This window comes from Miniopterus schreibersii (assembly GCF_964146895.1).
Source record: "Miniopterus schreibersii genome assembly, chromosome: 2".
Classification (NCBI taxonomy): domain Eukaryota; kingdom Metazoa; phylum Chordata; class Mammalia; order Chiroptera; family Miniopteridae; genus Miniopterus; species Miniopterus schreibersii.
The window spans coordinates 123,021,517-123,503,715 of record NC_138102.1 but is presented as its reverse complement, the minus strand read 5'-3'; the positions used below and the strand labels follow the sequence as shown (position 1 = coordinate 123,503,715).

General features: G+C 38.0%; 4 protein-coding genes, 1 long non-coding RNA gene and 2 pseudogenes across 25 annotated transcripts; 3 read left to right on the top strand and 4 right to left on the bottom strand.

Annotated features, from left to right (window-relative positions):
- Positions 1-42,913: 42,913 nt before the first annotated feature.
- Positions 42,914-47,784, bottom strand: BBS10 (Bardet-Biedl syndrome 10). Its single transcript, XM_081130408.1, has 2 exons — positions 47,550-47,784; positions 42,914-47,159 (listed from the first exon to the last, which is right to left on the bottom strand). The coding sequence occupies exons 1-2, from the start codon at positions 47,732-47,734 to the stop codon at positions 45,185-45,187; spliced, it is 2,160 nt and encodes a 719-aa protein (XP_080986534.1). The 5' UTR covers positions 47,735-47,784; the 3' UTR covers positions 42,914-45,184.
- A 5,291-nt stretch (positions 47,785-53,075) lies between these two features.
- On the bottom strand, positions 53,076-264,125 carry OSBPL8 (oxysterol binding protein like 8). Of its 19 annotated transcripts, none has more exons than XM_081129037.1 (26): positions 263,889-263,988; positions 176,728-176,776; positions 160,336-160,444; positions 143,991-144,029; positions 137,913-137,949; positions 125,671-125,799; positions 99,170-99,240; positions 96,753-96,830; positions 94,280-94,381; positions 91,350-91,553; positions 88,744-88,828; positions 87,075-87,246; positions 83,463-83,700; positions 82,686-82,870; positions 79,467-79,548; positions 79,087-79,185; positions 77,564-77,660; positions 75,485-75,583; positions 72,740-72,837; positions 70,880-70,969; positions 69,486-69,622; positions 67,242-67,427; positions 66,831-66,918; positions 57,840-57,945; positions 56,031-56,133; positions 53,076-54,250 (listed from the first exon to the last, which is right to left on the bottom strand). In XM_081129037.1, exons 3-26 carry the CDS (start codon positions 160,375-160,377, stop codon positions 54,121-54,123), a joined length of 2,697 nt encoding a protein of 898 aa, XP_080985163.1. In that variant the 5' UTR covers positions 160,378-160,444; positions 176,728-176,776; positions 263,889-263,988; the 3' UTR covers positions 53,076-54,120. The 19 variants fall into 19 exon arrangements, with proteins under 19 accessions (XP_080985163.1, XP_080985158.1, XP_080985147.1 ...); XM_081129032.1 differs by having other exon boundaries at positions 176,702-176,776; positions 263,889-263,986; XM_081129021.1 differs by lacking the exon at positions 263,889-263,988 and adding an exon at positions 209,524-209,942 and having other exon boundaries at positions 176,702-176,776.
- Positions 244,964-245,873, bottom strand: LOC308553257 (ATP synthase subunit gamma, mitochondrial pseudogene; annotated as a pseudogene). Its single transcript has one exon. The product of its transcript is annotated as an ATP synthase subunit gamma, mitochondrial pseudogene (transcript).
- A 74,129-nt stretch (positions 264,126-338,254) lies between the features above and the next one.
- On the top strand, positions 338,255-417,131 carry ZDHHC17 (zDHHC palmitoyltransferase 17). The gene is made up of 17 exons (XM_081128771.1): positions 338,255-338,472; positions 364,289-364,392; positions 370,602-370,724; positions 380,165-380,242; positions 381,083-381,227; positions 386,123-386,187; positions 386,844-387,006; positions 393,476-393,601; positions 396,031-396,173; positions 397,803-397,905; positions 403,417-403,539; positions 404,536-404,598; positions 407,426-407,519; positions 408,414-408,497; positions 410,191-410,348; positions 411,080-411,174; positions 414,282-417,131. Exons 1-17 carry the CDS (start codon positions 338,380-338,382, stop codon positions 414,418-414,420), a joined length of 1,899 nt encoding a protein of 632 aa, XP_080984897.1. The 5' UTR covers positions 338,255-338,379; the 3' UTR covers positions 414,421-417,131.
- LOC308553575 (keratin, type II cytoskeletal 8 pseudogene) lies at positions 375,254-376,807 on the top strand (annotated as a pseudogene). Its single transcript has one exon. The product of its transcript is annotated as a keratin, type II cytoskeletal 8 pseudogene (transcript).
- Positions 417,132-422,681: 5,550 nt separating the features above from the next.
- Positions 422,682-441,558, bottom strand: CSRP2 (cysteine and glycine rich protein 2). The gene is made up of 6 exons (XM_081129825.1): positions 441,326-441,558; positions 431,005-431,117; positions 427,502-427,670; positions 424,489-424,618; positions 423,694-423,787; positions 422,682-422,984 (listed from the first exon to the last, which is right to left on the bottom strand). Exons 2-6 carry the CDS (start codon positions 431,114-431,116, stop codon positions 422,908-422,910), a joined length of 582 nt encoding a protein of 193 aa, XP_080985951.1. The 5' UTR covers position 431,117; positions 441,326-441,558; the 3' UTR covers positions 422,682-422,907.
- A 135-nt stretch (positions 441,559-441,693) lies between these two features.
- Positions 441,694-464,134, top strand: LOC308553704. Its single transcript, XR_013998268.1, has 4 exons — positions 441,694-441,851; positions 447,321-447,387; positions 447,870-448,106; positions 462,626-464,134. It is a non-coding gene; the product is annotated as an uncharacterized lncRNA (long non-coding RNA).
- The last annotated feature ends 18,065 nt before the right edge of the window (positions 464,135-482,199 follow it).

Sequence of the window (482,199 nt, the reverse complement as noted above, 5' to 3'; positions counted from 1 at the left end):
CTGGCAAGTGGAGAGAATGGATCCTGCTAAAGGCATCTGCATTCCATAGTTTTAGAACTACTGTTCTGACCAAATAAGCCACCAAATTTCACAAAATAAAGGTCAGACTCTTCATTCTAATATTCAAAGCTTTCCATTACTAGATTCCAACCTACTTTTCTAGACCTAGACTTTCAATGTCAGTGTATAGCTTAGACATGGCACATATATTGCACACGACCATTACTCTTCCATCCCTGGTCCATGGTAGATATTGCCACTAATCATGGCCCTCTTTCCTGTTGGACTCAGATACAGCCTCAGAATCCTTCTTAACACAATGCTCTGGAGAGCTGGGTGGGCTTAGTGTGCCAGTTGAACCTATTTGCTCATTTCTTATCAATTCCAACTCCCTAGGTCCACTATACTGTACTTATCATGCAGACCAAAGAATTTCAGCATTTATGAAATAAACAGCCTGGTTTAGCTGTATTTCTCTGGCTGACACTCTGAGCTACCTCATAGGCTGCTATGCTCTAGGCTCAATCCCCTTTTAGGTGAGTTGTCCCACAGGTCATTATAGGTCATAGGAGGAGACTGATCTTGACCCTGGCAGTTTGCTCCAGAGAGAGTATCAGTGAGGAAACCATCTTAGCAAAAGCAGATTTCTTGGAAAGTTTCTCATTCCCACTCCCATCCCCTACCCTTGCAATGACAAATGATCTCAGGGAGACCAGGTCCATGGTGACACTGCTCCTTTAGCTGGACTCACAGCACAGCTGGTCCTCAGCATTCAGACTGTGGGTTGTTAATTTGTGTACAGATCCATGCTCCATAGAAGCATAACCTAGGCCACCAGTTGGATTTGGCTCAGTGGTGTATGTGGTTTGTGGGAGATGCTTATACAATGATGCCTACATCAGAGTGAGTCTAAGACTTCTCCTTTGAGGAGTTTATTCCATTCTGTAACCATTGCTTCCATTACTTGGGGTCTGATTCCCTTTTTTTCTATTTAATTGGAGCCTACATTTTCCAAAGAGCCCAGTTTTCCTCTTTGGCAAGATGCTTATACTTTCTTCTGAAACTACTGACTTTATTATTTTCCCTAAAGGAGAAAGTAAGACAGATTCTAATCATATCACACGGACCAACTCAAAAACCCAAGAGAGGGGAAGGAGGAGAGGAACCATCTCTCTTACAACACACTTAATGGAGCCAGTTTGTCTTCATTGACAATCCTCCTCAGAGGTCTCCAGCCTGGTACCTGCTGGGGTGGATGTCACACCTGCTCCATGGATATCGTGTCCTAACAACAGGCTTGGATATGGCACAATTTTATGATTGACTATACAAGCTAACGCGTTTTCTGCAAAGCCTTAGAATGATTGGGTCTCTGGGGCAACCACAGCTAGTGATGCAGCAGTTATGAGAGTAAATGTGTGAAGTGGTTATACGTTGCATTAGAGCTGGGAGCCAGGACCTCAGGGACCTCCATGTCCCCATGGACTGAGCATCTTTTATTTGTTCAGAGTTCCTGTTTTTGTTTTGTTTTATCTTGATTTTTTTAAAACTTTGGAATAAACTCTGCTATGAACTGAATGCTTGTGTTCCCCCAAATTTATATAATAAAGCCCTATTCCTCAAAGTGACAGTGTTTGGAGGTCTTTTGGGAGGTAATTAGGTCATGAGGGTGGGACCCTCAAGAATGGGCTTGGTGCCCTTACAAAAAGAGACACAAGAGACATGATCTCTCTCTCTGCCATATGAGGACACAGTAAGAAGATGACCATCTGCAAACCAGGAAGAGGGTTCTCAACAGACATGGGATCCACCAGCACCTTCGTCTTGGACTTCCAGCCTCCAGACTGTGAGAAAAAAATATCTGCTGTTTATAAGCTACCCAGTCTATGGCATTTGTTATAGCAGCCCAAGCTGACTAAGATAATCCCCCACAAGTATTAGTTGTATTTGAAGAGAAGGAAAGAGATAAAATCCATACTAAGGATCACCTGCCAGAGTATCTCCCATAGAGAGTGATTTCCATCAATTCTATCTATACAAGGGGTGGTGGGAGGCATACAGAGAGACCCCCCCCCAACACAATGGAAATGTGTAGAAGTAGGGTTTTATCTTTAGTTAAGACAAAGATACCAGTGAGACCATGTTTGTAACTGAGGTGGCTTTATGGCAAAGGCAGAACTTGATGGTTCCTGGGGAAATGAACCCTCAAACCACCCATGTTTCACCAAAAGCTTGCTCATCATTGGGAATTTACCTCAGCAATGGGAAGGGCAGCCCAGACCTGAGTCACTAGGTGTCCCATCTGATCCCTGCCTTGGCTCAGGGGACATGCTCCCAGGGCCTGAAGTGGAGGGTGTGCTTTAACCTCAAGGTCCCTAGTGCACATGGAATTGAATTTCATAAAAACTTATGAATGATTTTAAAATCAATTTGGGTTTTTATCAACCACTTTCCCCAATTTAATTGATACAATCACTATTTTTGTGGAGAAAAATATAATTTTACCAAGAAACGGTAGTATGTCATTCTTACTGCCACCTACCCACCCCCACAACTCTCTGTTCGATCACTGAAAGGGTGACTCCTGATTAATGTAACGCACCACCCAGTAAGGAGTTATATTAACAGCCTTCCTGCTGAGGACCTGTGGGCTAAGAATGAGGGCCTGGCTAGTAAGGGGAAACAGGCACTTGTGGTATTTAACAAAATGTTTGCAAAACAACAAACTAGTCAGTATGTTGAAAAACTGACAAAATAATGTTCCTTTCCTGATCATCACAGGGATTTTAGGGTTTTTTCATAGTTAAGATTTTATTAGGAAATAGGAATACTCAGAAAGACTGGAAAAAAACCCCAAGCTAGCACGAAGAATTAATTAGGAAAAAGCATAGAGAGGAGGCTGCAACAAACAAGAGTACATACAACCTCTCATGGCATCGATGGTCAGCCTCTTGATATTTCTACTTCTTTCAAAACCACCTATTATTTTCATCATCCTTGAATTTATTTCTCAAGAAATACATAGGTTTCTTATTTATTGCCTGATATAAAGTCAACAGTGCATCTCCTGTGTTCTGTCTTGTACTCTTTCCCCCTAAATGCTGCTTGAAATGGCAGGACAGGGGATAGGGCATTTGATGTTCTCTGAGTTACCAGGAGTGCTGGACTGTAAATAAATCATAAACGTACCACATCACTCATGAATTATTCATTTCCTCTTGCACTTTCTATAGAACACTATGCATCAAAATGGAGTCCAAAGTACCCAAATCTTAGGTGGCTTCAGATCATTAAAATAGCTGGTTGTTTAGCCTTGTAGAAAGATTTTCTTTAAAAATAAAAATAAAAATCTATGTCTCTATAAAAATTCTTACCAGCTGGAAGAAGTACTGCCTTCCCTACACCTACCAATGCCACAGAGGTGCTGCATTAGTCCCACAGAGAACACAAGAGGCTTAGAGATAGAGCCCTGATGTCATGGGGTATATATTTCGGTTTTTTTAATTGAAAATAATGTGTATCCTTTTCAGTCTTTGGGCTTGTAGTCCAATTCTATGGCTGTCTCACAGGACATTTTCTCGTCCTCCACACAGAACACAGGATGTCCCCAACTTACTAAGTCCCCAACTTACTAAATCCAAAGCTTCATTCAGCAGTTGTTTGGTTGGAACAAATTAAACACATATTCCTCAAGAAACAAGGTGAGTGGTTCTGTCTCCAGGAGAGCTCACAGCTTATTAACCCACAAGGTACCAAAAATATGGACTTAATGATAACCTAGAACAGCAATTTTCAACTGGTGTGCCGCAAGGATTTTTAAAACATGCACTACCTGGCTATTTAGTCAGGGACACTGACCTCTTTTCCCTTAGACTGTCAAATAGGAAAATGACAACAGCCAACACAACAATCGTCGACCAATGTGGATGAATCAAAATTATACCTAATTTCTTTTGTCAAATAAGCAAAATATATATATATATTGGTGTGCCGCAGAATTTTAGTAATTAGTTAATGTGCCATGAGATGGAGAAGGCTGAAAATCACTGACCTAGAATGTGATCAACAATTACATGCATATTTCTATGAAAAACCATGATCAGTATTTCAACTTAGGATGGGAAAAGCAGATCTCGTCATTCCTTCTTTGTTCCTGCCATCCTCAGATGCTATGTCACATAGCTCTGAGGCTGTTCCAGCCAGACCAGGACTTGGAAGAGTGGGAAAACAGCAAGGAGAGGGTCAGTATATATGGTGCACCCATGTGGATTAATTCCAAGGGTCTTCAAATACAAAACTATGTTTCATGCATATGTGCACATACAAAGTATTTTCTAGCAAGATAGCCTCTTCCTTTCATTGGCTTCTAAAAAGGATCTCAGACCCTCAAACTAAAAAAAAAAAAAAAAAAAAAAAAAGAATCACCACCCTAGCAGATATACACAATGAATGGGATGAGACTTCTTGTGAGCATATCCCCTCAGCATCATTCTTTCACTTTAGGCAATCTCCCAAGACATTTAGAATAGTGAAAAGGTTCTCCTTGCTCTCTGGGCTCTGATAATCTTATTTTTAAATCAAAATTCTTTTCCTTTCCGATGCATTAGAAAACAGGGCCTTCTGTTCTGGAAGCAGTTTTTAATAGTTCTTGCTGCCTGTAAAAAAGTAAAAGCAAACACAGCACTGAAAATCCCCCCCACCCCCTCAAAATAGGTCATAGGGAGGCTTGATACACAAAGAACTCAGTTAAGACCCTACATTTTGGAGGAACATGTTCTCAAGCCTTCTGTGATATGCATGTCATGGTATTTTGGTTTTGGAGCGTATCTGTCCTGTCAGTGAATCTGTATGGTTTCCTGAGGTCTGGAGGGTGAGAAACAGGTGGAACTGAGAAAGAAGTCACTCCAGGTAGCCTGAATCAGTACAGCAGAACTAGAGACTCAAACTGTTCATTCATTCACTATTCATTCTGCTTAGTTACCAAGCATCTGAAATCTGAAGCTGGGCTCTGAGGGGTGCCGAGAAGAAAAGATCTGGCCCTCTTCCTTAAGAAACAATATCATAGAAAGATAGACATGCAAATGAACAATTACAAATTAAATGCAATTGTCACAGAGTAGGCATATACGTTCAAGCAATGGAAGCAAGAAAATAGAAATACTTAATTCAGTTCCGTTGGAGTGGTCGTAGTGTGAGATTCTATTCTGAGAGGAGATAAATTGAAGCCAGGAATACACCAAGGTTTTGGTTCCAGGGCAAGATGCTGGGGTTGACTAGATCACCTCTAGGGTGAGCTAGAGAATTATGCTTGGCAGAGTAAGTAGAGTTTTCCTCAGGTTTTTTGCTTTGGACTTTTGTGGGATTTATGTTTGCTAATATCCGGAATGTAAATCAGAGGACTTTTTAAAAACTAACAATTATTGAGCACCTACTATGCGTATTAGGTACCACACATAGACTTACTCTTACAACCACCTCATAAAGCAATTACTATTATTACCCTCTGGATTAGTCAGGGTTCTCCAGAGAAACAGAACCAGTAGGATATAGGCTCCGCATCTCTGTGTGTAATTCGCATGTGACTCTATTGGCTTACGGGGGAGGTCTCCCCTGATAAACCTGGCATTGTGGAAATACACAAATGTGTGTGAGTGACTCTTTTCAGGGAGGGATGTTCCCTTGCTCATGACAGTCTGATTGGCTGGTGCCTTGGCCACATTTGGGGTTAAATATTTGAATCTCAACCCTGACTCATCCACTCACCCATTCTGTTGGCTTACAGACAAATTTCTTAACTTACTAGCCTCAGTTTCCTTCTTAGTGAAATGAGGGGTGAGAATACTACCCAGCTTGCTGTGATGTGAGGATTAAATGTGAGAATATAAATTAAGTGCCTGGCATAGAGAAGGTGCTCAAGAAATGGTAGCTATTACCATTATTTAATGAGATCATCCTTGCAAGGCACTTAGCATTGTGCATAGAGTAAGTGCTCCATAAAGATCAGGTACCATCACCTCATTATTATTTAGTGGCTAGTGACATCTTCTAGAAAACCCTTTGCTGATTGAGAAGTGAAAACAAATGACCTCTATTTACTAACTCAAAAATTCTGTAAATCTATGGCAGACATATTTCCATGACTCTAATATCAGAAGTTGATGTGTTATCAGAGTTTCTCTTTAGAAGAAAATATTCTCTTGGGATGTAACCTGTGCCTTCCCATTGCTAATAGAATAGTTTTATATGCTTTTCACACTTAGGCAGAGTTGGCTGTTAGAAGACTTGTCGTATATTGTCCATGTTCCAAGAGGGCAGGTTCAGGAATAGCCTGATTGTGTCCAGATGGTTTGGGCTATTTATATGGGACTATGTCATGAGCATTGAATAAGGAAATTTTCAGCCAGGAAAAAAAGAATTCAAATCCTTGCTTGGCATAGACTTTTAATTGGCACACCTCAATCTGGCCCTTCTATAGAAAAGTGGAATGACCTTCCTGGGCCTCCAGCTCACTCCATGTGACTGGCAATGTCTCCACCCCATCGCCAGGACTCCCTGCACTGCTGCCAACAGCACTCCTGCATTGGCATCTATCTTTCCTGATGGAATGATTCCCTCTTATTTAGGTGTCCTTTTCTATTTCTATATAATTTTCCAAAAAGAAATAAATTATCAAGGAAATTCTAATTACTATAAACTCTCACCTTGATTTTCATGGCCCAAGTAAGAACCCTAAAGAACCACCTCCCCCCCCACCCCCCACCCCGCGACAGTGTTCAAAATATGCTTCCCCCAAATATGGCATCTTGACAGATAGAACATGTTTTTATTGATTTTAGAGGGGGAAGAAGGGGGGGAGAGAGAAAGAGAAAGAGACAGAGAGAGAGAGAGACATTACTTTGTTGTTCCACTTATTTATGCATTCGTTGGTTGATTTCTCTTCTTCTTTTTTTTTTTTTTTTTTTGGTTAATCCTCACCCCAGGATATTTTTTCCATTGATTTTTAGAGGGAATGGAAGAAGGGGAGGAGGGAGAGAGAGAAACATCAATGTGAGAGAGACACATCGATTGGTTGCCTCCCACACTTGCCCCAACCAGGGATCGAACCTGCAACCCAGGTACATGCCCTTGACTGGGAATCAATCCTTGACCCTTTGGTGTGCAGGCCCATCCTCTAACCACTGAGAAATACCTGCCAGGGTGCTTCTTTTTCTTTTTTAAAAAATCCACATCCAAGGATATGTTTTTATTGATTTTTAGAGAGAGAGGAATGGAAAGAGAGACCAAGAGAAACATCCGTGTGAGAGAGAAACATCAATCAGTTGCCTCCTGCACTTGCCCAGACCAGGGATCAAACCCACAACCTAGGTATGTTCCCTGACTGGAAATTGAACCCTCAACCTTTTGGTGTACAGGACAGTGCTCCCACCAACTGAGCCACCTGGCCAGGGCCATTGGTTGATTCTTGTGTGTTCCCTGATTGAGGATGGAATCCTCAACCTTGGCGAATCAGGACTACCTGACCAGGGCCAACAGATAGAATATTTTAAGTTGAAGAAAACTGAGAAATGATATGTGCAGGAAAGACTTTCCTGGCCTTCCCTTGAAGCAGGACTTAAAACCTTATGTGAGAAATGCTCTCCCCAAACCTGGAGAAGAGCAACAAGCAGACTTTGCTGTTTCCCCAAGTTTACTACACTGAGCTCATACTTTTTTCACCCTATCACATTTCCCCACAACTCTCCACTCTTCATTAAACCTAGCATAAAAACACTCAGGTTTGACCCACTTCTTTGGGCCTTCATTTTCTTATGAAGGTTTCCATGTCATGTAAAAATTAGTTAAATAAATTGATATGCTCTTCTCTTGTTCACCTCTCTTTTGTTATAGGGTTCCCAACCAAGGATGCAGAATATATTTTTCCTCTCCTGCACTTGCTTTTCTCACATTCCCATGATGTCTTCTTAATTTATCTTCAATAAATTCATTGTCTTCCACACTGAACACAGTTCCTCACTGAAAAGTTTTGAGGTCTAATATGTTTCATAATTCTAATAATTTAGAATTGCCTGGCTTTTAGAAAGGTAACATGGACACATATTATGTTTTAAATAATACACCCAGCCCTGGATGGGTAGCTCAGTTGGTTAGAGCATTGTCCCAATATGCCAAGGTTGCAGGTTCGAACTCTGGTCAGGGCACATTCAAGAATCAACCAAAATGAATAAGTGGAACAATAAATCAATGTCTCTCTCTCCTTTCCTCTCTCTCTCTAAAATCAATAAATTTAAAAAAATTTTAAATAACAAATCCAGTGGTATCTGGAAAAGCACCCCATAATCAAACACATTTATATTTTAGTGTCAAAATGTATGATAGTCAACCAAGACCATAGATAACCTTGTATCATGTCTGGTCAGATTTTGTCACCACATGAGTTTTCCACAAATGCATAAGAAAATATTTTGTTTCAGAGCTTTTTTGACTTGGAATCATAGATACAGGATTATGGACTTACAATAGCAATTTGGTTTATAAAATAACTTTGCAAGAGAAACAATTTCTCCATTTTATGTTTCTTTCCAAACGAATGGTGTCGTATTAGTTATTCTCCTGGCCTCTCCCCTTGTGGCCTTGTACTCAGCCACTGAGGGAGGAGGGGTGAGGAGGGTTGTGCAGTGATTAACTCAGTTGGTAACCTTGGGAGAAACAAATTGGACATACACTCAGCTCCATCCATTTTGCTGGTACTCTGCTTTATTAGGACTTGACCCTTGGCCTGATTTGGTCATGATCCCTATTTCAACCTCAGAATTTATTTCTATTATTATTAATGATGATGATATATATATATATTTTTATTTTTTTAAAAAAATATATCTTTTTATTGATTTCAGAGAGAGGAAAGGAGAGGGAGAGAGAGAGATAAAAACATCAATGATGAGAGAGTCATTGATTAGCTGCCTCCTGCACGCCCCCAACTGGGGATGGAGCCCGCAACCCCGGCGTGTGCCCTGATGGGGAATCGATCCCCAATCGCCTGGATCCTAGGTCGATGCTCCACCGCTGAGCCACACCCGGCTGGGCGCAATGATGATATTTTGATCTTCATCTGTCACCCTGTTTTGTTTCTCAATTGGATAAGAATTCAGAAGAGAAGAGACCTGACCCCTCAGAGATTCCAGTATTAGGTCCTTGACTGGGAGTGTTGAAATATTAAAACAGGAATTTTGGTAAAGAAAAACATACCTGTGGGAAGGATTTGGGTGATGCCATGACCTGTGGTTTTGGGGCTTGGATTTGGATGTGCAGGGACTTCAACTTCGGCGGTTTGTAAAGATTTGTTTGTATTGGGCCAGGCAAGTTTTTACAGTTGTGCATTTAACCATGGCAGCTGGGTTTTAAGGAAACCACAAGGTATTTAACTTTGGCTTTAAGAGGTCCAGGAGGGATATCCAGGTACATGTATCCCCAGTCCAGTCTGAACACTTCTACTTTACACTGTCTTAGGCTTGTGCTTTGTCTACATAACTCAAGGCGTCGCCTTTTTATTTGCTTATATATTTGCCTTTCTCAAGTATACTTTGGTCCTTTGAGACCTGGGATCCTTGTATCCCAGTATTTTGTACAGTGCCTGATATTTAGCGAACACTCAATAAGTGGTTGTTGAATGAATGAAGAAACACTGTCTGCAACATGCCAGAGAAAAGGCTTTTTACTCTGGCCACACACACCTTGTAGTTCTGCCTTCATAAGCTGAGACCCTGCAGGGCAAAGGAGACCAGAGCACCAAGGCCTGGTGTGATCTAATTTTATGGACCTTGGTCCAAGGAACAGGGAGATTAAAAATAATATTAATGAAAGAAAGAGAGAAAGAGAGGCAGAGAAGGAGGAGGGAGGGAGACCAAGCTATTGACTTTCAGTTCTAAACACACAGCTACCAGCTGAGAGATGCTTTCTCTCTTTTCTCGCAGCTAAGAGAAAAATTATTCAAAATGATATCCGGTCCCCCAAGTGCTAATTTTGAAAGGAAGAATGTAGAATGTGGAAGAGAGGCTGAGAACACGTGTGAGGATGTGTGTGAGAGAAGGGTGAGCAAGCTTGCACCTGAGCGAGGCAGCTTGAAGGGGAACAAGAGAAACGGAGTGTAAGGGGTGAAGACAGCAACCAGGAGGAAGGGGGAATGGAGGGGGAGGGACTAAGGAAAGGAAAAGACCTAATTCATACTGTGCATAGTATTAAGATAGGAGTTTCTCATTACCAGTAGAAGCAGTAGAAGCTTTCAAAACAGAATAAAACAATAGCAACAACAACAACTTCACTTCATAAAGGTTAAAAAGCAAACATCCCAGCTGCCTTTGGATGTGAGATTTGGTATACTGATCTCATCTGGGAGCCATGGTGGTAAGATATCCATGGTCCACTGGCAGTTTTGCCCTTAGACTTTGACCAATGGGCCCTGTGCCTCAGGGAAGCCTGGGGTTTGTAGCATATTCCTTGAATTTTATTTATTTATTTATTTATTTAAATTTATTGGGGTGACATTGGTTAATAAAATGATATGGGTTTCAGGTGTACCTTTCTATAATACATCATCTGTATTGCACTGAATATTCACCACCCCAGGTCAAATCTCCTTCCATCACCATTTGTCCCCCCCCCCTTTACCCACTTCTACTTCCTCCCACCCCCTTTCCCTCTGATAATCACCGTACTGTTATCTGTTAAACAGTTCTTCTAGAACACTGTAACTTTTTTTCATGAAGTGGTAGGAAAGAGAGAAATGTGATAGTCCTTTTTCTGGGTTCAGAAAGAAAGAAAGCAGTTGACCAGCACATGAGTCCAAGAAGCTTAATTTTTGCACATATACTGTAACTTTTAAAAAACATTTAGAAAATACCTTCCCCAAGCAGCTGAAATGTAATTATTTATGTCAACATTTGCCATGTAATAAGTTAAAGTGATCAAGGAAATACCTACCATAATTGATTATGAAAGGCTACTCAAGAGAATGCAAAACATACAAACAGCTCTTTTCCAATCCTAAGAGGGTGGGCGACAGACAACCTGCCTAATCCAACTGGTGCTCAGAATATGTTTATAAGAATGAAGTCCATTTTCTTACTTATTTGGTGTGTGTGTTTTTTTGGTCAAAAGTGATTTTCTTTAATTGTTATTTTGCATTTATATGCCCCCCAAAAAGAATGGGTTTGAAGGTTATTTAATTCAACGGCTTTTTCTCGTTTACTCAGAATTTCAGCTGAAATCAAAAGCTGAGGACAACAGTTAAAGAGTACAAGTTCTAAAGAGAGAGATGCTGGACGTGCCCACTTAGGACTTGATAAGAGCAGCCAAATGTGATCATGTGACCCTCAACCTTTTACCCACCTTCAGCTTGTCTAAGAGAAGGCTAGAAGTTTGGTGGAAAAAAAGAGGCTTTCTGTGAAGAGGGTTGTGAGTTAGGAGAGTGGGCTCTGGACTGTCCCTCTACCCGAAGCCAAGTGAAGGAAGCGGACAGAAAACATCTCAGAGCTGGGAGTATGGTGTCTGCCACTAGAGGAAAGGGACAGCTCCCCTAGTCCCCAGCTAGATGCTCACTGATGTACATCAGTTCTCCTACCAGAGTGAGGGATCTACATGTGACCACAAGAGTTTGGGTGTGGATGTGGTGAAGACAGAGGCTGTCCTTGATGGCCCCTGATGGCCTGATCTTCTAGGTTCCATTGGGGATAGGGAGTGAGGGAGGTAAGCCTGTACAATGTATCCTTGGGGGCCAAGTGGACACCAGGGAAAGAAGTTGGGCACAGGAGAAAGAACTGTGTGGGAATTACCCAGAAAGTGCATTAGACAGAGTGGAAGTCTCGATGTGGTCATGGAGAATGTCTTTCAAAGTACCTACAAATGTTCCTCACAAGAAAAACAAGCCAGCTTATGGGTTTTTTCAAGAGAAGGCATTCAATGGTCAAGAGATGTCCAAATAGCTGCTGGCTTAATAACCACATTTTGCCCCTTTTCCTGTCATCCTTCCTCCCCTCCACCCCTTTCTCCCAATGTAGAGGAGTCAACAGAATCCTGGAGGACAGGAGAGGATCTGGAGTCAAAAGAGACCACAGTCCCCTTCCTGAATCCAGGGTCTGAGCATAGGTTAGGCATGAGCAAGGGAAAGGGAAGAAGGTCTGAACTAGAGGAGAGAGCAAAAGTCCAGCATGATTGGTCAGATTTCCTAATTACTGAAAATAAGAGTGTTCTAATCCTTGGACAGGTAAAGGCAAGGGATCTGCCTGAGATACTTTCTGAGGGCAGAGAAGGGAAAACCAAAAGGACGTCTGACGCTAGTGATAACAGGAAAAGCAAAACAAAACATATTTCCTGGTTGAATCCTCCTGAGTCCTGCCCATTTATTAAACCAGATACCTTTGCAATGTGCACTGGTAGCAAAGGACAGAAACAAGAGTAAGGTTACTGCTGTCAACAGATAACTTGGACAAGTAGAGCAGGGTTTCTTACTGAGATAAGAACTTGTCATTTGTTCTCTCTGATGTTTGTGTTTCAGAGTAGAAAGCAAAATTATAGAAAGGCAATTTCTCCTATCTTTTTGTGAAAGGCTTTATAATTTTTAAAAAAATATATTACGTATCCAGTAAAAAGAGACAGAGAAAAAAGTATCTTTCAGAGGGCTCCCAAATGGAAAGGGAATAAAATCCAAGGGTAGCTGGAGGTTATCCCTCCTTCCAACAGCTCCATAAACAAAAAGAGGGAGGTTAGAGGGGAAGAATGGGCCATGGAGAGAGGGTATGTCACAGCCAGCGGGTCCTTCAAGGAACCGTGAAGGTTTGGATAATGAAACCAAATGATGGGTTAGAAACTAGAAGCTCATAACCCTCACTATCTGAGCTCAGTGGTGCCATTTAGGCTCCTTAAAATTTCACTCATCCCTAGAAAAGATTGAATTCTCCAATAATCTGGAGGTATTTGGATGCGGAATCAGATATAATACTGTTTTTTAATTGACATTTATTGAGCATCTGACTTTGTAGTTGAAAATTCCACTACTTATAGCTGTTGCCAAACAGTAAGTGTCTTGATAAATGCTACAAGAGAGGTGTGTGTTTACAGGCCCAAGGAGAACTTTCCCAACAAATCACTCTATGGAGGAGATAGGATTTTGAGATAAACTTTGCATGACTCATAGGACTCGAAATCGAAGCAGCAGCAGAAGGATGAGAATAAGGCATCCAGTGTCAGAAAAGCATGGAGATGGGAAAGTCCAAGAGAAACTACTGTGTACAGAAACAGTTTAGTTATTTAGTAGTTATTCATAGAAGATGCTACACTGGGAGATCAGGGATGAAAAATGAAATTGGGTGGGGCTTGAATGGGAGTCTGAAGATTTTTATTTATTTTGGCAGCAACAGGAAAAAACCATTGACAGTTTTTAAGAAGTAATGTGACATGGTGAGAGCTGAGCTTTAGAAAAAATTAATCTGGCAGAGATATATGGGATGGATAGAAGGAGAAGTGATTGAAATGGGATGAAAAACAGGAGGTTATTGCTGGAATCCAGGTAAAAGGTCATGAAGGGCGTGACAGAGTGGCAGTGACCTTGGATTATAGGAAAGGCCATGGAAGACCTTGAGGAGGTCGATCATAGACATATATGGGTGTGAGACCAGAGAGACTTTTAGGCATTAAGCCCAGCTGACAGGACATATCACAATGCTATTAAAGAAATGGGAAATCGTGGAAGAGGAGCTAGTTTACAACTGACAACTCTAAACTTAGATTAGTTTAACCTGATATCTGGATTTACAACTAGGTAGAGGTGTCGGGAGAGAGGAAGGGCCTAGAGATAGAGTTAGGAATGCCCTAATAGCAAAGTTGCCTTTCTCCCTTAGAGGATGGGAGAGCTGGGCTGTGGCAGTGGAGGCAGGGAAAACTGAAGTGTGGAGCAGGGCAAAAAAAAATATATGGCTTGGTCCAGATAATGAACTTGAAAACAACTGGTTTAAAGAATTTTCTGGTTTACTTGGGACTTACCCTTGTTACCCCCAGTGTTAGCCCTGAGCCCCTCTGACTTTCCCATCACTTTTGAGGCTTCCTGTCCCACAGACTTTTCTCAAAAATGGGATGAATATACACCTGAGAGGAAATAGACTTCCTGAGTTTGGAGAGGTTCTGCCACTTTTGACTTGATGGACCTGGGGAGCATTTCTTTAGAACACTTGGTCTCATTTTTATTACACCCCTAATTGTTTTAGTAATAAAATATGAATAAAAATGAAATTCATAGGGTTTTTCTCATAGAGAAGAAATGAGATAATACATAATAAAGCACCTGATCTCTAGAGTGACTGGTAAAACATGAAACCCGCAACACACGTTGTCCCCTTCCTTCTCTCCGCCCTGCACCTGTCAGTAGTAATTGCTGGTAGAGATGAGGGCCCCTCAGGGGAGCAGCACTCAACTCCACAGAGAAGAATTCATGGAGACCTACAACCCTATTCAGCTCCATAGAAGGCAACTCCATCCTTCTAGAGCTCAGACTAAACCTTGAAGTCATTGCAGGTGCCTCTCTCGCTCTTACATCCTACACACATCCCTTTGGCAAGTGCTTTTGGCTTCAGGCTTTACCATCAAAATGTATCTGGAACCTGACGGCTTTTCACCACCTCTGCAATACCTGCACACCCGTCCACCAGAATCTCTGCCCTGGATTATCGCAGTAGCCTCCTACTTGTTCTCCCAGCCTCTTCTCCTGCTCTCTCCACCCCAACCCCCAAGGCTGTTTTCCACACAGCAGTTTGCAATGATCCTTGTAAAATATAAATCAGATCACACTCCTCTTGGGCTTAAAATTCTCCAGGGACATGTCACCTCACAGAGGATCAAATCCAATGCTCAACCACGGTTGACAGATTCATTCTGGCTCATCTCTGGCATCTTCTGCTCCTCCGACCTCCCTGCAGTGTCTGGACAGGCTTGGCCCTCGCTGCTCCTGGCTCTCTGAATGTTCTTCCTGAGATACTGCACAGCTCCCTTGGTCTCTCTGGGGTACCCCCCAATTTCTTTAAAAAAGAAAAAAGAGCCCTAGCCAGTTTGGCTCAGTGGTTAGAACGTGAGCCCACGGACTGAAGGGTTCCGGGTTCGATTCTGACCAAGGGCACATACCTCGGATGCAGGCTCGATCCCTGGCCCCGGTCTGGGCGGCAACCAATCGATGTGTCTCTCTCTCTCTCCCCCTTCCACTCTCTCTGAAAAAGCAATGGAAAGACTATCTTCAGGTGAGTATTAAAAGAAAAAAGAAAAATCTTAAAATCTTATTTCACCAGAAAAGGCCTTCTCTCTCCCCCTTAGACAAAAGAGCAACCTCTTCTACCCCTTTACTCTTTTCTGTTATCAGGCTTTGTTTCATCTTTCAGGGCATTTACCATCACCTGCATTACATGTTTACTCATTCAGTTGCTTGTTGTTGTTTTTTAATCTCTTCTCACTAGACCATTAGCGGTATGAGCAGAGAGTTTCTCTTTTCCCTCCACTTCTGTGTTCTCAGTACCTAGATGGATATGACGCCTCATTTCCTTTAACCAAGAAAAACGTCCCTGGATATACCTCCTGAGAAGCCCACCCAGAAACGCTCTCACCCTTGCTTTTCTACAAGGTGTGCTGGTTTCTCTTCCTCCTGGGGCATTTGATTAGTGTCTTCTCTAAGAACTCTGAAGCGTCTTAAACCCCTGGCCCTCCTCTCTGTCACAGTACAGGTATCCCCTGCTTTTTGAAAGTTTGTTTTCCCCCACTTTGCTTTTATAAAAGACCTACATTAATATCTGGTTTTGCAAACGGAAAGAAATCCAAAGCAGATTTTGCTTTTATGAAGAAGGGGGAAAGGTGAAAATAGCATTCGACATTTGTTTTGCCACGAGCTGTTATGGAGGCGCCGGGCACCAGGGGCAGGGCGGTGGCTCCGCAATCTCCTTCCTGGGAGCCACACTCAGCATCTCAGCATCAGGCCGCTGTAGCTGGGCACTGTGTCTGTGGGCGCCTGGGCTTTATCTCGGTTTATTTTGTGCATCTGTTAGCAAGATGTCGCCTAAGGTCCCAGGAAAGTCCAAGAGAGCTCACAAGGGTGTTATGCTTAGCATAAAACCAGACATAATTAAGCATATTTGGGATAATTTGGTAGGTTATAGTTGGGGTCTGGGAACTCTAAAAAATATTTCATATAAATTAACAGTAATTGCTTTTTCGCTTTTTGCCATTTCAGGTTATGAAAGTTTTCATAGGAATGCTGTGCTTTCAGATAGCAAGGGAAACCTGCCCCTGTTTCTTTCATTACAGCCCTTTATGCTTAGCAATTTGTATTTTATGGGTCTGTTTACTCTTTTCATGTCTGTCTCTCCATTGGAATGTGAGCCCCACGAGGGCTGGGGCTGGTCGCCTTCCGTCGGGCCACACAGCTTTGACAGTGGCCTGCTCACAGGAAACTTAGAAAACTGCTGTTAGTGGAATGGTGAGCGCCTGCGAGTGAATGTGGCGGGAAAGGCGGGCCACTGCTTCAAACAGGCAAAGGAAAGTCTGGCTATCGATGCTTCCAACTTCTTAGAGGTGGCGTATTTCTTATTAAGGAAGAAGAGACTTTATACTGCTCCCTTCCAAGCTAAGGAGGTTGCTGTGCCAGAGTTTGATCTCATTCAAGGAGATACTAATTCCTCAGCGTCTGTGGTTCTGTGCTGCGAAGGGCAGACATCCACGGGAATGGCCTTGTGTTTAGAGGAGCGCCTGAAGGCGGCTAGGGACTTACGGAGGGAGGCTCCCCTGAGTGCAGAGCAGTGACGTGGAGAATCAAACTCTTCTACATGAAAGCGAGCAGTGTGTTATCTTGCTAGGGCTGCCACAACAGCAAACCAGACCGGGTGGCTTAAACAACAGAAACGGATTTTCTCACAGCTCTCTGGACGTTAGGTGTCCAAGAGCAAGGTGTTGGCAGGGTTGGTTTCTTCCGAGACCTCTCTCTTCGGCTTGTAGTTTGTCATCTTCTCCCTGTTTCCCATGCTCTTTCCTTTATGTGTATCTGTGTCCTAATCCCCTTTACTTACATGGACATCATTAATACTGGATTAGGGCCACTTTAATGGCCTCATTTAACTTAATTACCCCCTTAAAGACCATACCCCTCCTGTGACTGGCTTATTTCACTTAGCATGATGTCCTCCAGGTTCATTCAGATGAATCTGGACTTGACTGTTGCATATTGTAGGATTTCCTTCTTTTTGAGGCTGAATAACTCTATTGTATGTATTGTATATATATGAATGGTAAAGCAAATGCGATATGTATATCACTTTTGCTTTACCATTCATCTGTCAGGGGACAGTTAAGTTCTTTCTGTATTTTGGCTGTTGTGAATAGCACTGTAATGAACATGGGAGTGCAGATGTCTCTTGGAGATCCTGATACCAATTCTCTTGGATATATAATCAGGAGTGGGCTTGCTGGATCCTATGGCAGTTCTATTTTTAACTTTTTCGAGGAACCTCCATAATGTTTTCCATAACAGTTGCACCGTTTTACATTCCCACCAACAACATAAAAGGTTTTCAGTTTCTCCACGTCCTTAACAACACTTGTTTGTTGTCTTTTGTTTTTTCGATATTAGCCATCCTAACAGGTGTGAGGTGATATCTTATTTGATCCCACATATATAAAGTATCTAAAATAGTCAGACTCATAGAAGCAGAGAGTAGAGTGGTGGTTACTAGCCTCTGGGGGAGGAGGAAATTTGGAGTTGTTGTTCAATGGATATGAAGTTTCAGTTGTAAAGATGAATAAATTCTAGGAATCTGCTACATAACATAGTGCCTATAATTAACAATACTCTAATGTACACTGAAAACTTGTTAAGAGGGTAGATCTCAAGTTACATGTTCTTACCACAGACACACACACATACACACACACAAAAAAGGAGGGGAGCAGGAAAAAACTTTTGCAGGTGATCAATATGTTTATTACCTTAATTGTGGTGACAGTTTCATGTGTGCATGCATATGTTCAAACCCATCAAATTATATACATTAAATATGTGCAGTTTTTGCATATCAATTATACTTCAATAAAACTTGGAAAGAGAAAAAGAGCCTATCTCCAAAAACAGTCACATTCAGAGGTACTGGGAAGTTAGGACTTCAACATTTGAACCTTTTGGGGGAACACATTCAGCCCATAACAAACAGGTATCAGGTAGAAGTTGGGAAGTTGAGAATAAGAGACAGATGAGGGAACACAGAAGCCCGACCCTACAGAGGGAGGCAAGGACCCTGTGGAGGGGACACACAGTGTGGTGGAGCCTGCTAGGTGTCTGCCCTTCTTCCAGGGGAATAGCGTTGGGCCGGGCATATGGCCACCTAGCTAGAGGCTGCATTTTCTAGCTACCCTGTGCCTAGGTGTGGTCATGGACTATGGAATGTGAGTGAAAGTGATGTATAGAATGTCTGTGCTTAGAAAAAATTTCACCCCCCTCAAAGGCATGACTGTGGTTTCCCTGTCTTTGGACACATAAGAATTGGAGAGAAAGAAATGTGGACTTGGAGAAGTCTGGGGCCAGCTTACTCCCTGCAGGCTTAAGACCAACCATCCCACATAGGAAAAAAGAAAAAGGAAAAATCTGATCACCCTGCATTTCCACTCTCTGTGTTATCTGTGAATGGGAGCATGAACTTGTCTGCAGCCCAGCCATGACTGCACAGTTGAGGACAGACCCCAGGAGAAGGCAGGGAAACAAATGCAAGGAACCTGGGTCCCTGCAGACCATGTGGAGTCATCCCACCCATCCGACTACTCCCCTCGAGACTGTTATGTGAGAGTGAAATAAATGTCTGCATTGTTAGTCCCTCTATTTTGGAGACTGTTTTACGGCTGTCCTGACATTAGCTTAACTAACAGACAGCAAAATATCTTCCATGGCCCCATGATTAATGTATTCTTTAAAAACTCTTATGAAAATTTTATAACTTAAAAATAAGAAAAATGGTATAATTAACTCATTGTAACTATCTAGTTTTAGACTTTACTAACCTTTCACCACACTTACTTTATTTTTTTTCTAAGAGGTTTTAAGAAGAGGCATATTTTACTTTAAATTATCTACTAAACTGCTCAGCATTGTAACAGTATTGATTTTTTCAAAGTTCACTAAATGTCTGCTACCCGTGAACTTCTTGCATTGGTGAAAAAAAATCAGAGAAATACATGTTGTTTTCCCCTTATAAGGTGACAGTGCATGAAGAAGAAAGAAGAGAGGAGAGGAGGGGAAGGGAGGGGAGAGGAAGGGAGAGAAGAACCATAGGAAGTGGAATGTGAGGTCGACTGAGAGTTTAGTGGGACCAGGAAATCTGAGCAAAGAGTGAGCACAGCCATGGAAGCAGCTGGGGTTTGCAGAAATCCTGGGAAGGGCACTGAACTCTCCACAGAATGTACGATAGGGACGGACTCAGTGGTTTTTATTTAAACATTAAAAATATAAGCAACTAAATAAACTAGAGGACTTGGGGACATCAAGATGACAGCCAACATGTGTTTAGCATATACATGCACGAAGAGATGGGTGGAGGAGAAACAAGATGGCGCGCAGGTAACAGCTGCACCCGCCGCCTCCCGCAACCACATCAAAATCACAACTAAAATACAGAACCACCATCACTCAGAGCCTCCTGAGATCTGGCTGCACAGAAGCCCCACAGCCAGGGAGCTGAAGAAGCACCGAGACCGGCAGGAGGGGCGGAGACACGGGCGGATCGGGACCGAATCCCGGAGACGCAGCCTCGGGTTAAACCCAGGAGGGAATCTCGGCGGTGGGGGTTTCCCAGAGGAGTGAGGGGTTCCAGCCCCACAGCAGGCCCCCAGCCCAGGGCTCTAGGCCAGGAAGAGACGTCCCCATAACTCCGGGCTGTGAAACCAGCGGGGACTGTCCCTGAGGGTCGCGGAGGCTGCGGGAGCCCCAGCAGCTCCTCCTAAAGGGCCCGGCACGGACTCACTTGGACCCGCTCCCTCTGAGCCCAGCGCCGGGCAGCAGCCGGAAAGGACCCGGGACACTCGGGGAGGAACTAACCTGCCTGAAGTCCGGGCGAGAGCTGGAGGGGCGGCTTCCTCCCAGGCAGAAGGGCTGGCAGAGGCCATGGCTCCTTTGGCGAGTCCTCCGCGTCCAGCCGGCAGGCAGGCGCCATGTTTGAGTCGCCAGCACCTGACTCACACCTTTGGCCCCGCCCCGTGATTCCCGGAGGCCCCGCCCCTCCCCACCTGCAGCTCATCCAGGCCATTTCCAGGGGCTTTTCTGTGCAAGTGGCCTCTCGAGCCTCATGCTGAGGACTTTCCTAAAATCTCTCAAACAAGCAGCAGCGGGCCCCATACGGCTTGATAAGTGGCCCCAGGCCTGGCACTAGCGGCAGCTGCATTGGCTCATAGCTTGGCCTCTCCTGGACACCTCCAAGCCCAGCACAAGTAGCAGCAAACTACGGTTTGCTGTGTAGCTCGTGCTGGGTGGCCCTGGGCAAGGCACTGGCACAGGCTGACTTTGCACCTCCCAGGAGGCCCCAGAGACAGTGCAACTGGTGGTGAGACTCAACCACTCTGGATTACAACCCTACCACATCCACGAGTGAGACACTCAAGGGGCAGAGTTAGTGAACACCAAAGCTCCACTGAAGTAAATCCTGCTCCATAGGGGTGTCTCCAGCACAGCAGCTCTCTGGCTGTAGTTGCAGCTGGTCCTCACAGCTGATTGGCCTGGGGGTCAATTCCTCCCAGTGACACCAACAGCAACCAAGGCTCAGCTACAACAGGACAGTGCACAGCCCACACGGGAGCACCTAGAAGGCCCAGCTCAGGTGACTGGGGAGGCTGAGCCACTGGACCCTACAGGACACCTACTACATAAAGCCACTCTACAAACTCCAGGAGACATAGCAACTCTACCTAATGCATAGAAACAAATACCTAGAAGCAGCCAAAATGTGGAGGCAAAGAAACATGTCACAAGGGGAAGAACAAAAGAAATCTCTAGAAGAGGAACTAAATGAAATAGATCCAAGCAAGCTAACAGATACAGAGTTCAGAATTTTGTGTATAAGGATGTTTAAGCAGACTATTAGGGAAATAACTGAGAAAATCGATAACATAATAAAGTACCAATTTGAAATGAAGGCTACAGGAACTGAAGTGAAGAATAATTTACATGGAATCAACAGTAGAGTAGAGGATGCTGAGAATCAAATCAGCAATTTGGAACATGAGGAAACAAAAACCACCCAACCAGAAGAGCAAAAAGAAAAAAGAATCCAGAAATATGAAGATAGTATAAGGAGCCTCTGGGACAACTTCATGAGGCCCAACATTTGTATTATTGGGGTGCCAGAAGGGGAAGAAACAGAGCAAGAAACTGAAAACCTATTTGAAAAAATAATTACAGAAAGTTTCCCCTACTGGGGAAAGAAATAGACTTACAAGTCCAGGAAGCACAGAGGGTCCCAAACAAGAGGAACCCAAAGAGGCCCACAGCAAGACACATCATCATTAAAATGCCAAAGGTTAAAGACAAAGAGAGAATCTGAAAAGCAGCAAGAGAAAAGCAGTTAGTTACCTACCAGGGAGCCCCCATTCGACTGTCAGCTGATTTCTCAACAGAAACCTTGCAGGCCAGAAGGGAGTGGCAAGAAATATTCAAAGTGATGAAAAACATGGAACTACAACCAAGATTGCTCTACCCAGCAAAGCTCTCATTTAGAATTGAAGGTCAGATAAAGAGCTTCACAGATAAGAAAAAACTAAAGGAGTTCATCACCACCAGACCAGCACTACAGGAAAAGTTGAAGGGTCTTCTTTAAGAAGCTAATGAACAAAAGAATCTGACTAACTAAATAGATCCAGAGACATTGACACATGCAACAGATGATCATATTTCAGAGGAAAGAGGGAAGGGGGGTGGAGGGTGGGAAGAGATTAACCAAAGAAGTTATGTGCATAACCCATGGACACAGTTAATAACGGGGTGAAGGCCTGGGGAGGGGGTGGGAGCAAAGTGGAGGGGGTCAATTGGGGGGAAAAATGGGACACCTGTAATACTCTCAACAATAAAGATAAATTAAAAAAAAAAAAAAAAAAAAGATGGGTGGAAGAATGGGCCTGGTACTGTACTACTGCGTACAATGCCAACTTTGGTATTTAAACCCCGGGGGGCCATCCTAGACCAAGAGGAAAGCAAAATCAACGGGGCACACCTGTATGACTCCTCTCAGCCTCTGACCCTTAATCTAGAATCCTAACTGTTACCCTATCACTTGGGCCTGTGTTGAACCTTCATTTGGCTTTGCCTTTGCTATTACTGACTTTTGGTTTCTGTCTCCACCTCTCTTATAACTGTGAAGGGGGATGTTATTCAAGAGGCTGATTTTCCACCTGCAGTGAGTGAGGTGCTGAATTTGCTTTATTTGGCCATTTTTCTACCAGTAAGGAGTAAAAAAATCCACTGTGAGCAATCTCAGAGCAATCCCACCAGACCACGAGTATTTTTATTTCTTGGTCCCTTACCAAATCAAGAGTGTGTATTATGTTTCCTGATGCAAAAAGTCAGAATGAAAAATCTAAATGTACCATATGTTTGAGAGGCAGATGGGGGCCAGAGAAGAGGGGTGCTGGTTTTTAAGTATTTTCTTCATGATTTTCAGGCTTTCCTACTTAGGGTTCAAGTTTCATATTCAGATATTCTGTTATGTCTGATTTTGAAATGTTAAATCTATTTCCTCCTCCTACAGGAACCCTAGTTTCTTTTTCTTGTTGTTGTGGGGTTTTTTTTTAAATTCTCTCCCGAGAATATTTTTTCTACTGCTTTTCAGTCTCCCGCAGGACTCCAGTAGGGATCGAGCCTGCAACCGAGGTACGTGCCCTTGGCTGGAATCGAAGCCAGGACCCTCCATTCTGCAAGCCAGTGCTCTTACCACTGAGCCAAACCAGCCAGGGCTTTCTTGTTGTTTTTAATTTATTTAATTTTTTCAAACACCATTTATCCCCTCTATGCCCTCTTCTAACCCCCCCCCCCCCGCTTCCCCCAGCGATCACCACACTGTTGTCCATGTGCGTGACTTCTCTCTCTTTTCAGAAACCCTAGCTTCTGAGGCAGCACTCCATCTGCACACGCATTTCAAGGTGGGTGCCCAGGCTTGTGAGAGAGGTTCCCAGTGAGCCTGGTAAATTGCTCTAATTAAAATTAATGGGAAAAACTAGAGATTTACGTGGTTATTGTGTTGTGATGATGCCCATGCATTGGATTGGGAGATTGTATGAAAACAGAAGAATACTTTGTCCTATGTAGCAGGAAATTTCTCAAATTTGGTTATTCAAATCTCCACTTTTAGCCATCTATAGATTCTGTGTAGATCAGATTGTATAGATGCAATTCTTGGCAGAATCTCTGGAGAAAGGACCCTTCCAGGATTATCTGATTTTACAGAGGTCTGTGTCTTTCATTGTTCTTGACCAGCAATTTTCAACCGGTGTGCCACAAGAATTTTTAAAACATGCAGTACCTGGCTATTTAGCCAGGAGCACTGACCTCTTTCCCCTGAGATTGTCAAATAAAAAAATGACAACAGCCAACACAACAATAGCATTTGGTGTGAATGAATCAAAATTATACCTATATTTTTTGTCAGTTTTGCAAAAAATATATTTTTTGGTGTACTGCAGAATTTCAGTAATTAGTTTATGGGTGGCATGAAATGAAAAAGGTTAAACATTGATTTTTTTTTTTTTTTTTTGGTATCTTTATTGATTTCAGAGAGAGGAAGGGAGAGGGGGAGAGAGAGAGAAACATCAATGATGAGAGAGAGTCATTGATCGGCTGCCTCCTGCACGCCCCCGACTGGGGATCGAGCCCACAACCCAGGTTTGTGCCCTGACCAGGAACTGAACCTCGATCTCCTGGATCCAGGTCGATGCTCAAGCATTGAGTCATGCCTGGCCGGGTGAAAATTGATGTTTTTGACTATTTTGCAGGTCTGTAGAAATTGAAGTTAACTTGTGGAAGGCTGATGGTGATGTAACTAATTCCTATTCTTGTAAATACAAATGAATTTTGTCTAATGAATGTGCATCAATTTCCCTTCTATGGAAGGAGCCAGTTTTGAGTCAGTCAGCAAATGCAGTTCAGAACTGCTGATGCCTATATATGTGTTTTCCCTTGGTTCTCCTTTGAATCAGTTTTTACTTCCTACTGGTTTCCTCAATAAATAGTGAGTGAAATAAAAAATCTTTGACATATTCATTTCGTATTTGTATGAGTCACCATTTTTAAAAAATCACCTTTTAGCGCCCTGATTCTCTAGCAACTTGGTTCATCCCCAAAAGTAGGGTTGGCAAAGGGCAAGGAGAGAATCAGTTTCTGACTGAGCATTTACCCAGAAGAGATGAGTTGAATGAGCTACTTATAAGAGCAAGATCATGTTTACCCTCACTCCTGGACAAAGAGGCTCTAGGCTTGGGTTTATTTCAGTAAAGAGTTATAAAAAACATGTTTGCACAGCCAAGCTTGAGGACTGCTGCGATTCTCCTTTTTTAATCCTACGTTTTAACTAGTTCACTTACATAACAACAAAAATGGTAATAACAGATGTTGTGATGGCCTTAGAGAAACAGGATAGAAAAACAAGAGACACCTTTGGATCTCTCTCTCTCTCTCTCTGCTCAGCACTCATCTCTTCACCTGTTCCCATGTTATCTTCATTCTCTCAGGCTACCTTCTCCACAAGTTTTGACCTACCAGCTGCTAGCATCTCACTCTCTCTTACTCATATCCTTTGTGGAAAAAACCAAGAGCACCATTAGCATAAGTCTTTTTTTCAAAACTGTCGGCTTGAGGAGCATTCTAACTTGGGAAGGAGGGTGGAATTTTTTATAGGGCTTCAGCAGGCAGGGTCAGCTGAAGTTCAGCTAGTCTCAAGAATATTTGTTCAAAGATGGTTCTCAGGAAAGGGAGGAATTTTTCTGACTAATTAGCAGCCATTATTTGGATTTACCGAGAAGAGTGGGAGGAATCATGAGGGGCTGAGGTCATGTGCAAGTGAGGATGCAAAGCTACAGTGGACAAGGACGTGGAGGGCCACAGTGGAAAGTTTTCAGTCCTCGGCCATAGAAACCCTTTCCCTAGGTGCAGCTGGCTAATTCTAGGAAAGGATTTTTATTTTATTTTTTATTTTTATTTTTTAATTTTTAAATTTTATTTTTGTTTAAAATATTATAGAGATCCCTTTTTCTCCCCAATGACCTGTTCCACCCCATCCCATCCCCTTCCCCAGTCCCTCTCCCCATCACTGTCCATGTCCTTGGGTTGTGTATACATGCACATAAATTCTTTGGTTACTCTCTCCCCCTCCACCCACCCGCCCTCCTCCATCCCTCTGACATTTGTCAGTCTCATCTATGCTTCCATGTCATTGAATCTATTCTGTTCATCAGTTTATTTTTTTTTCACTTTTTTTATTCAGTAGACAGTCTTTTATTTATTTATTTATTTAAATTTTATTTTTGTTTAAAATATTACAGATGTCCCTTTTTCTCCCCAATGACCCATTCCCCCCGTTCCTTCCCCCTCCCTAGTCCCTCTCCCCACCATTGTCCATGTCCTTGGGTTGTGCATATATGCACATAAATTCATTGGTTACTCTCTCCCCCTCCACCCACCCACCCTCCTCCATCCCTCTGACATTCATCAGTCTCATCTATGCTTCCATGTCATTGAATCTATTCTGTTCATCAGTTTGTTAAGTTCTTTAGATTCCACGTATAAGCGAGATCATGTGATGTTTGTCTTTTGCTGCCTGGCTTATTTCACTCAGCATAATACTCTCCAGGTCCATCCATACTGTCCCAAAGGGTTCAAGATCCTTGTTCTTTACAGCTGCGTAGTATTCCATGGTGTAAATGTCCCACAGCTTTTTTATCCACTCATCTACTGATGGGCACTTGGGCTGTTTCCAGATCTTAGCTATTGTAAACTGTGCTGCTATGAACATCGGGGTACATATGTTCTTTCTGATTAGTGTTTCAGGATTCTTAGGATACATTCCTAGGAGTGGAATCACTGGGTCAAAAGGCAGTTCCATTTCTAATTTTTTGAGGAAACTCCATACTGTTTTCCACAGTGGCTGCCCCAGTCTGCATTCCCACCAGCAGAATACCAGGGCTCCCTTTTCCCCATACCCTCGCCAGCACAGCCAGTTTGTTGACCTGTTGATGGAGCCATTCTGACAGGTGTGAGGTGATGCCTCATTGTGGCTTTAATTTGCATCTCTCTGATGATTAGTGACGTTGAGCATTTTCTCACATGTCTCTTGGCCATCTTATGTCCTCTTTGGAGAAGTGTCTACTCAGGTGTTTGCCCATTTCTTAATTGGGTAGGATTTTCATTGATCTGAGTTGAAACATATGCCTATATCCCTGAACCACCCACTGTGGTCAAGGAATAGGGTCAAGAAGGAAGAGGCTGCTCTCAGCCAACTCAAAGGTAGAGCAGGGGGAGGAGCAGCTCTGGAAAGGGAGTAGCCTAGACCTGGCCCATGAGAGCAGGTATCACAGTGAGCAGGGCAGCCCCCACCCTTTCTCTCCATTTGTGTCCATGAAACCCTCCTTTCCTCCTTCCAGGTGAACAGCTCAGCGTTGCCTTCAGGGGACACTGCTGAGGGAGGACCCCTCAGAGGACGTTTTGCCTAATGAGTGTGGAGAGTAAACCCGCAGCAGAGGTGAGAGCTTCTTCCAGAGCAGCCCCAACTAGAACCCCGGAAAGGCTGTTTCATTAGAAACAGAAACTGCCACAGTCCTAGTGCCCAGGTTTCTTCTTCTGAAATCCTTAGAACTTTTTAAATGATCACCACGGTGGCTTAGGGAAGATAAACAAGTTTGGTTTTAATAAACACCTGAATATTGGCTGTGCTCTATGTCTCTTCATTCTTTTCTCTCCCCTGTTTTTTGGGCAGCAAAACCCCTTTCAAGTATCCAATGCCAATTACTCCTTCTTTCCTATAAAAATAAGACAGATCTACCTGATGAAAAATTAAGTTACCAGTATAAAAATTAGGATTGAGAGGAAAATATCTGTCTTTATCATTTATATTTTGCTAGAAGAATAATTTGGTTACATATTAAGGACTTTAAAGTCAAAATCTCCAGAATTTGAATCCTGACTTTCCACTTGCTCCATGACCTTGGGCAAATACTCAGTAAGTCCCAGTTTTCTTATTTGGAAAATGATGAATAGCACCTACCTCAAAAATTTAAAGGATTGAGTGTGTGAAGAACACACCATTGTATCTGAAATATATTAAAATTCAAAAATTATCAGGGTTTTTTTATGTCAAAGATGATGGTGATAATTATGAAGGCACCCAAACCTACTCATCTATATGTTTCACTCTCCCCCCCCCCTTACTATTTTAAAAATAGAATTTCAGGATTAGAAGGAAACTCACAGATTACATCAGCCAGTGGTCCAGCCTCTCTAAAGAGACTTCGGTTGCTCCAGGGCCAGGAAGGAGGAGATCCAAGTGGGGACTGACGGGTGGAGCCGAGTAAACCTCTGCCCTGAGGAAGTGGGTAAGTGAGCCAGGGATCCAGAGACAAAGGAATCCTCATTTTAGAGAGCTGGGTCCAGGCTTTCTCCTTGTCTTTGTATGTGTGTGTATGTTCATGGGATGTGTTGGCTAAACAGTATGTAACATCAAGAAATTATCAACATTGACACCGATTACAGATGCTGGTGAATTAGCAGTGTGGAAAGGGGAAATAAAATTAGGCTTAGCTGTGAAAAAGTAATACTAATTACAGTCATTTACATGAGCCCCTTACCATTTGTGCTTAATTACCGTGCTGCACAATCATAATCATGTGTATCGTTAAATATGTGCCCAGTTAACTTTCATGTAAGTTGTCTTGATTAGTCATCATCCCTGCTCCACTTAGACACCTGCTCAGAGACATTGCTTGAAGTCCCTGCTCCTTCAGGGGCTGTCAAGAGGGACCCGATGCCCCGGAGTTCCAGAACAGACTGAAGGTGGTACTGACAGCTACTGTAGTTTGAGAAAACAGTCCTCTCAACCACACCACAACGCAGGGAAGGATCTGCACGAAGGATCCAAGGTCCTTTCCCATTTTCTTCTCTACCAGAAGGTCTTCAGAGAACCCAGGGAGCTCACCTTCCACAGCTGAGGGCACACACACAGCTAAGGGGCGCGCAAACACACACACACACACACACACACACACACACACACAGAGCAAGAGATAGTGATAGAGAGATACAGAGAGAAATAGAGAAAGCCATGCAGACCAAGAGACAAGGAGAGAGTCAGAAAGAGACAGGTTCAGAGAGGCAGACAGAGATGGAGACAGAGGCAAGCAGACAGAGCGATGATATAAAAAATGGGGTGGAGACAAAGGCACAGAGAGTTCATTCAGTAAGAAGAGTACATTCACCATATGATCTCACTTACATGTGAAATCTAATGAACAAAATAAACTGACAAACAAAATAGAAACAGAGGCATGGATACAAGGAACAAGCTGACAGATGTCAGAGGGGAGGGGGGACTGGATGACAGAGGTGAAGGGATTAGCCAAAGAACATAGATGCATAACCCATGGACACAGACGACAGTGTGTGATGGCCAGAGGGAAGGGAGGGCTGGGTGGAGGTGGGCAAAGGGTGAGAAAATTGGCACATCTATAATAGTGTCAACAATAAAATAAAGTAAAAAAAAAAAAAAAGAGAGTGCATTCAGGGCCTTCACGGGGCTGGTTGTCTTTCTCTGATACTTCATGAGACAAACATATCCCACAAGCAGCCCCAGCCAATTGTAGGGTCTGTTATCTTGCATGATGAGGAAACAGGAAGAGGGAGATAAAAAAGAGGTAAAAAGAAAAGGGGAGGTAAGGAGAAGAGAGGGAGCTGGGGCATCAGAGGGAGAGCTGGGGAAAGACAGACTGACAGAGGAGTCAGGGAAAGAGAGGAGGGCGAGAAGGGGTTAGTGTGTCTGCTGGACGCTCGGTCAGTGCCCTTCCGTTTGGGCCCACTCGTGTTTTCTTTTTGTTGTGATACAAGTTCGAAGTCCTTAATGATTATTTCCTGGGCACATACTATGTCCCTTGAACCAGGCTAAGTGCTTTTACCAAAGTGACTCATTTAGTCCTCAAATGACACTATCTGGCAGATACTATCGTGATGCCCATGTTATGGAAAAGGCTCACAACTGGACCAAAGTCATCCGGGTAGCAAGTGAGATCCGAATCCTGCCATTTAGCTCCAGATCCTGTGTTCTAAACCATAACATCCCACCAACAAAGCCAGTTATGTAATAAGTAATAGTTACGGGATCCATGATTTAAAAGCATCCTTGCTCATTATGACTTATTTCAAGTTAACATAATATGCAAGTCGATCAATACTCCCAGAATACACACTTTCACTTCCACGTAGACTTCCACACCTTGTCAGTTTATCGAGAGAAGCAGGGGCAGAACTGTAGTGTGTGGGAGACAGAGGAGCAGAAGCTTTGAGGGGTTTGGTGACCTGTGGGCTGTCACACAGTGAGACAGGCAGGTTCAGTGTCCCTCCTCTGGGGGTCCCACTTATAGAAGTAACTTTGGGTTCTGCTGCTTTTCTGTTGAGAGACTTTAAAGGGATTGGAATTTGGTTTCTCAGTGACTCCAATTTCCCCTGTGGAAATTCATACAAAATATCTTCATTGGCTTCTCATCTGTTAATAAATAATGATAATTTAAAAAATAAATCATTTGGTTATCATCCTTGGATATTAATTGGGTAATTAATTTTAGCTAAGTGCTTGGTAAGTCTTCAGGATTTATGGTCCCGTGTCCTCGGTAGGCCTGTGGGACAGAGACTATGATTATGAATGCGCCCCATCGAGGCTGACGCTCACTAGATTGCACCAACCCCCTCAGAGACCTCACTGGGAAGGCCGATGATAGTCAGGGTCATTTTTACTCCCAAGACTGAAACTCTGGGCACTGAACTGTAAATCTAAAGGAACTGACAAGAAAGGATTCAGCTTCCTGGTTGCTCAGCTACAAGATATCCATGCATCATATTAATTTTCAGTAGGGTGATGTTTTGGGGTGGTGGTGATGCAAAGGGCTTCTTATGTCCCCAGAACCCTTGCTAACACAAGGACGCAGAGGATATTGGTGCCAATGAAGCCTGTGCTTCCTTTCTATACTGCTGACCTTTGAACATATTGACAACCAACATTAAAAAAAAGGGCAAGAAGGTGACAGTATTGGTCAGTGATTAAAAACATGAACTTTGAGATCATCCAGCCTGGGTTTGAATCTAGGGTAACTGTTCGCTAGCTACATGTTCACAGCTTTAACCATTACTTCTATGTAGATAACCCCTAAAAATGACTGCTAGAACCTTTAGAGGACTTGGTGACTGTAGTAGACTGAGCCAAAAAGACGTCTACATTCGAATTCCCAGAACCTGTAAATATTACCTTACATAGAAAAAACCCCCGAAAACAACAAAAAAAACCTTATCTGGCAAATGATGTGATTATGTTAAGGAGATGCCTATCCAGGATTATCCATGTGGGTTCTGAATCTGATGACGTGTCCTTATAAGAATCAGGCAGAAGGTCGAGGGAGATTTGATGGATAGGGGAGGAGGAGGGTGGGACCACGGAGGCAAAGACTGAAATACTGTGGCCACAAACCAGGGAACTCCTGGAGCCACCCGAAGCTGGAAGAAGCAAGACACAGATTTGCCCCTATAGTCTTGGAGTGAACACAGCTCTACTGACACCTTAATTTCAGACTTCTGACCTCTAGAACCGTGAGAGAATACATTTCTGTTGTTTTAAGCCACGCAGTTGGTGGTCATTTGTTACAGCAGCCACAGGAAACTGATACATAGCTAATTGGAGGCTGGGAGTAAGCAACAGGGCAGGGCCTGAGATAGATGCCAGTTCCTGGGTTAGCCCTTCACCAGGACGGGAAACAGAAGTGCAGGGATGAGGAAGAAACTAGTGAATTCAGTTTTGGACATGCTGACTGCTGGCACAGACAGTTTTCCCTGGGTTTCCCCACATCTTGCTGAGAATGTTAAGAATGCAAGGCCCTGCCCGGCCAATGTGGCTCAGTGGTTGAGTATTGGCCTAGGATCTAGGAGATCGAAGTTCTAGTCTCCATCAGGGCACATGCCTGGGTTTCAGGCTCGATCCCCATTAGGGGTCATGCAGGAGGCAGCTGGTCAATGACTCTCATCATTGATGTTTCTTTCTCTCTCTCTCCCTCTTCCTTCCTCTCTCTGAATCAATAAAAATATATTTAAAAGAAAAAAAAAGAATGCAAGGCTCCGACTGCTCTTTACCTGGGCCGTTTCTCCAGCTTGTTTTTGCAGTGAGTAACAGTGAGGGACTCCTTCCAGGACAAGGGGCGGGCTTGCTCTCTGTTTGCAATAAAACAGCAGGTTCCTTAAGCCCAGTGTCCCACGATCCACTGTGCATGAGGCATGTCATCTGGCCCCCCACTTTACCCTCGTGGGACTTGGGTGCAAGGATACTGATGTGAACATGCTGAGGCTTATGCTGCTGGCGGTGCTGTGAGTAGTAAGGACCTTTGTCTCTGAACCAAGAGTCTTGTTTCTTTCGCCTACATCCATATAACAGCAACAGGCTAACTTACTGGCTTGAAAGTAGGGTAAAATCAACCTCAATCAGACCCTGAGTCGAGGGTTTATGGGGCTTTCTGGAAAAACAAAATAGGGAGTTTAGTAAATGGGTCTGCAGCTCATCAGAGACATTTGGGCTAGAGATAACAGATTTGAAGATCATCATCAGAGAAGTCATAGTTAAAGCTATGAATCTGGCCCGGCCAGGCGTGGCTCAGTGGTTGAGCGTCGACCTAGGATCCAGGCGATCGGGGTTCGATTCCCGGTCAGGGCACATGCCTGGGTTGCGGGCTACAGCTGATCAATGACTCTCATCATTGATGTTTCTATCTCTCTCTCTCCCCCCCTCCTTTCCTCTCTCTGAAATCAATAAAGATATATTAAAAACAAACAAACAAACAAACAAAAAAACACTACGAATCTGAATCAAGTCTCCTAAGAAAATTTTACGAAATGGGAAGGGAAAGGAAGAGAGAGGGAGCTAAGAAAGGAAACCTGAGGAACATGTGTGGGGTCAGGAGAAGAACTCAACAAGTAGATGAAAATGATGCAAGTATTTTCCTACTTAGTCTCTGCAGCTCAATCATCTTCTACTTATTATCTTTGACTCCTCTGCCCTCTTCTCCTGCATCTAACTGGTTGTTAATTCCCGCTAGCCTTTGAGTCACACCTTGTCCCACACCCATCCTTCTTTCCATTCCTAGCTGACATTCTAGCTTAGGCTGCACATCTGTTGCATACATTCTTTGCAATAACCTCCTCATTGGTCTCCGCTTGTGTTATACAGTGACAATCTATCCTACACGGTGCTGCCAGGTTATGTTCCTTAACATATCACTTGGATTGACTCACTCTCCCTGGTTAGAAATAGTCCATAGTACCCCAGTATGTCTGGGGTTCCTATTTTATCTGTACCAATTGACCCTGATTCTTATCACAGAACAAGAATTGGCATCAGATGCCCTGGCCACATGGCTCAGTTGGTTGGAGCGTCATCCTGCACATCAAAAGGTTGTGGGTTTGATCCCCAGTCAAGGCACAAACAGGAGGCAGCCCATCAATGTTTTTCTCTTACATTGATGGTTTCCTCTCTCTATCTCTCTCCCTTCTTCTTCCTCTAAAAATAAATAAAAACATATCTTTCAGTGAGGATAAAAACATATTGGCATCAGAAGAAATAAAATTTAATTGTAAGACAGAAGCAGCAAAAGCACAGGGAGTGGAGAGAAAAATGAAAGGACCCACTAGGTTGTGAGGAGTTGTCTTTGTCCAGTACTGGATGAGTCTTGTTCAGGGCTAAGCCATACCCTTCAGTCCAAATCCAGCCTGCCACTTATTGTTGTGAATAAAGTTTTATTGGAACACAGCCACTTCCATCATTTGCATTGTGCCCATGGCTGCTTTTGTGCTACATGAGCAGAGGTGAGTAGTTGTGACAGAGACTATCTGCCCCCAAAAGTCTAAAATATTTACTATCTGGCCCCTTTTTTTTTTCTTTCTTTTTTTTAATTTTTATTTTATTTTATATATCTTTATTGATTTCAGAAAGAGGGCAGCAGAGGGAGAGCGAGATAGAAACACCAATGATGAGAGAGTCATTGATCGAGCCCGCAACCCAGGCATGTGCCCTGACCGGGAATCGAACCCCGATCGCCTGGATCCTAGGTGGACGCTCAACCGCTAAGCCACGCCCGGCCGGGCTATCTGGCCCTTTATAGAAAAAGTGTGCCAACCCCTGGTCCAGTTACAGCTGCAATATGTGAGATATTAGAGCTCAAGGAATGTAGAAAAGTATATTTTAAGAAGTGATGCTAAGGATTACCAACTGGATGGGTCCCTGTGGACAGCCTTTGGAAGGTCCCAGTGAAGATTTGAATTATTTTTAATGCTAGACAGTTTCTTTGACTGTGTGTTCTCAGAGATGGAGCCTCAACACCATCGCAATTAAATCCCCTGTGTGTATCCGTCCTTTGGCATCTTTGTATACACCATTAACCTCCCTTCTGAAATTTCTCCTCCCATTTCCATGTCTACTTTGTTCCTTTACATTCCTTCCCTGAAATTCCAGCTCAGGCTCTGTCTCCTTTGCTTTCCCTGTCCTTTACTGAACATAGTACATTTACCTTGCATGCCAATGGCTGCACTTAATCGGGGCTCCCTCACTCAAACCTTGTAGCCTGCTGTTCATTTGGTTAATCTCTTCATGGTGTGGAGCTGTCTCCCTATGGATCACCAGCTTACTGAAGCCAAGGACTGTGTCTTCTGTATCTTTTTGTCACCTCCACAGCTTCTGGCAAAGGGACTTGAGTAAAATTTGTGTTTGATCAATTTGCTCATTAAGAGTGAAATCATCAGAAATACTAGAAAACAGATTTTCTAACTTCCAAGCCCTACAGAAATGCTATGCCCAAGCATTCTCATACAATCTGAGTCAGTTTTTAAGCAACTGGATTATTGTGTAAAATTCCAAACCTTATCATGAGAAGGTGAGGGTGACGGGGCTCTGATCACCCTGTTGATGGCTAGGCGTGATTTGGTGGCCCTTGGCTCCTTCACCCCTCCCTGGGCGCTGCTCCCAGACAGGAGGACAGGCCTGTGGTCACGGGAGTGGCAGCCTTCCATTGGGACCATCTGTAATCATGGTGAAAGCGGATTAATGTCCGCATTTTCTGTTTTAGGAAACATGTCTCCAGTAATTGTTCCACGTATTTCTTTTTTATACTTAAAGAATACTTTTTATTGAAGTATAACATGCATCTATGAAAGTATACATATCATAAGGTAGAGCACAATGAATGTCACAAACCGAACACACCTGTGTAACCGGCGCTCAGATCAAGGAACAGAACATCATCCACACGCAGAAATCCGTGTCATGCTCTCTCAGTGGCTCTCCCAGCCCCTCTGCCAGGGTCTGCTCTACTGACGCGGCTGCGTTGACTAGTCTTGCCAGGTGTTGCAACTTATAGAAATGGAATCATGCAATGTGCACGTTTGTACCTGGCTTTTTTTGTTGGTGACATTCATCCGCAGTGTGGAGCGCAGTCGTAGGCTGTTCTTTCCTATTGCTTTGTAATGAATAAATAAAATGTGGTCCATTTATACAACGGAATACTACCCATTTCGTTTTCATTGACAGCACCTTATATTGGAAATCTCAAGAGCTCAGCGGTTGAAAGTGAAGCCCAGTGCTGCCATGAGCTCGGTGTTATTCTGGAATCTTTAATTTCACAAAAGCTCAATGGCATCAGTGTCTTGCCTAAGGGTAAGATTACAGGCATTATATCCACTTCTGAGCCAGGAAAACCTGTTTTGCTTCATGTCTGTTATTGTTTTTGTGACAAATAATAGTCTCTTAAATTCCATTGTTAAGTATTGTTGATTTTGAAACTGTATCCATACAGCAACATCTTTTCAGAATAAAAATACAGCAACCAAAAAGGTCAGCACGTACATTAAAGTAATGATTTATTATCTCTGAAGATTTCCCTCTCTTCGTGCTTTACATAGTTGTAAAAGCATCTTACTTTTAATGACAAAAACTGTACTATATTTAGTTTACTTTGATGTATTTATTCCGCCCACCAAAACACACACACACACAGCTCGCTCTCCGTGACCGCAGGGTTTTAGCTACAGCACCACTAGACAGGTTAAACTTCATAGTGACGGTCTTCTGTTGATACTGCAGGAATTAATACTGTTTGGAAAAAATCCAAAACTCACATTACAGGAAAATTCACAACATTATGATCCCTCTCCATAAAAGTGCCCGCATAAAAGTATAGTTTTTAAAACTCAGGTTTATTGAGGTATGATTTATGTATAGTCAAATGCACCCTCTCTACAGTTCTGAGTTCCAACAAACACATACACTCTTGTAACCACTGCCACAATCACGACATGGAACACCTGTCATCCCCTAAGGTTTCGCACGCCCCTTTGTAGTCAACTCTTGCTCCTACTCGACTCCCTGGCAACCACCTGTCTCATATGAGTGTATTAAATGGTTTTCCCCTCCTTTGTCAGACAGAAAAGCAGAGCGAGGCTGGCTCGCCACCTCTCCAGCTTTTGCCCACAGCGTTTCCCCTGCCCCAGCCACACCTGCCCCGTCCTGTGCCTTGTCCTCTCCACGCTTCCACCCACAGTCTTACCCCCATTGTCCCTTTTACCTAGAACGTCTTCTTTTCCTCCTGCACCTAGTCAATTCCTACTCATCTTTGAGATCTCAGTTCAATATCATTTATTCAGAGAAGCAGCAATTTGACACTGGCTTAGGTATCATTTCTTTAGTGTCTCCCCATTAAACTGGGAGCTTCATGAGGGCAAGGACTCTGCTGGTTTTTTTCATGGTCGTGTTCTGAGCATACAGCACAGTTGTAGGTGATCAGTAAAGACTAAGTAGGTGAATATATACTTTGAAGTCCGCACTGTTCTAATTGTTTAACCTTGTTGCTTTCAAGGGTGCAATAAAATAAATATTATTTCTGTTTTACAATTGTGATGGTCTTAAACCATAATTCTTTTTGCTATTTATTCCTCTCTCCAAAGGGTAGAGCCTAGTTTTCCTCCCGTTGAATGTAAGCTGACTCAGTGACTCACTTCTAATGAATAGAATACAGCAGAAGGGTCAGGATCAGAAAAGACACTGTGCTCGCTCCTTGCTCTAAGTGCTCTCCCTGTGGGGAAGCCAGCTGCCAGGTGGTGCAGACACCTCAACAACACTAGGGAGAGGCCGAGTAGCGAGGAACTGAAGCCTCCTGCCTACAGCCACGTGAGTGGGTGAAGTGGATCCTTTTAGCTAGTCAAGTCTCAGATGACTGCAGCCTCACCAACCTCTGGCCTTCAACCTTAAGAAAGACCCTGAGCCAGCACCGGCCCAGCTAAACCACTCCCAGATTCCGGACTCACAGAAAACGTGTGAGAGAATAAACGTTTGCCGTTTCCAGCTACTAAGTTTGAGGATCATTTGTTATGAAACAGTAGATAACTGAAAGAACTGATGAGGGAAGTAAAATACAGCAAGTCTAGGTAAATTGTTAAAGGTCACACAACTAGTAAACGACAGATCCAGGACCCAAACACAGGTCTGTGGGGCTCTGCAGCCCGTCTCTGTGCCGTGCTGTGCTGCCTCCTGAAATCTGCTGAGTATGGCAAATGCAAAACCCTTTGACTGTGCAGTTACAAAGTCTGCTGATTGGTCCATGTTACAGTTTCAGGAGGTTGCTTTCTGAATTTCCAAAGAAGCTGCTGACTGGAAGAATTTCTGAAAGAATGGTGAATAAGAAGGCAATTCTAATGAAGTTTAACTGAACTGCACTATTTAAAGAATGTCTGTGAAGACATTTTGTTGTGAAGACATTTTGAAGATGAGACTGAAGCAACTTTTTTATAAATTAGAAAAGATGTAACTTGAAAATAACCTTTTCCTCAGCTATATTATGGTATTATAAGATAGTTTTCATAGTGTGAATGAATTATACTAAATTGCTTGATATATATATATATATATATATATATATATATATTTGTGTTTAATATTATCATGTATCTCTAATATATGTATGTAAATACTTAGTATTTATGGAGGAATAACTGAAATTGAATATTTCCCTGAGATTTCTTAGTTACCACTCCCAAGGCCCAAACCTTGTAGTAGTCAAAGACTTCTTAAAGGACATAAAAAGCACCAACCTTAAAACACAACCTTAATTAGCCATTGTAAGCTAATTATGTGCATGTCTAGTGGTCTTCCAGTCTAATATCATCATCCCATCACCCTGGAATGACCCATTTCCCTTTCTCTCCGCCTTCCATTTTCCTAACCAAATTAATACAACATTCCTTTCATCTAATCACTCCACTAATCTTTGTTTTCTTTCCTTATTAAGCATTGCCACTAGTCCCCTTCTCCTGCAGGACTATTGCTGAGCCATGCAAGTTCTGGAACCGTCAACTGGAGAGATCTCTATCTCTGTGATTCCATCTTTATGTATTTGGAGTGGGATTAATTGAAGAATCTCTGTTCATCGGCACAGAACATAGACAACCTAGGTTCTCCCAATAACTTTGTGTTGTCAGAGTTGCCACTCACCCTGGAGCTGGAAAAATTTTATAATACCAAGAAACAGCTCTTGGGTCTCTTTGGCCAAATCAAGCCCATTCTAGTGAGTGCTTTCAAAGCTGATGATTAAAATCCAGTCTCCTGTCCATTTCATGTCCTTCCTCCAAGGGCAGCTCAGCTGTGTGTGATGGGAGGCTGGGCCTCTCCTCTCCATTCCTCCTCATGGGCCTGCTCCTTGGTTGGTGGGATGAGTGGAGCCTGGGGGAGAGGTCAGCCGTGTGGGCATGAGAGTGCTGGCACACTGGCGGTGACAATGAGGACACTGTCCAGTCTCAGTTGGTCCTTGCTGCTACTTAACCTGACACTGGCAATAAAAAGCTGGCAATGTCTGTGGCAGGGATAGAGTTTTAGGGAATCCAATAAATAACACCCATCCCACTGGAAGGCAGACATGGGAGTCAGGCGGAGGGAGATAGAAACACCACAGTAACTCCAGATGAGCCTATCTGTGCTGGACGGCAGGGCTTAGAGGGCTAAATGGAACAGGCCGGTCAGGGCTCCCTCTGAATCATTCACACCCACCCGGGTGTGGTTTCCAACACGACTGACTCCTGTCACAGGCCTACAAGGTTAAAGCTGAACATGCTTCCTTTTTCTTAACCAAGAGAAAGGAGGGGAGGGCTGAGCCAAACGGTGTAACTTCTCCATCCAAACTCACCAGTCAGGTAAGTTCCTTTATCTCCCTGGAGGGACAGTGGGTGAGGCAAGAGGGTGTGAGGAATCTCAATCAAGTAAGTTAGAAACAATCCATTAGCTCATGTGTGAAGATGTATGCACATTTGTATATGATTTTATAAGCAGCACAGTGAAATATATGGAAGGATACCTGGTAGGCGGTCACAGAATTACCTGGTTTGGGGGTGGTGACTAGAATATGATGTGAAAGGAGTGGGGAGATAAGCAAAACAGGAAAACAAATCACTAAACACAGCATATATGGTGTGATCGCTACATATAAAGCTGCCGATGTCTATGGTAGGAATGAGTTTTAGGAGACCTTAAGTGTGTGTGTTTGCTATTGCATTAAGAACTGATACTCAAGCCCGGCTGGGCGTGGCTCAGTGGTTGAGCATCGACCTAGGATCCAAGCGATCGGGGTTTGATTCCTGGTCGGGGCACATGCCTGGGTTGCGGGCTTGATCCCCAATTGGGGGCGTGCAGGAGGCGGTTGATCAGTGACTCTCATCATTGATGCTTCTATTTCTCTCTCTCTCTCCCTCTCCTTTCCTCTCTCTGTAATCAATAAAGATATATTTAAAAAGAAAAAAGAAAAAAAAGAACTGATACTCAAAATTCTTCAACCTGTATTGAATGGTTACTACTTCACCAATTAAAGTGGACCCCAAAGAACTAGGTCTTAAATGTACTTTTGGAATATGTATTAAGATTAAATATACCATGGGGGCTCATTTCTGTTGTTGCAGCAGGGATTTCCCTAAAGTTGGGGCACAGACCATGGAGTTCACCATAAGAACCCCCTGAGAAGTCCATGGAGCACCCCAGTCAGTAACTAGGTATGCTTAACCTGAGCACAAGAACTTGGGTTGCAATGATCGGGGAGGTTTTCATCCAGACATCTATTTATAATAAGATTTGCAATTGGTGGTAGAGGGATAAGAATGCCCCTTTTACTTGACACTAAATACATCCAAAGGAGCAGCTGTGAATGACAGAGGCTGCAAGGATCATACAGATTTTACCATAATGTTAACATTTTACTATAATGTTAACCAGTCATTGAGGCAAATGGTGGTTAGGTCTATCCAATCTCCGCTCAGGAGAAGGGAGCCTTAGTCAGTCTCTCAATTGGTCCAGTTCTATTTAGTCATTGATTCACTGAACTTAATATTGAGTGCCTACTAGGCCAGGTACTATACTACATGCTGGAAATATGGAAATGAATGTCAAAGTCTTCATGGAGTTTACAACATAGCGGGGAAGTCAGTCAATAAACACACACTCACTTTAATAACATGAGGTCAGAGCTTTAAAAATGGCTTAACAGGGTAGGAAGATAGTGAACGAGGGGGGTCATAGGAGGGAACATGACATTATTTCAAATGGAAAGGTCAAGAAAGGTGTCTTTGAGGAGGCGATATTAAAACAGAGATATGTGAATGAAGTGAGAAAGCGAGCTAACCGAAGATCAGAGGGGAAGAGAATTCTAAGTAGCTAGATCAACAAGTGGAAAGCTCCAAGGCCGAACTTGTGTGTTCAAGGAACAGAAAGGCAGCTAGTTTTGTACTTGTTAGTGCTGTTTGTCAAATGTTCTGGTTGTCTCTCCCTCCAAGCACAAGGTGGGACTGCACTTCCTGAGTCCTCTGTAGATGGGTGGGCCATGTGATTACTTCTGGACATGAGTCATAAGCAGAAATGGTATGTGCCATTAATGGAGACCCAATGGAGACCCTCTAGAGCACTTTTTTGTTGTTGTCTCTGGCATGGTGATTGAAATGCTCTAGATAGTGGCTACTCCATCAGCCTGAATCTATTAGAGTGAGGAAGAAAATGGTGTGGGAATAGAGTCCCCAGCTGATCCTTAATAGACATGAATGTGAGCAAGAAATAAATGTGTGCCCTGGGCAGGTAGCTCACATACTTGGTTAGAGCATTATCCTGATAAGCCAAGGTTGAAGGTTCGATCTCTGGTCAGGGCACATACAAGAATCAACCACTGAATGCATAAATAAGTGGATCAACAAATCAATGGTTTACTCTCTCTCTCTCCTTTCCTCTCTAAAATCAATTAAAAGCATTTTTTTTTTTGAGAAAAAAAAAGAAATTTGTGTGTTTCAAGACTCAGACATGTAGTTGTTACTTCACTATGGCATAACCTGTCCTGACTGGTACAGTGTAACCAGTGGGGAGAAAGCTAGAGGAAGAGTGGTAGGGGGTGAGGCCTAAGCATAAGCAGGGACAGATCATGTAGAGCCTTGCAGACAATAATAAATTTGGATTTCATTCAGTGTGAATGAAAAACCTTTGGAGGTGGCTGTGAGATATGAAGTGGTTTGGGCTGGAGCGGCCATGGTGAGAAATGGTGGCTTTGTAATCTATTTTCTATGTGGAGCCAGCAGGGTTTGCTGATAGGCTGGCTATGGGATGTGAGGGAAGGAAGAGTTAAGGCCTCTCAGGTTTTTGTCCTGAGCAAGTGGGAGATTGGTTTTGCCATTAACTGAGATGGAACAGCAGGGGAAGGCCTAGGTTCAGGGATGGGAATGAGCAATGCTGCTGTGGACACGATGGTGAGCATCCCGGCGGAGACTGGATTGGCAGTTGGATAAATGAGTTGGGAGTTCAGAGAAGAGGTTGGCTGGAAATAACAATTTGGAAATATCAGCATGTAGTGGCACCCAAGTCGTGGAGCTGGATAGAATCCCTTAGGAAGCAAGTGTAGGTGGAGAAGAGCACCAGGGCTGAGCACATGGGCAAACCGGGGGCAGGACCATGAAGTTCATTTGCTCTCTTCTGATTCCACGCTTACTGAGCAATCACTTGATTATTATTTGACTTCCCCTATCGGTCCATCCATAAAGGAAAGACTGGTCAGATGAAGTTGGAATATTCTAGTTCCCAGGACAGTTTTCATTGTAAATAAGCTGATCATGCTCACAAGTTTGGTTTGAGTCAGCAGGAGACAAATCCATTCCCAGTGTCCTGGCAAAATCTGATGGTGAGTCTGCATAAGAGGGACAGACCCAGGGCTGTGGAAATTCCCTGAGGGAGTTAATGACACACTGCTGGCCGGCATTCTTCATTAGCTCACAGTGGCTGTGTTACCAGGACTGGTGAGAAAACCCCAAGCCAGGTATAGCTAAGAGAATATCCTCTTGTTCGGTGATACACCTTTTCTTCTGTCAAATTTCTACTGATTTGTCACTGTGTCTCTCATGCAGTTTTTCTTCCATGCTGACCTTGCACTTCTTTATATCAGAATCCCTATTACTTTATTACTATTGGGGGAGCATTCTCTATGTGCTTGCTCTTAATCTAGTTTTTAAATTTGATTTCATTTTTGGGTAGTATTCAGACTTTAAAAATGAAAATGGCATAAAGTATATACACTGTCAATTCACCTTCCCACCTCTTTCCTATGCATTTCACCCCCAAATCACTGTCCCTACCCATTTTATTTTGTGTACCCATCTAGAGTTTAGGTTACCAATCTCTTGCTATCACAAAGCTGAAATGAACAAATAAATATATACAGGGTGGGGCAAAAGTAGGCTTACAGTTGTTCATGTGGAAAATAATACCATAATTAATAAATACAAGAATAAATTTTCGCAAACTCACAACTGTAAAACTACTTTTGCCACACCCTGTATATATGGTTTCTGAGCTGTAGTTTTTGTGCTCTTTGCTGTCCTGTGATGATGGGAAAGACATATATTCCTTTTGGGAGGGGATGAGTATTTCTAATAAAAGCTCAGGCTCAAATTGCATTCCTCTCCCCCACCCTTTGAGTCTGAAATGTGGATACTATGATTCTTCCAGTACATGATTACGTAACTCCTCTAGCTAAAGCAGTTCAGGGATGTTCAACTATTTAATGCCTATTATTTTGGAGATAAAAATGGCTTGTGCCAATCCAATGAGGACAAAAAGGAGGTTTGTAAAGGTTACTGGAGAATATGTGCTTATGGGAGGTGGACTGAGATGTTAACTTAAGAAAATAATACAAAACTCAGCTAACAAGTTAATGTATATTTGTTCTCTTTTCCCTCCCAGGGTGTAGCAGGTTGTATTTTCCAAAGATCGCTGCCTCAATATAGATCCCATATGTTCTTCTTGTAACGTGACATTGACACACTTTCCATTGAGTGGTGGGGCTGTGTTCCCTCTGCTTGAACTTCAGCTGACCTCTGGGCCTTCCTCAACCAGCAGAATACAGTGCAAGTCATGCAGCTAAGTCCAGGAAACTCCCAGAACCATGAGAGGTATTAAGAGTGATTCAAACCTAGTAAGTTTTGTGGTTACTCATTATGCAGCAATAGAAAACAGGAACATGGCCTTGACTTTTAATTACCTTCACATTTTCTTTGGTCTTGGTTCCTTAATTTTTTTTTCAGATTTTACTGTAATTTTGTCTGTTCTTATTGCAGGTAACCTCAAATCCTTTATGGAAGAGGGTTTAAGTACAATGTAATTATATTTTAAAAAGTGCTCTTCTATCTAACCCAGTGGTGTAAACTCCCTGGTGTTAGTCTACAAATGATAACTCATGAAAGCAAGCCTTATCACAATTTTTGAAATTTTTAAATTAAAAGAAAAAATTACTTTGTGTACACCTGTCCTACATTTTTTGCCCTCTTCTCCCCCCAGATCCTTTGTCCATGGAAGTTTGATAGAAGTAATTATGACCTCATCTGTGAGGACCAAAGGACTCATTCAACAAATGGTTCCTCCACAGCCATTTATTGGCTACTACTGTGCTCCAGATATTAGACCAGGTGCCAAATATACAAAGACTCAGTTCCAGCTTACACAGGGGCTCCTGAATTAGTGATAAATTTATAGCTAAAGAACACCTACCATCAGCAAGGCTCTGGGCATGTCTGGAAGTCTTTGAATACCTTCTATGATGCAGAAGTATTTAAAACAACAACACAGTAATAATAAAGCAAATCAAATGACCTGACAATTTAAAAAAATGGAAAAAATTATACAGCAATTTTATAGTAGGTTCATATGGCTATGAATTCAGTGTAAGAAACAGAGCTAATTTATTCTTTCCATACTCACAGAAACAATGTTACCATATGGCATGAGCTTTACAAAATAAAATTATATTTAATGTAAAAGACCATGAGGCATTGCATTATAGGATGTTATAGTTTTTAAATACATTACTAGTAATCACTTTTTCAAGTTTGACTGTAATTAAATTTTTAAAAATCTTTTTTCCTAAATTTAATCCCAACCCAAGTAGCGTCACTATCTATCCATTAACCTCTGAGAAAAGGTCCATGAATGCAGGGACCATATCTATATGTTTTCCAGGGTATATTTGGCACCTGGCATACTGTAAACACTCATCAAGAATTTACTAAATTAGTACATTGGAAACATGTACTTAGGAGAACAGATTAAAGATAATGGTTTTATTCAACAAGCACTTCTGAAAAGCTGGTATAAACACAGCGCTGACTTGGGTGTTATAGAAAACTACTAAAATTAGAAGACACTGTCTTATCCATGGGTAGATGCACATTTATTACTTGAACTTATAAACCTTTAAAATAAAATAAAAACATTTAAAATTTACATTAGAAATAAGTAATTCTTAAATTATTTGTTACTCCTGAATTCTGGCTATGCACCAAATACAAGAAAAAACAGCAAATACATTTATTATTTTTACAAGCGCTTAGGGGCCTGGAGAAAATTAAAGTATGCTTGCATATCCTTTCTGGTATTAACTTTTAATTACAAAAATGAAAATAAGTTCACAATGCACAAAGTCCTGTTTTTGGTAGCATATATTCAATGGCAAATGGAGGGTGAACCTCTCTTCAGGCCTTCCACTAAAATGGAAATAAACAAGGGGCCCAGTGGTTAGGGTGTGGGCCAAGCACCCAAGGGTCTCAGGTTTGAATCCCGGTGAAGTGCACATATCTGGGTCTCCAGGTCTATCCCAGCATGTGGGAGACCACCAGTCAATGTCTCTCTCACATCCATGTTTCTCTTTCCTGCCCCCCCCCCCCCCGTTCCTCCCTTCCATTCTTTCTCAGAAAAAAAAAAGGAAAAAATATTGTCAGGTGAGGACTAACAAATAAAAGTAAAAACCAATTACATGTTTTTTTGAGAAAGGAAATAGAGATTCTGTACTCATTGCTTTAGAAATTATGAGTAGGGAAAAGAAACTATTTTAAATGAAGCAAATAATATGTTATATTATAAGCAATTAAAATAGGATGCATTTGAAGACCTCGTCCAAATCGGAAATTAAATGATTCTATGAACTAAACGCAGAAAGGTGAGTAGAAATGAAGAGAGTGAAAAAAGATACAAAAACATAAGAGAAGGCGCTCTAAAGAAACTCCCTCCCCCACACAGACCAATACAGAGGTGAAACACAGGGACATTAAGGGGGAAAGACACACTCAGTCAGATCTTGGCTTCCCTCACCCAGGCTTTATCCTCGAAATTGTTCCATAACAACCTAATATTAGTGTCTGACTGTCTGCTGGCCTCTTAGCGTACTTGTTCTAAAGTCTTTTTAAATTATGCTGTTTTCCTACCAAGACTGAATTGACTTGAGAATCAGCGGTCATATGCCTGCTTTACTTTATGGCTCAAGTTGGATTATAACTCCGTCTAATAAAGAACTTCCAACTTCACAGTTCTTCTTCTGACTCTTGATCGCAAATTTCCTGAGGCTGTCTCTTAATACTGATTACCAAATCAATGGTTAAAATTTTTGTCAAACACTGAAGAACTGAAGTTAGTAACTGGTATTTACCAGATACTGATTCCAAACCTGTCTGACTGCTTAGCATGGGTTGGTTGGTTTGCAGTGCATGGAGAGCTCTTATATATATTTGTGAAAAGCTGTGATTTCCTTTCTTGGATTTATACAGGATTTTGGGAATGCCTAAAAGTGCATTAGCTATTATCATACTAACCATGGTTGCTTCTGATGGCTGGCATTTTTTGGCATAGTTGAGAAGATAGTAATGTAACAAGATCTCAAAATTACCGCCCACTGGCAAAACACAACCTGCTGGTATATATGAGAAACAGTAACTCTGGGAAGTACCCCCTGCCAGCAACTTACATCTCACTGGTAACATACTCTCCTTTCCAGCAATTTTTGTGATAGATAAATTTTCATAAGAAATTTCTACTCCAGTGTTTTCTGTTGTTGAATCAGTAGTAGGATCACTCTCAATAAATGAATCGTGGTCAATTTTCCTGGTTTTGTTTGCAGATGAACATCTCAGTGCTTCATCTGTCTGGTGTGTATCTGATGGTGTCACTTTTGGTGTTGAACATGAAATATATGTTTTTAATTCTCCACTTGGAACTACCGAATGTGAATATACTTTTAAATTTGTTTGAGTTTTTACCAGGTCATCTTCGTTCTTTACAACTGTGCCCTGATAGAGCCTTTGTGTCGCACCATTAACAATTTCTGGTAACTGATTACTTTCTCTATTCTTATAAATAAGAGGACTTGTATAGTTTTGGTCACTGATTTGTGTCATGTAACTTAGATCGAGGTCTTTAAATAACTGCCGAAGCATTTTAAATGCTCCATGTAAAGCATCTTCGTGTTGTTTAACAAGACCCTGCACCGGTCCACAAAGAACTATACAGTGTGGTCTAAACGAACATGTGCTAATCAAGCCAAGATGAACATACCTTTTGGATCTAAGAATAAGGGGCTTACAAAATTTCACCAAAGCAGTGTTCAAGATTTCATACTGTGAAGAGGCTTGTGGCAGTACAAAGGGAGAAAGACCAATGATCCTCTGAATAAGAGAAATTTCTTCAGATGATAAACATTCCACCACTGATATGCCATTCAATGCTGCATTATAAATAACAAAGTCTGGTTGTTTCACACTAGATAGGAGCAATTTTACATTCTGACTCTGTAAATATTTCATTATTGCTTTTGTCCTTTCCATAATCCAAAACTGAGATGTCTGAAATTGTGTCTCTGAATTTAGAATAAACTCTGATCCAGAAGTTGAAAAGAGAGGCTGAATGGTTTCTGTTACTAACACTGTTCTTATGTCCCCATCTGCTGGACAGTACACAGAAAAGTCTCTGTGAAGCACAAGCCCGGCCACGATCCTGGAATCTGAAACAGGAAGGCCAGTGACACCAATGTTCAACTCTACAAAACAGTCATCCACTAACTCAAATACTTCTTCAGGCCCACTCTCACAAGCCATACACTTGAGAAAGTAGTCACACATCAATTGTGAAATAAAGTTGTGATTATTTCTTCCCACTCTTCCACAAAAGTATGCTTCTAAGAGCAACTCTAAAGAGCTCCTACACAATGTTCTCTCTTTAGTGGATGAAGAAAAGATGGACAGAAAGTGTCTACTTAAGTACTGGTCCATCACATAGTCTAATATTTGTGTCTGAAACGTTAGAAGGGCTTGGGAAATAAATTTCCACCGACAACAATTTTTCCAATGCCTTCCATGGGTTTGAGTATTTTTGGAAATCAATGAATCTTTTTCTTTGTCTGTGACTGCATGAAGTCCTCTGAGCAAATGGCAAAGAAGGATAATAAATGTCTTAGCACCATCTCCTGTTTTTCTTAGATGACTGGAAACACATGCCACCACCACCCTGTACAAAAAGAAAGAAAACCAACTCAGATTTCCAGGGGGCTGTCTTCCTACATCTAGCTCAAGTTGAAATCATGTTTTCACAGCTATAAGCATAAATGAGAATACTGTCCCCGTGATATGTCCTTAGTTTTAGTTTTCCCTTTTCCAAGTTCCTTTGTTCTATTCCAAGATTGCAGGGCTGGGAGGAGCGGGGAGGAGTGAGACCTGTTTTTAAGAGTTGGTAAGATTTGATGTCCCGTATAGGGTGCCCTCGGGCAGAGCTCTAACCCTGAGCATACACCGGTCTCAGCCGAGGCCAGTTTTTCCCAGGAGCACAGCCTCGGCGGCAGTAAGTTCAGGGAGATGGCCTGGGTGACGCTCTCACGGGGGGCGTGTGGGACGCGGGTACCTGGCCACGGGGTGCTCTAAGTGTAGCGCCGCCAGGAGGCGGCCTCCATCCCGGCTGAGCAGCACCTCGCCGGTGGGCTTCGTACACAGAACCTGCCGACCCTCGGGCCCCACGCAGCAGCTCAGGATGGTTTCCAGCACCTCGGCGACCTGCAACGCCACCTTCACAGACCCCGCAGCGGCCATAGCCCAGCGGCTTCCGGCCGCCCGAGCCTCCGCTCGCCGAACGCCTGGACCGCCCGAGGGGGAGGGAAGCGGCGGAAGCGGAAGAGGCGGGAGGAGGCCGGAAACAGGGCAGCCCGGCTTCTTGGTTGGGCGAGGAGACAGCCCTCCCGCCCACTCACCCGGAAAGCCGCGCAGCTCCAGCAGTTGGCGCTGGCGGCCCAATAGCCCGCGAAGGTAGGGGGGAGGTGCGGACCTCCGGGGTTGCCCGTTCTGGAGACCGCAGTTCCTCCCCAGGCCCCTGGTGAATTCATTCCCCGCCAGCGGTCTCAGCCGCCACCAGGTCCCTCCGTGGTCCCCGAGGCCTCCTTCCCAGGCCGGCCCAGTAGCGCAGCCTCTGGAGGGAAGGGGGCCGCGGGCCGGACTCGGCTGGTTCCCTGCCCCCGCCCAAGCTCCTGGTGGTCCGCAGCAAAACCTCTAGCTTGGACTCACGCCGCCTGTCCGCTCTCCTTCCTTTCAGGAAAGCGGTTTGGGAAGGCAGGACAGACGCTGAGGGCCTGGTCAGGGGCGCAGGCTGCGGGCGTTAGGCCTTTCGCAGGGGCTTCGCCACGCTTCCAGGGCTCAGGCCTCACTGAGATCCCAGCCACCAGTCTACTTGAACTTTAGCAGGGTGACATGTGACTACTTGGCCACACTGGCTGGTGGTCAGTAGTATGCTTTAAAAAGTGCCCTAACATTACTGGATACAAACCAACAGCAGGAGGGAAAAAACAGCATACTGTTAGGCAGAAAGAACATACTGTTTTACATATTAAAATATTCAAAGATGAAATGGTCAAGAGCATGGGTTTAAGATTTAGATCTGGATTTGCTCTGCCGTTTACTTATCTGTGGCATTCAGCAAGTAACCATGTTTGTTTCTGATACTCCCATCTTTAAAAAAAAAAAAAATGGGGATAAGAGGCATGTAAACGAAGAACCTCAAGGTTTTGAGGAGGGTGACAATGTTTACAAATAGCTTTTTTTTTTTTTTTTGGCACGGTGCCCAGCATATACTAAGCACTCAACAAATACTTTGCAGCTCACCCGCCAAATTAGTGTGACATGTCACCACTGTATGGGCCTCCTCTCTCTACAAGAAAGGGATATTCTGCAAGGCGCACAAGAGTGGATTAGCATAATAGCATAACACAGGGCACCTATTAAGAGTGTGGTCAACATTAGTAAATTCTCCTGCAGACGGTTCACTGAGGTTGAACAGTGCGGGGCTGTTTCCCTTGCCCGTATTCCTATGCTCTATAAGCTATAAGCCCTTCCCTCCCTTCCCCCAATTAATAAGACAGAACCAACTGACTACTAGCCAGAAGCAACTGGACCCTGGAGAGCAAGAAAGGGAGCGGAGGAGGGTGGAGGAAAACCAGACAGGAATAATTTCTTGGAACTCACCTGATACTGACTCAGGATAGACATAGGCGATTTAAGGGGAAAAAAACATGGGTTGTGTATATGCTTGTTAAATAGTAAGGTGTGTTTCTCTCTGTGTGTATTGTTGGTTTTTTTTCTGGTTCTACCCATCACAAAGGGGCTACATTACTCAATACAGATTAGAGCAGAGGATTATTCAAAACATTAAAAGTGGTACAATCAGAGTTCTATGTAAGTGAACAGTGGAAAAGAATGGACATTGCATCAGACTTGGATCCAAACTTGTGCTCGCTATCACTCTTACTCTATGAAGCTTTTAGAATCACTTAACTTCTCTTAGCCTCAGATTCTTCATCTATAAAACCGGGCTAACTTCCATTTATCTTAAGGTTATTGTGAGTACTCAAGAGGAATGTATATAAAGTACCAAGTAAAGCATACATTAGGGATTCTGTTAAATCCCTTCCAAATCCTGTATGGTCCTTCACAACTACCCCCACCAAAATTTTTATTTTAATTTAAAAATCAGGACTAAGTAATTGGGTCTAAGTAATTAAATACGTTATATTAAAAGTCATTTGATCACAATTTGCTTTTTTAAAATTTTATTTAGAATGCCTACTTGTAGAAGTTAGCATAATCTTACAGATCATTAGAAAAATTCAATTCTTTGTCTCTGCAAACATAATAATAGGTTAGGAATAAGAGATAAGAAATGTAATACATTACAAAACAGTAGCCTATGACTATCTGTACATTTACGATGCACCTTAAGGAAAAGAATTTGACAGTGTGCTGTACTTACACTGCAGATAACATACTTTTATTCTATTATACAAAACTGACCAGTGGTACTGTGAATTTATAAATGATCATCAATCAGAATATTTAACTTAGATGTATATTTAGCATGCTAAAAAGTGAAAAAAATTTCAACTGACATTCTGTGGCTCATCAGTTCAAATGTTTTGTGGCATTTTTCTTTAAATAAATGTCAATATTGTAATACTAAAATAATTTTACATGATAAATGCAGAAAGATAAAATTTTCTAAATATTTTAGAAAGTAAATTCACATTCATTTTGTCACAGGGTTCTTGTGGCTCTTCTGTTAATCATTAAGGAGACACTGGTCCTATACAATTTTAACAATCCATCTTCAAATAAAAACTGTAACAAAACAAACTATGTTAAGAGTAACAAAAAGTAAATACAGTACACTAAATTCACACTATAGGTAAACAAAATGAAACCAAATTACATACTAGTGGCAGATGATATATTTTTAAAGAATCTCTTTTTTCCATGTAGTCAGAAGTTGAAATGTAAACTTAGTGATTTGTGTGGGGTTCCCCCCGCCATTGGTTCAAATTGGAAAATTTGGTATAAATGCTAATTTTAATATTTTAGTTCTGTACATTTAACACAATTCAAAATAATCTGCAGCATCATGTATGGCTCATCAATACTGCCATTATCACCTTATGTCAAACAAACAAAACCCAAATATATTCATTGCTCACTAGAAATGCTAAACACTGGAAAAAATGGAATTTTATACACTTGTTTTCTTAAATATTTGACTAAAATATTCTTCAAAAAGTTAAAATTGCCTTTCACAGAATTTTGTGTGGTTATGGCACAAGTTGACACCCAAAACAGTGTGGATTCCATGAGAAAGGCACTGTTTACAATACTCAGAATAATCTGACAGGTCTACTTCAATGATGTGTGAGAGTGAAGAATATTAATTAGACAAAACTTTATAAAAGTATAGCATTACCATTGAAATATACTTAGCTATATAAAAGGAAGTAAGGTGACAAAGAGAAATGACCCTTTATGACACTTAAGCCTATAAACACTTTGAATCATATAGTTCTGTAACACAAAATGAGTAAAAGTATTTTCTTAAAGGCACAAAAGCGTGAATACTACTAAGTGAGGGTTGTATTTTACAAGGCCAACATTTTCAATGGAATGGTGACAAAGATTACACTGTATCTTTATAAATGATACAATAAGTACTGACATGAAATACAAGTAAAATATCTATTGCTGAAACTTTTATTTCACATGCCCTATTTATTGTCTTTTCCTGGGTGAGCTATACCTCACTAAAGGGTGAAAGGCATAGTACATTTAACAACCAAAACAGAAATGCACATGTCAATAATTATTACCTAAGTTTTCATTTGAAAAAATAAAATTTTTGATCAAATGAATAAAAGGATATAAGGTCTTAAATCCTAGAAACCATTATAAAGCTCTCAGACAACTGAGAACTGCACATCACAATTTTTATGAATCCATGTGTGAAGGAAGATTAATTCCAGGTAGAGACTATTCAAAATCAATCACACATATATGGCTAACTACAAAGTTAATTATGTGTTTTAAAGGATTCACATACTAAGCCTGGTATAAGCACTGATCTAAAACTAAGCCACCAATTCCTGAGTTTTGTGTTCAGTTTGCAGAAAGGAACTCATACAACTAAAAGCATAAGAAGACAATTAGATTAGATACATGCTTTTAGTGTATAAGGAACAGTCATAAGTAACCCTGCTCTTTCTCATGAAATAGTTTTTGACTTGTTGGGTAATAAGAACCCATAACATCGGCCCTAAAAGGAAAATTAAAAAACAAAATAACTACATTTCCAGTCTCAGAAGATACCTATGCAATTAAACACTATTTATACCAAATGTAAATAACCCACAAGTGGGTAAGACTAAAACACCAAAAGGGGGTTACTAACAAAATTTTTAAGTTTTCAGGGTTTAATGATGAAATGACTTTATGATCAGCCAATCAAGTTATATATAATATAAATTAATACTAGTTTAAACCATAAAAAAGATAAAATTGTACAATATTTACAAAATGTATATCAGGTAATAGGCAGCTGAGCATAACATTGGTAACAGAAAGTGAGTACAAAAATTATATCAACAAGTATGAAATACAAACAAAAACCCCCACCTGTTCTAGTGCAGTCATATTATATATATACTTATATGGGGTATAGACACATCTTATTTATGCTTTAATCAATTTAAAAAATGTTTCACATGTACAAATGGAATACAGCATTGTTCTGCCAAAAACACACAGGAAATGGCTCTTCATAAAACTTTAGGATACTTAAGATAGTTATATTGGTTAGGGGGAAAGCAGGCTTTTTCTTTTATCATTTTCAATTTTCACAATTTAGCAATAATTCTCTGATTTTATATTTATCATGGCATTAAACAGCTGATTGTAATTTTACCGATGTCTAACAGTCTCTTCTTAATCAATGGCAAATGTAGCCAGAGCAATCATTCTGACTTTATTTTCATCAAAAACCATTTAAAAATCAATACTTTCAGGATTCTATGATTTATCTATCTTAGAACATGTTCCTAAGCTTAACTTACATTTGCAAAAATTGTTTTTGAGGATTATATTTATGTAAAAATTATAAAGTAAAAATATTAAACTGAAAAAGAATTTAGGAAAAAGTTTGCCTGAGCGTGAACAAATGGAATCTTGAGAATTATGGTTTTGCAACAGAATGAAGTTACTAAGAAATGAGGAGAATAAAAAATTAAACTTCAGAACTTGATGCTCTTCTTAGATGCGCAACTTATTGCACATTTTAAAGAAACCAATTTTATTGTATATATAAATGCCACCATACAAAGCTTCTTTTCTTATTGCCTTTCTCTTATTTGGCTTTTGAAGTAAAATGTTGGTTATAATTTCTTCTCTTCTACTTACTGAGGACACCACGGTTTAAGTGAAAGCTAAATATGTTTTTCATAATGAAAAAACATGAATTATCAGCATTTCATATGCCCTATAACAGTGATTTTCAACCAGTGGTGCTGCAAGAATTTTTTTTCCTGCAAGAATTTTTAAAACATGCACTACCTGGCTCTTTAGTCAGGGGCACTGACCTCTTTTCCCTTAGATTGTCAAATAAAAAAATGACAACAGTTAACACAACAATAGCTGTCTGGTGTGAATGAATCAAAATTATACCTCTTTTTTTGGTCAGAGCAGCAAAAAATATATTTTTTAGTAATTAGTTTATGGGTGCTATGAGATGAAAAATGTTGAAAATTGCTGCCGTATAAACATCTCTGTAATTTGGCCTGTGTTATTGGACCGAGTTAAAAAAACAAAAATAATAAAGGACAGCAACCAATTCTGACCACACTTTTATCAGCAAGTGCTTCAGGTGGTATTATATAGGTATAAGAAAGATATAACCAACAGACCCAAGTAGCTGCATACCATTTTTATGTTGATATACACTTGTGTACATTTGTACCTGTATCTATAAATATTAAATTCGAGGGGGCAAAAAAATCTTATGTAAACTTTAAAAAAAGCAATTTGCCACCTTATATCTCTCAATATATCAACTTTGACCACACTTTTTCTTGCTCTTTCTAAGAAGACAATTAAGATGGGTGCTTTGGAAATGATTTTTTTAAAACAGTACAGTGTATTGAACTATTTATAATATGTCTATTATCCCATCATTTCCTATTTTGTAATTCCTTATTGATAAAAGTTTATGCCTGTTATGAAGAAAATAGGTTACTACACATATATTTATTATATTGATAACATTTTTGCTATGACCATTAGTGCTGTATCTCAGAACATACTATAGAATACAAAGACTACTTACTATCAGGTATACATAAGACACAATTATGTATACATGTGGATTTATTATACTCACATGTAGACACATTCTCACAAAAGCTAGAAATGCTCTGGCACTTAACATATAGCTCACTTTAATGACCAAGTAGAATAGCTCTTGTTTCAGGTTAAGGATAAAAGGTATGAAAGGTCAACACCTCTGCATTTATCTCTAAGGTTTTGTTTCGGAAATATTGTGATGTTTTAATAAAATCTAAACAACTTGAACAGTGGTCCAGGCTGAATCTGATCATTCCAGTTCATTGATTCACTGTAAAGAACTACTTAAACATGAAGTTTATTACGACTTGAAGCAAAATCAGGAGGAAAATGATGAAGTAGTCTTTTTGCTGAAGAAAATCTGTGGCAGGTGCGCTTGAAACTAAATGATTTCGAAGAGCCATAATATGTCTACAAAAATAAGCAACAGTCATTTTTTAAATTATTTGTCAAAAATGTTAGCACAGAACTCATAATTTGATATACTGCCTGAACAGCCAGCTGCTTATGCTATGTGGAGCTATTATTAGGTCTTGTCTAAATCTATATTCCACATTGTACCAAATATATTACTTAATGCTATGCATCAAACATAATTATTAGAGTTTGATGATGTAGAAATACATCACCTTCTCTGTTATTAAAGTGGTTTTAAAACAAAAATTTTGCTTCTTAGTTGGCCACTAAGGTTCTATATCTTTACTTTCAGGAGATAGAGGTGGAATTAGAGAAAAATCCTAAATTACCCAGGAAAAAAACAACAACAACAGATTTCGTAATGTTCATAACATAAGGAATGTTCTATAGGCATGTCATATGCGAATAAAAATAAAATGTCAATTTAGTCATGAAGTGAGTTTAAAATATCCTCTTGCCACCCTAAATGCTTTTGGCTAAAAATAGCTGATTAGTGAAGACATTTTCTTTTTCTGACTTCTACTCAAGTGTCTTACATACTGGTAAGACACTCTCTCTACTCTAGAGAAAGAAAAGGAGTCAAGAAAAACAAGTAGGCTCAGTTTATAAATATAATGAAATTAGAAAGCTTGAGTACTTTATATTAGGGGTAATGATACCAAGATGCAGAAGATGGACTCCCTGCTCTAGGGAGCTCATGGTCCAATGGGGGGTAAACAGACAAATACAAAAATAACTCTAGTGTAGTAAGTGCTCAAAAGGAGTATGTGCAGAGAGCTAAACAAGCTGAGTGGAGGGAGTAATAACCCCACAGGGCAAGGTGAGTGATTAGACATGTCACAAATGGGTGGCGTTTGAGTTATATTCTGAAGGATAAACAGGAATTTTTTTTTTATGGGCAGGGTGGGAGGAAGGGCCATCTAAGAAGTGGATTCAGTGTGGGCAAAGATCCAAAGATGCGAGAGCAGAGCATATGCTGAAGATGTGGAGTTTCATAGAACTTGAGCATGGGGTATGTGTAGGGGAATGGCAGGAGATGAGGCTGCTGAGGAAAATACCAACTAAATAGGAGTCATAAGATCACTAAGAAAAGAGAAAGTATCTTTAAAAAAATCCTCCAGAACATCTAGCACTAAGTACTAAATATACAAAAGCTGGTTGGCTAACCTTAAAAAATTTTAAGCATCTGATACAGCAAGGAGAGGCAATGAATCTGAGCTCATGCTAGCCTTAGCAATGGAGCAGGGTAAGCGTCCTTTCCCTCCAAGGAACCTTCATGGGTGTTAGTGATCTTTAGCTGCTGGATCGTTGGGAGGTGTGTGTGGGAAAGGTCTGGGTCTGCCAGGGGAGCATATGAAGGTCTCAGGGTAGTAGTGGCTCTTTACCCACTGTTTGAAAGTACTTCAATATTTCAACAACTGGTGCACTGTAATTAAATATTAGCCATGAACAAAGGAGGCTGCAGAAGCCTTTGCTGGCAGATTTTCTGAGAAACTACCCCACTTCCACACCCAGCCCAGCTACATTCTTAGTATGCTATAGCAGTAAGATAAAGAGATTCCAATTTCACCCTCACAGATGAGAAAAAACAGCCTCTCCTCCAATATTTTAGTGTTGAAAGAATGTCATACATTTCTGTCATCAGGTGACAGAAGCCAAGGTTCTATTTTAGCTTAGTAATAATATTAAAAATGTAAAGTTTGCATATGATTTCCTACATAACAGGATTCTTAACTAATCCTCTGGACTCAAATGAATAGTCAGTATATATTACCTTTTAATTTCTTCCTGTGTTTGTTTTATAGATTCGATGGAATTTTGAATGTCTCCCAGTTCTATCCCTTTCTTTCTTCTTGCACTTGGTTTTACTGATTGAGCTAAAAGAACATTTAAAACAAACTTTATGAAAATAGTGAACATATTTAATTATAAACAATCCACATTTCAGCTTAATGATTCTCATGTAATAAAAATTTTCTCAGGCACCATTTTTATGGCTTAGAGATTAACATAGTAATACAAATACACTGCATTTTTGAAGCTTCAATGATATCATTCCAAAACTAGAATACTAAAGATATATTTAAAGAAACTACAATTTAGTTAAGTTTTGGATGGCATCAGTTTTATTTTTTAACTAAATAAACAGACCAAAAAAGCTCATTAAAATACATATATTAATTTGGGGAAGGTATTACTCTCTTCTGTTTCTTGCCCATTTGTCTACATCTGAGGGAGTTAGTTTTTTGAGCTCCTTTTCAGTTTTATATTAATTGTTAATGTTATCTTTATTTCCCTAGTCACCCAAACTTTAAACCTTTTCCATTGGTTTTGATACTTCTACACATTTTTATCGTCAACTAGCAAACTGTATTGTTTTCCCCCCCCCAATTCCCCTTGCCTATCTATTCCTTCCTTTACATTTTTGTTCAGATCTTAACCTCTCTCTAGATCTCAGCTTTCTCATTTATAAAATAGGGATAAATAACACCTAAACTTCATATGGTTGTAGTAAGGGGTGTTTAACATCCAGTTTGGCACACATTAAGTACTCAATAAACAGCAGCCTATGAGTTATAGGTAACATAGTGGAGGGATAAGAGAAGAGAGTGAATTAAGAAGCCAAAATATCTGCTTATATAACATATCTATTGCCTTATGTGATATACGGCCTTGAGCAGGTTCACCTGTGTCTTAAGTTTCCTTTTCTCTAAAATGGGAATGGCAGTGGAACAAACACTCCCTCTAGCACATGGGTACCATGTAACTCCTGCTTTTAAACCTCTACTCAGTTTATTCATCTTTACTCCAACAGCTTGTCCCAACATGCTTCTCTCAAGCCTAGATTACTATAATCCATTACAAATTCATCAGGTTCCTCTAAAAACATTCCCTCTTTCAACTCTTTTTTTCTTCTACTAATTTCCAGGCATTTATCATTTATTCACCTCTAGCGCTACCTCTGTAAAAATGAGCTCCCCAGTTTAGTGTGAGCTTAGAGACTATGCCTTTAAAACGCCTTTTCCTCATAATGTCTCAGACATTACCTTAATCCTTTCTTGATTATATCTCAGTGTAGCTCAACACAGTTTACACATTATCTGACTCAAACAAGAATGACACACTAGTTAACTTAGTCCATAATTTTGATATAGTTATATTTTTACTTGTCTGTGACTTCTAAGCACTACAATAATTTATTCCGAGAATGAAAAACTTTCCTGAAGCATGGAACTAAGCTCAACGTACAAAAAACACTTCCTGCATTGAATCTAAGAAGCCATCAACAATTTTTCAGAAGCTAAGAAGGCATAAGAGCCACACTACAGTGTGGTTCTTGATTTGCATGTTTCCCCCTTAATTCATACCCCGTGACTTTACCTGTGGCCTGGTCTTGAAATTGACCTATAATCTAAAATAGAGATTTTTTTTTTTTTGCACACCATCCCTGCCCTCACCAAAACTTTTATATATCTTCTTAAATGAATATAAAAAACCATTTTCATCTATCAAACACAGTATAGTAATACCCTTTTAATAATTTAGACTCCTATAGTGAATAATCTGCAATAAATAATTTTACCTTCACTTCCAGATGAGTCCTGGATATCAGGTTCTGGGGACGAATAGCCTTTTGCCACTTTCTTCTGTTGCCTGGTTGGCTTATGTTTCATTTTTGGGACACTAACCTGAAAACAAAAACATGCTAGTATGCAAATTTGCATTGAATTTTATAATTAAAGACCAATATACAACTGTCAAAACTATCTGTTCAATGGCACAATGCTTAGACATAAAAACAAAAATGAAATAGTCTAATTAAAACTTAACAAATAAGATATAATATACTTATATAATACAATTATTTTATTTAATTTTTTAAAAATCCTCACCTGAAGATGTTTATTGATTTTAAGGGGTGGGCGGAGAGACAGAAAGAAAGAGAAAGAGAGAAAAATTGATGTGAGGGAGAAACATTGATCAGTTGCCTTTCATTTGCGCCCCAACCAGGACCAAACCCCCAACCTAGGTATGCGTCCTGACTAGGAATTGAACCTGCAACCTTTTGGTGTATGGGGTGATGCCCCAACCAACTGGACAACCTGGCCAGGGCTGTCTTATTTAATTTTAATAGAAAATATTAATTTGGCACAAATATCAAACAGTATAAAAATATACAATGAGGAGTGTCCCTCCAACTCCTGATCCCTATACATCCTGCCTCCTCCCAACTAAATAGTCACTGCTATTTGTATATCCTTCAAGAGATATTTTAATATAAACACACACACCCCCCCCCCACTTGTCTAACTGCACATTAGCATCTCTAATTGAATGTTAATTAATAGTGTTCTTTTAAATCATACTTGTTTCCAACATTGTAAACATTTCCACTGAATGATGTTGTGTTTTCAATAAAATTATTTACTTTTAATAATATCTGGATACTGTAGAAACCATCTTATAATAAATGATATTATTTTGCAGAGTATGATTTAAACTTACTAAAAGCATCTGAGTGCATGCACAAAAGCATATCAAACTATCAACTAGGACTAAATTTTCCTTAGAATAATAAACTTTAGATTTTATTCTATTAATAAGCTTGCACTTTTTGGAAATAAACCTTAGATTAAAAAACCCAAATGCAAGAGAAGAAACTAGAATCAGAAGGGCAAGGTAATTTACATACTTAGAAAAACAGGAAACCGGTGGTCATTATGCCTTTAACTCTGTTCTTACCTATTTACTGTTCTAAATAGGAACAATCTCCAATTACCTATTCCTTGAAGTAATTTTGTAAAATATTATTCATGTGCTGAAGATAAATATAAAATTTCTATAATTCTATTATAGAAAAGTAATAAGGAGGCAGGCTGTATATTCAGCCTACACTGCATCCTCCTACTTCAAGTCATGGAGACTTAAAATTTTGTAACATTTAGAATCCAAATCCACATTTGAAGAGTAGGTTCAAATTGGAAATTGATGAAGACTGGTGAGAAGCTATTTAAAATGACAAAGGGATTCAGCAATCTAACTTTTGATATACAAGATTTATTGTGATCACTAAACTCGACCTTTAGGAGGAAATACAGATGCCCTGTGTGTCTCTATCATGTTAGTGTTGTTAAAGGAAGAAACAAAATTTAAAGTTTTTTTTTAATTTCTAAATTGTGATTACATGTGTGTATGTACATACATATATAAAATAAGTCTTGCATATATGCATATAAGTTCATTGGTTAATCTCTTCCAGCTCTTCCCCACCCCCTTCCCTCTGAGATCCTTCAGTCTGTTCCATGCTTTAGTGTCTCTGGATCTTTTCTGCTCCTCAGTTTATTTTGTTCATTAGATTCCACATATGAGTGAGATCACGTGATACTTGTCTTTCTCTGACTGGCTTATTTCACTTAGCATAATACTCTCTGGGTCCATCCACGCTGTCTCAAAGGGTTAAGGGAGCCTTCTTTTTTACAGCTGCATAGTATTCCAATGTGTAAATGTCCCAGTTTTTTAATCCACTCATCTACTGATGGGCACTTGGGCTGTTTCCAGATCTTAGCTATTGTAAATTGTGCTGCTATGAACATAGGGGTGCATATATTCTTTCTGATTGGTGTTTCTGGCTTCTTAGGATATATTGCTAGAAGTGGGATCACTGGGTCAGATGGCAGTTTCATTTTTAATTTTTTTGAGGAAACTCCATCTACACTGTTTTCCATAGTGATTGTATCAGTCTTGCCATTTTAATAATTTTTAAGTGTACAATTCAGTAGTATTCAGTACATTTACAATATTATACAACCATCAGTGCTACTTCCAAAACAGTTTCATCACTCCAAAGAGACTCTGTAACAATTAAACAATTACTTCCCTTTCTCTCCTTCCCTCAGTCCCTAGTAATCTCCAATCTTTCTATGAATTTGCCTATCTTATATTTTATACATATGTAGAATGACACAATATTTGTCCTTTTCTGTTTTGCTTATTTCACTTAGCACTATATTTCCAAAGTTCATCCATGTTGTATTAGGTAGCAGAATTCCATTCTTTTTATGGCTGAATTATATTCTATTGTAAGCATATACCACATTTTGTTTATCCATCTGTTGATGCACACTTCAACTTTCTCTACGTTTTGGCAATTGTGAATAATGTTGCAGTGAACATGAGTGTACGAGTATCTGAGTTCCTGCCTTCAATTTTTTTGTAGTGGAATTGCTGGGTCATATGGAAATTCTATATTTAGCTTTTTGAGGAACCACCAAATCATTTTTCACAGGGGTGGCAACATTTGATATTCCTGCCAGCAATATACAAGAGTTCCAATATCTCCACATCCTTACCAACACTTATTTTTCATTTCAACACTTTTAAATTATTATCATTTTAATGATGTGAAGTACTACCTGACCTCATTGTGGTTTTGATTTGCACTGCCCTTATGACTAATGATTTTGAGCATCATTTATGTGCTGTTCGCCATTTGTCTATCTTCTTTGAGGAAATGTCTATTCAAGTCTTTTGCTCATTTTTAAAATTGGGTTGTCTTTTGTTAAGTTCTTTATATATCCTAAATATTAAACCCTTGTCAGATAAATGATTTGCAAATATTCTCTCTCATTCTGTAGGTTGTCTTTCACTTTGATGATGTCCCTTGAGGCATAAAAATGTTTAGTTTTGATGATATCCCATTTATCTATTTTGTTATTGTTCCTTCTGCTTTCAGTGACATGTCTAAGAAGCCCTTGCCAAATACAACATCATGAAGATTTACCCTGTCTCCTACTAAGAGTTTTACGGTTTTAGCTCTTATTCAGATTGTGAATCCATTTGGAGTTAATTTTTGTATATGGCGTGAGGTCCACCTTCATCCTTTTGTATGTGGTAATCCAGCTGTCCCAACACCATTTGTTTGAGAGACAATTCCTTTCCCATTGAATGGACTTGGCAACTCTGTCAGAAATCAATTGATCTGTAGGCCAATAATACACTGTTTTGATTACTACAGCTTTGTAGTAAGTCTCAAAACCAGAAAGCATGAGTCTCCCAACTTTGCTCTTCTTTAAGATTTTGGCTACTCAGGGCCTCTTGTAATTCCATATGAATTTGAGGACTGGCTTTTCCATTTTGGTAAAAAGAAAGCTGTTGCAATTTTTATAAAGAGCATTCAATCTGTAAATTTCTTTGGGTAGTACTGACATCATGGCAAAATAAAGTTTTCCTACCTAAGAACACAGGATGTCTTTCATTTAGGTATTCTTTATTTTCTTCAGCAGTGCTTGATAGTTTTCAGTGTACAAATCTTTTGTCTCCTTAGTTACATTTACTACTAGGTATTTTATTCTTTTAGATGGTACTGTACATTAAATTGCTTTTTAAAAAAAATGTTTTTATTGACTTCAAAGAGAGGAAAGGAGAGGGAGACATCAATGATGAGAGAGAATCACTGATCAGCTGCCTCATGCATACCCCATAATGGGAATCAAGCCTGCAACCTGGGCATGTGTCCTGACAGGGAATGGAAAAGGTGACCTCCTGGTTCCTCACTCAACTGCTGAGACACACTGGTCAGGCTAAATTGCTTTCTTTTTTAAAATGTTTTTTATTATTGATTTTTAGAGAGAAAGGGTTAGGGATAGAGAGAGAGAAACATCTATGAGAGAGAAACATTACTGATCGGCTGCCTCCTGCACACACCCTACTGGGGATAGAGCTGCAACCTGGGCATGTGCCCTGATGGGGAATGGAAAAAGCGACCTCTTAGTTCCTGGGTCAACATTCAACCGCTGAGCAACACCGGCTGGGCTAAATTGTTTTCTTAATTTCCTTTTGAAACTGTTCCTTGAACACATATAGAAAAACAACTGGTTTTTGTATTCATCTTATGCCCTGAAACCGCTAAATTTGTTCATCAGCTCAAATAGCTTTCTTATGGATTCTTTGGGATTTTTTTTTTTAACATGTAAAATCATATCATTTGTGATGAGAGGCCCTTTTACTTCTTTATTTCCAATTTAGGTGCCTTTTATTTCTTTTTCTTGTCTAATTTCTCTGGCTAGAACTTGCAGTAAAATGTTAAGTGCCAGTGGTTAAAGTGGGCATGCCTGTCCTGTTTGTGATCTTGGGGAAAAAGTTTTCAGTCTTTTACTGTTAAGTATGATATATATTTTTTAATCATAAAAGGGTCTTGGATTTTGTCAAATACCTTTTCTATGTCAACTGAAATGAGCATGTGATATGTCCCTTCATCTGATTAATTTTCATGTGTTAAATCATCTTTGCATTTCTCAGAAAAATCCCACTTGGTCATGGTATATAATCTTTTTAATATGCTGTTGGATTTGGTTTGACAGTATTTTGTAGAGGATTTTTACATCTATAGTATAAGTTATACTGATCTATAATTTTCTTTTTTTGTACTATCTCTATGTGGCTTTGGTATTTGGGTAATGCTGGGCTCTTAAGAATGAGTTACCAGGTTTTCCATCTCTTCTATTTTTTGGAAGAGTTTGAGAAGGATTGGTGTTTGTTTGTTTTTTAAATGTTTGTAGAATTCACCAATGAAGCCATCTGGTCCTGGACTTTTACTTGTCTGGAGGCTTTTAATTACTGATTCAATTTCTTACCTTGTTACAGGTCTGTTGAAAATTTCTATTTCTTTTTGAACCACTTTATGTGTTTTTAGGAATCTGTCCATGTCATCTTGGTTACTTAATTTGCTGGTATAAAACTGTTCATAGTATCCTCTTATAATCCTTTTTATTTCGGTAAGTTCAGTAGTAATGGCTCCACTACCATTTCTGACTTTAGTTATTTGTGTCTCGCTCTTTTTTTCTCAGTCTAGCTAAAGGTTTGTCAATTTTGTTGACTTTTTCGAAGAACCAACTTTTAGTTACATTGATTCTCTCTTGTTCTTCTATTCCCTAGTTTGTTTATCTCTGTTAGCTTCGGGTTTACTTTTCTTTTTCTGGTTTCCTATTATTACATTAAGTTATTGAGATATTTCTTCTTTTTGAATGTAGGCATTCACAACTATATATTTCCTTTTGAGTACTGCTTTTGCTACATCTTACAAGTTTTGGTATGTTGTGTTTTTGTTTTCATTAATTTAAGTGTTTTCTAATTTCACTTATGATTTCTAATTTGATTAATTAAATGTTAATTTTCACATATTTGCAAATTTCCCAATGTTCCTTCTGTTACTGATTTCTAGTTTCATTCACTATGGCTAAAAAAAATACTCTGTATGTTTCGATCTTTTGAAAATTTACTGGGACATGCTATATACCTTAACATATGGTCTATCCTAGAGAATGTTTCATGTGCACTTGACAAGACTGTATATTCTGCTGTTGTTGTGTAGACTATTCTACATTTATCTGGTAGGCCTAGTTGGTTTGTGTGGGTCAAGCCTTCTGTTTCCTTATTGATCTTCTATCTAGGTGTTCTATTCATTAATGATAGTATTGTACTGAAGTATGCATCTATTGTTATAGAATGGTCTATTTCTCCATTTTGTTAATGTTTGAATCATATATTTTGGGGCTTCACTGATTTGTACATATGTAATTGTCATATATTCTTGGTAAACTGACTCTTTTGTCAATATATAATGTTCTTTGTCTCTTGTAACAGTTTTCTACTTAAGAGTCCATTTTGTCTGATATTAGTATAGACATCACCGCTTGTCTTTGGTTTCTATTTGTATGGAATAACTTTTTTCCATCCTTTCATTTTACTCTATTTGTGGTTTTGGATTTAAAGTGAGTCTCCTGTAGACAGAATATAGTTGGATATTTATTTTAATCCATTCTGCCTGTTTGCTTTTTGATTGGAAAATTTAACCCCTGTATATTTAATGAAATTATTGATTTAAAAAGACTTCTGCCGTTTTACTGTTTTCTGTATGTCTTACACCTTTTGTTCCTCATTTCCTCCATTACTACCTTCTTTTGTATTTCGTTTTTCTTTTGTAGTGAATTGTTCTGATTCCTTTCTTATTTCCTTTTGTATATGTTTTAGATATTTTCTTTGTGGTCACCGTGGGGATGACATTTATATCTAAATTTATAACAATCTAGCATCAATCAATACCAACTTAATTTCAATAGCACACAAAAACTTTTTGATACTATATAGCTCATCTTCCATCCCTTTATGTTGCTGTAAAAAATTATATCTTTATATGCTGTATGCCCAATAACAGATTTGTAATTATTATTCATTCATTATCTTTTAAATACTGTAGGAAATAAAAAGTAGGGTTACAAATTAAAACTACAGTAACAGTGGCTTTTATATTTGCCCATCTGTTTATCTTTATTGAAAATCGTTTTCAAATGGTTTTGGGTGTCATTTCAATCTGAAGGGTTACCTTTAGCACTTCTTGTATGACAGGCCTAGTGGCAGTGAACTCTCTCAGCTTTTATCTATCTGGAAATATCTCAATTTCTCCTCCATTTTTGAAGGACAGTTTTACCAGACACAGAATTCTTGGTTGAGAAGTTTTTTCTTCCAACATTTAAAAAAAATTCTTTGATTTCAGAGAGAGAAAGGGAAAGGGACAAAGAGAGATAGAAACATCAATGATGAGTGTCATTGATTGGCTGCCTCTTGCACGCCCGGTGCTGGGGATCAAGCCCACAACCTGGGCATATGACCTGACTGGGAATCAAACCTCGATCTCCTGGATCATAGGTCGATGCTCAACCACTTAGCCACACTAGGTGGGCCAACATTTTAAGTATGTCATCTCATGCCTTCTAGCCTCCATGGTTTCTGATGAGAAATTGGTGGTTACTCTTATTGAAGATCCTTCATATGTGACAAGTTGCTTCTCTTGATGCTTTCAAGATTCTCTTTGGCTTTTGATAGTTTGCTTATTATGTCTCGATGTGGGTATCTTTTGAATTTATCCTACTTGGAATTAGTTGCACTCCTTCAATTTATAGATTCATATCTTTTAATTAAATTTGGGAATTTGGAGGACTTCTTTCTTCAAATATTCCTTTGTTTCTTTCTCTTTCTCTAATTTTTCAGTGACTCCGTTAATGCATATGATGATCCACTTGATGGTGCCCCATAGGTACCTTAGGCTCTCTTCACTTTTCTTCATTTTTTTTCTTTCTCTTCCTTAGACTAGATAATTTCAATTGTCCTATTTTTAAATTCACTGACTCTGCTGTTGAATATCTCCAGTGAATTTTTCATTTCTATTACTGTATTTTTAAGCTTTAGAATTTGTTTGGTTCCTTTATATTATTTCTCTTTATTGATACTGATTTTAGCACATCTTTTTCTTGATTTCCTTTAGTTCCTTGTCCTGATTTTCTTTAACTCTTTGAGGATACTGAAGACAGTTGCTTTAAAGTCTTTGGTATGTTTCATGCCTGGACTTCATCAAGGATGATTTCTGTTCATTTGTTTTGTTCCTTTTAAGGACTCATATTTTCCTGTGTCTTTGTGTGCCCTGTAATTCTTTGTTGAAAACTAGACATCTACATTTTATAATGTGGTAACTCTGGAAAAAGATTCTCCACCTTCCCCAGGGTTTGCTGTTTTCTGGATTGTTGAATTTGTTCAGTGAATTTTCCAAACTAGTTTTTGACACTCCCCTCCCCCCACAAAACTGTACTCCTTGTTGTGCATGGTCACTGAAATCTCTGTTCCTTAGCTATGTTAAACTAGTATTTTGACAGAGATTTTCTTGAATAGCTAAACAAGTAAAAAAAGACAAAAAAAATACTCTCCTAGTCTTAGCAGAATAACTCTATGCAGGGGCATTCAATGCTTATACTTGTACTTGCAAAAAGCCCAGGTATTAGCCTCAGGTAAAATCTTAGGGTTTTTGCAGGTCATTTCTAAGCATAAATATCTTGCCTTGGACATTTGTATGGCTTTCTAAATTACACATGGGGCTTTTCAATGTTCTAGTTTGCCAAAGAATCTTTTCCTGGCTTTTGTTCTTGGGCCTTACATGATCTATTATATGTTTCAATGGTAATCTTTTGCCCTGGGTGTCTGCAGCTTGCTAGTTTGGCTTGTAGTACTTCCACTCATTGCCTGCAATCTATCTAGCTGAGCTCTAAATTAGATAAAACGGAGACATGGGCCCTGTATAAATCCTTCAGGCCCAGACAGGTTATAACAGATGTACAAAACAATTTGGAGTAAGGTCTGCTCTGCTCCTTCTGGAACCATGGCCCACACTGGGAATGTGGGAACCCTTCAATGCCACTGCATCAGGAAGAAATTAGACCCAAGTCAAGTAAAAATGCCATAAAGCTTTCCTAGTGCTTTGAAGTCATCTCTTTCTTGATTCAGTGTTCATTTAAGTACTGTGAACATCTGTTTTCCAGAGTTCTGGGAAATTTGGATCTGACAGCTTCAACTTGCTTTTCTTTGTTTCTTTGGAGGGATAAGAGCTTGGAACTGCCTACTCTGCCATTTTCCCAACCAAAAATTTAAAATTTTGAAACCAACTTTTAAATGTTGGTGGCCAAAGGTCTTAGTAAGGATTTAAAACATTTATATGTCTAGCAGATGTAGATACTTTTCTATTACATACCATTGGAGTGCGATGTTTCACTTTAGTCTGGACAACACCATCTTTTTCGAACTGTATCATATCATTAAGAGGGTCCCATGGTCGAGTACTACATAAATAAAAAACAAACCATTTGTTTAATGAGTAAACAAAATACTTAAAAACTTTCAAAGTTTAGATTAGATTTTCTTTAGTAATTATAAACTTAGCTATAAGATTAAGATTCATCATATCAAGTCTTCTGATCCTCAGCTTATTTTATAGGCTAACTACTATCATGGAGTCAAATCTATAATAAATGGAACATTAAATTTAAATCTCACACTAATTTATATGTGTGTGTGTGTGTGTATGTATGTATATGGCTTAATAAAAAACTAACAACAAAAATTTTAGAAATAAAGGCAACAAATTATGCTGATAATTACTTACTCTGCAAACTTGTAATGCCATTCTCCTGTGAGTGGATCGAGTTCAAATAACTTGCAAGTCCACTCTTCATTTTTCGTTTTCCGATCTCTGGCCGATTGTCTTTGAGCTTCCTCTAAAACATACTTCTCTTGAGTAGCTTCTGTTTGGTCTTTTGCATTTATGGCTCGAGTTACTCGCTGCCATAGTCTAATACATGTGCAAAAATAGCATAAAAAAGCAACAGAAAATCAAATCTACATTGAATAGGTTTAAATTCGCTTGAGAGGAAATGATTTCCATGTGGGCTTTTGTCTTTGACAAAGCTTATGCTGAGATGCTTAGAAATTAGTGCAGATATAAAAAAAGTGGTCCTTGAGTACAGCAATACAGTGGAGACTAATTTTTTTTCTTGGCAAGAGACATTTATTACATGGGCTCTTAAACGTATGGCAATGAATGGTGCTGACCTAAGATGACAGGAATGTAAACAACAGTTCAATAATCTAAAATTTTAACAAGCTCCCCAGATGATTCTTATACATACTATTTAAGATAGACTGGCCTCAAAGATCAGATATTGTAATGCCATGCTTCTCAATCTCGAATGTGGGAATTATCAGGGAACTGTTAAAATCATAATCTCTGGGAGCGAGCAGAGTATTTTTTAAAAATGTTTCCGTGCCTGGCTGGGTGTGGCTCAGTGGTTGAGCATCAACCTAGGATCCAGGCGATCGGGGTTCGATTCCTGGTCAGGGCACATGCCCGGGTTGGGGGCTTGATCCCCAGTCAGGGGCGTGCAGGCAGCAGCCAATCAATGACACTCATCATTGATGTTTCTATCTCTCTCTCTCCCTCTCCTTTCCTCCCTCTGAAATCAATAAAGATATATTAAAAAAAAAAAAAAAAAAAAATGTTTCCCAGGTGATTTTAATGTGTAGCCAATGTTGAGAACCACTAGTTTACCAGAAAAGAGTACTGAGGTAAAATCTTTCTCCTACTAAAGTTTAGTTTTATATCAGATGAACAAAAATGTATTATCTATATTCCACTAATCTGGGAAGACAGCATGTTGGGACTGACAGAAAAAAGGCTTTGGAACTAGACCTTGGTTGAATCCTAGATCTGCCACTCCTTGGATGGTAAACTTAAAGTTACTTATCCTGCCTAAGACTCATTTTCCTCATCTTTAAAATACATTAAATTATGTTCACACCTCAAAAATTATTGTATGCCTTGGCAAAGCTTCACTCTGAATGAAGAGCATCATGTGGTTACAGCTGATACAGAATTTTAGAACTGCATACATATTATTCCATCTTTGACAACCTCAAATTTTCTTTTTAATCCTCACCTGCGATATGCTTTCATTGATTTTAGAGAGAGGAAGGGAGAGAAAAAAACAGTGATATAAAAGAAAAACATTGGTTGACTCCTGTTCGTGCCCCAACTGGGAACTGAACCTCAACCTGGGTATGTGCCCTGACCAGAATTTGAATCCGTGACCTTTCAGTGTGCAGGATGAAGCTCCAACCAACTGAGCCACACCGGCCAGGGCACCACCTCAATTTTGAGTGTAGAAGAAAAGTACACACACTTGAATCCCACTAGAGAGTATGATAATGCATATGGCAACCTGTAATGAGGACTACGCTGCACAATGTGTATAAAGTGCCAGTATAGAAATACAGTAAGAACAAAATTGGACAATGTGTATACAGTATATTTGGTTCAAAAGTTACAGATCTAGTAAGAATTTCATGATTTTAAGAGCAGAAACTATGGCCTTAATTATTATTCAACTAGTGCCAGTCTTCTAGAAGTCTGCACGTGCAGTGGCATTATTCATGTATTTTAGAAAAATGAAACAAAAAGTAGATTTTTGTGCCACATCCTTCACCTAGAGTTCTACATGCCTTACCCAGGTTAGAAAACAGGTGCCAAATAAAACCCAAGAATCATTAATTAGTCCCATAATTGTATGTAAACAAACTAGAAGTTCTTTTTTATTTTAATAGGCCCTAGAGCAGATAAGAAAGAAGAAAAATGGGAAGTTTTATCTTTGAGCTGCAAAAAAGTAGCATGATTTGTATAATATTTATTTGACGTTCACATAAACTAAAAGAGAATCCTGTCACATCTCACAAATGTTAAACTATTTTGCTGAATTGAAATATGACTAAAGGCAGAGAAAAGTGACCACACTTTTGAGGGATTAAAAATATACACTGTATCATCATAAAATCAGCTGAAATATGGTATACTTACTTCTCTGATTCAAAGTCTCCCTGCTCTTCAAATTTTACAGTGTGCCTTATTAATCTCCATTGCTTAATGTCTGGTGTTGGATTCCAAAAAACCTCTGAATTATCAGTCTTTTTGTCATTAATAAAAACTTCACTATCCTGTATTTAAAGATATTAAATATTAATGTAGAGAATTATCTTTATTTAAAAGGGGATTATATAGTATAGCACTACTTCTTGATACTTAATCCCATAGTTAAATGCATTTTAAAAACAAATACAGCTAGCACTTTTCTAAAAGCCCCAAATCTTTTGTCATTTTTAGAAAAATACTAAGATTAAATATGTAATACTAGAATTTTAAATTTTGATTGAATACATGGGTAGTTCATGAGATTTCGTAAGTTTTACTTAATAAGCAAATTTCAAACAATTATAGGCAAAGCCTCATCTATCATCTCCGAATTGCCAAAGTGAAACCATAGTGTTTATTACAGCTACAAAGAGATACAGATTACTCTTTACACACTCAACATATATAGAAAAACCCGAAAGAGCCTTTCTTGGCGTTAAAAATTTGAGCACAATCTAAAAAATTTCATTTAAAAGAAAAGATTCTTATCTTTTTTCCAAATGATATTCAGATAGAAGTAAACTGTAAACATTACAGAGTATGTGGCCTTATAGTTGAGTTTCTAGATCCAGTTTCATTTTCTTAACATTTCTTATCATTTTCATGTATAATGCATAAAATAGTATACTCAATGTTCACAGTGAGAGTGCATCTAAGCAATAGCATGATATGATCCTTTATTCACTTAAGCTTCTCTTAACAAAATTATATAGATGTGAATTTAGGTTAACGGAGAAGTAAATAAAAGCCATCGCTCTCAAATACCACTATAGCCTTTCCATGTTCCTGAAAAGGAACTATAACTCTAACTCGAAACGCCCCTTCCTTCTGGGTGAGAGGCAGTATACTGCTGTAATAACCCCGGTGGCCGACTGCCTAGGCTGGAATTCTCACTCCAGCTACTCTCAGCAAAGTATTTAAACTCTCTGTGCTTCAGTGTCCTCTGTAAAACGGGGACAATAAGAGTACCCACCATATAGAGTTATACTAAATACTGAATGAGTTAACATCTACTTTTTTAAACAATGTAGTACATAGTAAGTGACATATAAGTGTTAGCTGGTTTTACTGATTTAAAGTTTTGGAAGGTAGAACATTACATATTGGAAGGTAAAACCAGATATTGTTGGTAAAAGAGCAACACCAAAATGTGTGTTAAGCTGAAGCTTATGTTAAATAGTGGTGATTTTAGCAATGGAATAAGTGAGTTTATAAAATGTGACTGTTAACTTTTTTCCATAGAATAGAATTCTTTTGTTAAGCTAAAACATAAAAATACTTACCCAATGACCTTCTAACGTAGCTAAGACTTCTTTTCCCAGTTTAAGTTTCCCTGCTATTTGATTAACACAGTCACTACTACCTAGAAATGGCTTTTAAAAGAGAAAATGTTAAATAAACACTTTGCTTTTAACTTATATTTAGATACAATGCAGACAAAAGCAACAGAAAAAGTAACTGCACAGTTATAATGCTGTTGAAGGCACAAATAGTGAAATACAGACTCAAATTTTAGTAATAAATGCTCAATAAGAAGACATTTGAATTTGTTGACATGGAAAAAATAGGTTTAAAAAAATCAGACTACGTGAAGTTCAAATAAACTTAAGATCAAACTGATGTAATTGACTCAAGTTCTTTGCTCTCTCCTGACTCAAGACTGTACTCTATCAATGTAGCAATATATAAAGCAAAATTAACTCAGCAAACGTAAAGGACTTAACTCATCTATTAAAAGAAAAAACACCCCCTCCCTCAAAATAAAACAGGAAAATAATACTCAACCAAAAATCCCTCCAGAAAATAAAATTAGAAGAAATACACTTTGAGTTACTATGTTGCATTACTGCTGTTTCTCCTCAGTGACAAAATTTTGGTGCTCTAATCTAATCTTTAAAGGTACTGTAAGTTACTTAAGACCTCTTCAGTCATGATTTCCAAATAGCATTATCACCATACAAACAAAAATTTGTCAAGGTGAAAAAAAATCAAACGAAGAGCATTGCATCTAATGATACTTAAAAGAGTTCCTTTTTATTAGAGAAAAGTTGCTGATCAGATGGATATCAACATGGGAGCTAATAATAAATATTAAATAGTTCATAGAAATATTTTATCTGAACATAATGTATTATCTTATACCAACCACTGACACTGTGAAAGGTCTTAAATTTCCCTTTCACTCTAAGGGAGACAGAACTTTTCAAAGATTGTCTCAAGCATATCTATCCACCCCCCTCCAGCCCACATGCTCTTCTTCAATGATACCTTGCCATCCTCCCAAGCGGAGCCTACATCCCTTCCTCTTGAATTTGGGTAGGTTTATAACTCTTCAACTAATAGAAGGTGGTGGAAGTGATATAATTTGACCTCTGAGGCAAAGTCATGGATGTGATGCAGCTTTCACCTTGCTCACAGGGACACTTGCACTTGGAACCCTGAGCTGCCAAGTGGTTAGTCTAATTGCCTCGAAGCTACCAACTGGCTGTGAGAAATCTAGGCTACATGGAAAGGCCACATATATAGGTGTTCAGATTAGCAGTCCTAGTCTTTCAGTCATCCCAACCAGGCATCAGACACATAACTGATGAGTCTTCAGATGGTTCTAGGCTCCAACTGTTGAGTCACTCATAGTCTGCAAGTCTTCCTAATTGAAGCCCCAGACATTATGTAGCAGAGATAAGTCATCCCTAATACATTCTGTCCAAATTCCCAACCCACAGAAGCCCTAAGGATCAGAAAATGGTGTTTTTAAGCTTATGAGTTTTAAGAGTAAATTGTTAGGCAGAAATAGTAACTAACAGAACTCTGTCTTAGTGTACACAGCTGCAGTTCATGCAGTTACATACTTTTTGGTATTTTTTGAAGCAGTGCTTTAATTAACTGAAAAATTTCTATCCATTTACTTTTCTTAGATCTCATCTCCTATATAATGCCAACCATTTTATTAAGTAAAATAAAAAAATAAAAAATGATGGCTCTGTAGTGATTTGGATCTTCCAAGGCTGCCCTTTCATGAATTCTGTGTCCTTATATTTAGTCTTTAATATAAAGACTAAACTGTGAAACTAAACTGTGTTCTTTCATATTTATAGCACAGCTCCTCCTTTATTGGGTGACACCTCCTATTATTCTCTACTAACCTTTAGTTTAAATTCAAGTATTGCACTGTATCCAGTTTTTTGACATGTAATATTGACTGTTCCACCAAGCTCCAGTGTCATTGTGCCATAAAGAATTCCTAAAGAAAAAAAATTTTGACAAAAGGTTGAAGAGAGAGACACTGGCTAATAACAAATAGAGCTTTAAAATCTAATTTCCTTCTAGAGAAAATAATAATGCGAGGGTACTCTATCCCACTCAATAACAATCTATAATATACATATAAATTTAGTTCTGTAGGATTGAAGAGATAATAGTTGATCCACATTATTTGCAGATTCCATATCTGCATATTCACATACTCAACTAAAATATATTAGTAATCTCCAAATCACTACCCACAGCATTTTTGCAGTCATCCATGGACATGGGCATTTTGAGTTGTCCAATGTGCACATTCCCAGCTGAGGTCGAACAAGGTGACACTCTGCCTTCTTGTATCTTTCAGATGGTAAAAAGGTGTCTTTTCTGCAGTATAGTTAGTGCCACATTTTTCACATTTTTGTGCTCTCTGTTGATGACATTACTGTTTAAAATGGCCCCCAAATGTAGAGCTGAAGTGCTGTCTAGTGTTCCTAAGCACAGAAGGCTGTGATGTACTTTTCAGAGAAAATGTGTGTTAAAGCTTGGCTCTGACATGAGTTATAGTGCTGTTGGCTGTTAGTTCAATGTTAATGAATCAATAGTATATATTAAATAAGGTGTCTTTAAACAGAAACAAGGTTGTGTATTGACCGGTTGATAAACATGTAACAAGAGGCTCACAGGAAGTATTTGCCCTAGGAGCAATGGTTCAGTATTCATTAATTCAGTGTTTGTGGTGACTATAGAGCGTAACTACAGCAAATAACAAGAATCAACTGTATAAGACAAACAAATAAATCCCCCCAAATAGGTTCTGTGGCTAAAAGCTGAGGAAATTCTGAGTTTAACAGAGTTAAACAAAAAATTTGTGTGTGTATCTGTTCCTGGAACAAGCTGTTAAGGCAGTCTTAATATGCAAATGCACAATGCTTATTTCCAAGAGGGGAACCAACTATGTAAGACTTCAGATTCTTATTTGACTAAAGAACTCTAATTTTGTAAAACAACGTTCATTTCCAGAAGGGGAACAAACTATGCAAGGCTTCTCATGCTTATTTGGTTAAGGAATTCTAATTTTAAAAAACAGTGTTCATTTCCAAGAAGGGGACAAACTATGCAAGACTTCTCATTCTTATTTGACTTCGCAACTCTAATTTTGTGAAAAGAGACTAGTGTTTTAGGGAACACATCTTAGAAAGTATACAGGGTAGAAAATAAACATTATTTCCTATGCTCATTCACAAAGAGTAAGAATCTCTTTTTTCCATGCAAGAAAAACACTACTATGAAAAAATTTTCCACTGTTGCGAGTTGGGTATGGTATTGGGTTATCTACAAGAAATACCATTTATTTCAAATGATATAAAATTTGGAACTATATTTATCAATTCAATTAATCATTTCAGATATTTTACTTCACGTCTATTTCAAGAACCACACATGAAGCTCTAAGAATTATGTAGCAACAGGCCACAAGTTGGCCATTCTCGTATACAGTACTAGGTAGATTTATGCTACAGTATATGGGGATCAACAAGCCTAGAGGTCAGTCTCAGCATTCTTACTTAACTAGCTGGTTTGGCCTTGGATAAGATTCTTAACCCTCCCAATTTTCTCATCTGTGAAATAAGGTCATGTTAAGTTCTATATTTTCATGAATCAGTTCCTAAAATAGAAGGTAATTACCAAAAATAGTTATTTTTAAGAAATGGGTTGGAAAAGAGGGTACAGATAATGACCAATCTGAGTGTTTAAGCTGATTCTACCCCCAGCATGGTAGTGCAGATTGTGAAATCTTGACTCTGCCACATCTTAGCTCTGCGATATCAGGCAAAGTGACCTCTTTGTGCCTCATTTTCATTGTCCATAAAACAGGGATAATATTACCTACTTTATAAGGGCTACTGGAATGACTGAGTTTATAAAGTGCACAGAACAGTTGGGTGCCTGGATTGTTGTAAATAATAGTAATTTTAATATCTGTATCTGTATCCTAAATAATGGGGAAAAATCATGAGGATGAGAAAATTTTTTTTAAGACTTGGTACACTGCCCGGCCAGCATGGTTCAGCAGTTGAGCATCAACCTATGATCCAGGAGATTGAGGTTTGATTCCCAATCAGGGCTCATGCCCAGGCTGTGGGCTTGATCCCCCAGTAGGGGGTATGCAGGAGGCAGCCGATCAATCACTTTCTCATCACTGATGTTTCTATCTCTCTCTCTCCCGCTCCCTTCCTCTCTCTGAAATCAATAAAATATATATATATAAAAAAAAGACTTAGTACACTAAAAACCACTGAATTAAAATTTTAAAAAGGTATGGTGGTCGGTCCAAGACAATGAAAGTCACTTTTGAGGACTCTCAAACAATGGGTAGTTTCATCAAATTTTAAAACCTGCACTTAAGGCAAATGAAATTCCATTATTGTAATCAGCCTCTTCCAACTAAAGTACGTCACAAAAAGTCCACTGTAGATTAATTAGTTCAGCATATTACAGCAATAATCTTAAGTATCTGTAAAACAAGGATCTTTAAAACAAAAGACTGACTTCATCAATCTCAAAACATAACAAATTAAAGCCATATACATTTATTTTAAAACGTTTTAGGAATATCTCACTCAAGTATGGAAAATACTTACCTTTACAATGAGCATATGGCATTGTCATTACATAATCTTCACCTCTATTCAAGAAAGTTAATCGTGCTTCTCCATCTAGTATTGCAGATAATGAGTTTCCTGAAATAAATAATGTTTATTAAATTTCACAAAACTAATTCAACCAATTCAAAACAAATGAAACATATTTAGAACACCTAACCACACATCTACAGTGAAATGTCTTAAAAATAAAAATGTCTCAGTCTCAATATAAACATATATTTGCTATCTTAATCTAAAACATACTTGATCTATATTTTCATTCTTATAAAATGAGTACTTTTTAAAAGTAGAGTTATGTGCTTATTTATGTTAATTACATGAGGCTTTTAACAAAAATCTTAAACATGTAGAACATGCAATGAAACACTGTTTCACTGTATAGCTTAATTTGTCCACTTTTTAATAAAAACATTATTTCTTCTGTAAGTCACATTACTTAAGTCCCAAGCTTTAAGTACTTTGGACATAAAAATGCTATAGATACTTTAGAAAATTTAAAATATACATAATCCATAACCCTTGTAATCAATGATAAAATTTCAGGGTATTTTCTTCTAGCTTTTCTTCCATAAGTATAACAATTTACATATAATAAATGTAATTAGCTGTGTTTCTAATTTCTTAGGATAAAAAATCAGATCACTGATTTAGATCTTTCTCCTTTTCTAATTTAAAATTATAAATTTCCCTCTAAGCATTGCTTTTGTTGCATCACATAAATTTTAATGTTATATTTTCATCATCATTTAGGTTAAAATATATAATAATTTCTCATGTGCTTTCTTCTTTGGCCCATGAATTATTTAGAAGTGTTACTTAACTTCCAAATATTTGGAATTTATCTTGATATCATATCCTTTATTTCTAATTCTATTTCATTGAAGTTGCAGAACATATTCTGCATAATTTTCAGTCTTACTGAAATTTATGGAGAGTTATTTTATGGTCAAACACATGATCTAGACCAGTGACAACACCATACATGTATTTGAAAATAATGTGCATGCTGTAATTGTTAACTGTCAGGTTTTAGTAATATCAATTAAGGTAAGGTGGCTGATGGTGGTCGTAAGCCATTTACACTATAGTTAGAGTATGGGTGTGAATGGAAGGAAGGTGCAATGGAGAGGGAATAACAAATATATGTAACCTTCAGAAGAAAACAATCACCCTCTGAAATAAACATAACATAAAAACTAGGCAAAAAAACCCAAAAGAAAACAAAACCCAAATAAAACTAACATTAGGGAATAGAAAAACATTTTGAAGAAAATAAAGGCATACATCATGTTCCTGGACCAAAACCACGTTACAGACTTATCTATGGATTTCTGTTGATATATTTTATCTTTCTTATTTAACCATAATTATTTTTTTCTTTCAAGTTTAAAATTCTTCAGTTGAAATTTAATTTGTTGATTTTCTCCATTTAAAATTAATTTATAAAAAAACAAAAGCATTTAAGGTTATATGTTTTCTACTAGTGCATAGCTGTGGCCATGATTTGTTTGTTTACACTGTTACAGTTTTTGGTTTAAGGTTTCTTATTGTAACTTTATTTCTATTTCCCCCTGTACTTAACAAAAGCTTTTATTGCTATATTTTTGGGTCCAAGGTTAAATATTGTTAGTACATGACACTGGACCAAGTATTCTAACTAACTTGGATTCTTTCTCTCTCTAGTCAAAGGCTAAAATAGAAAAACTAACTCCTTGGGTTCATTAAGATGGAACAAAAACCTTAGTAAGGGCTAAATACATTATGCACTAAAAGGGCTACCATAGTGGGCAATCATTAGTTTGTGTTTTAATAAATGGTGTTTGTAATAAATTTACATATATGGGACGTATACCTATATAAAATGAGTCATACCTCTATTTATGAATGGAGAAAGAAAAACACACAAAAGTCATTATCCAAGTAAATATGACACTTAAAATGACATAAAAATTCCTTACTGAAAGCATCTCAAGGCACCGTTTAAATAAAAGCTCACTAAAAAATACTATCTCTAGTCTCAGCAAAGGGTGCCTACTTAGACAAGAGGAAACTCACCATAGAACTTGGACTTAGCCAGGATACTGCCACTAAGGCAAAATCCATCTTTTCGGTTACTAACATAAAAGGCAGATATTGGTGGATGATGGGACACCTATTGAACACAGGAAAAAACATAGAATATATTAAGTATATTATTGTGCTATTATAAAAAATTCAAGTCTTAAAAGAATACTCTATTAATAAAGAAGAAAGATTTGGTAAGTAGTAAAATTAAACATTGATCATTACAGTAATCAGCCTCCAAGATGTCTGCCAAGGAACCTCACCCCCTAATATGCACACCATTAGGTGGGCTCCTCTTACACTGTACCAAAGTTGGTTTATATGATAGTGATAGTATGTCACTTCTGAAATTAGGTTATAATGCAGCATCCATCTTGATGTGTCTCTGTCTCAGATCATTAGCTCTAGAATGCCAGCTTGTATATTATGAACAAACCAATGGAGAGGCCCATATAGTGAGGAGCTAAGTCCTACTGTCAAACACTATGTGATGAGCTTGGAAGTAGAATCTTCCAGCCCACTTAAGCCTTCAGAGGAATGCAAAGCTAGATGACATTTTGACTGCAACTTCATAGGAGACCCAGAGCTAGAACCACTCAGTGAAGAAGCTCCAAATTCCTGAACCTCATTGTATGAGATAACAAATGTTGCTTTAAGCCATTAAGTTTTGTCAGTAATTTATTATACAAAAGTGGATAACTAACACAGTGGCTATTCATTTAAATTATGAATAGCTATAGGAAACTAACAAAAGCTTTGACATATGTTATTTTAATCATCTAATATTTTAATATACATACATTTTCTGAAATGAGACAAAGCTAAAATCAATTAAACTCTTCTCAAGCTTTTCAATTTAGTGAAGATTTATAGTGAGGTGGACTGGCTAGGCATGGTTTAGCTGTTGAGCATCAACCTAGGATCCAGGACATGGAGGTTCGATTCCTGGTCAGGGCACATGCCCAGGTTGCGGGCTCGATCCCCAGTAGGGGGCATGCAGGAGGCAGCCGATCAATGACTCTCTCATCATTGATGTTTTTCTCTCTCTCTCTCTTCCCCCCTCTCCCCTCCTGTCTCTGAAATCAATAAAAGATATATTAAAAAAAAATACTAAGGCAAAGAAAGAAGTGTAATACTAGGTTACCTAATTGTAAATGCACAGGTTTGACTACTATGAAAAGGCTCAGAAAACCATGTAATTTGAGGTAAAATAAAAAAGATATGGAGGACCTTGAATGTCACACAAATGGTATACATTTGACTTAGGAACTGGGGAAACACTGAAGAATTTTGGCAAAGGGGTGGGGATTATTTTTTGTCACAGGATTCTATGACTGCAATAGTAACTCTTTTGAGTATGTATATAGTAGTACTTAGTGCTAAAAGATAAAATACTTATCAAATGTTCATTAATAAAGGTTAATCAACAGTGAGCTTACTGAGTTATTATTTTCTATAAAAATACCCCAATAACTTCTGAATCAGTTTTGTTTCTTAAGAAGCATTTCTATTACCTGTTCAGCAATGTAAAAAGTTTTGCTGTTTGTTCTGGGATGAATCCACAAACAACGGAAAGTCTCACCAAGTATAGGGTTATAAGGTTTCTTCAGTCCCTAGTAAAAAACATACAAGTTTCAAATTACAAATATGGAAGATTCAAAATAGTTTAAACCAGTCAAGATGGGTTTAGCTGTATTATCTGGAAGCTATCCTTATAAAATTTCACAGTAGTGACATAAAATAAAGTTAAATGACTTCAATCATAATCCAGAACTAAATGATCAAGTATTTTGCAATTTTGCCACCTTGAGGCCTTGTTATGCAATCATTAATAAATAAAGATAAAAAATAAAGAACGCATATAAGGCTGGAAAAAGTAAAATATAAACATTACCTTTGGTTTTTTATAAAATCCTGACAAATACCATTTCACTACTTTCTTCAAGCGGAAATAAGGATTTTCTTCAAGAGCAGCCCTAAAAAACAAATGGTAAATAAAAATTTTATACAATGTATCACAAATTCTCCCTCATATTTATCAAGTCAACAACTGAATATAAGATATGATTGAAAGCACAATTCATATTTAAAATAGATGTCAAAAACAACCATGTACATCACTTTGTAAGAATCATTTTTTATAATCTGGTTACTTTTCTTCCCATTCTTCCTATTTTTTGACATGCTGTCCGGGTCTTTGCTCAACATTTCTGAAAACTCTCCAAACAAAGACTTCTCAACTGGGGTTCTGCAGAACTACAGATGCTGCTAGGGATTCTATAATTGTGATTGAAAAAAATAAACACAGATTTTGAGATTCATCTACTGTTTGATGCCTAGCATTTGCAATAATGGAGCAGTGGCCGCACAGTCTCATTAACAACTCTGTATGAGGTGTTCAGTCCCGTACGTCAGAGAAGAACCATGTCCACTTGATTCACTCTATTCTCACTTGCTGATGTTAGAGATCAGCGGTAACTGTGAGTACTATAGTACACGAAGGGAGGACAACAGGCTGATGCCAGCCTCTTCTGCACAGCCTCCCTAAGTATAGGATTATATGCCTTTTTAATCCCTTGTACAAAATACAGAAGTTCTGAATCACAAATATGGAAGATTTAAAATAATTTAAACCTATCAAAAAGGTTTTTAACCCATTTTTAGCCTTCAACCTCCCCTATGTGCTATCAACAGATTTTCCAGAGTGAACAAGTCTACCAGTATAACAGGTAATCAAAGAATAATTTTCATTTTAAAGAAAAAAATTTTAGAAGTCCTGATTAAGCTGCCCCCTTGCTGCCCTTTTGGTGACGGGTAAACACTGTAAAATATTGGTTGTATAAGTCAGAAGTGAATTCTACTGAGAAGTTAGTTCATCTGTTTATCACTTATTTTACAATGTAACTATCTATTACACCCTTTAAGCATGTCTGAAGGTCCAATGTGATTTTCGAAGATAAAATGCAAGATGAAAGAGGCTACATCTAGGCTTATTGATAATTATGCCAAATTGAAAGCCTGCACTTTTCAGGACTAACCACCTTTTAATTGCTCTTTTCCTATCCTGACTTAAATCTTCTTACTATAATATTTTATTTTATATTTAACATACACATAGGACACACAGTTCAAAACTCAAAGCAATATAAAAAAGTATACATCACGTCTTGCTATTGTCCCATCTCTCCATGCTCTTTCTACTTATGTCCTATAGGGAACTTCTTTTAGCTTTTATTTTTTTTTAAATAAACAGTTTTCTTTAAGCATAAAGAAGAAACTATGTAGTCTTTTCCTTTTTTCTTTTAAAAAAGGACCATACTGCCCTGTCGGGCGTGGCTCAGTGGTTGAGCATCGGCCTAGGATCCAGGCGATCGGGGTTCGATTCCCGGTCAGGGCACATGCCCAGGTTGCAGGCTGCAGCCAATCAATGACTCTCTCATCATTGATGTTTCTCTCTCTCTCTCTCTCCCTCTCCTTTCCTCTCTCTGAAATCAATAAAGATTTAAAAAAATAAATAAATAAAAATTAAAAAATAAAAAAGGACCATACTACACAAATTTTTCTGTACCTTGCTTTTTTCACACACACATAATGCTGAAGATCCCTCCTTATCAGTTTATAGGGTTCTTCCTTATGTGTGGAAGCACTATACATTATTTAATCAGTCAGCTGTGGCTGGACACTTGAGTTATCTAATCTTATACTATTACAAACCCTGGTGCAACAATCTTGTATATATATATCATTTTGTATATGCAGAGCTATATCCGTAGGAATTATTACCAGAAGCAGGATTACTGGATCAAAGGATTTACTGTATAATTCTGGCAAGTACTGCCAGTTCTTTTCAAAGGCCCTGTGCTAGTTTACATCACCCAGCAGCAGTGTATGAGTGCCTTGGTAATAAAATAGTGTGTGTTACCAGAAAAGTGCAACCTTTCAATATGGGAAAAATGGGCATCTCTCAAGATCTTATTGTAATTCACAGGAACCTACCTCACACTCTGAGAGAAGTGAATTTCTAGAAAGATAAAAGAAAGAAATATAATAAGGTATATAAGGCAGAACTGAGGTATTAAAGCTTTTGGACTTTTGGTCAATGTTGATGGATAAAAAAATAGTACCTTATAGTTTGCATCTGCATTTTTCTTATTTTGTGTGAAGTGTGTATATTTAAGGACTATTTCTATTTCTTCATTTTTAAACTAGTCATTTCCTCCACTCTTTTTCTATTAGGTTGTTTATCATTTTCAATCACTTTGTAAGAGCACTTTTTATTTTAGGGAGATTAACAGTTTGTGCATGATTTAATTTGCAAAAATCTTCCATAATTTATCAATGATCTTTTGATTTAGCTTATAATTTTTGCAATTAGTTGTTTATTAATACAACTAATAGACTAATAATGCAACCAGTAAGATGAATACAGATACTGATACAGAATCTAAAAAAGAGGTCACAGGGCCAGAACTTAGAATCTTAGAAAACAGTGCCTTGAAACACCACTGTAGCTGGAATGGGGGCGCAGGTGAAACTTGGAAACATACAAAATTGCTGTCTTTAACAACTGTTGGGACAGACCTGGACAGTTCTTCCTCCACCTCCTTTATGCCTGCCATCTTCTGAAACAGCTGGCAGGAACAAAAGCAGACAAAAGAGGAGATTTATGCCAAGAGCCAGCAACTGGCAGGGCATTTGGATCACGTAGGCTGCATGCACCTCACAAAAATGCAGAGGGTAACTATAAACAAAAGCACAAGCCCTAGGACGGACCTGAAGAGGGCTGAAGTGGAGGGAAGCAAAGAATGCCAACCAACCACGTTCCCTGTGTTAGGCCTGTGAACAGCCAGGGAGCCTGTGAAAACAGTGCTGTCAGGTGAGGGGCAAAATTCCTGTACTCCTCAAGCTGGTCATCGCTCAACTCAACTGAAAACAGTACACCAAAGTATTAAATATGTTTCTTACTTATTAAGGTCAACTACAGAGGTAGTGGAGAAGAGAGTGATATCTCGTTAGAACCCGATTTTGGTAAGGCATAACCATTGACTAGCACTCTGGAAAGCCTCTAAAACCAAGAAGTATCTTCTGTTTTAAGAAATAAGAATCTACTTACTCAGATAGGAAATCTGCATGATAGTAGTAATCTGAAAGTTTATCCAGGAAAGAACGAGGTTCCAAAATAAATGTAGGCAGAACCACCCTGGACAGGTCCATGCCAGGACGGACTTGTTTCAGCAGTGTCCAGATAAGGCTTTTGTTTTCTTCAGACACAGTTTCTGTTTGAGAAGCCTCACCTGCCTTTAGCAATTAACAAGAAATACTGAAATATTATACTTATTTCAGACATACAGATGTATAGAAAAGACAGCTAATGTTGAAAATCAGAATTCTCTATTTGTCCAGTGCAAGCATTCTTAAAATGTGAAAATAACCTATTAAATAATAATAAAATCTATAGCTATAAAGTTTAGATAAAAAGGGTAGTTGCAAGGGACATCAAAGTGAATGATAAGACTCCATTACAGAAATATTATACTCCACTATCCTATCTCTACTTCTATGCCCTAGCAATAATAAAGAAAGTTATAAACTCATTTCCTTGCAATTTACTTGTACCTGGCAATGACATCTAGCAGCATCCTATTTCAAAAGCAAACCTGAAGAAAATGTAAACTTTAAATAGAATATATTCATATTTGTGTAAGTATTATATGTTTTTAGTTGTTTATAAATCCTGATATATTTCATATGTATGCAACTTTTAAAATAAAATAGGTATAGAAATATTCTTTTGGGAGATTAAGCAATAGGTCAAACAAATATATTTAATTTCATTTGAAAATTTCCAAGAATTAGAAAACCCAAATCTCTGAAAATCACAGACTTTTACCTCTCCAAGTTCCTCATGGCTCTGTTCAGAGTAAGTGGTCTCCTTTAGAGGCTCAATGGGTTCAGGTTCAATATATGAGTCATCTTGCCTTTCTGATGTATCTGTGTCACTTTCTTCACTTTTCCCCATCACCTCATTGTCAGACTCATCATGCTCTGGATCATTTTCTTTATCGGATTTATCAGAATACATATCTTGGTCCTTAAAATGCTGTCGTTCAATTTCACTATCATTTAACCTTAAGGGAAAGAATTATTAGAAGGAAGAATAAAAGACGTTAAGAATACTTAATTTGTAAATAAGAATGATATCTAACATTTACTGAGAATTTACTATGTGTCGTGCACTGTTCTTAGTGTTTTATATAGTTTTACCCATTTAATCCTCAAAATAACTCTATGAGATAGGTAGTATTATTCTCACTTTACAGATTAGTAAATGGCACAGAGAAGTTAAGTAAAAATCTGAGGAAATATTTAAAAAGATGACACTGGGGGCTAAAATTGTCCAAAAGCAAAATTTTAGTCTATCTCTTGCTAGATATTTTTCTTAGTTTTGCAGTCATCATCACTTGAGTCAACCTCACTGGCACTTCTGGTCTGAAGGAAAACTTCAAGTTAAGACTCTCAAGTAAACTCAAATGAAGTATGACTTTCCACCTGTAAAGGTCTCCAAAGTCACTCAAAATAACTCTAAGAATAAGACAAGAAAATGTAAAAGGTAAGCAATTATATCTATTTAATACTTAACTGATAAGCTTAATCTTGAGAAAATGTCTAAGGAGAATTGGAAATGAAAATATTAGCTTAAGGAAATGAACCAGTAACCTAAAATTGATAAGCTATTTTAACCAACCCTTTTTATACTAACCCTAAAGTGATTAGGGTTAATAATCTACACCAAAAAAAATTTTTAAAAACCTCACTTCCAGAATCAAATATTTTTAGAAATTTCTTTTTTAGGAAAGTATCTGTGGGTTTCATTTAGCATAAAAATCCTATAGGATTTGGAAAGTACTAAAGTACTTTCAAATGAATATACGATGCCATCATATATCATTGATGCTTTAATAATGCTGAGACAGTAACAGAGCATAGAAGTCCTATTTGATTCCTATGTTAGTCTCTATTTTTCCAAAATCTTAATTTGTTTGGATTTTAACCAGAGAATTTCTAACAGAAATTCATTTTTATATACGTTATTTTCTTTCTTTTTCTTTATGATCATATATTTTTAAAAAGTAGTCTAAAATTGCTGTCTCTCCTTTCTTACTACCTATTCTCTCCTTAACCTCTCACAGTCTGGTTTTCATTCCTCTATATCCAGTGAGTCTGTTCCCTTTAAGGTCACTAAGGATGGCTTAGTTGACAAACCCAACGGCCTTATCTAATCTTCGCCTCCTCTGACTTCTCTGCATCACTGAACTTAGAAGATGATTATTTTCTTTGAAATAGTCTTAATGCTTGGGGTTCCATGTAACTGTGCTCCTACTTTTTTAAGCTTTCTGATCCCTCTTGCCTCTTCCTACCCTTAAATATTTTCATCTTCCTTGGCCCTTTTTTATTTTCTCTATCCTCTCTCTCCTTTAGCAAGCTACCCAATTTCTATTTGATTTCCAAACCCATGCACGCAGAAATAAGCTTTAGACCCATGTTTTATTTATTTATTTTTTTAAAATATATTTTTATTGATTTCAGAGAGAGGAAAAGAGAGGGAGAGAGAGAGATAGAAACATCAATGATGAGAGAGTCATTGATCGAGCCCACAACCCGGGCATGTGCCCTGACTGGGAATCGAACCCCAATCGCCTGGATCCTAGGTCGACGCTCAACTGCTGAGCCACGCCCGGCAGGCTAGACCCATGTTTTAAAACGCTTGGCTGACATCATCTACATTTTGAGACCACTGCATCTTCAACATGTACAATACTTAATAAATTATCTCCCAAACATGGGGTCTTTTGTTTTATTTTACCCTAATCTTCCCTGTCACTGAGGCTTAAAGCTTGGTAATCTTCTTTAACTTCACCCACTCTATCTCTTACATCCAAGCAGACTTTAAGTCCCAAAGCTAGGCTCCCACCCCCTCATGTCTGCATTATCGGCTCCCAGCTCATTTTCTGTCATAGCCAAGTAAACATGTTGATATGTTGATTATACTTTTGTAAAAATCTGTTATATTGATCCTCTCCCTGATTCCCTAGAAGGATATTCTGTCTTCATCCTGTAAATTCTCCTGATCCTGTATTACCCTAAAGCATCTCTCCTTTGGGTGTTTATATTATTCTTTTCTTTCTACTATTTATTGCTGTCCGGCATTTTATAGGTTTGAAACAAAACATCTCTTCAGGATCTCGTAACTAAGAAACTGTAGTACTGGATTCAAATTTAGGGTCATATCAGATTCATCTCCCTACTCAAAATGTGGTAAATTATTCAGAAAAAAGTATGGTATCTTACACAGAAAACAGGCTCAAAAATTTTAATGAATAAATATGTGAAGCAGATGAATTTTTAAGATCCCCAAATAAGAGCATTTAAAGATTACCTGGTATTCAACAAAAACAATGAATGGTTTACAGCTGAAGAGCTTCGAGGAAAAAAATTTCAGGAAGAGGCCCCAACACCCATTCCTATATAAATTGTGCTCCCACTCCCAATCCCATCCCATTCAGGCTTTTGTTCTGAGGATTAAGATAAAACTCCAGATTATAATTCTGCAAAGAAAGGATGTGAAAGGTCAGGTGATGGAGGTTTTCAAAGAGAGTAAAGAAAAATAGTCAAGCAAAAAGATAAGAAAAAAAAAAATTCAGTTCAGGCTACATGGACGAAGGCAGCGGTCTAACAAGTTTGAGGAGAGTAACCCAATGCTGACAGCAGTAAGTAGCTGTAGAGCAGAAACTGAGAATTGGGGCAAGGGAGGAAAAGGGGAAGTCTAATGTTTTTCCTACAAAGCAACAAAAGAGGTGTGAACCTCAACAAACCTCTGAACCTCAAGCAAAGTATTGAGTTTTCCAGGAGAAATATATATTTTTTAGTATTAACTACTATAAATGCTTCAGGGGATAAAACAACAGTAAGATAACAGTTCCAACTCGAAACACAATAGGAGAATTCCACCAATACCAGAAAGAATAAGTACCATTACCAAAAAAACACAAAAAACCCCACCAAAAAAACCCAAACCAGTGCTATAGAACCGCAATAGAAAGACAGATTATATATTTGGTGGTTAGGAGGCAGGAAAGCCTTCGCATATGATATAATATTTGAGATTGGTCTTGAAGAATACAGTCTTATGATAGGAGAAAAGAGCAAGGAGGACTCGAAATCATTCTTAATGAAGGGAACACCATGTCCAAAGACAAGGTAGACAGTCAGCATGGATGCATTTGGGAAATAACAAGTAATTCACATTAAGCAAGGGTCAAGGATATAACTTTCTATACCTTATCACGGTAACTAACGAATCTTAAGCCAGGCCGTAGGTGATATAATGGGAAGAAGACAGCCAAATTTCAATCCTACATATACTACAAAAATTCTAGGCCTTCCAACTAACCTAGTAAACAAATGGTCTCTAATTACCAAATTAGGGGCAATATCTACTTACTGGAAGTTGTCACCACTGTGGAGATTGTTAGCACGTAATAAGCCATACAAAGTCACATGTGTGTTCTCTGACGCAATGCTCAGGTCATGTTCCTTTCCTTCCCTGAGCATTGTACGTTTAAGAAGACTAGAACATTTCAAAGCCAACTCCAAAGCATCCATCCAGCACCTTCCTAGAAGAACACAGATTCATAAGCAGCATAACTCAAGAAACCCTAAAAACCATAAAAACATCTATCTCAATTTAATACTGTTAGCCTTTAAGCATACTATTATTTCTTTGAGAAACATGCACTGGAAAAATTAGTTTGAACATAGTCTTACAGGGGTTTTTTAATGCAATTTTTCAGTTTATCAAGTGCTTTTTATATACTAAGTATCTAGAAACCAATGGTAAATTAATAGAATATAGCACACATTAGTAAGCACACTTAATGAAAATAAATGTATTTTATTTTTTAAATCTTAGACACTAACATGAAGTATAATTTGAAGGTACCAAAACGGTACATAAAATATACTGAAGGGGATATGTTTGTACTATAAACAAACTAAAATAATGTTGTTTTGCCGTTTTTAAACATTTATTTTATTTTTTATTTTTATGTTTTGTTGATAGTAGGTCTATTACCAGGTTTGGCATCCATTCTACTTATATGTATGAAAATTTTTAAGTCAGGGAAATACCTGTACAATAACGTCATTAACTGCCATACTAGTTAGTAGAAACATTAGTAACTTTATTTTTTTAAAATTGATTTCAGAGAGAGATAGACAGAAACATCAATGATGAGAGAGAGTCATCGATTGGCTGCCTCCTGCACACCCCCTACTGGGTATTGAGCCCACAACCTGGGCATGTGCCCTGACAGGGAATCAAACTGTGACCTCCTGGTTCATGAGTTGACGTGTAACCACGAAGCCACACCAGCTGGACAGTAACTTTATTTTTTTAATTAAAATTTAGAACTATAATTAGCAGGGGAAAAAATGTTATCTCACTTAAAATTCATATACATTTGTTTTAGCATCTGCTGGAAATATCAGCCAAATAAAAGACTTTCTTAACAAATGCTTGTGCCTATGATATTTTAATTTTAAAAATAATCATTTGGTAACTTTGGAAGGTTACAAGATTCCTTAGGCTAGGCTAGTCTAAGCTATAAAATATAAAAGTGAGGCAGAAATCCATTATCAATTATTAAAGTTTTAAAGTTACCTTGATTTCAAATAAGTTTTGCTCTCCCTAAATTTGCTTTAGGAATTGCATGTAAGTTAATAAGTGCAGAACAGAAGTTTGTACTTGTGTGTCATATGTTACTACTTAGTGATGAAAAAGTAGTATTAAATGTACCTCCAAAACAATAAAACTTAATGAGGTACCACAGAGAACACTAACCAAGTCAAAAAGGCGTTAACATGTCAGTGGAAGACAAAGAAAACCAGGCTGCTAACACACCACTCAGATACCCCATGCTTCCCTCCCATCAGATTCCTGCTACCTACTCAAGTTCATGACCTATTTAGTGTTCTAAGCAATTTACGATTACAACACTTCTGCTGCAAATACTATACTAAATACATATTTCCCAAAGGAAAATACACAGCAGTATATAAAATAAACCCTTAAAAATGAAACCAAAATCCAATCCATCAAAACCTCTATTTACCATCTGACTCCGAAGTAGCTCGGATGATCAAGTAACTGCTAGGTAAGGGCTGAGTTATGGATCCAACTGCTTCACCTTTTGGACCCTTAAAATAAACAAATAAAATAAAAATAAGTAAAATAAATGGCATACAGGATTATGAGATCTCAACTTTATACTATCCATTATTATTGGTAACAATTTAAATTAGTCATGGGTTAAAATTTAAAAGCAAACAAGCTTTAATTTCATGCTTCTTGAGAAAGTAAATGTTGAGTATTAAGAAAAGTTTTCCTCTTTCAACAAATATACCTATCATTAAACATTATCTCTATACATTGCTCACATATTAAAAGGGAAACCTAAAATTTACAATGCTAGACAAAATTTTAATTTAACAGAGAATTTACATCCCACATATACTACTAGAAAAAAATACTTAGTTTCTAGGAGCCTATAGAAAAACAGCTGCAAATATGGTTGTATTTTATAAGAAAAAGAAAAAAAACCGAAATTTTCACTAGGTCTAGGAAAAAATAAAGCTTCGTCCGTTTATAACCAATGATACACTTGTTTATAAATACCAACTATAAAACCTAATTTTATTTTTCCAGAAACAATAAAGAAAAAGGAATTTTATTGTTGTTGGCTGGGGTTATTTGTTTTAGAAGTATACAACACTGAGAGCTCTACAGTAATTACCATTACCAAGGCTAATCTTAGGTGGACAGAGTTCTTATCTGGAAAGAAAAACCTGAGGATTGAATTTATAGTATAATTTTGATAGAAAAAGCATAATTTTTAAAATGGTCAGATCAAGGAATAAAATGAACTTTAAAAAGTATAAACATCAGAAAGTAAAGATGAAGATTTAAAATTTAAAAACAGAAAAATCAGAATGATTTTAACAAATCTTATAAAATGCCTTAAGTATTTTCATATAGTTTTATAATTTATGGGCCAGTTTCTAGAACCAGCATAGAGAAGGAACTAGAGTCAGACTGCCTGGGTTTCAACCTTGGTTCCACGTTAGAAGAATTATTTACGTAACCTCCTTAGGCCTCAATCTCTTTGTCTGGTTCATAGGGGGAAACTATCTTTCCTAAAGGTGTAAGAATTAAAAAGATTCCATGTAAAATGCTCAAAAGAGTGCCTGACACAAAGTAAGAATTCATAAACATCATTTTTTCCTAATCATTGACACTGACTTTAAAACTGTTTAAACAATGTCCTAAGCAGGTTTTGCTTGTGGAGAACATTCTGATGCTCATGTAATTGTACAAACTTCCCTCCCAGAAATAGTTGCAATGAAATAAACTTCACATCAAAATTTATTTTTCATTATTTCTTAAATTTTTTATTTATTGATTTGAGAGAGAGAGAGAGAGGAAAGAAGAGAGGAGGAGAGAAACATCAGTGTGTCATTCCACTTATTTACGCATTCACTGGTTGCTTCTTGTATGTATCCTGACTGGACATTATATCCACAACCTTGGTATATCGGGTTGACATAACCAACTGAGCTACTCAGCCAGGGTTAAAAATATTTTTAATGATTTAAAAATACATTATAATTCTTACGATTTCTAAGACTAATAGTAAAGAATAAATACTTAAATACATAAAAGGTTTTGAAAGGAATCTTTTTTCACTTGAGTATAGCATGATATATAAATACCACAGGCTGTATGGGTTAAATTATTTCCCCTATGGGAAGTATCTAACTCCAGAATGGAACTAACTCTGTAATCCTAAATTTATTCCTAACTCCAGACTACTGAAATAAAGGTGAAAAGTCCAGGATTTTTCCTAGGTATATGTATATTGCCTAATTAAGCAATACCAAAAATATTTAAAAGCTGAAGCTACTTTTACTTAGCCCTAATCTCAATTACGTGTTTTTCCTTAAAGGAGTTCTAAACCCTTTATGCAAGTGTAACTGACCTTCTTTCAAATTAAAACAATGGTGGCTTTGTAAAAACTTAAACTAGATTCAGACTCATTTATTCAGTTAGCATGTGCTGCACGTCTACTGTTTGTAGAATTTCTTGGTAGTTAATCAATAAGGCGTTTCTATTTTCCTGATTAAGTTCCTGATTAAGTTTCATAATACAGGAGTGACCACAGTAATGCTTTTCAGTTATAAAGCATTAGAGCTCCATCTTCAAAGAAAGTTGCCTCTCAAGAGTAAGGAAGACTCTTACAAGCTTCTTCTTATCACATATTTACATAGCTACAGAAAAAACAAAACAAAAATAAATGGAAGCTTCTGTTCTACCAGACACTACAATTTTGATAAAGAGAACAACACAGTAAATATGATACAATATTACAAAGCAAAATTATTAATTGCAAAATTTTAAAAACAGTACAAACTGAATCCCCATGGCAAAAAGATAATAAGGTACAGTATAAGTTAGAAAAACGTTTTCTGGAGAAATTTTTAAGTTACATCTTAAAGATAAACAGGGACATTTGGTGCACATTTCATTGTGGGTAGAGACAGAGGAATAATGCCCTTGAAAACAAATAAATTTATTAGTGCTGGCAGAGAACAGCAATCACTAGATTGACTTGTCTCAGTTCTACTCACATCTTTACCTTTTACCTATAAAACAAGTGCTTACCTTTACTGCCCAAATAGACTGCTCCAAAGGATGAAAGAGTTTGAAACAAAAGCCATCCTTTTTTGATGGACGCTCAATGATTTCGCAGGCATTCAGAAGGACTGTTCCTACCCACTGACCATTTTTTTGGGTTTTATAGATCAGTAGCACCCCTGGTTTCAATACACACCACAACTTGGTCCAGCTCTTTAGGGTACCACGAATCTACAGAAAATAAGTTTAAGAAATAAAGCTCTGTTTTTCTCTTTATGCTCCACAAGACACAAATTGAATAATGGCAAATAGGATGTTTTAATTTAATATTTCCAGAAAATGTACATGTTAGAGTCAACAGATAGTTTTTAAAAAGCTACTAAATGGCAGGCACTAATAATAAACATAAAAATAGCATGACTCCTGCTTCTGAGGATCCTAAATTCTAGTGGGAGACTCGGTCACCAGTTTCAAAATACTGTACTAAGTAGAATGGTTTTCCTAACCTTCTAAGTCAGGTCAGGGGCTATTAAAATATACTTGCCTAATATCAAGATTCTCCTCTTAGCATCTATAACAGCTGTAATTTTATTTCTGTGAGTGTAAGATAATTCTACCTTTTAAGATCCTACCCCCTTTACCACTACATAAAGAGTACTGTTAGCGCACACCAGAAATTCCCGAAACATTCGGTGAGTGGTAAAAGAGGGAAGAGCATCCTTTTAGTCCTAAAATCACCTCTAAATTACTCCCTTGTTAGTAATTACATAAAGTGTGCCACAGAAACTTCTTGGGTAAATTTAAAAACACAAGTTGCATAACTCTCTCTCTAGTCTTATAAAATGTTTCTCATCCTAGGGTTTAATGCTATGTCAAAAATAAGTCTATAGCTAGCTTTTCCTATTCTGTTTCTGAAATCCATAAAAGTGTTTCTATGCAAGTCATTGAATTCACAATACTGAAAAACATGCTAATATAATATTAGATTAAAAACTAGGAATTATCTTCAGTTTTATTACTGTAAAACATCTGTTCTCTCAATGCACTTACATGAATTATGAAATAAATACAGGGCTTCCAAACTCCTCAAATAGGCATACCACAATAACTCTAGACGAGAAAAATTTAGAAAGGAGGAGTTTGGAACCAGAAATGAAAACAGAAGAAAATCTTTAAGAAAAATATGCATATATGTAAAAGAGATGGAAAGATAAGAGTTATTCTGAGATAAGATTCTAGATCTTGGAGATGTGATAGTAGAACATGGATGGCAAATTATCAGAATGAAGGTAAGATTTAGAAAGTTATCCAGGGGTATGTGGGGGAGTTTTGGGGAGTTGGTTGGGGAAATCCAATGTCAAAGGGAGAGACTGACAGCAATACAGTCATAATAGGGGGCTTTAAACACCCCACTGACTTTACTGGATAGACCTTTGAGACAAAAAATCAACAAGGAAACAGTGGCTCTAAATGACACACTAGATCAGATGGACTTAATTGGCATTTATACAACATTTCACCCCAAAGCTGCAGAATATACATTCTCCTCAAGTGCACATGGGATATTCTCAAAGATAGACCACATGTTAGGACACAAAACAAGGCTGTACAAGTTCAAGAAGATTAAAATCATATCAAGCATCTTCTCAGACATTTACACCATAGAATACTATGCAGCTGTTAAAAAGAAAGATACCTTACCCTTTGAGGCAACATGGCAAGACCTGGAGAGTATTATGCTAAGCAAAATATGCCATTCAGTGACAGACAAGTATCACATGATCTTACTCATATGTGGAATCTAATGAACAAAATAAACCAATGAACAAAATAGACCCAAAGACATAGAAGCATGGAACAGACTGAAGAACCTCAGAGGGAAGGTAGGGGCGGGTGGGAGGGTGGGTGGAAAGAGATTAACCTAAGAACTTATAAGCATATATGCATAACCCATGGACACAGACAATAGTGTGGTGAAGGCCTGGGGGGAGGGGTGCAGGAGGGAGGGGAAAAAAGAGAACATTGTAATACTTCCAATAATAAAGATAAATTAAAACATTAAAAAAACAAAGAAAGACAGGAGTAGGTTTAGCCCTGAAAAACCCAAGTGAGATCTGGAGCTTAAAGTCTTCTAAGTAGAGCCAAAATTAGAAGGTGTTCTCAGCACAACATTGAAGACGACCCTAGTATTACCTGAACTATCAGGGAAACCATCATGAGACTCCTATGTTAGTAAGAGAACTTCAGTGACAGAACTCATAAAGATTTTAGGTTGGAGATTGTACCAACTCTTTGGGAAAGTGAAAAGCTTTCAGGGCTGCGGTAATTTTTAGGTCGATGCCAGGTACTAAAACTTCTTGGGAGTCAGGGTCTTAGAAGATCATTCTCAAAGTTAGCCTTAGTCTGAAAGGTTACTACCAAATATCCTTCAGATAAGAACGAGAAAGAGGATAGAGGATAGAGTGACTGAGATGATAAAAGGAAATAAAAATAAGTGGGAATAACCAGAGGCCAACAGAATAATAAGGCATGAAACAGCAATATGTACATTTCTCTGAAAACTAATCCATTTCAAATAATTTTTATATTAGCTTTGTATCTTATCTTCTCAATAATGCATATACCAAGTCTATAATAATACTAAATGATAATTTAAAAAGCAAAGTATTTCTTTACAGCATATTGATTAGACTACATAATGTTGCACAAATCATAAGGCCTTTTTAAAAGAACTGTTATACATATTTGATGTTGTTGTCAACAGAGAGAACATTAAGGTTCCTTCTCCCCATTAAGATTGGAACAGAGGACCTCTGGGATACAATTAATAGTTTGTTAGTGAAAAACAATCCTCCTAGTAGTTATTTATGTCTTGCAGGCTTTAGTGAACTCTGGGCTTTCTTATTCCAGTAGGTAAACATCCAGCAATGAGAATTCAAGATTCAATACAAACTGACCTTCAACCAATCAGCCATGACAATAACAGAAGGATCTGTGATTGAACTAAGTAACTCCTTTGTGGCTCTTTTCTTTTCTTCTCGGTAATTTTTCTTTTGCACCTAGTTTACAAAAATAATAGAAAAATTAAAAATTCATTAGAAATGGATAATTTCTTTTCTAAATTTTTAGGTCTATAGAATGTAGAGTATAAAATTTTAACCCCCTTTTAGAATTCTAGCATCTTAGGATAAAAGAGCTATTTTTTCTGTTTTTTGTTTGGTTTTGTTTCTTAAGAACTTGTAGAAATTTTTAGAGAAGGTTAGAATCTAAGTTTTTCTAATCAACCTAGTCCAGTTCTCTGTATCTTTTTAAAGAATTTTACCCTTTTAAAATTATATATGTAATAATACATAAATACAATCTCATGGTAAAAATTTTAAACAACACAAATAAAGCTAAAAAACCACCTTTATTATACCCTATCCTATTCCAATCCATAGACTTGACCACTGTTAACCATTTTGAAAACACTATCCTTTCAGGCCTTTTCTATGTATACAACCTATACAAATATATAGCTTTTGCATTTGTTTTTAAGTTTTAAACACATTAAAAAACTGTTCTCCCATTCATTATTTTTTTAAGCATTTCCATGTTCACCTAATTTTTTTCACTCTTACACAGAATTCCTAGTATAAATAATAAGAGCCAACATTTACTGGGTACATTCTGTGTACTAGTCACAGTTCTAAGTACTTTACATGTATTACCTCATTTAATCTTTACAATAACCTTGGAAAGTAGGACCATTAGAATCCTTATTCTACAAAAGAGAAAACAGGCACAGAGTAACTTGCACAAGATCACACAACTAGTAAGTCATGGAGGCAGAATTCAAACAGAGGCAAACTGGCTCTAAAAGACATGCTCTTAACCACCATGCTATGTTGCTTCTGAAATTTTTCTTAATATATTCTCATACTGATGGAAAACTACTCTGTTAGCAGTTTTTTCATATTATGAACTGGAAATTTTGCTCTTTCCTAACACTACTATGTAAAATATAAATAATTAAGTCAGTTTTGAGATAACCTGGGAAAGTAGCAATGAATTAATGTAGTCTTATTATTGCTTTGTTGTTATTACATGGATGGGAGAAGAGCAGTGGTAACCTATCAGTGATATGTATTTTTTTTAACTATAACAAAATCTTCCTAGTTTCACTTAAAGGTAAAGAGACTGCATACAAATACCAAAATTTAAATAATTCTACAGCCCCAAAACTTAGACTTTTGGTCTTTATTATCATGCATATCTGAATTAAGAGTAGATTTAATATCAAATTGCAAATACAAATGAATACAAGATCAAATATGGAGGGGAAAAAAGAGGTAAGAGACTACACAGGGATCAGTCAATTGAAAAAGCATGTGTTCCTTAGGCTCCAGGATCTGTGGCCATCTGGAGGCAGGCACCATATTGCACAATTCTTAAGAGAAGTGGAAATCTGAACTTGTAATTGTTGAATTTTTTTTTAATCCTCACCCGAGGATATTTTTTCCACTGCTTTTCAGAGAGAGTGGAAGGGAGAGCGAGAGAGAGAAAGAGGGAAGGAGAGAGAGAGAGAAAAACTTGATGTGAGAGAGACAAATCAATCAGTTGCCTCCTGCATGAACCCTGACAGGGGCCAGGGATTGAGCCTGCAACTGAGGCCACATGCCCTTGACCAGAATCAAACCTGGGACCCTTCATACCGAGGGCTAACGCTCTAACCTCTGAGACAAACTGGCAAGGGCTAATTGTTGAATTTTAAAAACACTGTGTAGGTCAAACAAAATATAGCAGGTCCTCAAATAATGTCGTTTTGCTCAACGTTGTTTCGTTATAACAGTGATGAGATACTGTAGGAACTTAACTCTTGTTTATATTAATTGGCCTATGGTAAAACTGGCCTATGGTAAAATCATACATAATTTCACCACAGTTCCAAGTGATGAGATACTGCAGGAACTTAACTCTTGTTTATACCTATTAGCCTATAGTAAAATTAGCCTATAGTAAAATCAAACATCATTTCATCACAGTTCCGAGAATCTACTGACAATGTTAAATGAGGACTTTTTGTATATTTACCCATGGGCCTAATTCAGCCCAGGACCTAGCAGTTTGAGTTTCAAGGGGCACTAGGGCTTCTCATCAGGTGTCCCACAGCACAGTGACGTGCCTGACTGGGCACAGCTCTGCAGAATTATCTAGTCCTGGGCCCCAGCAGTGACCAGGTGAGGCCTGAAAGAGCTCTAGCAGAGTCATTATGTAGCCTCTTCCGTTGACTCCAGAACATCATACAAATATTGACATTTTTTTATGTGTGCCTGTCTGGATTTATTTTCTTCTTTCAGGAAGATATATTTATTTCTTTATCTTATTAGCCTACTTTCAAAAGCACATGCAAAGCATAATATAAGTCATGAAATGACTGTGGAAACTAACCTTGAGAGATTCTTTTTTTGTGAGCTTGCTTGAAGCTGTACTGTCCTTCTCCGAGCCATTATAAAGTTTAGATTCAGACTGAAATCACATAGAAATGAACAAAAAAATAATTAAAACCTTCATTTATTCTACACATATGGCATAAAAATAATAATGTTCAAGCTATGCTTGTGACATTCTTCCCATTTATTGCTGTGATTTAGGAAGATGTTGATTTTCAACTGATTTTCCATCAGTATAGTATTTGGAATTAAAAACTGATCCATGTTAAGGGGATAAAGTATAATGAAGAAAAACAAACAAATGAACAAAAAAATAATCCACATTAAACCCACAAAACCAAAAAAGTAAAAACTAATCAATAAATTAATCTACAATGTGAAGTTTCTATTTCCCACAGCTTAATAGGAAAATTTATAATATAATATACTTCTTAGATACTATTAAGTGACAAATACTAATAGTATTAGCTTAAAAGTTAATGAAAATTAATGGCTGTTTACTCTTTACCAGGTGCTATGCTAAAACACTTTATGTGCACTACCTCATTTAATCCTTACAGCAACCCCATGAGACACTTGTAGTAACCCCCTTTTGCTAATAAGGAAATTAAGACCAAGAGATTAACTAACTTCCTAAAGTCACACACAGTTAGTCAGTAGATAAGCTGGGATTTGTACTCTAGCTAATTCCCGGTCTCCTGCTTTTATCGATCTCACTATATTGATTTCTCACCTTTAAAACTGTTCATATATAATCTCAGTCAGACTCAAATTTATGACTTATCTTCATGAACAATAGGAAATCTGTTTCCTAGACATGACAAGATCTGGCTTGGTAATTCCTAAAAGATTCCAGTACAGGCCAGAAGGGTGTCATATGAGCTTGATAAATTATAACACATATACTTCAAGAAATCCTTGCCATATTATATAGCTAGTTCTGAAAAAAAGATCCAGTAACCAAGATTTCTATAGTCTTTTTAAATACATTACTAAGTTTTCAGAACGAACAGGTTACCTTTTAAATACCAAAAATCATAAACTCTATTTGTTGGAAATATTTTACAAAGCTTTCCTCTTTTAAAACCTTACTGACCACTATCTTAATGATGAGAGTCAAGATTCAAACTCACTTTTTTGTCTCCAAAGCAATGTTATCCAGTAGAGCTTTCTGAATGACAGAAATACTCTATATCTGAGCTGTCCAAATATGGTAGCCACTAGTCATATGTGGCTATCGAGCACTTGGAATGTGGCTAATGTAACTGAGAAACTGACTTTCTAATTTAATTCTAATTATTTTAAATTTAAACGTTCATGTATGACTAGGTGCTATTATACTCAAAGAACAGTTCCAAAGCATAATGTTTCATTAAGGTATGTAAACTTTTATTTTTAGGCTCCCTGCCCCATCCCCATAAACTCCCCCCAACAATCTCAACCATTTATAGACTACATATAGTGGCTGCGATATGTAGGTCTGGGGTTTAAGTGTTTAGGCTTCTGAGTAGGAAGGAATACCATTATACCACACATTCACCAATTCTGGTATTAACTGCTTAAAAACAAACTTTTAAAATTCTACAAATTGCATTGTATTTCTAGCCATGGCAGACCCAAAATAATTATTTCCTCTTTAATTTTCTTTAATCACACATTTTGTATAAAAATGATCAAGGCATTTCTCATGTACATGTTATCTACATATAAACTACTATTAAACTTCCATCCTAAGTACTTTTATACATGATAGATGGACCTTTATGTAATGAATTCCTGAAAAGCTAAGTGCAAATAAAATTTGTGTAAGATTATACATTAAAACATATCATGGAATCTTCTCAACTGCTCCCAAGAAGAGGAATAAAAAATATAGACTTTTTAAAGCAAAGCCTATCGCTGAGAATAGCAGAGAATTTACTAGTTTAAGAAATAGGTTTTCTTACTTCACATCTTTGAAGTTTGATTCCACAAACATAAAAAGTTTCTCCTGCTATTAAAATTGACCAGAAGTAACAGTCAGAAGTCAAATCCCTTGACATGTTATGGAAACCTAGTGAATTATAAACCCATAGGAAAACCAAGGCATCAAATAGTGTTTCTCAATGTGTTTCTCAAGCATGGCTTATCCTGAGAATTTCTCCAAATGTAACTCTCAGACTTCAGTTTGAGAAGTACTGTTGTAGCAACCATACCAGAAATTATAATTCCAGAGAGGATAGTGGTTATCAATAGGCTATATTTGTTAGTAAACAAGAACACTATATCAACCCCAGTGAGACTTCCGTTTTTTCATACATACTGCATAGTTTAGATATACCAACCTAAGAACATCTCATAAGATTTGATAGTTCCCTCATCTTAAATATTAGAAAAATGTTGTAATCATGTATTTGGGGACAACAATATGCTTACCTTGCTCTTTGACATAGAAAGTGAAGAATCATCTTTATTTTGAAGAATGTCTTCCCTTCCTCTTTCAAAACCTTTAAAAACATTGTAATTACATCAGTATTGCTACTTTTGAGCATATACAGGCATTTAAAAGCATATAGAGGCATTAAAAAGCAAATGCAGGTAAGTCATTCAATTTCAAATATATATTTGATGTACATCAATACAAGAAGCTTAGACTGAACATACAGTTTTAAACTATTATAAGTTTAAGGATTTTTAGTATAATAATTCTTTAGAATAAATTAAGGATTTCAGAGGCAATGAAGTCTTTCCTTGAACCCACCAACATCAAGCAAAATACCTCTTTTCTCTGTTCCTAGAGCACTTTGCATGAATTCAGGCTTCATGCAGCTTTTATTCTTCTAGTGAGCTGTTTCCTAACAAAGAATCCCAATAAAACCAATCTAACATACTTTTCATACCTCTTGCCAAACTGGAAAACAATTCCAGAACTGGTGATAAAAGATGACCAAGGCAATAAGTCTGGATTGAGGCTTAAACAAATCTAACAATGTGCTTATTGTGAGAATTAAATGAGAATGCACAGCAAGCACTTAGCACAGTGCTCTGCGCCAGAGTACACATTCAATTGTACTGGCCCTTACTGTCACTGTCACTGACCACTGCTATATAAATTCTAAAAGGACAAATCTGAAATGCATGCATGCACTGGGATAAACACGTGTGCATCGCTGCAATCATGTGGCACATTAATATAACACTATGCCAAAAGCAGTTAAAAATTAATGTTATAAGGGTATAATTAGAGATCTGTTAATACTAAGATTTATGTGGCAGGCATGAAGGAGCAGTACTCATTTTAATGAAGTTCTTTCTACTTTTAAGGGCAAGTAATATTAACTCTAAAATTATTTGTTCTGAGTACAATAAAAGCCTATATTAAAAATATGTATATAATTATTCATAGCCCAGCACTTAAAAAATCATTTCTAGCATTTCAACAATTCCATTTATTCTGTGTTTGGTTTATATCACCTAAAAATAAATCCACTCCATTTTCCTAATTCAGAAATTTTATTGCATTTTTCCTGTAATATAAAGAAGGAACCTACCCCCTCCATCCTCCCAGCACCCCACCCCTGATAAAGAGAATGATTACTCAACCCCAATCCTGGGGGTGGGGGACACACACACACGACGGACCTGTTTCATAAATGCAACATGGAATTTTAAATGAAAATTTACCAGAATTTGAATCTTTGGTGTAAGGCAAACCAGTTATATAATTAAATTAAAAAATTCTAAAATATTTATTCAGAGTGATAAATATTTGTAAATAAGTAATTCTCAATACTAATAAACTAATATAGAGTACTTCAAAGGTCATCTAAATATATGTGTGAGAGCAGACAGATTACCTAAAAGTATGTATTGTAAATTTAAAAATGATGTCTTCTTTTATTTTCACAAAAACAGGTTTTTACTTCAATTTCTCTAGTGAAGTTTTGTATTCAGCCGAATCTAGACAAATCCCTTAGATTAAGAAAAACATCACTTCACTGTGTCTACATTCACATATTATTATAAAAACAGAACAGAAATTAAAACAAAAGTAGAAGTTATAAGAATGAATAAACTTTTTTAAACATGCAAATATGTCTTATAGAAAGTTTCATATGTTGGAAAAGGGCAGTCATAAACCTAGGTTGCATATTATATGTCAAGATCAATAAGCAAATCACACCTCAAACTTGCACATCATTATTTTAAAAGCTGGCCCTGATGACTTCCAAGTTATTTAAAATTATAGAAGGATAAGGCAAAAATGCTTTCTAAGCCTGGTCAAATACTTTTGAGTTTCAACTAAGGGCAAATAAGTAGATTTTTGGCATAAAATACAAAGAACATATAAAAATGTTTAAAAGCTTCAAAAGAAAATATTGCCATTTTGTACATTAAGTTTTCATGGGCAATTCCAAGGCAAGCAAAGCAAAGTGTCACACTAGGGACTCTCTTTAGACTGGATAAAGTTGGTTTTCTAAAAACCATGCAAAATAATCTTTATCTTTAAAAAATCAGTCACAAAAGTATATTTATTAGAAGCCAAAGGGCTCTGCCAAAATACTTAAGCTTTTTATATTCTGCCATGTGTGGAAACTCAAAATTACTTTAAAACTGCTTATTAAAAAAAAAAAGTGATACAGATAAAATCCTAAAGCCTACAACACATTACTCACCATTATCAATAAGGCAGAATAGTTACAGATCATGACTTTTCACCAAGTTTGCTTGTTAGTGGTTTTAGATAGTAAATTCCTTTCCTACTATCCTCTCCCCACTGCCACAATGAGACAGAAACCTGTACCTCCATCAAAATGGCTAAAATTAAAAGAGCTAACACCATTGAAGTACAGGTAAAAATGTCGAGTAACTGGGGCTCTGTTCACTACCTGTGGGAGTATAAAGGGATATAACATAACCACTTTGTAATACTATTGATAGCATCTATTAAAGCTGAATGTATTCATATTCTAATATACAGCAATTCTGATCCTAGATCTACCCAACAGAAATGAGCATGTATGTTCACCAAAAGACAGGTACAAAATGTTCAGTCACTTTATTCATAATTGCCCAAATCTGGAGTCAACATAAATGGCTATTAATGATGGAATAAATCAATGTATTATATTTACACAACAGAATGTTACACAGCCATGGAACAGAACCAATTATTACTATACAAAACAACAGACATAACACTGAGTGAAAGAAGCCACCTCTCCCCACCAAAAAAAAAAAAGCACATACTGAATGTTTCCATTTATATAAAATTCAGGAACTGGCAAACCTAACCTATGGTGTTAGATGTTGGAACAGTGGTTTACCTTTGTTGAAGGAGGAACTGACTAGGAGGGGCATGAGAGAATGTTCTGGGAACTGGGAAGTAGTTACATTTGTCTATACATAACTAAAAATTTAAAAAGTTGTGCGTTTAACTATATGTAAGTTATGCCTCAATAAAAACTAAAAACTCAGATACCCTCTATTCTTCCAGGTTATTAGAACTCTCCTGCTTTGGCCGTCTTTCTCACTGAGTCTATATCCCTTTAACCTATTCTGTACCTCGATAATTCTGATTCATTCATCAAGAATGATGATAATTATAATAGTTAACATAATATTAATGAAAATAAATAACAATAAAGCAACCAATATTCATTTGCAGGAGTACTTGTGATTATAACATACTATGCTAGATGCTTTATTTACTTGCTAATCCTTAAAACAGTGTCACAAAACCCCCAATTAACAATATTTTATATAATTGAAAAAACTGAGGTTCACAGAAATTAAGTAACTTGATTAATATTAGTAAGTGATAGTATCAGAGCTGATTCAAGCTTAGATCTAACTAAAATTCATGCTGTTTCTAGGATGCCAGGGTGCCTCTCAAGACCCAAGACCACATCTTCTGGGAGGCCTTGCTTTGACTGTGTAAGCATATTAGCTGTCCCCTTCTCTGAGACACATAGCACTTCAAACATATTATCACAATATACTTCAATTACTTGTTTTCATGTAAATGTTCCATAGTTGACTGTGAGTTCCTGAAAAGAAGGTTCTAATCCTTACTCATCCTTTCAAATACAAAAATTTGATAAATTGATCCAAAAATTAATAAAATGGAATCTACTTTCACTTGTAATAGTTTTTAAATATATTAAATATAGCACACCTTCAGAAAAATGCATAAAACATAAATGTAAAATTTAATGTATATAGTTAATATCTGCATAACCACCACCCAAATCAAGAAAAGAGAATAGTCAACATCCCATAAAATACCCCAGTAGCACCATTCTTTTTTCTTTTTTATCCTCACTAGAAGATATGTTTATTGATTTTAGAGAGGGGGAGGGAGGGAGAGAGAGACTAAAAAAAAAAAAAAGCATCTAAAAAAATTCTTCACTACAATAAAATGACCAACAAGAACTTTTTTACTTTTAACTTTAAAATACATAAAATGCTGCTCACTTCTTTGAAGTACTGAATTCCATTCTACTTCTCAGCTGATAAAACACATTTTAAAGAGCTTTTTATCATGTCTGGTTATAATACAACTGTTGGCTGTATTAAGTGGAATATGGAAGCATCCCTAATAAGTACAATTTTCTCTATTTCAAGAATTAGAAAACAAAGTCAATCATTCACTTTTCCATTCAAACAAAGTGATTCAGAATGATTTTCAATATATCCTTTGACAAGAAAAACTGACAATTCTGCCTTTTATTACCTAACTAAGTAAATACCAAATTTTAAAAAGTGAAATATTCTATTTTTTGAGGGTCACATGATTCCTTAGTATTGAATAGACTTGAGGCAAAAAGGTCAACGTGTTCCAGCAAGCTTGCTGGCTTTAAAAAAAAAAAAAAGGCACAAGGAGACAGAGACGAATACAGAAATGGAAGTCACATTGTAAAAGCAAGCAGAGAATTTAACATTTTAAAAATTCAGCATATTGTATTTTCAAAGCCACTTCAAACAAAGACAAATACTAAAATTTATACCACTCTGAGAATGTAAGAAAGAAGCATGATAGTAACCTATACTAAGAAGACTAAATACAGATTATGAATGCTATTTAAAGCTTTCACTACTTAGGAAACAATTAAGGGCTATGGTTTCAGAAACACTATTAGAAAAGGAAATGAAATCAGTGAATTTAAAGTAATTTATTTAATTGTCCAGGTAACACCTTCTAAAAGGTGCTTCACTATCATAATGGAATGAATATACTACCTATCAACATGAATATTTGCAACAAGGCAAGAATAAAGGTTAGTGTGAAAATACAATTCAAGTTTAACAAATATAAGGGTGAGAAAAAGATATAGTTAAAGCAAGCACCAGTTTCAGCAAGTATTTTTTCATGAATATTAAAAAAATATTTTTATTTTAAAAGAAAAATGTAACTTACAAGTATAGATATAATTTTGTAGCAGTTTAAAATTTTGAAAAGAAAAATATTATTTATATTTTAAAATATATATCCAGATATGATCAGTTTATATTTACCTCTCATTGACCAATTATTTAATATCTAAGTCACAGCTGTCAAACACCTAATTTCATTAACTATTACCCTAACAATAACATAACATTTTCTTAGTAAAAACAAATTATACACAATCACATCTAACAACAAATAAGGTATTTCAAAAATTAAACTTAGGCAAAAAACTTCACTTTAGTCAGAACCTGAGCTATTAAAACAAACTAAACATCAATTTTAGTATAATTACTGTTCTGCTGAAAATAGCCAAATATCAATATTAAATATTTGGGTCTCATTTACAAAAACCTTTGTTTTTTTAAATTTGTAATTTGTTAATTTATAGAACTTTACATTCATCTCAAGTCCAGAAAGGCTTTAATTTTATCAAAGCACCATACTATTTATTCCTATAATTAAAACAAAAATTCATGCTATAAGCACTGAAGATTCATATTTCACTGAATCATTAGTTCTCAAGTTTGAGCTTAAGAGAGTGTAAGAGAAAATATGGAAAAGCCAAGCACTTCAGCAGCAGTTGCTACAACCTAACCTTTCACACAGAATTGTTTTGTTTAAACCAAAGCAGTTTTAAGATATTAAAATGTCTACTTTATTTTAATGAAACCTGTGCAAGAAATTCAGAAAAGAATGTAAGACTAAAAAAACAAACCTGGCAATGAAGGAGAAAGTTCATTGTATCCTCCAAATGAAGCGTTCCGGACAAGCTTTCGGCCATCAATTCGTGGAGGAAATAAAACAGGCGAAACGACAGTACAGGAAGAAAATCTACGTTGTTGTGAGCTTTCTTCTTTCATGGTTTAGAAGGTCTATTTAATGTATATGCTCACCCAGAAGGCTAATTATATCAGTATGGCAATGACAGGCTTTTCTCTCACATCCAAATGTACCAAAACCCACCAGCACAAACAAAGGACACACACATTTAACAGCAAAGGAGGACCAGAGGCTGTCAAATCAGCAATAAACAGAGAAAGAGACTGACAGAAAAGGCATTAAGACATGCTGCTGGGTTTTTTCAATGGCCTGATAAACAAGAAAGGCTATTCCACTAATGTTTTACCTTGCAGTAATGCCCTGCACTGAACTGCTGCTTTAGGAAAACACAGCAAGATCAATACGAGATTCAGGATGAAGTAATAAAATCAGTTCCCCTTCCTTTCTCAAAAATGCAACCCCTTTCTCCATATCCATTATGTTTTTGTAGTAACCGCCACACTACCCACCTTTTCTGATTTCTTTCCTTTGCAGTTTTTTCCTTCTTCAAAATGGATATAAACATAACACTATTTATCCTTCCTGAAGCCTCTAGATTTATATCTAATCTACTGCTTGCCTCAGCCATGATTAAGAATTCATAAGGAAAGCTATTCTTTCAAGTACAATTTTAATGGAGTCCAACAGCTAAAAGAGAGGGTAAACATTTAAGTTTTACCTCTAGCAGGGATATATGAGTCATTAAGACAGTGTTAATTCAATCAACAGAGATGATTAAAAAGACACCATAATGATGCTGTTGCTCCAATACGTGTTCCCTTGAAACAGCAATGAGCTGATACAGTTCTTCATTACACTGAAACTTTTCAAAATATATACTCTACCAATGAATATTTTCCACTTAAAACACTCCCATTAAAAAATGCACCTTTATTATCACAGTAAAGAAAGAAATCTCTAGGTTAAAACTAAGTGACCCTTATGATCCCACAGTAATAAATCCAACAGGAAAGTACCTATAGCCAAAATGTTACATGATGTCATCTCTCTATAGCTAATCTTAAAATTCCAAAAAATTCTTTCCTAGTTATATTAAAATTCATTTACCTTACTCTACCTTAATTGAAGTTAAAAAACTCTAGTCAGTTATTTTCTTTATATATCCTAGATTGATTTTTCTGATCACAGTTCTTACTTTCAACCTGGAAATGCACCCACTTAGCTGGACAACTAATTCAGTTACAACTGACTTAGTGGTTCATTTTTAAGGTAACTTAAAATAAGATACCTTATAATAAAGTACCTTATAATAAGATCTGTTTCCTTCTTTATTATGCATACACTTCAAGGCTGGTACTCCACTCATATACAACAACATTCCATATAACCTAAGACTTTCTCTTTACTAGAAAGGATATTTAAAAACAAACTCAACTTCCTGTATAAAACATATTCTTCCTTAGGCAAAGGCATTTCAAAATCAATTAGTAATAAAAATAAGTTTATAGTTAATACCCACAACTACAACAGGTTTGGTTTTTTTTCTTATCTCCATTTCATGAAATATAAATTATCATTAATTATAGACAACAGAGAAATAATTATAATTAATTCATGCAATGGTGCTTATCTCTCAAGGCGTAAAGGACATAATACCACAAAAGGCATTATACTGTAACGGTTAATCAGGATTTGAAATTAAACACCCTGGGTTCAAATCCTAGTTCTATACTAGCTGGATATATTTGAGCAATTAACTTCTCTAGGTCTATGTTTCCTCATCTGTAAAATGCTAATAATATTACCTATATTATGAGATTGTTATAAGGATCAAATTGGATAATATGTAAAATTTAGAAATGTTCCAGGTTAAAATAGCAGGATGAAGACAATGACCTAATGTGTTCCATCCTAAAACTCTCAAGTAAAATTACAGAAAAGAAGTAATTTTTTTAAATCATAAATAAGTATGGGTATGTAACCCACAAGTATGTATTCAAGAGGGGAGACATCATCAATATAAATTTGACACTGGAAAGTATAAGATAAACAAGTAGTCACTGTCTAGCAGAAAGCCAAATAAAGCAACAGCAGTAAAAACTAACTGTATTTATACCAAAGAATCATTTTGCCTTTAATTCAGAGCACCAAGTTCCTCTAGATCAGGAATCAGATTAAGTTACTGACATCAACAATAATAGTGAAATTAGGACAAAAATATAAGCAATGCCTTCAAAACTGGAAGTAAAATGACTTCTAAATTAGGATTCCATACCCAGCCAAACTACCAATTACATATTATAGTAAAATAAAGATATCTTTGACCATGCAAGATCTCAAAAATTTACTTTCCATGCATGTTTTTAAAGAATTTACTAAAGTAGCTCTTCTTACCTGGGGTGGAGGAGTTACAATAGAATTAGGCCTAATGCAGTAAATATCCACTCTTCAAAATGGATTAACTTTTTTCTCCCACATATCTTTAATGGCTCAAACCACACATCATATTCTTGGGTGAATTGAGAAAATATTCACTTAAATTATTTCCTATAGGCCTTACTTCCCTCACAGGACCCCATTTGAGAAAGGCTGTACTAGAATATATGCTCTACCAAAAAGTGATAGCAAATTAAGAATGCATAGGATACAGGAAACGGGGCGCCCACATAAAAGAGCTATCATCACCAAGAAGTCACCTACCACCTCCTTTAATTTCTTATTATTAATTTTAAAAATTCTCACCCAAGGATATGCTTATTGATGAGAGAGAGAGAGAGAGAGAGAGAGAGAGAGAGAGAGAGAGAGAGAGAGAAACAAAGATCGGTTGCCTCCAGTATGTGCCCCAATCAGGGATCGAACCCACAACCTAGGTAATGTGCCCTTACTGGGAATCAAATCCACAACCTTTCAGTGTATGGGATGATGCTCCAACCAACTGAGCCACACTAGGCCAGGGCTGCACCAGCTCTTTTTAACCCAAGGACAAATTGTTTGGGTGAGTTTTGCCCAAATTCTTTTCTGACCTTGGCTTGTCTTACAAATGTGCTAATGAAATTTCTCCTTTCCCCATGCCCTGATGTTTGGATAAGCTGAGGATACTTCCAATACATTGAAGTGTTTTGTTTTGTTTTTAGGACTGTTTATTTATTCATTTACTAAAAATATTTATTGAGCACCTCCTAGGTGTTGGGTACTGTGCTATTCCCTAGGAATATAATGCTGTACAACAACAGACATGCTCACTGTCCCCACAGAGCTCATAGGTGTGTTTTTTTTAAATTGATTTTGAGAGAAAGAGAGGAAGGGAGAGAGAGGGAGAAACATCAATGTGAGAGTGAAACATCAACCGGGTGCTTCCTGCAGGCTCCCTTCTGGGGATCAAGCCCGCAACCTGGGCATGTGCCATGACCTGGAATCGAACCATAACCCTTTGGTGCACAGGATGAAGCCCAACCAACTGAACCACACTAGCCAAGACTAAGACTATATTTTTAAGAGCAGTTTTAGGTTCAGAGCAAAAGTGAAAGATAAAGAGATTCCCCATACACCCTCTGCCTCCACACATGCATGTCTCCTTCATTATCATTTCCACCCACCGGAGTGGTACATTTGTTACAAATGATGAACCTACAATGACATATAATTACCAAGAGTCTACAGCTAACCCTAGGGTTCACTTTTGGCATTGTACATTCTATGGGTTTAGATGAATGTATAATGACATGCATCCACCATTACAGTATCATGCAGAGTATTTTCACTGCCCTAAAAATCTTCTATGCTCCCCCTATTCATTCCTCCCTCCCCTGAAACTCCTAGAAACCACTCATCTTTTTACTGTGTGCATAGTTTTGCCTTTACCATGATGTCATGCAGGTGGAATCATGCAGTATTAAGCCTTTTCACGATGGCTTCCTTCACTTAGTAATATTCATTTAAGGTTCCTCCACGGCTTTTCATAGCTTGACATCTCAATTCATTTTACCCCTGAATAATATTCCATTGTCTGGATGTATCACAGTTTCTTTATTCATTCAGCTAAAAAAGGATATCTTGTTTGCTTCCAAGTTTTGGCAATTACAAAATACTCTACATAACCTTGTGTAGACATAAGTTTTCAACTCCTTTGGTTAAACATCAAGGAGTGTGATAGCTGGATCACTTGTTAAGAATATTTGTTTATAGTTTTGTAAGAAACCACCAAACTGTCTCCAAAAGTGGCTGTACCATTGTGCATTCCCATCAGCAATGAATTAGAGCCCCTGCTGCTCCACAATGATGTCAGTGTTCTAACTTTTGGCCATTCTAGTAGGTTTATAGTGGTATATCATTGGAGCTTTAATTCTGCATTTCTTTTCATATGCTATTTGTCATCTGTATATCTTCCTTAGAAGTCCATCTTTCCTACCTCATCTGAATGGTTGTGAAATAAATATGGTACCCATATTCACACAAACTTCAAAAGGTTTCCATTAACATTCTTTATATTAAAGATTTAAAAATACTTGGGGACAACAAGATGGCGACTTAAGTAACAGCAGTACCCGCTGCATCCCACAACCATTTCAAAATTACAACTAAAATATCGAACAGCCATCATTCAGAACCTCCTGAAATCTAGCTGAACAGAAGTCCTACAACTAGGGAACTGAAGAAGCACATCCAGACCGGTGGAAGGGGCAGAGACGTGGGAATCCAGGCTGAATCGTTGAGACAGGCCTTAGTCCCACACACAGGTGCCACGGTTTAAACCTGGGAGGGACATCTCGACAGTACAGGTTTCCCCGAGGAGCAAGAGGTCCCAGCCGCACATCAGGCCACAGAGAAGTCCCCACAGCTTCGGGCTGTGAAAAACAGCGAGGATTGTGGCCGAGGGACACAGAGGCTGCGGGAGCCCCAGGCAGCTCCTTTTAAAGGGCCGCCGCACAGACTTACTCAGAAGCACTCCCTCTGAGCTCCAGCACTGGGGAGGAGCTTGAAAGGAAACCTGGGACATTCGGGGAGGAACTAACTTGCCTGGAATCAGGGTGAGAGCTGGACAGGCAGCTTTCTCCCAGACAGAAGAGCTGGCAGAGACCATTGCTCCCTTGATGAGCCCTCCCCGCCCTCCCCCCCCCCCCCCCCCCCCGCCCACAGTGCTGGCAGTCAGGTGCCATATTTTAATCTCTGGCAACCTGACTCACACCTTTGGCCCCACCTGGTGATTCTGGAGACCCTGCCCCTCCTTACCTGCAAGCTCATCCAAGCCATTTCCAGTGGTTTTTCTATGCAAATGGCCTCTCTAGTCTCATAATTGGGACTTTCCTAAAATCTCTCAAACAAGCAGCAGCATGCCCCATATATCTCGATAAGTGGCCCCAAGCCTGGCACTAGCAGCAGCCTGCATTGGTTCATGGCTTGGCCTCTCCTGGACACCTCCAAGCCCAGCACAAGTAGCAGCCATCTACAGATTGCTGTGTAGCTCATGCTGGGTGGCTCTGGGCAAGGCATTGGCACAGGCTGACTTTGCACCTCTGGGAGGCCCCAGAGACAGTGCACCTGGTGGTCAGACTCAACCACGCTGGATTACAACCCTACCACATCCATGAGTGACACACTTAAGGGATGGATTTGGTGAACACCAAAGCTCCACTGAAGTAAATCCTGCTCCATAGGGGTGTCTCCAGCACAGCAGCTCTTTGGCTGTAGCTGCAGCTGGTCCTCACAGCCGACTGGCCTGGGGGTCAATTCCTCCCAGTGATGCCAACAGCAACCAAGGCTTAAATACAACAGGACAGCCCACACAGGGGAGCACCTAGAAGGCCCAGCTCTGGTGACTGGGGAAGCTGAGCCACTGGGCCCTACAGGACACCTACTACACAAAGCCACTCTACCAATTCTAGGAGACATAGCAGCTCTACCTAATACATAGAAACAAACACCAGGAAGAAGCCAAAATGCGGAGGCAAAAAAACATGTCACAAAGAAAACAACAGAAGAAATCTCCAGAAAAAAAAATGAAATGGAGCCAAGCAAGCTACTAGATAAAGAGTTCAAAATAATGGTTATAAGGATGCTCAAGGATCTTAGTAAGACCATTAAGGAAACTAGTGAGATCATCAATGACATAATAAAGTAACAATCAGAAATGAAGGCAGCATGAACTAAAATGAAGAATAATTTACCGGGCATCAACAGTAGAGGACATTGAGAATCAAATCAGCAATTTGGAATATGAGAAAGCAAAAACACCCAATCAGAAGAACAAAAAGAAAAAAGAATCCAGAAATATGAAGATAGCATCAGGAGCCTCTGGGACAACTTCAAGAGGCCCAACATTTGCATTATGGGGGATACCAGAAAGAGTAAAAAGAGAGCAAGAAATTGAAAACCTATTTGAAAAAATTACAGAAAACTTCCCCTACCTGGGGAAAGAAATAGACTTACAAATCCAGGAAGCAGAGAGAGTCCCAAACAAGAAGAACCCAAAGAAGCCCACACCAAGACACATACAATTAAAATGCCAAAGGTTAAAGACAAAGAGAGAACCTTAAAAGCACCAAGAGAAAAGCAGTTAGTTAACTACAAGGGAGCACTCATACGACTGTCAGCTGGTTTCTCAACAGAAACATTGCAGGCAGAAGGGAGTGGCAACAAATATTCAAAGTGATGAAAAACAAGAACCTACAACTAAGATTACTCTACTCAGCAAAGCTATCATTTAGAACTGAAGGTTAGATAAAGAGCTTCACAGATAAGAAAAAGCTAAAGGAGTTCATCACCACCAAACCAGTATTACATGAAATGTTGAAGGGTCTTCCTGAAGAAGAAGCTAACAAACAAAATAATCTGACAAACAAAGTAGACCCAGAGACACTGAAGTATGCAACAGATGGTCGTATATCAGAGTGAAGAGATTAACCAAACAAGTTATATGCATATATGCATAACCCCTGGACACAAACAGTAATGGGGTGAAGGTGGGAGTGAGGTGGAAGGGGTCAATGGCAGGGGGGAAATGGGACACCTGTAATACTTTCAACAATAAAGATAAATTTAAAAAAAGAAAGAAAAAAAAATACTTGGTAAACTCACTTGATGAAAACACTTGGTAAACTAAAAAGAAGCATTTCTTCAAATAGAACCAGTGGAAACAACACAAAACACAAATACCCTCTTCTTCAATAATGAAAACAAAACACTTTTAGAAAACAAATTTTTAAAGGCAGCTGCTAATTTAAAACCAAAATCTAGATTTGTTATTCTAAAGAACAAAGACCTATTTTAAAGCATTTTTATGTATCTCATGATGTCAATTTAATTTGAGAATTACTTACGATCGCTATGGGTTTTGTATTAATTTTAATGTTGAACTAAGAATCAAACTATGCCCAAAGCCTGATTTACCTCTGTTGAAGACGTACAGCATAATCACATTTACTGTGTCATGCTGGCTAGATTCAACTACTGTCAAGTTTAAAGCAGGGCTGAACACTCTTAAAAAATATCTGGGTTTACATTTGAATCTACCATTTCTCCCATTTTAGGTTACATTATCTATGTATGAAAACAAGTAAAAATTACAAAAAAAAGAATGTTGCCAGATCATTAAAATAGTTTTGAAAGTCATGTGAGACATTTCTATTAGAAATAGATTTTAATCTATAAACATAATTTTAAAATGCTTTGCAAAATTCAAGTAACCACCTATTGATAAATCAGTTTAGTGAGTCACAAATAGCATTATAAAAAATGAAATATAATAGACCAGGGTAGGAAATATGGAGTGCATACTCTGATATTAAAAGGCAAGTTGTTTCATGAATCATTTGTTTTAGGCTTTATATACATGTAATATATACAATGTTTTGGATAGTGAAATAAAATGTATTTCTCACATGGGTAACAGTCAAAATTGGAAAACATGACATAAACAATATTATTTCTTTTGATATTCCCTAACATTAAACATAACCAATTGCAAAATTTTATTAACAGCTTGCCACTAAAGAGACCAACTATATATATTACCTCTGGTCTGGTGGTTCTTTCAATATTAAAGTGGCAGATATCTGAGCAGAGGCAAAAACCACTAAAGGCCACAATAAAAGGGTTTTCTACATGTTTCCTGCTGTATGCCCAAAGAAAATGCCCAGCCTTAATTTCTCTTTCTATAGGGCCAAAAAATTAGACTAGAAAAGGCAACTCACTGCAATATTAGAACTCTAATGAGTTCTCTAGACAAATTCCAGAACATGTCTATTTAAAAAACAGATGAATAGCAAACACAGTTGATATTTTGAAATAATCTAATTTGGTAGTTGGAAAATCAATTTAAATTCTATAAAATTCCATATGAACAGTCATGATAAAATACTTTGGTTTAGATTAGGATGAAAGTATTATAAGAACTGTATACTTTATCTCGAATCCCAAGCTAATAAAACAAGGCTTTAAGAGATTTTAAAATCCTTAAAGAAGAAAAGTTGGAAAAAGATCAAAATACTGAAAACAAAAGCAACCAAGAAGAATTTAATAAAGTACTATGTCCAAATATGAAGAGAACCACTACCCCATAAAATGAACTAAATATCTAAAGGTGTCACTACACAAATTCAGCAGTAAGTTCCCTTTCAGTGTAAGCAATTCAAATAAGACTACAGTTCATACACTGAAGCAGCTCAGTGTTATTAAGCAAGTCTATTAATAACCTTCCAAAGGACATAACCTTTGCTTTAAAATAAAATAAAGCTCAACAATAAAGCTCTCTGTAAATTTCCATCCACCAATACGGCAAAGTAGTTTCTTAGCAGTTAATTAGTAAAATCTTGTTGATGATTATGTCTTAAAAATTATACAATGCAATCTTATTATCCTGCATTTCCTCAGAAAATAACCATAGATTTTCAACATTAAATATGTTCTCACCATAAAAGCACATGTAAAGGGAGAGAGAGAGAAACATCAATCGACTACCTCCTGCATGCCCCTACTGGGGATCAAGCCCGCAATCCAGGCATGTGCTCTGACTTGGAATGGAACCGGTGACCTCTTGGTGCATGGGACGACACTCAAGTAACTGAGCCACACCAGCCAGGGCATCATCCCTTTTTTTAATCATGTATCTAACACTATACAATGTATTGATTCATTTTACATAAATGTCATAATACTGCATGAACTTTGTTTTGTATATACGTCCATATTGATGCCTGTAGCTTTAAATCATTCATTTCATTGTATGATATACTACTATATATATTGTAATATATATATATTCATTCCCCTGATGGGACATTTCAATTTTTCCAGATTTTTTTCCTCCTGCAAACAATTCTGCTGGTACATATTTTGTGAGAGTTTCACTATGTCTAGGATATAATAAGGAGTAAAAAAGCTTAGGATTAGGGTGTGCTCATCTTCAACTTTTTAACACCAAAACTGTTTTCCAAAATTATTCTATGCTTCCACCAGTAGTAAAGGAGAGTTCCTGTTGTTTCACACCCTCACTGACACTTGTAATTGTCAGGCTTTAAAATTACTTCAATCTGGTAGGTGTGAAACGGCAATTCATTATAGTATTAATTTACCTTTGCCAGTTTCCTAGTGATGTTAAGCATCTTTTCACACTTAATCACCATTTGTGTTACTTCTTGTATAAATAGTTATTCATGAGTTTTGGAAATTTTTTTTTCTAGTGAGTTTTGGTCTTTTTGGTTGATCCACAGGAGTTCCTTACTTTTCCTGAATATTAATTCTTTGTCAGTTACATGCATAGCAATCTGTTTCTTCACTATTTTTATATCTTTTGATGAACAGATGCTCTTAAGTTCACCAAGAAAGAATGTCAGTCTTTTTTCTGTGTGTGTGTGTGTGTGTGTGTGTGTGTGTGTGTGTGTGTGTGTTGTTAAACCCTTTCTTACACCAAGGACATAAAAACACTTTTCTGTAGTTTCTAAAGTTTAAAAGCTTTATCTTTCACGTTTAATCTAACTGATTTTATAAATAGTGGGAGAGATCTGGTTTCATTTTTTTTCTCATATAAACTAATTTTCCCCAAACGATTTATTGAGTAATATGTCATAAACTGAGTTTCCATATATGCTTGAGTCTGTTTCTAAGTCTCTGTTGTGTTTCATTCATCTCTGTTTCAGCACCAATACATCCTGCCCTATTTATCAAAACATTAGAGTAAGGCTAAGTAACCGCCAACCCTTGCTTGGCTCTGCTTCTTCAGGAGTGCTTTCACTCTTTTTTGCCCTTTGCTTTTGCTAGAGAGTTAAAAAAGATGACCTTATCAAGTACCATGAAAAAAATCCTGCAGAGAAATGGATTCAAAAAACACTGACCAGATGAAATCAATTTGAGAAGGGACATGGTAATAATACTGAATTTATCAACTAGGAACATGGTATGTCTCTCTATTTATTAAGAATACATAATGCTGCCCTAGCCAGTTTTGCTCAGTGGTTAAAGCGTGGTTCTGAGGACTGAAGCGTCTCAGGTTCGATTTTGGTCAAGGGAATGTACTTCAGTTGCGGGTTTGATCCCTGGCCTGTTGGGAATGTGCAAGAGGCAATCAATGTGTTTCTCTCACACTGATGTTTCTCTCTTTCTCCCTTCCACTCTCTGAAAAGCAATGGAAAAAATATCCTCGGGTGAGGATTAAAAAAAAAAGAATATATAATGTTGCCCAGCCAGTGTGGTTCAGTGGTTGAGCACTGACCCATGTACCAAGAGGTCACTGGTTCAATTCTGGGTCAGGGCACATGCCTGGGTTGTGGGCTAGATCCCCAACAGGGGTCCGGCAGGAGGCAGCCAACTGATGTTTCTATCTATCTCTCCTTTTCTCTCTAAAATCAATAAAAATAATTTTAAAAAAAGAATACATAATGTTATACTTTTCTATATAAAGATATTTCACATCTCTTATTAGATTTCTTGCTATGTACCTTATTTCCCGTTATTTTAAACTGTATTGTTTGAATTTCATTTTTCTAACCATTTGTTACTGGTACACAGACTGCAGTTAACATATATGCAGTAACTTCTTAATAATTTTCATAATTTACCTTATTCACTGGCTAAATTTCCAGTACATTGTTGAAACGAAGTGTAGAAAGTACATACCTTTTCCTTGTTCCCAATTCTAACTTTACAAGGTTAAGAAAGTTCCCTTCTATTCCTAATTTGCTACGAGGTGCTTTTTTCCAATCATGCACAGATGTTAAAATTTGCAAATATGTTTTCTTTATTAGTAGGATGACAACACATATTTTCTTCTTTGATCTGTTACAGTGATAAATGACAATCATAAATTTTCTAATATCAAACCCATCCCTGCATTCCTGGAACAGCACTAATGTGGTTGTAACTTATTTTTTTTTTATATTTGTTTGATTCACTTTGTTAATAATTTATTTAGAATTGCCACATCTAGGTTCATGAGCAAAAAATGTTTTGTAACTTTTCTCTCTTGTAATGCCCCTGTCTGCTTTTCATATACAAGCCTCATTTAAGGACTGTTTCTTTTTCCCTTTGAATTCTAAGATGCCATCAACTATTATCCATATTCCTGACTTTCAGAAATGTCATAAACTATGAGGGGAGAGAAAGAGACTGATGGCAATTTTAATGTGCCTAACACATATCCCAGATTCACAGATGTTATAAAGTGTGTAACAAAGGGCAACAGAGATTGTAAAACACCATCAAAGATTCAATCCAATTTCAGAGATGTTAAAATTCTTAAAATTTGTTGGCTTTAAGTTATTTATATTATCTTTTAAACATGTTTGTTTTTGTTGTGTCTCCTTTTTATTGTTAATGATGCCTATTTCTTCTCCCCCCCCCCTTAATCTTGCCAAAGGTTTGATACTTCTTATGAGGTTTTTCTAAGAACCAACTTTGTCTTTCCTGATACTTTCAACTATGCCTATTCTCTTATCTTTATTAGTTCCTTCCATCTACTTTGGATTAATCCTATTATTTTTGTAAATTAAATGCTTACTTAATTACTTTTCAGCCTTCTTTCTTTAAACTATTATTTTTTAAATTTCCTGCTTGGGAATTGTAAGGCTCCTTAATCAGAGAATTGTTGTCTTTCATCAATTCTGAGAGGTTCTTAGTTCTTAGCACTATCCCTTTTAATATTGCCTTTAACCCATTAAATTATAATTTGAAACATCATTCCAACTGGTGCAGACTTTGGTCTGCCTGTTAGGTAGTTTATGCAGATTCTCTCTAATGGCGTTACTCCATGTGTTTACTGATTTTTCCACTTCCTTGCCAGCATTTGGTGTTGTCAGTGTTTTAAATTTTAGCCATTTTCATAGGTGCATATGGTAACTCATTATTGTTGTTTATTGATTTTTAATTATGAGCTCATATGCAATGCTCTGGGGCCTGTATTTAAAATACTCTTTTTCTAAAGAGGATCTGTGTCAACTCTTCTGAACACCCAAGGTTATTTTAAACAAAACTGGGAGCTGTTTTTGTTTTTGCCACAGAAAGTTATGAATTCTGGCCTCAAGCCAGAATGCATTTGTGCTTCTCAAGGAAGAAGCCCTCTCTTCTCCATTCTACTTAGGGACAAGATCAAGACAGGCAAATACACCACCAACTTCCTCTGTGGGAATGTTTTCCAGTTTTTGTGGGGTTGTTTGTATGATTTTTTAAACTAAGAATGCTGCCCTTTGGGACTCCTAATTTCATATGAAGAGATCTCCAATTCAAATTTCCATCACGAATGAGCCTTTCCTCATTTCTCTTGTTAAAACCCAAGCTTTAGACCTTCAGATATTAGCAAGTGCTAGTCAGGACAAATGCTGGCTCAAGAGCTCATTTGGATTCCTACTCTCTCAATTATTCTCCGCGCCCCTCCTGATAATTTCATTACTTTCCTGATAGTTCAGCAACACTTTAAAAATCAAATTTTAAAACACTGCATCTAGCATTTTTATGTTCTTATTAGGAAGGTTTTTTTTTGAATGTCCAGATTGCCGTGTTATGGGAACTGGAAGTTCACTTACATGTTTTCATGTTTCCTTATGTCCCTAAATTTTCTAATCACAAATTAAACTCTTGAAGGCAGGGGCTGAAAATATCATTTTTGGTTTGTTCTTGCTTTTTAGTATGGAACTATGTATCAAGCAGCCTAAATACGGATCAGCTCCATAAAGGAGACCCTTGGAAAATCGTGTACTCCCCACCATGGGGTATTTGTCCATTTGTCACCAACATCCTTCCTTCACCTAGAAAGTGATGAGTTTGCTAAACTTTCACTGTTTCATCCTTAAGTAAAATTTAGATACGTTCAAAGTTACAACAACTGAAGGAAATGGAAGGAACCAAAGTACTCCCAGGTGTGAGTACTGTTTATTTTCTCTCAGAAAATATGCAAATGTAACTTGATAAATTAAATTGATATCACCTTACTACATATTTATAAAAAATACAGAAAACTTGACTCTCTACACACCTCAAATAAGAAAAAAAAATGTAGCAATCAACTGTATAGGTGAAATTCTTTTACTATTCTTGCTAAGAAGGTGTTATCAATCCCTCAGACTTCGGAAACAAATGAGGGGAAATCCCAATAGCAAAGAGCTGAGGAACTAATGCATGTAAGATCTGATAATCCTTTAATGTGTCTTAAGTAAAACAGAAAATACACACACACACACACACGACATATATTGGGGGAAAGTATCCTTTAGTGTTCTTAATGTTCATCTTACTGCTTTGTTAAAAAAGGCCTGGCAAGGATAAGATAGACTCCTCTCATCTTTGTAAAGATGCTTAAAACAAAGCTAAATTATTCTTTCTTACTTTTCAACAAATGCTTTCAAAGTATTTCAGTTTCCCTTGTAGAAGCATTGGAAAAGCTGAAGAACACAGATATTACAACATTTCAGAAGAGAAATTTGAAAAATATTTTATTCTAATTTTCTTAATTTGCCAAATATGTATTCTCTTTTATTATTTCATAGGTACTTCCATAGCTCTATGAAGCAGCTACCCAAACTCAAGAAATTTCAAAACAGAAAACAAACATGTGTCTTAAGAAAAAACTTCAGAAATCTAACATATAAAGAAAACAATGTATGGCTATAAACCAAAGCACAGCATTCAGGACAGAAAAATTAAAGGTAGTAGGGGTGGCGTGGGGGGAGATAAATTCAAGTTCTCTTTCAAGTAAAACAGTTTTCGTGAAATATAACAGACATATTCAAGAACACATTTGTTATGTGTTCCATACACACATGGTCTCATTTATATCCAGAACTGATCCTAGAAATGTCTTACCAAGGAAGGAGGAACTGCTTCGATTCATGGAAGAAAATGACTCCTAGGTCTCCTTTCATCTGTGAACCACTTTAATGAAGGTACTCAGTGTTAGTCACATGAGATTATACCAGCAACATCTAAAACTGTCACCCTGGGGAACCTGGTAGTCTTCACACTTGCACACTGTCAAAGAAACCCTCCTTGAAAGCTTTCTATTAAGTTGTAGACATAGACCTATCATATCATGTTTAATGCTACCACAGCATTCAAGGGGAAGGGACTTCTCAGGTTTAAGAGAAGTTACAAAAAAATAAGAGAAACACAGTACTAAATATAGATATTTTAATTCAAACCTAGATGAACAAAGCACTTTCTGAATTAATTTTAATGAAACTGATTAAGTAAGTAAAACTTTTAGTTTCAAAGTTTTTTTTAAATTTTAAATACTTAAAACTTAATTTGAAGTGAATTCATTTAAGTTTTGGCAAAGCAACATTTTATATTCTCTCAGAAAATACTACAATTGAAAGATAATTTTAAAAACATAAAACCATGCCAAATAGCCTTTTATGACCAAAAAAATGAAAGAGCAGCTACAAGATAAATTATATTAACTCATCAAGCTTTGATAACAATCGCAAACATGACCCAGTAGGATGAGCTATAATTTAGTCTCGAGGGGGAAAGGGTGACAACAAGCCTAATTAACCTATGTCTTTCTTTTTTTAAATTTATCTTTATTGTTCAAAGTATTACAGATGTCCCCTTTTTTATGTCTTTCTTGAAAACCAACTAAAATACATTAAGCTCAAACAAGTCACCATAAAACAAATACCATCCTATTGAAGAGGCTGTAATCATACTTAAGTTAAAATTATTTTGAAGTAAACTAGTACTTAGTCTTTGAATAAGGGAAAGAGTCTGGCAAATATACAATTTTTGTAATAATCTGATTCACCATCATAATCTAAATGTATAACAAATAAAATAAAAAAATCTTGATGTGTGTGGGCTTTAGTGAGGAGAGCCAGAGTCTCTCAGTTCCTCAAGAAAAAAGAAAATCCTAAAATGATAGAAGAAAACCACACTGCAAAAAAAACCCACACAGTTTCTAAGGGATAATGACCCACTACAAATTAGTATGAAATAATAAGCATGAAAGAGACTCAGCCAGAAAAAAGGAATAATGAGAATCCTTACTATTTTAAAGCACTGACAAAACATAAATTTCTAGAACCATGGCATGTATAACACAAAAATAAAACAGTTGATACTGTAATTCATTCCAATATAGTGGAGTAGTTAAGACTATGGGCTTTGACAATCCTGAGTTTGAAACCTGCCTCTGACATTTACTAGTTTTGTGAATGTGAACAAATTTTTAACACCCCTAATCCTCAGTTTTTTCATTTGTAAAGCAGACACAGTAACTGTTGCTATATCTTGTGGGGTTGTTTCAAGAGTTAAATATAATTTTGCACATACAACTTGTGACATGATGGCCAAACTCAGTAAGTGCTCAACAGACGGTCGCTATTAGTATAAGTCCAACAAATATCATCAAAACAAATGCCATCATCTTCTTGCTGTATGGTCATCCACTCTCTTGTAGGACTCTCTTTTAGCAATCACAGGAACAATATTACATGTGAAGTTCAAGTTGGAGAATAGCTACCAGCACAGGAAGGTAATCCCCAAAATTGCATTTATTCATTAAAAAATTAGACTGTAAGCTTTACAAGGGCAGGAACCAGCACATAAAAGGTGCACATGGCCAGCCTAAATTCAATAGGGGTAGAGGTGGAGTAGGGATAGAATCCATTTCTTGGTGGGATTGCAAGGACACACAGAAATATACTCAAGGTCCTCCCTCCTCCCCCTCCTCCCACCAAAATGTCATCCTATTACAACACTGGCTGTAAGGCCAGGATCTTGTTAGCTTGAAATCAGGTTCAAGTGCAGATGGTACTCCCTGGGTTTAGTTCCTCACATAGAGCTCCTTAGATACAACTCCTCATAAGTCAAAATCCCATCACCACAAAAGATAACTTAGTTGCCCCAATGCAGTAAGCCAGGGATAAGACTGCAATAAACACTTGAGTTTATTGAGATGCAGGGGATGGAGAGTTATACAGAAGGCACATAATGGTACCATAGCAATTGTGAAATCTGCTGGGCACATGTCATCAGCAACTTGAATGGAACACAGTTCGGCTCCCTGAAAAATAGTCCTCTGTGAATCTTGACTCTGCCTCTGGGGTCCTGGCTCCATCCTCTGAGTCATTCTGCCTCATAAGAAATAGTCCATGTTTACAACAGTGTAGCTTTCTCAGCCTGCTTCCTGCTCATGGAAGATTGGGATACCCCCCCCCACACACACACAGAGGCTCTTTTTAATTGAACTATGTCTATTCTTTCTGTCTATCCTATGGTGTTTCCATTAGAACCATTCTTATAAAAATTTTGTGGCTTTCCTATGAATTTTATTAAAATTTAACTCCACTGGAGAGATGCCACATCTACAAATCTCTTCGAGATAGTCCACTTTCTACTTTGGGCTGAGTGTCATGGTGCTGTGGAAATGAGACTTAGAGCCTTGGAAGGTTTTTTGATTAACTGAGACATTCTAAAAAGGTACGCCTTTAAGACTCTTTGAAGTCCTTTTGTCTAGCTGAAAAGCTCTAAGAGGACTTGTCTTAAATCTTTCTGAGGTCTCAACAAAGAATTTTACAGAAGTCCTCTTGATCTGATTTTTACTCTGAGGTCATTTTTTACTGACAGCACCCTGAGATTTGAGTATTAGATAAGCAAAGGGGAGGGAAAGGATATTTCACAGTGGAAGACCAGAACAAATAAAAGCGTACTCTCACTGGGGAATAGTGAAGAAAGTCATCTATCTCGATTCATGATGAGGGGAAACACAAAATGAAACTGGAAAGGCAGAATAAAATCAGACATACTAAGAGCACTGACTACCAGATTATAGAGTCTGCAATTTATGCTCTCCATTGCTGGTTTTCACTTGCTGGTCCAAATGTTACTACATCATATACACTTGGAGAGCTTTATAAGTTCACAGCCTCACCCTAGAAATTTTAAAAGATTGCAATAGAATCTGTATCTAAGCAAAGTTCCCAGGTGATTCTCAGACACAGCCAGACTTAGGAGTCACTGCTCTAGGCAACAGTCAGCTATTGACTTTTTGAGAATGGGAACGACATAAATGTAGGCATTTAATGAAGTTTTCAGTTACAAGCATAAATAATAAAAAGTGGTATTTTCATTTATAATTTTCTATTTCTCCTTATTTATATTATTTCCCTCAGAGACCTACTTCATAGAACCTATGTATTTTCTGGCCATATACATCTTGAAGAACCTCAATCTCATCATAACCTTAACACATAACAATAATTTTGTTTGGTTGGGTTATTCTGTTAAGGAAGATAAGCCTAGTATATTAGAGGGCAAGGTCCTAATAGAAGTTAGAGTCTGGGTCTATGTAATGTAGGTATGAAATTATAAGGACCTGACCTAAGATGGTGACAGTAAGAATAAAAATGAAGCAAGAGATCAAAGCCTTGACATTAACACTTCTAGAAAGGGGGGGGGAAAAAATCACAGAAAATGTTGAGAATCAGAACAATGTTTTCTAAGCAGCCCTAAGACAATTAAGATCTCTCTTCACAGAAAAATTTCAGTAACAAATGTAAAAAGAATGGCAGAATTAGAAAATCACAATTTTTCAATCCCTAATGTTATAACTTATCCAATGATCATCAAAGAGTGCTTATAATAAAAACTTAAGTGAAAACAATACATCAAGGAGGCAATCAAACAAATCCAAAAGGTCACTCTATGGGGACACTAACCCAGTTTCTTTAAAAAGTAAAAGGCACAATAGAAAATAAAAGTAAACAAGGAGACTGTTCAGGATTAAAGGAGATATAATGACATAATAACCAAGTATAATGTATGAACCTTACTTGGATCCTGGTTTTAACAAGCCTGTAGTAGAAAGATTAGGGGGCAACCTGGAGCATTTGAATATGGACTAGGTGTTAGATATTAAATAATTATTAATTTTGTTAGATGTAATAAAGTTTTTACTGTAATATAAAAATGTCCTAATTTAAGAGATGCATTAGGTAGTCTGGGGCACAACATCATGAGGTCTATAATTTACTCTAAATATTTCAGCCCCCCCCTAAATAAATGAGACAAACACAGCAAAGGGTTAATAAATGCTTAAATCTACATGATAGGTATATTAGTGTTCATTGTACTAGTCTCTCAAATTCCCTGTGTGCCTGAAAATGTTCTTGGATAAATGAGGGTAAATTATTAGTAACCAACCCTTCTGTTGCTTCACTGAGTTTCAAGTTAAAGAATTCCTTCAAATATTCTAGTGTACAGATACATCAATCAGAAAAGCCACATCTAAAACAGTCAAAATTCTAGTACACAGAATGGAAAAACCAGGTAAGCTGTATCCTTTCAGAATTTTGTCTTACTGAAACTTATTTATACGAGTGTACCATATATGCATCTTCAGGCTTCAAAAAAAAAATGGGGGAACAAAAATTCAAACATTCCAAAAATAAATTCAACAACTAAGCAATAAATGTTAATATAGTATTCATTTTTATCTTGTGGTATAGTTTTTCCAGTTCTAACAATGCTATATAAAAGTGTTTCGATCTAACACTTGACTAGAAAAACATTTTCCACTGAAATAAAGTAGAAAAATGATCATGTAACTATTTACCAGTTAATACTCATTTAAAAAGAACTAAAGCCTATTTCAAAGGATAATTCATAAAGTAACACCACCAAAACCTAATTATACAGACAGTATAACGTTCTTAAGTTATTGGTTTTAAAAGCAGAAATCTTTCCTCCATAGCTATCAGTAGTACCACAGGAGAGTTCAAAGCATTTGGTTTAAATGAACTTTAGCTAAGGAGTAAAATCCAATACATAAAACTTATCAATTAAGAATTAGAAAGTGAGATCCATGATCCCTGAGAGTCCCCAAGACTCTTTTAGAGGGTATAGGAGGTTAAAACTATTTCATAATACTTTTTCATTGCATTGATTATTTCCACTAATGGTACAAAAGCAATGTTGGGTAAAACTGCTAGCACTTCAGCACAAATCAAGGCAGAGGCACCAAACTGTAGTAGTAGTCACTGATTTCTTCACTGCCAAGAACTTGCAGTAACTGGCCAGTTTCACTTACAAATGTCCTTGATGAAGAAGTAAAAATTATTAATCTTAAACCTTGAGTACAGGTAGTTTAAATATTCCATGTGAAAAACGAGAAGTATGTGTAAAGCACTTCTTTATACTATATTTTAAAATGTGTCAACACTTGGTAGATCTGCATAATTCAGTGACCAACTATTTTCCAGATGACTAGTGCATAATGTTTCAAAATCATGTATGAGTAAAGGGCCACTAAAAGTTCAAGATACATCAATGGATTTTAATTCAACAGAGTACGAAAAGCTTACTGATATGGTTTCTGATTCCATATTGCAACGAACATTTAAGAAACTACCACTAGTCAATTTTGATGCAGTATAAAAGAAGAATGTCCACAATTATGTCTAAAAGCTATTATTGCCAATGACACATATGTGGGAGGCCAGATTGTCTTCACACAGTATTTCAATCAAATTATCACATCACAACAGACTGACTGCAGAAGCAGATATAAAAATTCAGGTGTCTTTTTTTAAAGCTAGAAATTAAAAGGATTTTCAAAAACTGTAAAATAGTTCTCAACCAAAGGCGATTTTTGTCCCTCAAGGGATATTTGGTCATATCTAGAGATATTTCTGGTTCTCATAACTGGGGAAAGTGATACTGCCATCTAGTGGGTAGAGGCCAGTGATGCTGCAAAACAGCCTACAATGCACAAGACAGCTCACATAACAGATCATCCAACCCAAGATATTATTAATAGTGCCAAGGCTGAAGAACCCTGTGGGAAAAGAATACCACTCTTCTCACATAGTTGCTTTTCATAAAAACATGTTATTCATATTCACATGTAATGGGTTTACTATTCTAATACTAACTAAATAATAAACAATTTTAAAAATTTCTTAGTTTTAATTTACAATACCATAAATATCAATAGGTTAACCCCTGTAAACAAAAGCTTTTTGGGGTCTTCAATAATTTTTACCAGTCTAAAGCAGTCATAAGACCTAAAAGTTGGAGAATCGATACTTTGAAGAACAGTATACAAAGTATGCTGGAATTAAAGGACTCTAAAGGAAAATGTACTCATTTCAAGAGTAGTATGGGTGGCCAGAACAAAGAAACAAAAAACCCTATAAAGACAAAGGGCTCAAAAGAAAAAAGTTATAATAGACCCAAAACGTCATTCTCCTCTTAAAACAAACATTAAAACCACAACTCTTACCCTGGCTATGAGGGCTTGCTGGACTAAAAGATGGCTGATATAAATCTCTGGTTAGAGTTGGAGAAGCTTCTTTCCCTTGGCGCTGACTCATCTTTCCTGGTGTCAGAAGTTGAGATTCTTCACTGTTTGCTACCACATATCAAGGAAAAAAGGGGGAAAAAATTAGAACTTCAGTGCTAGATTTACATAATGACATAGTTAATAACAGAACTATGATTGAACCCACCTCAACAGGTATAGTAATTTTATCAACTCAACACTTTAACAGGTTTGCATAATTGTTTTGTTTTCTTTTAATTTGCTATCAACCCTCCCAAAATTGATACATATGTGTGAGTAAAATTATAGACATTATAAAAATGAAAATGTATATTCAACTAATAAAAGTACTCCAAGATTTACTGTGCTATTAATATTAACTCTTTATATAAATTTACCAATAGAACAATAAACAAAAGACAGCCATTTCATAGAAGAAATACAAATGGTCAATAAACATGAAAAGATACTCAACCTCATTAGTAATCAGAAAAAATACAAATTAGTAGCAGTATTAAATAATATTTTACATTCACTAGAATTTCTACTCTAATTTTCATGGACAGCAGGTATAATTCCTGTTTTAGAGATGGGAAACTTGAGGTTCAGAGATTGCCTTGTCTCAGACTAAGTAATTGAGGTAAGATTCTAACTCAGGATGATTTGGTTCCAAAGTCTGGCTCTTAAAAGCTTGCTGCCCCAATAACCACTTTAAATAGTGTTTCAGGCTGCTATTCTCCCACTTGGCCAAGCTACGAATAGAGGAAAGCAATGCCCAGTTTCAGAGAGAACAGAAAAAAGAAAAATACTCAATGAAGGAATAGGGCAAATAATCGTGGCCAACACCACAGTGCCCTAGGATCTCCACATCCTTTTATGTTTTTGTGCTTTCAGCCTAAAAAAGCTTTAGTTTTATTTTGAACGAGAATAATTGTCTTCACTCTAGATTTAATTTTTAACATAACCAGAACTTCATGTTCACATTTCAATCATCTTTTTAAATCAAATTGCTTTGACATGTTTTCTATTGTGCTAAGTTTTCAAAATTATATTTTAGCTCCTTAAATTTCAAAGCAAAAATTCAGAAATATGTTCATTTATCATCCAAGTAAAGACATAAAAAAGTTATTTTCCCATCAAATCCATTTAAAAAAGAATCTACTCGCTGATGACTCCTAAATTTATATCTTCTCCTAGACTCAAACTGACATACCCAATTGCCTGCCTTATAATTGCCTCTATTCTTTAACAGGCAACTCAAATTTATCCAGAACATAATTCTTGATTCTGCTTATCCTCCCAACCTGCCTCTCTCCTAACTCTGTTAGTGGAATCACTATTCCCCTCCCCCATGTTCTCAGGTCAAAAACCTTAGATGTATTATTCAATTTTTCTCTTTCACACTTCACATCCCATTTATCTCTATTTCAAAATTTATCTGGAGTCCTTCTATTTCTCCCCACTTCTACAACTACCACCCTGGTTCCAAGCCACTACTACCTTTCTACTGGATCACAGCAGCAGATTTCTACCTTGTCTCCAGACTTAGGGCTTGCTCCTTGTTTGTATAAAGTTCATTCTCTACATGGAAGCCCAAGCAACCTTTGTAAGTCACAAATCAGATTTGCATCACGCAGAAATATCCTCAATGGCTCTTCATTGTACCTACAATAATTCCATGGCCTAGAGATTCAAGAGTGCCTGGTCCCTACTTATTTTCTGAACCTCATTCTCTACCATTCTCCTCTTTACTTCCTTGGCTCTAGTAATAATGGCCTTCTTGGTATTCCTCAAAACACACCATCCTGCCCCAGTATCTGGGTCTTTATACCTCTGTTCCCTCTATCTGAAATACTCCTACCCCAAATCTTTTCCTTATTAACCCCTCTCATCATTTGCTGTTGTGTTCAAATGTCATCTCTTCAGAAAAGCCCTTCATGGTGCCTTTTGATAAATAAGTTTCTATTTTAATATAGTATAATGTATCAATTATTTTGGTTAATTTTCCATTAGTGCCCACTCCACCACAGTTATACTCTTCACTTTACATGATTTTTACTATAGCTCTTATCACTATCTGAAATTAAGTCATTTTTTATTTTTATTTTTTTAAAATATATCTTTATTGATTTCAGAGAGAGGAAAGGAGAGGGCGAGAGAGAGATGGAAACATCAATGATGAGAGAGTCATTGATCGAGCCCACAACCCGGGCATGTGCCCTGACCGGAAATCGAACCCTGATTGCCTGGATTCTAGGTCGACAATCAACCGCTGAGCCAAGCCCGGCTGGGCTAAGTCATTTTTTATTATCTGCCTTCATTAATCCATAAATTCCATAAGAGAAAGAAATTTTGTCTGCCTTATTTTCCCATAAGTCCTCAAGTCCTGGCATACTGAAAGTGTTCAACAAAATTTTGTTGAATGAATGAATCAAAAACTTTTATATTTTTATGATACTTCATTATCAAAAAGTATATTGTGGCTCCTTCAGTTACTAATCCAAGATCTGTTTAACTCCTAAAAATTATTACTGAAACTAAAGACATATGGTGCTGATATAGAAAGACAAATTTACCTAAAAAACATAACAGAGAGCTCACAGAAACAAATTCATTATATGCAGCCTAGATATATAATAAAGGTAAGGAAGGAAAAGACTATTCAATTACTGATACTAGAATATCTGGTTATCCATATTGGAAAAATAGGTCCCTATCCTCAAACCACACACAAAGAATAATTTTATGAAACTTAAAGACAATATAAAATGCAAAACTTGAAAACTCTTAGAAGAAAATATGAGAATTTCTTTTCTTTTTAGATAACTGTTTTGTTTTAAATATGTTTTTATTGATTTGAGAAAGGGAGAAAGAAAGAGAGACAGAAACATTGATGAGAGAGGAATATGAATTGGCTGCCTCCTACATGCCACTGACTGGGGATTGAACCCAAAACTGGGCATGTGCCCTGGCCGGGAATTGAACCAGAGAACTCTTGGTTCATGGGTGGATGCTCAACCATCGAGCCATACAGGCTGGGCTAAGAGAGTATCTACATAAACAAGGGGTAAAGAAAGATTCCTTAGAAAAAAATAAAACAGAGTTCCAAGATGGAGCAGATTGAGTGGAAACTACGTGGACACTCTCCCAGGTCCAAACTGAGATTACAACTAAAATATAGAAAACCCACTGTGAACAATCAACTGAAGACTAGCTGGAGAGCACCCTCATAACCAAGGATGTAAAGTGGAGACTGCATAGAGACTCGTAGGAAGAGAGGAGGCACAAGAGGGCTGGCCAGGGTCCTACAAGCAGCAGCTGAAGTTCCGGAGGGTATCTCAGCTGTAGGAGTTTTCCTAAACACCAAGCTGAGCTTCCCAGTTCAGAGCACCAGAACTGAGAAAGGTGCCCACATAACATCTGGCTGTGAAAAGCAGCAGGATTTCTGTCTGCCAGAGAGAAACACCTGGAAATGAGAGGCACCCTCCCAAAGAGCCAACGCACAACGTCTCGTGAGCAGTCACTCACCTTGGGCTCCGGCAGAGGGAGGGCAGAGTGGGCTAGAACTGTGTGAGGAGAATTCAGAGATGCTGGCTGGGGGAATAGAGCTTAGAAGGCAGCTAATTGGATTGCTGCGCTGAGTCATTCCCCCAAACTGCAGAGGACATCTTTCTCAGGCAGAAATTTACCATCCACGCAGCTTTTGCCTGGGTGGAAGGAAGTAACTCCCCACCCACTAAAAACCTCTCACCCCACCTTATGGAGTTTCTACAGTCTCAGGCTCATTAAGAGACTAAATAACAATCAGTCTCTGGGTGCTCTGAGTCTTTGCCTGATTTGCTTCTGGGCCCAGGGGTTGGAAAAGTAGACTTTTGTGGGCATCCTGGTCCTTTCCAAATGCATCCAGCCCCAGCAGAGGAAACCACAAGCTGTCAAGTGCGGAAAGCTTCAAACAGGGTACTCAAAACCAGTTACAAACAGCATCTGACGTTGGCCTGCACCACAGACTATCCAAAAGACTGGGCATCCTAGCAGATCTACCTAATATATAAAAAAAATCCAAACAGGTAGCCAAAATGGGGAGACAAAAAAACAAGCCCCAAAGGAAAGAACAAAAGAATTCTCCAGAAGAAGAGTAAATGAAATGGAGATAAGCAATCTATAAGAGAGTTCAGAATATTGATCATAAGGATGCTCAACAGCATGAGAAAAGAAATGGAAACTATGAAGGAAATTAAGAATGACACAGAATAAATAAAATATACATTGGAAGAAATAAACAGCAGATTAGGGGAAACTGAGGATCAGATCAGCAAATTAGAAGACAGGGTAGGAAAAAAATCACTCAATTAGAGAACCAAAAAGACAAAACAATTAAAAAACAGGAGGACAGTTCGAGGAAGCTGTGGGATAACATGAAACATAATAATATTCACATCATAGGAATGCCCAAAGATGTAGAAAGTAAGCATGAGTTAGAGAACCTGTTTGAAGAAATAATGGCAAAAAATTTCCCTAACCTGGTCAAGGAAAAAGACACACAAGTTCGTAAGGCATAGGGAGTCCCAGGCAAGAAGAACCCAAAAAGGCCCGCACCCAGACATATCATAATTAAAATGCTAAAAATTCAAGACAAAGAGAGAATCTTAAAGGCAGCAAGAGAAAAGCAATCTGTTACCTACAGAGAAGCTCCCATAAGGCTGTCGGCTGATTTCTCATCAGAAACTCCACAGGCCAGAAGGGTATGGCATGAAGTATTCAAGGTAATGAAAAGCAAGGATCTGAAAACAAGACTACTCTATCCAGCAAGGCTATCATTCAAAATAGATGATGAAATAAAGAGCTTCCCAAACAAAAAAAAGGCTAAAGTTTATCACCACCAAACCAGCATTGCAAGAAATGTTAAAGGTACTGCTGTAGAAAGATGATGAAATAGAGAAAGGGAAACATAGGCATAAAGAAATAAAATGGCAATAGATAAGTACTTATCAATAATAACCTTAAATATAAATGGATTAAATGCTCCAATAAAAACATTGGCTAGCTGAATAGATAAGAGAACATGACCCAAACATATGCTGTCTACGAGAGTCCTACCTCAGAACAAAAGACTTACACAGGCTGAGAAAAAGAAACAAACTTCTGGAGGACTTTAAAGGACAGATTGAGAGCAATATAGTCATAGTAGATGACTTCAATCCCCCACTGACTTTACTGGATAAATAAACAAGGAAACAGTGACTCTAAATGATAGAGTAAATCAAATGGATTTAATTGATTGACTTTTACAAGATCATTTCACCCCCAAGCTGCAGAATATACATTCTCCTCAAGTGTGCATGGGACATTCTCAAAGACAGATCACATGTTAGGATACAAAACAAGTCTCTACAAGTTCAAGAAGACTGAAATCATATCAACCATCTTCTTGGGACTATATCAAACTTAAAAAGGTTCTGCACAGCAAAGGAAACCATCAACAGAATGAGAAGGTAACTTATTGAATATGAGAAAATATTTGCAAATCAAATATATGATGTGGGGCTATAATAGCCAAAATATATAAAGAACTCATAAAACTCAATAGCAAAAAAGGAAAAATCCTATTAAAAAATGAACAGAGTATCTAAATAGACATTTTTCCAAAAAAGACATACAGATGTTCAACAGGTACACGAAAGAGTACTCAACACCATTAATCATCACAGAAATGCAAGTCAAAACTACATAAGGAATCACCCTACACCTCTCAGAATGGCTATTACAAAATCAAGAAATAAAGTGTTGGAGAAGATATGGGGAAAAGGAAATCCTTTGGCACTAATGGTGGGAATGTAAACTGGTGCAGCCACTAGGAAAACAGTATGAAGGTTCCTCAAAAAATTAGAAATAGAATTACCATATGATCCAGCAATTCCATTTCTGTGTATTTATCTAAAGAAACTGAGAACACTAAGTTGAAAAGAAATATGCTGTCATATGTTCACTGCAGCATTATTTACAATAGCCAAGATATGGATACAACCTAAGTGTCTATCAATGAATAAATAGATAAAGAAAATGTGGTTCATATATACAATGGAGTATTATTCAGCATTAAGAAGAATAAAATCTTTTTTTTGAGGTTTTTCTTTAAAATTTATCTTTATTGTTGAAAGTATTACAGATGCCCGTGGAGATTAAACAAAAAGAACAAAATCTTGCCATTTGCGACAACAGAGATGGATGGACCTTAAGGGTTTTATGCTAATTGAAATAAGTCAGACAGAAAAAGACAAATAAGGTATGTAGACTTGGAAAAGAAAAACAAAAATAAAAAATTTAACTTATAGATATAGAGAACAGTCTGGTGACTGCCAGAAGTGAAGAGGTTGAGTGCAGTTGCAAAACGGGTGAAGGGGGACAAAGGTACAAACTTCCAAATATAAAATAAATAAGTCAAGTGGATGTTATATAAAGCATGGAGACTATAATTAACAATACTGTACAGTATATCTGAAAGTTGCTAAGAGAGTAAATCTTAAAAATTCTTATCACAAGAAAAAAAATCTGTAACTATGTATGGTGATGGATGTTAATTAAACTTATTGTGATCATCTTGCAATATATACAAATCTTGAATCATTACGTTGTATACCTGAAACCAACATAATGTTGTATGTCAACTATGCCTCAATAAAAAAATTTTTAATACAAAAAAAGAAAAATAGGGGAGGAAACCTGAATGGTAATTTCATGGAAGAAATGCAAATGGTCAATAAATATACAAAAAGATGCTCACCCTCTTTAGTAATCAGAATAATACAAATCAAGATCACAATGAAAACTGCACTCAGTAAAACTGACAAAAAATAAGTCTGGTAATATCAAATAGATAAGCGTGGGATCAATGAGACATTTTAAGCACTGATGGTGGAGTATAAACTAATATAAGCACTGTAGAAAACTACTTAGACCTGTCTTACTAAAGTGACTTCAGCATACCCTATGGGTCTAACAATTCCACTCTTAGCTTTATAACTAGAAATACTCTTACATGTGTGTACCAAAAGACAAAAATAAGAATGTTGATAGCTATACTGTTCATAGTAGCAAAAATCACCACAACTTAAATGCTCATCAATTGAAAATAAAATGGAATTTTATGTTGTGGTATATGCATATAATGAAATAGTATGTAGCACTGAAAAAGGAGTGATCTACAGCTATACCCAATAACATGGCTAAATCTTGGAAATAAAATGTTAACTACAAAAAACAAGTCCCAAAAGATGACATGCTATCATTCTTATAAAATTAAAAACCAAGCAAACCTTAGTGATACATAAATTTTTAAAAAACAAAACAAAAAGTCTACTTATAAAAACTAAAGAATGATAAAAATTACAAAATAGTCATCACCTCTTGGGGGCTGGCACAGGGAAAGAACAAAGAAGATGCACATGGATGGACATGACATATTAAGATTCAAGTTCTGAAGTGGTAAATTCAAAATGTACTGACTATAATTATGCTTTATAATTTACATATGCTACATTTTTTTATAGTATCAGGCAGTACATTTAAGGCTAATTTAAAGTACATTATGAGAAGAACAACTAATAGAATTAAAGTATGCTTTAGTATTCCATCAGTAAGACATAGGTATCTACATCTTGAATAACTTTACTATATTGAAAAGGCAATAGTCTAAGAAGTGTACATTTAGTTCCATTCGACCCTTTCTAACTTCTTACTGATTGAGGTATTACTGTTTTGTTTTTTAAAACTTATCTTTAATGTTGAAAGAATTACAGATGCCCCCTTTCTTTCTCCATTGACCCCTTCTACCCTGCACCCACCCCAGGCACTCACCACACTATTGTCAGTGTCCATGGTATTACTGTTTTTCATTTTGATAAACTTGAAGTGAGAAGGTTTGTAGAAATAGCAATATACAGAATATACTTCCCTAGAAAAAAACCCAGAAAGCCTATTTTTCTAGTTTTTCTCTCATCCTATTCACAAACATTAAAAACTATACAAACAAAAAAGGATCTGCACATTATAAAAATCATTTTGATATCCTACATCATTTGCACAATTGTAGTCTAGTTAAGTATAAGCCCAAAAAGGGTAGTGACTTTGTTTTTATCTGTATCCCTTGGTATAAAAGTAACATAAATACTTGCTAAATGACTGAATAAATATTTGATGAATGAATCACTGCATGATTTCAGCGTAGTGTCTGACATTACAATCAATTACCTCACCTGCTAAAGACAGCATTACAGTGCCCTCTCCTGGTTTTGCTTTGTAGTGGAAGTAAAGTAACCGACTTTGCTATTCATATTGCTTTACATCTTTACAGTAGAAACTAATCACAATGGAATAATTAGTAGTAACATAATTAACAAACCAGTTGGGACTTCTAAGGAGAATATGACTCTGTAACTACCATTCTTTACCTTCTGAATTCAACTCAATATAAAATCTGAAGAATTTTATAAGCTTCAAAGTCAGGTGTTTGCCCTTAATCTAAGTGAAAGGTAAGATAAGATGAAGTTAAGTACTTATTTTAAAGTCATAAATGATCTCTATGTAAATCCTAAGTCTCCCCTTACAGAAAGTATACCTTTTCTCAAATACTTAAATAATTTAAATATGTTGGTATATATAAGATTATAGCTTTTTCATTCAATGATATAGATCCTAATAAAGTACTATATGAAGTTACTTTTCACTCTAAAAGATATATTGTCTCCAGGAAATAATTATACAGTCCCCTTTTAACAGTTGGCAGAGTACAATATAAACTCATGCTTAATATATGATGTATGTTTTTATTTATATGTGCTTAAAATATTTAACAATAAATTTATTCTATTCCAAATAAATTAAAGACCTCCATTTATAAAACTCAGTTCCTAAAATAGAACCATTTCAATTGATATTTTAAAAAATTAAATTCTATTTGTAAAGTTCAGCTGTGCTAATCAGTTCACCTGAGCCAATATCTGAATGCATGAGGTAATTAGAGTAACTGAAAAATCCACTGAAAATATGGGCCAGGTAAAAATAGTCTCCTCAATATATGGTGTTGAGAAAACTGGACAGGTACATGCAAAAAAATGAAACTAGACCACCTACTTACACCGTGCACAAGAATAAACTCAGAATGGATAAAAGACTTAAATGTAACCATAAAAATCCTAGAAGAAAACATAGGCAGTAAAAAAAATCTCAAGACATCTCACATAGCAGGATTTTCACCCATACATTGCCTAGGGAAAGAGAAACAAAGAAAAAAATAAACAAATGGGACTACGTCAAACTAAAAAGCTTCTGAACAGCTAAAGAATGAACAAAATGAAAGGGAGCCCACTGTATGGGAAAACACATTCACCAATAATACATCTCATAAGGGGTTAATTTCCAAAATACACAAAAAACTCATCCAACTCAACACCAGGAAGACAAACAATCCAAGAGGGAAGAGATAAACCAAAGAACTTATATGCATATATGCATATATGCATAACCCATGGACGCAGACAATAATGGGGTGTGGGCCTAGGGAGGGGGTAAGAGAGGCGTATAGGGGAGTCAATGGGGGGGAAATGGGACACCTGTAACACTAAAGATAATTTTAAAAAAGGAGAAAAAAATTTTTTTTAAAATGGGCACTTCTCCAAAGAGGACATACAGATGGCCAAGAGACATGAAGAAATGCTCAACCTTACTAGTCACCAGAAAGATGCAAATTAAAACTACAATGAGGTATCACCTCATACCGGTCAGAATGGCTGCCATCAACAAATCAACAAACAACAAGTGCTGGCGAGGATGTGGAGAAAGGGGAACCCTAGTACACTGCTGGTGGGAGTGCAGACTTGTGCAGCCACTCTGGAAAACAGTATGGAGTTTCCTTAAAAATCCTTAAAATATTAAAATGAAACTGCCATTTGATCCAGTGATCCTACTTCTGGGAATATTTCCTAAGAAGCCTGAAACACCAATCAGAAAGAATATATGCACCCCTATGTTCACAGCAGCGCTATTTACAATAGCTAAGACCTAGAAACAGCCCAAGTGCCCATCAGTAGATGAGCAGATAAAAAAGATTTGGTACATTTACACAACGGAATACTATAAGGCTGTAAAAAGGGAGCTCTTACCCTTTGAGACAGCATGGATGGACCTGGAGGTTATTATGCTAAGCAAAATAAACCAGTTAGAGAAAGGCAAATATCACATGATCTCACTTATATGTGGAATCTAATGAACAAAATAAACTGATGAACAAAATAGGTACAGAACTAAGGATGCATGGAACAGAATAACAGATTTCAGGGGGAGGGGGGCAGGAAGAGATTAACCAAAGAACATATTTGCATATATGCATAACCCATAGACACAGACAATAGTATGGGGAAGGCCTGGGGTGGGACAGGGGTTGGGTGGAGTGGGGCAAAAAGGGAGAAAATGGGATACTGTAATACTGTAAACAATCTGTAATACTGTCAACAAATATAAAAAAACACACACACACAAAAAGAAAGAAAGAAAATATCTACCAGGTATCACAAGTAAGGCTGAATAAGAAACCATAAAAAATGTTTTGGTATTTGTGTAAATTTCTTTACTTTCAAATTTTCTACTTTCATCTCTCTTTTTAGAACAAAATACACACATATTATAAGCAGTATTAGAGACAAATAGCAATTGTTTTTGACCAAAGAATTTTACAAATAGAAGAAATCTTGCCATTATCTTGTTCAGTGTCCTCCCTTGGCCAATAGAACAACAAAAAACGAACTCCAAAGCAGTGAACACATTTACAACAGTCAGGTATCCTTTTAAAAAATGTTTTTGATTTCAGAAAGGAAGGGAGAGGGAGAGAAAGACAGAAACATCGATGATGAGAGAGTCATTGATTGGCTGCCTCCTGCACGCCCCCAATTAGGGACCAAGCCCACAACACCTGCACGTGCCCTGACCGGGAATCGAACCATGACCTCCTGGTTCATAGGTCAATGATCATCCATAGAGCCACGCCAGCCTGGCAGTCAGATATCTATTTAATAATAAATACTAAAACTTCCTATATCAATATGATTTCCACATTGCTCTTCAACAAAGTTAAAAGTGTCTGTCTGATTCACGATGCAGTAATATTTTAATTACTGAAAAACAGTGGAAGACACACTGGGCAAGTAACCAACTCTAACTTCTTGGACATTTCAGTTCTTAGCTTCAGGTTCCTAAAATTAATTCTTTTTTAGATGACTTCTGAAGTTCCTTTCACCTCAGTAAACTCCATAACTCTTTTTTAATTCTCACCTGAGGATACGTTTTATTGATTTTTTTAGAGAGAGAAGAAGGAGAGAGAGAAAGAAACATCAATGTGAGAGAGAAACATCCATTGGTTGCCTCTCCTACCGTCCAACCAGGTATCGAACCAGCAACCTAGGTATGTGTCCTGACCAGGAATGAAACCCACACTTGTTTGGTGCATGGGATGATGCTCCAATCAGCTGAGCCACCAGGCTAGGGCAATAATTCTATGACTTTTAATACAAAGGTTGCCCCTGTCACAATGTTTTGAAATTATCTATTCATGGATCTAACTTCCTTGCTAGATTATAATTATCCTTATGGACAGGACACATGTTTTACTCATTGTATATCCCCCAAAGCTAGCAGTGTCTAGTCAAAAGGGGGTGAGGGTAGGAATATCTTCTAAATTCCTAAGATGAAACATGTCTCACTTATGAAATCCCAAAGTATAAATGACACATTTTCATAACAAAATTATCTATTACATAAAAATTCCAATAGAATAAAACAGTATTTTTCATTGTCATAAGGCAGTGAAATTTTTATACCATGTCCAGCCTCAAAGTAGTCTGACCTATGTTTTGTGACGATTGCAGAAAGAAATACTACGAAGAAAAGGTCCCAAATCATTAACCAGATAATTAAGTAAGTAATCTATCTTTAGATAATTCAGATATAAATATACAAATACCATCGATCTCAGATGGACAATGACAACAGATGGGCACTAAATAACCATTAATATTCTTTACTTTGTATTTCAATGCCTGGAAAGAAAAGTAGAATACTTAATAATCAAAACAAAAATACCATATGCCTTTTATAAATATGCATCAAAACATTATCATGTCTCCAAACATGGCATTTGAACTTTAGCTACTTACTTGATGGGCCAAGGACATCTTTGCTATCACCAAGAAGCTTTTAATGCAGGGTAATTGAGCAGCAAACAAATAAAATCCAAACAAGGAAGAAGCACAATGCATCAGGATTGAAGCAGCAGTGAAACAAAAGGACAAGGAAAATAGCATTAGTTTATAAGTAGAAAGCACATGCATATCAATCCTAATAATCACAATACACAAGGAATTTCCTTCTCCACACATAAAAAGATCTTGGCTTAGGCATTATCCAATATTTGTTTTACTCTGGAAAATGAAAGTAGAAAGAAAAATCACCCAAGTATTTTGTTTTAGAAATCAATCAAGTAAAAAATTACTTTCAGTTATAGTTTAAGATACAGGTTAGGAGTAGTAAAAATTATTTAGAAATGTAAGGTACAGCCAAACTTATTCATTCTTAACTTTAAATGGTTTAAAAATATAAAACACCCATGCACTATTAAGTATTAGTTCTGCATGCCATGAAAGCATGTAACGCTACATGGAATCCAGTCTAATTTTTCTATAAAAAGAAAAGAACATTTACTGAGTGCTTATATTCCAAGCATTGTGCAAAGACCTTTTACAAAGGCATGAATAAAGTAGAACAATTAATTTCTCAAATGGCAAAAAACAAAAGAATAATATTGATTAGAATGATATATTTTATTAAGTCAGACAAAATTTTCTTAGGACCTCCTGAATATCTACCATACTATCTGAAGCTACTAGTCCTTAGGAAGATAAAGACCAATTTTTAAATGAATAACTTGCAATCAACTGAAAGAAACAGAAAAAAGACTGCTGACCTGTAGTAACTATTTAAACATACAACATTACACTAAATGTTACCTATGGACAAGTGTTTGGTCTCCCTTGGTAGAAACAAAGTCCTTAGCTCTCCGCTCTCCTTCATTTCAGATACCAAGTATGGTAACATATCAAAACTAAAGTAACAACAAAAACAAAAAATTCCCACCAATTACATTATTGCTTGGTCTTATTTAAAGGGAATGAGGCAGTCTTAATTGGCTATGACAAAACAAACAAAAAAAGGTAGCAGCCCTTTGCTTTGGACTTCTGTTGTCTCCTAGGGAAAAAATCTTGGCCCTGTTAGTTCCCTGGGTGATGATTATTTCACGATGCTTGAAAAATTATTTTCTAATGTCTTTTAAAGGTATTTGCTAAAAAATAAGTAAGTAAATAAAGGTTTTTGATCTATTTGTTTTTCTCCAGTTGCCCATTTAAGTGCATTCTTCTATAAACTGATTTCAGTTTCACAGGATAAACTAAAAAAATTAAAATACAGCTTTAGTGACAATGAACTAATTGTGCTCAAGTCCTTAATACCATGTGAGAACAACTAGCAAGCATGTGGGAAGAGATTAAAGTATTTGTGGTAGGCAATCTCTAAAATGGCCCAGTGACCCCCACTTTTTGTTGTATAATATCCTCTCTTGGACTGTATGGCTAGTCTTGCTGAAATCACTTCTAGTAAATAGAATATGGCAGAAGCGAAGTGATGTCACTCTTGAGATTAGATTGTAAAAAGACTATAACTTCCATCTTGTCTGCAGTCTCTCCTTCTTTCTTAGGTAGATCACCCTGGAGAAAGCCAGCTGCCCCACTGCCAGGCAGCCTTGCAGAGAGGCCCATGACTCAAAGGAACTGAGGTCTATCAACAACCACTAAGTGAACTTTGAAGTGAATTTCCCACCTTGATCCTTCTCACATCCCCTTCCCATCCACCCAGTCAAGCTTTCAGATAAGACTGCAGCAAGCCCCCTCCCCAGCCCAGTAGCTTGACTGCAACTATAGAGATTTTGAGCCAGAGACAACTAGCAAAGCTGTTCTTGGATGCTTGACCAACAGAAATTGTAAGGTAATAAATGCTTTTTATACCACTTAATTTTAGGATGATTTGTTGTCACCAATAAATAACTAATATAATATTGGAAACTGAAGGAAGTTAAGAAACTGACAGAGACAACTGTGGCAAACTTTACAAATGTTTCATAGACATCTTCTTAAAAAAATGCTCCTGTACTGATATAATTACTAGTTTCTCTAGTATTACCAGGAACTTCCTAAAGGAAAGCAATGGTTCTAACCATTTATACATGGTTGGGAGTATTTAATTTCACAGGGCTGATCATATTGAAGGTTTTTGAGTTGGTCTTCTATGTAGGGCAAAAGATTAAGTTCACTTTCATTATACATTCCTGTTATATTTTCAAATTTTGTTGACTAACAGCAATATGTCAATTTCCATGCAGCTGTACTTCTTGCCTGCTAACTCCCAGAAAATAATCCCTAGCATATACAGCAACTTCTGAATATCTGTTTCAAATTATGCTGACTTTCAATTTTATATCCTCAAGCATATCTGAATCATATAAATCTGACTCTATTGAATTAATCCAATTTTTTCAGATTAAGACACTGAATAATAATCAAAATAAACATAGTCTGTTCCTATCATAGATCCATCCATCCAAATATTTACTGAATACCTACTATATAAACAGGTACTGTTTTAGGCACCAAGGAATATAGTACTGAACAAAACAAACGAAATTCTTGCCTTTGTGGTAGTTATGTTCTAATGGGAGAGATGAACAATAACATAATAAGTAAAAGTTTGTAAGAAAATGAGGACATATAACATGTTACGGAAGAGGGAGTTAAAATTTTTAATAGGATGTCCTAAGAAGGCTTCACTACAGAGTTGACTGAGTAAAATGAGCTTACTTAGGACATAAAAAGGAAGAGTATTCCAGGCAGAGGGACGAGCAAGTATAGAGTAGAGGATATGTAAGGGAGCAAGTGTGGAGTGTTTAAGGAACAGTAAAAACACCAAAGAGGCTGAAATACAATGCAAGTAGGAAAGTATCAGGAGATGAAGTCGAAGAAGTAAATGGGTGCTAGATTGTGTAGGACTTTACAGGACCTAGTCAGGACTTTGATTTTATTCTGAATGAGATGGGGGCCACTGAATGGTTCTGTGAAAAGAAGTGACATAATCTGATTATGTTATAATAGGATTGCTCTGGTTGCTATGTTGAGAATAGACTAGGGACAAGGGTATTATCAGTTAGGGGGTTACCGCAATAAACTAGGGAACAGATGGAGACTTGAACCAAGGTGGTAGCAGTGAGGGTGATGAGTAGCTGATTTCTGAATATATTTTTAAGGTAAAGTCAAAAGGATTTCTAAATAGACCAAGTATGGGATTAAAAAAAAGAAAGAAGAATCAAAATGATGCCAAGTGTTGAGGGCTGAGCACTTGGAAGAACGGAACTGCCATTATCTGAGATGCAAAAGACAGTGAGAGGAGCTAGTTTACAGGGAGAAACATAAGTAGCTCAGTTTGGAACAAGTTAAGTTTGAAATGCCTGTTAGACATCCAAGTCAAAATGTCAAATAAGCAGTTGGACAAACAGACCTGTACAGGGAAATGGTAGTAAAAAATTATTATAAATTATGATATGTGTGAGAGTTAGGCTATATTACCTTACTGGCTTAATCACAGCAGATTAAAAAATGCTACAAGATAAAGGACACCAGAAAACAAATAATGCAACAACAGAACTAAGAACCAAGCTGACATGCTCCAAATAAAAGCAGAAGCACAACGAAAAATAAGCATGGCCTCAGAAACCTTCCCCAGAAGGATGTGGAAACAAAGGCATTACATCGGGATGCAAGTGAAACCCTCCCAGAGTTGCTTGCAAGTGATGTTAGCAGGAAACAGGATGTAAGTAATTGAAGATTACAAATTAATTTTACCAAGTAACTTACATTACTGAAGTCTCCGCCGCACATGGCTAAACTGCACACTACTAACTTCTTCTTACCACTTTTAGGACCTGGGTCTAATTTGTGCAGTTCCATTTTGTATAACACATGAATAAAGTCAATGTGAAGTTACTGATATTGAAACACTCTACCCAAGCAGGTTGTAAGATTTTTAAAAAACAACAACAAAAAGCTAGCCACTCTTCTTGGCTTTTGTTAGCAAACCAAAATACTACTAGAATCTCAAAGAATACAGGCAATTTTCCTCAGCTTGTTCAGAAAAAGATCATTAGGATATGACACACATTTTCTCTATTTGAGTAATTTATCATGTTTACCATTATCCCTTAGACAATGTCCACACAGTCACCTCAAAAACTTCTTTAACACAGAAATAAATTCTCTATTTTGGCAAAAGGGCTGAAAATAGTAAAATTACAGTGACATGCCAGTATATTACCAACATACTTTAATTAAAAGCATGAAATAAAGCCATTATCTAAGTCATTACTGATTTTAGTCTACAAATCTCAGGAAAAGAACATTATGCAAAAAAATGTGGTTTTATTTTAATGTACTCTAAGTATTTGCTGTGTATAATTTAGCATAAAACCTGCAATCTTTAAGAAATGTAAAGGAAACTCATAATCACACCCTTTGTTCTGGGAAACCTCTCAGTCCTCAGCTATCTAAGACAGATGGCCACCCTATTATACAGAAATGATGAGATCTATACAGCACCTAGATTCTATTGCCTTTAGCACAGCACCTCCTTGATTTGACTTAAGTCATCCTTTTAGCTTAAGTGAAAACACAAAGAGCTCATCAAGCACTGATACCAGTACACCTCGAAAATAAAGATTCAAGCAGGTGGCACCTCCAGTAAAGCTAATCAAGTTGCACTCCTAGAAGCATTCCTGCTGCAGCTGGGTCTCAGAAGCCGCAATTCAGAATCAGGATTATATAAAACACCTCAAGAGTGCTCTACCTAGTGCTATTTTGGGCACTTATTACAGTAAGACACTTCAGAGAGGAATATAGAATGCAGCTGAGATCTGTTTGTTCTTTCAACATATAACTGAATTTTTCATATTCCTGCAATCGCCTGCAAAACATACACGTGCACATTTTACCCCTGAATTTTATAGGAGAGATTGTAAGGGAATATTTTTCTGGGAATCAGAGCTTATTATTGCTAAATAGAGAATATGATCTGGCTGGCCAGGTATTTATTTAAAAATAACTTAATCACACATGTGATTCCACTTTTGATTCCACTTCTAGGAATGTATACTAAGGTGATCATCCAAAATGGATGTGTCCATATATATGTATCACAACAGCATTTACAGTAATCTAAAACAATAATCTATTTAAAACAAGGTATTAAATAAAAATACAGTCATACAATAAAATACTATATAGTCATTGAAGTTTTTTTTTCAATGACTGAAAAACATTATATATTGGCTTTTATATTGGCTTTTAAAAATAGTTTATAAAAAAGTTTGTGTGCTATGACTCGACTTTTATAAAGTTTCATATGTAACAGTGGTTAGCTTTATAAGGTAGAATTTTATTTCTTATATTTTATGTTGTTTAAATATGCCACATTAGTATGAATTATTTTTATAGTAAAAAAAGATTAAAACCTATTTACACCATGGAATATTATACAGCTGTAAAGAAGAAGAATCTCGTACCCTTTGGGACAGTATGGATGGACCTGGAGAATATTATGCTAAGTGAAATAAGCCAGGCAGCGAAAGACAAATATCACATGATCTCGCTTATACATGGAATCTAAAGAACCTAATAAACTGATGAACAGAATAGATTCAATGACATGGAAGCATAGATGAGACTGATGAATGTCAGAAGGATGGAGGAGGGCGGGTGGGTGGAGGGGGAGAGAGTAACCAAAGAATTTATATGCATATATACACAACCCAAGGACATGGACAATGGTGGGGAGAGGGACTGGGGAGGGGGAAGGAATGGGGTGGAACGGGTCATTGGGGAGAAAAAGGGACATCTGTAATATTTTAAACAATAATAAAATTAAAAAAAAAAACACAAAAAAAACAAAAACCTATTTTACATTTTGGAAAAAATAAAAACACTTTTTACACTGATCTTTTCAATCTACATTAGCTACTTCTTATGACAAAATCATTTATGATTAAATACAGTGAAAAATATATGTTAAGGCTCCAATTTGAAATCCTAAAAAATTTGTAAAAATGTTAACATTTCAAATATAGCACTATTTATATTACTCACTGTCTCTTGAACTTCAGCAACTTCTGAATATGGCAAGATCTAAAAAAGAAACAAATTTTCTCAGGAGTGATTTAATCTTATATACCAGAATCTGAATCTAGAGAGCACCCACAGTTGAGCAAATGAATTAAGAGGTGCATTAATCTTTTAAGAAGCAGAAAAAAAGTGCAATATTAGGTTTACACTGGAAATTAAATCCTTTTGGGAAAAATGTCCTGAAGCTTCAGGAAATTACAGTCAATTTCCCAACTGTGAAGTTCTCTCTGGAATGTTCTCTGTTTTTTCACAGACCTAGTTTTTTCTTCAGACCTAGCTTCATTCCAAAACTTCATTCCAAAGCATTGCTACCTATATATCTGGACATTATTGCATATTAACTTCTTGTTATAAAATTCTATTAACAAAGGAAGGGCTTTAAGTTTGTTTTATAAAATATCTTTAAGTCAATAAGAGCACTCAGTAGTTTCCCTCAGAAACAAGATTCCACACCAATTTGCCTAATTTTTCAATGGTACCATCTTTCTTTCAATCACTCAGACCTAAACCCTTGAGTCATCTGACACTCTTTTCCCCCAACATCTGATCAAGTCATCTGATTTTTACCTAGACAATGTCTTTCTCACATCAAGTCCTTTCCTTAAATTCCCATTAATACCATGTAGGCCAGACCCACATTACCTCATTTATCAAATTTTGCATCTATCTCCCTTTCAATAAATATTCCTGCATTCAATCTCATCTCACTCATTCATGTACTATGTTAGTTACTATATTCAAAAACATGATAAAGACATGATTCCTATTGTCAAGAAAATCATATAATGAAGGCTGTATGTATTGTATAGTAATTTATTTGACATTGAGATAAGTTATCTCCAGTCTACCCAAATAACTCATTCCTGAAGCTAAACCATTAATTAGCAAGTAATTTAACTTTTCTGAAGTGTATTTTCTCCTGTGTATACATAATTATTAAAACTTACAACTTTCCAGAATTTACTTCATAGATTTTTTTTAAAGCAGTATGTAGACATAAAGCAAAATTATTTAGTATACAACAAATGATAAAGACTCAGAAAGGATCTAGAAGGGAATGATTAATTTACCAACTATCACATGTTGCTCCTCCTTAACTTAAAAACATGGATAGTGCCCATTTTTTTAGAACGTAAGCTCCAAACCCCAATATTTAAATTTTCTACAATTTGGCCCAATTACTCATTCCACAGAAATGTTTTGATCTCCTATGAAATAGCCTTGTAACTCCACAACTCCACTTATCTAAATTCTGTCTAGTAAAACTGATTGCTCAGGGTGATCTGCAGTTTTGTACCTACTTTCTTTTTGCTTCCCTGCTCAATAGCTCAGAAGTTCCCTGACCTTGAAGGCTCAACTCAAATAGCCAATTCTGCTACCAAACTTCAAGCTGATGTTATCTTTCCCCAACTTTGTCCTTCAAATATCTTTTTCTTTACAATTCATAGTTATCTTAGAGTATTTTCTCTATTGCTAGCATAAAAAATTTTAAAAAATCAAACTTATTTTACTTTCTTAATATTATAATGGTCTAGTACAGTGCTATCAAATAGAACGTTCTGCAATGATGAAAATATTCTTTATCTATGCTAATCAATAAGGAAACTACTAGCTACATATGGCTATTAAATTGCTGAAATGTAGATAGTGAGACTGAGCGATTCAATATTTAATTAAATGTAAATTAGTCATAAATGGCTACCCTACTGGACATCTCGGTCTAGTACGACCTTACCTTTCCCCAGTTCAGCTTAACTGACCACTCTCTATCTAGCTTTTCTACTGCTGACCATTTCTTTTCTCAAAATTCTCTTCCCTTCCTTAGTTTCCCAGCTATTTTCTCTCCTTTCTCTTCTTCCCTCTCTCTGCTTGGCTCCCTCCCCTTTCTGCCCCCTTAAGGTAGTTATTCACCAAGGCTGCATTTTGGAATCTCATTTGTCCTTATTCAACATGCTTTCCCTGGATGATTCCATTGACTTGATTTTTTTTAAATTTTTTTATTATTATTTTTGTTTAAAATATTATGGATGTCCCTTTTTCTCCCCATCAACCCATTCCACCCCGTCCCACCCCCTCCCCAGGCACTCCACACCATTGTTCGTGTCCTTGGGTTGTGCATATATGCATATAAATTCCCTGGACAACATGGGTGAAATGGACAAATTCCTAGAAGTGGACTTGATTTTTAAGCGGGCTCTATTCACTGACAACTCCCCAAATTAGTTTCCCACCTAACCTCTTCTGAGCTCCAGCCCCTTAAGGCCATCCCAACCACCCTTCTGATGCAGTCATTCGCCTTACCCCACAGCCCCTGGTAAGGGCTTTCCTAACTTCCCATGTCAAGCATAACAAAGGGATACTATATCCTAGCCGGGCATAACACAGGGATATTCCATCTGCTTGTCACTGCATCCCTCTATTAGGCAGAACTGTAGGGAAGAGCCCCACAGCTCCACATGTTTCTAAGGACACTGCCCCGGTAGCTCCGTCTTCCTGACTAACTAAGGAGGTGGAAAGACCCCTCACTCACCTTTTCACTCAAACCTCAACACTTACAGCCTAGTCAGCAGTCTGCCTAACAGACCTGTGAGTTCCACACTTGGCTCTTCACTCTGCCTAGAAAACTATGTTTAGGGCTCGGTTCAAAAGTCACTCCATCAGAAGACTCCCACAATATTCCTAAAAGCAGAAGCACCCATCCCCTAGTCCGGCACTCCCTGTCCTCCTCACCCTGCTCTATTTTTCATCACAACCATCATCGCACAACACAGTATATAAGTATATATTTTTTGTATACCTGCACTAGAACGTTAGCTCCACTGGAGTCAGAATTATGTCTGTTTTGCTCACTGTTGAATCACTTAAAACTAGAACAGAGCCTGACACATGGAAGACACTCAACAGATATTGAAAATATGAATAAATGCATAAATGAAAAAGGCTTAATCATTATTACAATCCTAATGCCTAGCCAAGAATTTCTTACATGCAATTCACTGAGTTCCTCTGTTTACTAAATGAATTAGTTTAAATCCTCTATGGCAAAAAAGAAGTCTTGTTCATCTTTGTACTTGACAAAACTTAACATTCTGCACACTTAATATAAATACACAAAGAACTAATATGGACTATGATCATGAAACCTCTCTACAATATCCCCTGGGTAAACCTGAATAAATATCTTGAATTTAATTTTCTTATTTGTCCTAAAATTGTTATACTAAAAACTCAACATAGAAAAGTACCTCAGTGCTAAGCATATCCTTAGTTGTGCTTAGAGCATACTCATATTTTCTTCAACTATCAGTCTCAGCCATCATCATATGCCCAAAATCCAATGTTAGGAATTCCCCTATCCTTTCTCTTCAATAATTCTGTTACAGATTCCCCATCAGTTTTTGGTAATGGAACGTAAGTCATATTTCTTTCAGTACTAGTGGTCTCTTGCCATGATTACATCAACCTCCTTCATCTAGGTCTTTACATACCAGAAAAGTTCAAAATCCATCAATATGCCAATTATAACTAATGTTACACATCTGGTGAGACTTCTGGTGAAGCCTGCAGTTATGAAATCAGAAAAAAGTGATTGTCTACTAAAAAAATTAAACCCATCATCTTGGCCTTGGACTTTATTAATATTCTCCTCTGTATCTGACATAACCATCCATGGTTACCTGAAAATGTTATGAATTAACAACACAACAGAAACCATGTTATCACATCACAATCATGCCAGGTTAGATACGAAACTGGTTATATGAGATAGCTCATGTATATAAATACTTCAGTGTATGATGCTTACTCTTATAACCTGCTTAAATAATTTTGATTTTCAGTCTGAAATAAGAGCTTATGTTACTTGGAATTTCATTTTGGCCAATTCTTCACACAGATGCATGAGCCTACATTCTATATTTAATCATGACCAGGATCTGAATTAAGATATAAGGATGAGTACAGATTGGGAATATAGTTAATTATATTGTAATAACTATGTATGGTATCAAGTGGGTAATAGACTCACCAGGATCACTTCGTAAGTTATATAAATGTCTAGCCACTATGCTGTACACCTAAAACTAATATAATATTGAATGTCACCTATAACTGAAAGATAATTTTTAAAAAGACATAAGGACTGTAAAACAAATACTTTCCTTCTAGAGTTCTATTCTAACATATGACTGATTAGTAATTCACGTTGTTCACTATCAAGCCACAGACAAGACTGCTAATAATATTATGGGAACATCAACCTCCACGACTCATAATATCTACCACACATAAAAATGCAGTTAGCAACTGCTTTACATGCCTCAGCAACTGCACAGTACCTAAATGCCAAAATATTCACCCCAGACAAAAAAAGTCACAGTTAGTTACAGGAGAACAAAGATTTGGGTTAAATAAAATAAATCATGTATTACCTACTTTTTGAAGTATACATTAGGTAATGTATATAAAAACTTTAAAGGGATGCTTAAAAAGGCTAGTTATAATACAGATGAGTTTATAACATAAACACATTAGCCTTTACATTCAATGACAAGAATAAGAGAATTAGAGTATGTGAACTGAAATCCTAACATAGCACACTGACTAGCTATGTGATCTTAGGAGAATTACTAACCCCTTCAGAGCCTCAGTTTCTTTATCTCTAAAAACAGAGTACAGTAATATATATTATATACTTTATAATATTATGGAAAGAATAAATAAGAAAGTGTGGGAGATATCAAGCTAAGGTCAGGGCTCATAGTAAATGTGCAAAAAATTGTTTTCTCTCCACATAAATACAGTAACCCAGACATGGAAAGTGCAGATTCTAGAAATCTAGGGAAAAAAGAAAAATCCAGAAGAGACATATTTTCTATTCTACTACTACCCTATAGGTTTAAATTACCTTTTACCTAGATTATACAACTACATGCTAACTTGTTCCCTGGACTAACTGCCTCTATTTCTATGGTACCCAACCTTAGTTGCACATAGAAATCACTTAGGAGACAGTCTACATGTCACCCTCTGAGATTCTAATTCAATTGAACAGGGGTGCAGCCTGGGCATTTGGGATTTTTCAAAACACCTCATATAATTCTAATATTCAGTTGGTTGCCCCTCCACTATTCCATAATTCTGCCAAGATAATTTTCCTAAGCCACAACTCAGAATAGATTTTCTCTGCTTGAAAAAAAAATGCAATGGTTTGACATTATCTGAAGAAAAACCCAAACTGTAAAATCTGTATAATCTGATCCTAACATAGGCGAGGTACGGTATAGGAAAATGATTAAAGCTTGGCCTCTGGAGACAAAAATGTATGCCAGTTCTGACACTTATTAGTTGTGTGACCCTGCAACTTACTTATCTCTCAGTGTTCTCATCTATTAAATGGGGTAATAATACTATTTCATAGGGTTATATGAAGATTACAAGAGTCCATCTGCAAAGCATTTGGAGTAGCTCCTCCAAGTGCATAACAGAAATTTAACAAATGTTAGTTGTTACTTATTTCCTCTAGCTTTACTTTCTACTAATTCCCCAAAAGCAGTAAACAATATTGCCTATGAGCCCTAAAACTGCTCTGAACATAACTCAGTCAAAAACCTAGCATAGTACTATGTGACATAGCTGTATACTCACTGAAGGTAGGTTAGTTTGCTAAACTCAATAAATGTTTGAGCAAAATTAAATTTTATGTGTATGTGTACATGTGTGTATATATATATATTAATATAAATTCATTTACATATACACACATATATAAAGTCATTCCCTCTCCCCCAAGCTCTTTCTTACTCCAATGCTTCTGAAATTGTCATAAGCCAATGAAAATCTACTAAGGTGATCTGAAGTCTGGATAAAAATCCTTGCTCTACTCTCACTAGACAGTTGGCAGGTAAAGATTTTCTCTGACTTTAAATCAAATTTATCTTCATGTATCTCCAACATGCTAAAATCCTAATCCTTTGCATAAAACTTCTTTCTGAGGTTTACAGGACTCCCACTTGATTTTTTTCTAAGTAGGAAAAAATTTATTTTAAGATTCTTAATGTGTGTAATTTTAATTAAGCATTAAATGTAGAGCTCTGTGTGTCTTGGCTTTAATTATATCCTGCTTTACAAGACGCACCTACATGTCTTAAAACAAAGGAAAAACAGCAAGTGATAATGCCTATGAAAAATCTTTAATCCATACTTTAAAAACCCTGAATGATGTCATTATTTATGGATATTGAAAGAAATAATAAATCTTTAAAGCCAGTTTTCCTCAAGTCTAGTTTAGCAAACAAATCGCTTTCTACTGTGCAAGTGACATAATCTATTTACTTGGGAGTTAGTTACCTTAATAGTTCTACTTTTGATCTTTATATTGTGGACACATCACAGCAGGCAAAGGTCTTATATTAATGAACTGTCCAATACAGCTACTGTTCTTTTGAATCTTTGGTCCGTTTTCAGCCACCACCTTAGCCATTCTTCATGCAGGGAACACAAAGATAAAAAGAAGGTAATCGATTTCTTTTGCAAATGGGAACTGAGTTACTGATCAGTGAAGTAACTAACACGTTCCCTAAACTCATGCCTAGTGATGAATGGATGGGGAGCAACCTTAGAGCAGGAGAGTATAGTACCACAGAAAGAGGAAAGGTAAGAGTGCTGGGGGTAGGAAGGAAGATTGGGAGCCAACTTTCTGTGCCCTTTTCTCTATAATACGGGACAGATCACTGTCCATGCTATCTTTACCACCAGAGCAGAAAATGATTTAAAACCAACCAGAGGCATTAAATATAGTTCTAAAGACTTGTTTCTAAACTGTGCATGTGTGCAGTTGCAGTATGCACGTAAGTGCAGGTGAAGAGGCTGACCACTACCTTTCACTGCCCTTTCCCCAAAATGAGCTAAATGGTTACAACTAAGGAGGCAGCCTGTGGAAAAGAGCTATGGCCCACAGCACGAAGACAAAAAAGTTCTATAAGAAACAGAATATGAGTGGAAGGGGCAAACGAGGAATGATGAAACAACAATTTTAACAGGAGGTTCTCTACCCTCACACATGTATTCCCTAGACTGAACAAAAGAATCTCTGTGCCCTTACCTTTTAATCTAGGACAGTATGAGACAAAGCAGTTAATATTCCCAAGAGACTATTATTTCCAAGAAAGTGTAAGCTCACACTCAAAGAGAATTAATGTCCTAAGGAGCCCAAGTGCTGTGAAAGAAAACAAACTGAAAAATCTCGGTAGAAGGAGCAAAAACTAGTGAACCAAACTTAAAATAACCATAATAAAAATATGGAAGAATATTGAAAAAATAAAGCATAACCAAACAATAATAAAGAAAACAGCTAGCAATACCAGGTATAAAAATAGTATGGTGAAATAAAGTATACAGCAGGTTTGACTAGAAAAAAAAAAGATAAATTATTGAGCTGAAACAATAATAAAGGAATTCAACAAGAAGGCATAAGGAAAGGAAAAGATGGAAAATACAGAAAAAAACTTGAGAGATGGAAGACAGAAGCAAAAGTGCCACATTCACAAAATAGAAGACCCCAAAAGAGGACACGATGGGTTTTTAAAATAAAAAAATATTAAATCTTAAATAAATTTGAAACCTACACAAAATGGGTAAATTTCTGGAAAAATATAAAAAGCTATAGACTGCCCCAACTCTCACCCTTAGACACACATACACAAACCCACAGGCTCAGCTGTATAGGGATTAAAAAGAAAGAACAAAATTTTTTGCAGATGATATGACTCGGACAAAACATTAAAACCTAATAAAAACAAAGTAAGTCACCATTCCACATATTATCTGTTAGATGTCAACATGAAAAAAGAAACAAAACTAACTCCCTGATCAAAACGAACTACAGTTCATGTTAATGCCAGGTACAATAAAGAAATAGGCGAATTTTATCTTGGTCATCACTCCCTCATTCCATCCCCCTTAACTTCTGGGTCTCTCTTTTCTTATCAGGTAGTTGTTAATTCCTCTTAAGTGTTAGTTGCTGAAGGTTTGTGGTTCCAGATTCCTTTATACTCCTAGAAATTACTGAGGACTCCAAAGAGATGTTGTTTATGTGGATTATATCTATTTATATCTCAACTAGGTGATCAAGGTCAACATCAAAGATGATAAATCATGTTGATAGCATTTACTCTTGATAATAACGTCATAAAATGGTATTTACCTTTGTGGTCTCCTCCCAAAAACCCATAAGCCCAGTCTAATCATGAGAAAAACAACAAACAAATCCCAATTGAAGAACATTGTACAAAATATCTGATCAGTACTTCTCAATACTATCAAGATGATCAAAAACAAGTATCACAGCCAAGAGGACCCTAAGGAAGCTTGCTGACTAAATGTAATGTGCTATCCTACGGGGGATCCTAGAACAGAAAAAGAGCATAACTAAGGCAGTCTGAATTAAGTATGAACTTCAGTTAATAATGCATCAATATGGATTCATTAACTGTATCAAATATAGGATACTAAGATGATAATAATAGGAAAAACTGGAGACAAAGTATACGGCACCTCTGTACTATGTTCACAATTTTTTTCTGTACAGCAGATCTTGAAATAATGTGGTTTTCAAGGCTGTATAAAGTTGATGAGATGCCACAGGAACTTAATTCTTGTTTGTATCAATTAGCCCATGGTAAAACTGGTTTTGTTATACATCATTTTGTTTCAAGTCACAGAACCTATTGACGATGTTAAGTGAAAACTTACTGTAACCCTAAAACTAGTCTAAAAAATTAAGTTTATTATATTTTAAAAAAAACACTGCTTAGAAAAAAATTAAACTAGGAAAATCTGAGAACAAGAATACACAAGCACACACTCCATTATTCAGCAGAACAACAGCATCATCACATTTCACATAGTCTCTGAAAAAATGCACTGTACACTCATGAGAGAATGAGAAAAGGAGCAATTAATATCAAATACCATCATATTGCTACAAAAATAATTTCGACCTCACAGATTCTATGAAAGGGTCTGAAAGAGTTCTACAGTCCTGGGAACAGAATTCAATACAATATCCAAGCAAAATGGAAACAACAAAAATGTCTGACTTGTAATTCTGTTGACATACTGTATAGATGACTGGCTGTATTTCTTTTACTTTTTAAACACTAACCCTCCAACCCAGTTCCTGAAATTTACTAAAGAGTCCTATCATATACCAGCAATTTATTTACATTATTCAAGCCTCTAATAAAAACAAGAACAACCTCTAGTAAGTCCCAAAAAATGAAGATATAAGGTAGAATTAAATACCCACACAATAGAAAATATTGAGCAATATTTTCCCACTTAGGTAGTTCAAACAGTACAAATATTTAAATACTGCTAACTTGTAACTTTCAAAAGTTAATATAGCATAAAGCATACTATCAAATTGTTTTATCCTTTTATTAAATGTCTCCCTTTAGTAGAAGGTTTAATAAAGGTGGAAAGACAAAATACCTAACAAAATGTAGGTTGGTTGGCTTGCTTGCTTTAAGGTAGTGGCTAGTAAGTCATTCTCTCCAGCTCCCATTTTTCTAAGTCAGTTAGAATATTAATTTATACCCCTCTTGAATTAACATATCTAGGCAATGGTCATCAGTGGCTGCTATTATCGCAAGAAAAGAGACAGACTAATTATGTGTCTCCTTATGGTAATACACAACACGATCAATGAAGTATTACTATAAAAAAAAATTGAACCTGAATCTGAGCAAGCATCCAATTCTAATGGCTGATTTGCAAGAAAGATAAGTGACTGAAGAACACATTAAACAATCACCATGGGAAAAATCCAGATTGTGGGGAAACTCTACAGGACAAGCTACTTTATTTCTTCAATATATTGAAAAGAAAAATTAAAAACAGATGGGTGGGAGACTTAAAATATTTAAAAAGGCTTAGTAAGTGACTTACCAACTAAGTCCAACACAAAAACTATAAAAAGAATATGAGGCAAGCAGGGAAGTTTAATCATTGATTAGTTGTTTAATTACATTAAAGAATTACTCATTTTTAGGGCAGTAATGGTACTTATGGTTAAAGTTTTAAAGAAAAGTTTATATTTTAGAGATATATACTGAAATACTAATAAAAGAAATTATATAACTGGGATTTGGTCAAAAAAATATGAGGTAGAAGGGTGGGAATATAAATGAAACAAGACCAGTGTAAGTTAATAATTGTTGAAGATGGAAGATGGTACATGAGGATTCATTACACAAGTCCATCCTTTTGGAATATACTTGAAATTTTTCATAATCAAAAGTTTAAGAAAGATAACTTCTATTAACATTCTTGAATGTGTGATTAATATAAACTGTTACAATTAGCAAGTAACTATTGGGAAGATGAAGCTATTTTAATATAAGAGAGTAAGAGTACGTAGGTAACAAATTGGTGACTAAAATTTCTAGTTATTGTATTACTTTACATAAGAAGAGCTCTGCAACCTAAGAATTACATAATTTAGGGTCTCAATTTTTACTGAAAACTCCCCAGGTGAGATGCGCCACCAGACCACAGATTCTGGATTATCCAGGACCCACTTCACTAGACTGGGAAGCACCAGAGGTTAGTACTACAGCTACGATAGGAAGAATAACAGCCTCCCAAAGATGTCCACATCCTAATCTCTGTGACCTGTGAATGTTATCTTATATCTTACACGATACAAGGGACTCTGCAGATGTGATTAAAGTTAAGGATCTTGAGATAGGGCAGGTAACCAGAATTATCTGAGTGGGCCCAACAAAATCACAAGGGCCTTCTGAAAAAGCAGGCAAGAGGGTCAAAGTGAGTAGTAAGAGATGAGACAACAAAAGCCAGAGGTTGAAGTGATGGGAGCAAGGGACCATACGCCAATGATAAAGGCACTGATAAAAGCAAGGTAATGGATTCTCCCCTCAGACTTCTGATATCTAGAAATGAAAGATAATACATTTGTGTTGTTCTAAGCTACTGAATTTGTGGTAACTTGTTATAGCAGCAATAGGAAACTAGCATAATGACCAACAGTAAAATTTAACAAATAAACCTATTTAAGTTCAAGTATAATGATTCCAGCTGCCTTTTGAAACACTGGGTTACCTACAAGTACATGTGTCCACACCAAGCATGGACAACCAGCTGTCGGGGAATACTGTATATGTAATTCTTACATTAGGCAGATCATCAGACTAAGTAATCTCTAAATTTCCCACAAATACTAAAGGGAATAGTAGCCACAAGACTGAGAGGTTTGCAAAGGCTCTGCTGGGAGCATAATCATTGTTAAATGAGAAGAAAAGCAAATAGGCTTCTACTGAGGCGATCCTGAAATATTTAAACATTAGCCAAACACCTAATACGCAGGTCTCAAAAAATATTCAAATATTAGATAAGAATATGCACCAGATTTGGTAACCCTTGAACTGTGACTAAGGCCCATTTATTATAAGTGAGACAAGAAACTTCACAGCTCTTTTCAAACTACTTTATTATCCATTCCCACTTTTCCGCGCAGCCCAGGGTGGGGGATGCAATAGAAACCAAGTGCCATTGTACAATAATACTTTGGGAAGATTGGTAACTGGCATGTGGATAACTTATAATTGATTTGAATGCATACATGTCTTACAGGGAGTTATTGGAAAACTGTACACCAAAAATACTGTCATTACAAATATGCTATGACTAAAAACACACAATATACTAAATCAATAATGACAATGATGAAGCTAAACTAACAGTATTTATAACAACAAAAATAGCAACATTTAAAAACTGTGACCCACTCAAAATAACAGTACTTCATGAACCAAAAATTAAGGCAATTCCATTAATTTGCTTGCCCATATACTGCTGTATAAAATTATCAAATGTCATATATATTAGCCACACTTCTTAGAATATGACTTAAATGTCTCAATGAACTCATAACAATTTTACTCTATGAGCACCAAGTCACAGTAATTATGAAATACCTTACTAAGTATGTAAAAATGAAAGTTTTAGAAAGCTGGATCGTCTCTATGCCCATCAGAAAGACACTCACTGCATTTTGGAAATTATTGAACAATTTGTTTTATCTTTGCAATTCCTTCCATTTCAGAAGGCTGATTCAAAGTAGCCAATTTAAATTAAAATCTCAAGAAAAATTTCCTCAATTCAGAAGATACTAGAGCTAAACACTACTAAGGTTCACACAAATTTTTAAAACTTTTACTCTCTTCTTAAAAATCACTTATATAATAAATTTTTAATACGACAAACGATTTTGACCTCTAAAATACCTTATAAAGCAGTTTCCTTTGGTAAAAGAAATAATATATAAGATATTCAAAAGACTTAATGACTTTCCTTAAGGTAAGAAATGAATATATTCAATTTTTTTAATTTAAAAGAATACTTCAGTTTAGTTTACCTCAATTTATTAATAGAAAGTTGGCTCCTATACTTTAAGCATTTCTTAGTAGCTTATTTCTAAAGTGATATAAATTCTGGACTTTTACAAAATATTTTAAGACATATTAAATGTACACTTGTGTTCTGAAGTATATTTAGTACCATATATAGAGATTCAATCCATATTTTTCAATATTTACCATCTAAGGCTAACAACACTACCACAAAAATAGAACTATAGGCAATTGGAACAATGAGTGAGGAAATAAATTTTTTAAAAATAGAAAGATTAATCTCACGTAGAGAAAGAAAATTAATGGACACTAAAGTCAGACTGAGTCCAAGCTTTCACAACTTCACACTACACTACTATAATAGTATCTTAATTAATATCTTTATCTCTCCTCCAAATCACTTTATATCCTGCTTCCAGATTCATCTTATCCAGCTACATAAGTATATTCTATGACATACCATTGCCTACAGAACCAACTTCAAAATCCCTGGCCTGGCACTCAAAGTTTTCTATAAATTTGGTCCCTACCTGACACACTGATCATTATTTCTGTGAACACCACTCCCTTCCAATTTACCTTAGTCAATTTTTCTACTTATTTCCCCTGAATAACCCTGAGCAATTAACTCCCCATTTAGCTTTGTCACCTACTATTCTCCCTTCCTAGACTGCTCTTCCTATTCATTTTCAGTTCTGTAATCCATCCCTATTACCTGTGCTACTCAAAGTTTATATTCTCTTAAGAAGGCTTCTCTAACTACCCCAGTGTATAACAACCGCCCAATTTTCACAACTTATGACCTATGCCTTTGTTTATGTCCCTCACTTAACACACTGTAAATGCTGCTTCTGCTTTATTTATCTGTCCCTCTATCTAGTCTTCCCAAAAATAAACTTAATTCAAAAAGACCACATTGTGTATCTCTAGCATCCCCTTCACCTTTCAAAGTACTTGGCACAAAGAATACATTCCAAAAAAGTTTACCAATGATATTTTTAAAACCAGTGCATGCAATCAGATTTTTTAAAACACTGCCACCTCTTACTGACATGCTGCTTTCTATTTTCAAAGAACTGGCAGGACCAGTATTCTTGCCTATATATTTTTTATTGAAATAGAACATTTGCCTCAATATTTTAGGTAGAAACACTGAGAATCAGAGGAAGTGTAAAGCAAAAGTTACTAAATAGCCTTGGGCTTTTTTAATGTATTTTATTGCCTCTCCTGCCTTCTAATTATTTATCTTTTTGGAGAGAAGGCTTAATATTAGTGCTTATATTAACAATAATAATAGTAGATTTTATTTACTGAATATTTATAATGTTCAAAGGTCTGTAACAGGCACTTTATATATATTATCTCAGTTAAAACTCAAAACAACTCAAAGGTAGATATTACTATTATCTTTACTTAATAAATGAGGAAACTGGAAATCTGGAGAATTCAATTAATTACCCAGGTTTAACTAAGCGATAGAGCTCAGATTTTAACACAAAGCGAAATGTCTACAGAGCCCATGTTCTTAGCTCACTCCCCCTAAATGTAAACAGTAACTAGCTTAGGACATGCAGCTCAAAGGTGACATTTCATAAGTGAGTAACTCAAAAGCGGACCTCAACATCCGCTTCGAATAGAATAGTTCAATACTTCATACTGAAGCTACTGACGTTTTCTCTAAAAGACACTATAATATTTCATGGAAGAAACTTAATGAACAAGTAGGAAAAACTGTTCTCACTGCTTTTTAAATAATTTGCTCCAACCTCTCAATATCAATAGTATTTAGGATAAAAAATGATTTAAAACTTTATTAATACAGTTCAGGTATTCTGGTATAGAATTTAATACTATCTATTTAGATACTCATTTTAAAAGGTAACGATAAATTTTAAGCAACTCTGTTCAGAAAGACAGGTATGTAGTTACTACCCTAGTGGCAAAGGAAAGTATTCAGAGACACACAGTTCCACCACTTATGCTGTGAACTCTTAGAGAAGATAATAAACCTCCTTGAGCCTATTTCTCTATCTATAAAAGTGAGGATAAACAAATATCTACCTTTAATGGCTGTTATGAGGATAGCCTGACAAAGACTTAGAAAATAGCAATTTTGTTATTGCCAGCATTTTTATTATCGCTAAGAAATTTCAAATATTTTAACTAAAAGAACTTAAGAAAGCCCATTAGCTTTAAATAAGATGCTACTTATGGAAAAGTAAACACCATATTCTAAGACAGGGCTCTAATCTTAACTCTTTTTCTGAAATTATAGTGAAAATAAAATAACTTACCACCAGTTTTCCATTTATAATCATCATGACAATAACCTTCACAAATCAAGCTAGTTCCATGTCCATTTTATTCTCTATTAAAAGATTATCATTTTAGAGTTTGACTTTTTTTTTTTTTTTACCATTTAAGAAACTAAAACAAGTTTGAAGCAGAAGTTCAAGAAAGGTTGGGAACAAATTAATACAGGTAAGCAAAATTGCAGTTTGCTGTCAATCATTAGACTATTCGTACATTTGAGCCTGAACAAAGGACATTCACTAAGTTAAAATTTACAAACATCTCAATATACTAGTGACTCTCAACTCCATAGCAATGTGAAAGATAGACAATTTGACGTTCACGTTATTCCAACAATACAAATTTGTCCAAGCATCTTCCACCTAACAAATCAGAGCTACCAAACCGACATTTTACGTAGTTACCAACCTTACTTTAGGTAACAGAAACATTCCTAATAAAGAGTGCATAAATCAATATTTAATGGAATCTCTCAAAATGCTACAGGAGAATTGAAAATGAAATTATCATGGAACAAAATTATTTTGTACAATTAACAAATCATCATTTAGTCTACCCTGCTGGTAGATTTTATTTTTCACTTATTGGTAAGGTATCCTTAACCACTACTCCTACTTATTTATTTTAATTTCAGAATACAATTCAATCACACTCATAAGCCAGCAATGTTTATTAAATCTTTAATAAAGAGAGATAGAAACATCAACGATGAGAGAGTCATTGATCAGCTGCAGCCTGTAACCCAGGCATGTGCCCTGACCGGGAATCAAACCCTGATCGCCTGGATCCTAGGTCGACGCTCAACCGCTGAGCCACATCTGGCCGGGCATGCTCTTAATTCTTAATCGTGTTAACTGTTTCATTCCTTTCGCCTGCTCATAGCTTCACATGATATAAGATTTGGAAGCATTTAATTTCCTCATCTTAGTGAAATTATCTTGATTTCCCTAAGGCAAAAGGTTTTTGGGAAAAACATAAACACAAACAGCCCTGGCAAGTGTGGCTCAGTGGTCATAGCACTGGTCCATGTACTGAAGGATCTCGGGTTCAATTCCTGGTCAAAGTCATGTACCTGGGTTGCAGATTTGATCCCCAGCTCCAGTTGGAGCTTATGTGGGAGGCAACCAACCAATGTGTCTCTCTCACATCAATGTTTCTCTCTAACATTGATGTTTCTTTCTTCCTGCCCTCTCCCCTCCATCCCGTCCCTTCCTTCCACCTGCTCTAAAAAAATCAATGGAAAAAATATCCTCGGGTGAGGATTTAAAAACAACAACACATAACACAAACTATTATATCAGTATGTCTTCCGTTACACAGCTGGGAAAGCGAGGGAAAAGAGGGAGGAGATGGGGCAGAAAAATCAGAAAACTGACTGGCTGTGCTCCAAAAGAGGATTTAAACTATCTGTAATTTTCATATCAACAGAGGAATTAAAGTATTATTTTAAAATACTTTTTTAAAAGTTTCTTTAAATACATTTTAAAATAAAATCATGGATTACATCAAACACTTCACAGCTGTAAATGACAGTACTTTATTACACTGTATTATGAACCACTCACCGAAGTTTGATCAGGTTCTCCATCTGTCAAACCTGCCTCCATAGTGAAAGAAGATAGGTTTATGCTTCTCTTTCCATTAATGTTCAGCCATCCTATGAATGTGGAAATCCTAGGGGGGAAAAAAATCATTTGTATTAGGAGTGGTATGAAGTTGTGGTAAGTGAAAAATAAAGCATTAAGTACATTAGGAGGGAGAAATCATTTTAGGCTGAGGTTACTGAAAAATTCAATAATTTTAAAAAAAAGATTTTGATATAGCCTTGAAAAATGATAAAGGTTCAGAGAAAATGTTAGAAGAAAATATTCCAAGTGAAGAGAAATAGCAAGAACAGAGTTAAAGACATGAGGTTGTTCAAAATTCAAGAAGATATTGAAATCTGCTTTTAATTAATAAAATAATATTAGATCTCAGTTTTCTCATTATTACACTGGCAAAAACTAAAGAATGTGCTAATATCCAACATTAGAGAGCATGTAGGAAAACAGGTATTCTCATACATTTTTGTGATAAGAATTTAAATCATGACTTTTTTGGGAGAACAACTTAAAATGCATATGCTTCCATCCAACAATTTCAAGGCTAGGAATTATTCCACATATATACTTCTACAAATGCACAAAGATACAGAAATAAACATATAACAAAGTAATAGATACGATGGAAAAACTGGAACAATCGTAATGTCCATCATTAGCAGCTTGCTTAAACTAGATTATAGAATAAAATACGCAACATTTTTAAAAATGAGATAGATTTAGACATACTAAACTAGAAAGAAGACCATAACACATTAGGTGGAAAAAGCAAATGACAGATGTTATATATAAAATACTCTCTGTGTTTCTGTATTTTTCAATTTTTGCAATGAACATGTATTACTTTTATACTTATTTTTATTTTGAAAGTCTTAGAAAAAGTATGTCTTCATCACAAGTCCTTTACTTCTGGATGTTTAACAAAATCTTTGAGCAGAATTTCTATAGTAACTACATGTATTTGGAAGTGTCTAATAACCTTTCTGATAATTCTTCCTTAAAACTGCTGACTAACAAAACCAAAACCAACAAATCAGTAGACTTCTAGTCATTTCTTGGAGTTCCATTTCTTGGAGGAAAAAAACCATTTCGTTTTTCTGCAAGTATAAATGACTGTACTTACATATAGATGCTGGTGAAAATACTTTTTAATTGGGCTTTAAAAGGATGTCATTTGGTTTCCTGATATAACCAAGAAAATTAGCCCAAGCTAAGCTGACATTTAACTTATGAATCTTACATACACTTCCTCACTCTATGTATTACCATACACTGTAATTATTTTTTCTCATGATCCAATTCTCTTCAAGGACAGAGACCGTGTTAATTGATCTGACTATCTAGCACTACTTCATGGTAGACATTTAATAAACATTTGTTGCACTGAATTAATACTGTCAACTCAGTTGGCTATATGAATAAATAAAATAATCCAAAATAGCAGATGATACAAAAATTATATAGCTATTGCTATAATCCAAGCAATGGTGGCTCATGCCAGAATAGTGCCAGGGCATGTGAAGAACAGTGTTAAATTCTTTAAATACTTTGAATATAGAGTCAAAAACATTTGTCAACGAATCAGATGTAGGTGTGAATTTTAAAAAAGAGGGGGAGGGTCAGAAACTTAGAAAGTTTCTGCCCTGAACAAATGGAAGAATGAAATTGCCATTAACAGATATGGAGTACTTTGTGGGAAGAGCTGGAGAGAGAAGGAATGAACATCAGGAGCAACTTTTGGACATATACACTTTGAGATATCAGTGAGACATCTGAGAAGAGATATCAAGGAAGCAGTTGGGCATGCAGATGTGAGGTTGAGGAAAAGAAGTCAGGCTAGAAATGTGAACTGGGAGTCTGCATGTAGATGGAATTTAAAACCATGAAACTGGATGAGATCTCCTTGGAAATCTGTGTAGACAGAACAGAGGACCACGATAAGAGCCCAGAAATACTTCAGTATTAAAGGATCAATATTTATAGAATGAATGAATGAATCTCAATTTTTGGTTTTCAATATGACTATATATAATTACTTTAGGCAAAGAGAGAACTATTCTATATAAAAAGCAAAAAAGACACAAAGTAAAAATCAAATTATAACATGACTAATTTTAAAAGGGAGCAGGGAGAGGAAAGAAAATATTAAATTAAGGGTAAGTACCCTAAATTCCTCACCTTTGATAAAAGGGAATTAAGAGATAATATTAATATATCAAGAAACAAATTTTTAGTATTTTCTTTGAAGCCAAAGACTAGAACTAAAAATCTGTAACAAGAAATCCTGGAAGGGGAGGGTGGGTGATTGGATGCTTAAAGTACAGGGTGAGGCAAAAGTCAGGTTACAGTTGTGAGTATGCAAAACATAGTTTATTCTTGTATTATTTATTATTGTATTATTTTCCATGTAAACAACTGTAAACCTACGTTTGCCCCATCCTGGATAAGCAGGCTAATTTCCCCATCATTCAGAAGTAAAAGTCAAAGATGTTTAAAGGATAATAAATAGAATAGAAAAGTTTTGGGGTTTTTAAAGTTAAAACAGTAATTAAAAATGAACTTAATGGCACTTGGTTCTAGGGAGTAGGCTTGAAGAGAAGAAGGGCAGTGTTTTCTGCGATTTTAATTTTTAAAACACTGTATGTTAGTTACTTCTACAACCAAAATGAATGTCTAATACATTTTTTGTATTAGAGTACAGTATATCCCAGTCCTAAAGACTTGTTTTCCCCAATTGCCAAGCTAAAACTAGGCCTGCATCCTAATTTAAACATCATTACTAGTTGAATTCAAAGTTTAAAGACTTTGAATTCTTTTATTTTTTTGTTATCAGTACTCTAGCAATTGTTGAGGAACAAGTGCCTCACTATCTACACTTAAACTTACAAAGTTTGTAGAAAAAGTAATTTTTATAAAAATTCTTCTCTATTTTGGACTTAGATTGTTATTTCAGTAACAGAAAAAAGGAAGGAGCATCTACTAAACAAGGCCAATGTCTTTAACCCATGTTGTTTAATCCCACAATTTATGATGCTGTCTGTATTGGATGATGGCTGCCTCTGAAGGAAGCAGCAAGTTGTGTATGATTCGTTTATGGCTTCAAATCTCAAAGGATGCCCTAGAAGGCTTTTTTTGTTGTTGTTTTGTTAAATGCAGATGTAACAAAGAGAAAAATGCTCAAAAGCAAGAGTGTTATCAGTGAACACACCAGGCTTCTAAACGATAACATCTTATCACTGGAAACTGAATTAATTCAGTAACCTTAATCTCACTGCCAACTTGCCCCCCAAAAAATTAGATTGCAAATAAGAACAACTTGGTTAAGCTAGCCTGAACTAATTTACAGTATTTACAGTAAGTCAAATCCTAAAGGAAAGAATAATATAGTGAGAAATTAATTATATAAATATGACAGTTCCCAAAAAGCAAGCTAGCACTAAAATCTTACTCATAAACTGTGAAAGAAAAAAATTTTTTAAGCGATTGCTTTATTAAAGCAGTCTATCTACCCAAATGGCTTTCATCAAAATTATTGCAAAATAGTATGTTACATATGCTTCCCAGAGCATGATAATATTTAATATTTTGGCCCCTATCAATTATGTTAAGATTCCTTCCACTCTAAAAATAGTAACAGTGATGATGTTGATGATAATGGAAGACCAGGAGGCAGGCAAAAAGCTGGACACTGACAGCAAGGGGGAAGTAGGATAGAAATATGCAGGGCAAGTTATCCCACTGTGGCTGTACAACTTCAGGGCAACGGATGAGAAAGACATCAATCAGGGAGACAGAGAGAAGAAACAGACTGACCTCATCAATCCAACTCTTAGAAGAGGAAAAGGCATAGTAAGTGATCTGAAGATATAAAGGTGAAAAGGGGCGGGGGAATCTAGACGACTCCACTTATCTGGATTTCTCTGGAGCATGTAGGTATGTATTCATGCTCCAGAGCACCACTCCCTTCCAAAAAACCCTTGGAAAAAAGCACTTTATTTAACAAACATTAAATAAATGCACACTACTGTGCCTATGTGTGTCTATTTCAGTCATTCTAATCTAGTTTACATTTATTTAATAACTACTTGACAACACATTAAAGCCCCAAAATTCTGAACTAGAAGGGTGTGTCCAAATATTTTATACCTCTAGATTATATGAATTCATTAAATACTTAAGAGAGTCACCTCTAGATTAGATGAATTCATTAAATACTTAAGAGAGCCGAACTATTTTAGGTAAGTACGTATGTATATATCAATCATCCATCCAAGTGACAATGTAGTAAAAAACACACACAAAACATTACCAAAGACTTTCTTGATCTGTTGCTTTATAAAATACACACTACTGATGTAGAGTCCAGTCAAACAATATTGTTAGAACTTTGCCCAGGGGAAAAACAAGTAACTTAGTGTTAGCCTAAATTCAATGAAAAACAGGAAATCACTTCTACCAAATTTCTGGCAAGGTATGAAGCAAATTCCATTTCCCATTATCTCTGGACCAAGCACTAATATACATTATTCATAAAATGTATGGTTTATAAACCTTAATACCTATTGTTGCTCCACCAACAGTTGTATGTCATTTACAGGGCTCAAAACACATTTATCAAACATTTATTTAAGTCTTGCCATGTAAAAGACACTCTTCTAGATTCTGCACACAGGGAACAATACACATCATTCCTGTCCTAGCCAAGAGACAGCAAAATAAACTGGCTAGTATACTACAATGTAATAGCCTTACAACAAAGGTATGTATCACATGCTGTTATCTACAGCAGTACATAAGGATATTAAACCCAGACTTCTGGAGATGGTAGAGTGATAATACCCAAAAAAAACCCACACACAAACAACCCTTGCAAAGCCCCTTTATATTAAAAACAAAGCAATCAACTACCAGAAGTAGAGTATGTAAATAAACCTAAGTAGGATTAATTAATGCAGAACCTTTCAGAAATATTTACAATTTTGAACCTAGGCTTACATTTTTTTGTTAATCCTCACCTGAAGATATTTTCTCCACTGATTTTTAGAGAGTGAAAGGGGAAGGAGGGAGGGGGAGAGAGCAAGAGAGAGAAACATCCATTGGTTGCCCCCCCCCCCCCAGGAATCAAACCTGCCACCCAGGTGTGTGTCCTTGATAGGGAATCAAACCCTAGACACTTTGGTTCGAGGGCCAACACAAGCCAGGGCCTTGGGTTTACATTTTTATTTTGAGATTCATCTATTTGGTTTTGCATTTAGTAACAAACAAAACCAGTTTACATTATCTTCCAATAGATATATAATTCTGCAAAAGAATAAAGAACTGCCCTAGCCAGTTTTTCTCAGTGGTTAGAGCGTCGGCCTGCAGAGACTGACCGTCCCAGGTTCAATTCTGGCTAACGGCATGTACCTCGGTTGCAGGCTCCATTCCCGGCCCCAGTCTGGGCACATGCGGGAAGCAGCCAATCAATGTCTCTCTCTCTCACATTGATGTTTCTCTCCCTCTCTCTGAAAAGCAATGGAAAAGCTGTCCTTGGGTAAGGATTTAAAAAAGAATAAAAAACTGAAGTAATTTTAGATAAATTACTCCACAGTTTATAATTTTTCTTAAAAAATATGTGTGGAGAAGGAATAGATAGAAAGGTAATTTCTTAGTTTGAAAATAAACTGGTTACAATGCGATTCTATCATATATACAGTATATGTCAATGGGCATTTTTGAGAAAAAAAGTATTTATGAATGGCAGAACATAATTCAAAGTAATATAAGTTTTCCTAAAGGTATCAAGCCAACCTGCAGAAAGGTGCATAAGACCCCTCTTACTATATATTCATACTTGCCCTTTGAAACCTCAAGAGTAGAAAAAAAAATCATTCTAAAGTGAAATACATCTCATCTAGTGTGTCCTTTAGGGTCACTGCTTCCTTGTTGATTTTCTGGTCTGGAAGATCTATCTAGTGAAGTCACTGGGGTGTTAAAAGTTCCCTACTACAACTGTATTGCTGTTGATCTCTCCCTTAAAGTCCTCCAGAAGTTTTTTTATAAATTTAGGTGCTTCTATATCGGGTGCACCTATGTTTACCAGGGTTATATCCTCTAGTTGAATTGATCCCTTTAGTATTATGTAGTTACCTTTTAGATCCAGAGACACAGAAGCATGAAACAGACTGAGGGATCTCAAAGGGAAGGCGAGGATGAGGGACTGGGTGGGGAGAGATTAGTCAAAGAATTCATATGCTTATATGCATAACCTATGGACACAGACACTGGTATGGGGAAGGCCTGGGGGTGGGTGGATGCAGGGTGGAGGGGATCAATGGGGGGGGAGGGGACATCTGTAATGCTTTCAACAATAAAGATAAATTTTAAAATAAAAATTAAAAAATAAAGTGAAATACATGAAGTGTTTTTTAAAAAATAGCAAAATAGCACATAAAATAACAAACCCAGTAGCAACCAGACCCCAGAACCCAGTCTGTGGTCTCTAAATATCATTTTTCATTGAAAGACACCAGGCCGCCCGGCCGGGTGTGGCTCAGTGGCTGAGCATCGACCTGGGATCCAGGCAATCGGGGTTCGATTCCTGGTCAGGGCACATGCCCAGGTTGTGGGCTCGATCAATGACTCTCTCATCATTGATGTTTCTATCTCTCTCTCTCCCTCTTCTTTCCTCTCTCTGAAATCAATAAAGATATATATTAAAAATAAATAAAAATGAAAGACACCAGGCCTTCTTGCAGAAATGGCATATATCCAGGTCTAAGAAGACAAATGTACAAGACGAGCCTAGTGTATCTTGTATTCCAGAACCTACATATCTAAGCAAAAAGGCTCCCAAAGATTCCTGAGGTCATATAATGAAGAATCGGGAGTAAACCTGAAGGGGCCCTAATAGCCAAAGATGGGACAACTTTGTGGAGAAAATTTATATGAAAGAGCTGATCATCATTTCAAAAAACTTGAAAAAAGCAAATTAAACCTAAGAAAGTAAAAGAATGGAAACAAAGAGCAGAAATAAATGGCATCAAAAAATAAAATACAAAATTGAAAATCAACAAAGTCAGAAGTTAGTTCTTTGAAAAGAAGAAACTTAATAAATGCAAGGTAAGACTAAGCAAGGAAAAAAAGAGCAGAAATAACCAATATCATGATCGATAAAGGAGAAATCAAAACAAATTCTCCAAACTTTTAATATATCCTAAAAGGAAATTTTGAAGACAGTAAAATTGTGACTCAAGACATGGATGTGAAAATCTTAAACACAGTATCTGAAAACCAAATCTAGTTATAGGTAAAAAGGATCACCATCATAGTCAAGTTAAGTTTATCTGTTCCAAAAAAAAGAATCAATATAACCCACATTATAATAAAGGAGAAAACTCACATGTTCACTGTAATACATGATAAAAAACAATTTGATATAATTTATACCCACTCATGATAAAAACTATTACTAAACTATAAAAAGGAAGCCACCTTAATCAAAACTTAATCATCACATAAAACTCTCATAGAACATAAAACTCATATAAAACATCACAATGTGAAATGCTGAATGCCTTTGAAGGTGGAAAAGGATTTCTTAAACACAAAGAACTAATCATAAATATAAAAACTGATAAAGTACATTAAAAGAAACTTCCATTCATCAAAAGACATCATAAAGCCAATGAAAAGGCAAGCAGCAGTGTACAAGCGAGTTGCCACACGTGATAGACAAATGGCTCATATCCATAGTAGCATAAAAAACTCCTAAAAATCAGTAAGACATGTAAACCAGTAAGAAAATAAGGAAGAGACTGAATAGGTTTTTCACAAAAAGAGGACAAATAGCCAACAAGTATATGAAATGGAGCTTTAAAACCATAGAGATGCTACTACAAACCCATAGAAATAACTGGCATTAAGAAGACTGACAATACCAAGTATTGGTAAGACATGGAATTGAATAAAACCTCACATACTGATGATTGGGAATAGTACGTTAGTACAACCACTATGGAAAACAGTTAGGCCCTATCTTTCCTCTAAGGTTGGATATATGCAGACCCAGAGATAACAATTACACTCTCAGATTACACACACACACATACACCAGTATTTGAAAAAATGCAGTCACAATTATACCAAGAAATATATACAAAAATATTCACAGCAATATTATTTGTAATAGCCAAAATCTACAGGGGGGAATGTCCATCAACAGTAAAAGATACAAACAACTGTGGTAAATTCAAACAATGGAATACAATACACCAAAGGAAAACTACAATTATATAGATTGCTCTCATCAATAAAATACTGTCCTACATAACAAGTATATACAATATATAATCCAGTTTACATAGAGTTCAAAAATAAGACAAGTTAATCGATGGCACAGAAATCCCGATAAAGGTCTAGCTTTGAGGAAGATAGATGGGGTAATGATTCAGATGGGACAGAGGGAGTTTCTGAATGCTATCAGTGTTTCAATTCTTGACCTAGTCAGTGTTTTCACAAGAGTTGGCTTTAAAACAATACAATGAACTCTACATTTATTGTACACAGGTAAAAATGTGCTTTCTTTACAATAAAAAAATCATTCTAAGGCAAAAATAATTTAAGAAGTAGGTGGGAAATGGGGTAAAAATCATTTTAGAGTTCTCAAACTCTAAATTTCTGATAAAATCAGTGGCCCACTAAATCTAATATAATATGCCATAATATATTAGCACAGTTTAGCATTCTTACAGCACAGTGAGTTGATGCTGTAATTCTATTCTTTGGATACATGTAGGAACACTTTCTAAATACAATCACCTTGTATTACATCAGCTAAGTTGCTTAAGTAGAAAATAATTTGGATCTTCATACTGAATTCTACTGCAGAAATGAAAGAGTAAGGTGACAACTTAAAAGCAGGCAATAGCAAGCAATAGGAAAAAAAAAAGCTTAAAGGCTAATAAAATAATCATTTTCATGCTCTCTAGAATGTTTCTGGAGATCATTGTAATTTTAAAATTTCAGGTGAGGTCTTGAAAATATTTTATACTAATTACCTAATATAGATGAAATTTTAATTATAAAAATAAATTAATAGTGCTTTATCAAATATCTATGACAAATATTAAACATAAATATTATCTATTTATTAATGTATTCATTTATATTCTTCCATCACCTGGTACTTTAATTGTTTCAAGAATGGTAATTAACATCCCTATAATTGTATATACAACACAGACAGGTTATAGTTGCTCAGATAGATGATAATGGTAAATTTCAAATATCTGGCTTCAAGAACCTAAGAAAAATCAAAATGACATACAAGAGCTTATTAGTTTAATAAAAACTACCAGAAACAAGAATCACAGTTTTCCCTCTCACTTACCTCCCACACACCATCCTGTAAAACATCTCAGAGAAAACAACTTTAAACAAAAGGCTATAAGAAGCAAAACATGGATAACTGTAAAGCTTTGTTATGAACTTCTTGGAATGAACAGATATTTCAAATGTGTTTAAATGAATGAATTAACTTGAAAAATACATACTAATATCATACTAGTTCTAAAAAGGAACAGACAAGAGCAAATGGACTCCATTTCTCCTCTGGTGCAAAACTGTTTCCTTCTCTGTGCACTTAAATTGCTTTAGTACAAAACTGAGCAAACTATATTTCTAAACTTGTTTATCCACCTCCCTCCACCATTTAGATCCAAAGCTCCATGATGACAGTTTATACTAATGAGCGCCTGATATGTGCCAAGCATTCCGCTACCTTCTGGAGAACCAAAGTGCACAAAATATGCATGGTCCGTGAACTCATGGACTTTATTTATACGAGGTCATGGGAAGCTTCTCATACAAAGTCATGTTTTAAGTTGAGACCCAAAAAATGAGTGGCAGTTAGCTAAACAAAGAAAGGCAAGAACCACAATCCAAGTAGAGAATATGCATAAGCCCTAAGGTGGAAAGCCACTCCTATATCCTTCTGTATTTCCCACAGCACTGCACACTGCATGGTAGATATATCACATTAGTGATGATGAGATAATGGGAGACGAGGTGTTAGCAGATGAAAGAATGGGAGAAAAAAATTACGTGTATACGAGATCATCCTATTTCACCCAACTTTGTGAATTGTGAACTTGACAATTCAAATTTATTTTTATTTTTTTTAATTTAATTTAATTTTTTTTTAAATATATCTTTATTGATTTCAGAGAGAGGAAAGGAGAGGGAGAGAGAGCTAGAAACATCAGTGATGAGAGAGTCATTGATCGGCTGCAGCCCACAACCCGGGCATGTGCCCTGACCGGGAACCGAACCCTGATCACCTGGATCCTACATCGATGCTTAACCGCTGAGCCACGCCCGGCCGGGTGACAATTCAAATTTAAACATGATATTTAATTAGACCTTTAAAAGAAATTGAACAAACCAAGGTGAGGGTCCATTAGTAGCTGCTTCTCTTAATCACAATAAGGTAATAAGGAAGAGAAGCAATTAGAGAGTGTACAGTTTTACCTTCTCCACTCTAGAACAAGGAAGTTCTCAAAAGAATAATGTGCTGCATAGAAAGAGCAATTTATTTTTTGGAAAAACATCACTTTACTTATCTGCAATTTTCTTCCAACAGCAATTCTTGTACTTTAAGAATCCAACATCAGGGTCCAAATCTGTCTTATAACCCACTAAATCAGCATTTAACACAGTGTGAATGATAATATCCTTAACTGTTCATAAAACATATCTTGGGTTTTCATAGTAGTCAAAAACAGAATTCCTAATTATACAAACATGTTGTGATTGCAGAGGAGTGTAAATAAAAAGACAAATGTTTTCTGCCTACTAAAACAAGTGTATTAAAAAGTGGTGTGTACAGAAAAAGACACACAGATCAGTGAAACAGAACAGAGTGTCCAGATATAAAACTGGAAAGCCACATGCAAAAGAGTGAAACTGGATTACAGTTTGCCCCCATTTACAAAAATTAACTCAAAATGGATCAAAGACCTAAAATATGAGATCTGAAACAATAAGTTACATAGGAGAAAACATAGGCACCAAACTTATGGACCTTGGTCGTAGAGAACTTATTATGAACTTGACCCCAAAGGCAAGGGAAGTAAAGGCAAAAATAAGTGAATAAGACTATATCAAACTATAAAGCTTCTGCACAGCAAAAGAAACTGACAGCAAAACAAAGAGGCAGCCAACTGGATGGGAGATGATATTCGCAAACATCAGCTCTGACAAAACTTTAATTTCCAAAATATATAAAGAACTCAAAAAACTCAACACCAAACAAACAACCCAATCAAAAAGTGGGCAAAGGACCTGAACAGACACCTCTCCCAAGAAGATATACAAACAGCCAATAGATATATGAAAACATGTTCAACCTCACTAGCAATTAGGGAAATGCAAATCAAAACTACAATGAGATACCACCTCACACCTGCTAGAGTGGCTATTATCAACAAGACAAGAAGTGTTGGAGAGGTTGTGGAAAAAAGGGAACCCTGATTCACTGCTAGTGGGAATGTAGACTGGTACAACCACCATGGAGAGCAGTCTGGCGATTCCTCAAAAAATTAAGAATAGAGCTACCATAAAACCCAGCAATCCCTCTCCTGGGTATATACTCAAAAAACTCAAAAACCTGTATTCGCAAAGATATATGCAGCCCTATGTTCACTGCAGCATTATTCATGGTGGCTAAGACATGGAAACAACCAAAGTGTCCTGTGACAGAGGATTGGATAAAGAAGATGTGCTACATGTACACAATGGAATAGTACTCAGCCATAAGAAAGGATGAAATACTGCCATTTGCAACAACATGGATGGACCTTGAGAATATTATACTAAGTGAAATAAGTCAGTCAGAAAAAGCTAAGAACCACAGATTTCACTCATATGTGGGATATAAAACTGAAACTCATGGACACAAACAGCAGTGTGGTGGCTGCCAGAGGGAACGGGGTGGGAAGTGAAGGGAGTCCTAATATATGGTGACAGGAAAAGATATGACTTTGGGTGGTGGGCACACAGTGCAATATGCACATCTTGACACATAGAAGCCCACACCTGAAACCATATGCTCATATTAACTGTTGTCATCACAATAAATTTAATTTTAAAAAAAGTGGTGTGATACTCTGATTTCTCTTCAGATCGTATCTATCTTCTGCCTTTAAAAAGTGGTATGTGGCCCCTAGCCAGTTTGGCTCAGTGGTTCGATTCCGGCCAAGGGCATGTACCTCAGCTGCAGGCTCCATCCCCGGCCCTGGTCCAGGTGCATACGGGAAGCAACCAATCGATGTGTCTCTCTCACATTGATATCTCTCTCTCCCCCTTCCACCTTCTCTAAAAAGCAATGGAAAAATATCCTTGGGTGAGGATTTTTAAAAAAATAATAAATTAAATAAATAAATAAAAATTGGTATGTAGTGACTTCCAGCAAGATGGTGGCATAGGTAAATCCGGCACTCTCCTCCTCCCACAGCCACATCAAAATTACAACTGAACTACAGAACAACCATCATTCAGAACTGCCTGAAATCTGGCTGAATGGAAGTCCTACAACTAGGGAAGAAGCCACATAAAGACCGGTAGGAGGGACAGAGACACAGAACAGGCTGGTTCCACACCCATGTGTGGCAGATAAAAATTGGGAGGGATATCTCAGCTGTGCAGGTCCCCCCTCAGGAGTGAGGGATCCCAGCCCCACACCAGGGCCCCCACCCCAGGGTTTCAGTGCCAGGAAGAGAAGTCCCCATAACTCTGAGGGACTGAAGGGAGATGGAGGTCTGTAGGAGTTCAGGCAGTTCCATTTAAAGGGACCACACACAGACTTACTTGGAATCACCACCTCTGGGCTCCAGCATGGGTCAGCAGCTTGAAAGAAGGGAAACTGAACTGTCCGGCATCAGGCAAGAGCTGGGGGAATGCAGCTTTCTCCCAGAAAGAAGTGCTGGAAGAGGCCATCACTCCTCTGATGAGCCCTCTTCCTGCAGTGCCAGCAGGTGGGCACCATATCTGAGACTCCATCAGCCTGGCTAATACTGTTCACTCCTCCCTGGTGATTCCCAGAGGTCCTACCCCTCCCAACTTTCATGTCCACCCAAGCTGTTTCCAGTAGCTTTTCCATACAAATGGCATGTCTTGGCTCATGCTTCATTTTCCTAAAATCTCTCAAAAAAGCAGCATATAGCCTCAGGGTATCCCATAACTCTCGTTAAATGACCTGAGACCTGGCAATAGCAGCAGTTGGTCTTAGGGTTGCCTGGGTACTTCTAAGACCAGCACAACTAGCAGCCATCTGCAGACTGCTTTGTAGCTCATGCCAGGTGACCGCCCCCCCGCAGAACATAGGTGGTGGCTGACCTTGGCCTAAACCTCCTGGGAAGCCTCAGAGCCAGCACACCCAGTGGACAGCTTCAGACCATGTCAACGCATCACCACTCAACCACCCCCATAAGCAACACACTCAAGGGGCAGACTCAGTGGGCACCAGAGACCCAATGAAGTAAGTCCTGCTCTGTGGAGTGGGCCCCTGCACAGCTGATCCTCCACAGTGGTCAGTAATACAGCAAGTCCTTGCAGCTGATCAGCCTGGGGGTGAATACTACTCACTGATGTGCCAACAGCAATCAAGGTTCAACTACAAGAGGACGGTGTACACAACCCACACTGGGCAGAGGGCACACTTTGAGTGTCCAGCTTGGGTAATTGGGGAAGCTATGCCACTGGACCCTACAGCACACCTACTACATTAAGCCACTCTACCAAGCCTGGAAGACATAGAAAGACTATATAATATATAGAAACAAACACACAGAGGCTGCCAAAATGAGGAGACAAAGAAACATGTCCCAAATGAAAGAACAGAACAAAACTCAAGAAAAAGAACTAAACAAAATGAAGACAAGCAACCTACTAGATGCCAAGTTCAAACACTGGTTTTAAGGATGCTCAATGAACTTGGTGAGAACATCAACAGCATAAAAAAGGGCCAGTCAGAAATGAAGGATACACCAACTGAAATGATGAATAATTTACAGGGAATCGACAGTAGATGAAGCTGAGAATCAAATCAGCAATTTGGAATATAAGGAAACAACACCCAATCAGAATAGCAAAAAGAAAAAAGAATCCAAAAAAATGTGTAAGGATCCTCTGGGACAACATCAAGCATATCAACATTCACATCATAGGGGTGCTGAAAGAAGAGAGCAAGAAATTGAAACCTATTTAAAAAATAATGATAGAAAACTTTCCTAACCTGGTGAAGGACATAGATATACAAGTCTAGGAAGTGCATAGAGTCCCAAACAAGATGAACCCAAAGAGGCGCAAACCAAGACACATCATAATTAAAATGCAAAAGGTTAAAGATAAAGAGAATCTTAAAAGCAGCAAGAGAAAAGCAGTTAGTTACCTACAAGGGAGCTTCCATAAGACTGTCAGCTGAACCCTGTCCAGGTGCCTCAGTTGATTGAGTGTTGTTCCATGCATCAAAAGGTTACAGGTTCAATTCCCAGTCAGGGCACATACCTAGGCTGCAGGTTCGATTCCCAGTTTGGGCATGTGCCAGAGCCAGCCAACTGATGTTTCTCTCTCACATTGATGTTTCTCTCTCTCTCTACCTTCCTCTCTCTCTAAAGATCAATGAAAACATATCCTCAGGTGATGACTAAAAATAAAAATTTGGGGGGAAAAAAAGGACTGTCAGCTGATTTCTCAACAGAAACTTTGCAGGCTAGAAGGTATTGGCAAGGAATATTCAAAGTGATAAAAAGCAAGAACCTACAACCAAGATTACTCTACCCAGCAAAGCTATCATTGAGAATTGAAGGACATGTAAAGATCTTCCCAGACAAGGAAAAGTTCATCACTACCAAACCAGTATTATATGAAATGTTAAAGGATCTTCATAAGAAGAAGAAAAAAGATTTAAAAATATAAACAATAAAATGGCAATAAATACATATCTATCAACAAATGAATGTAAAAAAAAATAAAGAAGCAGAACAGAAATAGACTTGTAGATACAAAGAACATTTTGACATTTACCAGATTGGGGGGGGGGGGGTGTGAAAAAGGTAAAGGGATTAAGAAGTACAAATTGATTGTGAAAAAACAGTCATGAGAATGTAAAATAAACCCAGATGGATGAGAGATTTATTGGGATGATCACTTACTAAATTATGTAATGTCTAATCACTGGGGTGTACACCTGAAACTAATATAATAATGTATGTCAATGAAAAATAAAAATGATTTAAAAATGAGTGGGAAAATCAAGAGAGAGAGGATCCACACAGAGTGAAAAGCAAATGTCCAAGATGATGCTAGGGATTTGCCAGGACAACACTAAGCAGTAGGTTGAGAGAACGACCAGTCCAGAGTAGAGCAGAAGGATGAGGCTGCAGGGAGATGTGTCTAAGGAATAAGAGAAAGAAAAGAAGATAAACAATGAGAAATAATCTGATGTGTCTGATCACACTGAGAGGAATTAATAGCTCTGTTGGAGAGGAATCAGTAATATGTATATAAAAATTAAGGAAATAAAAAACTGTGGCAATTATCAACTCTAGGGGGAAAAATCAGACAAAAGAAAGGAAATAATCAGCAGCAGCATTAACCATACATAGATCAGAGACCAATACTTAGTCATAGCATTATTTACTTCTATAATATAAACAATACTGATGTAACCAAAATTTGTGCTATAACCATTTTAGGAAGATGGGGAAGCAATAATGTGGATAGGGTGATATGAGTGCTATGTCCTTACCTTTAATAATAAGAGGTGAATAGATAATGACTAGAATAAATAGCCATCTAGACACTTTATAATTGAGAGTATTTGTCTCTGGTAGGGAGAACTAGGAAGTGGGACAGAGAATTGCTATTTTTCATTGTAAGCTTTGTGTTGTTTTAATAAAAGTGGATATGAAATTTAAAATAAAAAATAAAAATAAATAAAAAGTGGTACGTGTCAAATGTGGAAAAATTGGAACTATTGTGCACTGCTGGTGTGAAAAGAGTACGGTGGTTCCTCAAAAAATTAAAAATAGAATGGCCACATTATCCAGCAATTCCACTTCTGGGTATATACCCAAAAGAATCGAAAGCAGAATCTTGAACAAATATTTGTATATCCATGTTCATAGCAGCATTATTCAGAATAGCTAAAATGTACAAGTGTCTGCTGACAGGTGAATGAATAAGAAAAATAAGGTATACACAGACAACGGAATATTACTCAGCCTTTAAAAAGAAGGCAATTCTGAGGGTATTATGCTAAGTGAAATAAGCAAGACAAAACAACACATACTGTATGATTCCATTCATATGAAGTACCTAGAGTAGTCAAATCGAAGAGATAAAGTAGAATGGTGGTTGCCAGGAGCTGAAAGAAGGAAAAATAGGGAGTTATTGTTTAATAGCATAGAGTTTCAGATAAAAGGAGTTCTGGAGATGAATGGTGGTCACGGTTACACAACATATGAATATACTTAAATGAACTGACTTTACACTTAAAAATATTTATGATGGTAAATTTTATGTTATGTGCATTTTCCTACTTTTTTTTAATTAGGGGGAAGTGACGTGAATTTTTCACATTTAGAAATACTATAATTTGAGATCAGATTTAAGACATATCAACTTTCCTTAACAATGACAAATTTGTCCGGTTCCGTTTTGAAATAAATCAATTACAGTACCATTATGATGCCTCTCCATGATGCACTAGTTATTCACAGTAAATCCTTCAATCCTGATTTCGTTTCATTTGTGAGCAAATGACCCTGCCCTTCCTATAATAAGTTAAATCTTAAAATTTTCAAGTAAGCTAGACTATAAATTTGCTGCTTCTTAAAAACTGCCCATAAATTAAGTAGTTCTACAACTCAAGTGCCTACATAAAATACAACTATAACACCTGGAAAAAAAAACACTGATATGGTTAAGGTACATGGGCATGGTCCTAAGCCAATGTTTTACTTATGTGAGCTTTAAAATGCCTATTTTAAAGTTGGAAACAAAAGAATTCAGGATCACAACAAAATTAACTGCAGACCAAATAAGACATATTGTAGGTCAAATTGTGGGGGACGGGGGGGGGGGGCTGAAAGTGAAATATTTACCTAATATATGAAGAAATAACTTATCTTTGAGGATACATAAGAAATACAGAAAAATGGCCAAATGCAATAACATTTTCAACATTTGAAAAAATTAAGTTATGAAGAGAAAAAAAATTACAAAAGGAAAACTAAATATAAGGTTAATAATGAAAATATATAAAGAATCCCTTAAAGCATATAAGATTTTAAGACCTTATTCATTTACTGAAGTAATATTTTTCAGCACATATTATATGCCAATCACTGTTATAGGAACTTAAAAATTAGAATAAGTGATTATTTTTATTATCTTAAGGATATGAAGGGGGAGTTACTGACCAGAAGGGGGCATGAGAGAGCTAGAAATGTACTTTACATTTGCGTGGTGGTGACCTGGGTGTACACATGTATGTAAGCATTCATGGAACTGTACATTTATGATGTATGCATTTTAGTGTATGTAAGCTGTACATCAATTTTTTGTGTGAAAGTGCATTCATACTGCCTTCCATTGTTGCTAACTGTTCTTCTATATTCTACTTCAATGTGAATTCAAAGGACCTTAAAGAAAATTTCTGGCATAGCCAAAGAGTACTATAGGTCTCACTGTGATGACAGATGTTTTAAATAACCCAAGAGGAGAAAAGAGATGCAAATTTATAAGCCAATAATAAATTAAATCATCAGGTTCTATTCATCAAGATATAGCTCAAAAATGTTAATTGAATTTTTTCCAAATGCTTATTTCTCTGTCAGCCGGATAATTATGCTGCCAGATATGAACCTAACCATTTTTCTCTATATCAGATTTTCTCAACAGTCACTGATGTACCAACTTCACAATTTTTGCCATGCACTAGTAACATACAGTTATTTAAATTTTTTACTCACCTTCATTTTATCTTTAATTAGCCTTATCTAATAAAATCTATGAGTTTACTGATTTGAGCCACAGGTTGCATTTTTTCTAATACACATAATATATAACTCTAAAAATCAGAAATGTTCATCAATATACAGGTTAAAGTCATCTCACACTACCATACTAAATATTGGGAGACCTAGCCACAACTGTTTCATCCCTTTGTCCATTCTCCAGGCATTCACTTTCCAAGTCCTGACGTAGCAACATGAGATACAAAGAATATTAGTAAAGCTCATTTCCAGTCCAAACCTCTGTTGAGAACTAGCAGTGGACCTTTAGACAAACTGTTTTGTATCTCTAGCCTTCAGTGTCCTCATAAGATTATGAAACTAAAATGGCCATTACTGAGATTCTTTACAAGTCTAATATTCTACAATATAACATAATCACTGCAATGCAAATGAATGAAGACCCCTGGCTGGGTAGCTCAGTTCGTCAGAGAGTCGTCCTGATATACCAAGGTTGCAGGTTGCATCCCGGTCAGCACACATACAAGAATCAACAAATGAGCCCGGCCAGGCATGGCTCAGCTGTTGACCTAGGATCCAGGTGATCAGGGTTCGATTCCCGGTCAGGGCACATGCCCGGGTTGCGGGCTCAACCAATGACTCTCTCATCATTGATGTTTCTATCTCTCTCTCTCCCCTCCTGTCCTCTCTCTGAAATCAATAAAGATATATTTTAAAAAAAAAAAAAAAGAATCAACAAATGAATGCATCAATAAGTGGAACAACAAATCAATGCTTCTCTCTCTCTCCCTTTCCCATCCCCCCTTCTCTCTCTAAAATAAATCGATAAATAAAATTTTTTAAAAAGAATATAAGTTGTATAAGGTACCATCTCAACTTTAGGTCCACACGAGGACCTGTCTTCAGAATAATATATTAAGGAGAAAAAAACAATGCGAGGCAACTTACAATAACCACAATAAATCAATAAAGCATATTAGTTTTCTAAGTTTATTCAAATTCATTTAAAGCTTTTTACCCTAATCAGTATAGTCAGCTCCTCAAAAAAAAAAAAAAAAAAATCAATTCAAGTAGGTAATCAAAGCAATATTTATATATTTTAAATATTTTATTACAACTGAAATACACACTTCCTCTGATCTGTCGAGGAAAGGCATTTTCATTGAGTATAGATCTGCAAATTAGGGCTGAGCATCATCTTTCTCACTTAAACCACAGCTATGATACATGATCTGAGATCTCTAGCGTTAGTTTTTTAAAATGAACAAAACTTAAAAACACTTGCAAAGCCATCAGTTTAGAAAATTCTCCTAAATGTTTACAATTAGTTTTCCTATCTTTCTAGTTACCTAGTTATCTTAGCCGCACCAAGTCCCAAGGCAGCCATGTGTACAGGCCCAGATGGATGCCTATAGAAGCAGTGAGTTGCGATACAGCACTCTGAGCTTAGGAACCCCATTTTTTTTTATAAGGAGCTGTCAGCAAACCTACCCTTTCCTTGGGAGGAAGACACTATCTCTGTCTTCCAAGGCTATTCCCTATATAAACATCCTTGAAAAGATAGTCCAGAACAAAGTACAGTTAGTGTTTTACCTGAAAGATAAGCAGAAACACAGATAACAACAGATAGAACAGCCTGTTCATCCCTGAATACTTCACTACTATCCAATACCACATCCTGTAACATTTCACCTTATACTATCATAAGTGTTATTGTTAATAACAGATCAAATCAACAGGGATTCACAAGCCATTCCTGAGTACTTTTCCAAATGTCTACTAAGAGGTGTGATTAGCAAAATTTTCTATCTGCTTTTAAACAATGTGAAAAATCTTTTTGCATATAAATCACACTTTGTCAAGTCCAGTCTTAATTACTGAATGCCTTCTGCATCAAAGTTAACCATCACCCAGAAAGATTCAGGGACAAAAATAATGACACAGGAGCCCCCAGGCTCCATCCTCCAACAAGGATAAGAATTAGACAGCTATCCATGAACAAAAACAGCTTTGGGAAAGATCTGCAGTCCACTAAAATTTCAGCAACACAATGAAACAAACAAAAAAATTTGATGCACAAAAAGGGAAGGAAAACAGCTTCAGTTTGCCTACATAACTCACTGACTCCCCCCTCCCACTTACATACACACACAACCCTGGCCCAGCATTGCTCAGCACCAAGAAAAAAATCCCCACCAAAGTTCCCCCTGAGCCCTTGACAGGAACCAGAGCCCAGCCAGCATCCAGCTTCCCCCAGCCTTATGGGTACTGCACAAAGGATCTGCTTTTATTTCACCCCATGCAGAGAGTGGCAAAGCTGAAGCATACAGACATGGCTAGGAACAAGAAAAACATGGGCTACTAACAGCAGCCACGCAGTGGGAACCACCACAGTTCCCATTGACCTCTGCAGAGGGCCCTAGCAACTCTCTACACTGGAAAAAACAACAGCCAAGCACAGCTGCCACAGACTGCCTGTAGATTTCACCAGCTTTTGTCCCACAGGTATTTGCATTCACTGACACCAGCTGTCCTTACCACTCCTTTCCCTCACCTGCCCCCACTGGAGCTTAGGGACCTGCACCAGCAGCCAGCCCAGGCCTCTGCAGCTGTACAAGGGCTAGATGTCTGCCCAAACCACCACTGCCGTGCATATGCTCAGGACTAGTCTCTCTCCAGCTGTGCTTGCATTCCACTGATCTGATGCCTGGTACCAGCCTCCAGGCTGTGTGCATGACCAGGGGAAGACTGTGCAGGCATGAAAGAGCCAACAGCCAGGATCACCATAGCTGCCTGTAGGTCCAGATCAGGTCCTATCTTCTGTCACTACCACTACTAGCCCTGAAACCTAGCTGCTAGACCGGGAGGTGCTATTGAGGACCCAAACAGCCTTGGGAGCCTCTGCAGATTGCCCATAGTGGTAGCCAAACACCACATAGTTGTTGATATACCCCAATTGCCTAAGCCAGCGGAGCCATCATGTCCCCTGACAACCCAGTGCTTTTCACACATACCCCAGCTAGCCTGTCATCCTCTACTACTAGTCTCAGGCGCACAGCATGCACCATCATGCTCCCGCCTGCAGGTGAATGTCTTCCCTTACTGAAGTCAGTCCATAAATTCAGGAAGACGTTGACTGCACCTTCAAATGTATGGACACCTACACAGGTTATGATGCAAAATATCAAGGAAACACAATTCAACCAAAGGAACACAGTAATCCTCTAGTAACTGGCCCCAAAAAAATGGAGATCCCAGAATTGGCTGACAAAAATTTCAAAATAATAATTCTAAAGATGCTCAGAGAGCTACAAGAGAACACAGATCAGGAAAACAATACAAGAATATGAAAGTTCACCAAAGAGTTAGAAAACACAAAAAAGGAATCAAACAAATTTTGTAGCTTAAAAATACAATAACTAAACCAAAGAATTCAATAGTGAGCTTCCACAGCAGACTACACCAAGAAGAAGAAATCAATCAATGAGCTCAAAGACAGATCTTTTGAAATTACCCAGTAAGAGTAAAAAGGAAAAAGAATGAAAAGGTATGAAGAAACCTATGGGTCTTAAGAGACACCATTAAGAGAAATAAAGTATGTATTATTGGATTCCCAGGAGAAGTCAGGGAGAAAGAGATAAAAAGCTTATTTAAAGAAAGAATGGCTGAGAACTTCTCAAACCTGGGAAGGTATTTGAACATTCAAATTCATGAAACTAATAGGTCACCCCAAAATTTCAATCCAAAACCATCTTCTCTAAGACACCTTATAATAAAATGGTCTAAAACCATCACCTTACACATGGTTTGAATTTTAAAAAAGACAAGCAATAACAAATGCTGGTAAGGATATGGAGAACAAGGAATCCCTCTGCACTGCTGGTGAGAAGGTAAATTGGTAAAGCTACTATGTAAAACAGTATGGAGGTTTCTCAAAAAATTAAAAATTGAACTACCATATGATCCAGCAATTCCACTTTTGGGTATTTATCTGAAGGAAAAGAAATTACTATCGTGAAGAGATATCTGTACTCCTGTGTTTATTGCATAATTTTTTCAAGAGTCAAGACATGGAAACAACTTAAATGTCCATCAACATACATGTGGTATGTATGTACAATATATTATTCAGGCATAAAAAAGGTAGAAATCCTGCCATCTGTAACAATATGAATGGGGCTTGAGTGTATTATGCTAAGTAAAATAAGTCAGATGGAGAAAGACAAATACTGTATGACTTCACTTATGTGTGGAATCTAAAAACATAGAACTCATAGAAACAGTGTAGAATGCTGGTCTCCAGGGCCTGAGGGGTGAGGAAAACAGGCAGATGTTGGTCAAATGGTACAAACTTCTAGGTATAGGATGAATAATTTCTGGGGATGCAATGTACAGCATGGTGACTACAGTTAACAAAACTGTACTAAGTGAAATAAGCCAAAGAAAGACAAGTGTCATATGAATTCACTCATATGTGGACTCGAATGAACAAAATAAAGTAGAAACAGACTCACAGATAGAGAACAAACTGACAGCTGTCAGAGGGGAGGGGGTTGCGGGGCTGGGTGAAAAAGGGGAAGGGATTAAGCAAAACAAACAAGTAAAAACTTCATAGACAACAGTATGGTGATTACCAGAGGGAGAGGTGAGAGGAGAGAGGTAGAAGAGGGTATGGGGGGATAAATGGTGATGGAAGGAGACTTGACTTGTGGTAGTGAACACACAATACAATATACAGATGATGTATTATAGAACTGTACACCTGAAACCTATATAATAAAGTTATATAGGTCACCCCAATAAATTCAATAAAAAAGAAAGGAAAAATAATAAGAAAAAAAATGCTTTAACAAACGAAAAAAAATACTGTATTGTATACCTGAAAGTTGCTATGATAATAGAACTTTAATGTTCTCACAACAACAAAATGGTAATTATGTGAGGTAAAGGATGTGTTAACTAACATTATGGTGCACATTTCACAACATATACATGTACAAATCATACATTATACATTTTAAACTTATAGACAATGTTATATGTCAATTATATCTCAATCAAGCTGGGGTGGGAGGAGCATGTTAGCTTGTATTTTTGAAATCTCAGTTTCTGGCATAGAACAAGCACTGAAAAAAATTAATTAAATGAATAAAGAAAACCAAGAAAAAATTTCTTAAAAGTAATTAAGGCTAGATAGTTTAAATCATTTATTCACTTAAGGGTATGTACAAAAGACAGGGGGAAAGCAACTGAACTGTAAAACTGACCAGTCTTCATGGGCATTTAATAACTGCTATACAAAATATTTTAACCATGGCAAACCTATAAAGGCTGAAAGGTTTGGGTTCAGCCAAGAAATAGTTAATACTGTGTTATAACATTAAAGAAACATGTTAGCCTAGAAACTGTACCAGCAGCGGATTATTTTTAACCTATCCACATCCACTGCCCTTCTTGTGATAACAGGCACCTTGATCTCCTAGTGTTGGAAAGCTAGTTGCTCGAGTGTCAGTTCTTTCTAAAACTCAGTTTTTCCATTTTTACTTCAAGAGTACGAACTTATCGTTCTGGTAAATTATTTTATTTGAGTTAGCCGAAGCTTCCTACTGCTTGAACCAAAGAACCCTAAATGGACACAGATTCTATTTCATCCATTCATTTATAGGCAACCTTTCAATATTAAAACAAAATGAGAGTTAACTTCAAAATATTTTTAAATAAATTTACAAAAGTGAAATTTTTGTCAGGCCTAGAGCATAAAATACCATGTATGTTATCATAAGAAAAAAATAGTGTAATATTCATCTATGTTTTTCCAGCAAGGTTTTTAATTCCATTAAGATCTATCATATAAACATCAGGAAAGATCAGTTTTTTATCAGAATCATAAGGAGAAAAAACTGTTTTAATAAAAAATGTGATCTCTACCTCAATTTTAGTTTGGATCTTAATATCCAAGGTGCTTCCTCTGGAGCTCCTGCTTCAAATCATCTCACTATCAAATGAAGGATTTGTGGTCAAATACATGATCAGTATTAAGAGGAGAGACATCTAAAAATATCTATTTGAGCAGCTGACTGGCAGTTCCATTTGTCTTACTGATCTAACAACCTACTGCAAGTATAGGAGCAGAATCAAAACGATGACCAATCCTTCTGAGGTCCTGGACCATAATCAACCTATACCAATAACTTATGAAGGAGAAGTGATTTACCCACCTCTATCTTATCACCTACCTGGTTTCTAAAATTCTAAGTTATGTCCAGTGCAAAGGTTAGAAATGTCTTTCAAAGAAAAAATGTGATTTCAATAGGAAGAAAAAATAGGCATATATTTCTACTCTAGCCTAGGATTTATTATTCACTAGAACAAGTTAATTAAAATGCAATAATCGAGATCCATCAACATTTCTAGAATGTGAAAAGAAAAAGGATACAAAATGAACAGAAAATATAAACCTTTGTCTAGAAAAGTACACAATTTAATTGCGAAGACCAAAAATAGACATGAAACAAAATACTGATAAATAAAAACCAATATATAATTGAATATGTGTTACATTTACCTTTTTTCTTATTATTTTTATTCTAAAGAAAGGCAATTTAAGAAAAGAAGAAAAATGAAAGCAACTAGGTGCTGTTCTGAAACCAAGAATGGTATTCCTTAATCCAGGGTTTTTTACTTCCATTTACATGTAGTCAGAAACTAAATTAAATGCAATCTGTATCTAACATTTTTCTTCAATTCAACGTGTTCCTACTAAGCACACGCTACAGTTTTGGCAACTGTCTTTAGAGTTACTCAAATATTCATGCAAAAGACTGCTTTAGGCAAGGCTAGGATGTTTCTGTTAAAGAGACAGGAGAGGGAGAAAAAAATGATTTTAACATAATTTAAAAGTGTTTCAATTTCATTTTCTGCCAAGTTTCACACTTGGTATTTAGACACTTAGCTTCTGGTACACACTTTTATTATTGCAGCTCCAATTTACCTACCTTCTCAAAAATCAAATGGATGTGCTATTTGCACCTAGAGTTGCCTATTACCAATGATAGTGAGGCAACAGAAGAACATCAATTGCTAAGACCTTCTAGCCAGGTGAAAGTACTTATTATAATACCTCTTCCTTAATAAAAAAGTATCTGTCCTGTAAAGTAAAAGCCCTTGTTGGGGTAACATCTTTGAAAGCAGAAACAGAAACAGACAAAAAACAAAAAACAACACATAAACAAACAAAAGCAACCAAGGCAAGAGACTAAATTACACAAGATTTTTTTTTTTCTATTTTCAAAAAGATGTTGGGCTGGGGGATTTACACTACCTCCAAAACTTATTATAAAAACAAAATAAAAGAGTGATATTGGCATGCCACATATGTATCAATGAAACTGAATAGGTAGTCCAGAAATGGACCACACATATATGGTCAAATAATTTGCAACAAAAGCACCAAGAAAACCCAATGGAAAAGAAAAGTATTTTCAATAAAAAAAAAAAAAAAGGCTACTCATTAAAAGAAAAAAAAAAACTCTGACTGTAACACTGAACACAAAAATTAACTCGAAATGAATCATAGACCTAAATGTAAAAGCCAATACTTACAAAACTTCTAGAACAAAACATGAGAGAAAAATCTTCATAAACTTGGGCTGGGCAAAAATTTTTTAGGAGACTAAAAACACAAACCATGAAAGAATACTTCATAAAAATTAAAAGCTTCTCCTCTTCAAAAATAGTTTAAAAAAATGAAAACACAAGCAAGTAGAAAATAGGCACAATACATAAATCTGACAAAGAACTATGATCCAAAATACATAAAGAACTCTTAAAAGTCAACAATCAGAAAACAAAAAATTTTTAAATAGACAAAATATTTAAACAATTTACCAAAAAAATTATACAAATGACCAATAAATCCATGAAAAGATGTTTAATACCACTGGTCATCAGTGTAACACACATGAAAAACCACAATGAGATACTATTACACAACCACTAGAATAGCTAAAAATATTTAAACTGGCAATATAAATGTTGACAAGGATGGAAAGCAACTGAAATTCTCATATATTGCCGGTGGGAATCCAAAATAGTACAGGCACTCCTAGGTATTACCCGAGAGAAATGGAAAATGTCCACTCAAAAGACTTGTGCATCGATTTTTCATAACAACTTTATTTGTAATAGAGAAAAAACTAGAAACAAGTCAAATGTCTGTTAACAGGTGAATGGACAAACTGTACTATATTTGTTCATAACAAAGGAACAATAATTGCCAGACAAGAGTACATATTCTAAAAATCCATTTATATTAAATTCAAGAACAGACAAAAACAATATATAGTGGACAGAATCCAGATCAGTTGTTGTCTGGGGAAGAGTTGGGAGTGTAGGGAAGGAGAAACACCAAGTGGGAAAGTGCATAAGTGATTTTGGAGACAGACAGGAATGTTTTAATTCCATTTGTGAAATGGGAATAACAACGCACAGGTTAGCTGTAAAAATTAAATGAGATAGTTAACTATACCTGCTACATCACAGAAACACAACTCTGATTAACTGAATCTGTATCTATTGATGTTACGTTTAAGATAAACCAAGAAAATAAGTAATAGGTACATGGAGTAAATCATAAAAGAATTTCTAGAGAAAATAATTTTACATGTCAGCTTTACAAGGAAATGGATGGAAAACACGGGCGGTACTGCAGGTGGAGGGAATGGTAAAGCGCAGAAGAACGGAGGCGGAAAGGAGCAAGTCATGTGTAGGAGATGGCAAAATTAGCCTGTGGCAGCAAGCCTATATAAGGAAGTATCCAAAAAACAAAAAACAAAAAAAGAACAAGGTAACAATCTTCCCATCTGATGTAAATATTCATTTAAATTTTACAGTATGATCCAGAATATAACTTCATCCAGTTGATGCTATGACACAAGATAAAGACATTCAACTGTTAAAGTAGGGAAAAAGAAAAAGTTCCTTCTTTCTGTTGAAAAAATATGAATGCTTACATTCATCTGCTTCAGTCTCTTGGAGGTTGGCCATAACTCTTTCCCCAAAGAAAAAATAATTATTAAAATATAATTATAGCTAAGCAACATATGGACTTGCTGTGCAGCTGTCACTGCACTCCTAAAATTATGAAAGCCTTTACATTTTCCAGATTCTGAATCCTCTAAGTGATTGTTATTTTGGAAAAGATGATATAAAAAAATCTCCTCAGAGAATTATCCAGCTACAAGAATTATTGTTTGAAGGCATGCTGCTTAAAAGGTATCAGAATGCTAAAATTGTATTTCAGAAGACCTAATGTGACCAAGATCAGGATTCTTGAACATTTATAATTCTGAAGTGTTTTTACATGTATACATTTAAATGTGTTTAATAAAAGAATGCGGGATTGCCCTAGCTGGTGTGGCTCAGTGGACAGTCAACCCACAAACTGAAGGGTCCCAGGTTTGATTCCAACCAAGGGCTCATATGTAGGTTGCAGGCTCAATCCCCAGCCTGGGTCAGGGCACGTGCCGGAGCCAACCAGTCGATGTGTCTCTTTCACAATATCTCTCTCTCTCTCTCTCTCTCTGAAAAGCAGTGGAAAAAATATTCTTGGTTGAGGATTAAAAAAAGAAAAATAAGAATGCAGTGTTAGCATTCTTATGGCATTCAAACTAACTTAAATCTTATATTAAGATTCTACATATTTGGCAGAGTAATTCCTCTCTACATTTTATATATAAAACAGAAAAGTATCATTTTATCATTTCTTCTGGGAAGAGATAGCCAAGATAGCTAGTAATAACTTAAGCTAATTTAGTTCCCAGAATGAGAGAAATGTAGAATGAGAATCAGATGCACAATGGGAGACAAAATATTAAAGGGCAATAATACTGACTATTAAACAGAGTAGCAGCAACGTAGCTACAGTGAGGACAACAAAGCTACAGACTAAATTAATTCAAGTCTCTTATTAAGAAAGGATGTAATATGGTGACAGTCAGCAAACAAACAAGGTTTTATCTGCTCCATCTAACATCAGAGCAATATTCAGTCAGAGGCCTTGGCTCAGAGTAAAACACATGGAGACTAAAGAATGACCTTATCTACTATTGCTTTCTTGGGCCCATAATGTTACACATCAATGTAATAGCTGAAATTTTTATGAACACATAAAAAAGTGTTGATGTGTTACATCATTCAGTTTCATAAATAATTTTCCATTTAAAATTTTCTTTTCATGATAATAGTATTTTATACTACAAAATACTTTTCAAAGCCTTTCCTATAGATACAGGGGTAGGCAAAAATAATTTTACAATTATAATACAAATAAATAATATAATAATTAATAAATATACAAGAATAAACTCTGCTTCATGTACTCACAACTGTAAACCTACTTTTGCCACCACTGTATGTATGTATACACTGAAAAGGATATCTATTTTAAGAACTATAAATTAGAAGAAAAAAGTTTTAATAAGATTAACAATAAAATTCTAGTTAAGACCCACTACTGTTTTTTCTTTATTTGTTTTTAATATGAGAATTGCAAATCTTTTTACATCAAATGGCTGAAGAAAGGACAAACAATGAGCGAAGTCCCTTTAAGTATAGCTCAAAGTCTTCATTTCTGTAAATTAAATTATTTTATTTAGAGGTGAGGTACATCGGCATTACTCAGATTACAGATTTGACCGAAGAGGTTCAAAATTTAAAGGAATAAAAAAGTCTCTTATTGAGATGTCCTAAGAGCTACTAATGGATAAATGGAGGAGGAGAAAGCATCCTGAATCTCTTGCTAAGAGTGTGAAGTATATTTTGGGCTATCCACCTTAGAACCATGCTAACCCAACTGCTGGGTATATAGAAAAAAGAATACACACATATCAATAAAGAGTAAATTTAAATTAAGCTCTTCCTGGACAAACCACTGCTAGAGTCATTAGTTTTGTCAATGATTTTTCTTTATACTTTTTTGTGTCTCTCTTCCTTAATAAAATCTTATTTGAAAAAAATAAAAAAGTACATTTTTTAAAAGTTTAAGCAAGATATCATGAAATGGGCAAAGAAATTTAAAATATATAAAGGTGACAAAAAAATACTAGAAAAATAAAAGCTAAAGATTAGGAATTAGAAGAGTGCCATAAAATAGTAGTGGAAAAAGAACATTATGAAAAAAGATGAAAACAACTAAAAATGGATAAAAATTAAAAGGAAATAAAATCAGTAACTTAAGACACTAAACGTAGGAAACAAAAACCATCTCTTAATCAATGTAACATTAATAACATAGCAATGTTAATTCAAAAGTTGAACACCTTTACTCAAAGATTCTTCAAACTAAGACTGCTTTGCACCCTAGCCAGTTTGCACAGTGGTTAGAGTGTGGGCCCTCAGACTGAAGAGTCCCCAGCCTGAATCTGACCAAGGACACAGGCCTCAGCTGCAGGCTTGATCCCTGATCCCTGGCCCTGGTTGGGGAGCAACCATTAACATGTTTCTCACATTGATGTTTCTCTCTCTCCCTTCCACTCTCTCTGAAAAGCAATGGAAAAAATATCCTCAGGTAAGGATGAATTAAAAAGAAAAAAAAAAAGACTGCTTTGCCTTCTCAAGTTTTCATGAAAACTTTACTCGGCAAATAATCTCAGGATGGTAAGCCAAAGAGTAGAGGGCACAGTTCCTCATACCAATGGCTTCTATCCCTACTGCCCTTGGCTTTTCTAAGGCACTTATGTGAGAAGATGACACATTCTTTAAAGAATTCTGAACAAGGAGCAGGCTCTAAGTCTCATTTGACTTACCTCTCATGAGCAGTCAATGAGTACAACCAAACACAGACCCACCCACATCCCACATGCGTGAATTTTCAACAAAAAAGTTAATCAGCTCTAAGAAAGCTTTTTTTTTTTTTTGGTCAGTGCTAACCTAAAAGCAACAGGTAGATCTACTGAGTACACTAGTAAATGATGGGAAATGTTTGTGAATCTTGTTTCTAACACGCTTCCTCCCCCAACTATTGCATTTTTAACTTGGCAAGAACCTATCCCTGTAAGTGTTCACAGGTGGGTTAAGATGTTCACTTTTTACATAAAATTCAAGAAAATGTATGACTTTTGAAATCCTAGCATTCTTAGGTAGACTTTAGAGCCATTAAAATCTTCAAATGAACCACTTGCCGTCACTAAATTTTATAGATGAAGAAAGTAAACTCAAAGGGAATCAATAAATAATACTACTAAAAAACAAAACAGTAAACTCAAAGGGGTTAAGTAGCTTGCCCAATATCATGGAGCAAAAAGAGACCAGAACTCAAGTCTAATGTTCTAAAAACAAAATATAAAGTCAATGGGAGAAATTACTAGGACTCAGCCTTTTAGATTTAAGATGTATTGATTGGTGAAAAAACTGCAAAACCACATTACATTATAATCCCATTTCTGCTTTTTAAAAATTATATATACAAATACGCGGGGGGGTGAGAGAAAGCGAGAGAGACAGGTAGAATAAGATAGATTCAGGGAAGAGGGTTCTGAACCATTCATTTAACTAGAAATAGGAAACAAATCAAGTTTCAATAGCAGAAAAACACACCACCACCAAAAAATCCCAAAACACACATAACAAAATAAATATCTGGGCCTCTCCTTTCCTTCTCCTCAGATGTATTGCAGCAGTGACCTTCTGGAGTCTATAACACTATCAAACTCTTAGAATAATTCGAGGGGGGGGGGGCGCATTTCAGGCCCAGTAGAAATGGTATAACCTCTCATAGGAGGCTAGTGGAGGAGAGGTAGAATTTCAGCAACTGGGGTCTATTAGCAACAGAAACTAACTTTATGAGTTTCTATAGCTGTTGTATTTTACAGTGAGCACATGCTGATACAAAGATCACATTTTCTGTTGATGAAATACTGCCATTTGTGACAACATAGATGGATCTTGAGACTATCATGCTAAGTAAAATAAGTCAGAAGGAAAAGGACAAGAACCATATGATGTCACTCATATGTGGGATATAAAACAGAAAGCAATAAATGAACAACCAAAATAAACAAAATCACAGACTCACACAACAGTTGGTGGTGGTTACCAGAGGGGAAGGGGGTTGGGCTGGGCAGAGAATTAAAAGGGTAAAGGGGGTCAAATATATGGTGACAGAAGGAGACTAGATTCTGGATGGTGAGAACACAATGAAATACACAGATGCTGTATTATAGAACTGTACACCTGAAATTTATATAATGTTATTACCCAATGTTACCCCAATAAATTTAAATAAATAAAAGGGGAGGAATCACTTTTTTTTCCTTTTTAAAAGATTTAGACAAGCAAATACATATATCTCCCAGAAAAGAAAACGCATCTCAAAATAGCTTAGTCTCAGTCTCCCTCTCTTCCCCTCTCCTCCTGTCCCCAATCATATGTGCACATGTATGCACACATACACCCCCCAAACATATGACTATGTCATTGGGGTTGACCTTGAATTTATTTTAATCTGTCTTCACATTAAATGTGGTCTTCCCTTAAGAATAGGATAACATTAGCATGTAAGGATAATTCTAACAAAAGTAAAAGTCTGATTATAAAATGCATTTTCCTTTAGATACATAATAGTAATAGAAAGTGAATTAATGTATTTGAAATGAATATTTGTAATTCAAAATTATTTTTATATAAACTCACGGTGCTAAAGTGTTTTGGTGTTTTTTTAAATCATGTTAAAAATAACATTCTTGGTAGGCTAAACATCCCCTGCCTCCCTTCCCATAAGTTTATTATTATACTGTAGCACTCCTTGCACGGTGAGTAAAGACAATGCTAACCTTGAGCTCAGTCCTCTACGTAAATTATGAATTTCAGAATCAATTGGTCTAAACAATGAGATTTTTTTATATAGTTCTCAATAGAATCTTATGCTGGTTAGCTGTCTCTCCAGGTTATTTTGATTTCTCAAGGTTTTTGAATATTAAATATCTGCTCAAAGAGTAAAGGATGTCCTAACTTTGGAAATTTTATTTCCTTCACTCCTCCTCTCCCCATTTCCTTCTCAACCCAGTCAAAGCTGGTGTGTACCTCTATAATTCTACTCCAAATACTCACATAAAGACCATTCACTGTCAAATTTAACACGTTGCTACCCCCTTATTCAGAGACTCTCTTTAACCTGGTGGTCCCTCTAACCAATCCTCTTTTGATTTTTCCACAAGCTCCCCTCACAAAGCCAAGACTTTGACACTAAAGTATCTCAGGGTTTCACTCTCTTAGAGCCTTTTCTCTTCTCACTTTCAACTACCACCTTCATGCAGTTACTACTGTCTATCTATACCACCAGCCTACACCTTTCTCCTACATTCAAAAAACCATATATTTAATGACCTGCAGCATGGGTTCAAAAACTTTAGGATACATAGGAATCATCTGGAGGGCTTATTCAAAATCAGATTTCTGAGCCCCACCCCCACAGTTTCTAATTCAGTAGGTCTGGAAAAAAACAAAGAATTTGCATTACTAGTAAGTTTCCAGATGACACACCCTTTGAGAACCATTAGCCTACAGAATTCTCCCTTGGAAAAGCCACAGGACCTTAATTTCAACACAAATTAATAGATCTCCCAGGATCTACCCTGGTCACCTCCAAACCTTTCTCTACACAACATCCAGAGTGATCATTCTAAACCTGATCATATCATGATTCTTTATTTAACATATTCTAATAGTTTCCAAGGAACCTTAAGACAAATAACAAAATCCTTAACATGGTTTATGAAGCTGTGAATGACCCAGTCTTTGCCTACTGCACCACATGCTATCATTCTCTCTCTTTTTTTTACACTCCAGCCACAGTGAACTCTTTCAGTTTCTAGCAAAAGCCAAGTTGTTTGCTGTTCCAAGAGATTTAAACAAGATGTGCTGCCAGAATTTTTTTTTCCTCAGCTCAAGTCATCTTCCTTGCCTCCTCTTCTCCACTAGGTCAGCAAGGTCTTATATCACCCTATATTTCTTCTTCTTAACACTTTCCACAATGGCGATTACACAATGAATTGTGCAATTAGCAGTTTACTCTTTGTTCCTCACCCTTCTGGCATACAAACTCAAAGAAGTCAAATGTCTATCTAGTTCCCATTGAATTTTCAACCTCTTGCATAGTGACTGGCACACAAATGATCTGTTGAATTAAATATTTGTCTTGCAACACCAAATTATTTTGAAACCTTCAAAGGAAAGTTATTATTAAAAAGGGACTGGCCCTGGCTGGGTGGCTAGGTTGGTTGGAGTGTTGTCTGTACACCAAAAGGTTGTGGGTTCCACCCCCGGTCAGGGCGTGTACAAGAGGCGATCGATGTTTCTCACATCGATGTTTCTCTCTCTTCCTTCCTCTCTCTCTAAAAATCAATGGCAAAAACAAACAAACAACAACAAAAAAACATCCCCAGGTGAGGATTAAAAAACAAGGGGGGGCGGGCTAGAGACTTTTTTTTATTATGCTTTAATACTTACAAATGAGGAAGCATCACTAGACTCTACCATCTGGGAATTTAAATCAAGAAAAATAATACATTAAAAATATAAAATGAAATCTTCCTATCGCAAGCTCTTCTGTAAAACAAGATATATAGAGGTATATTATTGTTTACTATCTGCACCAGCAGAGTAGCACTAATATCAAAGGCCATTCAGTAATCAGTGTATAAGGCAGCCTAAGATAATTTTTGCCAAAAAAATAAAATTAATTTACTTATAAACCTGCATCAAAGAGTGCACTCAGGCTTAGCAAAAAAAGTGGTTTTAGATCATGCTAGAAAAAAAGATGGGGCAGCTGCCTGGAATTAAACCTAAACATGGATAACCATAACCACATATTGCATAATAAATATGAATATAACCAAGAATTAAAATATCATGCATATAACCAAGAATTAAATTATCATGTAAACACATGCTCTACAGATTCTGATCTTTAAAATGGAAAGAATACCTGCCACCTATAATTCATTCACCCACTCTTTTTCTCTAAAGTGCAAGCTAAATTAGCATAGCACTGGCCTAAGTAGCAAACACAGAAGAGGTATAATGATCTTAAGATGTAATTTTAACTAATATAGCAGAATTTACATATAAATAAAAGTTATATTCATTCACAGTAGTCGTCTTTTAGAGACCATTTCGAGTTGCCACCACACAAAGCAATTTTGGTACTCCTCTTTTCTGATCACTTTCTTAGCTACCTTATATAGGTTTTATCCCTTTGGTTACTGCTTCTTTTGAACTAAAATCGCATTTCTCATTATGATCCTTAATCTTATGTATGAAACCCAGTTCAGAATGACTTCCTATTTTTCCAAATATCAAATCCATTCTCAGAAAACATGATTTACTTATATGTAGGCTAAAATAATGAGGCTGAAGGCACTTAAGAAATGACAAAGGAATTATTCCAAAAATATTTTTGAACAACAGTGACATTACTGACATAAGTTCAAGCTAACCTTTAGACACATAAACTCTAGTATGTTTACTTAAAAACTGGTCACATTTCTACTTTGGGCACAACTCATAGGACTCATCCCTGACTTCTGGTTTTCCTGAATAGGAGATCCTGTAATGCAAAAGTACATTTACTACAAACTACAGACTAAGAAATGGAACAAGTTTTAAGAATAAAACCTGGTGGTTTATTCTAGCAACATGGCTTGGGAGACAGTATAGTACACTAAAAAGAACATGGCTGTAAAATGGCATAGGCCAAGGTTCAACTTCTTGCTTGTCCTCTTAGTAGCTGCATGACTGGGCTTTGAGTCTGTACAACATGAGTAAGTCGATCCGTAAAATGGGAATACTACCATCAAATAGATGAGCCTTTATAAGGATTATATTACATAATATATTATCTTATTGGAATTCTAGCCCCTAACATCTTCAAAGAATCCTCAAAAGAACCTAAGAGGCTATCTATTCCAAACTCTCCATTTTACTAAGACCCACAGAGACCAAATGGTTGCCAAGGTCACACAGTTACTTAATAGGAAAGACAATACTTCTGGCAGGTTCCTTATTTTCCCAGTGCATGTTTACTAAATCAGTTGGTGTTTGTAATTCTAGGTTGTACAAGCCTGTGACAGAAGGTCTCAAAGAGGCTTTCTGAGACAGTAATAATTCAAGGCCACTAAAGGACAATGTTAGCAAATATGATACTGGCAATCATAGAAATAATCTAGTCTTATATATTAAATATCTCCTTTGGATTTTAAGTCTGTTTTTAAAGTTAGATTATTTTCATTTACAGCTAAAACTACCTGATTCAGCATAAATTCAGTTTTCTTTAAAGATCCTTTTCTAAGGAAAACATGAATACTGTGTTAAATCAAGATACTAGGAAAAAAAATGAATGTGTTTCTCACTTATTAAGTATGGTAACTGGTTGTAATAAACCCAAAGAGTTACCAGTTTTCCTCCAAGTAAAATTCATATCCATACTTAAGCCAAGGGTTCTTTACTAAGGATCAAAGCTTGAAATGCACAATCTCAAGTTAATTTAAGATAATATCAAGGAATTTTATTATTTTCTTACTTAATCCCAAAGCCAATTTCTTCATATATTTTAAAACAGATTATGAAAGGCGTTCTATCTTGAACATGAAAGAAAAATGAGTATTTGAGTACCTCACTCTGGCCTAGATGCTTCTGGGTTTTGAATCCTAGGTATAAATTACCACAGTGAAAGTGCTCATCATCTTTAATTTATCATGTGAGTAACCAAGACATAATTACACTTGGGCATGCCAATTCAAAAAGGGTCTATGAGAACCAACACAATTTTTAATACCTGAAATAAGAAACTATGGAGATAACTCTTATATTGAAAGCCTGTTCCTAAAAGAAAACTGATCAATATTACAATAAAAAAATTTTAGAGAATACAAAAAAAATCATACATTTTCTGAATTTAATTAAAATCATAATTTGTCTCATAGCCACAAAATGTATCACTGATTAATTTCAATTTTTGAGTTTTTGAAGAGGCTAACTACTACTACTGTGAATTAAGAAGATGCTCCAAATAAACTAGACCTTGCTAGTTAAAATGCTAAATGTTAGTAATCAATCTCTTAAATGAACCTGTTTTTACAGAGAAATTTTTCATCAATAATGACCGGGTGTTGTTTTTCAATTTCTACATCCTAACCATAAATTACTGGGAAAATAAAGATATAAAAATCATAATTTCCCAAATAATCAATCCTTTTAAAACAGCCAAAGTATTATCTTTACGTGCTAATGATTCTATTTTAAAACTTCAGCAACAGTGAGAAAAAGTAGCAAGACTATAAAACATAATAGAAGCAATAAAGGATATTGTAATGAGCCATGTGAGATATCATGACAACAGACATCTGAAGGGGAAAATGCTTAGAATACATAAAAAAGGTAAAGCAAGAGACATATAAGCACTATCTAATCCAATCTCTGGATTTTAAAATCAACAGTTTCACAGAATACAGAGAAAGTTTAAAAAATAATCAGTGAATAGATGTCAATTGTATTAGAGAATATTCACAACTTTGACTTTCTCTACATTAGGCAAATAAACTGCCCAAGAGCCAATTTATTTTCTAAGCTTCTTTAAATTTCAAGTAAGTATGTACTACATAGGTTCTACAATATCTTACAGGCTAAATCTGGGGGCTTAAGTCTACTAAATCACAACCCCTTCCATCAGGATTTCAGCTTCAAAAACAGTCAACATTTTGCCCAGCCAGGCGTGGCTCAGTGGTTAAACATCGACCTAGGATCCAGGTGATCAGGGTTCGATTCCCGGTCAGGGCACAGGCGTGCAGGAGGGATTTAGGTCAACATTTTCAAAATATGGATTATAAAAATTTCTGATTGCAGAATTATAACTCCAATCATAAAAGATACACACTCCAACAGTTGAAACCATAGGTGTAGAAGAAAGAACTACAAAGTCTCATGAGAGAAGGACTGAACAAGATTAACAGGGAAATGCAGCAACATTATTAGCAGAGAGGGAAAAGAAATAGATAAATTTAAGTTTATCTGTCCAAAGTAATTTATAGGTAATAAATATGAAGCCTATAAATTAATATTCAAGAAAAGGAGCCTGGGAAATAAAAAACAGAATTAAGTTAAAGACAATTTAGAACAATGCTGGGAAATTTTTAAGACTATAAAATGAAAAGGGGAGATGAAAATTAAGGCCTTCAATGAACTAGCTAGACAATCCAAGCTCAAAATTTAAAGTGTCAGGGATTATAAGGAGAAGAGAAGGAAAAGTAATAGAGAAAAATATCAATAACTAATTAACCAAAGTAGCTATAACTATTAAGGCTGAGAAGTACATAAAAAAAGAGTAACACCTCACCTGTCTGAACACAGTTAAGAAACAGAAAATGAGATTTCTAAATAATCAAAATGTCACAAGAGCCATGAACTTAAAGATAACATGCCATTCTCCAGAGTCAAGTCACTATTTTATGCACAATTCTATATGGTCTCATTCAGTTTCCAATTAGCAAACTAGAAATGGCAAGTAAATCATAATGACATGTGCAAGATAAGGTAGATGACAATAGAAGAACAAACAGAAAAGAAAAACTAAGAAGCAAACAAGAATTCAAAAGAATACAAGTTTTAGGACCAGTTGGCATAAAGATATAAACATGTATACAAATCAATGGTGAAAGAACATCACTGTATTTTAACACAGTAGCATGATAACAATTTCTATGAGTAAACCTACATTAAAAAAAAAAATAGTTCAATAGTTCTATACCTTCTGTTTAAGAAGCTAGAAAAGGGCTCCATTAAAAGATGGACTAAATATAAATTTTCCTGCCAATTACTCCAGATATCCCATTGCAATAAAAACAATGCATACTGAAAGAAATAAAGCCGTAAGAGCAAAAAAATTAAAATTGGGGAAATGGGTAGAGAGGGAATTCAACAAATTTCTTAAAGATGAAAGATGTGAGACTGACTGATACAAGCAGAGAAAGCCTCCTCATAACCTTCAAGAGTGATGCAATACGTCTGACAAAACCCCAGAGAAGCATGATTACAAAGTAAATGGTACAGCAAAGGGTGTGAATAGTGGGGCTAAAAATTACATGACTAGATACATTTCCCATCCCCCATTTCCAAGCAGCATCTAAACTGACTTTTACCTCCAGGCAAAAAGATAGTCAACTTTTCTCCAAACAAAGTGAATGACTACCTAGGGAAAGATAAGTAGGGATGCTGGGGCAGAGTAATAAACTCACCTCATCCAGCATTTAGAGGACCCACAGTCTGGAAGCTAGCTCCCCTCCCCTCCCTCTTACCCTAAAACAATGCTTGCCAAGAGAAAGGCCCTACCCTGTACCTTCCTGTCCCCTAAGCGTTGTGGTCAGAATTCCTACTCAAAGGAAAAACCTGATAGGGAAAACAATCCAAGGAACAGGGTGAAAGGGGGAAGACCCAGACCAGAAACGTAGTCCTTTTTTTCTAAACATGAATAGAAAGCCAAGAATCATCAGTCATATAAGGAAAACTCAGCATGAAAAAGAATGATTACAAAAACAAACATCATAACTGACCAGCAAATAAGAGACAATTGAGGAAACACAAGGTCTTTTTTAAATGTGCTTTATTTTGATGTAGTCCCATGTGTTTATTTTTCCCTTTGTTTTCCTTGCACTAGCAGATGTATCAGCAAACTTATTGCTACAAGATATGTCTGAGATTTTGCTGCCTGTGGTTTCTTCCAGGATTTTTATGGTTTCACGACTTACATTTAAGTCATTTATCCATTGAGTTTACTCTTGTATGTGGTTTAAGTTGGTCATCTAGTGTCATTATTTTGCATCTACCTGTCCAATTTTCCCAACACCATTTATTGAAGAGACTGTCTTTACTCCATTGTATGCTCTTGCCTCCTTTGTCAAATATTAATTGACCATAATGGCGTGGGTCAATTTCTGGGTTCTCTGTTCTGCTCCACTGATCTATATGTCTGTTCTTGTGCCAGTGCCAGGCTGTTTTGATTACAGTGGCTTTGTAGTATAATTTGATATCCAGTATTGTGATCCCTCCACTTTGTGTTCTTCTTTCTCAAGATTGCTGTGGCTTTCCAGGGTCTTTTTTGATTCCATGTAAATTTTTGGAGTATTTGTTCTAGATCTGTGAAATATGCTGTTGGTATTTTAATAGGGATTGTGTTGAATCTATAGATTGCTTTGGATAGTATGGATATTTTAATGATGTTAATTCTTCCAATCCCTGAACATGGCATATTCTTCCATTTGTTTGTATCTTCCTCTATTTCTTTTTTCACTGTCCTGTAGTTTTCCGAGTATAGGTCACTTACCTCCTTGGTTAAGTTTATTCCTAGGTATCTTATTTTTTTTTTTGTTGCAATGGTAAATGGAATTTTTTTGTTGTTTCTCTTTCTGAGAGTTCATCATATTGGTGTATAGAAATGCCATCGACTTCTAGATGTTAATTTTGTATCCTGCTACTTTGCTGAATTCATTTATTAAATCAAGTAGTTTTTTGGTGGATTCTTTAGGGTTTTCTATGTATACTATCAGCTTCTGCACAGAAAAAGAAACCACCAAGAAAATGAAAAGGGAGCCCACTGTACGGGAGAACATATTTGCCAATTAACACATTTGATAAGAGGTTAATTTCCAAAATATATAAAGAACTCATACAACTTAACAAAAGGAAGACAAACAACACAATTAAAAATGAACAAATGACCTAGACACTTCTCCAAATAGAAGATTCATATGGCCAAAAGACATATCAAAAAATGCTCAAAGTCACTAATCATCAGAGAGATGCAAATTAAGACGACAATGAGATATCACTTCACACCTGTCAGAATGGCTACCATCAACAAATCAACAAATGACAAGTGCTGGCATAGATGTAGAGAAAAGGGAACTGAGGCAGAAATCCAGGCAACTCCAAATAAGTAGGGAACACAGTGCAACAGGTACTATGCTGACAAGTATAGGGCAGGCAGGGGGGGAGGTAGACAGAGGGGTTGAGCAACTATGATAAAGGCATATAGTACAAGAAAAGGGGGCAATTAGAAACACCAAAGAAACAGAAAGTCATGTCCAATTTTTCAAAATTCAATTGCTAGATTTTGAGTAATTGATAATATAAATAAAATAAAATCCACTGGATCTTGATGTGATAAACATTTTTCCTCAAGTGGCCCAAGAGGCTGCTTAACACAATTTGTAGAAAAGAAATCATAATCTAAGCATACTACCTGGCCCAGCATTAAATAACACTTACATAATCATAATATCGAAACTATTCACTGGTTTTCATCATTTAGAAAGAATCCATGCACATGACAGCTGGGATTATTTGGGTGGACGAGGGGGAGAGATATATATTTATCTAGGCAATAAGAAGTACAGCTACCAATTGAGAAGGAAAAGAAAAAAGATAAAACGGAAAATACAGATGTCTAAATTGGTAAATTAATAGAAGTGTGGATCAACATTTAATAGAAACTGGTGTGTTTCAGCCTGGCCAGCGTGGCTCAGTGGTTGATCGTCGACCTCTGATCCAAGTGATGGAGGTTCGATTCCCAGTCAGGACACCTGCCCAGGATGCTGGCTCGATCCCCAGCAGGGGACATATAGTAGGCAGCCGATCAATGACTCTCTCTCACCATTGATGTTTCTATCTCTCTCTCAATCCCTTCCTCTCTCTGAAATACATTAAATATATATATATATATATATATATATATATATATATATATATATTAAAAAAAGAAAGAAACCAGTGTGTTTCATAAAAACAACATAGCCTTCTTTGTTGCATATTCATAAATAAACCTCCCCCATGAACGCCACCTATTTCCTAAGAGGAGAAAAAGTCCTTTAATTAAAGATAAGTTTCTTTCAGTTTAAAATAATTTCAGGTTAACTCAGTTTTTAAGATAGTGATTCTCTACCTGGGGTGAGTATGTCCCCCAGGGGACATTTGCAATGTATGGAGATATTTTTGGCTATATAACTCGGGAGGCACTACTAGCATCTAATGAGAATCAGCATGCTGCTATACATTCTATAATGTATAGGCCAGCCACTCACAACAAACAATTATCTAGCCCAAAATGTCAATAGTGCCAAGCTGAAAACCTTGCTTTAAGGGAACTCTTCAGACTTTTTAGAAAAATTTTTGTAGTTTCTCTCTGCTCCTCATTCTTATGATAGCATGGGAGCATTCAGAAAAGTTTTGTGGGCACAGGGAGTGTTAAGATTGGTCTGAATGCAGACCCCATGGACTGCCCTCTGGGTCCTCACAGGCCTCTGAGGTTTGGTCATTGGCCCTCAAAGAGTCATAATGGCATATGCTGATGTGTATATTGGATCAGTATCCAGTGAATCTCCTAACTTGGTCCCACCTCAGTTCCTGTTGGTATGAATATTCTTAGAGCCTCACAGACCTCTTTACGCAGTCCATGCTTCTAGTTAAGGCAACACTAGCTGCCTAACAAATAAACCCCAAATTTTCAGTCACTTCACATAATTAAAATTTCTCATTAAAATTACAATCTGGTGTGGGTGCCCCTGTTTGGTGCACAGCTTTCTCCCACATGCTAATTTAGGGACTCTAGATCCTTTCAACCTTATGGCTCTACCACCTCACAAAAGCCCCAGCTTCTGCATCTGGTGGGAAGAGAAAGTAGAGAAAGAACACCTGCTTTTCAGCCACCTCAGCCCAGAAGTTATAACATATTTCCATTCACATTCCAATGGCGAAAACCAGTCACAGGGCCCCACCTCAATGGAGGGAGGGAGGATGGTGGTACAGGAGAAAGTGACTGAGAAATGTGTTCCTGGCCGAGCAACCACTTCCCAATGAGAACTATACTACAAGAAGGAGCACAAACTATGGTAGACATTGAGCTGAATCTGACACAGCTGCCCTCCCCACGGTCCCTCCCCTCACAGTAGTAGCCACAAGACAGGCTTGCTGGCTCTCTGATAATTTCTATTTCCTTTACTACGATTATGTGAGAACTTCCAGATGTCTTTTATACCACAAAAGAGCCATGGGAAACTCACAGGATGCACCTCTGGGCCTCACTCTGACTAAATACACCATTTTGTTCCCCTGCAGCCACCTTACGTCAGCATAGGGCCAGGTACAGGACAATAAGCTAGTAAGTAGCTGCACAGGTTCTGAATTTAAGCAGTCAGGTTCCAGAGGCTGTACTATTCTGCCTCTTCATACTAAAATAATCAATGAATATTTATCAAGTATCCACATCTTGCAAAACAGCCTAGGAACTATTACAAACTCCCCACTATGATACACAGCACTGTTTTTCTTTACTTCTGGATTGCTAATCTTAAATGTTATAGTAAAACCAACATGCAAAATTATACAGTGAGCAAAGCTAGTCTTCAGAAGTCCCTCACCTTCCTCTTCACTTGAACAACATACCTATGTCCTCATTCCCAAGGCATCCTACCTCATTACTCTAACCCAGTAATAATGTTACTTAGACTGGACTGTTCTCTCCCCAGATCTACCACTACCCCAAACCCATCAAAACATACCTACACAGATTTCATAATGTCCACAGGGATCTGAGCCTTCTTTGTTAAAAATTATCTAATCTGATAAACTACTTCTGCTGATATGTGGCATTTGGCAGCCAAAAAACAAGTTACTTTAATGGTGGAAAATTCAGCAGGAGATGGCTTAAATTTAAATAACTTAGATTGGTCATGGAGAAAAAAGGATAGATTTCTATTACATATATTTGTGTCCCTCAAACACTGCATAAAAACTATCCACACCAATTCTGTGCATGTCTTATTCTTAAAAAAAAAAAAAAACAATTTTTAAGTATAAATTTTTAAATTGAAACAAGTCAACTTAAAGTATTGTATCTATTACCCTAGCTGGTTTGGCTCAGTGGTTAGAGCATCTGCCTGTGGACTGAAGGGTTCTGGGTTCGATTCTGATCAAGGGCATGTATCCCATTTGCAGGCTTGATCCCCAGCCCCAGTCAGGGGATGTGGGAGGCAACCAATCAATGAGTCTCTCTCACATCAATGTTTCTCTCTCTCTCTCCTCCACTCTCTGAAAAGCAATGGAAGATATACTCTACGGTGAGGATTTAAAAAAAAGAAAAAAGGTAGGCCCCGCCAGTGTGGCTAAGTGCTTGGGCACTGACCCATGAACCTGGAGGTCATTGTTTGATTCCCAGTCAGGGTACATGCCTGGGTTGTGGGCTCAGTCCCCAGTAGGGGCCATCCATGCAGGAGGCAGCAAATCGATGATTCTCTCTCATCATTGATGTTTCTATCTCTCTCTCCCTCTCCCTTTCTCTCTCTGAAATCAATGAAAACATATTTTTTAAAAATAGGATGTCAGTCAAATACACACAAAATGGAAAAAAAAAAAAAAATCAAGCCTATACACCATCTTATTACAAAGTGTATTTTCATCAGATCATAGTCAAAACAGACTCACAAATATCACAAGGTCAAGACCTATTATAAGGAACAACTGCAAATAAACGATACAAGGCAGTATAACTTGGTGGTTAAAGGAGAGGCTCTGAAGTGAAAGGTCTCATTAAACTTCAAATTCAAATCCTTTTGATAGGCTCCTAGCCTCCCAATGACTCAGTTTAGTTCATATCCTGGCTCTACTACCTACTACTTAAGTTCTCAGTGCCTAAGGTTTAAAACGGACAAGAAAATAGCCTGATTTTGCAGGGGGTAAGAAGGGGAGCCTTGTGAGGAATAAATATGATAACATATGTCAAGTACTCTTAAAGTAGCACATAAGAGTAGGAGTCAAAACATATTAGCTATCATTATAATGATGATCAACCACTCCCACCAAGACACCTTTGGGAGCTATAACAATCTCCCTTTGAATCTATCAAGTTTGTAACAACTCTAAATCATAAAGTTTCTCCTCTTAATTCTGAAAAGTCTTCAAGCTCTTAAACCATTTCCTCTTTTTTTCAGTCATTTGTGAATATGGAAGATGGTGGGTAACTGGCTCCTTTATCATTTGAAGACTCAAGACTCTTTTTAGTCTTCTTATAATAAAATTCCCCTCCAAATATTATACAAAGAACAGACTACTCCATGGGTTATAAACACTACAAAGACTTCACAATATATAATGAAATTTTGAGATTCATAAAAAAACAAACAGCTACTGAAACAAAGAACTTAAATAAAAAATGATATAGAAGTCTATTTAGCCTACTCAAAAAATATTGACTTCTAAAATAAAGCACAGCAGGTAGAGATCCTTCATGGTTTACAATCACTCAGATCACTAGAAACATACAGAAAATATTTTTGGTAATTTTTCTTCTTAATAGCAGGAAAATCCCTATTTCTTCACAACAATAATGAGATAGATGGCATGATAGGTAAAAGCAATTTCAAAAACAAATTCTATTTCAAAGAAAAGCCTAAAGGCTCAGATTTTCAGCCATACAAATCCCTTACTTGAAGCTTTAAAAATCTGAGGCATCTACCATCCTTTGTGTTAATATTAAGAAGTAACACAGTCAAGCCTCATTTCTATCAGAAAATATATGCTTGATTGAAAGAATATTAAGCATCTAAAATGTGGATACTGATAAAATAAAGGTAATATATAGGTCAACTCTGTCACTGGTGGGGAGCTCTCTGTGTCCCCACTAGTTGCCAGTGAAAGTGGGTGGGCTTCTTCTGGTGTCTCAAGAAAAAGAATTTTTCTGAGACTCGCATGGGAGAATGAATGATATTTATCTGCATGGAAAGTTTTATTTCTGTGGAATTAAACCCCTGAGTTTCCAAGGTCCCATCTCCCTTTGTTCCACCAAGGAAAAAGTCCAGCTGTTTCTTCAGCAGAGCTAGGATTAAAGCTGTTGCCTGGAGTTTCCACTCTGTATTTGCACAGTCCAGTACAGCATGAGGCTAGTTTAGCTTGTGTTCCCAGCTATAGTCCATTGCATGTGAGGTGTCACATGGCTATGGAGGGAACACTCAAGAGTGCAAGGAAGCAAGAACAATGCCAGAGGAACAAAAGAGAGAGAATTCCTTTGTCTGGGGATCATGTATTCCCAAATTTTTGTCGGCTTGCAGTGGCTTCATCCCCTAGCCAATTATCTTTGTTCCAGGTTAGATTGACAGGCAAGCACCTTCACTATGTCACCCTGACTTCACTGCTGCACATGTGCCCAGCTTCCCCTTTGTTTGATCCCTTTCCCCAGTGATCTGCAGGGAATGGACTGGTGGTTCCCTGGGGAATGTAAAGTTGCAGCTTCCTGGCGAAGCTGCCCAGATGACCATGCTCATAATGTCTGGCCTCCCCTTCACTCCTTTCCTACTATCAATATTAGCTAGCTAGTTATGACGATAACAATCAAATACATATTGAATTTCTTAATAAATACACCAAAATATTTTTTTAAAGATCTAAAGACAAAAAAATGTTTTAAATAATTTAATGTTTGTTGATTTCTCCTATTTCTTAGATATTGAGGTAGGAATTTTCATATACATTATGTAATTTCATTCTCTCAACAACCATATGGGATAAGGATTATTATCCTCCTTTTACAAATGAGAAAACTAAGGACCAGTGATTTGCCTAAGAACATTTGCTTGTATAAAATGTAACCAGAAATCCAATTCAAATTTTCTGATCCCCAGTTTAATTCTCTTGCTTTCCCTGTACCATCGTCACTTCCAAAACTCAAGTACTCTAAACCTTAGCTCTCATAAGGTGTACCAATCGTCTTATCTGGGAGAGGCAACAGTTCTGAGAAAAGAAAAATTCTTCAGGTTACCAAAATGACTCACTGTGCTTAATCTGATGTGATTACCTAATCCGATTTAAACGCTTTGGTTCATGCTATCTACCCCCTTAGAAAACTTATCTTTAGATATACTGCTTTCTGTAAAACCTAACTCAAGAATCACCTCCTCCATGAAAGTTTCCCTGATTAAATGACCTGCTCCACTCTCCCTAAGAGAACATCCTTCTTTATCATCTCACTGCTTGTATCTACTTTGAAATACATTATCACATTGTCCTCTTTGTTCTCCAATCTGGAACTACATTTTTTCATTCAATAACTAGTAAGCATTTTCAGGGTCAATGATGAGAAGAACAGGCAAGGTTCTTGCTATCACGGACAGTTTACATTGTTTGCAACTTTAACAAAGGTAAAAACAACACAGGGTATAAAGGGTATGATGTTCCAGGACAAGGATTCCTTCCCTACAAGGTATCTGAAGAAAGCCTGAAAACTTGGTAACATTTTTCAGGGAGAAAAATATCCCATCTATCATGTCTTCCAGATGAGACCCTCAACTTCATGCCTTTAAGAAGATATCTGAGGGGGTGGGGACCAAGGTGAATGGAAGGAGAGATCTAAAAATCTCTCAGGGGTTTCCCACATACTGACATGAAATCTTCACACATTAGTCCAGACATCTCTTTCTGTGACCCAATTACAAGGAGACTAAAGGGGTGGGCAAAAGTAGGTCTACAGTTGTAATACAAATAAATAATATAATAATAAAAATAAAGAATAAACTCTGTTTCCCGTACTCACAACTGTAAACCTACTTTTGTCCACTGCTGTGTACTTCAGCCACAACTGCTACAATCAACCAACCCCACCAATCTCCTTGCACATAGCCACCTTCATTAATGAAGTACTTAGAGGCTTTTTTATGCAACTTGTATTTATGCATTATTTGTAGGTCATACTCCTAAAAATAAGGTACAGTCTATGTCTTCTACTTTTGAATCTCCTGCTGCTCAGAGATCATTGCTACAAATGTGTTCAGCTTTAGATAATATAATATAAATATTAAAACAGAATTCTTCAGGTGTTGCTATTAGGATAAGAATTTTCCAAAATAACATTAGGAAGCTACATTTAAGTATCAATTCTTTATTTTCTCCTTCATGCTTCAATACAAGTAACCTGTTCTCGAAGAATTATTTATAAATAAACCAAATTTAAATGTACTAAGAGCACTCCCTAGTAAAAGAAATTATACACTCTGTCCTTTTAAAAAAGATCCTTTTGTAATGCAGATTTTATAAATTCATAATTGTATCACTTTCTCTTAAATCAAAACAAATGAAAATATAACTGCATTACACAGAATTGTGTATTTCTTTTTTTTTTTTATGGCTTACGTACATTTTATTAGTTTTCTTTAGAACTGCATATTTCTCCCCAAAGTATACTTTAACATTTTTTCATTCAAAATGAGTCAAAAAACTAGATATTGCCAGATTTCTAGATGCCATAAATGTGTTCTAAGAAAACTTGATTAGCCCTGGCTGGGTAGCTCAGTAGGTTAGAGTGTTGTCCTGATATGCCAAGGTTGCAGTTTCGATCCCCATTAAGGTCACATACAAGGAGTAACCAATGAATGCATAAATAAGTGGAACAATAAATCAATGTTTCTCTCTCTCTCTCTCAAAATCAATAAGTATTTTTTTAAAAGAAACATATCTGATTGCCTCTAAAATGTAATAACATTCTAACTGAAAAAATATAGCATCTTTTCACAGATCACAGATACAATAAATATTGATTCAATTGAAGAGAAATAAACCATGACCATTTTTTAATTAAACAGGCATTTCTAAGCACCTGTGTACAATGCATTGTGGCTCAAACGGTTCACATGGAATTTGACCACAAGGACTTAATCTCCATAATTAAAGAGACCTAAAATGTAGTTCTTATGTTTCATCTATTCCCTTTCCCAATGCTCTGAACAAGCATATTGTAGTCATTCCACACATAGTTGCTATCAATAAAAGAGGTAACAAATACTTGAAATTAGTTGTACTTTCAATAGAGGACAAACTATATGTCCTTATTCTTCCTTCCCCAACCTGTTTTACAAAACTAGCATGATTTTAGTAATTTCATTCCAAAACAGGTTCTAGCAAGCATAGAAACTGACCAGTCTCTCAGTATGATCAGTTTAGATGATGCCTGATGGGATGCAAAAACCCTAATGAGCAAATCACTCATGTTCCTTCACAATCCTTGCTCTCCTTGGGGTCCTAAAAAGTCAAAAAATGGTTTTAAGTTAATATTTTAAAAGACGCAAAAAAGCCTTCATTTCAGGCTAAGTTTCAGGGGAAGTTAAAAAACACTAATAATCCTACCATACACAGGGCATTCTAATACTACTCAGATGTCATTTAAGTCAGCATCAAAAAGGCAAAGACTTCATTAAATTACGTATTTAAAGCAAATATGCTTATATCAGAAAAATTTTCTAATCTGTTTAAGTAGTAACCCAAGTTACCTATAATATTTCAGAAAGCATACAGATAAAATGAAATTAGGTATGTTCCCCAGCGCAGATCTCTCTCAGAAAGTGTTAAATGACTTTTGTGAATGGAAAATCTGCATATACAGTTGCTTCGCCTCGGCCGGTCTTGAGGGGTGTCTCGAACCAAAAACCACACTCCGGTGCGAAGCTCCTTGGAACCTGACTCCACTCTAGAGAATGGGCTTTGAAACAAACTTTAAATTGACAAGTACAGCAACGGCTTTGCCTTCCTCTTACGTTACAAGGAGGCCACAGGAACTGAGGTTTAGAGGAACGACACCGTGTGATCCGGCTCCGCCGGGGCGGGGGCCGCCTGCGGCGCGCGGCACAGCCTCCACCGGGGCTGTCACAGGAAAGCGCGAGCGTCGCCTTAACCGCGCGAAGTGACAGCGCCAGCGCTCCCCGGCGCGGGGGCTTCCGGCGAGACCCCGCCGGCCGCCAAACTCCGGGAGGAGGCGGGCGTTCGGGGCGGCCACAATGCTCGCACCTGCCCCCAGCCCCCAGCCCCCAGCCCCCGCCGCGGCTCTGTAAGGATTGCAGACGCACCCACGGCGGGCCCCGAAACACTCCACCCGCGCCAGCCTTTGGAATGCCCCCGCTCCCAAAGGGGACAAAGGAGCCAAAGAGGAACTCCCCGGCGCGGGGTGCCCGGAGTCCCCGCCGGCCCGAGCTCCGAACGTGAGGCTACGGAGGTGCAGTCGCCGTAGGGGTGCGAACCCACCGCCCCCCAACTCAGGCACCCACGCGACACTCACCGGTGCGGAGCCCCCGGATTGGCGGGGCGCAAGGGGCCGGTTCTTCTGGGGCCCTGCACGCGTCCGGTCCGACCTCAACTTCTCTCGGCCACTGTGGCCGGCGGCAGCTGGGAAGAGCGCCCGGACCAAGGGCTCGGTCTCAACACCGCGGAGGCGCCGCCCGCACGACCCTCAGGGGGCGGCGACGCCGGCCCCGCAGTCCACCGGCCCGGGCGGGCCCCCACCTTCCCTCCGGCTGTGGGGAACCCGCGGCGGCTCCTGCCGCGGCGAAAGCTAACGCTGCAGCCGCTGGGGCTGCCACTGCCTCTACCGCCCGGCCCGGAGCGCGTCGCGGCCTAATGCTGTCATCGGCCTCGTCGCCGCCTCTCTGGGCACCGAGAGCCGCCGAGATCCTTCACATTCGACCGCCCTCCCCGTCCGGGTCCCGCCCCGCGACGCGCGGGCTCCGGCCACACCCCTTCTCGTCACGTGAGGGCGCGCGGAGGCGGCTGCCCCGAGGCCTCGGCTGCGGGGCGGGCGGCGGCCACGCCCGAGCTGCTGGCGGCGCCTCGTTCCGCGGAAGTCTTATCGCCGCCGCCCGCGCCACGCCTGGGACTTGCTGAGGCGGGGCCTGCGGGACCGGTCGCGCAGGGTCCTGCGCGGTGTGCGGAGAATGCGCCTTCGGGCTCCCCGCTCGGGCTGCGGGCGCGACCCCACGCCCGGGAGGGGACCCGCCTCCGCGGCCTTGGGCTGGGCTCGAGTTTTAGTCAAACAAAGGGAAAAAGATCTCGTGGTGTCTGGCTTGGAAAGCATTAACTACTTGTTCCTATTTCTAGTAGCGCGTTAATTGTAGCACTTAATGTACTGTTCTCTCCGTTAGAGGTATTTATTTTTAAGGAAGGGATGGTGCATTTCAGTCACGCTGGGATGAAAATAGCCCTAGCAAACTTATTTTTGTTCCTAGTCATGTTCAGGATCCTTAGTGCCGCTTTTACAGTCATTAAGTTTTACAATGTGTTAGGTTGGTGGCAGTTTGATATTTGGCAATTCGTTCCACTTTAAAAATAAAGCCTAATTCTTTAAGTACCTTAATTTTTGGACATAACCTTTTGCCTCCTTTTTAACCATTTTCGGAGGCACTCTCCCCCTCAACCCTGCTGAAGGGAGGAAAAGAGTAAAATGCTAGTCACGGAAAGAAAGTAACAATACAGAAAGAAGGGAGGTGGAAGTGCAGAAAGTTCATAATGGAACGCTAACAAGAAAACACATGGGCAAGCTTTCTGCAACAACTAAACTCCGTTTGTAACATTTTTCCTCCCAGCCCATAACCAAGGTATTTTCTTAAGCAGTTTTCATCTCACTACATTTCTTTAACAAGACGTCAAAAAGTTTTCTGATCAACTGGATACTTTGAAATGAATAAGCAGTAGTTTGGCATATATAATACTTATTATTAATATATTTCATAGACACTCTTAAGAAATCATGAAATTTAAGATTCACCATTATTTCATGTTACCCAAGAAAGAAAAGAAACACTACCAACTAAACTATGCCATGCTATTGATTTTTTTTTAAGACACATCTTGAATTCAGAGATGTTGAAAAATGAAAAACAATGAGTCCTAGAATCTATGAGATATTGCAGTGAACTGGAGTTCCAATGAGTAAAAGATTCTACAGGTTCAGCTCTGAAGTCTGAGATGATACTTATGGTTCAAATAAATATGAGGAAACTATTATTCTGTGAACGACGTTATTTTGGCAAAGCTAGTAACTTTGGAGTTTGTAAACAGATTGAAACTTGTTGACAGAGCAGTTTTTTCCAAACAGACTAAAAAATAAATTTCATTTTTTAATGAAATAGAACATAAAAAGTCAGAGTGTATATCTAGTAACGGCAAATATTGCTTTGTGAAACTTTTGTCTTAGTTACGGGGGAGAGTGAGAGTGTGTCCTATGTTGTGATTTAAACTATTTCCTACTGTGAGTTGCAATCAAATAGATTTGATAAAGAATATTCCTAAAGCATAGGTAACATGCAAAATACAACATCTGGGCTCTGTTCTCTGGTGCTTTTCCTTTACTTTGGAACTGAGACTAAAGATTAGAAAAAGGTGGCAAATTGCCTTACCTAATCCTTTCCTATCCTAGCCCCACTTTCTTATATTGGCTATTGAAAATGAATGGTCATTTATTGGAATGGAAAGTACTGGAAGCAAAGAGGCCTAGGTTACGGATTTAGCTAATTAGAAGTGTGACTAGATAAATTACTCTGCATTTCAAGTTCTGATAAAAGTAGGGAGTTGGACTACATGCTCTTTAAGGAATGATACTCAACCTTTTTCTCCGATGGATGATGTTCACATAGTCATGGTATACCTAGGATTATACAAAGTCTTGTCAAACTAGCTGCAGCTCCTTTCACCACACTCAAGAAAAAGAAATCAGAATGCAAGTAAGTGAAAATGAAGATATAGGATAACAAATGTAAGTATTTATTTCACAATTTTCTATATATTAACTATTGCTTATAATGGTTCCTTATGGTGAATAACTAATGATTTTGACATATCTTACAACTGATTGCAACTAAACGATGTATCAATTCACTAAAGTTGAAAAATACATGCTTTTCAGATACTTTCAAATCTAATATTCCATGATTCCAGGAAATGATCATTCAATCCAGTATTTTCGATGTAATCACAACATAAAGAGAAACTATAATGTGTGATTCTGTACTGTAACTGAAAAATATTCAATAACACCCATTTGCTATGTTAAGAGATACCTTGCAGTTTGCTACTGCTAAAGTGATTTTAGGAATAACATTTCAAACTAAAACTTTAATTATAGCTATCTAATTCTAACTCCAATAAAAATTCATCTTTTTTGCCTAGTGTTTAATTAATTATTCATTCATAAGAATGAGAAGGATTTTATTTCCAAATCAGTTTAAGCACTGACAGGCATGATAATCTTTCGTACAGAATGTATTTAAACCCTGACCTAGTATGAGAGAGATTTGGCTTGAGGTGGTTTTGCTTTTGTTGTTTAGCCTTATAAGCATCCATGTAGATGCTTATGTTGCCAGAGGTTGTTAATGAGGAATTCTCTTGAAGATTAAGATTGAGAACAACTTCAGACATAAATAAGGTATTCAACACAACTTTGAAGACTGTGGTAGATTGTAATATTACTCTTGGTCATGTGACTTGCACTAGCCAATGGTTTGCCAGATGTGACACGTGCTCACTGCTTTAAGTATGTGTGCAAGGTTCAGGTCAATCTCTTAATCTTGTGCTGGCTGCCATGAGAAAGGCATGCTCCAAATAGGGTTTCTGAATAAGAAAATACATGGAGCAGATCTAAAACTGACCTTTACCCTGGAACAGTTCTGCGGCAGCTGACTGGGAGCTACTAACAAGAGTAAAACATAAATATTTGTTGATCTAAATCAGAGATTTTTGAAATTGTTACATAGCATAATCTTGCAAATCACATAAAGTGAATTTGAGCCAACAGATGAGTTGTTCAAAGGCTAAATGTACTATAGAATAATAATATTTAAACATCTATTTAGTAAAATAAAATAATAGTCATTTACAAAATCATCAACCAAATATGTGGTAAACATTCAATTAATATTTATATTAAAAAGTCTATAAAATCTACAGATTTGCTTGCAAAATATTTGCATATTGATTTTGAGTATTTCTATTTATTTTCCTCAAGGAAAATTTGGATAATAAACAAAATAAAAAGAAGAATATAGGCTTCTGTTTCCATCAATATCGTGGACCCAGATACCTCAATCAATGATCACACTAAAAACAAAATTCCTGGGAAATTATTTTTTAATCTTATTAAATATATTGATTAATTGGAAATAAGTAAGAAATTATTAGGTCAAATGAAATGAAAGCAGAACCTAGAGAGTAGAGCAGAGCCTAAAGCCAAACTTTTACCCTAAGGTCTTTGCCAAACCCAGTTAATATAAGCCTTGGTTTTCATTGCCTTATAAGAGACAAAATTCATCACTTGCTCTAAACACACACACACACACACACACACACACACACACACACACACAGAAAGCTGTGGTTCCAAAGGTCATTCATTCAGTGCAAAGATGTACTAGAAATAAACTTGCCCCTTACTGGCATACACTCCTCACCCTACAAATAAAATTAACTGTTAAACCTTGGCACCTAGTGGACAGGGAAAAAAACAAAGTCATATCTGAGAACTTGGAGTCACAATCCAGCTCTCACACAAAAATGTAACTTGAATTCATACTACCTGGGTGATTTCAAAATACCTTCAGCTGACAATTTTTAACTGATTGTATTCTCAGATACCCAGCAGAAGCAAATGCCAGTCATCTCTGGAGGAACTCTTCTTCATCTTAAGCTTTACAGAATGATTATAAATAAAATTCTGAGGAAAACTAGCAGTCATACTTTTTAAAATAACAAGCACAGAAATAATAAATCATTAGTGAGAAACAGGACACACATAAGACAGCAGAAACAGATTCAAAAGGACTTCAGATACTAAAATTACCAGGCACAGATGATAAAATAATTATACAAAATATGAATGAAGGAATAAAAGACAAGCTTCAAAATATGTGCAGAGAACAATAAACTATAAAGAATGACTGAGGACATTTGGAAAATATAGAACTTAAGGAATTAAAAAATATAAATTATGAGAATTTAAAACTCAGTGGACAAGTTTAATAGTGTATTTGACACAGCAGAAGTATAATCTATTGAACTGGGAAATAGAGATGAAGAAATCCCAAATGCAACAGGAAAAGAAAAATAAATGAAAAATATAAAAGAGACTTTAACTGACATGGAAGGCATTATGAGATCTAAAATAGATCTAATTATAGCTCCAGAAGAATAGAAGATGGGGCAGAGGCAATATTTGACAAGATAATAATTGAGAACTTTCCAGAACTGATGAAACACTCCAGCCTGCAGACTTAAGTCCCCCCAAATCCCAAGCAAGCTAAAGAATAATAAGTCCACACTTAGACACATCATAGTGAAACTATATAGAACACCAAAACCAAAAAAGGAAACCTTGAAAGTAGCAGAGAAAAAATATAGGTTATCCTCAAAGCATCTGGTAACTGACTTTCATCAGTAACAATAGAAACCAGAGAAGGAATAATATCTTCACTGGGTTAAAAGAAAATGACTGTCAATACCCAATGGAAAAATCAAGAATGAGGCCAGCTGGGACCAGTGTGGCTCAGTTGGTTGAGTGTTGTCCTGTGCACTGAAAGGTCCCTGGTTCAATTCCTGGTCAGGACACATGCCCAGGTTGTAGGCTCCAACCTGCCATTCAGGGTGCATGTGGGAGGCAGCCAATCGATGTTTCTCTCTCACATTGATGTTTCTCTTTCTCCCTCTCCTTCCTCTCTCTCTAAAATCAATAAAAACATGTATTTTTAAAAAATTGGGCCAAAATAAAGACATTTTCAGGCAAGCAAAAGCAGAGTTTGCTACTAATATAGTCTCACTAATGGAAAGTCTAAAGAACTTTCCCCCTTTAAACAAAAATAAAATGATCCCAAATGGAAGGTCTAAGAGTTGAGACTGAAGGAGAGCATTGAAAGTGGTAAATATTTACATAAATCTAAAAACCATTGATTATGCAAAACAGAATTGTTAAAATTATTTTAATATGTTTTAAAAGAAAAAATAACACTCATATGCCTAACATTAAAATAAGTCCAATAAAATTCTAACTTTATACCTATGAACCTCATCAGCCCAAGTATTATACCCATTTGTATAATTATCTCCATCTGGTATATGCCTTTAAAAGCAAAAACACTAAACATTTCTTTTTTTTTTTTCTTCTCACCCATATAGGCAAAATTATATTAATATTTTACTGCTATTCTCTTTTTAAATATACTGGTACAGCATTTTAAGTTTTTCTTCATAATGACATTCTAATTTCAAATTTGCATAATGTACCAATGAAGTTGATTTATTAATAATCAGACTAAGAAATTAGTGTATATTTAGGGGATCGTGATTTACAGTAATAAAATGCAGAATTATATACAATTTTCACATGACAATGAAGCGTTAATGATTCCCACCATAGAAGTCTAAAAATGAAAGTTCATCATAATGAATTATATAATTATGTAGTCACAGGTAAAGGACAATTAAATCTTATTGAAAAGCTCTGCCTACTCTCCACCCACCTTGCCTATTCAAAATTAGGTACTATGATTTTTAGCACCATCTCTGGAAATAACTAGAAATTTATGCTCAGGATATAAGAATTGACTCCTGAATTTTAATTCAGCTCAGAGGGCATCCTAAACTCCAAATAAATTTTAAAAAGAAAAACCCATTTCTTTCTGATAGCTACATAGACTACCCATTCCCAGTTGTAAATATGTCTTTCATTTAAATTTCATGAGAGTGTATAAAAAGCTGTTTATCACAATTATGTAAACATAGGGAACATAGAACAAATAATCCCTTAAATTTCCAAAGTTGTAACTATAATGCAAAGAAATTATGCCATACTTTTTCAAAAATATGTTTTTATTGACTCTGGAGAGAGGGAGAGAGAGAGAAAGAGAGAAAAACACCGTTGTGAGAGAAAAACATCAAAGGGTTGCCTCCCTACCCTCCGCCCCTTTCAGTGCAAGAGATGATGCTCAACCAACGAGGCTACTTTTTTTTTTAACAAGCCTTACTCTCTCTTTACCTCGACCACATGACATTATTCAAAGCATACTTCCATAGTACTATCTTGATAAAACGAAATCTATCATTTCACTGCAGAATGTCCAAATGACTTTTCAAAATATGTTTTTATTGATTTCAGAGAGAGGAAGGGAGCGAGAGAGAGAGACATCAATGATGAGAGTCCTTGATCGGCTGCCTGCTGCATGCCACCCACTGGGGATCAAGCCCGGAAACCCACGCATGTGCCCTGACTGGGAATCGAACTGTGACTTCCTGGATCCTAGGTCAATGCTCAGCCACTGAGCCATGCCAGCTGGGCTTATGTCTGTATCTTTAAACACATAAAAGATTATATATTACTAATATAGATTATCCAGTTAGCTTTGTCTGACCTGTATTTATACATCTATAAACTTTATGAGAGGCAACAAGTACAATTCAATTTGTATAAGCCAGATTGTACATTGTCTTTCAGTTTAATATGTTATCAGTTTTTACTCAGTCGAAGGCCCATCCTGTTTACAAAAAAATTATCAAGTATCTGTAGGTTACTCCACCTCTTTCCTGAAATGAACACAAAAACCAGCAAGAGGCCTCGCCCTATAAACTAACATGTTTCAGAACTATCATTTCTGCTGTTCTCTGCTGGGAGTGAAGGTGCCATGCATACTTGCAGCATTATCAGGTAGCAGTCATTTAATACCACCCCTCCCAACAATGACTGGTCCTACCTAGGTGCCTTCTGCCAAATCTCCTAGGTATTTAGTGTCTCTTGCCCCTCCAGAACACTGGTGCCCAGAGATGACAAGGTGGAAAAAAAGGGCACCTACCCTTAGGTTTCGAAAACATGTGTTCAGAAATGAATAAAAGCAGCTACAAAACTGTTATTCTTGGGAGCATTTGAGATCTTGCTCCCCGAGCATATGCCATCAGTTTGGCTCAAATAAACTCATAAAATTTCTCAAAAGACAAACAAACCAAACATCTGTTCAATGCATTCCTGTCAGGTTCATCCCTCTGTCGTGGGCCCTCTTGATGTTCTCCCCTAGTGGTTTTCAGTCAATTCCTGTGGGAGCCTTACTTTTGCCTAGTATTCTTACATGCACAGCTGAGACCAGACTCCCAATCTGACTCCCCCAGTGGTTTTCTTTAACCATTAATCCCTGTTAACACCCTCCTGGAAATGGACTGGAAGATGACACACCTCTGTTTAAGACTTCATCTTTGAATGTCAGTTCCTCTCCAGAGATGGCCCAAGACGTCACCCCTGGTGGTCCCACATTGTTGATAACTTCCCACTAACTTTTTCTGTCAACCAATAGTCTTGGACCTGACATCATTTACATCCTAACAATCCTTCTGTAAATTATTATAAAAGTAGTACACCGTGTGAATACAATGATCTGAACTAAGAACAGGGAAAATGCTAGAAGAAAATGACCTTTATTCAACAAATAAAGGCAAGGAAAAACAAAGGAAGGCACTGTTATAGATTAAAATAGACTCATTAGACTTGTCAACCAAATGTAATGCATGGACCTTTTATAGATTGTGATTCAAACAAAGCACTTTTATAAAAATACATCAGTGAGACAATCAGGGAAATTTTAGTACTGACTAGATGTTACATGATATTAAGGAATTATTCCTTATTGTTTTAGATATAATGATATGTGATTATGTTTTTTTTAAATGTCTCATTTCTTAGAGACACATACTCCAAACTATAACTGGGCCTCTGCTTTAGGAAAAAAAGAACTTCAAAATATGTTACTTCCTTTTTTCCACCTGTAGGTGAAGTCTGTGGGAATGTACTCTACTACTACTACTTGTTATTTTCTACCCTTCAAATATAGTAATCATTCCCTCCTTATTACGTCAATGCTTTTTGTTAGTGAAAGTATTCAATTCAAAAGCAACTCATGCTACCTGTTATTTGTCCCAAACTTCTATTTATCCCCTGTGAAAGGCTAACATCACATGACATATGGTAAATAAGTCAGATTGAGCACGTTAAGATGTTCAAATTTATATAATGCTGTCTGCAAATACAGATTACTCTAGAGATGCTAAGAAGCAGATGTACTGATCTCCTTGGCATTCACATGATTCAGCTACAGATAGAATTTGAATAGATTCCAAATGCACAACTGTCAAATTCAGAAAAAGTAGCAAAAAAAATGTCAAGTAAAAGTTTAGGCTTTGCCTTGAACAGCACTAACTGTTATCTAAAAAAAAATTTGAAAGTTTTCAGTTAATGTTTTATTTCCTTAGTGGTAATATTTGACAAGAACTAAGTATTTTCATTTCATGCATAGATGTTCCTATTAGGTAAGCAATGATAATCCAGAAACTCTTATGAGTTAGTAGTACTATTAGGTCCAAAGAAAATCTCAACATCATTTTAATCACTATTACAAGGTCCGTTATTACAAATTTGACTCACTGAAGGAATATAATGTAGAAGGGCTGAGCTCAACTATAAAGTCAGATCTCAGCTCTAATCCTAGCCCTATCATTTACTAGCTGTGTAACCTCATTAATGCTCTTTTTCTCATCTGTGAAATGGAGTTTTTTAAAAAGTCAATTTTGCAGTGTTGTTATAAGAATTAAAGAACTCAAGAAGTATAAACTAGCCTGGCCGGCATGGCTCAGCAGTTGAGCATCGACCTATGATCCAGGAGATTACAGTTTGATTCCCGGTCAGAGCACAACCCTGATTGCAGGCTCCATCCCAGTAGGGGGCATGCAGGAGGCAGCTGATTAATGACTCATTCTCATCACTGATGTTTCTACCTCTTTCTCTCCCTATCCCTTCCTCTCTCTGAAATCAATAAAGCCATATTTTAAAAAAGAAATATAAATTATTATGATTACTATTTTGTGGAATGTTATATTCTACACAATGTTACAAACCGTATTTAACCTCCACTAAGTTGTAAAAAAATTGCCCACAGACCATACACTCTACCAACCTCCATCAAAACCAAGGCTTTGCAGAACTGCCCTCGTTCTGAGAATTATGTAAGACATGGGCATAACCTCAGGTCATGAAAGCAGATTTATTTAAGAATCTATATAATCCACAATTCAAATATCAGGGTCTCGTGATGTGAGAATGAAAACCACTTCTTCAGCAACCAGGAGCTAGGCTCAATTTCAGAGTTGTGTTTTCCATTCAAGTAAGACTTCCAACCAGACCTCCTCTTACAATACCTGGAGTCAACAATCTAAGCCAATTAACTCTTGACAGATTATTAAGTACAATAAATCAAAGTAAAACAAACTTTATCTCTAAGCACAATACAGTAATGCATGCATTTCCTTATTCTTCTGCCTCCACAGTGTTGCTTAGCAACCCAGAACATCTTATCTATGATTTTTTTTTTTTATATGTAAAAATGGCTTTTTTTAAAGTTGATGTCTTTGAAAGATATTAGGGGTAAAGACTTAATAGATTCAAGTTAAGCATTTTGAGCTAAAATACTTAGAGTTGCCTGGCTGGCGTGGCTCAGCAGTTGAGCATCGACCTCAGATCCAGGAGATTTTGGTTTGATTCCCAGTCAGGGCACATGCCCAGGTTCTGGGCTCCGATCCCCAGTAGGGGGCGTGCAGGAGGCAACCGATCAGTGACTTTCTCATCACTAATGTTTCTATCTCTCTTCCTCTCCCTTCCCCTCTCTGAAATCGATAAAGATATATTTAAAAATAAAAATTAAAAATTAAATACTTATAGTTGATATAGTATATTTTTACATAGCATCTTTCATGCTATTTGCTTGATGCACAATTATTGATGTTTAGACTAAACTAATTAATGATATGGTAGTTTCATACCTACTTTATAAAATTGTGACTAAAAAGTAATTTGTTTAGTATTACTTCCATACTATAAAGATGTCCAGTTCCCCTTCAAACATAAACCTCATGCTTTAATACCTGTTGAAAACCCATACATGAGCCAATAATTTCAATGAAAATTGCAAAATCATTCTAATTCCATCATTCCTTCTATATTCTGACATTTTTAGGTAAACTAGAGCTTGCCTTTATTAACTGGAACTATTTGGTTACCCTGAAATATGGATCCTACATCAAAGGAAAAATTAATAGCAATTCTTTACTTTTAGTTACTAATTTGTACAGTAAAGATATTTTGGAGACTAATAGAAAAATCTGAATTTGGCTTTTAGATAAGATGAAAACTTATTGACTTGGAAAGGTAGAGGTTGTTAATTTTTAAAAAGTAAATAGGTTACAAAACTGCACATTGAATATACTACTACTTTGGTTTAAAATATATATTCATATCTTTATATGCATATATAGGGAAAATTAAAGACATACAATAAGCTGTTAACAGTGGAAATCTGTGGATAGGGAATAAAATTGTTTTTATTTTCCTATTTTGCTTATATTTAGTTTCTGACTTTCTACCATGTATATACTATGTTTATAATAACAAAAAATTATTTTTTAAAATCACTATTTTCTACTGAGCCCACATATAGCTTCTGAATCATCATCAACACGAGCCTGTGTATTTCAGCATGGGAGGCTGCCAGAGCACCAGCCTAGCTGGTTACTTCTGCAAAGCCTCTCTTTGCCTGCTGATTTATTTTGCCTATGCATCCTACCCATGGCTCATAAGGGCTACCTTAGCGCTAGATGCACATTTTAGCAGATGTCACCAACTGGCAACTTCTTTGTATGTCTCACTTCTCTTTTTCTTTAGTTTTTATGTCCCTGTATTCTCTTAGTTTTCCTCCTTCCTTTCTGACTGCTCCTCAGTTCCCTTTGCAAGTTTATCTTTCTCTATTTCTTTAATTGCTCCCAAATTCCATACTTAGCCCCCCTCTTTTCATATCTTCTCCTTAGAACAAAGAGGAGGACATGGATCTTGTGTCCTTACTCTTTCTAATCTACCATCTATATCTCTCACCTTTTCTTCTCTTCTGAGCAATGTGATCATATATTTAATCACTAATTATTATAATGTCCAGTTAGACCTTTCACCACAAATATATCTAAAGCTTAAGCCATCATCTCTATGCATTAATTTTTCAATAGTCATTGAATGCCTTGTGAGAGTCAGAATATGCTAGGAACTAAATATATGCTATACTGAGTAAAACAGACATGGCTGAAATTAAACTGAAGAAGTACATGGAGGCCAGATCCTATAGGAGGCTACATGGCATGGTTAGAGTTTTAAATTTTATTCAGAGTGCAACGGGAAACCACTGGGTTGTTTTTAGCAAATAAGTGACCTAACCAAATTTGCTTTTTAAAAGATCACTGTAAATTCTCCTTAGAGGGCTGGAAGAGAGAGGATATTAGGGCTAAAGTCCAGACAAGGGCTAAATGTGGCCTGAACTAGGATGGAGCTATGCTTTGGAGAAAGAATGAATAATTTGGTTTTTTTGTGTGTTTTTGTTTTAATCCTAACCCTAGGACATGTTTTTATTGCTTTTTAGAGAGAGGAAGGGTGAGAGAGAGAGAGAAACACTGATGTGAGAGAGAAACATCGATCAGTTGCCTCCTGTATGCACCCTGACTGGGCATCAAACTCGCAAACTAGGTATGTGCCCTGACTAGGAATTGAGCCTGCAACCTTTTGGTGTGCAGGATGATGCTCCAGCCGACTGAATCAGCCAGCCAGGGCAATAGGTTTTGATGTTAGCTTTATTCTGGGATTGAAGGAAAAGGGAAAAATTATAAATATCCATATATTTGTGTGGGTTTTTTCCTGGAGAACTATGACTAATGCAACAACCTTAAAATTAATCTCTATAAAAGAAGGTTAGGAAATGATACTTTATTAAATTTTAGGTTAAGGACAAGATCCTGTGCAAATTCTATTTACTTTGATGTTAGAATGTTGAGTGAGATAGCAGAATCCTAGAATAACCTACCAAAAAAGGTCAATGTTGATTATATTTTCTATAATACAAGAAGTTTTCAAAAGAACCTCACTGATTATAAAATACATAGATTTTTACAAAGAACCTTGTAGACTGAAAAAAACCCCAACCAAAACAATCTGCCACATATAGGCTTTAGACTGTGGTTTTATAATCTGGTTACTTAGGGGAGTATTCTAATTATTTTCACAAATTCAATGTTGTGAGAATGTGTGGCTGGGCTTTAATTATCATTTTAGAAAGAATTCAGTTCTCCTACACAACTGAGAATGCGAAGTCTTCAGTTTTAATTTGTTCTCCTGTACAAGATGCTGTTTCTAAAGTATTTAGTTGCCCCCTGCTGGTCACACAATTTTAGAATTCCTAAAAATACATAGTTCTCAGTAGATTATATATGACAAACTTCTAAAAAGATATATTAAACTTTTTCATCATATGATTCACAATGGATTTCTAGTGCCTAATTGACATATGTAAGTTAACCCAGAATTCTTCTTAAGCACAATCCTCAGTCATATATTATGTCTCTTCAAATCCTTTTGAAGCTATATGGGAATAATTTATTAAATTGAAAGGGGAAAAAGAATGACTTTTTCAAAAATCTTAAAAATTGTATTTTTTTCCTGTCTCTGCTTCCACCTCTCTGGCTCATCTTGGACAAGACACTTTCACTTGTTGATAATTACTTCTTCATCTGTAATATGAAGTATATAATTGGCATTCAATAAACTACACATATTTAAAAGATAATTTTAAATTATCTTTTGACATATGTATACAATGGTGAAACTATCACCATTGGTCATGGAAATATTTATCACTCCCTAAAGTTTTTGCATGCCATTTTGTATTTCCTTCCTCCTACCCCTCCCAGCCCTCTCCTATCCTCCAGTAACCACTGATATGCTCTCTGTCACTATAAATTAGTTTATATTTTCCAGAAAAGAACATAAATTTTAAGCTAACTAGTTTAAAAAACTAAAATGAGATATGAAAAAAACTTAAATTCTTTTTAAATATTAAAAATAATTTTTTACTTTTCTCTTGAAGCCTGAGGCAACAATGTGATGCTGTGGTGAAAGACCTTAACGTTATTATTATTATTATTATTGTTATTATTATTATTTTAAGTTTCTTTATCTTTATTGTTGAAAATATTACAGATGTCCCCTTTTTATCCCCATTGATCTCCTCCACCCCGCATCCATCCCACCCCCAGGCTTTCCTCATACCAATGTCTGTATCCATGGGTTATGCTTATAAACATGTAAGTTCTTTGATTAATCTCTCTCCCCACCCACTCCCCCACCCCCACCTTCCCTCTGAGATCCCTCGGTCTGTTCCATGCTTCTATGTCTCTGGATCCACTTTGTTCATCAGATTATTTTGTTTATTAGATTCCACATATAAGTGAGATCATGTGGTATTTGTCTTTCTCTGACTGGCTTATTTCACTTAGCTTAATACTTTCTAGTTCCCTCCATGCTGTGCCAAAGGATAAAAGAGCCTTCTATTTTATAGCTGCACAGTATTCCATGGTATAAATGTCCCACAGCTTTTTTATCCACTCATCTCCTGATGGATACTTGAGCTGTTTCCAGATCTTAGCTATTATAAATTGCGCTGCTATGAACATAGGGGTGCATAAGTTCTTTGTGATTGGTGTTTGGGGTTCCTTAGGATATATTCCTAGAAGTGGGATCACTGGGTCAAATGGCAGGTCAATTTTTAATCTTTTGAAAAAACTCCCTACTGCTGAAAGACCTTAACTTTAAAGTCAGCAGACATGAACTTGGGTGTTAGCTTTGTCATTTACTAGCTGTGTGACCTTGGGAAAGTTACATAACATCCTAAGATTAAGTTTCCTCATACTTAAGGGAAAGGATAATAATAGCACCTATCCTCATAAAGATGTTGTGAAATTGTATACAAAGCAATTAGCTCAGTGCTAAGCCTGTACATACAACACACTCAACCAAATGGTAGCCACCTGTCTTTAGACATTTCAAAGAGCACCCACCCAATGTTAAGTAAGAAAAGGAAATAAGAATTCTGACCATGTAGCCAGTTTAGTCTAACGCAATCATTTTAGAAGTTTTATGTAAGGATTATAATGCACTGTGCTACATGACTCTAATGCAAGTCCTCTTCTTAAGCACCTCTTAGTTTTCCTTCCTAGCCATACACAGAGTTTTCCTCATAACTCTTTTCCCAAGTGTCATGGTTATCCTTTCTTTGTGATTTCATCTCTGCCCCTACCCCCAAACATATGACCTGACAGTCATCTCATTTCATCTTTATGATTTGACAAATAACTTTGGCTAAAATGGCTTGAATGATAGTTACTATACCAGAGTAGAGTGAATGATAGTCACCACTTGAGGTGACATGAAGATAGAGATAACTGAAGGAACTGCTGTTTTGTGATGAATGTTCTTTAATCGTTTTCTCCTTTATATTCAGATACTTCCACTGATGTTTTTGAGCTGTCAAGCTCTGCCAGGTTGATATTTTTATAAAGCTCTCTCTCTACAATAGAAACTAATTGAGCTCTACTTGCCAGCCTAGTCCAATCTAGTATCCAGCAACAGTTCTGGCTTTATGAATGAGAGAGTTAAGATACTGTATCTTGGAATCCTTTTGTGTACTTTGAAGTTTTAGCATTGCTTCATTAAACGTAGTCTAGAGAAATTATATGCAAAATGGGATTGAAGGTGTAATTCTGTGGGGCGAACTTTCTGCTTTCCATCCCTCCTGTTTGGTAACAAACCATTTACAAATAACCTTGGCTAAAATGGCTTGAATGATAGTTACTATACCAGAGTAGAGTGAATGATAGTCACCACTTGAGGTAACATGAAGGTTTATTCATTCCTTCCTTAACCTAAATTCCTACCAGAAATTAGAGTATGAGACAACAACTTGTGTGCAGGTAGTTGATTTAGGGAAGGGATCCTAGTGAATAAGAGTGGAGAGCTGGGAAACTAAAACTTGGAAGGAAGGAAAGCCAATTCAAGAGTACATTATCAATCTAAGTGTTGCTGTAGGCAACTAGGCCTTGTTTTTCTAGATCATTGATTAGTTGCTTAGAATTCATCTAGAATTGTCTGCCTGAGTGAAGAAGAGCTGGCTATTTATTCACTAGTTTCCATTCCCCATTTTTTAATGTGGCAGATAGACCCTAAGATAACTCCCAATGATCTCTGCCTTCTGGTATTGATATTGTTCTCTAAGCTCCTATCACTGAATGTAGTTAGAGCCTGTGAATTGCTTCCAACAGATAGAATATGGCAAAGGTATTGGGATGCTACTTCCATAATTACATTACATTATATGGCTGATGGGATGGGATACATCACTCCCATCATTATGTTACATTATCTAAGAATCCATCCTGCTAGCAGAATTGTTCTGTTTTACTTTCCTGCTGGCTTTGAAGCAGCAAGCCACTATATTGTGAACTGCCTATTGAGAGGACCATGTGGCAAGGAACTCAGATGGCCTCTAAATGCTGAGGACAGCCTCTGGCAAACAGCCAGCAGAAATCTCTGAAGCTCTCAACCCTACAAATGCAAGGACATTAATTCTGCCAACAACCTGAGCAAGTTTAGAAGCAGGTTCTTCTTCATTCAAGCCTCCAGATGGGAACACAGTTCAGCTGACACATTTAATATAGCCTAGGGAAACCTAAAAGTGGAAACCCCAACTAAGCTGTGCCAAAACTCTTTATCCACAGAAACAGATAATAAATGTGTTTTAAGCTGCTAAGTTTGTGGGATTTGTTATACAGAAATAGAAAACCAATACAGATTTTGGTACCTAGAAGTGGGATGCTATTATAAAAAATATCTAAAAATTTGTCTGTGGCTTCGGAACTGAGCAGTCAGTAGAGGCCAGAAGAATGGTGAAGAGCATGATAGAGAAAGCCTAAATTACCATGTCCATATTATCAATGGAAATATGGATACTGAGGACACTGCTATTGAGGACTCAGAAGGAAGTGAGGAACATGTTAATGGAGACTAGAGGAAAGAGAATCCTTGTTATTTAGTTGCAGAAAACTTAGTGACATTGTCTCCTGCAATTATGTTGAAAGCAGAACTTGTAAGTAACGAACTTGCTTATATAATTAAGGAGTTTACAGGTGAAGTGTTGAAGGTGACAACTGGTTTATTCTTGCTACTTATAGTGAAATGAAAGAAAAGAGAGACAATTTAAGGGAAGAACTGTTAAACAAAAAGGGATCAAGACTTAGTGATTTTGAAAATCTTTATCTTCTCCAGGTGTTAAAAAAATACTAACACTAGGAGATGGCTTCTGAACACTGTCAGGAAAGTCTACTCTAGAGAAAATGCCCAGGGACTAACTCTATAAGCTTTTGTTAAAATATCAAAGAGATTAAAAGGTCTGGGAGCTTAGATTCACAAAGGACCATTTCAATAGATTAAGGGTATGCCTTAGATACTCTCAGTCAAACCATTGGGCCTCTAAAAAATATAAAGGTGCTATTCCTTAGCTTTAGGTTCTCAGCAGGAGCCAAAGATAGAGATGGAATTATTTTGAAACAATATGTGGGTTGTGTGGTTTTTATCTAACGGAATGAACCCCATTGAAATACACAAAGACCCACAAAGTTCTTAAGAAACTTATTTTAGCAGAAACAATGCCAACTTGGAACTGGAAGGACAGAGAGAATACAAAACAAAAGAAGGCTGTCCATCCCCAAACTTTACAGGCAGGAAGTAGGCTGATAAACCTACTCATCTTTGAACACATGCCACCTTCCATGTAAAGGAAGGATGTCTCAGAAGGCTCAACCAAGATCCCAGAGGGCAGAGCCAAGAGCCATGGAAGATTTTTCCCAAGCCAAAGAACCTAATTAAGGAACTTCCAACATTCACTCAATTCTGTTTCAAAACTGCTATGGACCAGAGACACTTTTTTATCTCCATTTTCCCCCTTTTTGTTTTGTTTTTTTTAAATAGCAACTTTTAAATATATATATATCTTTATTGATTTCAGAGAGAGGAAGGGAGAGGGAGAGAGAGAGAGATAGAAACATCAATAATGAGTCATTGATCAGCTGCCTCCTGCATGCCCCCGACTGGAGATCGAACCTGCAACCCGGGCTTGTGCCCTTACTGGGAATCGAACCGAGATCTCCTGGATCCTAGGCCAATGCTCAACCGCTGAGCTACGCATGGCCGGGCCATTTTCCCCCTTTTTGAACTGGAATGTCTATAGCTGTTATCCTACATCGGTCTCACCATTGAATGTTGGGCATATCAGAGGCAGATAACTTGTTTCTTTATTTTCACAGGTCCATAGATGAAGAGTAATTGTACTCAAGAACAATCTCTTTTTCTGAGTCCACTCAAAATTGGCAGCCTTCCAAATCACTCCAAGTGTTGTACGTGATGGTTCACTGTGCTTATTTTTTAGTGGCAGGATGCGTCTCCTTTCATTCTCTCCTCCAGTCTCCCACCAGTACTTTCTATTGACTGAACCTAAACCGAAGCCAATTGGCAAAGTATACTGAGAAATACAGTTTAACCTGGTCATGTTCTGTGACTCAGAGTAGAGCAAGGAAAGGGCTGGGAATAACGGATCTCACAGCAAATTGGTTAATGACCACCACAGAATATGAACATAGAGTGCTTTTGACACCTAGATTTCCTACAACTCAGCCCTAATTTGGTCTATTTCTTTTAAGAAAGATTGATTCCTCCTTCCCATTTCTATCCGGTTTTTGTCAGTGTCTTTTTACCTTTTTGGTCAACCAACATTTGCTTTTCCTTTATTAACTGTCTGATTGAGAGGACCATTGCCTACTATCAAGACAAATAACTAGACCATTTTCCTTTTCACTACTGAATTCCTCTATAACAATAATATAGTCCTTCACTTTTATTTTTTAATCCTCACCCAGGGATATTTTTTCCATTGCTTTTCAGAGAGAGTGGAAGGGAGCAAGAGAGAGATAGAAACAGCAATGAGAGAGACTCATCGATTGGCTGCCTCGCCCTCATGCACCAACAGAGCCGGGGATTGAGCCTGCAGCGGAGGTACGTGCCCTTGGCGGGAATGGAACCGGGGACCCTTCAGTCTGTGGCCGATGCTCTAACCATTGAGCCAAACCAGCTAGGGCAGTCCTGCACTTTTTAATGTCAAACCCTCCCTCTCACATAAACTGTGTTCTTCATTGTCCTTGTCCTTCATCTCTTCACTATACTTTAGCCATGCATGACTAATTTGGGGAACTACAAACCATTTGAACTGACGTACAAATGCTCAGTCCTCAAATTGAAGCACTCCCCAAGGTCTAATCCAACTTATATCAGGGAAACTCTTGCAGACAGGAGACTAAATTTGTAGCTCTTTATTATATCTCATTCCTAAAACCCTCTAAACATTACTCAGTCTCTTCTTGGGCCTTCTTCCCACCACCAAGATAATAAAGCTACAGCTGCTTTCATTTTCTATGGCTATCTCATATTTCACCTGTCTCTCCTCCTCTAAAGCCAAATAAGCACCCTAGTTCCTTACAACCCATACTATCTAGTCCCATTCTAGTGAATGATATAGACTGTGAGGTTAGACCATCTGATCATCTAACTATAGGGAAGATAATTGTAGTTTTATTAACTAGAAAAGGTATGATTCAGAAGAACAAACCTAGGACCTCAGCACTCAAATATACACATTGCAACTAGTGTGGAAGATTCTATTGCCATTAAGCGCAGGCCCCAGCCTGTCTTCTAGAGGCTACCTGGAAGGCAGGGCATCAGAACTCTGAGCCAATAAAGCTATGGTTTGGATCAGGCATTAATAAACCAGGGGATGCAGGTAAACCTAACTTCATCTGATTCTCACATTCTCTGCTGCTTCTGCCCAAGATATATTTGAACAATTTCTGGACAAATGAAACATAGCCATTTTAATTATCTCTTTTTTTAAATCCTCCTCCCAAGGATATATTTTTGTTTGTTTTTTTAATCCTCACCTGAGGACATTTTTTCCATTGCTTTTCAGAGGAAAGGGAGAGAGAGAGAGAAACATTGATGTGAGAGAAACACATCTATTGGTTGCCTCCCTCACACGCCACGGCCAAGGCTGGGGATCAAACCTATAACCAAGGTACGTGCTCTTGGCCGGAATGGAACCTGGGACCATTCAGTTTGAGGGCTGACACTCTAACTACTGAGCAAAATCAGCTTAGACTGTTTTCATTGATTTTTAAAGAGAGGAAGGGAGAGAGACAGAAACATTGATGTGAGAGAGAAACACTAATCTGTTGCCTCCTATACGAGACCTAACCAAACCTGCAACCTAGGTATGTGCCCAGACTGGGTATCGAACCTGCAACTTTTGGTGTATAGGATGATGCGCCAACCAACTGAATCACCCGGCCAGGGCACCATTTTAATTCTTGATTCTGATGCCAGCAATCAGTCTGAAGGCAGGGCAGAATTTTATTTCATTCATACATTCATTGATTAATTTACTTAATCAATGAATTTTCTGCAAATCTATTTCATTTGCTAGAGATGATTGGCTTTTGGCCTTGAAGGGTGACATGATTTGAACAAGTGATATAAGAAAGTAGGTTTTTCAAATTACTATAAGAAATAATAATAGATTTATAGAGTTAAAAAACAATAAGGGAAACTTCTTGGGGAATGGCAAGAAGGTTGCAGATGGCAGACAATGCCAGAAAGGCAGTATAGAGTCAGCTCGTGGAAGTGTTGAATGTCTGGATTTCATTTGGTAAGGGGGAGCTACCATAGATGTCTGAGCAGAGGCAAAGGTTCAGTAATTGAAACATTATTTACTTAATATTTATTAGGCAACTATAGATAAAAAGAATTTAGTGGAGAAAAAAGACTCGAGGCAAGAAGACCAGGTTGGAGGCCTGAACTAGGGTGGTGCCCTAGAAATGGAGATGGGTGGAGATAGGTTTTTAGAGCAGTGAGGAAGTAAGATGAGTGTGTGGTGGTGAGGAAGAAGTGGTTGTCAAAAATGATTCGAGTTTCAAGCATGAGTTACTGGAAGAATGGCGATATTATTCAAAGAAATCAGGAAGTCAAAAAAGAAAGGCTTGTGTGAGGCAAGATGATGAGTTCAGTTCTCTTCCTGTTAGGCATATAAGTGGCTACAATCAAGGAGGAACTAATTTTATAGCCCTTACAAAAACTGAGGATCCTCCATACAGTTTTCCATAGTGGCTGTATCAGTTTACAGTAGCAGTGCACAAGGGTTCCTTTTTCTCCAAATTCTCGACGGCATTTATCTCTTGTTTTTTTGATGACAACAGTTCTAATAGGTGTGAGCCTATTTTGATTTGCATTTCGTTAATGACTAGTGATATTGAACAACTTTTCATGTACTTGTTGACCTTTTGTATATCTTCTTTAGAAAAATGTCTCTTCGGAGACACTTCTCCAAAGAAGATGCACAGAGGGCCAATAAACATATGAAAAGATGCTCAAAGTCACTGTCAGAGAAATGCAAATTAAAACAACGAGATATCACCTCACAGCAGCAAGAGTGGCTATCATCAATAAATCCCCAAATGACAAGTGTCGAAGATGTGGATTAAAGGGAACCCTGGTGGACTGTTGGTGGGAATGCAGATTGGTGCAGCCAATAATGGAAAACAGTATGGAGTTACCTCAAATAATTAGAAGCAAAACTGCCTTATAACCCAGCAAGTCCACTTCTGGGGAAACACAAAACACTAATTCAAAAGAATATATGCACCCCTATGGTCATTGCAATGTTATTTACAATAGCCAATATATGGAAGCAACTCAAGACCCATCAATAGACTAGTAAATAAAAAGCCGTGCTACGTATATACAATGGAATATTACTCGGCCATACAAAAAGAATGAAATCTTACCATTTGCAACAGCATGGATGAACCTGGAGGGTATTATGCTCAGTGAAATAAGTCAGTCAGAGAAAGACAAATACCATATGATTTCACTTAAATTTGGAATCTAAAGAACAAAATAAATGAACAAATAAAATTGGAACTGACTCATAGACACAGAGAGCAGATTGGTGGTTGCCGGAGGGGAGGGGGTGTTGGAGGACTGGGTGAAAAAGGTGAAAGGATTAAGAAGCACAAACGGGTAGTTACAAAATAGTCACAGGGATGTAAAGTACAGCATAGGGAATACAGTCAATAATACTGTAACTACTATGTGTGGTGCCAGTTAGGTACTGGAAATATTGGGGAGGGGGAGAACACTATATAAAGTATGTGATTGTATAACCACTATGCTGTACACCTGAAACCAATACAAAATAATATTGAAACTAAACTGTAATTGAAAAATAAAAATTAAACTAAAAAAAAGTCTATTCAAGCCTTTTGTCCAGTTTTAATTGGATTATTTGCTCTTTTTTTTTTTTTTTTTACTATTGAGTTGTAAGTTCTTCATGTATTTTGAATATTAACCCCTTATCAGATGTAAGGTCTGCAAATATTTCTACACATCTCATTTTGTTTACTCTATGTAAAAAAAGAAAATCTCAAAGAATAAACTGTTATTCTCACTGTATTGGTACATAAGAATCTTTTCTTGTGGAAGCTGAGAACGACTGGATAATTCTGCAGTCAGTCACTCTAACTGAATGTTCTGGGTTTTCCTTCTCCCTGTAGGAATCGATCATGTGTTTCTATGGACATTCAAACGTGATGATAAGAGAAACTCTGATAGGAAAGGTCTTTCTGCTTGGAGTCCAAACTAAGCATGGATCCCACATAAGTAAAGACCCATGACACCTTTTCTGTAACACCACTGAACTTCCCTCGTGCAGTAGCTGAGGACACTACTGTCAATCTCTTCATCCCTATGGTTGAATGTGTGACATTTTGCATTGCAAAAGCATGCCAGTTGTGTAATTTGACAGTTTTCCAAGAAAGTCTCATGGAAAGTCTCAGACTTGAGATGGAATTTCTATAACTGACAGCATTTGTGTAAGTGAAAAAAATGTTTAAAGGTTTATGAGACATAAAGAAAAGCATGATGTGATCATGTCACACAGAGACCCATCTGCCAACAGCATGGAGGGAACTGGAAGGAGATAAGGTTAACTGTTGGGAGCCGGCTATGTGTCTGGACAAGGTCCACGTAGCCTGAGGGCCTGGAGTCAAGGACTCGACCCTCCCCACAAGTTCCCATGAGGAGCGGAGATAAAGAAATTACCAAGGTCTGGGCTCAGGCAGGAGGCAGGGTGTTTACTCCGAAAGAGTGTTTATGCAGCTTTGAAGGAACTAGTTTGTATCACCCTCACCGCATTATCACTTGTTTGTTACTTACTATATAATAAAGGCATTGAGGCCATTTGGGGCTGCTCATTGGAGGGCAGCCCTCCTGATCCCAGAACTTTGTTTGTCTGTTTCATTCCCACCGCTCAAACTCAGGTTTGTTCGACTTTCAGGCTGGTTCCCGACAGTTAACTAGATCCTCAAAGTTCAGACGATAGGCGATGTTGACCAGGAGAATTATAAATTTTGACTATAACTGATTTAAGAAATATTTGGTTTTTAAGAAGGGAAGAAACTGTTTACAAGTAAAGCCACTTAACCTTGCCTAAGTCATGTTCTTGTGCCTTTATTTCAGGCTCCTTCATTCTGTGAAAAGAAAAGGGGAGGAAATCAATGGCTGAGTAACCCAGGGGAACCACAGACCTCATGTTCTCTAAAGAAGAGTAGGAAGAGTAACCCCCAATCAGCACAGCTGAATTGTTCTTCCCTCAATTAGTGTCTGACAAGAATCCTAGAAACTAGGAAAATTTCCTTACTATATTTAATTCAGACCCTTACAAAAACAGAACCTTGTATATTATGAGACAGTTGAATAAAGCATCCTAATCTCCTTTATATGATCACCTATAAAAACCAGAATGGCATTCTGGGTAAGCCCAAGTATCTGCAAAACAAAATTAAAAGAACCTTTATTGAATTTCATATCTATTAATACCTATATATCATACCTAATATCTATATTCTATTTGTTGATTCAATAAATATTTATGAATTCCCTACTATATGCCAGGCACTGGGAATATAGTATTTATAAGACAGATATGATTCTTGACTTTATGGAACTTGTAGTCTCCTGAGGAAAACAGGCATTAAATAAATAATTGCGCTCATTTTTACCTGTATAGCTTTGTAAAAAACGAATAAATATCTTCTGAGGTATTATGCTAGGTGTAGGAGATACAAAAAAAGCTGTCCTCAAGGGAGTGAAAGTTGAATCTACCTGGCTGTGAATGTATTACATTAGTAAAACGTTTCCAGTTGTCACCCTTAATATCCAATAAGGCTGTCTCCTTTGCCTCCTGACATGATTCAACTCAAATCCCCTTTCTGTTCAAATCCCCATCTCCATCCACTTGCACCAATGATAGAATACTATCACTCCTTACCTCTGAAGGCTAATCAGGAGCCTGTGAATTCCTCCACTAAACAGAATTTCTCTGCCATATTGAAACTCGGCTGACATGAAACAGGACAATTCATTCCTGTTTCGGAAAGCAGAGGGCTGCAGTTTCTTTTTTCCGAGGATTTATGGAACCCATAAAATCTGAAAATCTCGTTTTAGAATATGGCACAGCAGAGAACTGAACATAAAGCCCCCGAGTCAGTAGCTTTATGTCCAGGGCTTGTTAACAAGAGTTTTGGATTTTAAAAAATGAATTCCCTCACATTTATCGTTTTGGCCACTTTACGACAATGTAACTAAAGGCAAAGGTAAGCCGATCACACTGCTCTCAAAAAGCGTGAGGGACTATTTCTGAGTCGTCAGACAAGTGGAGTAAGAACTTACATCTCTCCAGTCTACACCTCTAAAAATAGACTAGGAAGGTCTCAAAGCACATATTTCTCCACTGAAGTATATATAACGCTTTTAGATTTCCGAGTCCTAATTTTGGAGCTGTATGGTCATTCTTCGAACCTATTAGCAGACAATCATTATTACAAGAAATCCAAATGCCAGCCTGGTAATAGTTCTACTAAAACTGCAGCAATTTGAGATACATTACTTTTATGTAATAATTTTAATAATGAATAGCTTTCTTAAAATTCTCTTGGGCTCCTCCAACTAAAAGAAAAGAAAAATATAAAACTCAAATAGCTTTTCCTAAAAGATTCCATGGTCTCCCAAATTTCAAAATGTGTATTTAAGTAAAATAATTTTCAAACAAGTATTTCATGAAATGCCTTTTTTTAAAAAAAGGAATTCAGAGAAAAGAGGCATATGCATGGTGTACTGGTAAACCGGTTTTCTAAACAACAAAACAAAATTTTGATTTAATTTTTTTTTTTTTCAGTATAAATACTTCTACCATGGCCAATTTCAAAATCACTGAACATAGATTTGGGAAGAGATGTGCTCTCATGAGCCTGTGTAAGTCAATTCCAGCACAGCCTGTCTGTTGCCTAGGAAGGGGGGGGGATAAATATTAATATATTTTCTGTTAAAGAATTCAAAGACTACATCCTCTCTGACATAATTGCCAGAAAATACAGTTTTTGAAGTGATACTTATGTTTGGTTTTATTTCTTTATAAAACTAAAGATTCCTTTTATAAACCTTTTCAATGCTGCACACTTTGATGTGATTTAGTTTTAAATATGGCAATCAATTTTCTCTAATGAGAAGTATAGATAAAGATGTAAATGTTTGTTAGTAAGACAATAATATTAAAAAGATTTGTGTTACTCATCTTGGCAGTAATGCTTCTATTCCATTGGATCAGGTAAATTTATTGTACTCTACATAACTTTCCACCAGATGGCAGGCATTTCACAGCAACCTTACAAATAAGGCACATCATTTCTGCAAAACTGAACAATTTTTGAAGATGCTAAAGGAAATAAAACACATCTGATCAAACAAAAACAAATGCAGAAGAACATTCACAACTTGAATTGTACCCTTATTCCCCCCCCCTTCAGCACACACCTCTCATTGGGGTTCTAGAGGACTTTATCCAACTGCTCTTTCCTGATATTTTCATTCATGGAAACATCTGCATTTGAAGATGGCTGAAACTGAACTTCTGATCTTTCCCTCTCCTTCAATTATACTTCTCTTTAAGCCTTTACTTCCAGCTGCTCATTCCAGAACTGTGGAAACCATCCCTGATAATTTTACTTTTCTTATCTTCTATAGCTAATCCATCATCAAATCCTCTTGATGTGAAGGCCTGGGGAGGAGGCGGGAGTGGAGAGGAGGGGGTCAGAAGGAAGGAGTCAGTGGGAGGGGGAATGAAACATCTGTAATACTTTCAACAATAAAGAAATTTTTAAAAATCCTATTGATTCTTGTCTATCACCTTTCCTTGGGATTACTGCGCCATAGCCTCCTAACTCACCTCCTTTCTTCAATTTTCTACCAAAAGAAACAGCATTGTTTAAAAACCATAAATCAGAACATGCTGTTCTTTTGTTTAAATCCTTCAATGGCTTCCATCAATTTAAAGAAAATTTTTTTTCTTTCACTGTTGACTTTTTTCTTTAAAGTCATTAACTTTTTACTTCATGTAGTAAAGTCTCAGAATAAATTAATAAATATGAGTAAATAAAAGCAAAAGCAATTAGACTACAATACCCGACTGGATACAGCTACTTGATTCTATAGTGTAGTGCAGAAGCTCTCAACAGAAAATAAGCTGCTACTTTAGTGCCCTCAGGGTCATAATCTACATTCCACTACCACAGGAAAATTATCTGCCTATCTACCCCAGGGGGGTTAAAGACAGATTTTAGGATTTTATTTTGAAGGTATATAAGTCTCTTGACAGGAATTTTGGGATGATGATTAGATCTGAAGACAGTAATATTAAGTGTTTTTGACCACAAAATATTGAACTAAATCTGCCTCAGCCTCCTGAAAGGATTCTTCATTGTTTCAGTTATCTATAGCTGTGTAACAAACCACCGCAATGCATATAGAACAAGAGTTTATTTTTTCATTATTACCTCTCATGGTTCTGTGGGCTGACGGGGGCTCCACTAAACACAATCTCCTGTGGTTTCAGTAAAACTGTGCCTGAGTCATTTGGAGGCTCCCCCATCCACCTGTGTACAGGGATGTGGGCTATTGGCTGGGACCTTGGCCAGAACATGTACCCATAGCCTTTCTGTGTGGCCTGAAATTCCTCAAAATGACTTACCAATGTGGGAGCATAAAGGTCTAGCCATCTTGACCCAAGCTGGGACAGCTCTGAAGGGTCATTCCAGCTCCAGAGCTCCCTGTGGCATCATCCAAGGCTGTCATTGGGACTGAATCGCAGCTGGACTTCTCTCTCTGTCCATTTCTGCTCCCTTTCCTTCCCCTTTCCTCCCTTTCCCTTCCCTTCCCGCCCTTCCTCTTCCACAGGTACTAATCCCAAGACACTCCTTAATGAACTCCATGTGCACTAACTCAGTCTTAGAGCAGGCTCCTGGGGAACCAGCTTGCAAGAGCGTGGGAACTGTAAATTCAGTAGGAAAAGCTTGCTAGTGAGAGCTAAATGAGCTGTACATAGGAGGGCAGCCAATACTGGTGCCAGAATGTCCTTTTGGACCGTGTGTGTGTGTGTGTGTGTGTGTGTGTGTATTGGGATATTGGATAGAGGAAGGACATTCACTTTGGGGACTTATTTTGAAGTTGCTTATGTACAAGTACACTATGACTTAGACTGTATATTTTTTTGTGGGGCTTGATTGAGTGCTGGCGATATGGGGATGTGAATAAGTCTCTGCATGCACGTCCACGTCCACCACCTCACCCTAGCCACACTTAGGATGGCCATCAAAGTTTGGCTGGCAGAGTTGGGGCATCCTCCAGAAAGTCTTGTAAAGCACTCAGGTACTTAGCATTGTGGTCGGTGTTTCGTGGCCAAAGATGAGCAAGAGCGTAACCATGGGGCAGAAGCAGAGCCTGCAGTGGCAGGGCTGATGGAGGGCGCAGGAACCAGCGCACTCAGTGCCTAATCTAAGAATATCCTGCAGGAAGATTCACTTAATGACTTTGATAAGTTAGGTAGAGCTTGTCTGGGAATCAACCAAAACTCGGAGCTTCAAAACCTGTTATTTCTCAAATGTTAGCATGGCTTACTCCCTTCATTCCCTTTAGATTTTTGTGAAGTACTACCTTTACAAAAACACATCCTTGACTAGTCACTCCACTTAAACAAGCACCTCTTTCATTCTCTCTCTTTACACCGCTTTTGTTTTTTATATTGCTTATTACCACCTCACAGTTTTATGTATTTACTTGTTTATTGACTATCTCCCAGTAGAATGTAATCTCTGGAAGGAGAAGAAACTTGCCCATTTTTTTGATCACTACATGCCAAGCACCAGACAACAGCAAGAACTTGATATTTGTTGATTGAATAAATGGGTATTTTCTTGAGTACTCAAAATTTCTCCAATTCTCTATATTTTGGTAGAATCCCAAACATTCCCATAGATGAAAAGCATAGGCAATAGCAATTTTTTACTGAATGATTCCTAAATGTTTTTTTATTTCATATCTGTGGAATTAAGAAAACAGATTACTCAGAAATAATAGGTAGAAGAAATAGATCACTCTGGTAAAAATCAGACATCAGTACTCACACTGGCACATCGAAAAATGCCTCTTCTCCCCCATTTCTCTCCCTTGGCTCTCCTCATTAAACAAGATAAGGTCAATGCTTCCCAGTGCCTATTAGCGTGAAATAATCTTCAGTGGATAGTTCATGTGGGTCAAAATTACACCTTAGCATATGAAGTTGTATCTTCCAAATAAATCAGCTGAAATGGGAACATTACTTTGAGTGAGGCTGCACTAAAAACCAAACCATCACAAATAAGCCTGAAACATATTGACACAGACACATTATAGGGTAGTGCAACTTTATCCGTGAAAGATACACATGCAATCACCTGAGACTAGAGTCATTTTGCAAGAATTTGCCTATGAGTCGGAGAGGCATCCACAGAGTATCTGCTGTGCCCAGTCCTCCAGTTTCCTGGGAGCTGCCTTCTTTCTCTGTATTCTGGGACTTGGTGCTCACCTTCCTGCTCTCTATAAAATATATTCTTCCAAAACGGTGATGCTCTTCCCCTCTCTCAGGGATAAGACACTCAGCCCGGGATCCAGCCCGACATCTGGAGGAGAATGGCGACTTGGGGAGGAGGCGCGGGCCCGGGATGGAGAGCCTCTCCTGGTTTCCCAGCGGTGCTCCGGGCCCTGGTTCCCGCTGACTACCGAGGACCTGCCACATCTCTGCCCTTGGGCCCCGTGAGACAGTCTCATTCCTCACAATAAAGTCCCCCTTTCCTCTTTCACGCAGCTCAGTTGGGTCTCTATCAATTGTCACCAAACATCCTAACAAATGTGCTTTTCTTTAGAAGTTTAGGCGTCTCGGGCCTACCCTTTTCTCTCTACCCGCCCCCGAACATTTTCTGAAAAGCAAAGAGGAGGCTTTCTTTTCCCCTTACAGAGAAGCAGACAGTGTTCGGCAGCACAAAGGTATTTCTTATACACACGCAGAAATATATAACCCTGTACTGTTTTCTGTTATTATAAAACTCTCTTTGAAAGATATTTGCACAAAGGAGTATTTTAAAGAGAGCCAGGCTTGAGGAGAGCTTGTTGCTGGGTCCTCCGAGAAGTTCCTCCAACAGTCAGCAATTCTAACTGGTTATCTTAATAATTTGCTCCCTTAGTAATTGCATTAAAGCTGACATCTTTCCTTTTCAAAAAGTAATTAAATGTTTGTGAGGTTTCTTTGTTAAGCTAGAAGAAGAGTTTTTAGAATGCCTTTTCCCCTTTGTGCACTATAAATAACATACCCACCACTCCCAGCTTTTTTATTCAGACAAATGGGTGAGAGCTTTTGTCTCTTGAATGGGAGCCAGTCGGGGTTGCAACTACTTCCCATTTTAAACCCATTCTTATTGCTATCACCCAATTTATTTTCATTAACTGATCTCCTACTACTGGTATAAGTATTTGAATTCCATGGGTCTTTATTTTCTATTACTTCCCAAACAATATTAAAAGATGAGGGTTGTCGTCTCTGTAGCATAAACTTACTGCTTATCAGAGTCCTAGGGGGCTGAGCTTGAATGCTGGTGGAAGAAAAAATAATTTGATTTCTGTGGTCTCTTAGGGATGCAGAAAGCACTCTGTAAAATCATTTTGTGAGAAAAGCAAGCTCAGTTTTGGGTGCATGCTGAGATATTTATCTTATCTTGTGTGCTTGAATGGCATCTCTTGAATTTGAGAGATCTGCTTGGTTCTGTGGTTGTTCGATACATAGTCCAGGCCCGGCCAACACAAAGTAAAGAAGGGGGCTGATGATTTGGGGTCTTGTATTTTTACTGAAACCGGGCTGGGGTGTCCCTTAAACTAAAGCTGCCCAGGGGGTTTCTCAAATGCTTATGTTTTTGCCATATTTTTCTGAAGAACAGGCTTTGCCTTCTCTCTCCTTCATTACTCTTGATCCATACTAGGTTGTCTATCTATCGCAATTAAGGCACAGAGCTGTTGTATGTGGGGAGATCTTGGCGCACACATTATATACACAAAAGCAGCCTGATTCACAGACTCTTATTTCTTCATAGTCTTCCAGTCCATGTAGAGAACTCTCTCTTCCTGATTTCATAGAAAGTGAGATTTCTTTCCTTCATTGTTTTTCTATGTTAACTTCTGGGTTCAGAATGAAGTTTATTTATGACAGTTTGTAACCCCTGTATATTTATATCCCTTTACTCTCTCACTCATTGAAGCTCCTCTTAATCAGCTCCTCTTTTTCCTGGGCCTGTGGGCTCTAGATAATTCCTTTTATTTTTTTTCCCTCTTTAAAAAGAACTTCCCAATTGTTGGATTCTCAAGGCCACACACCTAGTAGATGAGGAAGCAAGAATTCAAAACGGGGCAGGCTTTCTAGAACCTGGAGTGTTAGTCACTGTGCTGTATTCCTAAAGGATGAACCTGGGGTCGGGATGAAGCCCAGGACTGCAGATGAGAGAGGCTCCAGGGCGGTTGTTCCAAACGCCAGTTCAAGGTGGCCTTTGAGAGTGAGTGGGGTAACATAGTCAGACTGGCTTAAAAACAACAACAACCCAAAGCCACGGACAGTGTGGATACAGTTTTTGTTTCATCTCTGTCTTGTAGTAAGTATTAATCGTGGTATAATATGAACCTTAATTTCCATCCCAAATCTTTTTCATACTTTCTTCTGCTAGACCTTAGAGAACTAGTAAAAATAGAATATTCCAGATAACCTATTTTTCTGAGTTCCCAAAGTAGAGCATGCAGATTGGTACCCTCTCCCCAATTTTGTACAACGCCCTTGAGCATGCAAACACACACACACACACACACACACACACACACACACACACACACACACACAGAAATCCATTTTCTATATGACACATGATATAATTAGCTCTGTAAAAACTACCAAAGCACAAACTTTTCTCATTTTTAGATCTTTCCCTCCCAGGTCTTCCCAGGTCTTCCTTATTTCTTTTAATAATACTTATGTGCCTGTTTCAGTTACAACTGCTCTGTAACAAACTACCTCCAACTTAGTGGAGTAACACAACAGAAATCATTTGACTATGCTTATGGTGTCTGTGAGTCAGGCTTCAGGGTCTTTGATGCTGGTGATGGCTGACAGTGACTGAAGCCGTAACAGCAGATCGAGGCAGGGGCAAGGAGGACTGAAGGGACTGGAGGCTGGATGCGCATCTCCCCCTCTTCATGTGGTCTCGGGGCTTCTCCATACGGTCTTTCTGTGTGAGTTAGTTTGGGTGCTCTCACAGCTTTATGGCCTCAGGATACCTGGACAGCTTATATGGCAGTTCAGGGCTATAAAAGAGAGTGTTCCTTTCCAGCCAAGAACACAGTAGCTGCATCACCTTTAATGACCAACCTCAGAAGTATCCTGTAGGTTTCAAGCAAGTCTGAAGCCTGCTCACATCTACTATCCCACTGTTTTCTGCCACTCTGTTGGTAATAGAGTAATGATGGAATAATATTTACCAAAAAAGCTCCAAACACAAACTTAAAGGTCATGTAGTTCTTTAATTTTTTTAAAATGTAAACTCTAACAATTTTAAACTTTATTTTTAATAATCATATATGTTTTTGCCAAAACTACCCAATAATTATTATTTTCAAGGAGTTGATGGTTTAGATGCAACAGGATAACTAAACACATGAGAAAAAGGCCAAGCATAGACCCACATGATAAATAAGTGCTGAAGGGAAGGGCAGCTCAGGGAACCGTTAGTCAGAAGCCTCTGCGGGTGGTATGATCTTTAAACTTTCCTTTAAGTGAGTGGCTCAGTTAGAGAGATGGAATGAAGAATGTACTTCACACAGACATGGGACGACGGGATCTAGACTCAGAATAGAAATAAGAAAATCATGAATGGCTGAGGGTGAAAAGATGAGATCGACTCACACCAAAGTCTATATCAGTCTGAGAAGGAAGAAGAGGCAGAGATCCAATAGCCAAGTCCTAATTTTCCGGAACACTAAGAAACAGATTTGTTAGGAGTAAGAAGCACATGGGCCTGGGGTTCAGGAACCAAAAAGTGCCAAATTGTATGGCAGTGATGATTAAATGTTCTAGCTTTGCCATTGGACTGACCTGGACTTAAATCCCAGGCCTTCTGCCCACTAGCTATGTTACTTCAGGAATGTACTAACCTTTCTCAGATTTTGTTTCCTCACCTACCTCATAGGCTCACTGTGAAGATTAAATAACATGTTTGTAAAGTATTCAGGGCTGTGGCTGGCACACAGTAAGTACTGAGTAAATGGTAGCTCTAGTAGCTTTTATTACTGTCTTCATGGAAATCCCAAAGTGTTTGAAGATGAGCTTTCCCCCCCATCTCCATAGCAAATCATTGGGGAAATGTCTCCCAACTTGTGAACTTTTGTCCCTGTTATTATTAACTAGCATTCATGTAACTTAATATTATCGAATGGCTTAACAATAATTTATTTGTAACTTTCATGCCACTCCTGATAGAAGGCAGGTGCTACAGCAAAACAGAATTAAGGAGAGCATGATTAGAAGAGCCTGTTAATGAGATAACTAATTTTAGTTACTCAAAGTATGGATCTGAATGCTCAACTAAAACCGAGGGCTGGCGACTGAGTGGGCTGTTCTCCTTCCATTACACTCCTCATCTGTTATGCATGAGCTATTCCTTCAGAGGAAGGCCTGGAATTGCTTTGTTTCCATGTAAGAATTCTACAATATTCAACTGGTGTCCTGAAATCTTTGCAAGGTGTTACATGCTATTCCAAAGATTTATAAGCGCTACGGACTGAATGTTTGTGTCCCTCCAAAATTCGTATGTTGAAGCCCTAACCCTATGCAATGATATTTGGGGATGTGTCGTTTGGAAGATAATTAGGTTTAGATGAAGTCATGAGGTGAGGTTCTCATGATGGGATTAGTGCCCTTATAAGAAGAGAACAGAGAGCTTCCTTCTCTAATTCCCCATATGAGGATATAGCAAGAAAGCAACCGTCTACAAATCAGAGGGTCCCCACCAGACACTGAATCTGCTGGCACCTTGATCTTGGACTTCCCATCCTCCAGAACTGTGAGAAATCAACACCTGTTGTTTTTATAATATTTTAATGGCCCCTATTGACTAAGACAATAAGGAAATTGAATACTTGGATTTAGAAATGCATTTCCCATAGAAAACCTGATTTAAATAATAATTCACTTCTGCGGGGAAACCCACTAACTGAATCTGTAATGTAGTTTAAGCTTCAAATATTTTAAAATGTAAAAGTATTTTTCAAACTGTTGCAATATTGTTTCTTAAACCAAACAGGAAAAATAAGGCATTAGTCTATCAAATAGGACTCAGTTCTCTAGTCTGTTGTGTGAATCTGACCAGATAATTTACCTCTCCAGCCCTCAATTTCTTCATTTGTAAAATGAAAGGGTAGGAAAGGTTTCAGTAAAAGCATGTTTTAAAAATATTTCCTTCCTATCCCTGTACCCACTAAGAGGAACTGAAAGAAGCTCATTAGAGAAGTGAACTCTAGACTGAAACTAAGGCAGGCCCTAACCTCATACTACAAACCCTGAAGAACACTATCAACAAAGAACATCACTTGAAGTAAGTGAGCCAAGAAGCCAGACTCTTGCAGGGTTCTCTTGCTCCTGGACTGATGCAAACTATGGAGGTGAGATTGAGGCACCTCTAATTCTATCCAGTTTAGAGAAATGAGGATTTCAAAGCATGGCTGGGCTTTCGGAAAGATAGTAAACCTCCTGTTTTGAATCATTTTCTTGCTAAAGGTCACCAGGAGATAATATCATGTCCAGAAGTTCCACTTCGGATAAATTAGAGATTTCAGGCTGGTTAGAAGAGAAGCCTTAATCCTGATTTTGCAAAAACACTTTACATTAGACAGAGGGAATGTCAAAGGTCACTATCAAAGACTTGAGGAGAGGACACTGATGAAATTATGGGGCCAGCAATCCCTAAGTACCCCTTGGCTCTGCCATTGCCAAAAATAATGGGACATGCCCTAGCTGGTTTGGCTTAGTGGTTAGAGTGACAGCCCAAGGACTGAAGGGTCTCCTGCATGTGCAGCAGTTGCCGCTGGATCTCGGGCCCAGTCGCATCGATGTTTCTATCTCTCTCTCTCTCTCTCTCCCCCTTCCACTCTCTCTGAAAAGCAATGGAAAAAATATCCTCCGATGAGGATTAAAAATGCTCCATTTTGGGGTGGTGCCTATATAGCCCACGACCATTCGTAGATTAGAAGTTGAAAAGTAATACCTGTGGGTTAGACTTGCCTCAAAGATAGGTTTTGTTTGGCCTTGTGTCAGGGGTCCCCAAGACTACCCCCAGGTTCAGTGATTCACTAGGAGGAATTGCAGGACTGACCATGTAGTTATACTCATGGCAATGGATTTATTATGGCAAAGGATACAAAACTGAATCAGCAAAGGGAGAAGCATATGTGGCAAAGTACAAGTTAAACCAGGTGCAATTTTCAAGGGTCCCACGGATGCACACAGGACATGCTCAGTTGCCCCAGCAATAAGCAGTGACGACACATGTAAAATGCTGCCAGCCAAGAAGCTTGTTAGACACCCAGCACCCAGGTCTTTATCAGCAACTGGCCACGTAAGCGGGCTCTGCTGGGCACACACCAAAATTCCAGACTCCCGGGGGGAAGCAGGTGCTCAGTATAAACCACGTTGTTTGTACAAACAGTTTAGGCTCTGTGAGTCACTCTTATCAGTTCTTAGAATGGTGGGAACTTTCCTCAGTCCAAGTTTCCAGATGCCAGCCAAGGGTCAGACTTGTGAGAAGGCCTTTCTAAGAATAAGCAGTTAGGCCTGCTGTGTTAACCCCTTTTTGCACAGGCCTACACAGGGTTTGCCCATGTAGTTTTTTCTTTTGTTTTTGTTTTTTGTTTGTTTGTTACTTAGTTGCTACCCTTCAAAAAATAAGAATTAAGAAATTTCATTCAGGATTTCCAGCTTCTTGTGAAAAGTCAGATATTGTGGCAAAAATAGATCTATATTCCCACATGACAACAATTGATAGTTCCTTTTAAGTAAGATTTAAATTCCTTTAAATTCACCCTGGTTTCCACACTAAGTACCAATTGCCATTTTATTTTTTAAATTTTATTTATTTAATTTTTTTATTTTAAGTTGTTTATTGTAAGATAATTTACAAATATCTTGCTGTCTTTAGTCATTTAAACAATGGACCAATAATTTCTTCTGACCAGGGCAGCAATAAGCTAAAAACAAAATCAGCTGGCTGAATTTTCCTTCCTTACCTCTTGTCTGAGGACAAAACTTGATTTTCATTAATCCAGAGCTGCAGCACCAGAGATGATTTCAATTAACTCCTTTGTGATGACAACTTGGTGGGTGTGGTTGAAGGTCAAAGTTAATTTGTCAATCATCGAAGAAGCATTCTTGCTCGCATTGTCCATGGCAGTCATCCTGGCACTTTGCTCACTCCTGGTGGATTTCTTCAGAGAATAGTAGATGATGTTGGTCAGAGTATATTCCTGGTAATTCTGCAGCATCTCAACATCAATGTCATCATAGATACTCAGGCTCTCATCACTTGCAATGTGATGAGAAAAGATGGGCTTTTCTCCTGTCTTGTAGGAGGTGACAGACCTGAATCGATTAAAGATGATAGATCCTTCATCAAATTCATATCCAGAATTTAGTAATTCCAGGGCAATGGCTGACACATCTCCAAAAGTAGGGGGTTTTCTTCCCGCTTATTTGAATGTCAACAGAAACTGGTCAGAATGAGTCCTATGAAGTATACCCCTAATTTTATCACCAGTTCCAACAATCTTAACTTCTTTCCCGGCTGCTGTGAGTGTAGCCACCCCACTTTTCATCTGTTTAGCAACAGAGGAATGGATAGCACCACAAAGCTGAGGACACATCGATAAGGAGCTGTTTTTTCTTGTCTTCAGGCACCTTAATACCAGCCTTTTCATACAGAGCCAAAGATCCCACTCCATACACTCGAGCTGGTTTCAGCCCTATCTCGGCTAGGGCATATTTTGCTGCTGCTACCACTTTCATTGTCTTGGTAATTTTCTGGATGTTTTTGATTTACTTCAGTTGCCTTGTAATATCTTTCAAAGTTGCCGTATTTCAAACTTGGATCCATTGCGGCTGCAAGGCCCAGGCCGAGACCCCCATGACACCTGCCTGAGAAAACACGGTGGTACTGGCTCTGCTGAAGGTGGGCAGACACATTTTATTTTTTAAAAGTATATCTTTATTGAAATCAGAGACAGGAAGAGAGAGGGAGAGAGAGAGTTGAAACAGCATTGATCGGCCGCCTCCTGCACGCCCCTGACTGGGGATGGAGCCCGCAACCCGGGCATGTGCCCTGACCGGGAATCGAACCGCAATCTCCTGGTCGATGCTCAACCACTGAGCCACGCCTGGCCGGGCCCAATTGCCATTTAATATCATGCTTTTGTGACTCTGGCTATGGGCTTCTTGAACCAGTAGTGGCCAAGCGCCCAGAGGACAAGAGAAAGAAGCAGGCATGTGGAATGTCACAGTCACAATAATTAACAATAATGCAAAAGGGTCACATTTATGAATTCCTGCTGTTAGGTCCTCAGAAATGCCTAGAATCCAAAACTGCACTTCCTAGTACAACAATTACATGTGGGTATTCTTCTATTGATATGACAACACTTTTATTGCTATGTACAGTCCCTCCTATTTAAGTTAGCTTGAATCAGTCTTTGTTCCTACCCACCTAGAGACCACTGACTCAATAGTGATAATGATAGGGGCACTTACAACCATCCAAAGATTGAGCAGTTGAATTAATCTGAAATATAATTATACTACTTATAAAATTATAGAACATATACTTATGTGAGCAAGAATTTAAGTTTCTTTTTTCCTTAAGTTTCTTTCTCCTAGGCCTTTGCTCCCGTACACTCCCCTTGATCCCAGACAAAGCAATTAAGGAGGTGATGCAGCTGTGAACTGTGAGTCAAGGTATCATCATTATCTAGACTACCAAGATGCATGGTCAGGCCTACCCAACAATGAGTCAAGATATCACCTCATTGAGATATCGCCAAGAACAAAAGAATGACGTCTGTGGACTTCCAGGACTGCATGTAGCTGCATTCCATTCCCAGACTCAGTTTGCCCCTTTTTCCTATATAACCCTATCCCTCAAGACAGCTTTTGGATGCTCATATGCTCCTGAGCATCCTGTCTTCTGAGTTGGCTGGCCTTCTCAATAAACCCCTTATATGATTCAACCCTGTCTCTGTTGAATTGGACACAGTGACAGGCAGCCTGAACCCCACCAGGGTTTCCTGGTAACAATAATACAAATAAAACTTTACATATATTGTCAGTTGTACTTTGCAAATCTAAGTCATTGTTATTATCATCACCACTAAGACTTGTTAGAGTGGACTAAAATATGTCAACAGAAAGGTAAATCTTGTTAAAGGACATACATCCAATGAATATTCAAGTAGTTCTACATATCAATGTACCTACTTATTTACTAACTCAAATGTCTACTGAACACCTACTGTGTGACAATATAATGTTGGATAACGAAAAATTTCATCTTTATATTCCTAGCATCTAGAAAAGTACCAGGCAGAGTTTGCATTCATTGAATGACTCCTCACTTCATAAATGTCACCTATGAGGTGATCTAGAAACCCAAGGATAGAGATAGTGAAGACAATTTTACTCGGGATAAAAGAGGGGAAAATGCAAGTGATATTATTGCCAGAGCATGCTATATGCTACCTAACCAGACAGACATTCTAGATGCTGTTTTTCTAATTCCAGTTACAAAACTGGCACAGAAGCAAGTTACACAGAAGGAACTGTAACTCTTTCAATGTCTATTAAAGGTTCCAGTCTAATAAAAGCAGAGAATTTGAAAAATTCTGTACTTGCCTTCTTGATAATTTTATTACTCAGAAGACTGAGGAAGCAATTAGGGAACTTATACTATAGACTTGACTTTGCCTAATAAGGAAAAACTGGTTAGTGACATATACAGAAGCTATAAGAACATCAAGAAAAAGAGGCAGAGTCATACTAGAGTTGAACACTGGGAGTCGAGTCTGAATTTGTTAGTATCCTTTTAGGTGTCAGTGGCAGGAATCCAATTTCAAATGGACTCAGACATAGTTGGATGCAGGTTTTAAAGTGAAGGCATCAGGAATCAGTATTTCCCTATTGTTATTATTTGCACTCCTGTGTGCTGACTTCATTCTCAAGACAGGTTCACCTCTCACAGTGGCAAGATGACTTCCAGTAGCTTGAAGCTTATGTCCTACAAGGTTAGTGACTTCGCTAGAAAGAGAGCATCTCTTTCCCAATAGTTTCAACAAAACTTTGGGATTTGAGAGTCATTTGACAGGCTTGTGTTATGGGCCTATCCCTAACCCAGTTATGTGGCCTGTATAGAGGACAGCAGTAGGAATACACCAAGTACATACTAGGTCTGAAACTGAGGAGGTAAAGTCAGCACTAATCAAACCGTATGGACTAAAAGGGAAAGAATAGTTCCGGGAAGGAAAATTAAGGTGCTACTACAAGAATTAGAGGTTCTGAGGATTTATTCAATCAACAAATATTTACTGAGGGCCTACTCTATGTAGACCTATTTTATTTATTATTTATTATTTATTTATTTATAATCTTTATTGTTGAAAGTATTACAAATATCCCCCATTTTCCCCCCTTTGATCCCCTCTAACTCACATATGAACTCGCCCCCCTCCCAGGCCTTCACCGCATTATTGTCTATGTCCATGGGTTATGCATTTATGCGTACAAGTTCTTTGATTAATCTCTCCCCACTCCCCCACCCCCACCTTCCCACTGAGATCCCTCAGTCTGTTCCATGCTTCTGTGCCTCTGGACCTATTTTGTTCATCAGTCTACTTTTGTTTATTAGATTCCTATGTAGGCCTATTTTAGATTCTAGGTATGTAACAGTGAATAATATAGAAAAAATTCTTGTTCTACTGGACCTTGCATTCCAGTTGGGGTGAGAGAGAGAGAGATAAGAAACAGCTACAGCAATGAAATATGTAATGTTGCAGGTGACAATATGTGCTGTGAAGGAAAGTATCAGAGAAGGGGAATAGAGATTGTTGGGGAGGAGGAGTGCTACAGTTTTATCTGGGGTTATCAGAGAAGGCCCTGCTGAGAAGAGGACATTTGAACTGAAGAAGATTAGAGAATGAACTCTGTAGATATCTGGGTAAGGAGGGAGAGGAAACTGCAGTGCATATGTGGGATTGTGCCTTGCACAGTGAGCCAGAGGAAAGTAGGAGATGGGGTTAAAGAGTGTAAAATGTCTTGTAAGCGATTGACTTTGATTTTACCCTGAGTTGAGAAGCCATTGAAGAGCTTGAGCAGAGTAGTGACTTAATCTAGCTGACATTTAAAAACGAAAGAAGAAAACATTAATAAGTGATAGTGCAATAATCCAGAGTAGAGATGTTCATAGTTCAGATCAAACTGATAACAGTGAACTTGGTTAAAAGTGGTCAGACTCTGGATATATTGTGAAGGTAGTGCCACCATATTGAATTGGAAGGATGGAGTTGCCATGAACTGAGACGGAGAAAACTGTGGGAGGAAGTGGTATGTAGGAGGAAATAGGAGTTTCATTCTAGACATACTAAATTTGAGACATGTATTATGACTCAAAGTGGAAATGTTATGATCAGTTGAATCTATTAGTCTGGAATTCAGGTGAGAGTTCTTGGCTGGAGAGTTATTAGTATGAAAGTGGGTATTGCAAGCTATGAGCCTGGGTGAGATCACTGAAGGAAAGAGAATACAGAAGATAAGAGTCCCGAGAATGAGGTACTTCAGTGTTTAGATTGCAGGGTGATGATGCAGAATCAGCCAAGGAGACTGGAGGCTGAGAAGCATCAGCGAACGAGACAGGAGACAATCCAAGAGGATGGGACACCCTGGAAACAAAAAGAATAAAGTGCTTCCAGTGGGGAGAGATCTCTCTGTCAAATGAAGAGAGGTTGAATAAAAATAAGGACTGACCTTTGGATTTAACTGTGTGGAGGCCTTGCCAGGAGCAGTTTAAGTGGTATGAAGGTAAGGAAAAACCCCACTGGAGTCTGTTCAAGAGAAACTGAGAAAGGAATTTGAAGATTACTAAAATAAATAACAACAACACAGTTTGTTTCCATGTGTTTTGCAATAAAAGGGAGCAGAGAAATAGGACAGTAGCTAGAAGAGGGATATCAAGAGATTTTTTTTTTTTAAGTGGGAAAATTTTATATGTTAACAGAATGATCCAAGGGAGAGGGGAAAGAACTGATGATGTAGGAGAGTAAAGGCAGAATTGATGGAGTAATGTTCTTGAGGCGACATGCAAAAACAACAGATGCTCGCTACAAAAACATATGTGAGATTTTAGAAAAACAGATTTTTTTTTTTTTTTTTGAGTGGCGAACAAGCACTTAGTTGAGATCAATAAGAATATAGCTATTTGGGAATCATTGATCCAGGCAGAAGCACAAATAATGTTCCAGTTAGGAGACGAAGGCAATGGGTGTTGATGAGAAAGGGAAGGGGAACAATTACATCACTGGAAGGAAGGCATTTATATTGGCACAGATAACATAATGTAGTGATGTTAATTCTAAACAGTGTTTTTCATTTTCGGTCTGGTAGTTATCAGTCCAGTAGTCATAATATCTGCTTTCTTATTATTTTTTGCAAACAGTTCTTTTGCAAGGCACACAGTTGCTTTAGGTCCAGTCCAAAGATTATTTTGCCCTGTTTTAACATTCCAAAGATTTGAGGCATAAGACGTGCAAGGCAATTTCTCTGGCATGGCAGCTCTGGCTCCATTCTAAAGTGGCTCTGTTTATATTATTGTTTACATTATGAAATACAGCATAGAGAAAAGTATAGACTTCTGCTTCAGGCTTTTGTCACATTTGAGTGAACTTTGTTAATAGATGTTCCATTCACAAAATAAGTTAGTATTAGAGAATTAAAAAATTTAAATGGAATTTATAGAACATATGTCCACAAAAGGAACTTGTTCACAGCAGCACTCTTTGTAATAGTTCCCAAACTGGAAACAGTTTGAATGTCCACCAAGAGAGGAATGGATATATTGTGATACATGCATTCAATGGAATACTACTCTGCAATAAAATGGAAAAAATTCCTGCTATAGGGCAATAATATGGATTAATTTCAAAAACACCATGTTGAGTGATGGAAAGAGTACATACTGTATGGTTCATTATGTGAACTTCTAGAACAAACAATACTAATCTATAGTGACAGAATCTAGACCATTGATTGCCAAGACAGGGAGTGGTAGTTGTGGTGGGGATTGACTACAAAGGGCACAAGAGGCCACTTTGCAGTAATGGAAATGTTCTTGAACAGGGTGGTGGTTATGTGGGTAGATCCATTTGGCAAAAGTCATCAAACTTGAAATGGATGCATTGTATTACAAATTACACCTTAACAAATTTGATTTTTAAAAAATCATTCCAAATGTTTATCTCTTTAGCTTAATTATTATTATTATTATTATTATTATCACTTTAGCCGTAGAGGATTCTTTTCAAAAAGTATTGCTCTTGTGGTAAACAATTTGATTGGAAAGTCAACAATTCCTTCATTTTCTTTTCTCTGTCTCTGAGCTTTTTTATTTGTTTTTGCTTAATCCCTTCACCTTTTTCACCCAGCTCCCCAAACACCATGCCCTCTGACAGTTGTCAGTCTGTTTTCTGTATTTATGAGTCTGTTTCTATTTTGTTTGTTTAATTTTGTTAATTAGATTCCACATATAAGTAAAATGGTATTTGACTTTCTCCTACTGGCTTACTTAGTGTAATATTCTCCAGGTCCATCCATGCTGTTGCAAAAGGTAAGATTTCCTTCTTTTTTCGCCTGAGTAGTATTCCATTGTATAAATGTCCCACAGCTTTTTTAACTACTCATCTCCTGATGCGCACCCGGGCTGCTTCCAAATCTTGGCTATTACAAATAATGCTGCAATGAACATAGGGGTGCATCTAGTCTTTTGAATTAGTGTTTCAGGTTTCTTCAGATAAATTCCCAGAAGTGGAATTGCTGGGTCATAAGTCAGTTCCAATTTTAATTTTTTGAGGATACTCCATACTGTTTTCTACAGTGGCTGCACCAATCTGTATTCCCACCAACAAATTACCTTCATTTTTAAAATATATTTTTCTTTCATTAAATTCATGCACTATTAAGTTGAATACTTTTCAATAAAAATAGCCTTAAGAGTTTGGTTTTATAAAAGCATATTTATATATATATCCTTTTTTTTCTGTAGATATACCAAAAAAAAAAAAAAAAAGACTTCATCAACATTTACCTAATGTTAAAAGTTATCTTTGAATTTTAGATATTTCAAATTTTTACATATCTGTACTTTCATATATCATTTGAATTTTGTATATAACAAGCACGTATAATTTTTTAAAAATATATATCTTTATTGATTTCATAGAGAGGAAAGGAGAAGGATAGAGAGATAGAAACATCAATGATGAGAGAGTCATTGATTGGCTGCCTCCTGCACACCCCCGACTGGGGATGGAGCCCACAACCCGGGCATGTGCCCTGGCCGGGAATGGAACCCCGATCGCCTGGATCCCAGGTCGATGCTCAACCGGCCGGGCACAAGCATGTATAATTTTTGCAAAAAAAAAATAGAATTACTTTAAAAATAGATTGAAAGAAAAATATGTAAAGATGTTAACAATAGTTAATTCCAGATGGTGGGAATTGGATAACTGCTTATCTTCTTCTTTATGTATTTTCCATTAAAAACAATGAATGACCTGGAAGTGAAAGGACAGAAGAGATATGAAAGAGGTGTGGGGACAGGTGAGAGGGCAGAGGAAAAACTGAGTTCTGGTAGGAATAGTGTTTAAGTTGAATATTTTTGGGGAGCAGCTGTTGGGATGAGAAAGATGTTTGGGCCCTGGCGAGGTGGCTCAGTTGGTTGGAGCGTTGTCCCGTACACCAAAAGGTTGTGGGTTCGATTCCCGGTCAGGGTACATGCCTAGGTTGAGGGTTTGACCCCACTTCAGGGCATGTATGGGAGGCAACTGATCGATGTTTTTCTCTCACATGGATGTTTCTCTCTCTAAAAATCAATTTTTAAAAAAAATACTTTTTTTTTTTAAGAAAAAGAAAGAAAAATGTTTGGGAAGCAGGTAGGTCATGATGATATTTAAGACAGTTTAATTCCTGTTACATAATTTTTCCTTTGTTGTTGGTTTTCCCCCCCAAAAGAAATATAAATACTTAAATTTCTTATGAAGCCCAGCCAGTGTGGCTCAGTAGTTGAGCAATGACCTATGAACCAAGAGGTCACCAGTTCAATTCCCGGTCAGGGCACATGCCTGGGCTGTGGGCTCCATGGTGCAGGAGGGAGCTGATGATGGATGTCTCTCTCTCTCATTGATGTTTCTCTCTATCCTTCTCCCTTCCTCTCTCTAAAAGATCAATAAAAACATTTAAAAAAAATTTCTTGTCAAGCATTTTTACCATTTGTGTTTCTCTTCTATTAGGAGCAGTATAAACATAGTGTTCTGAGCATGTCTTGTGGAGCAGGCTGCCTTCATTCAGATTTCTGCTTTCAAATCCCACTCACTGGCTGAGTGAGTGAACAGACTACTTAATCTTTCCCTGTCTAAATTTTCCCCATATGTAAAATGAGATCCAGGATATTACAGAGGCCTGTTGTAAGGATTAAATGAGTAAACACATGTAAAACTTGTAGACTATGCCTGGCATGTATATATAAAATCGTTGAGTGTTAGCTCTTGAAGGCTGCTTACAGACTGGATGTGATGAGAACTGATTTTATTTAAGTTACATCCGAGATAGTTTTCAATGATTCGTGGACCCTCCTGGGGAAAGTAAAGTAATTCTCTTTAATTAGCACTAATCTCTGAGGCTGGGAGGATCTGGGAGTTTATTAGCTCATCTGTTCATCTTATTAAAAAGGCAGTAACGATCCAATTTCTTACTTCAAAACTGTCCCAATAAAAAATTTAAGAGTTTTACAGTGGAAGACAGTTTTACACATCACACAAAAGCCAGAATATTTACTTGATACATATGACTCCATACTAATTTAAATTCAAAATACAAATTATGAACTTTGGAAGGTCATAGATAGAAAAAAAATTTTTTTCACTTAGTATAAATTTTTAACTAAGTTACATATGCCCCAAAGCTTCGATGCATTTCTCTACCCGGCAGTGATCTCCAAGGGAGCCGACGAGACTCCAGGCTTGGCTGCCACTCACTTGGAAACCAACCTAACCCAGCTCATCCCTCCGTGCGAACCGGGAAAGGAAACCGCGGGAACCAAGGCGGGGCCAGCAGCTCTGCATCTCCCGCCGAGCGGGCTCGGGCGGATCTGTAAAGGGCGGGGGCGCCCGGAGCGAGGAGCTGCGGTCCCCAGGCCCACCGCCGGCAGGCGCTGTGGAGGCGCCCAGCTCCCAGGGCGGGGCTTCCCTACTGCCTCCTCCTCTGTGGGTCTCGGCCCTGCCTGTCCCTCTCTCTCTTGGCTGTCTCTTCCGGCCTCACACTCCTTTGTTTTCAAGTCCTCCAAAGGGGCCCCAAAAGACAGCCGGTTTTCAGTCCCTTGTAACAGCTGAAAGTTCCAAAATATGGAAATCAAAGAGATGCTCCTTGGCACGCGGAGGCGAAGGTTTTCATCAGCTGGGGTCCTCCAGAACGCGTGGCCAGATTTTTCTAGGGAGCAGAGGAGCCTGAGCGCAGCGGGTCCCCTCCTAAGGCGGCCTCTGGGCTGGAGCAGAGTTGCGCAGGACAGAGGGGGCGCCCCGGGTCTCACTTTCGCCTCTGGAGCAGCCTGGGGGACTCTGGTCTCCACGGACGCTGGAATCGGGCCCGGGTCCCTCTTTTGGGCTGAGCTGGGAACCAGAGAAGGAGATTTCCTGGGGCCCATTACCAAGTTTAGTGTGACAGTGGCTGTAGTGTCCAGTGAAGACTAAGGGGCTAGCAATTCTAAATAAAATGTTCTCCTGGCCAGTCCATCCAAAGAGACCAAATCCACTTAGGGATCAGGGGCAGGAAAGGGCTTTGAGGCCTCGCCTCAATCCAACAGCGTGGATCACTGGCTTTTCCTGCCCCCGGGGATAAAATTTGTTGTCTCTCAGTTCTGTAGATCAGAGCAGGTCTAGAAGGAACTGGCTGGGTTTTCCACTCAGTGTCTCAGGCTAAAACCCAGGTGTCCACTGGTTGTGTTTTTGTCTCATGCTCAGGTTCCCCTTCCAAGCTTGCTATAGTCCTTGGCAGAATGCATTTGCTGTGGTTGTAGGACTGAGGTCCCTGTTTCTTGTGCTGCCTGTCACCAGAGGCCACTCTCTGCTTCTAGAGGCCTCCTGCATTCTCTTTCGCGTGGCCTCCCGCATGCATCCTCAGACCAGTGCCCGTGCATTGCATCCTTCTCATGGTTGACTCTGTAATTTTGTCCTAGGAAAACAGATTTCTAAAAGCCCACAGTAAAGATAACTATGGTTTTATGGCCAATATTATTGAAAATGGACAGATTAAGAAGACAGAAAGAATGAGGGGTGAAATTCTGATGGAGTGGAGGATTCTGGCTCGAACCTAAATTTTAATCACCTTTGGCATTCAGACATGCCTGCATGTGTTTGTTAGGGCATGAGTCCTCCACTATTGTGCTTGAGGAGAAAAGGAGTCTCCTGGGAAAGAATTTATACTAAAGGAAGAAAAAGTAGGGCTCTTTTTTAAAAATATATCTTTATTAGTTTCAGAGAGAGGAAGGGAGAGGGAGAGAAAGAAACAGAAACATCAATGATGAGAGTCTTTGATCGGCTGCCTCCTGCACGACCCCAACCCATGATCGAGCCTGCAACTCGGGAATGTGCCCTGATTGGGAATTGAACCACAATCTCCTGGATCCTAGGTTGAGGCTCAACCCCTGAGCCATGCCCAGCTGGGCAAAAGTAGAGTTTTTAGGTTTAGGCCAATAACTGGCCAGAGGGGAGGGCCAATTAGAAAGTAAAGCATGATGGCTGTCTTTCAGATTTAGCCTTTGGCCCAGCCTCTATAAGCCCATGTTAGAGTCCTAGGGAGAGTAGAATACAAGAAATGGAAGCTCTATTTCAATAAACTATGTAAAGTACTAGGATCACAGGACAATCCTATTTTGCTACTCATCTGTTAAGCTAACACACAAAGGAGAAAAGCCTTGATCCTGTTTTGGGGCAGCATGGCCTCAGTTGCACTGACTCTAAAAATTGCCTCCCCTCGACTTCAGCATTCAAAGAGTCTGCAAAGGAGACCAACCCTGATGGTTGTGACAGCAATAGAAGCCAGCCTGCATCACCCAGTAGCAGTGGAAACCAGTTCCAAGAATGTGAGGGATTTTATTTTATTTTTATTTTTTTAAATTTATCTTTATTGTTGAAAGTATTATAGATGTCCCCTTTTCTCCCCCTTTGATCCTCTCCATCCTGCATCTACCCCACCCCCAGGCCTTCCCCATACTATCGTTTGTATGCATGGGTTATACATTTATGCATATAAGTTCTTTGATTAATCTCTCCCCACCCACTCCCCCACCCCCGCCTTCCCACTAAGATTCCTCAGTCTGTTCCATGCTTCTGTGTCTCTGGATTTATTTTCTTCATCAGTTTATTTTGTTCATTAGATTCCACATATGAGTGAGATCATGTGATATTGTCTATCTCTGACTGGCTTATTTTGCTTAGGATAATACTCTCCTTATTTTTTACAGCTGCACAGTATTCCATGGTATAAATGTACCATAGTATTTTTATCCAAGAGTGGGAGGGATTTTAGTAGTTTGTAGTTTCAGAAGCCAACACCTTTAGCATAGATATCACCGCAATAGTGGCAGTGGTCTGGCACTATCAAGTGACTTCATGGGAAACAGAGGCTTGGGCAACAGATACCAAGAAAAGGGGGCCAGGGTAGGAAAGAATCATGGCAGACACAGGTGAGAACTGAGATGCCTCATTTATAAGCATCTGTGTCATACCATCTTAGAGCCTCCTGGAGACAACTGGATGCAACTTTGCAGGTTGCTAGAGGTCCCATGATAGAGGTTTGGGATGAAAACCAGAAAAAGTATGTCAGGAGAGGAAGGCTGCAAGGGGTGTTTCGGAGGTGAGATCCTCAGTGTAAAGAAGGCCTGTGGAGCCAACATCGAGAGAACGATTCCACCTTTATCATGTAGAGTGCTGGTTGTATAGACTATTTAGCAAGCAGGTGAGCGAATGTCGCATGCGCAGTTGCATTCTGATGAATCATCATTACATAAGGTCACCATCATGCGACCGAGCCAGATGGTCGGGGTCATGGATGGGATACCGAGACCTATCAGCCCTTACCCGACACACCTGACAAAGTACTATTTATTATTGTTAATATGGTTCCACTTTATCCCTAGTTTGGTGTGGCTAGGAAACATGGGTTATAAGAAGTTACAATCACATAAAGCTGATGAGGGAGAAAATACTAAAGAAACACACGTGGCTAAAGAGAACTGAGATATATGCTGATGATACAACACCAAGAACACGTATGAAAGAAAAAGCTAAGGAAGATTATTACAGTGAAGAACCAGCTGAAATTGAGGATAACAAAACAATTGCAGTTAAAAACAAACCAAAACCAAACTATGGAAAAAGAAAATGATGTAATGCCGACAGATGATAGATTGCTTTTCTTCTTTTTTTTTTTTTTCCTAAATAAAGAAAATGACCATCAAAATGAGAGGTTAGAAACATAACTAAGCAGGAGCTGCTTTGGATAATAATAATTATAAGATCCTCCTTATTATCTCCACTTTTCTTTATTTTCTAAAAGTTCTAGGGTGAGTATTACTTTTTTACTTTAAAAATCCTTAATATTTTATTGAAAAAAAAGGAATTAAATTTTGACATGTCAAAGATTTAGTAAGAGTTCAGCTCAATGCTTGATGATGCAAAGTCCACAATTCCTGACGAATTATATACTAAGGCACTGAGAGAGGACAAGTGTGATGATAGGACAACAGCTGATAGTCTTTACCGCATGATGGAGGTCCAGAAAGTTGCCAATTTATTATATCTGATGATTTTTACAATTTCTAAAGGAATTCTATATTAGCCTAATATTAACTACTATTATCTGCTACATGCTAGGCATTGTACTAGACCAACGGCCTGCAAACTATGGCCCACAAGCCAACTTCAGCCTGCTGTCTGCTCTTGTGCTAAGAATGGTCAGTTAAGTGGTTTGGAAAAAAAGAAAAAAAAGAGTATTCATGACACATGAGAATTATATAAAAATAAAACTTGTGTCCACAAATAAAGTTTTATTAGAACACAGCCATGACCATTTATTTACATATGTACTTTTCTATGGTTGCACTATGCAACAATGGCAGAGTTGGGTAGTTGTGACAGAGATATATGGCCTGCAAAGCCTAAAGAAGTAACTATTTAGTCTATTACTAAAAAAATAAAAAATATCAATTCCTAGGCTAGGTGCATATGTGACATTATTTCTAACTCATGGTAACTGTGAAAATGTATTTTTTTAGGTCCTCTCCATATCCTGCCAGAGGGAGGTGGGCTGGGCAGCCACTATTACCCCTGTTTGCACTTAAGTGACTCATAATAAGGTCACACAGATCACATGGGACTCAGGTTGGTCCTCTGTTCTCAAAGCCCACACTCTTTTTTGTTTGTTTGTTAATTTTATTTGTTTATTTTGTTCATTATCTTCCATATATAAATGCAATTATATGGTATTTTCACTGGCCTTTTCACTTAGCATAATACTCTCTAGGTCCATCCATGAGGTCGCAAAAGGTAAGATTTCCTTTTTTTATGGCTGAGAGGTATTCGATTGTGTAAATGTATCAGAGCTTTTTTTTTTTAATCTTCACCGAGGATATTTTTTCCATTGTTTTTTAGAGAGAGTGGAAGGGAGAGAGAGAGAGAAACATCAATGTGAGAGAGACACATTGATTGGTTGCCTCCCGCTCTCGCCCCTACTGGGGTGGAGCCTTCAACCAACGTACGTGTCCTTGGTTGAAATCGAACCCAGGACCCTTCAGTCTGTGGGCTGACACTCTAACCACTGAAACAAAACAGCTAGGGCTGTCATAGCTTTTTTACCTACTCATCTACTGATGGTCACTTGAAAGCTCACACTCTTTATACCACACCAAACAGCTAGAAGGCTGGTGATGGCCAGAAGTTTTACTTTATTTTTTAATGGAGAAAAGAATTCTTTAAAAAATTTAATCTAGTGAGTTTTATTTTAAATCTCAGAAAAAGTTCAAAATAAATTGCTAAATGAGTGGTTATAAAATGTAAGAAAAGAAAGTATTTGCCAAGAATACTATCTGCTTCATGTTTCTATATTATGGAACATTTTGTATAATATAAATACATTAAGATATAAGAGAATAAAATTATAGTGCTTTACAGATTTTCAAAGCACATTTACATGTACTATTTTATTTGAAATCACAACTCTGTGAGTTTGGCAAGTCAGGAATTAGAGGGCCATTTTGCAGATTAAGTTCAGAAAGGTTAAATGGCTTGTCTAAAGTCATAAAACTGATTAGTGACAAACCCAGATCTTCCCACTTTCAAGTCAATGTTCAGGATATAATAAAGTAGCTGTTTACTGCATTCTGAATTTGTGCCAGGAGCTGTTCTAAATGCTTTTACCCATATTAATTTAGTTGAGTTTCACAATGACACTGAAATATGTTCTATATTATTATTCCCACTTTACAGACGAGGCAACTGAGGCATAGAGTGAAGCAGTCGCTTGCTCAAGAGCACAGAGCTTACAGTAGGTGGTGGAGTCAGTGTCTGAACTAGACTATCTGGCTGTAGAGCCAGAGTACTTAACCACTACAAACTCAGCTTCTTCCTGGGGCTTCTGACACGGGGTTGCAAGATAGCCTTCTGGGCCAACAGCAAACCTGTGTGTCAGATGGAATGCTGTCAGGTGACTACATTGTCTACAGAATAACAACACTAAGAGTAGTGAGGAAAGGTTTGCAGGATAGTGAGTGGAGATTCCTCAAAGCAAAAGAGTTTAGTGACGGTTTAAGTTATCTGTTCATTTTTTGTCTATTGCGTTGTTTTGCAGGTTACATATGCAGTGAGTGGATTTACAAGTTCTATTATCTGCTTTTAATAAAGTAGTAATCGTCTCAAAACGAGAGATTACCTGAAAGGATCCATACAAAGAAATTGTATGCCCAAACTGAACCCTTGGGCAACGAGTTGGATTACTGAGTTCAGTAAATACAAGGAATGTTCAGATAGTTAAATGTTTGGGGTTTGTTCATATGATCTGTACAATTTCTGTTTTCCTCTTTGTTTTGCAAATGTTACAGAATGTATAACTCAGGTGTTGTAAGCAACTCCCTGGAAGTTATTTGCAATCATTCAAGCCAGTGATTCAGAGTATGGTCCCAAGACCAGCAGGATTAGCATTACCTGGGAACTAGTTAGAAAGGCAAATTTTCAGACCCCCACCCGAGATTTACCAACTGAAACTTTGGGGGCAGGGTCCAACAATCTATGTTTAAACAAGCCCTCCAGGTAATGTTTATAATTCGAGAACCACTTATAACATATGTCTGGAGCAGTTAAATTAGAAATAATTGGAAGGATAGGGAGACATTTCTCAATACTGAAGGATAATTAATATTGAGTAAAGGCAATTTAAAGTGACTCCAGTTAAATTACAATTTTACAGTCTTGTTATTCAAGGTCAGGTCCAAAGACTAACTACACCAGCATTCCTCAGAGCTTGTTAGAAATGCAGAATCTAGAGCCCCTCCTCCAACCTAATTGAATCATAATTCGCATTTTAATAAGATTTCCAGGTGAGTCTTGTGCACATTAATATTTGAAAAGCTGTTATAAAAAATAATTTTTAAAGTGTTTGATTGGAATTAGCTTCTTAAATATTGATATTTTGCCTTTTTCTTTTGAACAAAATGGTATGATAGTATGATGTAACATGCGTCACCACCGTATGTTTGACTTTCGTAACAAAAATAACTTGAGGGCTTTTTTATTTTCCAGAGGGCTTTTTTGAATCTTTGATAATGAGATCATTCTCCTTTGAAGTGTGTAGCATCACCCCTGTTTATTTTTTCTTGGTAAATGCACGTCACGTCTAATTCTTGCTTTTCAGTGGCTTTTACATGACCCAGTAGTTTTCCAACATTGTGTTCACTGGGTTCATGAAAGACATCTTGTTTTTAAAAAAGTCCCTGTCCGCTTTGTTTCAACTCCCATCATATGTGTGGGTGTTTATACCCAACATTCAGGGAACAGCTGCCTGACAGGCTCTTTGACAGGACGGATGGGGATGGGAGCTGAAGGATGTTTGGGTGGGGCCTAATTTTATAAGTGGTCAGGTCATTAGTCGAATATGTCCATATCGTGATAACCATTGCTTTCTTGTGTAGCCTCAAAACTAGAATTGTGGTATAATGGAAACAATGACCCAAATGTTAAGGGTGATTTTCTCTGGTAGTAAAAATTCTGGTAATTTTTATTTCCTTCTTTGTGCTTATCTGTGTTTTCTAAACTTTCTAGAATGAATGCATATTATTTTTGCAACCAGAAAAAACTGTTATGAAATAGATTTTTTAAACTGAGGTATAATTTACATTCAATAAAGTGCACAGAGATATTAACTGTTCAGTTTGTAGCATTACGGCAATTGTATGCACCCCTGTAACCACCAGGTCAAACAAGATAGGAAATATTTCCATCACCCAAAGTTTCCTTTGTGCCATTTTAAACCAGAAATCACCCCAGTATAGCACTCCTGTAATATACACACTGCCTCCAAGGCTTTCTAACCTCGAGTGGTTTCAGTGTGTTCCTCTGGGACAGCATACTAATCCAGATTTTAGCAGACGTGCCTCAAGTATAGAACTTATAAATACAAAGGTAGTCAATACTGAATTCTGCATACTCCCCTTTATTTCTAATTCATACGTTAAGCAGAAATTGAGAAAAATGTTCTCCTTCCATAATTTCCCCTCCCCCACAGCCATTCCTTTTTCTCTTTTTCCTTCCTGCTTTGAAGCAGCTACTTACTGCACTGCCAGCAGAGGATCCTGTTAAGATGAAAGCTTTTTGTCCATTCGGAGGCAGACAAAGGGCTCTAAACAGCCTGCTTGCCAGTGTTAGGGGAGGAAGAGCTGTGTTGCTCCCCTCTCTCCTCCACCAGGCCCCACGCCCGCCTCTCAAGCATCTTTTTTCTTATTGTCTGGTTTATGGTAACAATAAAAAAACAGTAAACATAATGCTGACTGAAAGATAAAGTTTAAAACACACAGAGCACTTCATAAAGGTTATCTCATTTTGTTAGGCTCACCTGCAATACCCTGGAATTCTGTGGGGAAATCCTAGTATTCATTAATACATTCCTTTGTTCATTCACAAGCACATATTTATACATGTAGATATTGTATACCAGGCAAACTACTAGACACTGAGTAACAATGGCAAAAAAAAGGAACAGTCCCTCACAAAGTGTATTGTCCAGTGTGGGAAACAGATGAGTAAATAGGCCATTATGAGTCAGGATGCCACAATTTACGTAGTGGCATATTGAACCCAGTTAATTTTAATACTGAAAAGTTGGGAACAGCCTATTTAATAGGAAGATGTTAAATTACTGCACAGCTGATTAATGAAATGTTTTGTGGCCATTAAAAGGGATTTTGTGGAAGATATATTTGAGGGTATATTGATAGGCATGTGTTACTTTTATAATCAGATAAACAAGTTGTAAGGTGAAAAACTTAAGACTGTTATAAGTGTGCCAAGGTACTAGCCAGCACCTAGTGATTGTTATATTTATCTTCCAATATACCTTATGTTAAAATGTATTTTATAGTGAAATTTTAATTATTAAATGTTCCCTTATAACTTTTCTTTTAATATGTTATCTATAATTTGCCTTTCAGCTTTAAAATCTAATATTTAGAAAAGAGCTTCCAAATATGTACCTGTATTTATACAGGTGTTCACAGTGCTTTCACACATTATTTCACTTCATCTCCATGATAATCCTCTGAGGCCAGTGCTATTGTCTCCTTGTTACAGAGGGAAACCAGGCTCAGCGATATTAAAGACCTTAACTGGCATCACAGAGTTAGTGGGTGGCAGAGCCAGAACTCCAATCCAGTTTTTTTAAAACTCCAAATCCAGAGTTTCTTGCATTTCACATGGGTACCTCACTAGTATTATTTACATCCCGATGGGCCCCGGACATTTCAACCAAGCAGGGATGTTTGGACTAGCAAGTATAACTACTTGTGTCCTTAAATTTATTTTCACTTGTTGCTTCTTAGAATTAATTATTAAAATAATAACAAATATTTAATACATAGAAGCAACCTATAGTGAGTCCAACTCATCTCTGCTTTATTTATTTTTTCAAAGCATTTTTAGTATGCATTTTCATTTTCCTGATTATAAAAGTAACAACTGTGTAGAATTTTTAAAAATTAGGATTATTCTGCTATATAGATTTTAAAAACCTTTCACACACACACACCCCTCAATGCAGTGGGTCTGCTGTATATTTTTTAAAGGTTACTGTTTACATTTTATCAAAATAATACCTGTATGCAGATTAAAGTATGATAAAGTTTACAGTGAAAAAGAGCAGTCCTTCTATTCCTCCTTGTGCACATTTCCATTCCCGAACAGAGAGCTTCTCTAGAAATTTCTTAGCTATGTGGGGGGTATAAACCTTGATGTTCTGAACTATGTGAATACCACTATTTTCTGTTATTGTTTTTAAATTTCAGTATTAACTTTTTTCTTTTTAAAAAAATATGTTTTTATTGACTTTAGAGAGAGAGGAAAGGAGAAAAACATCCATCTACCACCTCCCGCAGGCCTACAACCTGCCACGTGCCCGCCGCCGAGGAGCCACAGCAGCTTTTACAGGCTCGTTTCCGTGGGGCCCTCCACTCTCCTGCCTTTCGGTTTCCGCCTGGATGTGTCCCTCCCTCCCGCCCTGGCCGCTCCCGCATCCCTCCTCGGGAGGACTCACTTACCTGGCCGGTGAGAGGGCCCACCTCAGCCCCTTGCTCTTCTCCGGGGAGCACTGCCTCCTGCAAGCCGCCTGCTGCTCTGCCTTTTCACTCCGAGTGTCCTGGGGCTGGGTTTGCCCTGCCCCTGAGGCCACTGAGGAAGTGGCGAAGTCAGCCAAACTCAAAGCTGAAACATTAGGAAGCTCAGCCTCCCTGCTTCAACGAAGCTTCTGTTTGACAGGAGCTGTTAACACCCACTCCGCACGACCGCCCACCCCTAAGCCACCTGCCTGTGATCCTGAGGTGGTAGTGACAGCTCCCATCCGACTGACAGTCCCTGCATCTCTTTGTTCCTCCACAGGAGGGATTTCTCTGGCACCACAGCTGCTCTTAGTTTTACCCCGGGAATCAGATGCAGAAAGAGAGAGGAGGCAACACCATCTTCACCTAGTGGGACCAGCCTCCCCATTCTCTGGTGGACAATTCTAAGGTGGGCTCCACACAGCTTCTCAGAAGGTCTCCAGGGGGAATGAACTCATTGACACAGTCTTTTTTCTTTTTTGCCCCCCCCCCATTGACACATTCTTTACTATCTTTTCTCTCTTCCCTATCTTTCTTTCCCACAACCTCACTCTACTTCCTAGGATCACTTCCTCTGAAATCTTTCTTGACCCAAATCTTGTCTCTTAGTAGGGAAGCTGCTACTTTGATCTTCATCTGTCTGGCTCTTACATACATCTCTCAGCTGATACTAAGAAACTTTCTATTATGAAAAATGAGAATTGAATCCTCTCTCACTACCCTCCCCTCTCCATTCAAAAATATAGCTTTTATGCCCAGCTGGCATGGCTCAGTGGTTAAATGTCAACCTATGAACCAGGAGGTCACGATTTGATTCCTGTTCAGGGCAGGTTCACGAGTTTTGGGCTTGATCCCCAGTAGGGGGCGTGCAGGAGACAGCCTGTCAATGATTCTCTCACCATTGATGTTTCTCTCTCTCTCCCTCTCCCTTCCTCTCTCTGAAATCAATAAAAATATATTTTATAATTCTCATGCCTAAAATATAGTTATATAGCCTATATTAATTAAATTAGTATTTATTTGTAATGATGTAATTAACATTGAATAATTACATTATTGTGGCCACAAATATAAATCTTATCTGATCCATAGACATACTACATTACATTTCCTTTCTGCCACAACTTTTGTCTGTAAAACCTCTCTGACATGGTCAAACACATCTGACAATTTATCAGTCCCATCTTGCTTTGTTGACATTGCTCCTACCTCCTGCTCCAGCCTGGACTGGTTGCTGTCTGACCTATATAGACTTAAATTTCAATTTTCTCTAGTCTGCTAAGTCAGTTACCATTCATACATATGATTTGTAAAAGTGGAAGATTTTCTTCCATACATTTGTAAGATTATCAACATTACTTCCAAGGAACTCATTAATAATGGCATAATATTTGCATAGGGTGTTTTAGTTTATGGAATAGTTTCACATATGTCATCCCATGTAATCCTTCCATCAATTTGGTGAGAGAGGGGTTATCATCCTCATTGTGCGGATTCATTTAACACAGTGTAAGTTAGAGCTTGCTGAGTGCCAAGCACCGACAAGCCAGCTCTACAAATAACTCAGTCCAAAAAACATCTCTATAGGTTGGAACTATTACTATCTCTGTTTCACAGTAGGAAAATCAAGGTACAAATGTTTAGTAACTTACTCAAGTTTAATTAGCTAGTAAATAATAGACAGTCTGGCTCAACAGTCTGGCTCAAAAGTCTTATGATCTTAAGAGTATTTTATGCTGCTGTTGAAATGTTAAATAACAGGTGTAAAAAAGTCATTTTCTAGAGTCAGCCAGTAGATAAAGATCAGAGCAAAGACTTGACCCCAGGTTTTTTTAAAAATTTCATGCCTAAACTATTCTTCAGATTACTATGCAAGGTGACTGCCAGCATTAGAGGTTAGAATAGATCAATTAGACACCTCAGGGGTATGAGCTGCTGGGATCCTGCCTCTTCTGACAGCATTTGTTAGGCAAATCTTTGATTCTATCTGCAACTGTTTTCTTAGAGTGAATTTTTAGAAGCTCTATTTTGGATATGAGGAGATAACCTTTTAAAAGATTTTATAAAATTTGCTAAATAATTTGTCAGAAAGACAGTTTAAATTTAAATTCACTGGAGGCAAAGGAACCATACCATTGCAACTATTAATGAGCTTCTCTCTCTTGTTTTTAATTCACAGGTTGGAAACTGAAGTTTACCTTTTAAAAATTTTGCGATAATTAAATAGAGACAGACACATAGAGAGCAGTCAGACAGCTCGGAGTGGAGAGGGGTGGGGTGGGGTGGAGGGATTGAGCAAAAAAGAAAAAAGAGAGAGAACTCGTGTGGTGATTGGGGGGGTGGAGGGGGATGGGTGGAGGTGGTAGAGGGCATAGAGGGGATAAAAGGTGATGGAAAAAATAAGATTAAAATAAACTTAATTTTTTTTTTAAAATTGCACTAACTAGATAGAACACTTTTTTTTTGGTGTTTATCAACCATTAGTACTTTTTGTTTTAGAAAATATCTTCATAGGTTTTTTGTGATGGGTGAGAGATGAAAAATAAACCAGAATAAATACTAAATGCTTCTCTAGCTCTTAACAAAGGTTTTTATCTTAATTGTGTTTACCTACTTCTAATGCTCTGCAAACTGAAGTCAAAATGATACAGAGATATATAAAAATGTGAAAATCCTCCAATTCAGCCAACCTAAGATTTCTCCCTTTTCTTCTAGCAGATTCCAGAATTTACAGACTATATTTCTTTTACAGAAGAGAATAAATTCCCCTAAAGTGCTTTTTACTATAATAACTACTACCACATGTCCTATGAAGTTTCTGGGCTTCTGCACTGCCAATGGAGCTATTAGGTAGAGCCCAGTGTTTACTGATGAAAAGCAGCCTCAGGCAGTTTATGTAAAAAGAAGCAAGCACTTGACTTGAATTAACAAAAATTACCTAAGTAACTTGTGGCAGCTGGATACACTAAATGGATTTTTAAAGGAGAGTCCTTAAGGAGAATTTTGCTCACAGGTGAATGCCACTTTTCAAAAACTGAACAATCTGAATTTGGTTACTGGGGTCCAAATTGCCCCCGTGTGACTTGGCCTGGTGGCCTTGTTCCTCCTAGAAGGTCCTGGAGATGGGTATTTTAGGGCGTGTGTTAGGTGTCACTGAGACAGAGCCCCAGTTCAGCTATCGCTCCAGTGACTTCAGCCCAGACTCAGCTGGGTTATATTGAAGGGTAGCAGATGAGGCTGCATTTATGAAACTGACCCCCAGAAAAAAAATCTTCTTGCTAAAAAGAACTTTTCTGTGTTAACCAGTACATGGAGGCTGCTCAGTAAATATTAACAGCACTATTTAAAAGGATTTAAAGGCACAGAGAGTATGGGGAATAGTGGCTTGGGGTACATCTTTCATAGGTGGATACAGGACTTTAACGCATAGCTATAAACCAAGTTTTTCAACAGTATTTGCCAGAGGCCTGCCTGGGTTATTGAGAAAGCTCCCTGGTAAGTGAAAACAGAGGGTTAAGAACTTGAGCTCTGGAATCTGACAGATTGAATTCCAGTTCTACCACTTACCAGGGGCAGGCCCTTTGGCAAATTTCTCAATCACTGTATTTATTTTGTTCACATAAAATGGGGACCATAGATATTGAAACTGGATACAAGGGGTCTGAGGCCGCCTGTCACTACTTGAGCCAAATTAAGCAGAGACAGGGTTGAATCATATGTGAGCGTTTATTCCATTATTGCCGGCAAAAATGGGAGAGCAGTCGGTCACCCTGGAAATTCTGGCCTGGCTCCCCATGCCAGTTGGCTGATTATATACCAGTGAGAGAGAAGATAACTTCAAGCTACAAGTGTAGCAGAGGAAGGGGAGGGGAGGGTCTGCAGTCCGGCATTCAGGAGCTCAGGGTCCAATAGCCAGGTGACTAATCTTCTATATTACAAACAGGTCAGCCCTTCCCTGGGACCAGAGAATGGTCAGCATCTCTGAGGCAAACTCCCGGAGGGGGTCAGGGTCCAGGCACAGCAGCAAAATCTAAGGGTATCCTGTCCTTGGCCTGTTCTCAAAATGTATTTCTTTTCTGAGTAACGGACCCACTGAGGCATCTTATCTTTTTACAGCCTTGTCTCATTTTCCAGTTTCCCAGGGTCTGTAAGAAAACTTCTTATCTATAGTTAGTAAGGTGAATGATTATTAAACATCTGTGGCTCTATGCTGATTATGTGCCCTTCCCCACTATTAATATCAATACCTCATAGAGTTTTTGTAAGGATTAAATGAGAGAATATTTGTGAATTTTAACATATCGGTTTGCAAGTAGTGGGCTCAAGGGCTCAATAAGTGCTTGGGAAAATTAGGCTAAATCTAACTCATTATGTTTATTAGTCTCTATCCGTTTATGAAGATTGTCATATGATTACTCAAAATGCTAGCATTTTAAATACCAAGAGAGACATGTGAGTGACTCAGATGACTTCTTCAGAGAAATGACAGGAATAAATATTTTGCTTGTCTCTTTTGAACATAGCAAGCCATAAATCTCAGCTTGTGAATCATCTTCCTGGATTCCGCTTTCGGACAGAGAAACCCACTTAGCAATTATCAAAGCGGCAGTTTCCAAAGCTTCCCTGGCAGTGGGTGGTTCTGGATTTTTCCTTGGAGTACATTGTCAGTGACCGACCATGAAGAAAAGTCCTCAGAGATTAAAACAACAACAACACAACATTAATGATGAAAAGAAACAGGCAACAGAAGCAGAACAAGTTGGTTCTGAGTCAACTGAAAGGGCTGAATACTGAAAAGTCTTTTTTGTTTGTTATTTGAAATTTTTACATTGTCAGATTCTTTTCTAGTTTTCCTTGCTCTGCCCCTTAGACAGGGGCAAGAAAACAAAAAAGAGATGGCAGGAGGGCAAAAGGAGAGAAACCTACCAAAGAAATTGCAAGGTACTTTGAAATGATTATTGTTTGTTTTGCAGAGAGACTTTGGTAAAGCAGACATATTTATGTCAGGGCGATCTTCCTTTTTCTAGTCTCCCTCACTATTCTTCCCAATGTTATCTCTGATTTTATTCAATTTCTCCCATTTTCTCCCAAGAGCCAACTCCACCAGTGGTAGGCAGTTAGACAGACGTGAGCAGAGCAAGGACAGATGGGCTAGGTACAGGTCACCAGGATGGAAAGCCCTGAGTGCCTAGCAAAGGACAATTATAGGGGGAGACCTCACCCCAGGGTGGCCTTTCCTCCCCTAGCATTGCACTGGTCACATGGTTTGGACCCCCTGACCTTTCTTCCCCAGAGATAATATCTAGGTGTCAGCAGTATATCAGCTTCAGACCCAGGAAAGCAACAAAACTGTTATAACATAGTAAAATCTAGGAAAATTCCATAACAAGTGAATGGGGAAACTGAGACAGATTGTTAAATAGCAGTTTGAAGCCACCTAGTAAATCCTATCTTCCTTAAACCGAGGAAGCTTAAGAGTCAATGGTTTGTGTTAGATGGGCCAGGTACAGAAACCCAGGTACAGAAATTAGGGTACAGAAACTCACCCAGGCAGGAAGCCCCAGATGCCTACAAGGGGTAAAACTGGGAAAACAAGAACTTTGTCCCCAGGGTAGCCTATCCTCCCCCAGCATATTGCTGGTCATGAGGTTTAGACCCACTGAGCTTTCCTCCCTAAAGATAACATCTAGGCCTCAGTTGAGTTTCAGCGCCAAGCCCAGAAAAGCAGCAAAACCAGACAAGTGACACTGTGGCTGCCTCAGGACCAGATACATTGACTAATGACCCCCTGCCCTCGCACCGACCAATCAGCGGAGACCAGGGCCCTGAAAGAGCACCCCTGGGAACCTGATGGATAGTCTGTTGAGACCCTCCCCTGAGACCTCCCCTAAGATTTCCCGCCTGCAAGAAAGAGATAAATACACTCAGGACAAAGGACCCAGGAGTGTTCTCCCTCCCCCCATAGGGTAGCACGCCACTGCCATCTCCTTCTCCCCTCCAGGGGACCCCAGGAGGCTTGCAACCAGGGGACTAATGGGCAGCGGCAGCTCCTCCCGGGCTTACCCCCTGAACCTGTCTCCAAGGCCCCCTTTTCCCCCTTTTCTCTGACTTCCCAGCGAGCCAAGGCAGCCCAGCCTAGGCTCTGTTACTTATTCTATGTCCTTCCTTGTTTCATTGTCCTAAGTATATTTTTGCTCCGGCCAATAAATTCTTGGTTTCTTTTCTACACTTTGTCTCTTGATTGAAATCTTTCCCTCAAGGAGACAACCAAGGTCTCCTCATTGGCTCCCCGGTAACAAAACCAGCTACAGCTGACCTCTGGACCAGCTGCGTTGGATAAAGACACACCCTGGTGCTGACCAATCAATCAGTGGAGACCCCAACCCTGAAAGGACATACCTGGAAAGCTGCTGAATATTATAATGAGATCTTCCCCGGGACCTCCCCTAAAATCTCCTCCCTTAAAACCCTTAGGGCCGGAGGACCTAGTGCGCCCTCCCTCCTGGGTGCATGCCCTGAGCCTTTTCCTTCCCTCCCCCCTTCCCCTTCCCCTTCCCTTCTCCCTTCCCCTTCTCTTCCCCCCTTCCTCCCCTCCCCCGGGAGCGTTAGCATTAGCATTGACGTCAGTATTAGCGTCCTCACTCCCAAGCTCCAAGGACCCTTCTTGTGCCCCTATAACTTGTTTCCTAAGCCCATTTCTTCTACGAATTACTTTTTCTCCCTCTGTGATAAACAAAATAAATGTTCTCTTATAGTATGGGTCTTGGCTCTAAATTCTTTCCTAGCCAGAACCCAAGTACTGAGGTTGCTGAACCCAAGTTCAGTCTGACCCCATGGGACTAACACCCAGTGCAGTTCCTGCCACCTACATCGCATTTAGAGGACAGCATCAAATGCTCCGTGTTTTGAAATTGCTGGAGAGGCTTTAGTTCTTCCACAATCATAAATAAAAGAGCAATAAATGTCTTTATTGCTGATCGCCCTCAAAGGCAGAGTGAGATAGGAGGAGACATGCCCATTTAAAAAAAAATTTTTTTTTTTACTTTGGCTCAAGGTCATTTGTTTTTGATTCACCTACCAGCCCTGCTAGAATGGAGGAATAAAATCAAGAAACGAGAGGTTCTCTTCCTGGTTTAGATATTAGCATGGGAAGTATATGTAGGTTAGGGTGATAGGCAAGAGATCTTCAATGCAGAACACTTATGGGCTGTGCAGCGAGGAGCGCAGCTGTGGGTCTAGTTTGAATTTATAAGCTCCAAACAATCCTAGTTTCACTAAGGCAGTTCCATTTTTTAACCCTACAACTATAACTGCCTTGTTGGGGTGAGAAACCTTGTATAAACACAAAACAAATTGAGAGTACCATGTCTGGGTGCAGCATAGCATAGTGGTTACCAGCTTGGACTCTAGAGTTTAGACCATGTGGGTTCAAATCCAATGACTAGGGGTATAACTTTTGGCAAGCTATTCAACATCTTAGTGCCGCTGTTTTCTCATCTGTAAAATGGGGATATAATATCCTTTACCTCATAGAGTTGCTGTGAGGATGAAATGAGTTAATACAAGCAAAGGACTTACAATAGTGTTATCCTTGATAATCTCACACATGCATTTGGCATGCATTATTTTTTTAAAGTCTTCATAACAACCCTATAAGTAGGTATCATTAATTCCATTTTGCAAATTGAAACTACTATATTTGGGAGCCTGGAAGACCTTGATTTGAATTCTACCTCTTAGATGTTTGACCTGGTCAAAATATTGAAAAATAACTGAGCTAATATCCAGATGATAATGCCGATCTGCCAGGATTCTGTTAGAATTGATAAGTGTATGAAGATAAAGTATTTTGTAACAGGGCAAGTGTTAGTAGGCCTGCTGCACTGCACATCTCTAACAAGTATTGTTCATGCTATGTTTATGTAAATGCAACTCCAATTTCATTTCCAACACAGAAATCGTTACTTAATCACAATTAACCTCTTTTGAATAGTTTTTAGTGATGAAAAACTCATTACTGTATGTGGCCTATTATAATTTTTAGTTCTTAGTTTCTTTATTATGGTGAACTTAAATCTGTTTATGAACCCACTGAACCTATTTCTGCTCTTTTAAATAGCACAGAATGTCTAATAAAGGGTCTTTACAGTCCTTACACAAGATGGGTGAGGGCAAAGCCTGTTGCTACATCTTGTTATTTCTGTGTTAATATAAAAAAATCATATCTGGTGCTACATCACAAACTTCTTTTTAAAAATATTTTAATAAATGTATTGCAATATAATTGGTTTCCATGTAATCCTATGTGTTACATTGTGTTTTAAAAATCATTATTCTAAGAAAGCTTCCATGAGCTTCACTGGGCCACCAAAGGGCATAGCATGTTTAGAAATCCTGGTCTAATTTCCTGTTTATGAGTCAGATCTTCAAATATTGGAAAATAGCTCTGTTCACCCACGCTTTCTTTCCAAACTAAAAGTTTCATAATGGTCATTCTGTTCTATAATGGTCACAAGGTCCATGTCAGGGAAATGTTTTAACTAGAACCTTATTATAGCATGATTTAGAGTTAAGAAAAGCATGTACTGTATGTGTGTTTTATTAGTCAAACAGAAATCTAAAAATGCCCACATAAAATAAAAGCCCTCTTAAAACTTTATTAGCTGATTATGCTAAGTGTCCTTTTACAGAATCCCCAAAGACTTTTATTGAATTAAAAATATTCCTCCTGCCTATATTAGCAGATGAAGTTTCAACCACATAAATGAAAATTACTTTTATATGCATTTTTCCTTAATACTGAAGCAGCCATGGCTTTCATCGCCAGAATTTCTAAACGTACGTATTGAAATGTAAATTATGGGATTGAAAACTGGTTTCTTTCTTAAAAATTTATTTCTTTAGATTAAAATATTGAGCTCCTTGGAATAAAATGGAATATCTACTGCATACTTAAAGAGATTTCTTGAGTTTCACAGAGCTTTACCACTGTGAAATAATGCTCAAAAGCATTAATTCCTATTATTTATGACACTGCCATAAGGAAAGGGAAAAGAATAGTCTTCAGGGCATTTTCATTTAAAAAAATTAAAGTTCTTTAATTATTGACATTGAGAGTTTCAATTACGTGCCATATGTTTCAGTTACACCTTAACCTTCTGTATAATGCAAGTAAATTCTAGAGGAACACATAGGCAAGAACAGGTAGCCCAGCTGAGTTGTGTAATAGTGACTGGGAGCAATAAGATGTGAAGATAGCTGCAGAGGACATGTCCAGGCAACTGAAGCCTTCCTCACTCTCAGCGCCAAATACCAAGACTTATTCCCTTGTATCTAGGGCAATCCTGACCCCTACAAGAACACACCTACAACTACCAGTTGCTAAGGTTTAATTCCTGTGCCTCTTAAAGAGGGATTATTTGAAGCCGTAAAATATATAAATAGAATGATGACAAGAAAGTGTAATTTACTGATGTCTGAATACATCCTAGGCTTTATGAAAACTTAATGAGCTATAATGTCCAGCAGAACAATTCTTTTCAATTCACTTTTTTTTTTTAATCTTCACCTGAGGATATTTTTTCCATTGCTTTTCAGAGAGAGTGGAAGGAAGAGAGTGAGAGAGAGAAGCATCGATGGGAGAGAGATACATTGATTGGTTGCCTCCCGCCGGGGCCAGGGATTGAGCCTGCAACCGAGGTACATGCTGTTGGCTGGAATTGAACCCAGGACCCTTCAGTCCACAGGCTGATGCTCTAGCCACTAAACCAAACCGTCTAGGGCAAGACTTGAACACTTTTGTATCATTTTGCCCCTTGTCATTTTCCCAGGCACCAACCAGAGGAAAGAACAAAAAAAACTGAAGTTTTGTTCAAATAATATTAATATTCAATCATCATTGGTAGAAATTATAACTCTAAAATAGCAGTGTGATGTTAGATATCCCAAAGGTACTTTCAAATGCAGTGTGAATATCAAACTTTCTCAGAATTTGGAGTCCTAGTAATAACTACATGTTAACAGTGAAGTAGATAAAAATAGCACCAGAAACCCCCCTTTGTAGGTCAGTGCTCACTGCTGAGTGTACTGTAATTATGTACACTACATGAGCTGCAGCTTGAGCTAATAATACCATACTGAGTACTAGAAAGCTGTAATTATACAACGACATAATGTATGCTTGGCAAGATTTTCAGTTTTGGGGAATTTACTGTCAAATAGCATCTGGCAGAATTAAAAGTCCAATTTGGGGGTCAGAATAATTGGTCTAGACTGAACTAATTCAGGGCATTGTGGCTCAAGCAGAATAAGTCATATGTCTCTTCAGAGTAAACCCAATGATATGAGCACATCTAGAAATAGTGCGGTCTTAAAGCACATTGTTTCAAAACACAAAGAATCCAAGACTGAAAAACTGCTACATACCTGTGCACCATGCTGGGTGCAGGAGATTAACAAAATAAAAACAGGAGAGGAAGAGGGAATTCCTGACTGCCAATTGCTTATGATTATGACATAAGATAAATTTGTGTTTTCATAAAGAAATGTACAATGTGCAATAAATTAACAATACCATTATGTCTGCTGTCTTTAATAATGACCTACATTAAAGCACTGCTCTACTGTTTTGTTTGAAAACATTTCCCTTAAACTTCATGTTCTTCTGATATTTTCTGATAGAATTAGACAAGATCACCTTCATAAAGATATTTCTTTATGAAGAAATATCATAAAGTTATGATTTTCTCCCTCCTTTCTAAGCCATTATATTTTACTTTGAGTCCTGCCTACTCTGCTAAAGGAAGCTAAGATCATCCCATTGTTACAAATTTGTCTTCCCTTTGGCCACAGAGAGAAATCTGTTCTCTTTAATAAGGCTTAATCTTAGCATTTCCTCTGTATGCCTTAGCTCTCATTTCTGTTTAGCTTACAAAAAGCTTTATGTAGAAATCTATTTGGTGGTGTTTAAAGTACATATGCTTACATTTTTCCAAGTGTCACACTTTTATTCTGGGAGAAGTTACTTTTTGGCCAAGTAATTTCTTGGGCTTTTTAGGCAGTAAAGGAATTTTCAGTTCAATTGATTTGATTGTTTTCAGGGACTTGTTTCTAAAGGCATCTAGATTTCTTGTGAATATTTTGGGAAATTTTCAGCTTCTACAGTCATGTGTTTGCATGAAAATCTTGTCCAAGTTTATTATGGTGGAGCATAATTTTACTTTGTACACATTGTTCAGTTAAGAAATAGTGTGTATATTTTGAATCTCTCAAAGCTGTTATTAAGCAATACATTTGAATCATCAGACAAAAGTGATCATGTTGACTTAGCCAATTTTCATAAATCATCAGTAAGGAAACTATTCAAGAGACTTTTTTCCTTCTCTAATACATGTGCTTAAATTTTTTCTCATTGTGAGTACTGATGAGAATGTTCAGAGGTTATTAAGTACAGCTATTCAAAGAAAACCATACAATATTGATTATTGCCCTGCTTGCTGAGCTAAAGCAGTACAAGTGGTTCTACCCTTTTATAACATAATATAGTCCTAAAATTCATAATTATACAGCAAAAAAGGGACTGAGCAAATGAATAAGGGAGCTAAAGGTAATTATAGATATCTATTAGGCAGAATTGAATTAGCTGGTCATTGAAATGCAAAGCAGAAATTACCTGTGCCATTAAACTAAACCAGCTAATTATCATTGTGCTCCACCAGGGTTTAATTCACTGTTCTTCTTTCTATATGTATGTAGACTACTAGTTACTGGTTTTTCCTTATCTGCTTCAGAAGAAGTACACAACTTTTTCTTTCCTTCCTTCTTTCTTTCTTTCTTTCTTTCTTTCTTTCTTTCTTTCTTTCTTTCTTTCTTTCTCTCCTTCCTTCCTTCCTTCCTTCCTTCCTTCCTTCCTTCCTTCCTTCCTTCCTTCCTTCCTTCCTTCCTTCCTTCCTTCTCTCTTTGCTTCTTTTTCTGGGTGAATCAACAGAAAAGATTGTAGATCTAATAAGAGACCACATACAAGATCCACTCACAAAAATCAATAGTGTTCCTCTGTACCAGCAATAGTCAACTAAACATAGAACAGACTTTGTGATGCCATTCATAATAGCAGTCAAAACTATAAACTATTAATTTAACCAACCAAATAATATAAGATCTTTATGGAGAAAAAGTTACAGATTTATTTAAGGGCATAAAAATCTAAATAAATGAAGTGCTATACCATGTTCATGGAATGCATGGCAATAGTGTAAAGATGTTAGTTCTCTCAAATTAATGTACATATTCAATTCAATCCCAATGAAGAGCCTGGGTAGAACTTTAAAAAATTAATTCAATATACTTATTCCAAAATGTATAATAAGACTAAATATAAGTAATTAAAGCAATTTTGAAAAGGGCAGTAAGAGGGGGCACCTCACTGTCAGGTATCAGACAGCTGAAATGTGCAGGTGGAGAAAGAATTGATAAAGCACTCAATAGATAATATTAGGGAAATGTTATTTTATGAAGAAAAGTAATGCTGAGTTTTAGCATATACCAGTGTTTCTCAATCCTTTCTTCATTATTATCTTCCTAAGAAAACTTTTTAGACATTCATTTTCTAATTTTCCTCCTTTCCCAATGAAATTTTAATTCCACAGATATCGTGTATATCTATCTGTTTGTGGCCTTTGGGAAAGCCATAATATCTAAGTTCTTTTACATTGCTAAGTACCAATTTCACTCCCTTGGGAGTGTTATTACATCCACTGAGAATGTGTGTTTATATTATATTTAAAGGTGAAGTGTATTTGAATTAAACTCCTAAATGGAAAAGGTAAAACTACAAAGTTAATTGGACAGAAAAAAAGAAACAATAGGATATTGTTTTGGAGTGTGTAAAAACTTAAACCATCTCCCAAAAGTGCACTCTAAGATAAAAAAATAAATGGATAAAAATTACATCAAAATTAAGGGTTTCTCTTTATGAAAAGTTATAATAGGAAAAGTTCATACACACATCGCAGACTGGAAAAACATTTGAAACAACTAAAGGGAACAAGGGATACATATCTACAACAGACAAGACATTTCATTAATTAAACAAGAAAATGGTAAACCCAAGAGAAAAATGAGTAAAGGATATAAATGTGGCATTCACAGAAGGGGGAACCCAAATACCTAACACATGAAGTGATACTCAACTTCACAAGTAATAGGAAATAGATCAGAGGTTAAGATCATTGGAGGAGAAGTCATGGAACCAAAAGACTGTTGTATTAAAAAGATAATTAGGACACCAATTTCTTCAGAAATCTTCAGAAAATGAGAAGGAATAGCATACGATTTGAAAATGATTGCAACAAGAAAGGGTTACCTGATAGCATAAGCTTCACATAGGGGTGTTTAAGGGGGAGAGAGAAAAATTGCATAGGAGATTTGGGATACAATCTCCAAGGATCTCCTATGATTCTGCTGGTTTTGTGAGTAGACTGCCTTTGTTCTGAGCTGTTTTTTCAAGAATATTTGCATAGGGAACAGCTTTGAAAGGTAGAAATAACAAAGGGCAGGTTTTTTTTTACTCCCCGTTATAATAAAAAATATTATTTTCCTATTAGACAGTTAGGCTTTGGGGAACTGATAAAATAAAAATGATACCAGCCTGCCTGGCATGGATCAGTGGTTGACCATCTACCTAAGATCCAGGAGATCGTGGTTCGATTCCCAGTCAGGGCAGTCAATCAATGACACTCTCATCATTGATGCTTCTCTCTCTCTCTCTCTCTCTCTCTCTCTCCCTCTCCCTCTCCCTTCCTCTCTCTGAAATCAATAAAGATATATATATATATATATATATATATATATATATATATATATATACACACACACACACACATATATATATATATTTAATGATGATACTTTGGCTACTGCTATTGCTGTAAGTAATAAACTGTTCTTTGTCTCTGACCCAGGAGTCTCATGTGTTCTGCCAACATCCATAAAACTGTGGTAAGTTAACATTTAGCTTGCAAGTAGAATAAAATCTCAGTCCCTTCACAATTCCTGACATGAAGATTCTTACACATCTCCAAGCCCAGTGGTGCAAGGTATATGGGCCAGAAAAACCCTACAAGGTATGTGGGATTAATTCTATTGGTCTACCTACAGGCAGATTATGGTGAATGATGGTGGCGAAGCAAGAAGGGGTGGAAATCTTTTCAGATGCCTACAGGGCTCCGGGCACTCCTCTTTACTCCTGGAACACAGGGTGCTCCCTTCGTTTTGAACATATTCACTATTAACAAAGAAGCTCTAAAGGTCAGAGGAATGGGGGTCCTGCCTAAATCTCATGGAACCTTGGGTCCTCTCCATAAAATTCTTTCACATAATTTGGAACTGCAAATATAGACACAAAATAATACCACATATTTTACAAGAATATGACATATTCAAGAACATATGTTGCTTATACACTAGGCTGAATCCTTATGATGGAGAGGGCAATAAGGATGGGAGCTGAAGATGAAAGCAGAAAACCAAACGAAACTAAACAAGAGAGCGCTCTTGCAAAGACTGACGCCATGAACATCTCAAATTTCCCCACCTTAGATCCAAACCCCAAAACACCATAAAGTGTAGGTTACATTTTATTATATTTCGGCAAAGAGCTTGAAATGGTTTGAGACATGTGAACCTTAACGCCAACCAGGTCCAGTTGACAGTCTTTACCTGAGCTTATCGGAGCCCAATTTTAAGTCTGGTATCTATATCCTTTCCCAAATATATAGACATATCCAAGGATATATATTGTTTGTACATTAAAATAGGTCCTTATGAAGGATTGGGAAATGGGGCTGGGAATCAAGAAAGTGGAAGAAAAATGAAACAAAATCAAATACAGTAAGAGGGAAAGCTTGCCCAGACTGGTGATAGCATTATGCCGCGAGTAAATCAATTCTCTCTATGTTAGGTTCAAAACCAAAATCAACAGAATATAGCTTTGATCACATCCCATCAAACAATTTGGAATGGTCTGAGATGTGTGAACCCCAATTCCAACTCCAATTTTAACTGTTTTCATTCTTTTTTAGATTCTGGAGCTCTATTGCCCTCTGAACCAGCCATTTGACTTTATACTCTCTCTGAAGAACTTTTAAGCAAACTTGTTCTTTATCTTTACAAATTTCTTCTCACTGCAGGATAGGAGCACCCTGGTCCTCAGGGCCCAGCATCTCTGCCTCAGCCCCCTCGGCTGGCTCCGTGGCCAGGCTGCCCAGGGCCTCCAGGTTGAACCACTTTACACATGACAAGTGTCTTGGGTCAGCAGGGATCTCAGATTGGTGGGGGATACAAAAGCCTCTCAGGGATCCTGTATTGTGAGCAGTGTTTTCTGGAACAAGGCAATGGTTGTGGTGGACAGTGGGTGATGGGAAGGGACTGTAGTGTGGGAGATGGATGATGAAGTATGGGGAGGAAGAGAAAATAGAGAGGACAGAAGGAGGCGACTACGAAACTGAGATTTGTGTCTCATTACAGTTTATCAGACTTCAGCACGTGATCAGCAGAGTTTCAGAGTGTGTTGGGAGTAGGAAAGCGGCCACACTTGAGAGCTGAGAGCATTAGGACAGGAAATAGAAAATTTGACTTCTGCCCTCTTGGACTTAGATATCTAAGTGGATGTGTGGGCTGTGGAAGCAATAAACTTTAGTAGGAAGGCTTCTTCCCTCATCGCACAATTATGAACAAGTGAAAAGACTTAAAATATTACAAATGTGAAAGTTTGTGTAAAGGATCCTACAGATTGCACATACCAGCTAATGACTCAATGTGGTTATTGATTGTTTAAGATTAAACTTCTTCCCACTATTCTGTGCCAAGAGCATTTGCAAGGGATGATAAGCAATGAAAGAACACTGGCTAGTTCTTTGGAACGAGTATTTTCATATGTACCACAAACCAAACAAAGTGATTATCCTCACACATTCGGTCATTTGGATGAGAGAGAACCTTATTTCCTCCTCATGTAATAGTTCAGAGGTGACCAGTCCAGGGCTGTTATGATGCCGCTGGATGTGGTATGGGGTCCCAGGCTTATTTTAGCTTCTTGCTCTACCATATCAAGAGGGTGGCATCTGTCTCTAAGGATGCTTCATCACCCATACCAGAACCAAGGAGCAAGATGCAGGATGTGGAGGAAAGAAGGCATTCTTTTCCCTTTCCTGGCACAAACTGAGAGGGACACTCAACACTCAGCTCACATCCCAATGGCCGAAACTTCATCACACAACTATAGGATGTCACCCCAAAATGTATACATATACTTTGAATAATTATAAGGGGGGTGTTTATTAAAATACATTTCATTTTCAAAATTGAGCTATCAGCTGATAAAGTGTGTATACATTTGGTGGGGGGATACCCTGTATATCTAGCTGCAAGGGATCTGGGAAATGTAATATTTACTGGTTGCCCTGTGCCCACCTAAGATTTTTGTTACTCTTGAAAAAGAGTAAAATAGATATTGGATGGTAACTATCAGTCTTAGCCATCCTAGTATATTCACACACAAATTTTTATCTGAGATTTTTTGGGGAGTAGTGATAAGAGCTTATTGTCACAATGACGAAGACTATGAAGAGTTCAGCTCAAATAATCTAAATGCCTGACATGATCCCTGTCCTTGAGGAACTTACAGCTTCACTGAGGGAGACAGGAATATACATCAATTATTTCAATATAACGTAAGATTTAAAATTAAGTATACACAAAATGCCATGGAAAGACAAGCATGGAAAATTGACCCAGATATGAACGATTAGAAGATGCCCTCGTTGAATACCAAGGATGAACCAAGTCTCAAAGGAATAAACATATAAAGAACTATGGAAATTTAAAAAGCAAATTTTCAACAGTATCCCACAGCAAATAACTACAGTTTAATTCCTTCAGTGGGAATTATTATGGGTAGTCCCAGTAGCTTTCTCGGTGATGTCTTCAGCAGGTCAGCAGCTCCCCAAAGCAGCCGCACACTCTGGTTTTGCTACTCCTGGTGCCAAAGCATTTCCGGAGCTGGCCCTGTGTCACGTGGATCTCCTCTGTCCTTTGAAAAAGGAAGTGAAGAGCCTGTTCTCTTGGCTATTCCTCCATCAGTAATACCACACTTAGGAAACGAATCAGCTGTCTCCCTGGCTTCACTGGCTCTGTGCTAATACGGGATCTCAGTGTCTGCAAAGGCTCTTCCCAAACCCAGGTATTTAGGACAGTCCCCAAGGTGTCTCTCTTATGTATTCCCCAAAGAAAGCTGGTCAGTTAATCTACAGTAACAGTCATTTTGTTTTCATTCTTTCACCACAACCCTTCTCCACTGAGTATGCCAGCCTCCTTCTCTAGGTAGAGCCGGCCTGGGAGACACGGCTGTCCCTTCCACCGGCTGTGCCTGTTGGGCAATACTGACTCCTCTCACTTGATGCTTATACAGTGAAGCCCTGGCTGTGCCAATGATGTATGGACACTATCTCTCTTTTTATTTTTAAATATATCTTTATTGATTTCAGAGAGAGGGAAAGAGAGAGAGAGAGAGAGAGATAGAAACATCAATGATGAGAGAGTCATCATTGATCGGCTGTCTCCTGCACGGCCCCAACTGGGGATTGAGCCTGCGACCCAGGCATGGGCCCTGACCGGGAATCGAACCCCGATCGCCTGGATCCTAGGTCAGTGCTCAACTGCTGAGCCATACCAGGCTGGGCTGTCTCTCTTGTTAGAAACTTACCAGCACAGTGCTACTATTTCACTGAATTTTTTTGAATAAACACTTTGTTTGTACTTATAGATTTTCTCTCCTAGCCATCCCCATGCCCTGTGTGGGGTGTGAGTCTTTGGGGCCTGATCTGAAAGCAAATCTGAGTTCAGGACACCATGGAGTACTCAGAATTGCCCCTCCTCTTGGGGAGTGAATCTCTCCAGAGGGCTCCTCCTTCACTCAAGCAAATAGACTTCTTGAAGCCCCATCCCTGTGGCTCAACCAGGAGAGCCCTGAAATGTCTGAATTCAGCTTGGTTTCAAGACAGAACCCTTTCCAACACCAGGTTAAGGAAGACATGCATATTAAATTACACCCCTCATTTTCTAGCATTGCCTCAGAGCTACAACTCCTCCCCCTCACCTCCCTGTAGGTGGTACGTTTCATTAGAAACCCTGACGTCGTCCCTTCCCTCTTTTGGACAGAACAGTCATCCAGAGGAGGAACACTTCTTAGTGCAAGAAAGATTTAAGAAATAGCTCCTGACATGTCTCCCTTTTCCATAATCTGGTTGCTTCCCTTGCGGATGGCCCCTTTGCCATTCCAACCCTAGGGAAGTGTGTGTGTGTGCGTGCATGTGCGTGTGTGTGTGTGTGTGTGCATGTGCATGTGTGCACGCTGCATAAATGTCATTTGGCAAAAGAGAAGGATATGATGTGTGGACAGTTCCTGTTGGACAAGAAAGGGAAATGGGAAGCCTCTCCCTCTCCTGTATTGGGTGCGAAGGAAAAAGGAAGCAAAGGTCACAATAACAGAAAATAAACTGTTTAGCTGAGCCAACAAAGGCCCGGAGGCAGGAAACAAGCGGGTTTGAAGAAGCCGGTCTGTTTCTTGCTGATGAGCCCCCTGGGCCGGTGGCGCTGGTGTAGGCAGCCCTGCCCTGAGACGCTTGCCTGGTGCCTTTGATTCTAGCCAAGGCTCTTGGTATCTGGCTCCTGACAGCAGCCTTCCCTTTATCCCCAATACTAATCTGAGTGATGCAGAAGAGTCAATAAATCCACACTGGTTTAACAGCAGGGATTCATGACTCTCACCAGTTGTATAATTCAGGCTGGCAAATAAAAATTACTTCACTCGCTTAGGTGATGTTAAAAGCGAGTTATCCAGAGAGCATCAACTCTAACTCCCAGGGGTGGCCATTAGCGCGGTGCCAAACGGCAGCAGATGCTGGCAGTAAATTTCAAATAGTGACTGTGCAATCAGCTGTGAGCTCTCAGGGCCCAGCATCTGTGGGCGTTTAACCACTTACACTCCCTCCGGGCATTCTTTCCAAGAGGTGTTCCGTGATTCATTTAGCTAAACAGGGCAACCAAGACCCTTAGCTGGAAACGAAGGCGAGAATGATTTAAATGGTCTGTCCTGTCCCCGGAGAAGAAGAATAGCATCGCGGTAGCGAACCCAGCACTTGGAGCTGAATACACGGTTTCCTTCAGGACAACAAGGAACAGTAAAAGCAACTTCACCTGTTCTGCAGTTTTGCTCCCTGCCCCCCACTCCCTCCCCACAGGAGTAGAAAGGGCTGCACTGAATGCTTTACCAGAAGGGAGAAACTGCATCCCTTAAACAGGCAGAAGAGTTAATGGTCTCTGGATTTCATCAACGATCCATGTTCCTCAAATAGAATTAGAACTGCTTCCTCTTTAGAAAAATGTGTACTGAGTGGAAATTTTATTACTTAGGCATTGAATTCAGTGATACCAAGGGCAGTCCTTTGTACACAAAGGTTCTGCTCAGGTCTGATTTCCATCCTTTCACTAACTTAAATGCAATTAAATAATGACTTTGAAGTTCTGTGCAGTTTTTTTGGTGGGTTTGATACCTTTTTTTTTTTTTTTAAGCCAGTTGAACATTTCCTTTGGGGTTTCAGGTCTTTCATATATCCTTTCCCATTATACCCACTAGTAAGCAGAGACTTACTAAGGGCCCCTCTCTAGAGGGAGCAGGAATTGCACAGACATTGGGAATCCACTTCTTTCACACCTCCCCTTGCCTCTGTTGGCTCTCCTAAGTGAACTGAGTGTTTTCTCACATTGAGCCCTTACTATACCCGTTCCCGGAGTTTTTCAAAATTCTCTCCAAAGAGCTTGAAATCCAGTCATTTGCATGCCTGGTTTTTATGGACCCGGAGAAGCTTATTTTGTTTCTCAACTTTGTCCTTTCTGCTTTTTCTCCATGTTTTTTCTGCCTGACCCCTCCCTTTTTTTAGTACTCCCCCCCCCCCCCCCCCGCCTGCTGCGTTCTCTGGTACTGGAGGCTGTTTCGACCTCCACTGCTTCAGTTCCTGCAGCTTCACTCCCCTCCCAGGTGCACCACTGACTTAGGTGGCCCTGTGCCAGCAGGGCAGGACATCCTTGCCATCTCAGGTGAGTGGGGCTACGTATTGTGTCAACATGGAGCCCTGGGATTTGGATAGGAAATGATTGGAGTCGAAGGGTGTCCCCCAAAACCAGACCCCGTACTATTGTCAGAAAACAAGCCTTCCATCTCTAGTTTGCTTGGGCAAAGTATAATTTTCAAAAATGCTTACATGCCTCTCATATATAGAGTAGGCAAGTGTCAAAGATTTATTCGATCAGTAAGATGGTAAAGCTGATTCAGATAGCATTTGAGTTAGTGGATATTTAAAGACAGAAAAAAAGGAATATTAGAGTAAGATTGTTATTGTTAGGTTAGATATAAAACTGGTTAATATCCTATGAGGCAATAAAGCCATAAGTATGGGGTAATCCTTCTACTAGACAGAAAATCATTTACATTTCACCCAGTGGAAAAAAAATTCTACAGGTTAAGATACAACTTCATGGAATTTGGGATTTTAATCAGTGTTAGGTGGTGAGTCAAACAGAAGTGTGTTCCCTTATGTACTAAATTGTCCTGGGCGGCCCCATTACCATGTTCAACACTGAGACGATGTGCTACCTTTCCATTGCCCTATTTCTAAGTTTTGCACGTTTTTTATCTTAACACCTCTTTCCTTAACATTAAAGTAGCGCAGATTCAGGGATTAAACATCCTAGGTAGGCTGTGCAACTCAGCTGCAAATGGTAAGTAATTTCTCAACACATCTGCTCTAAAGCTGTGATTACCTCTTCATGAGACAGCCCATTATGGCCAAGGTATTGTTCTAAGTATAGCGGGGATGCAAGAACGACACAGAAAGGATCCCTTGGTCATACCCAAATTTGACCTTTAAAATTTGTTGTAGAGGAGCCACTTTCAGAGATTATGCTCAGGTGGAACAATGTTAGCACTGCATTCGGTTTAGTAGGTGAGCGAGAGAAGTGCATGGGTATTTATTCAATAAAATAGCATGACACGCTTCCAATGCCTATTGCTGTAGGAGCCAGAGAAGCAGGAGGTTGTTTCTGGCTGTGATAATGCAGAGGACCCTTCACTGACAAAAGAAATGAAATTCAAAACAATTTATAGAAACTATTAGTTCATATTTAGAATTTTTACCTTATTAAAAATTCCAAATATCTCAGAAATGAAAGAAAACAATTTCTGTGCTGAACTTTAGGGAGCTCTCTCAGTGACAGCTTATGACAACCCCAAGTGGGTACAAAATCACAAGTGGGTACAAGCCTGTGGTCTGGCCCTTTAAAAAAACCCAAAGCCTCTGGACGTGGCTTATTTTGATAGGAGAGTCTTATTTTTACAGGTTCTATAAAATCCAGAAGGTACAAAAGCCTGTGTGCCACACCCAGCCAAGTGCCAGATTTGCCGCAGGAACTTAACCAATGTTGATTTCTTTGAACAAAACGTGCCAAAGGGCAGGCATGTCATTTGACTTCCAGACACCCAAAGCCATCTGCCCCTCTGGCAGTGGGAGAGACTGAAGCAGTCAGGAAGCCAACTGCCTCCCTGCCCTCTGCAGTGAACTCCGCTGAGGGAGCTTGGGGTAGAGGAAGGAGGCAGGGCAAATCGGCCCCTCTCTGCTTTTGGTGCTGGAACTTCCGAACCAAACTGTGTGAACCACAGAGGTGAGGTCTGACCTCAGAACTGGAAGTGCCCAGGAGAAGCAGTTATCTGGTGGCATGTTCTGTTTCCACAATGAGGCTTCTGTCAAGTCTATGTGCCAGAAGAGGGCCTCTCTCTGTGAGGCTCTACAGTACCCCAGGGCGGGCATTGGCCTGGCCACGAATACAACAGTAAAGCAAAGAGAGTTGTGATACTCCGGTCTTCACAGCACAGCACAGAGATTAAGAATATGGTCTTTGGAGCAGCACAGCCCAAGTTCAAATTTCAGTTTCTTTATTAAAACCTGGAGCCAGAATGTTCAGATTAATATCCCGGCTCTGCTACTTATCATTAACCCTGTGACCTTGGGCAAGTTCCTTAATTTCTTTATGTCTCTGTATGTCCATCTGTAAGACAGGGAAAACCAGTGACTATCTCATTGCCTTGTTTGTGAGGATTAAATGAGTTAATATATTTAAGGCACTTAGATAAAACTGGGCATGAAATACTGGAAGAATGTTGGCCTCTCCTCTCTGCCAGCTTATCTTAAACACCTTGTGTCAGTGGCAGAAACCACGCACAGCTAGATGAAGCAAAAGCAGAAAAGGGGTGGAGTTTATTATAAGAATGTAGGGATGACTCATGAAAACCTGAGGACAGTAATAATAGGCCTTTGCTGAAAAGACTGAGATGCCATCAGAATATTTTTATCGAATGCCTTAAACACTCTGATTTTTAGCTCCGCCCACAGACGTTTTAATCTGTAATTGACTTGTGCATGTGGCGTGACCCAAAAACATTTTGCCATCTGGATTACCAATTGTCTGAGCAATACTCATTGAATATCTCACCCTTGCCCCACTGAACTACAGTCCCACCCTTGTAATATGTCAAGAACATATATGTGTGGGTCTACTTCTAGGTTCTTCATTTTATTCCATTGATTGTCTGTTCCTATTGATTACCATATTGTTTGTTTTTTAAAAATGTATTTTTATTGATTTCAGAGAGAGAGGAAGGGTGAGGGAGAGAGAAACCTCAATGATGAGAGAGTCATTGATCAGCTGTCTCCGCTCGCCCCCTGCTGGGGATCGAGCCCAAAACTTGGGCGTGTGCCCTGACCAGGAACTGAACCACAATCTCCTGGGTCATAGTCAACTGATGAGCCACGCAGGCTGGGCTATCACATTGTTTTAATGAATGGTTTTGTAATAATTTTGATATCTGATGATAAAACAATACACATGGTCTTAATTAATGGTTTTATAATAATCTTCATATCTGGCAATAAAAATTTCCCCAGTTTATTATTATTATTTTTTAAGGAGTGTCTTAGCTATTCTTGGGTCCTTACTCTTTGGGGTAGTTTAAAAACATGGTTGCAAATTCTTTAACACTTTCCATTAAGAGGTGGGATCTAATGTTCCTTCTGCTTGTGCCATAGAATCAGTTCTGTTATACTCTTTGCAAACCCACCCATGGAATATGTGATCCTGGACTAGAAAAAGAACGTTAGCCAGACAATTAGTAAAAATTGACTGAAGTCTGTAAACTAGTTAATAGTACTGTATTGATGTTAATTTCCTAGTTTTGACCAGTGTTCGATTATAGAATGTTAACAGTTGGGGAAATACAAGAACCTTAGAACATCATAACTCTGATCATCTACCTCCTGACTTTCATGATCTTTAGTTCGCTATTTTCCCCTTAAAAAAAAAAAATACTCTGCAAATTAGGTAATATTATTTGTTTTTTACAGACAGTATCTAGATTTATCTTGATGTTGACGAGTTTCTTTGTGATTTGTCTGGCATCTCAGACTTCTGAAAAGACTTTCTTCTTCCTTAAAAATCCTTTAAACGTTCCTTTGGTGTAGGTCTGTTGGGAATAAACTCTCAGTTTTTATGATCTCTGTCTTTATTTCCGCTTCATCTGTGCAAGATAGTTTTTCTGAGTGCCCATTTCTAAGTGAGTAGTCATTTTCTCAATATTTTAAATATCTTATTCCACTGTGTTCTGGCTTTTGTTTTCTTGTTGAGATGTCAGTTTTAAATTGTCATTTATTTGCAGGTTATCTATCTTTTGCCTCCGAGTGTTTTAAAGATCTCCTCATGGTCTTTGATGTTCTATAGTTTCATTATAAATGAGTTTTTATTTTATACTCTTTATTTTACACTGTGTATTCTGCATCTGTACAATTCACCTTTCATTTTCTGGAAAATTCTCAGCCATTATCTCTTCAACTCTCATCTTCCTTTACGCTCTTTAGTTTCATCTTCTAAAACTTCAATCAGAACTTCTTACTCTGTTGTATATTTCTTACCCTCTCTTTCATTACTTCCATCTCCTACGCTGCATTTTTCAAATCTGTCTTCCTGTTTACTAAATTTTTTTCTGCTATGTCTAATCTGCTATTGAGTTTTGATTACAAAATTATGTGTTTTTTGGCTTACTTGGTTCTTTTTCAAACAACTTCTGTGGTCTTATTTATCACTCAATTTTGTGATTCCTTTCTTATTTCTTCAATGTTTTACATATGTCTTTTACATTCTAATGCCTGATATTCACTATATATAGTCCTCTGGTTTAATATGTGTGTTGTTTCTGCTGACACGTGGCGTGTGAATTTAGGATCTGATGGACTTCACTGTGAGATTTATGAGGGTGTACATTGGGGATAATTTTCTCCAGAGAGGATTTATGGTGTTTTGCTGGGATTCAGGGGTGTTCCTGACCTGGCGCCACACAAGTTCCTACCGGGGTCTCGATTTAGCCTAAACGTTTCAGCCTCCCGTCCCCTGTGTTGCTGCTAGTCCAGGGCTCCTGTGCCGCACACAGTGCTGCTGTGGGCATTTGCGTTCGGGGCAGCCACCTGTCATTGCTGCATTTGGGGTTTGCCAATTGTATTCCAGCCTATGCTCTTTCCCCACTCTCATTGTCTGTAAGCCCAGTAAGGTCTGTTTCTCATGCAGGAGCTTGTATTTTTATAAAGCAAATCTTCCTCAGAATAATTGAGTTTTTTCATTTCATTCAAGAAACTTAGCATTATGCAACATTACATTATATAACTAGCTGTTTATTGTTTTATGGTCAGTCTCCCTACCAGTCTCTGGTCACTGCTGTATTTCCAGTGATCAGAACATAGTGCTTAGTTCATGGTAGAACCTGGAGCTGGACAACCATTTCTTGAACGTCGAAATGAATTAATAAGTGATTGAGTGAATTCCATTAATAAGTTCATTAATATCAGGTATTCCACTTATTTTTCTAGATACAAAGATGAATCTGATGAAGTTATTTCCCTTGATGTACTTACGAGACTTAGTGGGGTAAAATGAAAGAGTAAATTTTAATAAAGCACTATAGCACACACACACACACACACACACACACACACACACACACACACAAATAATACCACATCAAAGCAGATACAGCTATCCCTCAAGCTTATATGCCACATTCTGTAGTTTTTAGTTCATCGTGTAAGTTATAACGAACCTTTCATAGGAGTAACAATACAATTAAATTTGTGCTTAGAAGGACTCTGGTGGAGTGTGATGGATGGATCAAGGCAAGCAAGACTGAAGGCAGGGAGAGAGGATAGGTGATTTCTACGGTTTCTGCTTCATCTATTTAAAAAATATTTTTTAGAGTACCTGTGATAAGCCAGGCACTGTTCTAGGTACTAAGGAAATCTTTGAGAAGATGACAATAAATGGAGGTTAGTGGGGCAGTGATGGCTGGCAGTGACCCGGAATAAGGCTCTCTGAACATGTAGCATATATAGAAACCTGAGTGACAAGCTGGAGGTACCCACAGGCAAGTCAGGGCACAGAACATTTCAGTTAGAGGGAATGGCAAGAGCAGCCCTATCTTTTGTGCTTCAAGGATCAGGAAGTGGATCACTGTGCCTGAAACCAGTAAGCGATGAGAGAGTACTTTTTGAGTTTGGAGAAGCACACAGGCACCAGACCACCTAGGTTCTTATAAGCCATAGGAAGGAGTTTGGATATTATTCAAAGTACTATTGGAAACTGTGGCAGGGTCCAAGGCAGGAGCAAGGAGCATAATATGACTTAGGTTTTAAAAAGTTCATTCATGTGGCTGCTCTTTGAAAAATGTCCAGGAAAAAGGTGGTATAAGCTATTGAATTGGGCGAGATATAAAAGGGCCTGAGCTTTGGTAGAGGGGTCTGACCATGCTAACCTATCTCCCCTTCCTAGTCTGTCACTTCTTCTACAGCTTGTTATTGCAGAATTCCTAATGCAACCCAGTGCTTGGAATACAACGGAGATTAACTGCACATTCAAAAAATGTTTGCATGAACAATGGTACCAAAGGATTCCCTTCTTAGATGGCGTCAGCCAGTAACTGAGCTGCTTAAAGAATAATGTTAAGCTGTGTGTTGGACTCAATAATAATGTAGGTCAATTATATTTGGGACTGTTTCACGGTCACAAATCATGGTTACATTGTAATCATAGCAAGTATGGTGACTTCATCTATTTTTTTTTTTTTTTTTACAAATGCCTTTTGCCATAGTGGAGTCTGGATAATTCTATGTATATAATCCAGTATGAATCTGTCACTGCTACTAGAAATTAATGTCAAGGAACTATATACTGTGTTTGGTTTGTTAGTAACATTATCATCACATACAAGAAGATAACATGTTTAGGGAATTTTCACCACTAGTAAGAATGAGGCTTTAGAGATGATTACATTTAGAACTACCAATGGAGTATTCTGTTTATATAAAGCAAATTTGCCTCATTTCCAGGAAATAACTTCTCCAAGAAGTGGAAGTACAGAATTCTACTTAAGAATATGGCTTTGGAGATAAACATACCTGAGTCTGAGTCCCAACGTTGCCACTCGTTAACTGTGTGATCTTGGGTAAAATATTTCTTCAACTCTGATTTTTAAAAAATACCCACGTCCAGGGGTGTTGTCTTTTGTTCCACACTTAAGAACTCTATTTAATGTTGCTTTTATTGGTGTATCTTTTTGAAATGGTCCATTGATATTATAAACTGCATCTCAATTTATCTAAGACTGTTTACTAAACTGTAAGCTTCTTAAAGGCAGAGATTGTCTTCTTCACAGTTGGGTAATTTTCTGGCATAGTGCCTGACACAGGTGGACCCTGAGTAAATATCTGTGGAGAGCTCGGGGAGCTTGTTGATGAGACAGAGATGCCATCTCAGATGTGAGGCTGAGGGCTTAGGCAAACCTCTAGGTTGGCATTATCTCAGTGAGGTATTTTGATCCAGAATTGGTCCTCAGCTCTACAGGCCTAGGAACTAGATTTTGTAACTTAGACAAAGGCGATGACTCTCTTGGAGGTAGACTCCGACTAAACAAACTCATGTACAACTATATTTATTTCCACTAAGAAATATAACTTAAATAAATATATATATATATATATATATATATATATATATATATATATATATATATATATCCCTATTGATTTCAGAGAGAGGAAGGGAGAGGGAGAGAGAGATAGAAACATCAATGATGAGAGAGTCGTCGTTGATCGGCTGCCTCCTGCACAGCCCCTACTGGGGATCGAGCCTGCAACCTGGGCATGTGCCCTGACCAGGAATCTAACTGGGATCTCCTGGATCATAAGCCGATGCTCAACCTCTGAACGACACCGGCTGGGCAAGAAATATAACTTTTGGGTGGTCTGGAATTCTGCCTATTTACTCATTTAATGAATATTGATTTAAGCATTTCCTATGTGTCAGATGTTGCTGTATCTTTCTATAAACAGAGAACAAAACAGACAAGATTGTTGCTCTCATGCAATTTGCACAACTATGTCAACAGGAAAATATAAAGTTGCAGATAGTTATAACTGTTATAAAGAAAAACATAGCATGATAAGAGGATGAAAGTTGTTAGGAAGGGGTGTGTGTTATTTTAAATTGGATAATCAGAGAAAGTGTCCCTCAGGAGGGGACATTTAAACTACAACCTGAATGCACTGGTAGGAGAATATACCAAAAGGGGAAATATTATACTGTATGTAAAGGCTGTGGGGTAAAAATAATCCTGGGGGTGTTTAAGGGCTAACAAGCAGGTCCATGTGAGGGGCAGCCTCTAAGACGGCTCTCACTGATCTCTGGCTACTGGTATTCACACCCTTATGAAATCCCCTCCCCTTGAGTGTTCGGTAGATTTAGTAACTATCTTTTAAGGAATAGAATGTGGCAGAGGCAATGGACTGTCCCTGCCAACATGAGGTTGCAAAGAGATGGTGTTTTCCATCTTGGGTGCTTTCCTGCCATTTCCTTGTTTTCTTGCTGTGCAGTAAAGAGTTAATATAGCAGGCCTGAGAATGCTATCCTTAAAAAGGCCAGCTTATCAGATCACCCTGTAGCTGGCATCTGGAAACTTGGCTGGTAAACAGTTCATTGCACTAATATGAAACTCCCTAAATGATAAGTGGGGCTTACTATGCCTAGACTGTGCAAACAGTATGCTTATGCCGAGCACCTGTTTTCTCTCCGGAATCTGGAATTTTAGTACGTACTAGGCAGAGCTTGCCTTGTGACCAGCCCCCTATAAAACCTTCAGGTGCTGAGTCGTTACTGGGCTTCCCTAGGCAGAAATATTGCACACACATTGCTGCAATCTTGTGGCTGGGAGAAGAGTGTGGTCTGTGTGAGCCCTCATGGGAGGGTGAGAGCAGAAAGAAGCATGCTAATGAATTCCTCCAGACTGCCTGTGCCTTTTTCCTTTATGATCTGGCTATGCATCCTTTCTAAATTGCTTTGGTAAATCTTAGTGTGAGTACAATTACAAGGTGAGTCCCATGAGTGCTTCTAGCTCATCTGTGAATGGAGGAGGGTGGCCTTGGGGACTTGCAACACACTTGCTCTGATGAAGCAAGCTGCCATGAGCTGCCCTATGGACTTGTCCATGTAGCCCAGCACTGAGGGAGGCCTCTGGCCTACAGCCAGCAAGGAAGAGCTAAGACCTTCAGTCCAACAGTGGCTAAGGAATAGACGTCCATGTGAGTGAGCTTGGAAACAAATCCTCTCCCAGTTGCACCTTCAGATGAGGCTACAATCATAGTCAACACCTTGACTGCAGTTTGTGAGAGATCTTGACCCACAGGCACCACCCACATTGTCCTTGGATTCCTCTCCTACTGAAACTGTCAAATAATAAATGTTTGTTGTTTTTATCCTTTCAATTTTGGGGTGATTTGTTATGCAAATCAGCCAGCAGGACTGGAGATTAGGGAGCAAAGAGAATGTGGTAGGTGAAGGGCTTAGAGAGATAGAAAGAGCTCAGGTCCTATAGGGCACTGTAGCCTATGGTAAGGATTTGGGATTTTATTCCATTAGAGGATTTGGAGCAGGGAAATCTGATCAGCACATTGTCTCCTGCAGCCAGTGATTTTCTACCTTGGCTGTGTTATAAAATCACCAAGGGAGCTTTCTAAAAATACCTATGCTGGGCCCCACCCTCAGAGATTCTGGTTCATTTGACCTCAAGAGAGACTCTGAAAATTATTTATTAAAAGCTCCTCAGGTAATTCTGATGGGCAATTTGGGCTGAGATGTGCTTTAGGGAAGTATACCTGTGTAGAAAGCCAAAGAGGATAGTTTGCTGAGTAGGGAATCAGAATGAAGGGAGTTAGTTACATATTTCTAATGATGGATTATTATATCAACCTAAGCAGGCCTGGGCCATGGCTGGGTAGCTCAGTTGGTTGGTGTGTCATCCTGATATGCCAAGGTTGTGGGTTTGCTCCCTGGTCCGGGAACATACAGGAATTAATCAATGGATACATGAGTCAGTGGAACAACAAATCAATATCTCTTTTTCTCTCTCTCAAATAAATAAATAAAAATTATTTAAAAAAACATAAGCAAGCCTGGTGTATCTAGGATGATTCTCTTCTGACCAATGCTGAAGAAATAGCTGCAATTGTTCAACCCTTGGGTTGTCCCTTCCTGTGAGAGCTGTCATCCATCTGTTCTCTCTATACAAGGTACAGTACTGTAATTATGGTGGGTGGGTATTTCTGTATGGCAACAATATTCCTTTCCATGGGGAATATCTTTCCTTTTCTTTATAAACCCCCTTTTCCTAACAGCTGCTGCTCTAATTTGCATTACTGCTCTGCTTCTGAATTCTGAAGAATTTTCAACCCCTGGGTTGTTCAAAGAGCAGGGGCCACGATATGATGTGGAACGGATCCAAAGCATCTAGAAAGTCATGAGGCGATGAGCAGTGGGAAACAGGCCTGGATCCCTATGTGGACATCTGAGATCACTTTATTGCCTTGTCCCAGTATAGGCTTATAATGATATAGGGAGTCCGTCTTTTAAAAAGTATGCAGAGTGGAACAGAGAGTTTAGTATGATGGAAAAAGGAATGACTGGTGGCCAGGTTCTGCTGCTATGCAGCAATATAATTTCACATGATCACATGTTTTTACATGATCATATGTTTTTCTAAAATGGGCAGAGTAAGATATTTTAGCCACTGTTTGTTTCCACTCAGACTTCTCATCTGTTAGACTTTCCCTAATATCAAATGGCGTTGGAATGGCAATGGGCATTTTTAGAAATGAGCTAAGGAAAATTAGGCTGGAAATACGTCACTTTAACTGCAATTTGGAAAGTCATTTTGGAGTGTTTCAACACAACTAGCCAGAAATAATAGATTTTTAATTTGGAAGTATAATAAGGCTATGTTCTTGTGTCAGTTTTAAATTTATTAAAGAACTGAGAAAAACTCTGATAAAAATTTAATGGTATATGAAACAAAAAGGATAATGAAGAACAGTAAAATCAGTGGAAATTATTCTGATATTGAGGGGCGAATGGTAACAAGAATGTTCTCAGAGCTTAACAAAAGCAGTAACTATGGTGGGTGCGTGTTTCTGTATGGCAGTGTACAGAGGAAGAAATAAGACTCTTGGATGTTTGGTAGTCTGTTTAATTAAGAGGAGTTGATCACATGGAGAAAGATTTAAATTTCTCACTCATTTGACATATGTGTGCTTATTGATGTATAGCCTCTTAGTTTCCAATCATAATTTTTTGACCACTCTTTGAAAAGTGGATCTGGGCCCTTTAAATAATTTTCTCATCCCAGGTAAACTGCGGCTTTAATAGAGGGTGGTGGAGGAACAGTGCAGGAGGAAAACAGTTTTGCTTCCTGATTCTGGTGTGCATGGGTAGGTTCCTGCAGCACGCAAGACCTGCTCACAGCTTCTCCAGCCCCTGACTCCTGCAGTGCATGTAGTTTCTCCAGCCTCTGGCTTCTACTGGGCTTGCAGCTTCTCCAGTGTCCAGCTCCTGCAGTGCACAGTAGCCTGCAGCCCTGGCTGGCAAGCCTCTCGGGCAGTTTTGCAAAGGAGCACCTCAATGAAATGTCTTCCCATGATCAGCTTTCAGCAGCACTCTGGAGTGCAGATTTCCAGCACGTTCCACCAGTGGGCACCATGGCAACTTGTCTGCCATTCAGCGAGTCACAGCCATACAATGTCTGTATCTCAGTCCTGGTTGGGAGTGAGGGAGTTTGAGGGGCTCTGTCTTAGCCCTGAAGGTAGTAACTGCTCCTATAATATATTTCTGTATGTCCCATTTTCTTCTTTTACTCATCCACCTTATATAACAAAATTACTTTGAGTCTTTGTTACCTTTAATCAACTTCCACATGTGATTATTTTGTTGTTGTTTTGGTTTTTAAAGTACTATACCCTAGAATCTAGAAAGCAGGATTAGTATGGAAGACTAGAATATTACAGGGACAATAGGAATTGTGGACTGAATGCACTTATTTTATAATGTCTCTGAATGATACTTTCTGTCTGTATTGGCATCAGCAATGCCCATCTTTTTAAAAATTAATTCAGGAGGGGTTGAGTTTTGCAAAGTCCTTCTTCATGAGCATGTTCAGTAATGATTGGATTGTCTATGCTAAGGGGAGGTGGATGAAACTCAAAGGCCTTCTTCCCCATATACTTGCAAGGACCTGGAGGATGGGTGTACAGGATGTGCCCTGCACAAGGACACCAGGCCTGGAAGGATGCACGTGGAGGCTGACATCAAACCTGTGCTCTGGTCATCAAGCTCTATGCCCTGGAAGGGACTGAAATGGCCAAGGGAAAGAGATACCAAAGCCTGTCCATAATCCTGTATTAAACTTCAGTTTAGTACCATTGTGATTCTTGTAAACTTCTGCATAGTAGTAACTAATGCTAGGATCAGACTATCATGGTGAACAAACAAGGCATCGAAAGAACCAAGAAACATACTGAATCACAAAATGTATTCCTGGCAAACATAACCCCCCAAATGCCTCTTTTTATATTCATTCTTTATTGGTTCAAATTAGATATCAAAGAGTTCATACTGACAGTAACTACATTCACATAACAAGCATAGAAAAATCTTTCAGCAAAAAATCAGGTCTTAATTATGGAAATCAGACAGGAGTAAAATATGATGAATGTATTAAGTGTAGGTAAACCTTTGATTCTAGTTCATATTTTACATTACACCAGAGAATTTATGCTGGAAAGGAGAAAGAAAGAATGCTCTAGATGTGGTAAGTCCTTCAGCTGCTGGTCAAATGTCTTTCATACATTTATAATGTATTTCATTATAAATATGTGGGCATGCAACAAATATGGAAACATGAGGATTTAATGGAATAGATTTCCCTTTTTTAAAAAAAATACATTTTTATTGATTTCAGAGAGAGGAAGAGAGAGGGAGAGAAAGATAGAAACATCAATGATGAGATAGTCATTGATCGGCTGCCTCCTGCACGCCCTCAACTGGGGACCGAGCCCACAATCTGGGCCTGGGCCCCGACCAGGAATCGAACTGTGATCTCCTGGATCCTAGGTCAGTGCTCAACTGCTGAGCCACACGAGTCCAGGCTCCAGAAAAGAATATCAAATGATTTTGTGACCTGTTAATGACTATTGTTGCTTTGGTAAGTAGTTGGTTTAGGATACCAGATTTTGGGTGTCTTGCCGTCTCTTCCTACCCGAAGACATGACTATCATTCAGAAATATCCTGATGACCTCAGCTTCAGGGAGTGAGACAAAAATGTTATTTTTAATTAAAAAGAATAGCTAGTACCAACTGAGTATTTCTTGTGTGCCAGGTACTGCTCCGAAACCTTTGAGGTACCCTTTCTTACTTCATATAAATGACAGTGTTTTCTCCCTAGCATCCAGACCTTTCCCAGTGTCCTCTGTGCGTGTCTCTACTAATGATCCATATGCTCCAGTCAAAATCCTGAAGGCATCCTGGATTCCTTACTTTTAGTATACTTTATATCAGCAAATCCTGTAGGCTCTACCTACCAATAGATAATTTCATCATTTCTAATTTTTGCATGGTCACCAGTCTATGGCTCTCTCTCTATATATATATCTCTTACCAGAGCTACTACTGTAGCGCTTTAGCTGCTGTTGACCTACTGGAGGGTATTCTTTCTACAGCGGTGAAAGGGGTGCTGCTAAAATGTAAAAGAAATCATATCCCACCACTCTCTCCCTCCTCATCTTCCTAGAGGCCTCCAACATCCATTCCTGTCTTCTAATGTGCTTTCTCGTCCTGCAGATACTAGAAAATTAACAATTGTGTGTCTTAGACTCTGCTGCAGCTACGGCCTGGACACGCACAAAAGATCAGGATGGGGAAGCGGGGTGGAGGCGGTGTTCTGCTGCTCTGGCCCTTGCGGCGGTTAAGCATGGTCGCAGATACCATGCTTGAGTTGTGGCGTGGGTGTTATAGATGGTTGTGGTGGAGGCAATGAGGGCTTCTTGTTCCCTGGGTCATGGCCATGGCATCTGTTCTCGAAATCACCAGCTCCTCTGCAGCCTCCTGACTGCCCGCCTTCCTGACGGCGACAGAGGTCGCAGCTCTACCCGCAGCCTGGTCCGGCGGTGGTCTCGAGGGTCTCACCCCTGAGGACCAGCTTAGAGCTCCTCTGACCTTTACAGTGGTTTTAGAAGCACCCAAACTTCTTTCTAATGAAATAACGAGAGTGGTTTCTGTTTCCTGTGACTGAAGTTTAACTGATACATGTGTCATCCTATTTAGAATCATTCCGAAGTCCTCACCAAGGCCCGCAAGCCCGGATGATCTGGCCCTCAGCGGCTCTCGCTGGGCACCTGCTTGAACAAACGGAGCTTATCCCTACTCAGGGCCTTTGCACCTGCTGTTCTGATCCCCCTACATCTATGGCATGACTCGTGGTGTGTTTTTTTTTCCACTTCCTTGCTCAAATATCACTTCTTCTTCAGAGAGGCCTTCTCTGACCACCTATCTAAAACCACCCCCTATCACTTTTGTCCCTTAATCTTCCTTTATTTTTCTTCATTGTACTTAAAATCAATCATTATAGTATGTATTTGGTTAACGTGTTCCTGCTCCATTGGAAAATAGGCTCTCTGTTTTGTTCATTGTTCTATCGTGAGAGGGTCAAATGATTCCTGGCACACAGTAGGTGCTTCATAATTATTTTTTGAATGGATTCTCATTTTACAGATGGGGAGACTTGAGGAAAAGAATGATTCAGTGCCTTGTCCAAGCTCACACAGGAGCGGCGATCTGATGTGGGAGCATTAGCTCTTAAGAGGGACACCTCACTGCCTCCCCAGCATCCCCAGGTTCCAACCAAGTACTCAAGGACTCTGAAAAAAAGACTGACAGTACCGTTGGGAGGTGGGATTGGTACAGCATGAAGGTTGAAAAAGAAAAGGAATAAAAATGCTTAAGCATTTGCCTGTTCAAGAGACTGATGTCTTGACCCACAAACACAACCACCTGCCTGGGAGGTAGGCCCATCCCTGTGGTGGGGCCAGATGGCAAGACGGAAGAAGAGCGATGGCTCAGCGCCTGCCTGCGAGCCCATTCAACCAGCTCCCCCACGCAGCCGGATCTGAAACACCCACCCCTCTGCTTCCCAATCTCCAGATATACTTGAAATGCCTTCAGAATTACTCTCTTCCTACTCAGCACCTGGACATTCTCTAGGTGGCTGTTGTGTGTGTGTGTTTTAATCTTACAAGGGCTGGGTTTTACTCTTTATTTTTCCTTTTGTCCCCACTCCTTACAGTTTAATAAGCAAAAGCAGTCCAGTGCTGATTGTGTAACATATTAATTTAAATTCAGAAGTAGCGAAGAGTGTCAACGTGTTAATATTTCCACTTCAGGCCATCAGGGAGGGAGGCTGATGGTTTTGTATTGTGGATCCCTGCTGTCTCCAGGCTGGGGTCAGGGCCTCCCCCATTTTCTCTCATAAGAAGCCTTACTGTAGCCTGGTGGAATGTGTCAAGCTCTGAAGTCAGGCAAAATCTCAGCTCAAATAATAGCCTACAAGTTGCTTACCTCTCTCAGCCTGTAGATTTTTAATAACAATATTCATATTTCATTATGAAGACTGAGGCCCTGGCTGGTGTGGCTCAGTGGTTAGAGCGTCAGCCTGCACATTGAAGGGTTGCAGGTTGGATCCCTGGCCCATCCCCATGGAAAAAGCCAGTTTTTTGAACATTTGTTAAATTCATTTCAATAGTCTTTTATTCCATATACATTTGTGGTCCTCTGACTTCAAACTGGTTGTAACATTTTTACAATTTCCTCATGAAAATATAGAATAATGATGTTTGACATGTCTTCACTTTATATATGAGTTATAATTTTACCTTTTTTGAAAATTATTCTTAATATTTAGATAAGCTTTTGAAAGATGAAGTCTGTATTTTCTAGTATTACTTTCTATTTTACTTTTTAATTACCTATTGAACTCTATCTTTTGCACGTCACCCCCATCAAAAGCATATACATATTATATGTTGTACTTATCAGCCTTATACTGACACCATTCTGAAAGAAATCAAAAAGAGTGAATAGTTTTCAGTCTCATCTTTCTGTAACTTGCTATATTTGACACTGTTAAGTCAGAGTAATATTTACTGGTGAGAATGGCAAAGACCCCATCTCAGGGCCGCATTTGTGCAACCAAAACTCTCCAGCCACAGATGTCCCTGACCTTGGTTTCCATATTTTATGTGAATTTCTTCTTTGTTTTAAATTCTGGAGGAAGAAGCTGGAATGAAGCCATGCAGGTGTAACCACAACTGTTCCTCTTTCTATGCCTATAAATGTGCCTCATCCTGAAAGGGAGAACTGCCCCAGCCACGCAGCTGAACAACCCTGAAGCTGTACACCTTTGGGAAAGAATCTAGTCTTTTCCCATAATATCCTGCAATATTGCTCTTTTTTGTAAGATTCCCTTAGTTTCAGTGTCCTCTTCCAGATGGAATACTCTAGAGCTGTTCTCAGATCTCTATGCTTACTCTTAAATGATTTTGTTTAGTCTCAAGGCTCTAAGTATACAGTATGTTAATCACCACCTTTCATCTGGTGAATTCCAGTGTTATGTAATGAAATTTGTTTCATGATGGAATTGAGTTCATAATTGATATTTTTATTGGACAACTTAAAGAGGCAGGAAAAGGAGAGTGATTAGTAATTAGAGGATTGGGGAACCTCTGAATGATTAAATAAATAGCTCTGAGCTAAATCACTAGAAAAGGTTTGCTTAAAACTTAAAAACCTCCCTGACTTAATAGTATTTATTTATTTATGCAGAAGCTAAATGCTAAAATAATTTTCTGGGGTTTTGAAAATATATTTAAAATGCTATTTCTTTATCTTAGAATAACAAAATTGAATTGTAGTGATTAAAATCAAATATATGAATTTTTATACACACTCTACTCTTTGCAATTTAAAGAGCATTGGTTTTCAGTTGATGATAAAGAAGGGCTCCCACAGGCAGTTCTCTGGGAAGTAACCCTGGCTATGGTCTAAGATCACTAAGTTGTATCAATCAAGAAGCACAGCGCCATAGTATGAGGAAGCGAATGCTAGTAAAGGTTTGGGAAACAAGCATAAAGATGGGTCTGGAAGAGCCGATGGAGAATTCAGGAAGCTTGTTCACTTCAAATAAGTTTTGATAGATTGAGAGCATATTTTTTAAGCCACAGAACTAGGCCAGAAACTCCTTAACAAACCTTAATTGAGCACCTACTATCTTTTAGGCACTGTGCTGGCAATGAAAATATAATGATTTAAAGAAAAAGCTACAGTCTTTGCACTTCAAGGTTCTTATTGTTACATGACTATATAGATAGAGACCTAACAGGGAGGGTTCTTATTACTGACAATCTTCATGTCCCAGCCTTTGGGATTTGAATTTTATTCTGAGGCCAATTAGAAGCTGTTGAAAGAGTTAAGCAGCAGAGAGTCATGATTAGATTTTCACTTACAGAGAATAATTAGTTTGCTGGAATTTTAGAGGATGATTGTGGGTGGGAGTTTGGTAGCAGAGGTTAGAGGAAAAGAAACCAAGAAACCACTTAGAAGGCTGCTGCAGTAACCCAAGCAAAGAGATGGTGAACTAAGAGAGCTGCACTAGAGATAGAAATACTAAGGATGTGGAATTGTTTGATAAAAACTAGTGCACAATTAGGGAAAAGAAGGAGTCTGGGTTGAAAACTGGTCTGGCAGAGAAAGGATGAAAAATTCATCCAAAACATTTTGGTTTTTATTTATTTTTGTTTTATTTATTATCTGTAGGTTTTTTGATGTAAAAACAGGGAGCATTTTAAAGAAATCTCTAATATATTTGTTTCTTCCTCAAAATTTGCTACTGTAAATTGTGTTTGTGATTAAAAATCAGCAAATAATAAGAAAGGAACTTACCTTATTTACAGATTTTCTCATCATTTCACTTAAGATTTTGAAGTAAATTAATTAATATATTTAACAGAAAGACTGGTAAAGATACCTGTACTCTAAGTAAACTTTTTGTGTGGTTGGCAAATATATGGTTCTCAAATTTTAAAAGAATGCTCTGAATGTGAAGTCATGGGTAGTGGTGATAAGACCACCCACATTGGTTTTATGTGGACAGACTCTAAATTATCCATATTAAAAATATTCTAACCAACACTTTATCTAATTATCATGTTCCAAAAAGGTATCCTTCAATTAGCCAAATAATTACATTCAGTTAATTTTTTTGTAAGTCAGCCATAAAGCAGTTTTAATGACTCTTCTTTGGAAAAAAAAGAAGAAAATGAAAGAAACAGACCTTTCTATTTTACCCTTGGGTATAGAAAACTGATCATCATTATTGTGTTAAATATGGCCCAGTGGATTTCTACACCAAAACATGATAACTCAAAATAAACCTGTGGTTGTGTCTACTTACATTTTTAGCAGAGTCACTACAGTCTATTAATTATTTCAATTGGTATTTTAAAAAGCAAAGACTTTATAAATCTTTGCTCATTAACATGATTTTCTAAATAAATGTGCATTGATATAAATGTTCATGTATAATATAGTGTATAGGCAATACATTGGGGCAATGTATTGGTGAAGCAAATAAAGTTGGAAATAGAGTTTCATTTAATTATAAATATATAAAACCTATAAGAAGTAGATGCACATATATATATGCAAAATCATCTTAAAAGATGTGATCATTGCTTGAGGAAGCCCTGTTAAGGTCTAATTGATTGAATTAATATTTTCAAAAGATAGAAATTAATAAACATACAAAAACATAACAATAAGGGCAAGTCAGGTCCCCAGAGATAAGTTGTCTCAGTCCATGGAGAATGGGAGCCTACTTCCAGGACTAGATCTGTGGACAGACTATCGGGCAGCTCCAGAATTTCCTATGGGAGAAACTTTGGAAGGTATTCCCTCCGCCACGAAAAGCTAGAAACCTGTCTTGAAATGCATTTGCAAATTACCACCAACACACTGACTTTAAAACAACATAAATCTTTTTTAAAAAATTCATCTCGCCGGCCGGGCGTGGCTCAGCAGTTGAGCGTCGACCTAGGATCCAGGCGATCCAGGTTCGATTCCCGGTCAGGGCACATGCCTGGGTTGCGGGCTCGATCAATGACTCTCTCATCATTGATGTTTCTATCTCTCTCTCCCTCTCCTGTCCTCTCTCTGAAATCAATAAAGATATATTTAAAAAATAATAATAATAAAAAATAATAAAAATTCATCTCTATTGTTAAAAGTATTACAGATGTGCCCCTCTTCCTACCATTGATCCCCTCCACCTGGCATCCACCCCCACTCCACCCCAGGCCTTCTACACACTATTGTCTGTGTCCATAGGTCATGCATACGTGCATCTAAGTTTTTTGATTAATCCCCACCCCTACTCCCCACCCCTGCCTTCCCTCTGAAATTTTTCCGACTGCTCCATGGTTCTATATCTTTGCATCTATTTTGTTCATCAGTTAATTTTGTTCATTAGATTCCACATATGCGTGAGATCATGTGATACTTGTCTTTCTCTGACTGGTTTATTTCACTTAGCATAATACTCAAAAAACAACATAAATCTTGCCCTAGCCTGTGTTGCTTAGTGGTTAGAGTGTCAGCCCAGGCACCACAGGGTTGCAGGTTCAATTCCCAGTCAAGGACACATACCTGGGTTGCAGGTTTGATTCCCCAGCCCCAGTTGGGGCACATGTGGGAGGCAACCAATCAATGTGTCTCTCTTCCATCAATGTTTCTCTCTCTCTCTCTTTCTTCTCCTCCCTCCCTTCCACTCTCTCTAAAAATCAGTGGAAAAAATATCCTTGGGTGAGGATTAATAAGAAAAATAAAATAAAACAACATAAATCTATTATCTTATAGTTATGGAGGTCAGAGTAAAAAATGGGTCACACTGGGCTAAAATCAAGGTGTTGACAGTGCAAAGTTCTGAAGCTCTAGGGGAGGGTTTATTCCTTGTTTTATCCAGTTTCTGGATAATATCCTTGGTTTGTGGCCCCCAGCTAGCACTTATGTCACTTGGACCTTTGCTTCTGTCATTACATCTTTCCTAACTCTGACACTTGTGTCTTTTATAAGGACCCTTATGGTTACATTGGGCCTACTGGATAATTCCAGATAATCTTATAATCTTCCCATCTTTACATCCTTAATTTAATTATACCTGCAAACTCCCTTTTGCCATGTAATATATTCACAGCTGTATTTACCAGGGGTTCTTCAGAGTAACAGAACCAAAGGAATTAGCTCACAGAATTATGGAGGCAGACATGTCCAAAATCTGCAGTGTGGGTCAGCACACGCTCAAGACCCAGGAGAGTGGGTGGTGCCGATAAAGTCTGAGGGCAATCTGCTGGACAATTTCCTTTTGCTGGCAGAGGCTAGTCTTTTTGTTGTATTCAGGCCTTCAGCTGATTGGACAAGACCCACCCACATATGGAGAGCAATCTGTGTTCACCTCATCCACAAGTCAAAAGCACAATGAGACACCACGTCAGACCTGTCAGAAGGTTGTCATCGATAAATGAACAAAAAATGTCAGCCAGGGTGTGGAGAAAAGGAAACCCTTGTGCACTGTTTGTGGGAATGCAGATTGGTGCAACCACTATGGAAAACAGTGTGAGAGTTCCTCAAAAAATTAAAAATGGAGCTGCCTTATGACCCAGCAATTCCACTCCTGGGTATATATTTGAAGAAATTCAAAACACTAATTCAAAAGAATATACACATCCCCGGTGTTCATTGCACACTATTTACTATAGTCAAGATATGGAAGCAACCCAAGTGCCCATCAACAGACAATTGGATAAAAACATTGTGGGACATATATACAATGGACTACTACTGGGTCATAAGAAAGGGTAGAATCTTACCTTTTCAACAGCATGGATGGACCTAGAGGGTATTATGCTAAGTGAAATAAGTCAGAGAAAGACAAATATCACATGATTTCACTTACATGTGGAATCTAAAGAACAAAATTAATGAAGAAACAAATTACAGACTCATAGACACAGAGAACAGACTGATGGTTACTAGTGGGGAGGAGCTGGGGGGCTAGGTGAAAAAGGTGAAAGGATTAAGAAGTACAAATTGGTAGTTACAGAATAGTCACAGGGATGTAAATTACAGCACAGGGCATATAGTCAATAATATTATAATAACTATTTATGGGGCCATGTGGGTACTTTAAATCATATACTTTTTAAAGTATATGATTGCCTAATCACTACGCTGTACACAGGAAACTAATACAGAATCATATTGAATATAAACTGTAATAGAAAACAAAAAAAATTTTAAATGTTAATCTAATCAAAACACCCTCCCATTTGACACATAAAATTAACCATCACAACCTGTTTCAGGGATTAGGACTTAGGCATCTTTTACAGGGGTGGCAATTATTCTGCCTACCACAAGTATCTATCCCTTGATATCTGTATATTGAGCTCTGTGCTGGCCACTAAGTCTATACAAGTTAGCACAGTTTCTGCTTTTAAGGAACTCACATTTAGAGGAAAGAAACACATAAATTGGTAAGAATGATAGAATAGAGTAGGCGTAATGATACAGTTACGCACAGTATGCCATGGTAATACAGAAAAGAGGCAAATAATTCAGCCTGAGAGTGGGAAGTACAGGTGGAGTAGGTGTAGATCACAAAGAAAGTTCTCTAAAAGGGATGATGCTTAAGCTGAATTTTAAGCCTATGTGGGAGTTAAAAAAGAAAAAAAAAGCGTTGCAGGCAGAGGAATCAACCTGAGCATAGAGAAATAACTACTCCTCTGTGTCTGATAGTACATTCACCTAGTAGCTTTCTCACTATAACTTCCCTCAAAGTTTCTTGTTGTTATTCTATAAGGAAAGAATATGTTGGCCAGAGGACTCAAGTGTTCAGTTCTTTTTGCAATAATATTTCTCAGTGTAGATGAATAAATTGGCATTCAGGTGCCTATACCAGTCTTTATGGCATGGTAGGTGCTATTGGTTGCTGACCAAACAACTATCTTTCCCTTATCTTTCCTAACAGAAATCCAGTTTTGTTCAGCGATTTGGCGCCAATATACTCAGGGAAAGTGGGTCCCCTCCTAGTCCCAGGAAACAAATTGTGAGTGTGCTAATTCAATGGAAATATCCATTTCTTTTTTGTAGTGATTGGTTTAGGGGACACAGGTGACAAAGTTGTGGTCACTGAGACAAAAGAAAAAAGTTGGCTGGGGAGCTTTCAGAAAATAAAAAGAGAGCTACATGAAGAAATGCTTTCAGCCCTTCTTGCTTGCTTGCTTTTTGACTTTATTGTTTGAGAATGTGATGTTTGGAGCTGAGGCAGCTATTCTGGTATCATGAGGGAAACACTGTAACACTGAGCATGAGAAGAAAGATGGAAAGAGCCTGAAGCCTTAGTGACATCACTGAGCAGCTGGACTGAAGGTGCTGGGAGAAGGCCAGTGAAGACTTCATGTTGGGGCTGTCAGAGGTTATCTGCAAAATAATCAAGACTGCATTATCTAGGTTAACCCTCCATGTTATTTATAAAAGAGCATTTGTCTTTTTATGTTACAGTCTAGTGTAGTGGACTCCAGGAGGATACAGGGAGAAAAATCAAGTCCACCCTAAGAAAAGGCATATTTCGTTCAAATATTTTCTAAACTTTTTCTATAAACTACTAAGCTTTGGACTTTGAAATCAAGAAAAATTACCTCACCTAACACTTTATCTCTTTTTCCCCTCCAATTTTTGGAACTTTCTTGTTTTAATTAGGTTTTAGATATTAAGGAAACTCTTTTACTTGTAGTATTTTTGCACTTAAACACTGTATTAGGAAATTTTCAACTGTGCACTAAATTGTTTTTGAAGACATGAAGAAATGTTTAAATTTAGAAACAATATAGTTTAGTTTTTCTTTAAATTTTGAGTCATGTTTCTACATATGAAATGATGTCCTCCCTGAGATTCCTTAAACAGTGTGGAGTTTATATGTATAGACATCTTTAAAATCATGGATTTCACTGTTTTAAGTATCATATTTAAAAATAATGAACAAAGAACTAAAGAATATACCTACAATGAGTATTTCATTCAGCATCTTTTTGGATTTTTAAACTATTTTTGTTACTCTTAAAATACAGTTAATGTTCTGGGCCATTAATGTGCATCCTTGCATTATATATTGATCAATGGCACGTTTAAGTAGCAAGTATTCTCACTGTGAGTGCTTGTGCTCTGCTCACTCAACACGCAAACATTTCAAATTACAGTACAGTTGAGATGTCAGTGATGAAAGGGAACATTCTAAAAATAAAGTGATTTTTAAGCATTTTACAAAATGACTTTTTTTTAAACCAGTGAGCACATACTCTGTTTTTGCAAATGCTTCTTAGAAACCCTTATGAAACAAAGAGACATACTTCTAAGTGTCCTCTATCGGTGGGTTAGATTCAAGAAAACAGTGTCTCCCTGATTCTTTAGAATTTCCCGAGGGGGGTGGGGAAACACCACCTACTAAGACCTAAGAAGGGTTCTTGATGGCTAACTTGGGCTCAAATAAAAAAGTAGAGCCTTGCAGCCATTTCTGCACAGGGGCCTCTCGTGCAAACTGCACTTCACAGAGAAGCCTACACTAAATCGCCAGCCTCTGCATTGAGCTGCCTGCGTTTGCCCTGCACTGCCTGCCTGAGCTGCAGTTCTGCCAGCTGAGCCCGCCCCTATGAAGGTTTCCTGGAATCATATTTCACCCAATAGGATTGAGAATTTCCCCATCTAATCAGAGCTTCGCAGCTCCGACCAATTAGAGCAGCTCTATCCTGATCAATCAGGACAGTGCCTCAGGGCCAATCAAACTGTGAGGATTCGGAGTCCTTATTTGCATGAGGATGGACCAATCAGGGATTAGGGGCAGGGCCTTCTGTCCATATGAGCCAGAGAGGGTGCTGGCCCCAGAGTTGTTACACAGCAGTGCTGTTTCCACAGCCACACTGTATCACAATTGAGCTGTTTTGCACTGAATAAAGTTTCCTCCTTTAGAGCACCTCTAATTGGGGATTTTTGTTGGTGTTCAATTGGTGCCAGTGACCACTGGTTGACACACTTGCTTTTCAGGCAAGGATGAACCTTGCCATGCACAAAGATAAACTAATGTATACTTTGTTGGTCGTCTTGATTACTTTTTCATTTCCACTTTTGGTTAAAGTAGTACATCAGTGTGATATTTCCAGGCAAGACCTAGAGCGATTCTCAGTTCTCATTCATGGAGTGAAGGAAATGCTCTAAAGTACTGCTTCTTTGTGTCAATAAAATTAATTTGCAGCTTCTTTGCTGCATAATAGCCTTGAAAATTTTCTCTGAAGTAACTACGTATGAGTCAGGAATTCTACTACTAGTTTTAGAGTCCTTTGAAATTGAATAGATTTGATGAAACACTTCCCTTTCTAGATGGCTTATGAAAATATTGTTTAAGGCAAGTCTGATCCCTCCTGAGTCCAACTTCTTGGATTACCTCACTCAGAGATGAGTTTTATTAATTTATTCTTTCAAGAAATATTTATTGAGTGCCTGTGATGGGATGGATGCTAAGGATATATCAGTGACCAAGACAAAACTGGGTCCCTGTTCTGCATTTCAGCCTGGAGAGAAAGAGATGGGGAGGGGCAGCATGTAAGAGAAAGAGGGCCTGCATTAACCGAGGGGCCTCTCTGTGCTAGTTACTGTACTGATTACCTTCCTCATGTGATCACATTTAAACCTCACACAAACCCTATGCAGAAGATACTTTTGTACTTAACCACATTTTATAGATGAGGAATTGGGACTTAGGAATATTTAACTTGGTTAAGACTGAAGAGCTTATAATCAGCAGAGCCAGGTATTCAACCCCAATTTTCCTGCATTCAAACTCTATCCATTTGAACACTATGCCAAAATGCCACTCTATTACCTCATGGTGATAACTACTAATAAAATAATAAATACTTTTTAAAAAAAAATATATCTATTGGTTTCAGAGAGAGGAAAGGAGAGGGGGAGAGAGAGTCAGAAACATCAATGATGAGAGAGTCATTGATCAGCTGCCTCCTGCACACCCCTGACTGGGGATCGAACCCTGATCACCTGGATCCTAGGTCGACGCTCAACCGCTGAGCCACGCCCAGCCGGGTGTTTGTTTTTTCTTATTTGAAAATAAAATGTTTTCCTTTATATTTGAGTTGAAGCACTTTCTGTATGTGTGTGGCAGTCCATTTGGATGTCTTTGGGCCTAAGTACAGTACTATCCTTTCTCAATGAGAGCAGTTGGTTGTTGTCTTAAAGTAAGCCAACCAGAGAGGTCTCTGATATACAGATTAGATACATACATTTGTGCATACACACATTCATACATATATACATACATAGTATAAGAAATATATGTGTGTCTGTAATTTTATATACATAGTGAAAAAAGTCAACAACATATGTGAACAAATGGAGACTTTCAGCAAAGGTGGAAACTTTAAAAAAATTGATGAAATGCTAAAAATAAAAAATATATCAACTACGAAAAATTCAGTTCATGGCCTTAAAAGTGTCTGGACACAGTAGAGAAAAGAGTCACTGAGCTTGAAGGCATTTGGGTCAATAGACATTACCCAAATTAAAACACAAAGAAAAAGGAAAGATTAAAATAAAAACAGATTACAATATCTAAGGCCTGTGGAACAATATCAGTGATCTAAAGCATGTAATTGGAGCCCAAGAAGGAGAGAGAAGAGACTGGGGGAGTTTCCAAAAATTTTCAAAAAATTTTTAAAGGCTTCAACTCACAGAACCAAGAGGTTCGGCCAAATCCAAGTAAGATAAATACAAAGAAAACACACATATGTATAGTATAGTCAAACTACATTTTTAAAGTGCTGAAAGAAAAAAAAGTCAACCTACAGTATACCCAAACGACTCCTTAAAAATATATATAAAATACATTTTTAAACATAAGGAAGGAGAGAATTTGTTGGCAGCTGACCCAAATGACAAAAAATGCTAAAAGAAAATTTTGGTCTGAAGGGAAATAATATCAGATAAAAGCCACCATCAGCAAGAAGGAATAAAAAGCACCAGAAAGCCCAATATATTTTGAAAATATTATGGAAAACAGGGTCCCATTTTAAGGGCAAGGAGGAAAAAAAAAAAGCACAAAATAATTTCTAAAATGCTACTAAGAGTGCCAAGGAGTCATTATAAATGCAGTTTAGGCATCAGCAGGAGTGCCCTCACTCTGGAATTTTGAGTTCCAGACATGATTGGCTCAACTCCCCCACTCCCACGCCCTGAATTCTCCCACGCTGTTTTATTCTCTGCATGTTGTCGATTCCTGTACCTCTGCTGTGACATTAATGCAAGCTGGGGCACAGTCCATGCACTCTGTTCCCCTCTCCCACCCCAAAGTAATCTTGAATGAAAAGACTATCAAATAGCAAAAATTTTACTGAAGATAGGAGCTGGCATATCCCACTTCAAACAGTTGAAAATTGTCTGTAGAACATTCATGTTCTAAAATGTCCCTTGTTCACCTCATTGGTAAGGTTTTCTCCCCAGCCACTTCACCCATGTATCACTCATCCTTCCACCATTAGGTAAGCTTCGCTTTTTGTCTGCCACCTTTCTGATTTTCCCCCTCCCCTCCCTTTCTCTTCCCCTCTCATTCTCTCTCAAGAACTAAATCAAAATTTTCTTGGCCCACTCTCTCTCTCTCCCTCAAACACCCTCACTTTTCCCCACCCCCTTCTTTCCCCAGGGTGTCCTCTGGAGCACAGGACCTGCCAGCACCTTTCCCCTTCTTTCCTCAAGGCTTGTACCTTTGCTCTCTCTCCCTCAAGCTCCAAGGGCCCTTCTTTTGTCTCTGTAATTTGTTTCCTGAGCCCACGCAGTCCAGCTGGCTCACTTTTTCTACCTCTGTGACTTTCTAAATAAACTTTTCTGCTCGTCTTTAAAAAAATTTTTTTTCTCATGTTTTCTCCTGCAGAGAAATTGAGCCACTCCTCTCATTGCTTTGGCTCCTTCTTCCCAGAACTGTTTTATTGCACAACTCCAGGGGCCTCACATTGTAGTCCATGTAAATGGGGTTCCTCGGAGTTGTGCAGTGCATAGACTGAGCAGCAGTCTTTGGCAGCCCTACTCCTACTTTATTAGGTTATTTTCTTAATTGAAGATTGTTCTGGTGTCAGCTATTATGCTAATAATCTCCCACCTATATTACATAAAACACCTACAAAAACTTTATAGGAAATTTAAAAAAGAGTAAGTGCAAAGCTATGCTAATATTGGATGGGAAGTCTAATATAAAATGTCTCTTCTTTTCACATTACTCCTAGGTGTCATCAATTCTAATTAAGATATCAACAGGTTTTTCTTTTCTTCTGTTGTATGACAATAATTTTATAACACATTTGAATAATTGAACATAAGAGAATAGCAAAAATAAATCTTTTAGAAAAAAATGAGAACAAATATTTAGACCATGTAATGATCAGTAACACATGTAGCTGTCATCTATGTAGTCATCTAATTAGCTACTTGCCCATCTAGCTAACTAGCTCTCCTTGAACTATCTTTTGTGAATATCTGAAGCATCTCCTTTTTCCTTCTTCGGGAGCAGAGCATCACCCCCACTATGTATCCCACATGGTTTTTATGGAGTTGCCAATCATAGGACCCTACTCCCTGGCTTAAAGGTGGATATGCAATATACACCAGGACCACTCAGAGAGTAAACTAACTTTTTAACCATCATGAATGGTCTAGGGATAAGTAGATGATTCCAGTTACTCAGAGATTTCCCCTGGAAATATTCAAAATGAAACTGAGAAAGTATATCTTCTTCTGGGAAAGATAACTGAGATGAGGTAAGCCCAAGACTGATGGCAGATATGTTTTTTGTGCCAGTGGAAGAAGCCCATCCATTACAGGAGAGAAAGAAGACAAGTAGAAGTAGGTAAACAGAAATGGAGTGAGCAAGAGAGAAAATCCTGAAGATCTGGAGTCCCATTTTGAATTTCTGACTCTCCAAAACCTATCTAGTTCCCTAAGATCTTCTCTCAAATCTCAAAGATTTCCTGGTATATTTCTAATAACATAGAGATAGATAGATGATAGATGATAGATGATAGATAGATAGATAGATAGATAGATAGATAGATAGATAGATAGATAGATGATAGATGATAGATGATAGATAGATAGATAGATAGATAGATAGATGATAGATAGATAGATAGATAGATAGATAGATAGATAGATAGATAGATAGATAGATAGATAGATAGATAGATGATAGGTGATAGATGATGAAAGATGATAGATGATGATAGACAGATGATAGATGATAGATAGATAGATGGTAGATGATAGATAGATAGATAGATAGATAGATAGATAGATAGATAGATAGATAGATAGATAGATGATAGATAGATAGATTATGATAGATAGATAGATAGATAGATAGATAGATAGATAGATAGATAGATAGATAGATAGATGATAGATAGATAGATTATGATAGATATAGATAGATAGATAGATAGATAGATAGATAGATAGATAGACAGATAGATAGATGATAGATAGATAGATATAAAGATAGAGCTACATGGGATATTTTGCCTTTCTTTGCCCACCATTCTCCTGGTTACCCCACCCAAAGAAGGAAATGGAGAGAGATGCCACCATGATTGATCAGGATTCCAGACATATTTTAGGGTTGTAACTTACTAGTGGATGATTTCACTGTTAGCTAATGATGATGGTTATGGTAATGGTGGTTACAAGAGTGTTAGTACTTGTAATAGTAGAGCAGCAGTAGCTCTGTTCTTAGGTGTGCCAGATGATGTCTGGATATCCTGAAGTGTCTCTGGGGTTGAAGTAGGGCTCAATGGTTTGAAAAAGCAGATGATATATAGGTCGTAATTGGTATAGAATACTGGAATCTGAGCAGACAAATGCATGAATTATTTTACACAAGCTCTAAGGGAGTTTACCAAGGGTAGAACTCTCCAAAGTTCTCTACTAGGAACACTGGAATTTCCCTTATTAGGGGAAAATTTGGACATACCTCATCTTAGCTTTAAAGCTATCTGACTTCAATTATGCATTTCTCAGGATTATCCCAGGTTACCCAAACATAATAATGCCTCCAAGTGTACTGCATTATATTGAGGCAGCTCGATTCCCATTCTAACTCTTCCTGGCCATGCTTTTCCACCATTACCTCTCATTCATGTCATCTGGATGCTTTTTCCTCCCCTTCATTTAAGGAGTTTGTGCAAGTCTTTGATGAATCTTTCTTCTGTTTTGGACATTCATTCATTGATCCATCTATTTAATTCAAATCTGTATTTAATGAGTACTTACTATGTGCTAATCATTGTGCTAATTGCACCCCAGAAGTTTTCAGCCTGGTAGGAAGACAGACATTGAAACATTTTAATAAATAATTGCTAAACCCAGGTTCATTTAGTAAGGCCTTGGTATGGATGGCTTAGCACCTTTTTCTGAGTATTTCAGTGTTTCCTGCACTTTCTTTTCTGTGTTATATACTCAGTCTCCTACCAAGATATAGCTGGGGACACTTAATTCCACCTTCTAATCATAGAAAAACTCTAGCAAGTTCTACCCTCCTTAGTCCCTTGCTTATAAAGCAGAGGAAGAACTGCCCCAGCTATAGCACATGATGCTTTCCTCTATAGGCATACCATAGTACCAGAGCCCCTACCCATAATTCAAAGAACCTTGCTTTTTCAAAGAAAGGGATAGGAAGTGGGGAAAATTCCATATCCCTGACCCTACAAAATCGTTCCTGCTGCCCTACCAAAGATGTCAATGGGAGGACAGTAGGAGGAGATATGGACTTGAAGACAAGGGATAGAAGTGGCTTCACTGTTGAATATTGAAAATATAATTTCATATCATAAACTTGCTCTCATAACATAAAATAGAATTCAGTAGTTTATTTATATTAGTACTTGTATTATCTATGTAGATTAAAAAGTGACTAACCTTTAAATATCACTTTTAGACATTTTTGTTTACTCTGCTTTCACACTTCAATTTCTTATCATTTTAAAACACCACCTACTACAATAGTAGCATGTAAGCTTGATCACTAATTTTATAGCGGAGTGTAATTGTGTTTTCTACTGTTTTATGGATTGTGTACTAATACAAAATTGTGACTGAATTAAAAAATGCATTTTATTATAAAAATAGTGTATGCTGCACACATAGAAATAATTGAGAAATAAAAAGAAATCATCCTGTTCTTTCCTCTTGAATCCTGCTTCACAGCAGCCCTGTTTTTTGTTTTGTTTTTTTTGGTTTTTGTAGGAATGTACAATTTCCTCCCACAAATCTCATAAGTGAGATCTCACACACACACACACAAACACACACACAAAATCTTCTAATTAGCTTTTTCCAGTTAATCTGTCCATGTCATATAAATATTTCATAGTATGAATGTACTGTAATATACTTAACTGTTTAATTATTGAAATACAATTAGAATGATTTTAGGTTTTTCACTATGACAAACACTGCTAGCAGTAAATAACTTTGTAATATATAGTTTTGCATGCTTATATGATGTACCTTTAAAGCAAAGTTCTAGCAATGGAATTGCTGGGTCAAAGAGTAGATATATTTGAAATTTAGATAGCTCTATGGAAATGCCATCCAAAGAGGTTGTGCCAGGCTGTGCTCTTACCAGCAGCATGTGTCTGAGAGCATCTGTTTTTAATCTTTGCCAATCTGGTAGAGAACATAGCATATAGCATTGTTATTTTGATATGCATTTCTTTAATTACAATTGAGATCTAGCACCTTATCATATATTTATTAACTATTTGTGTTACCATTTCTCTAAACTATTCTTTTTATGGGTAAGTTTTTTAATATTGCAGGTAATTTCCCAGAAAGAGTGAACATGCTTTTGAGTTTCACATGAAATAAATCTGAAAATTTTAAAGCATACCTATAAAATTAAAATTAGATTGGGACCAGGGTCATATGTAATAAAATAATGACTTTTGATATCAGGAAAAGACATCCAGTTTGTTACCTGAAAGGGGACCTGGACCTGAGCAGGTCTGCCTTGGGGCTAGCTGGTAGTGTGTGGGTTCTGGACTTCCTGCAGGAAATATTTCACAATATGAGTCCAGGTGACTATGAGGGAATGTTTATTAAAGCTGGGGACAGTGAAACAAGGAAGGGCTTGGAATGGAAGAAGCAACAGAAGAGCCTAGGGCTGGGCTGCTTTAACTTACTGAGAAATCAGAGAAAAGGGGGCCTTGGAGAAAGGTTCAGGGGTTGGCCTGGGAAGAGCTGCTGCTGCCCATTGCTCGCCTGGCTGCAATTCTCCTGGGGACCCTTAGAGTTTAGGAGATGGATGCCTGTGGGGAAGGAAAGGGGGAAGAAAGGGAGTGGGCATGCTCCCAGGAGGGAGAGTGCTCACTGGGGCCTTTGTTTTGAGGGTTTTTAAAGGCTGGGAGTTTAGGGGAGATCTTAAGGGAGATCTCAATAGAATATTCATCAGCTTCTCCAGGTGTGCCCTTTCAGGGTTGTTAAAAGCCAACCCTGATTGGTGAAAGCCAGAGCGGGTGGGGGGGAGGGGTGGACCGGGGGTGGTCATTAGTCATTGTAGCTGGTCCTCGCACTACCCTCCTGGTTTTGCTGCTTTTCTGAACCTGGAGCTGCAATACAACTGAGACCTAGATGTTATCTCTAGGGAGGTGACCTTCTATATCTGGCCATAAATTGCTTGGCCAGTTTGTTCAGCTGTCTCAGTTTCCCCATTCTACTTGCCAAGGAATTTTCCTAGCTTCTTACTATCCTGCCTCAAGTCCATCTGATTTCCCAAGGAGCTTCCCCATTGCCACAATACAAAGCAACCAGCTACTTGCATTTACACCGTCACTCTTAATACCTGGGAATGACAGTCTCACACCCTCTTTTAAAAGCTGGGCAGTATGGTGTACTGTAGCCTCAAAAATTGTAGCTCAAATATACCACAATCATAGAGGATGGGTTGACTCTGTGCCAACAGCACAGAAAGCAACTTTTCAGGGGTTATGTAAGAAGGAGGTAAGAAACAAAATGATAATGCCATATGTAAAACTAAAAAGCTGAGATTGGTCCAGATCTCAAGAGCAGCTGTGAAAGAAACAGGAGGCAGTAGCCAAATGCAAAAGAGAAAATCATTAGTACCAGGGTGAGTTCGAATACTGGAATGCTGTGCAAAGATTAAGCAAAGGGCCTATTTATCTTTGTTTAAATTCAATTTAGATGGCTCTCCAATGCAGGGAAGCCCCCGAGGAGACAAACCAACTGTTTGTTAGTGGTTGTTTTGGGTTGCAGGTATGGGAGCCGGACTCAAACTAGTTCAGCTAAAACAGAATTCACTGGTTTATGTAAAAGGATGTTGAGTATTAACAATTTTCAAGCATCACTGAGCTCAGGGCTGACTCTTGAGGTACATGCCTTATTCCCATCTCTTGTCTCTTCCCTGCTTTTCTTTGCATGGGCTCTATCTCAGGTGGGCTCTCCCTGCGGTCACCACCAGCAGCATTAAGGTTCTTCTATGGAGCACCTAACAGATGCCAGGGGACTTCCTAAGTGCTGGGAATGTAAACATGAGTAAGACATCATCCCTATTCTATTTTTATCTAATAAAAATGTATTATTAAGTCAACTTTAAAAGAATTCTATTTCCTTTACTTAAACAATTAATTCTTTCTTTTCTTGGACTATTTTTGTTCTCTTTCCACATAGAACCATCTTAGTAAATTCCAGAGTATATACTAATTTTTAGCATTTTAACTTTCATATTTCATTTACACTTACCCATAAATCTAATCTTTATATTTTTATTAATGGCTGCTCAATTGTCCATTAATTCAATATACATTCTTTTCATATTTAAAGGCTTTAATTTTTTAAAAGCATTTTTAGGTTCACAGCAAAATTGAGGAGGAATACAGAGATTTCCCATTTAGCCCCTTCCCCCACGCATGCATAGCCTCCCTCATTAGCAACATCCCCCGCTAGAGTGGTACATTTGTTCCAGCTGATGGGCCTATACTGACACATCATTATCACCCAAAGTTCATAGTCTACATTAGGGTTCACTCTTGGTGTTGCACAGTCTATGGTTTATTACAAATATATAATGACTTGTGACAAGAAGAAAATTCTGAGATGATCTACATTAAATTATAGTGCTGGAAAGTGAGAGAAAGAGACAGAGCTGTTAGAACCGCCCATGGCTGCAGGTCAGCTAACAAAAAGACCGCTACGTTCTTTCTCTGTCTGTTGTAATTTCAGATTAATTTTCAGGTTACTATTTCCACAGATTATTTTAGCCAGGCACCATCAAACTGCAGGAGCTGCTGCTTCTTGTTTACACGCGGGCTTTCCTGACTGCTGCCCACAGCCAGTCCACAGGAGCAGACGTTTCTTTTGGGGACTCTGCACCTACCCCAGAGCTGGCCTCGCTTAACTTTCTCCCACCCCTTTGTCTATAGCTATTTTAAGTTCTTTCAGACAGTTTACATCTTTCTTCCTCCTTCCTCCTACTTGATCTATAAAACCACTTGCAAATTTCTAGACGAAGAACATGTCTTTCCTACCTAGTCATGCTGCTGGTGGTTTAGACTCCATCCCTAAGTCCCCCTTCCTCCTTCCTCCCCCCCTCTTCTTCCTCTCCTTCTTCTTGCTAACAATGGCCAATTAAACCCTTTCTTGTAAAAAGATTTTCAGCCATGGATGTTAAAATTTTTTGTTTAACCCATGTACCCGTCATTAGAGTATCATAGAATTCATAGGATATTTTGAATGTCCTAATATCCTCTGTGCTTTGCCCATTTTTCCCTCATGCATACCTACCCCACCACCCTTACTGTCCCCAACCTCCACAACCCCTGACAACCACTGATTTTTTTTTACTGTCTCCATCGTTTTGCCTTTTCCACAGTGTCATATAGTTGGAATCAGACAGTACGTAGCCTTTCCAGGCTGGTTTCTTTGTACTATGCCTGAAAGATTCTTCCATGACTTTTCATGGCTTGGTAGCTTATTTGATTTTAGTCTTGGAAAATATTCCATTTTCTTGTTGTACCATAGTTTATTTATCAGTTCATCTACCAAAGGACATCTTGGTTACTTTCAAGTTTTGGCAATTGTGAGTTAAGCTGCTATAAACAGCGATGTGCAGAGTTTTTTTGTGGACATAAGTTTTCAGTTCCTTTGGGTGAATCCCAAGGGATGCAGTTGCTGGATCACATATATGGTAAGAGTATGTTTAGTTTTGTAAGAAACCAATAAACTGTCTCACATTTTGCATTCCCACTTGGAATGAATGAGGGTTCCTGCTGCTGCATATCCTTGCCTGCATTTGGGATTATAGTGCTCCAGATTTTGTTCATTCCAATAAGTATGTAGTGGTGTCTCACTGCTGTTTTAATTTACATTTTCTTGACATATGATATGGAGCATTGTATGCTTATTTGTTATCTCTTTATTTTCTTTGGTGTCTGTTAAGATCTTTGGCTTATTTTTTAACCAGGTTGTTTGTTTTCTTATAGTTGAATCTTAAATGTTCTTTGTACATTTCGGATGACAGTCCTTTAACAGATGTGTCTTTGGCAAACATTTTTTCCCAGTCTGTGGTTTGTCTTCTCATTCTCTTGACATGGTTTTTCATGAAGCAGAAGTTTTAAATTTTAATGAAGTCCAGCTTATCCATGAGTTCTTTTGTGGACCATGCCTTTAGTGTTGTATCTAAAAGGTACTCACCATACTCCAGGTCATCTAAGGTTTTTCCTGTTATCTTCTAGGAGTTTTATAGTTTTGCATTTGCCATTTATATCTGTGGTTCATTTTGATTTAATTTTTGTGAAGGGTGTAAGGTCTGTGTCTATATTAACTTTTTTGCTTGTGGATATCCAGTTGTTCCAGCACTATTTGTTTAAAAAGGCTGTCTTTGCTCTGTTGTATTGCCTTTGCTCATTTGTCAAAGATCAGTTGACTATATATATATATATATATATATAGTCAACTGGGGATCTCTGTTTTGCTCCATTGATATAGTTGTCTCACCTTTCACCTGCACTACACTGCCTTGATTAGTGTAGCGTTATAGGAAGTCTTGAAGTCAGATAGTGTCCGTTCTCCAACGGTGTCTTTCTCTTTCAATATCATGTTGGCTATTCTGAGTCTTTTGCCTCTTGAGAATAAGTTTGTTGATATATATGAAATAATTTGTTGGTATTGTGATTGGGATTGCATTGGATTTATATACCAAGTTGAAAAGAACTGACACCTTCCTATTATTTATGTAGTTATTTCTTTATTTTGTTCTTCAGCTTTCCTCATATAAATCTTACATATAATCTGTTAGATTTATACTGAAGTTTTGGAGGGGGTGGTGCTAATGTAAATGGTATTGTGTTTTTAGTTTCAAATTCCACTCCTTCATTGCTAGTATATACAAAAGCAGTTGAGAATATATATATATTTAATCTTTTATCTGAGAACCATACTATAATCACTTATTAGTTCCAGGAGGTTTTGTTGTTGATTCTCTTGGATTTTCTACGTAGATGATCATGTCATCTGCAAGCATGCCGGGGTCCAGCCCCAGCGGTCCAGGGTTCCCCAAAGGTGTGGATGGCATCGGCGAAGAATGAAGGACACGGAGACAGCGTTCAGAGCAACAGGACAATCAGCTTCTCCCTTTGTTGCCTTGTTACAACTCTCTTTATACTACTTGATTTTATTGCTGGTTAGACAACATAGCATCATGCTTTGCTCTGGTTTCTGTCTTAACCTTTCACAATTAATGTTTGTACCTTTTATCTGACCTTTGCTAAAGAATTTATTTCTGTTTAACTATGTTGATTTTAGTCATATTTCTATAGGCTATTCTACAGTTAATCTCTAGTTTGTTATTTCTATTCTACAGTTACTAATTTATTGCTCTACCATATGGCTAAAAGGAAAATAACTACCGTCTGGCGCCTATTCACAGTCTCTCTGCTGACACTCCCTGCAGCAGTCCGTCAGATAAGGGAACTGCCTGCCTAATTTACACTGGCATTTTCTAAGTTGTTTCACAAAGCCTTTTTCACCTTCTCATCTAACAGGCACCAAGGGGGTCCTGTTCTCCCTAGCCTTTCTAAGAAGCTTGGGATGTTTGTACCTGTGTATGTTTGCCTTTGTAATTAACTATGCGGTGTCCCTCCTCATTGTAATATCCTGTGTAGGATAAGGGTTCAGGCGCAGATTGAAATAATCTCTTTCCTAGACTGCTCTTTCCTTGTGGGGATTCCCAGAGTTTTCCATTAATATGAACATCCCCAGTAATCCATCCCTTAGTGGGAGCTCACTGGTGGGCTCCCCGTGGATGGCCCTGATGGGAAGGCCCCCGGGTAGTGGGCCTAACAAGTCCTAACTCTTGTGCTGACAGTCTGAGTCTGAATTCCTGTAAGCGGCACATGATATTTTGCAATGCTTGGGGCTTTTACTGAATCATTGTCTTTTCCAGTCCCATCCGACTCCCCTGCTAGGGAAAAGTTTCCAGCTAGGGCAATGCCCTTTTCTGGTGCAGTGACTCCGGTAAGGACACAGAGCGTTAGAAAGGGGAACACACATAGGAAGAGGGACATGCCACACGCCAAGTCCCATGGAGCACTGGCTGTGCAGATGTCTCCTCCTTGAAGGGCTGTGTCAAGCAGCAAGGATGGAACGGCTTCCGGCACAAGCAAAGAAATTTCATTTCTTCCTTTCCAAGCTGTGTGTCTGGTCTGGTCTTGTCTTGTCTTGTCATTATATTAGTTCTTTCAGCACAATGTTGAAAAGAAGAGGTGAGAGGGAACACCTTTGCCTTGTTTCTGATCTTAGTGGGAAAGCTTCTAATTTCTCACCATTAAGTATGATGTAGACTGTAGATTTTTTAATCATCGTATTATAGTTATCAAGTTGTATATTGTATATATTTGTATACAATATACAATATGTATATACACTGTGTATATATCAAATTGAGGAAGTTCCCCTTTACTTCTAGGTTAGTAACATTTTTTATCATGAATGGGTATTGGATTTTGTCAAGTGCTTTTTCTGCATCTATTAATATGATCATGTAATTTTTCTTTTTTAGCCTATTGATGTGACAGATTACATTAATTGATGTTCAAATGTTGAACCAATCTGCATAACTGGGATAAATCCTACTTGTTTATGGTGTATAATGCTTTTTATTGAGTTCAATTTGCTAATATTTTGTTGAAGATTTTTGCATCTATGTTCATGAGAGATATTGGTCTATAGTTTTCTTTTATGGTAACATCTTTGTTTGGTTTAGTTATTAGGGTAATGCTGGCCTCATAGAATGAGTTAGGAATATTCCCTCTGCTTCTATCATCTGAGAAAGATTGTAGAGAATCGGTAAAACCTCTCCCTAAAATGTTTGATTAAAATTTTAAAGCATAGTTTCATTTAGAAATTGTATGGTGGTAGCTCAGGGTGAAGGCGCTCAAGTCCTAAGCAGGGTTTCCTGAGTTATCACCAAGGAAAAGGAAGTGCTTCAACACCTAGAAACCTGCCCTTGGTTTGTTTCAGAGCATTCCTCACCTGATTTCTAGAACATTTACTGAAAATCCACTATATCACAGCAAGCATTATGCTAGGTGACTGAGAAGCAAACAAACAAACATGCATACATATGCATAGATATACAATATATGGATAAATACATATATATCCATTTCTTTTGTTTAAAATTAAATATTTTTATTTCTGACATAATTTGTTGTAATAACTATACAAAGCATTTCCACATACCCTTCACCCAGATTTCTCAAACATTAACATTTTTAAAAAATATATTTTTATTGATTTCAGAGAGAGGAAGGGAAAGAGAGAGAGAAACATCAATGATGAAAGTCTGCCTCTTGCTTGCCCCCTGCTGAGGATCGAGTCCAAAACCTGGGCATGTGACCTCACCAGGAATTGAACCTCAATCTCCTGGACCATATCAATGCTCAACTGCTGAGCCACACCGGCCTGGCAAACACTAACATTTTATTATCATTTCTCTTTGAGACTTTCAGACATGATGTTCTGTTACCCTTAAATACTTCAGCATGTATTTCCAAAAAATGAGGAGATTCTTTTAAATAACCATAATACAATGATTAAAATCAAGATCATATTCAAATTTTGCCATTTGTCCCCATAATGTCTGCTATAGCAAAACAAAACTCAGGGTCATATGTTACATTCAGTTTTTATTTAATTTGGAACAATTCCACTGTCCTTCTTTGTCTTTCTTGACATTGACATTTTTTTAGGCGTACAGGCTATAAATTTTGTAGACTCTCCTTCAATTTGGGTTTGTCAGCTGTTCCTTCATAATTAGATTCAGGTTATGGCTTTTGGTAGGAATGTCAAAGAAGTGATATTGTCTTCTTCTCAATGAATCACTTCAGGAGGCACATAATGCCAATTTATCCCATGTCTCTATTTTTAAAGAACCTAACATCCAGGATTGGCGACAGGCACACAGAAAGAACTGTGATATAGTCTGATTAGCACAATAAGAGAGGCGTGTGTATTTGTGCATGTGACATCTTTCACTCCTTCTTCATATTCTCTTAGCACAGTTTTTTGCTCCAGTCTTTGCTGTCACAGCCAAGTATGCTCTGTCATGGCCTTGTCTCAAGTGCATGGAGCATCTCTTGCTTTTTGCAGTAGGGCTCCTCTGCCATCATCATGTGGGATGCCTGCAGAAGCCCAGCCAGCTGTTTTGCTCAGGCACAAACAAAGGAGTTTGTAGGAGTTGACACTTACTGGAGCAACATTTTACCACTAAAGAGGAGAGCCAGTGAATCAACTGCCTCCTCTTCTGTGTCAGATAATTCTGACAATTCTGAGGCACAACCCTCACAGCTCTAAAAGGACTCTCAGCAGGACCAAGCTCTGGGTGCCCACAGTGGTGACCAGCTCAATAATGTGCCCTTGGATTGCCTTTCTTTCCTTCCATTTAGCATTCCTCTCCAGGCCTCTACTTCTGCCCCCTAGAATCCCTTCCCAAAGTACACCAACTGCATCCAACTCCTGTCTCAAACTCTGCTTTTCAAAGGAACCCAAGAGAAGACATTTGACATCAGGAGTAGGCTACAAAGCAAATACCCAAGGAAAGATTCTAGACTGAATGCCTTGTCAGTCAGACAATTCCACTGCTGATGGAAAGTGTGGGAGGTGATAACTCTTGGCCTGAATCAGCATCACTAAGACTTTCACTGGCGGATTATTGGGATGAGGTATAGATGCAAAGTCAAGCATTTGCTGATGGACTAGGGATGGCTCTTCAACAGTTTAAAGACAGTGGTATTTATAAGACCTGTGGGTTCACTCACTTTTTTTCAGGGCTCTTGAAGACCTTTAAGAAAAGAAAAGAATAGGCTCAAACTAGTAACGTTCAATTCTAGGCAGGCCATGAAAATCAGAAAACCTCCAAAGCATTATTGAAAGAGATGCTTATCCTTTGCATCTGTAGAGCAAACTGTGCTGATAATCATACCCTGGTTGAATTTTAAGGTAGCATAGCTACAAAGGAGACTGAAAACTGTCTTGACAAGTCTTCTATGCCAAAGGCAGGGTCCTGATACAGGAAGAGTGGAACCTTGAGACTCGCAACTGTAGCATTGAGGTGGACAACTCTGAGAAATGTAAACCCCCAGATAATTCTGAACTCTGTGTTGGCACATTAGTTCTTTGATTGAGAAGAATAGCCTTCCTTTGTATGGAGACTCTGCAGAAAACTTAGATAAGGCAATAGCATGTGAATGAAGAATTATAAGATCTGGTTAATACTACCTGAAGGAACTGAGGATATAGGTGTACAAGTGATTCTTGAACGTTTTGGGCCAAGGAGGACAGAATATAAAAAAGTGTACAGGAGAGAATATTGACATTGAAAACATTTGGAGTTTCACGACATAGGAAGGACACGTGGAGCTAGTCCTAATATACTCCTGGAATGGCTTCCTAAAGCTTGGGTAGGATGAAGGCCTATAGAAAGTAAAGGAGAGATTTTAGAAGAAAATCCTTGAGGAAGAAGTCGGAAGGTGCAGGGAGGTTAGAATGTTAGAATACATTTATAATATGTGCCCTGAGGACCCACCATTTAACTGTGTTTCCCAGAGGACATATCCATCTCCAAAGCAGTAAGAAATACAGTGGTGAGGGCATCTTTGAGAAGCTCAGTGGTAGCTCTTCACTGTAGTTGACAATTGGATTGAATCCAAATGATCAGAAGCCAGATGGTAATTATGATAATGGGTGGCAAGGCCAGGGCGCCAACCAGAATGTCTTTACCCACAGGGTTTTGAAATAATGGTTAATAGACCATGGTGTTCCTCAGGGCAAATTAAATGAGCATCCACTAGGGTGTTACTTGACCTATATGTATAACCAGAAAAAAATCAACAGCTGGTGAACAGCTGTTTCAATGGAAAATTGCAACCTCTTACCCAGTTTACAGATTTAGGTGACTTCTCAGACCCAAAGTCCATCATTTGAAGAGGAAACTGTGTAAAGACCCAGCAATACCAGCACAAGTATATATACTACATATTCCCCTAATTGTTCACCAAAAGGACATATGCACACTTATGGAGAAACTGTACATTAACAAAAGGAAAACATATAGGCATCTCAAGGCTTGTTGGATAGAGGATCTGAGCTGACACTAATAACAAGAAGCTAGAAGCACTATTATAGCCTCCAGGTAGAGTGGGAAACCAGATGGCCCAAGTTTCTCTCACAGTGGTGCAATGGAGTCATGGACACACCTTTGCTTACATCCCTCGTTTCCAAGTGAACAATTGAAATGGAGTATACTTAGCAACCGGCAGAACCCTCACTTTGGTTTCTTGACCTGTGTAGTAAGAATTAGTATAACAAGAAAGACCAGTAGAAGCTCCTGAAATTGTACATTCTTACTGCCTAAAAGTGAATCAGAAGGACAATGCCCTTCTGAGAGGAAATATAGAGACTGGTGCCACCATCAAAGACTTAAAGGTTTCAGGGGTGTTGGTACCCAACATATCCCTGTTCAACTCACCTATGTAGCCTATTTGGCCACTGTAAAAACCAGATCCATCATAGAAAGTGATGGTAGACTACTTTAAAATTAACCTAAGAATAGCCCAAATCACAGTTGCTGTGGTATATTTACTAGAATATAGCATTTGGTACCTAGTACATAGTTGTTGCACTAGTGAATAGAATCTTTTCAGTCTTTGTTTGTAAAAAGGAGCAAAAGCAGTTATCATTAAGTGGGAAGGGGAGCACTACATACATATTCACTGGCTTGCTCCAGAGCTTTATTAACTTTTCCACTCTGTCACAATATGTGTAGTCCACAAGGACATTGATCAACTTGACGCTCTATAGAACATGTGCTACACTGATGGCATTATGCCAATTGAACCTGCTAAGCAGTGAGTAGCAAGGTGCTTCCACACCCAGTTCCTAGTGCTTCCATACCCAATGATAACTATACATGGACAAATGCGACAGCCTTTCCCCAATCAAGCTAAAGAAACTAAGGTCTCTAGCCCCTCCAAAATGAAGAACTGGGTAACCCACAGGCAAACAACCTGGATGAAGCACAGTGGTGGAAGAGAGAGGATGAATATATCACTTATGGCCTTGAGACCAATCATGGTTTCAGGGAATGTTGCTTGTTCCTCTAACACTCCTGTATCGAGGCTTTTGTAGGCCTTGCTGTCAGCTACCACATTGAAGGTTCTATGATAGGCTGCATACAATGCAGGCTACTAAGAGATCTGAGGAATACACATTGTGGAGTATATCAGACACCTCTCATGCCCATAGCTACCAGGTGAGCCAAGGTGACACCTGATCGCTGTACCAGCTCTCTCTTACTTTCTATCCTTGGTCTTCTCTGCTCTGCAAATATGGAAGCATGAGAGAATGAATGCTCCCTTCTGCAGTGTCTCAGCAAACAATTCTGAATTCTGGGCCCTCAGAAGGTCTCCAGCAGGGAAGAGCCCCCATTGCCTACAAAAGTAGCCAGATCAGTAATGTACCTCTGCATTGGTTTTCTTCTTATACCGTTTTACTCCTAGTCTTCTACCCCCAACTCCTGTTCCCTGGAGTTGTGCCCCCAAATAAATGAATGTGAGTGAGCCCTTGTCTCAGGTTCTTCTTTTTAGGGAACCTAAGCAAAGGCAATGAAGTAAGACAGTCCCAAGTATGGTGCTATAGAAATTTTCCATGTGGACAAAAGAGAAAAGTGTTCCAAGTGGAGGTTATAGCATGGACAAGAGCAAAGAGGAAGAAAAAGCCTCGGTAAATTCAGGACATTTTAAGTGTTTCACAATGGGAGAGGCAATAGAGTCATGTGCTGGAGGTGGCAGGGGATGCTGGAGAGGCAAGCAGGAGTCAGGCGACAGAAAATTTTGTGTGCCATGGTTTTTGGGGACTTCTGTTTGTAAACAATAAGGAAATAATTACATTAATCCTTATACCAAACCTTCTGCCTAGCTTGAAGCAATGTGAAAACCAGTTGCCTTTCCAATGTTGAGATAGACATGAGTTGCCCTTGCTTGTGAACTTTTAAAGATGAATCTGTTCTGAGAGAGCTGATTGAAATTTCTAAGAAATATGTGTGATAACATAAAAAAGACATTGTTGGCTACTTACCTGAATCCATTTTTCCTCCTCTTCTCCTTCCTTGCTGAGAAGAGCCCAAATTTTGTTTATGTTTGCTGACCATGTAGTTTGCTCTTCAGAGGGGAGACACCGTCAGGTGACAGTGTAAGCCAGAGCTTGGCAAACTTTTCCTGTAAAAAGCCAGATAGTAAATATTTTAGGCTTTGCAAGCCATATGATCTCTGTTCCAACTACTCAGTTCTGCTGTTGTTGTGTTAAGGACAGTCTTTAAGAATATCTAATTTTTATTTATGGGCATTGAATTTTGAATTTCACATAATTTTCCTATGTCACAAAATATTACTTTTCTTATGAGTTTTGCAGCCATTTAAGAATGTAAAAACCATAGCTCATGAGCTATACAAAAACAGGCAATAGGCCAGATTTACCCATAAGGCATAGTTTGTCCACCCCTTGTACAAGCTAGTCAGGGTGGTTTCATTTCCTTTGCCAAAGACTGGCTATAACATGGACAGGTAGTCAAATCCGGACCAATACAACCTGAAGGGTGGTATTCTGCAAGCTTTCCTAGATTTAAAAAAGGAAAAGCCTTTTTATTGCCTGTAGATACTGCTAAGTGATGAATACTACCTAGAGCTGCTGCAGCCATGTTGAGACTATGAGGTTTCTTGCCTTTTTACTGAGAATAGCAGAGTAGAAGAACCTAACTGAATCTTTGTAATATTACTAAGCTGTAGAATTAACCTGAAAAATATTTGAATCTTTATGAAATTACCGAAGTGTTGAATTAACTTAACTATAAACTTCTTGTTGTAAGAAATAAGGAAGGTCTTTATCATATAAGCCACTTTTTTTTTTTATATGAGCCACTTTTAATCAAGTTTTCTGTTACTTAAAGCCAAAAATAGTCTAACTGATATGCAAGGACCCAGGAGAATATTACGTCATTAAATAAAACAAAAGTAGAACTATAAATGTTGCAATGGAAACATAATCAAGACAAATTCTTAAGTTAAAAAAAAGGAAGGTGTGGAACAGTTTGCACAGTTAGGATGTCATGCTTTCAGGATATATATGTATCACACACACACACACACACACACACATATATCTTTGCCTCCAGACAAAATAATTCTCATATGTATCACACACACACACGATATATATATGTGTGTGTGTGTATGTCATAAGATATATATGTGTGTGGTATATATATGGCATATATATCTTATGACATATCTTATATATATCATATTATATATATATATATACCTTAAAATTTGAGTTGACTATGATTAACCATGATTAACTCTGGGAGGTATTATTGGGATGAATAGGGAGGAAAAAGACAGTTAATTTTCATTGTAGATATTACTTTATTATTTAAATGTTTAAAATAATGCAAAATTATTACTTTTAAAATTGAAAAGCTGATTTTAAAAAAACACAAAGAAAATTATTAATTTCTAGATAGACAGGTATCTCGAATAGGATTCTGCAGGAGTCTGGGGCTGTAGCACCTTGATGCTGATGCCTAAAATGGAGCAAGGGTCTAAATTCAGATAAACTATTTCACTTCTATCTTATTCTCCTAGCATGGTATCTTTAGCTCTGCCATCTTCTCTCTGAGTGCAGCCTAGAAGGATATAATCTAGGACAGAAGAGAGGGGAATACTAGACACCACAACTACAACAGTTTAGCTTCTCTTATCTGAGAGACAGGGGTATCTAAGGAACTGCCTTTGGGTGTTAGGACTGCGTCTCATCTCATTTACCACGTGCATTAATAATTTAAAAGTGGGAAAAGAGGTACTTAGTGATGAAGTCTTCCTTAGGTTTCAGTAGTAAAACTTTACCTGTCTGGGATTGATTTAGGTAAGGAAGACAAAAGAGAATATTAAGAAGATTGAGAAGAAAAGAAAATAAAGAAGACCTAGAGCATGAGAGGTTTGGGATAGAAGTCTGGAAGAAATTTGTAATGGTAAAATCTATCACAGACAGAACAGAACAGAGGTTAATGGTGGACTGTGGACTTTTCACTATGACAGTTTAACAGGAAATTATCATTTGTTTAGGAAGGTATTATTATAATTAGAATCATAAAGATAAAAGAAACTTTAAAGAGCACCAATTCTAAGCCCTTTGGTTTTATAGATGACAAAACTGAGGCTGAGATATTAAAGTGATAAAGATCATATAGTTAATTAGCTGTAAAGCCAGAACCAGTGTTGTTTCTTATAGTAGTCTTTCTTCTATACCACATTTATGAGAATTATTTTGTCTGGAGGCACTAGGACACACTAGAAGACTTCTCAAAATCCTTCATAGGTTAAAGACATTAATTAAGAACTAAAGCTATGATTTATCACAATCAAGATTTTCTTTTTTTCCCACATGGAATTGGGAAAAATTGTGTGTATGTATGTTTGAAGATCTGTAGTTCCCAGTGCCTTCTCATGATAGACTAATCTAACAGCACGTATCTCAAAAGCTGAATTTGAGATTAATCTCAGAAAATTAAATTAGAAAAAATCATCCAATGAATGAAATAATCATTTATAGAAAGAACCCAAGCTCAGCAAGGCTATCATTCAGTTAACTCAACTTAACTGAGGGGTGGAGGAGTTAAGGGGACTCTCAGGCTCAGTGATATGGGAATATTTAGTGTTTTCTTTTTTAAAATTTATCTTTATTGTTGAAAGTATTACAGATATCCCCCTTTTTCCCCCCTATTGATCCCCTCCACCCCGCACCTGCGCCTTCCCCCAGGCCTTCACCACACTATTGTTTGTGTCCATGGGTTATGCATATATGCATATAAGTTCTTTGATTAATCTCTCTCCACCCACTCCCCCACCCCCGCCTTCCCACTGAGACTCATCAGTCTGTTCCATGCTTCTGTGTCTCTGGATCTATTTTGTTCCTCAGTCTATTTTGTTTATTAGATTCCACATATGAGTGAGATCATGTAAAACTGAATCAGGAAGAATCAGAAAACCTGAATAGACTAATAACAACTGAAGCAGCAATAAAAAAAACTTCCAGCAAACACAAGCGCTGGACCAGATGGCTTCACAGGGGAACTTTCTAATTCTTTAAGTTGTAGGCTAGATAGTTTATTTAAAATGTTTCTTGCTTTTTGAGGTGGGCTTGCAGTGCTATGAATTTCCCTCTTAGGACTGCTTTTACTGTGTCCCATAGATTTTGAGTTGTTGTGTGCTCATTTTGATTTGTTTCCAGGAAATTTTTTCTTTCTTTCTTGATCTTATTGGTATTCCATTCATTGTTTAATAACATGCTATTTAGCCTTCATGTGTTTTAATGTTTTTACTGTAGTTGATTTCTAATTTCATGCCATTGTGATCCAGTGCTTGATATGATTTTTTTTTAAAAGATATATCTTTATTGATTTCAGAGAAAGGAAGGGAGAGGGAGAGAGAGAGATAGAAACATCAATGATGAGAGAGTCATTGATCGGCTGCAGTCCACACCCCGGGCATGTGCCCTGACCGGGAATCGAACCCTGATCGCCTGGATCCTAGGTCGACGCTCAACCACTGAGCCACGCCCAGCCGGGCTTGATATGATTTTAATTATCTTGAACTTGTAGAGACTTGTTTTATGTCCTAACATGTGGTCTGTCTTTGAGAATGACTCATGTGCACTTGAGAGGAATGTATATTCTGCAGCTTTGTGGTGAAATGTTCTGTAAATGTAAATTAAATTCATCTGATCTAGTGTGCCATTTAGACTCATTGCTTTTGTGTTGAATTTTGTCAGAGATCTATCAAGTGAAGTCAGTGGGGTGTTAAAGTCCCTGACTAGGACTGTATTGCTGTTGATCTCTCCCTTAAAGTCCTTAAGGTTATTATTAATAGGTCATTATTTATTGCCATTTTAATTCCTTATGCCTATATTTCTCTATTTCTTCTTATTATTACAGCAGTCCCTTTAACATTTCTTGCAATGCTTGTATTTCTATTTCTAATTACAGCAGTCCTTTAACATTTCCTGCAATGATGGTTTGGTAGTGATAAATTCCTTTAGCTTTTCTTTGTCTGGGAAGCTCTTTATTTCACCATCTGTTTTGAATGATAGCCTTCCTGGATAGAGTAGTCTTGGTTTCAGATCCTTGTTTTGCATTACTTTGAATACTTCATGCCATTCCCTTCTGGCCTGTAGAGTTTCTGATGAGAAATCAGCTGACAGCCTATGGGAACTCCTTTGCAGGTAACAGATTGCTTTTCTCTTGTTGCCTTTAAGATTCGCTGTTTGAACTTTTGGCATTTTAATTATGATATGTCTGGGCATGGGTCTCTTCGGGTTTTTCTTGCTTGGGTCTTTCTGTGCCCCCTGAACTTGCGTGACTTTTTCCTTGACCAGGTTAGAGATGTTTTCTGCCATTATTTCTTCAAACAAATTCTCTATCCCTTGCTTTTTCTCTTCCCCTTCTGATACTTTTATATATAATGCAAATATTGTTACATTTCATGTTGTCCCACAGCTCCCTTAAACTGTCCTCCTGTTTTTTATTTTATTTATTTATTTACTCATTTATTTTTAAATATATCTTTATTGATTTCAGAGAGAGGAAGGGAGAGAGAGATAGAAACATCAATGATAAGAGAGTCTTTGATCGGCTGCCTCCTGCATGCCCCTGACTGGGTATCAAGCCTGCAACCTGGGCATGTGCCCTCACTAGGGAATCGAACCCTGATTGCCTGGACCCTAGATTGACGCTCAACCACTGAGCCACGCCAGGCAGGGCGCTCCGGATTTTTAATTGTTTTTTCTTTTTGGATCTCTGAGTGAGTTTTTCTATCCTGTCTTCTAATTCACTGACCCCATCCTAAGTTTCCTTTAATCTGCTGTTTATTCCTTCCAATGTATTCTTTATTTCTACTATGTCATTCTTCATTTCTGACTGGTCATTTTTCATAGTTTCTATATCTTTTCATGCTGTTGAGCATCCTTACAATCAGTATTCTGAACTCTATATCTGATAGATTGCTTATCTCCATTTCATTTAGCTCTTTTTCTGGAGACTTCTCTCATTCATTTGGGGCTTTTTTTTGTCTCCCCATTTTGGCTGCCTATTTGGGTTGTTTCTATGTATTAGGTGGGTCTGCTAGGACTCTCAGTCTTTTGGGGGGGGGGTCTGTGGTGCAGGCCAATGTCAGATGCTCTTTGTGACTGGCCTTGAGTACCCTGTTTGGAGCTATCAACAACCCATGGCTTGTGGTTTCCTCTGCCGGGGCTGAGTTGTTTGGACAGGACCAAGATGCACATCAAAGTCTGCTTTTCCAAGGCCAGATCCAGAAACTAATCATTCAAAGACTTAAAGCTCCCAGAGGTCCACCTCTGTCTGCAGACTGATTGATCTTAGTCTCTTAAGGAGCCTCAGGCTGTAGACCACATCAAGGTGTAAACCCCACAGGGTGGAGTGAGAGGTTCTCCAGTGAGTGGGGCAACTGCTCCTCCCCTAGGCAAAAGCTGCCTGACTGGCAAAGGTCTGTCTGAGAAAGATGTCCTCTACAGTATGGGGGAATGACTCTGCACAGAAATCCAGATGGCTGCCCTCTGAGCTCCATCTCCAGAGCCTGACACCCCAGATTCTTCTCACACCACTCCAGTCCATTCTGTTGTCCCTCTGCTGGAGCCCAAGGTGAGTGGCAGCCCACAAAACTTTGTGTGTTGGCCCTTTAAGAGGGTGCCTGCATTTCCAGCCATCTCTTCCTGGCAGACAGAAATTCTGTGCTTCTCATGGCCAGACATTATCTGGGCAACTTTCTCAGTTCTGGTGCTCTGGGCTGGGAAGCCCTGGTTGGGGTTTAGGCCTCAGAGTTCTCAGTGGAAACCCCCACAGCTGAAATATCCTCCCAGACCTTCAGTTGCTGCCTATGGGAGCCCAGCCAGCCCTCTGGCACCTCTGTACTTCTTACCCGACTCTATGCGGTCTCCACTTTTCCTCCTTGGTTATGAGGGTTCTCTCCAGCTCGTCTTCAGTTGCAGTTGATTATTCAGGATGGTTTTTCTCTATTTGAGCTGTAATTCCAGATTGGTCCTGGGAGAGTGTCAGTGTAGCTTCCACTAAATCTGCCACCATCTTGGACTCTCGCCAAGTGTATTCTTTGGAATATTTTCTAATGTATCTGATTATATCAGCATATCAAAAGCTGAGTGGGTGTGGAAGAAAACTCCTGTGTGTTGGGGAATTTTGAAATATCTAGTTGGTCAACTAAAACTGCACCACAGATTTTTCTATCCCTTGATACCTGTTTAAAATAATAGTCAAGAATTTTTTACCAATTCAGCAACCAAAATATGAAAGAGGCATACCCTAAAGTTAAAAAGAAAAATAAAAAACCGGCAGACACAAAAAAACATAACATTCTGAAACAGAGCAGAGTATAATTGGGCTTCTTAATTTTGCTTTTTCTTCCACCTACCCATCTCAAGCTGACAAATATACCAAATTCTGAGTCACACTAGTATCCCCAAATTTGTAGAGAAACAAATGTAATGGATTATCTTACATTTTTCAGTTTTTCACTGTACATTACTAGAAATAGCTACAAGAAAGACTGGTGATATGGGGAAAGTAAACTATGGGGTTGATTTAATGGAAGTAGAAGTTCCAGGACTACTCACTAAGATGGGGTGATTACCTGATGTCTGAGGATATTTCCCTATGGGAATGACATATAATTCTCAGCTAGAACAAACGCTCAACAAAGAGAGCATGACTCAGGCTTTCTAATGCAGCCTGTATCTTGCCTCAATAGAGCTTATCTCTCTTCACCATTTCCTTGAGGTACAGAAGAGTAAACAGAAGATAAAATACTTTGTCCAAAAATAAAACTTAAGAGTGGAAACCAATCAGGACTCAGGTATGGAGGAAAGAAAGTAAAAGTCACCCACACCATATCGCAACAAATGGAGTATCTGTCAGAGCTATCCAAGCTTGACAGGCCAGATGAAAAGAAACGGCATAGGAACCATGCAAGCATGTTACAGCCACAGAACATATGTAACATCCTCTAGTCACAGAATTAAGATGATAAGGCTGTGATTCAAATCCAGGTGGTCTGACTAGCCTGGAAAATCTGGATAGAACAATGTTTTGATTTACCAAACTATTTCCTAAATAAGATAAAGCTGTTGAAACAACTATAGTTAGATTTCCAAATCTCAGTTTGATTTCTTAGGCGTAAATAAGTCAGTGAGAGAAGAGTTTCTGGTTCCTAATCTAATGGTTTAGGGAACATAAACCAATTAGGTTATATCCTTCCAATAATGGACCAGGAGCTTGGGGAAGAGATTAGGGAAAGTACTGCTGGGAAACATTGTGGAAGTGACCTGGTCCCAGTCTAGGCCTATAACCGTTACCATACATCCATACTATCCTAATGAAGCCCTGATATAAAAGTTTACTCTTTCATATAGGAGCCTTGACAGGGGTCTAGCATAATGAGTCAAGACCCTTATTCGCACCAGGACTGTTGCTTTTTCCAGCCTTACATTAAGCATGCTTAAAACATAAGAGTATTCTGTCCTAGAATCAGGGTAACAGGAGAGTGGATGTCATAGCTGGATCCACTTCTTTCATGTGTCACATCAGCCAAATCAAAGCTCTCTTCTTTTTTTTTTTTAAAGACAAAACATAAAAAGCACCCAATTTGTTCTCAGTATGCATTTGGGTCAGTGAAGATGTGCAGAATTTAGCCCTCGAAGTCTAGTAGTCATCCTAAAAAACATAAATGGCACTAATTATTTGACAGCATATAAGAGGAAAGCAGAGGATGAGTAAAGATGTGGAAAAGATGTTGGAGATCATTGAAAACATGTTTTAACTTTTCTATATTTCCCTCTAATTCATAGAGGGTTATGGTATAAAGCTTCTCTCAATAGCCTTGCCTAATGATAGCAATGTAAAAGATTTATTTTCAGTATGAATTAACTTCATCTCCTCTTAAATTTGTGATTAACTCTAATTAGTATGTAGATAGTCAATTACAAAAACAGTTTTCTGCGACTGTTGAATTGTCATAGAAAAGCTAATAGTGCACTTGAAATGGAATCAAAGTAATTTTTATGACAACCAAAGTCATATCCAGTCATGACACATAATCAACTAGCATATATCAACCTAATGGATTATTAGCTATTGTCTACATATTTGATTTCAGGGATTGTTGATACACAGCTTCCATTAGTTGTTTGTAAACTACCTAACACATAGATGTTTACAGACTCCCTGGTACAATCCCTGCAGTCATCATGTTCACTCACTATAAATCATAATAAACCTATAAAAGGGAGATACTAAAATACCTCTTAGGCTGCATATGAGGATTAAATGAAATAATGTGCATGAAGCATTTAGAAGAGTGACTGGTACATACAATGTGTATTATTAGTCAGGGCCTCTCCAGGAAACAGAATTCCCTCTACATGACAGAGGAAGAAATGTTAGTGAAACTACTACTTACAGTGATGTGGGTAGGTTTAAGGGAACAAGGGATGATAGCCACCCAGAGACTAGCAACACCCTCAGGCTGAAGGGACATGGGGAGGAGAGCCATTGTAGTCTAAGGGGGATGAAGCTGCTGATACAGATGCTTTGTCAAAGCACAGGGGGATTGGGAAGAAACACTCTGACCTATTTCTTCTGCCAGTGCCTCCCATCAGCCAACCACAAATAGCAGCCAACTTGGCCAGGTAGCCCCTGAGATGAAGTCCTCGGTGATCAGTTTGCTAAAGCATGGGCAGAAAAGAGGAAAGAATGGGTGGGGGGAGGGAGGGCAAGTGCAGAGAAGGAGAAATGCAGATTAAATATTCTGTGTCATTTTCTATTTAAACCAAACATACTATTTGAATCCTAACAAAGTTAGAATGACATTACCTTTTTCCCTCTAGGGGAAATAAATTATGTGAAATTTTGTCTATACAGAGGCTCATATATGCTTTCCTTTTTTCTTACCTTCATTTATTATTCATTCATTTAACAAATAATTATGGAATAACTACTTGAGAAAGCAATATCCTAAGTATTATGTATAGGATTGGAATTCCTGTTCTTATGGAGATCATTTACAAACCACTCATATAAATTAATACAATTTAAATAACATAGTAAAAATCCCCAGTGTAAGTTTTTATTAACTTAAAAGGAGGCAATACTTCTAAAAATGTGGATTTTACATTTCAAATGTTCCTAGATTGGTGCAAACATTTTTTGATCAATACCCACTTAATATGATGAAAGCTGTGTATTCTCTCCCTAGAAAAAATAATGCCCATATGCATATAAGAAAAGCTTTCATTGATCATTGTCTTAGTTGAAAGAACAGTCTCAAGCTTGTTCAGTTGAGCCTTTCTCAGATACTTTTCTTATCTCCCTGCTCGCAGGTGCTGCGGGGGAGGGTGTTCATTTGGGTTTACAGGTGCCCTGGAACATTGCAGAGGGTGAGGGTCAAAAAGCAAAGGGTGAAACTTAGTGGCACTGCCTGGCACGGCCACACCTAGATTATTCCCAGTGTCACCGGCAAAGGAGTTCTAGACCCCTTCTCAAGATAGAAATCAAGAAAGGAGGCAAAACAGATTCAAAAGAACAGGTTTACTGAAAATAAGGTGGAGGGAAAGGAGAAAGGGAAGGAGCTTGATGCCTTAAGGGAGCACACACTAGTTAAGAATATGGCTCCCGGAACTGCTGCAGGGTCAGGTTTTCGGCTGGGTTCTTCACGCAGGCGCAGGGTGGAGCTCTTTGGAGAGTGACTGAAAAGAAACTTTAAACTTACATAGGAGAGGCTTAAAAAATAACTGAAGAGCATTCCCATCCCTTTAAGAGAGGCTCAGCCTATCTCACCAAGGGGTAGCAAAGTGATGCAACACTGGTGCTTAACAAGAGCAATTTGCTCCCACATACAGAATGGAGGCCCTGGGCACTTACCTTTTTTTTTTTTCAGATAAACCTAGAAATCTAGATTTTAAGGTAAAAATCTCCTGATTTATTGAATGTTGCTATCTGCTTAAAATATATTTGGAAAACTACTACCATGTGGGTCAAGTGAATTTTGCTGGGTGAATTTGGCTCTTTGTCCTTCCATTTAGAACCTCTGTGAACCTAGGATCACTGGGAAGACTAAACAGCTTCGTTTTTTGAAATCTCCTTATCATACTCCTGCCCCAAGATTCCTAATACATGGGCACCCGTGAAACATTCTTTCCTGTTCTCCATGCCTAGTTTCTTCACTCCTCTGCAATTCAATACCTTCTTTGCCTCACCTCCCAACTTTTCCGCTATTTTCTTTGTTTACTCCCATCTTTTCTCTATTCCCAGTAACTGCATGGCACAAGGATGGGGGCGGGGGGGGGCAAGACGTAATTTGAATTGTTGAAGTGAAAATAACTGTCCATGTTAAAGTGCCTCTGAAAGCAGTCTGGAGCTGCAAAGGCAGAATCCTAATTCTGTCTAGTTCTGCGTGCTGGGTGAAAGGGTCAACACCCAAATTCTTGGTTTGGGCCAGGACCCAAAGAATGAAAATCCAGCTCTGACTGAAATGAGAAAAAGCAGCAGCGATGGGAAGACAGACACAGGGAAAGCCAGCTGCAAAGTTAACCGAGAACCTAGTTTCTCCCACTGCCCTGCAGCAACTGTAAACTGCCATGTGTATCTCTGGGTAACACTGCTCTGTTAAGTGACATCAGGCCCACTTTGCTATTTTCGCTTATTACTGGGCCACCAATCACTCCACGGCGCTCTTCCCACGGTGGCATCCAATCCCTGGTTAGTCCCCGCGTCTCCTAATCCCGCCTCGGAAACAGCGTCCAATCCAGAGCCGGTCCCCGCTCTCCGCGACCCCGGCTCCTCGGGCGGGAATCTAGACCTTCCCGACCACGCGGCGGCTCCTCCCGCCTCCCGGCGGCCTTTCCTTCCTCCTGTTTACAAACAGGCTGGTGTCAGTGGGCGGCAGACCTGCTCCTGCTGGTCTCTGGCTGACTTGGCTTGAACACGAGGCAGGTTAGTACCCGGATCTCTCAGAGGTCCCGTTTCATGATCGCCGCCAAATCTTCCTCTGAGCGGTTTAGATTTACAATTTTTAATAGAAAAAAAACAACGGTGAATGCTCTATAACTGTCCCATCAGCACATTTCTAGGAAGAAATCCTGCACCCCATACGGCCCTAATATCCGTTTAAAAGTGGCTTTGGTCATTTGATCTGGTTCACATTTCAGCGAACGGTTTAAACCACTTGGGCTCTGAATTCCTGGGTTCCATTAAAATGGAGTAGATGGGGGTGTTATGGGCCTTGAGGACGTACATTTTTTTATGTGGTTACTGTTCATTCAAGACCAAGGAGAACAGGTTGGGATCGTTTTTAAAAGGCTTCTCTAGGACGAAGCCCCAAACATTTTTCGTGTTCTTACGGGCACCCTCCGGGGGTGGGGGGTGCATACATTTAGGGGTGACCTTGAGTATAGAGGAAGGGGGGTGCGTCTTTTGTCTTCACAGCGATGCACGTCTGGATTCAAGTCTGAGGTCCTCAAACCTTGTAGCTGGAGCCGGGTGACCGTTCCGCCCCGGGTCTCTGGGACGGGGTACCGGGGGTACTGGGGCGGGACAGCGGGCTTGTAGGCAGCCGGCCGCCTCGGCTGCCGGGGGCCCCCGACCACCGCCGCGCGGCTGCAAGGTCCGTCCTCACTCCGCGCCGCCGCTGGGTTTCCCACGTTAATGACTCAGTCACCCCTAGCGCGCCTTCCCGGCGACCTGAGCCGCGCCTCTCCCTGGGCCCGGGGCCCGCCCCCGAGTAGCGGAGCCCACGCCCAGAGCCTTCCGCCCGCCAGCCCCGGCGCAGTGCAGCTGCGCGCGCTCTCGCTCGGGGTCGGCCGGGCTCGGGCGCTGGCGCGCACGCGCGCAGGGACCCGCGCCCTCCGAGGGGGAGGGGGCAGGAGGGGCGTCCGGGGGCCAGGGGAAGGAGACGGAGGCGGTCGCGTCGCCTCCGGCCTGGCTCGCGCTCGCCCTCCCGCTCGCCCTCCGCCTCACCCGAGCCCCGCGAGGGTGAAACGTTTTCTCCCGGCATGCAGCGGGAGGAGGGATTTAACACCAAGATGGCGGACGGCCCGGATGAGTACGATACCGAAGCGGGCTGCGTGCCTCTTCTCCACCCAGAGGTGAGGAACCGCGCCGAGCGCATTCCTCGCTCTAGGGCCTCCGGACATTTCTCCCCCGGACTCGCGAAGGGCGGTGGCCTACGTGTGTGGGATAGTGGACCGTGCCGAAGTTTGGGAGGGCGGGGAGGCAAATCCAGGCCCGAGCGCGGCTGCGAGCGGATAACGGGGGAGGAGATAGCGGGGCGGGCCCGGCCGGGGCGGGATTTGGGACGCAGTCCCTGGCTGTGCCTGGAGGACAGAGGTGGAGATGTTGATGGTTCCGCTCCGTCGCCGCGCCGCTCGCGGTGCGCCGGCGGCGGGGGCCTGGTGCGGGTTTGGCACCGCACCTGAAGCCCCTAGCCGTGCCCCAAGCCTCTCCGGAGCGCGGAGGAAGAGCATCTGGTTTTGATTTCTTCTTTCCCTTCGCCCTGGTGAATGACGCTGTCAGTTCCTCCTGTTTAGCTCACTGTGGAGGAAGATAGGGTAAAAAACACAGTTTCTTGGACAAAGTGATGTCCTTCCACGTTATGCCATAAGCAGCACCGCAGGTACCTTGTGTCGGATGTCCTATTTGAGCGTTTGTTCTTAAGCGATTAAAAAGGGAAGTAAAAACTTTTGGGAATAGACCCACGTTCACATTAGCTTGTGAAAGTACTGTTTTTTTGTTTTGGAGCCAGGGGAGGACAGTGCAACACGTTACCCATCACAACATGAGTATCTTCCCATGTGAGTAAGCAGTGCCCCCGCCCCAGGATCAGTCACATTCTGTACGTGCTAACCTCTTAGTTTGTAGCTTGACTAGTGCCAGTTCAGGCCTGGAAGCAGTTCTTGATGCATTCCAGTTTTTAATGATCCGCGGTGATAATGCGGTTGGCAGCGGCAAAGCTTCCTGAAGAACCCCTGTAGTTTTCCTGAGGTTAAAGGATGAAGATAGTCTTGGTGTTGTAGTAGGGTGAACAAACATAGAAGTCTGTACTGGGCTACTTTGCATTAGAATGATTCTCTTTATTTCTGGATTTTGATTTGTAGCATGCTTGTATTTTTTAGTAAAATGTGAATAAAGACAAGCACACATGTAATATATTAATACTCAGCTACACTCTCACTCATACTACTTTGATTAATTAAAAAGAGATGGGACAGTTCCTTAAGAATATATCTGGGTCAGAATCAATAGAAAAGGCTCCTCTGGATTTCTGACAAACAACAGTAAGACTAAATGTTTTTGTTGTGTTTTTTTGTTTTGTTTTTGTTTTTTTTAACTAAAGTAACATTTTCAGAACTGGGATTTGAGATCTCTCTTTTAGTTCACATGTAGGCCCTGAAAATATGTCAAGAAATAGACAAAGTGATTTTCAGATGATGCATTGAAAATGTTGCCAACGAATATTTCTATTCATCTATTCCTGTGAAAGTATTTCAAATACTTAAATGTTGATTTTATATTTTAACATGCTGTTCCCTCTTCATAAACCTTTGCTTTGTGAAATAGTACATTGTTTGTTTGGTACTTTAAGAATAATTTAAACTGGTACGAAATCCAGAGATTGCTTGGTATAATGGAATGGCCTGTAGGCATGAAGTTTAGAGACCAGTCTTAGTTTGGCATTTAATAGAATATTACTAGAAATTGACTAACTCATCATTGAAAGTGGAAGTTTGTATAAATGATATTTACTATTTCTTTTCACTGAACACACACAGTGGCTGATTAGTGTAGGTGCTCTGAGTCTTAAGCTTTTAACTACAGGGCTAAGGTCTTTCCGCATTTTTCCTGTGGTAAGTGTTGCATTCACACTTGGTGCAGATCTGATATAGTTCTGCTTTCTTGCAGTGCATTCTTGGCTAAGCTACTTCTCCAAGTTCTTGCTTCATTATTTATAATAATGGGATGAATTAATAATTACTAATAAGCTATTGTGAGGATTAATGATATAATGTATTCTATTTTATTGTAGAGTAAGCAGTTGTTTTCAGTCTCCCTTGGAAAGAAATTCATTCTCTGCCTTGGTGAGCAAATAATAGTACTTTTAGTCTCTTTTTTGAGAGAACATAGACTTTTGGTCAGGTAGATTTGGGTTCCAGTTCTGGAACTGTAGTAATTAGCTAAGTGACCTGAAACAGGTACTTAATCATTTAAAGCCTCAGAAAATGAAGATGTTGCCTACCTAGTTCACTTGGCTGAAAAGGACTAGGTGAGACTGTACATTGAGGTTTTCAAGAGCTGCCACATTGTAGGTACTCAGTTGTTAACTTCTTTTTCCTACAGCGGGAGAAGGAGGAGGGAGTTTTAAACATTTAATTTGGTTTCGGTGAATGGTAGAAATTTGCCTCTGAGTTTTAACTTAGTGGAGTAGATCTTGACAGGAACAAGTTTTATTTTACTGTTCATCTTCAAATTTAACACTGTATCACAACAACAATTTCTCACTAAATATTTGTTGAATATAGTTGAATTGTTTGTAGGTTTAAAAAAATTAGCCATTCCTTAGATCTGTTAGTTTACAAACTGCTCACTGTTAAAACCTTTCTTAGGGGATTATGTAATTAGATGAATAATGAACCCCTCCTTTTAGAGGTATTTGTTGTGAGAGAACTTTTTAAGCAATCCATTTGTTTAGTCAGTCATTTACACGTTTTATTATCTTGTTTGTGACAGGCATTGTGTTGGACTCTTGAGACTGGGATTTTTGTGGTAAATTCACTGAGTGGTAGTATAGGATACTGATTTAAAGCCAAGACTTTGGTGACAAACTGAGAATCTAGGTTCTGCCACTTAACTATCATCATGGTCAAATTACATTTTCCGCATTTTAAAAATTGGGTTAATAATACCTACCCCTTAGAGTTATTGTGAGTATAAAATAGAATAATGTATATAAAGCATTCTTCAGACACCTAGGCACATAGGCTCCCAATCAAATCTAACCTATTAAAGGTCTTGGCATATAGTGAATACTGGTGCTATTACTTTGTGTTCTGATCAAGTAGATAATTATTTATTTTATCATAATGGAGGAAATTAGAGGCTATTTGGGAAAGGATGAACTGATTATCGGGATTAGGGTTCTAATCACAGCTCTCACTTTAGGCTAGTGGACATTTAACTACTCTTAGTTTCTTTGCTTTTAAGATAAAGAGTCTAGACTAGATGATCTTTTAATATTTCCTCAAATTCTAGTGTTCTGATTGTATGTTGTGATTTTTCAAGATTGGTAGACTTGAGCATCTATTTACTAGATGCATAGCACTGTGCTGGGTTATATGGGTGAAAATAAATAGGGTAGCTTTTACTCTCCAGAAATTAATGATCTAGTTGGGAAGGTACATGCATATGAAACACTTAACAGAATCCAAATAAGTGCTGAACTGAGTAGTGTAGCCTAGAAGCAGTGTCAGATTCCTGTCATTTAGAATGATTAGAAGAAAGACTTTGGGGGGGGGGGCACCATATGTTGGTCTACAGGTTCAGCTGACTTGCTATTACCAGTTTTCCATTTCACCCACTAGTACATCCTCACTTGTCTCAGCTCTTTCCTAGAATGAGGCCACAGTACTGTCTTCTGCCAGAGTAGTATTATAGGGGCTCTCTATTTCAGCAAGATCTGACTCAGAGCTTTGAACTGGATTGCCTAGATTACCTAGGGCTTTCATCTCTTGCTCGCTTCATTTTCCCCTTCAATTTCAAAACTTCTCATTCCCTTCTCTCTAGTTTCTCATTTTCTTAATGGCCACATTTTTTTGTTTCACATTAACTTTGATCATATTCATGTCTCATTTTTTTTGTTTAGAATATTAAACCAAAGTACTAGTGTATCTTTTGTCTTCACAGATTTTATAAAATCTATTTTTTGAAGCTTTTCTTCAGTAAAAGTGATTTTGCCTTTTCCGTTACTATTTTTGCCCTCTTGTGTAGAGATATACATGTGTACACATACATGAGTTAATTATTTGCTTTCAGAAAGAAGATATAAAATTACTTTGAAAATTGTTTTTCTTGTAATAGTGTACTGGAACACTCTTTCCATTCAAAACATATCTTTCTGGCAATCTTACGATCTCATGCCTTTTATTATTCAGCAAAAATGTTAGAGGTCATATAATTATAATTTAGATTTATAAATATTATATCTTAAGCATAGTAACCACTGAGTCAATATATATAAAATGAAAATGCAGGTAATTGGTTACCTCATGGATTGTAGCAAAGCCAAAAGTTGAAAATTACTGACCCATAGAACCAAAAAATTGTATTTAGTTGTGAAAAATGCCATTTTACTGTGTTGATTTCTTTGTTTTATTTTTACTCACTATTTTTATTTAATTTGAGAGAATGATCCCAAAAGTATTTATTAAGGGTGGACTGTGGAGTGGGTAGATATAAGAGCAGATAGGTTAAAAGTGTGAGTCTTGATGTTTGGCTGCTTGAGTTTCAGATCCTAGTTTTGCCACTTACTAGTTGTGATCTTGGGCAAGTTACTGAACTGTGTCCCAATTTTCCAGACTAAAATGGAGATATAGTACCCACCTCACAGGTTGTTGTGAAGATTAAATGAGATAATGTATACAAAGTTATATGTCTGGTATTTAGTAACACTATAAATGTTAGCTATTAATGTTGTGGTAAGAAGTTAGTAATATCTCAAGCAATAGTAGTATACACATATTAGATATGGAGGCAACTGACTAAGTAGCTAAGAAAATTAAACTTGGTTGCCTGGGGATTGAGAGGATGGGCAGAGGGCTCTTTATCACAAGCCTTTTTGTGCTATTTTGTTTTCTTGAAGATGTGTGCTATGATTTAAGGAGTATTTATTGAGCATCTAAGTATGGTCTTCATGCTTTGCTAGGCCACAAAGTAATGAGGAATACAAAGTAGGGCATTGCAAAATCACAAAAGATTAACTGTAGTCTTCCAGATCTCTTAGGATAGATGAAGGGGTGTGTGTGTGTGTGTGTGTGTGTACATGCACACATGCGCACACATTTTGTTAAAAATTAAAAATGCATGTGGACCTTCTTTCCTTCAGAGAGTATCCTAATGGTATGTTAGGATAGTTAGGGTTAGTCAGTGAAGGGGTCTTAATGTAGTGTGTTTTTAACAGAACCCTCAACAACTACATATTCCAAAAAGGTATTATTTCAGTATCAAGGTTATGTACAATTCTCCTTCAAAGCATCATCTGATTCTATTATTGTTTTATGATTAGATTGTATTACAGATGGGTAATTCAAGAATAAAATATCAACTGTTTTAAACTTTTGAGTTTGAAAACTTGATTCAGGACAATATCATATTTATAAAATATGCAAGTAAAGTTTTCTCCCAGTGTAACAATTATTCAATTATTGGTTAATATCTTCTATTAAAAACTCCTTAAAGCTACAGACAGCTAATTTGAAAGTACAGTGGAACTTCAGCATTGTGTAAGGGAGATACTGTGAAGAACTTAATTTCCTGAATTATAGAGGCTTAAACAGAATATTTTTAGGTTTTGCTTCAAACGTTGAAAATTTGTCAAATGAATTACTCCATTTTCTAGGGATAATACATATTAAATATGATAGAATATCTATTTGATAAATAAGAATATTATAGTGTCTCAGGCTTATCTTTTTCATTATCAATGAGTATCGTTGAGAAAACGGAGACGATAGGGCTAAATGTACCTTAAGTTTTTGGTTTTTGTTTTATATATGTCACGTAGCTTGTGTTTTTTATCAGTTGTTTTATACTAGGGAAAAAAATCAAGTGAAAAATAGCCACTGATTGAGATGTTACTGTATTATACCCTTGTTCAGTTTTTTAAAATAACTTGCTGATTATGAACAGTTGTTAATTTATGCAGGATTTAATGAGGGATGAACAAAACTGGTGACCAAAACTCCTCATTCTCATGGAAAAATAAAATAAACCCTTCTGTGAAACGAAGACTGAAGTTGCTTGTGTTGGTTAGAATCCTCAGGTTGCAAATGTTACCAACCCTTTTAAAACTTACTTGGGCAAAAAAAGGGAATTTACTGGCTTATATAACCCAAATTTAGGATGGCAGAGGTGCAATTAAGCTCTGAGCTGAGAATGTCACCAAGACTTTGCCTTCTATCTCTCCTCATTTCTGCCTTTCAGCTTCATTTTCTCCTAGTGTAGAGCAGCTTCTTTCTTTTGCGTATGGGGGATATGGATGCCAGCATTTTTTCGCCATACATCTCAAGTCTCAGCTAACCATTAGAGACGGTCTGCATATATCTTCCTTTATTCCACACTGGAAAGTAACATGGGGTTGTCCTGATTTGGGTTATGCGCCCACCCTTATGACCATGGGATAGGGCAGTGTAATTGGTAAAGATCTCTTGGTTGAAGTTGGGGGAGGAACAGTTTCCTTAAAAAAGGAATGCTAGCAGGCAAACTATTTCTGTCCTCTATACTCTCAATGTAAAGAATTATTTGCTTTAAAAATATTCATTTTAAAAAACATTTTAAAAACTGATTTTAAAGACAGAGGAAGGGGGAGAGAGTGAGAGAGAGAGAGAAACATCAATGTGAGAGACATTGATTGGTTGCTTTCTGCACATGCCCCAATCAGGGATCAAACCCATAACCTGGATATGTGCCCTCTCTGGGAATCGAACCCACCACCCTTTGGTGTACAGAACCACATTCCAACCAACTAAGCCACACCAGCAGAGCTGAACTTTTAACACTAAATGTTCTAATTGGGCTACTGAATAGCATTCTATATGAATAATCTAGACTAGGGGTTGGGAAACTTTTTCTGTAAAGGCCAGATAGTAAATAAATTCACGTTTGTGGGCCATATGGTTTCTGTAACGGCTACTCAAGTCTATGGAGGTGTATGAAAGCAGCCATAGACAATATGGAAATGAATGGGTGTGTTGTGTTCTCATAAAACTTTATATGTAAAATCAGCTGGTAGGCCAGATTTGACCTGGGCTTTATTTGGCAGCCCCTGATTTAGACAGTACCTAGAAACTCCAAGATATTTACATTAAAATATGTGATATTTCAGTGCATTGAATCCCATTAATTGCTGGTGTGCTTTAACTTCATCAGAACCGGATTTGTGTGAGAGATGGGTTGGGTAAAGTAAGGGTGTGTATATGTGTGTGTGTGTGTGTGTGTGTAAGAATCTTATGGAGAATGTTCTTAGAATACACGTGCTTCCATGTACACCTCTCAAAGTTTCTAATTTAGTATGTGGATTTGTGCCGTGTATATTTTGAAAAAGTTCCTGAGGTGACTCTGATGTACACTCCCACACTTGATCCCTCACTCTCTGCTATGCACTTGATATGTAGGAAGAGTCTTATTACAGGAGGAGGAAGGAAGCTAATTTGACATTTAATGTGTGAGGCGTTGTACTGTGTGCTTTTCGTGTTATCTCTTCAGTCTGATAGATGATAATAATGGTAATTGCTAACACTTATCAAATTATGACTCTGAGCTAGGCAGTATCCTAAGCAGCTTTTCATATATATCATATACCTTTTTAATACCTATTTTACAGATGAGGATATTGAGGCATAGAGAGGGTAAATTGCTGATAAGTAGCAGAACTGAATTTGATTCTAGTTTCAAACTGCTTAAATCCATTTGCCTCTTTTTTCTAGCATAGCATAATGTGATAGTGATAATAGTTATAGAGTTGATTGAATATTTGCCAGGTACTGGCTAGCTGTGGTTGCAGATGCCCTTATTTACTTTAAAAATTTTTTAAAAAAAATTTTAAAGACTGTGTTTTATAGTCAGAATTGAGCAGAAAGTACAGAGAATTCCCACTCACCCACTGCCCCCACACATGCACAACCTCCCTCATTGTCAATATTCTTCGCCAGAGTGGTACATTTGCTACAGTGGATGAACCTGCATTGATTGGCATAGGATTTTCAGCCGAAGTCCAAACTTTTTACATTATGGTTCACTTTTGGGATACATCCTATGGTTTTGACAAATGTATAATGACATGTGTCTGCTAATATAGTATCATACAGAATAGTTTCACTGCTCCTAAAGAGCCTCAGTGCTCCTAAATAGTTTCACTGCTCCTAAAGAGCCTATTCCTCCCTCCCACCCTCTTAACTCTGGCAACCGCTGATATTTTTAGGTTGTTTTCTGTCTCCATAGTTTTGCCTTTACCTAACATCATGTAGTTGGGATTACGGTTTGTAGCCTTTTTATTTTTTAAATTTATCTTTATTGTTGAAAGTATTACAGATGTCCCCTTTCCCCCTCATTTGATCTTCATCCTACATCTGCCCCACTCCTAGGCCTTCCCCATACTATTGTCTATGTGTATAGGTTATGCATTTATGTATGTAAGTTCTTCGATTAATCTCTCCCCACCCACTCCCCCACACCCACCTTTCCTCTGAGATTTCTGTCCCATGTTTCTATGTCTCTGGATCTATTTTGCTCATTAGTTTATTTTGTTCATTATATTCTGCATATGAATGAGATCATGTAATACTTGTCTTTCTCTGACTGGCTTTTTTCACTTAGCATATTACTCTACAGTTCCATCCATCCAAAGGGTAAGAGATCCTTCTTTTTTATAGCTACATAGTATTCCATGGTGTACCTGTCCCACAGCTTTTTTATTCACTCATCTACTGATGCGCTGAGTTTGTAGCCTTTTTAGACTGGCTTCTTTCACTTAGTAATATGCATTTAAATTTCCTTCATGAAACTAGATTTCCTTAAAAGTCCTTTTTCAAAAAAATTTAATTTAGTCTTTTCTTTTTCTTTCTCCTCATAAGGTAAAATATACTTTCAATAATTAAAATCACTTAAAAGGAAGTGAAATAACCCTACGTGTGGATCAGGATGGAGGGATTGGAGATAAATATTCGCGTTATTAAATCTGTGGCAATAGCCGATGGGGGGGTCCTGTGCTGCTGGCTTAATTATAGACATCTTAGGTTTAAGTCTTCTTGAAGAGTCCCACTATCATTTGTATTATTTCTAAATCTCTTCTAAAGATTTGTTGCTAGACCACATTCTGTTAGTTAAGGAAGCTTTTTGGGGTGTATTTCAGGGAGAATTATGTAGTTCAAGTGGCACATGCAGCAATTAGTAGTTGTTTGATCTTGAGCTAATAAATTACTTAACCTCTTGGTGCTTCATTTTTATCTGGAAAATAGGGATAATAATAGCACCTACCTCTTAGTTTTCTTATGAAGTTAAAGGAGTTAATAAACCATATTTTGTAGATTTTAACATGTATATATTTTATATTTTAAAATCTCTGAAAATGATGTCTCTTACTTTTGGCCAAGTGGTAGTAGTGATGTTTAGCAATACAATAACCAGACTACTTATATATCTCTTTTTAATATATCTAAAGAATGATATATGATAAAAACATGTTTAAATAAGTTTAGAAGAGATCTTTCAATTAGTATAAATAAAACTTCTATGTAATAAGAAACCATTGTATCGAGTTCGGTTGACAGTGTTTTTTTTCTTAGTGGTACATTATAGTAATGGTACATCTTACAATCAATAGCATATTTGCTTCTATGGAATCCTGTCTCTAAATAAAGTTTAGAACAGTACTTGGCACATAGAGTTAGCTATTATTTGTTTTATAACCTTTCCTTTTTTTCTGCAATTCAAGATTATGGGAGTGCCTTGGAGATTTTATCTCCCTTCACTGTAATTATAAACATTTATTAATCTCCATTCATAATTCTATAATTGTAGTAAATAAACTGTAGACATTATTTTCTAAAGAAATTTTGCCGACTTAATACCTATTGTAAATGTCCAGGATCTTTCACTTGTTCAAGAAGTTAATTAACTTGATTTCAGAAGTAACCATTATTTAAACATTTTTCCTTGTCTCCTTTTTTATTCCTTTGAATAATTGAATGTAACGTAATCCAAAAAAAAAGGCCACATTTGGGGAAAAAATTTGACAAACTAGAATCAAGCAGTATAATATAGCAGACCAAATAAAAACTTAAACTTTCTGAACTTTATCTTAACATCTGATCTATTCTTTATTGTTGAATAGTATATAAATTTTTAAGGTTTCAGAAATTTAAATTCCAAAACAGTTTTTTTGGCTTTATAAAAAAGTGACACATGATTGTTAAAAATTTAAATAGTACAGAAGGGTATATAGTAGAATGTAAAAGCATATATAAGTGTATATATGTGCCTATATACATTTATTTCCTTGTTTTTGTTATATAAATGGTATCATATGATATGTTATAAAATTTGCATTTTTTCTGAATGTACTTTGGGCGTAGTTCCATCTTAGCATATAATGGTATTTCCTATTTTTAATGATGTCTAGTCCTGCCTTGTCCAATATAGAAGCCACCAATGACATGTGGGTATTTAAATTTAAATTACTTAAAATAAATAAAATTTAAAAATTGGCTTTTTAATCATAGTAGTAATATTTCAGATGTTTATTAGACATGTGTGGCTAGTGGCTACTGTTTTAGATATAGTATATGTTCATAATTATTATTTGACGGACATCTGAGTTGTTTCCAATTTTGGTTATTAAAAATAAAGCTACTTTAACCATTTGTGTACAGGTCTTTGTGTAGACATAAATATTTATTTCCCTGGCATAAATACCCAAGAGTGAAGTTATTGGGTCAGATGGCAGTTGCATGTTAATGTTTTTAAGAAATTGTCAAGCTGTTTTCCAGAGTGATTGCACATTTTACATTCCAACCAGGAGTATACGAGTGATCTGATCTGTCTATATCCTCAACAACATTTGGTGGTGTTACTTTTTAATTTTGGTCTGCTTTAATAAGTACGTGATGATAATTCATTGTGGTATTAATTTGCATTTTCCTAATGTCTAATGATGCTGGCTATTATTTCATGTTCTTATTTGCTATTTGTATATCGTCTTGATGAAATGTCTCTTTGTGTCTATATTAGTTTGCTATGGCTGCCAAAACAAAATACCAAAGACTGGCTGGCTTAAATAATGGAATTCTTTTTCTCACAGTTCTGGAGGCTCAGAGCTCAACCAAGATCAATGTGTTGGCAGGTTTGGCCTGGCTGGCATGGCTCAGTGGTTGAGTGTTGACCTATGAACCAGGAGGTCACGGTTCTATTCCCAGTCAGGGCACATGCCTGGGTTTTGGGCTAGATCCCTGGTGGTGAGGGGGCTTGTAGGAGGCAGCCAATCAATCATTGACTCTCATGATTCCCTCATCATTGATGTTTCTATCTCTCTCTCCCTCTCCCTCTCTGTGAAACCAATAATAATAAATTTATTTATTTTTAAATGTATTGGTAGGTTTGGTTTCTTCTGAGGTCTCATTCTTTGGCTTACAGATGGCCTCCCAGTTGCTGTGTTCTCACATGGTTTTTCCTTTGTGCACTTGTGCACCTGCTGTCTGTGTCCAGATTTTCTCTTCCTTTAAGGACACCAGTCATACTGGATTAGGGTCCAGCTTGATGGCCTCATTTTAACTTAACCCCCTCTTCAAAGGGCCAAGCTTCAAATATAGTCACATTCAGAGGTATTGGGAGTTAGGACTTCAACATAGGGATTTTGGGGGACACAATTCAGTTCATAACAGTGTCTTTTGCCAGTTTTTAAAATTGATTATTTTACTGTTGAGTTTTTTTCCTTAGTAAGGGGAGATTTAATTTGGAAGGATTATTGCAGAAATGGAAAGAACTGTGGCAATAGGGAGAGGGAAGCTTTTGCAATGGAAAAATTGCAATACTTGTCTCAAGTATTAGGCAGAAAGAGTTTTTCTTTCATAGGGAGGAGTAAACAAGGCTAGAAAGAACTGTGGGTGTGAGGAAGTGGGATGACCAGGAGTGGCATGATGGGACAGTAGGTCAGAGGATATTTTACCCTGAAGCCAGCCTGTTTTCAGGAGGGGCTCTTAAGGATGGGTTGTGTGTTGGCTTTACTGTTGAGTTTTGAGGGTTTTTTAAAAAATATATCCCAGACACTGGTTCTTTGTTGTGGTTTGCAAATATTTCCCCTAGTCTGTAGCTTGGTAGCTTATCTTTCCATCCTCATAACAGGATCTTTCTCATATCATAAGTTTAAATTTCCATGAAGTCCAGTTTATATTTATGGACTGTGTTTTTTGTGTCAAGTCAGATCTCTTTGGCAAAATCCCAAAGATTTTCTCCTCCCTCTTTTTTTTTTTTTTTTAACAGTTTATAGTTTTACTTGTAACATTTAAGTTCAAGGTTATTTTGAGGGGTTTTTAAATGTAAAGTGTCAGAATTAGGTTGAGATGTACTTTGTTTATTTATTTGATTGCCTATGAGATGTTCAACTGCTCCAACACAATTTGTTGAAAAGCTTCTCTTTCGTCCATTGAATTGCTTTTACATTGTTGTAAAAAATTTGTTGAGAATATTGTGTATTTTTATTTCTGGTTTCTGTTTTGTTGTTGTTTTTTATCTGTGTGTCTATCTCTCAGCCAATACCATACAATTTTGGTTACTGTGGCTATATAATAGGTCTTGAAAGTAGACTGTTTCTTTCTACTTTATTAAGCTTTTCTATAATTATTTTAGCTCTTTTAGTTGCCTTCCCATATAAATTTTAGAATAATCTTGTTTTATCTACAAAAAAATCTTGCTGGAATTTTGATAAGAATTGTATTAAGCTCACATAGCATTGTGGGAAGAATTGGCATCTTCACCATGTTGAGTCTTCTAATCCATGAGTATGTTATGTGTCTATTTTGATCTTCTTGGATTTCCTTTATCAGTGTTTTGTGGTTTTCCGCATAAAAGTATTGTGTGTGTTTGGTTACACTAATTTCTAGCCTTCCATGCCACTTAAGGCATCTCTTCAGCAGTTCTCTACTCATACTCCTACATCATTCGTTTTTGGATCTACCAAATCATTCCTGCTAGCGATAATTTCTTTCATGCTCAAAAAACAAATGAAACCAAAACTGTATTTTTCTTTGGCCCCACTTCTCATCTGTCTACTGCTCTATTTCTTGCTCTTTGTAGCAAAACTTCTCAAAAGAGTTGCCTGTACTTGCTGTTCCCAATTCATTTTCTTCCATCTTTAATCAATTTCATTTTTGTACATGCCCCCACTCTGTCAAACTAACGGAGTATCTATATTGTTAAAATCAGTGGTCTGCTTGTAGTCCTTATCCTTCTTGACTTTTCCACAACATTGGTATAGTTCATCTCTCCTAGATAAGTTTCTTCACTTTGCTTCAGGGAATTGAAGATAAAACAAGATATAATTTGGTACCCATTAGATTCCCCCCAGGTTAAGAACTTTGGTAAGTCTAAGTATAATAAAAAGAAAACTTATGCATTGCAAGTGAGAGTGTAAGTTGGTACTACCGTAACTTTAGAAAGCAGTTTAATGACAGTAAAGTTGAAGATACTCAAAGTCTTTATCCAGAAGTTCCACTAGTAGGTGCTTATCCTAGATAAGCTTTTGCAGATGAGACCTCTATAAGATTGTTTGTTGCAGTATGGTTTATAGTAGCAAAAAGTGTCTTAGAAGTGGAATGTATGTGGTTTATTCATAACATGGCACACATAAACTACATACTAAAATTCTGCACACCAAAAAAATATATTTTTTGCCGATCTGACAAAAAAATAGGTATAATTTCGATTTATTCACACCAAACGGCTATTGTTGTATTGGCTGTTGTCATTTTTTTATTTGACAATCTAAGGGAAAAGAGGTCACTGCCCCTGACTAAATAGTCAGGTATTGCATGTTTTAAAAATTCCTGTGGTACACCAGTATGCCGTGGCACACTGGTTGAAAATTGCTGATATAATGAATTGCGTTGAATAAACTAGAACTACATGTATCAGCACAGGTAAATCTCAAAGACATAATGTTAAGTGAAAACTAGGTGTGAAAGGATACATACTTTATGATATGTTTGTGTATAATAGAATATTAAGTGGAACTTTTCTTGTCATCTAAGCATTTTTCCTGGAGCTCAAAGCTGAGGACAGTAGCTGACAAAGGATTCCTGCAGTATGAACACATGTGCTTAACTTGCTGGGAAATGGCCATGATTTGTACTGGAACTCTGTTACTTCCAGCCTGTACAAGATAAAGAGAGACTTTAATGGGAGGAAGTGTTCTTTAAAGAGTTATCAACCCAAGAGGGAATGCTGTAGTGTTTATGTTGCTCTCCATGTGGGTTGCAAACGATTCCTCTGGAACGCTGGGACTTTTCAGGAGGGGAGATGTTTCTTTGGTTGGATTTCTGCTAGGTTGCAGAAAATAGTTAAGTCTCTCTGGGATGCTGAGTGGAGTGTTAGAGAATTCTTGGAAAAGTGTGATATAGGTCCCTTGGAGTTACTGAAGGCCCAGAGACTAGGGGCTGCTGCTGCTTTACTGGGGAAGTGTGAAGGTAAAAGATAGATAAAATAACTTTGCAGTGGAAGAGCCAGAAGTGAGAGCTTTCTCTATGTGTGATATTAACTCTGTGATAATTGAGTTAAGGGTGTTTCCTTGGGCCAACCAAACACCTTAGTGACTAGATAGGGTAGAGCCATCTTGAAAGAAACTTACCAAAGAGAGTTGCCTGCTCTGCAGAAGCAGCCCCAGGGTTATTCCACTGGCATAGGGGCTGAGGAAGAGTTTTTAAAAGTGAGCCAGAGAATGTCTCTTCTGCACCAGAGAATGTTACAGAGGGAGGCTCTGTTAAGAAAATCAGAGCTGGACAGTAAAATGGCAAAAATGGATTTTATTCAGATGCTATTATTGCAATAGGGGAAAAGAAGCCCTCAGTAAAGAACTGGGCTCAATTCCAAATACAGCAAGGATAATTGGGCATTTAAAGCCAAGAAACAGAATGAGGTGGTCAATGGATGGAAAATACTAAGAGAAGACATCAGGGATAGGGGGATTCTTGCTAAACGAACTTTTTTTTTTTTAATGCACACCGGAGGATCTTTTTTCCATTGATTTCTAGAGAGAGTGGCGGGGGGGGGGGGGTGGGCATTTACATGAGAGAGACACATCGACTAGTTGCCTCCTGCATGCACCCCAACCAGGCCAAGGATTGACTTGCAACCCAGGTACGTGCCCTTGACTGGGAATTGAACCTGCCACCCTTCTGTGTGTGGGCCAGTGCTCTAACCACGTACCCACACTGGCCAGGGCTTGCTAAACTACCTTAACAGGATTCTTGCTGAAGGCAGGCCAGGTTGATCAGTTATCAAGGATGGGAAATTCTCTCTAAACTGACTTAGCAGGGTTCTTGCTAAACCTGGACTATGTAGTCCAGTAAGGGTGGGGCCCAAGGTTGAAGGGTAGTTGAGAAGATCTCAGAGGAGTTGGACTCAAGTTTGGTCAAATAGAGAGTGAATTTTAGAATTCTCACAAGACCTCAAAAGAGATCCAACAGTTGATTCTGCCAGTGATTGAGGGGTTTTGATAGCCGAGAGAAAAGTACAACCTTATGTAATATGAACTTTGCCCATTCTCACTTGTGTTCCTTATAAAGGAAAAATACTTTGCAGGAATGATAAAATAAAGGGCCTTGAGATTGGGAGATTATCCTGGGTATCCAGGTAGGCCCTATATGTAATCATATGTATCCTTGTAAGAGAGAGCAGAAGGAAATTTGAACACATGCAGAGGAGAAGGGTATATGAAGCTGACCAACTGGATTTGAAGATGCTCGCCTCAAGTATTGGAATGATGTTGCCACAAGCCAAGAAATACCAGAAGCCCACCAGAGCTGGAAGAGGCAAAGAATGGCTTCTTCTGTAGAACCTCCTGAGGAAGCGAGGCCCCACTGACACCTTGTGATATTAATATTTGATTTTGGACGTTGGACCTCCAGAACTATAGGATAATAAATTCCTCTTGTTTGTGGTAATCTATTTCAGCAGCAATGTACTGTATATACCATCACATAGCACTGTAATATGTTTTCATAGCAATGGGAACACGAATGATAGGACAGTTAATTCTGCCTGAGGAGAACAGGGAAGGGTATGGTGACACTGGAATTGAATTGTAAAAGTTTGCCAAACCTGAGGTGGAGTGTGCCTTCTGAGTAGAATGTTAACATGAGAAAAAAGATCCTGAGGTTTCTAAAGTACATGACTTGTTGGAATGGCTGTTAAACATGTAGGATGCTTAGAAGGAAATGGTTGATACTAAAGCTAGAAAAAATAAATTGGGGCCAGTTGATGTGATTTTGTATGATTACTGGAATTTTCTTTTACCCTATCTGCATGGTTTTAAGGATTTTAAGCAGGGGAACAGCAAGGTGGACAGCAACGTATTGAGCGGCTATTGCAGAGGCAAAACAAAAGGACTGAAAAGGATTTGTTTTGAGAAAAGTAGTAAGATTTGGTGATTAATTACACTGAGGTTTTGATAGTCAAGATTGAATGAGTTTTTACTTTGGACATTAGAAAGCTGGAAATGCTTTTTAGTAAATAGTTCAGAAAAGAGGAAGAATATATTGTGGAGGTGGTGAGGAGGAAAAGATTATTAGGTGGTCTTTTATTTTTCTGGAAGGAAATGTACTTTTGTTGTTGTTGTTGAGAGTATTACAGATGTCCCCCATTTCTCTCCCTTATTCCCAGGTGATCTTTTAAAATTGCATATCTAATCTTACTTCTTTGCTCAAAATCCCCTGATTAACTGAACTAGAGGCCAAAGTGCCTTTGTTTATTTTCAACTGAAGATGGGATTGTGCATTTCTTCTTTTAGGATTTTCAGTGTTTCTTTGCCATCTATATTTGCATTTTGACCTAATCATCCCCCTTCTAGGAATATATCCTAAGAAGCCTGAAACACCAGTCAGAAAGAATATATGCACACTTTTGTTCATAGCAGTGTTATTTACAGTAGCTAAGATCTGGAAACAGCCCAAGTGCCCATCAGTAGGTGAATGGATTAAAATCTAGTACATTTACACAATAGAATACTATGCAGCTGTAAAAAATAAGGATCTCTTCCCCTTTGAGAGAGCATGGAGGGACCTGGAGAATATTATGCTAAGTGAAGTAAGCCAGCCAGAGAAAGACAAATACCACATGATCTCACTTATATGTGAAATCTAATGAACAAAATAAACTGATGAACAAAGACGATCCAGAGACATTGAAGCAGGCAACAGACTGATATATTTCAGAGGGAAGAAGGCAGGGGTGGTGGGGGGGGATTAACCAATGAATTTATATGCATCTATGAGCAGACAATAGTGTGGGGAAGGCCTGGGGAGGAGGTGGGAGTGGGTGGGAGGGGAAAAAAGGGGGGACATCTGTAATACTTTCAAAAATAAAGGTAAATTAAAAGAAGAAGGGTATATTGTCATTATTTTTGTTCCAGTGTTGCATTTGATTTTTTGCCTATGCTGTGGGAAGAAAAGACCACACGTATTTGCAGGAGATTTAATTATATTCTTAGACTATTCAAAGAGGTCATAAAAAAATCAGAGATTATATTTTTACATTGTGGCCAGATATAAGATAAATCTGAGCATTAGTAGTACTACCATATACCACTTATAACCAGCTCCAAAGTACAATGAACAGTGTTTATGTAGATTCCCCATCTGCATAGTATTTACCAAAATAACAGTGTTGTATAAGGCAGGATAAACTAGGTTTTGCTGCAGCAGTAATCCTAAAACAGTGGGTTAAATGTTTGTGGTTCAGTACATATGTATTGTGGGTTGGATAGTGGCTGCTCTTGGATCTGGACTGATCTTTACTCTCTGGCACATTGCCAGTTCCCATGGCAGAGGTTAAGAGAGAATGAGGAATTATACACCGTCTCTTAAAACCTATTCTCTGAGAGCAACATGTCTCTTTTATTTGTATTCTGTTGGTTAAAAAAAAAAAGTCACTTAGACACATTTAACTTCCAAGCGACCAAGGACATACAATCCTATCATGTGCTTAGGAAGAGAACTGGAAATACTTGATGGGTAGTACTAATGATTACAGTATAAATATAAAAGTCAAGACCAGAAAAGCCCAAGAAAAAGATTAATATATGTAACTATAAAAAGTATATTCCTTGAAGTATATTGAAAGCTTAAATAATTCTAAAAATGAAACAAGTGTTTAGGTCAGTAAGAAAAAGGTTAATATCTAATCTATGTATATAAAAATCTGATTCAAATATATTAAACAAACAAATATCAGGACTCAGAACAAAATGGCCAAAGGATAAGAATGGGAAATTCTCAAAAGAAGAAATAGAATAGTGTATCATATTTAAAGTTAAAATTTCTGTTTAAATTAGGGATAATTTTATAATACCTATTGCCAGTAAATTTATGAAAACATGATTAATCATATTGCTGGTGGGATTATAAATATACCTTTGCGAAACAATTTAGATAGTATTTCAAGAACCATACAATATTTATACCCTTTAAGAATCCCTTTCCATAAAATCTATTCAAAGTTAAAAAAAGAAGAAACGAGTTAAAGTATTTTGTATCGAGGAAAAATCCATTCTTTCATTTCATTTAAGGGCACTAATATACCACACTCTGTGCATGCTAAGCACTGTCATAGACTGTAAGCTATGATTAAAATAGGGTTCTTACCCTGTCATAACTTACAGTCTAATGTGTAGAGAATGTTAAAGGAAGACATAGAAGAGACATGTCTAAGAAATAACTGAGTTTAGTTAGGATAGCAATTTTCAACCAGTGTGCCACAAGAATTTTTAAAATATGCAGTATCTGACTAGTCAGCGGAACTGACCTCTTTTCCCTTAGACTGTCAAAAAATTGACAACAGCCAACACAACAATAGCTGTCTGGTGTGAATGAATCAGAATTACACGTATTTTTTTGGTCAGTTTTGCAAAAAATATGTAATTTTTGGTGTGCCACAGAATTTTAGTAGTTGTTTATATGAGATGAAAATTGCTGAGTCGGAATGTAAGAATAAGCTAAATGTTCAGTGATTAGGAAATGTTTCAGTATATTTCAGTATATCAGTTTAATTAAATATTTTGCAATGGTTAAAAGCAGTACAGCCTTGGCAGGGTGGCTCAGTTGGTTGGAGCATTGTCCCATACACCAAAAGGTTACAGGTTCAATTCTGGGTCAGGAATCATACCTAGATTGTGGGTTCAATCCCTGGTTTTGGTGTGTACTGGAGACAACTGATTGATATTTCTCTCTTTCTCCCTCTCTCCCCCCCTTCCCCCTTCTCTCCTGCTCTCCCCCCCTCCCTCTATCCCTCTCTCCCACCCTTCCTCTATCCCTCTCTCCCACCCTTCCTCTCTCTCTAAAATAAATAGAAACATATTTTTGGGTGAGGATTAAAAACATTTCTATAAAAAAAGGCAATACAGTACTTATAAAAATCACATGTAATGGCATGAGGAAATAGAAAAGGGAGGAATATAAAATATATGAGTACTATGGTTGCAGATTAGATAAAATATATAAACATTTAAGCAAGTAAAGATTGTGTAGCAGTGTTGAAAGAAATTTGCAAAATTAAATTGAATTAAAAAGTACTTCCCCCTAAAAACACATAATTCCCTTCTAATAATGAAAACAACAACAACAGAGAAATTCAAGTTGAGGGTCATTCTACAAAATACCTGACTAGTTCTCTTCAAAATTGTCAAGCTTATCAAAAACAAGGAAAGTCTGAGAAATTGTCATAGCCAAGAGGAGCCAAGGGAACCATGATAAATTAAAAGTAATATAGTATCCTAAATAGATCCTGGAGCAGAAAAAGGACATTATGTGAAAACCAAGGAAATGTGAATAAAGTATAGACTTCAGTTAAAAATAATGTTTCAGTATTGCTTCATTAATTGTAACAAATGTACCATACCAATGTTGGATGTTAATAATAGAGGAAGCTGGGTTTGTTTGTGGATTGTGTAACTCTGTTTTTGTAAATCTTAAACTATCCTAAAAAATAAAGTTTATTTTTAAAGAGAGAAAGTACACGTATAGCTATACATTTGTTGATCAAATGTCTGTAGAAAGAAGAAAACTATGCCAAATTTATGCATATTGTTATAAATATGTGTGTACATATGGATTCATACTAGAAGGAAATGAAGTGAAAACAAGTTTTTGAAAAAGCTAGAAGGTAATGAACACTTTCTGGTCTAAAATTTGTTGGAAGCAAGTATTACTAATTTGATAGTTTGGATTGAGGTAATGGTGGTACTACACTATGAAGAGAACCTGTACCTCAAGTTGGACTCTGATATTAGAAGCAATACTCGTGTACTGTTAACTAGGGATTAGGGACCAAAGCAGAACACATAGTATGCATACGGGGGGAAAAATCGAAATCTTTCCATTATATAACCACATTATTTTTGTTCATTCTTCCCTTAAAGAGGGTACATCAAATAGGTTAGTAAAGGATTCTGCCTTGAATGTAGTGCCATCTGCTGGCACTATTAATTAAAAACATTTTTAAAGAAAGGGTTTTCCTTGTCATTCATCATTCATGTGGTTATATATGTTTTATACTTATACTGCCTGTTTTCATTATATATAATCAATATTTCTTTTAAAAAATCCTTATGGTATCCATAGAATTTAGTTCATTACTTTCTTGGGTTTTAAGATGGCCTCACATTTGGCCCATTGATTTTAGTTAGGACTTAGGAATGAGTCAAGTACACAGAGACCTTTTTTCCCTTTTCTATCTTCTTCTTGTGAACAACCCTATGTAGTGTTCTAATTTTATCTTATACATTTAATGGAATTAAATTTCAGCAGCAAAATTATATAATTAAGTACATTTAGCTTCTTGAATTAGAGTCCAGCCTTTTAGAATGATACCTGTCAGCAGACATTTACACAGTGCATGTCATAAGCACATGGTTAATCCCTAATGGCTTCCTAATTCACCTGTGTTTATGGGCTATGCACCAAAGGCAGGCAGGCAGGCCATATGTGTCTTGTAGGTAGCAGTATGTGCCCTAGAATTTTATTGAATTGATTTCTCTTTCTCTTTTTTTTGGTTTGGTAATACATTTCATTAATTTATGTATATATTTTATATTACATAATATAATTTACATATATTTGCCATTGTATTTTCTATTTGAATTGTCTTCATAGCCTTTGCCCATTTTTCAAATGTGTTGTTATTTATGCTTTTCTCAGATTTTTAAAAATTTACATTAGGATTCTTATTGCCAGTGTTTTTATATTTAAATCATTGGCCTGGCTTGAAGTAATCTGTTATAAGGAGTGAGGTGGGAATCTATAGGAAGAGTCCTTAGGCCGACTGAGGCCTGGTTCTGCCAGGGTATAGTCACATGTCTGGGAAGGCTAGAAAATATATCTTCAATTTACTTTGTCTTGAAATAAGCAGGAAAAGTCCTGCAGCTATTTTGAACAAATTACTTAGACCCGATGAGCACCAGGCATATGGCCAGAGTCTCCAGAGCAGTCAAGAGATTCCAGAGGGGCACAAAGACTCCTCAAGAACAGGAGGGTGTGCATGCTTCTCTTACCAGGGGATGGTGTAGGCATCTGTATGTTCTCCTGGGGAGTGTGGCTGACTTGGGAAGCCTCCACCTGGGAGCCTGCTGCCCTGAATCCTGCTTGGCCCTGTTATTTTGAGGCTCATTTCAGTATCATCTTCCATTAAAGAAACGATAGCCTTGGCTGTATTTGTTGGCATCTTTCCATCAAGCATATCACCTTTTTATGTTGAAGCCTGCTGAATTTTTTTTGAAATCCCAAATGGCTAGCCAGTTGTCCTTTTTACACCATATATTGAACATCTTTCCCTCTTGATTCTAATTCTCACTCTTCAAGTTGTATTCTATTTCTCTGACTTTTATAACCACTGCCCCTTATTTTTATATTAGTTTGCTTTCTGATATATTGTAATTGCTGGTAAGCCTCTTCCCGTTTCTTTCTGAATATTCCTGAACTTACCTTGTATGTTTGTTTTCAGACATACTGTACCGTAGAACCTATTCTTGGAGAACCTTTTCTGATAGAGTACTTATAAAACATCTATATTTGGTTGGTAGTAAACTTAGAAGCACTGGGCCAATAGAGGATTCTTTGGTCACAGACACTTGGTAACTAGTTGATTGGTTTTATAATTCTACCGGGCATGTGAAGAAATGTATTATGGCATCTATCATCTTGACATATAAGCCAGCATTTACCTATACCTGCTGTATACATTTGAGTTCTAACATGTTAATTTCTCTTAGCAGCAGTGTGTAGCAGCTGAGCTTATCCCAGCTCTTCTCATTCCTGTCTACTACTTCAGCAGTAGGTTTTGGAGGTGGCTTTTCTCCTTCCATTTCTCTCCAACAAGTACCAGGGCTGTCAACTAGGTGCTTTAAGGATCTTCCTACTGGCTGTAATTTCTGTACTGCAATATATAAATCATTGTACGTTAGCCTTAGAAGAGATCTTGGAGGCCTTGAAATCTAGTACTATTTTAACCTTTTTTCTTTAAAGAGCAGCTGAATTTTTTTAATTGAAGAAGTCTAAAAATGGGATAAGTTACAGTTTAAGAAGGAAATGAATTGAGTGGGGCTTGAAACCTTTAGCTCTTTGAGGTCCTGGTATTGGCCCCTGCAGCAACTCAGGAACTCTGAAGATCTTACTCATCCTCCTCTTTTTACAAATGAGGGACCTGAATTCTTGCTGGGCTGTATGTAGCCTAAATAAGAGAGTGGCATTTTATTGGAGGAAAAAGGCTATTTAAATTACTCTAGCCATTCAATTTGTTGAGAAATTTCCAAAATTAATCTGTTTGAGCCATAAATTTAGAAGACTATCAATCTGAATATTTTCAAGGACAGGGAATTAAAAAGTCACAAAAGCAAATTCAGCTGAGTATAGTACTTTTTCTATTATACCAAGCTGTTTCTCATGAAATTACTGCATTTTTAAAAGTTACAGTGACCTACATGTGTATTTTTAAACTAGTGTTTTCTTAGTAGAGCTGTCAATTAAGTTGTTTCTTGGTTCTTAGTAAAGTCAAAGAAAAATCATAAAATTTTAAAGTGTCATTATATATTTGTATGTTGAATTGTATCTGAATTAATAGCAAATCTGTAACTGTAAAGTAATATTGTCTCTACATTTATAAGATATACTTATTTATACACACACAGTATTTTTTACTTTATGTTTTTAAAGTTAAAAACTATAGTTGTTATTTCTAGGCCTAGTGATAATGGCTATCTTGATAGACAGTGTTGGCATTTGTCATTGACAGGGTACTAGTTCTAGAGGTGAACCAGTTTTCAGTCTGTTTAAAAGTGAGAAAAATAAATTAAGTTCTGTATTATAATGGTTTTTTGGGATAATAAAACAGGTAGGAGATTTGCTTAAACACCATTTCTTCTATTTTTTATGGGAATAACTCTATCTTTCTAGAATTACTCTAGGGATATGTTTAAAGCCATCTTTCATAAAAACCATTTCTTTTACTAAAAAGTAAAAACAATAAAAAACCTTACAAATGGGATAACACAGATACTGGTATAGTTTAATATAAAGATGTTACTAGAAAAAACTGATTTTTAGTACATTTGTAAGATCATATTTGGTAATGTCAGTGAGATATAAGATAGACTGTAGAGAAACTGAGAATAGTTCTCTGGGGATAAAAATCACATTAAAGAAATGAAAACATTATAATAGTAAACCTTAAGTAGAAATTTATTTTTCATTTTATTATTTGTTATAAACTTGTAAAGCAGTATATTTGTCATTAGTAAAAAAGAATAGCAGTTTGCTCTAACAGATTTTCAAAGTGAAATAGTTTTTAAAGTTATTAATTTTTGTACCTGATGTTTTTATTTAGGTTTTAACTTCTTATTGGAAGGTTCTTGCTTCTAATATTTGGCTTATATTTCTTACCTACTTTTTCCTTCCACAATGGATTGTAAAGTCCTTGAGGGCAAGAGACTGTGTTTGGTGTATGTTTGTAATACTTCTCTGAGCCACTGTGGAACCTGGCGCAAATAGAAAAATCAGCAGTATTGATGCTGTCTGTATTTAAAATGCCGATGTGTAGGAATTTTTTTGCCTTGGTTTTTATTTTTAAAGGATAATCCATTAAAATATTTTAAAATCTTGATTACTGAGTGTTTTGGCACGCTCTTAAACTTTGCACTGGCTTCACACTTATCCTGCCTGGCCTGGAGTCCCAGTACATTGGAGAGTACTTTATGTATTGTAGGCTCTCAATACATGTTTTGTTAGATATACAGCATTATTCCTTTTTGCTTGTAAACTACTGCCAGTTTTTATTTTTCTTCAGGTGTCTTTTATCCCTACAGAAGTCAGAATCAAAAGTTTAAAAAATTATTTTTCTAGTGGTAGGGGAGAATAAAATCAGAAAAGAAAATTTAGAAGTGTTACTGATCTAAGAAGTGTCTTTCTTGACTTTACTGAATATAGAGCATCTAGAAATTGAGAACTGTAATTCAATGGAAAAATTAAATAGAAAAGATTTAAAAATATTAAATGGTTAAGTCTTGTGTATTGGTTTGTGTCGTCATTTATTCAGATTGTTGCACATACCCAGAATGCTATACCTGTCTATGTTCAAATTTAACCAGTTCTATTTTAATGGAGTCCAAGAACAATAAAAAAAAATCACTTTGTAAACTATATGCATTATGCATGTTGTGGATCGTGGTTTAAGACTGATGTCTGTTTTCTCTCTTCTGCTAATGTGGATTTATGATTAGTACTATATTTTAATATTCGCTATAGTGTTTTCATAAGTAACTAATCTGTTGAAAGGTTCTGTACTAAGCTGAATTTGCTTTTGTGACTTTTTAATTCCCTGTCCTTGAAAATATTCAGATTGATAGTCTGCTAAATTTATGGCTCAAACAGATTAATTTTGGAAATTCCCCAACAAATTGAGTGGCTATAGTAATTTAAATAGCCTTTTCCTCCAATAAAATGCCACTCATTTTGAATTATTAAATATCAGTGGTCAAGAGAGCATGAAAGCATGAATTAGTCTAAGGATTTCATTCTTTCCAGATACCTTGTTATGCCATATCCTTTTTATTTACATTTGTTTGTGTGCATGTGTGTGTGTGTGTGTGTGTGTGAGAGAGAGAGAGAGATCAGAATCATAGAAATTTGAATGGGTAATATGAGAGCTCAATATGCTCAATTTCTCTAAAATATATCTCAGTGCTACATTATATTGAGGAAGCTGATTATGCATAGCAAATTTTGTATTTTAAATAGAAAATTACACACAGCATATAAGCTTTGATGGATGTAACAGTCTATAAAACAATTGTTTAATTGAATTTTTATATAAAAAGTTAATTTCTTTAAGGGTATTGATATTTTTAATGGGTTTACATTTTATCAGAGCTGTCCATTGTTTCTTATGCACCTAATGGTAGACGATTAACAAGTTCTCCACATCAATGGGTATAAGAAAAGGTAAGACCTGAGACTAATAGAAGAATAATATCCCTGGGTTCCTACCTTTAGGACCTTAGAGTTTATTTGGCATGTGATGAAGGTTTTAAAGTAAAGTGTTAGAGCTAGGGGTAATGCTAGAATAATAGAAAAATTGGTCTAAGAGAACAAGAGTTGATTTGATGAAGAGATAAGAATTTTTATGGAACTAAAGATGAATTTCAGCTACTAATTTGTCACTATTTTCTAGTCTTGCATCTTTTCTATTTTGAGAGTATGTACCAAGGGGTAGATCTATTTGAACATGGTTTTTCTCTAAAGAATACAGAACTCAGAACAAGGTAAAACTTAATCATTTCAGTAATAAACATTCTTCAAATAGTTTAAAAACAGTAGAGAAATATTGAAATGTTTTCTGTACCTTTTCTCAATTCTTGCCTCTGTGTGATTTTCTCTTTAACAGGAAATCAAACCCCAAAGCCATTATAACCATGGATATGGTGAACCTCTTGGACGGAAAACTCATATTGATGATTACAGCACATGGGACATAGTCAAGGCTACACAGTAAGTTTCTGTTGTAGTTGTTTTCTGCTTTGACATCTATTTTTAAAGTGAAATATAAACACATATATTTCTTTGTCTTTATTGACATTCTCTAGTTGGCGAGATATTGTTTTCATGCTTTGGTTCTTTAGACATTTCCCTTAGTTCTTGTACAGATTTTAAATTGCTGATTTAAAATCTTTGTCTAGTAAGTTCAGTGTCTGGTATTCCTCAGGGACAGTTTCTATTATCTCCCCCCCCCCCTCCATACACACACATGTATGAGTTATACTTTGGAGGTCTTGTAATTTTTTGTTAAAAACTGATTAAGTAATGTAATGTGACAGTTCTGGTTATCAGGTTCTTCCAGGGTTTGTTGTTGTTTGTGACATTTCTAAACTATTCTGTAAAGTCTGTATCTTTGTCTTGTGTGTCCACTGAAGTCTCCACTTGGTTAGTTCATGGTTAGCTAATGATTGGACAGACTCCTTAAAACTTAGAATCACTAAGTTTTGATCTTTGTGGAGGGATTCTTTGTGCATGTTGGGACACTCAACACTCAGCCAGGCAGCTGACAACTCTAACTTAGCCTTCACTTTCTGCTTATACAGAACCTCAAGGTCAGTCAGAGGTGAGAGCTTAGGGCCATCAAAGGTCTTTGTTGAACATGTGTACACAACCTAGAAGGCCACGCACAACCGTGTGCATGGCCTTCTAGATTTCCAAGAATATGTCTAAGTTTTTTAAAGCCCCTATGGATATCTCATTCCTTAAGTTTTGCTTTTAAGCTTTTTGATTTGTCTGTTGTCTGTTCCAACTACTGTCTGTCCTCTCAAGTAACTGCAGTGTTAAAACATTTGACATATACAACCCAAGGGAGAAGCTTTTAATGAGTTTGAGTGAGATCTGATAGGTAAGTCTTTCAAGTAGACTTCCAGAGAACAACCAGACAGGTCAAATAATGACTCCTCTTTGTGAATGAAGCTTTGAAAGAACTCCATCCCTATTCTGCTCACTTCACTATCAGTACTAGGCATGCAATCTTTCTTTTCAAGGCTACTGGGCAGCAGAAGATGGAACCATGATATGTTAAAATGCTACCAAGTTTTCTCTTCTTCCTGGAATTCAGTTGTTTTTCTTGATTAAATGTTCCTTGGATTGCTGAGAGCCTTTTGTTTCTTTTCAGACTTCTGAAAAAGTTGACTCTGACAGTCTTTGTCAGATTTTTCTTTACTTTTGTGGAGAGTCAAACTTTCAGAGGTCTTAGTTTGTTAATGTCACCCTACTTTCTTGAATGTTATGTATCAAAAAATCAAAGCACATGTGCCAGTTGTATTTAACAAACAAATTATACTGCTCTACATTCATTTTTCCTTTTGAGACTTTGCATCTTTTGATATATCCTTTCTTTCCTTTGTCATTAAATTCTCTCACCCTACCTAATCCATCATTTCCATCAACAAATATATTATAGCACCTTTTATTTTAAGAAAAAACAACCACCTTTCTTTATCCCTCACATACTCTTCTGATTATCCTATTTTTTGAAAAGTGTCTAAGTATGCTGTGTATAATTTTTGCCTTTAAAAACATTTATTTACATTTTGAAACATTTCAGTCCTACAGAGAAGAATAACTGTCAGATTAAGTAGATGTTAACATTTTGCTATAATTGCCACAGGTTGCTCAGTGTGCTTTTTCCCCGTCTCCCTCAAGGAAACCTCTTGAAATTGCTGTGAATCATTCTCATGAACATTCTTGTACATTTCTACAAATATTTATAAACAAAATATGCTATTGGAATATGTGCTTAAAACTTATATAAATTGTATTCTACACTACATATCCTTTTGCAGCTTGCTTTTATTAAACTATATAGCTTTTGTGATTTATCATTGTTAATAAAGACCTAGTTTATTGTGTTTCACTGCTTTATACTATAGTAGTCCCCCCTTGTCTGCAGCTTTGCTTTCTGTGGTTTCAGTTACCTGCAGTTGACCACTGTCAAAAAATATTAAATGAAAAATTCCAGAAATAAACAATTTATAAGTTTAAATTGCATGCTGTTCTGAGCAGTATGATGAAATCTCATGCCTTCTCATTGCATCCCACCTGGGGCATGAATCATTCCTTTGTCAAGCATATTTGTACAACATAAGCCACCTGCCCTGTTAGTCACTTAGTTGCCATCTTGGTTATCAGATCAAATGTTGAGGTACCCCAGTGTTTGTTTTCAAGTAACCCTTATTTTACTTAATAATGGCCCCAAAGCACAAGATTAGTGATGCTGGCAATTTCCTTATGCCAAAGCAAAGCCTTAAAGTGCTTCCTTTAAGTAAAAAGGTGAAAGTTCTCAACTTAAGTCATTTTATCATCTCATCACAAATGGGTGAGTACAGTACAATAAGTATTTTGAGAGCATGAGAGATCACATTCATGTAAATTTTATTACAGTATATTATAATTGTTTTATTTTATTATTGTTATTAATCTTTTACTATACCTAATTTATAAATTATCATAGGTTCATATGTATAGGAAAAACATAGTATATATAGGGTTTAGTACTATTCACAGTTTCAGGCATTCGCTAGGGGTCTTGGAATATATCTCCTGGGGGTAGGGGGGAATACTGTATTCTATCACTCCTTACTAAGGGACACTTAAAATTTCTTCTACTTTTTCATTATTATAAACATTGTGTCAGTGAATGTCCTTCCACCTGTTTTCCCTGCGCATAGACAAGAGTTTTTCTGACTGCTCAAGTGGAATTTCTGGCTTGTTTAGGAAGTTCTTTTTCAACATTAGCAGTTATTGCCAAATTGATTTCCAAAGTGGTTGTATCAGTTTATACTTCCAGTATAGAAATAGAGTTCTTTTTCACTACATTTTTGCTGAATTCTAGTTTTGTCACACTTGATAATTGTCAGTTTGATAGTTGTGAAATAGGTTTTTCTCTTTTTTGATGGGCCTTTCTCTGATTACAGGTGGTAGTGAATATATTTCCTGTGTTTATTGATCATTTGAGTTTCTTCCTGTGTGAATTGCCATTTCAGATCCTTTACCTACTTTGAGTTCTTTTGTCTTTTTGTAGTTTGTAAAAGTTCTTTATATATTTTCATGGAGTCTACTATGAACTTAGTGGGATCTGTGTCCCTTTAATGCCTTCCCAGAGTTCCCTATCTGCCACTCTCCCAGCCTCTTCCCACCCCTCAGTCTCTTCCCACCCCCCAGTCATGGAGCTCACGATTCAATACTCTTCTCCAGTGTGTCCAAATTTGTAGTATATTGTTCTCCTGAAACAATGTGCTTGCACCTTCTCTGGAAACCTGGACTTCCACAAAGACACTCTCATCTGTGGGTGATTGTCTACGACAGTGTTTTCCAGAGTTTTCCTGATCACTCAGACCATAGCCTATAGGGGCTAGAGCCAGTTCATCGACCATTTGCAGGGGCTACAGCTGGGGTTGAGGTCTTTGTTCCTATTACCCAATACGTGAGTCAACGAGGCTTCTCCCAGCATCCTTGGCATGTGGTGCTGGATCCCACAGCTCCCACAGAGGCACTTTTGTCTGTGCATAGATACAGAATTATTGTTGGAGGGGGAATAAAGTGATGGATGTCTTACACCACCATGATGCTGATGTTACTCTGTGGTCCATTTTCAAATACTCTTTTTCTTCCATTTGTTTAGTCTTGTGTAGTACCACATTGTTTTAATCATTTCTTAGTCTTCAGAATTGATACAGCTGTTCTTGGCCTTTTACTCTCACAAATGAATTTTAGGATTCCATTTGGGAATTTCATGAGATAAATTCATTTAGGATTTAAATTATAATTTCATTGCATTTATAGATCAATTTGGAGGAAATTGGTGTATGTATTTTATGTATACGTTAAAGACGTACTTTAATGTCTTTCGTTAATCTTTTTTATAGTAAGAGCGGTGTAATTAAACATGTTCTATTATTATTATTTTAGATGGTTTAATATTTTATGTTAAAACATGGAAATTTAATCCTAAATTGATTTTATTTAGATACTTTGTTTTTTGTTTTATTTTATTCTCACCGGAGGATATTTCTTCCGTTGCTTTTCAAAGTGGAAGGGAGAGAGAAAGAAACATTGATGTCACATCGATTGGTTGCCTCCCCACATGCCTGCAGCCAAGGTACTTGCCCTTGGCTGGAATCCAGTCCAGGACCCTTCAGTCCCCAGGCCATCACTCTAACCATAGATCCAAACTGGCTAGGGCAGATACTTTGTTTTAATGATTGATTGATTGATTGATTGATTGATTTATGCTGAAAAAAAAGATATAACCTCACAAAGATACATAATTCCCTAGTGGAAGAATTACAATGAATGCTGCATTTACTAAGTCACAGTAATTACTTTTTTAGTATTAATCACTAAGCAAAGATTTTATTGATCTTTACCTTATAAATATCCATTTTCCAATGACAGTCCTTGCAAACTAATCAGGTTTTGGCATTTTTGTAATTATAACAAATAGGTTCACGCGTTAGAAAATTGTATCAAAATTTTTTAGTATGTCCATATGAGAAGGATTTTAGAGGTTATGTATTGAAATATTTCAGAAATTATATAATGATGGCAACATTTCCAAACATAGTTTTTAAAAAATATTCTCTTTATAAAAAGCAGGTTTTTTTCTGAAATAAAAGTAGTCACTTTCTTACTATTGTCTAAAATACTCCCTTTGCCTTGAAGGGGAATTGACTATCTCCCCTTCTTAAGAATATATGGTTGCTAGCATACTACTCACAGTTATTTGGCATTACTATCCCCCCCCACACACACACACACAAGGCCAGCAATTTGAAACACTTGTCTTTTTTGTTAAAGGGAAAATGGATGCATACTCACTTTAATTGTTAAAAAAATACCCAGTGATTTTCTGTATGGTTAAAAAGATTTTCATGGTCACTTATCTCATTCAAAGTGTGAAGTAGATTATGCTTGTTAAGGTAACATGCCTAGTTCACTTAACTGGGCACATGTAAACGATTTTCTGAAAAATAACAAGGTACTGAAGAAGGTACCACTGTCATCTCCTGTGATTTGTGTGGAACTCTTGCTCTTTCCTTAGGTTGATTTCACATGTGTGTGTGGGCGTGCGTGCATATGTGTGTATACACATGCAGTACAGAGCCAGTGAGGGCAACAATGTGAAAGCTATACCAAGTATCAGTAAAGCTTAATTTCTGTATTAGCTAAGACAGGAATATAGGTACAAATTTTAATATTTGCTTTGATTGTCCCATTAATGTGCCACTCCTACCCCAACCTCATCCTATGGTGTGCCTTCCCCATTTTGGAGACCACTCTGATTTAGAAATTACAAATATAGTTAAAGTTCATTTAAATTTGCTTTTGTGTCTCAAATTTCCAAGCACCCAATATTTTGTTTAGGATAAAGTTGTTGGTTCTTGAGGCTTGAAGATGGATTCTTGGTGGTTTATTGTACTGTTCTCTCTGTTTTTGCATATGCTTGAAAATTTCCATAATACAAAGTTTTAAAAAATGTATGCTGCCTCACAATGACCAGAAGTGGAAAGGTGGGGGAAAGGATCAGGCTCTTTGCATGTGCCTTTCTTCTTTATCACATATGAACATCTTTACTAGGACTCTCCCAATAGATTTTCTCTTACGTTTCATTTGCTTGAACTCACAAGACTCTTTCCCCCACCCACCCCACTTCCCACCCCTATATGTCCTTTTAAAATTTGCCTTCATGAATATCTAAGCTAAATTTGTAAATAAAGAATCCTGAGGCTTGTAAAACATCCTTTCTTCTTGATGTTCTTATAAATCATTGATATGTTCTTTGTTACTGCTTTTTTATGTCTTTCATATTTTTAAACATAATTGTATGTACTTTTATAAGCTGCCTCAAGTGTTTCGTGGAATAAGATAAGTAGTGATATAAATAAAAACAAACAACTGATAGATGTTTGATTTCTGGTATTCTTTTCTCTTCCACCTAATGAAATATTGCATTCTTATAGATGAGACAAAAACTATAAAATGAAATAGTAAAAACTGTTGGAATATTGATATGTTAAAAATAGCATTTTATGTTGAGAAGTTTATTTTAATTTCCAGGTATCAAAATGGAGCATTATTTTCTTCTGAAAATGTTATTTTTAGATTTAAATTTCTTGTCAAATAGTAGTAATAACCTCTGTTTTTCTTTTTTTTTCAAGATATGGAATATATGAACGTTGCCGAGAATTGGTGGAAGCAGGTTATGATGTGCGGCAACCAGACAAAGAAAATGTTACACTCCTCCATTGGGCTGCCATCAATAATAGAATAGATTTAGTCAAGTATGTGTTTTCTATATCTTTAAGTAATTAGTTATAAAATTATTAGAAATTATTATAAAAATAATTTCTAAAAATCATAGCTTTGAAAATGTAGATTCTTTGTACCCTTTTTCCTGAAAAATTTTGTTTTTAACATCTATTGAATGCTTACTATGTACCAGGTACCGTGCTGAGTGCTTCTCCATGTATATTTCCTTTAATTTTAATTTTGGAAGTAACCCTATATGAAAAATAACAATTACTGCTCTCCTACTGATGTAGAAACTGAACCATAAAGAGGTTAAATACACTACTGATGACATACAGCTCATAAAGATTGGAGTCAAGAGGTTAACTCCAGCAGTCCAACTTACAGCCTACATTCTAAATATGAATTCTGTAGGGAAAAGTTACAAAAGGAAAGAGGGGGGTTAAAAAGGTAAAAGGTAATAATAATTTGATTTAACTATTCATACTAGAATAAGTGATGAATACGAACTAAGTATAAAATGATTTTTATTACTGTTAATCTGCTGGTTTAGTATTAATAAGAGGTAGTTAAATGAGCAAGAGTCAGATGATAGAAATCTTTCTTAGTAAGTCCGCTTTAGTAGTCTTACAATTTGGAAATAATATCTTTAAAGATAAACCTGAAACAAACTACTTGCAAATGTGCAGTTAAGTACAGCACACAGAGTCTATAGGCAAGTAAGATATTAATGTCACATAAAAGAATTAAGTAATATCTGAAGCATTGAACTCCATGAATCACTTTCTTCCAGAGAGCATATTTTCATTTCATTTGTTCCTTTTTTTCCTCAATGTGCCTCTAACTTTCCCTCTGCTTTCAGTATGGGTCTCCTAAAGTCTAATTTTGTTTTTGCTTGTTGGAAAATTTTTTGTGTGTTTTTTAATCTTCACTCAAGGATATGTTTTTATTGATTTTGGAGAGAGAGGAAGGGAGGGAGGGGAGGAGAGAGAGAGAGAGAGAAACATACATTGATGTGAGAGAGAGAGACATTGATTGGTTGCCTCCTGAATGTACTCTGACTGGGGATCGAACCTACCACCTAGGTATGTGCCCTGATCGGGAATCAAACCTATAACCTTTTGGTGTACGGGACAACACTCCAACCAACTGAGCTACCTGGTGAGGGCAGGAAAATGTTTTTAATCTCTACTAGTGAAGGAAATTTTCACATAGTATAGAAATCTAGGTTGGCAGCTTTTGTTTTATTTTTGAAAATACCATTCTACTGTTTTCTGGCTTCTGTTACTTTTGAGAAATCAGTCTTAAATATTGTGCTTTTGGAGGCTTTTCTCCCCTGTGGATGTTTTAAGATTTTCTCTTTGTTTTTGGTTTTTGGCAGTTTCATGATGATGTAGCTAGGTGTATATTGCTTTGTATATACCCCAAATGGCACTGCAAGGAAGTCTTGATTCCGTGGATTGATGTTTTCATCAGTTCTGGAAAAATCTCAGCCATATTTCTCCAAATATTACTCTGCCCCATTCTCTTTTTTGCTCTCCTTCTGGAACTCCAGTTAAATGTATGTTTGACCTTTTCATTGTATATTGTCTCTTATCATCTCTTCTGTGTGTTCTATCCTTTTGTCTCTGCTACATTCTGGAAACTTCTTCTGACTTGTCTTGCAGTTTATTTTCTGTTTATGTATAATCTATTAAATCTATTCGTTGTGTTTCTAATTTTGTTTATTTTTAAGTTCTAGAATTTTTTTTTAAAACATGTATTAGTGAAAAGCTTAACAAATGCCCATCTTGGTAGCACAGGTTCTCCCCTTAGTTGGTGGGTGTTCGCCCTGTAGCAGCCATGGGCTCCAAGAGCAGGCCTGAGTGTGGTAGTGCAGCACCAGCTGGAGCACAGCCATGAGCAGAGACTATGCTGGGCTGCTGGAGCCCAGGGTGATGGATGACATTATAGTTCTGGATCCTGACCTTCCTGGTGGGCACTTATGTTCACTAGGCCCAGGATTTATTCCACAGCCAAATGAAGGGCGTACCCCATCCTCTGCCGAAAAGCCATTTTCACGCTGTCAGGAGCAAAGCAAAGGGCCCATGGAGCCAGCAAGCTGGATAACTGTGGGCTAAGAACCGACAACTATGAGGCCAAATCTGGGTCTCAATTTACAACACACAGGGATCAAATACCTTTGAAATAGCCAAAGGTCACCTTCAGCCAAGAGGCAGCAGTCCAGCAAACCAGATATTAATATGATAGGACAGTTTTCATTCCCCTCAGTAAATAACCACTGGCCCAAGCCCTCGGCCACCCCAGCTGTCAAGGACCCTCCTCAGGACCCTTTGGACAAACCCATAATCTAGCAACTCTCAGGTCAACACAGAAGCCTGTGGAGACAGCGCTCTGGCTTCTGGCGCCCTCCCTAAGGGCAGCAGTTCCCTACCAGCTGTTAAACATTTTTATCACCACCTGGACAGAGCTTAGTATTTTCTTATCACCTTCCACAGACGTCTTTCTAAGGCCTCTTTCAGCAGAAGTAGCTGATTTGCAACTACATTAATACAACAGAGACACAAAGAGGGAGCTGAAAACATTATAGGAATGAGACGGGGTGGGAGTTGACTTCCCCTCCATCAAGAGGATGGGCCCAGGGTTCTCCTGGCACATGCAGCTTGCTCCCAAACTTATTTTCTACAGAAATGAAATTGTTGCCCAAGGTGACCCAATGAAGCAAAATATAAATTCTGCTTTGAGTTAAGTGGAATCAACCATTTTGAAAAATCCCTACTGACGATTAAGGAAGTTGGTTTCTCTAATTTTATAGCTCTGGATATATTAATGTCACCTGCTTTTCAATGGACAGTGAAGATGTACAGAGAGAATATAGTGGGGTTCAGCTGACCAAAAGAATGAGCAGCAGGGCCTGAAGTCTGGTCTGGGTCCTTGAGTCATTATTTTGAACATAGTTTTTTGTTTGTTTGTTTTTTTACCAGCAACCTTGCAATACACTGGATGAGCAAGGGTGGTTCCAGTCCTAGACCATCGAGAGAGACAGTATAAAAAACAACACAATAGGCAGTGTCATATGTAGGTTTGCTTAGAGAAGGGCTAAGGATTACAGGAGGGGCACCTGTAGGAGGGGCGCACAGTCCAGCTGAACTGGGTAGGGTTCTCATAAATGACTTTTTGAGAGAAGCCTGAAACTTCAAGAGAAAATAGATCAAAACTACAATGAGATACCACTTTTACATCCATTTTAATGGCTCTCATCAAAAACACAAAAAGTAGCAAATGTTGGTGAGGATGAGGACAAATTGGAACCCTTAGGCACTGCTGGTGAGGATGTAGGTGAGCAGCCAGTGTGGAAAACTGCACCGCGGGTCGCTCTTCAAAAACTAACCTAGAACTACCATATGATTCAGCCGTTTCACTCCTGAGTCTGCACACCCAAAAGAACTGAAAGCAGGGACTTGAATGGTTACTGGTACACCCGTGTTTGTGGCAGCATTATTCACAATAGTCAACAGTGGAAGCAATCCAGGTGCTCATCGATAGATGAGTGGATAAACAAATGTGGATAAACAAACGTGCGGGCTATACATAAAATGGAATATTATTCAGCCTTAAAAAGGAAATTCTGACACATTACAAATGCATGAACCTTGAGGACATTATGCTAAATGAAATAAGCCACACAAAAGGACAAATATTTTATGATTCTACTTATATAAAGTACCTAAAATAGTCAAATTCATTGACAGTAAGTAGAATGGTGGTTGCCAAGGGCTAATGGGAGAAGAAAGTGGGGAGTTGTTGTTTAATGGGACAGAGTTTCAATATGGGAAGATGAAAAGGTTCAGAAGCTGGGTGGTGGTGATGGTTGTACAAGGTGAGTGCACTTCATGCCTTTGAACTGTACACTTAAAATCATTAAAATTGTCATTTAAAAAACAAACCCCAAACCCCCATGTATTAGCTAAATATTTGTCCCTGAAATTTTCAATCTTGTCTTATATACTTGGACATAGTAAAAATACTTATTTTATAATCTGTGTCTGAGAATATATAGCATTTTGAGTCGGGGGAGGTCTGTATCTGTCATATTGTTCCTAAGGTTTATATTCCTAATGTTTTCCATGGAAAGTCTTCCAATTATTTCTCAGCTTTTACCCTAATGTAATAAAATAGGAAAGATTAGCTCAGCCTCTTCAATAGTTTGCTTCTTACCTTAAGATTCTTAATGAACAACAGCCAATAATGCATGCATTCTCTAATTTCAGTTTGACTTCAAGTCAGGGCTTTATTAAAGAATATGGCCTTTATAAAAAATATGGAGCTTATAATTTTCTGAGAACACACAGTGTGTGTGACATTCCTCTGGCAACATGTCAGTTTTTTCCTTTATCCCCAATTTTGTGGAAGCTTATTGTGCATTAATAGGTTTCTATTTATTATTTAAAAATTCAGTTTATGGCTATTAATTTGCCACTTTTAGCCTAGAAACTTGCCTTTTTAGTTTAGGGAAGTAGTCTTGCATTGTGCCCTCAAGAATACCTCATTTTTGGCCTCCACTCCAGCCTCCACCATGTCCACAAGGGTGACCCAGAAGACCTACAAGGTGTCCACCTCTGGCCCCCGGGCCTTCAGCAGCCGCTCGTACTTGAGTGGACCCGGCACCCGCATCAGCTTCTCGTCTTTTTCCCGGGTGGGCAGCACCTACCAGGTTGGCCTGGGCACCGACATGAGTCTGGCTGGAGGTTACGGCGGGGCTGGGAATATGGGGAGCATCACAGCTGTCCAAATGAACCAGAACCTGCTGAGCCCCTTGAAGCTGGAGGTGGACCCCAACATCCAGGCGGTGCGCAACCAGGAGAAGGAGCAGATTAAGACCCTCAACAACAAGTTTGCTTCCTTCATCGACAAGGTGCGGAGCCGGGAGCAGCAAAATAAGATTCTGGAGACCAAATGGAACCTCCTGCAGCAGCAGAAGACAACTCGCAGTAACATGGACAGCATGTTTGAGAGCTATATCAACAACCTTCGGCGGCAGTTGGACACGCTGGCCCAGGAGAAACTGAGGCTGGAGGCAGAGTTTGGCAACATGCAGGGGCTGGTGGAGGACTTGAAGAATAAATACGAGGATGAGATCAACAAGCGCACAGAGATGGAGAATGAATTTGTTCTCATCAAGAAGGATGTGGATGAAGCTTACATGAACAAGGTGGAGTTGGAGTCCCGCCTGGAAGGGCTGACTGATGAGATCAACTTCTACAGGCAGCTGTATGAAGAGGAGATTCGTGAACTGCAGTCCCAGATCTCGGACACATCTGTCCTGTCCATGGATAGCAACCTCTCCCTGGACCTGGACGGCATCATCGCCGAGGTCAAGGCCCAATACGAGGAGATCGCCAACCGCAGCAGGGCTGAGGCTGAGACCATGTACCAGATTAAGTACGAGGAGCTGCAGACGTTGGCTGGGAAGCATGGGGATGACCTTGTGCCGCACGAAGACTGAGATTTCTGAGGTGAACTGGAACATCAGCCAATTCCAGGCTGAGATTGAGGGCCTCAAAGGCCAGAGGGCTTCCCTGGAGGCTGCCATCGCTGATGCCGAGCAGTGTGGGGAGCTGGCCATCAAGGACGCTTAGGCCAAGGTGGCTGAGCTGGAAGCTGCTCTGAAAAATGCCAAGCAGGACATGGCCCGGCAGCTGTGGGAGACCAGGAGCTCATGAACGTCAAGCTCGCCCTGGACGTGGAGATTGCCACCTACAGGAAGCTGCTGGAGGGTGAAGAGAACCAGCTGGAGTCTGGGATGCAGAACATGAGTATCCACACCAAGACCACCAGTGGCTACTCAGGTGTGCTGAGCCCATCTTATGGGAACCTCAACTATGGCATGGGCTTCCAGGCCAGTTTGGGCTCTGGCGGGAGCTCTGGCTCCTTCAGCCGCACCAGCTCCTCCAAGACAGTGGTTGTGAAGAAGATTGAGACCCGCGATGGGAAGCTTGTGTTGGAATCATCTGATGTCCTGGCTAAGAGAATGACTACTGCTGTCCCTCCTGTCCTCCAAGCCTGCGGGAAAGGAGCTGTGCAGGGGAGCAGCGGGCACAGGAGACCCGCCTGAGGCTCAGCCTCAGTCCTCAGCTTACCCTTGGGGTGGGAGAGTTTACTGCCAGGGGGACTACCTTTTTCCTATGTCCACAACATAAAAGCGAAAACAAGTGTTTTTGTCCAAAATAAAATCTCAGCTGGCTCAGCGAACAACAACAAAAAAAGAATACCTCATTTTTGTTTTCTGTTTGTTTTTTTTCTTTCAGGAACTCTTATTTGTCAGATACTAGAACCAACCAAATGGATTCTTTTTTTTTTCCCCAAGCTTTATTCCAGCTACCTTTTGTTTCCCAGTATAGCAGTTGTACTTTGGAGAGATTTTCATAACATGTCTTCTGATCCCTCTTTTTCATTCTAATTTTATCAAACATATTTTCAATTTTCAAGCATTCTTTCTAGATCTCTATTACCTCAACCCTTAAAAAAATATTTTCGCCTGGTTGCGCATGGCTCAGCGGTTGAGCGTCGACCTGGGATCCAGGCGATCGGGTTTCGATTCCTGGTCAGGGCACATGCCCAGGTTGTGGGCGCAATCAGTGACTCTCTCATCATTGATGTTTCTATCTCTCTCTCTCCCTCTCCTTTCCTCTTTCTGAAATCAATAAAGATATATTTAAAAATATATATTTTGTTCTTATGTCATGGGTATATTATCTTTTGGAACATATTAATTGTAACTTTTGTGTTTTTTAAGTTTTTCTTCTCTATATATTGTCTATTTATTTTGGACCTCTTCCATATTTTGGTCTTTTTCCATATTTGAAGTTTTACTCAATTATCTGGTCCTATTTGGCCATTCTTATTTAGGAGAGACATAAAGAAACTGATTGCTCTCTGGCCAGTGTGGCTCAGTTAATTGGGTGTTGTCCAGTGCACCGAAAGGTTGCTGGTTCAATTCCTGGTCAGGGTGCATGCCTGGGTTTCGGGCTCAATCACTTGTAGGGGACATGCAGGATGCAGCCAATCCATGTTTCTCTCTCTTGCTCTTTCCCTCTCTCTCGCTCTCCCTGTCTCCCCCTCCCTTCCTCTCTCTCTAAAAATCAATAAAAAACTTTAAAAAAAACCTGATTGGAAGTTGTGGGGCTTAGAGAGTTTACAACAGGAACCTCCCAAATTTCTGTTCCTGTAGTTCTTTCTCTAGGGTTGTTTAGTTTCTCTAAGAGAAGAATCGTCTAATCTGTGGGGAGGGCCTAAGCAGCTGTCTGGCTACCTTCTGACCTCAGCAAGGAAAATGGCTTGGGATTCTTGTTGTTTAGCATGTAAACTTTCATTGAATTGCTACATTTTTAGTAAAATATTTTATATGGTTCTCTGATTTAATTCCCCAAGTCTCAAACTTCTCAGGTAAAGGGGTCCAGAATACACCTTTTGGCAAAGGCTGATAGTTGAGTGTTAAAAAAAAATCAACATGGCCCTGAGGCTGAAGCCCGTCACCATCATACTTCAGGGTTGCATTTACTACTACAATAATATTAAAATTTTGAGTAGTCACATTTTAAGATGTAACAGTATAGTTTCCACTGTACTGTTAAAAGTATTCAGTGAATACTTTTCTGGTACTCTCAGCTGCTTGATTGCTTCCATGTCACTAAAATGCCTATTTGTGATATTAAATACTCACTTTCAGTGAGAATGCAGCAACTTATATTGACTTTCAACCAGTGTTTATATTTACAGTCCAGCTTCTTCAGAGGTAACAATTGCCTTTAATCCTTTAGCTTTTCTAGGGTTTTATAACATATTCTGGTTTTCTTCTCATTGGTGTCCCTCTCAAGAGACAGAGTTTTAGCTATTTGCTTTTCATTTTTCAAATACTTGTTGCTGTCTCTTGTTCATTGATGGTCCCTTCTCAAAACCTGGGGAACAATAGTACCTGCAATAGCATTCCTTGTTAATAACCTTCTTCTAGTATTGCAGGGACACTTGATTTTAAAAATAAGCATACCGTCTTCTCAGGAGTGTAGTTTTGAGCTAGGGTCTTATAGCTACAAAGAATAACATGTAATAAAATATATAGTACTTCTCTTCCAGGAGTTTATAATGAAAAGGTAATAGAAGTGATTATTTTTTAGCATGGAGGAAAAAAATTCCCATTTTCTTGTGAAAAAAGTTGTATTTTAGAACCTGTTGGAAATCACTGTCATAGCACTAGCAAGTATTTCAAATGTGAGTAAAAATAACTCTCAGGAACAGATATATCGACTGTAGAGAAGGTAATGAAATTGGTTTTTGAAAAAAATGCCAGTTGGAATTTCTCAAAAAATATTTCCTATCAAAGCTGTTCTTTGAGCTGTACTTCTCTTTGGGCTCCAAATACAATTTTCAACTGTTACATGTCTACCAGGTACCTTAAGAAACAATTTAGGACTAGTTAAATATCTGTGTTCAGATTATAAATATATTCTGTATTTTTGTTCAAAATTTACAAAATTTAAAACTGAAAATAATTTTAGACTGAAAATAATTTAGTCTGGAAATATTTAAGTTACTTCAAACTATTTTACATGATAGAGTGGAGTAGGACTCTTCACTGCACAATGCTTTATAAGTACCAATTTAATAAATATATACAGCAGAAAATTTCTGAATCAAGCTTGCAAGTATGAGTATATGAAATGTTTAGAATTATGTATATTAAGAGTGATTGCATTAAACTTAGAACAGTTTAAGAGCATCAATATACATACATCGTCAAGCATTTGACATTAAAATGTCTTAAAATCATTTATATTCAAGAGTCGTTGCATTGATTATACCCAAAGCAAGCATTATAAGCAGCAGCTAGGTCCTGTTCATTTCACAGGATATCAAGGTGTTATGACATTAATATATTAAGCAATGAGGTTGCTCTTTCTTTTTAAAGGAACGGCTTTAAAGGCATAACAAATAAGGCTCATAAAAAACCTTTGTGTTATACTTTATATTTATAAAATTCTTTCATGTGTATTGTTTGATTTAGTCTACAGTAATCTCGTGAGGTAAATAAAGCTTAATAAGTTGAGCTTCTACCCATGGTAGACTAAGTGTCTAGCATGTTCTACAAAGCTTTTCTAATTCCAAGATTCTCCCTGCTGCTATCTGATCCAGATCTTTGTGGTTCTCTGACTGCTTGCTTTTTTATGTGATTGTTTGGTATTGCTTTTCTTTTTGGCAACTTAAAAAAATTTTTTCCCTTTTAGAACAAAAGAAAGTGATTAGTTTGATATAAAATTTTGCTAAATATATTTTTTAAACTATCACAAACGATTATTTATTTTCAAAGGGACAAACTAGCATGAGATCTAAAATGGAAAACTTTTCTTTATTTTTACATAATTTTTAAAAATTGAAAATGAAAACTGTGTAAATTATTTAAAATTTTGTCTTATAGATACTACATTTCGAAAGGTGCTATTGTGGATCAGCTTGGAGGAGACCTAAATTCAACTCCATTGCATTGGGCCACAAGGTTTAAATTTGCTTCTGGATTTTTTTCCTTTTGGTTTCTTTATTAGTCTGTAACTAGCAACTTTTTAATGATATGCTAAAATGAATAGGAGAACTTATACCAATAGTATATTAACATTATTATTATACTAATGTATTGCTGTTTACTGTTATCTGCATTAGAATCAAAGTTTATTGTCCAAAATTTCCTTAGGGAATTAACCATGCTTATATTAATCTAGTTAGTTATATGATTGGGTTAAACTTTAGATTTGTAAATGTAATAATACTTTTGCACCCTATATATATTTACAGTTGCCCAGTTTAGCAGACGATTAACCCTTTGCGGTCGTATTAAATTTGAACATGGGTGTCGTACTGGTCGGAATTAATTTCCATTGAAAGAGCAGTGATACATAACATGCAAGATTATGAAGGATAAACAAGAGAAATTATGAACTGATACATGAATGAATAGAGTTAAGATTCGTTCGGTTCCTTGCTGTGGTGGCTGAGAGCAGACATATGACTGGAACGGTAAAAAAGCTTTGGTGACTGAGAGTAGACAAACGACCGCAAAGGGTTAAGATCATATTGGAATAGGATTAATAGAATATAGTAACTATTTGTTACATATTTAAAGAAGTTATGAGTATCTCTAAATTTTTAAGGATGGTTATTCCAGTTAAGAATTAAAAACCATGAACCCTAAATGTATCTTGACATATGCCTGTTATAAAATAACTTTAAAAGGTATTTGTGTTATCTTTTTTTACTATTACCCTATTTTAAAAAAAGATCTTTCCAGAGGATACTGTGTGAAATAACTATATATCTAAGTGTTTATTCTGTTATGTTTCAGACAAGGCCATCTCTCTATGGTTGTGCAGCTAATGAAGTATGGTGCAGATCCTTCATTAATCGACGGAGAAGGATGCAGCTGTATTCACCTGGCTGCTCAGTTTGGACATACCTCAATTGTTGCTTATCTCATTGCAAAAGGGCAGGTAAGAAATCAGAAGGGTGTGGGTTTTAATCAGCTGTTCTTCATGGTTTAAAAGCCTGGTATCATTGATGTTACAAGTATAACAACCTGTTGATATTTAATTAATGCTTCCTGATGGATGAAGAGAAGAAATAAGTATGTAGTTAGTTTGATATTCAACTATCTAATACTTAATGTAGTTAACAGAAAAATAAGAAAGGTAATCGTGAACCACATAATAGTTCATTAAGTTGGTCTTTTTTATTTCTGAGACTGATAGAGGTGAATCCCAGAAAGTAAGGAAGAAAATTTAGGTATTTTTAAAAGATATGTCACCTGACTTCATTTAAACTCTCTGAACATGTTACTGGCTATTTCCTATATTAAGTTCCTCCTGAGGAGGTTAGATTCTTTAAGGTTAGCCTTTCTGCTTCTGCCAAGCGAAGGACTGCTTCCTACGTGTCAGAAAACTTCTCTTGACTTGATTTTTCCTGAATGTGCACTGACTATAATCATGTTAAATATTACAAGTTTATATGCACCATGTTTTTGTAGTAAATGTATTTTGTTTAAAGGAATATCACTCTGTTTTTCTTTCATGTGTTTTCTCTGATTATACTTAACATTAGTTTTATAGCTAAGGAGACAAATGATTTTAATTCATTGTGATTAACATATATTTGTTATTTTAATTTAAACTTTTATGCTAGTTTAGAATTTGAATAGTATTTATTTTATGAATCCCTTAAGATATTTGTTGTTGGCAGTGTCAAGCAATGACAGTTGTGTGTTGTGCAATATAGCTTAGGAAAGGAGGTATAGACTGGTTAATTACTGAAGACGGGAGTTTATTACTGTGTTAAGAAACTACCCCAAAATCTATGGCTTAAGAACAACACCAACCATTTTATATTTCACAATTCTGTGGTTTGGTCTTGATTAGGTGGTTCTTGTGATAATTGGCTGGGGGCTGCAGTCATCTGGGGGCTAAGTTGAGCTAGAGGATAGCTCACTTAAACATACTTTGTACTTTTGTAGGAATGGCTAAAAGGCTGGGCTCAACTGGAATGTTGAGACAGCGTGGCGTCTATCCTTTTCTCCATGCAATTTCAGAACTTCCTCTCCACAATACCCCTCCAGTGGTCTCTGCAGCAGAGGAAATGGACTTCTTACATGGTGGCTCGGAGGTCCCAACAGAACAAAAGCAGAAGCTGCTCTGCCTTTTTTAAGTCTTAGGTCTTGAACTGGCACAGCAGCATTTCTCCATTCTTTCAGTTAAAACAAGTAGTAGAGCCAGACCATGTTCATTGTGGGAGCACAAGGGCTTGAATACCGCGAGATGAGGTTTACTTAGGGCCATCTTTGGAGGCCAACTACCACAGAGGGTTATCCTTGTTCTACCACTGTTTCTTCTAGACTGGTGGTTGAAGGAATAGATAGTGCTGTAGCATAGGACAATATCTTTAGTGGCTTTCTGTATTGCAGATATAAATTTACAATACTCATTCACTTTTTTCTTTCAGTTTTTAACTGGGTAAGGAAGATGTAAATTTTTGCGTCTTCGTGGTCTTTTTGTTAGCTTATTGATTTTGGAGCTTGGATGATTTCAGTAATCATTTTAATTCTGGCCTAGGAGGTAGGCTATAAAATTCTTAAAGGGTAGAGATTTCCACCTGTCACAGTACTTTTTGTACACTAAATGCATGCTGATGCTAATAAATGTCTGACAAATAATTACTCTTTTTCATGAGTAAATTTTTTTTCTGCTTACAAAAGTAACATATACAGAATGTAATATATTCAAACATAATAGAAGAGTATGAGTCAGAAAATGAAATTTTACTTCTCCCTTACTCTCCCCCTAATGAGGTCACTTCCTTTAACAGTTTAGTATATATTTTTCCAGCGTATTTTTCCTTATATAATATATTGTAAAACACTCCTCTAATGTGCCTTACATCATACTTTGAATGGGGTCCAAAGTCCTTTCCTAGCCTCTAGAACTATGTGTGATCTAGCCCTGGATACCTCTCGAGCTTATCTTCTATCATCTCCCTCTGACTCTGCTTAAACTACCGCGGTCGTGCGGCTTCTTAAGCAACCCTGACATGCTATTGTCTTAGGGCGTTTTTGCTTGCTATTTCTTCTGCTTGGTAAATCCTTTCCTCAGATAGTCACACAGTTCTCTCTCTTCAGTCAAATGTTCTATCAAATTTTATTAGTTTTCATTAGTTCCCAATTATAAATAATAAAAAATAAGTATATTTTTATTTCTTCTTTCTCTTCGCTTTCATTGACTTTAGTCAATAATATTGTCCTTCTTAGTATTAACTTTGTTCTGATAAATATAACTACATTTCTGTTACTTGATTTTTCAGCTCTAAAGAACCTCCTTTGACTGATAGCTGTTCCAGGTTAGGCACTCATCATACTTTTTTTCAACCTTTTTCTATTTTCCCTCTCACTTTTTGTTAATTGGATCAATTTTACATTTTTAGGGCATATAGCATTTTCATACAGTTTGTCATTCTATTCTTCACAAATGTTTCATTTTAGTTATACTGTTAAATATATTTAGTGTTCACTATGATTTTCAGGAGAAAAAGGGAAAATGCTAAATTATGGATCCCTGTTGATTATTGGAAGTCCATAAACTTTTGGTCTGGGCTTATTAATTCTTCCTAATAGAGAATACCCATACATCCAGGCTGAACTTGGAAAAGAAGTGACAAGTTTTAAATCTCGAACCAAAGAGAGAAAAGGTTGAATTTTATTTTTCTTTTAGTATTCTAGAGATGTGGCATAATTTTACATTTTTAATTTATTGATATTTTTAATACCTTCACTTTTTTAAAAGGATATGAAAAGACTCACAAAAAGGAAGAAGAAACTTAAACATAAGAATTTTTTTGTTTGTTTTAATTGGGCATCAGATTTAGTTGAGCTTTCTTGAAACTATGACAGTGAAGGAAGTAAAATAAGTTACAGTACTTAACTCTCATGTAATAAACAAGGAAGCTTGTCATTTTTTTAGAGAAGATTTTTTTATTGAAAAAAAAAAATCCCTGTGTATAGTATTGGAAATACTGGGTTGAGGTTACATAAGATGATTCCCCACTTAAAGTAAATCCAGAAATGGATTTATAATAGATAAGACATAGGATTTAATTACAGTCTTCATGATGAGGGACTAAGCTAATGACAACTTGCAAACATGTGTGTTCTAGTTTGTTCAATGTAGTGGTTCTCAGCTTTTTTTTCTGCCTCAATACACTTGGATAATGTTCACATTTAAGACATGTTCCCATCAGTAATAGTGGATCACAGAGAACTGCTGCATAGAGATATTAAGTATTTTACAGTGTACTCATTATAACTCTGCTCTCTCTCCACTGACTGATAACTAGATAACATAGCTGGGATTAGAACTGTTGGTTTAATGTAATTCAGGAATGGGAGATGGGGAAGGGACGAAGAGGAAACTTAATATTGTTGAAGTCTTTTGTGTTCCAGGCTTTGGACTAGATGCTTTACGTACAGCATTCCATTTAATCATTACAAGGGTCTTAAGGAAGCCATTATTTGTATTTATATTTTTAGATAAGGAAGCTGAGGCTCAGAAAGTAATTTTGCCAGTCTTATAGCTATTAAGTGGTAGATCTAGGAATTCAAAACCATGTCTGTCTTTTCCTAAGCCTTGAAGAGTGAGGGATAAGCATGTCTTTTCATTTAATGAATGTTTTTTGATCATCTGCTCTACTGGGCACAGAGAATTTATGAATTTAATGTAATTTTGATCCTCAAAGAATTCCTAGTTAATGAGACAGATGCCTCAGTCATATAGGATACTGGGTCCAGATTGGAGTGAGTTAGGAGAGATAATTTTAGGGACCTGAAACTGATAGAATCCCTGATACATTAGAAGGTCTTGAAAAGAGACTTAGATATTAGGGAAGACTTTTGGTTGAATAAGTGGTAGTTTTAATTTCAAGTTGATAAAAAAAAAAAAAACTAAGCAAAAGGGGGAAAAGATATACCAAGTAAAGCAAAAAGTTGGGTAGGAGAGGAAAAGTACTCATGGTTTACTACTATATGATTTTGCTGGAAATAGTCATGTATTTATAATATAAATATCAAATATTTTAGAACCAAAATTGCACTAGATCTCTTGAGGAAAGAATAGGAAAGGTGCATACTTGTGATGGGGCAGGGAGAGGAAAGAGAAATTCTCATTTTGCATACTGAAGGGCCTTAGAAGATAATGCCTAAAACTTAAAAGTCAAAAAGCAGCAGTTCAAAAGATGTGGAGGTAAAATCCAAAATAATGGACTAAAAAGGTGAAAATAGTGGGGGGTAAGGCAGAGAATTGTTTTATTACCACAAACTTTGCAGAATTACTTAATTCTAAAAATGTACATGCGTAATGATAGATTGAAAAGCAAACATTAAAATTTTTAAATTTATTAAAAAGGTTTTCTATTCATTGTTTTGAAATGCCTAGGAATAAACAGTTTCATTATTCCCTCCCCTCATGAATTAGTATAAATAAGTTTGTCAGAGATATTAATTGTTTAATGCATCCTTTGTAGCTGAAAGATCAAGAATAGGTCAAGATCTTTAAATGTAAAACATTGAAAGGCTGATTAATGCATCTTAAAGAGGAAAACTATAAATTTGTTAATTAAATATATATTTAATATATACATCAATTAAATATTTATATACACATTAATTAAAATATTTAGTGACAAATAATTTTATTTTGAAGTTAAGAAAAACAGTATTTCATAAATCACCCATGATTGAGTAGTATTATATTGTCTTCTCCTATGATGTGTAAATTAGATTTTTCCAAGAAAATTTGGTAGGAACTTAGACATTTTTATTGTCTGACTTTTTTTTTTTTTACTCTGTCAGGATGTAGATATGATGGATCAGAATGGAATGACACCTTTAATGTGGGCAGCTTATAGAACACATAGGTATGTAACCATTATAAAATACTTAGTCATATCATTTTCAGCATAATAAAATGTAAAACAGGTGACAAGAAAAAGCAATTAATGTTATTAATATTTAAATTTTTCATTATGAGTACATAGTGTATAACATAAATTACCTTTTTGGATGTTTGAATCTGTATGCTTACTTTTACCTTGGTATTTGTAGTACCTTAATCTGTTTTCTTTCAACAATTTCTAAGAATGGAAGAGGATGTTATCTTTTTTTAAAAAATGTAGCTAATTTTTTCATGTGATTTGCATATTGGCAACTTTAATATATTAGTAAGTTGCCTTAAATCATTTTTGGGACAATCCAGATTTAAATTTAAAATATAATTGATAAATTATATTTATATTAAAGACATAATTCCAAGATCAAAAAAAGAAAATATCAGGACCAAGTATGCTCTCTCTTGGAACTAAATATAGTAATAACTTTATATGGTGTTACACATACTTAATACTTTATATTAAAATGTTATGTCATTAGTGATTATAAAGTTGTTGAGTATAGGTTAGATTAGAAGTGTTCCAAGATGGAATGCAAATATAACCACAATCAGTTTAGTATCTGTAATGATTTCTATAATTGAAATTAGGGTTGTTGTTGTTGTGTGTTTTTTTTTCCTTTTCAGTGTGGATCCAACTAGATTGCTTTTAACATTCAATGTTTCAGTTAACCTTGGTGACAAGTATCACAAAAACACTGCTTTGCATTGGGCAGTACTAGCAGGGAATACCACAGTCATTAGTCTTCTTCTGGAAGCTGGAGCTAATGTTGATGCCCAGAATATCAAGGTAAAAATATCCTATATTTATTATGCTATGCAAAATGAGGTTACTGAGAAGTAAATATCTCAGTAAAACAGGTTTCTCCACAGACTGTCAAAGGTGGAAGAAACTTATTTAAGCTCAACTATTTGTCTCTGTGCAAGAATTTTTTTTTGGAAAGACTGGTTTATATACTTTTATCTTTTAATATTGAAGTAATTTTCGGATTTTGGTGGCCTTTACATTAGTGAATTCATACTTTTGGAAATTAAATTATATAACCTATATTTTTATAGCTGAAGGGAATAGTTTTTTGGTTTCCTTAAGATCGTTATGGAGAATCACAAGTTTGTAGTTAAAGTTACATTACCCATAATTCTTTGAGTAGATCACTTACTATCTTATTTTTTTTAAAGAGCAAGAACTTTAAATTTGATAAACACCTTTATGATATAAGAGAACAGCCTCTCTCCTCCAAATGCTACACTAATCCAGGAAAAGTATACAAAATTATCTAAGCAAAGCTCAATTGCCATTTGTACTCTGAGCTTTTAGAAATTTGTAGTTATTTTATGACTACTTGGAAGAATATTCTATTGCTAGTCTTAAGTTTTGGGTAACCATTCTCATTTTAAAGCTTAAAGATTTACTGTGTCTTTCATCAACAGGTTCTTTCTGCAAAATGACTTTAAACTTTTAAACATCATCTTTTGGTACTGTGCATTCATAAATAACTTTGTGTCAGTGACAAATGTTCTTTAATTTTTACTATTAACCATAGTATTTTCTGAGTCATGTTTTTTAAATTTCCAAGGGATATGTGCTAAATAAATATGAAAGGGATTCAAGCCACATAATAATCTGAAATGGCAATCAAAAAGTAGGTTATCTCCTGCTGGATCAGGGCATCTATTTATGTATCAATGTTAGTTCTTTCTCTCTTGGATTACTCTAAAAAGTGAAGCTTAAGTTACTAAAATGAAATAGCTTAGACTAGTTATAAGGAGCCTAATTTAGTTAATGTAATCAATATTTTAAATGAGTCTAATTAAAAATATTTATTTAAAAGTAACTGTCAGATATCTTATTAGAAACTAAGAAATTGAAAAAAATGTATGTTTTCTTTATGTCTTTCTTTTTAAATTTAAAGTCTTCTTGTTCCTACCCAAAGTGATGAGAGTGATCTTGTCTGCAAGTTAACAAGTCATAGTGCCTGACAGGTGATAGGCACTGTTAAGTATTTGTTGTCTGACTGAATGAAGATTTGTGTAGTCTTGAGCTTTACTTCTAAGTTAGTTTTCATGACTTGGGTACCATACCTCTCTGCTTCTTTGAAGTTATAGGGAGAAATTTTTGCTTTTTCCAAACATTTTAAAATAGGAAACTCTGAAAGGTTCAAACACTGTAATTAGGGCCTAAGGCAACTAAAATTGACCAATATCCCCATAAGAAAAAATCAGTGAGATTACCTTATATTTTATAACCTGAATTGCTCTGGAGTGCTATTTTTCTTTCCTTTGCTACCAGACAGCCATTCCTAAAGTGATCATGCCCCAGGAATACATTTCAAGATATTTAGTGTTATATTATTGAAAAGATAGAACCAGTTTCAATATGGCAAGTAGTGAGTCTTCATGGACTCTGCCAAGAACTATATCAATATGTTAAAATTGCAGTAATACCAAAGGATTATGACAAGATGATTATACCGTTCTGGAATTTGAAACTAGTATATATTTTGAGCATTTAAAAACATTTTTTCTATCCATATAAAAATTTAGATAACTTCTCTTTGATTATGATTTTTAAGTATTTGAGGTGTGGTTTGTAAATTTAATGTCTTTTCAAATAAATAGTGAACACTTGCACTCCACATTAAACATTTCATAAACTTTTGATTGGTCTTCGTAGGAGAAATTATAAATAAATTTAGACAGAAAGGTAATGGTAAGAGTAGAGATATTTGAAAAGATTTGAATGGTTTGAGCCTCATATTTTTAATGTTTCTTAGGTTCAGACATAAGAATTATTTGGTACCTAGATAGGATAAACTGGAATGTAGATTCCTTAACTAGTGGTAACAGTTCATGTGAATACCTTGCAGAATCTGCTGTCAATAATTAAGCTAATTAATGTGCCTGTAGAACTTTTATTTAAATTCATGGTATTTTTTTAGTCATTTCTTTAATTTTTGTTGTTGTTAATTTTCACCCAAGGATATTTTTTCTATTGATTTTTAGAGAGAGTAGAAGGAGGGGGGGGGGAGAGAGAGAAACATTGTTGTGAGAGAGACATTGATTGGTTGCCTCCTGCACAGGCCCAGACCAGGCTGGGATTGAACCTGCAGCCCAGGTACACGCCCTTGACTGGGAATCAAACCTGTGACCTTTGGATGCACGGGCTGATGCTCTATCCACTGAGCCACACCAGCCAGGGCTAGTCACTTTCTTTTTATGAATATTTCAATTTTATCTGACATGTATAATCAGGTTTATCTATTGACAAGAATATTTTAAGTGTAATTAATTCCCTGGTAGCTTCTGGAGTGACAGTATTTTTAAGAAAGTCTAAGGAGTTGCTTCAGTTTCTCAGGAAACATTTGTATTTTCTGAGTAAAAATAATCTTTTTATCCACACTGGTGTAAAAGTAGATTTTTTTTTAAATGCACTTTTTATGTAATTAAAATGATAAAATAAGTATCGGGTGCCTTTTCTACTGAACTCTCACATTCCTAATAGGCTGACATCTAGTCACCACCTTCTAATGGAAATTATTTATTAATTCATTCAACAATGTTCAGTCCTGGGAATTTGCAGCATTTAAGACAGATGAAGTCCCTGTTCTCTCAGAATTTACATTGTATTTAGGGAATAGACAATAGTAAATCAAACAAACATGCACACGTAGGAAAATGTGGTAGAGTGATGAGGGCTGAGGGGGCCACATCATGTGAGAGTGATTTGTGAACACTGAATACCTCTGAGGAGATGACATTTGCTTTGAGACTTGTCAGGTGAGAAGGAATCAATTATGCAAAGATATGTAGGAAAAAACTTACCCTCTAGAGGAACCGGCAAGTGCAAGTCCCAGGGATAATGAATAAGCCAGGAATAAGCTTGCCATGTTAGAGGTGCAGAAATGATAGCCTGGACTGGTAGCTGTGAATGAGGGAGGGAAGCCACTGAGAGAAACAGGTGCCAGCAGATCATGCAGGGCCATGATAAGGAGCTTTAATTGTATTCTCAGTCATGAAATTGCATTCTCAGTCATTCTCAGTTGGAAGAATTTATGTAGGCTTGTTATATAATCTGTGTGTTTTAAATATTTTTTAAAGATTACTTCGGTTGCTATATGAAGAATGCATTAGAGAATTAAGAAAATGGAAGGGACGGATGAAGGAAGATCAGTTAAGCTATTGCAGTAAGTGGGGCAAGTGATGATTTAGTTTAGCTTATTGTAGGTGTAGAGATGGATAGAAATGAATTGATTTGGAAATGATAGTTTAGAGTAGAAATGAAGAGGTAGATTAGATATGAGGGTGAAAGAAACAACATTGATGACACAATTTGGTGTCTTGTGAACTGAATGTCTTGTGATATATATTGAGTTTGTGAAGACTGAAGGAAAACTTTTCTGGGGTGAAGTTTATAGGAATTGGTTCTGCTTTAGTTATATGTAATTTAAGGTGGTACCTTTAAGCTATGTGGAATGCCAAACTAATTAAATAAACTTAAATTGTTGCAAAGTTTGAAAGGGAAAAATTAATTAAAAAATCAGCTGAGATTCTTTATCCAGGAATTGGACAAATAAATTTGATTTAGACCTGTATATTTTTACATTTTTTTATTTCGTCATAAGAAAGAGTTTGGTACTAATCATGAATTATAACAAATAGATGTAGGCTACAAGTCTGGATATGGCATTGATAGCCAGTAAAAGTTGCATTCTTCAAAGAATATGAAAAATTTTACTTTGTATTGTAGTAATTATATAACTATCAGTTGATCCTCTTTCTTCTAAAATAGGTATTTCCTAAATAAGATGAAACTTAAGTTTCTTAGAAATCCATCTTTATATTATCTAGGTATTTGCCCTTGTAAATTAGTTATTTGAATAAGGAATTCCATTCTTTTAATGTAGAAGCAAATGATTCTTTTATCAAAAGAAGGTAGAACTTATTTTGGACACAGTTAATATTAAATGGTAGGTAACTTTAAAGTGGCTCTAAGAAAAGGCCATATACCCCAGATTAGAGGTTCTTAATTTGGGACCCAGCGGTAGATTTTGGTTAGAGGGTAGTGAATCCATGTACCACTGAAATTGTAATAAAAAAGTTACATTTCAGCATTTTTCAAGGAAGAAGGCCAGTGGCTTTCATCTGATGACTCAAAGGAATTTAAGAACCTAGATCATAGTTACATAGAATAAATTTGAATTTTAAGTAGTAACAATGGGGGGGGGGGTTTGGAAATAGAATTTTTTTAAATGACCTATGTAGTTATCCTTTTTTATGGTAACATCATATTTGTGAATTTACAAAAAATATTTTACTCCCTTAAACATGTTTTTGGTTGCACAAAAATAGATGAATTGAGTATTAAGGAAACAATCTGAGTGATGCCCAAGCATTTGTAATTTTTTCTTTCTAAAATTATCAAAGGACATGATTTTTAGCTTGTAAAGAATGTAAAATTACTGAGCTTTGTTAATCTTATATAGTTTCTTGAAATGAGGTAAGAAACTGTTTTTCAGAAAGTAGTTTTCATTACCTCTTAAGTACCTGACCTCGATGGTCTCCAAGGAAGAATTTTCCTTTGCTTTAATAATGAAATTCAACCTCACTTAGGCAAAATATGATCTTCCACTCTCCACCTTCCATAATGTTTATCTCACCAAAATCCTTGAAGAATTTATTTTATTACAAGTCGCATCATCCATAAATACTCCATGATTCTTGTTACTGCTGATGTTATTGTTTACTATTTTAGCTAACACATGGAGTGATAAAATATAGACTTGATTTGGAACCCTGGTTTTAATACAGATTTTCAAATTAATTGCTTGTTTAATTTACCAGCTGAATAAAAACTATACAGAAGCAGTCAGTTGACTAGAGGAGTAGTTGAAAGATTTCTTAAAGCTCCCTCCATCTTTTTATCTAGGCAATCCCTAGGTGTCACATGGCCCTCTAGTGGAAGGGATGCTCAGCTGGACCGAGGCAACTGCAGAATATTCTCTGGGAGTTGTTACCCAAGGGATTGCTTTTATTCAGGTAATCTTTATAGTTTGGATTAATTAGCTAACAACTTAGGTGATAGAATCTTTGAATAGGTAAGGTGATATTTTAAAGTAAATATTCCTATTTGTGGAAGACCCACCTAGATTAGCCTATTCCTAATTAAATTTAACTGATCTTTTATTAAAGGATTAGTTGGGCTTTTGTTGTTATTGTGGTGGTGTTATAGTTGTTGCTTTTGGTGGTAGTGGTGTGTTTATTTTGTTGTTTGCTTTTTATTTTTCAGGTTTTTAAAAAATAAACTGTACTTGATACTTGATAAATAATCATCCCTCATAAGTAAGGCACCCCAAGGCTCCCTAATTCCTTCATTTTCATCCAGTTTTTTAAATTAAAATTTTAATATTTTTTCTTTTTTTTTTAAAGTAATTTTGAATATTCATTCATATATTCTTGAAGTTTTGGCAAACAGAATGTTTAATTTCACTTTTATACTTAAAGAACTAGATAAATAGTAGATGATATTAAATAGAATAGATATGTAGGTGTCTAACTTAAGGAAGAAATAAGATTTTAAATTAATATATGCAAAAAGAAGCATAGATCTAGAATTAGGGATGCTATTTCTTGTTTCTTTAAAACGTTTTAGTTCTGTTCACTTACATTCTTGGCATTCTTTTTCTTAAGATACAAGTTCATAACTTGAGTCTCACTTTTTTTTTTGTTACTGCTCTTATTCTCTTTGGAAATTTCTATGGGTGAATGAACTTAAGATGATCAAGAATGGCAGTACAACAGTAGTAGAAGTAGAAGTTGATTTTTTTTCATTCCTGTTATCATCATCAGACTTTTGTCATTATTGAAATTAAACTGAAAGAGTTTTGAAAATATGGTATTATAGCAGGATGTTATGTAGCAATAACTATTTCTAATGAAATAACTGATAAACTTTGTAATAGCCTCTGATCCAGCAGGTGCTAAAAATACCTACTTTTTGATTTGCTCTCCAATTTAAGTAAAAATGCAAGCAAAAATAGAATCAATATGAGTAAATACATTTATTGATTGTATCTTGAATGGGAAAGCATAATAAGTAATATTTAATGATTTAGATTTCTCTAGTAATTGACTGTCCACTGTAAAAACAGTAATGAACTAATAGTGAAGCCAGTTTCTTTTTATGGATGTGCTTTAAAAGTCAGTAACTAAAATATTTTATTTTTATTTTTAATATGAATTTTTTCCACATATATTACCAGGGCGAATCAGCACTTGATTTGGCAAAGCAGAGAAAAAATGTCTGGATGATCAACCATTTGCAAGAGGCAAGGCAAGCAAAAGGATATGATAATCCATCTTTCCTTAGAAAACTGAAAGCTGATAAGGTAAATTCATGACTGAAGATTTTCAAATATATAGTCTTTTTAAGTAAGATTTATAAGCATACTTTCTTATCATGAGCATTTACAGCCTTTAATTTTGGCATTGGCCAGTGTAATTTTTTAAATATTTTACCCAAGATACAGTGAAGGTAGATAGGAGAATTTCTCAGGGCTCTGCCTATTTGGCTGGTCTGTTTGTGTTATCCAATAATTAAGAAGGGTATATGTGAAATTGTTTAAATCTCTATAGTCTTCTAACATAAATTTTAGTTCATTGATTCTGCTGGACTTTGTTAAGTAATAGATAAAAATTTTTCCTTTTTAAGTGCATTTGTCAGTATGATAAGCAGTTGTGAAAAATTTTAGTCTTAATACATGTCTTTTTAAACTACTCACAATTCTACCTCTAAGTTAAGCTTTTCATTCTTTTGTGATATGTTGTAACTTTTTTTAAAGAGAGAAAACATATTTTTCACTTCTCTATAGAAATTCCATTTTAGATCTTTCATATACCTTCAATTATGAACTGTGTGACTTTTGACTCAATAGCATATTTTTAATTATATGATTTTAAAACTAAGAACATTTTTTCAAAAGAGTCAGTATTCTTTACAAACTTTCCTTAAAAAAGAAAAAAAGAGCTTACTGACAATTTCTTTATATACCTAAATATTTGACAAGATATTTGCTAAATTGTCAATAATCACAACTTGAATGGCATTAAGCCTGAATATTATCTTTTGTATGTCTTCCTCAGGTTGCTCCAGTGGTAAAACAGTTTGTTTAAAGTTAACATTGATCTGCCTGTTATCAGAGCAAAAGGACAAGTGTTTGTTTTTGTTTTTTTTAAAATGTATCTTTATTGATTTCAGACAGAGGAAGAGAGAGAGAGATAGAAACATCAATGATGAGAGAGCAAAATGACTCAAAAGCATGCCTCATTTACTTGTAGTTCAGACTTCTTACTGAGCTGAAAAGTTCATTGGTGTATTACTTAGGCATTAGAAGAATTAGATTTATAGTTTATAAACTTGTATATTTTCTATACCATAGTTGAGAATGATGAACATTTGTTGCAAGTTTTGTTATCTCTTTTATTGCATTCAGTATCATTCCATTTATATGACATTCCTGCAAAGGAAAAAGCATAGGCACAGAAATCAGATGAGTGTTTGCCAGGGCTGGGACTGGGGCCACAGAGTATTTCCAGACTTGATAGAACTGTTCTGTGTCTTGGTTTTTGTGCTAGTTATACAACTATGTATGTTAATCAAAACTCAGAGAACTATGAAGAAAAGGTGAATTTTACTATATATGAATCTTATTTTTTTAATAATGAAGAAATTGCTGAGGGAAAACAAGTATCTTGACTAAAAACAAGCCAAATTACAGAAAATTTTAGAAAAGACTTTTTCAAATGACATGTCCACCTTCTCTTCCACCAATACCCCCCACCCCTTACCTATACATTCTTTCCTTTAGTTATAAATCTTCTCTAATGTGACATAAAATCCAAAATACTAGAGATAAAAAAACAAATTGGAAGGATTACTTATTTTCCTACAACATAAAATTAAACTCTGGAGTTGATATGTTTAATCATTAATCTAAAATCACACATTTAGTTCAGAAAGTGAATTACAGTAATTGAATTGGGAAAGATGGCCATTTATATGAAAAAGTATATAGTTTTTTCACCTAAGGTAACTTGAGAAACTTGGTAGAGACATATAAGTTTGTGAAGGGGCTGTTATGTGGAAGAAGCAATAGACTTACTTTGTGTTGCCCTGAGGATACTATTGTGGTAGATGTTACAAGGAAGTAGAAAGATCTTATACTTAGAATGGACTTTCTAACAACCAGACCACTATAAAAATGAAATGGAACTACCTCTGGAGTATTAAGCACTTGGCTTTGTTATGTTTTCAGAGGAACATAATTTCCATTCTATGGATTCTGGTACCCTATAGATTGTTTAATTTTATTCTTTCTCTCATTTTAAGGTTTTGGTATGCTGTTTATATGCATCATTCACAGTGTCTTCTCCAGGCTAAGCATCCTTATCAATTATAGTTCTTAGACCATCAGTCATTCTGATTGTCCTTGTCTGTAGTTATCAGTGCCCCTGGTAAAATAGGGTGGTATTTGTCATGAACTGTTTTCTGGCCTCCCTTCTATATCTGACTATCTAGACACACTCCTATAACTTCTATTCTCATTTTTCACAATTTTAACCAAGTACTTTTAAATTATTTATTTATTGCCTGTTTCCAGAAGACAGAGACCAGCACCTTGAATAGTAACCTGCATATAGCAAGCATATTTGAATGAATGAATTTTACTGTTTCATGTTTTCACAAAGGTAACAATGGTTCACATTGAGCTTACTTGAAACATGCAAATTTTCTAATTTTTTTTTTTTTTCTGTACAGGAATTTCGACAGAAAGTAATGCTAGGAACTCCTTTCCTAGTTATTTGGCTGGTTGGGTTTATAGCAGACCTAAATATTGATTCTTGGCTCATTAAGGGGCTAATGTATGGTGGTGTTTGGGCTACAGTACAGTTTCTTTCAAAGTAAGTGCATTGTTTTTAACTATAACTATAAATGAAAGATTATCATTTGGATCCTGCTATTATAAAGTTAATGTTTTGTATTTCAGCACATTGCCTTTATGTAACATGCTTGATCTTAATTTAATGTTAAAGAATTTTGGCAAATTTATATGTGAAATATTTAAAAATTTTAACATTGTTAAACTGATTCTAAAGGAGTTTCCCATGACAGTCTAGCATTAATTTTTAAGGCTAAAATACAGTTTTAAACATTTTAGTGAAAGTGGACTTGAGTATGTTGAACTCGAAATGTAATATACATATTGCTTCTGTCTAGGTAATTATAATGCTTGAGATTACCTTTCCATACAAATTATATTTTCTTTGGTCATAGGCAGTATGCAAGAAAGAGGTTTGAGATTTTAGTAGCAAGGTAAAGTCTAAGCATATGAAGTAAGTTCAGTTTTTTATTATTAGTATTACTATTTTCTCCTTCCTCTTTTTTCTTTGAACATTGTGATCATTTCTTTTTCTTCTATCCTTAGATGCCATTGCCTTAAAGTTGCCCATCCAGTAAACCTAGGCAGGTGTCTGTGATCCAGAATTTCCTACCTAGCTTCCATTCATTCCTTTGTTTTTACCTGAATTTTAAAAAAGAGTTCTGCAAATAATTTACACAGAGATGAGAATGACTAGTAATACACTAATGCATTAACTCTCAGGAAGGGGCTTAATTCTAGGTAATAAATCTCATTTAAGTGTTTCTAGGAGCTTTGAGGGTTGTTATAAACAGGAATTCACTAAGATTTTTTATTTAGCCTATATGGGTGGTTGATCCTGCTTATGTTTGATGAAGTTTATTGATACTTATTTTTCCTGAACTCTAGATGCTATAAATAATGACCTTCAATTCCACTAAATTAGCATTTCATTCTACTTGAAAAGATTTGAAGACTTAACAGGAGTATGTAGGTTAGGGAAAGTAATGATGAAATATGGAGAAAAACTTGAGGATTGCTTTGTACTTATTTGTCAAAATTATAACACATCATCAGTATTATATGCTGAATGAGTTACTGTATATACTAAAGTTGAATTTTTGATTAAGAGTGTAGGAGTACACTGAAATTTAGAAATTGAGAAGTTAATCGAGCCTGATGAGTGTGGCTCAGTTGGCTGAGTTTCCACACATGCGCCAAGAGGTCATAGGTTCAATCCCCAGTAGGGGGCATGCAGGAGGCAGCTAATGGATGTTTCTCATCTGTTTCTCTCTCTCTTGCTCCCTCTCCCTTCCTCCCCCTCTAAAATCAGTAAAAAACAACAACAACAAAAAAAACCCACACAAAGAAATAGGCTATAAGCAACCAAAGAAAGAATAAAACAACTTAAAAAAAAAAGTAAATGGAATGTAATTTTAACTCTTGGTGAATTAAAAGGACCTTTAAAATCTTGCTGAGTCATTCAGCTGTGAAATCATTTATTGTTGATTACTATGAAAACAGTCTTGGTATTTAAGCATCCTGGACTTCTGGATTTTAGTTAAACCAGAGTTTATTGTGTAAAACGTGTGTGATTTTCATTTAAATATATAAATACTCATTTTCACAATGAAATATAGATCTGAAATTTTACAAAACTTATGTTTTACAGATCCTTTTTTGATCATTCAATGCATAGTGCATTGCCCCTTGGGATATATTTGGCAACCAAATTCTGGATGTATGTGACATGGTTCTTCTGGTTTTGGAATGATATCCTTTGGTTATTAAGGTCATATCTAAGCAGTTTTTGTTATTTAAACAAATGTTTAATAATAATTTAACATTAGGACTGAACTACTCACAATTAACAACAGTGAAACTATTTCTAGAAAAGTCAATATGAACAGTATTTCTAGAACAATAAGTATGTAAATATTGTTTTTAAAATGTTACATATTGAATAGATTACTTTTGAAAATTGCTTTTAATAACATCAATAATCATAATAATAGCTATCATTTATTGTGTGTTTAAAGGGCATTTTCTTAAATACAGGTACTTTGCATCATTAATACACATTCAGTACATTAGTATTGTTATCTCCAATTTATAGGTGGGGAAATTTAGGCTTAAATAGCTTAGGCTGTTATCCTTGCCCAAAGCCACAGAGCTAGTCTGTGGTATAGGTGGAATAAAAACATGTACTTATCTGATTCTATAACACATATTCTAAACCTTTCTTTTAAACTGTGACTTTTATGTTTTAGTATCAAGCTATCTTCTCTAAGTATTTTCTTAATTTCACAACTTCTCATTTTGCTATGGTAGCTAACAGTTAATTTTTTCTTTTGCTTCATGAAAAACATGTAATGCATCTTCAAATATTTGCTAACTTCAACAAATTATTTCAATGTAGTATACTTTTAAAAAGTAGTATAACTTCAAATCGTAAATGTGTGTGTATGTGTGGGTACCAAAGAAGTAAGGTCATTGTTAACTTCTGGTGTTTTTACATAGAAAAAGATCAAGTCAGTAAGATAGTCTGATTTATTATAATAAATGCACATGTTTCATAAATGTTTGTTAATGAGTCATTTTTAAAATACTACCATAAAGTATATAAGAGATGTTTTAAATGGGCACAGTTTTTGGTGACTTGAATGATATTAATTGATAGTACCTGGTTTCACTACAATCTTGCATGTTATAATACTGTATTCTTTTTGTTAAATTATTCTATATTTTAGTTGAAAAACAAAACTTATTTTATTTTTGAGAGTAAGGCACAATTGTAGCTACATTTGTAATTCTTACATTTTTATAGTGTATATGATTACTTTCAGAAAGTATAAGACTTTTTAAATACCTCCTTGCTTAAGTATCTAGTGAAATTTTTCCATGTGGCAGTTTTCACTAGCTCATTCTGGCCTTGTATACTGTGACATATAAATTGTTCTTCAAGGATTTATTATTAAGCATTAGAATTGTCTTTTTGGGACATTTAGTATGAGTAAAACAGATTTGCTTGTTTTCATTACCTCATCTGTTTTAAATTTATAAAGAAGCACTGACCTCTGAAATGACTTTAGTATTCCAGACATATTTTCTAACTTTATTTCCTAAATTGGACAGTAAATCTTATGTTCAAGAAAAAAACGTTAGATTCCTATCTCAAAATAATTTGAGACTGTTGCTAAACTCTTGATCTGTTGTGCATGTAAGTGGAGAAAGACAGGAAAATTAGTAAATTACCAAATAATGAAAACTTTTATGCCAGACTTTTTTATATAGCATAATTTGAATTTTTTTTCTTTTCTTTATGTGGATATAGTAAAAAAATTAGCTATGCAAGTTTCCATGGCTGGGGAGTCGAGAATGTGACAGGTAGATCTTTGAAGGGAAGGCCAGAACATTCAAGCCTATTTAACGTGCTCTGTTTGAATAATTCTGCCTTTAAAATAGATTGTTATATAATTCATTTTTTAAATGTATGGATAAATTGCACATGCTAATTTTTCAAATAAAAATAGTAGTGTGAGAATGCTAAGTTGTATATTTGTTTGTAAAGGAGGGTTGATCATAGTATTGTCTCAGAGAATTCTTGAAAAGATGGATATAATACAGTTTAAGACATACCTGACATGTAGGAAGTGCTAAATAAGTACCTGTTATTATTTATATATGACTTTTTAAATCTAAGTTTATGTCCCAGTGGGCTTTAAATGTGTATTTACATATTTGAATGTGTTTGTGCGTATCTTACTCATGGACTGTAGAATGAAATCACAAATAACTATAAATTCTGATTATCAGAAAAAACCCTTTACACTTCACTATGTTGTAAGTGAACCATATGATGAGCTACATTTTTTGTTTTTCAGTATTAAATTTCTGAAGCCAGAGAGAGAAGCTCAAAAAACCTGTAGGAAGGGAACAGTAAAGAGCCCAGGTTAGTTTATAATGGACACACAAAGGATGTTAGACAGGAAAGAGCCATGAGGTTCATGATCTAAAGGATAATGATGAAGGCACAGAGATAAAATAGCAGTAGCTATCGGGGACTACCTCTTTTGCATACCACAGTCCTTGCTGTTGCTTCTACCACTTTCCTCTTGCTACTAAGGGCTACATATGTAATTAAAGCTGATTAGACATGTTTTGAAAAATAGAATTACAGTCAGTTTTCATTATTCATGATAGTTACATTCTATAAAATCACTGCAAATACCCATTGCTCCTAGGGGACAAAGAAGGTTAGCCTCCTGTAAGCCTCTGGTCACAACATTTTTGTCAGCTAATTAGTACATAACCTTGTTTTACATGTGTTTCTGTTTAAACACAAATTTTAATATTTATTGTTGATTCATTATACTGAACTCATGGCCAACAGCACTATATAACCCATGCCCGAACAAAGCATATCTAACACATGTATTTTCTCTGTAAGGCATAGCACAGTCTTCTTGCACTTAAGAACATTAAATAGCATTTCAGCACACTACATTTAGAGGCCATTTTAAAAGGCAGAGTCACCGACAAAAAGCACAAAAATGTGGAAAATATGGCACTAAATAGACTATGAAAAGAACATTTGTTTACAGTATAAAGGTGAAACAAGAAGGCAGAGTGTCACCTTGTTCAACTCAGCTGAGAATGTGTGTGTAGCGTGACTCATACTGTTTGCTATATGCAAACAATTGCAAAAACACCGTGAGTATTGAGTTTGGGGTTGCAAGTAAATATCTAGTGAGTAGGCTTGAGGATCAACTTTATGTTAGTACTTTTGTGATGAAAATGAATTTTATATTGATATAAATGATTTCTTTTAATAAATAAGTTTTTATTTATTTTTTTACTATTCATTAAATAATTATCACCTCATTATACACCTTATATTTACTTAGTGCTTTTAGTGCTTCATAGCTTTCTGAGATATTTTATTTGGTTCTCAGAACAGTTCTTTTAGATTAGAAAAACAAAATGCACAAATTGTAATGCTATTTTCTAACTGATGAATAAATTGAGGTTCAGAGAAGTTGTGTGCCTTGCTCAAAGTCACACAGGTAGGTGATTATCAAGTCTGGTGTAGAACCCAGCCTTTTGACCTGATACAGTGTATCTTCCAATATTCTTATGTTATATTTTGAACATAATCTTAAATTCATAAATCTTCCTATAAAGCAATTTGGCAATCTGTAGAAAGAGCTTTAAAAATACCCTTTGATCTCTTAGTCACTCATAAGTAAGTAATCAGGGATAAGATCAAAGATGTATTTACTAGGATGTTTATCATAGTACTATTATAATAGGGGAAAATGGAAACAACCTAAATATCCAGCCTTAATACAGGGATAGTTTTGTCAGTTATACTACATATGGTATGAGATAAAATAGCCATTAAAATAGTTTTTAAAGACTTAATGATATGGGCTGATACTTAGGAAATAATAAGTGAAAAAATACTGAACTATATTTTCATAGTGATTCTAATTTTAAAATGCACAAAAGATATGAACTAAAAGTGAGTACATGTAAGTTTTGTAGTGATTATCTCTGGTTGTTAGATTCATGAATGATTTTATTGACCATGCTTCTTTTATAATTATCAACTCTAAAATTCACTGTCATAGCCAGTACAGTCAACTATGGTTGGCACTATATTTTTATTTTATTAATATTAATAAATACACTATGATCCCAATTGTGATTTAAAAAAAAAACACAAAGCCAAAAATAAAAGAATTTATCTCTGAATTGTGGGATAATTGTTTTTGTCTATACTTTCTAGTGTTTTCTGATTTTCATCAATAATAAAGGTTGTTTTGAACCTTTACAAAAAACCAGCCATGGCATTGTAGAGTACCTATTTCGGTAAAATTTTAAAATTAGCTGTTCTGACCTATTGCTAAAGCTAAGTTCAAACTACCATTTGAAGTGTCTAATCTCTACCTTTAAAAAACAAGCAAAAAATTCTTTAAGTTCATTTGGTATTTAATTTCGGAATGTATCTTTCAAAATCTGTAGTCATTTATTGAGCTGTTTGTTAGTCCCCTACAAATTTTATCTTAGCTATAAGAACCTGACATTTATTTACATGTTAGCACCTTTTTGAAATTGTTATAATAAGTTAAGGTACTGCCCCTGAAAAATGCCAGGATTCACAGCGTTCTTTTTACATATTTACCCACCTTTATTCTCAAGAGATTTTTAGGTGTTGGACAGCTGAAAATTTGAGTTCATATTTACTTTCCTCTGTCTGTACCAGTGCATTTTCTGTAATAAAGATGGTGAAAACTGGGAAAAATAGGAGACTGGAGAAAGAGAAATCACTTTTATATATGGCAGAGTTTTATATATGGCAGGTGATGATAATTATTCTTCTTTCCTTTCTCACCCTCTATTTTATGTGGTTATTTAGTGTTTGGGTATAAAATAGGATTATTTTATTCAAGAAGCTGTTCTTCACAAGAAATGTAAACTGTGGATATGTGATCATGTCCGAAAGTTTTACAAAATTATTGTGTGATACTTTCTTCTTATATAAAATCTTGAAAATGAAATCTTAGTATTCCAGATTTTTGTATCCCAGAAACGTATTGTTCTAACAACATTGTTTTGTTTTTCCTAATGTTATTTGAAAGTCTTGATTCTTCACTTATTTTTACAAATGCCTAGTACATTTTTTAATATTTTCATTAGATAGAAAAATATGACCATAGAAACTATTTCTGTTTTAAGCAACTTTATAAATATCTTTTCTAAAATTAAGGTCAACTTGAATGTTTTCAAAAAAAGGCAATGGGGAGAATTTGAAAGCAATCTCTTAAATATATGGGTATGATATCTGAAGTATTTGGTAGCTATATAAAGATTTCAGTACATATAAATAAAGTAATACATTAATAACTTTGAACATGAGAAGTCCCTTCATTTTTGTCAAAAGAAATAATAAGCACTTAAAAATGATGTATTCAATGAATTTTTAATGTATTCACTGCCTTTTTAAAAGTCGATAAGCATACATGATTTGAAGTTAATAAAGAATTCACATTTTTACTTTTTACATTTAGTTATAGACATATGAAAAATTTATCTTTTGATGTAATAGATAAACCAGCTTGGATAGTAGATGTAATAATCTATTTTTATGTAATAAATAAGCCAGCTTGTGTTTTTTGATTAGTAGGTGGATTTTTTTGTGGTGAAGCTTTATGGTTATAAATTTACCTATAAGAGTAACTCATTTATCATTGCCTCTTTAGATTCCTTAACTTTAGGTACATCTCAACTTTTTATTTATCCATCTTCCATTTCTTGCCAATAGTGTTGCACTTTTCTACAATTTTGGGAAATCTTGGAAATCAGACCCAGGGATAATTAAAGCTACAGAAGAACAAAAGAAAAAGGTAGCAGGATACCAACTAACTAGTCACATGTGTTTCACTGCCAAATTATCAGTAGTTATAGCAGACATTAGAGTACAAAGGAAGAAACTGTTTAGAATTTAAAGAAGTTTCAAACCCAACTGAGATGTATAGTTGGTGCTCTTATGATGCCTGTCCTTATACTTCCATGCCATTATTATTTAATGTATTTCATGATATTATATAATTTCATGTTTCTCTTACTTACAAGGCTACTGTGATTGCTTTGAGGGGTGAATACAGTATTTTACACATCTCTGTAAACCCTCAGCAAGTAATAAACATTCAGTAGATGTTCGTTGAATGGCTTTGTAAGTTGAAAAGGCCAATAAATTGGTTGATAGTGCAGATATATCATCCCAATAACTTGAATATTTGTATATATGATTCAGGGCACTCCTCACCTGTAACACAGGTACTTAGGGAGCCAAATTTATAATCTAAAGATGTCATGTCCATAGAGAATTGGACTAGAGGTAGTTAGATTATTTTAAGAGCTATTTTATCCAGTTTCAGAAAACAAAACAAATCCTGATGAATTATTTCTGCCTACAATAGACTAAAACACTGGCATGTTCTTATGGCCAGATCCCCCCTTTTCTAGGCTACATAGAGATTACTACTCTTATGTTATAATATTTAGACATTACTGCTAATAATTGGTTTGACAGGGTTTCTTAGTCATAGTCTAGTTCTGAAGATTCAGGACTTAGGTTTATTTTCATGTCTTAATCATCAAAACCTATATAGACCAGCTCTTAGGGTGGGTAACTTAGTTTTATTCTCATATATCCAAGAAACAAAATTCCTGTATTCATACTATGATGAAATAGCAGAAGTACATGAACAAAAGATTTTATTTGAGCTGAAAACATTGGTTAATTAAAGATGAACATCATGTTTATTAATTGATATTGATGGCACAATAGTTTGTGAACACTGTTCAGTTTGAATAAAATATATATTTTTAATTCACAGACAATAGTTGAACTTGCAGAGACAGGAAGTCTGGACCTCAGTATATTCTGCAGTACCTGTTTGGTAGTATTTTTTTCTTCATTCTTCTGTGTATCTTCTCCTGGCAGTGGCATAGCATAGAGGGTGTGGGGAACAAGGAGACCGGGTTCTTTCGCTGAGCACATTTCATGCCCTCCAAAAAAGTGATACAAGAGGAAAGATGGTAAAATGATGTCTCCTTCGCAATGTGCTTATTCCTCCTGGTGTAGAACTTGACTATAGTTCTAATTCACAGGTGCCATTCATTTGTATTCATTCTTACTCTCTTTTTCTCTCTTAAAATGTAATTCAGCAAATAAAAAACTAAGTAATAAAGCCTTTAAAATCAAAGGTTTAGTATGATCTCTAATACTATGTTTTTCTAACTAGATTAATCTGTCTATATCAGAATGTTATGCAGCTTTGAGTACTGTTTTCTCTGTGTTAAAAATTGCTATCTTCAGCCAGGTCATAGATAAAGATATATATGAAATTAAATAGCATTTACTTATGGAATCAGCTATGGTAATATTGACATTATTTATTTCATTATAGACATCATTAGAAGTGTTATTTCTATAGAATAACACTTTTTTGTTTTTATTATTTTCTGCTTAATTTTTATAATTCTTGTGAAAAATGTGTAAATTGCTACAATGGTTACTGTGTTTTTCTACATGGAAATTGAAATATCCTCAGATTGTACCTGAAACTAAATGATCTTTTATACCTTTAAATTATACATTGCAACTAAACTAATGTCTTAACATTTGAATAATAATAAAATAGTTTAGGGGTTTGGAATGAGTTTTTGAAACTGAGCTCTAATGCTACAGATTCTTTAAGTTGCTTCATTTAACATTCTTTGATCAAACAGTCATGATTTTGAATATTCAAAATATATACTGCTGTACTTTTGGTAGCATCTTTAGGGCGCTGTTTCTTTTTTTTTTAATATGTATTTTTATTGATTTCAGAGAGAGGAAGGGAGAGGAAGAGATAGAAACATCAATGATGAGAGTCATTGATGGGCTGCCTCCCGCAATCCCCCAACTGGGGATCGAGCCCGCAACCCGGGCATGTGCCCTGACTGGGAATCAAACTGCCATCTCCTGGATCCTAGGTCGATGCTCAACCGCTGAGCCATGCCTGGCCAGGCAGGGTGCTATTTTCAAGCATTCTTTTAAGAGATTCCTGTTTCTATGCTTTACAATGGGTTATTTACATGATTGGCATTCTTGACATACAGGATGTTTTTATAGTCTGCTGTTATGGAAATACTATTCTGTCCTATAAAGTCAAGAATGCATTGCTGATGTGTTTGCCATATGGCAAGCAAATTCTTTATAGAGCCACTCAGTACAGTTTCATTGTTAAACAAATATTTAATGGCAAGAACAAGACTATTCTTTCCATTGTAGTATAAACATTTTATACTGTGTTATTGTAAGCTGTGTACTTCTTCTGGATAGATAATTTGGTGTTGTAAAGTAAGAAATACATATTATAAAATGATTAAAATAACAGAGTATTTGTCAATTATATGGGTATCCTTCACTTTGATAAATAGACAAGTCCCTAAGAAAATAAATGTAGATCATCATCATTTTCTAAAAAATAATTAATTTGTAAGTGAACTGAAGAGACCACTATATTCAGGAGCCTGTGTCAGTCTTTTTTTTCTTTTTAATTTTTCTTTATTGTTGAATGTATTACAGGTGCCCCCCTTTGATCCCCATTTTCCCCCTTCTTTAGTTCAGAATTCATTGACAACTGAATTCCCAAAGGGCAAATGTAGCTGGGGGTTTGAAGTGGAGTTAGAATTTATTTAACATATCCTACTTCTTTCTCTTAAATAGATGTAGTTGCATTATCTGTGGTAAAGAATAACTTACCCTTTTCTTTGATCCACAGATCATATTAGTACATGTAAGAACTGCATAGTCTACCTATGTTTTTTCTTAGTACCGCAGAAGTGTGTATAACCTTGTACAAATTATTGGGGAAATGGCAGTGCCTTTGTTGAAACACCAATGAAGGATGTTATAAATTTTGTTTCTGGCATAGGCTAATTACACTAGCTTTTGTCATGTACCCAGCATTGGGACTACAGTCCTTCGAATATTACTGCGGAGTTCTTCTGTTCACTTGGCTAATTTAGAATAACATGGAGTAAAACATTTTACAGCAATTAAGACATTACAAACATGAACTCTTTATTGTCTGTCAGAAGCTGAATAATGTACTTTTTATTTTGTTTTGAAAGAAATAGGGACTACCTAAACTTCCTAAGCATGTTGTACTTTCTTAGATAAGGCATGCATTTCAGTAGGATACATGCTGTACCTGAATCTCAGATCTCAGGAGGCACCAGTGGTGCTAATTTTGGGACAACTCATATTAAATGATTTTGAATTCTAAAAGCTCTTATTCACTTCTTACTTGACCTTTCTTTTACTAAAGGACAATTTCATTTTATTAAAGGACAACTAATATCATGACCATTAATCACAGTAAATTTTCATTTAGAAGCCTGGAGAGTGATGTTTTTATTATTCACAAATTTGAGGGAAGTGAATTAGATATAGTACCATTCATCCAAACAGCAAATTGGGCTTTGATTGTTAATCACTTTTGCAAATTGATGCTTCTACTCCATTTTTAAGAGTTTATATTCTAGAGTAGCCTTATCCTTTTCATCTTTGTTGTTGCAGTTAAAATTTGTTTTGTTTTACCTTTGAAAACCTTGGTATAATCCTTTCTAAAAAATATAGCTTTATTTATTCATAGTTGTATTTTGAGGAAATAGATGTTCTGCTTTCCTCTCTAAGGTATAGTGCCTTTTATAATCTTTTAACATGCCTATTAACAGATACGGAAACCAGTGAGGTCCAAACACTGTGGTGTGTGCAACCGCTGTATAGCGAAATTTGATCATCATTGCCCATGGGTGGGTAACTGTGTCGGTAAGTTTTATTAGTAATTTCTAAATATATGGTTCATTTAAGTTATTCTAGGTAATGAATAAAGTATCATATTAAAGTAGATAGTGGAAAGTTCATTCCTGTACCTTACTACACTCCCTTCAACCCCCTCATTATCTTCAGATTGACAAAACAGCAACTCAGTTGAGAGGGGGGAGGAGTTTAAAATCAGTGTCTAGAAAAGATGATCATTTCTCTGTCAGTTTTTTCCATGCCTGCTCTCTCCTATTTTCTCCAGTGATAGTAGTGAAATTGAAAAGGAGGCAGATAGTATTTTTTTTTTATTAAACTAGAGAAAGTAAGGCAATAAAAAGATTTGAAAGGATATTATGTACAGAAGAAGAGAGGAATGACAAATAAGAACTCTACGTACTTCAGTGTTCAAGAATGATGTAGCCTGAGGAGATAAACTGAGTGATCTGAGAGATGGCCCTGGGGATTTTATGAGGTGACAGCAGGGAAACATTACGAAGATTGTGTAACTGTTGGGGAGAAGCCTTTGAAAAGTTGAATAATAAAGTGTATAAAAGTAAAGCTAAAATAGGGATATTTTAAACATCACAAAGCAAATAGTAGCAATAAAGGTCAGTATTTTAACTTATTTGGTTCATTGGGACTCTCTTGCCTTTGGAATTAATATCACTGTAGTCATCACATCTTTGGGTCTGATTATAAGCATTCTTGTGTTGACTTTAATGGAAACATTACTTTTTTTTTTAAGAACATTTTCTAAAATAATTAATGTGTGTGATTATTGTTTAAGTTGTATCACACCTTTCATGATAATCCCTCCCTCCCTCCAATTCTTCTCAGCCCTGGTGTGTTTCCAGTTGTCTTTTCTTAACTGAAAAAAATTGCCTCTGTGTTGTTCTTTAGGTGCAGGCAACCATAGATACTTTATGGGCTACCTGTTTTTCTTACTTTTTATGATCTGCTGGATGATTTATGGTTGTATTTCTTGTGAGTACAATTAGTTTTTCTCTTCTTAAAACACAAATGTTTGCATACTCATGCTTACCATATTAATAAAAAGTATGATAATGGCAAAAGTGTTTGAACTAAAAATTATGGTTTGGGGCACCTCATTGCAATGAAGCATAAAGAAAAACTAGTTAATAGGACTATCAAACATGTTCAACATATAAACAACAGAATTATTAGTTAACTACCTTTTAATACATGTGTCCCTGAAAAATGTGTTGGCTTAATAGGCTTTGGAAAGCTTCTGGGTTAAATATACACTTTTTAAATATCATTTGCTTGTTTTACTCTAGTAGTTTATAGATTTTATGATTGTGCTAGTTGCTCATTCTTACCAAACAGTTGTGAAAAGATAGTTGAAATTAAGTTTGCAGAGAACTTAAAATGTTTTTAAAAGTACGGTATAATTATTGCCTACTAGAGAATATTAAAAGGTATTAGAACTTACTCCTTTAAGAATAAGTTGTCATTCACTTGATCATACAGGTTTAGTATCTTAGAGGAAATTGTGGGGAATTACTGCATTGAAAACATAATTTGGAAAGAGTTACTAAACCTCAGGTCTTGGTGGTACTTAGCATAAAGATGCATTAGATCCCAGCTTAAAAATAAGTCTTGGAAGGATGATTTCCTGGTCCTCTTACTCCCACAGATATTAAGAATAACCTCGCCCGGCCGGGCATGGCTCAGCAGTTGAGCATCAACCTAGGATCCAGGAGATCGGGGTTTGATTCCTGGTCAGGGCACATGCCCGGGTTGCGGGTTAGGCAGCCAGTCAATGACTCTCTTATCATTGATGTTTCTATCTCTCTCCCTCTCCTTTCCTTTCCTCTGAAATCAATAAAGATATGTTAAAAAATAAATAAATAAAAAATTTTTAAAAAAAAGAATAACCTCTGTTTTTGCCCTAATAAAAAAGGCTATGTCCTTAAATATATGTATATAGTATCTATCAAATAAAAACTATATATTGTTACAGTACAGTGTTTTTTGTTTAAGATTGGCTGCTTTTCCATTTCTGATTTGATGGGGTTTTTTGTTTTGTTTTGTTTTGTTTTTTTAAAATATATCTTTATTGATTTCAGAGAGAGGAAAGGAGAGGGAGAGAGAGATAGAAACATCAATGATGGGAGAGTCATTGATCGAGCCCGCAACCCGGGCATGTGCCCTGACCGGGAATCGAACCCCAATCGCCTGGATCCCAGGTCGACGCTCAACCGCTGAGCCACGTCCGGACGGGTGATGGTTTTTTTTTTAACTAATGTATAAGGGGATTATTTAAGAGTATAAAAAATGTGCATTGAAAGTCATTAATTAAAGCTAGATTCTTGGATCATGTTTTTTTGTTTGGAGGGGAGAAGCTGCCCTTTTTTGTTTAAATCCTCACCTAAGAATATGTTTATTGATTTTTTTTTTGAGAGAGAGAAACATCCATGTGAGAGAGAAATGCCCATCAGTTGCCATCTGTACATGTCCTAATTGGGGACCAAACCCACAACCTAGGCATGTGTGCTGACCAGGAATCAAAACTGTAACCTTTTTGGTGCATGGGACGCTTCAACCAACTGAGCCACCAGGCCGGGGCTTGGATCGTGTTATAAGTGGTGTCTTATAATGTCTACACAGGGTACTTGGATGATTATTGAGTAAATGTGAGTACTTCTCATTTTAGACTGGGGACTCCACTGTGAGACCACTTACACCAAGGATGGATTCTGGACATATATTACTCAAATCGCCACATGTTCACCTTGGATGTTTTGGATGTTTCTGAACAGTGTTTTTCATTTCATGTGGGTGGCTGTATTACTCATGTGTCAGATGTACCAGGTATGTGCAAATGCATTATTTGTTCTTCAGTGTACTAATCGAAAACTCTTAAAAAAGATACTTCTTGCTTAAAAGATAATAATGTATTCTCTTTCTACCCACTCTTACATTTCAAGGAATAAAATTTTATTTTACTTTTTCTCTCCATTTTTCTTTCCTTCCTTCTCTCCTCCCTCTTCTTATTTTATGAACTTTTTAAAAAAGTTATTTTGTTGAAAGAAGTACAGATGACCCTTTTTTCCCTACTGACCCCTGAACTTCTGACTTGGAATACTGCTCTTGACAGAACTTTTAATTTCTGTTTTTCCTGATTCAAATACATCCAATTGGATATTATTGTGAGCTTAGATTGATGATGGCATTAATTTTGTGTTTGTTCTAATAGTAATGTTTTATTACCAACAAATATCAATATTTATTTGTCTTTTATTAAGGATTTTTTCTTTAACTCATTCTTAAAGGGTCTGATGGAGAGGTGGTGTATGTACATAGTGTTCATCACTCCACATGCACAATGCCAAGCAACCTGTTTCTAAATATTTTCCCCATTTAACTAGCTACTTTTCATGGAGTCAAGATGATGATATTTAAACTATCTTGATGATCTCCTGATGGAAAACCAAAAACAGATTTCATCATTTTTCTCTCTATTCTGGTCATCTTGAGAATTAATTAATTTGTTTATATTAAATATTCAGAGAACTAATGGTTTGCTTTCCCTTATCTCTTAGATATCCTGTTTAGGTATTACTACAAATGAAAGAATGAATGCCAGAAGATACAAGCACTTTAAAGTCACAACAACATCTATTGAAAGCCCATTCAAGTATGTACATGTTTGTAAATGTAATATTTTCCCTTGGCACATAAATTTTCTTACTCAGCCAAATTTAGCAATTATCTAGTGAATACATCAAAGAGAAGTGTTTTTCTTTAGGTATAGCAATAGGATATTAAACAGAAAATGTTTATTTTACTTGGCAATATGTAAAATAGCTTATAAATTCTACTAAATTCTAGATTTCAGCCAGACATAGCATTGGTTTGTTGACCATAACTTTAGAATTCATCACATTAACTGTTTATAAATTTGTGATACTTTTTTTTTTAAATTGCACAATTCAAACTTTATTGACCTACTAACGTAAGTATTTGATCTTTAACCTTCCTATCAATTTATAAATTTTCATTAAAAATGAATGTCTCCACCCCAGCCATCATGGCTCAGCAGTTCAGCATCAACCTATGATCCAAGAGATTGTGGTTCAATTCCTGGTCAGGGCACATGCCCAGGTTGCGGGCTCGATCCCCAGTAGGGGACGTGCAAGAGGCAGCTGATCAATGACTCTCATCATTGATGTTTCTATCTCTCTTTCCTGCTCCCTTCCTCTCTCTCAAATCAATAAAGACTTTTTTTTTTTTTTAAAATGAATGTGTCCAGAGAAATCAGATTGTTAAAAATAATCAGTTGAAACTTATATTTAGGGAAATTTCCCAGGCTCTAGGACAACTATTTTTCAGTACAAGTTATTTTTTTTATTTACCCTTTGAATGACACAAAAATTTCCATATGCTTAGTTTTATACAGATACATGTATGAATGTGTGTGTATATATATATAATTGAGGTATAATTGACATATAACATTATACTAGTATGAGGTGTACAACATAATGATTTGATATTTGTATATATAGCAGAATGATCACCACATGAATCTAGTTAACATCTGTCACCATACATAATTTTTTTCTCTTGCAATGCGAGCTTTTAAGATCTCCTCTCTTAGCAGCTTACAGTGTTGTTAACTGTAGTCACCACGCCGTGCGCACATGCCCAGGACTCACTCACTTATAGCTGGAAGTGTGCGCCTTTGAGCCTCTTCACCCATTTTGACCACAGCCTACCCCTTGCTTCCGGCACCACCAGCCTGTGCTCTCTTTATGAGCCTGGGTTTTGCTTGTGTTTAGATTCCATATATAAATGATAGCATATAGTATTTGTTTTTCTCTGTACATACTACTTTTTTTTTATTCAGTCATCCATCAATAGACACCTAGGTTGTTTCGGTATCTTGGGTATTGTAAATAATGCTGCAATAAACATGGAGGTGCATTTATCTTTTCAAGTTAGTGTTTTTTGTTTTCTTTGAATAAATACCCAGAAGTGGAATTGCTTGGTCATATGGTACTTCTACCTTTAAATTTTTGAGGAACCTCCATACTGTTTTTCATAGTGGCTCCACTAATTTACAGTCCCACCAACAGTGCACAGGATACCCTTTTCACCACTTCCTCGCCAACACTTGTTATTGCTAGTCTTTTTTTCTTTTTTTTTTTTTAACTTTTACTTTTGTTTAGAATATTACAGATGTCCCTTTTTCTCCCCAATGACCCGTGCTAATCTTTTTTGATAGTGGTCATTCTAAAAGGTGTGAGGTATATCTTATTTGTGGTTTTGATTTTCATTTCTCTGATGATTAGTGATGTTAAACATCTTTTTATGTCATGTACCTTTTGGCCATTTGTATGTCTTCTTTGGAAAAATGTCTATTCAGATCTGCCCATTTTTTAGTCAGATTGTTTGGGTTTTTGCTACTGAGTTGTAAGATTTTTTTATATATTTTGGATAGTAATCCTTTATCAGATATATGATTTGCAAATATTTTTTCCCATTCAGTAGGTTTCCTTTTCATTTTATTGATGGGTTTGTTTGTTTTTTGCTGTGCAGAAGCTTTTTAGTGTGATATAATGCCACTTGTTTATCTTTGCTTTTGTTGCTTTTGCTCTTGGTGTCAGATTCAAAAAAATCATAGCCAAGACTGATGTCAAGGAGCTCACTGCCTATGTTTGCTTCTAGGAGTTTTATGACTTTACGTCTTACATTTTTTAATCCACTTTAGGTTGTATATGGTGTAAGATGGTCCAGTTTCATTCTTTGCATGTGGCTGCCCAGTTTTCCCAGCCCCATTTATTGAAGAAACTGTCCTATGCCTTATATATACTTTTTTTTAAAAAAATATATCTTTATTGATTTCAGAGAGAGGAAGGGAGAGGGAGAGAGAGAGAGAGACAGAAACGTCAATGATGAGAGAGTCATTGATCAGCTGCAGCCCGCAACCCGGGCATGTGCCCTGACAGGGAATTGAACCCCGATCTCCTGGGTCCTAGGTCGATGCTCAACCGCTGAGCCAAGCCCAGCTGGGCCTTATATATACTTTTAAACATGAATTTATTTTGCTGCCAGTAAACAGTTGTTCCTTAATTATATGAAATATTTAAAATTCGTAGTTTTACTCAAGCTACTTGCCTACCACCTGGAAGCTTTTGCAGTGCTGTTAACTATTGCATGCTTCTGGAGAGCAAGCAAGCCTTTAGCTAAAGGCAAAAATAAGAGAGTCAGTTGGGTAGTTTTGAGAATTCTCCCATAGTCACAGTAGTTTTATATGATGTGAAACAGAGTTATCTTCCAAAGGTTTCTCGAAGTTCTAAAATTCTCTGAACTTATCCTGGACATTTCCTTTTTTAAATCGTTATCTTAGGTACACTACCAAATTCATGCTATTTGTGATTATTTTGTCTTTTACTTTCTCAATTTTGGATGTAGTTTGTCTCCTTACCAAAGGGCCACCAATCAAGGAAAGGTTTTATTAAAAATTACATGACACAAAAATGAAATGCAAATTTGAATAACTTTAAAGTGTAATTGTGTAACCCATTGAATTTACAAAAGAGAAAAGAAAAACCAGGGTTGACCAAGCTATGAAGAAACATAAATGCACATGTATTTTATTTAGTTATAAACAGGTTTTTTCTGACAAGTAATCTGAGTTTTTAAGTTTAAAAAAATATATATTTACCACTAAAATTATATTAAACTCATATGTTAAATCATTGTCCTAATACACTTTTTCTTTTTGGGATATTTTTTTAGCCACGGATGTGTAAGGAATATTATAGACTTCTTTGAATTTCGATGCTGTGGCCTCTTTCGTCCTGTTATCGTGGACTGGACCAGGCAGTATACAATAGAATATGACCAAATATCAGGATCTGGGTACCAGCTCGTGTAGCAGCGTCTTTATCTTATGAAGCATATTGCTAAGTGGTGCCTGAAAATTGTGTCTGTCCGTGTCTCTCTCACACTCGAATCCACATCCTTTGAACAATAGCATGCTGTATGTAGGGCTAACAGTGAATTTTACAGTCTTTTTTTCAACACTTTTATTAACAAAAGTAAACATGGACAGAACACACTGCCACTTCCAGGAAGAGTAAAGATCTTAAAAAGAATTTTAATGGTTCTTAATGTGGAAATTCACAACATACTCAATTTTTTGGTTTTGTTCTCATAACATTTTTCACAAAATATGAGTGACTTATTCTGTTGACAGATACTAACCAGAAATGTTCGAGTCTTGCTAAAACTAAATTTATGGTATACAGCTAAATTTTAAGGTACAATCTACTAATAGTATTTATTGCATTTAATTCCACGAGAGTTGTCTTAAATTGAGTCAGACTAGTATTATGTATGTTTTAGAATGTACATGTAAATACTGTGATGAAAATCATGTGGTTTTATTAGGGATCCTCTCTAATGTGTCTTCAAAGGCACAAGAAAATAATGTTCACCAAAAAAAAATGTGCTAACAATATTATATTGCTATCAGCTCTTTCAGTGCTGATATATTTCTGGTTTAGTGAAATAATTTGTAGTAACCTTGCTCTGAGGTTTTATGGTCTGATAACAAAACACTTGCATGAGTATGGTAAGTCATGCTATTTTGTTTAAGCTTAAAAGCCCTACTAAGTGCATGATACACCTCATAGAATGTATACTAGCACATACTATCCAGTAAAGCATAAATTAGAATTTAATTTGATGTGCAGTCTAATTTTTAAGAGTTAAGGTATTTTCAAGAAAAGGCAAAACAAGTTAATGCAAAATTCTCAGTAATAGAGATAAACGAATATACTTTCTAAATTCTGAGCTGCAAAATAAAGACAAAATGATGGAGTCTAGCTAAAGATGGAGCATGATTTCTGTACATAGCACATCTGAATAAAAGAAATGCTAATGGTATATTCTAGTTTTAAAAATATGACCTATCAGAAGGAATTTAATCTCCAAGTTTATTTTAATTTTTTCAATTTTGAATGTTTTGAAATTTGTTAACGCCGTCTGAATTTTAAAAAAATTTTCTTTTGTTAAACGTGATGCACTGATCAGTTTTTGTTGCAGCATTCTCATGCTCACGGTGAACTGTAGGTCACCGCTTCCATAAATATTGTTTACAGAGTGAGACTTGCTTTAGTCCTAAGTGCTGTAGCAAACTGTGGTTCGAGTAACCTGTGGGAAACCTGTGAGAGGGAATGGGCTGGGAGTGGGGAGGGGAAAGGGTGGTCACACTGATGACAGATCCTAGGCCAGTGTAAAGATTGTGTATCTGTATATAAATAATTTATCAAATAGTTTTCTCTTTGTGTCTGTATGTGTTAGTGTGTTTACAGCTGCTCATTTCATCTTATCCAACCAAAAGAAAAGGGAGATAACTAATGAGCTTCTAGTGATGTTCCATATTGCTGTTAATAGGCATTATACCCTGCAAGTTCACTGCATGTCTGATGCTTGGTAAAATTAGTATTCCCTGTAAAATGCAGATTACAGGTATTAAAGCAATCTAGTGGTATACCCGCCCCTTGCCTTAGTAAGAGGAGCAGTGAAAATGTATATAGTTGATGTTCGTATTTCCAAGTACCATTTTTATATAGTAGTTCCTTTGACCACAAGTCACACATCAGAAAGATTACCCTTAGTATATGTGAGTGTTTTAATATTAGGAAATTAGCATACATACTTTATTTTTGAAAAAGGAAGAGATGGGTGTGGGGTGGCAATAACATTGTGCCATTTTGTCAGAGTATAAAAAACTGGTCATCTTTATAAATGTCTCTGCTAGTTTTGACTACTATTTGGGGCAAATTTTAGATAATTTTTAAATTCACAATTATTTATAAAAGCCTAGAATTTGTTTTAATTTTTTGTATTTTGAGCCACTTCACATGAAGACTCAGTTGCAGTTTTTATTGAATACATTTTTATTAACAGTCAAATACTTATGGTGATTTTCTAGTTTGGATAAGAGTGTTGTTACCATGTTCTTTCTTTGTGGTACAATATTCTTTTCAGTGCAAAAGAGATGTCTTTGAGTTAAATAGAAAAAAACCCCTCTAGATGTATAATTACATGGAAAATAATAGCAATGTTAATGCTTTAGTACTAACCATCTCGTAGTACCAGTGAAACCTACAACTGAGAAATGGTCAGATGGCCAGGAGCCACCTGCAGCAATGCACTGTCTGTTTAATTATTGTGTAGGACGTGTACGTGGACCCAGCTAAACCCAGTTCTAAACTTGTGTATGAAGGTGACCTTTGGGAAAGATCAGCTTAATTGGATACATTTAACAAATAGGAACTTATTTTTCAGCTCTGAACATGAACTTTTTCTTTGGAGTTTTTCCCCCCCACATTTTTGTTGTTCCCAGGAATTTGTTTTGAAATATTAGTAGGCATAAAACAGCATCATTATACTTAAACTATGGATATTTTTATTTTATACTTTCTTTATTTATAACTGTGCCAAGTATTATTTTGCTACTTACCGTGTTATTCTGTGGAAGGAAAAAACTGTAAAGTGTTTAATAAATTAGCTCTCCTTACATAAATTAAATCTGTCAAAATTTTGTAAAATATTAATCAGAATAAATATTGACTCTTAGGTGTGTGCTTGCTTGTTATTTCACTTGATTCACTTCAAGAAATTGATGAAACACTGGTGGTAGTACCTATGATATGAAAAGATTATTCTGTATATATTTAGAGTCAACTAGGATTCAAGTTGCAAGACTATAGAAATTAGCAAAAGTAAAAGGTGGTGGTGGTATTCTTAAAAAAGCTCCCCAATTTTATGTGCGTGTGTGTGTGTGTGTATAATTATTATTTTTTTAAATAAAGAGAATAAAGATTTCTATAAGAATCTGGGATTCTATGAGGTTAATTAGACTACTTCAGGACTGTATGAATCTCCCAAGTTTTAAATATAAGTATATTTAAAGATAGACTGTAGTAAAATATTAGAAAATGAAACCTACCAAAGATTGATATTAATTACTTGAGAAGCTATGCAAGACAAAGAAAGCTGCTTTATTTGAAAAATTTTAAAACCATAAATTATGAAGGAACTTTCCTGTTCACATGATTGTTTATGGTTTAATTGAGAACCCAGTGGTATTAAATATTTTCACATTGGACTAATACTCATTTCATAATTATGTTATAATATTGAAAGTAATGCCTCCAGAGCTACTTAGAGCTTAGTGTTGGAATTTTGAACAAGTATATAAAATAAAGCAAATTCTGCGGCAAGCCATCAGTTTCATTCTAGGTATGTAGTTTTCTCCTCTTCGTTGTCTTCTTGTCTGGATCACGTTCCCCCTCCCTCCAGGTCCTTCGCAGATTGATAGACTGTACCTATGACATGGATGTCTGGTTCTAAGTTTATAGAGATGACTGAAACAAGTGGTATATACCAGAACAAGAAATCTGAGCAGCTTGTCGGAAAGTAAACTTAATTTCATAATGTTATCGGTATAAGAGTTTTCTATTAAATATCTTTATGTTACCTTTAAAATAGAAAAATCTGCCCTGGCTAGTATGGCTCAACGGTTGAGCATCAACTATGATCCAGGAGATTGAGGTTCGATTCCCAGTAGGGGCCGTGTAGGAGGCAGCTGATAAGGATGATTTTACTTGTCATTGATGTTTCTCCCTCTCCCTCTCTCAAATCAATAAAAACATTTAAAAAATTCGTAAAATAGAATCCTAAATTGCAATAGCAGTAACTTTTAAAAAACCCCAAAAACCTGTTAATTCCAAGTGGAACATTCAGAATGTCCTCTGATCTTGGTCAGCTAAGTCACAAACTCAAGAAAACCAGCCACTTAGACACTCTTTGCCTTTATAGTATGAATGTTTTGCTCAAATAAATTTTAGTAGAATATTGTCATTAGACATTTATTTGGATTGAAAAATACTTTTTCATAGACAGCAATGTTTCTGGTACTCAGGGACTCCATTTGAAGCATCAGAAAGCCTCGTTATTGCTGCTGCTCTTTGGATCTGTAGGTTTATAGTTTTTATCAAATTTGGACATGATTTCAGTTTTTTTTTCTTCTTTCCCCCTTTTAAGAAACTCCATTTGCACATATGTTAGGCCACTGGAGATTGTCGTACAACTCACTGATCATTTTTTTAAATTCTGTTTTCCCCAGTTTTCATTTTGGATACTTTTTATGTCTAAGTTCACTCAAATTTGTTCTGCACTGTGTGTCATTAATACCATTTCAGTGTATTTTTTTACCTCCCACATTACAGTTTGCACCTATAATGTTTGATTTGGACCATTTTAGTATTTTCCATACCTCTTTTTGAAAATATGGAGTATTGTTTTAATATCCTTACCTGCTAATTTTCACATCCGTCGGGTCTTGGTTTTGATAGTTGTTTTCTTCTCCCTCATAGATTGTATTCCTGTTTCGTTGTATGCCTGGTAATTTTTGATTGGTGACATGATGATGCCAGACACTATGAATTGAGTGCTGGATATTTTTGTATTCCTATAAAAAATCCAGAGCTTTATTCTGGGGTGCAGTTATTTGGAAATTTTGATCCTTTCAGGTTTTGCTGTTAAATAAGATTTGTTAGGCGGGACCAGAGCGGTGTTCAGTTTAAGGTTAATTATTCCCTGTTACTGAGGCAAGACCAGTGCACTCCATCCAAAGGCCCATGAATCATGTTTCCCAATCTCACTGGTGGGAAAAGACACTATTCCTGGCTCCATATAAACACCAGGCACTTTCCTGTGTCCTTCAGATGTGTTTTTCCATGGTCTTGGGTCGTTCTCACATGTACGTGCTCTCCGAATTCAGCTCAACTGAAGACTTGCAAGGTGTGTGTTGGGCTGTGCTCTGTGTGTTTCTGGAGTTCTCTGTGCAGCCCTTTCCAGTCCCTCTGGACTCTGCTCTGTTTGCTTAACAGGGTGCCTTCCAGCCCTACCTGTTTTTCGTTCTTGCACTGTAACACAGAAACCCTCAAAGCAGTAAGCTTTGCTAATCTTAGGAGACTGATCTCATTTTCCCCTTAACTGTCCTTTGTTGTCATCCAGTGTCACAAAAACCATATATATTTTTTATAAACCATATTTTTTTTCATGTCTGTTTTTGGTTGTTTCAAGTGAGGGTAAATATCATTCCTGTTATTTCATCTTGGCTATAAGTGAAAGTCTGAATTAAAAATTTCTAATATGGAAAATATCGATAGACATAACTGTCATAAACAAAAGCTCTTTGGGGTCCTTAATAATTTAAGAATGTTAAGGGGCCCCTAGTTTAAAAAGTTTGAAAACCAATGGTCCAGACCAAAAAGCCCCAGTGTTCAAGATATTAATGGTTCCATGGACAACTAATACAGTGTAAGGCTTTCTTCATGTTGAAACAGACTTCTCAACCACTAGATCTCAAGACCTTCAATACGCTAGCGTGCACTGTGAATCTACAGGGATGTATATGCAGGGTGTCCCCCCAAAATGTATATACACTTTAACAGCTGATAGCTCAATTTTGAAAATAAAATGTATTTTAATAAACACTGCCTTTATAATTATTCAAAGTGTGTACACATTTTGCGGGGATGCCCTATATATAGATCGATAGCCACAACACTCCCTAAACTTAATCATGAAGTCATTCTGGAACCAGAGTTCTGCCAGCAGTCCTCCACAAATATACCAAATCACCACAAGGGCTCAAAAATATCCCAAATGGGTTGTTTTAATTTTAGCTTACTTTTTAAAGAGTTTTAATTGATTATAGAGGAAGGTGAGAGGGAGAAACATCAATGTGATCGCCAAACATTGATCTGCTGCCTCCTACCAAGTATCAAGCCCACAACCTGGGCATGTGTCCTGACCAGGAATGGAACTGGCATCCTTTCAGTACATGGGACGATGCCCAACCGAGCCACACCAACCAGGGCCCAAATGGGTTGTTGTTTTTTTTGTTAATCCTCACCTGAGGATATTTTTTCCATTGGTTTTGAGAGAGTGCAAGGGAGGGGATCAAGGGGGAAAGAAAGAAACATTGATGTGAGAGAGATGCATCAGTTGGTTACCTCCCACCTGCACACACCCAAACCCGGGCGGGGATTGAACCTGCAGCCCAGGTACACGCCCTTGACCGGGAATCAAACCCGTGACCCATCAGTGTACAGGCCTATGCTCTAACCATGGAGCAACGATGGCCAGGGCCCAAATAGGTAGTTTTTAAAATAAAAATATGCATTTGCCATGCAGCACTTTAATATCACATTTGGATTACTTGGGTGCTACCCTATCAATTTACACCCAAATGATGAATTCTTCCCAGAACAGTCTGCCCAAAGCCAAATTCCCTTCACTCCTGAAACCACTAGAAGCTAAGTTGACAGTTTTGGAATAACTTTTGCCATGGCTCCCAATTGAAGAATAATTTTAATTATGAATGGATATCTAACTTAATCAGACAGAAATCTCAAATTACCAGGCATCTGGCAACTTCATTTTAGAATATTTTCCTCTAGGATATTACTAGCACCTCTAATACAATTTGGGAAACAGTAAGTGTGGGACATGTTGCCTCTGTGTGGGGACATTCAATATATAACATTCTGGTAATCTATTACTGCCTCAAACCACCCCAAAGTTAGTGGCTTAAAATGGTATTTTGTTCACACATCTGCATTTGGTCAGAACTCAACAGGAAGAGCTCACTTTACTCCCCTTGTTGTCAACTGGGATAATTAAAAAACGGGACTGGATTAATCTGAAGGCTTACTCGTGTGATGGTTGAGAGCTAATGGGTGAGATCTCAGCTATACCTGTATTTGGCTTTCCTATGTCGTCTGGGCTTCCTTAAAACATGGTGGCTGAGTTCTAAGAGTGAGCATCTTAAGAGAAAGGCAAGCAGAAGTTGTATTGTCATTTTTTTATTTAGCCTTGTCCATCAGAGTGTGTTAGTTAAAAATGCATCACACCAAGGTTGGCCTTTGTTCAAAGGGGAGGGAATTGGACTCCATCTTTTAATGGGTATGTCAAAGAATTAGTGGACATGTTTCACAACTTCCACATACAGAAATTACTCCGTAATTCTTCAAGTCAAGCTATCTCCCTTTATCGCCAATTAACTTCCCTAGCCTTCTTAAAGAAAAGGCCCAGCCCTCTCCCACAGTGGAACTCGTTAAGTGCTCAAGGCAATATGTACATAAGCATGAATTCTATCACCTGGTACACCTTCAACTGACTTCTTCCCATTAAGTCTCTGCTTATCCTTTTGATGTCATACATAACACGCCCCCTTTAGCTCTTCGAAATAAGTTTATGTTCAGATGGGCTTTGGAAAAGATTAAGAGATTAAGATGTGTTAATAGATCAAGCTGGTTCAGTTTCACTAAAATACAGACCAATTTCAGACCCTACCTCTGGAAGATGAAAGTTTGGATTGTGTCTCTGGTAAAGAACCAATTTCTAAATAATGAAAACAACCCTTATAAAGTCTGATGTGCCTTTTCTACCTGAGCCAGCTGAATTCCCCAGGACAATGCAACATGCTTTGCTGCTATACAGAATTTGAAGTATGTGAGAAAGCACTCCAGTTTCCAGGACTTAGTAGAGTCTAAGAAGTGACCCTAAGCCTCAGCTTCGATAGCAGTCAGTAGGCAGCTATTTATAATGATCTTTAGGTATAGAAAAGAGTCTGTGTTTTAACAGTGCCCCCGCCTTAGGTCAATGTGCCTTTCTGAGGAGCTTGGTAAAAGAGATACCGCCCCACCCCTAGTGGTTCTGTTTCTGTGGGGCTGAAGCTAGGCCTGGGAATCTGCCTTCTAATACTCCCAGGTGACTCTAATCCAGGTTGTCTAGAAGCCATTCTTAAGGAAACTGCTCCAAAAGAGGAGTAACCACCAAGCTAGAGAGGCTGCACTGCTGAAAGCTAGCTCTGAGGAGTTTGAACGGTGAGGCCTGTTGCTTAGTAATCCTTACTCTTGAGGCATATTTGCCATCTTAAAAGAGAAATCTTTTCCAATAGCTGTAATGCAAACATTAACCTAGTGAGTCAACTGGGTAATGGGGTGGACTCTCTTTAATGAATAAAATGCAGGTAGGGGCCCAAAGGATTTTCCATGAATTGAAAGCACAGTAGCTCTTCCAAAAGGTTAATTGAAAGACTGAACACCCACATCAAGCTGAAGTTTTATTTAAAATGTAAAAGAAATGGTTCTTGAAAATGCTGATGAATAAAGCAAGATACAGTGCTCTGTTCCTACTAGTCAGCCAGCCTATCCAAGTACAGGGCAATATACAGTACGTAAGTGCTGGTAGAATTTCACAGTAGTTTAGTGTTAGATTATCTGCCTAGATTATGTAGAGATTCTCAGTGTGTGATCTCGGTTCTGGGTTTACACCTTTACTGAGCATGAACGAGGGCTCCTGCTCCTTGGCCATAGCCAAATCCTTTGGGCCCAAAGTTCTTTGCATAGCATCCTACAAAAGAAAAGGGAGAGTTAACTGCAAGTCTATTAAGCTTTGCTAGCATTGCTCAAGGCCCCCGCAACAACAGACCACCCTCAGTTACAAATCTGCTGACTATGCCAAAAAGAATTCAACTTTCTTAAGGTGTAGTAAATATAACTGTAAAGGCCAAGTCCAAGCAACCTGGTTCCATAATGTTCAGCTCACTGAGTTATGAGCATGAAAATCAGGGCAGGCAAGTTATTCGTCTATTAACTTATATCTATAAACAGGGTGTCCCAAAAAATGTATACAATTTCTAAAAGCTAATAGTTCAATTGATGTTTCTTTTCAGATTTAACCCATTGGAATTAATAATTCAGATAATTATTAACCCATTGGAATAATTCAAAAATTTTTGGGATACCCTATACATAAAGCATATACTCATAGGCTTTGCTTAAAACATGAAGTTTTAAGCAAACAAGGCTTTGTTGTGGGGTTTTTGTTTTTACTGGTAGTGGAGTTTTCAATGATCAGGAACTTTATTGCATCAGTCTGAAATTGTTCTGTGGTTTTCTTTCATCTGTAAGTATCTCTAGATCTTTTATTTTCAAATAACCAGTGACACTATCCTTTCACCCCATTTTCAGAGTACTTTTTTTTTTAATGCTGATGACATTTCATAAACAAATAGCCAATGTTGGATATTCATATGGATAACAACTGAAATTAATTTTACCTTTACAATAGATTTCACCTTCTTTCTCAGTCAGAGTTGTTGATTCGAGACTCTTTCCACACTTGGCACAGCGGAAACAGTTTTTGTGCCAGGGCTGAGAGAGACAAATGAGTAAGTTTGAGAGGCAGGTTTCCTGCAGCACACTTTAGACACTCAGGACCATCCACCCAGAGTGAGCTCCTGACTGCTGTGGTTCAACCCCAACCAGGAGGCTGGAGCTGAACCTCCCCAGCATCCACATCCTTGGTCACCTTCAAAAGGGCCAAGTTCAAACTTCATTCACAGAAGACATGGGCTGGGAGCTATACTGTGGGAGGGCCATTTCCCTAAGAGCAGTCTGAGACCTTGTCACAGGCCTGGCGTGCTCCTGTAAAGACAGCCTCCTTTATGGCTGAGGACCCTGCAGCCCAAAGAGGTGCCGTGGTTAAGTCACTTTTCTAAATCCACACACCAGAATAGCATCAGGTGTCCTGAGTTCAGTTCATTGCCCCCCCCCCCACCACCACCACCACCACTGAATAACTTGCAGAGTCCAGATTTGTTAACAGCCTGGCCTTTTCATTTAACAACCCTCAGGCGCGCCCCCTATGAAAATAAGTTTCTTTTCAACATAGGTACGATTTGTCAAATAAGGGCAGCACTTTAAAACATTAATGATTTAGATGGATGTGCAATTAAGAAAAAGTTTGATCCAAGGCATTTACTTATAAAACAGAGTGCCTGCATGGGATGTGGAGGGCTCGGGAGAAAGGGAGTGGAGAGTTGTCATTCACTGTCATTAATGCAAAACACTACCTTTCCTGCTCCAATGATCTTCTCAGCAGCATACACGGAATCCCCACATCTGGAACACTTCTCAGCACCTCCATATTTCTGAGCAAATTTAGAAGTGTTTGGGTTTGTTGTAGGCCTGTGAGGTTGCACACTATGGAAAGGAGAAAAAAAATTATGCGAGATTTTCCAGAGGGCCCTTAGAAGTCCGGAAGGCAGGCGGCGGAACTCTGGGACTTGGTGCTATACTGCCCCCTGGCTGGAGGCCTTCGCAGGGCAGCAGAGGGGAACGAAGAAGAAATCGATTTCAGGTGCCAGCCAGAGTTACTACTTTAACCTATTTATGGGCTCATGGCTGTCACAAAAGGAACCAAACTTGAGTATCTGTCTTTCTGAGCCTAATCTTACCAAATTTCATTTAATCCCCGGCGCTGGCCTCTCCACTAAACTACTATGCTATGCTTTATAAAATCCTATCATAATGCGTATTTTTAACCCAGAGTCATATTAGTACCACTAGAATCACATCTAGCTTTTTATTTCATGAGACTGAAAAAAAAAAAATCAATGTTAACCTAAGCGGTTTTTGCATATAGGTCAGTATGACTTAAGTAGTCTCTAATTAAGAAAAGCATGTTTTACAAATTAATTTCCAAATACAGCTTATGTAGGGGAATGTATGAATATACCACTTTCTTCCTGGGAAAATCTTTCAGAAATTTTGTTATTACTGTGTGGTCTATTTCTCTTTATTTTTTTTCTCTGATTGAGTGATATTTTTGTCACTATTATAGATCACTGGGTAATCCATATTTTCCTTTTCTAATATTTTTCTATTCAATTAATAGGTGCACCTATGATGCCGAACACCATTCTGGGCCTTGAGAGGATTTAAAGGCCCCTCTAGAGCCTTAAAAATTAGTTGAGCAGAGAAGATATAATGACAATAGTTAGCATTCTGCAAACAGTAACTAAGTATCAATTTTTTCTAGTACTAATTCACAGTATTGGTTTCTCCAATTGTCCCTAATGTAGGCATATTTTAAAAACTGTTTCCACAACCTACTGTATATATACTTACTTTTAAAAGTGATCTTTAAAAGCTGCTTACAAAGATATCCAACCCTTGCAGTTACAAGTTAATTTCCAAATCTGCCCATCACTATGTTCACAAGAATCCGTACAGATTATCTCCCGCCTGCCTTCTAACAACTTTGTAGGGTAAGGATAATTTGTTACCTCAAATTACAGGTGAAGCAATGGGGGTGTGGATGTTAGATAATTTGCTGAAAGGCTAGAGGGTTATTAACTGGTCCGCCTCGATGAAGATGCTCCAGCCCACGCAGTGCTGTCTCTCCAGGAGGTCCTCATGAAGGGGACCTGCCACAAGGGTGACCCAGACCTCAGGTGCTCCCAGAGTTCAGTCCTTAAGAAAGGCTTCTTGGAAAGGTAGTCCCTATACCTGGTCCTGAGGATAATAGGCATGTGGCCAGGCTAAGAAGGGACAGAGGGGAGGCAGCGGTCGACACAGGTCAGCACAGAGAGCTCACCAGCTGTCGGAGAAGGAGAAGCAGCAGTGAAGAGGAGAGTCACTGGTCGTTGTGATTTTAAAACTGGCCACAATTACTGACTGCCTTTGGGGTGAATTTAGTTTTGTTTGGGGGCGGGTGTATAAGAATATGCACTTTGAAAGGCTTGAAATAAGATCTTGGGAAATGAGTGAATTTTAATGAGTTGGAAAAAGAAAGCAGAACAAGAACAATGAACTTTGACAAAGACAGAGGTAAGCTGGGCTCCTGCAGCAACGAATGGCTTGGCCCTTGCACAACTGGTGCACAAGGCACATGGCTCGGAAACCCTGAATGTGGAAAAACCCAGCAGCAGAGAAAGGTGGGTCTTGATGTAGTACACACTGCAGTGGGAAGAGCACAGGTTTGGGAGCTAGATGGACATCGGCTCAGATCTTAGCTCTGCCACTTATCCGTGTGACCTGAGCCTTAATGTCCTATCTATAAAGTAGGGATAAATTATTAAACTCAGCAACTGTGAGGATCATATATAATGAACAGAAATGTTCAGCAGACAATAGGCACTCAATAATTATTTTAGGCATGCCATAATGTACCGTGTTTAAGATCATAAGCTTTGGAGTTACACTAGGTTAAGGTCCAGTCTTTACGATTACCTACAATGAACTAACAATGTGTCTCCATTTGTTCAAGTCAGATGGGAAACCCTACTTTGTAGGGTTGTTGCGAGGATTACATGAGCTAACATGTTAATACTGCATGGTGTCCAGCCCACAGGAAAGGCACGATTAACGGGCTTGTCAGGAAAAGGCCATCTTATTGGAGTATTACACCAATTTTGGCTTCTTCAATATAAAATGGATGTGAAAAAATGAGGGAATAATTGGGTCAAAAACAGAAATACGAGGAAATTCCCAATGAAGAAAATACTAAGGGAAGTTTAGTAGACTTAGCACCTTGCTACTTTGGGGCTGGAACCTGTAAAGTTTAACACTATTGTCTCAAAGAATCAAAAACAGGAAAAAAAAAATCAATTTTTAAATAAATTTAAGAGAGAAAAGTAATTTCCTGATGAGGAAATACTCTTACATGAAAGGAGTGACAGGAATTTTTACTGACTGCTCAATTGCACGTGAGAAATGCATCTCATGATTCAGATACCACATTTCTTTATCATTCGACTTCATAACATCTGGTCTCCAAAATGCTGTGAAATGGAGGTAAATTTAAACCACTTGATTTTGAGGACATCATGACTGCCTGATACACCTTGGAATGCGTCCAAACCAGGACTAGAAACCACTGGAAAATCACTAAGAAGTTTGTTAGGCCCAAAACTGTCCATATTTTGAGCTGAAAGAATAGTCACTAGTTTAAAGTAGAAAATCTGAGTCACTGTGTTTTTTTATTTTAAGATAAAAGTCTGAAAACTCCCAGATTGCTGTTCACCAAGCCACATTAATTGTTATAACTCATCTCTGAAGGTAACAAACACGGTGCTAACTCACCTCTCCGGCTTGATGCCCAGCCTCTCGCCCCGGTCCATGTTGAGGGTGCCAGCGCCCTGGCCATAGCCGTAGCCTTTCGGCCCATACTTCTTTCCGTAGCAGGATTTGCAGTAGATCTCTTCATCATGAATTGCCACTGTTGTGCTATCTAAGTTTTTCCTGCAAACCACTGAGAGGGAAAAGTTAGAATTTAAAAATGTGCCAAAGATGCCTTTTTCCTTAGAACAGCGGTTATACAGACACATGGTCTGCAAATGGTAAAGGCACAGGCTCGCTCACATTCCTAGTTTATCTGTGGTTTCCCAGAAGCCATGAGACAGCATCTGGACAGCTCAGCTACATCTGAGGACTGTTCTCCTTCCTCCATGGAGAGGACAGTTGTTTCAGAAATGTATCCGAATTTTAACATCCTGAAGCCTCCTTGGAGAGGACAGTTGTTTCAGAAATGTATCTGAATTTTAACATCCTGAAGCCTCCTTGGAGAGGACAGTTGTTTCAGAAATGTATCCGAATTTTAACATCCTGAAGCCTCCATGGAGAGGACAGTTGTTTCAGAAATGTATCCGAATTTTAACATCCTGAAGCCTCAAACTTTTCAATATGGCCTGATGCTCTGGCAGGAGGGAGAGGAGGTTGAGATGGCTACAATGACACGAACAAAAGGAACAAAACAAACACTTTGCTCCCAAACCCCCAACACTCAAATCTTTTCAGCCTCTTTGTACCAAATGTTGTTAAATCACAACCTAACAACAAGTGTGGCTGAGTGTCTTGGGAGGGTCCCTTCTGTAGCACTACCTCCCCCAAAGCACCCCCTGGGATAAAAACAGTTTTCCATCCAGAATTCTAGTTTCCATCCCTAGTCTTACTCTCTCGTCTCGCCACTGGCTTCTCTGGCAGTGAGAAGTTTGTCTGAAGAGCAGCAAGTGGCTGTAAGTCTGCATTTGTTCCCCTTCCACCCCAAAGGAGAATGCATTCTTTCTTGATAGATTTCTTGCCACAAGACCCTTCTAAGTATCCCACTTCATAAAACTGCCGAATGTCATCACGTTTAATCCAGACATTATTTCACTTTCTAAAACTTCAATTAAGCTTGAGGAAAGAAGAAATTGTGAGGGAGCTCCCTGGTAGCACAATTGGGCAGCTGGAATCCAACATCAGTGTAGCAGAAAAGGGGACTTCCCACTTATTTGAAAGAGGGGGAGAAATGAAAAGAGGAAGGAAAGAGAGAGAAGGGCAGGGAAAGGTGATTAGCTGGGTGGCTGAAAACAGAGGTAAGTTACGAAGTTTCTGTTGTCTTAGACCAAAGTCTCTCTGAAAGAGCAAAATGACATCACCTACCCTGGAACCTGGCTGCAGAGATTCGAGTACTGACATACATTTGCTCAAAGACAGTTAACCTAAAACCATACATGGCTGAAGAGCAAACACCCTTAACAGACATTAAATATAAAAGCTGTTTAGAAAACCATCTATTGCCCTGGCCAATGTGGCTCAGCTGGTTGGGCGTCATCCGGGGCACGGAAAGGTTGCTGGTTCGATCCCCAGTCAGGGCACATGCCCTGGTGGTTGGCTTGATTCCCCTGTAGGGGGCGCACAAGAGGCAGCCAATCAATGCTTCACTCTCACACTGATGTTTCTCTCTCTGTCTCTCTCTCTCTCTCCCTTCCTTTCTCTCCTAAAAATCAATGAAAATGTTAAAAAAAACAAACACCAAAAACATCAATTTTAACCAAAGCAAGTTTAAGTTTATGAAAAATTTGCTCCATAACCACCTCTTCTTCTGCCAGCCCTCACCCCTATTATAACTATTCTGAATTATTTCCTTAAAAGGCTTTAGTCAGAGACAAATATTAGGGAGGTGGAGTAACAACGACCAGTAGAAAAACCTGACATTTCGTAAACACTACTTTATTATGGTGTAAACATCATGGCTTTCCCTAGGTGAAACTAAGAACAATTTCTAAAGTATTTGCATTTCCTCTTTATTCACATATTCTTTTGACTACAAACCTGCTGAACAAATAGATTCCTCAAAAAAAAAAAAAAAAAAGTAACTTATAAGAGAAGGAATAATTAAACCAAATCTGAGCAGTGGTAGGTATCATGGAGGGAGGCAGCAAACATCCACATGTAGTACTTTTCTTCTTTGTAACTGTGATCTTATGTTGCCATTTTCTAATTCTCTGCAGAGCAATTACACTATGAAAAGGTCCAGACACCTTGAATGCTGGTGCCAAGAGGGAAAAATGAGAATTAAAACTTGAGAAGTCTTCTCCGAAGATTCTTTCTCTGCATAACCAAACTTATTTTTAACACCTGCAGGTTCTAACAGTAACAGTCACTGTACAGCACTATAGGTAAAGCAAATAATTGCAGGTATGGGTAAGTTCCCCACATAACAAATCCTTCATTAAATACAACGTTGTCATTTAAATCATAAGGTGATTAATGAAGAGCTTTCGATGTGACTGCTCTCCTGTTTTAAAACTTAAGAGGGCTCAGCCGGCATGGCTCAGCGGTTAAGCGTCAACCTAGGATCCAGGCGGTCGGGGTTCGAGTCCCGGTCAGGCACGTGCCCGGGTTGTGGGCTCGATCCCCAGTCGGGGGCATGCAGGAGGCAGCCGATCAATGACTCTCTCATCATTGATGTTTCTCTCTCTCCCTCTCCTTTCCTCTCTCTGAAATCAATAAAGATATATTTAAAAAAATAAAATAAAATTTAAGAGGAAATAGATAGGGAAGGGGGCGGACTTATCTCTTATTCTGTTTCTCCCATTTTCAGGTTTTTACCCTCTTTCCAGCATATAGGCCTGTGTTGTTTTATGTCCCATTTCCTGCCCATGTCAGACACTCTGATCATTTTCCATCTATAAACAATAATAATTCCCAACTTGCCTCTGTGGGATTCTCATATCCTAAGTTCCTTTCCCTCAAAGGTAGATATCAATAACCAGAAATACTAATATTCACTACCAGAGAAGACAGAATTTGAGCTTCTAGAGACACTGAGCTTCTAGATTTCTGAATTTCAATCGTGCAGTGAGAAACAAGCAGGTTAGTTTCAAAGACAAGGAGCTCAGCTGGAAAGAGAAAGCTGGGGTGGATGAGGGGCCCCGTGCTCGCTCAGCAACAGGGGCCAAGCTCCCTAGGCTGTGCCAGAAACTGTGTTAGGTGCCAGACTCTACACCACACTGAACTCGCAGGGAATGAAGCAGGGACACGGCTGTGGTCACACATGAAGCACGGTCGAGGCCTGATGGAGGCTGAGAGCTGTGAGGGCTCAGGAAGGCCAAGGGTCACCCTGCTGTCCCTGCTGCTGGGCCGAGCGCTTACAGTGTCCAGGGGAACAGACGGGCAAAAGCCGCTTGTGCTTCTACAGTAATCTCTAATGAAACCACAGCTTGCTCCTTAAGTAAGTAAACTGAAGCCTCTCACACACAGCGTCCGCCCTGGGCGGGGGGGGGGGGGGGGGGGGGGGGGGCGCGCTGCGGGATACTCACTGCACAGAAAGCAGCAGCGGTGGAAGCTCCTCCCGTCGCACTGCACCTCCTCGGCGTGGTACACGGTCCTCCCGCAGGCGCCACACTTGTTGCCACCTCCCCAGACCGGCATTCTGAAGGAACAGAAGATCATTAGCATTAGCATGTCCCCATGCCCTGTGCTTGCTTACAAGCTCCCTAGGGGGCTGTTTAAAACCAGGGACCATCGGAAGATTCTGTGCCTTTAGGAAGCGCTCTAACCACATCTTTAAATGGCCTGCGTTCCTCCAAAATAACCATCTCCTCTCCCTCTAATAAAATTACAGGTCTCTCATTAGAAAACTCTGGCTTGTCATAAGCAAGGTGTTTTTTTTTCCTACAGGACAAAGGACCTGTATTCAGTAGAACAGCACAGGTCACCAGGCACAAAACCAACTGGCACTAGAATGCACAGGAGTTAAACATGGGGCGCGGAAAGGCAAACGCCGGCCCCACACACGCCCAGTCATAATGGACGGGTTAGAAAACAGCTGGAGAACTTACTCTTGGGTGGAGTTTTTTTATTACATGTTTAATCCATTGTAACACCACCAAATTCTTAACATTTAACATGCACAAGCTATGACACACTTTCTAGGGAGGAAGAAAGTGTTGCATTGTCCTGCAAGAACACATTTGCTATTTGTCTGCTAAAGTTATGTGAGATGGTAGCATAGAGAGTGTGTCTGTGACAAGCACAACTGCAGGCCCGGAGCCTTGCTGTAACCACAACAAACACCCATCCAGATGGCCACAATGTAAACTTCTGTGCCTCCAAATCTCAAAGTCCTCTAATTCAGCCAACAGTTAATTTTCCCTCTTAGATGGAGTGGTTGGTCCATATAGAACATGCTACCCAGTTCCCTTCCTGGTGAAGTGAACTGTTGAGTGACACAGAACCACCTCTGAGCAACGTGGCCTGATGGGGTGGTAGAGCTGGAAGTTCAAGTCCTCGACTAGCTTGCTGTGATGCAGGGCCAGCGTGTTCTAACCCCCTGCTCAACGAACTGGTCTACCTGGACCCAGTTCAAACGCTTAGTTCTGAATGGCCCACAGTCTCAAGTGCCCTCGCCAGTAGAGAAAGTTGTCCCGCAAGGACAGCGTGTTATGTCTGCCCTGTCCTGCCCACCCGTCATTTTCAGACTTCCCTTCTGAGAGGTGTTTACAGCCCCTGCCTGTTAAGTCTCCTCGGATGAGCAGCTTGCTTCTCTAGGAAACAGCTGCTTGAGAAAGCTGTAACCCCCTTGCTAACTCAAACCTGGCTAGAAAAGAAGGGGAAGGCGGGCTGCTAAGCAAAAGGCTGTGGAATCTTCAGTCCTTAAAATAAACAGGAGGGTGGTACATTCCCATCCTACAGCATTAAGACGATGCAGAAGCCAGCGACTTCCTGAACACCGCGTGAGACCTTTCCAAAAGGAAGGTTTACAGTGAACCTCTGTGTTGGGCATCTTCCCGGCACACAGCTTTCATTCCCTTGTCCCTCTTCTGATAATACTTTCTCCCAATTTTCTTCAGGGAAGCAACCATCTCTTTCTTGGTCCACGTGGTTTAGAGAAGTACGTATTAAATGTGGTCTCCTGGTGATGGTCTGCCATGCTTGTTACCAACTCAAGACAAAATTCAGGTAAGCATTTCTAAATTTTATACATGACAATCAAAAGTGTGACCAATGAACTCATCTTGTTGACCAGCATAGAGTCAGAGAATCAATCTGTACTTCGAAATTAAAACAGCAAAAGTGGTCCTTTACCACAGATAGTTTGAGAAGCATTGGCTGAACAGTATGGACTCCACTCTTAACTCCAGGGCCGGGCATGTGACCCAGTCATGGCAACCAGGTCACTGCATTCTCCCTCCTGCCACAGCGAAGGGTTTAGGAATGGGTACACGACCCAGGCCAATTCAACGAAAGTTCAATCCAGGCTTTGGTTTAGGACTGTGTGGATGTAGGAGTGGAGTTGCTAGCAGCTGTCTAGCCACTCCAAGAAAAGAAGCTAAGAATGAAGCCAGCACAGAGGGAAAGAGAGATGGGGAGACTAGATGGAGACACTTTCCAGCCATGCCTTGTCTTATCCTGTGCTCTGTATGTGAGCCAATAAATTCTCTTTTTAAGTCATTTGGAGATGGAGCTCCTGTTCCTTGAAACAAACAAACAACAACAATAACACACACCCACTCACACACAGAGACCTGACTGATATGACTAGTTATCACTAAACTATTGGTCTCAACTTGCAAAAAGCCTAATTCCCTTATTCAGGCAGGAACAAAGTAATTCCAAGGTTCCACAAGCGTTACCAGGCTACTGTGAAGGCATCCACGCAGGATCAATATCTAGCAACAACAGAACATATTTGCAAGCTTTCCTTTAGTAGTTGCATAAATCTCTGATTCCCTTCCCTGGAGACAGGTGCTCCATTGTTCAAATGCACAATGAAACCTGAGCCTGGCTGTACAACCTGACACAAGGCCTCGGTTCCACAGCCTGCACTGCAGTTTGCAGTGTAACTAGTGATATTGACTTTACCCCATGGCTTCAAAGTTACCTGTGTCTGGATGCAACAGACATCTGCTAGAAGTACCCTCATGATTCCTGAGGAAACCAAAAACCAAATCCAGGTTTGCAGGTTATGACATTACAATTACTTAAAAGAGGATCCCGCCCTAGCCAGTTTGGCTCAGTGGTTAGAGCACCGGCCCGTGGACTGAAGGGTGCTGGATTGATTCCGGCCAAAGGCGCGGACCTCAGTTGCAGATTCCCCGCCCTATTCTGGGTGGGAGGCGACCAGTCGATGTGTCTCTCACATTTATGTTTCTCTCTCTCCCCCTCCCACTCTCTCTGAAAAGCAATGGAAAAAATATCCTCTGGAGAGGATTTAAAAAAAAAGGATACCAAGATTTAATAGCCCAGCTGGCTTTTAAAATATTTTGTTATCATCTAGGCATTTCTCATTGTATTATAAAGTATGCGATCTAATATCAACCTGTTATCTTCCATATTCACACATATATTTTCTTTGGAGCAATCATCGATAAGAAATCAGATTTCACCTGGTCAGCATGGCTCAGTGATCAAGCGTCAACCTATGATTCAGGAGAAGTAGTTCGATTCCTGGTCAGGGCAATTGCCGGGGTTTCGGGTGTGATCCCCAGTGGGGGGCGTGCAGGAGGCAGCTGATCAATGAATGACTCATCATTGATGTTTCTCTCTCTCTCTCCCTTCCTCTCTCTGAAATCAATAAAATATATATATATATATATATATTTTTTAAAGTCATATTTCTATCAAGACTAACGCTATCCTGTGTTCTCTCTAAATAACATTTAAAAATACATTTTTGAAAACCTAACTCATCACTATGTTACTGTCTCTCTGTTAAAGAGCAACTTGGGCTTTGTTAAAAGGGGAGAATATCTTCCCTTTATGTAATTCAGAGCTACTTAAATCCACTTCTTGCAAATCAAGTCTAATTCCTATTGTGCAGCCACAGCAGCCAAATGCGAATGTGTCATCTTTTCAGGAAATACCCATCCAAGTTCTCCAGCATTCAGCTTACTCTGTTATTTCTTCCTCTCAGGGGTGGGGGCTGCATCTCTGTATTCCCCACCACACCTACCAGAGTACTTGGCATCTATCAAAATATTTCACTTCTATTGTTTTAAAGAAGCCCTTTATCAACCTGTTGGTACGATTCCCAATTAGCTTTTATGCGTCTCAAGACAGGGCCAGCGCTGCCCTGCTCCTCTTGGTCATATTTTTGGAATTTAAGTAACATTTTCAAGTCATTAACTTTTAAAAGTCCCATCCAGTTTAAATGCTTTCCTAAAGTTTCCACATAACCCTCTCTGTGGTCCCGGCAAATGATGTAATAGAAAGAGCATCCTCAGAAAGCTTCAGCTGAATCTGTTTTATTTTTTAAGCTGGATCGTGGGTAGTTGGGTGTTCCTTCCATTCTCTATTTTGTGTGTCTCAAATATTTCACAACCGAAGGGAAAGAAAGAGGGAAGGAGGGAGGAAGGGAGGAGGGAAGTTTGGTTTAGACAGACCTGGGTTAACTTTACTAGTGTAATGGTTGGACAACCTTGGGCTTATCTATAACACAGTTAAGGTTCTCATCTGTAAAGTGGGGAAAGGTAGCTCATCTCTCAGCGATTGTGAAGACAAAACACAAACAAATGCCTAGGCAAGCACCCAGGCGCTGGGCGTGAAGACGGAGGGGGAGCCTCACGATGTCCACCCTGCTGTCAGTATTGCAGCAGGAAACCCAGTGACTAGCACCACAGAACAAAGCTCAGAGCCACAAACAGGGTAAAGAAAAACAACGGAGCGTTTCGTTACTCATAAACCTCCTTTCCTGGGACACTGGAACGACCGCCTCGTGGTGACTGTCTAAGAGATGAAGGCCCAGTGTACACCGTGAGGGTGAGCTCCTACGGACATTTCCTGCTTTGGCAGGGGAAGCGTGATCGTTTTCCATCTCTGTTACTCTTTGGCATGGCTACGTATGTAAAAAAAAAAACACCCCAAGGCTTCATTTTTCTCACACGCATTTGGCTGCACAACTTCACAACAGCTGACATTAATCACAGCAAACTGGATATGCACTGAGCAGTCTGGGCTCCAGGCCTCTCCCCAGTCCTATGTATTAATTTACAGACTGGGGGGAGAAGTAAAATCCCACTCCACACACATCTCCCACAAGTCGGCCAAATGGGCGTATTCTGTTTCTCAGCCTTGTTTTCTCGGTTTCCGACGTCTGAAAGAATTTCAGCACTAGGATTTATCCACTGTGTTAGATTAAAAAGCTTGTTTACATCCAAACACTAATGGGCAGTTTCTGTTTGCTGCTCCTCCCCGGTCTGAGATACCAGCCCAAAATCGTAAGACCTACCCCCAGGAGAAAATGACTACAGTCTGACTCTGAGTCACCCTGTGGTAAAATTACCTCACTCTCTAGATAACCAAGGAGAACCACAAAATGAGCACATGAATCACTCATACCACCTGTGCCATTTACCGGCTTATTTTAGAATCTGAATGACTTAAATCCATGAATTTTGAGTCTACATGTCGCCACCTGTGGTTTGTTACTTGTTCTGATGATAACAAAGGTTTGGAGTGAGTCCGTCAGTGCACCCAGATTCTAAATGCTTCCAGAAGCTTCGACATCATATCACCATACATGCAGCTTTGTTACTACACTAGAACGTGGCTATCACCCAATTTCCTGAAAGGGAGAATGTATTTTAAGCCAATTTCATCTTGAGCCACATCCAGAGGGGTCACTTTGCTAAAGAATATGTTAACAGCATTGTCCTCAATTACAATGATTTTTAACAAGGCCAGAGTTTAAGAGCTGTCAGCAATTGGAAATGAAGCTTTACTCAATGCCCATTCTAAAAACTCTTTCTTCTGTTCCCCAAATACCTGCTTAGTCTGCTCCCCTTATCTAAGTGGATAGCATAAACCAAGGATAGACTCCACGTGTCTCAGCGACTGGCTCCATGTTTCATTTGACTCCTACCAAAGCCAAATCCTCAAGCTGGCCTTTAAGACATCTCAGCCTAAGGCTGAGTTAAGAGCCAGGATTTGGGAGTCACAATAATTTCACTTCCCTCATATGTAAAATGAGGATAACAGTACCTTTCTTATAGAGTTGTTAAGAGAATGAGCTGAGAAAATGCTTATAGTAGGCACTCAATTACTGGTATTATTGGTAGCCTTTATTATCAATATTTAGCAATGTTCAATCTTTGTTGTCAATACTCACCTTCCCCTACCCATCTTATGTATTCATCCCTCCTTATGCCTCTGATCCCTCCCATCTGGGCAACCGACTTCCCTCCCTCCCTCATCCAGCTAACTCCTGACTTCACTTTGTATCTCAAGTAATTGTTCTAGGGTAGGGGCAGCTAATAAACACTGTACAATGCTTTACTGTTTATGAGAGCTCTCATGTAAGTGTATTAATTCAATCTTTTATAAGCCATATCCTGGTTTAGGAGTTGAAGATAACAGGACGTATGCCTGTTTCTCAGGAACTGTGACTGTGGTGGGAGAAATAGGTACACATATAACAGCAATGACGTAGAGAAGCCTGCATGGTCTGCTTACACAGGGATGGCAAAACGGCTTCATCTCATAGAGCCACGGAAGGTGGGTTCCTGGAACTACGTTGAGGAAGATTCTGAAGTTCAGCCAAGGGTCCATGTTAAAGATTATTGTGATTAATTATGTCTGCCATGGAAATGGCAGTGCATATGCCACCTCTAAGACATCCCTGGTAGAAGAGAAAGAGTGAGGACTGTAGACAAAGTTTTGAAATTCAGTTATCAGCTTGGTGGTCCTGGCCACGCTCCTTAACCTCTGAGCCTCAACTTCCTCAGCTAAAACTTGGAAATGAATGAGAACACTCTCACAGGGTAGCTGTGAGGATTTAATGAGATAACATTCGTGAAGTACCTGGCAAAGAGCCTGTGCTCCACAAACGTTGGTTTCCTGTTCCTTCAGAACTGCTGGGCCCCAATACGGCTATAAAAAGTTCAGTTGTTCAGTGACTTGCTGAGGTCACTGACCCCCAAAGAAGCAAATCCAGGCTCAACCCACTCTTGTTTGACTCCAGGACGTCAAGCTGTCCCCAAAACTCCCGTATCTGATTATAGGGTTGAGATCATTCAAATCACCTGAGAATTATCAGTCCTGCGGTACCAAATTACCTGGACACAGGAAGACCTTCCTCTCCCCATAGTCTTTCTCCTTACCATGAGTTACTAATTCCATAGCCTGTTACCACTGACATCTTCAATTTGGAGTAGAGCAAAATCCTTGACAGAGCTTTGGATACCACTTGCCACATCACATATTGTAATTAGAACGCAACTACGCTATAAACTCTGTCACCCTGGCCTCCACCATCTGCCATAGCAATTCACAGTCAGTGCTAACTACAAGATATTTAATTACTTAAACAATTTAATGTTTGCATGATTTACACATGGAGTCAGATCAAGATTTATATGTCAAGACTACTGTTTATCTGCAAAATGATCTTAGGTTAGGTTGGTTATTTGACCTGCTAGTTTTCTCATTTCAAAAATGGAGATAATTCTTATTTATATCACAGGGCAGTTCTGAGATTAAACAATATATGGAAGTACTTAGAATACTGCCTGCACATAATAGGTAAAAATAAAGACTACATTATACATTATTATTTACTTATTATATATTATTATTTACTTATCTAAAGCTTGCTATATGCTTTACTTATGCTATGTAGTCTACTTATAGTAACCTCATCCCCATAACTGAGGTAGGCGTTACCAATATCCCCATTTTACAGGCGGGGAAGCTGAAGTATAGAGATATTAAGTGGCTCATTAACTGTGAAACCAAAACAAAATGACCAATTCAACCTAAAAATTAATACCAATAAAATTCAAATAAACTCTATGAGTTAATTTCACTGATGTTTCTCTAAAACTAAGCCACTGCTAGCAACACAGTATGGACTTACATGGCTCTGGCACAGGTTCTTTTTAAATCCGGTATTTTCTGTACTGCTATGTGCTGGGTGAGGAGTCAACTCTCTTTACTCTTTTCTTCTGGGAGAGAAGCTGCCATGAAACCTTCTTGCCTATAGTGAACTAGCCCTAATGTATTCCATGGTATGTGCCCTCTTCTTATGAGTCAAGTAAAATGAATAGTACTGTTGGTGTGAGAGGGTGAGCAAAAAAGCAAGGAACCTGATAGCCTTTGCAAATGATTCACAATATACTTCTATTGGTTCTTCCTCTATGACTTTCACTAAAACTTAAAATTTTTAACAATCAGGACTTGGGCCCAGCTCCTCCACAATCCAGTTTAAGAAAACTCCCTAAGTTAGGGTTCTGAACCTGGGATCCACAGAATCCTTGAACTTCTGGGGATCAGTGAACTTGGTACAATATACTTTATTTTATGCACTTAACATTTTAAGAAGGATATTCACTAGGCTGCCAGAAAGGTCCATGACACAGAAACAGATAGGTAGCCCTGGCTGGTGTGTCTCAGTGGTTAGAGCATCAGCCCCGGCACCAAAGGGTCTCTGGTTTGAACCCAGCCAGTAGGCAACCAATCAATGTTCTCTCTCACATTGATGTTTCTCTCTCTCTCTCTCTCTCCCTCGCCCTTCCTCCCTTCCACTCTCTCTAAAAATCAACGGAAAAAATCCTCAGATAAGGGTTAACAAAACGAAACAAAAAAAGCACCATCCTAGGTAATCAAGGTCCCAAGGGAGGGAGGCCATGCAAATACCAGACTGAAATGATGGGAGGAAACCTGTGAATACCTGCAAAGGGAGGAGAGAAAGCTGGCCTCTGGGCAAGGCCTAGGGTCCTAGGGTTAGTGTTCACATCTGAGTCAGCCCCTCCTAGAAGGCCTGCGGCCTTTGCTAATAGTCTTTTCCCACAGATTCAACAAAGTGTAGAACAGTGTCTGATTACAGGGAACCTCTCCATGCTGGGCTGGGCTTTGTATATGCCTTACAACAACCTTGCAAGGTATGTGATATTATACCTATTTTAAAAGATAAAGTAACTGAGGTCAGAGAATAGCTTGCCCAAGGTCATCAAACAAGTGGGTGCTGGAGCTGAGATATGAATTTGGGCCCAACTGGCTTCAGTCCTGCCCTTCTTACCATGCCATGTTTTGGCAATTTAATCAGGACAGAGTTCCACTGAGTACTGCTTTCAGCACAGTATTTAGCAAATACCAGTAACCACCAATATTCGTTGAATACATTTAGAGGAATCCATTAAAAACTTTTGACAGAAACCTTAGGTCAAATCTGCTAATGCATATATACTGCTTGAGTCCAACTAAATCGTTGTTCACCACAATTGCAACCATACTAATTCCTTCATTCATTCAATAAAGCAACGTTGGCTCTGGTCAAAGGATGTTTAAGGCACCCAAGCAAGCACTGTGTGTTTCAAGAATTCATGGGATGTAGATCCTGTCTCTACTTAACTTCACTCTGAAAGAGCAAAAGAAACTAGAATCCAGAGTAGAACGAACCTGGAGCAACACTGATGAAGCATCAGCGGCAGTCACCTGGAAGGAGAGATGACCAAGAAGACAGTGGGGAGAGACCACGGAGGACTTGATAAAATTGGCTACACCGTGGTAAGCAGCTTTGAAATTCTGTAAGATTCATGAAACCTTTTTAGAATATTGCCCACCTCCTTCCTGAAAAATCTGAGGCAAATTATAGCCAATTGTCCTAATTTGAATTATTGGCATTTTATATAAGGCAAAGCTTTAAAACAGGTTGATTAGAAAAGTTATGAACTAAAGAGATCATTGTTACCGTCCGGGTATAAAAAGTTACCCCAAATAAAAAGCATTTATAAAATGAATATGTACTTGGTCTGCAGACTGCAAATGAAACAGGTTAAGCATTTTGGGTAACCATTTAAACAAATATCGTCAACAAACGCCCCAGCTTGGGAGGGGGTGGTGGTGGGTGTCTCCGGATTTAGGAGGCCCCCCTCCCCCCTGGGGCTGCCTACGTGGAGCTTTGAAACCCATGATGCGATTTTCAGGACCTGTTGCAGAATTTCGCAACCAAGCGTTCTTCACTCTCCTATTTGTACCTGAACCACGGTAGAAAGTTCCGGAAAGAGCAGGGAGCTTTCTCCAGACGTTTCCCTGCCGTTTCTTTCACCGCTTAAGGTCCAGCGCCCAGCGGGCAGAGCCCGCCGAACAATGGGATGCGGGAGCCCGCTCGGCGGCGGCCGGCCCGGGCCGCGCGGGCTGCAGAGGCCCCGCCTCGCCCCCGGGCTCCCAACCTGCCCGCGGGGGGCTCGCCCTCAGCGCGCACCGCACCCGGGCAGGAGACCCCGAGACTCCATCCCGCCCTGCCCTCCGCGCAGAGGGAAGCGGCCGCTGCAGAAGGGGGCGCAGGGCTACGGAAAGGCGGGTTCGCAGCCCCGAGACCCTCTCCACCCCACCGCTCTTCCAGAAAACCGCTGGGGACAGACTGATTCGGAGGTCACGCACTATTATTTATCTGCCCCGCGAGCCCAGCATCCCAGGTCAAAGCCGGGGCGGCTGCAGGGGGTGGGGGCAGGTATGAGGGGGCGGCGGGGAGGACCGGGGAGCAGGGGTGAGGTGGATGGCTGGGGGTCTAAATGGGGACCGCGGTCGCGCTGTCATAGGAGATGGGGGGGCGCGCCGGCAGAGCGACCTGAGGCCCCCGGGAGGCTGTGGGAACCCCCTCCCCCCGGGACCAGCGGCGACGCCCCCACCGCCGCTACTCACTCGAGTCGGAGGCTGGACCACGCGCGGCGGGCAGAGCGAGGCGAGCGGAGCGGCGGGGAACCCGGGAGCCGAGGCCGGGCGAGGGCCGGCCCCTTTAAAAGACCCCCGGGTGGGCGGGGCCTGCGTGCGCCCCGCCCCTCGGGGCGGATTCCCGGACCCGCCCCGCCTGCAGCCCCCGGGCGTCTGGCGGGAGGCCGGGCGTCTGCGCCGTCGGGCTCGGTGCTTCAGGCCAGAGAAACAAAAGGCTGGAATCCCGCCTCTTCCTCCTGCTTCCCGCCCGCCCGGGGCCGCTGCCCGCGCCCTACCCCGCTGCCCCCCGGCGACCCGAGAGTTCCCCGACGCGCTCGGGAGCTGGGACGGAGGCGGGCAGGCCGCGGGACGGCGCCGTCGGAAGGGCCCCGCCGCCCGGCGCCTCCCCGCCGCGGGGCCGGGTCTCCCGGAGCGACAGCCCGAGGTCGCGGAGGCTCGGCCGCCTCGGGGCTCCCCCCCCCTTCCCGGACTTATCCTTATAAGTAAAAGCAACGTGGTGAGCCTCCCCAGTGGACGCATTTCCTCTGGTTCGGTTTCCAGCTCCTGGGAACCCGCAGCCTGCCTGTTCCTAAAGAGCAGAATTTCTCCTCTAGACTAAATAAATGACGTTAGGAAAACGCCTCATTCCCCAAGCGTTTTGCTTTTCCCACCGCGAGGACGCAGCTACACGGGCTGCTGAGGAGAAGTAAGCTAAACCCAGCCAGAAGGGGGTGTCCCAAAGGGACCAGGGTTAGGTTTGTTGGTTGCAGAAAAGTCCAGGGAAGCCGGTGACAGCCGAGGGAACCTACTACCTGAGCCACAGGATGATTTGTTGTTTTAAATGAAAAGAACCAACAAAAATGCTGGTCTCTCTCTGGCTCCTTCTAGACCTTCCCATGACCTCTGTGTCAGAAGTGGTGATCCCTGAGAACTGATATTTGGGAGAGTGGGGGGCTCAAAAGAGGCAGTGAATAAACCTATCCCTCAAGCCACAAATACAGTCGCCCCCTCTGGTCCAGGGCTTGTCAGCCTCCACACTGTTGATGTTTTGGGGTAATTCTTTGTTGCGGGGGCCTGGTCTGTGCTTTGTGGGATGCCCCCACCCACTAGCAGCCAACACCAGCCCTCCCTTCCCATTGTAGCACATCTGAGAAGACCTGCCAATGCCCTCCTGGGAGGGGGCAGAAGGCGTTGGTTGGGAACCACTGCCCTGGTACATCTGCATGACAAAATGCAGAGCAGACTTAGAATAATACTGTTTTATTTCATATGCTGGGGCCAATCCAGGATAAATTCATTATAATAGCAGCCTTACTCTGTGTCTACCAAGCACGGTGCAAAAACATCGTGGTGATTGACATCTCCTGATATTGTGGCAGGAGTCTGGAAGTGTTCCTGCCTGCTGTGAGCTTTTCTAAATATGGGCAATCTGTATTTTCATGATATCAGCTCATGTAAAAGTGACCTGGCCTCTGGAACTGACATGAAAAGTTTGTCCTTCAGAATCTACATTAGCTTTGCTGCTTATAGTACTTATTTTTTCTTGAATAAGTTCATGTAATATTTCTCCTGAATAAAACTGTTTCCACGAACTTCACGGCTGAGCTGGTTTTCAGCAAACCATTGCCCTTTCTCTTCTACCCTTGGGTTCTTCTTGATGCCTCCAAGACCTGACCCATAGCTTTCAGACAGGGCCTTCTTGTCCCTAAATTCCATGGCCATATCCTGTCATTTGAAGTTGGGCTTGCTTCTAACCTGAACGTATTTCTGCTATCTGTTCCTATATGTATTTGTCTTAGTATGTTTTACAGGAAGTGTGGAGATAATGTACATTCGATTTTGAATAACTATTTGTATTTAAGTATCAACATCCTTTAAGTATTTTATTTCCCTTTTTTTTAAACATTTCTTTAAACTGTTGACTCTCTTTGTTATAAATGTTAAATTCTGTTTGTTTAGGCAGAGTGGTGCAAAAGAAAAAGTGTGGGCTTTGTAATTAAACAGACATGGTTTCAACATACGACTCTGCCACCTACTAGCTCTGTGAGCTTGGCCAATGCCGGACTTATTTGCGCATGCTTCCTTATCTGTACAGTGGTTCTAGGGCACACACTGGGAGGATTAGATCAGACGATGTCTGTAAAATGGGAAGCGTTTACCTGGCACATGGTAAATACTCAACAGATGATGTTGTTATGTTAAGCAAGGATATCTTGATGTCCTTTTCTGCCTTGAGAAAGAAATAGAGTGTTTCGCTGAGCATTCATCTTACGTTGCCGCTAAAGGCTTGGTATTAAGGTATTAAGCGCTTTCCAAAAGCAATTAAGAGCCTTCCGGAAGAAAGTAAATTGTGTGCCTGGGAAAGAGCTGGTGGGAGAAATTTGCCCCCATGGACAAGAATATCCCCTTAGTAAATCCATGTGGTCCCAGTCTGTTTGACTCAACCTTATAAAAGGCAAAATTGAAGGTTAAATGTGTCCAGCAGGATGTTTCTTTTTCCCAAGAAATGCACATTGTACTTGTAACAGCTCCTTCATTCTCTGGAAGCCATTAACTAATTTCAAAGTCCTTTGTCAAGGCCACTGACCTAAGGCAAGGTGAACCAAGGTTGCCTTTCTTCATGACTTTGTGCTCCAAGTTCAGATTCTTAAAATATTTTTAATATTTTTGTTTCATGCTATTTTTTCGTAACAAAACCCTGAACCAGATGAGTGTGAATATAAACAAAAGGCCTCTTTATTTTATTTTAGGGCAAGGATTCCTTCCTAGAAGCCAGCTAGGCTATGGAGGAGAGGAATTTTTTTGTATATGTAAAATAAAGGAAAAAATAAATTCTCACTTTGCTAATCTACACAGTTTATAATAAAAAAAAACAAGCAGCTATTCCACCTCATTTCTTAGCCAAGACTTAGCAGCAGTGGTGGGAGTTAAAAATTACTTATACTCAACCCTAATACTCTGAGAAAAGAGTAATGCAGGTTATATGTGCAGGTTATATATGCAGAGAAAAGAGTAATGCAGGTTATATATTCTTAAAATCTGAAAGGTAGATTCGAGTATTTTATTCTTGATATTTGTCATAGTTGCTTTAAAAAAAAAAAAAAGAAAGAAAGAAAACACACTTGCTTTAAACTCCCACTTTCTTATAAATTGCTTTATATATAACCTTTTTTCCTCCAATGATTACTATTTCCCTTCAGTGCTATCTCCTGCTACAGCCTTATTTATGTTTCCTTTTTAACTAACTCTCTAGCTTTTCTAGCTCTGCTTATGCTTCCTTCTTACAGCACACTTTTTCTAGCTTTACAGGTATGGAAAAAATATGTTAACCTCCAAGATAATCTATTCCATCTACCTTACGTCAGCCCCTTAAATGACCTATGTCACTTTTCTTCCTTCTTCATTGGCATCCCCAGCCACCAGCGAACATTTCCTCAGCCTCCCATATTGCCTTTAAGCACTCACATTCTCTCCCCTGTTTACACTTGCCGTGGCTGATCTCCAACTCCTTACCAAGAATATCCACTCTGCCCAGCCGTTGTGGCTCAGTGGTTGAGCATCAGCCTATGATCCAGGAGGCTGCAGTTTGATTCCAGGCCAGGCATGCCCGGCTGCGGACTCCACCCCCAGTAGGGTGCAGGAGGCAGTCAACCAATGACTCTCTCATCATTGATGTTTCTCTCTCTCTCTCCCTCTCCCTTCCTCTCTTTGAAATCAATAAAATCATATATATATAAGAATATTTACTCTGCCTGTGCCTTTGATCCATTTCTTTGGCATTCTTGATTTTATTCCCATACTTTTCAGTTTCTCTGTTTCCACTCCTTCCTTCCTTTTAGGTTACAAAAATGCTGTCTACCCTATATTAAAAAAAAAAAAAAAGCTGACAAAAACTTCCCTGACTTTTGTGGTAGATATTCATGATTGCCTCTTCAGCATTCATTCCTCTTTTTCCAGAGGCCCAGGTTTTTGTTTGGGGTCCCTATGGGGTCAGGGAGGTACCTCCGCAGCCCTGTTTTAGGGGTGGGGGCACTGGAACCAACCAAGGCCTCCAACCCCTGGTCTAGATTGGGGAGTGTCATGTAATCTAAGTCCATTCAATCAGTGTGAGTCTCTGAACTCTTCTGGGTGCAGAGCTGGAGCCATGCTCCCCTGTTCTGGAAGGTTCTGTGTGCATATACGAGGCCTGGGGTTGCTACAGGCATTTTTGCTGATAGGAAGCCAGCCTGAGGATGATTCAACACAGAGAGGACAGAGAAATGGAACCAGAGCTCTGAACAAACTCCTCACGAAGTTTGTCTACCTGCAGGATCTATTCATTTGGAAGTTAGTGAATTCCCATAGTTTTGAGATGGATTTTCTGTTACTTGCAATTAGGACTCCCAACTGACTGTGGTTGTTTAAAACTATGTCCACAAGTTTTTTATACTCTTCCCTTCATCAGGTGGACTTTAATTCTTCTCCCTTTGCCCAGTTGGTGTGGCTCAGCAGTTGAACATAGATCTATGATGCAGGAGATCACGGTTCGATTCCTGGGCAGGGCACATACCTGGGTTTTGGGCTCAATTCCCAGCAGGGAGTGTGCAGGAGGCAGCTGATCAATGACTCTCTCATCACTGATGTTTCTGTCTCTCTCTCCTTCTCTCTGTCTCTTTCTCTCTTCCTCTGTGTGTGTGTGTGTGTGTGTGTGTGTGTGTGTGTGTGTCTGTCTGTCTGTCTATCTGTCTCTCCCCCTCTTTCTCTTGGATCACTTGCTCTGGGGAAGTCAGCTGCCATGTCAGAAGGACACTCAAGTGGCCTGTGGAGGGCCCACATGGTGAGAAACAGGTCTCCAGCCCCAGGGGAGTTGAAGCCTTCTGCCAACAAAATCAAGACAGAGCTTGGAAGGAGTCTCTACAGTCTAGTTAAGCCTTGAAATGACTCCAGTTCTGGCTCACACTTAGAGCCTCTCACTGTGGTCACCAGAAAGCTCCTAATTACCAAACCAATTACCATTTTTCAGTCCTTACCCTACTCGACCTCTCAGTTATGGAGCAACATTAAATAACTGAATAGAATTTTCTAAGAAAAGTTACACTTCTGAAGTTTCACACAAATGTTAATTTCTGTCTTAACACTGTTCTGATGATAAATGGGAATAAGTTCTCAAAGCCACAACCCTAGAAAACTTATTTCTTCCCCCTAAAAACTAATATGAAAAACAGCATATGAAAGGCACATTGTCCATATTTTTCATTATCTCATTTGTAATAAGAAACACCAGACAGTTCCAAGAAAATAAAATATACATATTCTAACTTTTACACAGAATATTTTTCTTGCTACAGATTATCAAAATATGTATATATATATATATTTTACCAAATTCCCAGAAAAATTTTAGAATTTGCAATAGGACTTATCAAACAATTTTGATCATTTCCCTATGTTTAGAAAAAGACTAAGTAGAAAATTAGACTAATTGGGGATTTAAAAATTAGCATTTGGGTTGAACAAAGCTCCAGAGAAAAACCTCATAAAAATTTCCACTTAAAACATCATATATATAATGCATCTCTGGGAGGTGATGTAAGGAAGGTTAACAGGATTTTGGAAACAATGCACAATGCTATAATTGATAGACACTTAATTATTTATGGCATATGCCTGCCAGGATTTTTGCGTAATCCTCACATATGGAATTAAATTCGTTTGTAAAATGAACCTTTTCTTGTAAAAGAAAACAAAAACTGTCATTTTCTGTAGCTTTCACCTCATAAGAAAAGTGTTGAGCTATAGAAAAAAGGTTAATACTTTAAGAAAAAATAATAGCTCCTATAAATTCTATATTTATATGTTTATAAGGACAGCTGACTTAGATTTTACTTTAAACGTTATTGACTTAACACTGTTCCAAAAAGACTGTGGGAATACCTAATTCCCATTCCTAATTCTTAAATAATGTCATGTGTTAAAAGACTCAAGCTTTTGATTTATTTTTTCCTAGGTTCACTTCAATAGGAGACTTGGAGAGCTACAGCCAAACCAAACTCCACGGACCTGCTAATGGCTGGGTATGAGCTTAAATATATATGTTTGCATGGACTTGCAAAACCATCTGAGTCCTCTGTGAAAGGCCATTGGGTTACCCTGGAGGGATCTTACTCTCCTGTCCAAAGTCAGCCATAAAATTGTAAGTGAAGAAGAGCTATTCTTCAAGCCAACAGCATATATTGCAGCCTAACATCAATAACTATTTATTGAATGTTCCTTGCATGTCAGACCGTATGGGAATATTTATTTCTGGTTCAAACAACAGCCTTGTAAGGTCATTACTTTCCCCCCCCCCCCCCCATTGTACAGATGAGTAAAGTGAGACTCATAGAAATTGAGTAACTTGTCCCTCAGCCATTTAGCTAAGTAAGTGGCAGAACTGGGACTCAAATCCAGTCTGGATCTAAATCTCAGGCTCTTTTTCATTACTGAATACATGTAGTCATGTATTTTTTGACATGGGAAGGTGTTCACATATATTCATCAGGGTTCTTGGTTGCAGATAACTGGATTTCTGAGAGGAGCAGGGAAGCAGATGGTGCTGTAGAGCCAGGATCAATGTCTGACCCCAGTGCTGTACAGTTTTACAGGAGCCCCATTCCTGCCCATGCCTGCCTCTCAGCATCCATAATGCTAGAGCCCAAGAGAGGACTTTCTACTTCAGCTACCAGAAGACATGCTGTCCCTGACCATGGCTAGCGCCTCACATTACTCACATGTCTTCCAAATCTGCCTCAGGGTATGTATCTTCCTTTAGGACTTGGGGGAGATGCAGGTACATGTAGAACCGAAGCTGCATGGGAGCCTTGGGAATGTTTAGCTTTCTAGCCTCTGAAGGACAGGAGGCCTGTCAGAGAGTGACTGGGTGTTAAGTGAGCCCGTGTGTAGTGTCTGCCACACTGTGTTACATTGCTGAGTGCAAAAAGAGGGGGGTGAATGTATTCACACCATGAGTCCTTTCGTATATGTATATAAAATACTATACAAAAAAGTCTGAAAGGGTATACACTAAAATGTAAGTAGTTTTGCTTTGATCAGAAGTATAATTATATGCTTTTGTTTCGCTGTATTGACTGACATTTCTACAATGAATGGGTATTACCTGTATAATTTCTTAAAAGAATGATGCGTATTGTTTCTGTTTCTGTGATTCTACATGACATAGAGATGTGTGTCTTGTACATATCGGTCTTCAAGATACAGTCCACAGAATTAGACCTTGGAAATAGCTTTGAAGGCATGTAAATCATTATTCCAATTGAGATTGTGTTATCAAATTTCTAGATATTTGAATGAATTTCTTACTGAAGATTCATAGGTAATATAACAATGACAGGGAAACAAAAGTGAGGTCTGAAGAAACATTACCTGGAGGAATTGATTTTTTTTCCTCATTGTCTTTCATTGCCCATTTTAATGATAATTTTTCTTATGAAGTGAGATCTGTGATATTATGTAGTTTTGTTCACAAGAAAAGATAAATTTGAACTACAAATTATTTGTATGAAGATCATACAACTGTACAGACAACAATGGTAAACAAAATGAAAGGTAAATCTGGAAAGGGAGGTGAGGGTTAGACCATGTGGTTCTTTGAATGCTCTGTTAAGAAATATGGACTCAATTCAAATCTTGTCCCCTCGAATTCCCTCAATGAGTGCTGATTCTTTTGAACCATAAAATGTTAAAATATATTCAATCTGTTGCTTAAACTTGAAGACTTATTTTGAACTTGGAACAGCTTATGAGATTTCTAAGTCAATAATTATGATTCATAAAAACATTGCTTAAATAATTTGATTTTTAGTGCCCCAGAGAATGCTTTGAACTGATTTTGTTAGATTTCTATAGTACTTTTCTGATAAAAACCCTCAATTTGATTAATATAGTTAATTAATCTAGTTTTTAAAGGCACCTGCTATATGCAAGGTACTTTGTTAGGCTTTGGGGGATACAGCATTTAAAGAGATTTCTGTTCTCAAAGAGTTTACAGTTTAGTTACAAGAGCCAAAACCCTGCAATAAAGAGCATAATGTGAGACACATTACAATATGGGAACCCAGGAACCCAGATGGAGAACAGGCCCTGATACAAGGATGTAAGGACAAGGAGTTTTCTTTGGAACATCTAGGAAGGAAGTTGAGTGGAGAAGTGAAACCAATTAGAAAAGGTGGCTGACATAAGATACATTATCAAGCCAGGCATCACTGTGGGCAACAGCAGCCAAATCCCATGGGGAAACAGGGAAATAATAAGGATACAACCTCAGAGTTACAACATCCAAGGAGCAAAGGAGCTGAGATGCTTATTCACAAATGTTATGAACTGAATGTTGTCTTCCCTCAAATTCATATGTTGAAGTGCTAACCCCCAGTGTTCAGATATTGGGAGACAGGGCCTTTGGGAGGTGATTAGGTTTAGATGAGGTCATGAGGGTGGGGTCCTCATGATAGGATTAGTGCTCTTATAAGAAAAGATACCAAGGAGCATACTCTGTTCCTCACATAAAGGAGACATAGCAAGAAGACTATAGCATTGTCTGCAAACCAGGAAGACAGCCTCGCCAGGAAGAGAAGCAGCCTGCACATTGATTTCAGACTTCCTAGCCTCCAAAACTATGAGAAATAAATGTCTGTGGTTGAAGCCACCCAGGCTATGAGATTTTATTATGACAGCCTGAGCAGACCAAAACAACCAATTTCCATCTGTCTTGGAGTAGAGGCTTTTCTAGAGGGAGTTTCTTCTCCATCGTGGGCAGAGCATCCTTCTTAGGTTTAGAGGAGGGTCTCAACCAAAGGCATGCTGCTACTAGCAGCTGGAAGTCCATCTGTAAACACTGAAGATAAACCTAGAGCCATATGGGTAAGAATTACCAGCACCTCCTAGTAGGTTAATTCGGAGGATGGAGGGACGTGGAAGCCTTCATGATACTTTATGGAGGATGTGGTGCTTCAACTGAGCATTAAAGAGGTAAGAAGTCAACAGATATAGGCCGGGGAAAATAATTCCAAAGACAGGGACTAATTGGAGTGCAGACCTAGAGAAGGCAACATCCAGGGTACTTTAGATAACTAATACATTTGATATCATTCTTTTTTCCCCCCTCTTGACATTATTTAATTCTTGTTTCATGGGGGTAAGAGAGGGTGGATGGGTCCCAAGTTACTTTATTTGAAAAAAATGATACAAAGGAAGGAATTTAAGCAGGTGTTTTGGTATAGTTTATAGAAAAGGTAAAGGTAACCCCAACATGCATACACTGCCTTAATAACCAGGGAAGTCACCCCCTTGGCTCTGGGAAGCCAGCCCAAGGCTTAGCTTTCATCATCACTGTCTTCTAGGGTGTGCCTGTCATGTTATATGCAGGGACCCACATCTTGCACAAGTTGGTTGGTTGCATGGTCACCCAATTCCTTGGTGGATTTCATCTGCTCATTCAGGTAATAAGTCTCAATGAAGTCACACAAATAGGTGGGATTTTTGTCAGTGGCCAGTTTGTGCAGTTAATAAATTAATAAGTTAATTGTTATTTTTATTGCTGCCTAGTATTTCATTGTGTCAACCTTTGCTTAGCCATTCCCCTATTTTTAAATATCTAGGTTGTTTTCAAACTTTATTAAAAGGAATATTCTTTTAATCAATAAATATGTATCCCACAATACAAAGATGAGCAAGACAGATCAAATACCTGTTATAAATGGAGCTGACATTTTATTAGGGGACATTGAGACATGGCTACAGATCAGTCAGGCAGGCTGCAAGCCCTCCACCCGTGAGAGAACAGGAGGTGAATCAGGTGACTGCTGTGAGCTCCCTGCAGGCAGGTCACTGGCTTCCTTACATTTAAAATCCCTGAAACTATCATACCACCTGGCACTTAGTAGATGCTGGTGGAATTTGTCAAATTATGGAAGAAAGTTTCTAAGCAAAGTGTGAAAGGGGTGATAGAACCTGAGTTTAGGTTCTTGTAAAAGAATCGCAGTGATTAGCAGCACATTTTTCCCGCTACAGTTTTCTGCACATCCTGAGACATGAACTTTATTTCTCAGCTTATTCTGTGAGGTCTTTAGCTTAGGATGAAACATATTCCATTTCCTTGGAATGTGGTCAGCAAAGGCCAAACCTCCATTATTAACATCATAACATGCAAAGAAAGGTTCCTCTTTAAATTCTAGCCCTGCTGGCTTGGCTCGGTGGTTGAGCATCGACCTATGATCCAGGAGATCGAGGTTTGATTCCTGGTCAGGGCACATGCCTGGGTTTCGGACTCAATCCCCCGTGGGGGGTGGGGGGTGCAGGAGGCAGCCCATCAATGACTCTCACAACCTTGATGTTTCTTTCTCTCTCTTTCTCTCTCCCTTCCTCTCTCTGAAATCAATAAAGATACATTAAAAATCAATCAATCAATCAATTCTGGACTCAAACTTTATTTACTGTATGAGTGTCTTCACCTCCTGTGGTTTCACAGAAACACATGCCCAGGCTCTGACCTTCTCATGAGTTACATTTCAGCCAACAATTGCATGTGTAATGTCTTATCTTGCTAAATTTTGTCACTCACTAAAACAGTTCATGAATCACTTATTTAAAACTATGTTTTTATTGATTTTAGAGAGAGAGGAAGGGGGAGGGAGAGAGAGAGAGAGAGAGAGAGAGACACTGATGAGAGTCAGTCATAGATTGGCTGCTTCCTGCACGCCCCCTACTGGGGGTCAAACCTGCATGTGCCCTGACGGGAAGCCAAACCTTTTGGTGCTTGGGGCCACGCTAAACCAGCAGAGCCACACTGACCAGGGCAATGAATCACTTTTATGGTTACCATGTAGATTACAGGGTGAGCTCATTTGCCTATATCCAAGTCCCTGCCAAATTTAGGAGACCACCTTAAAAATTTATCCCCAAACTTCTATTTTCTTGCCAAGACCCCCCACCACCACCTTTTAATATCACCTCCACCTTCGCCTCCAACTCCTTTTTTTTCTTTTAATTTGTTTCCATCACCAAAACGAACAGCTGGCAGTCTTTTCAGGGCCATTTTTACGAATCCAACAAATTTTTATCACTACAAAAGCTACTGCAAGATGAGCAGCAGACTAGAAAACCACATTAGGGTGTGTACTGTGGGCAGCGGTCGGGGCTCATTCATTTGCTGAGTGACTCACTCCCCAAACTCCATCTTGCTCTAGCAGAATCACAAATGACTACAGCAATCGAGTTTCTTCTGACAAAAAAGCTAACATTGAAAATGGTAAACTTACAAATGCCAAGGGTCTGTTCTAGTATTTTCCAAACTGGCTTCGAAGGAGCATTAGGGTTCCTCAAGTTGCCAATAGGTGTTTTACAAAATAAAATGGTTCTGTGGTCAAATAAGTTTGGGAAGCACTTCATATTCTGTCTTTCTTTTAGAGGATTCACAAAATGCATTGACATATTACAGGTTCCTGATCCTATTCGACTATAAAAACATTTCACAAAGCATCAGTAGATAAAAGGGCATGAATAGCTTTTTAGTTCTTATTGTATGTGTCTCCCAATGGATTCAAGAACAATGTATAAGTAGTATATATAAGTAGTACTTATGATTATGTTTCTATGACTGACAGGTTTTGTCTTAATTATCAGTGTAGTTCCCGCTGTATTGCTGGTTCGCAGGTGAACATCATCCGAGATATTCTTAATGAAATAGTTTCACACAGTGGTTCTCAAAGTGTGGTTCCTGTGCCAGAGGCATTAGCATCATCTCAGAACTTGTTAGAAATGCAAATCCTCACCCTGGCTGGTGTAGCTGAGTTGGTTGAGCATCATCTGGTGCACCAAAAAGTCACTGGTTCAATTCCTGTTCAGGGCACATACCCAGGCTTAGGGTTCGATCCCAGGTCAGGGCTCATATGGGAGGCAACAGATCAATGTATCTCTCTCACACTGATGTTTCTCTCTCTCTCCCTCTCCCTTCCTTTCTCTCTAAAATCAATCAATCAATCAATCAATATATTTTAAAAGAGCTACTTAAAAAAAAAATTCAAATTCTCATACTTACTTACTTAGAAATTCTAGGGGAGGGCCTAGCTATCTGTGTTTTAACAAGCCTGCCAGTTAATTTCTGTGCATTCTGAAGTTTGAGAACCATCTTTTTAACACAGTGTAAGACTTCTGCTTTCAGCTCAGAAGGGTTAACAGGGATAGGATTTATCCCCCTACCTGAAACACCTGAAAAACTGGGCAAAATATATGAAACAATGGTTCTCAGACATTGGACATCAGGCAGCTTGGAAGAGTCATCTCTGTGAAATGGAAAACAAATGAAATGACTCCTATGACTGCTCCAGCTTACTGCCTAGAGAGGGTTTCCAGGTTGAAGTCAGAGGGAGGGATCCCAGGCAAGGTCTGGCCATCTTTTTGAGTTAAGATGATGGAGTTGGGAGTCCAAGGAGACCAAGGTGACTAGAATTTTCAGGGCATAGTACTAGATAAGAGAAAGCTACGGAGAGAGAAAGATCCAGAGATCTACAGAGAGTCCCCCTCAAGTCTTCAGCTGAGTACTGATCAGAGCATGAGTATGAAGAAACTACCTGAAGCAGTGTTAAGATCTACCCAAATGCAGCAGAGGAAACAATACCTAGAGCTCACACAGGGCTGGGATGATTGTGCTCCCAGCAACCTGAAAGGAAGAACCTTCTAATTCACAGAGTATTAGTAGAATACTCAGGGGGTATTGCCTCAGTAGTGACACAAAGTTGTCCCTCAACTAAAAGCTGCTCTGGTTCTGACTAATAAAGCTTAAAAGCAAGTCTTGAGAGAATCAGACTATTTCCTAATAGCATAACTGAATCCTAGTACTAAGCTCTAGAATATTAATAGGAAAATTTACAATGACTGGTATCTAATCAACAATTACCAGGCATGCAAAAAAGTGGGAAAACGCAATCCATAATAAGGAGAAAAACCAATCAATAGAACAGATCAAGAAATGACACAGATAGTAAAATTAATAAATAAGGACATTCAAACAGTTATAACTATATTCCATAAGTTCATATGTTAAAGTAGAGAAATACTTGAGCATGTTAAATAGAGACATGGAAAAAATATATATATATTTTTTTACTTTTTAAATTTATCTTTATTGTTGAGAGTATTACAGGTATCCCATTTTTTCACCCAGTTGATCCCCTCCATTTCCCTCCTACCCCCTTCCCAGGCCTTCAGCCCGTTATTAACTGTGTCTATGGGTTATGCATATAACTTCTTTCGTTAATCTCTTCCCACCCTCCACCCCCCTTCCCTCTTTCCTCTGAAATATGATCATCTGTTGCATGCGTCAATGTCTCTGGATCTATTTAGTTCGTCAGATTCTTTTGTTCATTAGCTTCTTCTTAAAGAAGACCCTTCAACTTTTCCTGTAGTGCTGGTCTGGTGGTGATGAACTCCTTTAGCTTTGCCTTGTCTGAGAAGCTCTTTATCTGACCTTCAATTCTAAATGATAGCTTTGCTGTGGGCCTCTTTGGGTTCCTCTTGTTTGGGACCCTCTGTGCTTCCTGGACTTGTAAGTCTATTTCTTTCCCCAGGTAGGGGAAGTTTTCTGTCATTATTTTTTCTAATAGGTTTTCAATTCCTTGGTCTCTTTCTTACCCTTCTGGCACCCCAATAATACAAATGTTGGGCCTCTTGAAGTTGTCCCAGAGGCTCCTTATGCTATTTTCATATTTCTGGATTCTTTTTTGTTTTTGCTCTTCTGGTTGGGTGTTTTTTGTTTCCTCATGTTCCAAACTGCTGATTTGATTCTCAGTGTCCTCTACTCTACTGTTGATTCCCTGTAAATTCTTCTTCATTTCAGTTCCTGTAGCCTTCATTTCAAATTGGTGCTTTATTATGTTATCGATTTTCTCAGTTATTTCCCTAACAATCTGCTTAAACATCCTTATAACCATTGTTCCGAACTCTCTATCTGTTAGCTTGCTTGGATCTATTTCATTTAGTTCCTTTTCTAGAGATTTCTTCTGTTCTTTCCTTTGTGGCATGTTTCTTTGCCTCCACATTTTGGCTGCTCCCAGGTGTTTGTTTCTATGCATTAGGTAGAGCTGCTATGTCTTCTGGAATTTGTAGAGTGGCTTTGTGTAGTAGGTGTCCTGTAGGGTCCAGTGGCTCAGCCTCCCTAGTCACCTGAGCTGGGCCTTCTAGGTGCTCCCCTGTGTGGGCTGTGTGCACTGTCCTGTTGTAGCTGAGCCTTGGTTGCTGTTGGCGTCCCTGGGAGGAACTGACCCCCAGGCCAATCAGCTGTGAGGACCAGCTGCAACTACAGCCAGAGAGCTGCTGTGCTGGAGACACCCCTATGGAGCAGGATTTACTTCAGTGGGGCTTTGGTGTTCACCAAGTGAGCCCCTTGAGTGTCACTCGTGGCTGTGGTAGGGTTGTAATCCAGTGTGGTCGAGTCTGACCATGAGATGCACTGTCTCTGGGGGCTTCCGGGGAGGTGCACAGTCAGCCTGTGCCAGTGCCTTGCCCAGGGCCACCCAGCATGAGCTACTCAGCAAACCGCATTTGGCTGCTACTTGTGCTGGGCTTGGAGGTGTCCAGGAGAGGCCAAGCTATGAGCCAGTGCAGGCTGCCGCTAGTGCCAGGCCTGGGGCCACTTATCAAGCTGTATGGGGCCCGCTGCTGCCTGTTTGAGAGATTTTAGGAAAGTCCTAAGCATGAGGCTCGAGAGGCCACTTGCACAGAAAAGCCCCTGGAAATGGCCTGGATGAGCTGCAGGTGGGGAGGGGCGGGGCCTCGGGAATCACGGGGCGGGGCCAAAGGTGAGAGTCAGGTGCTGGCGATTCAAACATGGCGCCTGCCTGCCGGCTGTGTGCGGGGAGGACTCGCCACAGGAGCCCTGGCCTCTGCCAGCCCTTCTGCCTGGGAGGAAGCCGCCCTCCAGCTCTCGCCCGGATCTCAGGCAGGTTAGTTCCTCCCCGAGTGTCCCGGGTCCTTTCAGGCCGCTGCCCGGCGCTGGGCTCAGAGGGAGCGTCCGAGTGAGTCCGTGCCGGGCCCTTTAGAGGAGCTGCTGGGGCTCCCGCCGCCTCCGCGACCCTCAGGGACAGTCCCCGCTGGTTTCACAGCCCGGAGTTGTGGGGACGTCTCTTCCTGGCCATGGAGCCCTGGGCTGGGGGCCTGCTGTGGGGCTGGGACCCCTCACTCCTCCGGGAAACCTTCGCCCCCGAGATTCCCTCCCGGGTTTCAACTGCAGCACCGGGTGTGGGCCCGCGGCCGCATCTCCGCAATCCAGCCCCGATTCAGCCCCGATCCGCCCGTGTCTCCGCCCCTCCTCCCAGTCTCGTTGCTCCTTCAGCTCCCTGGTTGTGGGGCTTCTGTGCAGCCAGATCTCAGGAGGCTCTGAGTGACGGTGGTTCTGTATTTTAGTTGTGATTTTGATGTGGTTGCGGGAGGCGGCGGGTGCAGCTGCTACCTACGCCGACATCTTGTTTCTCTCCGAGACATGGAAAATATTTTAAACACCCAAACTGAACTTCTAGAGATAAGAGATATAATATCTAAGGTGAACATTGCAATCTGTTAGACTCAATAGGATAAAAAGTTAAATAACTTTAAGACATAGCAACAGAAACTATCTAAAATTAAACTCAGAAGAAAAAAAGAAAAAAATGAGTACAGAATTAGTGAGGTGTGGGACAACTTCAGATGACCTAGTACATATGTTTACAGTCTCTGAGAGGGGCAAAAAATATTTCGAAAAATAATGACCAGAAATTTTCCAAATTTCATAAAAACTATAATTCTATAAATCCAAGAAATTCAACAAACTCTAAGAACAAGAAACATTAAAAGTACACCAAGGCACATCATAGTCAAATTGCTTAAAACAAGTAATAATGAGAAATCTTAAAAGCAGTCAGAGGGAAAAATGTCATAGTAAACGCAGATGGAGGAGGGGGGAGGTAAAAATGACAGCAAATTTCTTGTGGGAAACAGTGCAACCCACAAGACAGTGGCACAATATCTTTAAAGTACTGAAAGAAATAAATCTGTCACCCTAGAACTCAAAAACAAGTGAAAAATAGCTTTTGAAAATGAAGGTTAAGTAAAGTTTCTTTCAGTCACATAAAAACTAAAAGAATTCATCACAGCAGACTTAAACCAAAAGAAAATTTCCAAAGTCTTTCAGGCAGATTCTAGAAAGAAATCTGGAGCTACTTAAAGGAATAAAGAGCACTAGAAATAGTACATAGATAGGTAAATACAAAATACTTTCTTCTCTTATTTTTAAAATCTGGAAAATGATAATTAACAAGAAAAAAACGCAACATATACAATGTATTGGGTTGTATATACAATTTTCTTTGGGGTTTATAATGTATGCACAGCACCCCCCTCTTATCTGCAGTTTTGCTTTTCATAGTTTCAGTTACCTGCAGTCCACTATAGTCTGAAAATATTAAAAGGAAAATTCCAGAAATAAAAAATTCATAAGTTTTAAATTGCATGCCATTCTGAGTAATGTGATGAAATCTTGTGCTGTCCTGCTCAGTCCCACCCAGGACATGAATGGTCCCTTTGTTCAGCATATCTACCCTGTGGACACTGCCCACCCATTAGTCACTTAGTAGCTGACTCAGTTATCAGATCAACTGTCTTGGTAGCACAGCGCTTGTGTTCAAGTAACCTTTATTTTACTTAATAATGCTACATTCACATAACTTTTATGACAGTATATTGTTATAATTGTCCTATTTTATTTTTAGTTATTCTTGTTAATCTCTTTTTGTGCCTAATTTATAAGTTAAACTTTAGCATAGTTAGAAAAGGGAAAAATCATATTTAGGGTTCAGTACTATCTGCAGTTTCAGACATCCACTGGGGGGTTTGGAGTGAGTGTATCCCCTGTGGATAAGGGGGGACTACTATAGAAGTAAAATGCATGACAATAATAGCACCAAGGCCTGGAGGTGGGAAAGGAAGTGTACTACTGCAGGGTTTTTACACTCTATATGAAGTGGTATATTATCACTTGAAAGTTGACTGTAATAAAGGATGCCCACTATAAACCCTAAAGCAACCACTAAAACAAAACAAAACAGTTATAGCTAACAAGCCATCAAAGGAAATAAAGTGAAATCATAAAAATACTCAACTGAAAAAAAAAAACACAGAAAAATATTTTAAAATCAGAACAAAGAACAGATGGGTGAAACAGAAAGAAAAAAATTGCAAGATGATGAATTTAAACCCAACCATATCAGTAAACACTTGGGCAAATAAACAAGGTTTTTTTGGGTCCATATTCTTTGAAAAATAAACAAGTCAACTTTGATCTATCAGCATTACACTTTTCTCAAAAAGTTGTGCTGTGAAAGATTAGAAACTTGAACTAATCAAGGTTATAACAGCAAAATGATCTTGGCAGAGGCTCTTTTCTAACAAGCATATCACGGAAAGATGCCTCATAAGTTCAGCCAAGAGACACTGTGCTGAAGGCCCTTTTCGCTTCTCTCTCCACAGAGCACTTACATAATTCAGGTCGCTGTAGGGGAACAGCCAGGCGTGGAGCGTTTGAAAGGGATTCTTTCTCACGAGGCTTAGGAACACTGTTAGAAGGACTTTTCTTCTAAGACTCGAACTCTGCAGATCTTTTGGGCCAAACTCCCTCATTTGGTCGTTGGTGTTCGCTCCTTTGCAGCCCTCGGCTTGAGGATTACCTGACCTTCCCCTGGGCCTCATCCTGTCATGCTCCCCTCCTTCTGAAGACACCTGCTTCTTTACAGTCCCTCCTGTCCTCCCGGCTCAGGGTCTTGGCCAGTGATGCTTCCACTTCCCAGAATGTGCTCTCACCTGCCGAACCCCTCACTTAATTCATTCCTATTCACCCCTCAGATCTGAATTCAAAAGTCTGCCACCGTCCCCCCTCCCCCACGCCCAAATTCTTATCACATTTTAAAATTATACACTATGGGGAATGATTATTTGGATAGCAAGATGGAAGAAAGACATTATGAGCATTTATACAGTATTATTCATCTCTTCAGGTTAAGATAGTCCAATCTTTTGTAGCCATTTGGTCCCTCCCACTGCCGCCTTTTAAGGGAACTTTAGAACTTTATTATGCAAGTTTCAGTAATCAGTGGAGAGAAAACTTAGGATACAGATAAGCCAACAAGGTCTACACTGGGGAAGAAAAGTACCAGAGATCATGGAAAAGTAGGCCCAGACAAAGGGACTTGGGCACAATAAATGAAGGAAGGACAGCAGGGATGTGAGTAGGGTTGGGAGGAATTTTGGTTGAAAGTGGGTAATAGGGTGCGCAGAGAGGCACTGGGACAACATGGATTATGAGAGTGAGAGGGAAGGGAAAGAGAAGATCAAGATGTGTGTCTGTAGGCTATGAATTGAATCCCCTTGGATGATTTTTGAGAGGGATCATTAAGGATAGAAATTGCTTTTAGTGAAGTTTTGGTTGCCATATTTGTCTCCTGGATGGAATAGGAGGGGACAGAGAGCCTGGATCACATGGGGCATTGTAGTGGATGGTGGCTAGAGTGCCTTGGCTGCCAATGCCCATTCTCCCTCATCGTCAAAAGTTAAGGCATCCCCAATTCCTTCTGGGGACCCTCTCTTCCCCACATTCAATGCACAGGCTTCTCCTGGAATTGGTTCCACCCCTAACTCTATCAGTGAGCATGTGACTTGCCTGGCCAATCAGAGCACCACAGTCCCCTGGCCAAGGTTAATTGAGGGAATGTGCATATGACCTCTTTTGGGCTAATCAGAGTCAGCCCAGGATAATATTTGTTGGAAGAATAAAAACACTGTTTTCTTTTTGTTTTATTTAAAATATGTTTTTATTGATTTCTGAAAGAGGAAGGGAGAGGGAAAGAGAGAGAGAAACATCAATGATGAGTCATTGATCAGCTGCCTACTGCACACCCCCTACTGGGGGTTAAGCCCTCAACCTGGGCATGTCCCCTGACCAGGAATTGAATCATCACCTCCTGGTTCATAGGTCGATGCTCAACCACTGAGCCACGCTGGCCAGGCAGAAACACTGTTCTTGTACCATTGGATTTGAATGTGGAAATGAAGCCAAAACATAGGTGAACAGGGCTGAAATATAAGGAAAGGTAACAGTTCCTGGTGACATTGTTTGAGCCCCCAGGTCCTGGTGACATTGTTTGAGCCCCTATAGCCAGTAGGGGGTGTGCCTATGAAATGAAACCTTGGTTCTTATGACAAATTTTGAAAACTGGGAATGAATCAGACAATCATAACTATTGTTTTTTCTCCTCCATGATTTTGTATCATCAAGTGGGATGATAACTTTTTACTGCTAGACCCTTATACATCGTTGATCTACAAAGGCTTAAGATCATGTGTATAAGACTTAAAAAAGAGTAGTGGTTCACAAATAAAAATTATATACTGTAGTTTACACATTTGCAGTATTTTGAGAAAAACAGTTGAAACACTATGTTAGTGACTATGTCAAAAGTTAAGACAAAAATTCAAGCTATGTAAGCTATATAGTTCTAGATTATTTAAGATTCCAACTTATAAAGTACAAAACAAAACTCCAGTAAAGGCCTGAGAAAGCTCACAAGTGTGTCTGATCCCCATTCCTGGACCGGTGCAGGCAATGAGTCCATTCTGAGGAAAAGGAGAACACTTTCCACCGTTTCCTCTCCCTGTTTAAGCATTGTATATGATTCAGTGAAGCAAACTGAATTTTCTGGAAAATACCTGGATGGTGTGAGTTCCCTAAATTACCTTTAGTAGTGGGGAGAAAAAGCTGTGATTTCAGGAAAATGGGGTTTTGCCAGGGCCATCTTTTTTCCAGCATGGTACTGGTGAGCAGGCCCCGGACACTAGGGAAAGCTTTCCTTTCCTGCAGCAAGACCAAAACCAAAACCAAACCAAAGCCTCAGAAACAGAGAACAAAACAGGACTTCCCTTTGCTCATCTGTGATAGCCTTCGGTCTGTTTCACTTTTTTTTTTTTTACTGCTCTTAAAGGAAATGACATATTAACAAAGTCAAGCCCATCACGCAGAGGAATCTCAGATTTCTTAGGTTGACTTTATCAATTTATGCACGATGTCATCCGAAACTGGTAGTCATTCTAAAACCAGAATTGTATGTTAATGAACTCATGGTTAGCAAGCAGGTGTGAAAGAAACAGCATTTATTCGCTTTGTGGTGAATTTTACAAGAAGAAAGGGTTGAACTCAGAAAGAGGGAGATGCTTCCTTCTTTATATTAAATGCTGGAGTGAGGATTTGAGAAACTAATACAATGGAGGAAGAAGTGAGCGCTTCTTTGAAGTCGGAACAAAAGAAATTTGTCCTACATGTCTTTGTGTGACTTTCAGCTGCCGTATCAGCTTGAGAGTATGCTCCTTTCTACAGAAAACAATTATGAACCTGTAAAGTAACTTTTTAAAAAGAGAGACGTGAAAAAGTATTTTCTGTACAACAGGTAGAATGTGCTGTGATCAGATCAGCAGCATCCCGATGTTGTGGGTATGCTGTGATGTTTGTATATCTGCTCCATAGAACCCTTCTTCGTAATGGTATTGACTGTAATACAATTTTACTTATGCTGTTAAAATGATGTAGTATCAATCATGTTAATATTACTATATATTATATGTATATTATATGTAACTATATATAATGTATAATTATACTTTCTATGTATATAATATTAATGTGTATATATATTGGCCTAAATAGCTAATTTACTGTGAGTACTAAGTACTTGTTTGTACCATATATATATCATACGTGCTCAAGTGCTGAAATTAAAGAATAAATTATTGATTTGTTTCAGCGAGTATATATTAAATAATTCCTCTGAATTCTTATCTAGCTTTTTAATGTGTTTACTCCTTCCCAGTGATGTACATAGAGATCCCACAGATGTCTGGAACTCACTTAACGGCCTTCTTAATGTTACATTTAAACACTGATCAACCTACATGATAACTTTAGTAGCCTTGGATGCCAAAATTAGTCAATGGTTCTTCTCATGCTTCATACATAGGACTATGTGCCACTTTCTCAAGGAGGGTCTTGCAAATTGAAGGGAAAGAACCTGATCAAATTGTTCTATCATCAACTAATACTTTTTAAGTGTGAATCCATGGGATTAATATAGGAAAAATTAGAATAGTTGGTTATTTCATTATCAGTTCTTTTTCACTAAACTGAATCTTTGAGACATTATTTTAGAAAGGATTGATAGTAATAGAATTTTCCCCTTAATCTTACAGTAGCCCCAGAAGTTTGCTGTCCCTGATTTGAACCACACAGATTAAAGGTGGAAGGAGGCTGAAATACGTGGCATTTCCCAAAGATGGTCACCACCTTACGATGTGAGGCTGATAGTCCTTCTATCAAGAGGTGCATATGTTTTCTCTCCTGGAATCCAATGAGCCTGTTGCTGTGGTGGAAGTCCAATGTGACTTCCAAGGCTGAGTCATAAAAGGGTACATAGTTTCTGATTTGGAGGATGCTTTATCTGTAAACTTAACCACCATGTTGTGAGAATGCCCAGGCCACACAGGGGTGTTCTTTGTAGGTGGTCCAGATGATGACTTTGGCTGACATTCCAGCCAATAGGCAGAATCAGTGGGCCATGTAAATGAAGAAGCCTTTGAGATGACTCCAGTTCCAAAAACTGTCAGACTGCGTGAGTAAAAAACTCTGAGAATTGTTCCTCAGAGCTGAGAAAACCTTCAGAATTAAGCCCTAAGTTTTAAGGGAACACTTTAGGTAGCAATAGATAACTGAAACAAGGTAGACTGCTCTCTTCAATTCCCTACGTAGCCTGTTGTGGTCTAAAAAATTCACAGCATTCTGATCACAGCATCAAGCTGTGGAACTAGGAGTCACACTGGACTGTCAGCTAAGTAGCAATCAGTGCTCATCTTATCTCTCAGTTCAGTCAAGACCACCGGGAAACTACAAAAGCCTGACAATATGAGGGAGATCGTTTATTTTTATTTTTATTAATATTATGTTTTTAATCCTCACCTGAGGATATTTTTTCCATTGCTTTTCAGAGAGAGTGGAAGGGAGAGAGAGACAGAGAGAAACATCAATGGGGGAGAGACACATTAACTGTTTGCCTCCTGCACGCACCCTTACTGGGGCCAGGGATCGACCCAGCAACCGAGGTATGTTCCCTTGGCTGGAACTGGATCCTGGACTCTTCAGTATGAGAGCCGAAGCTCTAACCACTGAGCCAAATGGGCCAGGGTGAAGGGGCTAGTTAAAAAAAAGACCATATAGAAAAAGCCAATTACAAACAATGTGAAAAATAGTAACATTTTGGTTTTAAAAATGTATGTTTTTCTTACATAACTGAGCTCGCCAAGAACATCGATTTTTGTCTGATTTAGTCATGCTGTACCCTCAAAGTCTAGAATAGTTCCTGGCACAGACTCAATAAAAATATGCTGAATGAATGAATGAATGTAAACACATCTGGCAGAATAAGCACCAAAATTTATTTTGGGCAGATAGAATTATGTGTGGTTTTCTTCTTTGTTTCTTTGATTTTTCTAAATTCGCTATCATGATCATGGATTACTTGTATACTGTACTTGTAAAAGATCATAGTGGTTTATTTAAAAATAATAAAAGCTTTTAAATACCTACAGATAAACATATATTCAAATCTTTATCTAAGCAAAATATTCTCATAGGAAAAAAGGATGCATTATAATAAATCTCAAGAAAAGGTTATATGTTATGTGGGCAGTAATGAATGCAGATTTTCTTTGTTACTATATGGATTCTCTACAAGGCATCATAGAAAAACAGATTTCTGTCAAAATTAAATTCATTTTACTTATTTCACTGTCTTATTATGAGATATTTATTTAGTTCAGCTGGGATTTCTTTTTTTTTTAACTTGAAAAAGTTACAATTACAGTTTACATTTAATATTATTTTGTATTAGTTTCAGGTATATAGCATAGTGGTTATACAATCATATACTTTACAATAGTATTCTCCCCCTCTGCAATATTTCCAGTACCTAACTGGCACCATACATAGTTATTACAATATTGTTGACTATACTCCCTATGCTGTACTTTACAACCCCATGACTATTTTTAAAAATATGTTTTTATTGATTTCAGAGAGAGGAAGGGAGATGGAGATAGGAACATCAATGATGAGAGAGAGTCATCGATTGGTTGCCTCCTGCACGCCCCCTACTGGGCATAGAGCCGGCAACCCTGGGCATGTGCCCTGACAGGGAATGGAACCATGGCCTCCTGGTTCATAGGTCCACGCTCAACCCCTGAGCCATGCCAGCCGGGCTCCGGGCTCCCCATGACTATTTTGTAACTACCAATCTGTACTGAATTCCTTCACTTTTTTCACCCAGTCTCCTAACCCCTCTCCCCTCTGGCAAACATCAGTCTGTTCTCTGCATCTATGAGTCTGATTCTTTTTTGTTTGTTTGTTCATATTGTTCTTTAGATTCCTTTTGTCTGCCAATTTAAAAACATAAGATCATCACCTTATGCCACAAAAATGCCCTCAGAGAAAGTCTCTTGCCACTACAATTGTTCAGATTTAGGATGGAAAATGGATTACAGTTTGCAAATCAAATCTGATTGACTAAACTGGCGATTATCTAGCGAGCTGTGTGGAGAAGGATCCTACGGTTACGATTATGCCTGGATGATTAGCAATGTCTGCCACGGATCTGGTATGGGGGAGAGGAGGCATGGTTACCTTGTGCTTGCAGGGCTCGATCAGTTACTGTTTTCTTAATCTGTCTTGTTTCAGGCCCTACTTCTTTACAAACTCTTGATCCTAAGTAGCTTCTCAGGAGTGAGTTTAAAATGTGTTAGGCAGAATAACAGCCCCCAAAGATGTCCACATTCTAATTCCTGGAATTGCAGTAACAGGGAGTTTGAGCTGAGAGATAAGAAGATCACTGATTGCAAACTAACTGGCAGTCTAGTTTGACTTCTCTTTCCATAGTTTTTTGCTGTGTGAATATGGTATGTCACATGGCAAAGGGGAATTGGGGAGCAGATGGAATAAATTGCTAATCAGCTAACCTTAAACTACGGAGAGCACCCTGGATTATTCAGGTGGGCCCATTTTAATCACAAGCGTCCTTAAAAGTGGAAGAGAGAGGCAGGAGAGCATCTGGCGTGACTGTGGAAAAGAGGACCGGGGACTTGGAAGCATGAAGGAGGACTCTGCTTCACCCTGTTGGCTTTGAGGAAGGAGGAGGGAGCCAAGAGTCAAGGAAAGCAGACATTGGAAGCTGGAAAAAGGGAGGGAAGGATTCTCCCTTTGGGCACCCAGAAAGGAATGTACCCCGCCAGCTCCTTGCTCTTAGCCCAGCGAGATCCATGTCATATTTCTAACTATAGGGGAGGGAAAATAAATTTCCCTTTCCCTTTCTGAGTTCTAGGCTGAGACCACCCTCCCACCCCCGTAATAAAAGACATATTAACAGGGGAAAACCAAGCAGAAGTTTATTAACATATATACTTCATGTATACATGGGAGATACCCAGGGAATAGGAGTAACTCCAAGAGGTAGCTTTAGGATTCAGGATTAAGTACCATCTTAAGTTAATAGGGAAAGAGAAGGGGGGCGTGTATACCTCTTAGGGGAGAGTAAACGATTTTTATGGAAGATGAATGGGTCCTTAGAAGAAAGATGGGAGGTATGATAGTTTGTGACAAAGTTTGTTTGGATATGATGTTGACTCCTAATCTCCTCTCCAATGATAAGACTCAGTCTTTCCTGGTTGATGAAACTCCTGGGAGGGAATTTATAACAATTGGGTTCCTTTTGGCATTTTTGTCTTTAGGCAGATAAGGGGAGTTCAGAGAAATACTTTTGTTGCATTTGGTGTTTTTCAAGTGTCTGCAGCTCAAACTAATCAATACAGGAAAGTGGCATATTTTGGGGAGGCATCTTCTGTTACCTTTCATAACACACAGAACTGCAAGATAACAAATTTACATTGTTTAAGCCACCAAGTTTGTGTAATTTGTTACAGCTTCAATGGAAAAGTAATATACAAAATATGGATTATTCTACCTTTTAAAAAATGCTAGTCCATGACTCACCCCCAACTGCTGACCCATTGATTTTTCTGGATACCATTTTAAAATCTGTGGCCAGTTTTTTCTGACATTTTTAGGTTCAAGGCAACATACTGTATTAAATTATTTGAGAAGCAAGCAGGTTTTATCATTGCTGATAAATGGACTATTTAATTTCCCTTTCAAATAACTCTTGTTTATCTGGTAAAACCACATTCACTGAACAATTCTAGAACAAAACAACACAAAATAAAGCATTTGAAACTGTAGTGCTGGGTAATGTAAAAGGAGAGAGATTATTAGCTAAAATTATTAGCTATGGCTTTCAGTAAAAGCTATAATCACTGAGTATTATATTAAAAAGTAGTTACCACTTATTAACTAACTATTGCTTCATGTACATTATCTCATTTAATCTTTAGAACAACCTTCAAAGGGAATTATTGTTTCCATTTTACAAATGAGGATATCAAGGCTCAGGAATAAACTTGTCCAAGTTCACGTAAGACTGTAGAAGCTCCCTTGATGGATCAGATAGCATTTTCCTCTGGGGTAAAAAGATTTGCTCTCTGGACTATTATCTCAAATCCTTAGCTTAGTGACAGGATGCACATTCTGGAGGAGCTGCTTGCAGAGCTTCTCCCTTCAGTTATGGGGGTATTCAGAGAGCTTGTTTCACTCTCAAGAACTACCAGAGGCTTTGAGAGGCAGTAGCCCTAATACAGTGGTCCCTCGGCTTTCGAATGTGATCCATTCTGGAAGACCGCTTGAATTCTGAAACGTTCAAAAATGAGGGATCAGGGGCCGACAGCCAGGCCTCAGGATCTTGCCCTCAGCAGAAACGTGTGGCATGTTCGACTTCCCAGGCGGGTTTGAAAACCGAAGCATTTCCTTCCAGATGTACAGCGTTCGTAACCCGAAATGTTCATCAACGGAGACAGATGTTCGATAACCGAGGTACCGCCGCATTTAATTATAGCCAAAGTAATGTCTACAGCAGTGCTTCTAAACTTTGTCACATTTTAGAAGCATCTGGGGAACTTTTAAAAATCCCAACGTCCAGGCCAACCTACACACCGATAAAATCCTAAGTCCTTGGAATGGATTTAAACATCAGCACTTTTATTTTTAAGCTTCCAGGGTGACTCCAAGTTTAGGAATTTCTGCTCTGCAACCAGGGACTTCATCGTGGTGGTTATATCCCCAGCATTTAATTGGTCTGTAGTATGTAACATTCAGTTACATGAGCACGCTTTTTTTTTTAAACTAGTTTATTTTGAGGGTTCATCATAACATTAGTTCCTCCAGGTTAAAAGCTTAATGAGATTCAGGTTCTCTTAAATTACAGATTCATTTTAATGGGTTTGGATTTCTGAGTCTGTTGGTGAAATTTCCTAACTTTTTTTCTTAATTTGCGTATTTTTTCCATTCACAATTCTTCTAATGCCTTCACTCTCTGTACCTTCATTATTTATACCACTGATACGTGTTTAAAGAAAGTATCTGTGACATTAAGACAAAAACTCAGAAACAGGAAAACCTTTTAAAATGTACTGTAAATAAAGGAAATTCAAACAAAGATACTACAAGTCTTGTGATCTGGGGTAGAAAACTCATGTCCCAGTGGAGCCAGGCAGGAAATCTAAATAAATGAAATGGACTAGTGTTTTCAAGTAGAGAATGGGAGACAGGCAGGGAGAGAGAGAGGGGGTGGCGGAGGGTGGTGGGTGGGAGGGGAGAACAGAAAGAATATAGGGTGTCCATTGTTGCTAGGTCTCCTGATTTTTTAAGAGAAGCCAGAAATCAGGCCTTTTCTTTTAAAGTGTCTATATACTTTTTAATGTCTGCTCAAAAAAATTTAAAGCACTGGTATTTAAGCAAAACATACCTGTGCTTGGGACTCCGTCCATTGGCCTCCAACGTGGAGGGTTTTAAGTGCAGATGATGGTTGATATATAGGGACAAGCCACCTCAAGTGAGTCTCCTTGGAATCCAGCCTTGGGCCTAGCATCAGAACGATCTTTAGAATGACAGCAGGTGGTGCAATCTTGGTTCTTCTTCATTTTTCACTCTAGAGATAAGGTCATTGGCTCACGGACATTAGTGATAAAAATAAAGATTACTTATGTGAACTACATTAGAGAGTGACAAAATGCACGTTTGCTGAAGCATAACTGTTTGATATAATGACCAGGAAACGATCATAAACTGAACAATTCTGTATTAGGATAATTGCCTGAAATACTGTTTTTCTATGTTCTGCTTAGCTAATATATATATTTTAATAACAACATTGATCGGTAAAGAATTAGTGAATTAAGACCAATCCATGGCTATGGAAGGTCTCCTGAAATGATGGTAACGGGGGCTTTTGAGGTAGAAAAAGTGTTGAGAGAGAAGGTGTAAGAGTGGACAAAATGCTGAGAATCCAGAAAAACTGAGATCATGTTTATTTGAGAGAAACTGGTGAAATTATTTACTTTAAGTTTTGTTGTTTTTTTAAATATATCTGTATTGATTTTTGGGAGAGGAAGAGAGAGGGAGAGAGATAGAAACATCAGTGATGAGAGTCATTGATCGGCTGCCTCCTGCACGCCCCCCACTGGGGATCGAGCCCGCAACCTGGGCATGTGCCCCGACAGGGAATCAAACCGCGATCCCCTGGATCCTAGGTCAATGCTCAACCGCTGAGCCACGCCTGGCCCAGGCTACTTAAAGTTTTGATAAGGAAGGGGAACTTTTTAGAATTCCATTTTTAGAAATACTTTTATCTCTTGCTTTATTCTGGTCATTATCAAACTCAAAGCAGACGTTCCTTTTTTCTTTGTTGCTTATTATTTGCAAAACATGTGTAGACTAAATTCACTGTTTCTCTGACCTTCTTTCTCCACCTCTCTCGGCTTTCATTCCCTTTGTGCTACATGCTTTGAATTACATGTAATGATACAAACTGGCTACAGCTGATGAACTCTGAAGACTGTTAAGATTAGTCACGTGCAAGGCTAGAAGCATAAAGAATCTTTTTAGGAAAATTTGTTTAGCCACTGACTGCTACTTTCCTTCCAGCTCCACCCTCTGTTCAGTTTCCTGGTTTGTTAATGGTAAACTCTTAATTCCATATAATAAAAGTATAATTCAGAAAGGTCAGTTTATGTGAGCCCCTGCTATTGTAAACACAGCAGCAGCTACCAACAGTGAAACAGTGGTGAGAATAACTCCCTCACTTTTTAACATCATAGAATTTGATACCTGGCAGAGATTAAAAACAAATCTGGGTGTGCCCTTCTTTTTACAATGTGGGTTAGTGACTTGGCCAAGGTCACACAGCCGGCCAGTGGAAGTGCTAGACCCTGACTCACGCGTTTTCACCTCACTATAAAGCTCCTCACAGTTTCCAAGGCATTTACATATTTGGTCCTTATAACAGCATCATGCCACAGACAGGGTAGGAATTATGACCCCATGTTTCAAATGACTGAGCTGGGTCCTCAAGGAATAGAAATGAATTCAAGGTCAAATAACCAGAAGCCAGAGTTCTTCTTCATATTCAGGACTTTTTAAAGGTTGAGAATGTCCAAGCTAGTTCCATTTCTTGAGATTCCCAATATCTTTAAAAATGAAGAAATGCCCAAACAGGATTACATTTATTTTAAATGTTTACATTCAACAAATCATTTCTTTTAACATAACCCCCACCTCCAAAAAGCCTATAAGTAAGTATACACTCACCTGGAGATACATCTGAAGTCTACATTTTAGACTTTAGTGAATATGAGGGCCTGGCAAAATGGTCCTTTTGGATGAGCCCTGACCTTTGTGGAGAAACGTATGAGCCCTGTTCCTTAGTGGGGAAGGAAGGAGAGAGAGGCACAGAAAGGCAGAGACCATAGTGCCTTCGATCTGGTACCATCCCGCCTTCCCCCCAAAAAACACTCAAAATTTGGGTTGCTTAGGCAGCACCATGATTTCCCTGCAGAAAGGGCATCAGTGGCTAAAATCTTTGGCCTGGAGCTGCGTTTGCCCAGTACTTTAAGAATGAAGATGGGGGTGGGGTAGGAACTGGCAGAGATGATTGGTTGTGGCTGGAGGGGGTCAGGTGCCAAAGTGTCGCTAAGTTATCCTTGGCTCCCTCCCGTTTTAGATTCAGTGGGGACCGACCGCCTGCTAACTCCTTCATAGAGAAATGGGTGAAACTGCAGCCCAGACCTGGGAACCCTTTTTTCATCTCTTTTTCTTCCTTTCATTCCCAAAATATTTATCGGGTGCTGATTTCTTCTAGGCCTTGGGCTGTTGGACTGGACCTAGATGGCCCTACGTGTGTGGGGCCTAGAGTCTAGCAGGGAGAGAAGAGGACAAGCAGGAAGCAAATGCACAAGGTAACTTAAGTAATCAGTGGTATGATGAAAAGAAACACAAGGCAGGGCGATAAAGGCTAATACCACACTAGGGCTAGCCGCTCTTTCCCCAAAGTGTTTCCTGGGGCACCTTACTTACCGGAGAGAGCCAAATTGTTGTCAGCACTTCACTAAAGCAGCCGCAGTCTAGCGGTGCTAAGGAATGTGCACTGGCCCCCACGCGTGGCTGAGAGCCAACCTGGGATCCAGGAGATCGCGGTTCGATTCCCGGTCAGGGCACATGCCCGGGTTGTGGGCTCGATCCCCAGTGCAGGAGGCAGCCGGTCAATGACTCTCTCACCATTGATGTTTTTTCTCTCTCCCTTTCTCCCTCTGAAATCAAAAAAGGAGGTGCACTAAAGAATGTGCACCATGATTGGCAGGTATGTACACACAGGTATGCACGCCTGAGAGTACAAATGCATGAAGAATGACTATGACGTAACAGCACTGATCAACAATGGAACAAAACCAAAACTTGGTCTCTTTGAGGAAGTTACCGGTACAACTATAATCCACTGAGGCTGCCATGGCTGGAGCAGCTTGGAAATTCTCTTCGGTGATTGCCTGTGACTGAAGACAGGTGGCACTTTCTTCTGAGTTAATCCCCAGTGATAGCGAAAAGTCAGTCAGTCTTTAGAGGCAGATTTGATTTTTGGCAGGAACCAAAAATATTTAGGGACCCATCCTGAATATCATTTTAGTTTACAAACAAAATGTGAAGCAAATCTAAAAATGTTTCAAACTGGGGAGGGGTGTGTTGGAATAAATGTCTATTTTTAAAAAGGCAATAAGTGTGGTTATTTTGAGGGAGACATTTTACTTGAATAAGTATATTTGCTATAAATCTGTTTCAATTATGCAATGTAATACTGCTTAATTTCTGGCCAGAAGATATTGATTCCTGGAGACTAGCAGTTAGTTGCTTAGAAATGACCAGTTCATTTATTTTAGGGTTTTGGGTTTTTTTTGGGTTTTTTTGGGCCTCATTTCTAACAAGTCCACTAAAGGGGATTCTGTCATTTTATTATTGAGTGTGGCCTTTGCTAAAGAACTTTTTTAGATTTCCTCCTGCTCACCACCTCTGTCTCTTTCCAGACCAAGTTCCAGAACCTAGGATCATAGTGAAAACTGGTAGAGATATGTCTCATTGTAAAGATCCTCAGAGTATAAGACATTTTCACATTTGATCCTTATAAAGCACCATGCAGTAGGCAGGGTAGAAATTATTATCTTACTTTACAAATGATTAAATTGAAGGTATATACAAGGTTCTATAACTGTGACCTGAAAACTGTTTCTACAGTTCCATTCCAATTCTATAGATTCTCTATAAGGACACTTTGCTGAAGACTTTAAGAGAACTTGGGGAAAGTTTTATGTCCAATTTTAAAATTGGGCTATTTTTATCATGTTTATCACAATTTATCCAAATAACTTCAAGAGTTTTGTGCATTTGTGTTTTAGTGTTTACGAAATCATGAAGCTATTTTTAAACCATTCGGTATTTATTTTGGACTCTAATCCAGACTTTGTTCACTACTGCAGTTTTCCATTGGTCAGCTGCTCCTATGTCGTTAGCTGTTGATCTTGACTATGATCAGTTTACGAGAGATCTGAGGACAATTCGGTAATTATTGGTGGTTTTGAAGTCAGCATTTGATAGATGGTTTTTCAGGAATACTTAAGGCAACAGTACTTACTCTTGAACACTCCATAGAAATTGCAGTCTTTCTCAAATCCCAGGAAAACCATTTTTTTTTTTCCAAATGTAAAACAGCTCTTCTAAGGACTGGAATGTATAATTTAAAGCTCTGACTACTTATTTTTCCAAAGCACTTTCACATGTGTTATCTCTACAAAATCCTATGAGTGAGGAGATCATGTATAATTTCTTCAGTTTTCAGATTAGGAAAAAGAAAGGCTAAATTGGCCCAGGATTTTGTATATGGTTAGTGGCAGACCAAGAATTTTAACTCCCAATTTGCCTTTTCTCCATGCTTTCTACATGTTGATATTTCAAGAGAGCAATGATTGTGGCCAACCAGCTAGCATTTTAATATTTGGGGAAAATAACAGTTTGTGTCTCTGTACTCTGTGCCAGCTACCAGCTCCTTTCCATCTTTGTTAAAAAAAAATAAAAACAAAACAAAACCCTTGAATCTCAGATCTTAGGAGCTTGTTTTTAACTTAAAACACTAGCTACTCTCTTGTCAGAATCCTCATTATCTGTATTCCACTACTTGGTTTACATTTAATTTAGCTCTCTAGCATGACATTTCATCTATTTCTTTGTGTTTTTGTGTGTTTTTTAATGTTTCATGTATTTAACCCTAGTCTTGACAGTATAACAGAGTTTTTATAGGTAGGGAAAGACACATTTCCCCCTGTGCATTCTTGAATTCAACTACTTGTTTTATTTTTTCTTCAAGGTATCTTGAGCTTGGCTTTGTAACATATGTATTAAAGTGAAAAAATTTTCCCTGCTCTTAATCATCTTCTCCTACAGGAAAGATAATCAGAAGAGACCACTGCCAGATGCTGGTTCTCTTCATATGTCACATTACATTTTTTTTCTTAGTGAAAGGAGCTCCTTTTGTTTCAAATTTATGTCCAGATTCAAATGGTGCAGGTTTAAGTGACTGTTATCAGGGCTAGCTGCATAAGTCATGGGGTCCAGTGCAGAATGAAAAGGTGGGGCCCTTTCTTTCAAAGAGGAGGGAAAGTGTCATTAAAGGGACTAAAATAAAAGCTCTCTACTTTAAAATTTTTATTTATAAAGAATAATAGGAGTAAAAGTTATGCATGTGTAACACAAAACTTTCTTTAGTTTTATTTATTTATTTATTTTTCTTTATCTTTATTGTTGAGAGTATTACAGGTGTCCCATTCCCCCCCCCCCCCCAATTGACCCCCTCCACTTTGCTCCCACCCCCTTCCCAGGCCTTCAGCCCGTTATTAACTGTGTCCATGGGTTATGCATATTACATCTTTGGTTAATCTCTTCCCACCTTCCACCCCCCTTCCCTCCTTCCTCTGAAATATGATCATCTGTTGCATGCATCAATGTCTCTGGATCTATTTAGTTCGTCAGATTCTTTTGTTCATTAGCTTCTTCTTAAAGAAGACCCTTCAACTTTTCCTGTAGTGCTGGTCTGGTGGTGATGAACTCCTTTAGCTTTTTCTTATCTGTGAAGCTCTTTATCTGACCTTCAATTCTAAGTGAGAGCTTTGCTGGGTAGAGCAATCTTGGTTGTAGTTCCATGTTTTTCATTACTTTGAATATTTCTTGCCACTCCCTTCTGGCCTGCAAAGTTTCTGTTGAGAAATCAGCTGACAGTCGTATGGGTGCTCCCTTGTAGGTAACTAATTGCTTTTCTCTTGCTGCTTTTAAGATTCTCTCTTTGTCTTTAACCTTTGGCATTTTAATTATGATGTGTCTTGCTGTGGGCCTCTGGGTTCCTCTTGTTTGGGACCCTCTGTGCTTCCTGGATTTGTAAGTCTATTTCTTTCCTCAGGTAGGGGAAGTTTTCTGTCATTTTTTCTAATAGGTTTTCAATTCCTTGGTCTCTTTCATCCCTTTCTGGCACCCCAGTAATACGAATGTTGGGCCTCTTGAAGTTGTCCCAGAGGCTCCTTATACTATTTTCATATTTCTGGATTGTTTTTTGTTTTTGCTCTTCTGGTTGGGTGTTTTCTGTTTCCTCATGTTCCAAATTGCTGATTTGATTCTCAGCGTCCTCTACTCTACTGTTGATTTCCTGAAAATTCTTCTTCATTTCAGTTCGTTTAGCCTTCATTTCAAATTGGTACTTTATTATGTTATCAATTTTCTTAGTTATTTCCCTAATAATATGCTTAAACATCCTTATAAACAAAATTCTGAACTCTGTATCTGTTAGCTTGCTTGGATCTATTTCATTTAGTTCCTTTTCTAGAGATTTCTTCTCTTCTTTCCCTTGTGACATGTTTCTTTGCCTCCCCATTTTGGCTACTTCCAAGTGTTTGTTTCTATGTATTAGGTAGAGCTGCTGTGTCTCCTGGAATTTGTAGAGTGGCTTTGTGTAGTAGGTGTCCTGTGGGGTTCAGTGGCTCAGCCTCCCCAGTCACCTGAGCTGGGCCTTCTAGGTGCTCCCCTGCGTGGGCTGTGTGCACTTTTCGGTTGTAGCTGAGCCTTGGTTGCTGTTGGTGTCACTGGGAGGAACTGACCCCCAGGCCAGTCAGCTGTGAGGACCAGCTGCAACTACAGCCAAAGAGCTGCTGTGCTGGAGACACCCCTATGGATCAGGATTTACTTCAGTGGGGCTTTGGTGTTCACCAAGTGCGCCCCTTGAGTGTGTCAGTCATGGATGTAACCCAGTGTGGTCGAGTCTGACCACCAGGTGCACTGTCTCTGGGCCTCCCAGGAGGTGCAAAGTCAGCGTGTGTCAGTGCCTTGCCAAGGGCCACCCAGCATGAGCTACACAGCAAACCGCATTTGGCTGCTACTTGTGCTGGGCTTGGAGGTGTCCAGGAGAGGCCAAGCTATGAGCCAATGCAGGCTGCTGCTAGTGCCAGGCCTGGGGCCACTTATCAAGCCATATGGGACCCGCTGCTGCTGCTGCTGCTTGTTTGAGAAATTTTAGGAAAGTCCTAAGCATGAGGCTTGAGAGGCCACTTGCACAGAAAAGCCCCTGGAAATGGCCTGGATGAGCTGCAGGTGGGGAGGGGCGGGGCCTCGGGAATCACGGGGCGGGGCCAAAGGTGCGAGTCAGGTGCTGGCGATTCAAATATGGCTCTTGCCTGCCGGCTGTGTGCGGGGAGGACTCGCCAAAGGAGCCATGGCCTCTGCCAGCCCTTCTGCCTGGGAGGAAGCCGCCCCTCCAGCTCTCACCCCAACTTCAGGCAGGTTAGTTCCTCCCCGAGTGTCCCAGGTCCTTTCAGGCTGCTGCCCGGCGCTGGGCTCAGAGGGAGCGGGTCCGAGTGAGTCCGTGCCGGGCCCTTTAGAGGAGCTGCTGGGGCTCCCGCAGCCTCCACGACCCTCAGGGACAGTCCCCGCTGGTTTCACAGCCCGGAGTTCTGGGGAATTCTCTTCCTGGCCCTGGAGCCCTGGGTTGGGAGCCTGATGTGGGGCTGGGAGCCTGATGTGGGGCTGGGACCCCTCCCTCCTCCGGGAAACTTCCCCCATGGAGATTCCCTCCCGGGTTTAAACCGCGGCACCGGCTGTGGGCCCGCGGCAGCGTCTCTGATTCAGCCCCCATCCGCCCGCGTCTCCGCCTCTCCTCCCGGTCTCGATGCTCCTTCAGGTCCCTGGTTGTAGGTTCTGTTCAGCCAGATCTCAGGAGGCTCTGAGTGATGGTGGTTCTGTATTTTAGTTGTAATTTTGATGTGGTTGTGGGAGGCGGCAGGTGCAGCTGTTACCTCCACCGCCAGCTTGTTTCTCCTCAAATTTAGTTTTAAATGTAAATTTATACAATGGCATTTTAATTTTTTCTCTGGGATATCCTGTAACCTGTGGAGGTTGTACAAGAAAGCAAGAGGCTTTGTGATCTGTATAACATTGAGGACATTTATTAATTATATTGTGTATCTTCAATTACAAGGATAAAAATAAGTCAAAAATTTTTCAGCCAAAGCTTCATATGAAATAGAGATCTTTCTCATTAATGTGACAATTTAAAAATTTTATTTCCTTTTCTAAGCCTGTAGATATGCTTTGCAGTATCGTAGCAGTTTTCAAAACCAGAGTTTCTAAACTCTGGAGAATTCTAATAATTCCCTGATACGCTTTATTTCCATGTCCGTGTGGACACTTTTATTTTGTGATAATTTACTGACAAAGTTTACAGCCTGAGAGCAGACAATTGTGATACCAGCCCTCCAGCCAGAGGGAGAGTTAATATTTGTGCAGCTATGGCAGGGACAGGCTCTGGGGACAGACAGGCAAGCCGGCGTCCCACTGTTGGGCCTGGTGCTGCCTCCATTCACAGCCCCTTCTCTCTCCTGTGGCTGTCGCTACTACTGACCATTGCCAATGTAGGCTCAATGTAGGCTCAGTCCCCTAGGGCCCTGTGACACCCAGACGCCTGAGACTGCTCTGTCTGCTTGCTGTGAACTGCGCCCGTGGATCTGAACCCTGTGTGCATGGACCACAACGGCTTGCACACACGGCTGCCCAGGTTTCTCCTATTTATGCCCAGGCTTCACTGTCCCATCAGACTTCACTACAAAACACAGGTTCAAAAATAAAATATTAAGAACTTTAAACACAGCAGAACAGAACATTAAACCAAATCCAACCCTGTGCAAATGCACAGATTACATGCCCAAGAAGCCAGCCAGCCAGCCCTGACTTTTAGGCCTTTCTGAGCAATTACTCTAGCCCGGAAATTAGAGATTGCACAACAAAGTTAGAACTCGTCAGCCTCCGCTGCCTGCCTAGCTTTGTGACACTGTCCAGCATCAACCCATCCCTTCTCTTCCCCTGACCTGCCCCAACAAAGTTTATTGGCCTCACTCCTGAGTTACTACCTACCCTTGTTTTCCTGCTAGCACTGCTTGCTTTAGAGTATTTTCCTCCTTTATCAGTTTGTCCCTGGGTATTGACTTTCCTCCCTCGGTATTTCACGAACTCTTGGCGTAAAATAACCAAGAGTTCGTGAAATAACGAGAGAGGCCTGGCTTCTCTTTGCAAATAGACTACCTGCGTGGACACCTTTGTCTCAGGCTCTGCTTTCAATAGAACCCAGATTCTAACAATTAGTGCTGTGCTTGAAGGTGTGATTTTTGATAGGGCTTATTTTACTCAATGATTAACTAGACCTTTACCTATGCTGGAAGCCCCATTTTTAGATACGGGCATTTATTCATTCAACAAATATTTATTGAGCACTTCCTCGTACCAGGCACAGAATAGTAGGGAAAAAAACTCCAGCCTTCGTGGTGTTCATATGAAAAGTGTTATAAAGAGACAAAAAGCAGGGAGGAGATTCTGAATGTGGAAGGCGGTTTGTGATTTTAAATAGGGTACCAGGAGTGACCTCACTTGAATAGACTTGAAGGATGCAGGAGCCAGGTGGAAGCCTGAGAGAAGAGGGTTGGAATCAAAGGCAAATTAATGCAAAGCCCTCAGGTAATAGGGTGCCTGACTGAGGTCTAAAAGCAACCTGGAGCCAATGGGGCTGGAGGGCAGTGGTCAAAGGCAGAACTGTAGGAGTTGAGATAAAAGCAAGGCCAAATCAAGGACCATGAAGGACAACATCAGGCCTTCAGTATTTATGAGGGAAGCATTGACAGATTTTCTGAAAAGCCGGGACTTAGTCTGCTTGGCTTCCAGATGAATAGAGCCTTGCACATGGAAAGCTGTCCCAACTGGGTATCAGATTCAACAAGTTTTCCAAGTCCTTTCTCCTGGCTTTCAAATAATTTTAAGCAGACTTTTGTAAATTTTTTTAATTTAGTAAGATGTTCAAACTTCACTCCTAGCATTGGTGTGACACTTTGATTTCTTGATTTAAAATGCTTTTTGAAACATTATATTTATTTGTATTCTGCCAGAAATGTAAATTACGTATGCTATTGTTGTTATAAATCTAAAGGGACCTTTTGTTTACCGGTAGAAATGCTTTACATCAATTGCTGCCCACATTCTTTGAAGCCTGGCTAATGAAGCTGCCCGCATAACTATCCTGCTTGCTTGCAAATGCATAGCTCCCACCCATTTGAATTTGCATTTTGATTTTCTCTCCTTTGTTTTGCTGTCAAACCTTATTTTCTTGTTAGCCAAGTATGTAAGTAAAACCTAAACCAAATTGTTTTAGCTAAGAGATATGACATGAATATAATGTGGCATTTGATATGGAATCCATACTTCTCTGCCAAAATTTAGTCAGGATGGCATAAAATTAGTTTTCTGGGTCTTTAGTCAATAATGTTTTTGTTCAAAGTTTTGAATATCCCTTGAAATAACATCACTGAGTCATTCAGAGGAGGCATCTTTCCCAGAACTCAAAACAAGTGCCTACAACAAAGCAGTGGACAAATATTTATTTATGCCCCAGAATTATGGCACAGTTCAGCTTGTGTCACCTACTCACCTCTGTCTTCCACCCATCCTTCCCTAACTCTGTTCCACTGTGTATCTTCTGGTTCTTTCTTCCTCCTTATACTCTGCTCACTCCCTCCAAGTCACCACCCTGTAAAAGTCCACCCAGTTGCAGCGGGGAGAGGAAACGGGGTCTAGATTGCAGGCTGGACAACCTGTTCCAGGTCCACTTGTTCTCCCACCAAAATTCCTGTCTAAATGCTACTGACAGGTTCCCCGGTGCCCAGAGAACTTTCCCACAAGAACGAAATGTTCTCCTCGCCTGGCCAGATTAATGACCCATGAAATCTGCAGTACAAAACGCTTTTAAAAGGGTATAAATGTAACCACGTTGAAAATTGTACTTCAATGTAGCAGTTAAAGTTTATTTCACTCTCAGGCTCACTACTGTCAACATCATGAGGGCAGGGGTTGGGGGTCTTTGCTCTTTGTTCTTATTTCCCCAGCAGGAATTGAAATGCCTAGACCATAGTCAGCATTCAATAAATATAGCTTGAATAAATGAACAAAGAACAAGCTTCATACAGTGGATTGTGGTATTTTTAAGTCAAGATGTTTAGTTTGTTAAAGACCTTCTTGAACGGAGCAACGTGATTTAGGAATTGACATTGAGAAGCTGTTGACTAATATCTGTCAAAAAGAATAAATTAGAGGATCCAACATGGCAACAGAATAGGTGAAAGTTACACTCACTTCCTCCCAGGACAAAACTGGAATTACTAAATTATAGAACAACTAAATTATAGAACAATCAGCCAGAATAAGCAACTGAAGACTCGCTGAACTTACAGAAGAAGGCACATTGAGACTGGTAGGAAGGGCGGAGATGCAAAAAGAGCTGGCCCAGCACCCACGTGCAGAGGTTGAGAACTTGGAGGGATATCTCAACCACAGAGGTCCCCCTTGAGGACCAAGTAGTCTCAACCCCACATGGGACTCCCCAGTATGTAGAACTAGAGCTGGAAAGAGGAGCCCACATAACATCTGGCTGTGAAAATCAGCAGGGATTTTGTCCACTAGGAAGACACGGAAGTCTACTAGAAATCCAGGAGCCTTCTTAAAGGGTGAGTGCACAAACTAGTTCACAGCCACTCACCATGAGCTCTGGTGGAGGGAAGGTGGCTCAGAGGACTGGAATCATACAAGGAGAGACTGGGTTGTGTGGTTTCAAGGAGAGAGCTGAATGGACAGCCACCATAGTTCCTCCTTGTGCTGAGTCCCTCTTCCACACTGGCCACAGATGGCATCTTTCCTGGGTAGAGCACTCCCCTCCATGTTAGCATCAACCTAGAGAAATGCATTAACCCCACCTTCCTGCCTCCCTGTGGCCTCTCCCCGTCAACTTCATGTGCTGTGAAGGAGTCAGCTGGCTGCAGCCAGCCTGGGCCTGTGATGCAGGCTTTCTTAGAAGGCTCTTGCAGAGGTTCAGGCAGACTCAGGGTGGCAGGGATGCACAGGAAAAGACTGAGTTGTATGGCTCTAGGGCAAGGAACATGCCCTCCTCTACCCTGCATACCTTGCTGGTGCAGCTCTCCCACCATGGGTGATCCACTAGCCTCATTCTCCAAACTCCCTGTGGTCCCTCCCTGCTGAGCTCATGTCCTACAGAGGAGTCAGCTGGCTGAGGCCAACATGGGCCTGCAGTGCAGACTTATTTGGAAGCCTCTTGAGGAGGTCCAGGCAGATTCAGAGGGTGACAGAGATGCACAGGGAGAGACTTAGTTGTGTGGCTCTAGGATAAGGGTCATTTTTACGTTGCACACCCAACTGGCGCAGCCATTCCTGTGCAGAACCCTCTCTCCAAACAGCCAAACTGTGGTCTGTTTTAGCCTGATGAACTCTGTTGGCCTTACCCTGACAACTCCTTGAGACCCCACCCCACCACAAAAGTCTGCAGGTGCCAGGCAGGTGGAAGCTGGCCTTGGTATACACAGAGACTTTTGTTGAGTGGCTTCAGACTCAGTACTGGTGCTGGTTTGAATCTGAATTAAACCAATGAACACCACTTGCACCTACCTGGTAACTCACTGAGAACCTACTTCACACAACTCGTATACCTCCAGAGGCTCTTTTAGTGACTGAGCCTAACAGGCAACTGGCAAGTGGAGACAGCTCTCAGGGAGCCTTGGGTATTCTGATGATCTGCTCCTAGGTTCAGTGCTGGTGAAAGCCAAGCTTGTATGCAGGTTGGCCCCTCCCGTATGTACCCAGGCACAGCAGAGGCAGCCACAAACACATGAAGGCTAAATGACATGTTACTAAACAATGAGATCAAGGAAGAAATCATAAGATACCTTGAGACAAATAAAAATGAAAACACAGAAACTCAAAATCTGTGGGACACTGCCAAAGCAGTCCTAAGAGGGAACTTCATAGTGATACAGGCCTACCTCAAGAAACAATAAAAATCTCAAATAATTTAACCTTACACCTAAAGGAATGAGAAAAAGAACAACAAATAAAGCCCAAAGTGAATAGAAGGAAGGAAATAATACATATTAGAATGGAAATAAATGAAATAGAGTCTAAAAAAAAAGTACAAAAAAATCAGTGAAACCTAGAGTTGGTTCTTTGAAAGGATATACAAGGTTTACAAACTTTTTACCAGACTCATCAAGGAAAAAAAAAAAAAGAGAACCCAAATAAATCAAATCAGAAATAAAAAGGGAGAAGTAACAACTGACACCACAGAAATACAACGAATTATAAAAAAATATTACAAACAACTATATGCCAGCAAACTAGACAATCTGGACAAAATGAATAAAATTTTAGAAACATCAAATCTTCCAAGACTGAATCAAGAAAAGAACAACACAGAAAATCTGAATAGACCGATTATTATCAATGAAATCAAAGGAGCAATAAAAAAACTTCCAACAAACCAAATCTTGTATCAGATGTTTTCACAGGTGAATTATATCAAACATTCAAAGAAGAACTAACACCTACCCTTCTCAAACTATTCCAAAAGACTTCAAGAGGAGGGAGGACACCCAAGCTCATTTTATGAGGCCAGCATTATGCTAATTCCAAAACCAGATAAAGACACTACAAAGAAAGAAATTATAGCCCAATATTCCTGATGAACATAGATGCAAAAATCCTCAACAAAATATTAGCAAACTGAATTCAGCAATACATTAAACAGATCACATATCATGATCAAGTGGGATTTATTCTGGGGGTGCAAGCTTGGTAAAATACCCATATATCAATTAATGTGATGCATCACATAAACAAAATGAAGGATAAAAATTATGCAATCATATCTCCA

Bases quoted from the DNA above. Each gene is read 5' to 3' on its own strand.
- CSRP2 (XM_081129825.1), bottom strand. From the start codon at position 431,116: ATGCCGGTCTGGGGAGGTGGCAACAAGTGTGGCGCCTGCGGGAGGACC. The intron at 427,671-431,004 runs GTGAGTATCCCG...TTTCCCTCTCAG, and splicing joins CCGCTGCTGCTTTCTGTGCA to TGGTTTGCAGGAAAAACTTA. The intron at 423,788-424,488 runs GTAGTGTTTTGC...TGTCTCTCTCAG, and splicing joins AGATCATTGGAGCAGGAAAG to CCCTGGCACAAAAACTGTTT.
- OSBPL8 (XM_081129032.1), bottom strand. The intron at 94,382-96,752 runs GTTAGTTTCCAC...TTTGTAAACTAG, and splicing joins CAAAAAAAGAATCTCTCAAG to GTGCAAAAGAAAAATTACCG. The intron at 79,186-79,466 runs GTAATGTTTATA...GTTTTTTACTAG, and splicing joins GATTTTATAAAAAACCAAAG to GGACTGAAGAAACCTTATAA.
- BBS10 (XM_081130408.1), bottom strand. From the start codon at position 47,734: ATGGCCGCTGCGGGGTCTGTGAAGGTGGCGTTGCAGGTCGCCGAGGTG. The intron at 47,160-47,549 runs GTACCCGCGTCC...CTTTTTGTACAG, and splicing joins TTAGAGCACCCCGTGGCCAG to GGTGGTGGTGGCATGTGTTT.
- ZDHHC17 (XM_081128771.1), top strand. From the start codon at position 338,380: ATGCAGCGGGAGGAGGGATTTAACACCAAGATGGCGGACGGCCCGGAT. The intron at 364,393-370,601 runs GTAAGTTTCTGT...TTTTTTTTCAAG, and splicing joins GACATAGTCAAGGCTACACA to ATATGGAATATATGAACGTT. The intron at 396,174-397,802 runs GTAAGTGCATTG...TATGTTTTACAG, and splicing joins ACAGTACAGTTTCTTTCAAA to ATCCTTTTTTGATCATTCAA.